Here is a 483384-nt window from a genome sequence, read left to right on the forward strand (position 1 = left end):
TTCGTACCGTGATTTCTCAGCCGACAGTCATTGTAGAACGTGTTGTCGTGTGCCACAGGACACGTGTATAGCTAAGAATGCCAGGCCGCCGTCAACGGAGGCATTTCCAGCAGACAGACGACTTTACGAGGGGTATGGTGATCGGGCTGAGAAGGGCAGGTTGGTTGCTTCGTCAAATCGCAGCCGATACTCATAGGGATGTGTCCACGGTGCAGCGCCTGTGGCGAAGATGGTTGGCGCAGGGACATGTGGCACGTGCGAGGGGTCCAGGCGCAGCCCGAGTGACGTCAGCACGCGAGGATCGGTGCATCCGCCGCCAAGCGGTGGCAGCCCCGCACGCTACGTCAACCGCCATTCTTCAGCATGTGCAAGACACCCTGGCTGTTCCAATATCGACCAGAACAATTTCCCGTCGATTGGTTGAAGGAGGCCTGCACTCCCGGCGTCCGCTCAGAAGACTACCATTGACTCCACAGCATAGACGTGCACGCCTGGCATGGTGCCGGGCTAGAGCGACTTGGATGAGGGAATGCCGGAACGTCGTGTTCTCCGATGAGTCACGCTTCTGTTCTGTCAGTGATAGTCACCGCAGACGAGTGTGGCGTCGGCGTGGAGAAAGGTGAAATCCGGCAGTAACTGTGGAGCGCCCTGCCGCTAGACAACGCGGCATCATGGTTTGGGGCGCTATTGCGTATGATTCCACGTCACCTCTAGTGCGTATTCAAGGCACGTTAAATGCCCACCGCTACGTGCAGCATGTGCTGCGGCCGGTGGCACTCCCGTACCTTCAGGGGCTGCCCAATGCTCTGTTTCAGCAGGATAATGCCCGCCCACACACTGCTCGCATCTCCCAACAGGCTCTACGAGGTGTACAGATGCTTCCGTGGCCAGCGTACTCTCCGGATCTCTCACCAATCGAACACGTGTGGGATCTCATTGGACGCCGTTTGCAAACTCTGCCCCAGCCTCGTACGGACGACCAACTGTGGCAAAGGGTTGACAGAGAATGGAGAACCATCCCTCAGGACACCATCCGCACTCTTATTGACTCTGTACCTCGACGTGTTTCTGCGTGCATCGCCGCTCGCGGTGGTCCTACATCCTACTGAGTCGATGCCGTGCGCATTGTGTAACCTGCATATCGGTTTGAAATAAACATCAATTATTCGTCCGTGCCGTCTCTGTTTTTTCCCCAACTTTCATCCCTTTCGAACCACTCCTCCTTGGTGTTGCATTTGCTCTGTCAGTCAGTGTATAAACGTTATATACCAGAAAACTGGATCTTAATGAGGCTCATTATAGTTCAAGGTTCTCCACCAATAAGAGTTCATATTTTAATTATGATACAACTGTTTGATGAATTAGGTAAGGATAGCATCGCACCTGCGCTCAACGCACTAGCTTCACACTTGTCTCCAAAATCAAACATGTCGCACACACCCAACACCTTGTACTTCGAATATTCCACAACCACACGGCACATTCCAGCAATTGCACTTCACGAACTGTACACTAAACAATTTGTATTTGAATTAAAGCTAGGTTATGATAACCTTATATCGAAGCTTTGAAAACATACGACATTGCCAAGCAAGGGCACCCATAGGATAGTTTGTTGGAGGGGGTGGGGCTAGACCTGGGGGTAGTTGGTATTCCACGGTAGAATACAACACATGGTATCCTCTACCCCTTCTACGTAATACTGATTTTTAAATCATTTTCTTGAAATAAAAACACCTGACTATATTAGATTTTTCCTTTCCCTGAGAGCTAGGGGGTGGGGCGTCCCCATCTTGCCCCAGGGCATGGGCGCCCATGTATGCCAAGCAGGGGCGGTTTCTCCATAAGGTTGCAGGTTTGCGCTACCCCCATTAAATTTTTATGTTTATTTGAGGTAAAGTTTCATCATTTGGATTACTCAACTACTGTATTTTAATTCAACAAGACAAACCTTTCAAGAACTTGAAAGAGCAAATATTGACTACAGGAGACTTAACAAGCCGGTACTCCTAGATGTTCACTGCAGGAGCCGAAAAGTTTGCAGCGGGAAGTCAACCTGAGGTATGATGAAACTTGGGCTGCTCGAGGGGCGCGCGGAGCTGCTAGAATTGTGCTTTTAGGCTGTTAGAGGAGTGCGCGGAGAGAGGAAAAGATAGGCGTGGCTTCTTATGCGACGATGGGGTAGGTCAGGACTCGGAGTGGGAAGGAAATGACCGTAGAAATAATAATTAAAGTTCAAGCCCAGCAACTGCCTGGTATGAAAATTGGTCTTGTTCTTTTCCGACCCCGACGGTCTTAGGTTTGCGAATCCTAGGGAGTCTTTCATTTACACGCCCTTCGTGGTCCTTGTCTTTCTTTGGCCGATTACTTCATTTTTGAAGTGTCGGGCCCCTGCGATTTGTTCTCTCTGATTAGTGTTAATAGAACAAGGTTGCCCAGTTATAAAAAATCAAACCCCAAACCCCATGGCACTACAGCCCTTGAAGGGCCTTGGCCTACCAAGCGACCGGTGCTCAGCCCGAAGGCCTGCAGATTACGAGGTGTCGTGTAGTCAGCGCGACAAATCCTCTCGGCCGTTATTCTTAGCTTTCTAGACCGGGGCCGCCATCTCACCGTCAGATAGCTCCTCAATTCTAATCACGTAGGCTGAGTGGACCTCGAACCAGCCCTCAGGTCCATGTAAAAATCCCTGACCTGGCCGTGAATCGAACACGGGGCCTCCGGGTAAGAGGCAAGCACACTACCCCTACACCACGGGGCCGGCCCTGCCCAGTTATGCTTCCCCTTAACACAGTAATCACCACCACCAAATATCATGAAGAGAGAGCTCAGGAAAACAGGTTGAATACAGTGTTATTTATATAAAAAAGGATAGCCTATATTCCCATTGTTAAATATTTCAACAACGGAGTTATTTACAAGTTCAGTGAATTTCTTTTGGCGTGCCGATTTTTTTAGTTGAGTAAAGGAAAGTAATTTTATTTGCAGTAAAGTTTAAAAGAATACTCCTAGGCGAATGTAAGATGACGAGACGCCACTAGTACAATGTGACACCTCCCCATCTTCTGATCAAGTTTAGAGTGAAGTGCAATGAACACAGCAGATCAGTTCCACTTGCTGAACTTATCTCACTGTTGCACTCACTCCGTCCCCAGTGGTGTGTCACCGCTCCGCCAGTCACATCGCTCATTGTCTCATCATTATGTTTCTCCTCGACCTTGGTTAAGTAATCCACTCTTCTCCATATGAATTGCCCCAGCCTGAGAACATTCGTTTCGCAAATGGTCTCGTAAATACGTACGCGGTACTTACGTCCTTCTTGTCTGTGACCGTCTACGACCTTGAACAAGCCCGGTGTAGGAGGCTAAGACACGCTTCGTTTGGAGGTTATACAACAATATTAATGATGGGTTTCTTTCGAAGGTCCTACTTCATCGATAGAGACACGCGGAGCCCTGGCCATACAGTAGTTACTATAAACCATTCTTGTGTAACTTCAGAATGGCAACAAATATATATATCATATCCCTAGAAGAAAACCTACGTACATTTCGGCACTAGACGGAAAAGCATAGAACCATGGATATGTTTTTTCGTTTAGAAGACGAGAGAGCGAATACAGGTCCCTCTTAGTAGCCCCTTGCGTCATATAAGGGGTACAGATAATGCATCATTTCACTCCACCCAAAAGGGAGATAAGGAGTTCCGATTAATCGAAAGAGAAATGTACTGGTAACATCATCATTTACGTCCAACAATATGGCAGCTGATCCAGCACACAACATTCCCATGTCATGTCACAAGATGACCGCACGTATCATGATCTTCGTCCAACAATATGGCAGCTGATCCAGCACACAACATTCCCATGTCATGTCACAAGATAGCACCACCTATCAAGATCTACGTCCAACAATATGGCAGCCGATGCAGCACACAACATTCCCATGTCATGTCACAAGATAGCTCCACCTATCATGATCTACGTCCAACAAAATGGCAGCTGAACCAGCACACAACATTCCCATACCAAGTCACAAAATAGCTCCACCTATCATGATCTACGTCCAACAAAATGGCAGCTGATCCAGCACACAACATTCCCATGTCATGTCACAAGATAGCTCCACCTATCAAGATCTACGTCCAACAATATGGCAGCCGATGCAGCACACAACATTCCTATGTCATGTCACAAGATAGCACCACCTATCATGATCTACGTCCAACAAAATGGCAGCTGATCCAGCACACAACATTCCCATACCAAGTCACAAAATAGCTCCACCTATCATGATCTACGTCCAACAAAATGGCAGCTGATCCAGCACACAACATTCCCATGTCATGTCACAAGATAGCTCCACCTATCAAGATCTACGTCCAACAATATGGCAGCCGATGCAGCACACAACATTCCCATGTCATGTCACAAGATAGCTCCATCTATCATGATCTACGTCCAACAAAATGGCAGCCGATGCAGCACACAACATTCCCATGTCATGTCATAAGATAGCTCCACCTATCATGATCTACGTCCAACAAAATGGCAGCTGATCCAGCACACAACATTCCCATGTCATGTCACAAGATGACCGCACGTATCATGATCTTCGTCCAACAATATGGCAGCTGATCCAGCACACAACATTCCCATGTCATGTCACAAGATAGCACCACCTATCAAGATCTACGTCCAACAATATGGCAGCCGATGCAGCACACAACATTCCCATGTCATGTCACAAGATAGCTCCACCTATCATGATCTAAGTCCAACAACATGGCAGCTGATCCAGCACACAACATTCCCATGTCATGTCACAAGATAGCTCCACCTATCAAGATCTACGTCCGACAACATGGCAGCTGATTTAGCACACAATTTTATGGCCATAAATATTCGCAAGATACGTATTATGAGAAACATTCTGCTGCCGTTGGTGACGTTACCGTGCGTAAAGGTCTTTGCTGTGACCCGGACGAAACGCCAATCAAAGCCACTGGAAACTCGTATAAAACACGGCACCATTGTACCTGTTGTATAAAGACCAACGACCTCTATTAGCACCCGCGATTCTTCGCAGTCGCGTTAGATAGTCTATCCACCAATTGACAGCATTTGACGGGGGCAGCATTGTGGGACTGCATGAGGCTGGTTGGTCGTATCTTGCAATTGCCAGGCGTGTGGGCAATTTAGATGTCACAGTGGCCCGATGTTGGACTCAATGGGAACATGAGGGCACCCATTTACGTCGTGCAAGTTCGGTTCGACCAAGAAACGCCACCCCGAGGGAGGACCGTCGTATGGTGCGCCAAGCATTGCGGGATCCCATAACTTCGGCACCCGTAATCCGCGAACATCTACTGGAGACTCTACAACAGCATGTGAGTTCCCGTACAGTGTCTCGACGACTCGCATCCGCCGGATTGGGGTCCTACCGACCCGATGCATCGATTGCCATTGACACCAGAACACCAACGCCTGCGTTTGGTGTGGTCCCTTGCCCGGGAGGCATGGACAGAAGACTACTGGCATCGCATCATGTCCAGTGGTGAGTCCCGCTTCTCCACAACCTCCGATAACAAGTGCGCGTTTGGCGGCGTCGAGGGTAGAGGGAAGATTCTGCCCATATTGTAGAAAGACACACAGGCGTAATCCCTGGTATCATGGTGTGGGGAACCATAGGATATGCGTTCAGGTCATGTCTAATAGTGTCGGTACAGCGATACGTCAAAGATATTTGCATCCATACGTCATACCCCTTATGGCACAGCACGCTGGGACAGTGCTCCAACAAGATAATGCACGCCCACAGCCAACACGTGCCTAGATCATGTTGAGTTCCCGCCGTGGCCAGCAAGATCTCTGAACACGTACCAACCTGTTGGATCTGAAGAGACAGCTGAACCAACTGTGGACGAACTTGCCTCAGGAGAGGATCCAAAGGCTGTTTGAGACCATTCCGAACCGCATAAGGGCTTGTATTGCGGCCAGGGGGTGTACGACACCCTACTGACCTGGCGCCAACATTCCTCTTTCATCCCATATTGTAATAATTTCAATAAAGGCACATGCTCTTTCAGTATATGTAGTTACATTTACTTTCCACCACTCCTTCTGGGTGCTTAACTTTTTTTTTCAGGCAGGTAATAACAGTGGGTGCCACACTGTATCAAATGTATGTACAATGTCTATAAACACCGCCGGAACCGGCTGTCTGAGGTCAATAGCAGTGGTAATGTCATAAGCCTGAAGAGGGGCACAACGCTTGGATCTGAACCCAAACTACTCAGTCTGGATGATATCATGGCAAGTAAAGTATCGGTTCAGGCGCTTAAGAAGGCATCTCACAATAATCTTCGAAATGTGGGAGACCAGTGAGATGGGACGGTAATTTTGGGGGAAAACATAGTCTTTACCGGGCTTCGCGAACATTATGATATTTGCAGTTTTACATTCGCTAGGAAAGTAGCCAATGGAAAAGCATGCATTGAGCATATCAGCCAAATATTTCAATGCAGGAGGAGGCAGATATTTTAAATGCGTTTTCTTTACACTGTCAGAGCCAGCTGCTTTGCATTCCTGAGTTTTTAATGACCCGCCTAATATCCGAAGGAGAAATGTTACCATAGTCATACGTAAGATTTGTCCATTGTCTTCTAAGTCTCGAAACTTCGCGAAGAATATTGCCGTGAATGGTCTCAAAATCATCGTCGTACGTAGCTGTAAATGTGCCTGCGAAAGCTTCAGGTTTTTCCAGACGAGAGACTTGCAATGACTAGCACGTGTAGATAAGAGAGCGAGGGTCACGGCAAAAGTCACTTTCGCTCTTTTCTGAAGTCGCAGTTAGTGACTCCCATCTTTCAGTCTTCCCGGACGCGTTTCTTTAATTATTTGCACTCTTTTTTATCAGCAGGATCATGAAATGACAATGTTTTTAATTTTAATCAAATCCTGGAGGAGATCTGTAGTCCGTGTCTGACTGTCCGGTAACTGGTTTTGAACCTCAGTTGCGTATTGCGGCGAGTCCTCTAGAAACCGTTTGCACCTAGAAATGGACGAACAATCGTTTCCATTGGTCAGCGTTGAAAGACGCCCTACCACGCTGTGGGCGTGAATTTATTCGCTTTTGGCGATTAAGATGCCAGATACCATACCACCTGGACAACATTTACGAAATAAAAAACATACGCCTCAACCCAGGATCGACCCGTCAACCTCCTGCCTGCTAACCGAAAACTCTATTCACTGCACCGACTGTACAGCACTACTAATGCGTGCTGACAGAGGTAGTTACCCTACATGTGGTTACGGTGTTGCCAGATTGCCAATCTTCAACGTCTTTTTTTCTGCCGGATACACTCGCGGGACGAACTTTTGTGATAGACATTTTTTGTTACTGGCATGTGAGGAGTCTCGCTGCGACGCCCGAGTGTGCGAATTTCGGTTAACCCTGTATTTGGAAGCTGGGAAAGTTTAGAGAATCAGGGGGTATATTGTTGCTTCACATCCGTAAGTTAAACCTTAAAAATCCCTACACGTGACCCCTGGGTGGTGCTAAGGAAGCAACAATATTGGCTGCTGGAGCTATCTTCTAAAGATCTCCCAGCAAATATGCAAACTGTACGAAGTAATCCACTCAACGGCTCTTTTAAGAGCCAATTGATTCGAAAGCTTGGACATGGTATCAGTAGAAGTGTGACGTTTTGTCATATTCAAGAAACACATGCTGCTACAGAAGATGAGCTAAGCAAGAGAGGGAACATTTATGGTTATAGTATTATTGGTGCTACCTTATGGTATTGCTACATATGCCCGTAACAACTTGGAGCAGGTTGAATTCATCTCATCTAGTATAATTAACAATTTTCATACTGTAACAATAAAACTACAAAATGTAACCATCGTAAATATCTATAAGCCTCCAGCCATCTCCTGGCCAACCCCAGCTCTTCCAGATGCAAGTCATCCAACTATCTATGCTGGCGACTTCAACAGCCACCATCAAACTTGGAAATATGCAAGAAACGATGATTGCGGCATAGCTTTAGTAAAATGGTCAGAAGACCAAAATGTACATCCTATATGTGATGCAAAAGACAAAGGCACGTTTAGATCTGCTGCTTGGAAGCGAAAGTCTAACCCAGACCTCTGTTTCGTTGATGATGAGAGAAGTTTTGGGGGACTTTCCAAATAATCAACACAGACTAATCTTCCTTGAGATGGGCATCTCTGTTCCCTTAATTACATCTTTCCCACGCCCACGCTGGAACTTTCAAAAGGCAAACAGGACGAAATTCTCTGAAGAGCTGGACAAATGCATCAGATGGATTCCTGCAACCAGCGATAATTGTCAGAGATTTGTAGAGCTTGTGAAATCTGTAGCCAAAAAGAAGTTACAGGAAAGGATATGTTCCTGGATGGAGTGAATAGAGCGATGCCCTATACAAATATTTTCTTGAAACAAGTTCCCATACGACTGGTGAGGAGCTATTACGGAGTCTGGATGAAAATCGTAGACAGAAATGGACAGAAACAGTAACTTGGATTTCTCTCATTCCAGTAAAGAAGCCTGGAGCCTACTGTGAAAACTTGGAGGAAGCTCAACAGGAGTTAGAGAGCAATCAACTATCTCGCCAAACAAAATAGCCTCCCATATAGTTTTAGGGTTACTAAAGATAAAAAACATACAAAAAGAGTGAAAAAGAACCTAAGGGTGCTTAAATGTACCTCTCCAATCTCTTCCGAATACTCTGAAGCCTTCACGATGATGAGGTTGATACAGCATTAAAGGACATGAAAGTTGGTAAGGCAACGGGTTTTGATGGAATACATCCTGAATTTATCGTAAATATGGGACGGAATGCGAGAAGGTGGTTGACGTGCTTATTTACCCACATACTTCAGACAGGTATTCTTCCTAAGGAGTTTAAGAAGACTAAAATCCTTGCCATATTGAAACTGGCAAACCAAAAGATATACCACAAAACTACAGACCAATCGCTCTCCTCAGTTGTTGCTATAAACTCCTTGAAAGACTACTATACAATAGAATTAGCATTGTAATTAGTCAACATGTTCCTATTGACCAGGCTGGTTTTAGGCAGAATCGTAGCTGTTATGACCAAGTCCTTGCACTCACAACATGCAACAGCAACAGTTGAAAACCTCTGCTGTTTTTTTTTTTTAAATCTTTCTGCTGCTTATGGCACGGTTTGGAGAGAAGGGCTGCTGTATGAACTTCTTCAGGTATTACCATGCAAAATCGCGGTACATTTGATTGGAAACGTGCTTAACAAAAGACTCTTTCAGGTTGTTCTAGGGAATAGGACTAGCAAGCTGAGAAGATTGAATAATGGTCTCCCACAAGGATCAGTCTTGGCCCCTCTCCTGTTCAGTCCCTATGTATCAGATTTGCCACCAACGAAATCTAGAAAATTTTTCTATGTTGATGATATAGCTTTAGCTACAGGTCATAATAACCTGAAAGAAACGGAGATCATTTTAACTGATGACCTTTCCATTCTTAGTGACTATTTTCGGAAATGGAGACTCCAACCAAACACCAGCAAAACTGAGGTGTCCTGCTTTCATCTAAATAACAAAATGGCAAGCTGTACTCTCCAAGTGTATTTTAATGGTTAGGTCCTCAGACACAATAACTACCCAAAGTACTTAGGTATAACGTTAGATCGGACACTCTCCTTCGGGCAACATCTAGTAAATACTGCAGCAAAGTTTGGAGTCGTAACAACATTCCGCAGAAGTTGTGTGGTACAACCTGGGGTGCTTCTGCAACTACCTTGAGATGTTCTGCCCTTGGTTTAGTTTCCTGTGGGGCAGAATATTGTGCTCCTGTGTAGCTCACCATGTGAAACTTGTAGACAGTCAACTCAACAACACAATGAGGATTATTTCAGGCGTAATAAGATCAACTCCTACCCACTGGCTTCTTGTCTGGAGCAACATCATGCCTCCTTCATTCCGTAGATCACAAGCACTGTTGAGAGAATACTCCAAGATAAATGAGAACCCTGACTTGCCCATCCACTCCAATATTCCTGACCTTCAGAGGAACCGGTTGAAATCTAGACTTCCGCCAGTTAAGTTCGCTCAGAAGCTCACAGAAGATCATTTCAACCCCTATGACCAATGGAAGGAAGAATGGATCTCAATAACAGGTGAACATCTCTGGCCTTTCTTCCCACCTACTTCGAGGTCTGATCTCCCAAGAACTTGGACCATCCTTAATAGGATTCGATGTGGTCATGGAGTCTGTGCTGTGTCCTTGTATAAATGGGGAAAGATACAATCCTCCGAGTGTGACTGTGGTGCTCCTTTTCAAACCATCGAACACATTGTAAAGGAGTGTAGCAGAAGAGCCTACCCTGGAGATTGGTTTGATTTTCTAGAGACCAATACAGAGGCTCTAGAATGGATAACAACTTTGGACATTAAAATATAATAAATACTTGTTTTCCGGTTTCTATATATATAAATTTAGAGAATCAAAGAGTATCTACCAGGGAATAGCATTCTTCCGTGATCAGAGAAAAGTGTATACTCTATGGCTTTACAGGTTGTAATCAAACATGGCTGCATGCAATGACATTAGTAAAGTAAAAAATCATATACCAGAATATTAATGAAAGTATTCGTCGCTTAGCAACTGCTAAGTACAGAATGTATTGCGGGTTAGGGTAAGCCTTCGCCTGCCATTATTGGAGTGATCATTTAATGGTTTGATTTTATGATACTCAAAGTTGGCTGAACCTAGAGACCTATCAATGTAATTGTGGAGAGAATACATCAAAAATGAAGTAAATCGCTCCAGTAGAACGGACGGACGGATTTGCCAAAGCTGAACTCTTTTAATATATAGGCCTACTGTTACCTAGTTTTATGCATTGATTCCCCTCTTCGTCATACCCGGTCACGAGGGACGACACACTAACATAGTTACATGGTAAAAGGACGTTGCTACATGATTTGCGATCGGATGATATAACAATTAGTTAGGGTTCAGAATCGTGTGCAAAATGTACTCACTGAACATTAGTAGCATACAGTACACCTGCAGGGAAATAGCACCCCTATAACGATGTGCACGTTAGTTGGGCTGAACCAAACGATATTGGAAGGGGCTGCTGAATCACACTGTATCTGTTTTATGTTTTTAATGGATTGTTTATATGCTTCGGACGTGGGAAAGCACAACTGTACAAGATTATTTTCTGAAGTTACTTAGTTTTTAAATTTATTTCAGGAGCTTGCTTTCCTTTCCGCTACATTCAATACGGCAGCCAACAATATTTATTTATTTATTTATTTATTTATTTATTTATTTATTTATTTATTTATTTATTATTTTGTTATTTTGTTATAGAATATCCCAGTGAGCTAGTGGCTCAAGGAGGGACTGCCGTTTAAAATCACAACTTGACAGCTTTTAGTTTCAGTTAACAGGTTAGGCAGAGGCCTACATATATAACAATGAATATTTTACAAATATTGATTTACATCATAATAGAATTATTTTACATGAAAAAAAGATATTCAAAATAAACTAAACTTAGGTGGGAAAATAAGTACACAGTGGTTATCTATTTATTTTCCAACATACTGTTCAAGGAAGTATCTGCGTACTCTCTCTCTCTTGATCTGTTTACCTTCCAGGGTCGGTTTTTCCCTCGGACTCAGTGAGGCATCCAGCCTCTACCGTGTCAAGGGCAGTGTCCTGGAGCTGCAGACTCTGGATCGGGGATACAACTAGGGAGGGTGACCAGTACTTCGCCCAGGCGGCCTCACCTGCTATGCTGAACAGGGGCCTTGAGGGGGGATGGGAAGATTGGAAGAGATAGACAAGGAAGAGGGAAGGAAGTGGCCTTAAGTTAGGTACCATCCCGGCATTTGCCTGGAGGAGAAGTGGGAAACGACGGAAAACCACTTCCAGGATGGCTGAGGTGGGAATCGAACCCACCTCTACTCAGTTGATCTCCCGAGGCTGAGTGGACCCCGTTCCAACCCTCGTACCACTTTTCAAATTTCGTGGCAGAGCCGGGAATTGAACCCGGGCTTCCTGGGGTGGCAGCTAATCACACCAACCACTACACAACTTATTGATTTGTTTCAATTTTGGAGGTAGATTGTTAAAGGCTGTGCTTGCTGAATAAGAAGTGCTTTTAACATCATATTTGGTAGTGCTAGTGGAATCTTTGTAAAACTGGTTTGTTGATCTGGTGTTATGGGTGTGGATATCTTTGTTGTATCGTAGTTCTGTATTAATATAAATCATATTATTTTTATACCTGAATATAAATAAAGCGTGAGAGTATTTAATCTGTCATTGTACTGGTAATATGTTTGTTTCCTGAAAAACTTCCATAGATGGTTTTAGTAAATCATATCCATACATAATGTTTAAAGGTCTCTTTTGGAGTATTTCTAGTTCCTTTACAGCTTCCTGTGTACTATTTCCCCATATTATAATCATGTACATAAGATGTGAATGTATGAGGGATGTACATATGTTTCTTAATTAATTTTGTTGGGTAAATACCAAATGTATCACCACAGATTTTTTACATGCCGACATCGTACGACATGGAGTGTCGAATGGACTATTTTCCGCCCTTCAAAAATCCGACTACCTCTGCCGGGTTTGAACCCGCTATCTTAGGATCCGGAGGCCGACACTCTACCACGGATCCACAGAGGCAGCCATAGACTTCCAAGAGAGATCCGGTTTACTCTGTCTGCCATCTAACGGACCTAGAGTAAAACGGAACGTCGAAATTGACGAGCAGACAGCCAGATGGCGTCAAATCGAAATGTCTGCACACGGTAGCTTAGGCCATACGATTATTATTATTATTATTATTATTATTATTATTATTATTATTATTATTATTATTATTATATATGTTTCTTAAGTGTTGGTTGTTTATTCCATAGTCCTTCAATCTTATTAGTACTCCAATTACACTAATATTTTTTCTTTACATTTGAGATATGCTCATTCCAACTTAAGTTATTGTCTAAAGCCAGGCCTAAATTATCTGAGAACACGACTTAAGCATCTTTCCTTGTTGACAACTAACAGCTGACGAGTGCCACCAGGAAACATGGCGGACGTGTTGCAACTTTCCTCAGCTAAGAGCGGTGCATGAGCCCGTCCAGCCAGTCTATGTAGTATAATGTAGGTCGTTGATAAATACAGAGTTCTGGCAGACTGTAATAACGCGAGGAAGAAGATGACAAACCTCAACTCGATTCAGAAATACCAAGGTGGATTCAGAAAAGGCTGATCATTATTTTTCTAACGTGAAAAACTCGATAAAATGTTTCTGCAGCACGTCAAACAAAAATGTTATATCGTCGCATTTCTCGACTTCAAAAAAGCATGTGACAGCATAGACCGAGAATCTCTTTCCTAAACACTAACAGAATTTGGACTAGATCAAAGGCAACAAATATTATTAAGGAAACATTCATGGGGACCAAATCTAAGGTGAAATATACGGGATAATTGAGAAGAGAATTTCCAGTAGACAAAGGAGTACTACAAGGAGACGGATTATCCCCATTACTCTTTAATTGTGCGCTTGAAAAGTTATAAGAGAATGGCGAAAATTAAATGCACCAATACTCCGAATTGGACCAAAATACAAAGGCATAGAATTAGATTGTTTGGCATTTGCAGACGACATAGCCCTAATTGACCAAGGCATCCCCCATGCACAAAACCGACTTGAACTCCTGCAAGAACAAGCAGCGAAAATTGAGTTACAAATTTAATTTGAAAAAACAAAATTTATGACAGACATTAAAACTCTGAACTCCAAATTGGCTCCAACCACATCTCTCGAGTGAAAGAATTTAAATAAGTAGGTGAATGAATAACTGAAATTGGCAATGAAAAGAAATCTATTGAATCGCGGCTCCAGAAAATGGAGACTACATTTCAGTATTAGGTAACAAAAATTGCTTACAACAAAAACGTCTCTCGTGAAACTGCAAAATCCGACCCGAAGCTCTGTATGCATCAGAGACTCTCAATCTCAGTCTCCAACACAAAACACTAAAAGGACGTAAAATAATGAGAAAAATCCTAGGATCGCGAATCAAGAATGGAGTACATTTTTCAGAAGCAAATGCGGAAATAACTAAAAAATCTCCAAAATTACAGGCAAAATGCGCATGCGAAGAACACAGTTCACGGGGTACTTAGAAAGAATGGTCTCAAACAGGCTGACTCACAGAATTTACACATTCTTAAGGAATAAAATCACCAGATCAAATTGGTACAGACACCATTACGTTCACCAAATGTACTGGACTAATCACACTCACACGAGGTTTTGAGGATGATGAGAGAAAGACTAACTGACATGTATGATTCCTGGGACGAATACACACCAATTCACTACGTACTGGTGTGAAAGAAAAAGCCAACAAATGTTGATTCCGCGCAGTGACACATTCCCGACGCTGAAGAAGATGCCTCGTTACCGGTGGCGTGCCGCATAATCTGTAACCGTGTCCGTTACTTCTACCGACAGTTGCTGCACTAATTCCAGGCCTCTTGCTTCGGTTGAGGCTTGCTAACACACTTGTCTGTACGAATGTGAGGGAGAGGCTTCCCCCTGTGGGTGGGAGCGGTAGAATAACACCCACGGTATCCCCTGCATGTCTTAAGAGGCGACTAAAAGGGGCCCTGGGACTCTGAACTTTGGAGCGTAGGATGGCGACCACGGGGGCCTTAGCTGAGTCCACTTACTTGTACCAGGCTCCTCATTTTAATCTATCCTATATGACCTCTCTTGGTCAACTCTTGTTCTTCTCCGGCCCCAACGCTGTAAGGTTTGCGAGGGCTAGTGAGTCCTTCATTTTCACGCCCTTCGTGGCTCTTGTCTTCCTTTGACCGATATCTTCACTTTTCGAAGTGCCGGATCCCTTCCATTTTTCCCTCTGATTAGTGTTATATAGAGGATGGTTGCCTAGTTGCACTTCCTCTTGAAACAATAATCACCACCACCACCACCTGAGGGAAAGGCATTCTGTTCAGTGGTGAAGAGAGGGGAACGTGCTATGTTGCATTTGTCTATTTTTCCATTTGGAAGAAATGCATGATAGTGACTTTGGGAGAAATATACAGTAAATAATTAAAGAGAACCTTGTTAGGACTTTATTTTTTGTGATAAAATAATAACCTACGTAACGCTCCCTAGTGGCGGGTCGCTGCCTAAACTTATCGAATTTAGTAGAGATAAGTATAACCTAATCCATATTCCAGACGTACCAGCTAAGATGAATAAACTGAATTGAATTGAATTTAGTATTTATTTATTTATTTATTTATTTATTTATTTATTTATTTATTTATTTATTTATTTATTTATTTATTTATTTATTTATTTATTTATTCTTTGCATTTAGGCCGTCTATGGACGACAGTGCTTGTGTTCTAGCTGTGTATTTGTCGTCGTCTGCTCCTTTTGGCGTACTGGATTGTGTTCTTACCGGCCTCTTGACCCTTCCTGTTGGCCCAGTATTCCTTCATTTTCTCGCTGAATTCTTCCCTGCGCTCCTCTGACCAATTCCCGGCTCCTTTGTGATGTAAGGGATGTTAGGAAAGGTTTAGTTTTGACCATTAAACGGTATGCATTCCTGTCAGTTATGGTGGCTTGATTAATACAAGGTGTACAACTTTGCCTTAGCCGGGCTGAGTGGCTCAGACGGTTAAGGCGCTGGCCTTCTAACCCCAACTTGGCAGGTTCGATCCTGGCTCAGTCCGGTGGTATCTGAAGTTGCTCAAATACGACAGCCCCGTGTCGGTAGATTTACTGGCACGTTAACGAACTCCTGCGGGACTAAATTCCGGCACCTCGGCGTCTCCGAAGACCTTAAAAGTAGTTAGTGGGCCGTAAAACAAATAACATTATTATTATTATTATTACTTTGCCTTCGCCGTTTTGTCCCCAACATTGGAGGCTTTAATGAAACAGATTACTTACACATGTATCATTGAAAGTAGTGTCCATCGCTGGCCACGACTTTCTCCCATTTTTCGGGTAGTGTTCGAATCCCGTGTCGAAAAAATTGTTTATCTTTTGAAGCGATCCACGAATCGATCCAATTTGTGACTTCTTCATGAGATCGGAAGTGTCGGTCAGCCAGGCCATGCGCCATTGATTGAAACAGGTGATAATCAGAGGGAGAAATGTCTGGAGAATACAGCGGGTGAGGTAGGACGTCCCATTTTAACATTCCCAGGTATGTTTTGAGTAGTATAATTGGATGGTTCTGGCGCCTCCTCCTCCTCCGGCTCCCAGTGGCCACCTCCTCCTCCACCTCAGCCAGTGGCCTCCTCCACCTCAGCCAGAGGCCTCTTCCAGTGCTGCCAACTTAACCTAACTAGCGCGAGATAAACAAAGCCACGTGCTTTTTGACAGACAACAACGCACCGCTAACCTCAGTACTGCCATCTTGACGGGCCTAAACCTCAGTAGTGCCAACTTAACCTCACAAGCGCGAGGTAAACAAAGCCACGTGCTTTTTGACAGCCACGTGCTTTTTGACAGATTTGTAAACAAAGCCACGTGCTTTTTGACAGCTGTCATCGACAACAACGCATCGCAAACCTCAGTACTACCATCTTGACGGGCCTAAACCCCAGTAGTGCCAACTTAACCTAACTAGCATGAGGTAAACAAAGCCACGTGTTTTTTGACAGCCACGTGCTTTTTGACAGATTTGTAAACAAAGCCACGTGCTTTTTGACAGACAACAACGCATCGCTAACCTCAGTACTACCACCTTGACGGGCCTAAACCTCAGTAGTACCAACTTAACCTAACTAGCGCGAGATAAACAAAGCCACGTGCTTTTTGACAGCTACGTGCTTTTTTGACAGCTGTCATCCGCCATCTTTGAGCACCGTGCTGCCCTCTTTCGTCACCTGTCATCGGCAGTGCTACCATCTTGACGGGCCTAAACCTTAGTGCTACCAACTTAACCTCACTAGCTCGAGATAAACAAATCCACGTGCTTTTTGACAGCCACGTGCTTTTTTGATAGCTGTCATCCGCCATCTTTAATCTATAGAGCACAGTGCTGCCCTCTTTAGCTACTTACCTTTGAAATGTGGTGGCGGATAATTTGAAAAATGCTTTTCGACAAGCAGCCATCTTTAATCCAGAGAGAACAGTGCTACCCTCTATGTGGTGGCGGCAAATTGAAAAATTCCACGTGCTCTTGTTTGAAAACAAACTCACGTGCTTTTTTGACAGCTGTCATCTGCCATCTTTGAGCACAGTGCTGCCCTCTTTAGTTTGAAATGTGGTAGCGGTAAATTCCACGTGCTCTTGTTTGGAAACAAAGCCATGTGCTTTTTTGACAGCTGTCATCCGCCATCTTTAATCAACAGAGCACCGTGCTGCTATCATGCGGGCAATTTCATCACCTATCACCCGCCATCTTTAATCTACAGAACACCGTGCTGCCCTCTTTATGGCTACTACCTTAAGCATGTAGTAGCGGGCAATTTGAAAAGTTCTGTTAGCTATCATCCACCATCTTTAATCAAGAGAGCACCGTGCTGCCATCTTTAGTTGAAATGTGGTGGTGGTAAATTCCACGTGCTCTTGTTTGGAAACAAAGCCATGTGCTTTTTTGACAGCTGTCATCCGCCATCTTTAATCAACAGAGCACTGTGCTACTATCATGCGGGCAATTTCATCACCTGTCATCCGCCATCTTTAATCCACAGAACACCATGCTGCCCTCTTTGTGGCTACTACATTAAGCACGTAGTAGCGGGCAATTTGAAAAGTTCTGTTAGCTATCATCCGCCATCTTTAATCAAGAGAGCACTGTGCTGCCATCTTTAGCTAGATACCTTTGAAATGTGGTGGCGGCAAATTGAAAAATTCCACGTGCTCTTGTTTGGAAACAAACTCACGTGCTTTTTCGACAGCTACCATCCGCCGTCTTTAATCAACAGAGCATAGTGCTACCCTCTTTAGTTTGAAATGTGATGGCGGCAAATTCCACGTGCTCTTGTTTGGTAAACATAGCCATGTGCTTTTTTGACAGCTGTCATCCACCATCTTTAATATAGAGAGCACCGTGCTGCCCTCTTTATCGTAGTAGATGTAAATTCGTCACCTGTCATCCGCAGTGCTGCCATCTTTAGCTAGATACCTTTGAAAAGTGGTGGCGGATAATTTAAAAAGAAAAATTCTACAGCAGCCCTCTCTCGACGCTAATTGCATAAGATGGCGGCTATACATGACTCCTTAAGGGTGCTTACGCAAGATGGCTGCTATACACAGGTTCTTATGAGACGCCCTTGGGATGCTTGCGCAAGATGGCAGTTATACACGGCTCCTTATGAGATTCCCTAGGGATGCTTGCGCAAGATAGCGGCTGCTCTTATGGGACGGCTTAACGGTCCTTGCACAAGATAGCTTGAGACGCCCTAAGGATGCTTGCGCAAGATGGCGGACACAAGATGGCGGCTATACACAACTCCTTATGAGACGCTTTAAGGGTGCTTGCGCAAGATGGTTGCTACTCTTAGCTTAGAGGCTAACGTGTCGTGATAGTTCGATTCATTAAATTTAGGGCTTAAATGCAAAATGTTAAATATATCGAAAACGGTGCACCGTAGAGCAAAACGGACAAAATTTTTCTGCCTAATACCTAGGTTCGCAGTATGAGGAACAAGAAAATCATAGTCTAATGATGGGATCAACGGTTCGGTTCCTACTTAGGCCCTTTGGCATTTGCTCTGTTTTAGCTTGTATTGAAGCGAGTCTTCGTAACATGATCAGGTCTAGCTATGGTAGAGAGTATAACGTACCGTGCAGGTTCGATTCATTAAATTTGGAGGCTTAAATGCAAAATGATAAATATCTCGAAAACGATGCATCGTAGAGCAAAACGGACAAAATTTTTCCGCCTAATACGTAGGTTCGTAGTATCAGGAACAAGAAAAAAACATAGTCTAATGATGAGATCAACGGTTCGATTCCTACTTAAGCCCTTTGCCATTCGCAGCTATCTATTTCTACAAGATGGTGGCTGCTCTTATGAGAAACAAGATGCCTTGAGACGTCCTAGGGATGCTTACGCAAGATGGCAGACACAAAATGGTGACTATACATAGCTCCTTATGAGACGGCCTAGGGGTGCTCGCACAAGATGGCGGCTACTCTTATGAAGAAAGCTAGCTTAGAGGCTACTGCGCAAGATAACAGCTGCTGTTATGCATGTGGTGGAGGGCAATTTGAAATTCTGTGTGCTTAATCAACAGAGCACCCTGCTGCCCTCTTTAGCTGAAATGTGGTGGTGGATAATTTGAAAAATTCTTTTGACAGCTATCATCTTTAAACAAAGGCGACTATACATAGGCTGTTAAGGCCTTATCATTCTCCTCCTCCTCCTCCTCCTCCTCCTCCTCCTTCTCTACCTCCTCCTCCGCCTCTTATGTCAAGGCATAGCTTTATATCGAACAAGTTTAAACCTGCATCGCGAAGGCAAGCGTGTGCAGCGATAACATTATTGTGCATGTTTAGACTTTCGAAACATAAGAAGAGTAGAATCAAACGCTGTACTCGATACGACATGTGATCAGAACATTGATTGATGCGTTCAGAAAACAAAATAAGTGATCAAGACTAGAATCGAACAATGTACTCAATACATCATGTGTTTAGAATATGTCAGGGGATACGCTTGTTCTAAGAAGATCAGATTGAAACATAACAAGACTAGAATAGAACACTGTAATCGATGTTGTTAACTTCAACATGTGATCAGAACATTGATTGATGTGTTCAGAACACAAAATAAGTGATCATGACTAGAATCGAACACTGTACTCGATACAACATGTGATCAGAACATTGATCGATGTGTTCAGAACACGAAATAAGTGATCAAGACTAGAATCGAACACTGTACTCAATACAACATGTGTTTAGAACATGTTAGGGGGTACCCTTGTTCTAAGAAGATCAGAATGAAACATAACAAGACTAGAATCGAACACTGTAATCGATGTTGTTAACCTCAACATATGATCAGAACATTGTTTGATGTGTTCAGAGCAAAAGTACAATTTTGATGATTTGCGCAGCTAACTCGCTCGGTAAACGATATAGCCAAAGTATATCTTCAAATTATTTACCTTCCATCATTCGTCTTGTGTGTAAAAATCAGTCGAACAAGTTATCGCATAAACATGGCTGAAAAAAAAATCGTGATAGGGTATGGAACCCAGGGGTTACATCTTATCAGAAGGGCAAAAAGGATGAAAGGACTCTTCCTCCTCCTTACCGCACATTCCTTGGCTAAAGGGCTAATGGGCTAAAGGGCTAAAGGGCTAAAGGGCTAAAGGTGCAACAACCTCATCGATCGCTATCAGCAAGAACGCTTGTACTTTGTTAAGTGTAGAAAATTAATCTTTATTGGTAAATGGTTTTATGTTCAGAACAAGGAATGGAACCTAGGGGTTACGTCTTACCTAATAAAATCCCCGAGGTGCGATGAGTTACGTTTTTCGAACTAGTGTTTGGAACACTGAACTTTTCAAGAGGGCAAGAGTGAGGTTAGCAATGTTCTGTTGTTGGATTTTAAATTCCACGCTACAACATGCATAAGGTGGCAGCCCTTGAGGTTTACTCCCGTAAAGATGGCAAGAGTGAGGTTAGCAATGTTCCGTTGTTGGATTTTTAAAATTCCCCGCTATAACATGCAAAAGGTGGCAGCCTTGAGGTTTACCGCCGTAAAGATGGCAGCAGTGAGGTTAGCGACGCTCCATTGTCCTTCAAAGTGAGGTTAGGGTTCGTCAAGAAGACAGCTGTCAAAAAAAGCACGTGGCTATGTTTACCAAACAAGAGCACGTGGTCGTGACGTCACGGACACGTAATCAATCCTTAGCTCGACGTCGCTAAGAGCAGCATTAGGATTAGCTATTCTTAAAAGTCTTGGGAACAGAGCAGCAGTATGAATTGCTATGTTTCAAAGCGTGTACACATCACCTATCGATTTTACATACATCGACCATCGAACTAAACTTCATCCGCTAGATCGTGCTGCTATCTTAGCATGACTTTAAAGTACAATGAATAGCCATGTTTCAAAGCGTGTACACATTACCTATCGATTTTGCACGCATCGACTCTCGTACTAAACTTCTTCCGCTAGATTGTGCTGCTATCTTAGCATGACTAAGATGCATGAACTGAAAGTACGAAGAATAACCATGTTTTAAAGCGTGTACACATTGCCTATCGACTTTGCATGTATCGACTCTCGTACTAAACTTCTGCAGGTAGATTGTGCTGCTATCTTAGCATAACTTATACGCATGAACTTAAAGTACAGAGAATAGCTATGTCTCAAAGCGTGTACACATTACTTATTGATTTTGCATGCAACAAATATCGTACTAAACTTCTTCCTCTAGATTGTACTGCTGTCTTAGCATAACTTATACACATGAACTTAAAAGTAGAAAGAATAGCCATGTTTCAAAGCGTGTACACATTACTTATTGATTTTGCATGCATCAAATATCGTACTAAACTCCTTCCGCTAGATTGTGCTGCTATCTTAACACAACCTATACGCATGACCTTAAAGTAAAAAGGTGTGTACACATCACCTATCGATTTTGCATGCATAGAATCTCGTACTGAACTTCGTCCGCTAGATTGTGCTGGTATCTTAGCATAACTTATACACATGAACTTAAAAGTACAAAGAATAGCCATGTTTCAAAGCGTGTACACATCAACTATCGAATTTGCATGTATTGACTCTCATACTAAACTCCTTCCGCTAGATCGTGCTGCTATCTTAGCATAACCAATACGCATGACCTTAAAGTAAAAAGAATAGCCATGTTTCAAAGTGTGTACACATTACCTATCGACTTTGCATGCAACAAATATTGTACTAAACTTCTTCCGCTAGGTTGTGCTGCTATCTTAGCATAACCTGTACGCATGAACTTAAAGTACAAAGAATAGCCATGTTTCAAAGCGTGTACACATTACTTATTGATTTTGCATGCATCAAATCTCGTACTAAATTTATTCCGCTAGATTGTGCTGCTATCTTAGCATAACCTATACCAATGAACTTAAAGTACAATGATTAGTCATGTTTCAAAGCGTGTACACATCAACTATCGAATTTGCATGTATTGACTCTCGTACTAAACTCCTTCCGCTAGATCGTGCTGCTATCTTAGCATAACCAATACGCATGACCTTAAAGTAAAAAGAATAGTCATGTTTCAAAGTGTGTACACATCACCTATCGATTTTACAAGCATCGACTCTCGTACTAAACTTCTTCCGCTAGATTGTGCTGGTATCTTAGCATAACCTATACGCATGGCCTTAAGGTACAAAGAATAGCCATGTTTCAAAGCGTGTACACATTACCTATCGATTTTGCATGCATTGATTCTCGTACTAAACTTCTTCCGCTAGATTGTGCTGGCATCTTAGCATAACTTATACACATGAACTTAAAAGTACAAAGAATAGCCGTGTTTCAAAGCATGTACACATTACCTATGGATTTTGCATGCATTGACTCTCGTACTAATCTCCTCCCGCTAGATTGTGCTGCTATCCTAGCATAACCTATACGCATGACCTTAAAGTAAAAAGAATAGCCATGTTTCAAAGTGTGTACACATCACCTATCGATTTGCATGCAACAAATATCGTACTAAACTTCTTCCGCTAGATTGTGCTGCTATCTTAGCATAACTAAGATGCATGAACTGAAAGTACGAAGAATAACCATGTTTTAAAGCGTGTACTCATTACTTATCGATTTTACATACATCGACTCTCGTACTAAACTTCTTGCGCTAGATTGTGCCGCTATCTTAGCATAACCTGTACGCATGAACTTAAAGTACAAAGAATAGCCTTGTTTCGAAGCGTTTACACATTACCTAATGATTTTGCACGAAACGACTATCATACTAAACTTTTCCCACTAGATTGTGCTAAAATCATGTAAGTGTGCTGCTATCTTAGCATAACCTATCGATTTTACATGCATCTACTATCGTACTAGACTTCTTCCGCTAGAGCATGTAGCAATCGCTTTTGTGTATCCCTAACCCATGTGCACGAACTTAAAGCATAAAGAGGAGCTATGTTCTAAAGCGTGTACACATCACCTATCGATAATGTATGTATCGAATATCGTACTAAACTTCTCCTGCTAGAGCGTACGAGTATCGCTTGTGCGTGCACGAACTTAAAGCATAAAGAATAGCAATGTATAAAAATCTTGTAAACAAAGCAGCAGCATTACGTATAGTCAAGATTAAATGCGTGCACACATCATGTATCCATGACGCACACAGTACTAAACTTATTCCATTAGAATGTACAAAGTTCGCATGTGTTTGTGCTGCTATCTTAGCATAGCCTATGTGAATGAACTTAAAGCATAAAGAATAGTGATGTATAAAAATCTTGTGAACATAGCAGAGTGTTAACTACGTAGGTGTAGACATTGAACTTTGCATGCTGAGGCAGCATACTACGTGACCGTGACGTCACGACCACGTGCTCTTGTTTGGTAAACATAGCCACGTGCTTTTTTTGACAGCTGTCTTCTTGACGAACCCTAACCTCACTTTGAAGGACAATGGAGCGTCGCTAACCTCACTGCTGCCATCTTTACGGCGGTAAACCTCAAGGCTGCCACCTTTTGCATGTTATAGCGGGGAATTTTAAAAATCCAACAACGGAACATTGCTAACCTCACTCTTGCCATCTTTACGGGAGTAAACCTCAAGGGCTGCCACCTTATGCATGTTGTAGCGTGGAATTTAAAATCCAACAACAGAACATTGCTAACCTCACTCTTGCCCTCTTGAAAAGTTCAGTGTTCCAAACACTAGTTCGAAAAACGTAACTCATCGCACCTCGGGGATTTTATTAGGTAAGACGTAACCCCTAGGTTCCATTCCTTGTTCTGAACATAAAACCATTTACCAATAAAGATTAATTTTCTACACTTAACAAAGTACAAGCGTTCTTGCTGATAGCGATCGATGAGGTTGTTGCACCTTTAGCCCTTTAGCCCATTAGCCCTTTAGCCCTTTAGCCCATTAGCCCTTTAGCCCATTAGCCCTTTAGCCAAGGAATGTGCGGTAAGGAGGAGGAAGAGTCCTTTCATCCTTTTTGCCCTTCTGATAAGATGTAACCCCTGGGTTCCATACCCTATCACGATTTTTTTTTCAGCCATGTTTATGCGATAACTTGTTCGACTGATTTTTACACACAAGACGAATGATGGAAGGTAAATAATTTGAAGATATACTTTGGCTATATCGTTTACCGAGCGAGTTAGCTGCGCAAATCATCAAAATTGTACTTTTGCTCTGAACACATCAAACAATGTTCTGATCATATGTTGAGGTTAACAACATCGATTACAGTGTTCGATTCTAGTCTTGTTATGTTTCATTCTGATCTTCTTAGAACAAGGGTACCCCCTAACATGTTCTAAACACATGTTGTATTGAGTACAGTGTTCGATTCTAGTCTTGATCACTTATTTCGTGTTCTGAACACATCGATCAATGTTCTGATCACATGTTGTATCGAGTACAGTGTTCGATTCTAGTCATGATCACTTATTTTGTGTTCTGAACACATCAATCAATGTTCTGATCACATGTTGAAGTTAACAACATCGATTACAGTGTTCTATTCTAGTCTTGTTATGTTTCAATCTGATCTTCTTAGAACAAGCGTATCCCCTGACATATTCTAAACACATGATGTATTGAGTACATTGTTCGATTCTAGTCTTGATCACTTATTTTGTTTTCTGAACGCATCAATCAATGTTCTGATCACATGTCGTATCGAGTACAGCGTTTGATTCTACTCTTCTTATGTTTCGAAAGTCTAAACATGCACAATAATGTTATCGCTGCACACGCTTGCCTTCGCGATGCAGGTTTAAACTTGTTCGATATAAAGCTATGCCTTGACATAAGAGGCGGAGGAGGAGGTAGAGAAGGAGGAGGAGGAGGAGGAGGAGGAGGAGGAGGAGGAGAATGATAAGGCCTTAACAGCCTATGTATAGTCGCCTTTGTTTAAAGATGATAGCTGTCAAAAGAATTTTTCAAATTATCCACCACCACATTTCAGCTAAAGAGGGCAGCAGGGTGCTCTGTTGATTAAGCACACAGAATTTCAAATTGCCCTCCACCACATGCATAACAGCAGCTGTTATCTTGCGCAGTAGCCTCTAAGCTAGCTTTCTTCATAAGAGTAGCCGCCATCTTGTGCGAGCACCCCTAGGCCGTCTCATAAGGAGCTATGTATAGTCACCATTTTGTGTCTGCCATCTTGCGTAAGCATCCCTAGGACGTCTCAAGGCATCTTGTTTCTCATAAGAGCAGCCACCATCTTGTAGAAATAGATAGCTGCGAATGGCAAAGGGCTTAAGTAGGAATCGAACCGTTGATCTCATCATTAGACTATGTTTTTTTCTTGTTCCTGATACTACGAACCTACGTATTAGGCGGAAAAATTTTGTCCGTTTTGCTCTACGATGCATCGTTTTCGAGATATTTATCATTTTGCATTTAAGCCTCCAAATTTAATGAATCGAACCTGCACGGTACGTTATACTCTCTACCATAGCTAGACCTGATCATGTTACGAAGACTCGCTTCAATACAAGCTAAAACAGAGCAAATGCCAAAGGGCCTAAGTAGGAACCGAACCGTTGATCCCATCATTAGACTATGATTTTCTTGTTCCTCATACTGCGAACCTAGGTATTAGGCAGAAAAATTTTGTCCGTTTTGCTCTACGGTGCACCGTTTTCGATATATTTAACATTTTGCATTTAAGCCCTAAATTTAATGAATCGAACTATCACGACACGTTAGCCTCTAAGCTAAGAGTAGCAACCATCTTGCGCAAGCACCCTTAAAGCGTCTCATAAGGAGTTGTGTATAGCCGCCATCTTGTGTCCGCCATCTTGCGCAAGCATCCTTAGGGCGTCTCAAGCTATCTTGTGCAAGGACCGTTAAGCCGTCCCATAAGAGCAGCCGCTATCTTGCGCAAGCATCCCTAGGGAATCTCATAAGGAGCCGTGTATAACTGCCATCTTGCGCAAGCATCCCAAGGGCGTCTCATAAGAACCTGTGTATAGCAGCCATCTTGCGTAAGCACCCTTAAGGAGTCATGTATAGCCGCCATCTTATGCAATTAGCGTCGAGAGAGGGCTGCTGTAGAATTTTTCTTTTTAAATTATCCGCCACCACTTTTCAAAGGTATCTAGCTAAAGATGGCAGCACTGCGGATGACAGGTGACGAATTTACATCTACTACGATAAAGAGGGCAGCACGGTGCTCTCTATATTAAAGATGGTGGATGACAGCTGTCAAAAAAGCACATGGCTATGTTTACCAAACAAGAGCACGTGGAATTTGCCGCCATCACATTTCAAACTAAAGAGGGTAGCACTATGCTCTGTTGATTAAAGACGGCGGATGGTAGCTGTCGAAAAAGCACGTGAGTTTGTTTCCAAACAAGAGCACGTGGAATTTTTCAATTTGCCGCCACCACATTTCAAAGGTATCTAGCTAAAGATGGCAGCACAGTGCTCTCTTGATTAAAGATGGCGGATGATAGCTAACAGAACTTTTCAAATTGCCCGCTACTACGTGCTTAATGTAGTAGCCACAAAGAGGGCAGCATGGTGTTCTGTGGATTAAAGATGGCGGATGACAGGTGATGAAATTGCCCGCATGATAGTAGCACAGTGCTCTGTTGATTAAAGATGGCGGATGACAGCTGTCAAAAAAGCACATGGCTTTGTTTCCAAACAAGAGCACGTGGAATTTACCACCACCACATTTCAACTAAAGATGGCAGCACGGTGCTCTCTTGATTAAAGATGGTGGATGATAGCTAACAGAACTTTTCAAATTGCCCGCTACTACATGCTTAAGGTAGTAGCCATAAAGAGGGCAGCACGGTGTTCTGTAGATTAAAGATGGCGGGTGATAGGTGATGAAATTGCCCGCATGATAGCAGCACGGTGCTCTGTTGATTAAAGATGGCGGATGACAGCTGTCAAAAAAGCACATGGCTTTGTTTCCAAACAAGAGCACGTGGAATTTACCGCTACCACATTTCAAACTAAAGAGGGCAGCACTGTGCTCAAAGATGGCAGATGACAGCTGTCAAAAAAGCACGTGAGTTTGTTTTCAAACAAGAGCACGTGGAATTTTTCAATTTGCCGCCACCACATAGAGGGTAGCACTGTTCTCTCTGGATTAAAGATGGCTGCTTGTCGAAAAGCATTTTTCAAATTATCCGCCACCACATTTCAAAGGTAAGTAGCTAAAGAGGGCAGCACTGTGCTCTATAGATTAAAGATGGCGGATGACAGCTATCAAAAAAGCACGTGGCTGTCAAAAAGCACGTGGATTTGTTTATCTCGAGCTAGTGAGGTTAAGTTGGTAGCACTAAGGTTTAGGCCCGTCAAGATGGTAGCACTGCCGATGACAGGTGACGAAAGAGGGCAGCACGGTGCTCAAAGATGGCGGATGACAGCTGTCAAAAAAGCACGTAGCTGTCAAAAAGCACGTGGCTTTGTTTATCTCGCGCTAGTTAGGTTAAGTTGGTACTACTGAGGTTTAGGCCCGTCAAGGTGGTAGTACTGAGGTTAGCGATGCGTTGTTGTCTGTCAAAAAGCACGTGGCTTTGTTTACAAATCTGTCAAAAAGCACGTGGCTGTCAAAAAACACGTGGCTTTGTTTACCTCATGCTAGTTAGGTTAAGTTGGCACTACTGGGGTTTAGGCCCGTCAAGATGGTAGTACTGAGGTTTGCGATGCGTTGTTGTCGATGACAGCTGTCAAAAAGCACGTGGCTTTGTTTACAAATCTGTCAAAAAGCACGTGGCTGTCAAAAAGCACGTGGCTTTGTTTACCTCGCGCTTGTGAGGTTAAGTTGGCACTACTGAGGTTTAGGCCCGTCAAGATGGCAGTACTGAGGTTAGCGGTGCGTTGTTGTCTGTCAAAAAGCACGTGGCTTTGTTTATCTCGCGCTAGTTAGGTTAAGTTGGCAGCACTGGAAGAGGCCTCTGGCTGAGGTGGAGGAGGCCACTGGCTGAGGTGGAGGAGGAGGTGGCCACTGGGAGCCGGAGGAGGAGGAGGCGCCAGAACCATCCAATTATACTACTGTTTTGACCTATTTTGCATTGTGAGGTTGAGCGTTGTCGTGTTGGAAAATCACTTTATCGTGCCTCTCGCTGTATTGCGGCCGTTTGTCTTTCAATGCTCTGCTCAAACGCATAAATTGCGTTCGATAACGAGCACCTGTGATTGTTTCACCGGGTATTAATACCTCATAGTACACTACGCCGAGCTGGTCCCACCAAATGCAGAGCATGATCTTGGAGCCGTGAATATTCGGTTTTGCCGTCGACGTTGAAGCATGGCCGGGATATCCCCATGAATTTTTGCGTTTAGGGTTATCGTAATTAACCCATTTTTCGTCCCCGTTCAACGTCTCTTGGTTTCAAGTTCCTTCTTTCTGAATCATGCCCATGGTCTTGAGACGTTTGTGTCACTCCCACTGATCGTGCCAATTCTTCTTGAGTTTGACGCGAGTCTTCACTCAGCAATGTCTCCAATTCTGCATCTTCGAAAACTTTCCCTCTTCCACCACTGTGCCGGTCTTCGACGTTAAAATCACCGTTCTTGAAGCGTTGAAACCACTCACGACACGTTCTTCCACTAATAGCGTCCTCACCACAAGTACGTGAGAGCATTCGATGAGACTCAGTCGCTGTTTTCTTCATATTGAAACAAAACAGTAACACCTCCCGCAAATGCCGAGAATTTGGCTCGTACACTGCCATGCTCAATCGAAAACAACTTTATGATGCAGACACACATCGACTAAGTTTGAATGGGATTATATTGACCGAGGTCCAAGCTAACTGCCTGACGTCTGCGATCTGTTTCGTTTGACCGCTACGTACCGTTGTCGCCATCCATCGGCAAACGGCGGAAGCAAAGTTGTACACCTTGTATTAAGCTCTGCAAGATCTTTGTCCACTTGCTTGGTCCAGGGGAATCCGGTAGCTTTGCCTTTATTAGCAACCTTGAAGATCTTATGGGATAATCTATTAGGATCCATTCTGTGTAGATGTCCATAGAAAGTCAGGCGTTTTCTTCTGATGGCATCTATGAGGTTTTCTTGATGGTGGTAGAGCTCATTGTTGGGTTTGTACCATCGCCTTCCATCTGGTATGATCCTTGGCCCTATTATTCTTCTCAGGAATAGGCATTCTGCTGCGTAGGTGACTGATGGTCTGACTACTGCATTATAGTGTTTCAGTTTTACATTCTTTGATAAATGCTTTGAGGCATACAGTTTTCTGCAGGCATGGTAGGCCTTGTCTAACTTGATTTTCCTTTGTTCAAGAGCCATCGTTTCACTTAGGTCCTCCGATATCCGAGGCACTTCACATTTTTTGCTCCCATGATGTGTTTTGTATCACTGACTCCCATTGTTGTAGGGGCATCTTTGATGTTGGTAATAAACTCGGTCATCTATGGACCACGCTTGCACAATCCACCAGATTTTCTATCTCTCAAACTTAGTCCCTTTTCTTTGCACTCTTTCAGATGGTCTTACAAGTCGCCGTAATACCTGTCTGTGTCGGCGCGGACTAAAGCAAATTGTAAAAAATAAAACTTCTTCTTTGTTACTCTTCAACCAAGATGTTGCGTGACTTGACGAGTATCTTCGGTGCATCCCGCATTCCTTCCTGTATATCTGCCTCTCGGATCCTCACTTCTTCTTAGTCCTAGTGAATCACATTCAGCCACTTTCTTGTAGACTAAGTGTCCTGTGTTCCAGTCCCTAAAATCATAGACTTATTTTCCCCATAGTACTTGTTATATTCTAAACTTCTTCATGAAGTTCTCGATTGTCTCCACCACATACAGACTCTCTTCTCTTATTTGTTTATATTTTGCTTTACGTCGCTCCGACACAGATAGGTCTTATGGCGACGATGGGATAGGGCTAGCAGTGGGAAGGCCGTGACCTTAACTAAGGTACAGCCCCAACATTTGCCTGGTGTAAAAATGGGGAACCATGGAAAACTTTTCAGGGCTGCCGACAGTGGGGTTCGAACCCACTATCTCCCGGATGCAAGCTCACAGCTGCGCGCTCCTAACCGCACGGCCAAATCACCCGGCACTCTGTTCTCTGACCTTCTTCTTCTTAATGTGTTTACCCTCCAGGGTCGGTTTTTCCCTCGGACTCAGCGAGAGATCCCACCTCTACCGCCTCAAGGGCAGTGTCCTGGGGAGGATGACCAGTACCTCGCCCAGGCGGCCTCACCTGCTATGCGGGGGATGGGAAGATTGGAAGGGATTGACAAGGAAGAGGGAAAGAAGTGGCCCTGGCCTTATGTTAGGTACCATCCCGGCATTTGCCTGGAAGAGAAGTGGGAAACCACGGAAAACCACTTCCAGGATGGCTGAGGTGGGAATCGAACCCACCTCTACTCAGTTGACCTCACGAGGCTGAGTGGACCCCGTTCCAGCCTCGTACCACTTTTCAAATTTCGTGGCAGAGCCGGGAATGGAACCCGGGCCTCCGGGGGTGGCGGCTAATCACACTAACCACTACACCACAGAGGCGGACTGTTCTCTGACCACCGTACAACAATGTTTTAATTTTCCTTGGATGGACATGGACTTGGATTTATAAGTTCCATGACAGAGTCTGAAAGCCATTTCCATCTTTCCCATGCTCATTTCCATTCAGGATGACAATTTCCCCCAGGTACTGGAATATCTGAACACGGCGTATTTCCCCAAAATTGGTTTCCATTCTTTCTGTGAGATCTGTTCTCTCGGATTCCATATACTTATACAGGGTTTTGTTTTTCAAAAGATATTCTTAAACCAGTTTTGGAAGCCACATTTTATAATTCCTCTACTTGTTTTGAGGGCGAATGTAGGTTGTTAATTAGGACTACTAATACATCATCCCCGAAAGCTGATCTACATTCAGGGCAGTCCCCCAAGTGGCGGATTCCTACCTGTTGTTTTCCTAGCCTTTTCTTAAGTAAGAGCAAAGAAATAGGAAATTTAGTAAACATCTCCCTTAGTAAAATATTCCAATCCCTAACTTCTCTTCCTATAAACGAATATTTTCCCCAATTTGTTCCCTTTAATTCGAACTTTATCTTCATAAACACCACTCAAGGTTATTCGTCCATTAAAGTCATTCCACGCCATCTCTCCTCTGACAGCTTGGAAGATACCACTTAGTCGAACAGCTCGTCTCTTTCCTCCCAAGTCTTTCCAGTCCAGTGTATGAAACCTTTTTGTAACGCTAATCTTTTGTCGGAAATCACCCAGAACAAACCGCCCTGCTTTTCTTTGGATTTTTCGAGTTCTCGAATCAAGTAATCTTGGTGAGGGTCCCATACACTTGAACCATACTCTAGTTGAAGTCTTACCAGAGACTTATATGCCCTCTCTTTTACACACATGATCGCCCCTTTTGTTATTATTATTATTATTATTATTATTATTATTATTATTATTATTATTATCGGGTGAGTTGGCCATGCGGCTAGGAGCGCGCAGCTGTGAGCTTGCGTCGGGGAGATAGTGGGTTCCAACCCCACTCTCGGCAGCCTTAAAGGTGATTTTCCGGGTGGTTAACCATTTTCACACCAGGCGAATGCTGGGGCTGTACCTTAACTAAGGCCACGGCCGCTTCCTTCCCACTCCTACACCTTTCCTATCCCATCGTCGCCATAAGACCTGTCTGTGTCGTTGCGTCATAAAGCAGCTTGTAAAAAATTATTATTATTATTATTATTATTATTATTATTATTATTATTATTATTATTATTATTACTGTTGTCACCACCAGCCAAATTGTCACGGGCCGCCACTGCCTTTAAGTCACCTCTTGCGACAGGCAGGGTAATTAGAAACTGTAATACATTAGTTTTCAAGTTACATTGGGCACATTTCCTCTTATAGACAGGCTGGGCTGATGAGCACTGCAGGAAGTAGCTCAGAACACGGTTCATGAACAACTGTATAGTATATTTGTTTGCGTTTACTTTCGAAAATCCTCTGTACGAGGAAAACGTGGTTTGTATCGCCTGAGGAGGGTATTTCCCTAGGTGTTATATCGTCCATCAGTGTCCCGCAGATAAAATGAATCACAAAAGCAATAAGAGAGGATAAAAACTCTCGATGAGGCACGTAATAACAGGGAGATAATGGACCTGTCAAACAAACAGACTGGTGGGACACATCACCACAAACAAAAGCATGTCATTGCGCGCTGTGTGACAAGTGACTGATAGGGGTGGACAAACACATCGGCTCTGCATTCGGGCGACGTCGGCTGTCCTGAGAATGGTTTCCCGTTTTCCTACACTAAGGTGAATGCTGGGACAGTTCCTAGTAAACGTCACGGACACACCCACCTCAAATCACATCACCGATACAAATCTCCCCGGCCTGAGAGATAGCCTATAAGGTGAGGCGCAATACACACAGAAGTGGCGACGGACGGAGCCTCCTCAATGTAAACAACAATTGAGCCAGTCATAGCGTATACAAGAGAAAGTGCGATCACTTCTCCGCGCCCCCGTACACTTGCCATTGTCTGCGGCAGGCAAGACGGCGTCTGGCCGAAACTGTGGCGTGGTCGTCGACCCCAGGGGCTCTGTACTTTGGAGCGTAGGTTGGCGACCACGCGGCTCTTAGCTGAGTCCTGGCATTTACTTGCTCCAGGCTCTTCACAGTCATCTATGCTATCTGACCTTCCTTGTCAACTCTTGTTCTTTTCCGATCCCGACGGTATTAGAACACTCGAGGGCTAGGGAGTCTTTCATTTTCACGCCCTTCGTGGCCTTTGTCTTTCTTTGGCCGATAACTTCATTTTTCGAAGTGTCGAATCCCTTCCATTTTTTCCACTCTGATTAGTGTTATATAGAGGATGGTTGCCTAGTTGTAATTCTTCTTATAACAATAATCACCACCTTCACTTCTTACCCCCCTGCCGATTGGGGCTGGACTTTGTCTTAAACGGCATCCAAAGTGTCACTATTCATCTCAGCACCCCGAAAATTATGAATTCGACACTATTTTCGATTATTTTTATATCTTACTCGTCCCTCACCTCCACCCCAAAGGGGGATGAACTTGGACTTTAAAAAATCCGGAGTGTCACTATTCACCTCAGCACCTCGAAAACGATGGATTCGACACTATTTTCGATTATTTTTATATCTCACTACCCCCTCACCCTTACCCCAAACTGGGGCTGAACTTGGACTTTAAAAATTCCGTACTGTCACTGTTCATCTCAGCGACTCCAAAAACTATGGATTCGACACTATTTTCTATTATTTTTATATCTCACTACCCCCTCGCTCCCCCCCCCCCACCAAAGAGAGCTAAAGTTGCACTTTAAAAATCCAGAATTTCATTATTCATCTCAGCGACCCGAAAACTATGGATTCGACACTATTTTCGATTATATTTTATTTCTCACTCACCCCGACGCTCCCCACCTGAAAGGGGCTGAACTTGGACTTTAAAAATTCCGGAGTGTCACTGTTCATCTCAGCGACCCCAAAAACTATGGATTCGACACTATTTTCGATTATTTTTATATCTCACTGCCCCCTCGCTCCCCACACCAAAGGGAGCTAAAGTTGCACTTTAAAAATTTCACTATTCATCTCAGTGACCTCAAAAACTATGGATTCGGCACTATTTTCGATTCTTTTTTCTCACTCACCCCGACGCCCCCCACCTGAAATGGGCTGAACTTGGACTTTAAAAATGCTGGACGTCACTATTCATCTCAGCGACCTCGAAAAATGTGGATTCGACACTATTTTTTACCTCACTCCCCCTCGCCCTCCACCGCAAAGGGAGCTAAACTTGTACTTTAAAAAATCTGAATTGTTACTATTCATCTCACCGACAGGCGATACAAACCACGTGTTCCTCATACAGAGGATTTTCGAAAGTCTTTCTTTATTCGAATCAGAAGTACAATAGAATAATACTACATTTAAAAGAAACAAACTATATACGCAAATATATACAAGTAAAAGGTCTACAACAATATATGTCATACAGATTCGGCCCAAAATTTGGCCACTTCAAGGGCATTTGGATTAGACAGCACCAAGTCTTCCATTGTGCAGTTTGATGGACACAAGAGGCAGCATAGCAGGTGATCAGTTGTCTGAAGTTCACCACACTCACAAAAGGCCGTATCGATGGGGAAGTTCCATTTTGTAGAGTCGCTCTGGTTCTACCCACTCCAGATCTAAGTCTGTTTAAGGACCTCCATGTCAACCAATCCTCGGTGTGACCGGGAGGCAACGCTTCCCGTGGTTCCATCCTTTGTTTCCATTTGGTAATCCTGGCTTTGTCCGATGATCCTTCCAGGTGTTCTGAAGATGTTAAAAAGGCTTTCCTGGACTTCAATCTTCGTTGGGCAGGTTGGTATCCAAAGAGTGGATGTGAAGGCATTAAATTTGTTTTAAGCCTTTCATTGTTAGCAGCAACCTCTCTCCTGACATCACAAGGAGCAATACCGGCAAGGTCTCGAGAGGAGTTGGCTTCAGGACACCAGTAATTATTCTACAGCTTTCATTGAGTGTCACATCAATCTGTTTTGCGTGGGCAGATTTGTACCACACTGGACAGGCATATTCACCGGCGGAGTAACATAAAGCTAGTGCAGTAGTTCTAACAGTTTGTGGGTGTGTGCCCCAAGTAGATCCATCAAGTTTTCTAAGTAGTGTGTTCCTGGAAGAGACCTTTTGTTTTACATTCATACAGTGCACCTTGAAGGTTAGACTGCGATCGAGAGTGACGCCCAAGTATTTGGAATGGAAGAAGTGGTCTAGCGTAGCTCCATTCCATGTCACAGCGAGTTTCCTGTTGGCTTGTCGATGTCGTAGATGGAATGCACAAACTTGCGTTTTGCTCGGGTTTGGCACAAGTTCGTTTTGATCATAGTAGTTGCTGAGTTCTTCTAGGGCAGCTTTCAGGGTGCATTCTATCTCTTCAAAACTATCTGACTGGACAGCGAGAGCAAGGTCATCAGCATAGATAAAACTCTTGGTGTCTTGAGGCTGTGGCTGATCATTTGTGTATATATTAAATAACAAAGGCGCCAGTACACTTCCTTGAGGCAAGCCGTTCTTTTGAGTTCGCCAACGACTTCGCCGACCCTGAAATTCAACAAAGAGTCGGCGGTTATGAAGAAGTGTAGCTACCAGTCGTGTTAACTCAAGATCTTTAGTAAGACTGTGAAATGTTTTTAATAGGAGTCTGTGGTTTACCGTGTCATACGCTGCTGTGAGATCAACGAATGCGACGCCTGTGACTTTTTTAACTCAAAGCCATCTTCAATATGCTGAGTTAGATGCAAAATCTGGGAGGTGCAATTTCTTCCAGGTCTAAATCCTGCCTGCTGTGGGATAAGAAGTGGGTCAATAACTTCAGTAAGGCGATTCAAAACCATTCGTTCCATGACTTTATACAAGTGGCATAGAAGAGATATTGGTCTACAACTTTTTGGGTCTTCAGGGTTTTTGCCTGGTTTTAGGATTGCAATCACCCGTGCCTTCCGCCAATCTTTGGGATGTTGGATGATGGTAGGCATTTGTTGAATAATTCCACGAGCCACAACTTCGTTCCAGAACCGAAGTGCTTTATTTGCTCAGTGCAGATATCGTCCAAACCTGCAGCTTTTCCACTTTTGCACATTGTAATACCAGTTTCTAATTCATTGAGATTAAATGGTCTGGCTAAAGTACTGATAGCCTCAGGTTCCCCGGTCACAATTTTTGACTCTGATTTCCTAATAGTTGATCGTGATTTGCCATTATTAAGCAACCGTGAAGCAATATGATTGGCTGTAACATTAGCATGGACTGAACATTTGGTTGGGTCACTGTTCAGTTTTTTCAGAAGTCTCCAAGCCTTTTGACTATTAACTGAGAAATCTGTTTCCTCCATCAGTTTCAAGCAAGTTTTCCTTTTGTTTTCTGAGATTGAAGAGAGTAAGTTGGGAAGTTCTGTTTTTGCGTGCTCACACCAAGTGTTTGAGTTCGTGAATATTTTGCCATTGCACGTGTTATTGTGTGTTTAATTATATAGTTTTATAGTTTTTATGAGGAATGTGTATAACTTATGTGTTGGGGTTGTTTACGTGTTTATTCAGTGTGGGAAACTCAGTGGAGAGCCTCTTGAAAACCACATACCGGTACATTACTATTTTTTCTTTTTTTTGAGTGGGGATGGGTTACAGCACACAACTGATTTTCTGCACCAGCCGCCACTGGTTTGAACCAAGTATTAGCAAGAACTAAATTATGATCAGTGAAGAATTCAACTAACCGACTTCCTCTTTCATTCCCTTGTCGCAGTTCGAATTCTCCTATGGCATTGCCTTATCTTCCTTGGCCTACCACTTCATTCCAGTCTCCCATCACAATTAGATTCTCGTTTCATTTTACATATTGTATTAAATCTTCTATCTCTTCATATATTCTTTCGATTTCTTCATCATCCGCTGAACTAGTAGGCGTATAGACCTGCACTATTGTGGTGGGCATTGCCTTGGTGTATATCTTGACAACAATCATTATTTCACTACGCTGGCCGTAGTAGCTTACCCCCTGCCCTGTTTTCATATTCATTATTAAACCAACTCCTGCATTACCCCTGTTCGATTTAGCGTTGATAATTCTCTAGCACCTGGCCAAAAATCCTGCTCTTCCTGCCAACGTACTTAATGTTTGCCAACTAAATCTAACTTTAGTCTATCCATCTCCCTTTTCAGGTTCTCTAACCTATCACAACGATTCAAACTTCTAACATTCCACGCTCTGACTCGTAGAATGTCAGTATGCATCTTCCTGATGATTGCCCCCTCTCGTGTAGTTCCCACCCCGAGATCCGAAGTATTTTACCCGGGAGGAAGCCATTATCAGTACACCATTCATAAAGACAGAGCCGCATATTCTCCGGAGTTAGTTACAGCTGTAGTTTCCCATTGTTTTCAACGGTGTAGCAGTATCAACGCATCTAAGCCATATTAAATATTAACAAGGCCATTATCAGTCAATCACCCAGACTGCCGCCCTTGTAACTTCCAAAAGGGGATCCCTTTCGATGAACCATTCGTTTGTCTGGTCTCTCGACAGGTACCCATCCGATATTGTTACACCTACTCTTCGGTACCTGCTTCACTGGGACGCTCAAGCCTCCCGACCGTGGCAACGTCACATGGCTCGCAGGGGACGTTCTAGGGACTAAGGCAATGGGACTCGCTTTACAGAAGACCATGGAATTGAGTTCTGTGGAACTGCTGTACAGAAGGTCATGGAATTGAGTTCTGTGGAACTGCTGTACAGAAGGTCATGGAATTGAGTTCTGTGGAACTGCTGTACAGAAGACCATGGAATTGAGTTCTGCGGAACTGCTGTACAAAAGGTCTTGGAACTGAGTTCTTGGAACTCGCTTTGCAGACGGTCATGAAATTGAGTTCTGTGGAACTGCTCTACAGAAGACCATGGAATTGAGTTCTGTGAAACTGCTGTACAGAAGAACATGGAATTGAGTTCTGTGAAACTGCTCTACAGAAGACCATGGAATTGAGTTCTGTGAAACTGCTCTACAGAAGACCATGGAATTGAGTTCTGTGGAACTGCTGCACAGAAGGTCATGGAATTGAGTTCTGTGGAACTGCTGTACAGAAGGTCATGGAATTGAGTTCTGTGGAACTGCTGTGCAGAAGACCATGGAATTGAGTTCTGTGGAACTGCTGTACAGAAGACCATAATAATTATAATGGCTTATGGCCTCCGGAGAGGCCTAGTGCAAGTCTTTTACTCGTAGACGGCCTATTAGGCGAGCTGCATGTCTGTGAAGATGAGGGCCCTACCTAGGATGGTTTCTACGCCACACATACCCAGCCCCCGAGCAATTGGAATTGACCAATTAATATTAAAATCCCCGACCTAGCCGGGAATCGAACCCTTGGACAAAAGGCCAGCACGCTAACCATTTAGCCATGGAGCTGGACACAGAGGACCATGGAAGTGAGTTACTGGGGCTCTGTTATGACACGAGACGTGTTATTCATCCTGGTAACGAGCAAAGTGTGCTGTGTGGGAGGATGCGGCTTACGTAAGAATACGGTGTAATGAGATGTAACAAGTATCAGAGAGTTGGTAAACAAATCACGAGATGAAAACGTGTGAGTCACGTGAAACTCTCGCTGGTGTTAAAACTAATTGAGGACGATCACACAGCGTTCTCATTGAGTCTAGTGGTGATGGCGATTATTGTTCTGAGAGAAAGTACAAATGGTAAACCAGCCTCTATTAGGCCCTACCACAAATCAGAAGGGAAGATGGAAGAGGTCCGAAAGTTCGAAAAATGAAAGTATCACCACAAAGGGCGCGAAAAAGAAAGACTCTGTTGCCCTCGAGTGTTCTAATAGCGTCCTCAGCTCACATTCCCAAGTTGAGAGCCCCAGGACCCCCTTTAGTCACCTCTTACGACAGGCAGGTGTTATTCTACCGCCCACAGCCACAGCGGGTTAGAGTGAATAAAGCTAAATAAACCAAATGAAGCTACAAAATGATATTTTTTTAATGCTCTCTTGTACTGGACGCCGTGCTTTGACCTGTAGCTTCATCTACTTTTCAAGTATTTCTGAATGAGTTAATTTGTGAAGTTAATTACTGGAATAACTATATGACTTTTGAGGAGAATAAGCGGTTCCGAGAATAATTTATTGAAATGCACCGGGCGAGTCCTTGTTTCGTCTGGAAGATAAAATCAAAAGTTGAAGCAAATATTAAATAGCCTATAACAGTATCGATTATTTCAAATTTATTTTGTAATGAACTTTCCATTGTGCAATAATAATGTTGTCTGCTTGTCATATTCATACCTTGGTCTACCCCTACCGTTCTTACCACCTACACTTCCTTCAAAAACCAACTGAACAAGTCCTGGGTGTCTTCAGATGTGTCCTATCATTCTATCTCTTCTTCTCGTCAAATTTAGCCAAATCGATCTCCTCTCGCCAATTCGATTAACTATCTCTTCATTTGTGATTCGATCTATCCATCTCACCTTCAGCATTCTTCTGTAACACCACATTTCAAACGCTTCTATTCTCTTTCTTTCTGAGCTAGTTATCGTCCATGTTTCACTTCCATACAATGCCACGGTCCACACGAAAGTCTTCAAAAACATCTTTCTAATTCCTATATCAGTGTTTGAAGTGAGCAAATTTCTTTTCTTAAGAAAGCTCTTTCTTGCTTGTGCTAATCTGCATTTTATGTCCTCCTTACTTCTGCCATCGTTAGTTTTTTTACTACCCAAGTAACAATATTCATCTACTTCCTTTAAGACTTCATTTCTTAATCTAATATTTCCTGCATCACCTGCCCTCGTTCGACTGCACTCCATTACTTTTGTTTTGGACTTACAGTATTTATTTTCTTCTTGTACTCCTTGCCCGAGACTTCGTCCATACCATTCAGCAGCTTCTCGAGATCTTCTGCAGTCTCAGATAGAATAACAATATCATCGGCAAATCTCAAGGTTTTGATTTCCTCTCCTTGGACTGTGATTCCCTTTCCAAATTCCTCTTTGATTCCCTTTACTGCCTGTTCTATGTAAACATTGAAAAGGAGGGGTGACAAACTGCAGCCTTGCCTCGCTCCTTTCTGGATTGCTGGTTCTTTTTCAAAGCCCTCGATTCTTATCACTGCAGACTGATTTTTATACAGATTGTAGATAATTCTTCGTTCTCGGTATCTGATCCCAATCACCTTCAGAATCGTAAATAGCTTGGTCCAATCAACATTATCGAATGCCTTTTCTAGATCTACGAATGCCATGTACGTGGGCTTGTCCTTCTTGATTCGATCCTCTAAGATCAGACGTAAAGTCAGGATTGCTTCACGTGTTCCTACATTTCTTCTGAAGCCAAATTGATCTTCTCCCAACTCAGCTTCAACTTGTTTTTCCATTCTTCTGTAAATAATACGTGTTAAAATGTTGCAGGCAGGAGATACTAAACTAATGGTACGATAGTTTTCACACCTGTCAGCACTGGCTTTCTTGGTAATACGTATAACAACATTCTGCCGAAATTGGGTCTGCATTTCATCAGCATCAACAGTCTCTTCTTGTTCCAGAACCAAATTATCTACATCTTCACCTTGATACAACTGTTGGATATGTTCCTGCCATCTTTTTGCTTTGTCTTCTTTCCCTAGAAGTGGCTTTCCATCTGAGCTCTTAATATTCATACACCTAGATTTCCTTTCTCCAAAGATTTTCTTGACTTTCCTGTACGCTGCATCAACCTTTCCTAGGCCCATACAACCTTCGACATCCTTGCACTTCTCCTTCAGCCAGTCTTCCTTAGCTACCTTGCACTTTCTATCCACTTCATTCTTTGATCGCCTGTATTCTTCTCTGCCCTCTTCAGTTCTAGCATTCTTGTACTTTCGTCGTTCATCAATCAGGTCTATTATCTCCTGAGTTATCCACTGATTCTTAGATGATCTTATCTTCCTTCCTAACATTTCTTCAGCAGCCCTACTGACTTCATTTGTCATGACTCTCCACTCTTCCTCTACTGTGTTTCCTTCAGCCTTTTCATTTAGTCCTTGTGCAACATGTTCCTTGAAACAATCCCTCACACTCTTTTCTTTCAACTTGTCTAGATCTCATCTTTTTGCATTCTTTCCTTTCTTCAATTTCTTCAGCTTCAGATGGCATTTCGTGACCAACAAGTTGTGGTCAGAATCCACGTCTGCTCCTGGGAAAGTTTTGCAATCCAACACCTGGTTTCTGAATCTCTGCCTAATCATAATGAAGTCTATTTGATACCTTGCAGTGTCTCCAGGTCTCGTCCACGTATAAATCCGTCGTTTGTGGTGTTTGAACCAAGTTTTGGCAAGGACTAAATTATGATCAGTGCAGAATTCAACCAGCCGACTTCCTCTTTCGTTCCTTTGTCCCAATCCGAATTCTCCTACTGTACTACCTTCTCTTCCTTGGCTTACCACTGCATTCCAGTCTCCCATCACAATTAGATTCTCGTCGCCTTTTACATATTGTATTAAGTCTTCTATCTCTTCATAAGTTCTTTCGATATCCTCATCATCCGCTGAACTAGTAGGCATATAGACCTGCACTATTGTGGTGGGCATTGGTTTGGTGTCTATCTTGACAAGAATAATCCTTTCACTATGCTGGTCGTAGTAGCTTACCCGCTGTCCTATTTTCTTATTCATTATTAAACCAGCTCCTGCATTTCCTCTGTTTGATTTTGTGCTGATAATTCGGTAGTCGCCTGACCAAAAATCGTGTTCTTCCTGCCAACGTACTTCATTTATACCAACTACATCTAACTTCAGTCTATCCATCTCCCTTTTCAGATTCTCTAACCAACCACACCGATTCAAACTTCTAACATTCCACGCTCCGACTCGCAGAATGTCAGTATCCATCTTCCTGACGATCGCCCCCTCTCGTGTAGTCCCCACCCGTAGATCCCAATGGGGGACTAGTTTACCTCCTGAATATTTTACCCGGGAAGAAGCCATCGTCAGTACATCATTCATACAGAGAGAACTGCATGTCCTCGGGAGTTAGTTACGGCTGTAGCTTCCCCTTGCTTTCAGCTGCGTGGCAGTATCAACACAGCTAAGCCATGTTGAGTATTATTACAAGGCCGTATCAGTCAATCATCCAGACTGCCGCCCTTGCAACTTCCGAAAGGCTCCTACCCCGCTTTCGATGAACCATTCCTTAGTCTAGTCTCTCAACAGATACCCATCCGATATGGTTGCACTTGCGGCTCGGCTATCTGCTTCATTGGGACACGCAAGCCTCCCCACCACGGCAAGGTCACATGCTTCGCAGCGGAGAAACAATAATAATAGTAATACTAATACTTTTTTTTTTTTGCTATTTGCTTTACATCGTACCGACACAGATAGGTCTTATGACGACGATGGGACAGGAAAGGCCTAGGAATGGGAAGGTAGCGGCCGTGACCTTAATTAAGGTACAGCCCCAACATTTTCCTGGTGTGAAAATGGGAAACCAGGGAAAACCATCTTCAGGGCTGCCGACAGTGGGATTCGAACCCACTATCTCCCGGATGTGAGCTCACAGCTCGGCGCTCTAGACAGGGAAAGCTATCTCTCCGTCAGATAGCTCCTCAGTTGTGTCATGTAGGCTGAATGGACCCCAAATCAACCGTCAGATCCAGATGAAGGTCCTTGATCCACGCTGGAATAGAACCCACGGCCCCCGGGTAGGAGGCAGTCTCGCGAAGCCGGCTAGCTCCATCAGGCGTCAGAAGCCACAGAAGCTGAACGAGTGAGGAGGTGTTAATTAAGTGATTGACACCATTAGGAAGCCATCAATTGACTCTACACCGGACATAACCTGTCAACTTAACGGGAATGTTAACGCTTGATTAGCATCAACAGGCTAATAATTATTGGTACGACTGTCAAGGACGAAGACGTCACTATCTTACGCAGTTCTTTAGCACCATTCAATGGCGTATCAGTGATCCACAGCGTCTCACCGTCAGAACTGACGATTCCGTTAACAAGATAATTCAACTTGTTGCATGCTGTAGATATCTATCCCAATTACAGGAGAATTCCATTGTTATACATCCTGTAATAATAATAATAATAATAATAATAATAATAATAATAATAATAATATGTGGAGTGAGTTGGCTCGGTTAGGATCGCGCAGCTCTGAGCTTGCATCCGGGAGATAGTGGGTGCGAACGACACTGTCGGCCCTGAAGATAGTTTCCCCAGTTTCACACCAGACAAATGCTGGGGCTGTGCCTTAATTAAGGTCACGGCCGCTTCCTTCCCATTCCTAGCCCTTTGCTATCTCATCGTCGCCGTAAAACCTATCTGTGTCGGTGCGACGTAAAGCAATCTGTATGTTTTTTAAAAAGAGAGATTTCTCTAAAGTTTTGATGTTGTGTTGGTTAGATAATTGTTATTAATGATATAAATACCGCCTGCTCTCCATGAACGTTAAGGCTGATACAGTGGTTAGCCGGTTCGAGTCCCGTTCGTAAAAATAAAGTCACAATCAGAATGTTGGCCGGCAGGGTAGGAGAGGGGCTGGTATACAATTTCTAATCACTAGATTGCGTGCCAAAAGCCTGGATTAAATTCCAAACCTCTCCGCAGTGCTCATATGGAGTGAGGGCATATGACGCTGTTGATGGTGATTCGTCCGTCGGATGGGGACGTTAAGCCTTGAGCATACCCCTTGGTGTTATTCGACAGGAGTAGGCTATGTGCCGGCACCGGGTTTCACCCTCTCCCTCCCTCCCTCCTATCATGCATCACGTGATTAATTTCATGTCATTAACTACTCTGATGAGGTCCCCCTGTGGGTGGGGGTGGTAGAATAACACCCACGGTATCCCCTGCCTGTCGTAAGAGGCGACTTAAAGCGGGCCCAGGGGCTCTGAACTTGGGAGCGTGGTTTGGCGACCACGGGGCCCTTAGCTGAATCCTGGCATCCCTTCCACTTACTTGTGCCAGGCTCCTCACTTTCTTCTATCCTATCCGACCTCCCTTGGTCAACTCTTGTTCTTTCCCGACTCCGACGCTATTAGGTTCGCGAGACTTAGGGAGTCTCTCATTTTCACGTCCCCGTGGTTTCCCATTTTCACACCAGGAAAATGCTGGGGCTGTACCTTAACTAAGGCCACGGCCGCTTCCATCCCAACCCTAGGCCTTTCCTATCCCACCGTCGCCATAAGACATATCTGTGTCGGTGCGACGTAAAGCAAATAGCAAAAAAAAAAAAAAATCACGCCCTTCGTGGCCCTTGTCTTCCTTTGGCCGATACCTTCATTTTTCGAACTGTCGTATCCCTTCTAACTTTCCCCTCTGATTAGTGTTATATAGAGGATGGTTGCCCAGTTGTACTTCCTCTTAAAACAGTAATCTCTACCACCATAATCATCAAAATGAGTCGTTTGTCCCTCCAGTCAACCCCCTACTTTGCGCATTGTTTTGCACAATAATTTCCATATCAATTTTATTTTTTTCTAGATCAATAAGTACTATACACGTTTCTCTGCTTACTTCTAAGAAAATCAATAAAAGTGCTGTTTGTTTGTCCAAGCGACAAATAGCGTCATTCTTCTTTTCGTTAGGCACGCAGAGTTTGTTCCAACAGCTGGTCTGGTGATGCTCGTTTGTTTGGGTCACGTGCACAGTACTACAACCTCCAGTCACTACGTCATTTCCGTGTAGCTGTTGCTCCACGTGTTAGAAGTGCTGCTGGGTTGTGTTTGTTTCTTCTGCTCCAGACAAGGAAAGCAATACCACAATGTCCCGGTAAGATACAGTTACACTAACTAAAACCAGTGCTCTATGATCTGAAAAATGTCTAGATCGATAAAGCAACATACTTTTGTAGACTGTCATCATTTCTGTCCAGGCTTATCAAGCTCAGTTTCCATGCGTCACATGCAGATATGCTTGTGTTTTTCCTATTTGTTCGGTACTTACGACAGATGGAACGGGTGAAAAGAAACATAAAAATAAGGTCAAGGTTACCATTTTGTTGTTATTCTTGTTGATTCATTTGAGGATCTTGACTGTCGTTGTCAATCATGAGCTACTGTAAATCTACACGTCTGCGTAGAAACAGGGCTTCACAAATTCTGACATGGGCGTTGTTACCACGAGATTCTGATAGGAACAGGGATTGCGTCCACTAATTATAACAGCAGAGATCTACTTGTACTTCCCCTTGGAACAATGATCTGATTTTCATTTTTCCTAATCGACCTCCCTAGGTCAATATATGTTTTGCCTCTGGGTGATAATAATAATAATAATAATAATAATAATAATAATAATAATAATAATAATAATAATAATAATAATAACCTTTCTACAGCATACAGTATGTCTCGCGGACTGCACACTAGGGTCTAGAGCAGGAGTTTCCAAATGGCGGCCTACGGGCCACATGAGGCCCGCGAAGCTACATTTTGCCACCCGCGAGGGTTTTAAAAAGATATTTTAAGAAATGTGAAGAAAATTTACCAAAAAAAATATTTCATTGCTCGTTCAAAAATGTATTAATGTTTATACCGTTTATGGATCCAAGTCCGAATTAATTCATTCTTTAATATTATTTCCTGTTTTGAAGTATTCACTTGATCTGAATAGATTATTTTTTTATTTTAAAAATGTAAAATCGAAACTTTCGCGGAAAATTAGCCCGTACAAATGCCAGTGTGTGATCCATGCCAACCTCACTAACGCAACATGTAATGATATTCTTCCTTCTCCTCTCACTGGTAATACTGACTGGCGCACAGTGCTATATATTCCAAGAAATTTTCAGAAAAGTATTCCTGGAAGTACGTTGCTGCTATTTTAAGCTCTTACAACTGTATATCATGGTTCCTTTCACTCTATTCCCACTAAATTGTCCTTCTTTAAGTTCTGTTTTGACTACATTATTAATTTCAGTTTGTCTTTAGGACTTTTTTCCTTTTTTTTTTTTTTTGTCATATGTCAAATATTAATTAAAATGAATTGACATTGTTGCGTGCTCTTCTTCAAATTCCAATTGTCCTGTGTATAATAGTGTTTATTTTTAATTTCACTCTTTTTATGCAGTTGTAAAATAGCTTTTTAAGTAATTAAAATTACTAAACCTTAATTTCAATTGAACTGTGCATATTATTTCATACTGGTACCCCTGTTCTATTTGCGAAATTTTACGAAAATTGGCCTGTTAAAGTGTGGCTCGCGATCATACGTAAGGTTGTCAATGTGGCCTTCGACCCCCCTAATAAATGGAAACCTCTGGTCTAGGGGACGCTGCTTAAATTTATTTATTTATTTATTTATTTATTTATTTATTTATTTATTTATTTATTTATTTGTGTGTATGTGTGCGTGACAGGACTCGCTTATTTATTCTTACGGGCTTTGAAGATTCCTGGCATGAGTGCGAACCAATTTCAAATGGGAGATAGAATATTTCAGGCACAGAAAAGAAACAACAAAAAAAAGGAATCATCTTCATACAGACCCTGAACTCGCTGGAAGGGTTGGAAGGTAAAAGTCTTCCACTCTACGTAACCTCTGCACTTGGAGGGGTAGTGATTAGCTCTCCCCCCGCTCGCCTTTGCCACCAGGAATTAGCACGGATTTTTTTTTAATTTTTTTTTTTTTTTTAGATTGAGTGGACCTCAGGACCATGCGAACCTCAGGAAGTGGAAATATAATTTCTTAAAATTTTCGACTTTCTGACGGGGAATCGAACCCACGTCCTTTCGGGTGAACCGATAGATAAAGGATACCACATTTGTTTTAATCTGTGAGGTCTGCGGGACCCCACAGTGCAATGCCTGGATTAATAATAATAATAACAGAATATGCCCTCAACTACCATGTTTCAGACAATTTCATTTGGTGTCATGAAGGCTAGCTGCGAGTCAATTTCGATGTTCAGTTTTACTCTACCCGATGGGAGTGTGGCTGAGTTTTAATTAATTGTATCGGGTAAACATCTTTTTACATGCCGACAACGGACGACACGGAGTGTTGAACGGGCGTGTTTTTGTCCTACAAAAATCCGACAGCCTCTGACTGTGGTAAGAGAGTACTTAAATGAGTAAAGCCCCAGGGGCGTGAAGAATCGATCGCTGGGAATGGACCCTTAGCTGGTTTCCACTCTCACGTTCATATTTTCTGCTGACCTTCGTCGGTCAACTCTTCCGCGAGACCTACAGTCTCTCAGCTGACATTTTCCTTTGTGGTGTAGCTGTAAAAAAAAATTTCGGATTATCATAAGTGACACACTAGATTGGAGTGAACACATAACAGGTGTCTGGGAAAATTAACTCATCCTCATCACTTCACCCCCTCAATACTCGCCAATCACTTCTTCCACTAAGCATGAAAATTAAACTCCTATTTTCCATATTGAATTATTGTGATATTGTAAGGATAGATGCCACCATGGAACAAACATTGAAATTACGGAAGGCAATGGACTCATGAATTAGGTTTATATTTTCAACTCAATTTTCAACTCCCCCTATTACAAAATACTCTCCTGGTTAAAAATAGATAACCGGGCGAGTTGGCCGTGCACGTAGAGGCGCGCGGCTGTGAGCTTGCATCCGGGAGATCGTGGGTTCGAGCCCCACTGTCGGCAGCCCTGAAGATGGTTTCCGTGGTTTCCCATTTTCACACCAGGTAAATGCTGGGGCTGTACCTTAATTAAGGCCATGGCCGCTTCCTTCCAACTCCTAGGTCTTTCCTATTCCATCATCGCCATAAGACCTATCTGTGTCGGTGCGACGTAAAGCAACCTGCAAAAAAAGTAATAATAATAATTGTACCGGGCGGTAAACCTCTACACCGTTTATTTAAAAGTTGCGCCAGTTGAAACTCCTCTTCTGGAGGAAGGTTGAACTTTATCTATTCTATTAATTCTCTACTTTCTCAGAAGATGTCACCACGTGGAAATTTTTGAGTTTGTGGACTGTGTCATTTTTGATGTGTCTTTGTTTCGCTTGAAGTAAGAAGTGTGAACTTTCTCTTCTAGAGGACACTACTGAAGATCAACAATAGCGCACCCTAGTGCGGAGTCAAAGAACTATTTTGTTGGAGAAATTTTTATTTCAAGAGTTTGTTCTTTGTTAAATTTCTTTCTGTCATGGTTTAAGTTGGCTGTATACCCCTCTTTTTCCCCTTATTTTGGATCTAGCCAATCCCGAATTTCTTTAATTAATTTTCCACCAATTATGTGTTTCTTCTTCCTCTATGTAGGGGTTTCTTTTCCCTAGCCAATAAAAACTTTGAGGGAGGGTGTTTTATTTCCCCTAACGCCTAGAATCTTCCGCGAGAGGATATAAACTGCTGATTTTAGGGTCTCCGAGGCCACTTCTGTTCCATCTTTCAGTGTATTAAGTACATAGCAGGAGGCGGGAAGCGCCTCTTTCTTCTTCAGCCGTTCAACACCAGGTAATGGCCTATTAATAACTTCTTTTCTTGCTAGGTCGGCAGTTTAACACTCGCGGCGGGTTCGAAGCATTTCCATCATGTAACCTTTTCCTAAAATGTAATTACTCTTTTCATCTTTTTCTTGTAAAGCTACATATTGGGATAGAGAGTGCTAACCCTCTCGAGCTCCCACTCACATTTGTTCTGAGGTGAACTTATTTTCTCAAACTATTCTTCGTTTATGTAATGTAAAGTGTTCTTCTCTAAGTCACCTCTGTAGTATGGGATTAGCCCTTGCGTTAGCGGCCCAGAGCCAGATTAGGCTTTAAAAACAAAGTGTATTAGGAGTGCAAGATCGCCTCCTCTCAAATTGTTATTTTAGAGGTCATGTAATCAACCTTCTTTTCATGTAATAGACCTCCGTAGGTTGGGTATTTTACCCCTGTGAATACGTCCTTAGAGGACAGCTTGAAGGTAGAGTTTGGTGTGGCCTTGTGATAGGCTTACAATTTTGAGAGCGGATCGCTATTTGAAATTTGTTTCTGTATGCCTCGTGCAGGCTTTATGTGTAATGTTTGGAGCCAGTGCTCCGGGGCATGAATGGGGTTTTCTGCCCCTTGGCTAAAATTTTTTTTGGAGTAAGGCGGGGCTGATTGCCCAAGAGTTATGAAGTAAGGGCACTGAGCCCGAATCCAGTAATATTGTGCCTACTTTTTGCTACTCTGTACCTGTTATGATTGTTATCTCTTGTTTTTGAAAAGAAAATATAACCTAGTTAAATTTTAAATTAAATTTACATTGCACGTTAATTTCGTAGCTTGAAACCCATTCACACCCGCACCTTCTTTCACCTCTACCTACCACGGATATCTCCGTAACAATAATAATAATAATAATAAAAATAAACTACGATATCTTCACATTGCAACTCTCGTATTTCGTCTGTTGAATTCCTCAATTCCTCAATTCCTGTGCATCGCTCATCATTTAACCTCCCCTTTCAGCTGTCTTGTGCAAGGCTATGGAATTCCCTTCCAGTCAGTGTTAGGAATTGCACCCCTTTAGCCTCTTTGAGCGGTCTTGCCGAGATTATCTATTAAATATACAACCAGCATGTGTGAATGCTAGTAACGAATATCGTCAGGATTTTTTATTCTTATTTCATTATTCTGTTTTCTGAAGTTTATTATAGATATTATGTGGTTAAGTGTAAGAGAGGGCCGTGAGCCTTAACTTCGCCGCAGATGAAGGCATGACATAAATAATAGTTATGAGAGAATGACTTTCTTGTGATGTTTTCCACTCCCTTCTCCGCGGAGGTCATACAATATCAGTATTGTTCTTCTTGATTCGTTATGCCCAAATAAGAAGCGCGTTTGAACTTCGTCCCAGTATCTCCATTTGTTCGCCAAGTTCCTGTCCATCCTGTAATTTTCTTTTATGTTTCTGTGCAAATTTATCTTTGTTTACTAAGCTTGTAAATGTTGTTAATCGGGCGAGTTGGCCGTGCGGTTAGGGGCGCGCAGCTGTGAGCTTGCATCCGGGCGGTATTGGGTTCGATCACCACTGTCGGCAGCCCTGAAGATGGTTTTCTGTCGTTTTCTATTTTCATACCAGGCAAATACTGGGGCTGTACCTTAATTAAGGCCACGGCCGCTCCCTTCCCATTCCTAGGCCTTACCTATCCCATCGTCGCCATAAGACCTATCTGTGTCGGTAGCAAAAAAGGAAATGTTCTATCTTCAATGGCTTCCTCGGCAATACCAATTTCTCCTAGATTTTCGTTTATTTCCGCTAACCAATTGTTGCGGTTTTCAGGAATAGTGCTTAGTTTAGAAATTTCTTTGTCACCCTCTTGTTATCGATTTTGTGTAGGTGTCTGTAAAATGTTATTCAGATTTTAAAAATTATCTGTGAATTTTCCTGTTTTTCTCCCTTAATCCGTTTACCCTTCGGGGCTGGTTTTTTCCTTCCGACTCAGCCAATAATCCCACCTAGATCGCCTCAAAGGCAGTGCCCTGGAGCGTGAGACTTCGAGTCAGGGATACAACCGGGGAGGAAGACCAGTACATCGACCAGGCTGCATCGCCTGCTATGCTGAACAGGGGCCTTGTGAGGGACGGGAAGATTGGAAGGGATAGACAAGGATGAGGGAAGGAAGTAGCCGTGGCCTTAAGATTGATAGCATCCCGGCATGTGCGTGGAGAAGTGGGACTGCACGGAAAACCACTTCGAGGATGGTTGATGCGGGAATCGAACCCCCCTATACTCAGTTGGCCTCCCGAGGCTGAGTGGACCCCGTTCCAGTTCTCGTACCACTTTTCAAATTTCCGGGGGTGGCAGCTGATATCATTAACCACTACACCACAGAGGCGAACCTGTTTTCTTCTTCATCCGAATTCCATTTTCGTATTTTGGTCCTAAGATTTTTCTGAGAAATTGTCTCTCTTGTTTTATGATGCGTTTTTTTTCATCTGGCTGTGGTGGCTCAGACGGTTGAGGCGCTGGCTTTCTGACCCAACTTGGCTCAGTCGGGTGTTCACATACGTCGGTCTCGGTGTCGGTAGATTTAGTGGCACGTAAAAGAACTCCTGCTGGACAAAACTCCGGCACCTCGGCGTCAAGGAGAAGTTAGTGGGTCATAAAATCAACAACAATATTATTACTATTATTATTATTATTATTATTATTATTATTATTATTATTATTATTATTATTATTATTATTATTATTATTAGAGCCTCGCTGGCTTATGCGGCAGCGCGTCGGCCTCTCACCGCTGGATTCCGTGGTTCAAATCCCGATCACTCCACGTAAAATTTGTGCTGGACAAAAAGAAGGCGGGACAGGTTTTTCTCCGTGTACTCCGGTTTTTGCTGTCATATTTCATTCCAGCAACACTCCATTATTATTTCATTTCATCTGTCAGTCATTAATATTGCCCCTGAGTAGTGTGACAGACCTCGGCAACCGGCACGATTCTTATCCTACCGAGCTCGATAGCTGCAGTCGCTTAAGAGCGGCCAGTATCCAGTATTCGGGAGATAGGTGGTTCGAACCCCACTGTCGGCAGCCCTGAAGATGGTTTTCCGTGGTTTCCCATTTTCACACCAGGTAAATGCTGGGGCTGTACCTTAATTAAGGCCACGGCCGCTTCCTTCCCAGTCCTAGCCCTTTCCTGTCCCATCGTCGCCATAAGACCTATCTGTGTCGGTGCGACGTAAAGCCAATAGCAAAAAAAAAAAAATTAGATTCTTATCCTCGCCGCAAGATAGGGCTTCATTCATTCCTTCCCTGACCCGGTCAATGACTGGAAAACAGGTTGTAGGTTTTTTTTTTCATTATTATTATTAGTATTTTGCCAAGGTCATGGACACTGAGGTATGATTCACCAGCTTGCCGCTCCCGTATTTCAGACTGGCATTCTCTTTAGTACCTGTTAGTTTCTTAGTGTGTAGTCGAATACGAAATGATTTGTAATTGTATAATCACGCCATACTTTATTGTAATACATGTGTAATATTGTTCCTGTAGTGAAAGTTTTTGTACAGTATTGAATAAAATCTCAAAAATCTAGCACTACCGCATCCTGCTCAAACAGGATTAAAAACTTACCATTGTGTAGTTTTTGTTTCAGCTTTGGTATAGATACCCCCGCCCTCTGTATACCACAATCCCGCGTACTTTTTGTTGTCTGATCATCCCCACCCCCGACTTCTAATTCCCAATCGCCGCTACTGGGTTACGCGACCAAAACTGCATTGCCTACTCGGTCAGCCCGAGTGTTAGGCATTCTCTGTATACATGCCTAGCCCACCTTGCCGAACTTTCCCCGCAACGTTTGTCTGTCCAAGCAGTTCTTGCAATTCTGTATTTTGTGCTTACTCTCTAGCCATTTTCATCTCTCACTGCAGCTCCATTATTTGCCTGGTGTAAAAATGGGAAACCAGGGAGAAATATTTTCTTGGCTCTCGTCGCTGGAATTCGAACTCACCAACTCCCGAATGTAATTTTACAATTAGAAGGCTCATAGCCGGGATGGAGGACATCGCGAGGGCCGGGCATGATGACAGACACTTTACAAATTTAGAAAAATGGAAAAATTCCAGCGACGGAGAAAATTGTTAGAGTTCGGATCAAAAGCAATGTTTAGCCGTCAAAAGGGGCTAAATTGAGACCCATTCAACCACGCCCTGCTACCACTTGTTACGGAGTTATCCGTGGAAGTCAGAGGTGAAAGAAGGTGCGGGCTGGAATGGGTCTAACTACAAGTTCGAAAGATGAATTAAAATTTCAACAAAGGTTATATTTTCAAAACTTAACAATGGTGACATAGAATTTTGAGCGTACAACAAATAACAACCAGTTAAATCAGGTACACGATCAAGAAGTCCAAAATGGGAGAAAAATGTAACCAGTTTCCACTAGTGGAAATAACAAGGAAGTCAGGTACAATCCAACTTTACAAATTCTGGGCTACGAGCCCCACAGTCTGAGCTTTCAGCTCACAACCACAGATACCAAAGGGCAGAAAACCCTTAATTACATGGAGCGTTTGCTCCCGCCACGTAATGTCAAGCCTCCTCGAGGCACCTTTTAAAATACCAGAAAGAGCTGACCCGCTCTCAATAGTTCAAGCCTATCAGAAGGCCATAAACAAACTTTACCCTTGACTGCCCTTAAGGCATACTTATAAATAAACAGGGGTAACTAGTACCCAACCTACTAGGGCCTGAATAGAAAATAATCATAAATTAATTTAAATGGCCCAAAATACCAAATGAATGGAGGCGAATACTTGCACTCCCGAATGACACTTCCTAAAACCTAGGTGGCACTAGGCCGATTATACAGGGGCTAATCCCATACTAAGGAGGTGACTCGTATGAGAAAACTTTAATACATTAAGGAAGAGAAGAAACGGTTATGAAAACGTAGTCACCTCAATTTCAAATATGAAGGGGAGCTCGAGAGGGTAAAGCACTCTCTATCCCCGCTTTACAGTAAAAGAGATTCGTAGTTTTTACATAGACTAAAAAGGAATTTACATTTTAAAAGAGATGGTTTACACATTAAAGGTTTCGAACCCTCCCCGAGAGTTAGACTGCTGAGCTAGCAAGAAATAAAGATGTTAAAAAGGCCATTACCTTGTTGAAGAACTGCTGTCTGAAGAACGAGGCGCTTCCCGCCCCCTGCTACATATCCACACACTAAGCTAGATGTTACTGAAGTGGTCAGGAGACAAGAAAAACAGCAGTTTTTATACCCTCGTGGAAAGTTCGAGACCTCTCATGAATGATAACAACCCGCCCTCAAACTTTTATTGGCTACAGTACACAGTTACATACAAAATTGGAGAAGAAAGCCCCGATTGGCCGAAAATTAATTAAAGAAATTCGGGATTGGCTAAGTTCAAACCTGGCGGAAAGGATTAATGTTGCCAACCCAAAAATAAAAGAACAAAATTTAGTAAAGACAACAACTTTTGAATACAAAATTTCTCCAAGAAGGTACATTCCTTTACACCAGAGTGCGTTATCATAGTTCTTGGTAGAGACCTCTGTTAGAGTCTGTCCACACTTCTTGATTAATAAAAAACAAAAGCAAATCAAAACACGTAGTGACATCTTCTGATAAACAGTAGAGTTAGTTCGGTGGTTAAAGTTCCGGGTTTCTCCAGTAGAGAAGTTTCAATTGGCGCAAGATGATTTGAACTTGCGTCGCGTAGAGGTGTACCGCCCGATACAACAACAACAACAATAATAATAATAATAATAATAATAATAATAATAATAATAATAATAGTACCGGGCGGTAGACCTCTACGACGCAAGTTCAAAACTTGCGCCAATTGAAACTCCTCTACAGGAGAAACTCTGAACCTTAAAAACGGAATCAACTCAACTGTTTATCAGAAGATGTCACTGGGTGTTTTTGAATTGCTTTTGTGGATCAAGAAGTGTGGACATTCTCTAACAGATGTCTCTACTAAAAAACTATGATAATGCACTCTGGTGAGAAGGAATGAACTTTCTTGGAGAAATTTTGTATTCATAAGTTTTGTCTTTACTAAATTTTGTTCTTTCATTTGAGGGTTGGCAATATTAAGCTTCCTTTCCGCCTGTTTTGAATTTAACCTATCCTAAATTTCTGTAATTAATTTCCCACCAATAAGGTGTTTCTTCATCGATTTGTGTATAACCTTTTGCTGTTAGCCAATAAACTTTTGTGGGCGGGTCTTAATCATTCATGAAAGGTCTCGAATTTTCCGCGAGGGTATAAAAACTGCTGATTTTCTTGTCTCCGGGCCACTTCAACAACATCTTGCTTAGTGTATAGAAGCATAGCAGGGGGCGGGTAGCACCTCTTTCTTCGGGCAGCAGCTCTTCAACAAGGTAATGGCCGATTAATATCTTTTTTTTCTCTTTGCTAGCTCAGCAGTTTAACTCGCGGGGAAGGTTCGAAACCTTTAATATGTAACCTATCTCTTTAAAATGTAAATCCCTTTTCAGTCTATGTAAAAACTACAAATTTCTTCAACTGTAAATCGGGGATAGAGAGTGCTTTACCCTCTCGAGCTCCCCTTCATTTTGAAGTTGAGGTGACTACATTTTCACAACCGTTTCTTCTCTTCCTTAATGTGTTAAAGTTTTCTCATTCGAGTCACCTCCCTAGCTTGGGATTAGCCCCTGTGTAATCGGCCGAGAGCCACTTAGGTTTTAAAATGTATATATAGGAGTGCAAATTCTCGCCTCCAGTCCTCACTATACTTTGGGCCAGTAACTTACCCTGTTGTTTTTCCTTCCTTGCGAAGGCCCTGTAGGTTGGGTACAAGTTACCCCTGTTTCTTTATAAGTTATGCCTTGACGGCAGTTTAGTGTAATAATCTGTTATGGCCTTTATAGGCTCGAAAGATCGAGAGCGTGTCAGCTCTTTATGGTGTTGTGGTAAAAGTGCCTTAGAGAGGCTTGAGATGTGAAGTTGGGAGCAAGTGCTCCATGTAATGAGGGGTTTTCTGCCCTTTGGTAATTTGTGGTTGTGAGCTGAGAGCTCAGACTTTGGGGCTCGTAGCCCAGAATTTGTAATATCCTCTTAACTTGTGCTGTCGTTTGTAACGTTGCATTGTACCTGATTTTTCTTTGTTATTTCACCTAGTGAAAATTGTTAAATCTTGTTATCAATTGAAAATATAACCTTTATTTAAATTTTAAAATTCATCTTTCGGACTTGTAGTTAGACCCATTCCAGCCCGCACCTTCTTTCACCTCTGCCTTCCACGGATAACTCCGTAACAATAATAATAATAATAATAATAATAATAATAATAATAATAATATTTATTGACGGCGTAAAACCATGTTACAGAGTTGCTAGTATATAACTAAGAAAAGTTTTACATAAGGCATAAAGGAGAAATTGGTCATGTAAATAGCCTATCAAATTATCTCATTATAAGTATTATATGGCAACTATAGAGCGTTCCGACCTTAAATTGCAGTACAGAAGTAATGGTATAATTCCGTCTCTTTCCTTCTCCCATGTTTTGCGGATGGCGCTGTCCTACTCTAATGCAGCGGGTTTGCCAAATATCCGTAAATCAGAATGTTATCGGTTAAAATGGGTGAATATCGTGTTATGTACAGAATTTCAAGGCGCATTTGATGCCGTTAACAAAAAAAGTAAAAAAATAATTTAGTGTGAAAATGGTAATATAATGGAAAGTTTCGCCAAATGCAAAAACTTCATTGCATAGAACTTATCATGTCATAACTTCTGTTTTATATTCATTATTTTCCTAATTTTTTCACTGCTGATAAATAAATATTTCAGCTCGATGTAGATAAGTTTATTTTTAAATTTAAATGATAACAAAATGCAGTATATGCGTTTATTTTCAGTCATGTTTAGGGAATTTTATGTGCAGGCACGAAAAAGTCAGTCGCTGGCCAGCGTTTTTCCTATTGAATTTGCATGGGAGGTCAAAGCGAGGCAAATGGTCTTCAAATATGGAAGTTATTTTTAAAACAATCCCGAAGTTTTTATCTTGCTTAGTTCTTAATTTGTGACAGGAAGAATATATCCTTGAATTTTGGTTTCGCGCGTGACTCGGCTGGCTGAAGTACCGGTAATGATCTGCCAACATGCGCTTTTAACATTACCAGACAGTCAAATGCAGTGCAGTGCTCATTTCGTCAGTAGTATGTATAATAGTGATTAAATACATATCAGTGACATATGTACAATTCTTGAGGGGAAAGTGTATTTCGTTTGTGTGGTTCGTGAGTTCGTGCTCGTGCGTGGGGATCTAATTTCGAAGAAAAAGTGCAGAACGATCATGGCGTGGTTAAAGCAAAGCAAACGGTCTTCGGATATGGAAGTTATTTTTAAATCATACCTCAAGTCCTTATCTCGTCATCTCTTAATTTATGACGGAGAACGTCTCGTTTGTTTACGTTTCACGAGTGACTCGGCTGGCTGAGCTTTTAAATATATGGACAGCCGTGTGCAGTGGTGTTCATTTAATCAGTATCATAAGATTAATTAAATAAAGATCAGTGATATATATAATATTTAATGGCGTGTGGCCTCCGAAGAGGTCGAGTGCAGGTCTTTCGAGTTGACGCCGCATAGGCGACCTGCGCGTCTATAAGAATGGGGCCCTACCTGTGATGAATTATAATGCTGAAGACGTCACACATACCCAGCCCCCGAGCCATTGGAATTAACCAATGAAGGTTAAAATCCCCGACCCGGCCGGGAATTGAACCCGGGGCCCTCTGGACCAAAGGTCAGGACGCTAACCATTTAGCCATGGAGCCGGACAAGATCAGTGATAAATGTATAGTTCTGGAGGACACGTGGATTGTGTTTGTTGTGTTTGTGTAGTTGTCAGTTCGTGCTCGTGCGGGGGGTTCTTAGTTCGAAGAAAAAGTGCAGAAGGGTGTACAATGGATCGTCAAATTAAAAAGAAACGTTCCGTAGGTAAACTCAGGGGAAAAGAACGCAATATTATAATGAGAGACTATGAATATGAGCAGCGTAGTGAGTGAAACAGCTAAAGCTACAGATTGTTACGAATAGCGTATAGCTTTTAGTGCCGGGAATGTCCGAGGAGAAGTTGAGCTCGCCAGATGCAGGATGCCCGTAGGCGACGTGCGCGTCATGATAAGGATGAGATGATGATGAAGACACCCAGCCCCCGTGTCAGCGAAATTAACCAATTATGGTTAAAATTCCCGACCCTGCCGGGAATCGAACCCGGGACTCCTGTGACCAAAGGCCAGCACGCTAACCATGGAGGAGATTTTTTGACACGATTTTCCAAAACTACGTTGTATCGCTTCTTACATGATATAGGCACAGATATCTCAGGGAGATAAAACGTTTGATTGCACAAAATAAAGCTATAATTTACACAGATGAATCGTGGGTAAATATTGGGCAGGCAGTGATAAAAGAATGGAAGGATACGACAGTGAAAAGTGCACGGCAGGCCGCCACTGAAGGGGTGAGGCCACCAAAAAGACGAGGACCGTGATTTGCCTTAATCTACGCGGGTAATGAACATGGTTTTGTTCCAAATGCTGAACTAACATTTTTATGCCATAAAAACATAAGACAATTGGGCAAATTACGTGAACGAAGTAAAGAAAAATGAAAGAGATTTGTGGAAAGCAGACGAATTACAGGACGATGTCGACGATGGAAAGTTTTTAATACGACTTTCTTCATCGTCCGGATCATCCTCAAGTTCAAGTTCATCTCCCGAACGCGGTTCATCCAAAGCGGGAACATCAGGCCTTACAGAAATGTTAGAAGGTGTACGTCCAATGTCTGAGAGCAACGCCAGTGATTAAGGTATATTGTATTTATTTTACCATCCTACAAACATTAATTTATGAATGAATGAACTTAAAATTACTAAATTACAAACGAAAAATGTGGAACTGTGACGCCCTGTTTGAGTCACACTCGAGCGTGATTTTCACAAGTCGAGTTCGCAACAGCGCGCTCCATCTACGCTGTACTGCAATTTAAGGCTGGAACGCACTATAGGCTAGGTTGCCTAATGATTATGTTTTTAGTACATATTTTCTAGTTTTTTCATAAGGTGAGGGTGTGAACAGGTAGATAGGCTATATCTATATCCAATTTATCGACATTTCTCCTCATTCTTTGCAATAGACGATAGAAAACATAGTTTGTTGTGTGCCAGTTTGTTACAAAGGACTGATTTTAATCTCGCATGCCTTGTCCCTATCAATCATCATTCCATCATCTAGATGCTGTAAGCGGGTAAGCCATTGGATGGCATTATAAATTACATAGCTTTGCCATCTGTTGATAATGAATATTATTAAGTATTATCACAGTCTAATATATAGAGTCGCGAAGCTCTAATAAGAGGAAGGTTCATCTAGTTGACAGCTGGAGCGACACTAGCACCTCTAGCGGCGAGGTAAAGGCACCTTGCAGGCAGACAACAGGGAACGAATTACCACTACAGTCTAAAATGGTCATAATTTCTGAACCATTCACGCAAATAATGTCCTGACAAGGTTATTGCAATCCTTATGAAATAGTGGAGGAGGCAAATAATGTCCTGACAAGGTTATTGCAATCCTTATGAAATAGTGGAGAAGGTCAAACAATTTATTTCGATGAGGAGTTCGAGGATAATACCGAAATATGTATTTAATCTTAAGGAGTTTTTTTTACCGGGTTTCTGTGCTCTACAATTCGTACGCTTACACTTGGGGTCTGTCGTTGACGGTTCAGGCAGCGTAAGCCAAGAAAGCAAGTGACCGACCATGGTAGAGCGCTGGCCTTCTTAGACCAACTTGGCAGGTTCGATGTCGGTCGGTCGGTCACTTGCTTTCTTGGCTTACGCTACCTGAACCGTCAGCGATAGACCCCAAGTGTAAGCGTACGAATTGTAGAGCACAGAAACCTCTACAAGAAGTCCGCGATGGTATATACCTATTTACAACCGGTTGCCCTCTAGAAGCGATTTTACCTTATAGTCCGCGGTAAAAGTCCGCGTGTAGTAAAGCACTGAAGAGGAAAACCGATCAGAAGTGGCCATAGGCAGTGCATCGTGAATATGTTCAATAAACTAGAATCCAGGTTTAGTCGTTTATTCAGAGGTTCAGATCTTCGCACTGTTGTCATATGCGATGCGCAGCCCTGTACGTCCGAAACGAGACGTTGACGGGGTGGAGGTCGGTACTACACGCTCAGCGAATCGCAACTCTTTCTTTGGCGGAGGCGTGGACATACCATGTTTACATTAGGATTAAACTCTCGTGAAAAGACATAGAGCCTGCATGAAGTGTATGTGTTCACGGTGTGTGCAAGTCGTTCATGTTTTGTTGTTGTGACATGCCCAGTGGATCATCGGAAACGACTAAGAAAAAAAAATCAGTTGTTATAAGAGCCAAAGCCGTGAATTTATATACCGGCAACGTGAATATTTTGAGAAAGAACGTGATAACGGTGGGCCCCTTCTTCCTGTTACAAAAGTGGTGGATCGAGTTTGTGACGCTTTAAAACAATCTGTGAAAAGTGTTACAAAAGAATAGTGTCCAGTGGATCTTAATACACCCTCTGATGTGCTGCGTACTGCTGAAAAACGAAGACCAAGACATTGTCCCAAGACGTAAGTAGATGCATTTCATAACGATGCGATAAGGCGACATATGTATAGTTATCACATGAGGAGGGAATTTCCCACGCGTGATAAACTACTTTCCTCTTTGGAAGAATCTCGCGTATTCAGTGGAGGAAAGACCAGTTTAAGTAAAATACTGAGAGAACTTGGCTTTCGTTGGAAAAAATTCTCAGGGAGAAAAGCTGCGATGGAAAAAAGTGAAATTGTAGCATGTCGAGGTAGATTTTTTGGGAAAATTCTGAAGACTAGACCTGATAGAGTGGTGTGGTTAGATGAAACGTGGGTAAATTCCGGACATTCTAAAACGGTGGTCTCGACAGATGAAACTGTAGCAGGGACTTTCAAAGCACCTATGTGTCTGGACGTCGAGCAGCACCAAGTGGTCTGCACAAAGCTTTACGTCTCCATCGGACGGACGAATCAGCATCAAAAGCCCTCACTCCATGTGAACAGTGCGGAGAGGTTTGGGCATGAATGAAAGTTCTTCTCACACAGTCTAGTGATTAGAAATTGTATACCATTACCTCTCCTACCAACATTCTGATAGTGAAAATGTTTCTACAGACGGGGATCGAACCGGTCACGGTGTCACACCATACAGAGATGACCCCTTAACGATCATGGCGACCTTGAAATGAAATGAAAATCATAAATAATAATAAACTCTCGGACCCGCAGCATTTCTTATAAATACGTCGGATAACTCGTCTCGATATGTCTGTCGTACTCATATTGTTTTATGAACATTTAATACCGATAATGTAGTTTGTAAAACTTCTTTCCATACAATATTCTTTATGCTTCGACATTTCGGCCTTATTTTCTGACGATCTTGCCCGAGATAGTGCAACATACAATTGGCCGTGGTTGAGTACTGGTTCGGTTAAGTAGACACCCACTTTTTCAAGAATTTGTCCCTGTAATGGTCATACAGAAGGCTAGTCGACTCGATACCTTGCCGTCTGTACATACGTAGACTTTTTTCTCTTAACAGCATGTAAGTTATTAGGAATGTTCCGCCATCTGTTGAGTATATTCAGAAGCTGGAGAAGGTCAGACAATCAAACAGTATCTAGCAGAAAATAGTATTCTTTCATCATCAGAGGAAGTGCATACTCTTTGGTTTTACAGGTAGTAATCAAACATGGCTGCTTGCAATGACATCACTAAGGATGAAAATCACACATATCAGAATATTAATGAAAGGGTTAGCAACCTGCTAAGTACAGAATGTATTGCGGGTTAGGGTAAGCCTTCACCTGCAATTATTACAATGATCATTTAATGATTTGATGCATGCAGATGTTAAGCTAGTCGGCAAAGAAAATACATCTCACAATATATGCTATGTACTTTTTATCTTGTCCTATTAGTTTTCCCATAACTGAGCCAAATATTTCACGACGTAATGTGTTTTGAACGGCCGTACCATGATACGCCGGTTACGTCATTCTGTCCACGCGTAGTGGAAGTACAGTAGCAGAGTATAGGGCTTGTTGAACCAGTTTCTTATCACAAGCTAATACATGTTGTGCACTTCCCGTAAAGGCTTGGCAAGTAGGAGAGGTTGACTCACGTGCCAGGCCACTTGCTGTACTCGAAAACCGGTCTAGGGTAGTTTGTGTGAAAAGTACACAGAATCCTTACAGTGACATCGAAGATCCGTACCAGCACATGCATGCGAATCAAGTGTTGTGTGTAGTTGTGTGTGATTTATAAGACGTCAAAGGCATTACTCAGTGATCCATGCTGACAAAATGAAAGAAAATAGTTAATAAGTAATGAAAAATGGGCGCAACACTTCTGTGCTGTTAATGCGACAGTCTACGATGAATTTCTGACAATAGACAATGCAAGTTGTCTATGCTTATTCATAAAATTTTCAGGTCAATGAAAGGACGGTAGACACTGAAAGAAAAGGCTATAAGTATTCAGTGAAATTGTTATTAATGAGACAAATTTCAAAAACCGTAGTTGCATCCATCGTGAACATTGCTCGAAGAAAAAAGAGCAACTGTGGAATTGCCGCCGGGCATTTGTAATAGAAGGCTTATTTTTCCTTTTCCTAATCTGTTTACACTCCAGGGTTGGTTTTCGCTGGAACTCAGCTAGGGATCCCACCTCTACCGCCTCAAGGGCAGTGTCCTGGAGCGTGAGACATTGGGTCGGGTGATACAACTGGGGAGAATAATCAGCACCTCGCCCAGGCGGCCTCACCGGCTATGCTGAACAGGGGCCTTGCGGGGGATGCGAAGTTTGGAAGGGATAGGCAAGGAAGAGGGAAGGAAGGGGCCGTGGCCTTAAGTTAGGTACCATCCCGGCATTTGCCTGGAGAAGTAGGAAACTATGAGAAACCACTTTCAGGATGGCTGAGTTTGGGAATCGAACCACCTCTACTCATTTGACCTCCCGAGGCTTAGTGGACCCCGTTCCAGCCCTCGTACCACTTTTCAAAGTTCGTGTCAGAGGTGGAAATCGAACCCGGCCCTTCGGGGGGTGGCAGCTAATCACACTAACCACTACACCACAGAGGCGGACAGAAGGCTTATTACTGGACATTAAGTGCCGATAGGTGAAATGATGACTGTAATGGACCCGTTTAATTAGAAGTTCCGTAATAATAATATTACTACTACTACTACTACTACTAATAATAATAATGTCTTTACGTTCCACTAACTAATTTTCACGGTTTTCGGAGCCGCTGAAGTGCCAGAATATTTACCGTAGTATCTTTTTAATGCAAGTAAATATACAGACACGAGACTGGCGTATTTGAGCACTTTCAAATATCACCGAACTGAGCCGCCATCGAATCTGCCAAGATGAGATCAGAAGACCAGCGCTCTATCGTCCGAGCTACTCAGACTGGCATTAGAGCTTAGAGTAAGTTGGTCGTGCGGTTAGGGGCGCGCAGCTGTGAGCTTGCATTTTGGTGATAGTGGGTTCGAACTCCACTGTCGGCAGCGGTGAAATTGGTTTTCCGTAGTTTCCCATTTTCACATCAGGGAAATACCGGGACTGGACCTTTATTAAGGCCTCGAACGCTTCCTTCCCACTTGTATCCCTTTTCTCTTCCATCGTCGCCGTAAGACCTACTTGTATCGATGCGACGTAAAACAGTTTGTAAGTACATGTTTCGGTAATTTCGGGGACATGTCTGCAGTTATAAGATTAATAATAATTCGCACTTGTTAAAAGTTCACTATTTTCTTTGGTGTTTTCTGACAGATTACGGGCTACGAAGTTTGAGTGGGGCGTTTAACTTTTATTTTCATAATAGTTAGTAATAATAGACTAACACAGTTATTATTATAATATTGGTAGTGGCTTTACGACGAATGCAAGCTGACAGCCGCGCGCTCCTAATCACACGGCCAACTCGCCCAGGAATAATAATAATAATAATAATAATAATAATAATAATAATAGTAAACGTTTAATTGCCAATGGAGACGCGCGGTTTCGGAATTTTGCCCACAGGTATTCTTTAACGTGCCTGTAATTCTACCGATCAGAAGCGGACGTATTTGAGCACCTTCAAATACCAGCGGATTGAGCCAAGATCGAGCCTGCTAAGTTCATGAAACCAGTGCTTGAACCGTCTGAGCCACTCAGCCTGGCAACGTTTATTTTGATACGTTTAATAGGCACTGCAAAAGCAGAATGCTTTAATTTACCATTAAACATGTTCTTTTCGTTCGGAAGCACGAAAGGAGGGTATGTTTAATTTATTTATTTTTATAACATGTCCCTTATTGGTATGAAGCAAAACGTTCGATGTGCTTTGACAATTCAATTCTGATACTACTCGCTTGGAAATTATATCCCATGCATTCTTTCGTTGACGTAAGAAACTTTATTTACGTACATGTCAACACGGCGTGTTTCTGCATACGGCGAGTTGGTCTCCCAAGAATCCATGGTATTGAAATCACACTGTGGGAGAATATTCCACGTAAACATTTCGACAAAAGCTCTAGAGCTGTCACGTGCCGGTTCGGTTGTCTGCTGTTCCTGGCGACGGGGATGTGGTAGGACGGGTTCCCGCCCTTACATGAAACCGGACTAGCGGTCTGTCTGACCTTGACCCGAATAACAGCTGTCAGAAAGGCGAATTATCGTCCGTACTAGTACGCGAGTTACGTAGTAGTAGTAGTAGTAGTAGTAGTAGTAGTAGTAGTACTTGAATAATGCCAGTGTATGAATACCACGAATACCATGATATGCTGCTAGTGTATCGTGTAGCAGAACAGAACATGGGTCGCCCTCCATGAATCTATCGGGAAAGGCTTTTCAACAGACGGGTGCCGAATCCAGCAACGATACTTGCTGTACTGCAGCGTATTCGGGATACAGGTTGTGTTACATCACGCTTTGAAAAGCGATGGCTGAGCGGCCACGTGTAATCCTAGACGCGGAAGAAGACATCCTGACAATGAAATGAAATGGCGTATGGCTTTTAGTGCCGGGAGATCCCAGGCCGGGTCGGTTCGCCAGGTGCAGGTCTTTTGATTTGACTCCCGTAGGCGACCTGCGCGTCGTGATGAGAATGAAATGAGGATGAAGACAACACATACACCCAGCCCCGTGCCAGGGAAATTAACCATGATGGTTAAAATTCCCGACGCTGCCGGGAATCGAACCCGGGACCCCTGTAACCGAAGGCCAGCACGCTAACCGTTTTGCCATGGAGCCGAGCATCCTAACAATAATAAGCGATGATCCCGGGCGCCGTACGCGTAGTATAACACGTGCCGTTGGTGTACCAACTTGGAGTGCGAATGCGTCCCGACCACGTTCAACGGGTGCAGTGTCTTTCACAGCTGATTACCATTTTTTACGAGTCGATGTACGTCGCCACGACACAGATAGATCTTACGGCGATGACGGGACAGGAAAGGGCTGGGATCGTGAAGAAGCAACCGTGGCCTTAATTAAGAAACAGCACCAGCATTTGCCTGGTGTGAACATGGCAAACCACGCAAAACCGTTTTTAGGGCTGCCGACAGGGGTTCGAACCCTCTATATCCCACTCGTGGGCTGTGGAACATCCCCATTCAGTAGGAGAAGGCAATTTCCAGCACCGGTTCTGAATTAATACCTGGATGGGTGTAGTAGGAGGTGGGTTACATGGACTAATCATCTTTTATTATTGTTAACTTGCTCCTGTAGATACAGTACGTTACTTGGGCTTTCAGAGGACGTGTCGCTTCGACTACGCAGAACCACGTGGATTTTACACGATGGTGCAGACATTTCCTCAACGGTGGACAGGACGATGTGGAACTATCAATTGGTCAGCCAGATCTCCAGACCTTATTCCAATGGATTTTTATGTCTGGGTGACATGAAACACAAAGTATATCGAACTGAAGTAACCACTTCGGATGACTTTCGTTAACGTATTGTTTAAGCAGCAGAAGATATTCTGAACAACTCTGGTGTCTTGGCTCGAATGCGTCGCAACTGGATTCGGAGAAGTGAAGCCTGCAGAGAAGCCCAGGGTGATCACTTTGAACAGTTGCTACGAGTTTTTACTTCGGTATGTCAGATGTTACGCCATTTCTGCAACGTAATGCATTGGGAGTACAGTACAGAATCAATATAGTATTTTGAGTTTCGATAGTTCGATGTTTTCGTAAATCCGAGCAGAGAAATTGATGTACCGGTAACAAAAATTATAAATCGAGAGTTTCAGTGCGCGAGTGGCTTGTACGTGGCGAAAGCTGAACACAACACACGGAAGACCTGCTTGTTAAAACGCTAGACATTGACCTTTAACGCAGTTCGGCTGTACCTAAATCCTATCCTTCACGTGGTTTTTGTTTATTACGTGTATTCGAGCAATTTATATTTTGTTTCTTATTCACTACGAGTTAAAACAGAAGAGACTTTGCGTTTTTAAGTGCCGATGACCTTAAAACAGCAATCATCATTATCATCATCATTATCACGTATAAAAATTCAATAAAATGCTTGTTTTATACTCATCACTACTGAAATAGGAACTTTAAGTAAACATTTAACTTAAGAAGGTTGCGTGGAGTGTTTTGTTAATTTACAAAAGAAAGTTTAAAATTTATTTTAGTGAAAGTTTAAAATGTACGTTTTTGTTTTCGAAACTGTTGTACTGTAATGTTTAACATAGGTACATTTTTTACACAGGCGTTTTCGTGTACGTTCGTAAATCCGTGCTTTTCTATTCGAGATAGTCTTGTTACCGTCCATCTGGAATTACGGAGCCCCTACTGTATTTTAGTTCATTCTTTTCTACAACAGAGTGTTACTATTGCGACTGTAGTTCCTACGACCACGCCACTCTTATGTCTGTGTCACTAATGTGTGCCTTGTTCGGCTCCATCCTTCTTGACTATGTGGCTCTCGTTACCTTCTTCTTCCTCTTCTTCTACTGCAGCCTTATGTCTTAAAAGGTATACTGTATTCTACCTACATCATCTTAATACGCAGTAGCGTAATCTGCTGCGATTTCTTATTAGCACTATCATAGTAAAATGTAGGATGTAGTTGTGGAGGAATCTTCTTAGATACGTTCGACATCTGTGAATTGTGTATAATTTGATATCTCATCTTGTGCTCATGAAAGCGCCCGTCGGCCTGGCGTTCAGGTTAGTAGCTACATATCTCTAACGTGTAACCTTGTTTATGTTTCTCACATTTGTTGATGTGTATGTTTGATGTTTATACACAATACGAGATAACAGCTGACTCATCCCCACGAGCTTCACCTGGTCCTCGTCTTACGCATAGTAATCTGTAGTTAACTACTGCGACCGGTGTTTCCTCTCGTGACGTATATTTCATCTTGTTTCCTCTTAAACCACGCATATTTTACTATTTTCTTCAACGTATTTCGGCTTTTAATAACCTGATAATAATAATAACAATAATAATAATAATAATGTTACGTGCTTTACGTCCCACTAACTACTTCTACGGTTGTCTGAGACGCTGAGGTGCCCGAATTTAGTTCTTTTTATGTACCAGTAAATCTACCGACACGAGGCTGACGTACAGTATTTGAGCACCTTCAAATACTACCGGACTGGGCCAGGTTCGAACCTGCGAAGTTGGAGTCAAAAGGACGGCTCCTCAACCGCCTGAGCCACTCAGCCCGGAAGAAGGCACGAAATGTAGGTACGTTTAATTTTTTTTGTTATTTTGCTTAACGTCGCACTGACACAGATATGTCTTATGGCGACGATGGAATAGGAAATATCTAGGAAGTAGAAGGAAGTGGCCGTGGCCTTAATTAAGGTACGGCCCCGGCATTTGCCTGGTGTGAAAATGGGAAACCACGGAAAACCACCTTCAGGGCTGCCGACAGTGGGGCTCGAACCCACTATCTCCCGATTACTGGATACTGGCCGCACTTAAGCGACTGCAGCTATCGATCTCGGTTTATTTAGTTGTATAACATGCCCATTATTCCTTTGAAACTAAACGTCCGATGTGTTTCGATAATTCAATTCCGATGCACAACGGGAATCGTACCGTATTTCACGTCCCGGCGCGCCTGTCCCAACCAATAATATCACACGCTCGTACAGGTCCCGCAGCGGCACAGTTTTCAGGTCATTTCCATACTCACTAGACCACGGGGCTGATGACCACAGATATCCCCATCCCCTAAAGGACGTAACAGCAAATGAACCAGTATTAACGCTGAGAATTCGATACATCTCCAGGGTCCGAAACCGATGACCAGTGTTGTTTGAAGCCCCTAAGACGGAAACTAAATACTAACAACAACAAAACCAGTCTGCCGAGAATGTAACGTAATACACTACTGTAGTAGCCGCCTTGAGCTGTTATCGTAGTTCAGTTGCTTTTAAACATAAAACTAGTTTGACAAGTATGTTACGTAACATCTCGTGCATTGCATAGGTAGCGTTCAGCTGGTACAGTAGTACATTTGCTCGTAAACATAAACAGAAACCAGTTTGGCACGGATGGCGCGTGACATGCCTGTTAACAAAGGGAAGCTATTCATTCACAAGAACAAGGCATACTACCTATTCTAAAAACATCGTATCTCTTTGCTCTCGAAAATATCTTCCGAGGATTACTAAAAGTTTATATATAGTAGTTCGTCACATCGTTCTGTATTGCTAGAAGAAATATCTGCAGGTATACCCCTATCACCCTCTCTCTCTATATATATATACCGTTCGGTACTTTTAGCTCAACATCAGTTTTCCTAAAGATGGACAGGTCAGCAAACAATAACCACCCTTAAAGCAGATCTTGGTGATTGCAATTTCATTTCACATCGCGGGAGTAGTGATTATTGTTTTAAAGGAACTACAAGTAGGGAACCATCCTCTATATAACACAAATCAGAGGGAAGAATCGAAGGGATCCAGGACTTCGAAAAATGATATCGCCCAAAGAAAGACAAGGGCATTGAAGGGCGTTAAAATGAAAGACTGTCTAGCCGTCAAATGCTCTAATAGCGTTGAGATCGGAAAAGAACGAGAGTCGACCAAGCGAGGTGGGATAGGATAGATGAAGCTGAGGAGTCTGTCACAAGTAAGTGGAAGCAATGTCGGGACTCAGCTAAGGGCCTCGTGGTCGCAAATCCACATTCCCAGGATCATTCTACCACCCCTACCCACAGGGGGCATCAATTACAGATAATTTCCTCCGGGCACGGGTGAAAGCCTGAACACTTCTGCTATATACTAAACATGTCCCTTCGACTATTAAGAGAACCATTTATTTAGCACGAGTCAGCTCTGTCCTGCTGTATGGATGTGAGGCCTGAGGCTATATTCCCAAAACTGCTTTTTCCAAATTAAAAACTTTTCAAAATATAGCGTTACGTATGAAATCTAATGAAATCTAATAAAGAAATACGAACTGACCTTAGCATTCCGCTTATTAGATCTCAGGTAAACAAAACAGTAAAGATGACAAAATCTAAAATCCTCCTCAGTCAGTCTAACGACTCGGGCATCCTACACTTAAGACGGGTCGTAAGGACGAAGAAGCAGAACACTCGTTTCAAGCTTATGGCTTGTTTTAACTCGTACCTCTTCAATTTTTTGGTCTACCGGCACTCTAAATTTAAAACATAGGCCTACTATTCATTAAGTAACATCAAAATCAAATCACTGAAACGGCCTGTTTGTTATGAATGTGAGCTTTCCCCCAACTACCTCATTAGACACAAAATCAATCAACATTATTTGAATTTCAAAACTTTAGCGATGAGGGAATTTCTTCTCTGACATGAAGGAAAATGCCGCCTTCATGACAGTTCGCTTTTCCCCCGCCAGTGCAGTACAATTGAGTTTTTGCGACTCATTGGGTATTTCTCGGAAACAGATGAGTAAAAGGGCATAGTTGTCGCTCTGGGACTCTCATGCGTTCTCTCTCAACAACAACAAAAGTCATACATTGAGAGAGAATGTAAAATTTAAATGGACTACTGAATGTGAAGTAGCTCTCAAGGAAATCGCAAGTGATGAGTCCTCATCCCGTATAATTCAGAACTGCCTGTTCAACTTGCATGTGATACAAGTTGCACCGTTGTTGCCGCCATTTTCATCGTTGACTACGAACGACCAATTGGATTTGAATCTCGTTCGTTAACTCAGAGCAGAAAAATAATCAGCTTGACAAGAAAGCGTGAGCAATTGTATTTGAGACCGACCATTTATTCCATTACGTATTTGTGCGATATTGAACTGAACATAACAGGTTTTCGCCCAGTTACAATGTTCTAATAAAATAAACACTCACAGACTATTTATAGCTAGACACTAACTACTTACTACTTAACTACTTCTAAATCTACTTTGTAGCATCTTGCACATGGGCGGATCGCCAGCTCCACATGCAACACACCACCTAATTAAACTAACTACTTTACTACATGAATATATACTAAATCTATCCTAAATCTGTCTGGCCGCGACACCACCCCTGGTGAGGAACTGCTACCACCCTTCCCTGGGATGTCACGACCAGACATGTCTCATGAGGCTCGGAAACCGATACCTCATAGACCCTTTAAGCTGTCAATGTTATTTCCTCAGCACTCCTTCCTGTAACAACCCACATGTGTGCGGATTGCTTAGCTCTACATGTAGGCTGTCACACCTGTATTTCACTGACGAGACGGATTCCATAACTCGGCTCCTCTTTCACTGTCTCATTGACAACTTACTTCCTCTAACCTAACACTATTCACTACTTTACTCTACTTTACATGTGCAGACGTACCGAATCAACAGTTTAGCTTGAGATAGGTCAGGCCTATCCCCCCCTCTTCCAACTCTACTGTATGTCAGCAGCCAAAAACAAGCAAACTAACAAAACCAAACTAAAATAAAACCAAAATAAAATAAAACGGGCAAACAACCAAGAATCTAATTAGAAGGTATACAGTACGGCTTACATATCAATGAATTGAATCTACTAATTAGAAATATACAATACCTAAGGAACAAAGAAACAAAACTGAACAAATATAAAAAACGAAACAAAATACTAAACTTATAATTATTGTCGTATTTGGGCAATATATAGGATGCACCAAGAACTACACTGAGAAAAATATCAGCGATCCTCTTCGTATTATGTTAAGAACGATAATGCGATCGGATTGGTAGAGAAAATGTTTCTTTTCTAGAAAATGAGGTTATATTGTAACTTTCGGGCGCGCGATCTAAATTGAGGAACTCGCCGTATTTTCAAGCCGCTCTCGTGCTTCAGGGAAGACAAGTGGGGTGTATGATGGAGACAGAGATAATGCTGCGCGCATATGCACAAGTTTTCTCGTTCGACTCGCACAATATCCACAGTTCACTTACTAAACAGCCGTAACTGAACACTCTGTATACTTGTCAGTCAAGGAATGCACCAGATCGTTTCTCCTCTCGTCTGCTGGTCGCAGTAACGTTCTGTATAATTTAACATGCTCGAAGATGCAACGCTGCCGGCCCACGATTGTGTATTCCTTCACTCACAACATTGTAAATGGAATGAAATGCTGAAGGAAGGAAATAATGCCCACAATGGTTTGATTACAGTAGATGTGCAATATTCCCTCCTCCTACTCCGATGCACAGTTCTTAACGGTGTAGTAGTGACCTTTGGACTCTGTTCAGAATGTGTGGTGTGTCGCGAACGACTTGGAAAGCTGACTGTGTTCTTCGTACAAGTTCATCTTCCCTTTCTACGGAGTTCGCATAGTAGTCAATTTGTGCAGAACACACTGTACACTGCTTGCTGGGGCTGTGCGCACCGAACATTACCTGTCTCCCACAGCAACAGGCAGCATATCGCTCACCCGGAAGTAAAAATGTAAGCTCATTTTCTCAAAAAGAAAAATCTTCTCCGCCAATCCAATTTCACCATAGTTCTTAACATAACATGAAGACCACTTGTATAGTTGTGATACACGTTGTATTCAGCTTGTCATGGACAATCACCAAATGTCAATAATTTTTATCTACTACGTCCAATGACTTCAGCACGCTTACAATGCTGTGCAGCTTTCTTATCAGGCCTAGACTACAAAGTTGTGTCAAGGAAGGGCTCCGACTGCTTATCACGAGCACGACAACACAGCGCCTGACGTGCTATGTGAGGAAACAACCAACATACTCCAGAAATCACAAACAGCAAGGACAAACAACCTTGAAAGGTTTGGATGGAACTCCAAGGTAACGAATCAATAGAAATCTGACTTCTCTACAGACAGTGCTATTAGCCTATTATTTCTAGAGGACATCGTGTTGACACGTTGTGACGTACCCACTCTCGCCAACAGATGTGCGACAATATGTGACGTGGCGGGTCACCTTAATTTTAATATAAATACATTTTTCTCATATACTTCTCCATAAGCAATATCCCATGGACGCCACCCTTCAAACTTATGGCTTGAAGACGATAGTTCATAAATAATAATAATAATAATAATAATAATAATAATAATAATAATAATAATAATAATAATAATAATAATAGGTAATGAGACTCTAAATACTCCCAGAGCTGGGGTGATGGAACACTAACCATTAAGTACACACTAACTTGTAAATTAAGGACCGTTAATAAGAATTTCTGCAATAACCAATTAAATAACTATTTATTAGGATGAAAAACTTGACGGCGCATATACGAACTCTGAACTTACAGAAGAAAAAGAAAAATTGAATGAAATAAAGTTAAATAAACTGAATTGTTGCGCGGAGACTTGCAATAATTTATGCCATTAGCTCATCATTTGTAGACTCTCTTATCTGGACACGATCTATGTAGCAGCTGATGTTTGATGGACCCCTCGTGCTGGCGTTGTCATCTCTCGCTGTAGGTACCAGTCCTATTTCTGATTCGTGCATAGCTCACTAAGTGAACAATGACTTTCCTGACTAACACTTCCTACAGTACTCCTTACATAAAGTTGTAATGAGTCCTAATTTCAATAGCAAAACCACCTTGGGTTACGTTCATGGAGAGAATACACTTGTATTCTTCCGTATTACAGAATTGTAGCGTAACTAAATACATAGCAAAATTTCTCCTCTCCTACACCAGTCAAAACCGGTCTCTCGTTGACTTTAACTCTCGCCATTGAGATAATCAGGTCTCAATGAGAGTAATTTTGAGTAGTTCTCTACTCAGACGCGAAGTGACCTAATTTAAGATCTTCAGCAGTTAAGACCTTCTCCGATGTCAAGACGTACAGCCCTCCTCCGATGTAATGATAGAATAGATTATAATTGACCGATAGAATTGCCCACTGAAGCTCTTGTCGTTGATGTATATAGGCTCAAAAATCTCCCTCCATGTACCATATCACATGGTGCAGTAAGATCTGATGTATTATCCCTTCTCCTATCCAACGTTGTATATCCATCATCTTGTTCCATAACGTCCATTCACATAGGTTGAACTTTCCCGGGCAATCAAAGCGACATATAGCGAACTTCGAAAAGTAGGCGTTAACAAGGTTTTAACTGTCTCTTCAGAGTATGGAAGGGGTAAGGACTCTAGCAAGCCTGATGACGTCTTTTTCCTGGTAATGGGCTAAAATTAGCATGGTGAGTCCGGTCACCTGACCTCGGCTACTGGAAATTTACTGCAAGTTATTAATGCGATTATTATTATTATTATTATTATTATTATTATTATTATTATTATTATTATTAACAAATTCATCGCAAATGGGAAATACCCCGATGATAATGGTCCCTTACAGTAGTGTAATAATAAAGTAAAGTTAACATAATTACCAAAAACAAACAAATAAACAAACAAACAAACAAACAAACAAACAAACAACAAGAGTACAACAAGCTATTTCATGGAAAGAAAGTATTACAAGAAATACTACTAGCTTAACTTTCTAAATCCAGCGCCATTATATACAAATTCACACACAACTTAAGTATTTCCAGTGCTTAACACTGTAACTGTTCGCTCTCCTCAGCATCACATTTAGAGGAGACGAAAGTTAATACCTGGGGACACATGAATATAACTATATGTGGCTTGCCCGCAAATTGCCACGCAAATAGAATTAATTATCATTCCATGGTTTCCCATTTCTCTATATAATGTTTGGGCGCCAGCGTTACAGTTTTAAACAAAACTGTAAAGCAAAATTTATATTTACTAGCATAGAGACTTATACTTAAATCACAGGGGTAGGATTTTAAGTAATTAACTATTAAGTATAGCTTAAGAAAGAAAATTAACGCAATACAAAATACAAATGAATTTATTGTACAAAAAATGAGATGAATCGGAAAAGTTCCTTTAAGCTTGGAGGGAAGTTAGAATTTACGTTAATGAATTTACTGTTGCTTGCTTTATCTAATTGAAGCTCACCAATTGCAGCTTCCGTTGAGGTCATCAGTGTTCCGTGGTTACTCGCTCCCCTCTTCTCGTTGTAGAATTGGCTCCATGGACATCCTTCCTTCCTTCTGTGATGTGGGCTATCTGGACTAGCACTCCCTAAGTGCCTAGTCTTTAAATTAGACATTGGCTCTATACTTGTGAAAATAGATCAGCGTTGATCGTAGGAGGAGAAAATTCAGAGATATGAATTTTTCTATTATAGCAGAAATCTCAATCCAACTTAGCTAATCGACTGATACTATACAGACTTGTACCAAATGCCATGGGCTTGAACTAAACGTAGTTCTTCGTCCAGAATAATTACTGAATATGCCACAAGCCGTAAGCTTGTTTCGTCTCACGCAGATCCGACAGCATCACAGCAGCTAAGTACTGTGTCCTAGCGACAACACACTGTCTGAAAATAACTATGTCTCGAAGCGACCACTCACTGTCTCAAAAATCAATAAAGTAGTTGACGTTCTCGTGTCAGTCCGTCAGTCGAGGATTGCTCCGCGCTAGATAATACATCACCGGGCTCTCCCCACTCTTGATAAAGGCTCAATACCAATTCTCTATATAACGAAGCATCTGATTCGTAGATCGCATTATCATCTCCCTCTCTTCTTTCCTGACAAGTCCAGTAGGCGTGGCGATGATGTAGTCTGCTAGCCTTGCACGCGGGTAGCTGTGTAGTGCCTCTTGCTCATGAGTTAAACCCCGTGAGTCATGCAACTTCCCCGCTTCAAGAATATTTTTTCCGTGTACACAAGTATGAGATGAAATGACAACAACTCTGTCTCAACATTGACCGTATTTACAATACATAATGAATTCCTATCCTACGTAATATATTAATTTAAATAATAAATGATGTTCTAATATATACAATATGATTCCAAAAGCCTTATTTACAAATGATTGAAGTTGAATTAATATGTCATATAAATAATTGCCGATGGCGGATAATCTTGTTATCGAGTGATATCGCGTATGGCTGGAGAAGCCTGGACGGTTACAACACTACTGCTTACAATACTATAGGTTGAACTTACTACTAGCTTAACACTACAAGTGATAATAAAGTAAAGTTAAAAACATAACTACCCACAACTACAACAACACGAGTAAAAAAGAACAAATCCATGGAAAAAAATTACAAGAAATACTACTAGTTTAACATTCTAAATCCAGCATCATCATATACGGTTTCATACAGAACTTAATTATTTGCAGTACTTAACACTATGGCTTACAAAGCTATAGGTTGAGCTTACTACTAGCTTAACATTACAAGGTATAATAAAGTAAGGTTAAAACATAATTACCCAACAACAACAAGAGTAGTACAAGCAATTCAATGGAAAGAATATGTTTCACGAAATACTACTAGTTTAACTTCAGTCATTTGCGGGTTTTCTTTGAGAAATTACGTATAAAAGTTCGTTTCAGTAACCTGCGATATGTCGCATCAAACAAACATTTTGTCCATCTCCTAGAAGAGACGAAAGATTTCCGAAGGAACAGAAATCATGTCTGTAGTGAATCAAAAGCAAATGTGCCATGTAGCATTTCTCGTGTCAGTGTTTCCGATAAGTAGAGTACACACATCATCTATGAACAGACGGAAAACATACAAGTGAATCCACTCGAAGGTAATACTCCCCCTGAAGGGGGAGGCGGGCCTCCTAGACAGTGACGCCGTCTCACAGGCCAGGAGATTTGTATCGCAGAAGGAAAGGGGGTTGTCGACCGTGACCTATACTAGGAACTGTTCCGACATTCACGTTAGTGCAGGAGAATGGAAAAACACGGAGAAGACATTCTCAGCACAACCGACGGTGAGAACCAGCCCCTCTCCGTGTCCCGAATTCAGAGGCGTGGAGCCACGATAGCGCCGTGGACAACCCTCGTCTCCTCGGTTGGCCGCGCGGAGTGCAGAGCTGTCGGACCACGGACCAGCCGAGACCCATTCTGCATACGTCGACTGTTTTTTTTTACAAACACTCGTGGTTGTAGACTCTATCCTCAAATGGAGATCATTGTAAATGCACAGGTATTATTATAAGGAAAGATCTTCATTGGGGTAATCACATAAATGGGATTGTAAATAAAGGGTACAGATCTCTGCACATGGTTATGAGGGTGTTTAGGGGTTTGTAGTAAGGATGTAAAGGAGAGGGCATATAAGTCTCTGGTAAGACCCCCCAACTAGAGTATGGTTCCAGTGTATGGGATATTCACCAGGATTACTTGATTCAAGAACTAGAAAAAATCCAAAGAAAAGCAGCTCAATTTGTTCTGGGTGATTTCCTACAAAAGAGTAGTGTTACAAAAATGTTGCAAAGTTTGGGCTGGGAAGACTTGGGAGAAAGAAGACGAGCTGCTCGACTAAGTGGTATGTTGCAATTTACAAACTTCATCATATAGATCCGTATTGATACAGCTTGATTAGAAACTAGTGTTGGGTTTGATGGTTCTTAATTAAGTGGTATGTTTCGAGCTGTCAGCGGAGAGATGGCGTGGTATGACATTAGTAGGCGAATAATTTTGAGTCGTGTCTATAAAAGTAGGAAAAATCGCAATTTGAAGATGAAGTTGGAATTCAAATATTCGTTTATAGGAAGGGGAGTTACGGATTGGAATAACTTACTGAGGGAGATGTTCAATAAATTTCCAGTTTCTTTGAAATCATTTATGAAAAGGCTAGGAAAACAACAGATAGGGAATCTGTTACCTGGCCCTAAATGAAGATCAGGATTGATTGATTGATTGATTGATTGATTGATTGATTGATTGATTGATTGATTGATTGACTCTGTTCAAAGCTATTCAATATTGAAGCAGCACTAGTTGTTGTTTATACGTGAGGTCAATGTGAAGGCCGACCCAGTCACGTGAAGGTGACACAGCCCGGCTAATTAGCGTGTTATCTATTTCATTGGAAACCACTACGGTATTGAACAATCACCGACTGCGCCTAGGTGAAACTTTCCGTGAGATAGTACAAGCGGACAACTGGCCTTCAACTTGAATTAGCCTATAACTTTGAAATTAGGCCACTTTCAGCACAATTATCTTCATGTTCAACTTGAATTTTCTTTACACGAATTCTTGTTCAAAGTTCAATACTGGACTCAGCGAATTCGCTGCGCCGTACAGTTTGTCTGACTAGAAGCTTGCATTCGATCGAACTCGTCCACGGTATCCCCTGCCTGTCGTAAGAGACGATTGAAAGGAACCCGGGGCGCTATCGACTAGCGACCACAGGGCCAAGACCTTCGCCTGGCATTGCTTCCACTTACTTGTGTCAGGCTCTTCACTTCCATCTATCCTATCCGACCTCCCTTGGTCAACTCTCGTTCGTTTCCGACCCGGACGATATTAGAGGACTCGAGGCCTAGGGAGTCTCTCATTTTTGACACCCTTCACCTTCTTAGTGTGGCAGTGAAGTAAAGACGCCGTATGGACGTAGTAGGCGTTAGGGTCCTATTTACAGGACAGCTGGCGCGATGAGAAAATCAATACTAAATACGGATTGAAATGCTAATGGTGATAGTCATTATGCATGTGTATTATATCAACCTGAAGAATCAGATCGGCAGCCCTGAAGATGGTTTTCCGTGGTTTCCCATTTTCACACCAGGCAAATGCTGGGGCTGTACCTCAATTAAGGCCACGGCCGCTTCCTTCCCAGTCCTAGCCCTTTTCTGTCCCATTCTCGCCGTAAGACCTATCTGTGTCCGTGCGACGTAAAGCAACTAGCAAAAAAAAAAAAAAAAAATCAGATGGAAATTAGATATCTCCTTTTTGTTTTCTTTTGCAATCTGCTTTTATGTCACACCGGCAGAGATAGGTCTTATGGCAACTATGCGATGGGATAGATAGATAGATAGATAGATAGATAGATAGATAGATAGATAGATAGATAGATAGATAGATAGATAGATAGATAGATAGATAGATAAATGTCTTTACTGGCATGGTTAAGTCCAGGAGGCCCTCTCTTAAGCCTATTGTACACGATCAAATTTTTGTCAAATTCAAGACTTCATAAGAATTTATAAGATTTGCCCAGGTTTACTTGTCAAATCACTTTTAGTACTTGACAAGGATTGAGAAGTCTTCAGAAGTCTTGAAAATGAATTATGACATGATCAAATCAATCAAAGAATTGCCAAGTCTTTGACAGAATTGACCAATGGAATTCGAGTATTAACGGTGCGCGCTATGGCGCTAGGCATGCTGGGATTGTCGGGAGGGGAATCAAAACAACAGAATGGCTTCGTCCCGGCTTGGTCTTCATGACGGAGGGATGTTGGTAAGTACGAGGCACATCCCTGCCTATATTCAGCGGACTCTGCAGAGTAACACAATACAAGGAATAAAACGCCAGTACGGTATACGAGGAGATTGCAAGCTAAATATCTCAAGGAAGTTGGCAGCTTTTACAAAGGGCACTAAGAAAGTTTTGCAATACGCAAAAACGGTTGGCTGGACACCCCTGTCATGGTGAGGGATGAAAAGAGGGGTGAAAACCGGTCTAGAAGAGAGCAAGGCGCGACCTTCACACCAGTTGTTACCAAGCAGTGGGATTAAAAGCAAGTTAAGATGCCAGTGTGGTCTAAAGGTGAATATCGCGCAATTATCCGCTACAACTTTGCTCTTGGAGTAACTGTTGACTAGTGCCTGGAGGAAATGACTCCTGTGCTGGGGAAAGACTGTCCAGATCCGCTGGTACAAGGAGTTCCAAAGGGGAAATTTTGGCGTTGAAGACGATCCTCGTTCTGGGCGACCATCTGAATCAGTGACTGAGGAAAACATTGAAGCTGTGAGGAAAATGCTGCAGCAAGAGAGGTGGTTGACATATCGGCAGGTAAAAGAGACACTCCACATCCCTGCACCAGCTATTCATTCAGTTCTACATGGCCATCTCCATGTTAGAAAGGTTTGTTCCCTTTGGGTGCCCCATTCACTTTCAGAGGAACAAAGGGCACATTGAGTGAAATGGCGCCGAGAAATGCTAAAATAGTTTGAAAATGGGACTTCGCGTAACGTCAATAGCATTGTTACAGGTGACGAAACTTGGCTTTATTATTACGATGTCCCAACAAAATCCCAGAACAAGGTGTGGCTGTTTGAAGATGAGGGTACTCCTGTGACTGTGCGAAAGTCAAGGTGAGTGAAGAAAAGGATGATTGCAGTATTCTTCACTAAACGGGGCATCCTGATTCGGGTTGTGCTAGAAACACAAAGGACAGTTACTGCGAAGTGGTACAGTGAGACTTGTCTGCCTCAGGCCATCTAGGCTCTCAAGCAGCTCCGTCCAAGGTCACGGCTCAACAGTTGGCTCTTGCATCACGACAATGCTCCAGCACATCGTGCTAATGTAACAATGGATTTTCTTGCTAGATCAGGGTTGACTGTGCTTGATCACCCTCCATACAGTCCTGATCTTGCCCCATATGACTTCGCACTCTTCCCAGAAGTGAAGATGAAGATGAAAGGGCGGCGTTTTGCATCCGACGAGGAGCTTCTGGCAGCATGGGATCAAGAGTGTGAAAATGTAACCGAAGGAAAGTGGCAGATTTGATTCAGTGACTGGTTTCGACGTATAGAGAAGTGTATTGAGTGTGATGGAAATTATTTTGAAAAAGTCTAAAGCGTTCACTCACATTGCAAAACTTTCCTGGTGCCCTTTGTATATTTATTACCGTACGATAGCCTATAAGTAAACACTATTAGCAATGATCGATTTATGAAAATCTTCGATTATTATTATTATTATTATTATTATTATTATTATTATTATTATTATTATTATTATTATTATGGAATTCATAATATGTTTTAATGTAATACGATATGAATGTCCGTTGCATTGCTATCAGTTTTATTCAATTAATGTAAGTAAATGCAACATAACATATCCTAACCCCTGAAAATGATGTTATGGCAGTAAATAGTTTGCAAAAATTACGTTGATAACGTCATTAAATTTCCCCATGTAAATTATGGTTTATTGTGCGTTTGTCTACTTTTTAAGAATATCCCACAGCTGGTCCAAGAACCACAAAAGCTGTTTGCTTTTCCTCCTTGTTAAAACAAAATACTATCAAACCTTGTCAAATATGTTGAACAAGATTTGACAACTTTTCTTTTGAAGTATTGAACTGAAAGACAAATTTGATGGTGTACAACATTCATTGCATTCAATTACACTCAAACAACTAGGAGTGTGAAGGAAGCGGGTGTGGCCTTATTTAATTAGGTACAGCCCCGGCATTTGCTTGGTATGAAAGTGGGAAAAAACGCAGAACAGTCTTGAGGGTTGTCGATAGTGGGATTCGAACCCACTATCTCCCGAATGCAAGCTCACGGGTGCGTGACCCTAACCGCACGGCCAACTGGCCAACGGGACGACCACGAACATTATTATTTTTAAATATCTTCAGCGTGATGCGGTGTTCTTCCTACGTGGAGGCGAAAAAAACTGCTGTGGAAAGGAAACTATGGCTGGAATGTTGCATGCTGGTCCATTCTGTTCCTGTGTGTTTCCTATGATAAATGCACTGTGTAGAAAAGTTCCAACGTGGAAATAAAGCGTTTCCTGACCCATGTCCATATAAAACATTTTCTTCTTCTGCGTGTTAGTAATGTGTTCTTAAAGTTCTCTTATTGTTACATTCTGTATAAACATTGAAACGGAGAGAGGGACGAACTACAGCCTTGCCTCACTCCTTTTCTGGAATGCTGCTTCTTTTTCCATTCTCCAGCAGACTGACGGTTCAAATCTTGTGTGATATACTTACCTTTTGAAAGACCGGGCGAGTTGGCCGTGCGGTTAGGGACGCGTAGCTGTAGCTGTGAGCTCGCATCCGGGAGATAGTGGGTTCGAACCCCACTGTCGGCAGCCATGAAGATGGTTTTCCGTGGTTTCCCATTTTCACACCAGACAAATCCTGGGGCTGTACCTTAATTAAGGCCACGGCCGCTTCCTTCCCATTCCTAGGCCTTTCCTGTCCCATCGTCGCCATAAAACCTATCTGTGTCGGTGCGACGTAAAACAAATTGAAAAGAAAACTTTTGAAAGAAGAAGAAGGACCCACTTCGGCCTTGCTGCACTAGGTTCAATGAATTTTGACATTACTTTTGTTAAAATGAAATTTGGAACTTCTACGTTGTACCATTTAACAAAACCAAATTTAAAACGTTTTTCTTTTCTTTTTTACAAGTTGCTTTACGTCTCGCTGACACAGATAGGCGACCATGGGACAAGAAAGGGCTAGGAGTGGGAAGGAATGGCCCAAGCATTTGCCTGGTGTGAAAATGGGAAACCACGGAAAACTAACTTTAGGGCTCGAACCTAACGATCTCCTGAATATTGGATACTGCCCCACTTAAACGACTGCAACATTCGAGCTCGATTCATTAAAAAACATAAGCACATATTGTAATATATTGCACCACATAAAATTGTTTTTTGATTAGTTAATTTGCTGCAAAGTTATTAACAAAAAATAATATTTATTTTTTATATGTTGCATGGAAATTGTTATTTGTAGCACACTTTTCATTATTTTGGGATTGTAATTGGACAGACTTATCAAAACTACTCATATAGGTTGTGAACATGTTCCTGAATCGCTGACTAACTTTTGAAACATATATAAATCTGGATTAAATTGAAAAATCTGAACATTTGCATTTATAATGGAAATTATGAAAATTAATATTCATTATATAAAATACACACTCGTCGAACCTTGTACTCACACTTACTTGTTACCTGCTTACTTACACATACGTTATTTGAAGGGCGCCAGCTGTCACTCAGTACAGCACTAATAGAATGAGACTCTTGACTATCTCTAGGGTGTGGGATAATAAGCTTACTTTTGACAACATACCATATAAGTTCTGGGAAAAGGAGATTGGCGTTCGGTTTCCCCATTAATTTTGAGGTTAAGATATTTTACTGTCAATGAAATGAAACTATGAATTCGTTTGATAGAACAATATATATATTCTTTAAATAATATATCAAAAAATAGTGAGTCTTGTTGCGATAAAACAGATGAGAATATGAAATTATGACATTGCAACTGAAAGAAACTAGGCATGAATTTGAATTCTTCTTGACCGGACATTTAACAATTTATACGAAATATTTCCCTCACTGATTCACTTGACTGTACCTTCAACACTTTTAGTGTAATTATGACGTATTCCTTTGATCTGGTGTTTACTGTAGATGTGTCACGCCTAACTTGGTGATACATCCTTGTGACTGCTTCTTCTCCATATCATCTGACTTCTTTGTAAGTCAATATGGTATTACCTCTTGGTAGGTCCAGGGTTGCCCTCTCTGACTTCATGGTAAGCCCTTGCGTCCGTGTCTTCAACTGAGTGAGCGACCAACCTTTTGGTCTCACTCTCTCAATGACCAATAATTAATGGCTCATCATCACTCGTTCACACTCGTTCACTGACCAACTAAGGCCTCTTGATCTAGTAGACTTCTTCACTGTACTGCATCCGTATAACTAATGACTGACGCTACAATATGCACCCACCTTTTATAGACGTTGGTTGACACAGCTACGTAATCTCCAGAAATAACAATGACATACTCCCACCTACGCGACAGATATTACATCCAGTGGTGAAATAGCCCCGGGCCGGTCGACTCTCTGAGCGCATATTCTAAATAAATACAATGCCGTAGCCATGGAGTGGCGATGACTTGGCAGAATCGCCAACAATATTGCACAATGCACCAACGTCACACCCAATCTCTGATATATACAACAATTCTCACTGTACAGGTATTTAATGATAATCTACACATAGGCCTACGTATATATGCATACATCTAAGTACAATCTTGCAAGCAACAGGCATTGCAAAATTGAATTAAATAAGACTGATAATTACAATAATAGTAACAATATCACAGATAACATAATAATACGGACATAATAATAATAATAATAATAATAATAATAATAATAATAATAATAATAATAATAATAATACAGATAAAATAATAAAAATACAGATATCATCTTGTAACGGGATTTGAACCGTTACAAGGTACATAATAAACTCTGGGTTTTGCAGTCAGGTATAAACTATTGAAATATAAGTTTTTCAGTTTTTCATTATTCATAGAACAGGCAAAACTCTAGTTTGGTGATGTTTTAGGAGAAAAAATATGAAGGTACCGGTAATATTCAACTTATAATAACATTCAGAACTTCTTTTAATTTATGTACACATTGAAACATTCTCTGAAAATTTCAGGTGATTTCGATAGCAATGCTGTCAAAAGGGGCATTTCATGCATGGCACAGAGGTTAAAAAGATAGATAAAAGCAATTGAAAGGTTTAAGAAACATACTTTAAAACTGCTCTGGAATGTAAATTAACCTCTCAGACGTCTTTCTCCACTTACGCACAGCGTGGGACTACTACAAGGTAAATATATTCCAGCGGTATTATTGGAATGGTAGTCCGAAAGATCTTTGAAGCTAATATTGTCTGACAGCCTGAAAGAAAGGGCGTGGGGTTGCTCTGTATACACCGAACTGCTACCGTATAAATCTGGCATTTAGAGATTTAAAATGGCGCTAAGGGAAAACTGATTACGGGATTTGAAATATGAAAAATTGGGGGATTTTTAAGGGTAAAATTGAAAATTCGAATTTTGGTCAAAAATCGCAGTCATCGTTCATCGGTCATCCTGAATGTGAGTCCGCAGAAAAGCAATCAGCTCTTCCTAACCGATGCTGTGATTAGTTCTGTCTTACTGTCTTCATTAGATCTCAATCGCCCTCGCCCTTTAGCCCATCCATCACTTAAGTAGAACCGTCCTTAATATCCTACTCTGTCCTTTATTCCAGCTGGTCGGCTTACCTTTGTCGTCAAGTAACGTGTTGCAGCGTCTCAACTTTGTTATTTCAGTGTAGTAAAGGAAGGGCAATGATGCAAAAGAACAAAGGAGTGGAGAATAAAAAACAGGAAATCCATTCGCGGTAATCATGAGAGTCATTAAGAGTTGAACAATGGAAATAAAAAGTTGCAGAAGATATTTGTTGGGACAGTGCGTCAGCGAATGAACAGTGCACGCTATTGTGTGACATACAATGTGAGCTAGTGTGAGCCAACAACACAAGAGCGATTTAGTTTTGAAATACAACCCTTCAAGGCCACGCAAGAATAAAATACGTATCACGATCCGAAACTGAAAGGACAGTTTTATTCTACTCTCTTTCTTGTTTCAGCAGTTCTTGAATGTCTGCAGTCGTGTCTGGCGATAACAGAAGAATACATTTCTAACAGCTAGTGACCAGTACGTCCTCTTGTTCCGTTCTGATCCCGACGTACAATAACAGACTTACAGCAAACAGTCGAAACAGTTTATTGCGGCATCGCTTTTCACGACGCATTGGATGTAACGGAAAAATCTAACATTCCCATCTAAATCCTGTATAAATACTGTACGGGGTCTGTCTTATAAACTAAGACCGAACGGACGGTAGCAGCCGCCTCCCTGCTTTAAGCGTGTATAATCTTATACCTTATAAAAGATGCTGGAAGTGTCGTCCTTCCTAGGTTATACAGACACTCTGGTTCCTGCGAATGAGTTCTACCACTGTAGTGTTTCTGATTTTATTTATAATATTTTCTTCCAGTTCCTCCAATGTGTGAGGATTTGTTCGATACACTTTTTCTTTCAGTTTATCCCACAAGTAAAAATTACACACTCATAGATCTGGGGAAGGGACCGGCACTCATCACTCTGTCTGCAAACAATTCCGAGATTGTAAGAAGGGGCACGGGCTGAATCTTGTTAAAACCACCCACGCGAATTTTCTTCTTCCCTTTATTGATGGAAGAATGGCGTCGAAATGTCATCTTGGCACCTCTCCGCATTTTCTGTCGTCTCGAAAAAATAGGCCCAATTATTCGTCTTACACTAACAGCACACCAAACACCAAACTTCCTATGAAATGATATGTCGTGTGCCGGGATATCCCAGGACGGGTTCGGCTCGCCAGGTGCAGGTCTTTCTATTTGACTCCCGTAGGCGACCTACGCGTCGTGATGAGGATGAAATGAGGATGAAGACAACACATACACCCAGCCCCCGTGCCGTAGGAATTAACCATGTAAAGTTAAAATCCCCGACCGGCCAGGAATCGAACCCGGGACCTTCTGAACCGAAGGCCAGTACGCTGACCGTTCAGCTAACGAGTAAACTTCCTATCATTATGAGGGACTTCAAAAACACCATTAGGATCTTCTGCACACGAATAGCGAGAGGTATAACTGTTCAGAACTTTTACGCCATGTTGACAGCTGAGATTCAGACTGGCGACTCATGCCTCCCAGGTCGAACATATGCAGGCTGCTTGCAGCGCGCCTCCCATACTGCAGCATGCGTATCCGAGAGTAAAAACGCCGCTACGACGATCTTAGTTAGGATGAGAGACCTTGTATTTGAAAAATCGCTCAGCACGACATCGCTTGTTAGATAATATGGTATAAAACGCCGTATTTTCATCACTTTTTCGGAGATATGTATCGACTGCAGCGTCCAATGTTGATTCTTGTTTGTTACAGGTTTGGGGATTGCTCACAACAATGTAAAGCTTATTTCCAAACTCTTGTTTTCGGTAGATTGCAGATTTCAAATCAGTCTCTTCGATTGTCAAGGCAAGCATCGCCGAAAAGACATCTCAAAAGAAGGAGAGAAGTGTTTAATAAAGAAAAACAACACTCAATACTCAATAACTTTAAGACAGCAAGAAACATTATGTCGTAAGTGGGATGATGGTTATGGAGAGTGAGTGCCACAGGGTTCCGTGCTGGGACACATCTTGTTTAATTTGTACGTGAATGGCACATCGTTAACTACATTATACATGCATCCTGTGGTGATTACAAACGTCACCGTCGCCAAGGAATTGGATGTATCATATTCAACGCTTTCTGCAATTTGGAAGGACAGATAAAATGTCTTCTTTATTAGCTAAGACCATGTGCGACTTCTTTCCACGTTTATTATTTTATATTTTGCTGGCATATTGTTGCTGTACGTACGCATAAGTCTTTTCCAGTTTCACTAAGAGATGGCGCTAGCGAACAGTTCGCAGCGTATGAATTTGACACATACGTCAGTTTGTTCGTCTGACATTAACCTACCAACACACACAAGTAGAGTCCACCAAACACTAGCGTCTGTGTTGTATCGTTCAGTCGACATTTGTGCCTGAAAAAGAACATTTGCGGCACGCACTGCTTTTCTTATTTTCTTATTTAATCAAAAGGAAAAGGCTGTGGAAAGTCATCGTTTGCTGGTAGAAACATGTGGTGCACACGGCTCCATCGATTAGAACATGGTTTCGACACTTTAAACGTGTTGATTTCAGTGTGAAAGACAGTGCGCTCTGGAAGACCACAAAAGTGCGAGGAGGAGCAATTGCAGGCGTTACTGGATGATAACCCAACACAAACTCAACGCTATCGCCAATAAATGATTAATTTAAATCACGTATTGATCGAAAGACAACCGGCATGGGCCAGAAGAAATTTTGTTACACGACAATGCGCCGTCTCACACAACAAAACCAGTGAAAGACACCTGGAAATCGCGTGGATGGGACATCCTTCCGCACCCGCCGTTCTCATCCGAACTGGCGCCACCCGACTATCACCTCTTCGCATCAATGGGGCACGCGCTCGCCGAGCAGCAGTCCAGCAATTTTGAGGAAGTCGGAAAATGGCTCGGCGAATGGTTTGCCGCAAAAGACAAGTCGTTTTTCCGGCATTGTATTCATAACTTACCTGAAAGATGGGCAAAGTGTGTACAAGCCGATGGCCAATATTTCGAACCAACAAAAAATGAACTTCCCTTGTAAATTACGTGTTTTCTTTATCACAAAACCCGTCAAAACTTATGAATACACCTCTCAGTCCCACCCCACAAGTACAGTACTTATTCACTTATGTTTTTTGAAGCTTTAACTTTATCCTATAAGGAACCATGTAAGTGTGCAGCGTAAAATCTACAGATATTACATTTTTAGCAACATTAAATAAAACCGGTTTGTGCGACTATCGTTTATTGGTGGTCCCTTTGGCTTCAACGGTATTTCATTTTCTCGCCCTTCTTTCCCTTTCATTCTTCGAAGTGTCAGACCTCCTCAGTTTTCCCAATTATTAATAATAAGAGAGCATGGTTGCCAAGTTGTACTTCCTATTAAAACAATAGTCATTACTCAATAACTTTAAGACAGCAAGAAACATGATGTCGTAAGTGGGATGATGGTTATGGACAGTGAGTGCCACAGGGTTCCGTGCTGGGACCCATCTTCTTTAATATGTACGCGAATGGCACATCGTTAACTACATTATACATGCATCCTGATGATGTGATGTTATACACAGTACACCGAGATGCTCAACAGGCTATTAAAATTGGGGTAAAATGTCTATTATATTCTATGAGTTTATATAATGGTCTAATTATACATATGTAATAATGGATATCATGATCCCGCATATCAAGATTCCTGCCTCATTTTAACAGTGATGAAAGTAATAAATAAAATTAAGAACTGGAAAGTTATTGGTATGTTGTTTGTGCGTTCGGAACAATCACAAATTTATCTGTGAATATTTTCAAAAGGTTTCGACTCCCTATTAATGTTCCACAAGAAATGTCAAATGCGATTTGGAGAGATTCACTCCAAATGGTACAAAATCATGTGTATGAATTAAAATGTATTTGAATAAATAGAATCCACGCGGTGGAGATTTGTTCCCAAAAATTAATAAAAATTGCAACATTTTAAGGATTCCAATGAAAATTAATTAAATGCATTTTCTTATTGTCCTTATAGATTAATCAGTAGGCTGAACCTCTTTGGTTTCCCTAGTATTAGGGCAGCTATCCCAAGTGGATTTTCTCTCTTAATACACTGACTGACAGAGCAAATGCAACACCAAGAAGGAGTGGTTCGAAAGGGATGAAAGTTGGGGAAAAAACAGAGACGGCACGGACGAATAATTGATGTTTATTTCAAACCGATATGCAGGTTACACAATGCGCACGGCATCGACTCAGTAGGATGTAGGACCACCGCGAGCGGCGATGCACGCAGAAACACGTCGAGGTACAGAGTCAATAAGAGTGCGGATGGTGTCCTGAGGGATGGTTCTCCATTCTCTGTCAACCATTTGCCACAGTTGGTCGTCCGTACGAGGCTGGGGCAGAGTTTGCAAACGGCGTCCAATGAGATCCCACACGTGTTCGATTGGTGAGAGATCCGGAGAGTACGCTGGCCACGGAAGCATCTGTACACCTCGTAGAGCCTGTTGGGAGATGCGAGCAGTGTGTGGGCGGGCATTATCCTGCTGAAACAGAGCATTGGGCAGCCCCTGAAGGTACGGGAGTGCCACCGGCCGCAGCACATGCTGTACGTAGCGGTGGGCATTTAACGTGCCTTGAATACGCACTAGAGGTGACGTGGAATCATACGCAATAGCGCCCCAAACCATGATGCCGCGTTGTCTAGCGGTAGGGCGCTCCACAGTTACTGCAGGATTTGACCTTTCTCCACGCGGACGCCACACTCGTCTGCGGTGACTATCACTGACAGAACAGAAGCGTGACTCATCGGAGAACACGACGTTCCGCCATTCTCTCATCCAAGTCGCTCTAGCCCGGCACCATGCCAGGCGTGCACGTCTATGCTGTGGAGTCAATGGTAGTCTTCTGAGCGGACGCCGGGAGTGCAGGCCTCCTTCAACCAATCGACGGGAAATTGTTCTGGTCGATATTGGAACAGCCAGGGTGTCTTGCACATGCTGAAGAATGGCGGTTGACGTGGCGTGCGGGGCTGCCACCGCTTGGCGGCGGATGCGCCGATCCTCGCGTGCTGACGTCACTCGGGCTGCGCCTGGACCCCTCGCACGTGCCACATGTCCCTGCGCCAACCATCTTCGCCACAGGCGCTGCACCGTGGACACACCCCTATGGGTATCGGCTGCGATTTGACGAAGCGACCAACCTGCCCTTCTCAGCCCGATCACCATACCCCTCGTAAAGTCGTCTGTCTGCTGGAAATGCCTCCGTTGACGGCGGCCTGGCATTCTTAGCTATACACGTGTCCTGTGGCACACGACAACACGTTCTACAATGACTGTCGGCTGAGAAATCACGGTACGAAGTGGGCCATTCGCCTACGCCGTGTCCCATTTATCGTTCCCTACGTGCGCAGCACAGCGGCGCATTTCACATCATAAGCATACCTCAGTGACGTCAGTCTACCCTGCAATTGGCATAAAGTTCTGACCACTCCTTCTTGGTGTTGCATTTGCTCTGTCAGTCAGTGTAATAATAATAATAATAATAATAATAATAATAATAATAATAATAATAATAATAATAATAATAATAATATCAAGAGCTCCACTTGGCTGTCGTGGATGGCCTAGGCATCACTGAAGAGACGTACTAGGGAAATGAGGAGTGACGTAGTTTCCCGTTGCTTTCCCCATTGAACGAGAAGTTGCCATTACATATCAGTCTGCCAAGCCCACTGAAATGCATGCACCAACCGACCCTATGAGCGATATTTTCACACCATTCATGCCAGCGACTGGCTGCATAAGGAATGGTATTACTAGCATCACTCATACCTCAGTCACTTTCATATTGTCAAAACCAAGGATAAGACTCAGACAAGTCAATGATGTAATATAATTGTTCTAGCCCACAGCAGAAGACATGGTGTACTGTAAACACTAGGTCTTGCCAGCGAAGGCATTATTTTTTTATTTACAGAGTTTACGCCCACATTGGAGCACTTAAATCAGACTACAACAAATTTGTCTTCCTTTTCTTCTCCCAAAAAGTCTTGAGTCTGGTTGACCTGGCTGCCCTCTCCGCATCCGTTATAACATAGTTTTTCCTCTGTACAGTGGTCAGAGGAAGCCTGATGCATTTATTCTTCAAAATACTTTTCTCGCCTCTGTTTTCTATGGTTTGCATGGTAATATTCAACTCCTCCAAATCACTTTGAACTTCTTTAAACCAATTGTTTTTTGATTTACTATTCCAAAAGTAATTAAATAATTGTTTTAAAACTCTGTTATCACTTAGTCGAAATATATGACAAAAAAAGGCAATTCTTCTTTCTCTCATCGTGTCTGTGATGACTCACTTTCCCGATAGATAACCTCCTTCGGCAACAATCTCCACTGCCCATCCACCTGATGTTTCTTGTTTATGATTGTCCTGAGTATCCTTTGATCAACTCGTTGTAAGCGTTCTGTTGTTGATCTAGTATTGAGTTTAAATAATGTTTCACAAGCATAAGTTGCTTCTGGTTTAATAACAGAGTTATAATGCCTAAATTTAGCATTAATCGAAAGACATTTCTTTTTGTATGTAGGCCAAGTTATCCATTGTGCCTGCTTCAGTTTATATATTCTGCTCTCTATTGATGGTTTTTCATTGCAATTCCAAGTGAGATTTTCACCCAAATATTTAAATGTACTTACAATTTCAATTCGTTTATTATTATTATTTAATAATAGCTCTGAATTTAAAGTTCTGAAAGTAGGCATTATTCTTGTTTTATCATACGAAATTTGCAATCCAACTTTTTTCGCTACATTTGCAAGTTCTTCCAATTGAACGTTAGCCTCTTCGAAACCATTTGCCAGTATCGCAAGATCATCCGCGAATGCCAAGCAATTTAGTTTGATATTTTTTCCAATTTTGCATTTTGGAGGACATACCTTAGTCCACTCTCGCATGACCTTTTCCAATACACAATTGAACAATAATGGCGAATGTGCATCTCCCTGGCGGAGGCCTGTTGTAATTGCAAATGATTTAGATAACTCATTTCTGAATCTAACTTTAGATTGTGTATTCTTAAGAGTCATACCAATCAGGCTAATAAGTTTGGAATGTAGACCAAATTCCTGAAGGACATTCAACAGTGATTCACGATGTATACTATCATACGCCTTTTGAAAATTAACAAACGTAATAACTAAATTTTTGTTTCTAGATCTATGATTGTTCATAATCCATTTTAAACTGATGATTAATAATAATAATCCCGAAATGCAAAATTAAGACATTATAACACTGTATTCAAGCCTGAAGCACTACATGCATCTGAAACACTGATCATGGGGAGCAGATCATTGATTAGGATGTAGAAAAGCGAGAAAGAAAGGGGGAATTTGAGTGATGATCTGCACCAACACTCAGGGAAAAGACGTCTGAAATGTTATGAACATATTCTCAGAATGAGCAATGAGAGATTGACCAACATAATTCTGAACCGTGCCCTATAAAAAGAACAATTGGCTGCTCTAAGTTGGAAAAGATCTTCAGGAAGTAGGCGTCACAGATGACATTGTCATTAGTCGACAATCACCGCTTTAAACAGCATCCAAGTACTACCACCAACAAAACCTGGTCAGAAGATCGCAAGAAAAGCCGCAGCGAGAAGATGGAGAGATAATAATTTAAAATAATAATGAAATTCAACGGATTAATATTGACAGACCTCCTAAAAACACTTTGATTGTTTAGTTTTTGCAAATGATCTTGCAATCCTTTTCAACAAGAGACAAGAAGAAATATAGTCCATAGAAAATCTTCATGAAATAGTGGCCTGAACCGTCTGAGCCACTCAGCCCGGCTATTACGCTCTATTCGTTTCAATTCTTTTATTCCTTCATCATTCAGTTTTCTCATTTCAACTCTTTCTTTTGCATGTTTTTGCCGAATCCTAACAAAATGTTTCTCTCTCATTACCAAATTTGTTATTCTATACACAGAGGCGGCTGCTGCTGTAACCCATCCCCCCTCCAAAAGCGGTATGAGGCTCTCCACTTCGATTTCCACACTGAACAAACACGCAAATCACCCCAGCACATACACATTCCCCATTAAAAAAACTATATAATTAAACACACAGTAACATCTGCAATGGCAAAATATTCACGAACTCAAACACTTGGTGTGAGCGCGAAAACAAGAACTTCCCAAAGTTACCAAAATCGTTGAAATATGACCAGCAATGTCGTAATGCATAATTACATGTTATTTTTTATAGTGACATTTATAAACTAGACATTTTTATTAAAGAAAATCACAATATCATGTTGTCATTTTGACAACATAAAAAGTACAATTTTTATAGTTCATGGATTTACAAAGGTGGCTATGGAATAGGCAAGTTAGTGGTATTAAAAGACCTGGCGGGAACAGCTCTACAGTATTTTGTTTTTCCGTTTTCTTTGAGCGATCCCCTCTTAAAAAGTACCGCTGAGTCAAGAGGGTGTCACCTGCCACGTTCTCATGCAAGTGTGACTGGTGCTGCCTCTCTGTGGTCGAACAAAGAATCGCTGTGAAGTGACGTCTGGGCGGTCTTGGCTGTTGTTTCCACAGCCTGTCGGAAAAGTTGGGCACGCATGCGCAAAAGGCAGAGTTTCGGCTTTCTGGCAAAAAGCTTAAAAATTCTCGCTGAGCTGTGATCGCACAGCCACCCGGCGTGGAGCGCACGGCTAGTTACTTGGTTGTGACGAGAGTTGAATAATTTCCTGTTCTTTGGCTCCAGCCTGCAACCGAGCGCGCAAGTTAGCTCAGCGCCATCTTAAAACAGAGTATGCGCGTGACGTCACATATTTAGCACAAATTTTGCCTTACTTTGAACCGGTATTTCATGAAAACTACGTTTTAGTTGTTGTTTTACAGGGCGAGTTGGCCGTGCGGTTAGGGGCGCGCAGCTCTGAGCTTGCATCCGGGAGATAGTGGGTTCGAGCCCCACTGTCGGCAACCCTGATGATGGTTTGCCGTGGTTTCCCATTTTCACACCAGGCAAATGCTGCGGCTGTACCTTAATTAAGGCCACGGCCGCTTCCTTCCCATTCCTAGGCCTTTCTACTCCCATCGTCGCCACAAGACCTATCTGTGTCGGTGCGACGTAAAACAAATTGTAAAAGTTTTTTTTTTTTTTTTCCAGCAGGTAGTCTCCTGTTTCATCTGTCAATTGAGACATTAAACTACTCTTGGCGATATACGCCTTCTACCGAAACACTAAAAGCGTCTTAAATGTTTTCTTTCCATGTAGCTTACCCGTTGTAGAGGAAGCTAAGTCTACGTTAATAAACTAACAACAACAAAAATAATATTTGGAAAGCAAACACGTTAAGCAATAAAACTAACACAGAACCAGTCCCACAAAAGCGACTGAGACACGTAGCGATAACATCATTAAAATGAGGAGCCGTTGCCATGGAAACAGACCTTTCTCGAGCAGCGTTAGTCGCTAAACGTCAGACTGAAGCTCTCGTGGGCCCTGGTGCAGGTCTTCCGTGTTGAGCAGCGTTCGCTTAGTAGGCCAAGGCCCGTCAGGACTGTAGTGCAGTGTAGACAGAGCAGATATGCACATGCGCACAAGGATTGGGAGCGCAGAAGAAGAGAGAAATTGTAAACTATAACCAAGAGGGATTTCGTTAAAATCGGGTATTTTAATTATCTATCCCCAGTAATACCGCTGTTTTATAACACTGTTGTGAACTCAACCTAATACTTACGTAGCTAATTTAACTTTCCATAGCAGTTGCAACATTAGAACGCGTCCATGGATTTATAAACATATTACATATTATAGAATTAACGGAATTAATTGACAAACAAAGCAAACATTTACGAGCGGAAATAACTTATTATTTTTAAATGAAAAATCCACAGCCTGTTTCCAGTCACTCGACCGGGTCAGGGTTGGAATGAATGAAGCCTCCAACTAGCGGCGAGGATAGGAATTGTACCGGCTGACGAGGCCTGTCGCAGTCCTCTGGGGCAATGATTAATGAATGACAGATAAAATGAAATGATATTAAAGAGTGTTGCTGGAATGAAAGGTGACAGGAAAAACCAGAGTACCCGGAGATAAACCTGTCCCACCTCCGCTTTCTCCAGCATAAATCTCACATGGAGTGACCGGGATTTGAACCACGGAACCCAGCGGTGAGAGGCCGGCACGCTGCCGCCTGAGGCACGGAGGCTGTAAGATTATTATTATTATTAGTAGTAGTAGTAGTAGTAGTAGTAGTAGTAGTTGTTGTTGTTGTTGTTGTTGTTTAAGCAAGTGATCGGATTAGCTAAGAGGTAGGGCCGCGGGCTAGTAATCCGGACTCCGGGGATGTCGTGGGTTCCAATCCCACCGTCGGCCGTTCTTGAAATAGTTTTCATGTGGTTTTATGGTTCACCTCCAGGTACAGTGTTTAAAGACCACGGCCACTTCCTTTCCAAATTCTTACTCAATTTTTTTTCTTCAACTGGGCCCAAATTAGTGGTCGCCTAATATCGTGAAGGAACAAGAGGTTCACCCCTGAAGCCAAGAGGTTAGCGTGCTGGCCTTCGGATACAAGGGTCCTGGATTCGATTCCCTTCCCGGCTGAGTCAACGGATTTTTACCTCGAATGGTAATTTCCTTCACAGTGGGTGCTTGTGTGTGTGTGTGTGTGTGTGTGTGTGTGTGTGTGTCACCGTTTATTTCAGCCTCCTCACGGCTCTCCATTGGAGGCTTAAAGAAGAAATCCTTCCCGAATTAAAACTTGAAGTGGCACATTATCGTCCATCAATTAGGGGGTGCAGGTGGGGGGGGGGGGGCATTTTAAAGTCTGCCCAGGGCGTCATAAACCTCCATCGGGTTTGGTCTGGTTTAACTTTTTCTACCAATCACTTTATAATGTCTCTTCAAGTGCTGTAGAAAGTGCATTTGAATGTCCCCCAGGCGTTCTTTAATGTGGTGAAAGCCGACTGCATCATAGAAGTCGACCTGTTTCTGTAGAGCGTAACCTGCAAGGTGGGAAATAAATCAGCTTTCCTCAAACAGTTGTTCTCAGTTTTCATGTATTATTATTTACTTAATCCGTTTACCCCCCAGGGTTGGTTTTTCCTTCGGACTCAGCAAGCGTTCCCACCTCTACCGCCTCTAGGGCAGTGTGCTGGAGAGTGAGACATTTGGTCCGGGATACAAATGTGGAATAGGACCAGTACCATTGGCGGCCTCACCTGCTGTGCTGAACAATGACCTTCTGGCGGGATGGGAAGATTGGAAGGGAGAGGCAAAGAAGAGGGAAGGAAGCGGCCCTGGCCTTAAGTTAGGTATCATTCCGGCATTTGCCTGGGGGGAGAAGTGGGAAACCACGGAGAAACACTTCGAGCATGGCTGAGGTGGGAATTGAAACCGCTTCACTCACTTGACCTCCCGAAGCTGAGTGGTCCCCGTTCCACCCCTCGTACCACGTTTCAAATTTCGTTGCAGAGGCGGGAATTGAAGCCGGGCATCCGGGGGTTGCAGCACTGCCTTCGTGATGTACAGGCCGTACTGTAGCTCCGATGTCGTCACGCAAAGAGGTGAACTGTTTCCTCCGTCCGACCCGTGTAATGCAAGCACATGATACGTCTGTACCTTGAAATTATAAAATACCCACAAATGTTGTGTTCATATAACAGGTGAGATCATTAATACATGTAATCGCATCATAAGTCGTAAGCCAAGTCTATGTAATTTCATCAGAAGTAGGGTTTGAAGTGTGATCTAGGTCAAACCTTGAGGGTTTTACTCGTCAATGTTCCCAACAAATAATTATTATGCATTAATACAAAGATGAAGACAACAAACCAACAACAACAGTAAGACTTTACCTCCATAACTCTAGATGGCCATAAATGCAGTAGCTTTTTTTTTTTTTTTTTTTTTTTTGACACTTCTGGTGCTATCCTTCAGACCTTTTCTTCCACACAAACATTTGTATAAGTTTTTGTTTAGGAATCGTCTATATTTTCCCAAATATTAATGCACTTACCAGGAAGATCTGTTAGTTACTTCCCACATTCACGGAAATTGACGTGAAATAATTTTTTCATCACTACTTAATTATTCAGTTGCTTTGCTTCTAACATCGAAATGGTATCTACCAGCAATAGTTTAATTTTTAAATTTTGAAATGTATGCGTTGTTGTTGAAGTCATCAGTCCATAGACTGGTTTGATGATGTAGCTCTCCATGCCACCCTATCCTGTGCTAACCTTTTCATTTCTACATAACTGCTGCATCCTACATCTGTTCTAATCTGCTTGTCATATTCATACCTTGGTCTACCCCTACCGTTCTTACCACCTACACTTCCTTCAAAAACCAACTGGACAAGTCCTGGGTGTCTCGAAGATGTGTCCTATCATTCTATCTCTTCTTCTCGTCAAATTTAGCCAAATCGATCTCCTCTCACCAATTCGATTCAATATCTTTTAATTCGTGATTCGATCTATCCATCTCACCTTCAGCATTCTTCTGTAACACCACATTTCAAAAGCTTCTATTCTCTTTCTTTCTGAGCTAGTTATCGTCCATGTTTCACTTCCATACAATGCCACGCTTCACACGAAAGTCTTCAAAAACATCTTTCTAATTCCTATATCAGTGTTTGAAGTGAGTACATTCCTTTTCTTAAGAAAGCTCTTCCTTGCTTGTGCTAGTCTGCATTTTATGTCCTCCTTACTTCTGCCATCGCTAGTTATTTTACTACCCAAGTAACAATATGCAACTACTTCCTTTAAGACTTCATTTCACCGAGCTCGATAGCTGCAGTCGGTTAAGTGTGGCCAGTATCCAGTATTCGGGGGACAGTAGGTTCGAACCCCACTGTCGGCAGCCCTGAAAATGGTTTTCCGTGGTTTCCCATTTTCACACCAGTCAAATGCTGGGGCTGTACCTTAATTAAGGCCACGGACGCTTCCTTTCCACTCCTAGGCCTTTCCCGTCCCATCGCCGCCATAAGACTTATCTGTGTCAGTGCGACGTAAAGCAACTAGCAAAAAAAAAAAAAAAACTTCATTTCCTTATTTAATGTATGCATAATGTATAATGCATAATGTATGCATAAAGGTGCTAAAATCATTTAACATAAGGTTACGGTTTATAAATTTCATTTAGTTTTGCTTCAACCGTTTGTAAGTTCAATTGGTTACTGTACATTTTAATGCTTGTTCTGTATCAACAATAAAACGCCTGCTGTAAATCCGTGTAACAAGAAAGTCATAAGCAGAACTTTATTATCAGCTCGGGAAAATGCGTGAAACATACTCCTTTATTCGTGGTAGTAGGTACATTTTCGGTTGGGATTTTCTTTTTCAAACGAAGAAAATGAAAATATTTGTGTGTATTTAGGCCTACCTGTATAGTTGTATTTTCGCCGTGGTCCGCTCGTTCTTAGCATTGTGGCAACTTCGAACTTTCACATACTGTATTTAAAGTTGCAACACATTATTTTTCTACAAACAATTGTTATATGATAACAATTAAATGAATAAATTCCACGAGAAGTATTACGTCTCTTAAATTTATATTGCTCATCACATGAAGATACCACACAAAGCAAAGCAAAGTCATCTCCCTACAGGCCATGAAGGCCCTTGGAGGGGTGGAAGGTAAAGGCTTCCACTATCCGTAACCTCGGCACATGATGGGGTGGAGTGGTTAGCTCTACGCCCGGCCGCCGGTACTCATTTTTGGTCTAGGCTGAGTGAACCATATGCCATATGCACCTCCGGAAATGGAAATCTCATTTCTTAAATTTTACGACTTCCTGACGGGGATTCGAACTCACGTCCTTCCGGGCGAGCCGAGCACGCCTTTACCGCCTCGGCCAGGCAGCCCCTATGAAGATACCACACCCGACCTAAACTGCGAGGTCTCATTATCTTAATAACAGTTGTTTACGAAAATCCTGGTGTGAGAAATTTAAAGAACAAACGTGCAGAATACTTAGATATAAAGTTCTGTCTTTCACAGTCACAATTATCGAAAGAATGCTCCCACAAGTACAACTTGTAACATTCGCTTAGCTCGCCGCAATTGATCAGCTGATGGGCTTGGCGCGCTTTCTACTGCACGGCCTGTATATTGGGAAGGAAGTGGTGGACCTCAATTTTCATACTTGTTTGTTCTCTGAAACCACAGGACAATCTCCACCGTCTGTAAATCGGTACCAGCCCAGCGTGCCTGCCTCCCGCGCGGAGGGTTCGATTCCCGGACAAGTGACGGACTTTTTCCTGGATCTGAGGGCTGGTTCGAGGTCCACTCGGCATACCTGATTATGATTACAATTGAGGAGCTAACTGACGGCGAGGTAGCGGCCCCAAGAATAACGGCCGAGAGGATTCATCGTGCTGACCACACGGCACCTCGTAATCTGAGCAGCAGTCGCTTAGTAAGCCAAGGCCCGTGAGCGTTTGTTTGTAAATCGTTAAAGCACAATATCTCCATTTTGAATAAACTTAATAAAGAAACCAGTTCGATTTGTGGAAGAATTACTGAAATCGGTTGAGCGAGTCCCGAAATTACCCTCCATTTAAAACAAACTCACTAGTCTTCCCTCTTTGTATTAGCATAGACAGCGGCGTACGCAGAATTTCTTCCGTGAGGCGGAAACTGGGGTATGTTTAAGTCTTGTTATTCAAATGTAATTTGTCCGACTCCTTGGCTAACCTTCGGTTTGGGGATCCCAGAGTTCGATTCCCGGCCAGGTTGAGGATTTTAACTTACTTCCTTCTCGGTGCTACAACCCCTGTAAGTCCTTGGCATCCTGGACAATCTCTACCCACTCTTCTTTGTCGACTGCTTTGGTTCTCCATCTTCTGACTCCTATCCTCCTTCATGTTGTTCAAACATCCTTCTGGTTTTACCATCGAAGGCCTTCGTTACCGTCCTGTTTCCTGCCATTCTTTCTACATGTCCCAACCATCGCAGTCTACTACTCCATTTCTCCTACTATCATACAGGGGCGGTGCGTGATATTGTTGCAGAGTTGCACAACTCCCAATAATTTGCACTTCATTTGTCGCCTTTACTTCTAATGTTTTAGTTTAATAAACCTAGCATGTCGTAAACATGTTAAAATCAACCATCCTCGGTCGTTCGCTCTCCTAATGCTTCGTAACTGACTAACAAACGCTGGTGGCTTCCAATCAAACTCAGGGGGGGGGGGGGGGCTTTCCTATGGCAACTCCCTGGCGGACAGCGCGGTGCAGTATACTTCAGCAGGAACGAGCCTAGGGCCCCATTCACAATGCAAACGTAACCGTAAACTTAACGACGTAACGTAACCGTAAAATTAACGTAAAATTTGTGGTATTCACAATGGAGGAACGTAACATTAACGTAAAGAGTACACAGCAGCCAATCAAAACACTGCCATGTTATTTAGCACGGAAGTCGGGTTTTGGGCTATCTCGCAGTTTTATATTTCAATAAATCGATGCAATCAAACACCGTGGTAGCGGAATCCATATTACTTCAAACATCTATTGCTTTGCTCCTGGGAGCTGTGTAGGCCTACGGTACCTGAAAAGGCGATCTAAACAACGGTGCAGAAAATGGGTTCATCCCTTGAATCAAAGAAGGTTACCTCAATGCGATCTCGGTAATCTAATGTAAGAAATGACCCTCATCAGTTCGTTTTGGACATGTGGATGAAACCTGAACTGTTTGCTTTTCTTACGATTTACTTCCCCTTTTCTAATAAAAAGGATTGTAAGGTCTCCTTTACCGACATCTATGCCCCTATCTATCACACCCTGATGAGATGTTTGGATCCGTTTGTTTAGATGATATCGTTTTCGTAAACTAGTAGTCCGTATAATGTTAAGAAATATACAAGGACACTGTTTTATTTATGACAGGGATTGTCTCTCGTCCGTTTGCCAGCGCTGCGAGCTTGTCTCCCGCCATTTATTGTCAGATTTCATTACTACAGGATATTAATTTCCACCTATTATTTTTCGGTACAGCGTATTTGTAATTCTTTTTCCTTTTAACATACATACACAAAGATTATTTTGAAAGAGAACTACAAGTGTTTCGTCCAAAGAAGTCATTATATCGTGCACAACACACAATGTTTACCTCTGCTCTGATTGGCTGGTTCTTAAAGTTAACGTAAAATTAACCGCAAGAGCTTGGAGTTTGCAATCCCTTAATTTTACGAACTCGCAGTTAAGTTTACGTCGGCGCATTGTGAATGGTTCCATTAGATAAGATGGCCGCTAACTTCTAAGTTAACGTTAATTTTAAGTTTACGTTACGTTACGTTTGCATTGTGAATGGGGCTTAAGCCTGTATAGCATCAGGTAGCATGCTCGCCAGTATCGGTCTCAGGGAGTTGCACGAGACCAGCAAGTCCAGTTCCAAATGTCCCCGTTAGATTGCGCCATTCTGCGGAGATTACTTCATTCCTACTTTCTCTCCTCTCGCAAAGGTCATTCATTTCCAATTTTTTTCATTTTTTTTTTCATTTACGTTGCACCGACGCAGATAGGTCTTAAGGCGACAATGGGATAGGAAAGGGCTAGGAGTTGGAAGGAAGTGACTGTGGCATTAATTAAGGCACAGCCACAGCATTTGCCTGGTGTGAAAATGGGAAACTGCGGAAAACCATCTTCAGGGCTTCCGACAGTGGTGTTCGAACCCACTATACCCCAAATGCAAGCTCACAGCTACACAACCCTAACCGCACGACCAACTTGCTATGTAATTTGTTTTCCACGCCATACCAGACCACCCACAATATTACCCTTCAATGACAAACAGAACGGCAAATTTTCAGTTCATGTGAGGCAAAGGTAACTGTGCCAGGCTGAGTGGCTCAGACGGTTGAAGCGCTTGCCTTCTGACCCCAACGTGGCAGGTTCGATCCTGGCTCAACCCTGTGTCAGTAGATTAACTGGCATGTAAAAGAACTCCAGCACCTCGGCGTCTCCGAAAACCCTAAAAAGTCGTTAGTGGGAAGTAAAGCCAAGAGTATAATTAGCCTCTTATTTCCTGGGTTGTAATTGCCAGATATATTACAGTTTAAGTAGGAACGTAGTTCATTACTTAACGATAATAGAGTTCCTTGTTATTTCTGTAAGCTATAAAAATGTGACACTGAAAATGTTGGTGCAACACCCAGCTTCAGATACCACCAGCCGCCACTGCTATCATATCTGATTTCCTTATTATTCCTGCTTTTACTGGACCATATACTTTCCTAAGTATATTTTTTCATTTCCGTAATCCTGGTTTACTCAGTGTTCACATATTCCATGTCGCGAAATATCAATTCATGTGCCGTTTCCGTTGCCAGGCTCGTTTATCCCTTACATTCGTCCGGTTTCCTTTGTCCTTTGGTTCGAAATAAGTGTTGTTGTTTTTTCGAGATAGGGTTGTTGATGCCACGCCCAACCCCCAACCTGCAGGAACAGGGGAAGTTGTGACACTTCTACGGAGAGACACGGAGTGTTGGAAAGCAGAAGCAAGGGATGGGAATACTCACGCGGTAGATTGATAGATAATAATAATAATAATAATAATAATAATAATAATAATAATAATAATAATAAAAGCCTATATAATCCCCTGGAACGTTTACAACAAGAAATCGCTTTCCACCAAGGCCAAACTCCGACACTACAATACTGTTCTCCCAGAGGCACTCTATGCAATTGAAACATCATCACTAAACATCAACATTAGAGACATTGAGAAAGTGGAACGACAGATACTGAGGAAAATATTCGGACCCAAGTTTGAAGATGGCATTTGGATGCGAAAAAAATCTCGGAGGAACTCTGTTCATTGACTGAGCGATTCACCTCACTCGCACGCAAAAGACGGGATTTAGCACGAATGGATGACTCACCATTGACCAATGGAACACGACAAACCAAAGTGCGCTGGCTAGTAGGGACCCAAAAATATCTCGCGGAAGTCGACATTGACCCACTGGAAACCACAAGGACTTCATACAGACAAAAGATCAACACCCACAAGTTTGCGCCCAAGAATCCGACGGCAAGAAGTTTGAAAATAAAAAACGCGTGGACACAAGAAAGACGACAAGCTCATACTGAAATTATGAGGATGTTTTGGGAAGAAAAGAGGAACAAGATGATCAAGAATACCAATGCTAAATAATGGTTGTACGTGCTCCTTAGAGCGCCAAACGCATGTATATATCTATATATTATGTATAAAATAAGAGTTTTGTCTGTACATTGCTAAGAATTTGAAAAGAATAGTATTTCTGTATCGGTCATGTCCACACTAACAAGAAAATGCACTTTTTATTTTTCCATAATGTCTGTCTGTCTGTCTGTCTGTCTGTCTGTCTGTCTGTCTGTCTGTCTGTCTGTCTGTCTGTCTGTCTGTCTGTCTGTCTGTCTGAGACGCATCACTAGAAAACGGCTAAAGAGAATAATGAAATATACTCCGGATGGTAAACAGGATGTTAATGTTTGGTTGGAAGGAGAAAAATTGACTCAAGTAAATCAGTTCAGTTATTTGGGAAGCACCATTACATCTGATGGGAGGTGTGAAAAGGACGTCCGTTCTCGAATAGCCCAGGCTAGAGAAGCTTTCAATAAAAAAAAAGAAGCCTATTGACCTCCAAGGCAATATCACTACCAGTAGGAAAGAGCTTCATTTGGAGCATTGCGACCTATGGCTCTGAAACCTGGACTCTATTAGAGGCTGATAAGAAAAGAATAAATGCATTTGAAATGTGGTGCTGGCGTCGAATGTTACGAATTCCCTGGACTCACAGGCTAACAAATGAAGTTCTCAAGAGAGCTGAAGAAACCATCAGTCTAGAGAAAATGATCGCGAGAAGAAGATGTAGTCGGACAGTGTGATAGTACATACAGTATATCACACCCCCGAATTATATGTAGAAGTTAGATATATTATTGTCAGTATTCGATTTATTATTATTATTATTATTATTATTATTATTATTATTATTATTATTATTATTATTATTATTATTATCAGTATTTCATTTGTATATTTTGCCATTTATATTGGTAAGCTGGAAGATATCCACATATGTAGGTATGAGTAATTTGTTTTGCACGAGTGGGAAAACATTGCTTTAATAACTCTGGTAATTTGGTTGAGTCATGTGGATACCACAGTGTTTGTTGTGATGTACTTGTGTCGGGATATTCAATGAGTCATGTATATATCCCAGCCTGATGAGATGAGCTTGTTGTTGTACCAGGGAAATTCGATGATTCATATAAAACTCCCGAGTGTTTGTTTATAACATGGGAGAAAGAAGAGGTTCACTCATGATTGGCTGGCAAGCACCAATCCAGACGTATCATCTGAGAGGAGGGGGATGTTGATGTCTATAAAGGTTGATCATACGGCGGCAACCGAGGTGATTGTAAAGGAACGAGAAGGAAGATAACTACAACCAGTGACACTGTATAAGGAACGACAACTGACACACTGTACGGGAAGGAAGTGGTGCTGATACACGGTACTGGAGTGACACGGCTGCAATGGACTGGACTTCAAACGTTCGTGGAGCGTAGTCTTGTTATGTTCGTAGAAAGTGGATGACTGTGGAGAGTGCTTGCGCATTAAGTATTGTAGCACTTGTGGCGGCCTGGCATTATATGTTGGTGAAAGCTATCTCAGACTTTCCATAATTTATGTTGAGGATCGACAGACGTGTGTATATATCTTTACAACAAGTGTTAAAATATGTGAACACAGTAGTACAAGGTACAGTATCTGTGTGATGTGATAACTGCCGATTATGAGAATCGGTAAGTCGAATTGATATAGACACAGTGAAAGGTATTTATCTTCATACATGTACATTGTTCATCGGACTATCTACAAATGGTAGCTTAGTTCTCGCTTTCGTTTTCCAACGATTTTCATTATTGTTGTTGTTGTAAATATGGAATCTTCCAGCAATATTTTATGTGTGTATTATATGTATAATGTTGTATGTTGATGAGGTGCTCACGCACAGAATTTGTTCAGAATATAGTTAGCTATTTTAGAATCAGTGTTATTGATGAACCTAGGTGCAGTTCCTACCTAATTAGTCGTTTTCAGGAGGTTAGGTAAGGCCTCCAGCAGATGTACCAGTACGCAGCATTATGTACACGCCCTGGGATATAAAGTTTATCATGCTCTTATCTAAATTCGAGGGATCCATTCTGGTGAACTCTGGCGCCCATACTACGGACATTTCGGTTAATTATGCATATTAATTTTATTAAGTTTTTGAGTAATTTTATTTATAAATTTTTATTCATCATTTTATTTGTTATTATCATCAAAAAGTTACAACAGGTCATTCACTCCGGCATTCATCATGATGCACCACACCGCTTGAAGGGAAACTGGAAGGAAAGACTAGAAGAGGACGACCTAGAGCAGGGTTCCTCGATGGCATTAAAGGGCGACGTCCATATCAACTAATCCAGCAGGAAGGTCGTTGGACGAGGACAGTCATGCTACCCACCAACCATCAGGTTGAGGAGAATGAGAGAGAGAGAGAGAGAGAGAGTATGCAAAGTCGGGGAATAAGTCGCTACAATCTAGGCTATAAATATTTTTTTTCACTCTGAGTGAAATGGTAGTTTAAGGGAAGGATTAAAACTTAATTCTTAAATATTTGCATTATTAGTGATCCTATCTCATTGAAAAATGGTATGCAAAGTCGGAGAGTGAGCCACTACAATATAGGCTATAAATAATTTAATTAACGCTGAGTTAAATGGTAGTTTAGTGGGAGGCCTAAAATTTAATTCTCAAATATTTATATTATTAGCGGTCGTATCTGTTGTATGTCCGGCGCTCCCTTCTCGCTCCGCCAGCCAGCTACACGCGCGCCAAGTGTCATTCTTCTAGCCTCGACGCGCAGCCCTCAGTGCGCGTGCCTGAACTGTCGTGTGTGTACTATAAAGAGGAACTCCCAGCCTGTCCAGATGCCCACTTGCCCCGGTGTCCAGCTCCAGAATACACCCTACGTCGAGCACGGAGGCTACTCCTCTTGAAAATGTGCTTCGACCAGGTGGACTGAATTTCTGGCAGTACGAGGTCTCACCTCTGGTCACCGCTCCTCTTCCGCTGCCCATATCCAATCATACTATTACATACCGTAATATTTCCCTAATTAATGCAAGCTCCCTTGGTTTCGCCAAGTAAGAATTCTTCCAACATTGAACTTGCTTTTATGAACTCAGCAAGGAAGGACTTTCCAAAACATTTATGTCAGTACTTCTGATAGTTTTCGACTATCGACTTTTCTTATCACAAGGACTATCTTTTCAAGATAGTAGTGGATGTAAATACTGCAAACTTGTATATAGTGTATAAAAAAATAGACTCTTTCTCAAGATACCTAATTCATTTTGCTTCAAGTTAAATTTCAGTTTTATTTGTGTAAATAGTGTATTTTGCATTTGAAGCGAATAATAAAGTTGTGTTTTGTAAATCTCAACCTTGGTTACAACAGTATCGATAAATACTACATAACCAAAGTTATATAAAATTAAATTTCCGACCATTTATGTCTTATACATTTTTACCGTATCGGCTATGATAACACAGATATTCATGAATTTGTATTTTTGTTGCCAAGTCCATATCAACGCCGAGCCACGAGAAAATAGGTAAACAGAATTTAATGAAAACGGTATATAGAGTCGGGGAATAAGAAACTACAGTCTAAACTATAAACAATTGTATTCACCCTGGATGAAATTGTAGTTTAGGGGAAGGCGCCTAAAATGTAATTTTTAAATACCTATGTCATTGGTCCTATCGAAAAGTACTACATAACAAAAGTTATAGAGAATACAGTTTCCGATTATTTATGTTTTATTCAGTTTTACCGTACCGACTATGATAAGAGTGGTATTTCAGGGTCTGAAGAAAACTAAATGTGAAGCCCTACAATATCGAAGGCGCATAACATTGATCAACAATAACATTACATTGACCATTTGTTGTGATGTTCTTTGTCTCTTATGCTGCCTCTCAGGATTACTGCTGCGTACCGAATATATAATAGCCTGACTGAATAATGGCGGGAAATAGCCAGGGAGTTCATTCATTTTCTGATACAGTGGTACATCATAGTATTCTAGCTATTCGACCCCTACTCTGACGCGCTGTTTTCATTGGGCAGTGAGCAGACTTAAGGGCAGATGCTCACTTAGTAGAGTAGTACTAGTAGGATGGCATGGTCTAGAATAGCAATTAGGGCTATTTCAAATTATAGCAGCACAATTCACTAAATAACTGAAAATTGAACCCTAAAGAGAGCCTTTTCTTAAGAAAAGCTTCTTCATTTTTATTAAATTCTACATTAATTTTATTCCAAATTCGCAGTGAATAGGCGGTTTCTCCTCTGAATTGGAGGAAAAATTTGCCTCCAAGACAGATAGATTTTTCCGCCGCCAGTGTAGTGAATTGATACTTTCCGACTCATCGGTACTCCTAGGAAACAGATTAGTAAAAGGGCATAGTTTTTGCCCTGGGAGTCGCCACTATTCGACCCTCTCTCCACCGAAAAGGGACGAAGAGTGTTCACGGCCCACGGCAGTCTGCGCCTTCGTCATTCCAGCTCTGGAACTTTGGACTGTTCGATCGGCAGCGCAGTCCTGTTCGTTAAAAGTGAGAAAATGTGTGGTTTTCCATTTGATCGAGTATTTCATATGAAAGCATTGCTTTTTATTGCGCCATTCCTACTGACGTCATTGTAATGTATGTTCATTCCAGTTGGGAAAACCACTAAGACAGTCTTTCTGAGACTGTAAAAAGGCAGGTGGAGAGTGAGTGTCTGCCGTTATAATGAAAGCTCCCCAACCTGATTGTGACTGATGGTATGCAAGCGGGTCTACCATTACAGTGACAGTTCTCTAACTCAGTCTTCATATGAGAAATGATGTTTGGTGACTTCCCCGTCGCGTTTCTATGGTAACGCTAAGAGCTATGCAATCTCATACAATCTTGCTCGCAACGTGTACACTACCTAACCTAGAATTCTGTATACAATGTAAAATTCCGTAGCGAAGCACGGGTACATCAGCTAGTATATAATAAAGACAGAAGCCTTTAGATTCCATTGCTACGGGGAACCGAGCTCGATAGCTGCAGTCGTTTAAGTGCGGCCAGTATCCAGTAATCGGGAGATAGTGGGTTCGAACCCCACTGTCAGCAACCCTGAAGATGGTTTTCCGTGGATTCCCATTTTCACACCAGGCAAATGCTGGGGCTGTACCTTCATAAAGGCCACGGCCGCTTCCTTCCCATTCCTAGGCCTTTCCTATCCCATCGTCGCCATAAGACCTATCTGTGTCTGTGCGACGTAAAGCAAAATAGCAAGATACCTGGGGAAAACTAGTGTTCCGTTTTAAACTGGTGATAATTTTTCTACAGCTATGCAATTCACTAAGACCGCCAAGGTCATTGTTAATTTACAGTGGACATCAGTACATTGTGGGCTTCACCAGTAAAAATCAACTGCGTAGATTTTAAGAAATCTAAAGGAATAATAATAATAATAAAAATAGTTTATCCGCACTAACTATTTTTCGGTTTTCGGGGGCGCCGGGGTGCCGAAATTTTGTCCCAGAGGAGTTCTACCGACACGGGGCTGACATTTTTGAGCCAGGATTGAACCTGTCAACTTGGCGCCTTAACCGCCTGTAAACGAAGAATAACAATAAAAGTAATATAGTTTTAGTCGACGCAACTCATGTTTACAATCCGGACAAAGCGGCAAATGAAGTGAGAAAGGGTGCAGCCAGGAAACAGAAAAAAGCGAGGAAAACAGAGTAGGATTTCAACAATTTTCGCCGAGGAGTGAGGCCAGCTCTTCAATCGAGGCTATGAGCTATTAATACCGGGGTATATGAAAACCGAGGCTCTGTGCAAATGTCACCCCGAGCAAGTGTTCCAACCCTCATCGCCTTACACCTGTCGAGCTTACCAGAAGCCGAAGCAAGTCTCTAAAAGCAGCCGTCAAGGTGGCAGTACCTGTGGGAGGTGGGAATTTTAACTGCGTTTGGTTTATTAGTCTCGCTCGTGTTAAGACACAACTACATTTACATAAAACACATCGCACGAAAAAACACAACAAAAACGTCCCTTCGAATGGAAGGGCATCTGGTCGTAAATGTAGGCTAATTTCACACAAAGCGACAATCCCAGGCTTCCGAAAAAAGGCAAAAAGTAATAATAACAAGGCGAAGAAGAATGATAGTGTTATTATGTACCATCCTAGAACAGTGGTGAGCCTCACCGCTGGGTCACTCCATGTGAGATTTGTACTGGACATAGCGGAGGCGGGTACTCCGGTTTTCCTTGTCATCTGTCATTCCGGCAACACTCTGCAATTTCATTTCATTAATAATTTCCCAGAGGAGTGCGACGGGCTTCGGCAGTCGGCACAATTCCCATCCTCGCCGCTAGAAGGGGGTTTCATTAATTCCATTACTGACCCGGTCAAATGACTGGAAACAGGTTGTGGATTTTTCTAGAACATCATTTCTCAAAACGTTTGTTTGGAGTGTCCCACTGTATGGAACCGAAACCTGGACATTAGGGAAACATGAAGAAACAAAACTTAAAGCTGCAGAAATGTGCTTTTAGAGAAGAATTGCAGTAAAGAAACAAGTTGGATGGATGAAAAACAAATGACCTTGTTTTAAAGAACGTAAAGGAAGCAGACAATAAAACCTCTAATGGAAATACAGTACAGGAAAGGATGAGTGGGAACCGATGTTTTTACGCCTTGCAAAATACTTTTAAATCCAGGAGTGTCAGTAGGAATAAGAAAACAAAAATATACACAACAGTACTAAGAGCTGTAGTGATGCATGGCTCAGAATGCTGAATGATGACTATTTCAGAAGAACAGTGGCTGTTTTTTCGGTGGGAAAGGAAGATATTGAGAAAGATATTTGGAGCAGTTAAAGATCAGCTACAAGGATTATTTGGCCAGCCAGATGTCGTTAAAATTCAGCGGGGAAGAATATTAGGTGGGCTGGTCATGTTCAAAGAATGGCAGAAACCAGTACTGTCAAAAAAAAAGTCTTTGTATGAAAATCGGAAGGAAGAAGGAGGAGAGGAAGGGTCAGAAAGAGATGGATTGATGATGTTGAGGTGATTAAGGAGGCCAAGGACCTGCATGGACTGTAGTGCCGACTAGTAAGTAAGTAAAAGAGGTTCGATGTACCCTGACTCAGCAAATGTCATGGGATAGTCACCTAACAGCGTCTGGGGCCTCCTCTGGCCCTGCGAACTGCAGCGAGTCGACAAGTCCCTGGTAGTCCTCTGGACGCAGCTGACACCAAATCGTTTGCAGAGCGGCCGCCAATGCTGGTCTGTTCGTGGGTGCAGGATCCATGGCACGGAGCCTGCGTTCCAGGACATCCCAGATATGCTCGATAGGGTTCATATCGGGGCTCCTGGGTGGCCATGGCAGTCGTTGGACCTCCGCTACATGTTCCTGGAACCATTCCCGGGCGACGAGGGAGCGATGTGGCGGCGCGTTATCATTTTAAACACCGCAGAACCGTCTGGGCGCTGGAAGGCCAAAAATGGGTTGAGATAGTCTCCGAGCAGCTCAACATACCGCGTACCATTCAAAGTCCCTTTCCGAACAACTAGGGGGCCCATTCCATACCAGGAAAATGCACCCCAGACTATAACAGAGACACCAGCGCCCTGGACCACACCTTCGAGGCAGGCGGGATCCATCGCTTCATGTGGTCTGCGCCATACACGGTGCCTCCCATCGGCATGGTGCAGTTGAAATCGTGATTCGTCCGACCATATCACGTTACGCCATTGTTCCAGTGTCAATCCCTGGTGACTGGCGACAAATGCGCGTCGTTGTGCCCGATGACGTTGGGCTAACAGTGGCACCCGTGTGCGGCGCCGGCTCCCATACCCCATAGAACGCATGTTCCTACGGATTATCCACAGGGAGACGTGTCTAGCACGGCCTGTGTTGAATTGAGCCGTGATTTATTGCACGGTTGCCCGTCTGTCACTATTGACAATTCGTCTCAGCTGTCGCCGGTCACGGTCATCGAGGGTGGGTGGACGGCCGGTTGTTCGTCTGTTGTGGACGGTGACACCCGCATTCAACCATTCACGATACACACTGGACACGGTTGATCGTGTGAAGCCGAATTCCCGCACCACTTCCGAAATCGCACTTCCCTTCCGTCGTGCACCGACCACCATACCCCATTCGAATGTTGTCAGCTCACGACGACGTTCCATGTTACACCTGTCACATGCACAGCCACTGCTCACAAGGTCTCCTATACAACTGCCGCTGGCACAGGGGGCGTGTGGTGCGCAGACAACACACCTGCGCATCAGTGCTCCGCTATCCCATGGCATTTGCTCAGTCAGTGTATATTAAATACGATAAAGAAGAGGAAAACAAAGTTCAGTGGATACGTACTGAGACATGACTCTCTTCTTCAAACCGACATTGAAAGTAAAAGTAGTGAGAAGGAGACCCAGAGGACGACCGAAGGTGTTATACATTAGGAACTGGCATTTGGTTCATATAAGGTCGTCAGATGTGGCTACAGTGACAAGGCATTGCCTTTAGTAAATTATGATTATGATGACCATCCCATCACAGCATTACAACACAGAAACATGTGTTTGGAATGCTGATATGTCTCTACTACAGTCGAAACCGGTTATAACAAGTCCAAAGCGATCGCCAATTATCATTCGTTATAAGTGACAGTCGCATAAACCGCTTTTCTTTGTTGCTGTTGCTGTTCATGTATAACACATAATTGGATCATATGTAGGCCTATATACTGAATACATTATTTTTAACAGTAGTTTAAAATATACAAACAAACTCTATTTTACAGCATCGCTTTAATTGTAATCCTCATTACAGTAACAGTTTAGAAGACAGGATACAGTACATACAGTAGTGAAAGAAGAAACGTACCTCCGTTAACATCTCTGGAAAAAGTCCCTTATTCTCTTCTATTTGTTACGGTTAACGTTTCCTCCCTTCACGTTGAAACTTGTCAATACCACGCAGCCGAGATTCGTACATGGAGCTTGTCATCTGCGACTTCGGGGGTTGCTTTCGTGCGTGACCTGTAATTAATTCACACCCGAGAAACAGCGAGGCTTCGCCGATTTTCCGATCACTAGAAGTTTTAGTTTTTCGGTTCGCGTCATATTAGCTCCCAGCATCACCTATAACGCTTTCTTTACTTGTTAACTGTTCCTCACAAACCACAAATGCCGTAATGCATAGTTAATGTTGCACAAAATTCGATTTACAGAGCATTTTTTACTTCAAGGGAGGAAATGTTCGCTTTGAGAAATGGAGAAATTCTTGCAACCGAATTTCGAGTAACAGAGAAATAAATACACGTGAAGAATACGACAAACGGCCGGGAAATTGAAGTTACTTCGAGATACTGAAAATTCGAGGTTCGATATATCGAGGTTCGACTGTACTTCCAACAGGCAGAGAAGTTCAAGCAGCCTGATGAGCGGGGAATATTATTAATATTAGGTGTCACCTGTAGGTGACATTGGGCTTAGACGGGTTTTCCCTCGGACTCCGCAAGGGATCCCACCTCTACCGCCTCAAGGGCAGTGTCCTGGAGCGTGAGACTTTGGGTCGGGGATAAAACTGTGGAGGAGGACCAGTACCTCGCGCAGGCGGCCTCACCTGCCATGCTGAACAGGGGCCTTGTGAGGGGACGGAAAGGTTGGACGGGATAGACAAGGAAGAGGGAAGGAAGCGGCGTGGCCTTCAGTTAGGTACCATCCCGGCATTTGTCTGGAGGAGAAGTGGGAAAACCACTTCGAGGATGGCAGAAGAGGGAATCGAACCCCCGTCTACTCAGTTGACCTCCAGAGGCTGAGTGGACTTCCAGCCCTCATACCACTTTGCATATTTCGTGGTATAGCCGGGAATCGAACCCGGACGTCCTGAGGTGACCGCTAATCACACTAACCACTACACCACAGAGACGGACTCCAGCCATAAGATGTCAGCAAAGTTTAAAATAATAAGTGAGGAAAGAAGTAGCAACAACCTAAATTCTTCAGTAATCTCGCACACGGTCTTGGCTAATAAATCAGATGTTTTCTCTGTCCTTTCAAATTGTAGGAATCGTTGAGTGTGATACATCAAAATTCTTCGCGATCTTCAGGTTTGTGTTCCAGTTTTGACACTAATAGTAATAATAATGTTATTTGCTTTACGCCCCACTAACTACAACTCGTGTCGGTAGATTTACTGGCAGGTAAAAGAACTCCTGCGGGACAAAATTCCGCCACCCCGGCGTCTCCGAAAACCGTCGAAAAGCAGTTAATGGAACGTAAAAACAAAAACATCACCATCAGTTATTATTATTATTATTATTATTATTATTATTATTATTATTATTTATATAGTGCGTCTCCGGCCTCTAACCGCTGGATTCCATAGTTGAAATGTCGGTCACTCCATGTGAGAAGTCTGCTGGACAAAGCGGAGATGGAACATATTTTTGTCCGGGTACTCCAGTTTTCCTTGTCAGCTCTTTCATTTCAGCAACACTCTCCAACATCATTTCATTTTTCAGACATCAATCATTGTCCCAGAGGAGTGCGACAGACTTCGACAGCCGGCACAGTTCCCATCCTCGATGCTAGATAGGGCATCATTGATTTCAGTCCTGACCCAGTCGTGGAAACAAGCTGACGATTTTCACTCTTTATTTGAAAAAAACTGTTTTTCAGTCAATGACCGGGTCAGGGATGGGATGAATGAAGCCCCCAACTTGCGGCGAAGATTGGAATTGTGCCAGCTGCCGAGGCCTGTCGCACTCCTCTGGGGCAATGAATAACGACTGACAGATGAAATGAAATGATGGTGGAGAGTGTTAGTGGAATGAAAGATGACAGGAAAAACCGGAGTTCCCGGAGAAAAACCTGTCTCGCCTCCGCTTTGTCCAGCACAAATCTCGCATGGAGTGACCGGGATTTGAACCACAGAACCTAGCGGTGAGAGGCCGACGCGCTGCCGCCTAAGCCACGGAGGCTCTTTTACTTTTATTATTATTATTATTATTATTATTATTATTATTATTATTATTATTACAGAGCGATTTTGCCGTGCGGATAGGATCACGCAACTGTGAGCTTGCGTTCATAATGGGTTCGAACCCCACTGTCGGCAGCCCTGAAGATGGTTTTCCGTGGTTTCCCATTTTCCCTCCAGACAAATGAAGGCCACGGTCACTTCCTTCCCACTCATAGCCCATCGTCGGCATAAGAACCATCTGTGTCGATGCGACGTAAAGCCACTTATAGAATATAGTATTATGCACGAGGCTTTGCCGAAATAAACACACAAGTATTTAAAACGTCCAATGATATTGTTCCGGCGTGTGACCTGTGGGCCGAGATCCGAGTGGAGTATCTTGTCATGTGGTTACCAAACTGATAGAATTGTTTCCGCGGCCTGCATCAACAGAACATCATCCGTCAGTTGTTTGCGCATGCTCTGTTCTCGAGCGCTCTCTGTATATACAGCAGGTCATGGGGCCAGCGGGGCGACTTCATGAGTAGTTGGAGTGGGAACGCTTGTCAGTCATATCGCAGCGGGCCTGCGTCCAACAGAGTTTATCTCCGACCAACAAACAGCTGATCATCGTGAGTACTCCGCACGCTTTAGTAAACTGTCATGTGAATTTAATGTATAGTAAGTAGTGATTCTTTTAGCCAGTGTGTTGTTTGGGAAACAAAGCCGCCTTCAACTGTTTCTAAAGAAACGCATTGTGAAGGATTTCTTTTACTGTAATTTCTTTATTTTTAGACAAATTTTGATCATTGCCATTTGATCATGAAACAGACGCCTTCAACTGTTTCTGAAATAATTCCTTGTGAACTTTAAGATTTATAACCGCGATGTATTTATTTTTATACAAATTATGAGGTTATCTTGTTGATCGTAAAACAAAAGCATCTTAAGCTCTCTCCGAAGTAATTCATTTTGAGCATCTCCACAGCTACTGTATTTTTAGGCAATTATGGGCATTATCATTTGGTTTCAACGGTTTGTAAAATAACTCGTGTGAAAGTTGGCTTATTTTTCTTGGACGGTATTTCTTTATTTGTAGGTAAATTATCAGTATTGTGTGCTTACAAAGACAGTGGCTCCTTCACTTGACAGTCAAATAGAAATGAGGGTATTGCTAACTGTTTACAGTCCACTCTACAGAGTGTATTTGACAGACTGCCAGGTGTTGAGATGTTTATTCACACCTGTTTGACTAAGACAGGATATAATTATGTTTATAAAGTGTTCACGAAAAATTGCGCTTTCTCAAACTGTTATGGAAGAAAACGTAAATTAAATTTAGAATTGTATCTCTTAATAAATTTGTAATATTAAGTCAGTGTGGGGCATGTTTTACTCTGTAATATATTATTGTCGTAAGTTAGGAATCTTTTTTTGGACAAGTACTGCCCGTCGCTAATATATATAGAACTTTCATATGTAGGTTTCAAACTTTTGTTAAGAGCAATTTTTAGGTCTTCTCACCCCAACTTGGCAGGTTCGATCCTCGCCCAGTCCGGTGGTATTTGAAGGTGCTCAAATACATCAGCCTCGTGTCGGTAGATTTACTGGCACGTAAAAGAACTCCCGCGGGAAGAAATTCCGGCACCTCGGCATCTCCGGAAACCTTCAAAAGCAGCTACTGAGACTTATAAACAATAACATTATTATTAAGAGTGTTTTAGATAGAACTAATATTTACGGAGATTTTTGTTAATTTTGTAAAACAAGATGTAATAATCTGGAATATGTCTGTTATTTCGTGTACGCTAAAACATCCTGCAGCGTAAAAGATCGGAAATTTGATTATGCCCATCTTTTATTGTGTACAGCGTTTTCGATGTTTGGGTCAGGATGTCGCCCTGTTCCATGCCAACGTTTTCATTTCTACGTAACTGCTAGGCCTTGTCTGCATTTTATGTCCTTACTTCTGCCATCATCAGTAACAATATTCATCTACTTCCTTTTCGACTTCATTTCCTAATTTATTATCTTCTGCATCACTAGACTTAGACTGCAATCCATTACTATTGGTTTGGATTTATTTATTTATTTATTTATTTATTTATTTATTTATTTATTTTTATTTATTTTCATCTTGTATTCCTTCAAGACTGTGTCCACACCATTCAGCAATTTTTCCAGGTCTTAACAATATCAACAGCAAATCTCAGGGTTTTGATTTCCTTTCCTTGGATTGTGGCTTCTTTTCCAAATTCCTCTTTGATTTCCTTTATCTCTTGTTCTCTGTAAACATCAAAAAGGAGAGAACAATTGCAACCTTGCCTCACTCCTTTCTGGATTGCTGCTTCTTTTTCATAGCCTTCGATTGTTATCACTGCAGACTGATTTTTGTACAGATTGTAGATAATTTTTTCTCTCGTTATTCGATCCTGATCACCGTCAGAATCTCAAATAGCTTGGTCCATTATCGAATGCCTTTTCTATATCTACAAATCATGTATCATACGTCTTACACATTAAATGGAATAATCTCCGCATGTTTGTTTCTCCTAAGGTGGTCAGTAATTCCGACCGTATGTCATCATTGCCTGGTTCGTATTTAGGTCTCTCAAAGCTAGTAAAAATAATAATAAATAATAATCATCGGCAAATTTGAGTTTTGATCTCTCCTTGGACTTCGTTACTAGACTATTTTTTCTGTCTACTTTTAAAGAAATCTGACAGCTTGTGTATTGGAATCAATTTGAAATTTATTTTCTAGATATTTCTACTTCTGAAATATTTTTTCTCGGCATTTCCGTTGTGGGGGAAGTTTTTTTTTTTTAACTTGTCTCTCCTTCCTAACGGCATCCTCGCATGAAATCCCTTGTTGAGCTCTTTTTTCATTAGTTCTGGAACCACGTGTCCGTTGTGGGAAAAATTTTGAGTAATATTTATTTTGTGGTCGTCTTGTCCCGTAATGAGAAATACAGTTATTCAGTGTACGTACGTCGGGGAAATGTCGCTCCTTCCAGTTCTATGAAATAAGTGTACATTTCGGCGAAAAGCAATCATAATCTTACGTCGAAATTGCTAACGTAAATGCTCAAATAACAAGAGTAAGCTTGATTTTTTTTAATGTTTGCTGAACTGGACAGAGCTTTCTAATCATTACCAGTAGAAATTGGTTTATGATATTAATTGCAGACAAAAGATGGCAATAAATTTCGGTGAATATCTCAAGTTTGGTCCATTTCATGTGCTCGGACTGTGACACTTGTTGTAAACACGTCTTGGCATTTGGCCACCGCAATAATGCTCGCATTGCGAGCCGCTCAGGGCCAAAGTGACTTGCGTATTTGGCATATTAAGGGTGGACATTTCTGTGGATATATTCACTCCCCAGAATGGTTTCTGGCTGTCGTGGGATTCCTACTGAGTCAGGGATTGTATCCCCTTGTTTGCGTTGTTCCAATCCGACCTCCCTTCGTAGACCTTGTGTTGTCTAAGACAGTCAGTTTATACTCAGTCCCTTCCACCATAGTAGAATAAAATATATTTTTAAAGATTTTACTCCTATAAAACTGCTGATAATTTCAGAATACACTAGAGCACCAAAATAGGCGCAATTCGGGGATCGTAAGGAGTGGCAGTTGTCCCGGCCTCCAATATTTTGTAGGAAACAAAACTTTTTGAAGTCCGTTTTTCGTTATTCTTTTTCATTTTTGCTCAATGAAACAAAATGGAAGATTCAAAAAATATATATATCCCAGGAAAATCTGCCGTGTTTGCATGAAATATTTGAAAGGTGTGTTCACTCTTGTTTTTAAACTTCCCCATTACTTTTTTTTTAACAATGAATTAAGCATCCTGCGAGAGGTATTTTTCGTGCTTACGGCGTTTAAAAACATATTGCAAGAACACGATCGCAGATACTCTTTGGCTGTTTGGCTGTCAAAGTAATTACTTTAATTCAAACTGAAAGAGAAGACTTCATTCTGTACAAAAATGTGATCAGAATGTAAAATAAATAAGTTTTGTTTTTAGTCATGTTGTCTGCTTGATTCTTACTTTTACGGATAAAAACAGACCAAGTAACAAATGCATTTGAATTGGGTCTACTTTTAATTCTGTGTGAATATTATTTGCTTTACAGAGGTCTCGTTACTAAATTAAAGTTATTAGCATAAAAAATTGAAGGAAAGGTAAATTGCTCTCAAAAGCGAAGCCTCCGGTAATCCTCCTCCCACCCCCTACCTCACCCTTCCCCATCTAAATGGCCATGAGCACCAGTAAATGAAATGAAATGGCCTATAGCTTTTAGTGCCGGGAGTGTCAGAGGACATGTTCGGCTCGCCAGATGCAGGTCTTTTGATTTGACGCCCGTAGGCGACCTGAGCGTCGTGATGAGGATGAAATGATGAAGACGACACTTACACACAGCCCGCGTGCCAGCGAAATTAACCGATTATGGTTAAAATTCCCGACACTGCCAGGAATCGAACCCTGGACCCCTGTGCCTAAAGGCCAGCATGCTAACCATTTAGCCATGGAGCCTGACAGGAGCACCAGTATCCTTTACCGTTGGAAACAAAGGTTCATTCCTTGTGTTCGTCTGTCAGAGGTGAGCTATCTCTCTCTCAACAGGAGTTCACCAAGGGAGGTCGGATAGGATGGATGAAAGTGAGGAGCCTTACACAAGTAGTGGAAACAATGTCAGACATTTTCGTAACACTACTCTTTCCAAGGTTCATTTCTCTGGGAGAGACTTTAGTCAGATGTTTTATTGGCACGGAACAGGCGAAAATTCTTCATAGCATTTCGTGAAATGCAGAAATCATACTATTAATCTACGGAATAACGTGCAAGCGGTACTAAGTCGGTCTACAGGAGTTCAGTTAATAAAGATGTTACTTAAAAATTGCCCATTCATTCCCCTTGCCGAGGACATGACCTACATGTTTTGAGATGTCACTATTGCTGCAATGACCACCTGGGAGTTGACGGTTCATATTAACCATTTACTTACCGAGCTCGATAGCTGCAGTCGCTTAAGTGGCCAGTATCCAGTTTTCGGTAAATAGTAGGTTCGAACCCCACTGTTGGCAGCCCTCAAAATGGTTTTCCGTGGTTTCCCATTTTCACACCAGGCAAATGCTGGGGCTGTACCTTAATTAAGGCCACGGCCGCTTCCTTCCCACTCCTAGCCCTTTCCTGTCCCATCGTCGCCGTATGACCTATTTGTGTTGGTGCGACGTAAAACAACTAGCAAAAAAAAAAACCATTTACGGACAATGCTAGAGTCTGCAATAATTCCTATTTCGTGTTTTTTTGTTTTGTTTTTAGTTGTGCCACTATTGCAGCCCTCGAACGATTTGATACATTGTTTCCTCTCAACATTATTTTGAGCTTCAAATCCAGTTGCTTCGGGAAAAAAAACTAAAAATGCATGCAAGGCGTATCCTAGAGTATTCTCGCTTATAACAGTGCACAATCACATTGATAATTTTGTGGGCGCTATCATTTAAACACGGAGTATGTGTTAATTTCCGTGACAGAAAATGCTTATACAGGAAGTTCATCAATTATTTAAAAGCTTGAACAGAACGTTGAAAGAGCTGCCTTTTCAACATGGATACCCCAGTACACTAAATTTACTTGTCATAAACATAAAGATTAACTCTGTTCCAATATATTTTAAACACTTTGACGAGTACAAAATTACGGGTACGATTATTTTAAACAGTTTTTTATTATGCTCTTTGATAGCAAACTGTTGCGCGCGGTGACCTAATTTTCGACACAATCAGAAAGATAATTGCTGCTGCGCGGAAACTGACTACAGGTTGCAACCTATCAGGTATAATCTTTTTTCTTCTTTACAACAGATGAACTCTCAGATACTCGAGATATTTCCATATGTGATTGTGTGATAATTGCCTAGATACAACCACTACACTTGAATGGTATTTAACTTGGCGAGACTCTCAAGGCCACACTCAACAGATAAGGATGTGTGTGGTAGTGAGCGAGCTACACGCGTGTTTCTCGTGACGTCCAGGCTAGGACACAGTACTGTCATTTCGGCTCTAATTTGAATTCTGTTCTTATTTTTTACTTCTAGAGAATGGCTCCTCATTTTATCTATAGAACAACTTGGTTTGGTTGCTGGTTTGACCGCTGAGGGTCGTAACCCGGACCATGCAGGGCTGTAATTTGATCCAAAGTATCACGTGACGTCAGGAACACCATCTGGGTTTACATTCCAGCTAAAAGTCTGAAATAACTTGTGTATCGAGGAGTCTGGCATTGTCCCAGCTACCTTTGTTATCGGACCTCCCTCGGTCAGGTTTGCGACACCTCGCTAGAGTTTCATGTTCACGCCCTTCCCTTCCCGTTACCGATGCCTTCATTCTTCACCTTACATGTGTTCCTCTGATTAGAGATCAGCTTAAATGATATTTCAGAATATCTCTTACCGGCGTATCCGTGACAAAAAATGTTACTTATCTCTAGCCCTGTGGGTAGGGGACGCAGACGAACAGTACACTCACGGTATTCCCTGCCTGTCGTAAGGGGGCGACCAAGGGATGATTGTATTAGAACCATGAAACTACTTGTGATTAGTACCATCACGTGGGGAACACCATGGGTCGCATTTACTTGCGAGTAATACCACTAGGTATGTTAGGTACGCGATAGATTTATGATTTGTAGCAACAGGGGGTGAATCGATGTGTTTTACAGTACCCGTGGTTAGTACCACTGTATCAGCGACACCGTGGGTCTGCGTTGTCTGTGATTAGTACCCACTATATGAGGAACACCACGGGAATACCGGCGCCCGTGATCAGTACCCACTATATGAGGAACACCACGGGAATACCAACGCCAGTGATCAGTACCCACTATATGAGGAACACCACGGGAATACCGGCGCCCGTGATTAGTACACCTAGGTGAGGAACACCATGGGAATACCGGCACCCGTGATTAGTACACCTAGGTGAGGAACACCATGGGAATACCGGCGCCCGTGATCAGTACCCACTATATGAGGAACACCACGGGAATACCAACGCCAGTGATCAGTACCCACTATATGAGGAACACCACGGGAATACCGGCGCCCGTGATTAGTACACCTAGGTGAGGAACACCATGGGAATACCAGCGCCAGTGATTAGTACCCACTATATGAGGAACACCACGGGAATACCGGCGCCCGTGATCAGTACCCACTATATGAGGAACACCATGGGAATACCGGCGCCCGTGATTAGTACACCTAGGTGAGGAACACCGTAAGTTTGCGTTGCCTGTGGTGGCCGCCATTATGTGAAAAACACCATAGGTCTGAATTACCTGTGCGATGTACAATACTTCTGAGTAGTACCATATTGTGTGGAACACCGTGAGTCTAGGCTACTTTCGATTAGAACCGCAACATTAGTAATTGCTAGCGTCATAGTGCGGGGTCGTTGATGTGCATGTTGGATCCCTTTATTCAACAAGCATTCTAGGTTCAGGATTGTGCTTTAGAAGCAGTCCCTTGGTCAGTAATACTATTGTTTGATAGTTTCTGGGTCGAACCGACTGATTGTTTTAAATTTATATCCATTCATTAAACTTCACGTTTTTTACTCTGCTCAGTGTGGTGAACTTTTCAATTGTCATAACATTTCGTACCATTAGGGGCCGATGACATAGATGACCCTTTAAACAATCATCACTTTTATTTGTGATTCAGCCACAAAAAGCACGAGCATATGATTTAGTCTCGGTCACTCTTTGGTCGTGGGCGGCCACTATGGAAATGCTTCTATATAGTTGATATGATGAGTGTCTGTAGTATCTTTCGGAAGATTCGGGGCGTTAGAAGTGGGAAAAATAATATTCACATTATAATTTGAAGTTTTAATAATGCATAGGGAAGAGGTTGTTAACGTGATGTGCAATAAATTAACAAACGGAATATGATTACCCGCGTCGTGTCTTCAGGATGCCAATTATTTAGAGTACTTAATGTAGGTGCCATGACGTTAATGGTACTAACTTCGCTTTTTTAAACGGTACCACACTATTTTGTACACATAGCCTTAAATCTACAAACATTAGAAATTCAGCACCGTGATTATTTTGAAAATCGGACAAGTATTTCTCAAAAAATATATATATTCAAACATGCCTCATTTGCCAGCTGAGGACTGATCTGTTGGATTCGCGCTACTTATGAAACATGAGCTAGCTTTGACATAGTTTCTGGATATGTATTCTCTCGACTGTGCTCATAAATACACTATGATAAAATGTATGATTTAACACCTTGAATATCGACATAGGTAACTGGTAAATAAAAAACTCATATAGACCTTCAGCTACAGCAGATAAAATAGCCATGTGAACGTGATCTAAGTACACACTTATTTTGTGACAGATACTTCCGTGAAAGCGTACCTGATATATCGGTAACAAATTAACAGGCTGTGAATTATCAAACTCTGATTAGTGTCAAGACCGGATGGTTGGCCAGTTATTCCCCACCACCACAAGCTCCTATGCACTACTGAAATTATTATTCTTTCTTGCATTTTGGCCTACTTTGGACCACGGTAAACAATTGACTTGGTGGTTAGTCTTTTTTTTTTCCTTCTCCCAGAACATCATTTCGCTGTGTTCCTCTTCCTCTCCGTTGACCACATGTTCTTGGACTTTTCATTTTGTTTTTCCTAGAACCGCTGGAATTTATCTATTTTAGCTCGAAACATATCTCCATTATCGATTTCTTTTGAATTGATGCAGACCTCTTCCATGTCTTTTCTTGTTTAGAAGTTTCTTTTAACTTGATGATGTAGTTCTGTTAGACTCTCGTGGTGTCTGTGATCTTCTCTGACTCTATAGATCTTAATTTCTCCTCTTCCTCCATGTTCCAATCTTTTCATTTTTCAGGTCCTAAGATCTTTCTCAAGATTTTATTTTTTCTCTAGCTCACCCATTTCCCCTTTCTTATTCAGTATCAGACAATCTGACTTTATAACCGTGGTATAGCGCCTGATCTTTGCTCTGTAAGACATTTCTGTTATTGTATTTATTCTGTACTAATCGATAGGCTAACTCCATGTTTTTGGCCCTTGCCTTATTTGCTTCTTTGTCAAGCTCATTCGGCTCATTCACGAAGATATTTAAACGCTCTTGAGGTCTTGACTTTCCCATACTTTCCAGATATTATTATTACTAGAGCCCGGAAGTTAGGCATTTATTTTTGGTTAAAATAGGCAGACAAAAAAGGCACTTGAAATACTGAAAATAGGCAGTACTGTAATTAAAACAGGCATTTATTAGGAGTGAAAGCAAAGAGGAATCTCACTCATTATTAATGAAAACGTGTATTTTAAATACTCATTCATTTCTTTATCAATTTATCACGTAATTAGCGTACTTACTCTTACCTTCCTTGGTTACAAGCAACAACAAGGTGCTTTTCAAAGTATCAACCGGCATGGACAGACGCTTGTCAGAAATAATGTTTTTATCATGGAAAAGGAACGTTCTTCTTCCACTGAAGTGATTGACGCAAATTTGAAACAAGCTATTTCGGAAGGACACATGCCAGTTAAAACAGAATTTTCACCTTTCAGAACATCACGAATGTTGAATGTCCACATTAGCACTCAGAACACGTTTACACTTTTAACTAACACTGCTCCTTTTTCTCCTGGTGCTTGCAGCAGTTGATTTTCTGCATCTTCGAAGATCGCCATAGATGATACCAGCGAATCATCTCTTTTCTCCAACTTCAAGATTGCTTCCGGTATCACACTATAATGTGCTGTCATAAATGCCAGATCATTGGTGAGCTCTTCATGGTCCAACAACATTTTTACCTCGCGAACTGAAGCAACTTCCTCTACTGATACGGCATGAAGTACCTCACGTATCTTGTCCAAATTGTTGCTGTAATATATGACTGCTGAGATCCAGGTTCCCCATCTGGTGAGAACTGGCTGTGGAGGTAAAGGGAGCTCTGGTTCCACGTCCTTTGAAACCCGGATTCGGGAGGGTGATTTTAGGAAGATTTTCTTGATATTCGAAACTAACTTATCCACGTGAAGATACAAACTTCTTATCTCTTCAGCAATTCTGTGCAGACCATGGGATAGACATGTTAGGTGGAGCATTTTAGGAAAGAGGACTTTCAAGGCTGTAGCTGCTTTTTTTTTAACGTAAGGTGCCGCATCCGTGACAAAAAGTAGGACATCATCATGCCGTATTCCATTAATGAATTTGTGAACAACTGTGTCACTGTGGAACCATTTGCTCTCTCCATCTCTTCTGTCGTCAAAAGAAATACTGATGCTAGGTCAGTTTTCTTTGCTTCCATAGTTCCAATGATTACGTTAGCCATGTAACATCCCATTGCATCCGTAGTTTCATCAATGGAGATCCAGATCTTCTTTTCTGCAACTCTGCTTCGAATCCTCTGCAGGGTCTCTTCAAAGGAGATATTCAAATACGTTTTTCTTAATGTGGATTTTGACGAAGCTTCTTCTTTAGTGTACTTCTGCAGAAACGTCCTGAGGGATTGATTTTCCAGATTCCAGAACGGAATTCCGGAGTCCAAGAAAGCTCTACATAGATCCAGGGGAAAATGAGATTGCCTGCTGGACGTTGTAACTGCTGTTGATATTAAATTGATCTTAGGGCCAACAATACTTAACCTAGACTTATGTTTCGTTGTTGCGAAATGTTGACTTATAAAGTACTTTTTTTCGTGATTAATAGATTTTTCACAGATTTTGCAAAAGAGTATAGCTCCATCAGTAGAAAGTGTATCCGAACCGTATTCGCGAATATAGCCATGTAATTTACCACGCAATGATGAAAATTTCGGCATGATAAATAAGTCAGCGCGAACACCCGAGTAGCCTTTAACAAGTTCAACAGTAGACTAACAGCTGCTGTTGTCTGACCTATTAGAAGTGATTTCCTCCCTTCCTCTGCATTATCTTATCATTTCGAAATTGGGTATTGTCACATCAAAAGGGGTGTGAGGAAGAAGGGACGTACTTCCATCATCCTCTCTTTCCTGGAATTCAATAAGCTTGTGCATTCCTTTCACTAATGAAGGTTCTGCTATTTACAGAGGTTAAATGAATGGGTTGAGAAAATAAGCTTTCGAATGCCTGAAAAGTAAACGATTTACAGGGAACAATATTCTAAACTGTGACGGCAATATGTGATTTAATTTATGCAACCTTTTTTGTCCTCGATGTACGGAAATTCATTATGTGCTTTTTAAAACGTGTAAATCGCAAAAAAAAATATATATATATATATATATATATATATATGCATAGCGATTAAAAAAGGCAAAAGGGCTTTAAATCTTAAAATAGGCAAAATAAAAATTCTCTACACTTCCTAAATGCAAGAAAACATTTATTTCTATCTGATTCTTCAGTATATCCAGTCGGATAAAAAAGACAGTTTGCCTTAACTTCCGTTCTCTAATTATTACTATTATTTCATTACTTTTACCGTTGGTGTTATAGCTCGTGTTTCGATACATTAAGTGCAAGGAATAGAACATAACCAGAATTAACACATTTACAATATACCCTATGATAAGTTTACAGTACAATTTTTCTTTATTATTTTCTTCTCTCTGTATAAGCTTCAGCCTCTTCTATTTACGATCCGTACTGTGCGTTCAGTAATAGAGCTTCAGGGGGCTCAGGTGACAGTGCATCAACCTCTCACGGCTGGGCTCGTAGTTCTAATCCCGGTCACTCCATGTGAGATTTGTGCTGGACAAAGCTAGTACGGGAGAGGTTTTTCTCCGAATACTCCGGTTTTCCCTGTCATCTTCTGTTTCCAGCAACACTCTCCAGTATAATTTCAGTTCATCTTTCACTCATAATCATTGCCCCGGAGGAGTGAGACAGCTTCGGCAGCCGGCATAGTTCCTACCCTCGCCGCTAGACGGGGCTTCATTCCATTCCTGACCCGGTCACATGACTACTAACAGATGTCGATTTTCATTGAGCGTTCAGGAATGTTCTCACGATGTTGCTGGTCTTCAAAATTGCAGCTTTAATATCTTTAGATTTTCTGTGAATTATTTTGGTGAAAAGATCCGTGGGAGAAAGGAGAAAAGTATAGCTGAGACGGGCTACGCTTACCCAGATTTTGGTAATAACCTTGAAAGGCTAGGTCCAGCAGCAGGGAAACCGTTCTTGACAGTGATAAAGAATCTTAGGGAGGGAAAAAGGAAATGAACAGTGTTTTGAGTAATTCAGGTGAACTCATAATAGATCCCAGGGAATCACTGGAGAGGTGGAGGGAATATTTTGAACATCTTCTCAATGTAAAAGGAAATTATCCTGGTGGTGTTGAAAACAGCCAAGATCATGGGGAGAAGGAAAATTATGTTGGTGAAATTATGCTTGAGGAAGTGGAAAGGATGGTAAATAAACTCCATTGTCATAAGGCAGCAAGAATAGATGAAATTCAACCTGAAATGGTGAAGTATAGTGGGAAGGCAGGGATGAAATGGCTTCATAGAGTAGTAAAATTAGCGTGGAGTGTTGGTAAGGTACCTTCAGATTGGACAAAAGTAGTAATTGCACCTATCTATAAGCAAGGGAACAGGAAGGATTGCAACAACTATCGAGGTATCTCATTGATTAGTATACCAGGCAAAGTATTCACTGGCATCTTGGAAGGGAGGGTGCGATCAGTCGTTGAGAGGAAGTTGGATGAAAACCAGTGTGGTTTCAGACCACAGAGAGGCTGTCAGGATCAGATTTTCAGTATGCGCCAGGTAATTGAAAAATGCTACGAGAAGAATAGGCAGTTGTGTTTGTTTCGTAGATCTAAAGAAAGCATATGACAGGGTACTGGCAGACTATGGAATTAAAGGTAGATTATTAAAATCAATCAAAAGCATTTATGTTGACAATTGGGCTTCAGTGAGAATTGATGGTAGAATGAGTTCTTGGTTCAGGGTACTTACAGGGGTTAGACAAGGCTGCAATCTTTCACCTTTGCTGTTCGTAGTTTATATGGATCATCTGCTGAAAGGTATAAAATGGCAGGGGGGGATTCAGTTAGGTGGAAATGTAGTAAGCAGTTTGGCCTATGCTGACGACTTGGTCTTAATGGCAGACTGTGCCGAAAGCCTGCAGTCTAATATCTTGGAACTTGAAAATAGGTGCAATGAGTATGGTACGAAAATTAGCCTCTCGAAGACTAAATTGATGTCAGTAGGTAAGAAATTCAACAGAATTGAATGTCAGATTGGTGATACAAAGCTAGAAGAGGTCGATAATTTCAAGTATTTAGGTTGTGTGTTCTCCCAGGATGGTAATATAGTAAGTGAGATTGAATCAAGGTGTAGTAAAGGTAATGCAGTGAGCTCGCAGTTGGGATCAGCAGTATTCTGTAAGAAGGAAGTCAGCTCCCAGACGAAACTATCTTTACATCGGTCTGTTTTCAGACCAACTTTGCTTTACGGGAGCGAAAGCTGGGTGGGCTCAAGATATCTTATTCATAAGTTAGAAGTAAGACATGAAAGTAGCAAGAATGATTGCTGGTACAAACAGGTGGGAACAATAGCAGGAGGCTACTCGGAATGAGGAGATAAAGGCTAATTTAGGAATGAACTCGATGGATGAAGCTGTACGCATAAACCGGTTTCGGTGGTGGGGTCATGTGAGGCGAATGGAGGAGGATAGGTGACCTAGGAGAATAATGGACTCTGCTATGGAGGGTAAGACAAGTAGAGGGAGACCAAGATGACGATGGTTAGACTCGGTTTCTAACGATTTAAAGATAAGAGGTATAGTACTAATTGAGGCCACAACACTAGTTGCAAATCGAGGATTGTGGCTACGTTTAGTAAATTCAGAGGCTTGCAGACTGAACGCTAAAAGGCATAAGTCTATTATTATTGTTATGTATGTATGTCTTAAAGCTAATACGATGCATTTTTTACCTTTCACATAAATTTGTAACAGTGGCGTGTGGCCTTTGGGGAGGTCTGGTCCAGGTCTTTAGAGCTGACGTCGTATAGGTGACCTGCACGTCTGTAAGGATGAGGCCCTACCTAAGATGAAGTCTAATGGTGAAGACGGAACGAACACCCAATCCCCGAGCCATAGGAATTAACTAATGAAAGTTAAAATCTCCGACCCGACCGGAAATCGAACTTGGGATCCCCAGAACCCCTTGGACCAAAAGTCAGCATGCTAACAATATATGCATGCAGCCAGACGACATAAAATTAAAGTAGGTATATTGCCCGCTGCTAGTTATAAGAAACTGTCAGTTGGTAGTACCTGGGGCTTAGTTCTAGTCTGGAGCCAGAAGGCGTTATTTACTTGAATAAGGAATTTTATTTAGATATATTAAAGATCAAGACGGTTAATTCACTCATTTAGTTTCTACACTTGGAGATTCATTTGAAAAAAAAAGGGCGTATTTCTATTTTTCGTAAGAGTTCATCTGTTCGCTTATTTCAATAGATTGTCTACCCGGCACACTTAAACCGAAAAAAAAATATTCATGACGCATACGATTATTTTGTGCGATATAAGTGAATGATATTTGAAACTCATTTGATTATTTAAATAATCGGATGAAGTTATTCGATTATTAAAATTATTCCATTATCCCATCACTAATAGGGTGGACATTTATCCATTCAAAGAAAAACTGGCCCTGGTCGTGAGTTTTGAGACTGGCCCAGGTAGAGAAACCTGTTCTTACTAACTTCATGGGATTCGCGAGTTTTGTGACGACACGCATCAATATCAGTGTCTTAGATTTATCAATATTAACCCTCAAAGGACCAGTTCAAATGATACGGAAAAGTCTATTCAATCCATTTTAACAGCCACTGTGCATTCTGTTCGTTGATTGTTTAACAGCTGCTCTTTTGTCTACTTTGCCATGTACAGCAAATGAATAATAATTGTAATAAAATAGCTTCTGCTATTGTGTTAAGAGCATCTTCATTATAAACTGTTATCGCATGTTCAATTTCTCATGGCCTTCTCAAGTCTTTCCACGCATATCATTCTCGTATTCCGCTATGTCGCTGGGTTTCAGATGGCCATACAGCAATATACTGTATGTATGCACACACGACGACGTTACCATACTTTTTTTCTTTCCTGCCTTTTGAACTGTGTACTTTATGAACACATGCCTCGGGGACAACACAGGCGATAAACACACAAGGGAGTATTTCTGTTGTTTTTATTGTTAACAACCTTATCTCGTGGTATGGAAAAAGGAAGTCCCATAAAGCGTGCGACGTGCAATATTATAACTTCTACAAGAATGTTTTTCTTTTTTCAAGTTGGGAGCCGGAAGCTATGGAGACGAGGCGCCCATAAAACTTTTAAAGAAGTTTTGTTATGCAGTGAAGAGAAATATGCCGTAGCTCTAAGCAATACAATAACCTCCTTTCGCCTTGAAATGGTTCGTGGTTTAAAAAAAAAAATCTCTCTGCCGCATGCGTCATTTCTGAATGTGTTGACGTCGAAAGTCCCTTTCCTTCACCCACGGTATCCCCTGCCTACCGCAAGAGACTACTAAGGGGCCCCAGCGCCTCTGAAATTTGGAGCGTGGGATGGTGACCAGGGGGCCTTTAGCAGAATCCTGGCATTGCTTCCACTTACTTGTGCCAGGCTCCTCACTTTCCTCTATGCTATCAGACATCCCTTGGACAACTTTTCTTTTCCGACCCCGACGGTATTAGAGCACTCGAATCCTAGGGAGTCCTTCATTTTCACGCTCTTCGTGATCGTGGCCCTTGCCTTCCTTTGGCCGATACCTTCATTTTTCGAAGTGTCCGATCCCTTCAATTTTTTCTCTCTCTGATGGGTTATATAGAGGATGGTTGCCTAGTTGTACTTCCTCTTAATTAAAATAATCGCCACCTGGGGGGGGGGGATAGAATGCTACACGGTATCCCCAATTGCCCCCCCCCCTGCGAATGGTGGTGGTATAATGACATCCAGAGTGCTGGACTGAGTAGATCAGGTGGTAGAGCTCTGGCTTTCTCATCTCAAGCAGGTTCGATCCCGGCTCTGCCCGGTGGTATGCCAAGGTGCTCAAATATGAGCCTCGTGTTGGTAGATTTACTGGTACGTAAAATAACTCGTGTGAGTCAAAACCTCGGAGTCTCCCGGTGGGACATAATACAAATAATACAAATTGTCTATGGTCGTAAGATGCGACCCTTGGGCCAACTGTTGTTCTTACGATGTCTAGGCAGTCTTTTGTGGCCCTCGTCTTTCTTTTAATGTTGAAAATATTTCTCAGCATACAAAGTAGGGGATCCATACTACGAAAAACTTAAAACTAAGCAATTTCCTCAATTGTACCGAAAGTTGAAGGGCTGCCGAAAGTTTAAGGGCTAAAGGGCCCGCGAATATTTCCAATTGAAAGTCTTGGATAGCTCTATCAAACTTTTTAAAAAAATCGAAAATAATTTCCGGATAAATGCAGTTCCGGAAAAACGGCGTAAAATTGCTTCTTTCTTTCCTGGTTTTACATAATTATTTCTGTGTGTTCCTTGGTTCAGGCGTTTTTTATTTTTGAAAGTTGTCCACACTGAATGTAGTTATAAGGGGGTTAAGTGAAACATATTAGCTCTTGCAGTGGTAGAAAAAGGCAAACTGCTAATTTAATCGACCGCATAACGATGATTAAGAAAAGGATTTTAATTTTTAGGAATAAAGAATATATTCTCATACTTTATTATATTTTATTTAGCTAAAATTCGTAGCTCATGTCCTTAGAACGTTTTTTTCAACATAATTGCTTGCCTGAAGAGGAATACATTCATTTTTTCGAAGTGTTGTATCTCTACAATTCTCCCTCTGATTAATGTTAATAGGACCCCCTGTGGATGGGGGACGCAGACGAATACACCCACGGTATCCCCTGCCTGTCGTAAGAGGCGAATAAAAGGGGCGACCAAGGGATGGTTATATTAGAACCATGAAACTCCTTGTGATTAGTACCACCACGCGGGGGACACCATGGGTCGCATTTACTTGCGCGTAGTACCACTATGTTAGGTACCAAATAGCTTTGTGATTAGTAGCACTATATGAGCGACACCATGGAATGACGGAACCCATGGTTCTGGCTTGTCTATGATTGGTACCCACTATATGAGGAACACCCCGGGATAGTACGAGTCCCTGCGGTTAGTACACTTATGTGATGAACACCATAGGTTTGCGTTGCCTGTCAAAGTCGCCGCAATGTGCGAAACAGCGTAGGTCTGTAATACATGTGCGAATTTCATTACCTGTGAGTAGTTCCATAATGTGTGGAATACCGCGAGTCTACGCTACTCTACATTAGTACCGCAACAGGACAAATACGATGGTTCTACTTTTCTAGCGATAAGTACGCTTATGAGGGGTCGATGACTTGTATTTTGGACTTCTTTCGACTACAAGCATCATCGATTCAGTATCGTTCTATAGAAGCAGTTCGTTGGTCAGTACGCCAAATTCTGTGCATGTGGGGCACTCTGGGTCGGTTACCGATGGTTTTAAATTCATATCCCTCCATCCATTTACTCTTCGGCCTCACGTTTTGAATTGTGGTCAGTGGAGGATTTTGGGTTTTTAATTTGTCATTCCACTTCGTCTCATTTCGTACCATTAGGGGCCGATGACCTAGATGTTAGGACCCTTTAAACAAGCATCAATCAATCGATCAGTGTTAATTGGAGGTGGTTGTAGTCTCGTCCATCCTCCTATGACTGCGTTCATGGTTTTACTGTCGTAATTTTCTTTCTCAAAGTCGGTATAAGGGTAGCTTCATGGAAAGATTTCCCCACCAGAGGCTGCAGCTGGTCCACCCTTCTGACTGGTTGTCCTTCTCGCGGTATCTTGCCATTAACCTTTCATTGCACCACAGACTTCTCCAAAGTGCCTGTTCTTCTGGCGATGTGTCCGAGGTACCGGTGTGGATGCGCACTTCTTCCGGCACCGGACGTAATGGTTCGGTGTTCAGGCGAAGAAATTCGGAGAATGAGTCGGTGAACCCACATCTCGAAGCTCTCCATTTTCAGCTTATCTACCTGTTTGATTGCCCAGGTCTGAACTGCGTAGATGGCAATGAGCGAGTTGCAGTTTTGTGTTCTCTGTAACTGTGCGGTCTTTCCATATCCTGCTCAGCTTTGTGGTGGCTGCCCTGCTATGGCCAGTTGTAGTGATGGGATAATTGAATACAAAATAATCGCTTATTCGATTATATTTCCATTCGAATGAATGAGGCAATCGAATAGTGAATTTTCCATTCGATTATTTTTTCGATTAATCATTCGGAACTGCATTGGAATGAATGTTTTCGAAATAACCGAATGAAAAGTGATGTTATTAAGACAGTTATTTCACTCATTTAGTTTCAACTTTTGGAGATACGTTTGGAAAAAGGTGTATTTCTATTTTTTCATAACAAGAGTTCATCTATTCCCTTATTTCGATCGATTTTCCATCCGACACCTTAAACCGAAAAATTGATTCATGATGCATCCGAATATTCTATGCGATACAACTGAATGATATTTGAAACACATTCGATTACTTTATTAGATTATCTAAATCGGATGGAGGTTATTCGATTATTAAAAGTATTCGACTATCCCATCACTGGTCAGTTGTACTTCCTCTTAAAGGCAATAGTCACCATCACCCAACTGTGACAATCTTGATACATTTAATATTTTTATATGCATTTTGACCCTAATTTTGTTTTTAAAATTATGTGACTATTTAAAATTTGTTATTCTGTATACTACTACAGTGTTCTCCCAAGAAATGTTCGTCAGCCGGGCGGGGAATATTTAATTCTAGCCCCCTCAGAGCATTTTCCAAAATTGAACTATTTTAGTGTTGTCACAAACAAGTATTTTGAACGACTAGTGTTCTACAGCTCGTTCACAATCGTGTAACACCGGGGCTTACCACTCGGTTGCTACAGACACCGCTCGCGCACGACATTACGTGATAATAGAGCTAAACGTTGAAACTTCGATGAAATTGATGTCATTATCCTGGCAACGAAAATTTATAATATAAATAAACTTTTACAGTATTTAAATTTAATTTGGAACACCCAATGACTCAAAAATGTATTAATATTATGTAACCAGCACATATCTAGGTTATATTAGCAGGGCGGTGCGCCTATTAAAAAGGTCCGTTCCTATTCATCACAGTAGCGCGTGCAATCTCATCATTTTATACCTGCTACCAACTCAGTCCCAGCTTAAATGAGAAGCTTAAACAACCCATTAAAATACTTCAAAAATTTAGATCACAATAACAAAAAGAATATAGAGGTTTAGTAAGTTAAGTTTAATGATATTTAGGCTACGATGACTTGTGTATAATGATTAGAATAATAATGTTATTTGCTTTACGTCCCACGAACTACTTGTACGGTTTTCGGAGACGCCGAGGTGCCGGAATTTAGTCCCCAGGGTTTCTTTTACGTGCCAGAAACTCTACCGACACGAGGCTGACGCATTTGAACACCTTCAAATACCCCCGGAGTGAGCCAGGACCGAAGCTGCCAAGTCGGGGTCAGAAGACCAGCGCCTCAACCGTCTGAGCCACTCAGCCCGGCAAATGATTAGACATCGGATTGGTATCCAAATGAATATTTTGTTTGCCGATATGTAGAACTCCAAAACCGACAAGGAAGTGCGTTTGAAGGTGAAATTGGACTAATTATTAAGTTTAATACTTGAGATTAGTGCATAGATTTATTGTGCACGTTTTCCACTGTTATTATGCATACCTTAACGTGTTTTTCAAGCAATCAACAACATACGTATAAAGTAATGTTGCTGAACTCCTTCGGCAATTAAACGGTTCAAAGGGAACTGGTACTTAAGACACACTTGCATATCATAACAAAATCAATCAAGAAGCTAGAAATACGCGAGTTGTCTTGATGATTCGCTGGACATAGTGGAGAAGGTGAAGCGTGAACTGGAAGGTATCCCAGTAAACCTCGGGCTCAGTCTACAAACAAAATATCGTGATGTCTCTAAACGAAATACGGGCTAGGAATAAACAAATATTGGGCTGATAGTGATTATGTGTATCTAGTAGAATGTTTAACACCTACAAGTACTGTCCTGTCACATCCGTGGGTGTAGAGAGATCATTCTCCGCATTGAAGCTAGTTTTAACAAACGCCACATATTTAAACCAGAAAACTTGAAGACTGTTGTGGTGTACTGAAAAGGAAATCATGGACAGGAAAAATGGGGTGTGCAGTGTAAAATGAATGTGCATTTAAGTGTGTTTCTTCACGTTTGCAGGTTTTTAGCACGGTTTTCTTAAAACCTTACTGATTGATTTATCGTGTGTATTAACACACTGTATCGTATCTAGGAGACGTGTGCATATTGTTTTAATAGTGAACACTGATAGATTGATACGTTTCACATCTATTTTTTTTTATTTTTCCATCTTGTCGATACACTAAATTGCTTAAGGCAACTTATTGGTTAAAAGTGGTACATGTTTCGTATAGTATGAACATCTTCAGTCACATAACACTGTTTAGATGAATAATTCATGTAATGAGAGTATATTGACAATATTGTCAATCTTATGTTAATTTTAAGGACACTTCCTCTAAAGCATTGACACTTCGTCATTACATGAATTTTTCATCTAAACAGTGTTATGTGGCTGAAGATGTTTATAATATACGAAACATGTACAGTACCACTTGTAACCAATAAATTGCCTTAAGCAATTTAGTGTATCGATAAGGTGGAAAAATAAAAAATACTTAGTTGTGAATATGTGTAAGTGCGATACGGGCCATGAAGCTGATTTTATGTAATAAAGATTGATACGTGTTACAAACTGTCTACGGAACGTTTGTACGAGTGGAACAGCCGCAGCTGTAAATAGTGATTTTTAACATTTTTATTCAGTTCTTTATTCATGATCGTGATTTTATGTATTGGTGTGGGTGATTCGTGTGAATCTAGTAAAAGAATGGTAGGTTTGCATTTCATAGAAGTATTTAATAACATGAAAATAAGTGCATACTCATACTCACATTTCATAACTTTTTGGCGCACAGTTGCATGCTTATATTGGTGATTTATACAGGATATAAATCCGATGTCGAGTCATGATCTAATAATATATACAGTATGTATACTTTTTAAATCGTATGTTTGAAGGCACTGCCTTATAAGACATGATGATGATGATGATGATGATACTCTAACACAAGCTAACGCCCCCTGTGGACGGGGGACGCAGACGAAGAATACACACACCGTATGCCCTGCGTGTCGTAAGAGGCGACCAAGGGATGATTGTATTAGGACCACGAAACTACTTGTGATTAGTACCATCACGCGGGCAACACCATAGGTCGCCTTTACTTGCGAATACTACCGCTATGTTAGGTACACAATAGGTTTATGATTAGTGCCACTATATGAGCGACACCGTGGATCTGTGTTGCCTGTGATTAGTGCCCACTATGTGAGGAACACCACGGGATAGTTCGAGTCCCTGTCATTAGTACACCTATGTGAGGAACACCATTGGTTTTCGTTGCCTATGAGTGGCACCATTATGTGAGAAACTCCTTAGCTCTGCGTTACCTGTGCGACGTTCAATACTTTAGAACCATAATGTGTAGAACATCGTGAATCTACGCTACTTTCTATTAGTAGCGCAACAGGAGATACCATGGTTCTACTTTACTAAGGATAAGTAGTATTATGAGGGGCCGCTGACCTGTACTTTGGCCCCCTTTAGACATCGAGCACCATCGTTTCAAGAATGTGCTTTAGAAGCAGTCCCTTGGTCAGTAATACTATTGTTTATGATAGTTTCTGGGTCGGATCCACTGATTTAAAAAAAATTATACCAATGCATGCTTTATCACGTTTTGAATTCTGGTCAGTGGATGATTTTGCACTTTCAAATTGTCATTACATTTCGTTCCATTAGGAGCCCATGACCTAGATGTTAGGTCCCTCTAAAAAAGCATCCCCGGGCACACACATGCTAAAGTACAACACACACAAACACATAACCCACACACATATACAGCCAAAGTACACATACGGAGTTATGTAACATCGGGAGTGGTCACACAGTGGCTGATCACTAATAACTAATAAATTGCTACCAAAACTGTTTTAACATTCATATACATATCTACCCAGAACGACGAATCACTCAACTGACTTCACTCACAACAGACCGACAGAGAGCTCCGATGGGAGCACCGGTACCGGTACGTTACATACTACCGATCTCTGAGATAGGTGGAACATATAGAACCTAGGGTAATAATAATAATAATAATAATAATAATAATAATAATAATGATAATAATAATGATAATAATAATAATAATAATAATAATAATAATGCAAGCTGACCACAGTGAGACAGGAAATTGTCCGAGGAACGCAAGATAGGTCAGCAAGAAAATGAAAGAATACTGAGCCAAGGACAAAATAGCCCTCACACCCACAAGTAAGAACGCTAGAAGCGGCAAACGACGAAAAGAACACCGTTAAAACAAAAATACTGTGGTCCACAGGCGACCCAATCCAACTAAATATAAAATATAATAGTTTATGATTACATTATTTCTATTATGACACCTGAAACATTAACAATCAATGTCTGATGTTAGGTCGTTTTGACAAAGTTTCTCGGGATCCTCCTGGCTCCTGGTCTAGACAGTCGTATTACCTAACGAACAGGCTGGTCTCCGACAAACAACGCATTGCTAATTGATGTAGCCGGAAGCTTTATGCGAGCCGGTTGTTTGCATAGCTGTGACCATGCTGGTGTCAATAATCGATAGCTCTGACCTGACACCTCACTCGTTCGTTCGCACTTCGCTACATTGTTCCCGAACCTGTTTTCCACAGCCAAACATTACGGTTCCGCGGTGCCAGCATATTACAGCTATAGACGAAATGTCCTATTTTGTTTCATATTCTGCTTATGAATCCGTAAGCCTCCATTTTAGTAATCTGTGGTCTGTTTGTATTCAAGAATACAAGGATTCTTCTTTAAATCTATCCTCAGACACGTATCATCTGAACGTCCTCTGTTTCTCAATCTTGAGCATTTCCCCTCCTTCGTTGGTAAGATGACAATTATTATAGAGATAAGATAACTTTGGAATTAGAGAAATGATTTCACTAAACGATTTCAGTAAAAAATATTTTAAAATTTATTTGTAGAAAGATGAATTAGAGCGGCGGCGATTGTTTGAAGAGGAAGCACAACGAGGCAACCATCCTGTATTAACACTAATCAGAGGGAAAAAAATGGAACTTCGAAAGATGAAGGTATCTGCCAAACAAAGAAAAGGGCCACGAAGGGCGTGAAAATGAGACTTCCTAGACCTCGGTGTCGGTGTCGGAAAAGATCAAGAGTTGACCAAACGAGTTCGGATAGGAAACACAAAAGTGAGGAGCCTGCCACAAGTGAGCAGTGCCAGACTCAGCTAAAGGAACAGTGGTCGCCAACCCACGCTCCCTAGTTAAGTGCTCCGATACGGGTTAAAGGTCATAAAAATCATGTAAGTTAGATAAGGAGTAAAGAGTACTTAAATAGGCCTATAACTAAAGAATATCTAAGTGAATACTACAATATCTAGTACAGGTATGCACCGAAAATTTAGGTTAGGTGACTCTGTTAGAACTGAGGAAATTGAAAATGCCACAGAAGCCTCTGGTGTGATGCCGTTATAAAGGAATGAATAGGTTACATCGAATTGCCTAACCAGGGAAAGGACTAATTGCTTGTTTATTCCTTGGATTTGCCGTTTGTTTGTAATCTCCTGTTGATGAAAGTTTGTTTGTACACTGCTCTTTGACTTAGATTAAATGGCGGTTGGTCTTTATACATGTTTATTATGCATTGCTTCTTCTCACAGCTATAAAAACTGAACTTGCGCTTTCACAGAGTATAGAAAGTAGAATATTTTTCCGGCTCCATAGCTAAATGGTTAGCGTGCTGGTCTTTGGTCACAGGGGTCCCGGGTTCGATTCCCGTCAGGGTCGGCAATTTTAACCATCATTGGTTAATTTCGCTGGCACGGGGACGGGGTGTATGTGTTTTCATCATTTCATCCTCATCACGACGGGCAGGTCGCCTACGGGCGTGAAATCAAAAGACCTACACCTGGCGAGCGGAACATTCCTCGGACACTCCCGGCACTAAAAGCCATACGACAGTGTTACTTTCAGTAGAACATTACGTACCTGATAAGACTGCCGATGTATGGAAAACAGGCGCGAAAAGTTTTGAACAGTCTAGTTGCTGATTGATACGCAATGTTTTATTTATTTATTTTCCGACTTTCAAGCAAAACCTGATACAGCGAATAAATGTATCGCCTTATGAATTATCATTACAACGGACATCTAAACACAGCGCACGAGTTTATTTCCAAAACAACTCAAGATTGCTGAAAGCCTTGTTAACCAGTTTTGTATTTTTAAGGTTGCACGAATAACCCGCAAACCGGATAATTAATTAATGGGGATTACACTGGATACCCCTCGCGTGTTATCGCTTGTTCTGTAAAACACAAGATCAATCGATGAGGTTCATCAAGTGAGGATGGACCTCCCCGGTTATTAAGTGTAAGAGGCTTGTGACACAGCTCGTATCCTCTTATAGGTCACACTTCAGGGCGCTTGCCAAAGAGAGAGACCTGTCGCAACAACCTGCTGCGGCCTACTTTCGGCTTGGAGATTCCCTTTGTACTTGCCAGCCTCCATAGCATCTCCTGCTGTCACTTCTTCCCGACAGAGAAATGTTTAGATCTTGTCTGCATGATTAGCAGTGCTGGAATGTCATACATATATGTTCCCTTTAGTTTCTTCTTTCTTAGCATTTACTCACCTATTGTTGCAATTTTTTAGGGATAGGTGCCCGTGCAACTTAAATCTAATTGTTTGTAATTGTATCTATATGTGACTGTCTACTCCCACCATTCTTACCGGCTACACTTTTCTCAGAAACAAACTGGGTGTCTTAAGATGTGTCCTATCATTCTATCTCTTCTGATCAAATTTCGCCAAATCGATCTCCTCCGACCAGTTTAGTTCAGTATCTCTTAATTCGTTGATCTATCCATCTCGCCTTCAACATTCTTCTGCAACACCACATTTCAAAAGCTTATTTTCTCTTTCTTTCTGAGCTAGTTACCGTCCATGTTTCACTTCCATACAATGCCACGCTCCAGACAAGTCTTCAAAAACATCTTTCTAATTCGTATATCAGTGCTCGTGTGAGAAATTTTATTTTCTTAAGAAAGGCCTTCCTTCCTTGTGCTCGTCTGCATTTTATTTCCTCCTTTCTTCTGCCATCGCTAGTTATTTCATTACCCAAGTAACAATATTCATCTACTTCCTTTAAGATTCAATTTCCTAATCCAGTATTTCCTGCATCACCTGACTTCCTTCGACTGCACTCAATTACTTTTGTTTGGGACTTTTACACTCCTTCCCTAGCATTCAGCAATTTCTCCAGATATTCTGCAGTCTCGGGTAAAATAAAAATATCATCGGCAAATCTCGGTGTTTATTGAAGGTCACATAGTAGAATAAATTTTGAGCATTTGGTAAACACAATCATAATTTTACAGGTTTTGAGGATGATATGAAAATAATGTTTAAAGCTAAACATGAAGGGAGAGAAAATCCACTTGGAATAGCTGCCCTAATACTAAGGAAACTATGACGGTTCAGCCTACTGATTAATCTAATAAGGACAGTAATAACATACATTTAATTAATTTCCATTGGATTTTTTAAAATGTTGCAATATTTATTAATTTTCGGACAGAAAATCCCCTCCCCCGCCGATGGAATCTACTTATTTAAATAACAACTTTTAAGTTATACAGATATTTTGAACTATTTCGAGTGAATCAAAATCGCAGTTGACATTTCCTATAGAACATTATTAGGGAGTCTAGGAAATATTCAGAGACATTTGTGATTGTTCCGCACGCACCAAACAACATACCAATAACTTCACAGTTATTAATTTTGTACGTGTCCCAAGTCACTTTTCTTTTGAACTGCTTTTTATCTTGCTCAGATATCCGGCAAAAGGTCAGGAAATGGGAACCTGAGAACGTTTTGAACGAAGCAACGACGAGAAATATTCCGTTCAGAACCTTGGCATGCCGTAGGAACCACGTGTTACTCTCCGGCACGCGGCGTCCACTCAGTTCCAGTCGAACAGCTGAGTGGCATGCCAAACCAGTGCTCCACAGCGAAGTATGTTGTGACTTGGAAAACTATTCAGAAAGAAATTGTTGCATTTCTATCATCATCTGTGTTTTACATAATTTTAAGAATTTCACTGATGATAATTGATTAATTCTTAAAACCGGTTTTAATAAATTAAGTGTGTGTGCTAATACAGACTAAAAGGTTACATATATTTGAAACTCGTTTCGGTCATGTTAGAGACCATCAGTCAGAATCATAAAGTTAAGGCAAGACAGAAATTACAATACCCCAAGTGTGTGTTGTTGACATTCGGCGCAAGACAGGTAAAGAGTCATCACGATCACACTTGTTCTAGTGTAAGCTCTCGACATTTACTTCTAATTTAAAGAATGCACCTCCCAAAAGACCAGGTGAAACACTTAAAAATACCAGCACTTGGAGGATCTTCCTGAATTTAGTTCCGCTCCTGTTTTACATTATATTGCTCTTCAATACGGAATAATGTTAAATGTATTACCGATGATGATGATGATGATGATGATGATGATACAGACTAAGTTTTATACGTCAGATATGTGTATGGTGTACCGTCAGTTCTGTTATAGAAAATTGCCTTGACATTTTATGATGACTATTATTCAGATGATGTTGATATTCAGGCCTCGCAGTCAACTTAATCTCGCCAGGAGAGTCTTCAGTGTGTACAGATGGACTAATGTTCTGGAGGCGAGGAGAGTGGAATACCGGGCATTGTGTCAGGGACACTCATTAGCACCGGACGTTAGAAGCATACATCAGAGGTATATCGAGTGCAGTTAAGATTTATCGTCACCGGAGTCCCGGAGACTAACAGAAATACTGCTATATTGAGTTGAGTGTTAGCGGAATTCCTTGATGTTTATTGCAATTTCTTTGGTGGCATCAGTGCGTTGTGTAAGGCCTATGATCTTTTGTTGCGAAACCGGCTGATGTCCCTGTTGTTAAATGTTGTTTGGCAGTAGTGTGGGTGATTTCGAAGGTCCATATCGATTAAGTTTCGAATAGTTAACTTGTCGAGAAATAATAATACCTGTTACTCTTCAGTTTGCCGAAACTAATTTTGAATAAATAAATTGATAAACTACCTGAAAAAGATAGCATATGGTAACACAATAATACATGAAAAAGAAACAAGTTAATTAAAAAAAGATGTTTCGTTCTTGAAAAGAGATCAAATTCTATCAAATCACACTCAAAATTAAGTTATTTAGAAATGTAAAAACATTTATGCTTATTTCTGTTTAAAATCTTGAAATATGGAACTTACTTTAATGAAGTCCTCGAGCGTAGATGCTGGAGTGGAGATGTGACGGAAGTGTAACCATAGCAACCGTACAGTCGGTGATGGTCAAACCGTGTTACTCAGTAACCGTGCAGAATGTGTTATAGCTGGCGGTGGTCTGAAATTAGCAACCGTTGCTGGATGGCCATGACGGAGACATGATCATTTGATTTTCACAAAGGGAAATGTAACTACTGTTTTTCAATAAAATGTCATTATTAGTGGGGTGGATGTTGATGAGCTGAAATGTTGTGAAATGATCCATGAAATGCCCTTCAATTTTCGGAAAAATGCTATAAAATAAGAAATGGCTTTAAATTGACTAAACTGAACTTGGGCCACTGTGTAACAATAATTTTCCACATAATATATCACTGTTCTGTTCAATGTACAGCTCTTGTTTTAGAGAAATTAATTAATTTGCTTGGACGAGTTTATAAATATGGACATAACAATCTGCTGGCAATTTGTGTCCCCCCCTCCGATAAGCTGTGAACACTTCTTGTTCCTCACTCTTATAGGTTTGAGATGTTTTCTCGTTTTACATGCTATTGCACAAGAAACTTCCTTTCCTCACTCACTTTAACACTGCATAGTTTAAAACAGAGGTGCCAACCTTTGAAGTGGGTTTTCAGTAATCCTCCTTCAGCCCGGAAATTGTAGAGTCAAATCCAAATTTACGCCTACCTTTTCGATAATGACATCATCCCCTTTGCCTTTCCCGACAGCAATCTACTCTGAAGTATTTCATATTACACATCAAAATTTGCACATTACCAGTTAGTTCTGTCATAAAAATATTCTTTGTAGTTTGTTTCACACCCAGCAACTACTTTTCAGTGTGGATTTCCTTGAAGCATCATTCCCTGTGATGGAATTTTCGGCTTCTGTCTGAACCATAAGAGTTTCCAGTGTAGATGCGCTCAATGTAGACCTGAATTCCCTCCGATTTTTCCTATCAACACCGAAAGCGCTTTATGTGGGAGAGTCACTGTCAGATACACTTACTTCTGTAATAATAATAATAATAATAATAATAATAATAATAATGTTATTTGCTTTACGTCCCTCTAACTACTTTTTTACGGTCTTCGGAGACGCCGAGGTGCCGGAATTTAGTCCCGCAGGAGTTCTTTTACGTGCCAGTAAATCTATCGACACGAGGCTGTCGTATTTGAGCACCTTCAAATACCACCGGACGGAGCCAGGATCAAACCGGCCAAGTTGAGGTTAGAAGGCCAGCGCCTCAACCGTCTGAGCCACTCAGCCCGGCAACTTAATTCTGTAAATACAGTATTACCTCAGGTTTTATAAAGGACAAGAGCTCTTTCAATCACAATGAATTGTGAACGCTCACGGATAGCAAACGGAAGTAACGATCGAAGTTCCGTTGCCACCTCACAAACGCTGCAAAGAGGTGGGTTGAGCAGTAACGCTGGAAAGGATTAATTTTTCCCTCCTTTTCTTTTTCTCTCCGTAGAAATTTATTTCTCACCGAGCTCGATAGCTGCAGTCGCTTAACTGCGGGCAGTATCCAGTATTCGGGAGATAGTAGGTTCGAACCCTACTGTCGCCAGCCCTGAAAATGGTTTTCCGTGGTTTCCCATTTTCACACCAGGCAAATGCTAGGGCTGTACCTTAAGGCCACGGATGGATTTTATTCCCACTATTCGACAACAAATTCGTCACATGGTCTACGGCATGGAAAACATCTCAACTGCATGAAGGTAGAAATGCTCTCGTACAACCCAATATCCCTCCTAACCTATGGTATTATAAGTTTCATCGGTCACGAGGTCTAACGGTATCCGTCATCCGAATGCGGCCCATTCCCTTCACCTCTCCATCGCATAGGAGTTTTGGCTTCACCGCGCTGTCGATGTCAGTATGCGGAGGATGGAGATCTCGACCACATTTTGTTTAAGTGTGGCCTTTATGAACCTTCTCGAAGCCGCTTTTTATCTGAACTATCTGTCCTCGGACACTCCCGGCACTAAAAGCCATACGCCATTTCATTTCATCTGAACTATCTGATCTACAAGTGTCGTTCCCGACCAGCGCTGCATTGGTGTTGCACGGTGAAAACAATTCAGTTCTCAATGCTGTGATGGACTTTTTGAGAACCGCGGAAATAAGAAATTGATTTTGTGCTCTTCGCATTGTTACCAGTGTTTTGTGTTTTGTTCGTCGTCCCCCTCTTCTTCCGGAAGAGATTCAGTGTAGTGTTCTCCACTTGAAGACTGTGGCAATCTGATTTTCATTCTTATGTCCTTTACACTGATATATTGGTATTGTGCAGTAAGTGTTCCTTGTACATGGAGGATGACCAAATGTACCAACAAAGGTCAATTAAATAAATTTATTTAAAAAATGCTAGAGTGCGTAATACAGTTTACAATGGATGGAATATTCTCAGTCGTTCTAGTCACCTATTACCATTCTGGAAGTTATACTGTGTTTCACAGTTGTGGATTACAATTTATATATAGGCTACACGTAAGAATACATTAGAATATTCATTTACAGGTATTTACATTAACTGAACTGTTATAAATGTTTATGTAGAGTGCCTGTTTCATGACATAACCTCAAAAACGCGATCATATCGCATGTACACACGATGTAATAATAATAATAATAATAATAATAATAATAATAATAATAATAATAATAATAATAATAATAATAATTGTAAAATAATAATTACGATCGTAAAATAATAAATCCATAAATCGATATCTGCATGGGTGAGAGAATATTGTTTTCAAATTATACCTGTTATCGCACTTGCGTCATCGGCTGCCGTCCTCGGGGGCCCGGCTTCGATTCCCGAAACTGCCGGAAATTTAAGAGTGGCAGGAGTGCTGGTATGTAGTTGAAATGGTACATGCTCACCTCCATTGGGATGTGCCTGAAAAGAGCTGCACCACCTCAGGATGAGGACAAGAGTTTGTCCGGCTCTATGGCTAACCTAACCTTTGGTCAGAGGGATCCCGGGCTCGATTCCCGGCGGGGTCGGCAATGTTAACCATCGGTTAATTTAGCTGGCACGGGGGCTGGATGTGTGTCATCATTACATGCTCATCAGGACGCGCAGGTCACCTGCGGGAGTCAAATCAGACCTGCACCTGGCGAGCCGAACATGTCCTCGGACACTCCCGACAATAAAAGCCAAAGGCAGAATTCATGCTGTCCCTTGGGACAGTGTCTTCTCGGGTTTCCAGTGGACGGTTGCTTGGACGGTCTTAAGTTGTCATAGTAATCCTGTCGGCGCCTGTAAGTGTACCCGCAAGTCCCGTCCCGTCACGTTCGTTTCCTTGAGAGAGGTCAAGAAACAAGAACGCGGATGTTGTAAACACTGTGAGTCATCAAGTGAGATAGGACGGCTGCATTCCTCCCTCAGCAGATTACTTTCACCTGGTACAAGTACTGCTACAGAATAGTACCCCTGACTATCGTAAGAGGGTGTTCTCACAAGGTGGTGGTGATTGTTTTAAGAGGAAGTACAACTGGGCAGCCATTCTCTCCAACACTAATCGGAGACCAACATTATTGTGTGAGTTAAAGAGGTAGAAGAAAATGAAGGTATCGGCCAAAGAAAGACAAGGGTCACGAAGGGCGTGAAAATGACATCCTAGGCCTTGAGTGTTCTTATACCATTAGGGTCGGAAAATAACAAGGGTTGACCAAGGGAAGTCAGAATAGGATAGATGAAAGTGAAGTCTGCCACAAAGCTGAGGTGTCCATGGTCGCTCTGAAGTTTAGAGCCCCTGCTGCCCCTTTTATGACAGGCAGAGGTGTCCCCCCCCCCCCCAATCACAGGGAGACACTAGGTATCCCTAGGCTCCTCAGTTTCATCTTTGCTGTCCGACCTCACTTAGTCAACTCTTGTTCTTTTCCAACCGCGATGCTATTAAAACATTCGAGGCCTAGGGAGTCTTTCATTTCCACGGCCTTTGTGACTCGTGTCTTTCTTTGGCCGATACCGTACCCTCATTTTTCAAAGTTTCGGACCTCTTCCATTCCACCCTGATTTGTGTTCATACAGGATGGTTGCCCAGTTGTATTTCTTCTTTGAAGAATAATCACGTGATCAATACTTTAAACAATGAAATGGACGATAAGATTTTTGACCCCCCCCCCAGGAATAGACTTCCTCAACGGAGAACGAGCATGCACTAGTATCACTGTTGGGATTACGATTTGGAACTAGATAATAGAAAGCAAACTGCCGTTATATGTGTTTATCCTCTCAGCAGACAAAATAATAATAATAATAATAATAATAATAATAATAATAATAATAATAATAATAATCGTATGGCCACAGCTATCGTATGTAAGAATTTTCATTTGACGCCATCCGGCTGCTTGCTCGTTAGTTTCGTAGTTCCGTTTTGCTCGACGCCTAGTGTAAACGAATTTCTCTTAGGCGTCAGTGGCTGAGTTTTTATTATTATTTTTTAAATGACGACATGGAGTGTCGGACTTTATTTCCACCCTTCGAAAATTAGACTACCTCTGCCGGGTCTGAACGCGCTCTCTTGGGATCCTGAAGCTCACACCCTACCGCTGATCCACAGAAGCAGTTTCGGACTCAGCGTTGCCAACTTAAGGGTTTCACCCCTAAATGTAGGGGGATTTAGTCGCCCCAGAAGGAAAGTTGGTGGGATAGAAGAGCCAGGGGGACTTTTAGGGGGAAATTATTTCTTGAGGAATTTTGAGCGGCTATGGAGGTCCCATAATTATTCATTTCATTGCAATTGACGTCAGAAAAGTTGGATGGCGCAGCCACGCGGTTGATTGTTGAAGCTGCAACATAGTGACTGGTGTGGTTTATTTACATGGCGAGCATTGACGTCGTGATGGAAACAGAAAGAAAATTGTCAAATTTGAAGAGGTACTGCTCTGTATATGGTTGCAAATCGTATAAAACGGATGCGAAATCTCTTCACTACTTTCCTGTACAAAACGTTCAGAGAGAAAGATGGGCTTCCGCGCTGTCAATTGGAAAACGCGTTACGCGATACATGACAATGTGCAGTCTACATTCTCGTGAAAACGACTTCTTTCCACAGCGTAGGTACCGGTACTGTTTATTGTACTCATTGATAGTTATTGTCTCTAATTTGTATTCACAAAGATTTAGCTACATCAAAAATACTGATAAACTTGTAGCCTAATACTTCTGTGCCGCACATAGAATGTAATCCGCTCTTTGTAAACTTCTTCATATATGTAACAGCAGACAGTAAATTAACTACCTACGTGTGAGTAATATCTTTAACTGGTAGTAATTAAGCACTGCATTTAAATTGCCTATAAAATACTTCTATCAATGAAAGAAAATGTGTAGTATTTTGCCATCATAAATGAGCTTTTTTGCTATTTGTTTTACGTCACACCGACACAGTTAGATCTTATGGCGACGATGGGACAGGAAAGGTCTAGGAATGGGAAGGAGGCGGCCGTGGCCTTAATTAAGGTACAGCCCCAGCATTTGGGAAACCACGGAAAACCATCTTCAGGGATGCCGACAGTGGGGTTCGAACCCACTATCTCCCGGATGCGAGCTCACAGCTGTCACGCTCCTACCGCACGGCCAACTCGTCCGGTCATCATAAATTAGAAGCCATAACCTAATTATTTGGTAGAATTGGACAAACCAAGTAGTCTTCAACCCCAAACAGCTGTGACTGTAGAGGTTATAGTACTCTTAAATTATAATTTTCAAACTTTGCTCTGCATATTCTGTAGGTAGTTATAATTTTTATACTTATTATTGTCGGTTCTAAGTTCTAACTTTTGTGCTGATTGTAAAAATGGAAGAATATTAAGATTAGGATGTGGGCTGTGCCAACACAAGCCTGTATAAAGCCTAAGATTTATTTGCTTTACGACATTTACTTAGTAGAATTATTATTTTTTTTCTTCCCCAAGATTACAGTTTACAAGACAGGTAACTCCCCCGTCACCTGGCTAAGTCTTTGGCATGGACCAGACCAACAAGAAATTACTCCATAACCTCTAATAGTGGAAAATTACAGTAGCTTAACTGTTAAGGTGAATTAGTGTGTCAACGGTAACATTTATCTGACAAACCCGCTTTACATGTACAGTTGCACTTCACATTTTCACTCCCTTTGTTCAAGACAACATTAACTTTGTGGGGTTTTGAATCGATGTGGGATGATTGTAAACACAACGCTACAATACTAGTACTAGTTACATCTTCTGTTTCAAACTTTTTACTTACACATATCAAGTAATTACGCTTGAATATTTCTTCCCCTTCTACTAATGGACGCGTGAAATCTCCGACAACTCTCAACAGTTGTGCATACGACACCAAAGACATTTTGAACACTTAATAAATCCTACAGACCCACACCCGATCACTGTGGTGTTTATTTCCCGTCACTATCTCGCCGCCATATTGGAAACAGCTGACCGTAAGCTCCTCCCCCGTTTCGGACGTCAATAGCATGCTCGGTTCCGTCAGTGTGTTCGATTCATCGTGATGTTTAAGTCTGACACTGCAATTATTTTCTTTTCTAGAAGCTCTTAATGTAAAATTCCTTCACGTGCCTTGGGATTCCCTCTTCTCTCTTTTATGAACGCAGCAGTCCCCTTATTCTTCACATTTTTTTTTTTATTGGCTACTAGCAAATAGGTGTATTTACATAAATCGGCTGCAATTTTAATAATATATGTATTAAAACACTGGAGACATGCATATCTTTTGCCTTCTATCTCTGTCCCTCCTTCTGCTCGGTAACCGCAGCAGCATTTGTTCCTTTTGGTTGATGTTTAGGGGAATTACTCACTTTGGGTCTCGCACATAGTTCATTGGTCCGTTTATAGAGTAAATGTCACTAGTTGTCAACGTCATGGAGGAGGGAAATCCCCGCAATAGATAAATGTAGCGGTCTAATAGCGTAATTTGATGCAGTTTTCACTGTTACTGTGCAGTTCATGCAGTTGTAAGGCCATTTGCGTGGTATGTTAACAAAGTAAGGCGATATCTGTGATATGTGAATAATTATGTGGAGTGATTTATTGTTTTTATAAATAATGGCAATGCCAATGTTATTTGGTGGTTATTGTCTCATTTAGGGGGATTTTTGAAGTGATCTGGAGGAATTTGAACTTAGGAGTTGGCAGCAATGGTTTCGGTTAAGACATTCTTGATAAATGCCGTATCGTTGTGAACGTGCTGCAATAGTTAAGAGATTTTATTCGATACTGCTGTATCAGCGTAACGTATGCTATTCACAATCAGAGAGTAACGGATAACTATGAAGAAGTCTACTATGCAGCCCGTGATGCTGGAGCTTGGTTACAAAACGCAATCTCTTTCATTCGGAATCTTCCTCAACGAAGAGAGCTTTTCATCGCGTTGCGCAATAGTGTAAATCAGTTCCCCAAACTGGGAGATTCGAGAGTTACATTTTACTTTTATGAGACGTCCTATAGATGTGGGTATTGTTTCATTGTATTCCTTCTGGACATTTTCTTAACCCTGGAACGCCACACTCACAAAACACATACGTAAATACCGCAGTGGGGTCTGCTTGAACAATCAGATTAGTAATTTTATGAGTTTTTCTTATTCGAACTGTCTACTGTATTGTTAGAGGAAAGCGGTAAATGACTATTATGATCTCTAGCGCTTACATATTTTAATTCATGAAATTATGATTACAATGAAAGCATTTGCGGCTTGAAAATTGCAGAGATACATAAAAGCATATTTTTTGCTGGCACAACGGGTAATTTTAGTAAATTTTTGGAGCATTGTTTGCAGTAAAGTATTAAACAGTCACTGAAAATTAATAGCTCTGATAATTCTTCTTAGTTACAAAATGCTTCACAGGAGATATCGACGCATACTATGGCACGGTGACTGCGTTGGTTTTTCTGTCATTCTGCCTTGGACAAGTGGCATGTGGAGGCTTCCTCTGAACATCACGTTGGATAGGCACTTGGTTAATTACTTCAGTGTTCAAAATTTGAGCAATTGTTTTCTTGATGTTGCTCTGTACTGTAGCTATACTCAGCCGATTGTGAAGGTGAGGCTAAATAAGTGACATGCCTAAGTCTTTCATGATTCCTCTTTCCTTGTTGCAATCCCGAATTGCTAAGATTAAAAACAATTTTCTCGACCAGCGTCCAAGATTTGAAACATGATACCAAGTGGGCACCGTTTTATTCTTCTACAGGTAGAGTATGTCTTACACGGTTTAGTTTCATTGTACGTGTGAATCATCCAAACCCCATGGCATTACAGCCCTTGAAGGCCTACCAAGTGACCTCTGCTCAACCCGAAGGCCTGCAGATTACGAGGTGTCGTGTGGTCAGCACGACGAATCCTCTCGGCCGTTATTCTTGGCTTTCTAGACTGGGGCCGCCATCTCAGTCAGATAGCTCCTTAGCTCCTTAATTCTAAACACGTAGGCTGAGTGGACCTCTAACCAGCCCTCAGGCCCACGTAAAAATCCGTGACCTGTCCGGGAATCGAACCCGGGGTCTCTGGGTGACAGGCAGGCACGCTACCCCTACACCACGGGGCCGGCATGTGTGAATCATGACTGGTTTTATTTGAGGTTTCATTCACCGAGTTATCATAATGCATAGTCGATAATAAAATACCAACTTGTTTTGCTTCGGTGAATACGATACAAGTGTTTTCTCACGATCGAACGGAAATCTCGATGTTCCTGTAGGCTTTTTGTTGAGAAAGCTTGATGGGAGATCCCACCATTGGAACTGATGCGAACCAGTTGTCGACCGTTATATTCCTGTTAGAAAATTGAATAGGTGCAATCAGTTTGCGAACATAGTAAGTAGACACCGATTCCGGTCGTCCTCTTTGCTATCAAGGGTAAACAATAAAGAAGGAATACGTCTCACGAAACAGAACGAGATATTCGTAGTCTCTTTCATATAGCTTTGTTGATTAGGTAATAATAATAATTTCGTGTGGCTATTTCTAGCCGAGTGCAGCCCTTGTAAGGCAGACCCTCCGATGAGGGTGGGCGGCATCTGCCATGTGTAGGTAACTGCGTGTTATTGGGTTGGAGGATAGTGTTATGTGTGGTGTGTGAGTTGCAGCGATGTTGGGGACAGCACAAACACCCAGCCCCCGGGCCATTGGAATTAACCAATGAAGGTTAAAATCCCCGACCCGGCCGGGAATCGAACCCGGGACCCTCTGAACCGAAGGCCAGTACGCTGACCATTCAGCCAACGAATCGGACTGTTGATTAGGTGTTAACACACGACGAATTTCTTCGTTAGTGTGCGTCACAAGTAGATCAAGGATATTATTGTCTGTCAACAATAAGCAAGCTTCAAAAGGAAGTTTTATATTCCTTGCAGCACCTTTTGCACCAGGAAGATGTGTTCTGCAGGTCGGCCTCTTTTCTCCGGAGTGTCTGAAGTCCACCTGTGCCCACCTTTCCCCGTCAGGTTTGATACGTTGCGACTTGAACCCGGTACCTCACCTTCAACTTCAGTGTCGCTTTCATACTCAGCATTGAATTCACTTTCGCGTTCACTGTCCTTGGAACACATTGTCAGGTTCGAATTCGGAGTCACCGCCGATATCCTGCTCACTGTCACTATTTTCTAATAATTCCCTAATGTTACGATCTACGATCTGATAGTCCTTCCTTGGAATTAGCCATTTCAAACACTGTCTCTACCTCTAGCACTAAGCAAGGTACACACCGGGAAAAGACTGGGGTTTCCCTGACCCTACGCTATCTCCCATGGACAGGTCTGAATGACGCTATCAGAGTGACAAGGTCAGTGTTGCCAACTTATATTTTCAAGATCCGCTAAATACTACTAAAAATCCGCTAAAATTCCGCCAAGGAATCCGATCTCAAATAATGGGCAACAATAATAAATAGTAATAATAAAAGTAAATGTCTGCACTCACCTGATCTGTGAGTTTCACTGGGATTAACCCCCTGCCTGCGAGCCGGCGAGCTAAAACTTATAGGCGTTTTACTGCCGGGTGCAAACTAGGTGAATTCCCTACTTCAAGGGATGCTACTCTCTGTTTCATTATCAGTCGTCATTCGTCGACTAAGAGATAAGTACCCTCTCCCCACGCATGACAAATTTATGATACCATGATCTCATATCAAATCCAAATATGTTTTCCTCGTGTGACTGCTTGCTCCTGACAAGAAAACGGAATAGCTCGGAGACAGACTGGAGTACAAATTAAAAAAACCGTAAAATGGATAAAACACAATTCCGCTATAATAAATCTAGAATTCCGCCAAAAAATCCGCTGTCCGCTAAATGATATACTGTACTGTATTTCTGCGCCGACAGTCTTCTGATTCCGCCAAATCCGCTAAGTTGGCAACGCTTGTCAAGGTACTTAATTTACAGACATGACTCAGTAGCCTACAGTTTCATATAAAAGCTTTATTCGATAATGTTTTCCATAGGGTCACTGAGACCCCAGTGTGGTGTTCCAGAGTTAAGTTTTGTCTCAGTGTCACCCCCTGCGGGTGGGGGACGCAGACGAATACACCCATGATATCTCCCGCCTGTCGTAAGATGCGACCAAGAACGATGAGATTACTTGTGATTAGTACCATTACATGTGTCGACGTTACTTGCGAATAGCACCACCTTGCGAGGAAAACCATGGGTCTGCATTACGTAGGAACAGCGAGGAACCACAGTCTGGGCGTTGCTTGTGATAAGTCATCGTGTTCATTCCACCGGTCTGTTCCACTGTTTCGCAATGGGTCTGAGTTACCTATGAGTAGTATCACTTTATGAGAAACATTATGTTGCCTGTGATTAGTACAACTCGAGAAACACCACGGGTTTGGCTGTCTCCCGTGGTTAGTGCCACTATGTGAGGAAAACCATGGGTCTGCGTTGCTTGTGATTAGTATCCACTAACTGTTTTGGATTTGTCATTTTTCAGCACTCGTTTTAAAATTTAGTTAGTGGATACATTTTGAAGTTTTAATTATAGTGTCATTTCGTTGCATCTCGTACCGTTAGGTGGTGGTGGTGATTATTTTTAAGAGGAAGTACAACTAGGCAACCATCCTCTATATAACACTAATCAGCGGGAAAAAATGAAAGGGATCCGACACTTCGAAAAATGAAGGTATCGGCCAAGGAAGACAAGGGCCGCGAAGGGCGTGAAATTGACTCCCTAGCCCTCGCAAACCTAATAGCGTCGGGGTCGGAAAAGAACAAGAATTGACAAAGGGAGGTCGGATAGGATAGATGACAGTGAGGAGCCTGGCACAAGTGGAAGCAATGCCACGACTCAGCTAAGGGCCCCGTGGTCTCCAACCCACGCTCCAAAGTTCAGAGCCCCTGGGGCCGCTTTTAGTCGCCTCTTACGACAGGCAGGGGTTACCGCCCCCACCCACAGGGGGACGTACCGTTAGGGACCGATAACCTACCTATTGTCTGTCTGTGTACCGGAACACAGCTTCAATTCCAAAAGGTAAATTGTTCTTTTTAAACTTTTTTTTTAGACGCCTGGGGCCATTAGAGACCACAATAAGCAACATTTACACATTTCTAAAAGCACTCTTCGCAGCCCAGTATCGTTGCATCCTCTCTGCTGTCCACCCGCTGTTCTGCTGTTCTTCACGAAAGCCCTTTAAACTATTGATTTGCTACCGGTACTTGGTTCTCTTAACAAAGTCTTCACGATTTAGTCCTCGCCCCTTCCTGACCTCCCTGAACCTCTTATCACATGTTATGGTAAACATTTTCTTAGTCGTCATCCATTCTAAATAGATGATGACCATAAAACTTCAGTCATCGCTTCTTGATGAAATCCATCAGTCGTTCGATTTTCTGATATAGTTCCTCTCGTCCACGCAACTCGTATCGTCGAACGAGGAAAACCAGATACCTGTATAATATTTATAATTGCAATAGTGCAACAGAATGCTTCCATTAAAATAACTCCTCTCCCCCCCCCCCGTCCCCCCTTCTCCCGTTTTACAGCTCGGAATAGAACCGCAGAAAGTGGCCTTAAAACATATTCCTTGACCTTGGCGGGACAGGAGACTCCTCAAGTTACAGAGATCGTTTGTGTGTTACGTTTCTCCATAACAAAAATTATTGATATAATCGCCATATTGTACCGTCCACATCTCAAGCATTAAAAAAAAAATTCTTTTCAATGATTATAAACAAAAACAATTAGAAACTGTTATTTTAATGAACATTTCAGAAAACGTTTGTCTAAATACGTTCTAGTTCTGTGTATAAAAAAAAATTAAAAAATATTGCATGCTCTGACCACTTGATACACTATGGCAGGGAGACGAACAAATTCTGGAGCGAATAGTGACCGTGGATGAATTTTGGGCCAGGCCGTATGGACCAGAGATTAAACACCAGTGTACAGAATGGAGACTCGCAGAATCACCACGAAGACAGAAGTTCCGGTAAAATCCGTCAAGCTGATGGTCACAGTTCTGTATGGCACAACGATGACAGCAACCGTTACGTCGTGCTCGGCTCTTCTCAAGAATGTCATCCTTCTCCATGACAACGCCAGACCGCATGCAGCAGAGGCTATACGGAGGGAACTTCAGCGCTGGGGGTGGCAAGTGTTGGAACATCCGCCATATTTACCGGACCTGTCTCCGTGTGATTTTGACCTCATCCCCAAATTTGAAAGAAATATTGCGTGGGAGGCGGTTTGGGACACGAGAGGCACTGCCAACGCTGTGAAACACGAGTTTACGGGCCGAATTCATAGACAGCACTCGTATATAAATAGGACCCTTAAGTAATAAGGGATCACTTATAATAAGTATTCACTTATGAGTTTACATTTTATAGACAGCACTTAAAGAGCACACTCATTGATGCAGTAAGTATTCGCTGGAGATATGGCAATTCTTCATTTTATGCCTATGCTTCCTGGATCGTGTAGTTCTGGCTACCGAATAGTGGGATGATCTATTGTGTTTTGTTTATCGAAGGACATGGCGCGAACGCGCGCGAAATTTTTGAGGTTAAGATCGTCTACCTGTATATTGTATTTGGTTATCAGAATGGATAACAAAACAGCGAGGTGAGACGGCACGTGCAAGAACTTGCTTCGAAGTACATGCACATAATATAGAACAAGCAGACCGACGCAATTTCTCATCAGAACATGAATGACGTAGAAAAAACTTCTTGTGGACAATGCAAACTACGAAAATGCCCAGAGTCTAATTTTCTTTTTAATATAACATGTTTATAGTTGTCCAGGTACTCGAACCTATACAAATATTCATCCAAATGTAGAGTATCTAGCTTTACAACGCGTTTAATGTTTCGACAAATATGTCCGTAGCCGTTACGTTGGAATGGGCCTAGATGTGTGATGTCATAATTTCAGAAACTTCTGATATAATCCGGCAAACGATTGGTTGACTAACCTGATATTATTAGCACAAATTATCCTTAAAGTAAATGGTGGTAGTGCAACACGTTCAGTTTTCTTATAGCTATAGTTCTTTACTATTCCACGTTTCTAATTAAGCGATATACCGGTAATGAAGATGATGGTAACAATAACAATAACCTGAAATTAAGGTGACATAAATCTCAAAACAATATCTTGATTAATGGTGAGATAGTGAGTCCTCTGTAGGTTATGTACACTATCTCAATCAAAGGAGCAATAATATTCATAACTCTCACTTTACTAAAGGGAACCCTTCTTTAAATTGTTGGTAACATTACACTTCGATAGGATTTTCTATCTCTACTGTGTGCACGAAAAGCATTCTGTGAATGAAATAGAACATATTCAGCAAAATCATTATCTTCCATGTTGCTGCAACATAAGTGAGTCACTTAAGTGTATGTGGGAGGTCCACTTATAGCAATAAGTGGGACACTTAAGTAATATGAAATGAAACCTGGCTTATGTGTAAGTGCTGTCTATGAATTCGGCCCTACATGGGCATTCTAGGAGACTATTTTGTCAAGGTTTCTGTACTCTGAGAATGAACATTATGTAGCACAAGGATTTTATGACAGACACTTTTCTTGCTACAGCTGGTAAACCTACTCAGCATTATTCATACATTCGCCATTCCCATCTGTATGTTTCCATTTGTATGGCAGATCTCGCATTAGTGCGGAAAAATGTAGTTGCCATGAATCTTATCCCAATCTTCGTAGTTTAATTTATTTATTTACCAGTAAACTCTAGATAACCTATATCATTAATAAATATTAGAAACGGTAATGGTCCCAGCACTGGCCCTTGTGGGACACCATGTTTAACATTGTAGATGGGCCCTTTAGTTTCATTGATATTAACATATTGCTTCCTATCAGTTAAGTAATTTTTAAACCACTCAGAGGCTATTCCTTTAATTCCTGCATTTGCTAGTTTATTAAGTAGTAGGATATGGTTAAGTGTGTCAAATGCCTTCGCAAGATCTATGAAAAGTCCAGCTGCTATTTTATTATTATCTAATGCATTCTGTATAAGGAAAACCATGCCAAAAGCAACTGAAAGCCCCCTTAATATTGCTACGCCACATTGTAGTAATGAAATGATAGATAGCACAGAGTATAACCCAGCTGTCTCGGTCTAAATGCAGGTTCGAGAACTTTGAACTTTCTTGTGATGAAACAGGCAAAAATGAACTGAACCTTTCAACTTGTGTGTACCTACAGTACGTAATCAGATAAAAACTGAATACGAGAAAATAATCTGAAGGGCACAGACAAAATTATGATTGTGTTTTTTATGTAGAAATCTTGCGCGTACTTTAGTCACCTTATCTTTTACGTAATTAGAACACAAACTCCGTCTCCATTGGTTACAATCTCGCTGGTCAGAAATTGTATCCTATTATGCAACCTCTATTCATTGTCATTTCCGCTTCACGCTTGGAACTAAGATGGCCTTCTCCTTTAAAAATAGAATGATCAAATCAACTAGATACGAACCAGTTTCCTAGCAACAACTGACTACCCTTATTTGAATCACTGGTAGAGTGTCGGTGAGTTAGACACCACATGCCGTATGATATCGGCCTGTTTGTTTGTTTTATTTACGGTATTGTGGCTTCTTTCATATGACGAATATATGGTGCCTTGTCCTTTCTTAACCACATTTTACAAATGTTGTTTACAGATACAATTCATGAACTAAGTGTTGAATTGTACTCATTTTCACATATATACAAGAATGTAAATAGAAGGTACTTAACATTAATCAATATGAAGTAATGTTGCCCAAATACACACACAGTAACTATCATCTAGGGCCCGTACTCATCAGCGCGAATAGAAGCTTTTATCTTGGTTCAAAGCTAAGAAAACCGAGATTACAGTTAACATGTTGGGTGGCGAAACAGGATAGCTAAGATAGATGACTTGAATAGCATTTGACTGAAGGACAAAATCACAGCGACATGGAATATGGCTACGATTATGCAATAAAGGATCCTAAGTGGGGGAGGAAAAACCCACAACAACGCCCTAGATACTTTGAGGACTACGATGACAAAAATGTTGTAGCCCATTTTAGGCGCTCTGAAGCTTTCGACCCTGTCAATCTTATCCATGATCGAACATAACCTGGAATTCCCAACACATAGGTAGACCTAAGATGTATTCTAGGTTATAGCCTATATGGTTAAAATTCCGGACCCTACCGAGAATTTTAACCACCATTGGTTAATTTCCTCGGCACGGGGGCTGGGTGTATGTGTTGTCTTAATCATTTCATCATCATGACGCGCAGGTCGCCTTCGGGAGTAAAATCAAGACCTGCACCTGGCGAGCCGAACCCGTCCTGGGATCTCCCGGCACTAAAAGCCATACGCCATTTCCATTTCATTTTGAATGCTACACGGTTTTGTTTAGAAGTATACATTGTGGGGGGCTATACCTAATTTGTTTTCTTATTTTCTATTATGTGAATGTTTTCTGCCACCAAGTTCAATAAGAATTCCTACCCTTGGAATGTCATATTAGGCTTCTTTCTTTGTTTCTGGTCATCAGCGAACATAATGTACATTATGGTTAAATTATTTGCAGACACAGAATGTTATTTAAAACATGTTTACATTTTGATAATGGCGCCAGCGCGCAATTTTCTGTGCGTCAGTGTGAAAAAAAATCAGGTTCAAATTCAGATTGAAACGAAAACAGCCGGGCTAAGCGACTCAGGCGGTTGAGGTGCTGGCCATCTGGCAGGTTCCGAACCTGGCTCCGGTGGTATTTGAAAGTGCTCAAATACGTCAGCATCGTTTTGGTAGATTTACTGGCACGTGAGAGATCTGCGGGACAAAATTCCGGCACCTCGGTGTCTCCGAAAGCCGTCAAAAATAGTAGTTAGTGGGACGTAAGAAACAAATAACTGAAATAATGGCATTACCTGAGGTTTATAAATCTAAGATAATAGCAAACGTAACTGACGATGGTGAACACACATCCAGGAGAAACAATCAGATCTTCGTCACAGACACACACCTAAGTGCATACTTCAGTCGATAGCTTTCAACAGGTAATCTGTGGTTCAAAATTCTAGCTCCATAGCATCTCTTAAGTCTGTAAAGTAATTTGTAGGATGGAAAGCCAATAACAATTACAAATAAAAACGTATAAAATAAATACCTCGACCCGCTGTGGGATGGGACGGCTTTGTTTAAAGTAAAATCTAAATACCAGTTTTCATGCCTGTAACAACGTTAGTTTTTATTGGATGTAAGTATCCTCATACAATTAATTTTTCAATTCTTTCACCCCTGCCCCTTTCATTGGATTTTCCGAAATCAAAGGAACACGTGTTTCTTTACTTTTAAAGCAGATGCCAAATACAATTTTCACAACTGCAACATCTTTCGTGTTTGAGATAATAGTATTTTCATACAAGCAACGGGAAACTACCCCACTCCTCATTTGCCTAGTATGCCTCTTCAGTGACACCTAGGCTATCTGACAGCTGTTGGTGGAGCTGTGGAGATATCAGTATCCTGATAAAAATAATTCAACCCCATTTTCAGTCACTTTTCCCCCCCACCTAAGTGTTTTTTCAGAAACCAGAGAAATGCATGTTTCTTTATATTTAATAGAGATAAAATACCATTTTTCACTTCTGTAACATGTTAAATTTTTGAGATATACTCTCAACATGCTCATTTTAAAATTTCACCCCCTTTTTAGTTCTCCTTAAGTGGAGTTTCCGAAAACAAATAGTCTGTTTCTTTACTTTTATAGGAGATTCCAAATAATTTTTACGTCTGTAACATTTTAGGTTTCTGAGATTTACTGTAAACATAGTCTTTCTAAAAATTCACCCCATTTGTCACTCCTGTTTAGCTCCCATTAATTGGATTTTGCAAAAACAAAAAAAATCGTGTTTCTTTATTTTTTAAGGAGTTCCTAAACACTAATTTTCAGGTCTGCAATATCTTCAGTTTCTGAGATACAAGTATCCTCATTTAAGCCATTCGACCCCATTTTCACCCCTCTTAGTGAGAATTTCCAAAAAAAAAAAAGTGTTTCTCTATTTTTAAAATAGATTCTAAATACCAGTGTTTACATCTGTAAACTTTTACAGTTTTGAAATATAGATACTCATTTAAAAAATTCACCCACTTAGTGACAGAATATCCAAAAATCCTCCCTTAGCGAGCACCTTAATGTATCCTCAATTTCATTTCTTTATGTTCAGTAGTTTTGGCTCGGGGATGTCAGGACATGTTCTTTTAGATATAGATGTTTGCCTAGTTGTACTTCCTCTTAAAACAATCACCTCGTAAACCTAATACCGTCGGGGTCGGAAAAGAACAAGAGTTGACCAAGAGACTTCAGATAGGAATGATGAAAGGGAGGAGCCTGGTACAGTCAAATGGAAACACCACTAGCCTACTCAGCTACAGTCTCACGGTTGCTACTTCACACTCACAAGTTGAGCGATGGAGGTTCGCATGTCGCATTGCTTGATACGCCCCCCCCCCCCCTCCTTCCCCACTGACAATGTCACAGCTTGAGAGCTCTTTCCTTTCGTTTGCCGTTGTCTTTATTTTTTGTAAGAAAATTTAGAGTAAAACTCGCGTGATTTTAAAAACCGTAGCGTGCGGTTAGGGCCGCGCAGCTGTGAGCTTGCATCCGGGAGATGGTAGGTTCGAGTCCCACCGTCTGCAGCCCTGAAGATGGTTTTCCGTGGTTTCCTATTTTCATACTCACTTTTAGACATTTCCTATCCCATGGTCGCCATAAGATCTGTGTCGGTGCGACGTAAAACAAATTATTAAAAAATCGTATTTCCTTTTATAGGTAATCACCAGCCCTACAATCATTCTACAGATGAGTTTGCTTGCGTCAATGACTTCACAAGTGGCAGAATTCTTAAAATAATAATTAAAAAACCGTAAAATGGAAACACCTCGGTTGGTTAGCATTGCGGCTACGATTCGTCAAGAAAACATGTTTAAAAGTATCCACAGCTGTTTACCTCACAAGCACTTGGCAACTGTCTTGTTGCTAGGCTAATGCTCTACAAAAGTCGGTTTAATTTTAGTTTATTCATTTCATGTCTTCCTGTAGCTCACAACTTCAGACCACGAGATGAATTCGACATTGCTTCTGTTTATAGTAGGTTCCTCTCTCCATCTTTCAAATATCAATTTTTGGTCCACTATTGTTCTGACACTGACGATTTGCGGTGCCTATGGGACTTTCATTTTCCCAGCGTTCGTAGTACTATCCTTTACTTTGCAGATTCCCATTTTCTTCAGATGGTATTATATTATTATTATTATTATTATTATTATTATTATTATTATTATTATATTATTATTATTATTCCAGCCCTCCGTTCTAGCGGTAGCATGTCTCTCTCTTAATCGAAGGACCCGGCCCGATTCCAGGCCAAGTCAGGGATTTTTACCTGGATCTGAGGGCTGGTTCAAGGTCCACTCATCCTACGTGATTACAACTGAGGAGCTATCTGACGGTGAGATAGCGGCCCCGGTCTAGAAAGTCAAGAATAATGGCAGAGAGGAATCGTCGTGCTGACAACACGACACCGCGTAGTCTGCAGGCCTTCGCGCTGAGGAACGGTTGCATGGTAGGCAGAGGCCCTCCGGTGCCGTTTGAAGCAGCTCAATTGTGTCAGCCTTATGACTGTAGATGTAAAGGAACTCCTGCGGGACAAACGTATGTCACCTCAGTCTCTCAGATAACCAATAACGACTCTTCTAAATTTCAGCAGTGCATTTGAAATCCTATGAGCTAAGTTACAAAGACTTCATCTCAGCTCATCTGCATTAAAACTATTCTCCTAGAGCGCCTCATTAACGAACGTCAACATGTAGTACAGGATGATAAAACAGCAGGGTGGTGAACTTAACATTGACGGGCGTCCAACAGGGTCCTGTACTTGGACCTCTTTTGTTTATTAATTAAATCAATGGTATCGCTAATGACTTACACAATTGCACCCACCACCTCCATGCAGATGACTTACAGCTCTATTACCTGGTCACTTCAGAATACAAGACAACTGCTATTCAAAAAGTGAATAATAATATAAACCTAATAAGACATCTATGCCAGTGATAACTTTTAATTAATCCAATTAAGACACAACCTATGCTTATAGGACTGTAGCTATTCTAAGAGGAAGACCTCCACCTCCACTCATGATCAACAGTCTGACAGTGCCATTACAAAAGCCTTGGGGTCATTATAAATGAAGTTGTGGATTGGAATGAATACCGTAAATAACATGCCATCTTGGGCTCTGCTGAATAACTTTCTAATAGATTTGGAGGTTTATTATAGAAATTATTTTTTGAAAGAACAGGAAATAAGTCTTCTGCAAAAATTATCTTTGGTTCCTTTGTAGTTTTGCCACGCCGTCTGCCTAGTAAAATCCACTACATATAGAGGTATTCCACTTCAGTAGACATTATTTCATACGCGTGGTTTCTTTGACGTGAATCGGGGCTGCACAGACTTGATCACGTGTGTGAGGCACGCTAAATAGGGGAAGTCCCGCGGTGAGTTGCATCACGACGTAGATGGCAGCTAGCGGTAAGTTTATTTCGTCCTGGCTCTCCAGCCAAATCCACACAGCAGTAGGGTTCGTGGAGGCACAATGTTTTAGATCTTTCAATGCCGGTCTAAGTCTCGAACAAAAATAGTAGGTAAGTTAGTTAATTGACAAACCACACATTCATTCCCAATAATTCATAATAATGAATTACCGATATACAATTTTCTGGTCTTAGTAGAGCTAATTCCTTTTCAGATAATTGGTCCTCGTAATTTAGTTTGTTTGTTCAATATTTCGCGTGATTCATTTCACTATACGTGACACATCACACACAAATACACTTGAGTAGTACCGGTAACAAAAATATCAAACAAGTGTCGAACCGCGCACTACAATAAACCATAATTCACAGTAAACGTGTTTACTTCCCTGTGATCATCTACGTGAGTTTCAGTGGAAAAGACAACCACGAAACAAAAATCCGCTTAATGGCTTTTAGTGCCGGGATGTGTCCGAGGAGGTCTTTTGATTTGACGCCCTGCGCGTCGTGGTGAGGATGAAATTATGGTGACGACACACACCCAGTCCCCGTGCCTGGGGAATTAACTAATTATGGTTACAATTCCCGACCCTGCCGGGAATAGAACCCGTGACCCCTGTGGCCAAAGGCCAGCACGCTAACCATGTAGCCGGTATACTCAAATGAAAAGGATGTTTTTAATGCACTAGAAGTTGAATAACTCATAAATCCCAACATTTTATCCCCCCTGCTAAAACATCTCGAATTCACAAGGTCTAGTGTAGAAATTCCTATATTGGCACCACTGATTTGGTTCACTCTAAAACAGTGAAAGCAAATACCGGTTTATATTTTTCCTCATATTATTTGTGTTTCTATTTTCATGCAGTTTGCAGCAAGAGAGTTTCTCTTCGTTGGAGAAATGGGGTTGAAACTTTCAGTCCTATGTTGAAGATCTGTTACAGCACCAGTGTGTCCAGTCTCAAAATCTTAGTAACCTTCGTCAGTGGATTTTACTGTAACCCCCTCCCCCATTTCTCAGCTGCAAGCGAGTGTATGGTGCTGGCAAATGAGAGATGGAAGTCCACGACCTAAAATGTACATTTATCATCATTATAAATTCTTCACTCGAGCAGGTCGGGTGTCTCTGTGAAACGTCCACAAACCTACTACGCTGGCGTAGCAGGGGAAAGGTGATGCTTCCACCTGGCGCTTGCTGGCAGACTTGAGCTAAATAAAATACACTAGCTCCTGCGGACCAAACGCACAATCCCCTGTGGGTGGGGGACGCATCCGTGGTATCCCCTGCCTGTGGTAAGAGGCGACTAAGAGGGGCGACCAAGGGGATGATGGCATTAGAACCATGAAACGAATTGTGCGTATTACCATTACGTGAGGAACGCCATGGGTCTACGTTACTTGCAGATAGTACCACCATGTAGAGGCGGAAAACTATCGATAGCGACCACTATCGTCATATATCGATAGTCCGTTGCCTATTATCAATAGTCAGCGATAGTTCCCCCCCCCCCCCCCTCATTGGCTTATTTTTCGCGCTAACAGAAATTGTACAGCTGTTTGCAGTTAACTGGTGAGGAGTTTGTTCCAATTCATAGGTGTGCATCTAAGTATCTCTGTGTACCTAGTGCCGGCAGAAAGACTATTTAGTATTTTGGAAGGTGGGATTCTCCTTAGTTGAGTTGATGCCAATACGGGACAAACAATGAGATACATGTTATCAGACACTGTATGTAGGCGAGAGAAGATAAGGCACATTTTAGGTCAAAGACTTCATGAAAGCAACTGAAAACTCTCCTGCCATCTGTTGAGAACGCTGTAAAAAAATTTCCAAAGATATTACAATACCCGAGAAAATGTCGGGCGATCGCAAAATGAAAACTGTAGCTGAACGAAAATTGCTCGGACGGTCACGTTATGGGCAAGCGCGTGCAGCCCGAGAATGTCTTGGACGTGCCACTCAAGAGATTTCAGTGATTTCCGATCTGAATTTGAGAAATTACGTACCATGAAATAGTTGTGCTTTCTACTGATTTTTTTGTGGATTGTCTTCAATAAATGTTCTATTTTCGGGCATAATGATAATTTTTCAACTTTTTGAAAACTATGGATTACTATCTATAGTAGAGCTCATAATATCGAAAAATATCGATGGCGATTACTATCGATAGTTCGCCGCATCTACCACCGTGTGAGGAACACCATGGATCTATGTTGTGAATGTGTAGTGCCTTTATGTGAGGAACGCCACGGTTCTGTGGTAGTAGGGTTGACGATCGTGTGTATTCCACCGCAGCAGGGGAGCGGGCATTCGGCTGCGCGAACTGATGTCAATGTGCCGTAACGCTGTGCTGGAATGCGTCTGCGCTACCTACCACTTTACGAGAAACACCATGGGTACGTTCCCTGTGATTAGTACCACTATGTGAGAAAAACCACAGGGCTGGCGCCCATAGTAAGTACCACTATGTGCGAAAACCATGGGTGTGCGTTACCTGAGAATAGTTTCATTATGTGACGAAACCATGGCTTTGTATTACCTGTGGTTATTACCATTATGTGTCATACATCGTGGGTCTACATTGCCTATGATTACTTCCACTTACTGAGGCCGGCCATACACGTTGCGGCGTACCGGAGAGGTTTACCTGTACAGTTGACCTGAACAGTAAACCTGTACAGGCGACGACCTCGTACACGGTACGGTTTGCCCATCAATTGACCTCTCGGATTCCTTCAACTTTGTCAATAATTTTGTATAAGCGGCATCTCTCAGTGCACGATTATGATACTCCTTGCTCTTCACACGGCACATACAAGGTTCAGATTTGTACAACTCGATAAACTCCTCTAAAACTTGAGTTCACTTACGGTTTGACATGTTTCGTATAGTATTCTATCAAAACAAAACAAAAAATCACCGGTAACCAAAAAGAAATTACAGAACAAAACAAACCGAGTGATTTTGTAAAAACAAATGAGCAGAACGCAAGACCCTCTTCCTGCGCTTGTCCTGCTTCAACTGAGCTGAAACCTGTGCAGGTCTTATGTGAATCAGACAGACGTGCAGTTATGTTCAACTGGCCTGAGGGACACCACGGGAATACCGGCGCCTGTGATTAGTCCCGCTATGTGCGGGGTTTGTTATCTGTGAGTGATGCCATTGTGTGCGACATACGATGAGTCTAAATTTCCTGTAATTAGTACCACCATTAAAGAAACACCACGAGTCTGTTACCTGTGATTAGTATCATTATGAGGGGCCGCTGACCTGGATTTCGGACCCCTTTAGATAATGTAATTCAGCTGTGAATTGAATCCACTGATTGTTTTTGTTTCACTATCAGTTTTTTCATCATTCGTTTTAGATTTTGAAGTTTTAATTTTCGTTTCGTTCACCTCTTATCATTAGGGGCAGATGACCTAACTGTTAGGCCCATCAATGAAACGTATCTAGTCACTCCTCTTAGTGTCCCCTCTCGTTTTGGGCTCCATGGCTAAATGGCTAGCGTGCTGGCCTTTAGTCACAGGGATCCCGGGTTGGATTCCTGACAGGGTCGGGAATCTTAACCAACATTGGTTAATTTCGCAGGCACGGGGGCTGGGTGTATGTGTCGTCTTCATCATTGCATCCTCATCACGACACGCAGGTCGCCTACGGGAGTCAAATCAAAAGACCTGCACCTGGCGAACCGAACATGTCCTCAGACACTCCCGGCACTAAAAACCATACGCCATTTTATTTTTAGGTCCGATTCACGGTCTTTTTCCAATTATCTTTCTTTCGAAGTATGTCTCGGGTGTTCTTAACAATGGTGGCAAAACTGTTTTAAGTCCTATTTCTGCTATAATATCGAGCACACACTGTTGCAATCCTAGTTTGAGGCGGACTGATTAATTTCTATTTTTCCCCCTTCTATTTTTTTTTTTCTGCATGCTCAACATAAGGAACTTACTTCAATAGCAACAGTACCTTGAGAGCTGCACAGGCCGTGGATCTATATGTCATGGCCATCCATCAATACTTCACATCACAGCCTGCTCGGTTGCTAAGTAACATCGCGTCACACATTTCATTGTAAGACATATGTGTAATAATTTGACTTTCCCAAAGGGAAATGTATTTTCTATAGGTGTTTCGATAAATATGCATTTTCTGCTTATACTGCAGTCATCATCACGTGATACTTAGTGTTAATCACAGCAATATGTAACATAAATCCACAACAAATCTTACCTTCAGAGCGCGCATTTAACTCGGCCTTGAGAAGATCGTAATTTACAACCTGGGCTCATTGTTACCATTGTCAGAATGAAGACCTGATTTAGAATGTGAAATAAAACGGTTATTTTTTGTCTTAAACCTGATTGTTGACTGCTCCGCGGAGTTCTATTACTTGATTACTGATAATGTATCGTAATTAGGCCGTGATTATCAAGAATCGCTCACAAAGTAGCAGATATCATTTAATGAGTTCAAGGTTTCTGTTTATCGTATGGTCGGTTCGCTTCGTACGGGTATTTTTATTTGACGCACATAGATGACGTACTCATTTGGATGTGAGATGATCATGCTGAGGAAGGAAGAGGGTGAAACCAAGATGTCTGTTCAAGGCTAACGTCTGTATCCGACGAACGAGTCCACAGCGTCATATGCCCTCACTCACTGCGGGCAGGTTTGGCTCGCAATCCATCTCGTGTTCAAGAACAAGTCTTTGAGCGGATACTTTACGACTATTTAATAGTGTATTTGCAATGTCGAGATTTTATGAACTGTATTTGAGGTTGACAATCAATAATAATAATAATAATAATAATAATAATAATAATAATAATAATAATAATAATAATAATAATAATAATAATAATAATAATAATAGTTTAATAACTTCGTGTGGTTATTTCTAGCCGGGTGCAGCCCTTGTAAGGCAGACCCTCCGATGAGGGTGGGCGGCATCTGCCATGTGTAGGTAACTGCGTGTTATTGTGGTGGAGGATAGTGTTGTGTGTGAGTTGCAGGGATGTTGCGGACACCACACACATACCCAGCTCCCGAGCCATTGGAATTAACCAATGAAGGTTAAAATCCGCGACCCGATTGGGAATCGAACCCAGGACCCTCTGAACCACTTCTCCTCCAGGTAAATGCCGGGATGGTACCTAACTCTAAGGTTTCCTTACCTCTTCCTTGCCTGCACCAAGCGGACTGGTCAAGACCGAAAGTGGCTGAATGGTCAGCCTAGTTAGTTCCGGTTCAGAGGGCGCCGGGTTCGATTCCTAGTCGGGTGAGAGATTTTAACTGTTAAAGGTTAATTCCTCTGGCCCGGGGACTGGATATTTGTACTGTCCTCGACATCCCTGCAACTCGCACACCACACACAACACCACAGTAACACGCAATTCCCCACACATGGCAGATGACGCCCACCATCGTCGGAGGTTCTGTCTTACAAAGGCCGCATCAAGCTAGAAATAACCACACGAAATTATTATTAAAAAAAAAAAAAAAAACATATTTGTGTAAAATGTGCATTCACACCCCTCCGCCGATTTCTTAGTGATTCGAGAACAGACCACAAGTATCTGGTATGTTCTGGCAGTAGCGGGGATTAGGAAGGTCTAGAAAAGAATTATGGAGAAAAAAATAAATTTTTATTCCATTTTAGCCTCCTGCAACCTGGACAGAAGATGGCAAGAAAAGCCACAGCGAGAAGAAGGCAGCGACATCAGCGAAATAAGTTCAATCGCATAACAGATGAAGAGCGGCTTCCGTCAAGCATTTTGTTATTTCTGATCAGGCCTAGCTTATCGTAATTTTTCGTTGTTTTTCCCTTCAAAGTTTTCGACGTGCGAAAACTTGACAGACTGAGATCTTTTTCTGCCAGTCAGTACAGATACCCTTGTAATTATTCTGCTGGCTGGCTTACATTTCGTAAACCAACAGAAACTACTTCAAAATTGCCTATAACAAATAATAAATTAGGCATATAACTAGAGCAATTGAGCTTATTCATTTAACATAACCTGTCACCTGTAAAAGCATTACAATAAATAATCAATTTATAAGCCTAGTAGTTCACATTTACCAGAGGCATATCATCTTACAGCAATTAGCAGTTGTAATGGAGGAATAGGTAATCCTGTTTGATTGTCCGTCATTAGTGCACCAGCCAGCACCGTGAAGATGTCTAATACAGTTCGTTTATCGAATCAGTCTCATTTTGAATTTTCTATCCGTGTAGAAATCAGTTCGGTTTTGGTAAAACTGGACGAGGAGTATGTGCGTCTTGGATAATCTCGTAGACATCTTCAACAAACTAGATTATGTTTAGAATGTCCGGCATTGTATTATCCTCTAAAGTACCTCGACTTCACAAACTCGACTTTGAAGTTAAGTCTACTACCCGAAAAGTCTCTACTATAAATCACGGTATCCCCTGCCTGTCGTTAGAGGCGACTAAAAGGGGCAACCAAGGGACGATTATATTAGAACCATGAAACTCCTTGTGATTAGCACCACCACGCACGGAACACTGTGGGTCGCTTTTCCTTGCGCGAAGTACCACTGTTAGGTACCAAATAGGTTTGTGATTAGTGGCAAACGAGAGCGCGTCGGCTTTTACAGTACCTGTGATTAGTAGCACTATATGAGCGACACCATGGGTCGTCTGCCTTGCCTATGATTAGTACCCACTATATGAGGAACAGCACGGGATAGTACGAGTCCCTGTGGTTAGTACACTTAGGTGATGAACACCATAGGTTTGCGTTGCCTGAAAATGGCGCCGCAATGTGCGAAACGGCGTAGATTGTAATACATGTGCGAATTTCATTACCTGGGAGTAGTACCATAATGTGTGGAATACCGCGAGTCTACGCTACTCTTGATTAGTACCGCAACATGACATACCATGGTTCTACTTTCCTAGCGATAAGTACTATTATGAGGGGCCGATGGCTTAGATTTTGAACCCCATTCGACTACAAGTATCATTGGTTCAGTATTGTGCTACAGAAACAGTCCCTTCGTCAGTAATACTATTGTTCTTCGCCAGCTTCTGTGCATGTGAGGCACTGTGGGTCGGTTCCACTGATCGTTTTAAATCAATCAATCAATCCATCCATCCATTCTTCCGTCCTCACGTTTTGAATTGTGGTCAGTGGATGTTTTTGGTCTTTTAATTTGTCATTTCATTTCGTCTCATTTCGTACCATTAGGGGCAGATGACCTATTTTAATAGATGTTAGGCCCCTTTAAACAACAATCAACAACGCTCTACTATGAGGTTAATAATGGCGTGTGGTCTCCGGATAAGCCTAGTTCAGGTCTGTTGATTTGACTCCCGTAGGCGACCTGCGCGTCGTGATGAGGATGAAAACATGCACCCAGTCCCCATGGCAGGAAAATTAACCAATTATGGTTAAAATTCCCGACCCTGCCGGCCAGCACGCTAACCATTTAGCCATGGAGCCGGACAGGAAAATGGTACCCATGCTGGCAGGACCTAGTGTTTACAGTGCACTATGTCTTCTGGTATGGGCTAGAGCAATTTTGTTACTTTCATTGACCTGTCTCAGCTTTATCCTTAGCTTTGACAAAATGAAAGTGACTGAGGTATGAGTAATGCTAGTAATGCCATTCCTTCTGCAGCCAGTCCCTGCTATGAATGGTGTGAAAATATTGCTCATAGGGTCAGTTGGTGCATGCATTTCAGTGGGCTTGGCAGACTGATGTGTAATAGCAACTTGTGGCTCGGTGAGGAAAGCAACGGGAAACTACCTCACTCCTCATTTCCCTAGTACGCCTCTTCAGTGATGCCTAGGCCATCTATGACAGCTGATGGCGGAACTGTTGAGGATCCAACCAGCCTTCGGGCTGAGGACTAAACATACACATACATGGTGGGTACAAAATCGACTTTGCCTCAGACTTAGTCTTGAATATGACCTCTAGTTGTTGAAAATTGTATACTACCATCTCTTGTACCCTGCCTTTTTTTTTTTTTGCATCAAGAGCTTTGATTAAATGCCAAACCTTTCCGTAGTGTTTATATGGAGTGAGAGCGTAAGACGCTGTGGGATGGAGATGTAAAGCCATGAGCAGACTCCTTGGTGCGGTTCATTAGTTAATTCCTGTAGCTCGGGAACTGGGCGTTCATGCAGTCTTTAGCATTAGAATCCATCTTAGTTAGGGCCTGATCGTCTTTTACAATTCTGCTTTACGTCGCACCAACAAAGATAGTTCTTACGGCGACGACGGGATAGAAAAGGGCTAGGAGTGGGAAGGAAGCGTCCCTGGCCTTAATTAAGGTACACCCCAATATTTGCCTGGTGTGAAAATGGTAAACCGCGGAAAACAATCTTCAGGGCTGCCGACAGTGGGGGTTCGAACCCACGAATGCAACCTCTCAGCTGCGCGACCCTCAGCCTACAGGACGTCAACTCGGAAAACCTGTACCAGGTCATTAGTCACTAGATCACCACCACACTCAGACGCGCAGGTCGCCTTTGGGAGTCAAATATGGAATTGCACTAGGCATTTCCGGGGGCCACACTCAAACTGCTTAGAATCGGCCCGCTATTTTTCATGAGTTAATTATAACAGGGATATTTTACTTGATCATTCATCCAAAATGTATTGAAATAAGGCAGCTCCAACAGAAACGGCTCCCTTGTACTGAACATGGGGGTGAGGATCCTGGCACAACTGCGAACCATGCCAGACAGAGGAGATAGAAGCAGAGGCAATCATCTGTGTAGTTCCCTCCACACGTGTTACACCACCACCTCGCATGACCTGAGGGGCGGATGATGTGTTACGAGCTCGTGTGCTCCCATTATTTATTACAACTGAAATTACTAATCCAATTACTTTCTCGCTGCTTGGGATATTTTTAACTGTAGCGTACAGATCCCTCTATTTCAAAGCATTCTAATGCAGGTCTGAGCTTTTTTTTAATACATGTTGTAATTATACTTATATCCAAGTTTAGTGTCTTAGTCTAAGGTCACTACACTCGAGGGAGTGTTGTAGTGTCTTGATTACGTGAGGTGTCAGCGCTGTAAAGAAAGATAACCAATCTATGAAAATATCTACGTTAATAGGAAACAAGTGCAGCCATCAATGAATACATTATCGGTCATGTTGGTGGACGTATAGTTCAGCTGACGCTCAAGTCCAACAATACTTCAAAATAGATAACTTTGCACAACACAGCGTTCAATACTCGATGGATTGTAGAACTAATCTTCGCCTCGTTTCACAACTTTTGCACCTCGTGTTGTAATAGACCTAACTATCTTAAAGAGAGTAGAAGTCCGAGTAACACTGGTAGTAGCCAGAACAGCCCCATCCCGACTTGTGTGCGCACTAACGAGAGAACTGTTCTACATTGATGACTTACGGATAAAACTGCCATTACAACCTAAAGATTAAAAAAAAAAAAAAAAAAAAAAAAAAACGAACAGAAAGAAATATTGTAGCGTGTACACAGCAGAGCTCTTTGTTAATCCTTGAAGGTCTGCGGTACGCGCTGTCCAATGAACGTTGACACTTCCTGCTGTGTAGACTCCTTCAGCACCCTCTGGTGCAGCGTATCCAGGACCTGCTGGCCAGGTTGTCGATGGTGATACCTGATAGGGCTGGTAAGGAGGCGGTCACACTGCCCCCGTGGCGAAGTAGCGAGAATGATCGCTGGTACAAACGGGTGGGAACAATGGCAGGAGGGTACTTGGAATGAGGAGATAGAGGCTGTTAGGAATGAACTCCATTGATGAAGCTGTGCGCATAAACCGGCTTCGGTTTGCGACCGATGTTTAAAAGTCGGGGATGGTGTACCTGTGACACGCGAACACAACGTCAGGCAACATACTAATATACTTTAATGTTCTTAACATGTAATAAATAGGTCGAAAATCTAGCAACATTGCATATTAACATTACGCTTTACAGGTAAGACCCGTTATACGCAGATGCGTTATCCGCGATTTTGGTTTTTAGTGATTCGAATGACGAACATACCATAAAGATTTTCGCACTACAGTTTAATATTAAGATGGCGATTGATATTATTAGAGACGTATGAACTGACGTTACTCCGAAATGTATGAATGGTGTATGGAGGAAACTGTGGCCTGATGCTGTGTCACTGCTAGATGAAGTGATCACTGATGTCACCGGTGCAACGAGAGAAATTGCAGACATAGCACGGCAGATTGGACTCGCTGATGTCGATGAAGAGAATGTGTGTGACCTCATAAACTCTCATTTCGAAGATCTGAGCAACGAAGATTTGATCATTTTGAGTGAGAATAGTAATAAAGAAGAAACAGAAGTCGAGGAAGTTCAGCATCGTAGAAAGCTGACAACGAAGAAAAGGCAGAGGCTTTCAGAATGATCGACGCTACAGTGGCAATTTTTCGAAGAACATGATCCTGAAGAAGTAAGGAGTGCGATAGCGAAGAGAGAAGTTGATCATCTTAACTTTTGCAAGGAGCTGTATAATCAACTGGCAAGGAAGATTACGCAGTCAACAATTAAAACATTTCTTTCACAACAATGTGGGACGAATGGAAATTCTAAGTTCCCAAGGAGTGAATTAGATATTTTTCCACCAATAGAGCATGTCAAAAAAACAGTCCGATGTAAGGCTTTTCAGGCGTTTGCTCTATTAACCAGCCTTTCGACTTAGGTCTGACACTAGACTCGTCAGAGTGGGATGACAATGTGGCACTTGAAATAAATGTCAGGCGCCTAGCGAGATCACTTCAGTTACAAAACATTTGCACGAAAGGAAATGCGTGACGGACGCTGAAGTGACTACAGCATTATCAGATTCTTCCGATGTAGATGATCCAGAGCCTGTTTAGGGTATGTCGATGGACTTAATTTCAATGTATTTTAGTTCATTATTGTTCATTTTTAAGTGTATAAATTTTGCCTTAAAATCTGTTTTAGAAACATAATGTTTTTTTTGGGGGTAAAAATGCAAAGAATCTCTGCTATTTTAAACTTAATATCTGAGTAAACGGAAATCTAATCCTATATTTTACATATAAAAGAACTCTGAATTTACGCGAATTCGGTATGCGCGGCAATTTCGCGAACGTAACTGTCGCGTATAACGAGGTCTATCTGTATGTATCAATTATATGGCCATATTTTTTTTTACAAATTGTTAGGTTAAAGCAAAAAACATACCTTGTTATTAAAATTTACCCTTTTAATGTATTCAGTGGTGTTTGCAGAATAAAATAGTGAAACATTCAGTGGAATGTATTTATATGTAATCCAATATAATAGATAAATGAAGTAAAATGATGGGTTATATTTAACCGGTGGCACACTACGCATTAAAAAGTAATAAACAAGACCTTAAATGAAGGTGAAGGTTTGCCATGCGTGGCATACATTTCTTTCATAGTTTGTTGCGTGCTGTGTAAATATTGGAACCTTTTTCAAGAGCACTCCGTATACTGCTAGTTAGTTTGTTTACGCAGAGTTAGTTTTATTTATTCGCGTATGACTCGCTTCAAGTGTTACAATGCCAAAGATAAGCTTACAGCTGCCTATTGAAGAGAAATATTTCACAATTAGGAGAGTTCTACAGATGATCTTTCTGAGAATATGAAGTAAAAGGGGCAGCAGATAAAAGGTATACCATTCAGCAAAATGTGGGTCGTGACAAACACGTGGCCTCCAGAAGATCAGTGGATGATGTGTATATCAGTCGTTTTGTTTATAAGAACTTCATTAAAAAAAGGATTGAAATAATATTCTTGATTAATTATGGCAAACTAGGGAGAGCGTTTGAACTTACTAGCACCTTTTTTGTTTTCCTTCTTCTCTTCCCAATATCTCTTCATCCTCTCGCTGTGTTCCTTTTGTACGTTGTTCAGTCCATTCTGTATTTAGTCTGGTGGGCTTTGCAGAAAATTTGTGTTCGTGAATTAAGATTCTGAATTAGGCCTATATTCTATCTTCAGTGGTTTTTTCATTAATACCAGTTTCATTTAGGTCTTCACCGAGTTCGTTTAGCCATGGTTGTTTAAAATTTTCTTTTTTGATCCTGTTATTAGCCATTATACAGTATATAAGTGACCATAAAATTGTAATCGTCGTTTCCGGATTTGTGATTTTCTTTTCCTGTAACTTGATAGATTTCATGTGATTTCTTTTTCATCCAAATTCCATTTTCGCACTTTGGTCCTAAGATTTTCCTGAGGATGTTTCTTTCTCGTTTTTAGATCATCTCGATTAGAGATCTGCCGCCAATTCTAGTTTCAGATCCATAAAGTGCTTCTGTTTTAACTTCTGTGTTATGTCATTTATCCTTTTGGTATAGTTATTTTATTGTATCTGTTCAGAGTAATTTTGTATGCTCTTGGAAGTCTTTCCTTAGCTTACTTATTTAACTCTCTTGGTTCAGTAATTTCACCTAGATACTTAAATTTGTCTACTTGAGCGATATTTTCATACTTGGTTGATTGTCCGGCTCCATGGCTAAATTGTTAGCGTGCTGGCCTTTGGTCACAGGCCTTCCGGCAGGGACGGGAATTTTAACTGTCATTTCGCTGGCACGGGGGCTGGGTGTATGTGTCGTCTTCATTATTTCATTCTCATCAAGATGCGCAGGTCGCCTACGGATGGCAAATCATGTCCTCGGACACTCCCGGCACTAAAAGCCATACGCCATTTCATTTTTTTCAATGGTTGATTGTTGAAACCTGATCCAGTCCCTTCCATATACTTCGTCTTTTCATAAGAAGTGTGGAGTCCTATTATTATTATTATTATTATTATTATTATTATTATTATTATTATTATTATTATTATTATTATTATTATTATTCGTTTACGGACATTTGAGACCACGTTAGGCAACATTACTGTAAGCCGCCTTTGCAGCCCGAAATCTTTGCGTTCTTTCTCTAGAACCCTGTCTTCTTTCCTCTGTCCATCCCCTATTCAATTTCTGTTCGTCATGGAAACCTCTGAAGCTGTCGATTACCAGTGGCGGTGGGCTCTCAGGAGCACATGAGCACGTGAACACCCAGTTCTAATGCATATTCACGCATTCATGGATAATTCAAAATTGTTTCCTTTGTTTCTGCCTGATTTCATCAATCGATCGAAAGTATTAGACTCATATCGAAGCTCCGTTACATTGACAGCTGTTCGTTTCGACTGACAATGCAGGGAGCACACTGGCGGTTGTGCTACGAGCCTGAAGACTATGCGCATGGAGATGACGTCTGGGTTTATGCACAGATTTCTCCATAAGCGAGGAGCACGGCAAGGTATGTGCATTTCAATCTAAAACTACCCTCAAACAAGTGATGGTATTACAGTTGACCACAAGGGTCCGCCACCTCCCCTGTTACTATTGGCTACAGCTCCCAGAAGTTCCTATTGCATTACATCGCCCGAAGATTTCGCTAGTAGGTAATTCTGAACACACGGGAAAAATTTACTTTACGTTGTGGGCGGAGAATCGTTTCAATTTGAGTACTTGTAAATGTGGTAATTCCACGGACTATTTTTATGCTTGTCATATTTAGGAGAATTTCGTGCTGTGCAAATCCAAGAATAGTGTTCGCATCTTTTAATATTCGCTACAATACAGCATTGTAGCAAAGTTGCTGTGAATTTTACTAAGCTAAGTATTGAACCAGCCAACTTGGGCTCAGAAATCCGTCTGAGCCACTCAGCCCGGCAGTCATGATTTTAGTTTTGTTGTGCACTCACCGATAATTCTCGGAAAAATGCATCCTCGGTTCTACCAAATTATGACTGGAGAAGCAACCGTACGAGGAACTTGTAGTGAAATGATTTAGTTATTTTGTACTGATTTGCATTCTACCTTGGTATATTTGAGACATGAACACAAATTTTCTTGTGAACCTCCCGAAAATTTTGTCACGAGCCGCCACTGTCCATTACTGATCTATACTTCGTCCGGGCTGCTCAAGATCCTTTCTTACTTCCCTGAACCATTTTTTCGGAAACTTGGGTAATGTGAATGATGCCCATATTTACTATTTTGGAAATATATATTCCTTCATGTTTTCTCGCTCTTTATAAGTTATTTCTGAGTATTTTAGGTCATTTTGTAGGTATTTTTCTGTAGTTATTAAGTCATAAAAACCCAGGACATAGTAACAATAATCACAAGGCCTAACCTACCGTGTGTATGCCTTTTGATTTGATGTCATTTATGCTGCCTGCGCGTCAATTTCGACGTTCCTTTTTTTTTTCTCTACTAGGTGGCAGAGAAAATTCGTTCGGCAATCTACAGTCTGAATTTTAATTAATTTTGTTGGTTAACACTAAGTACGTCACCAGGAACATTTTACGTGAGACATCGTACGACTTGGAGCGCTCAAAGGACCTTCTTCCACTATTAAACATAGGACTATCTCCGATGGATTTGAACCCGGGTACTTGAGATATGCAGGCAAACACTCGACAACTAATCCAGAGTTTGAATCACTTTTCAAGACAAAAGATGGGAGCTTGGATATTAAATACTCGTTTCGAATTCGAAGAACTGGTGAGCGCGCAGTCAACAGCCGTGTCCAAAGTGCAGCTCGTATCTCAACGAGCCTGTTCGCTTCTACTTGATAACTTGTGATGTCTGCACCAGTGTGCACATGATACGAACAAATAACAAGTTATCAAAGTAACGGTCATGCAAATATCTAAGAGTTGTTGGGGGATAACACAATGAGCAGTCCCATTGATTCACACTTTGTGTATGTGGTGCGAGCATTGCTGTCTTTTTTGTAAAAAGGAAAGTGATTGTGAATTGACGTTTTAAATAGCTGAGAAATTGATTTTAGTAGCAGTCCACTGTCACCTTAGTAACTTTGAGAAAGTTCTCTGTACTTAACCAGCTAGTAGTCCGTTGCCTCCAGCAGTTAGTTTACCGGCAAAAACATTGTAGAATTGAAAATGCTCCTTTCATCTTGAATCGTTGTTAGTACAGAATTTTTTTTTCAACTATTGTCTCAATTTGTCATATTATTTCTGTAGTATAGAATCATTTTATCTCTCTCACGAGCAACCAATCTTAACAAATGACGTGTCCAAAGACAATTTACCGGAGCACTGACGAATTGCACTTTAATTTTACAAATATTAACGGTTTGTTTAAAAGTCTCTTCTTATTTTCGTTAAAAGTTAATTGCACCTGCGTAGTTGCATAGTTTGCGATGGAACAATTTTTTTAAGAAGTTTGTTTCACGTCGCATAGACACAGCTAGGTTCTATGGGGACGATAGGATAGTAAAGACCTAGGAGTGGGAAACAAGCGGCCGTGTCCTTAAGGTACAGCCCCAGCATTTGCCTGGTGTGACAATGGGGAAATTACGGAAAACCATCTTTAGGGCTACAGACAGTGGGGTTCGAATCCACTATCTCCCGGATGCAAGCTCACAACTGCGCGCCCCTAACCGCACAGCCAACTCACCCGTTGGAACAAGTTCTAACTTATCGTTGATTCGTCTTAAAGATATTGTAGGCCTACTTTTAGCACCAACATTTGTCCGTCTTTGTTCGTTTTAATGTGTATGTGGTCTCATTAAAATGCCCTATGCTATGATCCTTAATAAATCACAAGCTTTTTAAAAATACGGTTGTACTTGCCCAATTCAGAGTTTTCACAAGGACGGCTTCATGTAGCTTTCTTTAGAGTAAACCGTTATTCTGATATTTTTGTATCTATCAAGGAAGGCGAAAATCCTACTGTCAACATTCAAATGTTGTTTTTAACCTTTTCACTCTCAGGTAGCTTCCCTGCTTATGTATGTTCCATTCCAGGTTATTTTGGATATTTCGACACTAGATGAAATAGGCTGTTTACAATTATTTACGAAGTTTTAGGACAAATGACATTAAAACATTTCTTCATATTTTCATCGAAATTTTACGACTGTGATAAATTTCCATGCATGGGTGTACACCATATGAGCAGGCTGATTGTTCGCTTGCTCCTCCTCCTCACCTCCAGATAATCATTCCTACTATAACTTTCCACAGAAGATATAACCTTCACTATCCTCGTAATAGTCAGAATCATCACCAGTACCTAAAACATAATCTTACATTTAAGTTTGTTTACTAGTGGATGCAGCCATCTTGCTCGACTAAAGGCAGCTGTCAAAGAATAAGGCAAGAAGACTAAACACGTGACTGGGAGAGAGCCTGACATTTAAAATACGAGTTAACTCGGGACTGGGAATGAAAGGAAGGATTGTTTCAAGTAAATTATCTGAATTTTTTTTTTGTGAAAAATATTTAGTTTACTAAATATCAATAATTGTATTGAATTTGGTTTTGATTTTAAAGTCCATAAATAAATTTAAAGTTAGTTTTATATAATTTTTATACATATAAACACGTTTCGCAAACATCTTTACCCTTGATATGAATGTGGGAGAAGGGAGGGGGCTCTCGCACGGGTACGTTTAGTATTCTGGTTGACAAAAGTTTGCAAGAAGTTGTATAATGGGCTTATTTTCTGGTCTCTGTCCTCGTTTTCAGTGTTCCCTTGCACACAAAGTTCTCGAGTATCGTCACAAACTCTTACACTTGTCTGACCGAGGAAGAGAGAACATTCTTCCATGTGAGTGAGCATTCAAAGTTCACGTATGTTTGATGGAGTCGTCCTGAAAGTTTATTCCTAGAGAGAGAGATATATATCAAGACGGGTCTTGTCTAGAAACACGAAGACAAAGAAAATGCTACGAAATTTCTTTTCAGAATTATAAACAATTCGGTTGATGATTCAGAGTCCCTTTCTCAGTTAAATTCCCATGTAACGCGTATCAATTCAAGGAACAAAGGTACATTTGCAAACAAAAACGTAGAGATCGGTTCACATAAATTCACCGCTGAACCGACTATGCAATATTTTCAACATAGTGTCTTATATTTCAATAGTTCTGTGGCTAAACTTTTAGCGGATGTCCTTGCCACTATCCAGAGACGGTCTGTTTGAATTTTATAAAACGGTAGACTTCGTGATTTTGTACAATTACTTCAGTTTGCTCAGCCTAACTTTCATTAGAATGACACTATTTTGATTTTCACTGTTTAGTTTTAATATATCTTCATTTTTAATAAAGATAATAGTTATCCAGATTTTAACTAGGTAATAGTTGTACACCGCGCTGCTTGGGTCGCATAGCTATCAAATTGTATTTGGAAGATAGTGGGTTCGAAACCCACTGTCGGCAGTCTTGTAGATGGTTTTTCCGTGGTTTCCCATTTTCACACCGGGCAAATGCTGGGGCTGTACCTTAAAGCCACGGACGCTTCCTTCCCACTTCTAGCCCCTTCCTATCCCATTGTCGCCGTAAGGCCCGGCTGTATCTGCCTGACGTAAAGTAAATTGTTGTATTAGTTACACAAATACTGTCCTATGTAAATTTGAAGCCACTAATTTGTATGTAAACTCCTGTAGTGTGGAAAGAAAGAAAGAAAGAAAGAAAGAAAGAAATGAACCTATTATTTGAAAACATAGCTCCTCTTCTTTACCTGGGATTCCTGAAGGGAATTTCTAAACATTACCCGAGAAAACATTGGCTTTGGAGATGTAACTTTGTTGATGGGATGAGAATCATGTGTGCCAAAGAATTGTTTTAGCTGCAGGGAGTGAAAGCTGGATATCTTAAGTTGAAAGTGAAAATTAAAATACACAGCCTGTTTCCAGTCATTCATTCAACCGGGCCAGGAATGGAATGAATGAAGATCCCATCAAGCGGCGATGATAGAGGTAATGATTGGCCGACAGATTAAATGAAATGATATTGAAGAATGTTGCTCGAATGAAGAAGAAACAAAACTGTCCCACCTGTGCTTTGTCGAGCACAAATCTTAGATGGAGTGACTGGGATTTGAACCTAGGAACCCAGCGGTGAGAGGCCGGCTCGCTGCCGCCTGAGCCACGGAGGCTGTGAATAAGTTGGAAGTTACGAACATTACTGGTACAAACTGGTGCGAACAAAGGCAGGAGGGTGCTCGGAGTGATGAGATAAAGGACGGAACTCCACCTCCACTTGAAAAGCTGACCGTGGGACGTAACTCTAATGGACCTGGCAGCTCACGTGGCCGTCACGCTCTCAAGTTGTAATATTCTCGGAACAGGTTATAGTTTATCGGACGAACAAAGAAGCGGCCGCACGCCGATGGAAAGCTACATTTGCTCACTCTTATCGCGGGCGATTTCCACTGTCTCCAAGATCATGGTAGGTCTACAATAAGCAGAGTGATTCATGGTCTCGTGCGAGACAGGAATTGTAGTTTATTCATGCGTCGTTTCGAAACGGATCGTTACGGCTGAACTGCGACTTGTTTCCCGGGCAGAGTATTTATCTGGCTGCTGTAAAGTGAAGTGCTTTCTGTTTGGTCACCTTTATCTCCTATTATCGATTGGATGATAACATCAGTTAAGTCCTTGAGCGGTAAATTGACTGATATGAAATCTGGTTAATAAACATAGTGTGGTTACAACTTACCGACTTTCGGCAGGGCTTGCCTTTACTCATGAATGGGCAGTTTCTTTTCGATTTCTTCGTCCATTTGCATGAGGTAAGCCGACAATCGAAGTAAGCACTTTGTGCAAAATAACAGCATTGTCTGGCCGAGTGAATCAGACGATTGAGGCGCTGGCTTGCTGACTCCAACTTGGCAGGTTCGATCCTGGCTCAGTCCGGTGGTATTTGAAAGTGCTCAATTACGTAGATTTACTGGCACGTAAAAGAACGCCTGCGGGACTAAATTCCGGCTCCTCGGCGTCTTCAGAAAAAACCGTAAAAGCAGTTAGTGGGACTTTAAGCTAATAACGGATTATGATTGTTGTTGTACCACTGCGTGAGGAATACAATGGATCTGCCTGGCCTGTGGGGTGGTACGATAACGTGACACACCGTGGCTCCAAATTACCTGTGATTAATACCATTGTGAGGGTGCGGTGACGTGGACTTTGAACCCCTTTGGGCTGCAAGCATAATCTCAAACTAAAGCATTGTGAATTGGATCCACTGATTGTTTTGGATTCATGGTCAGTTTTTAAAGATCGTTTTAGATTCTAGTCAGCGGATACATTTTGAAGTTTTAGTTATCGTTTCATTTCGTTGCATCTCGTACCGTTAGGGTCCGATGACCTAGCTGTTAGGCCCCTTTTAAAAAAAACATGAATAAATAAGTTAAATACATAATTTCATGTAACTCATAGCATTGGTAAATATTCACTGTCTCTATTTGCAACTTCGAAATATTTCTTTACAAATTGAGTTTTCTGGCACCACCACGCAATCACCCTGGCCAGGAAGTCACCAGTCGCCACTGATAAAAAGTTGAAATAAAAAATTAATCCTAAAATTGTTTCAAATACTTTTTTTCGGTGTTGATCTTGAATTTTCGTCATTTTTAAATGTTTTGTTCAACCCCCTGAGATGTCTTCAGGTAGTCTCCTTAACTTATTATGTGCCGCCTTGTAAAGCAGCTCTTAATATTAATACTCCCCTGTGGCGCACAGAGTTGCTTTAAGCAGGTGATTCTGTTAATGGGTTGTGGCTATCGATTGACTTATCTTCATTACTCGCTAATAGCTTCTCCACCCTTCTGCTGCTCATTAGAGCGGGGCCCGCAGCTATCTAGCTTTCATAACATCCCAGCTAAATATTATAATGATCCTTGGCGGCCTTTCCAGTTTTCTTAGAAGTAAGAAAACGAGAATATTATGATATAATGGTGTATAGCCTCCGAGGAGGAGGCCTGGTGCAGGTCTCCCGTCTTCACGTCCGAGAGTGCAAGTGTCATCCCACGACAATGACCATTCCGTTCAAGTGTTGCTATTTTCCTTTTTTAAAATATATTTTCAGACCTTTAATACTTCTTCCACTTTTTATAGACAATACTTCTCTCATTACAAGGGGCATAAGTCTTCCTTCTTCCCACCATCTAGGACTTTACATCTTCGGAGCGTATGTAGCCCATAAATTAGTCCATAGAGTTCAATTACTTTGCAAATCAAAATGCAGATCATTCATTGATTCAATTGAAACTGTTACTTTTTGGAACGCATCAGACATTCCCCAGGACTTATTTTAGAACGCAATCCTATCGTATCCATTCCCTGGATCATATCAGGAGAATAGGTACGAGGTTATCCACCTTTCAATACACTAAGTAAAATGACCATTTTAGATCATTTCACTATTTAGGGACCGGTTTCAACTCAACCAGGGGACAATCTGAACGTTATAATTCTAAACATCGGCAAGTTAGACAGTGTATGTACGATCATTAAAATAGTTTACCATATACATTTTAACAAGACATAAAGCACACATTAAAATGTAACAACTTGTTTACAAGTGGTCAATTTACCAGAACTATTATTTGAATTTCACATCTGGTGTTTTACGTGCCTTCTATTTTGTCGTCATATATTTTAATGTGTGTTTCTCATATGATAATGTATATAAGGGAATTTAGTGATTTTATGTACCTGCATTGTATAGAATTATAAGACTGAGGGTGACCCCGTGGTTGGGTTGAAACTGGCCCTTAAAAAGTGAAATTGTCTAAAATGTAATTTTACTTAGTGTTTTGAGAGGGATAACCTCATACCTATTCTCCTGATTACATGTCAACACGGATGAAACAGTAAGTTCTTAACTTACGAAAAGACATATGTTTTGAAATTTCCACATATTATCTAAACACGTCTAGATAGAAATTGGTTCTGTTACCCCAAGTAAAGCATTCTGGAATGAAAATAGTAAACTGCTTTAAGAATCAGGAATGTTCGGTAGTTTATGACGTACAGAGGATGACAAGTGCTATTGCTTATGGCAGTTTTATACAATCTTCCTGCAACAGCTGCAGGTTGCCCAGAGACAGAGTACCTTACAACAGTAATGGATGTGTGATCGTATGATAAGTGTAGGCAATCGATTGAGGCATGTCAAACATTTATGAGGTCCGCAAGCATGATTCTTGAAGATCATGGTGGACTTCTTGAGTGTGGTAATCGCGATGTTATAGATGAAATCTCTATTCAGCCCAAAGGTATTGCAGAACTTGACCAAGCCGCTTGCAGAGATGGATGAGAGCATATACTTTCGCTTATAGAAGTCCACCGTTTCTTCATAAATTCTTTTTTTCTGCATCGACCTCTTCCGGCTGGTTTTCGTTGGTCTCAAATCTGATTGTTGGATCAAAGCAATGTCAGTGCGTCGGTCGCTTCCTCCGTTGGAGAGACCATGTACTTCTTCATCGACATTATAACCTTGTCCTCTCAATTGATCTGCCTACATTATGGCGTGAGGTGCGCAGTAATTCACCATGTGGACAGGCTCCCAGGACATGTGCAAGAGTTTCGAACTCTCTGTGGCAACGCCGACAGAGGCTGTTGCCCTGGGATCTGCCAGGTACAGTACGCACAGCAGAAACACCGGCGTTCATTTTTATTGCATCACGCCATTCACTGCAAGACAATCCTTTTATGATCATGAATCCATGTATTCGCTGGAGTATACTGTTTAAACAGGACTACACCTTTGCTTTTATGCTCTTTCTTGCTCCAGTTGTCAAAAGTTCTTCTCAATTCGAGTCGAACTCTCTTTGTATCTACAAAACCACGCCTTTTGTCTCGAATAGTCTGTTTCTGCTACATTCAATGCAGCGAGGCTCGTGCTGATTTCTTGACATAAGTTTCATAATTAGTTGTCTGTTTTTATTTGTTAAATGTCATATCCACGAAATGAGAATTGACCTCCCCTGCTATTTTTTTTTTCAACGTGATACACCGTATAACTTCATTATTCACGTTTTACTTCAGAATTCTAGTGGTACAAAATTGGTGTTCAATATCGCTGATGTATCAATGTCATTAGTACACAAATGTTTCTTACGAATAGGCATCTGCGTTACATATGTCTATGGTGTCGATATTTAGTTTAAAATGTTCTGTATTTTCAGATTGACCTCCTTATTTTATTAAACTTATTAAACACGATATATTTAAATGTGAACATTATTATTGACAACTCAGCAATTCAGTACAATAATCAGAATCAGAAGGTTATGTTTATGTATCACAGGCTTGTTTATATTCAGCCGATGTCTCGGCCATGTTCTTTTTGTATTAAGGTCTCCTGGTACTATTGGAGATGGTCTTGGATGAGCTGGACTTGTGACGCCACGATGCGTTTGCATCTACGAGGCGAGTGAGACCGAATATAGCCGATGCCGGCTCCTGAGGGTCAGTGGAAAGAACAAAGTGCGGAAAAGTGTGTGCTGATTTAGTTTGTAAGCGATAGCGTGAACAACTAGTGTGACTGCAAGTGAGAGAGCGCGAACTGGTTAATTGTGTGTACTTTCAGCGTAAGTTGTGTTGTATTAAGTGGTTAGTAGTTGGTTAATAAGCACTGGAGTAAACACTACTTACTTACCCGTCATCACGTTACAATATCAAAAAGAATTAGTGATTAGCGGCACATTAAGCGCTTAAACATGAGAATGAATGTGCTGCGTGCATGACATCTTTGTTGATTCTCAGTCTGCTGCAGAAGTTGAAGTCCAGGCAATAGGGAATTATAGCTGGAAATATTCATGGTAGTTCTGGAAATAGGCTTAGCCTATATTTGTTTTTTGGATCACTGAATCAGATTTTATTACTTACCACCAAAAATCCCCTCCCCCCCCCCGCAAACTCTCGATATTTGGAGAAATTTCCCCAAATCTGAAGATGGGGCCCTATCTGTGATGAATTATAATACTGAAGCTGGCACATGCACCCAACCCCTGAGCCATCGGTGTTAAATAAGTTAAAATCCCAGACCCAGCCGGGAATCGAACTCGGAGGACCCCCTGGACCAAAGGCCAGCACCCTAACCATTTAGCCATGGAGTCAAGACACAGTACCATCAAATTATCGTATGGCTTTTATTGTGGGCTCGCCTGGTGCAGGTCTTTGACGCCATGCGCGACCTGCGCATCTGAATTTGGGATGTTGAGGGAATGAAACCCGGTCCTAGCACATGTCATACTTCTGTCGAATGACACCAAGCGCCTTTGTCACCATTCGACGGAGAGGTTTGGAACTGAATCCAGGCTTTTGGCAGGCAATCTAGTGATGATAAACTTTATACCTACACCTTACCTACCCTGGCGAGCAACATTATAATTGTGATTTTTCAATGGTTGGTTGGCAAATCCTTCATTGTGTGTTATCTTGGCACCACCTCGTTCAACTAAGTTTTCTTTCTCTTGTTTATTTCTTTTGTCGTTGATAACAATGCCTTAATCAGTCGCTCCAAGGGCAAACCACTCATTAACGTCTTCCCATGTTTTGACATAAGTCTTATGTGTAACGTGACGCTACAAAATGTGTGATGGCTGTGATGTAAGGTGTGGATGAATGGCTAGACATTGTTACCTAGCAACCGTACAGGCAGTGGTGATGTAAGGTATGAATGTATGGTCAGACAATGTAGGAACGCTCTGCCATCTCTTGAATATGTTTGTAAGCTGGGAGAGGTTAGAGAATCAGAGTATCTACCAGGGAATAGTATTATTCCGTGATGAGGGGAAGTGCATACTCTCTGGCTTGACAGGTGGTAATCAAACATGGCTGCATGCAATGATGTTACTAAGGATGAAAATCAAATTAGATCGGAATAGTAGCTCGCTTAGCAACCTGATAAGTACAGAATGTATTGCGGATTAGGGTAAGCTTTCGCCTACCATTATTGGAGTCATCATTTAATGATTTAATTTTATGATTACTCAAAGTTGGCTTAACTTACAGACCTATCTGTGTCTTGTGATTCACCAGCAGGTAATTCCGGAGGTAATGAAACAAAAATGAAGCGAATCGGTCCAGTAGAGCGGACGGACGGATTTGTCAAAGTTGTTTTTAGAAAAATCTTTTAATATATAGATAAACATTTGGCAAAGATTTTCTTCACAGCAATCAGTCACTACTGATCTGCATTTAGGGAAGTCGCCCAGGTGGCAGATTCCTGTCGTTCAGCTAGTCTTCTCTTAAATAATTGCGAATAATTTTCAAATGTATTGAACATCTCACTTGGGAAGTTATTCCAATCCCTAACTCCCCTTCATACAAACTAAGATTTGCCTCAATTTTTCCTCTTGAACTACAACTTTATCTTCATAATGTAATCTTTCCTACTTCTTTAAAACACCACTCAAACTTATTCGTCTACTAGCATCATTCCACACCATCTCTCCACTTACAGCTCGAAACATAGCACGTAAGTAGAGTAGCGCGTCACCTTTCTCCCATATCTTCTCAACCCAAACTTCGCAACAAATTCGTAACGCTACTCTTTTGACGATAATCACCCAGAACAAATCGAGCTGCTTTTCTTTGGATAATTGTTCATTTCACGAATCAAGTAATCCTAGCGAGGGTCCCATACACTGGAACCAAACTCTGGTTGGGATCTTACCAGAGACTTTTATGCCCTTTCTCCACAGTACATCCTTACTACAACTTCTAAATACCCTCATAATCTTGCCATTGATGCTTTCACGGCCCGTACTTATAGACATGGTATAGGCTTTTGGGCTTATGTCGTGTCAAGAAAATGTAAAATTCTTTACCGTTACTAAAATTGCTCACAGTCGTGGATAAAACCAAGGACAAATTGTCCCCACTTTTACATCCTGGGGTATACTAAATTCTCTGTACTTGCGGCAAGGTGTACATCGGCCAAACATGCCGGTCCATTGGTACTCGCATCAAGGAACATGAACGTAATATTCGTCTCAACCTGCCAGACAAATCAGCAATAGCTGAGCACGATCTATCGTAGAGTCATGTCATGTTCCGAGATGCTCGAGCTCTTGCTCACACAAGATACTACAGGTTCAGGATTATACGGGAAGCTGTGGAAATACGTAGAAATCCTAACAATTTCAACAGGGACACTGGCTATCAATTAATACCTGGTTGCCAGCCATTAAGGATTTTTTTTTTCTAGTGGCTTTACGTCGCACCGACAGATAGGTCTTATGGCGACGAATTTAAGGATTTACGTAGGTAGTTCCCCTCCCTGTCCCTTCATTATTGTTATTTCGTTTCGGTGTTTTCCAAATTTGTACGTTCATCGCCAGATGTTTCATTCCAGACTTGTCAGTGTCATACCTTCATATGTGCGGACGCCTGTTATGTTATGTGACCCTCTCAGAATGATTCGGATGGTTCAGTCAGCCTCCGCTTCGAACGCTTGCGATGTACCGCGTCCGAAAAGCCATCTGGTGACGTATGAATGTACCATTTCTACGTCTAATGGGTACCGTCTAAATTCAAAGCTCGTTCATTGTTTTAGAAGCCTTTCTCGAGGACAGTCGAGATTTTCTCCTGATGACGCAGAGCACAGTTCTCTGCGAAACGTAAATAATTTCACCTTGTTTTCTTGACACAGCATAATCCCAAAAGCTTATGTCATACCCTTATAATCATCTCCAGAGATCTGTAGCCTTTATTTACGATCCCGTTTGTGATTACATAGGTACTTAGAGATCCCCATAAGGAACTTTCACCGTATCAACTGAGAGGAATTTCCCTATTAGTGAAAATCATAACCAGACTTTTAACCCCTTTTATCGTCATGAACTGTCCATTTCACAACGTTGTCGAGGTCCTTGTGCAGTTGCTCACAGTCCTGTAACCTATTTATTACTCTATACCAGAGGTGCTCAGCTGGGCGCCAGTTGAGACTAGCCCAGTGCGGCCGGGCTGGCGGGACGTAAATGCGGGCAACTTACGTAGTAAGCATACGTCACAATGAAGCAAGAGAGCGAACTCCCTCTGCAGGCCAGGGAGGGAGCGAGTATTGACGTTAACTTGTGATTACGAAGCTCTCCTCCATTGCTCAGCGAAATGCTGATTGGGATACAAGCTACGATTTAAAATTCCTTCGATGGACATGACAGTATTCCCATTTTAAAAAGTATAATTCCTGTTATTCATTTAGCGAAAATTAATATAACTACATAATTGAACAAGTTTACTGCTTGATTTTTCAGTGTTGTAGTGTTGTGATTTTTCTGTTTACTGAATTTCCGAAAATACTTAAAATTTAACAGACGTCCGATGATAATAGTTAGCCTCTAAATGACGAGACGGAGTTTCATCATGAGTGAGGACATAGATAAGTACTATCCAAGATTTAAGTACAACAATATAAATATATCTACCAAATAGATGTACAGTATGCCTTCAAATAAATAACCTAACTGATGTTATTCGCGGTAAGCATGATTGGATTGTTGGTGAGTTTATCAGATAAATTAAACCCAAATCACAAGCCGCAGCTTATCCACCTTAACTATGTATTGCATTAAAAATGTTTCTAAAGCACCTCTTAAAACTTTAATAGTGAAAACTTTCTTACAACGTAAATTGAAAATGTGGATTTCTGCCCTCTTCATTTTCTGCTTCCATTTCAAACTCTGCGCTCATCGCCTGCCAGTCCGCCCACTTAGTGCTGGTCGCCCGCAGGACGGGATGACTAACGTGAGCACCTCTGCTCTATATAGCAGGGCCTCCTCAGGGTGCATGCACCAGTGCATTGCACTGTGCACGGTGCAAAAGACGACTTCGCTTGGTTGACCAGAGTGCAGACCCCCACTCCTCGATTTGGAGCAATAGCGCTGTCTCTTTCCCCACGCCTGTCTCGCTCGCTCCGCCTGTTTCCGCCTGTCTCCCCCTTCCTCACTTCCTTCGTAGCGCTCCAAATCCGAGCCGAGCTTAGCCGAGTCACCCCGAGACGAAGCGCTGGTGAGAGCCGAGTGGGACCGATGCACTGTACACAGGATTTCTGCGCCTCCCTTTGCACGCGTGAGACTGTAGGCGTTTGAGAGGCCCTGCTCTACACAGTATGACATCTGCAGAGTTATTTTTGAATATTTTTGTCTCCTCTTCAAAATGTAATTTTAGTATCTTAAAAATTATGGAAGTTATTAGGGAATCTATTAGAGAATGGGGTTGGCTGAGAGGAATTTTAAAGGGTTCAGTCCAGTATTAGTCTACCACATTTTACGTCATAACTCGAGGAGGATTACAGATATGACACACATTTTGCAATAGCAAGTTGCAAACTACGCTTAAATATATGAATGGAAAATGCCCTTTTTTTAATTCTCAAGACGCCACCACAAACTGGTTTCCAATATTCCTCTATTGTGAATGGAGAAATGCGGTTTCCAGGACAAGTCTCACACACCAAGGCTGTAAACACTGTGCCAAGGACTCGTAACGGAAACTGGTTTTGAAATGCCACTAGTAAAAAAATAACAAGATCCCCCACGACTGACTAGGCCAGACGAACTTTGTATCATTATCACATTGGCTGCTGCCACAGACATATAGTAAATAGAGAGGCAGCGAGCTCTATCTCGTTCCATTGGTGTTTGTGTAGGCGGAAGCTCGCGCCCACCGACAGCGTACATCACTACAGACTCACTGCAAACATGTAAGTTACAGTACTAAGTGAAGCTTTGGTTTCTGTTTTATGCAGGGTTGTTGTGTTGTTGTTTTTTGTTTTTTGTTTTTTGTTTTTTTGTAGCAAAGTGGCAAAATGGTGAATACCAGCGTAGTGTTTGAGTGTCGTTTTTTCCTATTCGCGAAGGAAGAAGGAATGAATAGGAGTTTCAATACACCGATAAATGGCTTACATGTGCTCATCAATACTTGTTGGTCATTTAGCTGTACTATTAATTATCTAGGAGGCAGAGACCATCTACTCACACTGACTTGTTAATCTGTGCATATTTACTGACAAGGGGGCCTTCATGTAAACGGGTCACGGATTATTTTCCACACTTATACCGTAATATGTCCGGTTCTGTGGTGGTGTGGTTAATGTGATTAGCTGCAACCTCCCCTCCCCCCGCCCCTCTCCGGAGGTCCGAGTTCGATTCCCGGCTCTGCCACGAAATTTGATAAGTGGTAAGAGGCCTAAAGCGGGGTCCACTCGGGAGGTCATATGAGTAGAAGGGTGGTCGATTCCTATCTCAGCCATTCTAAAAGAGCGTTTTCCGTGGTTTCCCACTTATTCTCCGGGCAAATACTCGGATGGTGCATAACTTCCTTCCCTCTTTCTTGTCTATCCCTTCCAATCTTTCCATTCGCCCCACAAGGCTCCTGTTCAGCATAGCAGGTGAGGCCGCCTGGGCGAGGTACTGTCCCACATCTCCAGTTGTATCCTCGACCCAAAGTGTCACGCTCCAGGACACTGCTCTTGAGGCGTTAGAAGTGGGATCCCTCGCGGAGTCGGAAGGAAAAATTAGCCCTCGAGGATTTTTTTGCTAGTGGCTTTACGTCGCACGGACACAGGTCTTATGGTGACAGTGGAATAGGAAAGGCCTAGGACTTGGAAGGAAACGGCGTGGCTTTAATTAAGGTACAGTCCAAGCATTTGACTAGTGTGAAAATGGGAAATCACGGAAAACCATCTTCAGGGCTGCCGACAGTGGGATTCGAACTCACTATGTCCCGGATGAAGGCTCACAGCCGCGCGCCTCTAATCGCAGGGCCAACTCGCCCGGTCCTCGAGGGTTTAGAAAAAAAGAATGGTGTAATATTACCCTCGAATATGAATGTCTCAAATTCATTGGACTAGATCCAGGCATTTTCGAGAAAATCGGCTTTGGTAAATTTCAAGTGCCTTATACCAAATAAACATTAACGAAGCACAAAGTGTGTGTAGCGAAGTGGATAGCGGAGGAGTCTGTGCATCGAGGGATCGCCGAATTAAAGTCCAGGTTCTTGCATGGTTTCTTTTCTTTCTTGCCTTTTATGTATATTTCTGTCTATATTGTATGTAATATTTGTAATGTTTGAAAAGTTGGTTACAAAATCGAAAAACCTTGGGAAGGAAATTTTACACATTTAATTTTGCATTCATATGGAAGATACAAGTTTGATTAACTGCGTGCCTGGCATTCGAATAATGCATTTAATGCTGTGAAGTGACGAGCGCAGAGTTTTTTGTCCGATTCGCGTGTGTAGAATTCAATTAGGATGTCTGAGAAGCAAGGAAAATCAGCAAAACTGCACCGAAAAAGAAAGGAACATTACGTCCTCTATTCTATAAATTTGTAACATAATGAGAATCATCAGTTGAAATGGAACGAGATTTAGTTATCAACCTAATCTAACTTAACCCTATCTTGTCCCCAAATAAGTAAGCAAATATGACCTCAAAGTGACGAAATATGACGTAAAAATTACAAAACTATGACCCGAAAATGATTAATCTAAATATGGCCATTTTAAAATAAGTTATAAATTGAAACGGCAATTACTTTGATACATATTTGTTAACTAAATTCTTCATTCTTACTTTCATATTAATTTTCTGAATATACATATTTAGCAGTTATCCAGAGTCTATTGTCCTCGATTCACTTATCAAACTTTTGTGAATACATAGGTACCTAATAAAGTACTAAGTTCGCTAACATTATCAGATCACACAACATTTTAAAAGTCAAAACATGTTTGTACCCGTAAGTTATAGACGAGAAAGGTTCCACCTTGTCAATACAAATGTATTTATATAAATATCTACAATACCGGTTTCGACTCTTTACATGTAGTCATCAGCTGTACACCGTTACCTTCACATAAATCAAATTAGTTGATTTACCTTGTCATAATGATAGTCATAGGGTATATCTTACTTCTAATTGAACATACTTTAGGGTAAATTTGACTATGTACATTCTAAAATGTGTAGGTGAATTTTTAGGCCTAAAATTGTATAAATGGATTGTTGCTAAAAGTACAGTTACATAAAACACTTTCTTAAAAATGTATGTGGTACATGTAAAATGTTGTCTTAAAGTATACAGTTCGAGTAAAATTCGTTATATTAGAAACATTTTGTTAAAATAAGTTTGTCGTCTTGCGTAAGTTGATTTTCTTCAATATGATGTGAAAATCGTATAAATGAACTATTATTCAAAGTACAGTTACATAGGCACTTTTAAAATATATATATATATTACGTGTAGAATGTCATCTTAGAATGTGCAAATACGTATAAGATTCGTTGCATTAAATAGGAAACTATTTTTTATAGAATAAGTTTCCGGTCTTGCATTCGTTGATTTTTTCAAATGATACATGTAAAGAGTCGAAACCGGTACTGTAGATATTTATATAAATACATTTGTATTGACAAGGTGGAACCTTTCTCGTCTAGAACTTACGATAACGGTCAATACGGAAAATGAAACTAATAAATCAAGATGTTTGTACCCTTCATTGGTGGTTTGAAATACGAAGAAGACTAGAAATCAATCTATTTTTAAAAAAATATTTTGGAACGTTTAAGCCCAGATTACATTAATATTGCTCAAATGCGTTAGTTTAAATTGAGCACCACGAGACGAATTAAGTAATGTCTTTGGATACATTATGGTAGGCCGGCTCGACATATAGTGCAAACTCGCATAACGTTTTTATTCTTCTCCGCGGATGGTATTGAAGCGTATGACAAGATTCATCTTCAAAGCATCAGGCGCAAAAGACCTCCGAATATCACTTAACGCATTCTTGTAAGAAGAGCAGCTCCTTTTTACGTCACAAGAAGTTATTGGTGCATATGTAAATAATATTAAGTCACTGCTGTCGAGTATGCACTCATCTTGAAGTGTACTGGTACCTTCTTCTCCAAGAACATAATTTATCTTGCACACACAGCGAAAACCGTCACTTTGATTAAGTACATTTTAAAGTTTCCATTTTACACTGACGCCAACTATTCCATGCGATTGTCGTGCTGAAAGTTCACCACTTCTCACAATTTCAAAACTTGCATGAATTTCTAAGCTAGCAGCTTCTAAAGGAGTAACTGCACTCGATATAATTCCAAAGTTCGACTTAATATGTCAGACTTTCTGACAAACTGCAGGAAAACAATTCCTGCACAATCTTGATAGAAGATGCAGAGTATTCCATTTGTATTAACTACAGATATGATACGGAAAAGCAGTTTTGTAAATACTAGTTCTCATTCGGAAAGTTGACGATGATTTTGCACAGCTACAACTGTCGCCAAACCGCCGAAATATGACCGAAATATGACGTTTCTATGAAAATAGCTCAAAATATGACCTTATGACAAAAAATAGCCAAAATATGCATTTATATGACAAATAAAAATCACTTAATTGTGACTATACTCACCTGATTTGCACCACAATCCAATCAGGGAAGAAAATAGAGACAAAGAAAAAAAATGACTTTTCCTAAACATCCGAGCCCTAGTTATTACGTACACAAGACAAACACCGGAAGAATACGCTTATAATAATGCGTATATCAAAATAAAGGCAGAAATATATAAAGTTACATTCAGAGGGTGAGTGTGTGTTCATTTCCTCACTTCTTGATTGAGCTTGAAACCAGACTTAATTATGAATATCTTCTTTGTCATTTACTTGGATAAGGTAACCTCCATTATTGATGCTTACATTGAGGTTAGGCTTATAGTTCATGGTTCTCTCTAGTGATTTCAGTAGTCAAGTTGGCAGCAGTATTAAGCCATTAAAATTTGCGCAGTTCCAGTCCTTCAGGCAACATGTTGAAAACGTCTTAGGGATATGAGCTACGAATTTCAGGTGAATAAAATGAGAATATAATTATATTGTTTATTTATTCCTAAAAATTACAATAATTTTCTTAATCATCGTTATCCGGTCGATTAGTTTAGCGGTTCGCATATTTCTATCACTAAGAGCGCTAATGTGAGTCAATGCAGAGTTTCATTTAAGCCCTTAGAGGTCTAACTATATTCGGTGTGGGCATTTCAAAATTAAAAAAAAAAACGCGTGAGGATATTGAACCCAAACACATCACAGAAATAATTATGTAAATAAGTTAATTTGGGTAGACTGTTTCTTCTGGAAGTGATTTTCGATTTTTAATTTTTTTTAGTTGGATAGAACTATCCAAGACTCACAATTTGAAACATTTCCGGTCACTTTAGCTCGGGACCCCCTACTTTGTCGGCTAAGAAATTTTTTTCAGCATTAAAGAACGAGAATAGGGCGGCGATATTTGCTTTTTCGCCTCACGTGCCGAGTACTGTAGTAGGAGTGAGTTTCTGGAACAAACATCCGAAGTTCAAGCGTGGATCAAGGAACTGAACGTTCAAATTTGATGCGATGTCCTAAGATTTATGTTTATGTACATATGTATATAACTTTAGATACAGCATATGTCTAACTTATTTCCATACTCTAAATAAATAAATAAATAAATAAATAAATAAATAAATAAATTCGCGAACATTACGGGATTTGTAAAAAAAGATTCCTCTAACAGGTGAAACAAAACAAATTAACATAAGCGTGACTTTGCTTTGTGTTCAGTAAACGCTTCGATTACCCTGCACTTCACTATTCTTCTTCTTCTTCTTCTTCTTCTTCTTCTTATTATTATTATTATTATTATATATGGATTTCTTGAACTTTACAGGCTTTCGCCCAATACATCGTTTAAATCCGTAATAGCCTAAGCAAAATACAGATTGCATAAAATACAGTAAAATAAAACACAATAAAAAAAATAATAATCGTATGGCCTCAGCTACCGTGTGCAGACATTTTTTCAATTTGACGCCATCTCGTTGTCTGCTCGTAAATTTCGACGTTCCGTTTTACTCTAGGCCCGCTAGATGGCAGACCGAGTAAAGCGAAACTCTTGGGTGTCTATGGCTGAGATTTAATGAATTTTGTCGGGTAAACACCAAACGTGTCACCAGAGATCGTACGACATGGAGTGTTTAATGGACTTTTTTCCGCCCTTCAAAAATCCGACTGCCTCTGACGGGATTGAACCCGCTATCTTGGGATCCGGAGGCTGACACTCTGCCCACTGATCTACAGAGGCAGCAACACAATAAGATCAATAAAATAAAATAAACGGGAATCCTCCCCCATCTGCACTGTCATATGGCCTACGATCAACCCTTATTGGTGATCCCTGGGCCGTGGCAGTAGGCAACAGGATAATAAAATACTAAAATAATAAGTTAATAACATAATACCGGGGTGAAATAAAGAACATATACAAACGAAATTAAGCTCCGAAGGACATGCACTTTACTAGCAAAGACAATAGCATAGAACATGGTGTAGAAAAGTTTGACGTTCTCTCTACAGTACGGGCGTCCAGTGTGTTTTTATGTCGGGAAGTTTAGAGTCTTAGTGACAAGGCTCGAGTACAGTTAATTATCGTGGAGTGGAGTGTTATGTAAATCACACACAGAGCAGGTATTTGATATGGTAAATTTATGTAACGCGGCGCCGACCTGTTAACTAACACCGTGACTCCTGCATGACGAGCACAGCACTCAACAACACAGTGGCGGCTCGTGAGTCACGCTGTGGTTTAAACTGTCCTGACTGACTGATTGATCATCGCCGAGCCAAAACTACTGGGCATAAAGAAATGAAATTCTGGGGACACATTTATATCAGTGTAGGTGCTCACTAAGGGAGAATTTTTGGATATTCCGTCGCTAAAGGGGTGAAAAGAGGGGTGATTTTTAAATGAGTATATCTCAAAAACTTAAAAGTTTACAGACGTAAAAGTGGTATTTGCAATCTCGTTTAGAAATAAACGTGGATTTTTTGTTTTCGCAAAATCCCATTAATGGGGATGAAAAAAGGGGTTAAATACCTATTATGAGGGTACTTATAGCACAAAAACTGAAGATGTTAGACATGAAAATTGTTATTTGGAATCTCCTTTAAAAATACATTTTTTCGTTTTCGAAAAATCCAAATAATAGGGGATGAATTTAAAAAAAAAGACCATTTCTACAGTATATCTCAGAAACATAAGTTACAGACGTGAAAAATAGTATTTGGAATCTCCTGTAAAAGTAAAGAAACATAGATAATTTCTTTTCAGAAAATCCACGTTAGGGGAACTGAAAAAAAGGGGGCGAATGTTTAAAATGAGAATATCTACAGTATGTCGCAAAAACTTGACATGTTACAGACGAGAAAATTGGTATTTTAAATTTGTTTAAAAATCAAATATGTATTTCGCTTTCAGAAAAAACACTTAAGGTGCGTAAAAAGGACGGAAAAGGGGATACTGATATCTTTAAAAGTAAAGAAATACGAATTTTTTGTGTTCGGAAAATCCACTTAAGGGTGGGGGTGAAAGAATTGAAAAATTAGTCGAATTCCTTGTATAAGTATAAACTACTAATATATTTACTGATGGAAGTATAAACATGGACACACACAGGCTTAACTTATCATTAAGACCCGCAGATCTACCCTTCTTTATTTACCTGTAACAAATATCTCGATCCACTAGCCTATTGAAATCTGGAATTCCTTTTCATTTCATACTGTGACGTAATTGTCTTCTTCTCGCACTCAAACGAGTACGGAAAATGGCTCTTAACCGTAGTGTAATAGCTTTCAGCACTGTTTCATTATAGTCTCTGACTGGCTGAACTCTGCTTCACAGTAATGTAAACACAGATAATTGTAGAGATCATGAATCAAGGAACGTCAAACTTAACCTTGTTGAATTGTCTCCGTCTGATTGCAGCAAAATGACTCCTATGCTTTCCCAGAGCTGAAGTAATTTACCGTCACAATATAGGTTAAAGTGTGTGTGTGTGTGTGTGGGGGGGGGGGCGACCAAAGGATGACGACATTAGACTACTTGTGATTACTACCATTTCGTGCGGAACAACTTAGGTCGACGTTACTTGCTACTTGCTAGTTGCGAGTACATAATTTCATGTTAAGTAAACTGTACTGCTCTTACGGACCTACAAGGAGTGAACACACCCCCTCTTAGACAAACATAATTCTTCGTGATTAAGGGATATTATAATGTAATTTATATTGTATTATAGAAGAAAGCAAAGGGATACGGCATTTTATTGTCCAAGAGTTATTAAAATAACTAAACATTCTCTATTTAATGAATACATTCGCAGGGAGGAAGCACAGTGCCTGGAACAGCCATCGCTTCATTTTCCTTCTCAGTTACTCTGGTACATGTTACGCTGTGAATCACTCTTGAAGAAAAGTCATCTATTTATTTGCGTGTATTGTAATATTCTCGTAGTGTACCACAGTTGTTACTGAAGATTTTGGTACTATGGCATGCAGCGATACATCGCGGCATGACTTGTACCGATACTGAAATTCGCTATGATTTTTATCTGTACTTAGTTTTGTTATTTAGCTGTTTCTTAAGCTCATTTAATTTGTAATATTCTTTTCGTGGGGCGATACGACGTCACAGTAGTACCTGGCATTACGTGAACAAATTCATTAAATGCAATTAACTGCATCCTCCATCCCCAGAGGCTATAACAATTCAGTTGCGTATTTTCTCCCCCAATTTCCCCTAAACTTCAATACTGAGGTTTTGTTTATGCAGTAGCTTACTCTTGTGGCTGTAAAAACCTAAACCCTAGGCTTCATACATATAATTTGCAGCTTTTTTAATATATGCTATTTTTTTCGGGGCATCGACCTATGGATATTTTGCCCCTACTTGCACCAGATGATATGAACCTGCGTGTAATTGTAATTGCGGAAGTGTAGTGAGGAAAGAAACGTTAAGAACGACACACACCCTGTCCGCAGGCCAGGGAAATTAATGATTTGCAATTAAAAACCCCTGACCCGGCCGGGAATCGAACCCGGGGCCGCCAGGTGACAGACGGACGCGTTGCCCCCTACACCGCGGGGCCGGTCTAAGTTGTAGCTTAGTTTCTTCCTCCTTTTATCATGAACTTATAAGTGTTGAGTTTCACAAATTTATATTTCAGTTTTCCCTTATTGCTGTGAAAATCAAACTCCACGCCCACTTGAATTCCTAAAAATAATGTTGAGCTTAGTTTCTTCACCTTTTATGTTGATATAAAATACTGAGTTTCACCAGTATACGTGCCGCCGTTTTCCCTTGATGCTGTTGAGCAGAGCCGTTCGATGTGGCAACCTTGTTGTTATAAGAGCAACACTGTTTCTTTAACATGGAATGAACTGTAGTATCACCTTGCGAGGAAAACCATGGGGGTCTACGTTACATAGGAGCGGTACCATTATGCGAGAAACACGTGGTATTCCACTGGTAGGTTCCACTGTGTTCGCAATGGGTCTGAGTTACCTGAGTAGTACCACTTTATAAGAAACGCCCTGCTTCTACGTTGCTTATGACTAGTACCACTATGTGCGAAACACCATGAGTTTGTGTAACCTGTGGTGCCATTGTGTGACATACTAAATGAAATTCAAGAAACTTGATCGTCAAAAAATTAGCAGTGTTTCGCCCCAGTGCGGCATGGGCACCACACTTTCCCAAGACACTGGCCGGTAGCGACACCAGTGCAAACTATCCTGTGATAAGCACAATACAGTGCCGACATACTACGGGAGAATTGCATCTCCACTTGCTGTATATGCCCCCCCCCCCCCCCTCCGGGCTATGGTGTCCGCTAATTGGCGACTATAATATACAGGGTGAACCGAAATTCGCGCACTCGGGCGTCGCAGCGCGACTCCTCACATGCCAGCAATAGTGAAGTCTTTCACAAAAGTTCGTCCCGCGAGTATATCCAGCAGAAAAGGGACGTTGAAGAGTGGCAATCTGGCAACGCTGTAACCACATGTAGGGTAACTATCTCTGTCAGCACACATTAGTTGTGCTGTACAGTTGGTGCAGTGGATAGTTTTGGGTTAGCATGCAGGAGGTCGAGGTGTCGATCCTGGGTTGAGGCGTATGTTTAGAAAATGTAGTCCAGGTGGTATGGCATCTGGCATATTAATCGTCAACAGCGATTGCAGCGGGTCCTCTAGAAACCATTTGCACTTAGGGCCTACATACTACGATCGCAGGAATGGAGGAACAATAGTTTTCATTGGTTAGCTTTGAAAGACACCCTTTCCACGTCGTGGACGGGAATTTATTCGTTGTTGACGATTACGATACCAGATACCATACCGCCTGGACTACATTTACGAAATAATAATAATAATAATAATAATGATAATGATAATAATGATAATAATGATGATGATGATGATGATGATGATGATGATGATGATGATGATGATGATGATGATGATGATGATGATGATGATAATAATAATAATCGTATGGCCCCAGCTAACGTGTGCAGTCACTTCAATTTCACGCCATCTGTCTGTCTCCTCGTAAATTTCGACGTTGTTTTACTGTAGGTCTACTAGAAGGGAGACCGAGTAAAGCGAAACTCTCTTGGGCGTCTATTGCTGAGATTTTCAATTAATTTTGTCGGGTAAACACCAAATGTGTTACCAGAGATCTTTTACATGCCGACATCGTACGATATGGAGTGTCGAATGAACTTTTATCCGCCATTCAAAAATCAGACTACCTCTGCCGGGATTGAACCCGCTATTTTGGGATCCGGAGGCCGACACTTCACCACTGATCCACAGTAATAACACCATAAGTAATCTTATATAAGAATTCCTTAGCCTAAATTTCTCCCTTGTTACCGCTTTCTCAAAAATGTGTAACTCATATCATTACAATTTAGTGAGGGATATTTCATTTTTTAATACATCCACTTGATATATGTATATTTGTCCTGTCCGGTTGTCTTCTGTTATTATCCTATTTCCAATTAATGTCTACTTTCTTAACTGTATTACTTACTTCCTTGATTTCTCCGTATGTATGAGTGTGCTAATCCCGAAACCTGGGCACTTCCGTTTGAGATAACGGTTTGGTCCCGAAAGAATATCGAAACATATAGGCAATTTTAATGACGGTGGAGACGTTCGTTTCGGAGTAATAGCTGGATAAACGGTAAGTCATATCACAAAACAGATTACACAATCGTTGCTCACTTTGGAGAGATCTACAAATTAGGTCCTATGAATTTTGTCGTATCTCGATCCCTTATACGTTAGAGCTGCATTTCTACTCGATTGTGACAGGCGTTAGGATAAGAGGCCTTTCTTTTTAACGAACTCCCGATCTCTATTGGAAATGGCAGTAGGCAAGCAAACCTGCCGTTATACTAGAAACCCCCGAACTCGATCGTGAATGGCAATGGGAAACGTGTCCTGTTATTATCAAAACTCCCCAACGCGCACGTTACATCGGAAACAACGTATGAGGTCTTCCTCGTGCCGTTTCTCGGAGAGCGCCGAGAGACATGCAGTTGAAAATACTTACTCGCTGCGTGTACAGATATTTGCGTAGAAATCCGTGAACAAGGTAGAATATCGTAATAAAAGGTATAGTCCAAAAACACATGCATGTTAAAATAGTTGATAGATAAAAAATATAAAGCCATTGTAACTTTGTTAAAAAGTAATCTTGCTGTTAGTGCCTTAAAAGTAAATGAGCAGAGCTCAAGACAAGGTTGTAACCGTATTGTTTGGAGCACACATTGTAGCTTATCGAAGTCCATTACATTCGCTTGTGGCAAAGGCCTCACGCTATTTTCTCATTATGCTAACGGTCTGCTGAACAGCTCCAGCTCAAAGATGGATGCATTACGTAAGGATGAAGTGAGGTGTATGAGCGGGGGTGGCAGAGCGAGTCACGTGCATTGAGTATCGACCAGCGGTTCACTGTCCGCGTAAACAACTGTCGTCTTAACTGTTGACCCCGACCAATCGAGCTGATAGCAGTCGTATTCTTGGAAGAGAGGGGCGATATATTCCATTGAGTAACTCGAATTTCATATGTTACTGCTCTCGGCGGAATGCTTTGTGTTAAAGTAAAAACTTTTCCGGATCCAAAAATATTTTTGTTATATTAAGTACCTGGCCTATTTAGGACCAGTCTATCCTTCCCTTTCATTCAATAAATCCCCACTAGTCTGCATTTAGGGCAGTTTACCTAGTCTTTTCTCAAATAATTGCAAAGAGTTTGGAAATTTATTGAATTCTTTCTTTCTTTCTTTCTTTCTTTCTTTCTTTCTGTTTCTTTCTTAATCCGTTTAGCCTCCAAGATTGTTTTTTCCCTCCCATCTGTACCGCCTCAAAGGCAGTGTCTTGGAGCGGGAGACTTTCGGTCGGGGAATACAACTGGTGAGCAGGACCAGTACCTCGCCCAGGCGGCCTCACCTGCTGTGCTGAACAGGGGCCTTGTGGGGAGGGGGTGGGGATAGGGAGATCGTAAGGGATATACAAGGAAGAAGGAAGGAAGTGGCCGTAGCCTTAAGTTGGGTACTGTCCCGGCATTTGCCTGGAGAAGTGGGAAACTACGGAAAACCAGTTAGATGACTGAGGTGAGAATCGAATCCCCCCTCCCTTCAACTCAGTTGACCTCCCGAGATTGGATGGAGCCCGTTCCATTCCTCGTACAACGTTTCAGATTTCGTGGCAGAGCCGGGAATCGAACCCGGGCATCCGGCTAATCACACTATCTACTACACCACAGAGGCGATATTGAACATCTTCCTTGGCAAATTATTGCAGTCCCTACCAATTCTTCCAGTAAACGAATATTTTCCCCGATTTGTCCTCTTGAACTTCAAGTTTGTCTTCATATTGTGATCTTGCCTACTTTTAAAAACACCACTCAAACTCTTTCGTCTACTAATATCACGCCAGTCTGACTTCCTGAATGATCAACGTTCAGAGGGTCTCGGGTTCGATTCCCGGTCGGGTCGGGGGTTTTAATCGCGTCTGATTAATTCTTCTGACTCGGGAGCTGGGTACTTGTGTTTGTTCCAACATTTTCCTCTTCATATTCAGACAACAAAGCACACTATCAACAGGAACACGCAGTAGTGGTTACATTGCTCAGGAAGGGCATCCGGCCGCGACACAGTTCGCACCCGTGACCCCACATGCCATCTCTGCACTGACAGCTCGTCTCCTTTCTCCAAAGTCCTCCCAGCCCAAACTTTGCAACATTTTCGTAACGCTAATCTTTTGTCGGAATCGAGCTGATTTTCTTTGTTTTTTTCCTATTCTCGAATCAAGTAATCCTGGTACTCTAATTGGGATCTTACCAGAGACTTATATGCCCTCTCCTTTACATCCAACCCCCTGCGGGTGGGGGACGCAGACGAAGAATACACCCACGGTATCCCCTGTCTGTCGTAAGAGGCGACTAAAAGGGGAGACCAAGGGATGATTGAATTAGAACCATGAGACTACTTGTAGTTGGGGAACACCATGGGTCGCTTTTACTTGCGCGTAGTACCACTATGTTAAGTACAAAATAGTTTTGTGATTCGTAGCAACAGAGTGCGCTTCTGGCTTTTACAGTATCTGTTACATAGTAACACTACGTGAGCGACACCATGGTTCTGCCTTGCCTATGATTAGTAACCACTCTGAGGAACACCACAGGATAGTACGTGTCCCTATGGTTAGTACACTTCTGTGATGAACACCATAGATTTGCGTTGCCCGTGAATGGCGCCGCAATGTGCGAAACACCATAGGTCTGTATTAGGCCCTACATGTGCGAATTTCATTACCTGTGTGTAGTACCATAATATGTGGTTGACCACTGTCACAGCGAAGTCTGTCTTCATCAGTCTACTCGTATCTAGTACTGTCCAATCCCGTAGGCTCCTCAGCTAGGAGTGTTTCCTTCGATCGTGACCTCTACGTCCATCAATTTTACCCTGCATGATCAATTTAAGTAGGTTGTACTTCTCGTTTCCTCTTGCGTCTGAGTACGGCAGGATTGGAGACATGGTCACTCCACAAGATCCGTAACATCCTTCGGAGCACCCACATCTCCAAGTCATTTATACTCTTAATCATTAATGAAAAAACCGGGTCAGGGATGTAATGAATGAATCGTATATAGGCTATGAGTACGATGGGGTCGCCAATCCCAAAGTGATTTATTAATGACTGATAGATGCTATGAAATAATGATGGAGGGTGTTGCTGGAATGAAAGATGACAGGGAAAACCGGAGAATCCGGAGAAAAATCTGTCCCGCCTCCGCTTTGTCCAGCACAAATCTCACATGGAGTGACCGGGATTTGAACCACGGTATCCAGCGGTGAGAGGCCGACACGCTGCCGTCTGAGCCACGGAGACTTCTTAATCATTAATACAACCCCTAAATATCCTGATAACCATATGTAGAGCCCTGCACAGATGCGGATATCCGGGAAATTAGTGTCTTGGTGGATGCAAACTGTGTGGCAGTGCTGATAACTTCGCTAATCATTTCTAAATAATGAAATTTTAATTTTCACTCAGGTATATTCTTATTTTTGCTTGTGGTTAGACGACCCTTCACATTGGTATGGGAGAACGGTTAAGAGCTTTGAGACAATAAAACCGTAAATTTAACCTAACTCTAAGTGGCTGCTTTTTCTAGTCTCGTCCCGCGGTATAGGTTCGATTCCCGGCCGGGACATGGGTTTTTCATTGTAAATGATTAATATCCCTGGCCTGGGGACTGGGTGTTTGTGTCGTCCTTAACGTTCTTTTCCTCGCATTCAACACTTTACACTTCCGCCATTTACATAATACACGCAGGTTCCTCACATATGGTGCTAGTAGGGGCAAAAGACCTTCATAGGTCGACGTCCCGAACAAATAGCACTCAGAATTAAAGTGGCTGGAGGAAAGGAACAAAGGTCAACACATCGGTAGTTCCTCATAAACCTGTGACTGTAATATGAGGCCTATTGTATTATGTTAACGGATCTATCAGTTTCAATACCTTCGGTATAATATACTATAGTTAAATATTTACAATATTCGGCGATAACTATTCGCGGATACGGATAATATTTTGTATATCCGCGCAGGGCTCTAACCATATGTAGAGATCTGTACGCTTTATTTACAGTCCCATTTATGTGATTACCTCACTAAAGATCTTTCTTTATATTAACACCTAGGTACTTACAGTGATCCGTGTGAGAAACTTTCACCCCATCAACGCAGTAATTGAAACCGAGAGGACTTTTCCTCTTTGTGAAACTCACTCTCCAAGGAAAGCGGAAAACATAGCCTGGGTGGCTTACACAGGCGCACAAGGACTTAGCAGAAGTGTGTGTCAAGAAGGGGGAGATCCAGGACAGAACAATATTTAGGAAAAAGGTTGCGGGGATGAGGGATGCACCCGAAAAGCCCTGGCCAAGCCACGGGACATCCCGGCGGAGGAAAGAGAAAGGACCAGCCAAAAGATTTCTGGCAAGAGTGCATCGGCCTGCGTGGCAGAGCGTGGTCTACAGATAGCCGAGTCGACTGATGATAATTCGTCAGGGGAAAGAGTCGCGACGCATGAAGAACAAGTTTTATCTGGAGAGTGAATTGGTTTGAACGCTAACCTTGAGAGGATTGTAAGAAGTGTTTCTTGGACTTTGTTTTGAGGTTTCTTCTAAATGGATAACCTTTCGCTTGCAGATTCCCTGCAGCTGTTGTTCATTCGTAGGGGAAAACACTGAGGCCTTGTGAAGCGCGCCTTACTTGTCATAGTTCTGATATATGTTGTTGCCAACGTTCCACATTCATACATTTTTGCTCTAGAGGAGCTGTTAGTTACTAGAAAAGTCCGGAACATGCCCTATAATGTAATCCTCTGTCCGGTATCGGAAATAATTTCTTAGTACTTCTGAATGTCCTTTTATACACGGCATTCGAAACATTCAGTAGTTTAAAGAAAGTACTTTTCCGTCGTTAAAGAAATAATAAACTACGTGTAAGCACTTTGACCGCATCGACAGCTTCAGGAGGGGAACGGATGTTCAGGATGGTTATTGTCGTTGTACGTGGGAACTTTGTCACCGTAATCAACGGTTGTCAAGAATGGCTTGGTCTTAAGATTATGTAACGATAAGTGGGCGAGATATGTTAACCGTTTGGATCCATGGCCTAGTGGAAGTCGTAAAGGGCCTAAACTCATCTGGCCTGTATCCCAACAACAAATAAAATACCCACATAGTTCACCGCCTGAGTGGGCTTTGTCCCGGGAACAAAAAAATATGTGCATTTTACTAATAGATACAATAAACAGACATACATCACTATAGACCGTTATGCCTTTCAGCGTTCAGTCTGCAAGCCTTTGTGAATTTACTAAACGTCACCACAATCCTCTATTTGCAACTAATGCTGTGACCTCATTAGTTCTATACCTCTTACATCGTTTGAAATAGTCCAACCATGATCTTTTTCATCTCCCTCTACTTCTCTTACCCTCTATAACAGTCCATTATTCTCCTAGGTACCGTATCCTCCTCCATTCGCCTCATATGACCCCACCACCGAGGCCGGTTTATGCGTACAACTTCATCCATAGAGTTAATTCCTAACTTAGCTTTATCTTCTCATTCAGAGTACAGTCTGCCATTGTTCCCACCTGTTTAAAACAGTTAGTGGTAGACTGTCGCTATTGTAACAGCCGCAGGATTTTGATGGTTTCGTAGACGTATTTAATACATAAATATTATATGGATAATACATTTTATTCAAGACGTTTCAATTTATCTTAGTAATACCTATTACGCTCTTCTCTTTTCATTCCTTCATCATTCACTTTTCTCGTTTCAACTCTTTCTTTTGCACGTGTTTGCCGGATCCACATCAAATCTTTCGTTTCCATTACTAAATTTGTTATTCTATACAACTGACCACGATGTATTCACAACGACAGCTGACCTCCAACCGAGCACGCGAGTCAACACAGCGCCATCTTAGAACAGAGTATGCGTGTGACGTCACATATTTAGCACCAATTTAACCTTAATTTGAAGCGCTGCTTCATGAAAATTACATTTCAGATTTCATTATTTAATTTATTTTATAACACGTAGTCGCGCCTTCTATCTGTCAATCGAGGCATTAAACATAATGGTAAGTGAAATACTCTCGGAGATAATATATATTATATATTATATACGCGTTCTAACCAAACACTAAAGGCGTCTTAAATTTTTTCTAGCAAAAAAAAAAAAAAAAAAAAAAAAAAAAAATTCTTACCACGTGCCCGTTGTAGAGGAACTTTAGTCTACGTTAAAAGCGTAATATGGAGAAATTTTGCTGTTCAGAGTTACAAAGCTCCTGTATTAAGTGTGGTTACACTCTGAAAACAATAGGAACATGGAGTCGGTGTAATTTCTCACTTTTTGCAATAATTCGCCAAAGCAGTTGTTTTTTTTTATTTTATTTTTTATTTTTTTTTTTTTACAGTTGGCTTTACGACGCAACGACACAGGTAGGTCTCACGGGACAAAAGGATAGGAAAGAGCTAGGAGTGGGAAGGAAGTGGCCATGGCCTTAATTAACGTGCAGCCCCAGAATTTGCTTTGGTGTGGAAATAGGAACCCACGGAAAACCATCTTCAGGCGGGGACAACATGTAATATTAAAGTTCACGATTCCTTTTCATTCAGAAGACAAGTATCAAAAATAAAAATGTGTTAGAATGTTTTATTTTGGATAATATATTTATTTTTTCAGTTCTAATAAAGTTCTATAGTGATTTTTAATGTAAACTTGAGGATTACTGGTAGTGTTTAAACGAGTGAAGATAAATCCGATTCAGCGTGTAAATACAGTCAATAGAATTCTCTCATTTTTAATAATGGTGCATCCACCAGAAAAGGGTATTTTACCATAAATTAAAAAGAAAAATTATAATAGTGGTTTCAGACTAATAAACATCGAAATAATTAGTGAAGCAATTCATAACTCTCGTGCATGTGTCAGTTGATAGTGACAGTTACTTAAAAGTTTTAACAAAGTTTCCCAAAACTTACATTTGTTTATTCCACATTAGAGGTGCACTTTCTCGAAACGTACTGCATGTAGAGCAGTGAAATGTGGCAGTTTCATTGAGAATGGTAATGTGCATAATTCTGTGCATCAGATTTGTAGTTAACGGTTTAATATGGAAATAAAGGCATTTTAAAAGATATGTATTTTGTTCATTTAAGTAATTTAAAGGAGATAAAAATGTTGTTCCACAGTATTTTAAGTTGAGGCCATGTAAAATGTGAGAAAAATATTAGAAAAATACCCAGTCGTTATGAAGAAATTGCACCATAACATTTTGAATGTGTGGAATTTCTTGTTTAATTTCAAAATGATGTAATAAAAATGCGCCGCAATGTCAGGCATAGTTCTGAAAATGTGGAAACAAGATTTCAGCTAAATATAAATAATTGTGGAAGTTATCCACATTTATCTTCGGTCATGTTTATTTAAATCTACATCCTCCCTTAAAGAAATATTAATTATGCCACTATGTATTATTAATTTCAGCTCTGCAATTATATTATGTCAGAATTCCTTATGACACCATTATTTTACCTCTGTATATCCTATCATCGTCGTTGAAATTATTACTTTCGACAATCTGAAACCAAATCCTGTGCATATATATATTACAAGCTGCTTTGTCACACCGACACAGATAGGTCTTACGGCGACGATGGAATAGGAAAGGGCTAGGAGTGGGAAGAAGGCGGCCGTGGCCTTAAGGTACAGCTCCAGCATTCGCCTGGTGTGAAAATGGAAAACCATCTTAAGGGCTGCCGATAGTGGGGTTCGAACCCACTATCTCCCGGATGCAAGCTCACAAGTGTGCGCCCCTAACCGCAATGTATTCGTAGACAATGTTGTGAAAATGGTTTATGTACCGGTATTGTATTCTGTTCTATAGCTTGCAGCTTTGTATTTGTGTATTAATTTCATTTTATTAATTTCTTTGTAGACTCTACTGTAATTGCAGTCTTTCTCTGTGGAATAAAATAAATAAATAAATAAATTTTCATTAAAATGGTAAAATTGGAAATCCCTAAAACCTTTCGAAATTTTCGAGCTTTATCTTCGGAAATATTATTTTTTAAGGCCTGGCAACATTGGCCTGCTCTACTGTGAGAGGAAGAACTTCGCTCATCCTCGTACCAGAGAACAAATTACGTACAACTTTCATCCGTTGTAATATGTGTACATCCAAACGGAAACAGAAGTAATATTTCTATATTCTGAAGTTATACGCAGTTGATTGAAACTAATACTTTAACTCTTTGCATTCACACGGCGTATGGACGTTAAAAAAAATTGTTCAGGCACAGCTAAACCCACTTTTACGTCGGTAAATGTGCCGAGACTTGCGATGGACACACGATCATGTTACATCTACTGCATTGTCTACGTTGGTGTGCATCGCGAGGCAGAGTGGAGCTCTGCCGTGTTACTTGACAGATGTTTCAGGTGAACCCTTGTGGTCTCCTGCAGTAGAACCACTTTTCCTCACGACCTCCTTTCAGTGTTATCGATCCACTTGGCCCCGATACACTTACTATCTGCCTGCTCTACTCGCACCAATTGGAATAGAGACCGCTGTGACCAGGTTAAAACATCTTGAGTACAAAGTAAACATTGCTTTGCATCGAACAAGTTTTTTCAGCAACCTCAAAGCTGTGAAGGTGCTGAAGTTATGGTATTTCATCTACGCCATACTACACTTTTCATAAGCGTAGTCTCAAAAAGTCACGGGTTAAAACAAGTAGTGTAAAGCAAACATTGTGGTCGCGATTTTTTCAAGAAGAATTACATCCGGACAGCCATCGTCTCTTGACAGTAATCACAGGAGAAAAGCTGAAAAGGCCTGACCCTTCCAATTATGAAGGTATCCGCGAAAGGAAGGGAAGGGCCAGGTAGGGCGTAAACATAAATCCTTGCCCTGACAAACCAAATATAATTGGGGGTCACAGGAAAACAATAATAGACGGAGGAAGGTTGGACAGGATAGTCCAAAGTGAAAAGGCGACCATTATTGGAAGCTATGTCGAAGTCGGCTGTGTGTCCTGTGGTCGCCAGTCCACGCTCCCGAGTGGGGTTTCCCCTTTTAGCAGTGGCGAAGCTCATTTTTTAGTAAGCTGAAACTTTTAATGAAGAAAAAAAACACAATACGCTGTGTTCTGTGAGAACAATCACAAATACCCATCCCCCGAGCTCGAAGAATTAACCAAATGCCGACTGACTTGGGGCTTATGAACCAAGGAGCCGCACGCGTATAATAATAATAATAATAATAATAATAATAATAATAATAATAATAATATGTTCAGTCATGAGTCCATAGACTGATTTGATGCCAGCCTGTACTGTGCTAACCTTTCCATTTCTACATCCTACATCTGCTCTAATCTGCTTCGCATATTCATACCTTGATCTACCCCTACCGTTCTTACTGTCTACACCTCCCTTAAAAACCAACTGAAGAAGTCCTAGGTGTCTTAAAATGTGTGTGCTATCATTCTCTGTTATTCTCGTCAAATTTAGCCAAATCGATCATCTCTCACAAATTCTTAGCTTGTTAATTAGCAAGATTTCTGGGACTATCTTTCCCTTCCCTGTTTGACATAAGACTTAATTTTCTGTCCCACGTCTGAGACAGTGTAGGCTGAAGGAAGCATGGATAACGATTGACCCAAGCCGGAATGGCTCTTAAATTCATGACATAGAATGTTACTTCCGCAGGCGCTTGTGTGTGTTAGCAGGCGAGAAAACCCATGTAGCGAGCAGTTTTCAGAGCGATGACCTTTCACGTGAAGGTTTGTTTTGTTGTGAAGGTCAAGGCCTCGCCTGTTTGCTGAAAGGATGGAGGAAGAGCCAGCGGGCCTTGACCACGCCTCTACCTGTTGCCATGGTTACTGTAGTGTCCAGTCACGATAACTAGATCAGCACTACTCTCGAATGAGCGCCAGGAAAACATCGCATAACAGAGATAATGACCATAAACCAAAGGTCGTGGAATTTTAACATTTAGAGTAATCAGTTTACCGTAGACAATTTTGCGTAGAACAGAAGTCACCGTGGCAGCCAGGCAACCAGTGTTGTTCTTCCTCACGTTATTACCCTGTACCAGAACTCTGCCGCCTTCTATATACAGTAGGTACAAATGAAGCCGTGTTTGAACGAGTTTCCACTGTCTTGGACGTTTCGTCTAACACCAAAGCCCCTTACACACGGCAAATTCACCGAAGGGAGCAGAATATTTTTCGTACATATCTTGCGAATATTTATTGCCATAAAATTGTGCTTAATCAGCGACCATTTTGTTAGACGTAGATCTTGATAGATGTTGATATTTTGTGACACAGCATGAGATTGTTGTGTGCTGGATCAGCTGCTATATTGTTGGACGTAGATCTTGTGACATGGCATGGGAATGTTGTGTGCTGGATCAGCTGCTATATTGTTGGACGTAGATCTTGTGACATGGCATGGGAATGTTGTGTACTGGATCAGCTGCTATATTGTTGGACGTAGATCTTGTGACATGGCATGGGAATGTTGTGTACTGGATCAGCTGCTATATTGTTGGACGTAGATCTTGTGACATGGCATGGGAATGTTGTGTACTGGATCAGCTGCTATATTGTTGGACGTAGATCTTGTGACATGGCATGGGAATGTTGTGTACTGGATCAGCTGCTATATTGTTGGACGTAGATCTTGTGACATGGCATGGGAATGTTGCGTACTGGATCAGCTGACATATTGTTGGACGTAGATCTTGTGACATGGCATGGGAATGTTGCGTACTGGATCAGCTGACATATTGTTGGACGTAGATCATGATACTACATCCCGTGCATGGCGTAAGAGGCTACTAAGAGGGGAACAACCAAAGAATCTGTACTCGCGCTCTCGTCTTCCAAGCACAAAAACATATCGTTGATTCTATGTTTTTGCGTATAGCGAAGAAATTTACATGTAATTTAGTGTTTATGGTATGATCCTATCCGATTCCTAGATGAATGATCAGCATACTACTCTTTGGTTCAGAAGGCCCCAGGTTCGATTCCCGGCCGGTTAGGAGGTTTTAACTACATGGCTCATTTTAATACATTTATCTTCATCTACAAGTCGTTAAACCAACCACCACAGAATGAAGCAACATTGAATACGTCCCTTCACATAATTGGTGTCAGGAAGGGCATCCGGCCACAAATGAAACCCCAGACTTGGAAGGGTCGAACCTCATCCATTTTTCCCCCTCTCCGATTAGTTTAGGAGCCGGTGGTTGCCCAGTTACACTTCCTCTTTAATAATAATAATAATAATAATAATAATATAATAAAATAATAATTGTATGGCCTTGGATATCATATGAAGACATTTTTTAAAAAAAATTTGGCGCCATCTGCCGCTCTGCTCGTCGATTTCGCCATTCAGAATTTCTCTAGGGTTACTATACGGCAGACCGAGTAAACCGAATCTCTGTTGGCCATCTGTGGCTGATTTTTTAATGAATTTTGTCGGGTAAACACCAAATGCGTCACCAGAGATCTTTTAAATGGAGTGTCCAATAGACTGTTTCCGCCCTTCAAAAATTGCAATTCCTGTATCAGTGTTCGAAGTGCGCGAATTTCTTTTCTTAAAGATCTTCCTGCTTGTGCTAGTCTGCATTGTATGTCCTCTTTACTTCTGCCATCTAAGTTAGTCTGCTACCAAAGTAACAGTATTCATCTACATTCCTTCATTTCCTAATGTAATATTTCCTACATCATCTGCCTTCGTTCAACTGCACTCCATTACTTTTGTTTTGATGTTATTTATTTTCGTCTTGTACTCCTTCTCAGAGACTGTCCATACCATTCAGCAATATCTCTAGTACAGAACTGTAACTAGTTTCTTTTCGATTTGCTTTACGACACAGATAGGTCTTATGGCGACGATGCGGGTAGGGTAGGAAAGGAAAGGAAGCGGAGGAGGAGGAAGACAATGAGAACCTCCCTCCATCCTCAGGAGGAAGAGAAGTTCGTATAAGCTATCGGTCACAATCTTGCCCATTAGCCCCTGCGCCAGTGTTACAAAACTCAGCTCAGAGCCTCATGGTTATTGACAATTGATTAGTTTCTAGACGTTACCAGGACCCAGCTAAGAGCCTCATGGTTATCGAGCGCCGCATTAGCCCCTAGGCCATCTCCTAGAAACCAACAACCATCCTGCCCATTGGGCCCTGTCCCATTTTTTCGGGGGTTAGTCCCATAAGAGCCCATGTATAGCAGCCATCTTGCCCATTAGCCACTGTGCCAGTTCTCTTATTATCCCTGGTACAGCTTGGTGTGAAAATAAGAAACTTAGAAAAATCTTCAGGGCTGCCGACAGTAGGGTTCGAACCTACTATCTCCCGAATATAACTAGATACACCACTGTGAAGACGCCAGTAGTTGAAATGAATAAGCAAGTACTGTCACACACTGTGTCCACATCACTTTGTGTTGTGTTGGATCTGATCAGTGGAATTGTTTTTGTCTGAGTCTTGTTGAAACTGTAAGTCCTGTGATTGAACGGCGTCGGTAATGGTAATGACGTCCCTAACTGAATGACTTGTGCATATAATCTGTCCTGTGCTGTACCGTATTTTCTACATTCTAAAATGACTTTTAAATCTGCGACACATGGGCGTCGTAAACACAGGGGGGTGAGTCAAATACTTTTATTCTATAAGAGATGACTGGTGTAGAAGCAGTGTGCTAGTCTCATACGGATGTCTGATGTCGTCGGCTGAACTTGATATTGGGTATTGTAGGTTGCAGCGCGGCGTAGTGTCCTCCTTTACGTAGGTCCATTGCGGTCCGTTCAGTTGATCATAGATCGTAAGATTTATGGCAGATAGTACGAAGGAAGTGGGATACCATTGTGTGGGGGCGTTCCTTAATGTTCGTCGTTTCGGCCATGTTAGTGCTTTGATCTTTGTAATGAGAAGTTTTGGTAGGAAGTGTTTGTGATGAAGTACGTAGGCCATGTGCCAAACAATCGTGGTCGTACGCCAGCCAAACCCTGACAATTACAGTAGCTCTCTGTGAATTGAAATGAATGATGCAAGTGTTGGCACTCAACTTAATCTGGACCGCGCTCATGAATTATGCATTGTGCGGCGTTATCATCCCCTTCTCACTCTATATCACTTGACCTATACAAAGGAGTTGTAGACAAAATAACACGACGTAATCATTCGCTGCTCTCTCTAATCACAATATGAATAGGACGTAGAATGAAGGTGTCGCCAAAGAGAGGTATACCAGTCGGTACCTGTCAATACATACCGCAGAAGCAAGCAATTGGTATTCACGAAGAACTTCATGTCAGAACGCTGCAATGACAACTTGCTTTAGGTCGCACCGTCACAGATACGTCTTATAGCAACGATGGGATGAAAAAGATGCTAGCATAGGGAAGTTAGCGGCCATCTTCAGGGCTGCCCACTATCTGCCCAATGTAAGCTCACAGTTACGCGACCCTAAACGTACGGCCAACTCGCTTTGCTTTATGGGAGTGAAAGCTGGGTGGACTCAGGATATTTTATTAATAAGTTAGAAGAAAGAAATGAAAGTAACGGGAATGATTGCTTGTACAAACAGGTGGGAACAATGGCAGGAGGGTACTCGGAACGAGGATATAAAGGCTAAGTTAGGAATGAACTCGATGGATGAAGCTGTAAGCATAAACCGGCTTCGGTGAGGCAAATGGAGGAGGATACGTTACCCAGCAGAATAATCGACCCTGTTATAGAGGGTAAGAGGAGTAGGGGGGGGCCAAGTCGATGATGGTTACTCAGTTTCTAACGATTTAAGATAAGAGGTATGAGGCCATAGCACTAGTTGCAAATAGAGGATTGTGGCGACGTTTAGTAAATTCAGAGGCTTACAGACTGAACGCTGAAAGGCATAACGGTCCGTAATGATTATGTATTTGTGTACTATAGGGGACATTTTTCTCCTTTTTACCGTATCATACTGGGATTACTAGCAGAAAGGTAATCTTGAAATTGGTTCATCATGAAGTGTAGCTTAATTTTAAATATTAATGCGACTGAAGTCTACAATAAATATTTTAAGTTGCTTTACGTCGCACCAACACAGATAGGTCTTATGGCGACATTGGGATAGGAAAGGGTTAATAGTGGGAAGGAATCGTCCGTGGCCTTAACTAAGGTACAGCCCCAGCCAGCATTTACCTGGTGTGAAAATGGGGAAACTACGGAAAACTATATTCAAGGCTGCCGACAGTGGGGTTCGAAGTCACTATCTCCCGAATGCAAGCTTAGGGCTGCGCGCCCCTAACCGCACGGCCAACTCGTTCGGTATACAATAAACTCTTCATAAAATCCACGAAAACCAGTAAAACCAGCATTTACAATGCCTGGTGTACGTTGGAATGAAATACACAAACATCAAGCCAATGCACAAGACAAGTCTTGAGGACCATGAGAGAGAGAGATAGATTTTTTTTTTCAATGAATCTACACCAGATGGAAACGCATGCATTTTCAATGTCAAAGATAAACAGGTACCAAGAAACCATCACCTTACTCCGATTAGTGCAGCCATACGAGCCTACGAAGGCGAGAGTAGAACTGTTCACTGTTAACATCCTCGCCACGCACAATCTCCATGTCACCTTATCGTATGATCTCGCGCCAATTCTCTTTGTTTTGACAACTCGAAATATGGCTGCCTTCTCTGAACTTCCCGCCGCAAGGAGCGCTGATGTCAGGCATACAGCTCCTCTTATTCTAGCTCGTTGATTTAAATAGTAAAGAGAAGTGGTGGGGAAAATCCTCAGGAACGGCCCCTTCATGGTGAACAGCTGGACTAGGAGCGACTTTGTGTTTAGTAGGTTCCTGGAAAGTTGCCCAGTGCAAGAAGGAATGCAATATAGGAGCTCGTTATCATAACTAATCACTAAATGGAGGTTTATCTACACCTTGTCAGTAAAACATGTGTATTTCTGAGCTTTTAAAATAATTAATATGATTACAGCCGGACACAAATTGTTACAAACGTTGCTTGTTAGTTTCCTAACACAGTAAAACTGCAAGTTTATCGGTTGTCTGTCGTACGAGGCCAGTGAAACACTCAACTCTCATTAAAATACGATATGTCTGAGACTTCTTCAAATGCATTGTGTAAAACTTGTTTGGCCCATATGTACATAAATACGATTCTTAAATATTACACAATTTCAATACAATTACAGAATATATTGCACACAACTATACAGTGGAAAACATATCGCATAAATTGTGTTAGACTGGAGTACTAGAGCCTTAGCCAGGCTTAGTGGCTTAGACGGTTGAGGCGCTAGCCTTCTGACCCCAACTTGGCAGGTTCGATCCTGGCTCAGTCCAGTAGTATTCGAAACCAAACCAAATTGCATGGCGCAAGAGCCCCGAAGGGCCATGGCCTACCAAGCTACCGCTGCTCAGCCCGAAGGCCTGCAGATTACGAGGTGTTGTGGGGTCAGCACGATGGATCCTCTCGGCCGTTAATCTTGCTTCCTAGACCGGGGCCGCCATCTCACCGTCAGATAGCTCCTCAATTGTAATCACGTAGGCTGCGTGGACCTCGAACCAGCCCTCACATCCAGGTAAAAATCCGTAACCTGGCCACGAATCGAACCCGAAGCCTCCCGGCTGAGAGGCAGGCACGCTACCCCTACACCACGGGGTCGGCGGTGCTATTTGAAGGTGTCTAGTGTCGATAGATTTATAGACACGTAAAAACTCCTTCGGGACTAAATTCTGGAACCTCGGCGTCTCCGAAAGCCGTAAAAGTAGTTACTAGTATGTAAAACTATTATTATTATTATTATTATTATTATTATTATTATTATTATTATTATTATTATTATTATTATTATTATTATTATTATTATTATTATACAATGTAAGCGCATACACTAAGGCTACAACCGTACTCTTTCTCTCCTGTTAATACTGAAGATGGTGATATTTATAGTTATCTTCTAACTGTTGGGATTAATTCAGTGTCTCCAACCATACAGTTTAGGGACTGTACTTGCAGGTTGGCACTATGTAGTCATGATATTTCCCTAACTTGCGAGAGTATAATACGTATTGCCACTCCCGTATTGTGAAAATCACTAGTGTTACATTTGGGGGAATAAGTAAAGCATCTTTTCTTTTGCTGCAGAATTGTAAATATGTTTGTGTAATATTAAGTGGCATGTTCGAAGAATGCATTTTACATACCTGCCAAGTATTCTGGTTTTTTCGTAAAATGTACGGATTTTGAATATCCGCGCTTGATTTTGCTTTCTGCGGTCAAATCGGATTTGTTTGACTTTCGATAGTAGCTGGTAATACGAGATGCAGTGTTTGAAATTCGACCGGTAAATGTATCGACAATCACATTATCGATTATCATCGTAATTTTCTCACCTGTTCGACCTCAACTGCTACTTCATCAGTGGCGGTGGGTTCTCAGGAGCACATGAGCACGTGAACACCCAGTTCAAATGCATATTCACGCAATCATGGATAGTTCAAAATTGTTTCCTTTGTTTCTACCTGATTTCATCAATCGATCGAAAGTATTCGACTTATATCGAACCTTCGTTCGTTTCGACTGACAATGCAGGCAGCACACTGGGATTTTGCTACGAGCCTGTAGACTATACGCATGCGCATGGAGGTGACGTCATGGTTTATCCACAGATATCTCCATAAGCGAGGAGCACGGTAAGGTATGTGCCTTTCAGTCTACAACTACCCCCAAACAAGTTATAGTATTACAGTTGACAACAAAGGGTCCGCCACCTCCCCCGTTACTGTTGGCCACATCTGCCAGAAGTTACTATTGCAATACATCGCCGGAAGATTTCGCTAGTAGGTAATTCTGAACAGGGTTCGTAACCACTGAAAAATGTTTGCTTTACATTGTGGGTGGAAAATCGTTAATTTCAATTAATTTGAGTCCTGGTAAATGTGTTAATTGCACGCACTATGTTTATGCTTCTTGTCACTTAGGTGAATTTCGTGCTGTGTAAATCCAAGAATTGTTCGCATCTTCTAATATTCGCTACAATACAACATTATAGCAAAGTTGATGTGAATTTTACTTTTACCGAGCTAAGTACTGAACCTGCCAACTTGGAGTCGGAAATCCGTCTGAGCCACTCAGCCCGGTAGTGGTAATTTTAGTTTTGTTGTACACTCGCTGATTAGTCTCCGAAAAATGCATCCCCGGTTACAGGGGTTCTACCAAATTGAGTGGAGAAGAAACTGTTCAAGGAATTGTAGTGAAATGACTCAAGTAAGTTATTTTGTACTGATTTGCATTCTACTTTGGTATATTTGAGAGATGAACACAAATCTTGTTGTGAACCCCTTGGAAATTTGGTCACGATCCGCCACTGTACTTCATTCACTGAGATGTTCCCAAACAAGTACGAGGATGTGATTTTGAAGAAAATAAATCCGTGAAAAGTAGCAGGCTGTCAATTTATATATAACAACTTTAGTAACTGCGTCGTGCTTCGTAGCAGCTGTGAAAGGCTTTCTTTGTGTAACATTGGCGGTAGTTCTGAAACTCGTGGAATTGTGTGAAGAATTTGTAAGCGATTTAGTATTTTTAGTGGTGTTCAACTAAGAAACGATATTATCAGTCTTTTAGGGAGGCATATTCTGCTTAATTTCCTTGTTTTATACGGTCACGGAAAGTGTGGGAACAGATGAACATTAATCAAGATGTAACTTTGTGTAAATATTTAATTTCAGGGGCAACCATAACATATATTTGATTTGTATTAGTATTGTTTATAATATAATATTTCGAGAAATGAAAAATAGGTCTCTGGGGATAACAAGAGCTCGGATGGATGACCACTTCTAGGGAAAGAAGACAAGGCAGAAAGATATTAAGTATTTGTATCAATGGAAGGAAGTAGATAAGGTTCTGGTACAAGAAGCTGTTGATACTGGTGAAATGGGACCGAATTTCGAGCTCTGAATTCGACAGAGCTTTGAGAGACCTAAAGAGGGAAAAGGCACCTGGAATTGATGATATGCCCTCAGAATTACTGACCGCATTAGGAGAAAACGGCATGGCGAGGTTATTTCAATTACAGTACCGGTCAAAAGTTTAGGACCACATAAAGAAATCACGAAATGTAGTCTAGAACCTAAAATTGTGCCACGAGACCTCGGTAATATTCTTTGAGCTCTCACATCTAATAGGATATACAGTGGCTTAAAAAAGTATTCGTCTGTCCATAGCCGTGGCATAAACGGAACAGTATTGTATAAATAATGGTGCATATAATGAAATTACACGTATGTAGATATGTAGGACAATCAAGTACACCAGTAGGTTGAATATGGAGCCAAGGAGATTCACGCTGTTTGCAAATGGACCAGTAATACAACGACGTGCGTCATTACACGCCAAACAAGTATTGGTCTAGTAAACAATATCGTCGTGACATGGTGCTTTCTGCCGCAACCCAGGCTCATTGTCTCTGCTGACACGTTGGAATGTAATGTTCAGCACTATTTCCGTGTTCAGCTAGCAATGGGAAGGAAAATGAAAGAAACAACCGTGGAAGAAAGGAGGATTGTAGTGCCCCTCTTTTAAGGATATAAGTGAAATTATTGGAAGAGCTGTTACAAGTGTTAAAAATATTGTGTACAAGTATAAAAGAACAGACAGTAGAAAATAGACCAAGAAGTGGCTGCCCCTCAAAGTTATCATTACTAGACAAACGGCAGATTGAGCGTAAAGTGTCCCAAAATCCTCAGCTAAGTGCGCCGAAGATAGCAACTGCGTTTCAGCAATATGTAGGAGCGCAAGTGTCATCTGAAACCATCCAAAATGTGCTACGCGAAAGAGGGTATGCGGCAGGGCAGCCCTTAGAAAGCCGTACATCAGGAAGAAGAGACGTGGGTACGCTAAAGAGCACAGATATGAGAATTGGAAGACAGTCGTTTTAACCGATGTGAGTAAATTTACCCTTTATAGGTCGGACAGACGAGTGACTCTGTGAGCAGCTACTGTGAAACATGGCGGTGCTTCCCTGATGGTGTGAGGTTGCATGAGTGCGAATGGTGAAGGTGAATTAGCCTTTATTGAAGGGACTATGGATCACAAAACATACATTAACATCCTAAAGACACATCTTCCATCAAGTGTACACAAATGACACTCTCAGCAAAGTATATGTTTACGCACGATAACGACCCCAAACACACAGCCCTGAACACGAAACTATGGCTGTTATATAATACACCCCGTTGGGTGGAAACTCCACCACAATTACCCAACATCAACCCCATCGAGAATTTTTGGCACTGTTTGGAGAAAAACACGAGAAAACATGTAATATCCAACAACGCTGACCTGAAAGAAGACTTACTCATTGAATGGAATAACATACCAAAGGAAACTACGGAAACCTTGGTACGATCGATGCCAAATAGGTTGGCTGAGGTTATAAAAAGGAAAGGAGGACCTACCAAGTACTGAAACGTTCACGAAGGATCAATAAACTGCCTTATGTTAATTCAGACCAATACTTTTTTGGTGGCAAGTGAAAATGATTATTTTAAGTTACGGTTTTTAATTATATAGCCATGGAAGCATTGTGTTTTTCTTAAAATGTACATGTTACACAAGATGACAAGTAATCAAGGATTCTAGTGAATGCCAATTTTTATCATCATTCCCTTAGATTCCTCATCCTCACATGTAGCATATCTCGTCAGACCAATACTTTTTTGAGCCACTGTATGTCACGTGATTTCATTTAGTCCAAATACTGTGGAAGATACGAATTTGTAACTCTTGAAAAGTCACATCAAAAGATCCAAAATTTTGGTAATATAATGTACCTACTGTAACTCGTAATTGGTTGCAAGTATCACCACCAATTTTTTTTGTAGACTTAGCAATAGGTGGGGGCCATTTTAGTATATAAATATAAAAATTCCGAAAATATGGGGCACCGTTTTTTGCGTGTTTTATTTTTTTCGAACCAGGGCCAAATGGTTTTTTTCTTTGCCTTTGTCATGTATGGCCCAAGGTCTCAGGACGAGCTATCGGCGTCAAACTTATCTGCCCTGACAGTTTCATTTGCACTCTGTGGATGGCATCCAAGAACACATTTCTGATGACGATAGCTTACACAGAGACCTGTGACAGGAACAAGGAAAAATTGACTATTTTAGAGCTGATTTGAAACAAAAAATAAACGCACAAAAATCGGTGCCGCATTTTTTTCTATTTATACCAAAATGACCCCCAGCTATTGCTAAGTCTATATAATAATCTTGGTGGTGATACTTGAAACCAATTAGAGTACATACATAACCATTATAGACTATTATGGCTTTCAGCGTTCAGTCTGTAAGCCTCTATAAAGTTACTAAACGTCCCCACAATCCTCTATTTGCAACTAGTGCTGTGGCTTCATTCATTTCTATAGCTCTTACCTTTAAATCGTTAGAAATTGAGTATAACCGTCATCTTGGTCTCCCTCTACTTCTCTTATCCTCCATAAGAGTCCATTATTCTCCTAGGTAACCTAACCTCCTCCATTCCCCTCACATGACCCCACCACCGAAACCGGTTTATGCGTACAGCTTCAGCCATAGAGTTCATTCCTAAATTAGTCTGTATTTCCTCATTCCGAGTACCCTCTCCTGCCATTGTTTCCATCTGTTTGTACCAACAATCATTCTTGCTACTTTCATGTCTGTTACTTCTAACTTATGAATAAACTATCCTGAGTCCGCCCAGCTTTCGCTCCCGTAAAGCAAAGTTGGTCTGAAAACAGACCGATGTAAAGATAGTTTGGTCTGGGAGCTGACTTCCTTCTTACAGAATACTGTTGATCGCAACTGCGAGCTCACTGCATTACCTTTACTACACCTTGATTCAATCTCACTATAATACCATCCTGGGAGAATACACAACCTAAATACTTGAAATTATCGCCCTGTTCTAGGTTTGTATCACCAATCTGACATTCCATTCTGTTCAATTTCTTACCTACTGACATCAATTTAGTCTTCGAGAAGCTAATTTTCATACCATACTCATTGCACCTATTTTCAAGTTCCCAAGATATTAGACTGCAGGCTTTAAGCAAGCCAATTAGTTTCCAAAAATGTTGACTTTCTGATGTGATCTTCCAACAGTTAAAAATGTATAACTTATACAATACGTGGCGTAAATCACTGAAATCAGGCGACGTATATCATATTAGATACGAGAGCTCAGGAAAAAAAAAATAGAGAGGTCTGGTAGCACAATTTTAGGTTCTATGTGGAACTTCATGATTTTTTTTAATGTGGTCCTAAACTTTTGACCGGTACTGTAGTGTGCAAGATTTATGATACAGGAGAAGTGCCACCTAATTTTAGACAGAATGTTGTCGTAGCTATTCTTCAGAAAGCAGATACTGAGAAGTGTGAAATCCACCGCACCGTTAGTTTAGTATCTCATGCTTGCAGAATGTTAACACTTGCAGGCAACCCGTGCTTGATAGCCATACGGCGTTTTACCTCTTGCGTACTTACAGCCGTACACATTTCACTTTCTTTGTAAGGCTAATCGACGTTCGAAATACGTTCAAAAAACAAGTTGTGTGCCGGTAAACTGCAGGTAGAAGTTGCACAAGCCATTTTCCCTTGAAGAGAGGTCAAGGAAAAACAAGCAGAGTTGCAAACACGTGACGAGAAAACCGGTTGGTGAAGGTGACAGCCATTATCTGTGCAGTGTCGAAACTTTCTTTGCAAACCAGCTAGGGGAAGAACCGTGCAGTGCATCTCAGCTTTTACGACGAACATAAGCGTGATAGGCCATAAGGATGCTGCCCGGCGATGGCTCACATTCAACTGAAGCAATAGCCGATGTTTTCTTACCAAATACAGGCGTTGTATGGGTGTGGGTGAGTGTTAATAAGACGCTCCTGTTTATTACGGTATCCCGGATATTACGAGCTTTTTGCCAGTTTCCTAGACATTTCCCATAAGAACCCATTTGAGAGATTTTGAATGATTGTTACAATGACTTGTGAGTATTCATCTGTTGATTGTTTGATCCACTATGCATTGAAGGTTTAAAAAATGAAAAACACTGTTTCTGTATATCTTTTTCTTGTGATTTGGATGACAGTCATGCATATTGTTACATTGTTCGCTTTTCTGGTCGATTTTTTTAAAAAACTTCTAATCAAGCAAATTGTTTTCAGCCCTTTCAAAACAATTTTTTTTCATATTTGATTATCTCAATAACTACTAAATAAATAAATAAATGTATGGCTTTTAGTGCCGGGATATCCCAGGACGGGTTCGGCTCGCCAGGTGCAGGTCTTTCTATTTGTCTCCCGTAGGCGACCTGCGCGTCGTGATGAGGATGAAATGATGGAGACAACACATACACCCAGCCCCCGTGCCGTAGGAATCAACCAATTAAGATTAAAATCCTCGACCCGGCCGGGAATCGAACCCGGGACCCTCTGAACCGAAGGCCAGTGCGCTGACCGTTGGGCTCAATAACTACTGATGAAATGAAACTCATTCTGCAACAGTGTATATGTTGGTATTTGCTCAGTATGTGATAGATTTTTCGTCCGTACCCTTTATAGTTCCCGAGAAAAAGGTACATAACTGAACAAAAAAAATGGATTTTTTCGCGTAAACGAAGAGGTTGAACTTGCTCATGATTTCAAAAAAACTCCAGGGCAATAATAATCTTCCTCCTCTTCCTCGGTCGATTTGTCTTCCTCACATTTGGAACATCTGGGTCAGCTTTTCGAAAATAGTTAAGAAAATCAGATAAACGATTGATAAGGGATCTGCCACCTCTGCGACTATCGTAAATGAAAGTCATTGATTGATTGATCTCTAACATATCCGTTTGAGCGGCGAGTTGGCCGTACGGTTAGGGGCACTCAGCTGTGGGCTTGCATCCGTGAGATAGCCTCACTGTCGGTAGTCCTGAAGCTGGTTTCCCGTGGTTTACCCATTTTCACATCAGGCCACGGCCCCTTCCTTCCCATTCCTAGGAGTTTCCTATCCCATCGTCGCCATAAGGCCTGTCTTTGTCGGTGCGACATAAAGCAAATTCTAAAAACAAATAAAAGATGGTTTTCGGCGACAATGGGAGAGAAAAGGGCTGGGAACGAAGCCGCCCCCGACATTTGCTCGGTAGGAAAGTGGTGGTGGTGATTGTTTTAAGAGGAAGTACAATTCGGCAACCATCCTCTATAACTGATCAGAGAGAAAGAAAAAAAATTGAAGGGATCCAACACTTTGAAAAATGAAGGTATCGGCCAAAGAAAGACAAGGGCCACGAAGAGCGTGCAAATGAGACTCCCTAGCCCTCGGTGACCTAATACCGTCGGGGACGGAAAAGAACAAGAGTTGACCAAGGAAGGTCGGGTAGGATAGATGAAAGTTACGAGCCTGACACAAGTGGAAGCAATGCCAGGACTCAGCTGAAGGCCCCGTTGTCGCTAACCCACACTCTAAAGTTGAGCCCCTGGGGCCCCTTTTAGTCGCCTCTTACGACAGGCAGGAGATACCGTGGGTGTTGTTCTTCAGCCCCCGCCCACTGGGCCATTCGGTTGGAAGGCAGCGAAAACAACTTTAAAGAGTGCCGATGATGAGGTTCGAACTCAGTCTGCTGAATGCAACGTTACTGTTTTAAGACTGGCACTGCCGAGCCAACAAAAAATATTAATGAATAAAACAGAGGTATTAAGTTGATGGTCTGTCGTTTCGCCTCTGCTTGAGAATCAGTAAAGTTTTATTACCTTCGCTCTTCGCAAAGTAGATGATCCATTAATCTATCGGAATTTTCCAGCACAGAACTCGTGGATGAGGGAGTGCAGGTAGCGAGTGAGAGATGAGCTCTGGAAGCTAGTAAACTACTTTGCGGTGGGAGGAACTTGAAGTAACGAGATACTGAAGTGACACTCCCGTCTCCCCACTAATGATCTCCACCGCCCAGCTCGTGCTGCGGATAAGACGACACTTGTTTACGACGTGGGGAACGTTAACAAATATTAATTTACAGCCCGGAAAATGTAGCCTGTACTGTTTTACTTTTCAACCTTTCAGTTTCAATAAACACCGGTCCTGTGTTTTGGGGGTAACGAGAGGTCCTAGATTTGATTCCCGGGTTCAGCAGGGATTTTTACCTCGAACTGAGACCTGGTCCGCTCATTGTACGTGATGAAAATGTAGGTGCTATTGGCAGTGAGAATAACGGCAGAGAGGATTCATCGTGCCCACCACACGTGACCTCGGCCTGAGCAGCGCTCGCTTGGTAAACCAAGGCCATAAGCGCTGTAGCGTCATGCAGTTTGCAGTTGCAATAAACTATTTCAGAACACGCATTATGTCGGAGTAAGGAGAAGAGCAGCTCGACTGAGCGGTATGTTCCTTGGTCGAAAACATTTTCACTATCAGATTGTTGGCCGGCCGGGTAGGAGAGGTGGTGATACAAAATGTATAATCAGTACATTGCGGGTCAAAAGCCTGGGTTCACTGCCAGACCTCTCCGCAGTGTTCAGATGGAGTGGGCACATATGACCCTGATTACGGTGATTCGTCCGTCTAATGTGGACGTAAAGCCTTAAGCAGACATCTTGATTGTTTTTGACAGCAGTACCGGTAGGCTGTGTGCAGAGGCTGGGTTTCACCCTCCCCCCACATCTTCACAATTTCATACCCAAACGCGCAAGTCGCTCATGTGAGTCGGATATAAAAAATATTAAAAAAAAGGAAACTTTTCCCTTTGCGAAAAGCTAATAATCTTGAATATGACTTTCAATAAATTAAAATGTTAATATAAAGTACGTCACAGGAACTTAACTTGTAGCCGCAGCTTCTTTGGCGACCAAGACCTACGGTAACAACTAATGTGACGTCAAATCTGTCACACATTTTGTCGCGTCATGTTAGACAAATTTTGGAATGACTTCCAGTCATAAGACGTATTCATGTCAGAAACTGCTCCAGGGGAGACAATGTCCTCGGACACTCCCAGGACTGAAAGCCATACGCTGAATGAAATAACCACATACTAAGACCTCATAAAATCTTTGCAGTACCCGGACCTCCGAGCATGGCAGCTAATAGTACCCACCGTTAGCGCTACGGAGGCGATGATTGTGATGATTTTACATCCCACTAACTACTTACGATTTTCGGGAAGCCTGGTGTTTTGAATACCTTCGGGAATCACCGAAATGAGAATATGAAATCACGAATGCCATCTTGTGTATTAACATAGATACGTTTTTGGGTTGGGAGTCTACCTGGAATTAGCCACCGTTGTAACCATGGCAACAGCGTTTGTCAGTGGCGCCATCTTCTCACTGTGTGCTTTCTTCCTGTAACTAAGAGCTTGATAAAATCTCGTATAAAGTAAACGCCGCGCTACCCCTCAGTCCAGAGTTAAAATCCTTGAACTGGCTGGAAAACGAACCTAGGGCCTTGGATTAACGGACAGACACGCCATACGGCAGGATGATGGTGATAGCTGCTCCACAGCAGTCGTCATAAATAGGTCAGATAACCCTGCCGTAGTCATATTCTTTTGCCTGCCCTTTTCAGTGGTTTTCACGAACATTTAATAAGAAACCCATTATGGCACGCCGCAGTTCGTCTGTTTGCTAAAGCGAATGTATCCTGCGGTTCTTGATGTAAAGCTTGGTATTGTGTTGTAGAAAGCAATCGCAGTTGGTCTATGTAGAACGGTGAGCCCATAGGTTAGTCTCGAGAAGCTTTTTTTGCAAGGCAGAGAACTTTGTCATGGCCGTCACTCTTGCTAGTGTAACTAGGTTATCCTCCGCTAGGTGTTCCCAGGTAATGTCATGTCATGATGGGGTCTGTTTGTACGTAGACAGCAGCATAGGAACTCTGCCGTCTGTTCAATATAGCTGGGAAAGGTTCGAGAATCAGAGTACCTAGCAGGGAATAGCATTCTTCCGTGATCAGGTGGTGATTGTACAACTAGGCAACCATCCTCTATATAACACTAATCAGAGGGAAAAAATAGAAGGGATCCGACACTTCGAAAAATGAAGATATCGGTCAAAGAAAGACGACGGCCACGAAGGGCGTGAAAATGAGACTCCCTAGCCCTCGCAAACCTAATAGCGTCGGGGTCGGAAAAGAACAAGATTTGACCAAGGGAGGTCGGGTAGGATAGATGAAAGTGAGGAGCCTGGCACAAGAAAGTGGAAGCAATGCCAGGACTCAGCTAGGGCCCCCGTGGTCGCCTTCCCACGCTCCAAAGTACAGAGCCCCTGGGGCCCCTTTTAGTCGCCTCTTACGACAGGCAGGGGATACCGTGGGTGTTATTCTACCGCCCCCACTCACAGGGGGATCTTCCGTGATCAGAGGAAGTGTATACTCTCTGGCTTGACAGGTAGTAATCAAACATGGCTGCACGCAATGACATCACTAAGGATGAAAATCACATTAGATCGGAATATTAATGAAAGTGTTAGTCGCTTAGCAACCTGCTGAGTACAGAATGTATTGCGGGATAGGGTAAGCATTCGCCTGCCATTATTGGAGTGATCATTTAATGATTTGATTTTATGATTACTCAAAGTTGGCTGATCTTAGAGAGCGGCAGGTAATTCCGGACAGAATAAAACAGAGATGAAGCAAATCGGTCCAGTAGAACGGACGGACGGATTTGCCAAAACTGTTTTAGTAAACTCTTTAATATATAATAATAATAATAATAATAATAATAATAATAATAATAATAATAAATTTACGACGTCTAGAATGTCCACTTTCACAGTTAATTAGCCTTACCATTCGTTTGTGGATACTCATTCTTCTTTCTATTTATCGGTACTCTTTATTTCCCCTGAGGTTGAAGTCAGTCTGTACCCGCGGCATGTCGTCTTAAGAGAGAACAGCGAAAGTATCTCTCCTCTCTCTCTCTCTCTCTCTCCTCTTCTAAAGCCCAAAAACATCCATGGTTCTATACTTTCCCATGTAGCGCACAAATTTACATATATCTTCTTTACTTATGTATTTCTATAAAATGATAAGTCAGTATTTGTTCAGTTAATCAATTTATTTATGACATTGTTTCAAAGATCCTATGAGCTAATGCTCCTATTGGGACAGTATATTAAATTAAGTTACAATATTAAAGACAAATTGAATTATTTATAATACAGAGCTGATACAAATTTATAATAATTTAAATTTAAAATAAAACATTTTTCTCAAGGATACAATTGTGTGTTTGGAAGTTTATATAAACAGAGCCATATAGCTCGATATGAAACATGAGAAGTTCATCTAAACAGACTAAATCCAAGAACATTAACTTTTGTCCATAAATGTTTCTTAATATTTCTTCAGAATTTATTGAAATTCTGACAATCTTTCATCGAGTTTGGAATGGAATTAAATGTTGTTATATCCCTGTGCTTACAGTACGTTTGTATCCATCTCTTGGCACAGGCCAGAGTAAAGTGTAGCTTCCACCGAAGTCTGTCAACATCCATGGCTGTGACAATATGGAAGCTGCTGTGGTATGGGCGGTGCTGAGTAATGACATTCAGAGCACGACTAGTGCATCTGTCATGAAAGGTGCTGCTCATAGGGTCAGTCTTGCTGCAATAGTAATTTCTGGCCCAGTGGGGAAAGCAATGGCAAACTACCTCACTCCTCATCTTGTCTAGTACGCCTCATTTTGGTACTATTTGAAGATCCAACCAGCCTCTGGGCTGATAACCTAACAGACATATCCCTGTACGATACACCATTAGTCCCATACTTCACTCTATTCATTCTAGAGACATGTAAGTTACCAGATTGCCGTGTTGCATGATCACGAATAGATAAATTACTGATGAATTTGAGTTTTATTTTCCCCGAGCCAAACTGTATAATTTTCGTCGCCAAAAGACCTACCTGTGTCGGTGCGACGTGAAGAAAAAAAAAAAAACGGTTTAATTTTGAAGGCATGTGTTACCAAAGAGCATGCAATAGATAACCTAACCGGAGGAATGCCTGTTGATGAGTATGAAACACTTTACATGATACCTTGCAGTCGTTGAAGTGCGGCCAGTATCCAGTATTCGGGAGATGAGTTCGAACCTCACTATCGGCAGCGCTGAAGATGGTTTTCCGTCATTTCCTATTTTCACACCAGGAAACTGCTGAGGCTGCGATCGCTTCCTTCCCACTCTGAGCCCATTCCTGTCCCATCGTCGCCCTAAGACCTATGTGTCCGTGCGACGTAAAGCAATTTGCAAACAAAAAACCACTCCTGGTTACGTAGCATAGTTACGCGGCCCTGGACAGCGGTTCGAAGCCACGGACAGCTGCTCAGCGAAGGAGGTGAGTAATAAAAGTAAGCCTCCAGTTGTAGCGATAAGTTGGCAGTTCAGCTCGAGAAGCGCCTTACGCAACTCAAGTGCGAGACGTGCCCGTGGTGATGTTGACAAACACATCATCTCATTAGTATTTTGTCGTTCGTGTGATCAAGTATTCCATTCTCAACCTTGGTCTGACTAAAGAAACACGTGCGCACTCCATGTATCTACTGTGCACTAAGACTAGTGGTACCTTCTTAATGACGTCACAGACCATTCGCCCTATTCCCGAATAAGAACGCCCGCGCCGCAAGTTCGCTTTGTTATTTTAGTTATTTAGATGTTTTGAAAACATTTCAGGTAATTTAAATTTGCGGCCAATTTTATTTAATTTATCACTGATCTGCATTTAGGGCTGTCGGCCAGGTGGCAGATTCCCTGTCTGTTGTTTTCCTAGCCTTTTCCTAAATAATTTCAAAGAAATTGGAAATTTATTGAACGTCTCCCTTGGTAAGTTATTCCAATCCCTAACTCCCCTTCCTATAAATGAATATTTGCCACAATTTGTCCTCTTGAATTCCAACTTTATCTTCATATTATGATCTTTCCTACTTTTATAAACGCCATTCAAACTTATTCGTCTACTGATGTCATTCCACACCATCTCTCTGATGACAGCTTGGAACATACCACTTAGTCGAGCAGCTCTTCTTCTTTCTCTCATTTCTTCCCAACCTAAACTTTGCAATATTTTTGTAACGCTACTCTTTTGTCGGAAATCACCCAGAACAAATCGAGCTGCTTTTCTTTGGATTTTTTCCAGTTCTTGAAGCAGGTAATCCTGGTGAGGGTCCCATGCACTGGAACCATACTCTAGTTGGGGTCTTACCAGAGACTTGTATGCCTTCTCCTTTACAACTGTAGCTTGCGGAACGACACTGCTTGGGAAGGTTCGAACAGGCCATGTTCCTTTGCTAAACTCAGTTCACGAACACCACGTACCCTGAAGATGGTTTTCCGTGGTTTCCCATTTTCACACCAGGCAGTTGCTGGGGCTGCACCTTAAGGCCACAGCCGCTTCCTTCCAACTCCTAGGCCTTTCCTATCCCATCGTCGCCATAAGACCTATCTGTGTCGATGCGACTTAAAACCGTTGGCAAAAAACAACGCTACGTGGATTTACTTGGACGAAGGTGAGCTCAGTGGTCAATGACGTCAAAATAGAGTTCCCAGAAGATATCCTCAATTTTTACTCATCACCTATGTAATTTGCCGACTGAGTTCAGGAAGAAGTAATGAGAACATAATTTTCCTGACACGCAAATGGTCTCTTTTTGTTTGCTGTTGTAGGCCTTGAAGCTCCTATTGCACATCCGGCACGCATGAGAGTACCACGTGATGCACGGCCCCCTGCAATTGTCAAATTAAGCTCATTTACGATTTCCATGAACTGAGTGAAACTGAATGAGGCTGAGGAACGGTCTTCCTGCAATTTGAATCGCTAGTAGCGGCTCACTTCATATCACAGATCATCAGTATAGAGTTACAGTTTGCTTGGTACTAACTGGCATACCCGATGTTGTTGAAAATAACTTGTATTCAATTTGTTTAAACAAGGGTGATATATATAAACAAAATGTGATTTTCTATAAATACAAAAATTCATCATTAGAACACTCAAGCTGGCATATGTGAGTTAGAATTTCCTTATCCTCTCTCAGAAATGCACCCTGAGTTAGAGCAGAGAGAGAGATTGATTCAACAAAACATACGTGGCCCAAACTGCAAAAACGGGATCTGCATGAGAAAATAGACAAATCTACTCTTACGATAGAGCAGATCACGAAAACAATGCGCAAACGCAGGTATCTCTTGTTCCATCACCTGCGACGGATGGATTAACATACTCTCGATGGACAAAACTAATTTTTTAAACAGTGTGACTCAAAACCAGAAACAATTCCCTGGTACGTTAAAATGGCGTATGGCTTTTAGTGTCGGGAGTGTCCGAGGATATGTACGGCTCGCCAGATGCAGGTCTTTTGATTTGACGCACGTAGGCGACCTGCACGTCGTGATGAGGATGAAATTATGACAAAGACAACACATACACCCAGCCCCCGTGCCAGCAAAATTAACCAATGATCGTTAAAATTCCTGACTCTGCCGGGAATCGAGCCCGGGACCCCTCTGACCAAAGGCCAGCACGCTAACCATTTAGCCATGGAGCCGGACCCTGCTACGTTAAGGTGAAGGAACACCTCGAAGAAATGGTCGTATGACGAGAAGACGCGCACAAATTGGACCTTTTACAGGACAAGAGGAGTAGGACTTCCCGGGATGAGAAATGGATAAGTGGTGCAAAATTGTCGGATATACGCCATGCTCCACACAGCTATCTAATGAAAACCTATTGGATAAACACCCGAATGTATAATGAAAATCACCGTGGTCCCTAGTTGACCGTTTGGTTAATAATAATAATAATGATTATGCAGAGTTGACCTTGTGGCTAGGGACGCACAGCTGAGAGCTTGCATTACGGAGATTGTGGGTTCGAACCCCACTGTTGGCAGCTACCAGGTAAAAAAGTGCTGTGGCTGTACCTTAATTATCGCCACGGCTGCTTCCTTCCCACTCCTATCACATTGTCGCCATAAGAGCTATGTGTCGGTGCGATGCAAAGCCAATTGAATAATAATAATAATAATAATAATGTCGATTTTTAAGGCTTTTTTTGCTTCCTGTTTATGAATGTGAAGTCTGATTGTATGTATAAGGATTTTACAGAATTTTCATTGAAGCATTGACTTGCGGCGGGCTCAGTGGTTCAGACGGTTGAGGTGCTCGCCTTTTGACCCCATCTTGGCACGTTCGATTCTAGCTCAGTCTGGTGGTATTTGCAGGTGCTCACATAAGTCAGCCTCGTGTCGGTAGATTTACTGGCACGTAGAACAACTTCTGCGGGACTAAATTTCGGCGTCTCCGAAAACCGTAAAAGTAGTAAGTGGGACGTAAGGCTGATATTATTATTTCATTTTCACCTTAATTATGGCCACGGCCGCTTCCTTCCCACTCCTAGCCCTTTCCTATCACACTGTCGCCGTAAGACCCGGTGCGACGTAGAGCAGATTGTAAAAATTGAAATTACGTTGGTTTATAAATTCATAATTCGGGTTACAAAGTTTACTAATCAATAGAGACAACGAATGTAGGATTATTCTTTTCTTCTTTCTCTTAATGAAATAAACCATGAAATCAAGCTCACGAAATCTAAAATACTATTTATTCAGATTGTCGCAGATAACTTTCATAAACACTGTTTGTTCATAGAATATTTTAGCACATTCAGTTATTATTACTACCCGAAGTTATTTTTTTTAAATGTCATATTTATATGTATGATGGAATGTGGAATATCAGTCTGTAACGGCGATGTGGTGGATAATTGAGGAGGTATCTGTCAGCACGGCAACACTGCTTTGGGATCAGATCGATGTCCTCAAGTCGCTTACATGTTTGACTTAGTTATTTGGGGTAGCAACACTCTTCGCCCCCAAGCACCGGATCGTTGATCTCCTTTAACAGGTCACAGCTGGGAGCTCTTTCACCTGTAGTACTTGTGTTCGAACCTCGCCATAGTGTGTGCGAGACTTTTCTAAATTAGTATATAGTTTCCGAACCATAGCTTCCATAAACATGCAGGTTTTAAAATGGAAGTAATTTCCAGATAACACGTGCATTAAGTGTTCCATATTTCATTGTAAATGGCGAGGACCGAGAAGTGTGTGGCGGTGGTTATTGTTTAGGAACAATCCTGTGTTAACATTAATCAAGAGGGAGAACATGGAAGGGATCAAACATTTCCAAGAATGAATGTATCGGCCAAAGAAAGAAAGGTCGTGAAGGGCGTGAAAAACGGGAAATATGTATGTGCCATCGGAGATAGGTGGTATGAGTAGTACCGATACCGGTACGCTCTTGGCACTTCTCCGTCGGTCTCATTTGTGAGTGTTTACCTGTATACAGTAGTTTAAATGGCGCCGTGTTTTGAACGAGTTTCCGGTCAGTAGCATTCACTTTTCGGTTGGCGTACCCCCGAAGTATGAGCTTGTTACTATTATACCGAAAAAAACAACAAAAAATTATTGTTGCTCGATGCCAAATAATATTATATTTATCATTATCTTCCGCAACTTATCCCGCTTGCTCTGGGTCCCTGAACGCACTCAGAAATGAACGAGTTGTGGCCGGGGATTTAAGGTCGCATTCCATTCCTGACAATAGATTTTCAACTGAATATCCCATCCCAACAAACCAGGAATCAAACCACGGTCGCTGTAAGCCGCTACACCACCCTTTTGCCCAGTAATATATCGTCGCTGGGCAAGGGAGACCTCGTAACTTGTTAGCGGAAAAAAGACCCGTGGCACTACAGCCCTTGAAGGGCCTTGGCCTACCAAGTGACCGCTGCTCAGCCCGAAGGCCTGCAGATTACGAGGTGTCGTGTGGTCAGCACGACGAATCCCCTCGGCCGTTATTCTTGGCTTTCTAGACCGGGGCCGCTATCTCACCGTCAGATAGCTCCTCAATTCTAATCACGTAGGCTGAGTGGACCTTGAACCAGCCCTCAGGTCCAAGTAAAAATCCCTCGCCTGGGAATCGAACCCGGGACCTCCGGGTGAGAGGCAGGCACGCTAACCCTACACCACGGGACTGGCTAACCTCTTAGGAGTAACCTTTAGAAAGGAAAGAGGTGAGCAATGGCGGGAGAACTTCCGTCATTTTCAGTGCTTAGTGATAGCCACATTAATTATTGGAATCTTCTGTTCCATTCTCAGGCAACGCCGCAAGCGATGGAGAAACGAGGGTACATCGTGCTTTATACACTGCTAATGGAAAATTCGAAGTGAATAAGAGGATTTTTAAACATACCTCAAAAAACAGCAATGCATAATCATCATCACTGGTGGTCTGCCTATCGGCAGGTCTTCGCATGAATTCTCCACGCTGTTCTGTCTTCAGCCATTCTCTTTGTCGTCCAATAGTTTCTATTTACCTTTACACTGTCCACTAACTGATACCTCTTCCTTCCTGTCTTCAGTTTTCCTTGTATCTTCCCTTCCAATGCTTCGGTTATTAAACAATTTCGTCGCAAGCAGTGGCCTAACCAATTTTTCTTCCGTCTTTTAATGCATTCCAATATCTTTCTCCTTCCATCACCCACTCTTTTTAATACTTCCTCATTCCTTACTTTTTCCTGCCAGCTGATTTTCTCCATCTTCCGCCAGATCCACATTTCAAATGCTTCTAGTCTTCTTTCTTCCTCTCTTCTCAACGTCCAAATCTCAGCCCCATAAAGCGCCACACTCCACACAAAGCACTTTACTAACCTCTTCATAAGGTCCTTATTTAGAGACCCACTCAACAGTGTCCTTTGTTTCATAAATGCTTCCTTGGCCATTGCAATTGTAGTGTTCATTTCGTCCAAGCAATAAGGATCATTTCTGATTATGCTTGAATTCAGACACTTGTTCGATCTCCTTCCCCGAAAGTATTATTTTAGCTGTTGAGTCCATCTTTGATCTCACGATCATTGCCTTGGTCTTTTTTCCTATTAATTTTCATGCCTAACTTCTTACAGGACCTGTTAAATTTTTCCAACATAGCATTCACCATTTTCCCGGTTTCTGCTAGAACCGCCATGTCATATGCAAATCGAATGCATTAAATTCTTTTTCCTCCAACTGCCACACCTTGTTTTTCTTGAAAGCAATTTGCAATTAATTCCTCCAAGTACATATTAAACAGCGTTGGTGAAAGACAACAGCCTTGCCTCACCCCTCTGCCACTTCTGCTCCCTTCTGACAGATCATGTCCTATTCAATTTCGACAGTTTGGTTTATGCGAAGGTTCTTAATTAGCCTCCTTTCTTTCCAGTCTACTCCATTCTTCTTCAGTAAGCATTTTTACACACCTAGTGAATGGGAGCTACAGACACATTTTACAATACATAGATCCGAAAGAGGACTCTGTATACTGGTGGACAAAGACGCTAAATGGAAAAAAGATTTTATTATTGAAAATGACCTGCCTCAAATTATTTCTAAACTGCTCACTAAAAACAGTTGGAAGCTACGATAGATGTGCGTACCCCTTGAAATGACTCCACGTACCTCTAGTGGTACGCGAACCGCACTTTGATACCACTGGTGTATGTGATAGCAAAGCCCCTTACACACGGTAACATCACCGAAATAACAGAAAGTTTCTCATACGTAACTTTCGAATATTTGTGGCCATAAAATTGTGTGCTGGATCAGCTGCCATATTGTTGGACGTAGATCTTGATAGGTAGAGCTACCTTGTGACATGACATGGCAATGTTGTGTGCTGGATCAGCTGCCATATTGTTGGATGTAGATCATGATAGGTAGAGCTATCTTGTGACATGACATGGCAATGTTGTGTGCTGGATCAGCTGCCATATTGTTGGATGTAGATCATGATAGGTAGAGCTACCTTGTGACATGACATGGCAATGTTGTGTGCTGGATCAGCTGCCATATTGTTGGATGTAGATCATGATAGGTAGAGCTATCTTGTGACATGACATGGCAATGTTGTGTGCTGGATCAGCTGCCATATTGTTGGATGTAGATCATGATAGGTAGAGCTACCTTGTGACATGACATGGCAATGTTGTGTGCTGGATCAGCTGCCATATTGTTGGATGTAGATCATGATAGGTAGAGCTATCTTGTGACATGACATGGCAATGTTGTGTGCTGGATCAGCTGCCATATTGTTGGATGTAGATCATGATAGGTAGAGCTATCTTGTGACATGACATGGCAATGTTGTGTGCTGGATCAGCTGCCATATTGTTGGATGTAGATCATGATAGGTAGAGCTATCTTGTGACATGACATGGCAATGTTGTGTGCTGGATCAGCTGCCATATTGTTGGATGTAGATCATGATAGGTAGAGCTATCTTGTGACATGACATGGCAATGTTGTGTGCTGGATCAGCTGCCATATTGTTGGATGTAGATCATGATAGGTAGAGCTATCTTGTGACATGACATGGCAATGTTGTGTGCTGGATCAGCTGCCATATTGTTGGATGTAGATCATGATAGGTAGAGCTATCTTGTGACATGACATGGCAATGTTGTGTGCTGGATCAGCTGCCATATTGTTGGACGTAGTTCTTGATAGGTAGAGCTATCTTGTGACATGACATGGCAATGTTGTGTGCTGGATCAGCTGCCATATTGTTGGATGTAGATCATGATAGGTAGAGCTATCTTGTGACATGACATGGCAATGTTGTGTGCTGGATCAGCTGCCATATTGTTGGACGTAGTTCTTGATAGGTAGAGCTACCTTGTGACATGACATGGCAATGTTGTGTGCTGGATCAGCTGCCATATTGTTGGATGTAGATCATGATAGGTAGAGCTACCTTGTGACATGACATGGCAATGTTGTGTGCTGGATCAGCTGCCATATTGTTGGATGTAGATCATGATAGGTAGAGCTACCTTGTGACACGACATGGCAATGTTGTGTGCTGGATCAGCTGCCATATTGTTGGATGTAGATCATGATAGGTAGAGCTACCTTGTGACATGACATGGCAGTGTTGTGTGCTGGATCAGCTGCCATATTGTTGGATGTAGATCATGATAGGTAGAGCTACCTTGTGACATGACATGGCAATGTTGTGTGCTGGATCAGCTGCCATATTGTTGGATGTAGATCATGATAGGTAGAGCTACCTTGTGACACGACATGGCAATGTTGTGTGCTGGATCAGCTGCCATATTGTTGGATGTAGATCATGATAGGTAGAGCTACCTTGTGACATGACATGGCAATGTTGTGTGCTGGATCAGCTGCCATATTGTTGGATGTAGATCATGATAGGTAGAGCTACCTTGTGACACGACATGGCAATGTTGTGTGCTGGATCAGCTGCCATATTGTTGGATGTAGATCATGATAGGTAGAGCTATCTTGTGACATGACATGGCAATGTTGTGTGCTGGATCAGCTGCCATATTGTTGGACGTAGTTCTTGATAGGTAGAGCTACCTTGTGACATGACATGGCAATGTTGTGTGCTGGATCAGCTGCCATATTGTTGGATGTAGATCATGATAGGTAGAGCTACCTTGTGACATGACATGGCAATGTTGTGTGCTGGATCAGCTGCCATATTGTTGGATGTAGATCATGATAGGTAGAGCTACCTTGTGACATGACATGGCAATGTTGTGTGCTGGATCAGCTGCCATATTGTTGGATGTAGATCATGATAGGTAGAGCTACCTTGTGACATGACATGGCAATGTTGTGTGCTGGATCAGCTGCCATATTGTTGGATGTAGATCATGATAGGTAGAGCTACCTTGTGACACGACATGGCAATGTTGTGTGCTGGATCAGCTGCCATATTGTTGGATGTAGATCATGATAGGTAGAGCTACCTTGTGACATGACATGGCAATGTTGTGTGCTGGATCAGCTGCCATATTGTTGGATGTAGATCATGATAGGTAGAGCTATCTTGTGACATGACATGGCAATGTTGTGTGCTGGATCAGCTGCCATATTGTTGGATGTAGATCATGATAGGTAGAGCTACCTTGTGACATGACATGGCAATGTTGTGTGCTGGATCAGCTGCCATATTGTTGGATGTAGATCATGATAGGTAGAGCTACCTTGTGACACGACATGGCAATGTTGTGTGCTGGATCAGCTGCCATATTGTTGGATGTAGATCATGATAGGTAGAGCTATCTTGTGACATGACATGGCAATGTTGTGTGCTGGATCAGCTGCCATATTGTTGGATGTAGATCATGATAGGTGGAGCTACCTTGTGACATGACATGGCAATGTTGTGTGCTGGATCAGCTGCCATATTGTTGGATGTAGATCATGATAGGTAGAGCTACCTTGTGACATGACATGGCAATGTTGTGTGCTGGATCAGCTGCCATATTGTTGGATGTAGATCATGATAGGTAGAGCTACCTTGTGACATGACATGGCAATGTTGTGTGCTGGATCAGCTGCCATATTGTTGGATGTAGATCATGATAGGTAGAGCTACCTTGTGACATGACATGGCAATGTTGTGTGCTGGATCAGCTGCCATATTGTTGGATGTAGATCATGATAGGTAGAGCTACCTTGTGACACGACATGGCAATGTTGTGTGCTGGATCAGCTGCCATATTGCTGGGCATTTTTCTTTCGATTTATCGGAACTCTTACCTCCCTTGTGGGTGAAGTAAAAGGATGCATTATATGCACCCCCCTGCATGTCGTAACAGGCTGTTAAGAGGGGAACAACCAAATATGTTCTCGCCCTGTCGTCTTCTAAACCCAGAAACATATTCGTGATTGTTCTTTTCCGCGTAGCGGACAAATTTAATTATATGAGGAATCAGTTTCTGAAATTTTGTTGAGTTTTGATGCTATGTAGCAGGATGTCCCAAACGTTTTCATGTCTGATGTGCTCTTAGTATATCGTATTCATATCCAAGGATCCTCTAGCCACAGAACATGATATTGGATTCAGTGACAAAAAAGAGGCAGAATTTTGTAATGTTACCTTGTTTGATTGTATTCGTATAATTTAGGGCTAATATTTACTCTCTTTTAAATTGAAATGTAACTTCATTTACATAAAGATAATTTACATTGGCATAGAAATTATTAAACATTGTGACATTTGGCTAATAATTACAACAGTCTGGATCTGGAAACTTACTTCAGAAAATTCACTTGGTACAGCTACTGGATGGTGCTGTTTTCCAAAGATCAAGCGTTTTACAAGAGTAGTCACCCGAACCGCCTCTACATTAGTTCTGTACTTCGTTTTCATTCGTGTGAGAGCAGGAAAGGTACACTCGCACAAGTATGTTGTCACGAAGGGCATTCAACGCAGTGTTTCCTTTCTAGAAATAGTAGGGTATAAGGGATGGCATGACCAAAAGTCGATCAGACGTGGAGTTATGATGCTAGGTCTTCACAAGATACTGCCAACTTGTACCGTTCACCTGCAGAGAATTACATATACTGGTGTAAATTGTACAACAGTGAAGAAATGTTCCTGAATTTAGAATAATGATGTATGCATTGTGTGTGTACAATACAATTTCGCTCTTAAAATACAGTACGCGAAACTTTTAATGATACCTGGTTTTACGGGAGTGTGGAGGAAGCTCTCCCGGTTCCGGTAATACTGCCAACTGAATGGAAATTAAATCTGAATTGAATCAATAGTATGATCGATCGATATGAATTTTCTAAACCTTTATTATTTAAGCCAACAGCTGTCATACACACACATTATATAACACTATAGTACATGTCTCGATGCGAATCTTGTTCCTAGCATGAATTCTATATTTTGGCTTTGCTGTGGAAACAGTACTAGTACGTAAAGTGTACGCCAGATGTCTCACGGCGAAGAATAATAGATTTATAGTTTGTATTTCAAAGGTTGCGAATACGAATCTCGAAGATAAGAGATCTACCGATATAGCACTAGGAGAGCCCAGGTATTACTAAAAGTTTCGCGTACTGTACCTACTACTTACATTATTATTGCAGACCTCTTGGATTATCGTCGCCCTCCCCCAGGGGTCCGCTGACCACAGTTTGGGAGTGGCTGCTCTATAGAACACCTTTTCTTGTATTCTGGCCTCTCTTTAAGAGTAACAGCAGTTGCAGTGCCTTATTTTTGTTCACTATACTTGTACTAACACCAAGCTGCTTCTCTCCTTGTTCCAGGACCATGAGCGTGTTAGGGTTCTCGCCCAACTCCCGGATAGACAAAACACTACTAGACAAGTTCCTCCGACTGCCTGTGCCAGAGAACAAGTGGCAGGCCACCTACATCTGGATTGACGGTACAGGAGAGTACGTCCGCGCCAAGGATCGCACGCTCACGAGCGTACCAAAGTCTCTCAAAGGTATGTACAGTTTCCAGTTTAGAAACGTGAAGAATGTGGATCTAATACAGAAAGTAGGAGAGTTCTTGATTGAAAGAGCCATTTGTATTGTACCGTGTATCCCTACGTACACGGGAGTTACCGCCACTTACTGAACTGATTTCTGAAACATTTTGAGCCTGTCAGCCTTCATTCTATTCTCAAAACACTCGGTTATTTAAAAGTTGTGCTTGTAAAACACACTTGTCTTGATTTCCTATCGCTTGAAGTGTGAAATAAAACTAAATGAACTAACGAATAACGTGTTCTGAAGAAATGGTCCAAATTCCGTAAGAAACATGTACTTCTGCAGTTTAATTTTAAAGTTTTGTGCGAAACTATTAAAGAATGTATAAATAATAATAATAATAATAATAATAATAATAATATTGGATTTACGTCCCATTAAATGTTTACACGGAATTTGGAGACGCCGTAGTGCCGGAATTTAGTCCCTCGCGAATTTGTACTTGCAAGTAAACCTACCGACACAAGGCTGACGTATATGAGCACCTTCAAATACCGGTACCACCTGAGTGAGCCAGGATCGAACTTTTCAAGTTAGGGTCAGAAGGCGGGCGCCTCAACCGTCTGAGTCACTCGGCCCGGCTTAAAGAATTCAAAACACGTGTTGACCTTCAAAATACGAGGCAATTAAAGAAAGGAGTGAAAAGTTCACTTAATTTTAGTTCACCCTTTCGGTGACACGAACTAAGGATAAGCAGCCTCAATCCACCGGGGAATTCTCCATAGTGTTCTTTCTACATCCTTCAGAAATCTGACTGAATCTGACCCAGTGGCGGCTCGTGAAAAAATGTTCAGGGGGTTCACAACAAAACGTGTGTTCACGTCTCAAATATACCAAAGTAGAATGCAAATCAGTACAAAATAACCTAAATGTTCCTCGTACGGTTGCTGTAACTCCCCTATAACCGAGACTGATCAGTGAGTGCACAACAAAACTAAAATTATGACTGCCGGGCTGAGTGGCTTAAATGGATTTCTGATCCCAAGTTGGCAGGTTCAATAGGCCTACTTACCTCAGTAAAACTAAAATTCACAGCAAATTTGCTACAATGCTGTATTGTAGCGAATATTAAAAGATGCGAACACTATTCTTGGATTGACATACCACGAAGTTCACCTAAGTATGACAAGCATAGAAATAGTGCGTGCAATTACCACATTTACCAGTACTCAAATTGAAACGATTCTCCGCCCACAATGTAAAGCAAACTTCTTCCCATGTGTTCAGAATTACCTACTAGCGAAATCTTCCGGCGATGTAATGCAATAGGAACTTCTGGGAGCTGTAGCCAATAGTAACAGTGGAGGTGGAGGACCCTTGTGATCAACTGTAATACTATCACTTGTTTGAGGGTAGTTTTAGAGGGAACAGCACATACCTTGCCGTGCTCCTGGCTTATGGAGATATCTATGCATAAACCATGACGTCATCTCCATGCGCATGCGTATAGTCTTCAGGCTCGTAGCACAACCGCCAGTGTGCTCCATGGCATTGTCAGTCGGAACGAACAGCTGTCAGTGTAACGGAGCTTCGGTATAAGTCGAATACTTTCGATCGATTGATGAAATCAGGCAGAAACAAAGGAAACAATTTTGAATTATCCATGAATGCGTGAATATGCATTAGAACTGGGTGTTCACGTGCTCATGTGCTCCTGAGAGCCCACCGCCACTGATCTGACCATTATTATTGTTATTATACCGGAGTCTGCAGTAGATCTGGAGAAATTGCTGAATGGTATGGACAGTCCTGGAGGAGTAAAAAACGCAAATTTTAAATATCCAAACCGAAATTAATGTACTGCAATCAAGCGAAGACAGGTAATGCAGGAAATAATAATTTGGAAATGAAGTCTTAAAGTAGATGAATATTATTGCATAGAAGAATAACTAACGATGGTAGAAGTAAGGACAAACAATGCATACTAGTACAAGCAACGGGGCCGATCTTATAAAAATATATTTAAAAAATTACTCATTTCAAAGATCGATTTACAACTTGGAAATATATTTCCGAAGATTTTCGTCTGGAGCTTGGTATTGTGTGAAGATGTAAAGAATGAACAGTAACTTGATTTTGTAATGTCCTTAAAAAGTGATAAAAGAATGGCGCAAACAGAAATTAGTCCTCAAATTTCACCAACCGAAAACTTCAGGCAGAGGAAAATAGGTTGCCTAGCATTTGCAGACGACGTAGCAATCTTAACCCGAGACATTTCAACAGCCCAAAATCAGATTGTTCCTGAAAGAAATTGCGGAAAAAGTTTGCCTCTAGGTATCATTCGAAACAAGCAAGCACCAAAACTCACGGGGATGAATTACGGCAAAATGAAACAATTATCACAATTTAAGTATCTTGATGAAACAATTCAGGAAAATGGACCTGAAACCAAAACCAAAATATCTACAACAACAACAACAACAACAACAAAAAAATGATCTCCAAGAACACAAAACTAAGACATTGCAATAGTCATTAAATAAGAATGTCTTTTCTGATCTGAGACGCTAATTTTGAACTGGAAACCAGACACTGAAAACGTTGAGAAAAAGGTACGCAAAATCATCAGAAAAGTTCTAGGCGCAAAACTCGCCGATGGACAGTATCGACTCAGACACAATTGGAAAACAAACAATACAGCAATATTCAGTTACATTAGAAAATGCAGGTTAAGATTCTATGGACATATTAAAAGAATACATCCAGACAGACTTGCCAAACAAATAATAATAATAATAATAATAATAATAATAATAATAATAATAATAATAATAATAATCGTATGGATTCAGCTACCGTGTGCAGACTTTTCAATTTCAGGCCATCTGGCTGTCTGCTCGTCAGTTTCGACGCTGTTTTACTCTAGGCCCACTAGATGGCAGACCGAATAAACCGAAACTCTCTTGGGCGTCTATGGCTGAGATTTAATTCATTTTGTCTGGTAAACACCAAATCTGTCGCTAGAGATATTTTACATGCCGACATCGTACGAATGGAGTGTCGAATAGACTTTTTTTTTCCGCCCTTCAAAAATGACTACCTCTGCCGAGTTTGACCCCGCTATCTAGGGATCTGGAGGCAGACTCTACCACTGATCCAACAAATAGTTGAATTCTATGAAAAGAGGAGTAGAGCTGAAACAGACGCAATGAAATGGATTGGCAAAATCAAAACTGATCTGAAACAGGCAGGAATTACACCAGCAGATGTTCACTGATGATGATGCTTGTTGTTGAAAGGGGCCGAAAATCAAAGGTCATCCGGCCCAGCATATGTTCAAAACCGAGTAATCTTGAGGTCCAAAATTCACAAATGGCAAATTGACCAAGAAGAAAGACCAAAGGTGAAGACAGGCATAACCTGGTCTGGAGATAGAAAGGAAGCCCAAGGAATATGAGCACAAAGGAAGGTACGCCTCTAAGTACTTTGCGTACTTCTAATGGGCTTATTCGGAAATATCTAAAAACTGGACTCCAAATGTCACGAGAAAACTCGATGCATGGAAGGATCTCCTAGATTCTTAGACAAACCACCTCTGGTTTGGCTGACTCCCTCGGGTAAACAATTTCAAATACTTAGGGAAATCAGCCAACTATCCGGATTAAATCGTGAAGCAAATTACAAAAAGCCTGTAGAATCGCATGGAGCAGGTACAACAACGAAATCCATATTTCGCTAAATTAAAACCCTGTAACACAATTAAGCCTGAAGCATTATATGCATTAGAAAACTTGATCATTGTAGGCAGATCGCTAACATTGTAGAAAAAACAAGAAAGGATAATCTTTGGCCCGGTATGTATAGGAGAGTGGATGGAAGAGGTCTGCTGAATTTTCAGCATTCTGAGAAAGACGACTGAAATGTTATGGCCATAAAGAATGAAATAAAAGAAAAATATACAGTATATAATTATGTTTCCTTACGAAGTCAAGAATAATCGGATAATCTAAATAGAAAAACCTCAAGAAATCAGCATAACAGTTGAAATTATATAGGACAGAACTTTGGTGAACAAACTAGAGGTGTGACAAGCGCGCGCGCGTGTGTGTGTAAGTGTGTAACTGCTACAATAAAGTAACTTTGAAAAGTAACGGTTAAAAACAACGTTCAACCATCAACGTTACTCACCTGTTATTGGCTACAGGCTGGTCACGGCCTCCAGCTTGTCTGTGTTGCGAAGTCCCGTTCATTCACTCGCACATGCGCGCACTGTTGAAAGTCGGTGCAGCAAAACACGCATTCCTATTTGCTATAAAGTTGACGAGAAGCAGACAACGGATGAAAGCAGAAGACAACATGAAATCTAGAGGAGTATCTTTGACAATGCCCCGATCAAGGATAGGAGAGAAGAAAACGTGATCTGTCTGCTAAACCTCAACACAAACCGGTACAAGAGGATCGATAAAGTAAAATGAAGTAATGTTATGTTATCTATAATATCAATATGGAAAGTTAGCATACTAATTTATGGTACAAGAAAAATCATACGGGTGAAACTGATGATAATGTTGTAGGGAGCCCTGCGCGATGTCAGTCAACGTGCAGTTGAATAGGTCATAAGTTTACACTTTAGTTACCAGATGGACGCAGCAACTTAAATGCACTATAGAGTACATTATAGTGTGTTTGACTTAAAGCAATCTCCTACGAAAGTGCTCGCACTTGGAAGACATGCGTACTATCTGTAGAGCCCTGTCTTGGCGGGTACAAATTGTATGGCAGTGCGAATAATTTTGCTGATAATTTCTAAATAATGACTTATTAATTTTCACTCGGGTATACTTGTTTTCGCTTGTGATTAGGCGACCCTTGACATTGGTATGGCAGAATAGTGATATATAAAGAGCCTTGAAACCATAAAGCTGTAAATCTGACCTAGGCCTAACTGGTTCCTGCCCGCAATTAAAGGAAGGAAGGAAGGAAGGAACAAAAGTCAATACGTCGGTAGTTGTCGCAAGAGATCATCCCTCATAAACCGGCGACAGTTGGAGTTCTGGTGTCAGGCCTATTGTACCATGTTAGCAGATAAATCCGTTTCAATACCTTGGGTGTAATATACTGTAGTTAAATATTTAAATTATCCGCGGATAACCATTTTGCGGATGCGGTTGCGAAGCGGATGCGGATATTATTTTGTATATCCGCGCAGGGCTCTAACTATCTGAACTCCGAAGGTCCGTGTCTGTAAGTTGCTACTAGTGACAGTTACCACTTCCCAATTACTGTTTTCGCTAGTACGTTATTCTGTTGTAGTTACTCGGTAACCTGTTATTTTTCGTCCTCGTTACATTTGTATTAATGACAGGCATGTAACTGTGACAAAGTAACTGCTACATTATTTTTCAGCCATCTCTTCAACAAACATAATTTTGTTGACCAACCCAAGATGGTCGGAAGAACGGAAGGAGAAACACAGCGAGAGAAAGAAGAGATTCTGGGAAGAGAACAAAGCAAATTCATCTGCTGAATAAGTTGAAAACAGCGTTGTAAAAAAAAAAAAAAAAAAAAAGTAACAGAACGCGTGGTAAATAGAAAATCTTCCAGTATTTTCCCCGTTTAAATTTGTCGTCTACGAACTTGAACTAAACAACGCGTGTCATTCCAGTTTATGAAGTGGGCAGTGTCGGCCGATAACGAACGCAGAGATAAAGTGGTTGTTGCAATTACAAAATGTATTGATGTCGCTGATAGCGGCAGTTCCTCATCTTGTAGCCATGTGCCAGGCGGAGAAGGGTTTGCTGCGCTCGATAAAGAACGAACGGTGGGATTTCATTCCATTAGGAGTTAGACAGCGCTTAGTGGTTCAAGGAACTAAGCAGCCGCTGCCATTGTCCTCGTTTAATATAATAGGCAGTGGCGGCTTCTCGTTATTCGCGTATTCTCAAGGGCACTCCCGAACTGGTTAACGCGTTCCCTGCGGCAGTGAATTTTGATGACTTTATTTTACGTCGTATCGGCCCACCGGTGACCCGATGCTATCTTTTAATTATCGGTTCGGGTTACCGGTGACCTGACGAATTTGACTTTGGTTAGTCTCCACAGTGAAATCCAAAACAATGCTGGAACATTTGAGGCGTATAGTTTCAAACACGACCAAGTCCATCTTTTTCACGTTCTGATGTTTTCACTTCCATGGATTCCTCTTTACAAGATGAATACAACGGGAACGAAAGTGGGTCTCAAATCCGGCCAGATAACATTTAAAATTGCAGCAAAGAATCAGGTCCATATCAAAGTCGGCCAAGTCCCTGTTAACCCGCACGGGCCAATAATCCTGCGCTATCCAGTCACGTGTTTTCTTCCGGTAATACGGCGGCCTGACGTTTGTTCGAGTCGCGTGTGGTGGTTTTGTTTGCGTATATTTTAATACATATTTTATAAATAATAAATATATACATAATTAATTGGTAATTTTTAATAATATTCATATTTGCTGTGCAATAAAATTGAGGAATTTAATAAACACCATTCCAGAAAGCGATAACGTGATCTTTCCACCTTGAAGCGCACGAGGGGAAGACAGCTGAGATGAGTACAATCAACAACGTGTTGTTAGTGGTGATTCAATCAAGGCTCGGTGATGTGTTTCGAAGGCACGATGGTATTGAATAGGTATAATATGAAGAATATACATTGAAGTAGCTACATGAATCCATATATTTGCAAAATACACACTATTTAAATGTTAATTAGCCTCTACAATGTTGGGTAATTTTACACAAACATAATGTTTAAAATAATAATCTTTAAAGATTTTTCACTAAATCTTATATCATTTTCAATCATATTTGTTCTAAATAAAGTCAAGATGAACACAGTTGGAAAATAGGCCTAATCTAGATTTCTTTTTTCTTTAGGTATTAGGTCAAATTTTCTAATCTAAGTTTCAAAATCGGCCAAGTCCCACAGTTAGTTTCAAACATGGTCAAGTCCAAATTTTAAATACATTTTTCAATTCATGTAATATATTTAGACTGTAAAAATTGTATGGTAATGAATCAGAAGCCTCTGCTAAGCAACATAAAGATTAAAGTGTCGGAATATATATGAATTAATACCCTAAAAGAGTTTTTTGCTTCTCCTGAAAAAAACAGCTCAACGGACTTGACCATGTTTGAAACTATACGCATAATTTGTTCTTCGCGTTATTGTTGAGGAGAGATTTACAGTTTTCCGATTCAACAAGTGCGTGACCCATGTTAGTCTCGTGCATTGATCTGGTGTTTATGCGAATATGATGGCCGTTATGGGTTGGTACCCTTGTGGATCTTTCGCCCCTACTTGCACCAGATGATATGAACCTGCGTGTAATTAGAATTGCGGAAGTGTAGAGTGTTGAATGTGAGGAAAGGAACGTTAAGGACGACACAGACACCCAGTCCTCAGGCCAGGGATATTAATGATTTACAATTAAAAACCCCTGACCTGGTCGGGAATCGAACCCGGAGCCGCCAGGTGACAGGCGGACGTGTTGCCCCCTATACCGCGAGGCCGGACTAGGCGTATATTATTTTTTATATTATGCTTAGTAACAAAATATCACAAAAAACGACACAGTGCGTAGGGTCATCATCAGATACTGAACAGAAATTAGTCACTGCCAACACCTTGTTCGTAAACGCGCAAACGATTCCAGCGGAAAAATATAGGTTAGACAACAATCCGAACACAGCGTGACCCGAAGCGATATGAATGGAAGATGCAAAAAATAATATATATATATCCCTTCGGGTCACCGGCGGCCCGATCGAAGCTAGCGGTATGCCTCGATCCTTTACTTCAATAGGAACACTGCAGTATGTTCCCATGAGTTACCGGACATTTGTAACTAGGACGTAGTTACGTAATCCGCAATTTCGGGAAGTTTGCACCGACGGATAAGAGTAACATTTTTCGGGACACATGGTGACCCGAACCTCCGGGAAGAGTTTTCCAAATCACTAAAGATTTTTATTGAAACAGTGCATATGAAGTACATGAAATGGTTACATTTACAGATCAATAGCTACCCTCTGTGGGTAGGGGACACAAATTCATAATCACCCACGGTATTCCCTGCCTATCGTAAGAGGCGTCTGAAAGGGCGACGAAGGGATGATTGTATTAGAACCATGAAACTACTTGTGACTAGTACCATCACGCGGGGAACAGCATGGGTCGCCTTTACTTGTGAGTAGTACCACTATGTTAGGTACACAATAGGTTTGTGATTAGTTGCAGCAGAGAGTGGTTCACTGTGGGTTTCCAGTACCCGTGATTAGTACCATTATATGAGCGACACCGTGGATCTGCGTTGCCTGTGATAAGTATACACTGTATGAAGAACACCACGGGAATACCGGCGCCCGTGATTAGTACACCTAGATGAGGAACACCATGGGTTTGCGTTACCTGCGCGACGTACAATACTTGTGAGTAGTACTATAATGTGTGGAAAACCGTGAGTCTGCGCTACTTTATATTAGTACTGCAACATGACAAATACCATGGTTCTTCTTTACTAGCAATAAGTAACATTCTGAGGAGCTGTTGACATGGTCTTTGGACTCCTTTAGACAAGGATCCTCGATTCAGGATTGTACCTTAGAAGCAGTCCCTTGGTCAGTAATACTATTGTTTATGATAGTTTCTGCGGGTCGGATCCACTGATTTTTTTTTCTTTTCATTTCATACCCATCCATTCATTCACCACTTTTTGTATTCTGGTCAGTGGATGATTTTGAGCTTTTAAATTGTCATTGCATTTGGTACCATTACGAGCCGATGGCCTAAATGTTAGGCCCCTTTAAACAAACATCACAGATATAGCTCAAGCGATACCGAGCTGCCAGGTATCGATCTATGCTGAAACACCCTCAGTAGTACGTGGTGTATCCTCAAAGGGCGGCAATACAGGCGCTGATTCTGGCATCCATTCGATCATACAGATGGCGAATACTGTCTTGGGATACATTATTCCACGCCTGTTCGACATGTTTATTTAGTTCTGCAAGAGTTGCGGGTTGAAGAGTCGCACGTGTCAATTGTCTCATTATATCCCACACGTGCTCGGTGGGATCCAAGTCCGGAGATAGTGCTGGCCAGGGAAGCTGCTGCACGTCTTGCAGAGCACGTTGAGATTCACGCGCAGTGTGTGGACAAACATTATCCTGTTGGAGTAATACACCACCTTCCTGTTGCAAGAATAGCAAAAGAACGGGTCTTACAACATTCTGCACGTACCGAGCGCTGGTCAGCGTTCCCTCCACAAACACAAAAGGTGAACGAGAGTTGTAGCTTATCGCACCCCAGTCCATAATGCCTTGTGTCTTGGACGAATGAATACACTCTACGAGACAGAGCTCGCCAGGTCTACGTCGTACGCGCAAACGACCATCACTTGTGTGCAGGAAATCTTTCATCGCTGAACACCACGGCCCGCCATTCCATCTTCCAAGTAATCCTCTGACGGCACCAGTCCAGTCGTGCACGTTGATACTGTGGCGTGAGTGGAGAACGGGCTAGAGGTGTGCTAGTAACCGGTTGGCAACAGTTCGTGGTAGCTGTACGGTCTGCCATACAATACGACAATCTCTCTGTGCTGCTTGGACGTCCAGAACCTCGTCTATGGGTGACGATTGCAACCAGCATCGTTGCACAACTGATGCAGCACGTCCTCCGAAAGGACCATCCCTCCATTCGGAAGCACGAGTGCGTATCCGTGGCATGGCGCCTGTTTCCTTCATACGTTTTCATCACTCTGAGCCTTATAGCTGTAAACATTCCCTATCAAAGGGTACAAGCAGATGGCGCTCTGGCAGCTTTGTCACTACCCTATCTGTTGGCGGACGACGTTGAAACCATTCTCAGTAAATTTGCTATCCTCCAGGTGGCATCAGCAGTCATCCATTCGAAATCGATGTAGTCTTTCTTGGTGTACTGTTTTGTTTGCTTTCGTTAGTGTATATATGAGGGTCGAGTCATGTCATGGCAACTATTTTTTTTTTCTAGGGAACAGGACACAACACGGAAAAATCTTAAGATATGCATTTGGTAATATAGGACATGTACTTACAGTGACTCAAAAAAGTATTGGTCTGTCGAGATATGCTACATGTGAGGACGAGGAATCGAATGGAATGATGATTAAAATTTCCAAATACTAGAATTCTTGATGATTTATCATCTTGTGTAACATGTGCTTTGTAAGAAAACACAATTCTTGCATGTCCATATAACTAAAAAGTCAAACTTAAAACAATCATTTTCCCTTGCCCCAAAAAAGTATTGGTCTGAATTAACATAACGCAGTTTCTTGATCCTTCGTGAACGTTTCAGTACTTGGTAGGTCCTCCTTTCCTCTTTATATTTGTTTGATATTGCATGCTTTCTCACGTTTTGCTCCAAATAGTGCCACAAACTCTCGATGGGGTTGATGTCGGAAGATTGCGGTGGAGTTTCCATCCAACGATGTGTATTATATAACAGCCATAGTTTCGCGTTCAGGACTGCATGTTTGGGGTCGTTATCTTGCGTAAACGTATGCTTTGCTGAGAGTCCCATTGTTTGTACACTTGATGCAAGATGTGTCTTGAGATTGTTCAGATATGCTTTGTGATCCATAGTCCCTTTTTAAAGGCTAATTCATTTACACCATTCGCACTCATGCAACCATACACCATCAGGAATCCACCTCCATATTTCACAGTAGCTGCCAGGTTCTTCTCTTCAAATTCAAAATTAGTTTTCTTCCACACAGTCACTCGTCTGTCTGACCTGAAGAGGGTAAATTTACTGTCATCGGTAAAAACGACTGTCTTCCAATCCTCATAGCTGTAATTATTGTGCTCTTTAGTGTATGCAAATCTCTTCTGCCGGCATATCTTCTTTCGCGTAGCACATTTCGGATGGTTTTAGATGACGCTTGCACTTCATCTTGTTGTGACGCAGTTGCTATCTTCAGCGCACTTAGTCGAGGATTATGGGCCACTTCACGCACAATTTGCCGTTTATCTTGTAGTGATAACTTCGAGGGGCGGCCACTTCTTGGTCTATTTTATATTGTCTTTGTTCTTTTGTACCTGTACATAATATATTAAACAGTTGTAACAGCTCTTCCAAGAATTTCACTTTTGTCCTTGAAAGATTTACCTTTTTGAAGTAGTCGCACTGCAATCCTCCTTTCTTCCACGGTTGTTTCTTTAATTTTCCTTCCCGTTGTTAGCTGAACCCGGAATAAATCAAAGTAAATAAATTGAAGAATTGTAAAATTAGATTCCTACCAAAAATTGATAATTTTTTCTAAGGGTCTGTGTGAAGCAGGACTGGATGCCCTGCCTGACGTCAACCTCATCAGAGGAGTTAATGAGATTAAATGAAGGGCATAATATGATAGTAGGAAGGCAGAGGGTGAAATGCGTTGTCCGCACATAGCGTACTCCTGTCGAATAGCACCGAGGGGTCTGCTCAGCGCTTAACGTCTCCATCCGACGGACGAATCACCATGAAAAGTCATATGCCCTCACTCTATATGAACACTGTGGACAAGGTTGGAGTTAAATCTAGCCTTTTGGCACGCAAATCTAGTGATTAGAAATTGTATATTACCACCTCTCCTACCCTGCCTGTCAACATTCTGATGAATTTCTTTCCGACCGGACTCGAACCGGCTAACCATACCTTTTACGACATGAATAATTACGGGATTCGTATTTCTCTGCCCACCGGCTGACTGGGCCGCCAGCGTCCAGATTTCGACACTACGGTATCTTTCTTTACACAGCATCACGGATCACGGTGAAACAAGTTGTTCATGCTCTGAGTATTCCTATTGTGTAATTTTACTGTCCACTCATATATTTTTCGTAATCTTATCTATAGTGAGGTGATTTTCCTCAAGGGCATCGTGGACCAATTGAATATCATTTCCACGCTGAAGACGGAGACATCGCGCTATTGACAAACGACTAATAGCCTATATTATCGGATACATCAATACCTCAATATGACCGTTTTCTCTGATAACTTAATCTCATTCCAGTATTGCCAACTGTAGTGACAAGTCGCTAAATCTGGAGGATTCCGGATTTTCGTTTGACGACAAAATTCTCTTAACAGCGATGGGTGACTTTTCTGTAAATCCATAGCCTGCTTCGTCATTTGACAGGGTCAGGAATGAAATGAATGAAGCCTCCATCTAGCCGCGAGGATAGGAACTGTGCCGACTGCCGAAGCCTGTCGCACTGGTCTGGAGCAATGATTAATGACTGACAGGTGAAATGAAGTGATATTGGAGAGTGTTGCTGCAACGAAAGATGACGGGGAAAACCGGAGTACCCGGAGAAAAATCTGCCCCGCCTCCGCTTTGCCCAGCACAAATCTCACTTTAAGTTACCGGTATTTGAACCACGGAACCCAGTGGTGAGAAGCCGGCGTACTGCCGCCTGAGCCGCGGGGGCTTCGGTCACTTTTCTACAGATTTTAAAAGCGACAGTTCTGGTGAATTTCGGCTTTTATCAGGGTTTGGGAGCCATATGGTGTTTCAGTTGAAAGCGTGCGTAAACGCTGTGCGTAATTCACAACAAATATAATCAAAGAACTTAAACGAAGACTGACAAGTAATTCTGAAATGAAGAAAAAGGTCACTTTTCTCAATAAATAACTTGCCTACTTAAATTCCGTTGAAAAGAACAATGAGTTAGTGGTTACATTCCTTCGTAAATTCATCTATATTACGAAGCCATTGATTCATTGACGTGGGCGCTACTATCATCTATACGAAATTCCGTGCCGTTAGACAATACACCTACGGATTCCCAGGTTGAAGAGAAGCCATGACCTTTGCCATTAAGACACTCTTTATTGATCTAGATTCCCTACGTACCGGTATATCAGTATTGATATTAAATGTGCCGTATGTTTGTAGTCGGCTCATAGTACTAAGAACATTCGGCATTAATAATATTTATTTTAATTTATACATCAAGACATTTTTGTAGCAAGTTATTGTTAATTATGTTGCCGTCTCTCTCTTGTGTTTACTGCAGGTACAACGACCGGCCACCCGCTGGCTCGCCCGATCAGCTGAGCGGGAGCGATCCACAGTTTATATATAAACCGCCTCTGGCATGGCCGCCTGCTCCACGTGCTGCGAGCGTGATCGCTACAGGGGGCTGTGCTTTGCGATACGGCGGAAACACGCGTACAATTCAGTACACTCGGTGTTTACAATGAAATAAAACATCAACCGCAGCCGTAGCTGCTCACTCGCGCGGTGCTATTATTATTATTATTATTATTATTATTATTATTATTATTATTATTATTATTATTATTCATACTAAGGAGAGCATTAGAGCTCATTTATCATCTTTTAATTCGTTCAGAGTGCCTTTTTGCATTTTTCTAGAAGTCGTCTATGGCTTTTTAGGGTTTTGTGCAAATTTGTTTGCCTTATCTTGAATGATTTCTTCGATAGTGGTGGCTGTGATTGTTTTAAGACGAAGTACAACGAGGCTGGCGAGCCGCATGCGCATGAGTCAGTCTCGTGCGGCTCTTGACACCAAGCTTAGAGTAAAATTAATTTATATAATTAATGGAAACTAAGAGCATCTGGCGGCCGGCGGCGGTCAGTAGCAGCGATGTGCGGCTTAACATTATTTAATGATTTGAGATCACTTAAACCTTCATTTTCATTCCTGGAAAATAATTTTGCTGTTGATGTTGTGGGCGATGGCTGTCCTGTTTCATCACCAGTAACAAAGGATACAGCAGCTGTCGAGTTTGAGCTACTAGAAATGCAAGAGGACGGAGTAAAAGGACTCAAACGAAGTGGCGTTTCTACCATAGATTTTGGGAAGAAAGCTCCAGAAGAAAAATACTAACAAAAGACTGTGCTAAGAGAGTTATCTCAATCTTTGGGACTACATGTGTGTGTGTGAATCACTGTACTCAACGCTCAAGTTCATTAAATCTAAATATCGATCTTAACTAACTGATGAACATTTAAGTTAACTTGTGCGAACTGGGCTTACCAATTATCAGCCAGATTTCAAAAAACTAACAGCAAAAATGAACACTCAAAAAAGCACTTCTCAAAAGTAAAATTTCATTCCTTGATGTGTACCTGAACAATAATGTTCTGTGTAGTATAAAAAAAAAAAAGGTTACTTTATTTGTTATGAAACGGAAAACGTCTCTTCATTTTATAAACTACTTTCTAAACATGCTCCCAATTTTCTCCAAAATTTGCGGCTCCCGAAATTAAGGTTAGTGGCCACCCCCTGCTATATAACGCTAATGGAAGGGATCACGAAAAATGAAGATATCGGCCAAAGAAAGAAAAGGGTCACGAAGGGCGAGAAAATGAATCTCTACCCCTCGGATCCTAATATCGTCGGGGTCGGAAAAGAACGAGTTAACAAAGGGAGGTCGGATAGGATAGATGGAAGCTAATAAGCTGGCGCAAGTATTCGTAAGTGGAAGCAATGTCAGGACCCCTAAGTCACCAGCCCAGGTCTACCGAGGGCTCTTTTTAGTCGCCTCTTACGACAGACAGGGGATTTCATGGGCATTATTTTACCGCCGTGTCCCCAGCGGGATAATGAGAGAGATAGAACTCAGGGAACGCAGCCTGCTCATATCTCAAGCGGGGATCCATGTACGGTGTTGTGGGGCGTCAATATTTGGCAACACTTCGGATATGGTGATCGGTTTGCGTTACATATTTTATCTGGAAACCGCCACGAACTTAACAAGAGCACCACAAAAAGTAGTTCGAATTGTTCACCCTCAACTTGATTAGTCTACATCGGTGATGCAGAATTCGGCTCTCATGGTCAATGGCTGTTTTGTTTGTGGAGACTCCCGTTTCATCACAGCAATCCACACACTGAGAATTATGAACAAGTCCTGAATATCTCCAGGTGAGTTCCATCAATCTCTCTTTCTCCAGCGTGTTGATATGTTAACAAAGAGTGATGCGCAGTGTCATTGTTCATAGGAATGATCTGAAGAGACTTCCCCCTGTGGGTGGGGGCGGTAGAATAACACCCACGGTATCTTCTGCCTGTCGTAAGAGGCGACTAAAAGAGGCCCCAGGGGCTCTGAACTGTGGAGCGTTGGTTGGCAACCACAGGGCCCTCAGCTGAGTCCTGGCATTGCTTCCACTTACTTGTGTCAGGCTCCTCACTTTCATCTATCCTTTCTGACCTCCTTTGGTCAACTCTTGTTCTTTTCCGACCCCGACGCTATTAGGTTTGCGAGGGCTAGGGAGTCTTTCATTTTCACGCCCTTCGTGGCCCTTGTCTTGCTTTGGCCGATATCTTCATTTTTCGAAGTGTCGGATCCCTTCCATTTTTCCGTCTGATTAGTGTTATATAGAGGATGGTTGCCTAGTTGTACTTCCTCTTAAAACAATAATCACCACCACTCTGAAGAGACTTCCTTTGTTATAGAGAGGTATTAGCCGCAGCAGTCGTTACAGGCGGCCTTTCTTTTTAACTACAGTAAGTGTTAATGACGGGTGTTGTTACGTAAGCTGTGTGTGATAACCGACAGCAGCCGGATCAAAGGTCATAGACCTCCACGTGCGACTATCGTAACCAACATCATATTCCCGATTATTCCGCTTACGCTTTGAGGGAAAAGGAACTGGACATGAAAAAAAAAAGTTTAATGAGAATACATTCTTTGTCCTCGCTTCAGGGCAGGAATACGTTAACTCCACTTATGGCAGTACTTTGTTTCTCCGTCATATCAACACCCGAAAATCCGTCAAAACGATTTTTTTTAATGTGGCTTAACATTACCCAGCCTTTCTATATAAAGATAGAAAGGAAATGTAAATAGCTTTACCTACCGCTATAGATTAAAATAGGAATTCATCCATATTCAGCCTCTAGTACTGAAGTTGAGGGGTCTGCTCGCCCGTAGGCTGCCATGGTGCCAGTTTCCTCGAGAACATTTTCTGGTAGGGTATTATTATGACAAGCATATTTTTCCAACTGTTTTTGAACGTGCTAAAATCTATGGTATGTAATTCCGCCAGGAAATCAGTTATCCGCCATATTTTTCCACCGTATACATCGAAATTCGGTTAGTTTTGATGGAAACTTGGTCAGGTTGGCAGTACTGACTGATGGATAAATCCGAACAACGAACACAGAATAATATACGGTCGCCCATACGCTCCCTGGTGAGTTGGAAGATCAGTCAAATACAAGCCATGTAATCACGGTATAATGTTGGAGAGATGACTGACTCTGTGGAACACCCGCTTTATGGACTTTTCTCATTCGCAAGAAACATTGAATATCCTGTTTGTTAAATAAGACTGTTATTTTGACTAAATGGTTTGGAACATGGTATTTTTTTTTTTTTAAACTTACGGCTAGTAAATACAGGGGAACCTCGATATCTCGCATCACCTCGGTAGCTAAATTTTATTTCGAGATATCGAGAATACAGCGCTACGGGTTTACACTGAATCTGAAATTCTGGGTAATTTCCGAGAAAAAAGTAGCGTTACAAAAATGTTGCAAAGTTTGGGAATGAGATCAGTAGACGAATAAGTTTGATTGGTGTCTTTAAAAGTAGGAAAGATCACGATATGAAGGTAAAGTTGGAATTCAAAAGAACAAATTGGAGCAAGTATTCGTTTATAGGAAGGGGAGTTAGGGATTGGAATAACTTACCAAAGGAGATGAACCCTTGTCCCGTTTCCCTACAGGGTCCGGTATGAGGTGAGATGAATCTGTCGTGGCGAGTTTTTATGACCGGGTGCCCTTCCTGGCGTCAACCTCATCAGATGAGTTAATGAGATGAAATCAATGACGTGATATATGGTAGTAGGGAGGGGGTGAAACCCGGTGCCGGCACATAGCCTACTCCTGTCGAATAGCACCGCCGGGCTGAGTGGCTCAGACGGTTAAGGCGCTGGCCCTCTAACCCCAACTTGCCAGGTTCGATCCTGGCTCAGTCCGGTGGTATTTGAAGGTGCTTAAATACGTCAGCCTCATGTCGGTAGATTTACTGGCACGTAAAAGAACTTCTGCGGGACTAAATTCCGGCACCTCGGCGTCTCCGAAAACCGTAAAAGAGTAGTTAGTGGGACGTAAAACAAATAACATTATCGAATAGCACCAAGGGCTTAACGTCTCCATTCGACGGACGAATCACCATCAACAGCGTCATATCCCCTCCCTCCATATGAGCACTGCGGAGAGGTTTGGCACGCAATCTAGTGATTAGAAATTGTATATCACCACCTCCCATAGCCTGCCGGCCAACATTCTGACATTTTCGATCAACGGGACTTGTTCCGGCTAACCTTTGTGTCAGACCTTTTAGACTTCAGCGCCTTAACGATTGCTTTGAAATCATTCAAGAAAAGGCTAGGAAACAACAGATAGGAAATCTGCCACCTGGGCGACCGCCCTAAATACTGATCAGTATTGATTGAATATATAAATTGATCAGTATTTTTTCCAGTGTTTAAAAACATACTAACAAACTCTTATTGTACGGCAGCGCTTTAATTATGACCCTTATTAAAGCAACTTTTTAGAAGATAGAATACAGTACATACAGTAGTGAAACACCTCGGTTAACAATCGTTAGTCTTCTGTTTTTTTTACTGTTAACCTTCTTTTCTTCCACACACTTTTCAACATTTATTGCTGTGAGAAGCACTTGGTCATTTATATTCGACTGACTCTGTATGTAGGTTCGAAACCATGCAGCAAAGCTTCGTAAATGGAGCTTGTCATCTACGACTTGGGGTGGGGGGTGCTTTCGTACTTGACCGGTAATGAATTCACACCGGAAAAACGAAGCTTCGCCGATTTTCCGATCGCTAGAAGTTTGCTTTTCGGTTCCCGTCATATTAGCTCCTTTCTCTCTTTTTTTTAATTTTTTGTAATTTTTATTTTTTTACATAACTGTTCCTCACAAACCACAAATGCCATAGTAAACAGTTAATGTTGTACAAAATTCGAGTTATAGTGTAATTTTTGCTTCAAGGGAGGAAAATTTTGCTTCGAGAAATTCGTGTAACCGAATTTCGAGTAATACAGAAATAAATGCACGCGAAGAATAGGAGAAACGGGCGGGAAATTGAACGTTACTTCGAGGTACTGAAAGTTAGAGTAATGGATGTTCGGCTCATACAGTGTCTCTGCTGGCGCGCTGCCTGTTGTACTGTATTGAAGGATCTTGTCGCATAATTATTTTTTTTTTCCACCGGAAAGCACATTTTTCCGGTCGCAATATATTATGGGTAAGCATCGGTGTCGTGTCGTTCTTGGGGAACTAGTTTTTAAGGAAATTACATCCTGTTAACATCGGTCAGTTACACACACAAAGGATATCATTCGTGGGAATCCTGTATAGGCTATATAATATTGCTCCATATGCATCAGAAATCTACACTTACAGTAGGTAAGCAGAAATAATGTAAAATTCGATCATTTGAAATATGGTGTTGGCGACGGATTTTAAAAATTCCTTGTGCTGAGAGAGTAAAATATAATGTTCTAGACTGAGGAAGGTGAAACAATAAGTTTCCATGAATTTATTGACAAAGTACCGACAGCGCGTTTCACCCTCTCCCTACTTCAATCTCGACACATGCGCACAGAAGTGCAGGTCTGCCATGGGTGTCAAACAGAAAGACCTGCAACACGGAATCAGTGGTTCTCTAGACTCAGAGAAAGTCAACGAAGGAAAGGAAGACCCGGGATTACTTTCATGAATGACCTCACGAGAAGGCGACCTTACTGTGTTGTCAAGGGGATCGCCAGGAAGAGAACATTCTACCCACGAACTTCTGGGTTGAAGGGAGATGATGATGTTTTGAACATATTTATTCAGCAGTTGGCAGTGAGCATATTATTTCTATGATTATTATCTGTACAAAATCCGCCTATACTGATACGAATCGAAGGCTTCTGAAGAGAAGAAATCTGGAAAGGAGTGAGGCAAGGCTGCAGTATGTCTTCCCTTCTTTTGAGTGTTTATATAGAACAGGAGGTAAAGGAAATCGAAGAGTAATTTGGAAACTTAATCACAATCCAAGGAGAGGAAATCAAAACCCTGAGATTTGCTATCATATTATATCTGAGTCTCCAGAAGCTTGCATCCGGGAGATAGCGGGTTCGAATTCCACCGTCGGATGTCCTGAAAATGGTTTTGTGCTGTTTCCCTTTTTGATTTCCGAGCAAATGCCAGGACAGTTCCTAGTGTAAGTGGTAAGAATGGCAGGGGTGGACCAAGGTGTAAATATGACAAACAAATTACTGTAGAACAGGTGTAGAATGTAGTACTTGGGTAGATATGTAAAAGTGAGCACATGATAGGGTGCCATGGAGAGCTGCATCAAACCAGCGTAAGGACTGATGACCTCCAGCATCAGCAACATCAAGAAAAGGTAAACTTTTCACGAACACGTATAAGAGTTCCTTACGCCTACTCTAAAATGTAGCATGGCGAGGCATTCCATTTGTTTATATACGCCGGCGCTAACAGGCCGAGAAACAGGATTCTGGCACGCGCCACATTGTATCAAATTCATTCATTCATTCATTCATTCATTCAATTTCACTTGATTTCATTGAGCCATTTAGCATTCTGCCTGGAACGCAAATTAACTAAGTGCGTCCGTAAGCCTGTGTTCGCGAGGACCTCTGAGACTTCTACACCTCTTAGTGCCTTGCAGTCTGGTCATTATCTCCCCCCACCCCCTCTCTCTCTCTCTCTCTCTCCCCCCTGCCTTTTTGGCCTCTGTGATAGTGTATTACTCTATCATCCTCCATTCGCTTTACATGATCTCACCAACGTGTTTTTACCTAACTTAATCGCTCTCTCTTCGTCTCGAATAAATATCCTTCTGAACATTTCCATGGGCTGCCTGGCCGAAGCGGTAAAGGTATGCTCTGTTCACCCGGAAGGACGTGGGTTCGAATCCCCGCCAGGAAGCCGAAAAATGTACGAAGAGAGATATCGAATTCTAGAGCGCCACATGGCTCTGAGCTTCACTCAACCGACACTAAAAATGAATACCTGTTGGCAAAGACAGCCGAGTGCTCTACCCCCATCAAGTTCAGATGCTACATTCCACCTCTCCCAGCTTCTTCGTGGTCTGTACGGAGATGACTTTGCTCGTTTGTTTTTAAACATTCACACCAGTGCGAGCTTTCTCTGTGGCTGAGTAGTCTTGGCCTCCGGTTCGAACCTGGCAGTTTGCTGTAATTTGACTTATGTTCGTATTCGTGTGATTAGTTGTCACAGCCGAGGAATCGTAATCCTATTCCGTAGTTAATCTGCTGACTATGCCTCTCACTTCAGGCGACTTTCTGCTTCTCTGATACAGGTATTCTGGTGAAGCATTTAATCTCGTCCAACATGATATAATTGCCGTTCTACCTCTCGTCCTCTTTCCGTATGTTTCCTTGGAGAACTAGCTTTTCAAGAGGTGATGGTGGTTGTTGTTTAAGAGGAAGTACAACTATTAACACTCGGAGGGAAATGGAAGAGGTATCGGTCAAGGAAAGACAAGGGCTATGGAGGGCGTGAAAATGAAAAAAAAAAAAAAAAAAATACCTAGGCCTCGAGTGCTCTACCGTCTGGGTCGGAAAAGAACAGCGAGTTGACCAATGGAGGTAGGATAGGATAGATGAAAATAAGGAACCCGGCACAAGTGGAAGCAATGCCAGGACTCAACTAAGAACCCCGTGGTCGCCACAACCCACGGTCCAAAGTACAGAGCCCCTGGGGCCCGTTTTAGTCGCCTCTTACGACAGGCAGGGGTTACCGTAGGTGTTATTGTACCGCCCCCGCTCACAGAAGCGGGGAATAGAAGTGTGCGTGTAAGTTTTTAATTTAAGGCCTAGGGGAGGAACATTCTTATGACACTAGGATTACCTTTCTGTATGTTTATTACAGGTCAGTCTTTCTGTCTTGGAGCAAGGCACTTGAATGGTAATTTGAGGTGGTTTTTATTATTTAAAGGAGATAATCGTTACATGTGTCCAATTACAATGTTAGTCTTACAGCTGTTCCTGGCGTATGAAAGTCGTAGGTCACGATCTGTTCTAACAGTGGTTTATGGTAACAATGACCACGTGTAGGTACTCTTGTACGTTATTATCATTACCGGTATTAATAATAATATCCACTTAATTCTTTGAAAGCAAGTCAGCCCATAGCGGTTGGAAGTCGGGAGGCAGGCGGTCACGTGCCTTCTAGACTGGGTGGAATTTTCCGAGCGCTTCGTTTGCCCTTGGGTGAGGTGGGAGGGGTGGTCCCCAATCAACTCAGCTGTGAGGTAATTTCGTCAGTTCTAGAAACAAGTTTTTGAGGGCTGCTACAATCTGGAGCGACTTGGCTGCGATAGCCGCGGTTAGAACGTGAAGACTTCTGCGTGAAAGCCATCTTGCCTTACATTTCCTAAAATTGAGAAAATATAAGTAACAGGGTTATTCGTAGCAGTGAAAAGAAAATTTACCCTTTCTGAAAAGCTAATGATTATAAATAAATAAAATTAACGACTAATGTGACGTTACTGACAGACTTTCTATTTAAACACACACTACTTATACAAATCCACAGCCGCAGCAGCTTTGCTGACCAAAGCCTACGGTGACGACGAATGTGGCGTTACTTCCGTCACATTAATTTATCGCGTTACGTTACACACATTTTCGGATGACTCCTAGTCATAAGACATACTCATGTCAGAATAAAGCTCTTACTTTTGAAACTGCAGTCGCTTAAGTGCGGCCAGTATCCAGTATTCCCTCCCGTGGGGGACACAGACGAGGAATTCACCCACGGTATCCCCTGCCTGTCGTAAGACCAAGGGATAACTGTATTAGAGCCATGAAACTAGTTGTGATTAGTACCACCACGCGGTGAACACCCTGGGTCGCTTTTACTTGCGCGTAGTACCACAATGTTGGGTACCGAAGAGGTTTGTGATTAGTAGCACTATCTGAGCGATACCATGGGATGGCTTGCCTATGAATAGTACCCACTACATGAGGAACACCACGGGATAGCGCAACATGACAAATATCATGGTTCTACTTTTCTAGAGATAAGTACCATTATGAGGGACCGATGACTTCAATTTTGGACCCCTTTCGACTACAAGCATCATAGATTCAGTATCGTGCTATAGAAGCAGTACGTTGGTTTACCCCAGCTTCTGCTCAGTGAGGCTCTGTGGGTCGGTTTCACTGATTGTTTTAAATTGATATTCCATCCATCGTCCTCACGTTTTGAATTATGGTCAGTAGAGGATTTTGGGCTTTTAATTTGTCATTTCATTTCTCACCATTAGGGGCCGATGACCTAGATGTTAGGCCCTTTTAAACAAGCACCATCATCAGTATCCAGTATTCGGGAGATAGTGGGTTCGAACTCCCTGAAGATGGTTTTCCTTGGTTTCCCATTTTCACACCAGGGAAATGATGGGGCTGTACCTTAAGGCCACGGCCGCTTCCTTCCCACTCCTAGCCCTTTCCTGTCCCATCGTCGCCATAAGACCTATCTGTGTCGGTGCGACGTAAAGCAATTTGTAAAAAAAAAAAAAAAAAAAAAAAAAAAAAAAAAAAAAAAAACAAAAAAAAAACCACTTCTGGAATAAAAACATGTTAGGACCAGAATAATGTGACAAAATGGAATCATTAGTTCAAATAGCTTTTGCTAATGAAGACTGTGTTAATAATCATTTAAAATCTTCGCTTGTTATTTCTCGATAGCTGCAGTGTTTATTACATAAATATGACTTATGGGTGGGGTCATCTGAAAATGAGCTGTACGGAAGTTTAACGCTAGCAAGCGTGCAGGCTGTGATGTATGCTTGAAAGATCTTTTGAAACAAGCCAGATCAAAATATAGCTTCACATGAAGTCTGTCGCATCCATAGCTGTGACAATATCGTAGCTGCTGAGGTATGGATACAGTGAGTTATTTTCTTCGCATTAACCCTCAACCGGTGTTGTAGGGACTTTAGGTCATTGAACACACATTCTTTTAATTTGAACTTTTTCGAGCGTAAGTACCGATAACGAAATATTAAGGTTTGCAAAATTGGATTTCGCACTATTGATTTTATGTTGCTGAAATTTTGAAGAAAATCACACTTAAACGAAACCAAATTTCTTTGAAACACATTGAAAATTATGTAAAAATGCCATAGTCTATTAAAAAAATCGGAACTATCAAATTTCATTGACACATCATTTTCACAAGCGGTATATCTCGTCTTCTCCACACTCCTTGCATACCACGGATCGCACACTGCTGATTTGTCTTTCTCCATCAGAACAGGGACGCAGTGCACATCGCTTCCTTCCTGAAGTGGCTTTGTTTACTGGTTCATTTGCAATAGTCTTTTTCAAAATTCTCGAGGTTAGCATTCGTAGTTAATTCGGAAGTCGACCATTGACGAAGTCGTTGATTGAGGGAGGGTTCAGTTAGTTGTCCGGCCAATATTTTCAGAAATTCGAAGTGGGTAAAAAATGTGTAGTTCTTGAGAGACAATGAAAGAGTACACCCCAATAATATTCGGGATGGTAAAGAAAATCGCGAGAGGCCATCTGCATGTCCTACTTGTGTTGTGGATAACACACTTCTGGTCAAGGATATCCACTCCCCCTTTGGTATTATGGCAATGTAGATTTTCCGTTGAACTTTCTTCTTCTTTTCCTTCCTACTCTTTTTCGTTTTCCTCGTCATGCTCAGAAAAATAATCCTGATCATTTTCATTTGCGAGATATTTGGCGCAACTTCCTTTGTCATCTTCCCCTAAAGCATTTTTTATGAAGTTTGTAATCCTAGGATCAGATTGGCATCCAGTCCGAGATGTAGAAGCCATAGTAATGGCTCACATGAACAAAAAAGTACTAAACAGATGCTTCAAATGAAATTATAATATTTACCAAACATTTCTGTCGAAACCAACTTTGTAACATAAATGGTGTTGTGGGGTCTTAAACGGCACCGTGCAGTATTTAAATAGTCACAGAAATAACTACTGGCTACTGAGCATTTTCATTCCGGGTGTGAATTTGCCTTAAACCGAAGGAAAGGTACAGAGCAGGTCAAGTGTGAGAAAGTAATTTGGAGGGAGTTCTAGGGGTGCCCTTTTTTTCTGGTCCCCTTAAAGGCTCCGCAACATCGTCCGAGGATTAATTTATGCAGGATTTTGCGAAAACTAAACATTTCGCGTTTTTTCGTGAAATAGGCTATGCCCCATCGCTTGAATTTCGCTGAAATAATTTTGTGAAATTATTTTTAAAAAGTCTGATGTGTGTAATTTGTGAATTGTGTGAAAGATAGATATATAAAGAGAAACAATGGTGATAATTAGAGCCATGATTTTTTTTCGCATTAACGATAAACGTGACAAAAAAAATATTTTGAAGCGATTTCTTAACGAATCAAATGATTCTAGTTAAGACTTTTTTGATTTTCTTTTCGCGAATTACAGAGAATTAAAGCGACAAGGCCAGTTTAAAGCCCAATTTACTTACTTCGCGATAAGTGCGAAAATGCAGCGAAATTCGCAGAAAATAACGATCTTGAAATGGTATTCCAAATATCACGTGTGTGGAGGGAAACAGAAGACAGAATTATGATTTCTCATTTCGTCAGATTTATCTCTTCGTAATAATCTTACTATTAAGGGATTTTATAGAATATCATATAGGGTGAAAGGGTAATTTATTATATCATCTTGATTAGAACTACAATACAGCCCTAATCAAGATTACATAACAATAATGAATGATATCAATATTGCTTCTCTTTATTTATCAATCTTTCACATAAATAATTCACAAATCTCACATTTTAAACTTTTTATGAGTAACTTAAGAAAAGTGCGGCCCCGGGTTTGATTCCCACCCGGCTCAGGGCTTTTTAATTGTAATTTATTAATATCCCTGGCTGGGGACTGGGTGTTTGTGCCTCACATTCAACACTCGACACTCACACGCAGGTTCCTCTCAAATGGGGAAAGTAGTTGCAAAAGATCTTCATAGGTCGACGCCACGAACAAATATAAAAATAAAAAGTAAAATAAAACTTTAGAAAAGCATTAAAGCGATGGAGTCAGTCCTATTTCGCGAAATAAGGCGAAAAATTGTTTCCTTTTCACGAAATCGAACATGAATTAATGCGAAAAAATCATACCTCTATTGATAATAATTCGTTATTCCTTATGTAATCTTGATTAGGGAACATTGCCCTTTCACCTTATATATCGATAGCGGTAACATGTAGGTTACCTATTGCCACGCTATCTTTTGTACCACGTACAAATCTCGGTTTACGTCACGCCGACACAGATGGGTCTTACGGCGGTGAAGGGGGAGGAAAGGGTTAGGAGTGGGGAGAAAACGATCGTCGCCTTAATTAAGGTACAGTCTCAGCATTTGCCTGGTGTGAACATGGAAAAAGACGGAAGAACATCATCAGGACTGCCGCCAGTGCCCCCTATGTCCCGATAGCTGCGTGACCCATACGACGTGGACACTTGCTCGGTAGGCTATCATTCAAGGGGACGATGTAGCGAAGCAAGTCGGAGGAAAACCCTAGTGACCTGCTGCAAATTTATTTTGTTCGATTGCGCTTATTTTTAAACTTGGAGATCTTGGCTGCCACATGCCTCTCCCCACATTCCTTGCCTTTTGTCTGAGGTCAGTGGCATTGTAGTGAAGCGTGTTCATTCTTAGAAAGAGCGATGCAATAAAGTGTCTCGCACAACCAGTCCCGTTCGCCGGAAGTACAACAGCACCATTGATATACTCATTGAGTCGGTCCCTTGTCGCTGAAATGGGTTATAATAATAATCTTATTGGCTTTACGTCCCACTAACTACGCCGAGGTGCCGGAATTTTGTCCCGCAGTTCTTTTACGTGACCGTAAATCTACCGACACGAGGCTGACGTATTTGAAATGGGGTAAGAACCATGTGTCAGTGCGACGTAAATAAATAGCGAGAAAACGTAATGAAGAAGTAGTAAATATCAGTGATGATTTATCTCTTTTTTTTTCTACGGTTTTGGACCATAACAGAAAAGGATGGTGTTACAGACTGGACAAAAATTCCTGTTCCTAAAAATTCATGTACTCGAACCCACAACTTTGTCACTCATTTATCGAGAGTGAAACTCGTAAGAGCGCATCATCCCCTGAAGAAGCTTCCAGCAATTTTTCGCGAAATATGACGCAACTCATTGTAAACTGTACGAACCTGGAAACTGAAAGTCAGAGGAAAATCATACTCGCAGATGAATAACTTACCAGGATATGGTTTGTCATGAAGAGGATGATAATTTCCAGTAGCGTAATTGTTATGGAAGAACCCCTCCCCTGGGATCTCATTACATACTTAGCAGAATCTAAGCCTGTCAGCTGAATTATGCAAGATGTGTATAAGAAAGGTTATTCCTGTGCATGACAAGTTTTTATTTTAAGTATTAGATGTATACATTTATTTTTTATAAATATCATGCTCAATAGATCAGTATATGATGCATAAAAATGAATAATATCGTTATTAGAGAAAGTTCAGTAGCCCGCCTGGTGGCCATGATCGTTAAGGCGCTGAAGTCTAAAAACGGTCTAACACCGAGGTTAGCCGGTTCGAGTCCCGTTGGTCGAAAAAATTTTCACCATCAGAATGTTGGCCGGCAGGGTAGGGGAGGTGGTGGTATACAATTTCTAATCACTAGATTGCGTACCAAAAGCTTGGATTAAATTCCAAACCTCTCCGCACTCATATGGAGTGAGGGCATATGACGCTGTTGATGGTGATTCGTCCGTCGGATGGGGACGTTAAGCCTTGAGCAGCCCTTGGTGCTATTCGACAGGAGTAGGCTATGTGCCGGCACCGGGTTTCACCCTCTCCCTACTATCATATCTCACGTCATTCATTTCATCTCCCATTAACTCCTCCGATGAGGTTGACGTCAGGAAGGGCATCCGGTCATAAAAAACCGCCACGACAAATTCATCTCACCTCATACCCGACCCCGTAGGGAAACGGGACAAGGGTTGGACAAACAGAGAAAGTTCAGTCATAGTGGTCAGAAAGTACGAAGAGATACTTGTATCGAATTAAGAAATCCTTATTCGGTCTCATTTCCCTTCACAGACGTAATATTGAAATGAAATTTCAAGCTCTTTATTTTGCAAAACAAGTAAATTTCGCTTGAAAGTTGTTTTATCGCTTAGCATCACATGGATAGGTTTGGCGAAGAGCTGACGTCATACAAAGTTAAAAAACAAAAGGGAGGAGGGGGTTCGGGGAGATGTGGCACAAATTATCCCTGGCAAATCAATAGCAGTATATTGTATTGCTTGATGAAATTGGTCCGGACATAGGAGGCGGGAACGGGAGGGGGTTCCCCTGATGACGTACGGTACTCAATTTCCGACATGGATATGATATCATAGACCGGCTACTGTACTGCCTCAGGCGGCTGCTGGGTACTGTCACAACGTAGTGACCAGAACGGCGAGGTGCAATCCAGTCACCACTGATCGGCATTTAGCGTCTTAAATTCCCTATTAATTTGTTACCTAATCCTTACTTGAATGATTTAAAAGAAAATGTAAACCTAACATCTCCCTTGGTAAATTATTCCATACGCCCTCTCCTTTACATCCTTACTACAATCCCTAAATACCCTCATAACCATATGAACAGATCTGTTAACTTCATTTCGATAAATTTCCAAATTCCTTGCATCTGTTTAAGAAAAGACTAGGCAAACAATAGATAGGGAATCTGTCATCTGGGCGACTGCCCTAAATACAGATCAGTGACGATTGATGATCTTTCCTGGGTGCTTACAGTGATCCTATGGGGTACTTTCACTCCAACACAGTAATTAAAACTTACAGGACTTTTCATCTTGGACTTGTGAAAGTTACAACCTGACTTTTCCGTCTTGTTTACAATCACATTTTCTCCGCTATACGGAAAAGCAAATAACGATGGATATAGTTTTGGGCTTACAAGACTAGGGAGCAAGTACAGATTCTTTGATTGTTCCCCTCATAGTAGCCTCTTACGACATTTAGCGGTACAGATATTACTGCATCCTTTCACTCTATCCACATGGGAAGTAGTTCCGATAAATTGAAAGATCACATCGTCATCTGCGTCCAACAATATGGCTGCTGATCCAGCACACATTCCCATGCTGTGTCACAAGATAGCTCCACCTATCAAGATCTACTGTACGTCCAACAATATGGCAGCTGATCCATCACCCAACATTCCCAACACGGCGCCATTTTTACGTACTGTATAGGCTATTTATAGAAAGCAGTGTTCTGGCACGCAGTAGTAACGTGAGGAGTATGTCAAAGGCTTAGTATAGACAGATGACGAATACTGGTTGTTGGATATCACGGTATCTTTTGTGTGCACACAAACTGGACTACACTAAATTGATGACTCGTTTCAGATAGACTGCAGCCCAAATCATATCCATGTTAATTATGTGGAGCACAATTAAGTGTTTAAATAGGCTAGGTGAAGTGGCGCTTGGCATTACCCCAGCGACTCCTTCTCCCTGAGCAGAGCAGAGCAGAGCAGAGCATAGCGTGATATGAATGAAAACCTACAACCTGCTTTCCAGTCATTGACCAGGTCAGGGATGTCATCAATTAAGTCCACATCTTGCGGCGATGATAGGAATATTGTGCCGGCTGCTGAGGTCTGTCGCACTCCTCTGGGGCAATGATTAATGACTGACGGATGAAATGATAGTGGAGTGTGTTGCTGGAATGAAAGACGGGGAAACCCGGAGTCCCCGTAGAAAAGCCTGTCCCGCCTCCGCTTTGTCCAGCATAAATCTCACATGGAGTGACCGGGATTTGAACCACGGAACCCAGCGGTGAGAGGCCGACGCGCTGGCCCCTGAGCCACGGAGGCTATTAGCATAGCGTATTAAAGTGAAAGTAAGTTTCTCGATAGCGAGGTCTCTCCTCGAGGAAGTGAGTAAAAAGCGTGTGGAGAGGCCCGCAGCTGACGGTCGCGCGAACACTTGTAGCAAGCATACCGCTACCACCATCCCGGAGAAATCTCGATGCCAGCATGTTCAGTTATCATTAGCTGAGGCCATACGATTATTATTATTATTATTATTATTATTATTATTATTATTATTATTATTATTATTATTATTATTAGACTCGCTGAAAGTGACAGATTAAATACTGTAATATGGCGAACTTTGCAGTTAAAAGAAAGGTGCCGTGAGAAGATCTCGAGATTGAAATTGTAGAGTGGACGACCGTGGGGCCTCATTTGAGCTTAGCGTTGCTTCTACTCGTCAGCCCCTCTCTCTTATGCTCGGGTGCACCATTCGAAACCGTGGTATTGTCATTAACCTGTTTCACCATTGCTAATCCTTGGTTGCGAAATAGTGGTTTCTTGACGAGCGTTTATTTCGGTATTATTCCCCTCTAAGTGATTCAAAGTAGTATTCAGAAGGCAGTGATGAGTTTTACAGTCAATTGTCCTTAATTTATCCAGAAGGCAGTGATATTTTCGACAGTCATGTGTCTCTCATTTATCCAGTTCCCACTTGTTTACGTTTTGTCTGCAACAGTCACCTGTTTTTATTTCTAGGACGAATATTATTTAAATAATTTTACACTTTTATAAAAATAGTCCTTCATTTGTTTCCTTGTCAGAATCCTTGTAGTTATTTTTATCATATCTTCCATTATAGCCATTTATTTCAAAGATTAAATCATTTTCTTTCGTTAGGTTAGTTTAGGTCATCATCAGTATCAGCCGATACGAAAAAGGAAGGGCGAACGAGAGTGTCACTGACTTAGATTACTTTTTGGCGAAACAGGATTATTTGTGTGAGTTGGGAACTCGAGTTGGTCACCTATTCGTTTCCTGGACTCTTCCGACGACGTTGTGTTTCCCAACACATCCATATCTCTCCCTTCAGCCGATACTTTCCTTCTTAGAAGGATTGTTTCCCCTCTTTTAACACTAATCCGTGGTTAATTAGGTTCCGTTGCTCAAGTGGTAGCGCACCGGCCTCTCACTGCTGAATTCGGTGGTTCAAATCCCGGTCACTCCATGTGAGATTTGTGCTGGACAAAGCGGAGGCGGGACAGGTTTTTATCGGTTACTTCCCCATCATCATTCATTCCAGCAACACACTCCAGTATGGTATCCTTTCGTTTCATCAGTCAGTCATTAATCATTGCCTCAGAGGAATGAGGCAGGCTGGGGATATAAAAAGTGTTAATTGAGGAGGGTTGCCCAGGCGTAAGTCTTACGATATAATTACCTCCACTTGGTACGTTTCCCTCGATGATGGTGATTGCTGTTGTCTGTCTGTTAGGTCATCAGCCCAGAGGCTGGTTGGATCCTCAAATAGCACCACCAAAGGTTATGCGGTTATAAGGAAACCCCAAAAACCAATGGCAGCACCAAAATGAGGCGTACTAGGGAAGATGAGTGAGGTAGTTTGCCATTGCTTTTTCACTGGGCCAGAAAGTACTATTGCAGCACGACTGACCCTATGAGCAGCACCTTTCATAACACTCAGATGCACTAGTCGTGCTCTGAATGTCATCACTCAGCACTACCCATACCTCAGCAACTTCCATATTGTCACAGCCATGGATGTTGACTGGGCTACACTTTACTCTGGCCTGTGCCAAGCGATGGATGCAAAAGTACTGTATCCATCAAGAAATGACAGCAGGCAGGATTGCTGTTATCAGAGGAAATAAAAGTAGGCAAACAGCCTCTCATCTTTAAAGTGGAAAAAGGAAGTCTCAAGACACGAGAAACGACTGAGAAGAGCGGAGGCCTCGAATGCTCTAATACCGTCGGGGTCGGATAGTGAGGAGCCTGAATGACCCAGCTCAGGGCCCCGTGGTCGCCAACCCGCGCTGCCATGTTGAGAGCCTTGTAGTCGCCTCTTACGACAGGCAAGAGATACCGTGGGTGTTATTATATCGCCCCCAGCCACAGGGGGAACAGACACTGCATTACTAGTGAAGACTGTGCGAGCTGTGCTATGTCTTATGGCGACGGTGGGATAGAAAAGGGCTAGGAATGGGAAGGAAACGACCGTGGCCGTAAGGTATAGCCCCAGCATTTCCCTGATGTCAAAATGGGAAACAACTGAAAAACATCTTCAGGGGTGCCGACAGTGGGAGGGTTCGAACCCACTATCTCTCGAATGCAAGCTGATAGTTACGTGAACTTCCTCGGTACGAGCTCTTTGAAACGGATGCATTTGCATAGTTAAACTATTAATTTAATTATGCAGTAATTATAGTAAATGTGTAACTAAAGCACAATTGCACTACCGCTTTGAAATTTCACAACAGCACCTCTCATCGCGCACGGAACAAAATAATGTTTGTCTCCACGAACCTACTACGCTGGCGTATCATGAGGAGTGGCGATACCCCCAGGTGGCGGACAGGGGCTCCTAACCGGCTTGCCGGTGGACGTCAGGGAAATGCTTCTCGCGGACCAAATACACAACCCCCTGTGGGTGGGAGACGCAGACGAAGAATACACCCACGGTATTCCCTGCCTGTCGTAAGATGCGACTAAAAGGGGTGACCAAGGGATGATCAAATTAGAACCATGATATTACTTGTAATTCGTACCACTACGCAGGGCCCATCATGAGTCGCTTTTACTTGCGCGTAATACAAATATGTTAGGTACACAATAGGTTTGTGATTAGTAGAGACAGTGTGTGCTGTAATTCGTACCACTATATGAGCGACACCATGGTTCTGCCTTGCCTGTGATTAGTACCCACTATGTGAGGAACACCATATGTTTGCGTTGCCTGTAAGAACCAAACCAAACCCCGTGGCACTACAGCCCTTGAAGGGCCTTGGCCTACCAAGCGACCGCTGCTCAGTCCGAATTACGAGGTATCGTGTCGTCAGCACGACGCATCCTCTCGGCCGTTATTCTTGGCTTTCTAGACCGGGGCCGCTATCTCACCGTCAGATAGCTCCTCAATTCTAATCTAATCACGTAGACTGAGTGGACCTCGGACCAGCCCTCGGGTCTAGGTCAAAATCCCTGACCTGACCGGGAATCGAACCCGGGGCCTCCGAGTGAGAGGCAGGCACGCTACCCCTACACCACGGGGGTTGACTATTAGATCGGCCGCAAAATGAGACGTGGGGCATTGCGGGTCGGATCCACGGATTGTTTTAACTTTGTATCCATCCATTCATACTTCGTCCTTAAGTTTTGAATTCTGGTCATTGGAGGATTATGGATTTTTAATTGCCCTTACAGTTCGTCTCATTTCGTGCCATTAGGGGCCGATGACCTAGATGTTAGGCCCCTTTAAACAACAAGCATACATTACTGACCACCAAGGGGCTGCTTCTAAAGCACAATACTGAATCGATGATGCTTGTAGTCGAAAGGAGTCCAAAATCTAAGCCATCGGCCCCTCATAATGGTACTTATCGCTAGGAAAGTAGAACCTGGTACTACTCACAGGTAATGTAATACGCACATGTAACACAGACCTATGGTGTTTCGCATATTGCGGCGCCGTTTTGCAGGGTAGAGTACTCGGCCGCCTGGAAGCAGGCCAGACCCAGACCGAGGGTCGCCGTATCCTTGGTTGTGCCACCGTGTTATTTCCACGCTTTGGAGACGATTTCGAGACACAGGAGATATTAGTCATAGGCCAGTACAAGGTCGACCAAGGGTAACTACCCCACAGCAGGACCGATATCTGGCCTTAACCGCCCGACGAAATCAGAGTGCACCCGCAAGAAAATTGTCGGCGGAGCTTGCAACCATCTCAGGGGTTGCCGTTTCCCGGCAAACTGTGTACCGGAGGCTCAGAACAGCAGACGTCCAGCCAGCGGTGTGCGTCCGGCTCACACCAGCACAGACGGGTCCGTTTACTGTGGAGCCGTCAACATAGAAACTGGACAGACGAATCCCGCTTCAGTTCGTAGAACTATTCCCGTCGCACATTAATCTGGAGAGAACCGGGTAGTCGATACGACCACAAGAACATCGTGGAACGGGACCAGTATGGTGGTGGTGTCATGGTGTGAAGCGGCATCAAGTTGAATGGCCGTACGGACCTGCACATCTTCGTGGGTGGTCCGAGGAACACTGATAACGCTCAGAGATACAGGGATGTGGTACTGAGAGCACATGTTCGACTAGTCGACTTCCTCTTAATGGACGATGATGCCCGACCGCACCGCGCCGCTGCTCTGGTGGATGCATTTCTGGCTGGGGAAGACATTAATCGCATGGACTGGCCAGCGAGGTCTGCGGATCTGAATCCTATAGAACATGCCTGGGATGTATTAGGGAAGCAAATTGCATCCCGTCAGCCTCCACCACATTCCTATCAGCGGTATGGCCTCGTTTAGTGTTATGCTTAACTTTGGAGACGAGTGTAGGTACTTTACGTTCTGTTATGAAAGAAACAGGATGAGGCACGTTTTCACCCGCGAGTTATTAAAATAACTTCTTAACACACACTATTTCATAAATACATTCGTAGGGAGGAAGTACAATGGCGGGAACAGTCATCGCTTTGTTGCTTTCCTTTATTTTCCTTCTGAGTTGCTCTGGTACATGTTACGCAAAATCCGTTACTCTGTGAATCGCCGGCAGCTTATCACTGCTGAAGGGAAGTCATCTCTTTATTTACGTGTGTGTTCTAATATTCTCGTACTGTACAGCAGTTGTTGCTGAAGAGTATGATGCTGTGGTGTGCAGCGATACATCACGGCAATGTGTTGGCTTCTGAATGCATGATTCGAAGCAGTGTATCGATTCATTCAAGTGTCCGAGTGAATCGATTCACAGGAACGGCGAGCTCACGGCACACTATTCAGCTTACTCCCAGCGGACAGTGCTGAGTGGCGCACTCACTGGACGTTGACGGGGAGCCAAGCTTCCGCTGCAGCGAAACATTGAATCATGGCACACCGAAAGAATCGTGAACGAGCACGGCTCAGCGGGACACAAGATACACACGGCTCCTTATCGGCACACTGGACAGTGGACACTGGCGGAGAGCCGGGCTTCTTCTGAAGCATTTCATACAGAGCCATGGTGCACTGAAAGAATCGTACGCTAAATGGACTCCCGAGCTCAGCTCATTTGAAAATAATAAAAATAATACCCACTTGCATTCACTGTCCTCTTCTTATAGGGAGGTTTAAATAATAGATGGATTTATTTTCAGTGTTAAAAAGGTAGTCAAAACATAATTCTAAAGTAGCTAGTAAGTAGGTAGGCTATTAGGTTATACTATTTATTAGTTTAATGAATCTTAGTATTATAACTTAGTTGACATTTACAATTAAACTCGACTCTAGCCTGCCCTGTGACTATGAGTCATGCTCATGACCACTCAGAAGTACCTGTTTTATATTGGGAAGAACGGCTCAGTATTGTCTCAGTTCGTATGTCACATCGTTGCACAAGACTTCAATAATATGTGGACAGTAAGTGAGCCGACTGATGCAATAACTTAACCAACAGTATGTTGAATCAGAAAACCAGTGGGCTACTGTACATCGCGGGTAGCCTATACAAAATGACGATTTAAAAAAAATGCTCTGCTGATAGAAAAATACAGTACGTATTTTCAAAAATGACTGAGCGAGTTGGACGTGCGGTTAGTATCGCGTAGCTATGCGCTTGCATTCGGGCGATGGTGGGTTCGAATCCCACCGTCTGCAGCCGTTAAGATGGTTTTCCGCAGTTTCTCCATTTTTACACCAGGAAATCCTGGGACTGTACCTTAATTAAGGCCATGGCTGCTACCTTCCTAATCCTAGCCCTTTCGCATCCTGCGTCGCCGGAAACCTTCGATGTATTAGAGTGACTAGCATTTCTTTTTCTAAGAAAGGAGTTCGTAGTATGAAGACCAGATGGCAGCTGCGAGCACTGAATGCTGTTGCTGCTGTGTTACCAGCACATAGTACACAGATGCAGTAGGAGCGGTGACTCTGATGTGCCGTGAATCGGATCACTGTATCGATTCAGTAACGTAAACGAAATCAAATGAATCGATTCAGTAAAATGAATCGAATGTCCCATCACTACACGGCATCACTTGTACTGATACAGAAATTCGCTTGGTTTTGTTATTTAGCGTTTGTTTCTTAAGCGCATTTTATTTTTGCCACATTACGACCTTTTCACAAACGTTTTTAATTGTTACCATTATTTTCGTGGGCGATATGAGGGCACAGTAGTACCCGGTGTTGCCAAACTTATTAAATGCAATTAAGCCTATAAAAATTGTCTGTTTTCTCCCAGTTTTCCTTGAATTTCAATACTGAGGTTTTGTTTGTGCAGTAGTTATCCATGTTGCTGTAAAAACCGATACAAGCACCCCACTCCCCCCTCCGCCCTACAACCCCCGTACCCTAATTTCCCGTGATGCTGTTGAGCAGAGCCGTTCGATATGGCAACACTTGTCATAAGAGCAATACCATTTTAACATGGAATGAGTTTACAGAGCGCTGCTGTAGTAGGCCATAATAGTAGTAGTGGCTGTGCGCTAATGAAAGTCCAGAACTCGCTCCACTGCACCAGTAATGAGACTCACGGTCGCAGACTGCTAGCACGTGACGGGCACGTGAGACCAGCCGGTGTGAGCGGAAGTGTCAACACCGTCCGAGCTAGTTCCTTACAACTTTCTACCGGTGTCCGGACATTCCGTACCACTTGATGTCAAAATGGAATTTCATGTCCACGCCAGCGGCATAAACACTTTATAAATCAGAAACAAAAATAATTTAAAACATTTGTTGAGGAAAATTTCTATAAAATGTTAATAATAGTCCTTTAAAATGCCACTTTTTCCCACGAACTGCGTCGCGCATGTGGATTTGGCCCTGTTTTACGGCCGGATGCCCTTCCTGACGTCAACCCTATATGGAGGTATGTAATCATTATTGCGTGTTTCTGTGGTGGTTGATAGTGTGGTATGTTGTGTGTATATCAGGAGGAGAGTGTTGGGATGGACACATACACCCAGTCCCCGAGTTAGAAGAATTAATCAGAAGCGATTAAAATCCCGACCCGGCCGGGAATCGGATCCGCGACCCTCTGAACCGAAGGCCAGTACGCTGACCATTCAGCCAACGAGTCGGACTGTACTTATCACTTATGTTAACGTAAATATTCCCTATTATCACAAAGTCTAATTTTTGAAGTATAAATTGTGAAACAAAACAATGCAATAGAAATACACATCGTGTGCTTGACGAGCACAAGGATGGATAATATTACCATTATTGTGAATATTTATGAACTCCGGAATTATTTCATTATCAAATAAGTAAAATAAGATTCTGATGAACTGGCTGATATGGGCTTGAAGGTCACGGGGAAATAGGATACTACTGGAAGTAGCTCATATATAGCCCCCCACCAGCGAATGACGAATACAGTATGGGAATTAACACGTGTGCCAGTCAGATCAGTTGCACCAAATACAGTAGAGATAATACGCGACACTGAGCGAGATATCGAGGGACAGCTACTGGAGCTCACTCTAGCGGATAGACCTGAACAGTACTGATTCTCTCATAAGAGCACGTGTATTTTTGTAAGAAGTTTTTGGTGTTATTTATACGTTTTCAGTGAGTTGACATAATAAAATAGTAGTGTGTGTCATTCCTTGATATCTCCTCTCAACATGAGGGGAAAGGTATGTGCTGTGTTTGGCTGCAGTAATTACGAAGTAGAGAAGAATGAGCGGTCTTTCTTTCGCTTCCCTCGTGACAAGAAAATGTAAGTAATATTGTGTTTGCATATCTATTCTTCCAGTGACAGAGATTTTTATAGTACTTCATAATCTTCTCACCTGCTCGACCCATATTTTAACTGGCATAAAATGTAATACGCATATTTTAATGTATAGTGCAGCAGTTAACCTTCAGTACCGATGTGTTGTTGTAGGTGTGATCTGTGGGTTTTGAAATGTCACAGAAGTGATTTGGATAAGGTGTACAAGAAATAAGGGACGTTACGCTTATATAAGAACTATAAGATCTGTTTAGATCATTTCCAGGCGAGCGACTTTAAAAATCCTCGACAATACAGCCAAGGATATGTTACATTTTTACTCTAATTGTACGTAAATATTCCTCAAAGCATCACTATCGACAACATTTTCATACTTTTCTTTCTTTAATCCCTCTTCTCAGATTAAAGCCGGAATTTTATAGATTTTCTTTCTGTTAATAGGCTTCATGTTAAGAGGAAAATTGTCCAGCTTTTAAATGTTAATTCATTGCATCATATGTGTAAGGAATGTGCCGATATTTTTATTGACAAGTGTCTTAATGCGATCATACAATGTTTTTTAAATGAGAAAAGATAAATCCAACCGTAAAAGTTCAGGCAGGAATGCTAAATCTAAAAAAGTAATGCATAAATGAAAGATCAAGCCATTTCATATCTTGTTTATGTGTCTAATTTCAGTCTTTGAATAATAACCTTTTAAATAATTCTTCATTCATTTATCCAGAATTGCTTTAGCAACTTCGAAGTTCATATCTCAATACCACTTTCTTTCTAGACGTAATTGATTTATCCATTTCTGTATATACATTTCCATTGATATTTGAATTTAGCGCGATTTGTTCAGGTCAAGTCACTAGGAGCGCCACCGTCGAATTGTCTCACATTTTTAGCAAGGCGAAATCCGTAAGTGTCGCGTATTGTCTCTACTGTATTTGGTTGTACTCGACGGAATGTTAACACCAGTAGTGGTCACACTGTGCGCCAGCAGTGGACAATGAATATACATATGAATTACATTCTTTAGGATATTGTTTTTACTTCGCAATATTTCCCACTCGTTCAGGTGGTACGGAATGTCCTCTCCTCTCATTAGCTGACACTTCGCAGGTAATCAGTCAAGTGGTACGAAATGTCCTAGAACCCTTTCTACCAAGATCTTCAACTAAACTATGTTGTTTGAAAAGGTGTAATGTGATAATTTATTTACGCGCTCAACTATAAATCTGACAATCAACATCATTTGACTTACACTTAAAATTCCCTCCCCAATGGCGGCTGTTCATCAGAATGGGAGGTGGTGATGATCATTGTTTTAATAGGAAATACAACTCGGAGGCCGGTTATTCCGAGCAATGAAAGTATCGAAACAAGGAAGGCAATTGCCACGAAATGAGACACCCTAGGATTCGCAAACCTAATACCGTCGGGGTCTGAAAAGAACAAGAGTTGACCAAGGGAGGTCGGATAGGATAGTTGAAAGTGAGAAGCCTGTCACAAGTTCATGGAAGCAATGTCAGAGAACCATGCTACCAAGTATTCGAATTAATGCACGGGAATTTGGTGTAAAATTCCATTTTCGCTTAGTTATTGTTGACTTCGCAGTTGAGTGATTCACTTTGTTGATCATTGTTTCAGGAGGAAAATAATGATGGGAGTTTTACTTCCCGCTCGCTACTTTCAACTGTAATGAAGACGCAGAGGTGCATGGATTTTGTCGCCACGGAGTTCTTTCGTGCCAGTAAATCTACAGACACGGGGGTAACATTGAGTTCCTCCAGATATCGTTGGGCTGAGCTGGGATAGAGCCTATTAAATCAAGCTCAGGTCAGTAGTGATGTGCTTGAGCCCGGCTCGAGCTGCTCAAACAGATATCAGAGTTCGAACAAGTTCGATCTTCACTAGAGTTTTTTGTGCGCGCCACAACCTAGCGCCTTGCTCTTACGAACACCCTGAAAATTTGACAAGGATGTGTAAGAGTATTATGCTAGACAGTACCGGTTCCTTCTCTGTTTACTGTTACTTTCGTGTCTTTTGATGTACATAATGTAATTTTGACCCTTATCTGTATATTGGAGATAGTCAAAATTTGTGTTTCTGCGATGATTCGTTGCAAATGCCTCCATCAGAAGGAGGAATACTAAAATGTGTTGCTTGGGTCGTATAGGTCAACATACAGAAAAAGGAAACCATTACACGTATAGAAATAGTTATATATGGTATTTTGTCTTTATTTGTTGACAAATGTGTCGCTCGGCTCCGTGGCTAAACGGTTAGCGTGTTGGCCTTTGGTCACACGAGTCCCGGGTTCGTTTTGCGGCAGGGTCGGGAGTTTTAATACCGTGAGATTGTCTTGTTTTGTTTGTTACGGATGGTAAAGGATACAGCTTGAAATCTCGAGTCGCTCTTCATTGTCATACATATACGCAATCAGACAGTAACATTGATGATAATAATATTTATAAATGTATTTGTGTACACGATTGATGAGCTGTCAATCCTTTCTTACTCAAATACGAACAAAAAGGGTAATTCTCTCCCAAGGAGTGGATTCAAACCCCCAACACTGAAGAGAGGATGAGGACCTCGCCTGCCGCGTTACACCGCTACCTTAACCGCCCACAGAATGATATTGTAAGAACATTTTTACCGTATTCATAATTTTGCGTCAAACGTACGGTTGTTACAACTCGCACAAGGAAATACTTCCGTTAATACGCGGGGAATATTACGGATACATGTTTTGTCCTTTTCATAGCATATTATCTTTATTCCCCATAAGATATATGTCAATGACTGAATGTACACACACCTGCGTGAACGGTGCTTCACTTCATAATTATGCTATTAGCTTATCTGCACGTTCGCGCTGTAGCCCGAGTCAGACTTCACCTTCGGTCACAAGACTGCTCGAGCTTGCTTCGAACAGTCTCGAACCTCGGCGCGTATCGGGTCGGCTCGATCCCGCTTGAACACGGGTATAGTTTACCCATCACTACAGGTCAGCGCTCCACCATCTGAGCAACTCTGACCGGCTTTACATACCTCTATATAGAATTTCTGAAAATGGGATACCCACCATATTTGATAATAGAGGTGTTGAAATAGTAAACGAATACAGCCGTTATAATAATATTTAAAACAAATCTTAAGTGGTGAGCAAGATTATTTCCGGCTTTTAAATGCTCTTGATTCTGGACTCTCCTGCTCCTCTCAACTTCTAGAGTTCTAGGGTATTTCGTACCTCCGGACATTTCGTAGCACTTGACTGGCTGATTACCTGAGAAGTGTCAGCGAATGAATTTAAAATATTTAGGAGAGAGACTTTCCACACCACTTGAAAGAGTGGGAAGTACTGCGAAGTAAAAAAAAAAATCCTAATGAATGTATTTGTGTACACGCGAGCACAGAAATGGTGTCCCGGTATAAACAAAGCATGCTGTACCCCCACCTCCACGCTTAACGCATTGCTGCAGATAGACTGTTGTGATTGAAACGGGCACTGTGGTGGATGTATAGCATTACACACACTGTGCCTTCAGCACTACCCGTTCACTCCCTCCCCTCCTTTTCGGTACTGGAGGGGGGTAGTGTTGATTGTTTACGTCGGGACACCATTTCTATGCTTGCATGTACGTCCATTATCCACTACTGGCGCAGTGGCCACTACTGATGTTAGTCGGGCGCAACTGATCTGATTGGCACAAGTGTTCCTTCTTATCCCGTATTCGTCACTCGCGGAGACCTAGCTACTTCCACCTTTCTGTAGCTTCCTGTTTCCGTGTGACCTTCAAGCCCATATTGGCCAGTTGATCAGAATCTTTTATTTTTGCTTTCTTGATAATAATGCAGTAGTTGATATTCCCAATAATAGTAACATTATCCATCCTTATACTCGCCAGGCACATTGCGCCCGAACACGATGTATATTTCTATTGTATTTTGTTTCAAGATGAATTCTTCAAACAATCGATTTTCTTATGATAATATTTACGTAAACATAAGTGATACTGATAAGCATAGTTTAAAGAGCAATCATTAATGTTACGGTAATATCGTGGACCACAGAGTGTAAAAAGGTGCCGGGTGATTGGGCCGATAAGGAAATGACCAAAGCATAAGTTAAAGCATTAAATTTTGGAATTTTTTATTTCCTCTTGTTTGTTTTGTTTTAAAATTTGATAGAAAATCTGAGTAAACAAGTGAGCTTGCCTGCTCTGATAACAGCGGACTATAAATTCTAAAATCAAGAACAAGAGAAAATTATCCACTAATTCACATCCTAGGAGACTGATCTCCAAAATTACTGTAGTCCAGCCTCTCAGAGGCACAAGCTGCTTACCAGGTTATGGTTGACAAACTTCAAATAATGTACCTGCACTCACTTCTGCACAACAGTTTGTTACACACACCGGTCAATAAACCATTACAAATAAACAGGGACAATAATTAGTGTCCATTCTAAATGGCCTTAATGTTAAAAAAAAAAGTTTAATATGCATGGCCATGAACAAAAGGCTAGGGGGTGAAACGCTTGCACTCCTTTTTGAAAAACTCCTAAAACCCTAAGCGGGCTTATGGTCCAAAGTTACAGAGGCTAAGCCTATTCTACAGAGGAGTGACTAAACGAGAAATATTAAATCCCAAAAGTATGTTAAAAATTTAGTGGTTTAGAAAATTAACATTTCCCCATACGAAGTTGAATGGGAATCAACAGAGGGTAATCACTCTTTATTCCTTAGTTTACATGTTCCCCAGCAGGGATTAGAACAGTCCTCAGACTTGCCTAAAACCTACATTTAAACCATAAATTAGGACTTTACATAAAATAAGTTTGAAACATTCCCCTCAAGCTATCTGCCGGAGCTATCACATAATAACAAAATTCTGCCATTACCTTGCTTGCTGGGCCTTCCTAACGCCGATGTACGGCCCCTGCCTCCTTAATACACGCCGCATACGATCAACTTGAGCGATGAAAATGACAATATGGCCTAAAAGCGCCCAGCTTTTATATAATTTCGAGGGGAAGTTTCCAGAGCTCTTTACATTTGGGCTGGATGCCTGTACACACCCGTAATTTTAATTGGCTAGAGAAAATATTCCAAAAAATCCTTATTCATTAGTAACTAAGCAAGAAGGAAGCAGTAGGGGTGTTGACAACTTTGTCATAAGAGTAAAACAAATTTCACAAACTTAAGTTTTGCCAACATTAAAAATTTAAATTTCCTCAAGAATGTTAATTGTCCTTAATCCCGCCGGAGGGGGCACTTGAGCCGATCGTAGACATCTGACAGTTACAACCCCAAGTATCTTCCATTGAATCAGTTAGTCCCATAACACAGATGGCCTCATAGAAGGCGCGCAGTTTAACCGGACGGAGAAGGTTTACCTCCGGTTCAAGTAAAATGATGTTTCCTTCAGCAAATGTAAATTATTTTTGTTTCTGATTTCTGAAGTGTGCCTGTCGGGCTCATTACGCCCGCTGGCGCAACATGTGGAAATGGAATTGCCATCTGGCATAAAGTGGTACGGATTGCCCTGGCGTAAATATTTGGAAATTAGGGGAAAACCGTTCGTAGGTATAAACGGCCTAGGCGGTACGAAATGTCCTCAAAAATCAAGTTGTACGGAATGTCCGGACACAAACTTTTAGGCCCTCCTTTATTCCTTTCTACTGCGGTGAACGTCATCATTTGTTCTCAAGGTGTTGTTGCTCCAGAGCCACCTTGTCTGTCAGCTGAGGCGAGTGGCGAAATCAATCCGGCACGCGGGACAGGTCACCTTGTGAGCTCGCGAAATATTCATGGGGGGGTTCCGCGCAGTGCAGTTCCTATTGTACTACCAGCCATAACTAAATTGATGCCTCAATAATTTACGAGAAATTGGCGCGCGGATAGACTGAGACTCGACCGGAGATCTTCCCCAAGCGAGTTGTTTGCAGTATAAGCACACAGCCACCTATATTTACATACAAACTATTATGCCCTTCAGCGTTCAGTCTGCAAGTTCTCTATGAATTTACTGAACGCTTGCACAATCGAATGTTAGTTTTTATTTTTACGATCTGCTTTACGTTGCGCCGATACAGGTAAGCCTTCGTCTTATGGCGATGATGGGGCAGGAAAAGGCTAGGAGTGGGAAGGAAGCGGCCGTGGCCTTAATTAAGGTATAGCTCCAACATTTGCCTGGTGTGAAAATGGGAAACCGCGGAAAACCATCTTCAGATCTGCCGACAGTGAGACTTGAACCCACTATCTCCCGAATACTGGATATTGGCCGCACTTAAGGGACTACAGCTATCGAGCTCGGTCTCTTTGTAACTAGCTCAGTTGTCTCATTTAATTGCGTAACTGTTTTCAGTAAATCTTTAGAAACAGAGTCTGACGGATGTTCGTCTTGGCCTCCCTCTACTGTAGTTCTCTTACTCTCCATGACAGTATCGATTCTTCTCCTTCTAGACATCCTATCCTGTTCGTACCAGCGATCATTCTCGCTACTTTCATGTCTGTTGCTTCTGACTAATTCATAAGGTATCCTCAGTCCACAGAGCTTTCACTCCTGTAAAGATAGGTTTGTCCTGGAGCCGACTTCCTTCTTGCAGAATACCGCTGATCGCAACTGCGAACTCACTGCATTACCTTTGCTGCACCTTGATCCAATCTCGCTCGCTTACTATCTACAGTGGCTCTTCGTTATTCCATTCCACTGCGGTGAAGGCTACATATCCGTACTGTATTTTCGGAGAAAAAATCTAAGCAGTTAGAGCAGACGTTGACTTATTTTTGTTATTATTATTGTTAGTATTATTCCCTTAAGGGCCCTTTACACGTTCAGACTTGTCTGCACAGACCACGTTTGCAACGACCGTCTGCACATCTGGTCTGCACTGTTCACGCTGCGTTTACACGTTCCGACCATTTGTACCGCTTTCGCACAGTCCTGTATTTCTAATCGAGACGAGCGCAGGTAGTATTTCCTGACCATGGCCAGATTATAAGTCAATTAACTTACAAAGTGGTACTTCTGTCTAGTGTTGTTATTTCGGAAGTTAAAAAGAGAAAGAAATCATAACGTACTGTAGAAGGTGCAAAAAGACTGGCTTCTACACCGCGTTTCGCTTTCGCACGTTGATCTTTTGAAGGAGTTCAAATTGGAAAAAGATGACTAGTTTAACTACTTGAGAATGAAGGAAGAGACATTCTTAGTGCTGTTGCAGTATGTCACATCGTATTTAAGGAGAGAAGACAGTGTAACGAGAGAATCGATAAGCACATTAGAAAGACTTGTAGTAACAATGAGGTTTCTGGCAACGGGAAAAAGCTATGTGGACCTTAAATTTTCTGCTATAGTGTCTCCTTCATCGTTAAGCCACATCATTCCGGAAACATGCCGTGCTATATATGAAGTTCTAAGAGAGGAATATTTAAAGGTGAGAATTCAAAGACATTATTTTGCTTAGGTAAAATAGATTGCGCGTTCCTTCCTCAGCCACTGGAGTTCCGTAGCTGTAAGTTGAGAGCATTCATTCATTCATTCATTCATTCATTCATTCATTCATCAATAATAAGGGCTCTCTTTTCAGCTGGTGGTTATGCGTGACAGGGAGAAAAGAGTAGCGGTATTTATTGGGTCATGCAAATATGCATGATTACAATTCAATCGTGCAATCATTCATTCATTCATTTATCTATTCATGCAGTCATTCACAAGGTGTGTTGTAATTGTAGTATAACTGGATCAGGTACAGAATTGTGACATGAAGCACTAATTGAACTCACGAAGTGTTAAGATAGGCCTGCATGTTGTCCTAGATCATATAACACTGTTAACATCTAGGACAAAATGAATGAATGAATCAATTAATTCATTAATTAATTAAAATACAATTTAAAGATTGGATGTAAATAGTTAGTAGACTTAATTTTAATGTTTAATGTCGTGATAGATGGACAAGTTGTGATAAGGAAATGTTAGTTTTGAAACTAATACTTCATATTGCGCGTTTTCTTCATTCCGGACACTGTATTCTGTGCTCTTGATCTTCCAAACACTTGGCAATGATTTATAGAGTTCTATGAATTCAATCATAAAGGTACGGGTACAATTATGCGAATCTTGAGTAAACTCACTCATAGCTGTTCCTGTATTGAGTGCAAACACTAAACTACAATACAACACTACATACACGCTCCCAGACGAAGGACTGTGCTATCTGTCTTCAGCGTTGTCTGCGTAAGCTTTACACGCTCAGGCTTGTCTGCGCGTGGTCTGTGTTAATTCAAACTCCGCCAGACTTTGCACAGGCCGAACACAGACCGCAGTACAGACCAAAATTACGGTCGGCGATTCATTTACACGCAACGACTTGTCTGCACAAACACGGTCTGTACAGACAGATCTGTGTAAATGTCTGAGCGTGTAAAGGGCCCTTTAGAGCCAATAAGGACCGCGAGATCTCAACAGTTTGTCTTCTTGCAGGCCCACCAGGTTTTCATCCTTTCGTAGTATGCTATCTTCAATGTATTATTTATTTATTTATTTATTTATTTATTTATTTATTTATTTATTTATTTATTTATTTATTTATTTATTTATTTATTTATTTCCGGTTCCATGGCTAAATGGTTAGCGTCCTGGCCTTTGGCCCAGGGGGTCCCGGGTTCACTTCCCGGCTTGTCGGGGATTTTAACCTTCTTCGGTTAATTCCAATGGCTACAAAATAACACCCGCACTTCTTTCATCAGCACCCACATCCTCATATGCGTATGGTTATCCGCGGATATTATAAATATTTACCTACAGTAGCCTATATTACACCCAAGATATTGAAACGGTAGATTTATTAACATAATGCAATAGGCCTGACACCTGGCAGTAGAAATCCCTACAGTCACACGTTTATGAAGGATTTTATCTTGCGACGGAGCCTCCGTGGCTCAGACGGCAGCGCGTCGGCCTCTCAACGCTGAATACCGTGGTTCAAATCCCGGTCACTCCATGTGAGATTTGTGCTGGACAAAGCGGAGGCGGGACAGGTTTTTCTCCGGGTACTCCGGTTTTCCCTGTCATCTTTCATTCCAGCAACACTCTCCATTCTAATTTCATAGCATCTATCATTCATTAATAAATCATTTTGGGAGTGGCGACCCCATCGTACTAACAGCCTATATCTGCTTCATTCATTACATCCCTGAGCCGGTCAAAGACTGGAAAACAGGTTGTAGGTTTTCATTTTCATTTCTCTTGCGACAGTTACCGGCGTATTGGCCTTTGTTCCTTCCACTAATTGCGAGCAGATTTCCGGCTTTATGATCTCATGGCTCTTTATATAACACTGTTCTCCCATACCAATGTCAAGGGTCACCTAACCACAAGCAAGAGTATACCTGAGTGAAAATCAGTAAACGTCGTTATTTAGAAAGTATCAGCAAAATTACCCGCACTCGCATACAGTTTGTATCTGCCAAGACACTAACTTCGCGGATATCGACATCCGTGCAAGGCTCTACCAATGGCTCGGGGATGTGTGTGTGTGTGTGTGTGTGTGTGTGTGTGTGTGTGTGTGTGTGTGTGTGTGTGTGTGTGTGTGTGTCGTCTTCAGCATTAGGTTTCGTCATAGGTAGGATCCCATTCTCGGACGCACAAGTCACCCATACGGCGTCATTATTATTATTATTATTATTATTATTATTATTATTATTATTATTCTTGTTTTCGAATAGGTCTACTATGGACCACGTTAAGCATCATTCATTTACGGTTCTTCCTCTTTCGATCGGCCCAGTACTTCTTCATCCTTTCGGAGTGGGCTTCTTTACGTTCTCGTGACCAGTTGTTGCCGGTCCGTTTTTTGCTACTTTGATCTTGGAATCCCTTAATTTTGTTGATGATTTTTCTGTATTCCTGTCTGTTGTATACTGCCTGCTGTGATATATTATTTTCCTCCATATCCTCCTTGACCCCTTTAAGCCAGCTAGTTTGTGTCTTCCTGTTCTCCATGTATTCCAGAATTCGCTTGGCTGTTCTCTCTGGTGGCATTCTTTTAATGTGTCCGTAGAAGCAGAGTCTTCTCTTCTTGAAGGATGTTGTGATTTTTTCGGTCCTTTTGTATAGTTCCTCATTTGGTCGCAGTCTAAATTCTTGACCCACTTTCCTGGGCCCTAGTATCTTCCTCAAGATCTTCCTTTCTGTCTTTTCAATGTTTTCTAGTAAGCCCTTCCTGTTCAGTGGAATACATTCGATCGCATATAGACTTTCTGGTTTGATGACAGTGTTGTAATGTCTGATTTTTGCAGTGAATGAAACTGATTTTTTATTGTAGACATTTCGACATAACTGGTATGCTGCTTCCATCTTTCTTGCCCTTTCCTGTAATGCTATTCCTGGTAGTCCTGTTGGGGTTATCCATTCCCCTAGATATTTAAACTTCTGTACTCTTTTAATTGTTCCATATTTGGTGACAATATTTTGTGTCGGATCCTTTTTGTCCTGAATCATTAGTTCCGTCTTTTCGAAGGATATCTGAAGTCCCGTCTTTACAGCAGTCTCTTGAAGTGTTTCAATTTGTACCTTGGCTGTTTCAGTGTCTTCTGCCAGTATTGCCATATCATCTGCGAATGCTAGACAGTCAATTTTGATTCCAGATCTTCCCAGTGATATTCCATTTTTCACCCCTAATTCCATCAGTCTCTTCCTCCACTCTCTGACCACTTTTTAAAGTACAACATTAAACAGAAGTGGTGACATCCCGTCCCCTTGTCGGACACCTGTTTCGATCTTGAATGGTTTTGACAACATACCCATAAACTTAACCTGTGATGTAGTGTCAGTGATGGTTTCTTTGATTAAATTTCTAGTTTTTTTATCTATCCCAAACTCTTCTAACGTGCTTATCAAGGTTGCTCTGTCGACTGAATCATAGGCTTTCTTAAAATCCACAAATACAATCACTAGATTTTTGGCTGTGAGTGCACGTAGTTGTATTATGGAGATTAGGTTGAAAATTTGCTCGCTGCATGATCTCCCTTTCTGGAATCCTGCCTGGTATTCACCAAGTTCTTTTTCTATTATCCCTTCAGTCCTGTTTTGTAGTGCCTTGGATAGAATTTTAGAGGCAACTGGTGGCAATGATATTCCTCTGTAATTGTTAACGTTTGTTCTGTCTCCTTTTTTGTGCAGCGGGTGTATTAATGATGTCTTCCATTCCTTTGGGATGCTCTCCGTCTGCCAAATTTCCTCAAACAGTGCTTCTAGCTGAGTCACTAAGTGTTCTCCGGCATATTTCAATAACTCTGCAACTATTGAATCTTCACCTGACGTCTTATTGTTCTTCAGTCCTGTTATTATTCCCCTGATTTCTTCTTTATTAGGTGGTTCTGAGTCCGGTGTCTGGTTCTTGGGTTTCTCAAACATTAAAGTTTCCTCTGGTTTTTTACAGTTCAGTAGTTTCTGGAATATTATTATTATTATTATTATTATTATTATTATTATTATTATTATTATTATTATTAGTTTCCTCTGTGGATAAATTATGGTGGTGGTTATTGTTTTAAATACAAGAGTTGACCAAGGGAAGTGTTATAGAATAGATTAAAGGGAAGAGCCTGGCGCAAGCAAGCGGAAGAAATGCCAGGACTCGATCCATCGGACAATGATGATGACGACACATACGATATATATATATCAAAACTTCGTATTAACCCCGGGATCTCGACCGTGTTGGGACACGTTTTGTGGAGGGGTCATATTTTTTAAAAGAAGCCAGTCACGTTTGTGTCCATTTCCCAGCGGCGGGTGCTCATAGCTAGGGAGAGGCTTACCGCTGCGCGCGTCAGACGCTGACATCGACCCGCGGGGATTTCCCGAAACGACGCGGCACGTCCGCGCGGTGCATTTTATTGCTGGAGGGAGGAACTGACTTTTACAGCTCCAGTGTCTTGTTAATTATGTAGCAAAGAAATGCAGGAAGAAAAATTGTTTTATGTGTGTGAGGTATAAAACTTAGACAGGCTGTATTCTCTAATCTGAAATGACGTTATTGTTTTTACCTCGTGTAAGATCTTAGAGACATCGTGATGAACCGTCTCGCGTTCTTCATAATCTTATTAGTTTTACATCCCTCTAACTTCGACCCCAGGGACTCTGAACTTGGGAGCGTGGGTTGGCGACCACGGGGCCCTTAGCTGAGTCCTGACATTGCTTCCACTTGTGCAAGGCTCCTTACTTTCGTCTATCCTATCCGACCTCCCTTGGCCAACTCTTGTTCTTTTCCGACCCCGACGCTATTAGTTTGCGAGGCCTAGGGAGTCTTTCATTTTCACGCCCTTCATGGTCCTTGTCTTTCTTTGACCGATACCTTCATTTTTCGAAGTGTCGAACTCCTTTCATTTTTTCCTCTGATTAGAGTTATATAGAGGATGGTTGCCTAGTTGCACTTCCCATGAAATGAAATGGCATATGGCTTTCAGTGCCGGGAGAGTCCGAGACAAGTTCGGCTCGCCAGGTGCGGGTCTTTCGATTTGACTCCCGTAGGCGACCTGCGAGTCGTGATGAGGATGAAATGATGATTAAGACGACACATACACCCAACCCCCGTGCCAACGAAATGAACAAATTAAGGTTAAAATTCCCGACCCTACCGGGAATCGAACCCGGGACCCCTGTGACCAAAGTCCAGCACGCCAACCATTTAGCCATGGAGCCGGACTGTACTTCCTATTAAAACAGTAATCACCACCACCACCACCACCCTCTAACTCCAGTAATTTTACGGTTTTCGGAGACTTCGAGGTATTATGTCCCGCTGGAGTTCTTTTACGCGCCGGTAAATCTACGTCAACGAGGCTGGCGTATTTCAGCCCCTCCAAATACAGGGCGGGCAAAGTACAACTGGAAATGCTGGAAACCATTCTGTTACTATGCTGTGCCATTAACGTGTGAGCATACGTGTTTAGTGACCAGTTGAATGCTGACCATAAAACAGCGCGTGTTCATTGTCGACTGTTACGCGAAGCACGATTCATGGAAAACCTGTGGGGAAATGGAAGACTGGAAGTGTTTTGGCAAAACTTCCAGCAAAGTCTGCATTGCAAAGCTTAGTGTCAAATGGTGTGAAACGGGCTCTGTAGCGAATAAAAACCGTAACTATGCGAAAAGATTTCGAACACTAGAAATTATTGCTCGAGTGAAGGAAAGCCTGGAGCGAAGTCCGACGAAATCTCAGCGCTGTTTGTCTGTGCAAGTGGGAATTAAAGAGATCGTCGTGTCGAAACTTATAAATCTGTATCCTTACAAATTTACTGTTGTCCACGTCCGGCTCCATGGCGTGCTGGCCTTGGTCACAGGGGTCCCGGGTTTGATTCCCGGCAGGGTCGTTGGTTGATTTCACTGGCACGGGGACTGGGTATATATGTCGTCTTCATCATAATTTCTTCCTCATTACAACGCGCAGGTCGCCTACTGGAGTCAAATCAAAAGACCTGCACCTGGCGAGCCGAGCATATCCGCTGACACTCCCGGCGCCAGAAGCCGTACGCCATTACTGTTGTGCGTGTGTTAAATCGTCCAAACGAGTTGAGTTCTGAGGGAAGTGAAGTGACGACTATTGCCAGTATCTTCTGTGATGATCAGTCCCGCGTCAGTCCTATTTGTAAATATTTTCCGGACCACTTGTATTTTGGCCACCCGCTACCACCGGACTGAGACAGGATCGAACCTGCCATCTTCGAAACAGGCCACCGCTCTTCCATCTGAACTACTTAGCCCGGCTCTCGTGCCAGTGCGATGGTGGTGGTGATTGTTTTATGGTGTAGGTAAAACTGAGCAGTCATCCTCTATTAGCACTAACCAGTACATACCACCAATGAGAGAGAGAGAGAGAGAGAGAGAGAGAGAGAGAGAGAGAGAGAGAGAGAGAGAGAGAGAGAGAGAGATCCGGCACTTTGAAAAATTAGGGTACAGGTATCACCAAAGGAAGACAACGCCTACGAAGGGCCTGAACATGAAATACTCCCTAGGAATCGCAAACCTAACACAGTCAAGGTGGGAAAATTACAAGGGTTGACCAGTTTAGTTCAGATAGGATAGATGGTGAGGAGCCTGGCCCTTGCCACCGGCAGGGGATACCGTGGATGCCATTCTATTGCCCGCACCCACAAGGTGATCTTAAACATTCCAGCCTTGGCCATTTGCTATCTGAACACATGGCAAGTAGTTGATGACCGCCGAGAAGCTGAGAGGCGTCACGGTCGTTGCCATGACAACGCTACCTGGTGTTACGTCACTCCAGAGAATACCGGCAGAGTTGTTTTTAGTTTTCTGGCTTGTAGCTTTTCAGTGAATGCATCTGCACGCAAACACGACATGGTAGGTCCTGTGGGAGTAACGGCCGCTCTTCCATTTGGATATGACTGCTCTTGTTCTTGACCAATATGTCAGCTTACACCTTGCCTTCGTAATGGGTAGTCCGGTCACCACTTCTGCTGAAGATGGCGATGGTGATGATTCTAAGAGGAAGTACAACTAGGCAACCATCCTGCGTTAACATTAATTCGAAGAAAAATGAAAGAGGTCCTATTTTTCGAAGAAAGAGTGATCGGCAAAAGGAATATGAGGGTCATAAAAGGCGTGAACATTAGACACGCTGGAGGAAAGGAAGGGAAACGCTATTTTTGTTGTGGTGCCCATATGTTATATTCAGCATTAAGAATATTATGAAATAGGGTCAACTGGGGCAAATATGAGACAGCAAAATGTTGCGTAAAAGCGGGACGTCATCATAGCTCCTTACGAGTAAATTATCTGCCAGTTTGATTAGCGGCAATAGATTATTTTGAGTTCATTGAATGGCAGACGATAACTAAATGACCAAAAATGACCTTGTTATGAGCAGCAAAAGTAATGAAAAACTAACTCTTATTTCCAGCATCAAAAATCGCTTTGGAGTTTGAAATATTTGTAATTTTAGAAAAAGTGGTTGCAGATACAAATAATTTCTTTTAATCAAAATTTAAAGAGAACATTGCAGAAATTGTCGCTGAAGCCATGCATTTGTAGGATCAATATTAATCAAAAAATTATTTTCATATTCGGGGTAATTGCGGGACATATTCTGGGGCAATTCGGGGACATTCATAGGGCAAAGTCAGGTTTTATTTTGGTGAAATTTGAGGTAGCAAGAAAGCAGAAAATCAATGAATGCAGGTATGCATGTGTTTAATATTCAGGTCAGATAACGATGTGACATCAGTCATGTGAATATTAGTCTAAGAAACTGCCACAACCTAAATTTGTGTGTATTGGGGATCGTATCCATTATGAATTTAAGAGGTAATAGTTGTGATGCCCATATGTAATACAGGGTTATTTACCTAAAATGTTACACGGAAATAACTTCTAGGCGCGGTTTCATCAACACGTGTTAGTACCTAACAAGGTGTTAAATCATTTTAACATCAGATTTAAGAAAATTTGCGTTTCATCAACCACTGTTAACATTAACAAATGTTAAACTGCGTATCAAAGTTAACATCCGCCATTTCCAATGTTAAATGCCTAACATTATCATTTAGCAACCTGTTCCAAATTGCTGCTGTGAATCTCGCTTTCGATGCGGAATCGCTCTATTTAGATATTTTAGTAAACAATCCTGGTCGAAGAAGAGTTCAGCGACGTAATGACTTTCTAAATTTGACGGATGCGGAATTTCTTCATAGATACAGGTTATCGAAAATAGTCGTTGCTAAGGTTGTTGACGAAATTCAAGTGAGGTTGGACTATCCTACGAAGAGAAACTTACCTCTTTCTCCAACCTCTTTCTCCAATGTTGGGTACTGATAATATTACGATTTTTTGCTACTGGTTATTTTCACATAATGGTCGGAGACAATGCTGGAATTTCTAAAGCCACTATTAGTAGAGTTGTTTGTCGAGTGTCTGCAGCAATAGCATCCATGAGAAGGAAGTATGTAACATTCCCTTCAGTAGAGGAGCGTCAGCAAATTATCCGCGACTTCTATGAAATAAGCCGTTTTCCTGGTGTTTGTTCTAGGTGCAATAGATTGCACACATGTAAGAATCCAATCACCTGGAGGCAATTGGGAAGAAATATATCGTAATCGGAAGGGATATTTCTCTGTTAATGTTAATGTTCAGGTGATTAGTGAGCCTAACCTCCAAATCAGGGATATACTTGCTAGGTGGTCTGGTTCTGCACACGACAATACAATATTTAATAACTCCCATATCGGAGCACAGTTTGAAGTGGGACAATTAACGAAGTGATTTTGTTAGATGACAGCGGATACCCGCTAAAAAAGTATCTTAACTCCATTGAAACCCTCGCGGACTTTTCCCGCGCCTCGCCCTTTTCTTTTACCGTCAAGCCATCCGTGCGCTTGCACTCAATAACTTATATATATTTACTAACTAATTCAATTAACAACTCTCTTTCGAAGGAGGAAAAATTAAACTACGATTCCGTTTCACTTCACGCGCCATATTTTACAGCTGTACTCAAACAAAAGCGCATCGGAGCGCGCTGTAAAACAGCATGTTCGTACCACTGCCTCCTTGGTTCGCACCAGTTCGCAATATTGGGAGAGTTAACAGTCGATTAGTTAACATTTCACAAGAAAAGTTTGATGAAACGCAAGAAACCTAACAAGATGTTACATTTTTTAACTCCTTATTAACTAACTACTTGTTAGTATATATTTAACATGTGTTGATGAAACCGGGCCCTAAACCATTAAATATATCTGCATTCTGTTTTCATATTCATAAATGGTACCCAGGGCCTTTATAAAATAACATGCTACTTATTCTCATGGGCTGATTAATAACGGAGATAGATACTAACTCCATATTCTTAAATGGAACGGCAGGAATGCATACAGTTGGCCTAAAAGTTCAACTGCGTACAAGTTCAAATATCGAAGTATTTTCAAAATCGGACAGTTGATGATAATAAAGGTAGCGTAAGAAAAGTAATGGAAAATACTCAACTCCGGAAGACCATTTAATTTCCTTTAAACTTAGATTTCCGTTGTGGGTATACACACGGAATTTTCGAACCTTTATAGAATATTCACAATGAATTCTGTTCGCAAGTCTTGAATCCATCGCATATAACTGGCAGGATAATGCTCGGCAGTTTTTCAGTAGGGAGTAAATCTGAAATGCACCTATGAATCATCCCCTGAATGTTAAAACAGTAAGGACCTAATTCTGGAATGTGTTTACGGTTAGCAGAGAACGATGCAAAGGATATTGTACTATTGTACTGTCTTATATCGTTCATGAAATCATCATGTAGCATTGTACCTTTTCACTACATCTTTTCCTTGAAGTTCTGGAAAATAAGCCAAACCATTGTGGCAACGCGAATTAAAATGTCCACTTAACATTTCGGCAACGAAATGTCATGCTTGACAGTGCATACAGATTTCATTTAATAACCTTGCATTGAATAATTCAGTGTTAAAGAACTTTTTGAAATAGAATCTACTGAGATTTATTTCTTCCTGTTTCTCGCTTATTACAACCAACATCGAGCAACAACTAACATTCTAATAATAATAATAATAATAATAATAATAATAATAATAATAATAATAATAAAGCACTAGTGCCTACTTGAGAACTAAACCTCTGGCAGCTAACTCAGTCAACAAGATAATCACAAAAATAAAAACCTTGAAAAATGGAAGAAACTACCCTACTTACTACAATAAAGAAATGAAAAAACCCTGTGGGACAAAAATTAAAAAGCAAGCTGAGGAAATAAGCGGTGTGAATCTTCAGATTGGAAACAGGACTTGACTGCTTAGCTGCACATCTAGCTAGAATCAGAATATGCCCGACGGGAAAGTGAACCAACTGCAAAATTACTTGATCAGTGATGGACTCGAAAACGCCTACTTCAGTGCACACGACTAGACTCAACGCCACCCCCTGCCCCCCCCCCCCCCCAGAAAGGCAATTTACCAGCCGTATACTGCACAGCCAGGAACAAGACTGTTCCCTAATACATCTATACATTATTAGTGTTATTTTCATATTACTGTTGTTTAGAGATATCAATTCTGTATTAGAGTTACTTCCAATAAAGCCAAAGATTACAACTTATTATTATTATTATTATTATTATTATTATTATTATTATTATTCAGCCCTTTTGTGTAGAGGTAGCGTACCTGTCTCTTATTCCAAGGCCCTGGGTTCGTTTTCCAGCCAGTTAGTGTTTTATTTCTGGACTGAGGAGTAAAACGGGGTTCATTTGATAAGGGATTTTCTCAAGCTCTTAAGGCTCTGTCAAACAGGACGCGGACTGGCCGCTTTCGTCCGCGCGGACTCTGTACATCATCGTGGTCAAACAGAAGGCGGCCTACCGTAGCGGACCAGACTAGTTCGCGCGGCCAACACCGAAAAGTCTCCAGAAGATGCGGAGAAATTAACTGATCTAGTGCGTGGTCATGAACACCTGTACGACACACAGTAGTCTCATGGTTCTAATATCATCCCTCGGTCGCCCCTTTTAGTCGCCTCTTACGACAGGCAGGGGATACCGTGGGTGCATTCTTCGTCTGCGTACCCCCACCCACAGGGGATGCTGGACATTTGATTAAAACAACAAAATGATGATACCAGTTCAAAAAAGGAAAAAATGAGTCGGTACGCACTTGATTGAGACCGGCTTCACACTGGTTCGCCCTGACTTGTCCGCATTCTCTTTGACCCAGTCCGCGACGGCCTGCTGTCATTTCGCCCGCGCGGACAGTCTGCTTCCTGCCTGACAGAGCCTTTTGTAGTTACAGGAAGAAAGCGCACAGTGAGAAGATGGCGCTACTGACCTAGTACCGGTTGCTGATTCCAGATAAGACTTCCAGCCCAGCCCAGAAACATACCCATGTTCATTTTATTTGGACATTTTATTCTAGACATTTCATGAACCTCCTAGTTTAGACAATGTGCCGTAGTGATGCCATCTGACGTGGCCAGGGGATTCAGATGTGTCGGAGGAAAATGCTTCGTCAACGATGTGTTGCTCTTGGCAGAGCTGTGGCTAGCGTCATGATGACTTGCCAAAAACACAGTGCTTAAATGATGACCTTAGGAACCTCTCATTGCGAGAGTAATTAACTGTCACTTGCGAGAAGTCTTGCTGCATTTTCACCGCACCAGTTTCTTCTAGTTCATGGTATTAACATAAACGAGGTTAGTACTGTGAGACTTGGCCTTAAGCAGCTTAACAGTGAGATAGTTGGTAGTAAGTGAGCAGTCCGCTGCAAGATACAGTACCTGAAAAACCCTGATAAGGATGCTTTTCCATTTAGTCCATCGGCATCCTAAGTGGCCAGATTTATCAAACAAATTCAAACAAAAAACACCGGACATTCGACAAATTTAAAAATAAAATTGCAAAGGGTTTATTTTAAAACATATTTTGTAGTTATCCTATACAAGTACGAAGTACTCAATTTTACTGACTGTGCAACTAAATGCCGGCCTCGTGGTTTAGGGTAAGCGTTCCCGTCTCTCACCTGGAGGCCCCCGGGTTCGATTCGCGACCAGGTCAAGGAATTTTACCTGGAACTGCGGGTTGGTTTGAGGTTCATTCAACCTACGTGATTACAGTTGAGCTACGTGACGGTGAGATGGCGACCACGGTCTAGAAAACCAAGAGGTTTCGTCGCATTGACAATAACTCACGTCATAATATGCAGGCCTTCAGGCTGAGCAAGTGGTTATCGTTTTAAGAGGAAGTACGACTAGGAAATTATCCTCTATGAACACTAATCAGAGGAAACAATCGAAGGGGTCCGACAAATCGAAAATGAAGGTATCGGCCAAAGAAAGAAACGGACCACGAAGGGCGTGAAAACGAGACACTCTAGGCATCGGAAACCTAATAGCGTCGTTGTTGGAAAAGAACAAGAATTGACCAAAGGAGGTCGGATATGATGGATGAAAGCAATGTTGCCAACTTAGCGGATTTTCCGCTAAATTTGGCGGAATTAGAAGACTGTCGGCGGAGAAATATACCATTTAGCGGACAGCGGATTTTTTCGCGGAATTCTAGATTTATTATAGCGGAATTTAGCGTTTTATCCATTTAACTTTTAAAAAAATTTGTACTCCAGTCTGTCTCTGAGCTATTCCGTATTTCTTGTCAGGAGCTAGCAGTCACATGAGGAAAACATGTTGTTTGGATTTGATGTTATGAGGTCATGGTATCATAAATTTGTAATGCGTGAGGAAAGGGTGCTCATCTCTTAGTTGACTAATGACGACAGATAATGAAACTGTCAGAGTAGCATTTATATTTATGCTATGATGGAAGACCGTTTAATAAACTGGCCTGTTCTGTGTATGGCCGTTGAGGTAGAGAATTCACGTAGTTTGTACCCGGCAGTAAAACGCCTACAAGTTTGAGCTCGCCGGCTCGCAGGTAGGGGTTAATCCCAGTGAAACTCATAGATGCAGACATTTACTATTATTATTATTATTATTATTATTATTATTATTATTATTATTATTATTATTATTATTATTATTATTATTGCTCATTATTTGAGATCTGATTTCTTGGCGGAATTTTAGCGGATTTTTAGTAGTATTTAGCGGATCTTGAAAATATAAGTTGGCAACACTGGATGAAAGTGAGGAGCTTGGCACAAGTAAATAGAACCAATGCCAGGACTGAGCTAAGGGCCCCGTGGTCGCCAACTCACGCTCCCAAGATGAGATCCCGTGGGACTTCTCTTAGTCCCCTCTACGACAGGGAGGGGATACCATGGATGTTATTCTACCGCCCCCAGCCACAGGGAGATCCTTACCTCAATGGCTGGTTAAATCTAAAACAAGTCTACCGTCAGCTGAAGAGGAGTGAGGTCGGTTCTCCCTGAGCCAGAGGATTACAAATTGGTCATCCTATCGACTTGCCCAGAGCCTAATGAGTGACAAATGTAAATCATTCATAACAGGGACTGGCTGCGTAAGGAATGGCATTACTAGCATCACTCACACCTCGTTCACTTCCATATTGTCGAAACCGAGGACGAGACAGAGTCAGGCAGGTGAATGAAAGTCTAAAAAAACTTTAAATATTCTAGCCCGTACAAAAATCTCTGTAAATTCTGTCTTGCAAACTTAAGTATCCTTTTATTTGTGCTCGGAAAAATTCTGAAACGTAAACCTATCATTATACGCATGTTCTCTTCAATGCAAGAACAGTGCAGTATGATTCGAACAGATCTGGATTTTCCATGGCAGACTGTTCTCTTTGTGAGTGCCGGTAATTTAATAGGTCTAAATGCTACTTTCCTTTTCGAGACTAGTTTTAACATGATGTATTTTAATTTATACTTTCACGGCCTGGAATGACTTTTGTTTTCGCGGTTTAAGCCGAACAAAGTCTTCGCGAACCGTTGTTTTTGTGCTCTTAAGAGGCTCTGCCTCGCTTCACATGGCAAAAAGCCAAAACACTAGAATTGTGTTAGACATTCCTTACTCGACACAATAATTTGCACCTTTTGGTCTCCGGACTTATACCGAAATACTTACGTGAAATCGCTCGGAATCGCCGGCTAAACTGTACAACTACTTATTAATACAACGTGAGTTTTCCTCAATATTTGATGGTGGTAGTGATTACTTTTTTAAGAGGAAGTACAATTATGCAACCATCCTCTATACAACGCTAATGAGAGAGAAAAAATGGAAGGGATCCGTCACTTCGAAAAATGAAGGTGTCGGCCACAGAAAGACGAGGGCCACGAAGGGCGTGAAAATGACTCCCTAGGCCTAGGAAACCTAATAGCGTCGGGGCAGGAAAAGAACAAGAATTCTCCAAGGGAGGTCTGATATGATAGATGACTGTGAGGAGCTTGGCACATGTGGAAGAAATGTGAGGACTCGGCTAAGAGCCCCGTGGTCGGCAACCCACTCTTCCAAGTTGAGAGCCCTTGGGGCCCATTTTAGTCGCCTCTTACGACAGGCAGGGAATACCGTGGGTGTTATTGTACCACCCCCACCCACAGGGGGAGCTTAATATTTGATGAGCCATGTTGTGTTGATCAAGGATAATAAAAAATGAGAGAATGGGCACTTCTCGACAGTCTTTTGTTCATCGGTTGTTTGTTATGTCCACAGTATATCGTACAGAACAAATATGGCGTGCATTGTACAGCAGTAAAATACGTGTTTAGTGAGTATACTAAAGCCCTTTGGTCTACAGCTCGTAACCTGGTCAGCTCACGGTAACGCTTAAGGTACTAGTAATTGACTAGCACGGCCGAGGTGTATAATAAAGAGCCTCGCCAGGGACTTAGTCGTTAACGTCCTAAAATCATTGCTTCTCTGAGCTTAGATTAGTCACGGTTAGTTAATTCCCTTGCTTTAAACTCCTCCTAATTGACTGTAATAAAAACCTTCGCCAGGGAACGAAGCGTTTTATCTTCCGTACTTCCTAGTAAAACAAAATGCGTTCCCGATGTTACAGAATTGAATATTTGCACTGCATTGCATGTGCAACACCAAGAAAAAACTGAACGAATTTCCAACTTACGGCGTTCGGTATCTACAGTATATAAAGAAAATCGCAACGACCGTGTGTCTGTACATTGCATATTTTGGTGACATTTTCGCACAGTTTTCCGTTTCAGGTGTGATAATGACCATCTCCATATATATATTTTAAGCTTTTGTGTCTATCGGTTTGTCAGAGTTCTTATAAATGGAAAACTACTGGATATATTTCTGCCAAACTTCACATATAGAATCCACTCGCCTTGAGTTGGTTTTAAGGCAAATATTATTTCTAAGTCCCTGAATGGACTGGGGTTTTATAGGAAAATCGAAACGGTGATTTTTACCCTCCCACACAATATAAATGACCAACCGTAATGGAAATACATTTCTAAAACTTGTTTTCGCCTGTGCACCTTTTCGATAGGAGGATTGACAAGGGACGGTTTTACAGATTGTCATGTTAAAGGTGAGTTAGTGGGAAGAACTCGAGAGCTATTTTACTCTCTCGATACAACAGATAATACGAGAGTCTTCAGGCACTGTGGTATCGAGAAGTAAGGAGGATTTCGCACAACTTCGCACCAGGAACTGTACCGTTCAATAAACTGTCATCGTTCTCTTCTGTGTCAACTCTGTTCAGCTTTATCGTAGTTCATGTTAGTACACGTGCTTTCGTAGAAAAATATCCGTTTGACATGCCGTATTAAACGTTTGAATTTTGACATGTAACTTCGCATAAATTCATGAAGGAATCGTGTAATCCATAACCAGTTCCTGTACGAAGAACGTGTATATGTGCTTGTTTATAATAAAATTACGCTGCATAAAAGTGTAAACTACAGTGTGGTTGTAGCCTATATTTGGTGACTAAGTTGCAATATTTTCTTGATTCCTCTCCTATTTGGCGCGAGCTTGTTACAGATTTAACAGCAGACAATGCCAAGGGAGTGGAAAGTTTTGTTGTCAACATCAGTCCCCTTCCAGAACTTTCGTTTAGAGAAAGGGAAAGGTCACTTAAAAAAACAAAATAGGGCGATATAATAGCCAGGGTGCCGATCATGACCTGTCCGTTGCCTGGCAACGATCCAGTGCACTGTTGTGAGCTAACCAGCTGCTTGCAGTGGGCTTTGGAGTTGGCCTCGGCCTCAATCCGCAACAGCTGAACGACGACAACCAGAGTTTCGCAGAATTTGTGTGAATGACCTTGGTCTCTTTATCAAATAACAAATGTAACCTCCGAATTATGATAAGATACGCCTGAATACTGGTATATCTGCACTGCTCTGGTTGTTGGTTGGTGTTAACTATCTCTTTAACTTGTCACGATATATCGGGAGGACTAAACCGATACTTGATATATAAATAATACACGTTTTCTCATTTGCGACAGTTGAAATTTTTCCTCGAGTTTACGAATTAAGAGTATCTGGAATGATTGTAAACATTTTATTATCCATATTTGTCCGTATTTCTAAGTATTACTACATATTTTAACATATTTGAGGAAAACTTTATATTTACATAATTTAATAGTCCATTTGAAACATCTTCCATATTTAATCGTTTCAGATTTGTTATTGTCAGAAAAATAATTTAAAATATATTTTACAAGCATCAGTATTCAAAGCTGGACGGAGCTGAGTGGCCGCGTGTTTTAACGCGCTATGGCTATGGAGCCAGTCTTTCCATTCGGGAGACTCGTGGGTTCGAATCTCAGTGTCGGGAGCCCTGAAGATGGATTTCCGTGGTTTACCATTTTCACACCAGACAAAAGGTGGGTCTGTTCCTTGGCCATGGTCGCTACCTTCTCAGTCCTACCTCTTTCCCATCCCTGTGTCGTCGAAACCCTGCTGTGTTTAGTGCGACGTTAAAGCACCAGGAATTAAATAAATAAATAAATAAATAAATAAATAAACGATTTTAATTCATTTCTGTAAAATATATCTTCATCCCGTCCTTTTTGTGAGTTTCTTGGGGTCCGCACTTAAGAGCCGGATTTGATAGTTTTACAGCCGGATGGCCTTCCCGACGCCAACGCTACGTGGAGGAACGTATTCAGTGTGTCTGTGGTGGATGATTTGTGTGGTTTAATGTATGAAGACCAACACCCACTCTCCGAGCTAGGAGATTTAACCATACGTTGTTGAAATCCCTGACCCGGTCGGGAATAGAACTCGGGGTCCTTTCAACCTAAGGCCTCGACGCCTACTATTTAGTCAATAAGCTAGACTTACTCTGAAATATAATGTATATTTTCACCAAATTATTGACATATCATGGAAAATTGCTGTTTTCTTTAGGAATATAGCACACAATTGTTAATTTTCATTCAGTTAATTTAAACTTAATTTTACATAAAATTTCATTTAGTAGTTTGACAAATGATATGTACATATTGGTATAATTGTTACATTTATTTTGAATTGATATTACAAATTAATTTCTTTTAAAATATATAATATTCTCCAATTTTTCTGTACAATGATGTGGTTAAGTGTTCGCCACTACTGTTTGTCCAACCCTTGTCCCGTTTCTCTACGGGGTCGGGTATGAGGTAAGATGAATCTGTCGTGGCGGGTTTTTATGATCGGATTCCCTTCCTGACGTCAACCTCATCAGATGAGTTAATGAGATGAAATGAATGACGTGATACATGATAGGAAGGGAGAAACTGAAACCCGGTGCCGGCACATAGCCTACTTCTGTCGAATAACACAAAGGGGTTGCTCAAGGCTTAGTCTCCATCCTACGGACGAATCCCCATCAACAGCGTCATATGTCCGCACTCCATATGAGCACTGCGGAGAGGTTTGGGACGCAATCTAGTGGTTAGAAATTGTATACCACCACCTCCCCTACTCTGCCGGCCAACATTCTCGTGGTGACATTTTTCTTGACCAACGGGACTCGAACCGGCTAACCTCGGTGTCAGACAGTTTAGACTTCAGCGCCTTAACGATCATAGCCACCAGGCGGACGTTCGCCACTACTAAACACAAATAAATAAAAATGAGTTGCTATGCAGCCCTTACAGCGGGCTGAGCAAAGCCTCCTACGTTTTTCTATGAAGTGTGGTCGGCCATACTCGTGTTTTCTATTACCACACTGGTGTGGTTTGCGCCTGGTACGTAAAAAGTAGCGGCTAATTTCGCTTTGGTTGCGCAGCAAACATTGTAAATAGCCTCTGTGCTGTATAATAACGTGCCTACGGAATTCTTAGAATTACTATTCTTACGTCAAGTGTGAAATATGATGCGATAGTGCTGGAACTGATTTCTGCTTATCCTGGCACTGAGCACTTTGTCATGGGTGAAATACGAGGCCTGTGACAACGTCGTCCAGACAGTCGCAGGACATTGGGGATTTTATTTGGAGTTATTTCGTTTTCTGCTAACACTGCCTTCGTGATACAAAGTGCTGCTAATAATACGTCATCGGCAAACCTTATAGGTTGACCTTTTCCACGAAAAAATGCAGCCTTAATGGTAATGTTGACTTCAGAGAGTGTAGTGGGGCTGTGATTGCTTATATTAAAATTATATATATTGTAGCTGGGGTCTTCATCCCACGCCACTGCTAATTTCTTAACCAGAATCATATGATTCGTTAAGATATCTCAAAATCTCTTCAGAATATTTCTTATCGCGCTTATTGTTAATGCGGAAAGGCCATGGCTGCAGGCCTGGTATTGGAATTAAAAGAAACACGTGTTAGATTTTCTGGTGCATCAATGAAGCTTTCAGTACTTGGGAGTGAACTGTATGTGGCCAGCGATAGCGGAAAGGACGTTTAACTCATATCATTGATTATATTATTGTAAATCCATTGTTTAACTGATAGTCGCAGAGGGTTTGATATCACACTCCATACAGAGCAGATAACAGCCCTCTTATTTGTGCGGCGCGTTATCCATGAATGCTGCTTTTGTTTTGCAATTGCAGCTGTGTACTTGAAATAATGTATCTTGCATACCTTTTAAATTAAATGTTTGATAAGTGCACCAAGTTATCTTCGCATTAAACCCGTTTTAAATGTCAGAGCCCTGCACGGATGCTGATATCCGCGAAGTAGTGTCTTGGCGGATCCAAACTGTTTGGCAGTGCGGATAATTTTCCGTAGTACCCACTTTTTGTTGACACTCGGGTATACTCTAGGAATCTCGACACCCCCTGCGGGTGGGGGACGCACATGTAGAATACACCCGCGGTATCCCCTGCCTCCCGTAAGAGGCGACTAAAAGGGGCCCAAGGGGCTTTTAACTTGAGAGTGTGGAATGCCGACCACGGGGCCCTTAGCTGAGTCGTGGCATTGCTTCCACTTGTGCCAGGCTCCTCACTTTCCTCTATCCTGTCCGAGCTCCCTTGGTCAACTCTTGTTCTTTTCCGACCCCGACGATATTAGAGCATTCGAGGCCTAGGGAGTCTTCCATTTTCACGCCCTTCGTGGCCCTTGCCTTTCATCGTCCGTTACTTACTTTTTCGAAGTAACGGATCCCTTCTTTCTTCTTTTTCTCTCTCTACACCCGCTGTGGGTGGGGGACGCAGACGAAAAATACACCCACGGTATCCCCTGCCTGTCGTGAGAGGCGATTAAAAGGGGCGACCAAGGGATGATTGTCTTAGATCCATGAAACTACTTTTGATTAGTACCATCACGCGGGGAACACCATGGGTCGCCTTCACTTGCAAGTAGTACCACTATATTAGGTACAAAATAGGTTTGTGATTAGTATAAGCAGTGAGTTGGTTCGCCTGTGGGTTTCCAGTACCCGTGAGTCGTACCCATGTGAGCAACACCGCGGGTCTGGGCGTTGCCTGTGAGTTGTACCGCTATATGAGCGACACCGTGGGTCTGCGTTGCCTGTGATTAGTACTCATTATGTGAGGAACTCCACGGGAATACCGGCACCCGTGACTAGTACACCTAGGTGAGGAACCTGATCGGTTTGCGTTGGCTATGAGTGACGCCATTGTGTGAGAAACACCATAGGTCTGCGTTCCCTGTACGATGTACTTGTGAGTAGTACCATCATGTGTGGACCACCGTGAGTCTTCGCTACTTTTGATTAGTACCCCAACATGACAAATACCATGGTTCTACTTTGGTAGCGATAAGTACCATTCTGAGGGGCTTTAGACCTGGATTTTGGATCCCTTTAGACATCAAGCATCCTCGATTCAGGATTGTGCTTTATAAGTGGTCCCTTGGTCAGTAATACTCTTTTTTATGATCTTTTTTTGAGCCGGGTCCACTGTTTTTTTTTTTTTAATGGGTTCATGTTCATTCATTATTCATGACATTTGGCCAGTGGATGATTTTGAACTTTTTGTTGACATTTCATTTCGTACCATTAGGCGCCGATAACCTCGATGTCAGGCCCCTTGAAACAAGCATCATCATCATCATCATCATAAATCTCGACAAGCCAACCTTTCGTACATTTCCTGCAGCCCCAAATGCAGATTATTGATGATTGATTGATTGATTGAATACCTCTATGTTGGTACCGGACGTATACTACTCATCATGTAAGCGAATGAACTAAGAGAACAACTGTACTTTTTCTTCCCTATTAATAGTGAGGTAGTGATTTTATAACTTTTTGGTACGACTCAGTGTCACTAACCATACAGTTTAGGGGCCCTACTTGCCGCTCATCTCGTATACTACGTACCGCCACTTCAGTGTTGCACCTGCCGGTATAAGTAAAGGACATTCTTTTTCTTTAGGATTGTAAATCTATTTGGATAACACGAGGAAAGTAGAATTGTGGCATGTTCAAACAATGCATTTAATATGAAATGACGAATGCAGCATTTTATAAATACGGTCTTATTTCGTCCAATTTTTAGTTGAGAGAAGAAAACATTCATGCAAAAGAACGGAAAGACATTTAAGTAATTGCTGAAACTTTTGAGAATCATACTAGTATTACTGAAATAAATTGCATCGTTTAAGTCGTATCCCTCTTCCCAAGAGTACGCTTATAGTAATGTCTATCAAAATGAAGAAATAAATATATAAACATTCAATTGAGTGAAGGCGAGGAGTGTGTTTATTTAGTTTAATTCCTCATTGAGCTTGACAACAAATATCTCGAATTCAACTACTGCAACGCCTCTGGGCCCCAAGTAATTTTGCGGCCTCTTCCTTAAAGTTGTTAACACAAAATTGCAGTTACTAAGTTATTTTTATATAATAAATGAAGTAATAGTAGAAGGCTACACGATTTTCTCGAAGCAAACATTCCCTCCCTCGAATAAAAAAAATTAAAAAAAACCTCTTAACTCGAATTTTGTACAACTTTGACCGTGCAACAACCCATTTGTAATTTGTGAGGAACAGTTAATAAGTAAAAGGATTACAGTGATTCTGGAAACTAATATGACGGAAACTTGAACCCGAAAAACTAAAACTTGTAGTGATCCGAAAAAGGCGAAGCCTCGTTGTTTCTTCGCGTGTGAATTCATTACCCCAGAAATCGTGGATGACAAGCTCCATTTACGAATCTTGGCTGCGTGGTTTGGAACCTACATACAAGAGTCAGTCGAATATAAATGACAAGTGCTTCTCACAGCAATAAATGTTGTTGAAAAGTATGTGCAAGAAAAGAAGGTAACTGTAAAAAATAAGACAAACTATTTTTTTTCCAAAAGTGTTAACGGAGGTATGTTTGTTTCACTACTGTATGTACCGTATTCTAAAATGTCACTGTAATAAGGGTTATAATTAAAGCGATGCCGTATAATACGAGTTTGTTAGTATGTTTTTAAATACTGCAAAGACGATTGTATTCAGTATAAGACCGTAGATACACATGGTTCAATTATACGCTATATATCAGAGGTTTCCAAATGGCGGCCCGCGAGGCCATATAATGCACCCGCGAGAGCATTTTAATAAATAATGTGAAGGATAGTTAGAAAATATGTTATAGGTTGTTCAAAATGTACTAATTTTTATATTTACAGACCCAAGTCCGAACTAGTTCATTCTGTAATATGATTTCCTCTTTTTTTTAAATTCACTTGATCTGAATTGATTATTTTTCATTTAAAAAGTTAAAATCCAAAATTTCAAATAATAATGGTTGTTTTTTACCTCCCACTAGCTACTTTTGATGTTTTTCGGAGACGCCGAGGTGCCGGAATTTTGTCACGCAGGAGTCCTTTTACGTGCCAGTAAATCAATCGACACGAGGCTGACGTATTTGAGCACCTTGTGAATGATCTAACATCGAACCTACCAACTTCAGAAGGCCGGCGCCTCAACCATCTGAGCCACTTAGCTCGGCTCCAAATTTCACTCTTTTATGCAATTGTAAAATAATGTTTTACCTAAGTAATTAAAATTATCAGACCTTTATTTCAATTGAGTTATGCATATTATTATTTCTTAATGGTACTTCTGTAGGCCTACTATATGCAGAATTCTGCGAAAATTGGCGGCCCGCGAACATGACTGTTTCCAATATGGCCTTTGAGCCGTTACTAATTAGAAACCCTTGCTATACGGTATTGTCTATATCTCGAAATTTCGATAAATCGAAATAAAATTTAGCTCCCGATCTGATTCGAGATATCGAGGTTCCACTGTACAAGACCGACTCCAATCCTCAGACCGTAATATTAAAAAAACATGGCGGCCGAAGTTGCCGCATTGCTGGTATTGGCTAACACGAAAATATCACGTACATTATATAAACGGCGATAATTTAATATGATACATGTAACATCGTACGGAAAATCACTTTTACACGTATGAAAACGCTTCGCCAACAAGTACGCACTACATATATTCTACTAGAAGAGACCAAAAGCTGACTATTTAGACATTTCAATTCGTCAAATAACGTTTTCTCTTAGATTTCACTTCACTGGATAGATGAAAATACATGATAAAACTGTTAACAGGTTATTTCTAATATCATTCTGATGTTTCAAAATAAATTAAAGTGCAAAATTCCTCGATTTATTCGCTCTCATGAGAACTGTGAAACATAACTTGTTGCCTTAGTTTTGAAGTGGTGGGTAATTTCTTAAATTCACCACCTAATGAATGGGAAGTACACCCGAAATAATGTTATTGGCTTTACGTCCCACTAACTACATTTTTTACGGGTTTCGGAAACGTCGAAATGCCGAAATTTAGTCCTGCAGTAGTTCCTTTACGTGCCAGTAAATCTACCGACACGAGGCTGTCGTATTTGAGCACCTTCAAATACTACCGGACTGAGCCAGGATCGAATCTCCCAACTTGGGATCAGAAGGCCAGCGCCTTAACCGACTTGAGTCACTCGCACATTTATATTCTACAAAGAAACTAACATTTATCGTCAAATTTAATAAAAGTGCACCGACTACATGCGATAACAACAAACCAAAACAAACCCATATTTCCAACAATTCCGGCTACTCGATTCGCCATCTTTGAACGATCGATAGTAGCATCAAAGTCTGAGGACTGGAGTCTGTCTTGCACTGTATTACCACGTAATCACAATGAGAGTGGAAATTCTCATGTTCCATTAACCCCTGATTTCCGTGCTTCCAATCATTAAAGCCAGTTGCACATTGGGATGTCCCTCCAGAAGTGTGCAAGGAGCGCAAGAACAGATTGTTGGCTGCAATAATAAACCAGATGTTCAAGTTTAATAATGCCTTCATTTAAAGCTTTCTTTCAAACAGCACTTTTGGCGGCAGAAATCTCTAATTGTCTCGATACATCCGCACAGAATTACAGAAAATATCCTGATTCTGCTTCAGTCAACTTCTGGCATAGTAGTCTCCGGTAACATTATTCAAAAGCCAGAAGTAAGGGTAATCATTTGGTTTTAAAATACTAGATCGTCTTCAAGATTTTCACTTACAATTCCAACAGCAGACCCATGAACCAACTAAAAATGGGCGTACACTCATCAAAGTTTTCTGTGCAGTTAGTCATTTTTATTTTCGTCATTACATGAGAATTCACTTTCTCTCATCTTCTCTTCTGCAAATCTAATATATATATTTGCAAGTTGCTCTACGTCGCACCAACACAGATAGGTCTTATTGCGACGATGGGACAGGAAAGGGCTAGGAGTGGGAAGGAAGCGGCCGTGGCCTTAATTAAGGTACAGCCCCAGCATTTGCCTGGTGTGAAAATGGGGAAAGCACGGAAAACCATCTTGAGGGCTGCCGACAGTGGGGTTCGAACCCACTATCTCCCGAATACTGGACACTGGCCGCACTTACGCGATTGCAGCTATCGAGCTCGGTCTAATAATTTGTGCCTCTTACCGTAATCGTTTCCGACCATCCATGTTGTGTACGTAACACGAAAAACACTTAATCAAACTCTCAAACAATGAATGAAAGTGGCTTTCACAAACTTCTGAACTATTGGTGTTCTGGATTGTCTCTAAGTGGCGTTGAGTCACCGCCCGCTTGACTAAGTTTGCAGCCCGAAGTCTCCTTGATACCCGTACGCAGAACCTAGGGGGGCTGTGTTTCAACATTGCGGTGTATTATTAGAGACAGCTTTCATATAAGTAGAACGAAAATTCAGTTATTCATGTCGGGATCTTTCGCTTTTGAATACTACGAAAGTGCGCGCATTCTAAAAACTAGTTTTCAAACTGTTCGAAGTCTTCATTTTTGCCGGCCCATAAGGCCCATGCCCAAATACGGCTCTGATTACATCTTAACTTTTATCATTTACTTGGCTAAGGAAACCTCTGTTATTGGTACCTACATTGAGGTTGGTTTGTTATGGTTAAGGCCCGGGTGTTTGACATGTGATATTTTTTCTTTATATTCTTCCCATGGAAAATACAAGTTAAGCATGATTTTACCTAGAGTGACTAAAATTATGCAATTTTCATGGGTCATATAAAGCCATGTTTTGGCATTTTTAACGTTCTTTGTCATTTTACGGTAATTCTTCACATTACGGTCATATTTCCCCGTGAAGTTTCGTATTCTTTTCAAATGTGTATCTTTTTATTCCATTTTCACATACCTGCTTGCAGTCGTCTCAAAGACAGATTTTCACATCTTCTAATGGTTGTCTGTAATTATTTACAATTATATTTCTTATAAATATATATACAGGCCAGAGCAAAGTGTAGCTTCCACCGAAGTCCCAGTCTCATCCATGGCTGTGACAATATGGAAGCTGCTGGGGTATGGGTGGTGCTGAACACAACTAGTGTCTGAGTGTTATGAAAGGTGTTGCTCATAGGATCGGTCGTGCTTCAGTGGCACCTTCTGGTCCAGTGAGGAAAGCAATGGCAAACTACCTCACTCCTCATCTTGCCTAGTACGCCTCATTTGGGCTCTGCCATTGGTTTTTGCAGTTTCCCTATAACTGCGTAGCCTTTGGTGGTGCTATTTGAGGATCCAACCAGCCTCTGGGCTGATGACCTAACAGACAGACAAATATATATTTATGTGAATTGGAAGGTTAAGCTGTATAGAAAGAGACAGAAAGATGAGCCTCAATTGAACTCTAATGATTTGACGTGTTTCAAATATGCCCCAATAACATCCTGCGACGTTGAGCGGTCTTTTTTCCGTTACAAGACAATGTTGCGTGAAAATAGAAGATCCTTCGTATTTTAAAACTTTAAGACGTATTTGGTTTACTATTGAAATTCTTTCTGATCTCCCATCAAACTGTGACATTTCATTCTGTGCAGAGTCGAGAGTTATCTCTGGAATGAGTAATCAGATCAATTCAAAATACCGTATTATAATAAGAATTACTATTATTACTTATTTATAATTACTGAATGAGCTAGATTTTAAAAAGTTAATTTAAACAGCGGCAAGATTTCGAAGACTTCGAAAATGCTCCCAACAAATTTTGACGTCATATTTTAAAATTTTTTAGGTCATAAACATCCGGGCCCTAGTTATGGTGATTTTAATATTTAACTGGCAAAGTTGGCTGCAGTGATGAGCCATTAATAGGGTGGCGATATTGCTCTTGTACCGTGTGTGTATGTGTGTGCGTGTGTTTGAGTCATCAGTCCATAAGACTGGTTTGACGCAGCTCTCCATGCCACCCTATCCTGTGCTAACCTTTTCATTTCTACTTAACTGCTGCATCCTACATCTGCTCTAATCTGCTTGTCATATTCATACCTTGGTCTACCCCTACCGTTCTTGCCACCTACACTTCCTTCAAAAACCAACGGAACAAGTCCTGGGTGTCTTAAGATGTGTCCTATCATTCTATCTCTTCTTCTCGTCAAATTTAGCCAAATTGATCTCCTCTCACCAATTCGACTCAGTATCTCTTCATTCGTAATTCGATCTATCCATCTCACCTTCAGCATTCTTCTGTAAACCACATTTCAAAAGCTTCTATTCTCTTTCTTTCTGAGCTAGTTATCGTCCATGTTTCACTTCCATACAATGCCACGCTCCACACGAAAGTCTTCAAAAACATCTTTCTAATTCCGATATCAATGTTTGAAGTGAGCAAATTTCTTTTCTTAAGAAAGCTCTTCCTTGCTTGTGCTAGTCTGCATTTTATGTCCTCCTTACTTCTGCTATCGTCAGTTATTTTACTACCCAAGTAACAATATTCATCTACTTCCTTTAAGACTTCATTTCCCAATCTAATATTTCCTACATCACCTGCCTTCGTTCGACTGCACTCCATTACTTTTGTTTTGGACTTATTTATTTTCATCTTGTACTCCTTACCCAAGACTTCATCCATACCATTCAGCAACTTGTCGAGATCTTCTGCAGTCTCAGATAAAATAACAATATCATCCGCAAATCTCAAGGTTTTGATTTCCTCTCCTTGGACTGTGGTTCCCTTTCCAAATTTCTCTTTGATTTCCTTTACTGCCTGTTCTATGTAAACATTGAAAAGGAGAGGGGACAAACTGCAGTCTTGCCTCACTCCTTTCTGGATTGCTGCTTCTTTTTCAAAGCCCTCGATTCTTATCACTGCAGACTGATTTTTATACAGATTGTAGATAATTCTTCGTTCTACTGTACTATTTGATTTATATATAAATCTACACAGATGAATAGGGGTTTCTTTTCAGTTCAAGATGTTTATCCCTTGTTCTAATCTGACAACTGTAAGACGTGTTTCTGATGGTAATGTTTCTGCTCTTTCTAGATTACCCCATATGGAATTACGATGGCAGCTCAACGTACCAGTCGGAAGGAGCCAACTCAGACATCTACTTGCATCCTGTAGCTGTTTACAATGACCCCTTCCGGCCGGGCAAACAAAGCTCGCTCGTCTTGTGCGAGACCTACAAGTACAACAAGGAGCCTACAGGTGAGCATCATATGGGAATTACTACAAGAGTAAGATGGTTCCAAATTTACAAACTATACAGGGTGGTCGAAAACATTTTGAACCAGCAATATGTGCGTTCAGAGGGTTGGTCCAAGACAGACTCCAATACTCACACCGTAACATTAAACAAATTTGGCGGCCATAGTAGTCGGACTGCTGATATTGGCCAACACGAAAATATCACCTACATATAATAATAACTGCGGTAATTTAACATGATGAATGTAACATCACGGGGAAAAATCACTGTTGAAGACATGAAAACCCTTGGCGAACAACTTCCCATCACATGCATCAGCTAGAATAACAAATATTCTACTAGAATAGATGGACAGCCCCACAGCAAAAGAGAGCAAGCAGCTTATTATTTAGACATTTCACTTACTCGGATAAAGTTTTATCTTACATTACACTTCGCTGGATGGATGGAAATACATGATAAAGTTTTTTCAGTGATATTTAAAACATCATTTTGAATGTTTAGGTGCGAAACTCCTCAATTTATTCACTGTCATGAGTACTATGAAACTTCACTTGTTGCCTTAGTTTCGAAGTGGTGACAATAAGTAGTTAATGAAATCCTACTTGGAATGAGTGTGAGAGGAGAGTTGTGTCCATTGCGATGCCCAGGAACCCACCGTCCCGCCCCCAGAAGTACATTTACTTTTGTAACCTAATGAAAAACATTACACGCCATTTTCATTGCTGAAGTAGATACCTGCATTCCTATTGGCCGGCGTATATAGCTATGTGACGTAATTCCCGTCAATCGTGGTAATTAAATTCCGTTACCAATCCAGCCAGAAGAAAAGCACAAGTAAATGGAACATGTGAAGGAAACCGTGTAGAATAAAGAACTGGAATAATGTGATATGGAACTTACTAAAATGCGCTGCAATCTCTATCACGGAAAAAATACGGAAGGAACTTTTAATTCACTTTTCCACTACTAGCCTACATTGAATGCACTATACCAGTCCAGGCCAATTGAAGTTCCCACAGGAAGCTAGAGGCCTACGGCTTTAACCTGGGAGCCTAGGCCCACAGACCCCCTGTGCTTGTCCCCATATCACTGCTGTTGTCCAGACCCTACCCTAACCTATCCAGACCAATGATGTCCATGCTTCGCACTCCGACGTGGGGGCTTAGTTGGTAAGTGAACGGGTTGGCAGTCTTGTGCACCGCCCGGATACGTCCTCCGCGAGAGTGAGCAAAGCACAGTCGTTCCTGGTAGCGAGGCAGCAACGTTTGAACAGTAAGCATCCAATGAAAGGAAAGTACACCCGAAATAATTACGCGAACCTAATTAACGGCCCTGGTGATTGTATGGCATAGCATCATCTCGCACAATGACGACGTTCAGACACTAAACATATGGCAGGAGCGCGAAAACTCGATTGACTCTAAACATTGATGTCCTTAACCTACACGAACGAGCTTAAGTTTGGTGTAGTCTGGCTTGATAACAAATAACCTTAGCATAAATCAACCTGCGTTAAAACTCGGCTAATCCCTCAAAGTCAGTATTTATTCTGTATAATAGTGTACTGATTGCTCCATCTATCACACCTATAGGTTTTGTTACACTCCAAGATCCAGCCAAACATTTCCTCAGGCCAGCACAGATTATTATAGAATACACTTGCATCTAAATCACTCGATACTTCGAAGCACATACTCTAACGGAACATCTCCATATCGATTATCATCTATCTAAATGATTTCTTTTCGTGGAATACGAATATGTTCACCATTTAGAATTACAATTAAGCCTCCCCTAACGCATGCGCACTACTTCAAAATAGTCACGATGTATATATTCCTAATATACTTTTCTCTTAATGTTTTGTTCCTTAGAAAACTTTAATAGTTGTATGAGAGACATTGCCGTAGTTAGACTTAAACCCAGTTTACAGCACGATCAAAACACACATTCTGACATTGAAAATCTACAGCATGTTTCAAAATCATTCGACCGGGTCAGGAATGGAATGAAGAAAGCCGCCATCTAGCGATGAGGATAGGAATTGTGCCGGCTGCCGAAGTCTGTCGTGCTCCTCTAGGGCAATGATGAAATGAAATGATATTGGGGAGTATCGCTGGAATGAAAGATAACGGGGGAAAACCTGTCCCGCCTCCGCTTTGTCCAGTACAAATCTCGCATTAAATTACCGGGATTTTAACCACGGAACGCAGCGGTGAGAGGCCGGCGCGCTGCCGCCAGAGCCACGGAGGCTTTCACATTCCCACATTACTGCGTATATTGTCAATACACTCGCACAATTATATTCTATAAAGAAACTAATACGTATTTAAAGTAAACTTTCGTGAAATTACGCAGAATGCATATGAAATCGACGAACCCACGTTTTCAGCATGTCCGAGTACTCGATTCGCCGTCTTGGAACGATCGAGAGTAGCATTAAGATCTGAGGATTGGAGTCGGTCTTGGTTGGTCATACTGATAATTTTATTTTAATGATTCGACGTATTGAACCCTTGTTTTATCAGCTGCTGAATTTAGCCAATCAGATAGCTTCGTGGGCGAATTCAAATGGGCTTTGCGAGACGGTGTTGCTATATCTCCACGTGACTTAACCCCGGGTCAGGAAGAAGAAAAATGTTCGCCAGCAGAGGGATTCGAACACGAACCTCAGAGCTGGCAGGATCGTGCCATACTGATCTTCTCGGAATCTGTAGGTTCTAGGTGATCGGTAAATTACGAAAATGTTCATTAAGCTGACATGTAGCATGCGTGCTGTGGATTTGGACTCGCATTGCAACGCAAGCCTTTTTCGATTGGTGCTATCAAGCCGGTCTTAAGTCACGTGAAGATTTAGCAGCGCCACCTCACAAAGCCCATTGAAATTAGCCCGTGAGGCGATCTGATTGGCTGACTTAAGCAGCTAATTTTTCCCAGTGGCGTATGCTGGGATCCCCTCACTTGTAATCCAATGCTGCAATTGCCTAAAATTGAACCACACCGCTGCCACAAGCAAGGATGTCACCCGCTGCACAGGTGTGGTGCTCCCCACCGCCACTCCGACCGTACGGTACCTAGGGACCATGCGAAGTGCGCCAACTGCGACGGTAGTCACGCCGCTTCGTTTCCCGGCTGCCCATTCATCAGAAAATTAGAGCCCATTACAAGAACGCCAAGCACCTCAACTCACGCAGTCAACTTCCCCTACTCCTACATCTCAACATCCCACTTCCTACCAGTAAATTTCCCCCCATCGCCCCCTCCCAACAACTCAGTCTGGACTCTCCCTCTCTTCTCAGACTAATACTAAACCTATTATCCCCCCAAGTTACCCTTGTACCTCCCGCCATGCCAGATAAACAGCTTATTATCCGCTAATCCCCCCAAGAAAGAAAGCACCAAGAAATCCACCCTCATGGCATTTGCCCTGCCAGCTCACTCATCATCCTCCCTTTTGAATATCTATTACCCCACTAGTCCACGATTAGTTAAGCAACATTGGACTTGGCCATCACCTGCTTCACCTCTTTGCCTCACCCGCCACTGCTTTGAGCTATCACGAAATCGACATCACATATCCCTTAACGGGACATTAGGACACCCTTGGGCCCATCATAGCGACCAAAGGCCACTTTTCACCTCTCAGGGTGCAAGCTCGATATCTCACAAGGTAGCACCACCCCCTACAACCATTCTGTCCGTATCCTATTTGTCGAAAGCAGCACTCAAGAAGTAAGGTCGATGGGCTAAATTCGCTCAAAGGATCTGGGCTCCGCCCACATATCCGTTGAGACGCGTGGTCTGTCTGTTTGTCTGTCTGTCTGTCTGTCTGTCTGTCTGTCTGTCTGGGACCAAGACGTAGGCTACCACTAGACTTAGGTTACCCCTTTTCGGTTGTTAATTTAGAGAACGTCAAACCTTAATCGTTTTGACCTGCAGTCAGTAGCAAACGGAGTAGCCTGCTGTGTTATCAAGGCTACTTTACAAGCTACTGCCCTGGCCTCTACTACTGTCAATAATCAACACCTGATCAGTGGAGATGGTAGTCTGAGGTTTAGCAAATTAAAGTCCTTAGCTTTGCGGCTAAATGGATAGAATGCGTGCCTTTGGTCCGATAGCCCCGCTCAATTCTCAGAATCAACCCCCTCGTACTGTCAATTCCCCTGGCTTCTTGACTGGGTGTTTATCACGTCATCACCAAGCCTATACAGATGCCATGCACAACGACAACCGTTAACTGGTTTATTAGCTTCGCCGGGAGATCAGTGGTGCTGTCCGATCCATGATCACGGGTTCGATTCCAACCAACGAAACAGAACACTAAACCTGAAAGATTGCATTTCATTTTAGTAGATCTATCAATAAAAAGACAACTATATTACTCCTATAACAGCAGCCCGGCAGTGTCTTCCTACAAGGATGGAGCAGTAAAAGGGAGTGAAATATCAGCACTCTGTTATCTATGAGTATGAGGTGAAGTATGTACGACTGTCAGATCTGAGGGAGCGAAGCCTAGCACACCCATCTCCCTGGTCACCGCACTTAATCTGAGATCCATCAGCAAGCCGCGTGAGGTGGGTCGAAGGGGAGAAGGACGGAGAGACTGGGCTGCAAGATCCGTCTCCGAAGCCTTGCTCTCGGAAATACGTGCGACGTTTTTTCTTATTGTTTTAAAGTTTTCTAAATGGAATAATGTGTCAGATGCTTACATTAGGTATAGTATGCTTTAGATTTCCATTGTTCTCATTTGAGGTTTGGGCTTCATCGATAGCCTTAGTAGCCCTCAGTATACGCCACTGATTTTTCCAATTATTTATCGGCATGAACAACTCTCTAAGCTCGCATACTCTTTTCCCGTTGTTTCCGACCATTCTATTTGTACTGTGTATATATAAGTAAGAGGTTTGTCCGTACATTGCTCAGAATTTAAAAAAATGTATTTCTGTACCAGCCATGTCTACAGCGTAACAAGGAAAGCACTTATTAATTTTCCGTCATTTATATATGTAATGTATGTGTACGGGCATTACGAGAAGATGGCTGAGGAGAATTTAATGAAAATCAGTATGTAAAGTCTGGGAATAAAGCACTGCAGTCTAGGCTATAAATAACTTTATTCGCTCTGGATGAAATGGCAATTTAGCGGAAGGCGACTAAAGTGTAGTTTTTAAATACCTATATTCCCATCAACGACGCGTATTACAGCTAGTATATACAAAATAGCGGGTGAGTCTATTACCCCTTATTTTCTCGACGTTAGGCCACCCTTTTAACACCAAGAAAGTGATGGTCGATAGTCCTTTGTCTAAGTCTGATTTTGAAGCAAAGCGCTGCGGATGTACCTGGCAGTTGCAGAGCAAAATGGTCTCTAGCGATAAGCAACGACAGATCACATGTCAGTAAGTCTGTTCTAATAACATGTAGTTACATACTGAGGCGACGCGTCATACGGTGAGGTAAACACGTCGTGCCAAGTAGGATAATGCTGAAAACGATGGTGAAATTGTGGTAATGTATAGTTGCTCTAAGAAAAGAATGAGCACACTGTTGATAAATGTTTTGGCAAAGTCCCAGCGGCTGGTTTACACGATAATCTTTACAGCTGTGTCAAGAATTGCCTATTCCAGCCTCCAATCCGGCAAGTGAAAGAAATTTCAGTTTAGCTGGTAACCAAATAAGTGCAAAAAGGAGATCGCTTAACCCAAATAGAGTAAACGATGTGCTCTTCTGATTCATCTTGTACTAAAACAAACAAGAGTAATGGAAGACTGTACAAGTTAATGTTCTGTGTCTACTGACCACTTCATCACACACTGTTTATAGTAAGTTTGCAATTACATTACTTCAGTGAAAAGAGCGTTAAAATATTTGCATGGTGTCCAACATTTTATAGCAGCGCCTCCCATGGTGCATGCACCGGTGCATTGCGCGGCGCAAGGTGCAAAAGACTTCGCAAGGTTGACCAGAGTGCAGACCCCCACTCCTCTACGCCTGTCTCGCTCTCTCCTTCTGTCTGTCCCTTCCTCACTTGCTCTGCAACGCTCCACCATCCGAGGAGAGTTGAGCCGAGCTTAGCCGAGTCGCCCCGAGACAAAAAGCTTGTCCGAACCGAGCCGAGTCGGACTGATGGACGGGGCACAGAACCTCTGCGCCTCTGTGCCGGAGAGGACCATGGGCTCATTCGGGTTTTGAATGACTGTACATTGTGTATGGTTTCTGGAGGGCCTGTACGAATGGACAACGTGGGTTTGTGGAATAAGTGTTGGGTCATTTACCGTTTGAGGGAGGTCGAATCCCATCAGAGCAAATAGAGGTCAGGTTGGCGATAAAATAAAATAAAACTGGCATATTATTTCAAGTGTTCTTCCAGGATGCTACTATAGTAATGTGATAGTACATATATTACACCCTCGCACTATATGTAGAAGTAAGAGATATTATTGTCAGTATTCGATTTATTATTATTATTATTATTATTATTATTATTATTATTATTATTTCATTTGTATATTTTGCCATTTATATTTGTAAGCTGGAAGACATCCACATATGTAGGAATGAGTAATTTGTTTTGCACGAGTGGGAAAACATTGCTTTAATAACTCTGGTAATTTGGATGACTCATGTGGCTACCCCAGTGTTTGTTTGTGATGTACTTGTGTCGGGATATTCCATGAGTCATGTATATATCCCAGCCTGATGAGATGAGCTTGTTGTTGTATTAGGCAAGTTCGTTGACTCATGTAATAAACCCCAGTTTGTTTATCTCTTGGGAGAAAGGAGAAGTTCAGGGCATGGTTTTGACAAGAGGTTCACTCATGATTGGCTGGCAAGCACCAATCCAGCCGTATCATCTGAGAGGAGGGGGATGTTGATGTCTATAAAGGTTGTTCACACGGCGGCAACCAGGGGGCATTGTAAAGGAAGGAGAAGGAAAACTACAACAACTACAAGCAGTAACACTCTATGAAGGAACGACAACTGACACACTGTACGGGAAGGAAGTGGTGCTGATACACGGTACTAGAGTGACACGGCTGCAATGGACTGGACTTCAAACGTTCGTGGAGCGTAGTCTTGTTATGTTCGTGGAAAGTGGATGATGTGGAGAGTGCTTGCGCATTAAGTATTGTAGTACTTGTGGAGGTCTGGCATTATATGTTGGTGAAAGCTATCCCAGACTTTCCATAATTTATGTTGAGGATCGACAGACGTGTGTATATATCTTTACAACAAGTGTTAAAATATGTGAACACAGTATTACAAGGTACAGTATCTGTGTGATGTGATAACTGCCGATTATGAGAATCGGTAAGTCGAATTGATATAGAGACAGTGAAGGGTATTTATCTTCACACATGTACATTGTTCATCGGACTATCTACAAATAGTAGCTTAGTTCTCGCTTTCGTTTTCCCACGATTTTCATTATTGTTATTGTTGTTGAAAATATGGAGTCTTCCAGCAATCTTTTGTGTGTGTATTATATGTATAATGTTGTATGTTGATGAGGTGCTCATGCACGGATTTTGTTAAGAATATAGTTAGCTATTTTAGAATCAGTGTTATGTACCAGGACGCAGCATATGTACACGCCCTGGAATATAAAGTTTATCATGCTCTTATCTAAATTCGAGGGATCCATTCTGGTGAACTCTGGCGCCCATACCACGGACAGTTCGGTTAACTTTTTATTAAAGTAATTATGTTTATTAATTTTATTAAGCTTTTGAGTAATATTAATTATTTATATTTTATTATTATTATTATTATTATTTATTTAGTATTCATCAAATTATTACAGTACATGAGATTGAATCAAGGTGCAGTAAAGCTAATGCAATGATCTCGCAGTTTCGATCAACGATATTTTGCAAGAAAGAAGTCGGCTCCCGGACGGAACTATCTTTACATCGGTCTGTTTTCAGACAAGTTTGCTTTATGGGAGTGAAAGCTGGGTGAACTTAGGATATCTTATGGATAAGTTAGAATTAACAGAAAAGAAAGTGACAAGAATGGTCACTGGTACAATCTGTTGGTAACAATTGCAGAAGGGTACTCAGAATAGAAATGAACTCGATTCATCAAGCTGTACGTATAAATCCGCTCTTCAAAAATCAGACTACCTCTGCCGGGTTTGAAACCTGCGAACTGAGGACTTGGAAGCACTGATTCGGGGGACAGAGGTGACACCGTGACGACGCACGATCGATTTAATTTAACAGCAGACAGGTCTATGATAATATGCCGTTCTGTTTCGTAATTCCACAAGTTGTTTCTTAATGAAAATATTAGATACCTATTTTTAATGTTATGTATAAATAATGTTATGTAACTCAAGAGTTAACGACTTTATTTATACAAATGCCTCGAGCATATGGTTGCGTGTCTGTATTCTAATAACGAGAAAAATAACGGACGTATTCAGTTAAATTTCATAATTAAGGATCTAATGGGACAGTAATAGCTTTAGGGGATGTATGACTTAAATATCATCTAATGAGCTGGGGATTCATAGGAAAATCTAAACGGTTCTTTCAGTGTGGACGATAGGTTGTGGAGGTATGGGGAGGTTAGCGCCACTCGGACGGGGAATGGAAGCTAAGTACTGTGTCAATAGAATATGCGAACACGTTCTCAAAGAATGGTCAGCGTACTGCCCTTTGGTTCAGAGGGTTTCGGGTTAGATTCCCGGCCGATTCGGGGATTTTAATCGCTTCTGAATAATTCTTCTGGCTTGGGGACTGGATCTTTTTGTTGGTTTCAACACACTCATCATCATATTCAGACCACACCACACTATCAGTCACCACAGAAACACGCAATAGTGATTACATACCTCAATATAGGGTTGGCGTTAGGAAGGGCATACGGCTGTAAAACAGGGTGAAATCCAGATCTACAATGCAGTTCGCACCCGCAACCCCACATGTGTGGGGGGGAAAAAGCGGTAGAAAAAGAAAAATATTTTGTTCCGAGCGGGAAACTGAAACCAGCCTGGTACTCGCCAATCTGTTTGTCAAGATGAGATTCGATCCTTAGGAATGTTTAAGAAATAATCTTATATGCAGCAGTCACTATCGATATGCCGCTGTAATTGTCAACGATATTCTCGTTTCCTTTTTATGCCATTCGAGTGGTATTGTGCCCGTTCTCCAAAACTTCTGAAAGAGCCGGATTATTGCATCCAGACTGGCGTTTAGTAAAATTATTTATCGGGAGTGTCCATCTCAACGTCGAAGATATTTCTTCCATCGGGAAATAATCGTCTTAAAATTGAATTTATTTCAGCACAAGCAGCAAACTGGTTCGTTAATTCTACTTTCTTTCTTTCCCTCACGCCATAACTCGACAGGGTGTCATTCGAGACGTACATACGTGTTTCATCCTAATAAATAATTGTTTTAATTTGTATTTTCGGAAATTCTTATTAGACTTATTAATGATCCTCAACTTCCAAGTTAGTGTTCCATCACCCTACCCCTGGAAGTTTTTAGTCTCATTACGTATTATTATTATTATTATTATTATTATTAATCATCAACTATCTTGTTCAAGCCATAAGCTTGAAGGCTGGCGCCCATGGGATATTGTTTGATGGAGAAACAATGAGATGATATTTATTTAAGGTGACCTGCCACGTCACATTTTGTCACTCATCTGTGGACAAGAGAGAGTACGTCACATTACCAGACATTTTAACAACATTTGGACACAGGAAGAATTACCTTTGGACTGGATTACTCATTACCTTTTGGGTTGGATTACTCATATTGTCATCCCTATTCTGAAGCCTGGAAAGGACCCTAGTGAGCCTTCTTCTTATAGAACAATAGCTCTTTCCTCGTGTGTGGTAAAGACTCGGGAAAGGATGGTGAAAACACGACTTCAGTGGTGGTTAGCAAGGTACATAGAATACTCTAACTACCTTGGGTGGTTAGAACACCAGCAGCTGCTTCCTCAGTCGCAGTATGGATTCCGCCGTGGGAGAGGAACATTGGACCATCTTGTGCAATAGAACATGATTTTGCGATTAATGGATATCTTACGGCTCTTTCACTTGATATCAGCTCAGCTTATGATAACGTCAATATACCGGTTCTCTTCAGTAAGCTTCAGACATTCCATATCCCTCCAGCTTTTATATAAGGTCTTCAGATATTGTTACAAGAACGATATATCTACGTACGAGATGGATACAGTTGTTTACATCCTCGTCGCGTGTGTAAAGGTCTCCGACAGGGTGCTATGCTCAGCCCGCTTTTGTATACGATTTATACTGCTGATCTTGAGCATCTGTTCAGCCCCTCGATTCACGTTTTACAATACGCGGACGATGTATGTATTTACACTAGTTCCTCTAGCTTAGAGGATACATCTCTTCGTTTACATTATGTGGCCTGCGATCTGGCAAAATGGTTGCATAATAATGGTTGATTCAGGCAACAGAGGAAAGAAACATCCAGGATATTTCGAAGGACTAAACGATCATTTGAAAAAGCTCAACTGGAAGAGATCCAGACCAACTTTGTCAAGAACAATTCCAGAGACTTTTATCAGACCTTCAAGAGAAAACTCAAAGGATACCAAGCGCCAAGTTTGAGCTTCAGAAACGAACAGGGTAAAATCGGACTGAACAACAAAGAAAACTGTGAGATATTAGCCAGATACTTCCACACTCTCTTGAATTGTCCTTCCCCAACCTCTAAACTAGAATTTCCAGACATACCAGAGAACTCAGAAAATGACGAACCACCAACAAAGGATGAAGTCAAGGAAGCTCTTGAAAACCTCAAACAACAGGGCAAGTGGAGAGGACTCAATAGCGGCAGAAATGTTGAAATGGGCAGAACCGGAAATCTTAGATGATCTTCACCAAATCATCAAGGAAATCTGGGAGAAGGAGACAATCCCAGAAGAATGGAAAACAGCACTTATCCATCCGCTGCATAAGAAAGGGGACAAGCAGGATGTCAACAACTATAGAGGCGTGTCCCTCCTCCCGATCGCCTATAAAATTCTCTCAAAACTGCTTCTTAATAGAATAGAAGGTAATCTGGACCAACAACTAGGGGAATACCAAGCAGGGTTTAGGAAAGGCCGCTCCTATATTGAACAAATATTCAACCTGAAGTCAATACTTCGCCACAGAATCTTGAGTGGTAAGAAAATTGTGGCGTCGTTTATAGACTTCAAAAAAGCCTTCGATTCGGTGGACAGAGAGACTTTGGATAAGATCATTAGGGAATTTGGAGTCAAAACCAAACTGGCAAATATAATCAAAGAGACCCTAACAGGCACAACCTCCAAGGTAAAATTATTCGGGCATCTCTCACAATCATTTGAAATCAAGACAGGCGTGAGGCAAGGGGATGGACTATCCCCACACCTATTCAAATGTGTCCTAGAAAAGATAGTGAGAATATGGAACTCAGAACTTGAACATCAAGGGATAATCTCGATCTGTCTAGGGAGGAAATCAGGTGGGATTAAAGTCAACTGCTTGGCTTTTGCTGGCGACTTTGCTGTACTATCAGAAAGTCCAGAGGTCGCAACCATCCAGATTAACCTCTTGGAAAGAATCGCCAGCCAAACAGGACTGAGGATCTCAGTAGAAAAGACCAAATTCATGACGAACATCAAAGATGGACCAAAATTCTTGGAAACAGAGATAGGACGGATAGAAAGGGTCAAGAAGTTCAAGTACCTTGGTGAGACGATACAGGAGAATGGACTAGAAAAAGCTGCAGTGGAAGATCGGATCTCAAAAATGGAGAGAGCATATGGCTTCACAAAAAACATCTACAATAAGAAGTGCTTATCTTGGAATTCCAAATTAAAACATTACAACACCGTGGTCAAAGCAGAATGCCTGTATGCCAGTGAATGCCTGTCCATGAACTACAAGCTGGAGAAGCTAGAGGTCCTGGAAAGAAGAATCCTCAGAAAAATTATGGGAGCTGTCCAAACTGAAAGCGGATGGAAACTTCGGAGTAACAAAGAAGTTTACCAGAAGGTGGAAAGAATCTGAGACGATGAAGAAAAGGAGGCTGGCGTTTCTTGGACATCCATACAGAATGAACGCAAACAGACTTACCAAACAGATAGTTGATTACTTCTGGAGAAAAAAGACCACTACAGTATGGATTAAGGAAACGAAGAAGGATATTGAAAGGTTAAGCATCTTGGAAGACCAGCTGTTAGAAAAGAATACGTTTAGGAACACACTGAAGAATTTGGAAGGTGTTCAAGCCGCAGGAAGAACTAGGAAGACCGGAAGAGCCTAGACAGATGAACAACGGAAGCAGGCCAGCGAACGCATGAAGGAGTATTGGAGACAGAGAAAACTCCACATGAAGAGAAAGAAATGGAAGTTGTAGCGTGATCCTTAGTGGTCCATTCGCTTGTAAAAAAAAATGGTTTTGAATTGTCTCCATCGAATTCTACTGTCGTGACTTTTATCCGGAAGAGGACTTTACCTCAGCTTGGTGTTTCCCATTTAGGACCATTCACATTTCCAGTGAAATCATAATTACGTCTATTGCGTATGCACTTTGATAGTCGACTAAACTGGAGTTGCCATATTGCTCACCTTCTTCCAAAAATTGAACGAGCGATTAATATTCTCCGCTTTGTGACCCGTACTGGTGGGGAGCTGATCCTGTTATACTTGACTCTGTATCGTTCTATGACACGCTCCACGATTGATTATGGGTGGGTTTTTTTTGTATAGGAATGCTCCTGCGTACGTCACGAAGAAACTCGGACACAATACAATTTCGGGCGATCCGAATCTGTTTATGAGTGTTACGAGATCCACACCAACGAATGCTCTCTTAATAGAATCTGGAGAATTATCTTTGCAAATGCGCCGAGAAATGATAGGCAAGAAATTTCTGTTACAACGTTCTGCTATTTCACAGCACCCCATTCTTACTGCACTTCAACGATTGACCGTTATCGAGGAGAGACACGGACGACGCTCGCAGCTTCTGTTACGCTGCTACAACGAACTGAAAAGGATTTTCGCACTAACTCTGAAAAGACGAACCATGCCCGGATTTGAAGCCAGCTTTCAGTGTTCTTTATATCGACTGCCGATATACTATCTACCTAGATATCTCACCACAAAAGCTTATACACAGAGCTACATTCCGGCTTTGATTCGCTCCATGTGGCCCAATAGTACTTATATCTTCACGGATGGTTCCAAATTCGCAGACTCGGCGGGATATGCATATTACTGCCAACAAACGGGAGAATAGTAGCTTCAAACTGCCTCCCGAAACCTCTATTTATTCAGCGGAAATTTTAGCTATATGTGCTGCACTTCGTTTTTGTGAAAACAAGCGATTCGATTCCGCTCTCATCAGTACGGACTCCCAAAGTGTTATCAAGAAATGACAAAATCTTAAGTGGAATCTCCAAACGCATGGTTACTTGTATGACATCGCGGAGCGAGCTTTTGACATCTACTCTTCAGGTTGCTCCATAGCATTTCTTTGGGTCAAAGGGCATAGTGGAATTTTCGCCAATGAAAAAGCTGACGTACTAGCCAAACGTGGTGCATCGGAAGGGGTATTTACAGCGCTGCAACTCTCAAGGATGGATTTTATTCCCACTATTCAACAACAAATTCGTCACAAATGGTCTACGACATGGGAAACATCTCAACTGCATACAGATAAAGCTTATGCTCTCGTACAACCCAACATCCCTCCTAAGCTATGGTATTATAAGTTTCATCGGTTACGAGGTCTAACGGTATCAGTCATCCGAATGCGGCTCATTCCCTTCACCTCTCCATCGCATAGGAGTTTTGGCTTCACCGCGCTGTCGATGTCAGTATGCGGAGGATGGAGATCTCAACCACATTTTGTTTAAGTGTGGCTTTTATGAAGTTTCTCGAAGCCGCCTTTTATCTGAATTATCTGATCTACAAGTGCCGTTCCCGACCAGCGCTGCATTGGTGTTGCACGGTGAAAACAATTCAGTTCTCAATGCTGTGATGGACTTTTTGAGAATCGCGGAAATAAGAATTTGACTTTGTGCTCTTCGCATTGTTACCAGTGTTCTGTAGTGTTTTATGTTCTTTTTTTTTACGTTCTCCCACTCTTCTTCCGGAAGAGATTCAGTGTAGCGTTCTCTACTTGAAGACTGTGGCAATTTGGTTTTCATTCTTATATGTCCTTTGCACTGACAATTTATTTTTTGTATGTGTGTTGTGAGTGTTCCTTGTACATGGAGGATGACCAAATGTTGTACCAACAAAGGTCAATTGAATAAATTAAAAAAATAACTAGCTGCCGTACGGTTGATACTCTACGGTGATATCGTATTCGGTTCTCCATTGCTTGTAACACGCTGGTCAGGAGAATAAAAATGGACGATTTACGACATACAGTATGTTGTCTTAATTCTGGTTCACAACATATTAAATACTGTAACAAATATATACACTAAAAAAAGAAACCACTTTTTCCATTCCGAAAATTAAATGATTATAAATATGTCCCTCGGTCATGGCCATCCATCAAAGGCTGCTAATTTCAGTCATAAGACACAGCCTGCACGGTTACTAGGTAACATTGTCTGACCATCCATCCGTACCTTACATCACACGGTTGCTAGGTAACATTGTCTGACCATCCATCCGTACCTTACATCACACGGTTACTAGGTAACATTGTCTAACAATCCATCCGTACATTACATCACACGGTTACTAGGTAACATTGTCTGACCATCCATCCGTACCTTACATCACACGGTTACTAGGTAACATTGTCTGACAATCCATCCGTACATTACATCACACGGTTGCTAGGTAACATTGTCTGACCATCCATCCGTACCTTACATCACACGGTTGCTAGGTAACATTGTCTGAGCATCCATCCGTACCTTACATCACACGGTTGCTAGGTAACATTGTCTGACAATCTCATCCGTACCTTACATCACACGGTTGCTAGGTAACATTGTCTGAGCATCCATCCGTACCTTACATCACACGGTTGCTAGGTAACATTGTCTGACAATCTCATCCGTACCTTACATCACACGGTTGCTAGGTAACATTGACTTACCATCCATCTGTACCTTAAATCACAGCCTGCGTGGTTGCTAGGTTACACTTTCGTAACACAAATTCTCAGATGACCCAAAGGCATATTCTACGTAAAAAAAAAAAGAAGTGTGGTTTGATGGAATCTGATGGTTTTTCAAGAACGAAACATTACTCTGTTTATAATTAAATGATTTTCAGGTATAATATTCTATTAAATGTTTTCTTTTTCACATATATCCTAATTTTATTTATGCTGCATTACCTTTTATTGATTGATAAACCTCAGTTACAGACGAAGTAAATTTCTAGTCAGGTTATTTCACTGGCCAGCAGTCATTTTACTGATATATTGTGAATATTTGTTTCAGAGTCCAACAAGAGACGCGTGTGTGCGGAAGCTATGGAGCGCGCCGCCGAGCACAAGCCGTGGTTTGGTATCGAGCAGGAGTACACGCTTTTAGATATGGACAACCGGCCATTCGGGTGGCCCACCAATGGCTTCCCAGGCCCTCAGGGACCGTACTATTGTGGTGTGGGAGCAGACAGGGTGTACGCGCGGGAGATCGTCGAGGCGCACTACAGAGCTTGTCTTTATGCTGGTATCGACATCGCTGGAACGAATGCTGAGGTCATGCCTGCACAGGTGAGGAATAATAACTTTTATTGCACCCAACGATCATGTACCATCATCCTCACAATCATCGGCAATCACACTCGCGAGAGTGTGACAAGTCTTCCTACTGATCAGTCCATACTCTACCACAATGGTGACACACCTATGTTGAGGAGCCTGCTGGTAGTTAGTCATTCCTCCTCAGGACATCCCTATGTTTTCTTCAATTGCGTTGTTCCGTTCAAAAACCATTCATCCTTGGACGGCGTTTATCCAGGCCGAATGTTCCAGAGCGCGCACTTCTAAGTAGGGTGGCTTTGATGCCGTCTTTATACCTCGTTCTCTGGCCTCCATTCAGAATAAAGTACTCTGTTTGGGATGCGATGATTGGCCAACCCACCGTAACTGATGTTGGGCGAAGATCACTTATTGCTTGTACTTGCAGCTTCCTTCAGAACGGTCATATTCTGCCAGATAATTTTCAAGATACTTGTGAGACATCTTCGATGGCCAAGTATTTTTGTGGGACCTATACTCAACACGTCTCGCATCCATATAAGACGGTCAGTACTACAACGGATTTGTACAAAAGTAGCCTGGTAGAGCAACTGATATCATGATTATTGAACGACTCTTTGACGCAGTCTCCGAAAAGCTGTTCCAACACATTTCAGAACTGTGATGAACTTCTACATGAACATCGGCTTTTGCAGAGAGATGTGGGATGCATTCAACGTTCTGAAGTGGCTGCCCGTTGATTGTTAGGCCTATATTAGGTGCTTGGGCGTAAATTCCAGGATCCGGCTGGTGTAAAATTTGTCTTTTGGACGTTTACTTTCGAGTCCCAATTTGCGATATGCCTCAACGAAAGAATCCAAAATGGCTTAGAGCTCTTCCTCTCATTGTAAAAATATAATAAGATTGTTATTTGCTTACTGAAGCTCCATGTTGGATGTTACCGATGCCTTTGAGCCTGTTAAGGTTGAATAGTTTTCCATCCATGTGGGCCATGTACAAAATTACACAATAATAATAATAATAATAATAATAATAATACAATTTTCTCTCCTACACGTAAAATATGAAAGTCATGGATATGTTTCTGCTTAGAAGATCAAACGGTAGCTCATATCGAAAATTTTGTACTTTCTTCGTGTAGTGAGAGAATGTGTCTGTACTAGATTACAGATGTGTAGAGGTCTAATTACTCTAGTTATTTTTCGCGAAAAATGAGCATTTGTTCTTATACCAATGTATATAATACAGGGCTTTATTTTTAACACTTGACCGATGACGGGGAGGTTTCCTTCTTCGCTGACAGTTGCACGATAGCACCTGTTCTGTCCTTGAAATCCGGTCTGTACTAGGCAACCATCCTCTATATAACACTAATCAGAGGGGCAAAAATAGAAGAGATCCGACACTTCGAAAAATATAGATATCGGCCAAAGGAAGACAAGGGCCACGAAGGGCGTGAAAATGAAAGTACTCGAATGTTCTAATAGCGTTGGGGTCGGAAAAGAACAAGAGTTGACCAAGGAAGGTCGGATAGGGTAGATGAAAGTGAGGATCATAGTACAAGTAGAAGCAATGCCATGATTCAGCTAAGGAACCCGTGGTCGCCAACCCAAGCTCCAAAGTTCAGAGCCCCTGAGGCCAATTTTAGTCGCTTCTTACGACAAGCAGGGGATACCGTGGGTGTTATTCTACCGCACCCACCCACGGCGTGGGGCGAGTGCTCAATCGAGGAGTGCTCAGTCGAAGGTTGAAGCCCTGGATTGTTCATTTGCAAATATTCTTTCATTTCAGCAGGGTCGGTACATGGTATTGTTGCAATGTTGGACAACTCCAATAATTTTACTCTTCATTTGTCGTATTTTCTTTTCATTTTTCAGTTTATGAACCTAACATATATTCCAAAATTTGTTAGAATCAACTATCATTGGTCGATCTATGTAATATTGGTTCGTAACGGACCAATAAACGCTGCCGGCTTTGAATCAAACTCGTGGGGTTTGCTTTCCTACGGCAACTCCCAAGCGGACAGCGCGGCGCAGTGTAGTTCAGCAGGGACGACCCTAAGCCTGTGTAGCCTCAGGTAGCATGCTCGCCAGTGTCTGTCCTTGGGTGTTGCTCGAGACCAGCAACCCCCCTATCGAGAAACAGATCCAAATGTCCCCGTTAGATTGCACTACTCCGGGGAGATGACTTCATTTCATTCCTGCTTCCTCTCCTCTCGAACGATAATTTCTTTTCCACGCCACTAGAGTACGCCATACCGGATACCCACAATACCTATTACCAATATTTTGCATCATTGAAAAACAGGACGGCAAATTTTCAGTTGAAGTTATACTGTATAATTAGCCTCTTATTTCCTGTGTTTTAATTGCCGGTTATATTTCAGTTTTAATAGGAATTTAATTCATTACCTAATGATAAAATGAAATGGCGTATGGCTTTTAGTGCCGGGAGTGTCCGAGGACATGTTCGGCTTGCCAGGTGAAGGTCCTATGATTTGACTCCCGTAGGTGACCTGCGTGTTTTGATGATGATGATGATGATGATGATGAAATGATTAAGACAACACACAAACCCAGTCCGAGTGCCAGCGAAATTAACTAATGAAGCTTAAAATTCCCGACCCTGCCGGTAATCGAACCCGGGACCCCTGTGGCAAAAGGCCAGCACGCTAACCATTTAGCCGTGGAGCCGGATATTACTTAACGATAATAGTGTGTGCTGTTATTTTTATGATAAACTTACAGAACTGTTACATTGATAATTTTGTTGCAACACCCAGCTTCAGAAACCACCAGCCGCCACTGCAGTGTATCTTCGTGTATTTTAAATACGAATCGGCTAGTCGGGTGCGTGTTTAATTCGTTCGGAACTTTCGTGGTTTACTGGCTCAGTGGAAAACAAGAAACGCAAGCGCAAACGAACCTTTTTAACAGGGAAAAAGCTAGACGAAATTCCTGCAAATCTTCAACAATCGTTCTCCCAAAATCAGCACTACAAGTAGGGGTTTCGGCTTTTTCTGCACGCAAAAGCTGCTAAAACTCAAACTCAGAACGGATGTTACTTCCAGCATCTGTTATAAGGTAAATTTTTATATTGTGTATATATTGTTTGAAGCAGGCACTGCCCTCAGGCTTGGTGGTGGAGTGTGACTGATTGCCTTCGGGGACGTTGCCGTGTCCTAGACGAAACACCAGTGCAAGACAATGGAAACTCGTTTAAAACACGGCTTCATTTGTACCTACTATATATAGAAGGCCGTGTTCTGCAATAACGAGAGGAAGACCATGATGACTTAGTACAGACAGATGACGAACCATCAGTTACTATGGTGTCTGTTTTCTGTCCACGTAAAATTGTCTACGCTAGGGTGACCAGATTTTCCAAACAGAAAACAAAATTCCAAGATTATCTAGACTAAAAGAGGGGACAAAACAGGACACATGCGATGAAAATTCAGCACTATCTGATTAGAATATAGCACATCTGAATAAGTCCGCACCATTATTGTCACAGCGGTGATAGTGGTGAATATTGCTTTAAGAGGACGTACAACTGGGCAATCATCCTCTAACACTAATCAGAGGAGGGATAGAACGGATCCATCAATTAGAAGAATGAAGGTATCGGCCAAAATAAGACAAGGGCCACGACGGACGTGAAAATGAGACACCCGCTAGACCTCGTGACCTAATACCGCCGGGGTCTGAAATATACGAGAGTTGATCAAATGAGGTCGGGTAGGACAGATGAAAATGAGGAGCCTGGCACAAGCAATGCCGGGGCTCAGCTAAAGGCCCCGTGGTGTCCAACGCACGCTCCCTGGAGCCCTTTTTACTCGCCTGCTATGACAGGCACGAGATATGGTGGGGGTTATTCTACTCCCCCCACCCCCAAGGCAAATTATATTAAAGCTCCCACAATCTTTACGTCTGGTAAAGGAGAAATAACTGATTGGCGAGCTTCACGTCTCGACAAGCATTCAGCTCAGGTCTTGTGGAGGTAATTCCCCACAATATTAACGTTGTTACTTCAGGTTGTTTGACTACAAACTAACGAAGGATTCAGGGCAAAGTATACTGGGTAACCATATTAACGAGGTTGTTAAGAAAGGTTAGACTTCTCCACGTAGATCTGAGAGTATTTAGGTGTTGTAGAAAGGATGTAAAGGAGAGGGCTTATAAGTCTCTGGTAAGACCGCATTTAAGAGTATGGTTCCACTGTATGGGATTCTCGCTAGGATTACTTGATACGAGAACTGGAAATAATTCAAAGGAAAGCAGCGCAATTTGTTCTGGGCGTTTTCCGACAAAGGAAGAAGTAAGGAGACGAGGTGCTCGACTATGTGGTATGTTTCTAGCCGTCATTGGAGAGTTCGCGTGGAATGAAATGAAATGGCGTATGGCTTTTAGTGCCGGGAGTGTCCGAGGACAAGTGCGACTCACCAGATGCAGGTCTTTTGATTTGACTCCCGCAGGTGACCTGCTCGTTGTGATAAGGATGAAATGATGATGAAGACCACACATACTCAGCCCCCGTGCCAGCGAAATTAACCAATTATGGTTAAAATTCCCGACCCTGTCGGGAATCGAACCCGGTACACCTGTGACCAAAGGCCAGCACGCTTACCATTTAGCCATGGAGCCGGACGCGTGGAATGATATAAGTCGACGAATAAACTCGAGTGGTGTTTTTAAAAGTAGGAAAGAAGTGTGAAGGTAGAGTTGGAATTTAATAGGAAAAATTGGCTCAAATATTCGTTTATAGGAAGAGAAGTTAGGTATTGGAATAATTTACCAAGGGATATGTTCAATAAATTTCCTTGCCATTATTTAAGAAAAGACTAGGTAAGAAAACAAAAAAAAAAACAGATAAGGAATCCGCCACCTGGGCGACTGCCCTAAATCAGATCAGTGGTGATTGATTGATTCACTCCTGTACGCTATTGCAGACACTTCGTACTTCTACGTATATTTTCTCGGTTATATCTCAAAATTCACGACTACAAACTGGTAGCTGAAGTAAACATTCTAATGTGTCTCAAAATTCACGACCCCGGACAGCAGGTGCTTGCGGGATGAGGTGCGCGGTAATTCACGTTTCCCTTACGACAGGCAGGAGATACTGTGGATGTTATTCTGCCACCCCAACCCACAGGGGGAAAATAATGCCTGGTGAATGAAAGAGACCGAGGTGTATTCTTCTTTCTTCGTTTTGGCCAACTAGGGACCACGTCTCCTTGATCGAGATTTAACTGCCACCCAGTGTTCCTGCATTCGTCTCTGGTGTTCTTCTCGCTCTTGGGTCCACGCCTTCCCCGTCTTCAGCTTCGACTTTTCCTGGAAACCTTTGTGTGTACGTGGTTTTTCCTTAAGCAGAACACGCTCCTGGATATCTTTAGGAGAAATTTCCATTTCTCGTAGTTCTTTCTCAACTTCTGTGAACCATGTCCCTTTGGTTTCCTTATCTTGAAAAGATATCCTGTCTGGACTCATTCTTGTCACGTGTCACTTATCTTCTCCACGTGCTTGTGGCGCCTTCTGTACTCGCCGTTTTCTTTGGTGGGACCCAGGATTTTTCTCAAAATCTTCTTTTCTTTAGCCCCTAGTTTTTCCATTAGACCTTTCATGTTCATTGTAAGAGTCTCTGCTGCATACAGAGTCTCTGGTCGAATAACAGTGCGGTAATGTCTAATTTTGGCGTTTAAAGATATCTATCTCTTATCGTAGATGTCTTTAGTTTCTTGGTAGACCATTTCCATTTTGTTAATGTGTGACACGAAGGCTTCTTTCTCTGATAGGTTAAGCTCTATCCATTCACAGAGGCATTTTAACTTTTCTGCCTGCTTAATTCTTCCTAGGCCGACCTCCAGTTCCCTTGGCGCTGATTTTGTTTGTCATGAAGTGCGTCTTCTCAAAGGAGATAATTATTATTATTATTATTATTATTATTATTATTATTATTATTATTATTATTCAATTAATTTGCTGTTGTCTTAAAGGTAATATAATGCATTTTTACCTTTCACATACATTTATAATAATGAAGTGTGGCCTCCGGGGAGGTCTGGTGCAGGTCTTTAGAGTTGAAGCCGTATAGGTGACTTGTAGGCTACGTCTGTGAGGATGAGACCTTACGTGAGATGAAGTCTAATGATGAAGACGGCACGAATACCCAGTCCCCGAGCCATAGGAATTAACTAATGAAAGTTAGAATCTCCGTCCCGACCGGAAATCGAACCCGGGACCCCCTGGACTCCTTGGATCAAAGGCCAGCGTGCTATTTATTTATGCATGCAGCCGGATGACATAAAATTAAAGTTGGTATATTGCCCGCTGCTAGTTAAAAGAAACTGTCAGTTGTTAGTACTGGAGCTTAGTTCCATTATGTGGCCAGAAGGTGGCATTTACTTGAATAAGGAACTTTATTTAGAGATATTAAAGATAAAGACAGTTAATTCAATCATTCAGTTTCAACACTTGGAGATTCATTTGAAAAAAAAGGTGTATTGCTATTTTTCGTAAGAGTTCATAGTTTTGTAGTTAGCTTACTGAAAAATGAAACCAATTTAAAGTTGGAACATCTAAGTGGCTCATGGTTGGCAGTTGAGGAGCTCAGTCGTTAAACTACGGAGGCAATGAAATAAAACCCATTAAATGTTTTTAATCTTAAGATAATGAAAAATACATTTGTTCGTATAACTTGCCAATATACTTTCACTTGCACCTAGCAGCAGACAGCTTGCTATCTATTTACATTTGTTATTCATAGGTTTTTTACATTTTATTTGAGGGCGTCCGGCAGGCGGGCCCGCATGGCATTCATTACAGCCCTGTAGTGCTCTGTTAGAGATCTTTCATCTTCCACGTGAGTGATCCATTCAGCTGGTGTGGCTGTCATTTGTTGATATTGCGCGGAAAGAAAGTTGATAGTCATTTCTTTTAAACGTCAAGTAAAGAAGTCATTTCTTTTAAACGTCAAGTAAAGAAACTCCCTCACTCGTACTTTTTCTCCGTTAACGGATTAGGGGGTCACTTCCCCCCCACCCCCACTTTCTGGAGAAAAGATTACATTTTTATTCCATTTTAGCTGGCTGAAGCTAGGAATTATAGGAATTATTAAAAAAGCAATTTATAAAAGCCCTGTTCTATCCGCCAATTCTTTATTGTCTTTACTTATTAACACCATTATTAATGGAAACACGCACAAAATACCGTTCGTATCGGCTAACGAATTTCCATAACGCCATAGCAAGTAGTGGAGACTCTGCATCTGCTGTGAAGAAGGATAACAGTTGTTTTCTGCCAAGGTCATGGACACTGAGGTGTGATTCACCCGCTTGCCGCGCACATTCGTGTCTGGCAGTCTCTTCATTAGTGTCTTATAGTTCATTAGTGTATAGTCAAATACTAAATGTATAATCACACCGTACTTATTTTTAATTGTAATGTGTAATATTGTTCCTTTTATTGTATAGTATTGAATCAAAATATCAAACGATTATTACTGCACTTAAATTGGTAAACTGTCAACCTTTACCTCTCTGTTGAAATTCACTCAGAGAGCATCAAAAGCTTTTCTTTTTCAGCTTTAATTTATATACCCCCCCCCCCCCGGCCGCTATATCCCACAAACCCAGCTACTGTTTGTTGTTAGTATTTTTTTTGCCCCCGCACTTTTAATTCCCAATCGCCGCTACTGGTTCCTTGCTCAAGCGGATAATTTGACAAGATGTGGCCTCGAGTCTCTGAGCAGTAACTTGAGGTCCTGGCTTGTTTACCAATAACATTTCGAGGCCTTGGAATTCGTAGGTTAACTGATATGTCCATTCTGCCTGTGGAGTATCCGATGTTATCAAGTCTGTTCTCTGATTACGGTGATAATGTCAAGATATGCCATGACCAATAATTTGAAGTCTCCAGAATCCCTGGATTCACAAAGATGGGATATAACAACACCCGGGAAAAGGAAAGGCTTTTGCCATCGGGCAATGCGGGCATTTAAAACCGCAGTCGGGTCACGTCTTGGTTGCAAAATGTCAGTCACGTAAGTGCATAATTATGTGGAGCGCATGTCGACGCTTATGGCCGTCATGCTTTAAGTTGCCCAAGGACTGCTGGGCGATTGTCAAGACACTGTTGAAATAATGGCATCAGAAAAATTTCTGCATCTATCGAGGTCCCTTCTGTCCTGAAACAGTGGCAATAGTCGAACGGTTTGCTGGTTTGACTGTATTCCCATGGATCAAGGACAAATATCTCCTGTGTGTACATGCCTTAGCACCATCTCATGGGCTGCTGGCTCTGCTGCGGAATTGGCCGTGCGCAGTGATCACAGGGCGGTACATCTTCGTGGCATTGGCAGTCGAAACGATGGTGTCAGGGAGCGGACATTACCAGGAATTACTGGAGACACTTTAACGGAATTCATGAGCCAGCGGATAGGAACTGCCATCAAGCAAACGAATGCTGCCAGCGTTATAGGCTTATAACGCTCCACTGGATGAAATTTTCTATCTTGTTTCTTAGACTTTCGAGGCTGGAGCGAAGCATCAAGGACAATAGCATGTAAACTAAAACTCCTACTTCTCATACCCCCGCGGTGTAGGGGGCAACGCGTCCGCCTGTTACCCGGCGACCCCGGGTTCGATTCCCGCCCGGGTCAGGGGACTGGGTGTTTGTGTCGTCCTTAACGTTCCTTTCCTCACATTCAACACTCCACACTTCGGCAATTCCAATTACACGCAGGTTCATATCATATGGTGCGAGTGGGGGCAAAAGATATCTATAGGTCGACGCCCCGAACAAATAGCATTAAGAAAAGTACTTTAATAATAATTGTTGAAGTTAAAAAACAGTCAAGAGTTTCAAGTATTTGAGAGAAACATTGCAAGGAAATGGGTCGGAAAATAATTCAACTGACAAGGATCACCTAGAACAACAAAGGGGCTAAACTGAGGCACTTTGACACTGTTGTTAAACCTGAGTGCCTGTGGGCAGCGGAAACATTGGACATAATTGGAAAAGGTGGACTTGAAGATCTCCGGAAGGGAGAAAGAAAATTGCTAAGAAAAAATCTGGGCCCAAATGTAAAAAAAATGAGGAGAGGAGATTGAAATCTAACAAAGATCTGTATCGGAGAACTGGAGGAGTGGTTGAACTGATAATAAGAGAAGGTTACAGTTCTATGGACACTTGTTGAGGATGGACAGTGACAGACTGACGAAGAGAATCTTTGAATTCTTCAGGAAGAGGAAGACAAGAGCTGAAATGGTTTTGACCCCCTGTGGGTGGGGGCGGTAGAATAACAGCCACGGTATCCCCTGCCTGTCGTAAGAGGCGACTGAAAGGGGGCCCCAGGGGCTCTGAACTTTGGAGCGTGGGTTGGCGACCACGGGGCCCTCAGCTGAGTCCTGGCTTTGCTTCCACTTGTGTCAGGCTTCTCACTTTCATCTATCCTATCGGACCTCTCTTGGTCAACTCTTGTTCTTTTCCGACCCCGAAGCTATTAGGATTGCGAGGGCTAGGGAGTCTTTCATTTTCACGCCCTTCGTGGCCCTTGTCTCTCTTTGACCGATATCTTCATTTTTCGAAGCGTCGGATCCCTTCCATTTTCCCCTCTGATTAGTGTTATACAGAGGATGGTTGCCTAGTTGTACTTCCTCTTAAAACAAATGAAATGAAGTTGGACTTGACGAAGTTGGGGGTTCCGGAAGATTATCATGGATAGAAATCAATTGAGACAACTCGTCAACAAGTTCCGCGGTTTCCAGGAGACTGGGGAAACTCTCGCGAGGAAAGGGAGGTCCTGTACGGAAGAGCAGAAGAAGGAAGTAGGGGAAAGGATAAAAAGATACTGGCAGAGAGTTAAGACAGAGAAGGCTAAAAATACTACAAAGATTGTCAAACGTGAGTAGTATGAGCTGTGGGGGGTACCAGGACAATGGTAGCTCTGTCAGCATTTTCCCACGAGGTCATTGACCCCGGCCAAAGGTTGACGCCATGACCACGTGATCGTGAAGTCATTGTTTACAAACAAGGCTACGTGCTTTTTAACAGCTGTCAAGATTACAGCTCTCATCTTGACGGACCCTAACCTCACTTTTTCGGACAACAGAACATCGCTAACCTCACTGCTGCCATCTTGACAGACCCTAACCTCATTGTTGCCACCTTATGCACGTAGGGGCGCGGAATTTAAAATCCACGTCAGGATGACAGCTGTCAAAAGCACGTGGTTTTCGTTACAAACAATAGCACGTGGCCGGTCACGTGGTCATGACGTCATGGGGTCAATGACCTCGTGGGGAAAATGCTTGCGCAGTTCCCATTGTCCTGGTACCCCCGCACCTCGTACTACTAACGTGGTCCACAGATGGCCAAAACGAGAATTAAAACAATGGCAGAAGAAAGTTCGACCATACCAACGAATCCGAGAAAAGCCGACGTTGGAAACAGACAAGAAGTAGACTGATGAAAGAAACTAGTCTTACAGGAAGCCTATGCGAGAATGCTGGGAAAGAATTAAGGATGCAAACAGTTAGAAAAAAAAAACCGTACTCCACAGCCGGCCGAAACGAAGCAGAAGAAAAATGTGGCAGGTGTATATCTTAGTCACTGAAGAACTTCACCAGCGATTAATTTCTTTTTGTACATTTCTCAGCGTCATAACTTTGTTTTTACGTCCCATTAACTACTTTTACGGCATCCGTGTTCTGTGTATTTTGTAACAAGTGTCACAATTCCTAATTATATTCGGTGGTGGTGATTACTGTTATTGTGGCAACGATGAGATAGGAAAGGGCTAGGAGTGGGAAGGAACCACAAATCCCACATGGAGTGACCGGGATTTGAACCACGGAATCCAGCGGTGAGTCAACACTGTTTCTAAAAATTGTTTTTCTTCAAATCATTCCTGTAATTCCTAGATTCAGCTAGGTAAAATTAAATAAAAACGTGAAATTTTTTTCTCCACAAAGTTGGGGGAGAACGCCGCCCCCCCTCCCAAGCGCCAATACTCTATGTATATGGATCTAGGTTCCGCATAAATAGTATGCAAATTAAACAAGCTCTAAATAGCCTCATAACCATGTGCACCCTTTATTTACAATTGCGTTTGTAATTACCCCAATGAAGATCTTTCCTTATATTAACCCCTATGTACTTAGGGTGAAAGTACCTCATGGAGATCACCATCAACGTAGTAATTAATACGTATTGAGAGGATTTCTCCATTTTTGTGAAAACCACAACCTGACTTTTAACCCCGTTTATCATACAATTACCTACTGTCCATTCTCACAACATTGTCAAGGTCTTTTTGCACTTGCTCACAAAAAGTGAAAAAGTAATTTGAATGTGTACAGTACCTTAATAAATGCAAAAATGTTTTACGAAATTATCTTAATGCATTCTGTTCGCTGTATTTCTGCTTCTCATTGAGATTACAAAATAAAACAAAGCACTCCACGCCAAGTTTATTTCATATTTTTTCTCAGTTCTGTTTCCCTCTGGATGTTGGTTCCTTGTATTTCAATTTGAAAGTAAGTGAGGAAATTGTTCTTCCAGTGGGAGTTCCAAGTGGGGCCTGGTGAAGGCATGAAGTGTGCGGACGACCTGTGGGTGGCTCGCTACATCCTGCACAGGATCGCCGAGGAGTACGGCATTGTGGTGACGCTGGATCCAAAACCCATCCCTGGCAACTGGAACGGATCAGGTGCTCACTGTAACTTCTCCACGCTTGCCATGAGGGAGGACAACGGCATCATGTAAGTCTCCTTTTATTGGGCTACTTGCTATGGAATTTGCTTCTTGGTCATCATAATGAACACACAATTGGATTCTTAACTGTAAGAAAGGTGCAAAGTGTCAAATTTATGAACAGAAGTTATTATTTAAAAATAAGTAGTTTTAATTATTTATTCCTCAAATGTTTCGAAGTTACAAATGAGTTTTATATCATATTATTGGCAGTTTCATTACAAGGTCGGAATATTTTGGTGCTGAAGGATATTTATGAAATGTGCCAAGTCCCATGAAATTATTCTATGTGCTGTGTTATCAGTCAACTCTCCACAGATATGTATATAATATTCCTTATGCTCATTCCTTTTCATTGTTATAATTAACAGTGCTGATGGTGGTACTTATTATTATAGTCATATCAGCACACTAAATTTTATTTCAGAACAAATTTTCGGACTCTTAACCCTTTGAGCGCCAGCCTCATACGTGGTGTCCATGCCCTATACCGCCAAGGCCTAATGAGCACTTTTTACCTTGCAGTAAATTATTCGTAATAACTTCTGTTCAATTCATGTAAATTGGATGGGCATTTTTTTGTTTCGAAGGTAATGCTTCGGACATTTAATTGATGTAAATTAATGCACCTTTATTTTTAAAACTTTTATTTTATGAAGTGATAATTCAAATAAATATTTCCTTTCTTTGAAAAAAAAAATTATTTCGTGATCAAAAACCGGTAAGAAAAAAATATTTTCACTATCAAAAGCTGCATTATTTTAGAGAGGTGGTGTTTCCTATGCTGTATATAAAATGATAGAGCCTTACGTACAATGTTACAGTTACAATATTTTTTAAAATTATTATTATTACATTAACGTGAAATTTTCTAATCTTACATTATATGCAAATGCTGCAGTTCCTGGTTCGTTTTAAGTAAAAAATTACTACTAATGTATATTTTACACATACATAACGCTCAAAAATTCACTTTTTGCCTTAAAAATATGATATAAGAAATTATTTACTAATATTTACACATGTTTATGACCTTAGGGAGGCTCAAAGGGTGTACACTCTTCTTACACTGTCTACAAATGTATCTGGTCTTTATTCCATTTACCACCTTGACTAGTACTACTCTTTCTGAATACGGAATAGTTACATTCCTTTTTTTGGTAAAATAGTAAGAGGTTCGTTACCCGCCCGCAGGAGCTGAATTGCCACTCGGCACCAAGTTCTTCAACTAAACTTGTTGTATATAGTCTTATTTAATCCAGTCCAAAACATGTATTATACAGTATTAAAACGAATAAATAACTTGGAAAGTACTTTTTCCGGAACGTCCGATCAATCGGATGTTGGCGTTTTTAGACTGAACCTCGAACGTGCGATCAATCGGACGTTGGCGGTCAAAGGATTAAGCTCCATCAGTGTTGAAATATTTTTTAAACGTTTGATTTTACACGAGTGTGTTGTCACATTGAGTTTTAAAACGGTTAAAATGGAGCCCTGTTGAGATCAACTGTAAAATAAGAAAAAGTGTAAAAGTATGCACACAATACATATAAAACTTGATGTAAAAAGTATATATGGCATAGCATAGGAAGGGGTGGATTATCCTTGTGATCTAGTATTAGACAAACATTCAGCTTTAAGTACGGGGCACGCTGGGAGCAATATGTTGCTTGTGATGGTTTCATTTCAAATTTTATCAGGTTCCGTTACCTGCGCCAGGAATATTTCAATGTATTTAGTTCAAATCCATAATTACCTTTAACAAATTTCATGTCTTTTTTCAATCCCTAAAAGTTATAATTGTTATAAATGTGTTCCGCAAAAGTCGAATATTTGTTGTACTTTATTGCCTTGATCTTTGATTTAAGGCTTGGTCAATCCTTCCTATATAAAACATTTTGCAGTCCTTAAAAGTGAGCTTATATACTCCCGAATTGGTGAAGACATCTTTTTTGTTGATACTATGTGCATTATATATATGTTCTGATATTATATTTCTGGTTCTAAATGCTGTTTCGAGTTGAAATTTCTTGATTATATTAGCGATTTTAAAAACTTTATTTCTGTAATTGAGTTCATTGAGGAACTAGATTCAAAGACGGCAGATTTAATGCTTCTTGCAGGTTTCCCTTTTTGATGACTTTCACCTTACGGACCCTTTCTATGTCGGTGTAACATTGTTTACTTTTACACTTTATACATCTGATGAATCGTATGTGATGCTGCCAGCTTTTGAAATGTTCGGATTTTTTTTTTTAGAGATTATCTCGTCTGCCACACCTTGAATGTTAAAAAAAAAAAATCAGACTATTCATGGAAATTACTTTGAAAGTTTAACAACCTTTGCTTCCCCAACCATTTTACATAAGTTGATCACTTTAGTGAGCGGACGTGCTCCTCTCTTGGTCCACTCGTGTGAAACCTGGTCTCGGGTAAGCACTGTTTCTACGTTTATTTCGGTTTTTAACTTCATTTAAATGTAATCATTTCTAATTTCTTATGCAGGAGTTTATCCTAGAGTTTCACGTTCACCGCTAAATTTGTCCAAATGACTTAGCTTTTCAGCTAAGATATTGTACCTTTGTTTAGGAGGCAATTCCCTTTTTCTTGTTTTCTGTACCTGTGTGTTTGGTCTTATTCCTACTTTCGTGTAGATTGGGATTAGCCCTCATTTTATTATCTTTTATCGTTGGATAATTTTCCTTCAATTCAAATTCTGTAATTAAATTCCTTTTAACGAACTACGCATGTCTGCAGGTGTGGCTAAATCCTAAGTTTCCTCGTAAAGATCTTTCTATTTTGAGTTTTGATTTGTTCCTTTCTGTTATGTGTTTCGATTTGTTTCCTTTTTCTTAAAATAAATGTGTGTAATCCAAGGGCAATTAGGCTCAGTTTTCTTTCTTCATGAAAGGCTACGTTCGATTACTTCTCAGGATTCCATGCCCCTTTCCACATCCATTCTCTTGTTGTAATGTTTCCTAACCTGTTTGTTTACATATTGTGCTGTGATGTTTTGTTGGACCTTACGTTGTCTTTTACTGTGTTTAAAATTTAATTATTATTTTTCATTTGTGTAATCAAGCCTTCACGGTTACATAAAAATTCCTCGTCACGGACTTAATTCTCTTTATAAAGGCAAACTCGGTCACAGAATATTTATACACACATCTTTCAATTTGAAGAGCAGTTGTTCACAAAATAGGACAGAATAAAGGTCTATGCATGCACTTTTCATGCCATGAAAGAGAAACAAAAGCAATTGAATGGCACATTGCACCATACTTAAGAAATCATCAGGCAACTTAGCGCTGTTCCCATACAGTGGCAGCATTTATAGCCACTTGAAATTCTCAGCGGACATAGACCTTTTCACATGTAATCCTCCTCTGCATCTCGCACCTTTCACACCACTTTCACATTTTTAATGAATTTGGCACTTTGCATGTTTCTGCTGTTAAGTATCCAAATGTAGATACTTCCACCTTCTTATCTTGTAACTAATGTATCAGAATGAAACTTTCATCCTCGCTGCTGCAAGTAAGTTGACACTCCCAGTTAAGTCTTTCATAGCTGCAGATAGAGAGCATAAATTTTTGATGATGGAGAATACTAGCAGGTTTGCAATCCTTATTTGCTAACTAGGCGACACTGTATTGACAGTCTGCCACTGCCAGGCAGTGTCCTGGAAAGGTGCGAGAGTACAACAAATGACTAGCGTAGTTACATACTGTGTGTGACCATAATCGCTCGCCCTCTCTCTCCTATTGTCATGAGCACAGTTGAGCTTGCTTGGTGGCCATGATCGTTAAGACACCATTGTTAGCCGGTTTGAGTCCCATTGGTGGAAAACATTTTCCCCATCAGAAAGTCGGCCAGCAGGGTAGGAGAGGTGGTGGTATAAAATTTCTAATCGCTAGATTGCAGTGCCAAATGGGTAGATTGAATTCTAAACCTCTTGTATGGAGTGAGGGCATAGGGTGCTGTTGCAGATTTGTCTGTTGGATGGAGACATTAAGCCTTAAGCTAACCCCTTGGTGTTACTACAGTTGTTAAATTTCATCATCATCATCATTGTCCCACTCCAGTTGCCCGAGTGTGGTTAACAAGCCTCCTCCACTCCTTTCTGTCCTTCCACTTTTCCATTACTTCCGCCACATCCAATCCAGCTTCTCTAATCTCCTTCCAAATCTGATCCATCCACCTTCTTCTCGGCCTTCCAACTGGTCTCTTTCCCTTAACTTCTCTTTCCAATTCCCTTCTTGCTACCCGTTCGTTTCCCATTCTTTTTACATGTCCGAACCATTTCAGTCTTGCTTTCTGTATGTTCTGTACTAATGGTTCTATATTTAGCTCTTCTCTGATTTTAATATTTTGAATTCTCTCTCTTCTTGTCTTTTTAACCGATGTTCTTAAAAATTTAATTTCTACTGCTTGGATCTTACTATCTTGTCTCTTATTAGTTACCAGCATTTCTAGTCCGTATGTTACAATTGGTATGAAATACTGTTTATATAATGTTAATTTTGTTCTCTTGGGTACTTGTCATCCCATAAAAGCTCTCCGACTTGATGATAAAATGTTGTACCTTTACTTAGTCTGTTATTAATTTTAGGGTTGATTTCATTACTTCCATTAATAATGCTACCCAGATAAGTAAACTGTTCTACATTCTCTAACCGTTCTCCGTCTATGTCCACTTGGCTTCTCTTTTTCTCTTTTCCACAGTGCACGACTACAGTTTTCTTTTTACTTATTACCATTCCAAATGTCCAATATCTGTGTTGACAAAATATCCAGTTCTCAAGTGAAAAGGTCCACCTATTCAACACTTTTTTATACATATTACTTTGGTGGAATACATTTTTAGTCTCCTGAAAATGCATCTTCTGTTCTTTAAGACCCAGCATAAAATTACAAGGATAACCCTTAAAATTATTATTGCAAGTATAGTTATTAAAATGGTTAGTCTTTTAGGCTTAATACCATCTTGATCACTAAACTTGTAATCTATATGAACACACACTTGGTAATAACTGAAGATGTCTCCATAGGAGTTGAAACATGGATTCCACAAAAATAAGACATAATTAAGTGTATAATAGGTAAAAAAGTGTTGAATGAGGGGAGCTCCCTGGTGTTATTAGACTACAGTAAGCTATGTGCTGACACCAGATTTCACCCTGTCTCACCCACATGTGCAGGGCGTCAAATAGACTTGCGCTAGGCGAGCTGAACATGCCCACGGACACTCCTGGCTCTAAAAGCTATACAAGCACGAACTTAGACCAGAAAGTTACTGATAATGGCGGTGCATGACAGAAATTGAGCCAGATTGCAAAGTTTGCTTTTATGCACGAGACTGGAAGACTGTACCAACAGCCTTAGCCTTGGTCTTGTTATAACGATCTTACTTTCAGTACGTTTCTCTGAACCATACTATTGTAAACCTTGTAAATGTGGACAGTGATAAGTTTTTGCTGTCACCTTATTAATGCAATTGAATTTGGCATCTTTTGGAACCAGGCTCCACATATACTAGTAAATACCTCTTCTATGTTTGATTTCTAAGGAACTAATATTGCCTTAAAGAAGTGTTGACATTGGCATATCCACAGTTGTGATTGAATTGATATGATTTATTTCTTACTGCACCCTTTTGTTAGTTTTATATCATAGCAAAGAATTGCTCTCTTGTTCGCAGAGAGATCGAGAAAGCCATCGACAAGCTATCGAAGCAGCACGTGAGACACATCCAGGCCTACGACCCTAAGGGAGGGCAGGACAACGTTCGACGACTGACTGGCCACCACGAAACATCGTCCATCCACGATTTCTCTGCTGGTAAGATACGCCCTGTGATTCTTGAACTGACTTTTCAAACATATTGCTTTCGAGGATTGGTTAAAGAAATTCGTTGCCTACTTCTGTCAAAATACTTTCCTTTGTTTTCAGACATTAAAAAGAAAATACGAAGTTTGGCCTTGTTGTATTAAATGCATTTCTTGTCTCCCCTTTTTGATGCTCTCTCTTCCCGCAATGACCTGTCGTCGTGTTTTTAACCATCGCATGTTTCTAGATTTATCTTTCTTCCCCAATATGAAGACTGATGGGCAGCTATTCTTGTTCTTGTTAACTTTCTTCCATCGTACATTCACATCATCTGTTAAGCAGATTTTCGACTGTCTACAGTTTCCTCTGCTGTGACCAACAGCAGATGGCTCTTGACCAATGGGATGCTTGCAAAAGCAGGCCAGTCATTAAGATGAGCTTGTCAGACAAACATACTGTCGGATGCTTTGAAATGCAGCAGTGTTTCTCCACAGTGACAGTGTCTTGCTGAAGGAAAAATCTTGCAGAAAACAAGATATTAAATTCACAAATGCTCCTGAATAAGATTCATCGGAAACTGGCGTATATCATCGTGTTCGAGAGTAGACGAAAAATTGAACTTCTCATGACATTATGATGAGATAGTGACGAGCCCATTTGTTGTACGACAAGCAAAGGGACCTGTGTGCATAAGCCCCAGGTTAGAACCACAAAGTAGCCTATAGGCTTATAGTGTCCCCTGGACTTCAATTTTAAACTGGGCACTCCTTATTTTGATCAAATGTGCGAGTGCTGAGGCCAGACAGGAGACGAGTTGGGATTGTTCCCATTCCTCTTGCAACCATTTTGAGAGTTGGACACTGGATTTTGGGTGCTCCTCCCGAGACCCTGTCCAGCAGTTCAGTTTGTCCCAAAGATGTTCTATTGGATTGAGTTCTGGTCTCTGGGTGGGCCAATCTAGTCGCCAAACATGGTTGTAGGTGTGATACTGCATAGTAGCCCCCAAAGCATGGCATCTAGCATTGTCATCTTGTAAGTAACAAAGATCCATTGTGTGAAAATGCCACAAAGTTGGGAGCCTCTGTGTTTATGCTGCTATGGACAAACGCCAGTGGTCCCATGCCGAAGTATGAGAAACAGCTCCACCTCATAATCTAATGACTTCATTTTCGATATTGATGATTCCAATGATAAGTATAAAGATAGGAACTTTCCACCTAATAAGTACCGGTACTAATATTTATTATAAGGCACTTAAAATATTTTTACATTGCAGTACTGGTTTCGACCCTATGTGTGGGTCACCTTCAGCTGCTGAAGAACCTTAGTCTTATTAAAAATAACATATAATATTAAAACACTACTTATTCTAATTTTAAGTAACTAATTCTAAATTACATTGATGCGTTGTAGTATTAAAATATGCTTCGAAGAGAAATTTAAAAGTGTAAAATGTTCACCAGTTCGTTATGTCACTGATCTTGGTGTTCATTCACATACTCGTGCAATTGATTATGGTTGAAACACCACTTTTGTCTTTTGTGATATGAGGCTTATCTGCAGCTGTTCTTCTGGAATTTCACAGTTGGTGGGCCTCTGTATGCAATGTTCCATTGGAAACAAATAGTCCTGTTCCTGTCATTCAGTAGCCATTGCTTTTTGACAATTTAACATTTCAGTGTTCTATGATTTTTGTCTATCAGTTTTAGGTCCCCCAGAATGTGCACCATTGACACAATGCCTATCTTTCACTTACGTACGACGAATTTTACTCTTCATTAGGGCCTGTTTAACTTTACTACAATCTCCCTGTTAGACAGCCCACTGTAATACACTCGTACATTCTTTATGTCCTGAAGCATGTGACTGGCACACAAGTCAATTACCAACCATCATAGGTGCCCAATTACTTTTTAGTAGATAGTGTACATATTTGGACCTGACACGTCCCAACTCTCAAAACCAGGATAAAATCGCCCCTTCATAATCTGTATTCCCGCCCCTCTCTTGTTCAAGGAACTTTATTTATCTGCATTCCAACTCTCCCTAACTCTTTATTTTCTTTGTATGCCTCCTTTAATCGATTCTTCCTTAACCTAGCTCATTTCCTTCATGTTGCTTTCATCTCTCCTCATTGCTGTTTCCTCTATTGTACATAATGTAATACTTATTTTTTACTGTACTATACAGTTACTTACGTGCCATATCTGTACGTTCTTCTCTTCGTTTTACTTTCAATCTTTAATTTTCCTTGCTCTTTTCACTTGCCTTTGTTTTATTGTTGTCCCTACAGTTATCCTGTTAGTTTTTAATTTTATCTGCTACTTTTGTCATTAGATGATTCTTCTTCATTGCTCTTTCATTTATTTTTTTTTAGTTTGTGTTGTGCTACTCCATTGTAAACATCTTTTCCATTGTGGACTCTGTAATTTGGCATCTTGCTGTTTTTATTTCATGAATGAATGAATGAATGAATGAATGAATGAATGAATGAATGAATGGAAGGAAGGAAGGAAGAAACTAGTGTCAAGTCAGAGAAAGAGAGAGTGAAATAAGAAAGGAGCACTTATACGTACGTACATTTCGTCCCTTTTCTGGATTTCTTCTCATTCTACACTTATCTCACATGAAGACTGAAGATCTGTCAAGATACCCACCCTCCTGACGAAGCTGGGAAACAGAAACAAGCTTCTCAGTGGCTGAGAGCTGGAATTGTTGAGGAGAGAGCGTATCTCTTTGAAGACAGCAGTGCAAAAAGATTTGGAGATTGACCTCGTCATCTTTTTGTATTTCCATGTTTGTTCTAGTCTCCTATTTCCATTGTCTCTTCTTCCCACATTAACTTGCCATTGTGTTCGTCCTATTATACAGGGTGTGTCAGAACTATACCAACAAAAACATCAGGGATGCTCTTCGTGTTGTTGTTAAGAACGATGGTGCATTTGGATTGGCGGAGAAAATTTGGGTACTTTGTTACTTCCGGGCGCGCAATTTCAAGTAGGCAAACTTGGCGTGCTAGGGAACACAAGCCGCTGCCTCTTACTGTGTGTCAAAGGAGAGGAGAGGAGGGGAAATGGTAGACCGAGGTAATGCTCGACACAAGTTTCACATTCGCTTCCCAGCCCCAGTAGGTTGTGTACAGTTTGTTCTGCACTAATTGGTTATTATGCGAACGCCGCAGAAAGAGAAGATGAACGTGTACCAAGGATACAGGCAACTTTCCAGGTCGTTCATGGCACACTACACATTCTGAACACAGTCCAAAGGTTACTACAACACAGCATACTGTAATCAAACCATTGGGCGTATTTTTTCCTTCGTTTAGTATTTCATTCTATTTACAGTGTTGTGAGCGAAGGAATACACAATCGTGGGGCGACAGCGTTGCATCTTCAAGCATGTTAAATAATAATGTTACTGCCATCAATGACTGGAGGAGAACTGTGTGTGCATTTACAGCTGTTTAATAAATAAATTGTAGATATTGCCTGTAAGCAATAAGGACAATCCTGTGCGAGTCGAATAAGGCATAACAAGTATGGTGAATTCGTCAATTTGAATCGTGCGCCCGGAAGAAACAAAGAACATTTTCTCGAAAAGAAACATTTGCTCCGTTAATCCGATTGCACCATTGTTCTTAATACGAGGAGCACCCCTGATTTTTTTGGTATAGTTCTGATGAGGGTAAAATTCAGGCCAGTGAGATGAAGTTCCTGAGGAGTATGGTAGGGAAGACAAGGAGAAACAGAATAACAAATGTTGAGGTCAGAAAAGAGATCACAGGAAAGATCACAATATGAAGATAAACTTGGAATTCAAGACAAGTTGGGGCAAATATTTGTTTATAGGTAGGTTGAGTTAGGGGTTGGAATAATTTACCAAGGGAAATGTTCAATAAATTTCAAATTTCTTTGCAATTGGTTAAGAAGAGGCTAGGAAAACGGGTAGGAAATCTGCCACCTGGGAGTCTGCCCTAAATGCAGATCAATGTTAATTGATATACGGTTAGAAATAAAATGGCATATGGCTTTTGGTGCTGGGAGTGTCCGAGGACATCCCAAGGTGCAGGTCTTGGGTTTGACGCCTGTAGGCGACCTGTGCATCATGATGAGGATGAAATGACGACACATACACCCAGCGCCCGTGCCAACGGAATTAACCAGTGATGGTTAAAATTCTCGACCCTGCTGGGAATCAAACCCAGGACCCCTGTGACCAAAGACCAACATGCTAACCATTTAGCCATGGAGCCAGACATAGGAGTAGAAAAACTGATAGGATGGAGAACAACAAATTGGGTTGGTTTGGACATGTTATGAGGATGGAGGAGGGAAGGATGCCAAAAGTGTTGGAGAGTAGGATAGGAGGAAAGAGGGCAAGAGGGAGGTCCAGAGCAAGGTAGATGGACTGTCAAGAACAGTATAAGAAAAAAAGACTGGACTGAAATACAATTACTGAAAAGGAGTGGTGGAAAGAGAGGCAATGGTGGAGAAGTGCCATCAACACTTCGACCTGGCAGGAGTTGGACAAGAGGAAATGGAAATTATGATGATGGGTACTGTTACATACTCCCATCTCTCTCTGTGGACCTGCTATATCTCCATACCCTTCTACTTAACATTTGAATTTGACAATGATTTTTCAAGCCTTCACAATGAACAAACTTCTTCCAGTATTATGAAGACCAGATTTGTATGGAGACATTATTCTGTTTCAGGCGTGGCGAATCGTGGTGCTAGCATTCGCATCCCACGAAGTGTGGCTGAGGAGAAGAAGGGCTACCTCGAGGATCGTCGTCCTTCCTCCAACTGCGACCCCTACTCGGTATGCAACGCACTCGTCAGGACCTGCATCCTGGATGAGTAGACGAGGAGGCACATCATCGACTGTTATTACTGAACAGAGACTATTTTTATTATTGAATATAAATGCACAATAATTATGACCAAAAAAATGAGAGATTTGTATATTGTTATATATTTGATAAAGAAGACATTTAATATGAACCCAGAAGAGAGAGAGGGGACAGCATGTTGCACATCTATCAGTAAGCAGACCTATTTTATACAATATTGTTTTAAAGTTACACCTGCAGAGGATTTAAATGTCTATACCTGTACAAAATGCTGTATTTTACCTATTTTTTAATGCAATGGAGTTTTAAATGTTACTTCACACTAAGCACAATGTAATCAATACTTGTATATATTAATTACTACTATATTTTTGTGATAATTTTAAGGTGACAAAACTGCCAGGATGTCTGGAATGCATTTAAGAGAACCCATTGTTTTAAGGTGAAAGAAATCCGTAAATATACATAACTGAGTTAGAAAGAATTGTTGTGTCTTTATTGCAACATTTACATTACTTCCGCCCCCCATTTCCCCACTGACGGTACTTAAAAGTACAAAGATCTAACATAACGCCAGCAATGTAACTCAGGCTTTGAACTCTGATTGGACAGCGCATGCACTATGCAAGCCTAGTTTATTCCATGGAGGTTTGCACACAGCTGCACTTCTTGATTACAGCACCGCTTGATCCTAAGATGACTCATTTTGTGTGCAAATTATGTCCATCTCATAAGAGCCCTACGCGGATATAAAAATAAAAAATATCTGCTCCGCATCCTCACTTGATTATTCGTCGATATTGTAAATATTTAACTATATTACACCCAAGGTATTGAAACGGATAGATCTTCTCCTTCCTAGAGTTTTCCCGCTGTTGCAGGGTCTGCTGTTCTAATCTTGGCTTGCTATTTTGCACAGTCTTTGGTATCATGTGGTCGTAAGTCCAGTGCCATCATATCCGCAGTCACTGCATCATGCCAGCGCTGCTTGGGACGTCCGCGTGGTCGTTGTCCATTAATTTAAAACGTGTGGGTGAAGATGGTAACTGTTCCAGGTGCAGCACGCAGGATGTAACCATACCATTAGACTTTTTCCCGTGCCTTCTCAGTGAAGGGTGCAATACCCATTTGCTGGTGGACGGTGCCATTTTTGACATGATGCAGAAGTGCAATGCCCATCGACCAACGGAGCACACAAATTTCCATGGTGTGTAATTGGCGCTCTGTAGCTTCGTCAGCTGGTCGACATTCAACATTGTATGAAGCAACAGGACGTATTTTCATGTGGTATATTTTAGACTTCAGATGTACTGACATTCTTCTGTTACAGAGTGCGCCTGTAACTTTCCTCCATCTCATCCATGTTGCCTTTATCCTGCTCAGCACTTCATCACGTATCCCACAATCAGTCTGAAATGGATAGATCTGTTAACATAGTTAATCAGTCCTGATACCTGGCACCAGACCCCCTACAGTCGCAGGTTTAAGAGTGATTTCCTCCCAGAACAACTACACATTGAGCGGTTTTCTTTCATAACCTTTGTTCCTTCCCTCTTTTATGTATTCGAACTCTTTTTTCTGGTTAGAAGGGGATAGTGGAACATTTAATGCTTGATGAGCTAAACTGTAGAAAGTTGCTTGTTTACGAGATTGAGGGTGTAAAGACTCATTCTTTATTGTCAAAGGAGCAGCAGAGGGCTTTCTGTAAATTTGGAAAATAAAATTATCACTGGCTCTGGTCAAGGTTAAGTCCAGGTAGTTTAGAGACTTGTTGATTTTGTCTTCCTTAATGAACCTCATATTGTGGTCAAGGTCATTAAGGGTCTTTAAAATGTTATCACTATTATTGCGATGTGTGTCGATGATGGCAAATGTGTCATCGACGTATCTTAGCCAAAGCTGTAGACCATTGATTTTATTGATTATATTGTTAGTCTCAAGATGATCCATAAAAATGTTAACATGGATTCCAGATATCGGGTCGCCCATCGCTAGTCCCGTCTGTTGATAAATTTTGTTATTGAATATAAAGAAGTTATTGTTTACTACAAATTTTAGCAAGTTGATCAGTTCATCTATTTCACATTTGCTTATAGTGTTATGTTTCAAAAGGTTAGTTTCTATTAAACTAATGGTTTCATTTACTGGTATACTAGTATACATATTGGTGACATCATACGAAAACATGACATGATTGTCATGTAACTTACAGAAATTTACAGAAAGCCCTCCGCTGCTCCTTTGACAATAAAGAACGAGTCTTTACACCCTCAATCTCATAAACAAGCAACTTTCTACAGTTTAGTTTATCGAGCATTAAATGTTCCACTATCCCCTTCTAACCGGAAAAGAGTTTGAATACATAAAAGAACTTGCAAAACTTAACGGCTATAAACCTAACCTGATCAATAAGATTGTTGGTAAAATAAAATCAAAAAACACTACAAATTTAACTCCAGATAAGCCCAAAAGAATAAACACTGCCACCTTCATCTTCACTAACCCCGCCATATACAGCGTTACCAACCCATTTAAGAAGCATAACATCAGAATCGCCTATCGAACCCACAACACTAATCTGAATATATTCTTTAATTCCAACTTGGTAAATACTTCTCAGGACAAATTTTCGAACTCTGTTATTTACAGACTCAAATGCCCCCAGTGAGAATGTTCTTATATTGGACAAACTGGCCGCAGTTTTAGAACTAGATACTTAGATAGATAGATAAGAAATGGGTGAGCCCTGTTTTTGCAGAGCTCCACACGTAGGTCTATGAAGACCCTTTGTGCCCGAACTAGATACTTAGAACATTATAACGCCTTAAAGCATAAAAGGTACTCTGCCATGAGCAACCACATGAGGGATTCTGGCCACAATTATTCTACAATTGACCAGGACCTCCACATTATAAAATACGTAAATAAAAGCAGCTTAATGACTGGATTGGAAAATACATACATTTTCTTGGATCAACATTTTAATAATAATAATAATTTGAATGATGTCCCAGAGAACAACAGCCCATTAATTGAACAAGTCCCCAAGTTACTCACTAATTTTAATATAAATCATAACAATTTCACAAAAATCTTCAATTATAAAACTTTAAATATCCCTCCAGTTGTCATAACAGATTCCACCTTACCCCCTCCCTATAATACAACTCCGCCGTCAGCTTCCAGCACTCTCATTGTTGCGCCTACTCCTCCCATCCCAACTTACTCTCCGCCTAAGCAAGCACACAGATACAACACACACACCAACGAGCATATATTTAACAGATCCCCTCGACTGGCTAATGTCTCCAGTCAATCCAACATAAGAGGCAAGCGATCTTAAACTCTCATTTTGAAGACCCTATTTTCAAGGCCAGAGTTCATCTTTTTCCTTTTTCCATTTTTCAGACTTCAGTTCACGCAATTTGCATCTTATTCTGTTTTGGTCTTTAACTCCCAGTAAAAATGAAGACGCCTGTTATTCGGCTTTAACCATTGTTTCGGATGAAGTGGATATTGGCCTCTACCTTATAAGTGGCTTCAGGCGTGATCAATCCTGTTTGAAGTGTTACTACTCCATGTCTGCTACAATATGCGATTTCTCTTGCCCGACTCGCGTATCCATTCAAGATTGGGATTTCATTATTTCTTCATTATCCAACTCGTTGGCTGAACGGCCAGCGTACTGGCCTATGGTTCAGGGTGTCCCGGGTTCGATTCCTGGCCGGGTTGGGGATTTTAACCTTAATTGGTTAATTCCAATGGCACGCGGGCTGGGTGTATGTGTTGTCTTCATCATCATTTCATCCTCATCATGACGCGCAGGTTGCCTACGGGAGTCAAATATAAAGACCTGCACCTGGCAAGCCGAACCCGTCCTGGGATATCCTGGCACTAAAAGCCAAACGGCATTTCATTTCATCATTCAAAAGAATATAAGTTAATCATCACTTTTTGTTACGTATGAACATTCTTATTAATGAGTTTGATTATTTCACTACCAGCTCTGTGTTGTACTTTGTTTTTAACCTCTGTTTCAACATAATTGTGTTGTTTTTTCTCTTAGCCATGTTGTAACATTCTATGTTTTTTTCACACTAGTTTTAAGCCTATTTGATTTTCTAAATGTAAATGTTGATTCTTAGGGTGCCATATATTTTAAGGACACTAGGTTCGGGGCCCTGACCTAACTTTAGGCTAAGATTTATTTCGACTGATGATGCTTACAACAGTTAAGCGAAACATGTCCCATATTAAGGAAAGATAAGTATTGGAAAGGTGGTGTTAACTATTACTCTTATTTTAATGTTCATAATCTGATGTCCAATACGGTCTACAATGAGTTTTATTACTTGTAATGTTAAATTCTTGTTCTATTATCTCTGGCTTAGTAATGAGGTTGCCTGCTTTTGTTACAAAACCCAAAGTGATGCTGATATTCCATAGTGCAAACCTATTTCGGTGTTAAATAAAATAAGATTTGTATGTGTAAAAGCAATGAAGAGCTGAGTGACGATGGACAAAAACTATTTGCAGCAAATCAACATTACCAAAAGCAGTATATGGAAGTTTCCATGCCTAGACAACCTAAACTTTCACCAAACCACGTGTTTTGTGAAACATGCAAGTGTGATTTTTCAGTTCAACATGGATGCGATGACTGCCAACACCATGTGAGTTGCACTCATCAGAACAAACTTCTCTACCAAAAACTCAAAATATTCATAGCTCATACGTGGAAAAAGTATGAAATATGCTTAGTCGTCAGCCAATAACTTCTCAAATAATAATTCATGCTGGGCTTGATTTTGTAGAACGAATAATTCTCGCCTCCAACACTGGGACAGTTTTCTCCTATGACCGTGCTGAATAACAATGTACGCTGCTGCCATAATAGTCTTCAGACACCCTCCTTGATCAGGAAACTGTTGTCTTGGTGGAATAATTTGCAAAGAAGGAAGCGATACTGAGTTTAGACTCAGTTAAATGTTGGCTGAATGGTCAGCGTACTGGCCTTCGGTTCAGAGGGTCCCGGGTTCGATTCCCAGCCGGGTCTGGGATTTTAATCTTGTTAGATTAATTCTTCTGGCATCAGGGACTGGGTGTTTGTTCCAACACTTTTCTCTTCACATTCAGACAACACACTACACTACCAACCACCACATAAACACGCAATAGTGATTATATCCTTCCATATAAGGTTGGCATCATGAAGGGCATCTGGCTGTAAACCAGGGCCAAATCCTCCTGTGCGACCCCACAGGTGTGGTTAAAGTGGTAGAAGCAGAAGAAGAAGTCTGTCAAACACACAAGTTCAATATTAATATTACACTACAGTGAAATGGCATATGGCTTTTAGTGCTCGGAGTGTCAGAGTACAAGTTCGGCTCGCCAGATGCAGGTCTTTTGATTCGACACCTGTAGGCGACCTGCACGCCATGATGAGGATGAAGTGATTATGAAGATGACGCATACACCCAGTCCCCGTGCCAGCGAAATTAACCAAGTATAACATACCTGTAAAAAAAACAAACACACTATTGAACAAGGAAGTGTGTATGTTTATTCCTTATTCAAGGGTGCTCTTTTTTTACAGGTGTACTTCAGTGTAATATTTATATTGAACTTGTGTGTCCGACAGACTGAGAACCAACATTTAAGGTTGGCGACACGTCTCACAAAGGACGCATGCTACAACCACCAAGACATGACCCACGGACAACAAGCTGCATGCTACAACCAGCAACATACTACACACTACTATGCAGTGAAATCACACCTTCAGACATAAATATGTATACTGTAACGCCCTTAAGTATAACACTAGAATGGCCTGAGTGGTCATTTACAAGCTAATTAGATGCTCTTGCTTTTTTAATGCACAAGGTTGTGCTTTTGTGACAATATTAATATCATCATGATGATGCTTGTTGAAAAGGAAGCAGGTGGAGGATACAGAAGAACGGACTACCTCAGGGAAGCATGTTTGCACATCTGCCCTTTCGCTCTGCTATTCCGCAGCTGAATACGCATGCCCGGTGTGGTACAAATCTTGCCATGCCAAAGCAATTGATGTAGCACTCAACGGGACCTACCGCATTATTGCTGGATGTTTGAGACCTACATCTTGGGAAAAAGTGCATTACCTTGCACGGATAGCACCTCCCGATATCCGTCGTGAAGTGACAGCCAAGAAAGAAAAGAGACGTTGTCATCTGAAGCCCACCATTTGTTTGGATATGAGCCAGCACCTTAAGTCTAGAAAAATCTTCTTGCGAGTAACCAAAACACTTGCAGGAACAGCGCAGCAAGCACACCAGGAGTCAACATGAGTATCAGTCAATGCACAACTCCGAAAGAGGAACTCCCTCCTGGCCATGTTACAGATTGGGTGAACTGGAGAGCACTGAATAGACTGCACTCTGATGTTACGCGGTGCAGGGTCAACCAGAAGAAATGGGGTTTCGAAGTGGATAGTAAATTGTGTGTATGTGGAGAAGAGCAGACCACAGCACATTTGCTGCAATGTAGTTCATGCCCATTCAGTTGCACAACGGAAGATCTGGTTAAAGCAAAGCCAAATGCACTTGATGTTGCAAGGTTTTGGGTTCACATAGTTTAATGTGGCTTTTTGTCACTGAAGAATTTATATTATGTTTTATGTTCTTTCCTCATATTTAATTTAAAACTTGTGTATGCTTCTGATACAATATAAATTATGCCTGTTGTCTAAAGGGTTCCAAAATCCAGGTCAACGGCCCCTCATACACTAGTAAAGTAGAACCATGGTATTTTTCATGTTGCAGTACTAATAAAAAGTAGCATAGACTCCCGGTGTTCCACACAAGTTGGTACTACTCACAAGTATTGTACGTCACACAGGTAACTCAGACCTATGGTTTTCTCACATAATGGCGCCACGCATAAGCCTAGGTGTACTAATCACAGGGACTTGTACTATCCCGTGGTGTTCCTCACATAGTGGGTACTAATCATAGGCAACGCCCAGACCTGTGGTGTTGCTCACAATGGTACTAATCACGGGCAACGCACGCCCATGGTGCTCCTCGCGTGACTGTTCTTATTGCAAGCAGTTTCGTGGTTCTAATTCAACCATCCCTTGGTCACCCCATTTAGTTGCCTCTTAAGACAGGCAGGAGATACCGTGGGTGTATTCTTTGTCTGCGCCCCCCCCACGCACAGGGGTACTTTTATTCATTTAGGATTTTGCACATTCACACCAAAAATTACACCAGTGAATGATAAAGGAACACCGATATCATTGCAAGTTATGAATCTCATTATACAACTGTATTAATATCATAACTTCTTACACCGATATCATCCATTATACTAGGAAGGTCATAGGCGGTCATTTTGACTGCTTCACTTCCTTGATAATTTGAGCTCTATTCTGTTCACTGCTTACCTCCTGTGATATATATATTGTTACATGTTGGTGGGGTAAATAAATAAGCCTGGTAGCATCCTATTTCTCAAAATTTATTAACTAAGCACTAAAACTACACATTTACACACACACGAATGCTGAGCCTACAACTTACACAAGTACACAGGATACACACTTACACAGTTCGTACTCTCTTAGTTTCATCTACAATGACACACACACACAGTCTTCAATCACTTATACTACACTTATTCAGCCGCTCGGTCACACTCGTTAGTGCTATCATGGTCCGCAGTCTCGTAGCTCGGGATAGCATCTGCCGTTCACTCAATCCGACAAACTCCACTCACAGCCCCCAGTGTTGTTGTCCAGACTGCATCCTCTTCCAGCAGCTGGTCCAAGACACTCACATGCACACAGAAAAGAGTTCTCGGCTACAACAGACTGACACCTCAGCGCAGGCTGTCACTGACTACATTCTTAGCTAACTCGCACCAGCTGAACTACAGCAACTAACTCAACTCCGTAGGCTGTGCCTGACTTAAATACCTGGGCCCACGCCATCTGGATGCTTTTAGAAGGGACACTCCTCCAGAGTCTTGCCAAAGGCAAATACTCTCTGCGCGCCATCCAGATTCTTCCATAATGCCGGAGGCCTCTAATAAGTGAACAGGACGAACCAGATAGCAGCAGCAGGGCCGCAAGCGGCTATCCTCCGCCTGGTGACGGGAGTTGGGACAGGGTGGGCCTTCCTTGGTGATGAGCGTGTGGTTGGAGCTGACTAGCTTGCGCTGCTTCTCACGGTTGTACATTGGCATAGTGGACGCAGCGACTAAATGTGCCACTATATATATATGCTTCTGCTAGTGGTTTAATGCTGCACTAATATATTTAAAGTTTTCAGCGATGTAAGGATGCGAACGGACTAGGATTGAAAAGGAAGCGGTCATGGCCTTAATTCAGGTGTGAATTTTGCCTGGTGTGAAAATGGGAAACCATCTTCAGGGCTGCCGACAGTGGGGCCACTCAATCTGGCAGATCAACTTTTGATCTAGTTTCTGTATTAAGGAAAGTGATGGAGAAACTGAGTTCAAGAAGAATTTAGTGATAAAATTTATAGATACTGAGAAGGCATATGGCAGCGTACCATGGCAATTGGTTTGAGATGCATTTATAGAAAAGAAGGTAGGCAGAGAAGAAGTACAAATGGTGAAGACTAAGAACAGGACAAACAAACTGGTTCAATGACGGTTCTCCCAGCCAGGTGTCGGGAATGAGTAGCTGGGCGGGAAATTGGGCTTAAAAAATGGATAGGATAAAATTTCAGTTTATTCCCCTCAGAGCATTAATAATATCGGACAGAACTGAACTATTTTACTGTTATCACAAACAAGACATAACAGAGTATTTTGAACTTCTAGTGTTCTACTGTTCCTTCATAATCATGTAACACGTGGGCTACCATTTCGTTGCCGTATGGGTTTATGACGTCGTGCGGAATCGCATGCGATTCTCCGCTAATCCAGGCACCGCTTGCACACGACACTATGTGGTAGGTGAGCAAAACTTTTAAACTTGAATGTAATTGATGCAGTTATTCTGACAATAATGAAGATTTGTAATTTAAATAAAACAGTTTTACAGTATTTAAATTTAGAACACCCGACGACTCAAATGTATATTAATATTTATGTAACTAGTACATCTCTAGGTTATGTTAGTCGGGCGGTCCGCCCATTAGAAAGGTTCTAGTGAGAAATAGGACTTTGACATTGAAGTGTACTCTTCATTACATTCATGGATGAAATCCGCAAGAGTGTATAACAAAAAAATGGGAAGCAAAGAGACAAAAGGCTGATGACATAGTAATACGGGGAGAAGTTGAAGTACAAGGTACTGTATGGAATAAGGAGATAGGGGAATATGGAATGAAAATAAGTGTGGAGAACAGTAAGAGAAAATATTGAAGTAAATAGAAGACCGTTAGAAAACGTGTGAGAGGTACGTAGGTGGTTTGAAAAGTTCTCGGAATGTACTAGAATTAAGTATCTTACCTCGGAGGAACTGCTTTTATTTTTCAACATAGTCCCCCTGTAGACTAATGCATTTGGTCCAGCGATGTTCCAATGCCTTGATCCCATCTCGAAAATGAGATTCCTCCAGGCCTGCAAAATACCTCTCCAATTCGGCTGTCAGTTCTTCCCTTGTAGAAAATCTCCGTCCACCGAGGAAAATTTTCAGCTTGGGGAAATCAGGTGAATAAGGTGGATGTGGCAACAATTCGTACCCCAGTTCATGAAGTTTTGCCATGGCAATAACACTTGTGTGCGGCGGAGCGTTGTCCTGATGAAAGATGACTTTTTTCCTTGCCAAACCAGGCCTTGTTCCGCGTATCTTTTCCTGTAGTTGGTCTAGGGGGTTTGCATAGTATTGCCCCGTAATTGTTTGGACAGTAGGAAGATAATCTATCAGCAGAATGCCTTTTGCATCCCAGAAAACTGAGGCCATGACCTTTCCGGCCGAACGCACTGTCTTTGCTTTCTTTGGTGGTGGTGAATCAGCATGTTTCCACTGCTTTGACTGCTGTTTTGTCTCTGGGGTATAGTAGTGGACCCAAGTTTCATCTGTAGTCACAAACCGGCGTAAAAAAATCTTGGTGGTTGCACTGAAAACGGGCCAGACTTTGTTCGGACATTTCCAATCTGGTGCGTTTATTGTCCAATGTCGAGAGGCGGCACCCATCTTGCGGATAATTTTTTCATACCCAATTCTTTGGTTAAAATATTATATACCCGTTCAGAAGACATCCCTGCAGCTTCAGCAATCTCCTGCACTTTCAGTTGATGATCCTCCATGACCATTTTATGCACTTTTGCGATAAATTCTGGGGTCGTAACACTTTTTGGCCGTCCACTACGCGGATCATCATCCAAGCTCTCCCGACCAAATTTAAACTTGCTGGTCCACTTGGCAACAGTTGAAAATGAAGGAGCAGAATCCCCCAGTGTGTTCTGAAAGTCGGCATGAATTTCCTTTGCTTTCATACCTTTCTTTACAAAGTATTTAATCACTGCTCGAATTTCAGTTTTCTCCATTGTCACAAATCACTACGCGGGAACAACAAAGAGTAGTCACTACCACACTCCTGCAGCTAGAGCACTGACGCGCCACGTGTTCACTCACAAAGGACGTGTGATTATTGCACGGGAACCTTGTTGCTCTAGCACTGACATCTAGCGGTGATTCCGAGAACTTTTCAAACCATCCTCGTACAATGTGGAATCGCCAAAAATTTTGAGATACACAGCGGGCACAAGAATAACAAAACATTGATGAAAGCAGAATCCAAAACAGTAGAGACAAAATTCTTTAGAGGAATAAAATCAGAAACATAGATATCAGAGAGAGAATTAGATTCCCTAAACTGCAAGACAAGATACAGACCAGTAAGCTGAAGTGGTATGGACCCATGATGAGAATGGAAGAGGATAGAGTTCCAAAGGGAGTATTTACAGAGAAAATAATAGGAGGAAGGCAATGGGGAAGGCACAGAAAGAGGTGGGTAGATACGGTGAAGGAGAGTATAGAGAACGGAGAAGTAAAAGTAGAAGAAATATTGGAGAAAGGAAGCAAGTGGTGGAGAGGTAGAAAACTGTGCAGGTCCTTGATTCACAACACAACCCAGAAGACTGGAAACAGATGAAGAAGAGTTTGTCATTGTCAGAGTTCTTTTGTGTGGCAACTTAAATGAAATGTCATGCAAGGCTAGGATCAAACTTTCGATCTTGGATACGGTCAACTGCCATGCGAACTACTTGATCATCGGTGCCTGTAACATAGTGTCTTCAGATTTACAATAAATGCCCTGTAAATTAGCTTGGGATACTAAGAGCAAAGGGAATTCAGGAGCAAGGTAAAAAAAGAACAAACAAAATACAAAAGTCAGTTTATTACAAAGCTGTCACTAACAATAAATAGGCAGGAAATAAATTTCAGCATGAACATGATCACAAAAAGAACCAAGTAAAGAAGATTGTTAATGCTTGTATAACAAGGAGAGCACCATTATCATGTTAGTTGGTGAGTTTGTTTTATCATTGGTGGAGAGGTCTGTATTGTTATGGTTATGTTGTGAATGCATTCATAGTTGAGCTTCTAATCAATGCTACATGGCTATTCTGAGTAAAAAATCATACTAAGTACTTCCCCATTTGTCTCTCTGTGATCACATCATTAAGAATAAATATTAATAAAGAAGTGAAATACTTAACAAAGTGAAGATTCTTCAAGAGCATCAATAAAATCTCATTCCGTGTTTCTTAAATGTACTTGTTCTTTTTAATTCACTCGCATAAAACTAAATTTCAACAGTTTGCAGCAGATATCATTAAGGGATTATTTACAGAAGTAAGCCAGCAGTAAACAGAAATAAAGAACGAAATAGAGCATCAGTCCAGTCTTCAAACTTTCACCTGCATCTGTTGGAACTGCTGTTGGAGTTTGTTTAACGTCTCTCGGTGAGTTTCTTGTTTCTTGTCCAGCTGGACGATCATCTCGTCCATCCTTTTCCTGAAACGTAGGAAGAACAAGGTTAGTAGCAGCAATACACAAAATTAACAGCAACGGTTAAAGTACGAAGGTCTAATGCACTTTTCTTTTTTCTTTTACAAAGCCAATTTTACACATTATTTTATATTCTGTAGGTACATTCCCTACACACTCTCCATCCCCCTAAACTGCCCCTTGACACCTCACAAAGAGCCATTTTGTAGCAACCACCATGGGGGAGTCATTTTCACACTTCTTTCCTTCAACTTTCCAAAGAGGTGATTATTTTATTTAGCTTGTGGCAACACACATACAGCTATGTCAAGCTGACAATCAGCAAAAGGAGTCATTATACATCTAAATTGTCCAGCCAATGTACAGTCTGTTCAGAAGCACTCGTACAAGTTCTCGGCAGAACTGGAATACCAGCCCAACTAGTAATATCAATATAGTTGGTCCATTATTGGACATTAAGCACTAGCCATGTGTTTTGGTAGGTGTGCTATTTTCCAACTGATGAGCCCAACTTAGCACACTGGGGCGAAACGCTGGCAACCAGGAATGAGTTAGCTGGAAAATTTGATATCCAATAACAGACCAACTATATTCGTATAATAAATTTACTCATTTGGAACAAATATTTCAGGCTGTGCTCTACTAGGCACGAATAATAAAGCTCTTTTGTTCTAAGCGGCTACATCACTTGCTCGGACAATGCCACCACCTGTTCACTTGAATCCTGCATACGGACACACGGGTTACAAATCTAACTTGGTGGAGCTCATCAGTGCATTAACTTCCGGCAAGTGACTAGACCACTGGTTTCCAGGGGTTTCCAATTAGTAAGGGCTCGAGGGCCACATTGGAACCCTTGGTCATGATCGTGAGCCGCACTTTAATAATAGGCCAATTTTTGTAAAATTCTGCAAATAGAAGTACCAGTATGAAATAATGTGCATAGTTCAATTGAAATGAAGGTTCATTCATTCAACAGAATAGAATTATTTATCATCAACAGGTTATTTTTCCCAACTAAAGATGATTCAATAAAACATAAAACACTATTTTATCTAGGATAATTGAATTTGAAAGAGGACCCAACAATGTTGGTTCATTTGAATTAATATTTGACAAATGACAAAAAAAGGACAATTTAGTGGAAGTAGTGTGAAGGGAAAAAAATATATACCATTGTAGGAGCCTAAAATCTCAGCAATGTACTTCCAGGAGCATTTCCCTGAAAATGTCAGTGTGTGCAGCACCGTGTACCAGCCGGTACTACCAATGAGAGAAGAATGAATTGAAGCCGCTTCTTATGACAATGGCAATTAAAGTATTTCTTGGTATTCATTGCATGGCAAGTTGAATAAAATGTCCACAGTGAGGTTGGTACAGATCCCATGGACATTTATAAAATGATTAAGACCTAGTACTGGCATTTGTGAGGGCTCATTTTCTGCCAAAGTTTGGATTTATATTTTTAAAAATCAAAAATAATTAATCAGACCAAGTGAATACCTAAAAACAGAACATAATATTCAAGAATGAAGTAGTTCTGACTTGGGTCTATAAAGAGTGGTAAAAATTAATACATTTTTGAACGAGCTATGAAATAATTTTTTGTAAATTTTCTTCACATTTCGTAATTAAAAAAAAAAACACTCTTGAATATCACAAAATATGGCTTTGCAAGCTGCCATGTGGAAACCCCTGGTCTAGACAGACCACGACAAGCAAAGGGCTCTGGGGATGTAAGTCCCGAGGTTAGGCTGCGAAGTGGCGTACAGGCCTCTAGTATCCCCAAGGAGCACCATCCGTTTAGGAGTTTTTACTATGGTGGTTGGCAATGAGATTCATCTCCGTAAGAATCCGTACCAAATTAGGGGGAAAGACACCATACTGAATGATTCAGAGAACAGCAGCTTTTGTCTGTACACTTACTTTCCAACTGTCATAGTTTTATTATGTTTTACTATAAATTAATGTAACTATTTAAGGCCAGGTGGTGAACACTTCTATCTCTCCTAGATGCTGTATACAGGGTGAGATTTACAAGCAGACCTACAAATTTTAGGTCCACAATTAGGGTCAGAAAGCGTAATAATTTAGTTCTAAAATGTGCAATACAAGATGCAAATTTAAAATTACTAACTGAACCAAAATCCAATAACATTACATATTATGACAAATTCACACATTTACTAAAAAGTCTGCCTAAAGACAGTCCCAAAACACAATGTTAAAGTCACTTGCCCAGGAACTTGTATATACTGTATTCTTTTCATCAGTGAAGCTGCATCTCTGCTCACTAAGTAGGTACTTCTATGTCACAAAAGAACGTTGCAGGTCAGCAGTCATAAGTGGTGCATATTTTTGTTTGCAGTTGCTGATGTAGATCCTTGTTTGTTGCAAAACCCTCTACAATAAGGATAATAGTTAACCTCTGTTCCACCTTCTGCTTTTCCCCTCCAGTGCTTCTTTCCCATCTATAAAAACAGCATATTTCTGAGGACACTGATAATCCAATTTTGTAATGGTATTAAGCAGCAATGGAGGATATTTTGAGAGGAGATTGACGACCTGGAATCTTTTGGGTGTTTGACACAATGTACACACATAATATAGGTCAAGCGTAGCAAATCAAGGGACCACTAGATTGGTTAATAACTGGTTTGTAAAATAGATGTTTATATCGCAGTTAACATGATGTAACAAGAACATGATAGAATATAAGATACGTCTGGCTATAAAAATAGTGACCAAATCATTGGTTAGGTCTTGTTAGTGACAAGATCATTGGGCTGGGGCGCAAGCAAAGGGGGTCTGGTGGCGTAGGCCTCTAGAATTCCCTCGACAGTAGCCTATTTGCTAGTGACATCATTGTAATCCACCAAAAAAGCACCGATAGTCACAGGGTTAAGGTACATTAGGTTCGGTGCGACAGAATTTCTAACTGATCGACTGCTGTCATTGAAACTACTGTTGGTGACAATGACTGAATACAATAAACGTAAAAGCGGAATCAATTATTGGGCATCAAGTTTCATCCAGTAAATACGCCAGGCACTGGTGAACCATACATACATAGTTTACAGAAATCAGAAAAATAGGATATTCATTTATGGTATTCACAGTTCTTTGAAGAAAAGAAATATTCAGTCAACTACAGTTGCAGTGAACTTGGGTGTTTTACTATTCAAGCATTGTTTTTGACTAGCGTAGTAAGCTGCCAGAATGTTAAACAGCAACTCATCACCTCATGAAAGATGATGTTTTGAACTATTTCCATAAAATGAAAATAAAAAAGAAGTCCCCTATTCTGATTATGCAAATTTTGTTGAAAATATGGCTGAAATGAAAGTGGATAAGCTACAAGATCTCCTATTTATATGAGGAATGTGTCATGGTAATGAAACTCATGATTTGAGTTTCATGTACATATTATCGTTTCTCAAAGTTATGTCGATAGCAATTCAGACACATACTACAGTGACATCTTTCGCAGTAAATGCGAATTACGTTGCAATGCCATCTGTCTCAAGGGTAATGTACTATTTATCCTTATAGCCTATATACAGTGAAACCTTGGAATGCGAGTAACTTGGTCTACGAGTGCTTTGATGGCGAGCAAACCTTTTAAATAAATTGTAACTTGATAAGTGAGTGAGGTTCCGCAATACGAGCGTCACGAGTGCCTACGTTTTCCCCTCCCCTGTTCATTTGTTGAATGGATGAACAAGATCTTTGGTTCTGTAGTGAAGAAATACGTTTCAGAACATAATCTGCCGCTCAAAGTCATGGTGGTTATGGACAATGCCCCTGCTCATCTTCCAGGCATTGAGGCCTTGAGGACGACTTACTGGAGGAATTCAAGTTCATAAAGATTAAGTTCCTTTCCCAACACTACTCCAGCCTATGGATCAGCAAGTCATTTTGAAATTCAAGAAGCTATAGGCCTACACCAAAGCACTATTTCAGCGATGCTTCGAAGTGACTGAAGGAACAAACCTTGGCCGCCGAGAATTTCCTCATCGTGAACTGCCTGAAGATCATCAATAAAGCCTGGGAGATGGAGCCACCAAGAGGACTCTCACTTCCGCTTGTAGAAAGCTGTGGCTTGAGTGTGTTCTTGGACGTGACGAAAGTATAATGGCATGCTAGTGACTTCGCTCTCACAACCCCAGAAATTATAGACTACATCCAAAATTTAGATATACACACCGTATATGAAAGTGTAGATCCAACCTAAGACAGACAATGTTATCTCTAGCCATATGCTATGATAAATAAATAAATAAATAAATAAATAAATAATGAGAAAAGTAAATTAAGCTGCAAACGTTTGATTTCCTTTGTTTAATTTTTATGGGAATAAAACGTGGCAAAGGAGGATTAGTATCAGGTGGGGAAGTGCAAAAGGGTGCTGACATTGAATTAAGGTTCAAGGTGGCACTGACGTTGAGAAAAGGTACAATCAAATATTTTGAATATTTCAACAGCAAAAAATTAAGGTGCAGCAACTAAAATTCCCAGCTCATAAAGTACAGTAGTGATGGGAATTATAGGCATGAATAGGTTATGCTATGATGATGATGCTTGTTGTTTAACGGGGCCTAACATCGTAGGTAGGAGATAGGGACCTGCGCTCAGATGGCCTTCATTTAAACCGCAGTGGTACGTATAAGTTAGGAAATTTGTTTGGAAGGGTAATAGGGAGGTACATTCAGGGAAACGGGATGGCCTAGGGAGCGGTGATAAGGGAACAGGGAACTGGAAATCAAGTAGGGATGACATAAAATTGTTACTGTTGAACTGTAGAAGTATTGTAAGGAAAGGAATAGAATTAAGTAATTTAATAGATATATATTTACCAGATATTGTAATAGGAGTTGAATCATGGCTGAGAAATGATATAATGGATGCAGAAATTTTCTCACGGCACTGGAGTGTGTATCGTAGAGATAGGATAGGAAAGGTGGGAGGGGGAGTTTTCATTCTGGTGAAAGAAGAATTTGTAAGCTACGAAAAAGTTAAAGATGAGACACATGAAATTCTAGGTGTAAGGCTCATTTCTAAAGATAATAGGCAACTTGATATATTTGGAGTGTACAGATCGGGAAAGGGTAGCACTGATGCGGATTCGGAATTATTTGATAGGATAGTCAGCTATGTGGGAAACGACATGGAAAGAAATGTGATTGTAGCGGGAGATCTGAATTTGCCAGATGTCAATTGGGAAGGAAATGCGAACGACAGGAAGCATGACCAACAAATGGCAAATAAGTTAATATGGGAAGGACAGCTGATTCAGAAAGTGATGGAACCAACCAGAGGGAAAAATATCCTGGATGTGGTGCTGATAAAACCAGATGAGCTCTATAGGGAAACTGAAGTAATAGATGGCATTAGTGATCATGAAGTTGTTTTTGTGGTAGTTAAAAATAAATGTGATAGAAAGGAAGGTCTTAAAAGTAGGACTGTTCGGCAGTACCATATGGCTGATAAAGCAGGCATGAGGCAGTTTCTAAAAAGTAACTATGATCGGTGGAAAATGGTAAATAAAAATGTAAACAAACTCTGGGATGGGTTTAAAGAAATTGTTGAGGAATGCGAAAACAGGTTTGTACCATTAAGGGTGGTAAGGAATGGTAAAGACCCACCTTATTATAATAGAGAAATAAAGAGACTAAGAAGGAGGTGCAGACTGGAAAGAAATAGAGTTAGAAATGGCTGTGGAAGTAAGGAGAAATTGAAGGAACTTACTAGAAAATTGAATCTAGCAAAGAAGGCAGCTAAGGATAACATGATGGCAAGCATAATTGGCAGTCATACGAATTTTAGTGAAAAATGGAAGGGTATGTATAGGTACTTTAAGGCAGAAACAGGTTCCAAGGAGGACATTCCAGGAATAATTAATGAACAAGGGGAGTGTGTATGTGAGGATCTTCAAAAGGCAGAAGTATTCAGTCAGCAGTATGTAAAGATTGTTGGTTACAAGGATAATGTTGAGATAGAGGAAGAGACTAAGGCCAAAGAAGTAATAAAATTTACATATGATAACAATGACATTTACAATAAGATACAAAAGTTGAAAACTAGAAAAGCGGCTGGAATTGATCAGATTTCTGGGGATATACTAAAGACAATGGGTTGGGATACAGTACCATATCTGAAGTACTTATTTGATTATTGTTTGGTCGGAGGAGCTATACCAGATGAATGGAGAGTTGCTATAGTAGCCCCTGTGTATAAAGGAAAGGGTGATAGACATAAAGCTGAAAATTACAGGCCAGTAAGTTTGACATGCATTGTATGTAAGCTTTGGGAAGGCATTCTTTCTGATTATGACATGTTTGTGAAATTAATAACTGGTTCGATAGAAGGCAATTCGGTTTTAGGAAAGGTTATTCCACTGAAGCTCAACTTGTAGGATTCCAGCAAGATATAGTAGATATCTTGGATTCTGGAGGTCAAATGGACTGTATCGCAATTGACCTGTCTAAAGCATTTGATAGGGTGGATCATGGGAGACTACTGGCAAAAATGAGTGCAACTGGACTAGACAAAAGAGTGATTAAATGGGTTGCTATATTTCTAGAAAATAGATCTCAGAGAATTAGAGTAGGTGAAGCTTTATCTGACCCTGTAATAATTAAGAGGGGAATTCCTCAAGGCAGTATTATCGGACCATTATGTTTTCTTATATATATAAACGATATGAGTAAAGGAGTGGAATCGGAGGTAAGGCTTTTTGCGGATGATGTTATTCTCTATAGAGTGATAAATAAGTTACAAGATTGTGAGCAACTGCAGCGTGACCTCGAAAATGTTGTGAGGTGGACAGCAGGCAATGGTATGTTGATAAACGGGGTTAAAAGTCAGGTTGTGAGTTTCACAAATAGGAAAAGTCCTCTCAGTTTTAATTACTGCATTGATGGGGTGAAAGTTCCTTTTGGGGATCATTGTAAGTATCTAGGTGTTAATGTAAGGAAAGATCTTCATTGGGGTAATCACATAAATCACATAAATGGGATTGTAAATAAAGGGTACAGATCTCTGCACATGGTTATGAGGGTGTTTAGGGGTTGTAGTAAGGATGTAAAGGAGAGTGCATATAAGTATCTGGTAAGACCCCAACTAGAGTATGGTTCCAGTGTATGGCACCCTCACCAGGATTACCTGATTCAAGAACTGGAAAAAATCCAAAGAAAAGCAGCTAGATTTGTTCTGGGTGATTTCCGACAAAAGAGTAGCGTTACAAAAATGTTGCTAAGTTTGGGTTGGGAAGAATTGAGAGAAAAAAGAAGAGCTGCTCGACTAAGTGGTATGTTCCGAGCTGTCAGCGGAGAGATGGCGTGGAATGACATTAGTAGACGAATAAGTTTGAGTGGCGTTTATAAAAGTAGGAAAGATCACAATATGAAGATAAAGTTGGAATTCAAGAGGACAAACTGGGGCAAATATTCATTTATAGGAAGGGGAGTTAGGGATTGGAATAACTTACCAAGGGAGATGTTCAATAAATTTCCAATTTCTTTGAAATCATTTAGGAAAAGGCTAGGAAAGCAACAGATAGGGAATCTGCCACCTGGGCGACTGCCCTAAATGCAGATCAGTATTGATTGATTGATTGATTGTCATCAGCCCCTAATGAATAGGTTAGAATGGAAACGTATTTGAATAAGGTGCAAGTGTAATCTAGCCACTGTACACTTATGCCGGTGACTTGTGTAAATTTTAGGGGTTCTGAGAGTTCAGATCGCAGAACCATCATGCGGGTAGAAGACACTTGCGCCTTGGTTAAATATGTTTGCATTCTCACTTATTCGTACCTATAGTTCCCATCTCTCTTTATAAGAGTGTTCAAGTTCTACCAAGTCCTTTGTAGATCCAGAAAATGCCTTCTTCGGATTGTCTGTTTTGCATCACTATAATTACGGGGAAGACTGGATGCCCCTTTTATGAAGTGAAGAATAACACTATCCAAGATTGGTTCGGACTCTGTTCAGGGCAGCCCAGGTTCTGCGTGGTAGATCAATCTCCTCTGGAGGGTGTTGGGCATTAATATCGCGAGTGCCACAGTGGGCACCGAAAACTACTTTTGGATTTCCCACTAGGTCATGGGAGAGATGGAGGTTACACTGACAATACCGAATATCTGGCAGCTCCCCTTTGGTTATGACTTACGCACCAGGCTTCAAAATGACATATTCCAGTATGATAACATTTATTTTACATGGGTGTTCACTGGCTCAATGTTGAATAAGTGACTTAAATTGAGCGCCAAAGAAAAATGATGAAATTTTGCTCTGTGAGCCAAAACTTAATTTTTAGTCTACTGGGTTTCCACCACATACTTAAATAAAAATTGAATGTAAAAAACGAGAATAAAGTAAAAAATACAACGCGTCATTGACAGAGCCAGGGCGGGGAGCACGGCATGGCACAAGGTCAACGGACTGACTAGCCAGCTGGACTCATACCAACGTTAGAACAATGGTTTTGGAACTACTCACATTCTATGCCAGAGTGGAGAGCAGTGAGGACTTCATTAGCGTAAGTTCCAAATTTCAAGTTTTTAAGGATATAAACAGAAATATTTTGAGTGTGATTTGACAGAATCTGATGATGTTTCTTCAAGAGCGAAACATGTCATTGTATTTTAATTATGCTGTTTCTTTTTCAGGTATAATTCTGTTACCATATGTTTATTTATTTATTTATTCAAAATAAGTTTTGGCAGACTGAAGAACCTAATAGTTATAAATTGACTGAGTCAAAACTGAAAAACAGATGGCTTCAGATATTACAAATTTAAAGGCTAATCACTACAGCCGGAAGTTAGGCAAAATGCCCTTTTTATCTCAGTGAATATACCGAAGTGTCACAGAGAGACAAACATGTTTCCGTATGTTTGGGAATGGTAGGTCCAGTTATTATTTTGCCTCTTTTAGCTTCTGGAGCCTATCTGATAGTTTAATGTATTTTTTTTGCCTGTTTTATTATTGCTACTGGCTTTAATACCAATATAAATGATCCGTTATTGGACATTATACGTCGCACCAACACATATACGTCTTATGGCGACGATGGGACAGCAAAGGCCGAGGAGTTGGAAGGAAACGGCCGTGGCCTTAAGGTAAAGCCCCAGTATTTACCTGGTGTGAAAATGGGAAACCACGGAAAACCATCTTCAGGGCTGCCGACAATGGGATTCGAATCCATTACCTCCTTGATGCAAGCTCACAGCCGCGCGCCTCTAACCGCACGGTTTGCCTCTTTTAAGTTGTTGCGGATATTTACTGCTGTTATTTATGTATCAATGGGAAGAAAAAAAATACAAATCCAATGAACTGTATTAATAAGGAAAAATTTAATTTTAATTTAATACATAAAAAATAACAATTACATAAACAATATTTTCATATTACACAAAGCTCTACCGAAAACTCCACAAGCCAAATGGCTGAGAGGGTTGCCAGGTCCCGTCCTTGCTACGTAAAATTATGTGCTGTGGAGATTATTGTTTTAAGAAGAAGAACAATTTGGTGACCTTCCTCTACTAACACTAATCAGAAGGAAAATGGAAGAGGTCCGATACTTTGAAAAATGAAAGTATTGGCAAAAGAAAGGAAGGGACCATGAAGAACGCGAGAATGAAAGACTCCCTAGGACTCGCAAATCTGACAAGTAAGTGGAAGCACTGCCACACTCAGCTTGGGGAACTGTGGTCGCCAACCCACACTCCCAAGTTGAGAGGCCTTGGTCCCTCTTTTAGTCGCCTCCTCTTAGACAGACAGGGGATACCATTGACGTTATCTATCATCCCCACCCACAGGGGGATGTAAGATTATGTACTAAAATGTGATGCAGATGTGTGTTACGTAGATTACGTTAAAGCATCTTTATTATTTTAGTGCCCATTTTCGTCATTATAAATGCCTATTTTAATTATTTTACTGCCTGTTTCCTAAATGTTAAGTGCTTAGGTAAAACTTTACTTCCCGCAGCCCAACGTTTATAACATTATAGGGAAGTGAAAATAATGTAAATCTTACTTGGAATTCCTTTTAGAGGAGAGATGTGTTCATTGCCATGTCTAGGAACCCACCAGCCCGCCCCGAGAAATATATTTACTTTTATAACCTAATAAAGAGCAGTAGCCGCCATCGTCCATGCCTCAAGTAGTTTCTTGCATTCTCATTGGTCATGGTGAACGGAATGAGACGTCATTGCCATCAATGCTGATAAATACATTGTGTTACCAATCCCGGCTGAATAAAAGCACAAACAAAAAAACACCATGTAAAATTACAATGCGGCTTTAACCGTCCGGACCAACGGTCTTGTCCAGGTCTTATCCTAATCGTCCGCACGGCAAGAACCAGTCCAGACCAATCGTGTTTCCACATGAAACTAGAGGCGTAGGGCCGCTTCGCTGCTTCTAACCGTCCAGACCAATGGCCTTGTCCACGGCAAGAATCCTAACCGTCCAGACCAATCGTCTTGTCCACGGCAAGAATCCTAACCGTCCAGACCAATCGTTTTGTCCACGGCAAGAATCCTAACCGTCCAGACCAATCGTGTTTTCACATGAAACTAGGGGCCCAAGGCCGCTTCGCGGCTTCTAACTGTCCAGACCAATGGTCTTGTCCACGGCAAGAATCCTAACCGTCCAGACCAATCGTCTTGCCACCAGCTATCGAAGCACCTCACTCATTAGTTCCTCCGTACAGAGGTTGGCAGCTCTGAGCATAGCTTCACAACATCCTTCCCGAGAAGGCCGCGAGCGTGTAAACAAATGACAGTCGTTCCGCGCGCAACTGAATGTAGCGAGTGCTGGGCTGCGAGAAGTAAAGCATTGATAGTGCTTATTTGCCTGCCTATTTTAGCAGTAATAAATGCCTGAACTTGCAGGCTCAATTAATCACTTCAAAATCTCAAAATAAACAGAAGCAGAGAAATCCAAGAATTAAAAGTATTGCATTATAAAAAGAGGTGAAATTGCAACACCACTCCATTCCACTGTGAGATTTGCAGCCATCGAAGTCATTTGGAATCCTTGGAAACTCTAAATGCAGTCTATGGTGAAACTTCAGGACAGTCATCATATGCTCCTGGATCACAGCTTAAAAACCCGGAAAATACAGACACGATTTAACTGATTGGGAATCTGCCACCTAGGCGACAGCTCTATATGCAGATCAATAATGATCGTTTGACTGAAGTGAACCAAGAACATCTTGCAGGAGATTTCACAGTAAACATGAACACAACTGAAAGGCAATGGGGGAACGTTTGGGAATCTCAACCTACATCAGGGCAGAAGAAGGACCATTTAATTGGTTACTTGGTAGAACATTTGTTCAAATACTGCCAGCCCTGGGAAGAACGTATCTACCACTTTCTAGTCTGATCCAGCACATTGCATCTCCCGTGCCAATAAAGGTAAGCCATTGATCATTAAATCATATTTCGTCCAGTGTCCAGGGCAATCTCTGTCATGTAAACAACAGTATGTAGCTCCTTTGGGTTCACACTCCCTTTGAGAGGCTTTCATCTAAGGCTGCAGTGCATATACTGTCTGCACGGCAAGAAAAGAGTAATTCAGTAGCTCAAACCTATCTTTTGTGTTTGCTATTCAGTAGCTGTTGATAAAATGCCAGCATTAGCAAGCCTGTTAAGCACATTGTGAGGGCATCACAGCTGCCACCATGTTGGATACCTAATCTACAAGTTATTTAGTGGAATAGGAAACAAAGCTTTACCCTTTCATCGTGTCTGGTCACAGGTCCAACACACTGGGTAAAAATAAAGCCTGTTGCTCATGGTAAAATTTTCTGTCAAATTTATTGTACAATAATTTAATTTTATAAAATTTCTGTTGCTCACGGTCAAATTCAAGTTTTATAAAACTTTTCGTAAAATAGGACGTTCTATTCCGTAAAATTAATTTTATGAAACGAACCAATCAGCTAAGCTGACATGATGATATTGGCGCTACGTCGTGAGAAGATTGTGAAGCTTGATTGTAAACAAACACTTCTTTCTAAAATGGCAGGATCCGGGTGACCTAAAGAAGCTGTTAGTGTTTTACTGGACGAATACCAAAAATATCCTTATTTGTACGAAGTTAAAACGCCACTTTACCACAACAGAAATGCAAGAATAGGGGCAGAAAACACAATTGCCGAATTCTTATATGAATGCTGGTCTTCTAACCTCAACTAATTTTCGACCAAGGACAGCAATCCTCTACCTTTTTCTCTTCTTTTGATCCAACCCAAGTCCAGCATTTCCTGGCATTTCTTTTCTTCCTTTTTACCACTGTACAACATATAATTGCAGCTAAAGCAGCAAGTTTTGCTTTGTTTGTTGGAGCAATATTCTCAAACACACTGTAAGTTGAACAGCTGATTCTTGGTTTAAAAGTTTATTGAGAGATGGCAGCACATGCACATCCTAGTTCAAGAGTGAGTTCATAGATAGCCATCCTGATGCTTAAACGGATTTTATAAAATAATTTTACCGTGAGCAACACAACTTTTCACCAAATTTTTATAAAATTAATTGTACAACAAATTTTACGAAACATTTTACCGTGAGCAATACGCTTAAGTCTGTCTACACCAAAGATTTTATCACAGGATACTGGAGGCTTGTGAGATCAATCAATCAATCAATCAATCAATCAATCAATCAATCAATCAATGAATGAATGAATCAATCATTTAGCATGGTTATAAATCTCTTACTTCTATCACCCATGAACGTACTGCTTCAATCCTTCAAAACAAAAGTTGTTTCTACTTCAATAGTGACAATGAATGAGCAACTGTAATTGATCCGTAAATAGATAGCATCCTACTGTCTGTGTACATCCTATTGAACTGACAGATACAGATAAGGAATTGGGGTACCTGGTGAATGAAGATACTGCCAGTACAATTCAACTACAGAAATCCTCTTTAGTCTTATGGTTAATAAAAAATGTAGAATTTCTTTCTGCTAGTGACTTACAGTTCGTTCCGAATGTAGTCCATTCGTTTCGCAACGTTCTGCTTCGCTTCTTCGAGATCTTGCTTAATCAGCACAGGACCTATTAGTTTATACACTTCTGCTCCACCTTTCATGAGATCGAGCTCCTGAAAATATATCACAAGTTAATAATAAAACAAAATTGATAACAATAACTGGCACAATGATTATGAAGTAATGGCTGGCAATAATAATAATACCCGAAATGACAACCGCGTGCGTCCATAACCCAAAGGATAAAATATGATTAGGCCTACTATTTAAGCAGCGGCATCATAATAATTACCTGCTTCACGGCAGTATTTTCATTCAACTGGCCATCGAGTGTCTGTCTTTGCTGGAGTGCTTTGTGGTATTCTACGAAGAAATATGAAATCAACGTTCAGTAAATATGCACTTACGACAATAGGAAGAAAACAGCTACCGGTATGTATGTTTCACTTACCCTTTTGTACAACCTTAAATTTATCAACTTCCTGCTGAAGAAGATTTTGGAGTTGACTCTGCCCTTCATCTCCCATATTTGACTTTTAAACGCACAAGATTTCCTCCAACACAACCACAAATGCCTCTTCGTCCACTTTCTCGACTTCGAAGTTAACAGTATGCGGCTAATTTGTGGCATTTGTCAGGCAATTTTGTCCAGGAGTAAATTTTGTGCAGCAATACCAACCTTGGTGTTCTGTGCTTTTATTCCATGTTCACCAACCTTTCTCTTATATGATCCTTGTCACCAACGTTATAACAACTGTATTTGGTTATAACCAACCAACCACATCAGGGTTTGCGACTTTTCTTCCGCACTTGTATACAGGAAAGTTTATCTTATATCTTACATTCGTATTTGTACAATTTTTATCATTTTGAAGGTATTCAAATGTGGCGAAGTCCGGTTTGTACACATTTAATCAAGACTAAAATAAAGGAAACAAGATTAGGTTATGTGAGTAACTTTACCTTATCTTTTGCTGTCATTTATAATATTTGCCTGATATAGCGGTTCAGTTTGATATTTGACTGCGTTATTCTAATATTTAAAACAAATTGCTCTGAAGAGACACTAATTCAAGCTAACTTAAATCTAATTAAGGGCTAACATATCTCAGCTTAAACATATTTATTGGTAAAACTAAATATTATTCTCCCACAATCTGTGTTAAATTAGTGTGTGTGTGATATGGGATTTCGAAAAACAGATAGTGAAATTATTTGTTGGTCGTTTTTATGTTAGAGGCTTTGTACACCTTTGGCCGCTAGTCCTGTGCTTTTGTAACTCCCTGATTGTTTTTGGATTTGTTATGTGTATCTCTGTAGCCAGGCCTGTTATCCTACAGTAGTGGCGTGCTGGAACAATAGCCGCAATCTACTGAGGAAGTTTAAATGTATTTCTGTGTTGTGAAAAACCAATTTATTAAGCTTGTTCTTCCATAAAGTTGCAAAGCAGCCTAGTTGACTTTGTCACCGTGTAACATTACAGTATTTCTATGTATACCATGTTCTTTGTATACGGTATTCCATATTATCCTTGTTCTCGCATTTTGTTGAAGACTGTATATTTGCTGGAACCTTCACGTGACTGAAGTGGGTAAAAACTGGCTTCGGCATGTAGATCCCAATTTTCTAAAAGTCTGATCATAGATTTATTTATAGTTGTAGCAAATGCTGGTCTTAACGGAAACTTCAACCTTGACGTACAGAATACTATGTTTGAGTTGGTTGGTATCAGGTTTATTTTTGGCATGAAAATGGTATTGCCTCTTCCAAGCTCTGTAAAAACTTCCAGCTCAATCCTGCCAACCATCAGGCAATCAAGTGATTCTCCCACCCGCTCGGCCGTCTCAAGGCCTCCGCCCAGCCTTTGAATTCAATCAGTCATTCACCATATATCTGCATATAGGGCTGTCACCCAGGTGTCAGATTCCCTGTCAGATTGAACTTACCTGGTCTTTTCTTAAAGGCTTTCAGACAAGTTGGAAAATTATCAAACATCTCCCATGGTAAATTATTCCAATCCCTAATTCCTCTTTCTATAAATTAATATTTGCCCCAATTTTTCCTCTTGATCCCCAACTTAATCATATTATGATCTTTCCTACTTTTAAAAACTGCATTCAAGGTCATTTGTCTACTAATGTTATCTATACCATCTGTCTGCTGGCAGCTCGGAACACACCGTTTACATGTAATGAATCTCATAATGGAACCGTATTGAAGTTGATATATTAAACATACATACATACATACATTATCATTATAGACTGTTATGCCTTTCAGCGTTCAGTCTGCAAGCCTCTGTGAATTTACTAAACGTCGCCACAATCCTTGATTTGCCACTAGTGTTGTGGCCTCATTTACTTCTATACCTCTTATCTTTAAATCGTTGGAAACTGAGTCTAACCATCGTCGTCTTGGTCTACCTCTACTTCTCTTACCCTCCATAACAGAGTCCATTATTCTCCTAGGTAACCTATCCTCCTCCATTCGCCTCACATGACCCCACCACCAAAGCCGGTTTATGTGTACAGCTTCATCCATAGAGTTCATTCCTAAATTAGCCTTTATCTCCTAATTCTGAGTACCCTCCTGCCATTGTTCCCACCTGTTTGTACCAGCAATCATTCTTACTACTTTCATGTCTGTTACTTCTAACTTATGAATAAGATATCCTGAGTCCACCCAACTTTTGCTCCCGTAAAGCAAAGTTGGTCTGAGAACAGACCGATCTAAAGATAGTTTCGTCTGGGAGCTGACTTCCTTCTTTGATATATTAAAATTATAAAATATTATTTACAACCACGTATTCAATACATTACAATATACTCATTGGATTATACTATAATCATCAAGTATCCTATCCTAAATAATGGGACATGTTTCGTTCGGCATAGTGAACATCATCAGCCATTAATACACAAAGACTAGATCAGGGCCCTGAGTTTAAAAATGATCAAATTGTATCCTCATATCAAAAGAGTAACTGTGTCGTAATAAAAGAGTGATCATCAATGATCAATACAATATAAAGAACAGACTTGAGATTGTGACAAAATATGTGCAAAATAAAAACAAGTATTTATCGTGAAATGCTTTAACAATAAACAATCTGTAAAATAAAAACGATCATGGGGTTGTTAAAGTAAGACAATAGGCGTTGTGGAATTAAAATGTACATCAATGCATGAAGTGTGGATTAATTAAAACTGTGAGGTTGGAATTCCTTCAAATTGATTAAAAACAAAAGTTAAAGTAGGGTTCGTTGAATCATCGCGTGGCCAAGTTGAACCAGTCAAAAAGCACATAACAGCAATATAGACTAAGGTTTATGTATGACGTGAACACCAATGTTTGTGAATTCCATAGGAGAGACACAATCTTGATACCACAGGAGTTCAAGTTGAGCTGGTCAATAAGCACTGGTAGCAATAAGACTGGGAAACAATATGTGACGTGGAACACCAAAATGTGGACTCGTTATAAATTAATAACAATCTTGAACATAGGGAGAGTTCTAGCAATCCTTAGGTGAAAGAGAGCAGATTATGGCGCGTATTGGAGTTTGAAATCCCTGGAGCTGGTATGAGGTGTCCGCCAGCATTGGCTGCGTGAAGCAAATTATCACATGGGCTAAAAATAATAGAGAAAGTCATAGACAAAAGATAATAGAAACACAGTAAGAGGAAGAACAATATGGCTTTACTCCAAATAGATCAACAATACAGTACGAATGATAATCGAAAAACATATTTGTAATTTTGGATTTGGTAAAAGCTTATGATACAGTTAAGAGAAAATATGTATGGGAAACCAAAATCATTAATTAACAAGATAAAAATGTTGGATCATGAGAGTAAAAGCATTGTACAAATGGGGAGTGATGACTCTGAAACATTTTATACAAAAAAAGGTCTCAAGCCAGGGGAAACCTGACTCTTCTTCTTCTTCTGTGGGGACAGTGGAGAGTGAACCACTCATTATCGCGGATTGTGATGAAGACATACAGAACACTGCCAAAGATGGTGGAAAATGGCAGGTAGTAGGTGGAAGGAAGGCCAAACAACTGTCCTAATTTCGTTGCATTACCCATCTACACAGTGGTACTAATTGCAGTTCCACTAAAATAATTACATTTGTCGACAAAATGACTTAAGCCAACTGATATCCATCTCCGCGGTGACCATAGTCTGTCTACAGGAATCTCGTTTGAAACCTGGACATCACATGACTGTGAGAGGATATCGATTGGATGGCAGGGTGAATAGGGTCGTTTATACCTTAATGTGCTCCGACATCTTCAGCGACAAAGTAGCGCTATGCACTCGGCTAGAAGCAGTTGCAGTTCGCGCTCCGATGACAGTAATGACAGTGGTTTGCAATGTGTACTTTCCACTGGACTAGGCTACAATCTTCAAATGCATGAACTCCAAAATTTGATCAGTTACCTCCTCCTTTTCTGTTCCTGGGAGATGTGAATGCCCGTAACACTCTCTGGGGTTTTCTGTCTTCCTGTGTTAGGGGGAGGATTCTTAAGCGATTGATGAACCAGTCTGATCTTTGCGTGACACAGGGGGACTAATACATTTCAGCAGCGCACATTCTCCCACCTGGATGTCACCTTATGCAGCCGTATGCTAGTTCCCCTGTTATGGTGGCATGTACATGACCTCTGTGACAGTGACCACTTCCCGATACTTCTCACACTCTTGAATCAAAGACAGTCCAAAGTACCCAAACGCTGGTTACTTCAGCGGGCAAATTGGCCAGAATTTTCGAAATGCATGGTGATGGCCGATGATATGCTGGAGTCTCTTGATGACCACGTTTCTCCCATTACTACTGGAATTCTGGCTGGTGCAGAGGAAACAATTCCTTCCTCGTCCAGTATCCCTTGCTTGAAACAGGTCCCATGGTGGACCGACTAAATTGCAGGTGCCATACATGATCATCGACGTGCTTTTAAGCATTATCGTCAGAATCCTATGATGGCCAGTCATATTCAATTTAAGCATCTGCATGATAAGGCCCATTTTTTGATTTGGGAAAGTAAGAAAGTTATGTGTGAAAAGTATGTGTATTCCATGATGGCACATACTCCGTCATCACAAGTGTTGACAAAACTCCGCCGTAATGTCAGAGTCCAGACCAATCTACCAGTATCCGGAATCTCCATTAATGGAGACATAATTATAATTCCTTCAGTCATTGCGGATCATATTGCATCACATTTTGCAGATGCATCCAACTCTGGGGGGAATGATCATGCATTCCTGCATGTTCAGCGCAAGGCAGAAGCACACCATCTCTCCTTCATCTCTTGTGTTTTGTATTCGTATAATGTGCCTTTCACTAAGTGGGGGCTCTCCCTGTAGGGGGGAGCAGTAGAATTAACACCCGCGGTAACCCTTGCCTGTAGTAATAATGATAATGTTATTTGCTTTACGTCCCACTAACTACTTTTTATGGTTTTTGGAGACGCCGAGGTGGCGGAATTTAGTCCCGCAGGAGTTCTTTTACGTGCCAGTAAATCTACTGACATGAGGCTGACGTATTTGAGCACCTTCAAATTCCACCAGACTGAGCCAAGATCAAACCTGCCAAGTTGGGGTCAAAAGGCCAGCGCCTCAACCATCCGAGCCGCTCAGCCTTTCTTGCCTGTAGTATGAGGGACTAAAAGGAGCCCCAGGGGCTCTTAACTTGGAGGCGTGGGTTGGCTGCCACTGGGCCATTAGCTGAGTCTTGGCATTGTTTCTACTTACTTTCGACCAATACCTTAATTTTTTGAAGTGTTGGATCATTTCCATATTTTCCCCGTGATTAATGTTAATAGAGGATGGTTGCCCAGTTGTACTTCCTCTTAAAACAGTAATCACCACCACCACCACCTCACGGAGTGGGAATTGCGAAGTGCACTCGCGCTGTGCAGGGACACGGCTTCTGGACCGTACGAAATCCAGAATAAAATGCTTAAGCATTTGAGTGACCGATGTCTCAAGGATATCCTCACCCTTTTCAACAGTACATGGACTAAGGGAGTGTTTCCATCTCAGTGGCATGAGGGAATTGTAATACCAAATGCCCAGCTAGGTAAAGACCAACACGTCTTACAAATGGCCCCTGTAAGCTATTTGAGAGGATGGTCAACCAGCAACTTGTGTGGGCCATGGAAAAAGAAAGTCTATTGACTAACTACCAGTGCGGTTATTGTTCTCATTGGTCTGCCACCGATCATTTGGTCAAACTGGAGTGCGCCATTCAGGAGGCCCTTCTCCCGAAGGAACACCTAGTCACCGTGTTTTTTGACCTTGAAAAAGCTTACGACACTACCTGACGGATGGGATTCTCTCCACACTACACCAGTGGGGATTCCGGGAAAATTTACCAATGTTTATTGAGGACTTCCTGTCTCTCTGGCTCTTTGAAGTCCAAGTAGGAAATGCATTTTTTCAATATTACATTTAAGAAAATGGAATACAACAGGGATCTGTCCTGAGTGTCGCGCTGTTCACAATCGTAATCAATGGCATAGTTGCCCCTGCTGGTCTTGCAGTCGTTCCATCTCTGTATGTATATGATTTACCTCTAAATTACAGCTCCAGAAGGGTGAGGTTTGCTGAGAGACAACTACAGCAAACTAATAACCGAATCAAAAGTTGGGGTCTGCAACATGGTTTTTGATTTTCAGCAGCAAAATCCTCAATTGTACACTTTTGTCGACATTGGCTTGTGCATCATGAACCAGAGCTCTGCTTTCGAAATGCCTGCAGGTTCCTGGGTCTCCATTTTGATAAGAGACTAATGTTTTATTCTAGCCCAACCTGCCTCGTTGTTTTCAACCTCTTTGCTTGGGATGTCTTTCTGCCATTAAACTAGCCCACTGAATGCGCAGTTGTGCATGGTGTGTTATGAATGAAGTTGTGAGAGGGATTGAGAGTGAATCGGAGAGAAGCATCGGTTAATTGTGTTTGTACACGCACTGGCTAAAATGGAGATATGGTGTATGTTTACGGCTTCTGTGATGGTAGTGCTCCTGCTGCTGTTGAGGAATACCGTCGGCGCTTTCCGACACGTTGAATTCCATATCGCAGAGTGTTTACCAGAGTTTTCAGCACATTGCATGAACCAGGTATTCTTTCTTCTGAATGTGTAGTTCACCCTTAATGGCGAACATTATATGCGGAAAACTTGTACCCATTTGAAAACATCAACAGGTTGGATGGGTAAGATATGTCATGCGTGCCACTAACCCAAAACAGTTCTGTCTCGGAAACCATTCGGAATAGGGCATATGTCCATATGAAGTTTTTTTCTTCAAATGATCGTTTGTTTCATGTCCCTAAATATTGACGATTCCTCCTGGGAATCTTAATTCTTGGTTTTTCTTTTCCCAATTCCTGTGTATCATGACATCCGTAGTGTAAAAATCTGTCGATATTTTATTGCCATAGCAAAAGAAGGCTTTAGGAAAAAATCAAAATTATTTTGTGGACCACTAAACAAAGATTTCAGGAAGAGACTTGCTAAGTGTTACATTTGGAGCATAGCGCTGTATGGCGCAGAGACTTGGACATTGAGAAAGAAAGATGAGAGAAGATTGGAGGCACTAGAGATGTGGGTATGGAGGAGAATAGAACGAGTGAAATGGGAAGACCGGGTAAAGAATGAGGAGGTATTACGAAGAGTTGGAGAAGAACGAAGTATGTTACAAACCATTAGAAGGAGAAAAATGAACTGGATCGGACATTGTTTGAGGAGGGACTGTTTACCGAAAGAAGGAATGGTGAAAGGCAAACGAGGAAGAGGAAGGAAAAAATATCAAATGTTGGACAATATTCAAGGAAATAAATATTCGGACATGAAAAACTTGGCGCAGGACAGGCAACAGTGGAAGAGGTTCATCCCATTACAAGACCTGCCATAAGGCAGAACACCTAGATAGATAGATAGATATCTCTCCTGATGTCAAAAAGTTTCAATTCCGCTTGGGTTGATGGAAGATATAAACTTGAAGATATAAGCTCTTCAATTAAATGACAATTCATAGATGAACCGACTTGGGCTATGATGGCAACTCCTAGCATCTTTTAAGAAATCTTGATTTTACTTTTTTCCAAGCATTTGTGACTGATTGAGTTAATCTTTCTCAAATTAGTTCTAACACATAGGAAGCAATTGGAAATGTTTGTGCTTGGAATAGTGCCATGATTGTTTTGATGGAAAGCCTACTCTTAGTTCTTTATAGTGAATATGCTTTTGATGGTTGCCATTGCCGTTATTCTAGTGTGTGTCCAAAATGAAGTTCACTTATCCGCAGTGTTATTCCCAGGTACTTTACATTTTCGTCTTGTGTTCTCTTAGGAAGATATCTTCTTCAAATGCTAGTCTTCCTCCTTTTCTAAACACCATTTGGAGGGTCTTTTCTTTACTGATCTTGAATTTATTTTCTTTGGCCCAGATGTGTAAATTATCCACTGCCTTTTGAAGTTGATCCCTAATCGTACTGTGTTGTTGATGGGGTGAAAGTTCTTTATGGCGATCACTGTTAGTACCTAGGTATTAATATAAGGAAAGATCTTCATTGGGGTAATCACATAAACGGTATTGTTAATAAAGGGTGCATATCTCTGCACATGGTTATGAGGGTGTTTAGGGGCTGTAGTAAGGATGTAAAGGAGAGGGCATATAAGTCTCTGGTAAGACCCCAACTAGAGTATGGTTCCAGTGTATGGGACCCTCACCAGGATTACTTGATTCGAGAACTTGAAAAAATCCAAAGATTGGCAGCTCGATTTGTTCTGGTTATCTCTGACAAAAGAGCAGCGTTACGAAAATGTTGCAAAGTTTGGCCTGGGAAGATTTGGGAGAAAGAAGACGAGCTGCTTGACTAAGTGTTATGTTTTGAGTTTTCAGTAGAGAGATGGTGAGGAATGACATTAGTAGAGAAATACAGTATGTTTGAGTGTTTTTTTTTTAAAATATGAAATATCTCAATATGATAAAGTTGGAATTCAAGAGGACAAATTGGGGCAAATATTTGTTTATAGGAAGAGGAGTTAGGGATTGGAATAATTTTCCCAAGGGGATGTTCAATGAATTTCCAAATTCTTTGCAATTATTTAAGAAAAAAGAGATGGGTAAAAAAGAGATACGGAATCTGCCACCTGAACGACTGCCCTTAATGCAGTTTACTGGTGATTGATGATCTGAATATTGCTGCCTGGTGTGGTTAAATGGCCCTTACATCATGAATATTGATGCTACTCCTACGCATTGGCTTCCAGCTCTGAGCTACATCCCTCCGCCTCATCTTCTCAGATTATAAGAAGAAATTGACAAGAGGGTCCATGTTTTCAATACAATATATTATCAAGTAAATGATATTACTTAAATCTTGGGACTAGTTTCAGCCACTTAGTGGCCATCTTCAGCCAATTCAAAATTAAACAAATTATGTGAGAACTAAAAGATATGTGTTCTAGACAAAGACAATGTTGTAGGAATAATTATAACATTAAAATATGTATCTATATATACAGTATATAAAGTAACTTGTCCTGACCGACTGACTGATTCATCATCGCCGAGCCGAAACTACTGGACATAAAGAAATGAAATTTTGAGGATACATTCATATTAAGATGTAGGTGTTCGCTAAGAGAGGACTTTTGGGTATTCCGTCGCTAAGGGGGTGAAAACGGGGGTGAAATTTTAAAATGAGTGTATCTATATCTCAAAACTTCAAAAGTTTACAGATGTAAAAATTGGTATTTAGAATCTTCTTTAAAAATAATGAAACACGTATTTTTTTGTTTTCAGAAAATTGCAATAGGAGGGGTGAAAAAGGGTGAAAAAACGGTTGAATGCCTTTAATCAGGATACCGGTGCTCATATCTCAGAAACTGAAGATATTACAGACCTGAAAATTGGTACTTTTGATCTCTTTTAAAAATCACGGAACACGTATTTTTTTGTTTTTGGAAAATCCAATTAATGGGAGGGTGAAAAGGGGGTGAATTTTTAAAATGGGTGTATCAATATCTCAAAACTTTGAAAGTTTACAGATGTAAAAATTGGTATTTAGAATCTTCATTAAAAATAAAGAAACATGCGTTTTTTCCTTTCGGAAAATCTCAATAGGAGGGATGAAAAGGGGTGAAAAAGGGAAACTCCACTTAAGGGGAACTAAAAAGGGGGTGAAATTTTAAAATTAGGATTTCTACGGTTTAGTGATAAATGGTATTTTTCATTTCTATTAAAAATAAAGAAACATGTATTTTTAGTTTTCGGAAATACCACTTGGGTGGAGGGGGGGTAAACGTGACTGAAAATGGTGTTGAATTCTTTTAATTAGGCTACTGATATCTCAAAAATGAAGATGTTACAGACGTGAAATTTGATATTTGGAATCTGCTTTAAAAGTAAAGAAACATATTCTTGGAAAATCCAATGAATGAAGAAGGGGGGGGGGGGGGTGAAAGAATTGAAAAATTGACTTAATTTAATGAGAATACTTGCATCTAATAAAAACTAAAGTTGTTACAGACTTGAACATTGGTATTTGGATATCCTTTAAAAACAAAGAAAAACGCCTTTTGGTGGGGGGGAATCGTCTTGGAGGCGGGAGTGAAAAGGAATTGAATTCCTTTCATGAGGACACATAAATTAAAAACTGAAGAAGTTAGAGTCGTGATAATTGGAATTTAGATGATCCTTCACTATTAAAGAAACCAGTATTTTTTGCCGGAAAATTCACTTAGGGGGGCAGGGAGTGTGAAAGGAAGTGACAAAAAAAGCTAATTATTATTATGAGGATACTTATATCTCAAAACTGAGGGTAATAGACGTGAACATTGGTGTTTAGAATCTCCTTTAAACATAAAGAAACACGCCTTCTTTTAATTTTTTTTGGGGGGGGGGGTAAAAGAACTTGACGGCGGTGGGGTGTAAAAGGAGGTGAGACCAATTGATTTTACTGTTCATAATGTACTTATAAGGAGCCTCCGTTTCTCAGGCGGCAGCGTGCTGGCCTCTCACAGCTGGGTTCCGTTGTTCAAATCCTGGTCACTCCATGTGACATTCGTGCTGGACAAAATGGAGGTGGGACAGGTTTTTCTCTGGATACTCCGGTTTTCCCTGTCATCATTCATTCCAGCAACACTGTCCAATATCATTTAATTTTATTTGTCATTCATTACTCATTGTCCCAGAGGAGTGTGACAGGCTTCGGCAGCCGGCACAATTCCTATTACAAGTAATAAATCTCATTGTAGACCGTATTGGACATCAGATATGAACATTAAAACAAGAATAATAGTTAACACCACCTTTCCAATACTTATCTTTCCTATATTTAGGAAATAAACATTACAACAGGCGTTGTAATATGGGACATGTTTCGCTTAACAGTAGTAAGCATCATCAGCTGAACTTCAGGCTAAGATTTATTTTCGGCTGATGATGCTTACTACTGTTAAGCGAAACATGTCCCATCTTACAACGCCTGTTGAAATGTTTATTTCCTAAATATAGGAAAGATAAGTATTGGAAAGGTGGTGTTAACTATTATTCTTGTTTTAATGTTCATACACAATTCCTATTGTTGCCAGTAGATGGGGGCTTTATTCATTCCATTCCTGACCCTGTCGAATGACTGAAAACAGGCTGTAGATTTTTGATGTACTTATTCTGTTCAGAAACCCATCAGTTTTAATCTTTCCTGGGTTCATTTTCAAGAGCCATGTTTTCCCTCGGAGAACGTTCTTAGATTATAGTAGATTCTCCTGGCACATAAATAAAAATTTAAACACATTTGAAATAAACGATAGGAATGAGATTGACCGTCCAATTGTTCACCTCTATAATAAGGTCAATATTGCACGGAAGTATGTCATTCGTATCGCCAGAAATCCCGCACACTTGCCTACGCAGAACAATGGTGCTGGTCACATTGTCAACAATGACAATGGCAGCAGATGTAATTTACCGCCAAGTAGCTGCCTTGCATCTTGCTGTGGGGTCCAGAACATCTAATAATAATAATAATAATAATAATAATAATAATAATGATAATAATAATAATGTTCTGGACCGTCGTCAAATGTGTGGACCATGCTGGAAACGGTTCCTGGACGGGGAATGACTAAGAATGCAGTCTGGCCGCGGGTTCAGTACCGCCAAGGCACCCAAGACAACACCACGCCGGATCTCCTCAAGGATTTGATCCATATTAAAAATGCTTGTAGGAAAAGATGGCAAAGATTTAGGGACACAACTAACCGGGTGGAATACCTGGACCTCGCCCGGCAAGTATGAAATTGATTGCTGGAAAGAAAGATTGAAAAATGGGAGGAAACTTGCCGTAATCTATTAGAAAACGAGTCAGATCGCGAATTTCGGCTAAAACAATAAGCATTCAGTTATAAATTTCAGTATAATACCGTAGTGAAGCACGGGTATCTTGCTAGTAATATATATAACAAAAATTAAATTAAGATCATAACCCTCTTGTCAATTTATTCTTATAATTGCAGCCTCAATACGGAACAAAAATGAATTTTATAGCTCATAATCATCTTCGCAGGCTGTGCAGTGTCCTGGTCAAAGAGTTCCACAAGATGCCCAAAACTAGCATCTTCCTGTTTATGATGCCAGTCTAACCAGACTCAGTGCAAGAAAGCCCCCTATGAAGACAGCTGTGAGACTAATCAGTGACAACTTAGATATGGTGCAACAGCAGTCCCAAGATTAGAAGAATTTTGGTCCTCAGGACTTTCAAGACTTTCAATCACCTCTAAAATTCCTGAATTTGACCTACCTTGCGGGATATAGTCAAAACTAAACCAGATGAGGACCAACTCTAGAGGCGCGCGGCTGTGAGCTTGCATCCGGGAGATAGTGGGTTCGAATACCACTGTCAGCAGCCCGAAGTTGATTTTCCACGGGTTCCCATTTTCACACGAGGCAAATGCTGGGGCTGTACCTTAATTAAGGCCACGGCTGCTTCCTTCCAACTCCTAGGCCTTTCCTATCCCATCATCGGCATAAGACCTATCTGTGTCGGTGCGACGTAAAATCACTAGAAAAAAAATAGCAACTCTAGAGTTTGTGTGTACACACTGTTCGAGTGGAACAAGTCGCTTTCTCCAAAGTGCGACTGTGGAGCCGATAGGCAAACAGTGAAGCACATCATTCAAGATTGTCCCATAAGAGCATTTGGAGGAGACATCAAGAATTTCACCTCAGTGGCTTCTGCATCAGTAGACTACATTCTGAATTTACATTTTAGATTGTGATCAAGTTTGTGTGTTTTCTTTCTTGTTTTCTGTCCATAAAATGTAAATGTGTACCATACAATTATTATTATTAATAATAATATATTATGTAATTATGCCTCCTCACTAAAAGTCAAGAATAATTTGAATAATCAAAATTGAAAAAGACCTCCAAGAAATCACAATAACAGATGAAATTATATGGGACAAGCCTACGGATAGCTTTAGACTGTTGGTGAACAAACATAATTTTGCCATTAATGTTGCCATTAATGCTTTCACGGCCGTACTTATAGACATGATATTGTATAGGCTTTTGGGCTTGTGCCGTGTCAAGAAAATAAGGTGAAATTCTTAACGTTTCGCAGAAAACTGTGCTGTTGTTTATACTTGTTTGTTTTACTAGCTGAATGTGAATAAATTTTGTATTGATAAGGTGGTAACTTATATTTATATTGTTTTTGTAAAGAAAACTGTGCTCTGTGTCCTCAGAAGAAGTTGCAACTGTCCACGAGAAAGGCTTCTTAACAATGACACTTTTAAATTTGGAACGTTATAATAGAAGTAGAATTGGAAATGGTACGTTCATTCACCACCAGATGGCCCCCAGGACGTGGCACAATGCTAGCGTTCGAAGCGGAAGCTGACCGAACTATCACAATCAGACTAAGGGGTTCACATAACGTGTTTGCGTAACATATGACAGGTGTAAGACATAGACATAAGCCTGGAATGAAACATCTGGTGACGAGGAATGTACGAATTTGGAAAAAACACAGAGACGAAATAATTTTGACCAGGCGAGTTGTCCGTGCGGTTAGTAGGGGCGCGCAGCTGTGAGCTTGTATCTGGGAGATGTGGGTTTGAGCCTCACTGTCAGCGGCCTTGACGGTTTTCGGTTTTTTCCCATTATCACACCAGGCAAATGTTGGGGCTGTACCTTGATTAAGGCCACGACTGCCTCCTTCCCACTCCTAGCCCTTTCTTCTCCCATTGGCGCCATAACACCTGTGTGTGTGACGTAAAAGAAATTAAAAGCTAAACAAAAACTAACTACCTACGTACCTTGCTTGCTTGCTTGCTCGGTCCATGTGACATTTGTGCTGGACAAAGCGGAGGTGCGACAGATTTTTCTCTGGGCACTCCGGTTTTACCTGTCATCTTTCATTCCAGCAAGCCGGGCTGAGTGGCTCAGACGGTTGAGGCGCTGGCTTTCTGACCCCAACTTGGCAGGTTCGATCCTGGCTCAGTCCTCAAATACATCATCCCCGCGTCGGTAGCTTTACTGGCACGTTAAAGAACTCCTGCGGGACTAAATTCCGGCACCTCTGAGTCTCCGAAAACCATAAAAGTAGTTAGTGGGACGTAAAGCCAATAACATTATTATTATTCATTCCAGTAACACTCTCCAATATAATTTCATCTGTCAGTCATTAATCCTTGTCCCAGAGGAGTGTAACAGGCTTTGGCAACCGGCACAATTCCTGTTGTTGCCGCTAGATTGGGGGCTTCATTCATTCCATTGCTGACCCGGTTGACAGGCTGAGGATTTTCATTTAGGAAACTAAATCTTAACGTAAATATGAGGAAAGTGAACTGTTTGTGCTCTGGATCTTCTTTGAACTTCTGTGCGCTATTTGAACTGATCAGGTGTTGCACGTATTTTTACAGGCTTAACAAAGTGAGCGCTGCATGAAAATGTAAATTTATGGGTTTTTCACGGGCAGTTCTTCATCGCATAATGTACCATATTTGGTTTAGCGTTGATTGGGTTAAAGTCATTTTGGCGATTTTTATTAATTTGGGATGAAGACCATATGATCTGAGGATTTTTTAAAGTGTGGGTCTCTGGATACTATTGTATGCTTCTTTTTTAAAAATCTATGAACGAGATAAAGAGCTGTTTATTTCTGCACTTGTAATATTCTGTCCTGCTAAGGATTAGCTGGACAGAAAAAAATAACAAATGCTGAAGTATTTAAGAAGGTGGAGGAAAATTATACCATATGGAAAAGTATAAAGAGGAGGAGGACTAGACTGAGACACGGTATTGGAGGGAATGGTTGAAGAGGAAAGCTATGAATAGAGCTGACTGGAGAACTGCCGCAGACCAATCCATGGAAGAATAGAAGAAGAATATTGTATTATTAGTTTAAATATTTTCAACAAAACTTATTTTATTTATATAGATTATGTAGAGTTTAGCAGTGGTGTATGCTTGTATATCATAATTGTCCATTAATTAAAAACTATTTTCTTTCTTTCTAGGATGTATGTTTCAAAAGGAACATATCAATCAGTTCGATCCTATTGCAAGAGCAAGGAAATACTCTCGCAGAAAGAGGCGAGAGATGGCGACCTGTTCGAAAGCCAAAGACGATCAGTGGAATGGGTTGGTTTCTCTTGGTGAGTACTGCTCAGCTGAAAAACATTGTCACTGCATGAGCTCAATCCAGATTGACCATTTATTGCAAATTTTACATACATACATAGAGGGTTTTCCGAATAAAACCTGACCACTTGCAAGCCAAAGCTGGCCGCTGCTAAAAATAGGCATCCAGAATTCAGTATGATGGCAGGTTGATGCACGTATCAGTATTAACAGAGGGTATTTTGAACATTTCTTATGGTATGTGGTACGTTCTGTTCCTGTGTATTTCCCAAAATTAATGAAAATGAGTTCCAACGTGGAAATAAAGTGTTTCCGGATCCATGTCCATATAGCATATTGCCTTGTTCTACGTGTGTTCTGAAAGTTTGGCCTACGTTATCATTGCGCCCTGTCGTCTTCGTCGGCTGATGCTGATATTTGAGTATTCGTACCTCTCCTGCAATTCTTCCAATATTTGAATTCAGGGATGCAGATGCCTTTGATGGCCAAAAAGACCAATCCTGTCCTAAGACATATGACATATAGAGCGTGGAGGTGGTGATGGGATATTTAAATACTTTCAGTGATCGAATAACCTCCATCCGATTGTTCAAATAAAATAATGAAATGAATTTCAAATATCGTTCAGTTGTACCGCATAGAATATTTGGATGCATCATGAGTCAATTTTTCGATTTAAGAGTGTCGGATGGATAATTGATTGAAATAAGCGAATAAATGAACTCTTATGAAAAATACAAATATGCTTTTTTCCATACATATCTCCAAATATTGAATTTACACAAGTGAATTAACTGTTTTAATCACTTCACTTCTCATTTGATTATTTCGAAAACATTCACTATTCAATTGCCTCATTCATTCGAATGCAGTTCCATATGAATAATCGAATGGAAAAATTCACTACTCGATAACCACGTTGATTCTAATGGAGTTTCGGATGGATAATAAAAAGTAATCTATATATATAAAATAAGAGTTTTGTCTGTACATTGCTCAGAATTTGAAAAGAATGGTATTTCTGTATCGATCATGTCCACGGTAACAAGAAAATGCAGTTTTTACTTTTCCGTAATTTCTGTCTGTTTGTCTGTCTGTATGTATGTATGTATGTATGTATGTACACGCATCACGAGAAAACGTCTGAAGAGAATTTAATAAAAATCGGTATGTGAGTCGCTACAATCTAGGCTATAAATCATTTTATTCACGCTGAGAGAAATGGTAGTTTAGGGGAAGGCCTAAAATTATTTCTCAAAGATATATATTATTAGTGGTCATATCGATAAATACTACATAACTAAAGTTAGGCTATATAGAATTTAATTTCCGATCATTTACGTCTTATGCCTTTTTACCGTACCGGCTATGATGACACAGATATTCATGAATTTGGATATTTGTTGTTAAGTCCATATCAACGCCGAGCCCCGAGAAAATGGGTAAACAGAATTTAATGAAAATCAGTATCTTGAGTCGGGGAATAAGAAGCTACAGTTTAAGCTATAAACAATGTTATTCACCCTGAGTGAAATGGTAGCTTAGGGGAAGGCACCTAAAATTTCATTTTTAAATACCTATGTTATTGGTCCTATGGAAAAGTACTACATAACAAAAGTTATAGAGAATACAATTTCCGATCATTTATGTTTTATTCAGTTTTACCGTACCGACTATGATAAGAGTGGTATTTCAGAACCGGAAGACAATTAATAATGTGAAGGCCTACAATATCGAAAGCGCTTACCATTAATCAACAATAACATTACACTGACCGTTTGTTGTAATGTTCTTTGTCTCTTATGCTGACATTCAACTCCGATAGATGGGATTACTGCTGCGCACCGAGTATAACAGCCTAACTGAATATTGGCAGGAAATAGCTGAGGAGTTAGATAACTTTCTTCTTTAGCATGCCATTCTTCTGGTTCATACATTTTCTGATACTGCTGGTACGTAACACACTGGTTCATTATAGTATTACAGCTGTTCGATACCTACTTTGACGCGCTGTTTTGAATGAGCAGTTTGCGACTTAAGTCAGAGGCTCAGTTAGTAGTAGTAGTAGTAGTAGTAGTAGTAGTAGTAGTAGTAGTAGTAGTAGTAGTAGTAGTAGTAGTAGTAGTAGTAGTAGTAGTAGTAGTAGCAGCAGCAGCAGCAGTATTAGTATGAACTGGTCTAGAATTACAATTTAGGCCTATTCCAAATTATAGTACCACATTTCACTAAATAACTCAAAATTCAACCCTGAAAAGAGCCGTTTCTTAAGAAAAGCTTCTTCCTCTTCACTTTTATTAAATATACATTCATTTTATTCCAAATTAGCAGCAAAGATGTGGTTTCTTCTCTGGCTTGGAGGAAAAATTGTCTCTACGTCAGATAATTCTTTCCCTCGCCAGTGTGGTGAATTGAGATTTTCCGACTCATGTGGTACTCCCAGGAAACAGATAGGTAAACGGACATAGTTTTTGCCCTGGGACTATCCACTATTCGATCCCCCCCCCCCCCCCCCCGCCGAAAAAAGGACGAAGATTGTTCACGGATCACGGATGTCTGCGTCTTGGTCATTCCAGCTCTGTAGCTTTGGACTGTTAGTTCAGCAGCGTAGTACTGTTTGTTAAAAGTGAGAAAATGTGTGGGTTTTTATTTGATCGAGTATTTCATATGAAAGCATTGCTTTTAATCGCGCCATTCCTATTGACGTCATTGTAATGACCCATGTTCATTTCAGTTGGGAAAACCACTAAGAGAGTCTTTCTGAGAATCTATAAAGGCAGGCGGAGAGTGAGTGTCTGCCTTTATAATGAAAACTCCCCAACCTGATTGTGACTGATGGTAGGCAAGCTGGCCTACCATTACAATGAAAATTCCCTAACCCAGTCTTCATATGAGAAAAGCCGTTGGTGACTTCCCCGTCGTGTTTCTAGGGCAACGTTAAGAGCTATGCAACTTAATAGAATCTTGCTCACAACGTTTACACTACCTAACCTAAAATTCTGTATAGCCTACAGTTTAGAATTCCGTAGCGAAGCACAGGTACATCAGCTAGTCTAAAAATAATCGAATGGAAAAAATATTCACTTCGATTGCCTCATTCATTCAAAAGGAGTTTTGAATGAATTATCGAAAAAATTATCAGATGGAAAAATTCACTATTCGATTGCCTCATTCATTCAAAAGGAGTTTCGAATGAATAATCGAAAAATAATCAAGTGGGAAATATAATCAAATAAAATAAATAATTGAATAAGCGATTATTTTGTATTCGATTATCCCATCACTAGGTGAAGTTCATGGTTGAGCCTGGCATTGTTTACGCCTCTGATGTTTTCCTGCTTCCCGTCTGTGATGTTCACACTCACATTGTGCAACAGCACTGCAGTAGTTGTACGCCAGCGAGTGCGGTCTTCTGCAATGCTCCTGAAGGTCTTCTTAATCTGATCTTTATAGCGCTTCAGAGGAGCACCATGGGGTCTCTTGCAGGTACTGATTTTACTATACAGTATTCTAGTCTCTTCATATCTCGGTGATATAAAGTCGAGGTTTCACGTCCATAGAGCAGGGTGGGAATGACAACTGCTCGGTACACCAACAATTTTGTATGTGGAGGGCTCAGTGACGGAGGTGACTAAGTGCCATCTGCCACATTTTGAGTAAATGAAGGATAAAGTCAACAAGGCATTTCAAATTATAGCAGCTTTCAAAATAATTTATTGAAGCACCTAGACCAAGGATGGCGAATCTTTTCCAATTAGTGTGCCATTTTAAATCTGGTTTATTATTCTCAACTATCTACTGTGCCACTTGTTATTTACGTTTGTAATAGCTACAACTGCCCCTGCCCCCACCACCACCATCACAGACTTCCAATCCTAATCCCAAATGATGTTTTATAATATGATATTACTTATAAATATATACATAGTAAAATAAACATTTGATTGCATGTTTCGTGGTCGTATTTTGCCAAAACCGCAAAAATACTTAGTAGCCATGTCGCTTATGTTGTCTTCAATAACATACGAGAAGCACTTAGATCTGAACCAAGACGGTTTCTAACTGTTGACTTCACAAAGTTCATTGTAAAAAACAGCTGCTCGTAGGCGTATGATGCCCCACACAAAGTAAGTAGCGCTGTAGCTAGTTTCTTCATGGCCGAAAGTATTTATGGGAGGCTGTTTCACTGTTCAAGTACCTTAAGTTCTCCGGCTTCTGGAGAGAGTATTCACCATCAACTGCCAGTGCTTCACCATGTTGTTCATCCATGTACTGCTTTCTTGAAATTCAGTCAACTCTGTTTCTAAACTGTCAATGTCTTGTGCAATATGAGGTTTTGAAGCAAAGTGCGATAGTTTCTCCAACTCTCGAATTTGGGCTAATCTCTTGGCAACTATTTGTCTTACAAAATTCAAAACAATAAACAGTAACACATTGAGAATAATTACGCGATGCTGGCAACCACACACAAGCCAAACTTCACTAATTCACTGATGAAGGTGAGCGAATGGCTCGTCGGGCGCATCTCTCACTTGACTTCCGGACCTATCAATGGTGCAGTGTTACCGTAATGCACATCCGAATAGAACTAGAATTTAGATTTTTGGTTTTTATTTCTTAAACCTGAAACGCTACGACTATACGATGAATGAGATATTGTATAGTCTATAGTACAAGACGTACATAAAAACGTTAATATGTGCACGTGGTGTGCCACCGAAATCGTGTTCACGTGTCACCTAGTGACACGCGGGCCATAGGTTCGTTATCCCGGACCTAGTCAATGAGGAAAGTATTCGCTTTCATAATGAACTCAAGTTACTCTTACTCTAGTATGCATATCAGTACTACAAATTCTACAAATTATGCCCTCAAAGAAGTAACTATAATATGCCCTCTGCTGTCAGCATGTTTTAGGGTGTAAAGACAGTGGGGAGATTTTGTTTGCTGTTTGGTTAATTGCACATAGAGTATCACAGAAATTAAACTATAATATGCCCTCTTCATCCTGAACTGCTTTTGCCTCCTATGTTGCCAGATTTCTGTAGAACTGATGATGAATGGGAGGGATGTACTTCAACGGCCCCAATAGGTCAGTCTTTTTTGCAGTCGTTATCCTGTGCCCTTGAGGACACAAGAGTGGGGCTGTGCCCCTAAATCCACTCAGATCAACAGTCACTGGAACAAGTTCATGAAAGTTGTAGCAAGCTGTGAACTTAAATGGACTGCCTTTATTGAGAACAATGTGTTGAATCTGAAACCACTGCGATAGATGTTTTCCCATTAGTGTTCTCCTTCTCGAGTTGTTTCGAGGAATATAACATGCTGCTGTCCATGTGAGTGACGTGGAAATGAAGTTTCTTCTTTTTTTCTGATACAATGACAGTCAACCAGTTTGGTGGTGTAAAGACATCGGGCATACCTGATTCATCAGTAGAGGTATTTTCTTCTGTCTGATATGTCCTATCATCGTTGCTAACAGTAGGTAAGTCAGATATTGATGTGCTCTCATGCCATATCGCCGTCTCAGCACTTAGTCATGTATGGCTCACACATCACAGTCATCTTTGTGGTGTCAGATTTGCTCACTGGTGGCAGCATCTTACAGAAACAGTAAGGTTATTAGTCATAAGTGGCAAAGGTTGAATACGATCTTTTCTACTCATTACACTGAAAATATCAAATTGAGCCGCGATGGCACTGAGCCACTCTTATATTCTTAGATCTTTATTCAGGACCTCCTGTCGATGGGGGGCGCAGACAAAGAATACACACACGGTATCCCCTGCCTGTCATAAGAGGTGACTAAAAGGGGTGACCAAGGGATGATCAAATTAGAACCATGAGACTACTTGTAATTAGTACCATCATGCAGGGAACACCATGGGTCGCTTTTGCTTGCGCATAGTACCACTATGTTAAGTACAAAATAGGTTTGTGGTTAGTAGCGACAGTGAGTGCTCAGGATGCATTTTACAGTACCTGTGATTCGTACCACTATATGAGCAACACCATGGTTCTACCTTGCCTATGCTTAGTACCTACTATGTGAGGAACACCACGGGATAGTGCGGGTCCCTATGGTTAGTCCAGTTATGTGAGGAATGCCATAGATTTGCGTTGCATGTAAGTAGCGCCGCAGTGTGCGAAACACCATAGGTCTGTGTTACTTGTGCGAATTTCATTACCTGTGAGTAGCACCATAATGTGTGGAATACCGCAAGTCTAAGCTACTTTTGATTAGTATTACAACATGACAAATAATATGGTTCTATTTTCCTAGCGATAAGTACCATTATGCGGAGCCGATGACCTGGATTTTGGACTCTTTTCGAGTACAAGCATCATCGATTCAGTGTTGTGCTTTAAAAGCAGTCCCTTGGTCAGTAATACTATTGTTTAATGCTAGTTTCTGGGAATTTGATCCACTGATTGTTTTAACTTCATTCATTCTTCGTCCTCACGTTTTTGAATTCTAGTCAGTGGAGGATTATGGGATTTTAAATTGTGATAACATTTCGTCTCATTTCGTACCATTAGGGGCCGATGACCTAGATGTTAGGCCCCTTTAAACAACAAGCATCACCATCATCTTTATTCAGGAGCATCCGATGTGTAAGACATCTGAAAGCTATATGGGCAGCACACTGTATACAGTATGTAAAATCTTCTTTCAGTTCGTACTTTTGAAATATTCCGCCTGTTGCCGTTTCTGGATGGATACAATGCTTCAGCATCTGTGTCTTTGCATATACCAGAGCAGAGTGTAGCTTCCACCGAAGTCCCAGTCTCATCCATGGCTGTGACAATATGGAAGATGCTCCGGACTAATGACGATGCGTCTCAGTATAACGAAATACGTAGCTTGTAGGCTAAGTCGTGCTGCAATAGCGCTTTCAGGCCCAGTTAGGAAAGCAATGATAAACTACCTCACTCCTTATCTTACCTAGTACGGCTCATTTTGACTCAGTCATCAGTTTTTGCGGTTTCCCTGTAACTGCGTAGGCTTTGGTGGTACTGTTTGAGGATCGAACCAGCCTCGGTTTTTATACCAGAAGGAAGACATGAAATGAATCTGTAAAGGGCCTCAGCCCAGCTGAGTGGCTCCGATGGTTGAGGCGCTGGCCTTCTGACCCCAAATTGGCAGGTTCGATCTTGGCTCACTGTAGTGGTATTTGAAGGTACTCAGTTACGTGAGCCTCATGTCAGTAGATTTACTGGCACATAAGAAAACTTCTGCAGGACAAAATTCCGGCACCTCGGCATCTCCGAAAGCTGTAAAAACATTATTACTCTAAAGGTCGTCAGAGAGCCAGGGAGCAATAAGCCCATGTCACGACAAGCCACTTGGTTTTTTCTCCAGGTAATAATATGGCGTGTGGCCTCCCGGAGAGGTCTGGTGCAGGTATATTTTCTTTGACGCCCGTAGGCTACCTGCGCATCGTGATGAGGATGAAATGATGATGAAGACGTCGACACATACACTCAGTCCCCGTGAGTAAACTCGTGTCCTCATCCGGAGGTGATGCAGCTCTTGTCAGGCACACCCCCAATGGAGGTGAGCTGCATGTACCATTTAAACCATATACTAGCCCTCGTGCCATTCTTAAATTCCTGGCAGTTCCGGGAATCGAACCCGGGCTCCCGAGGACGACAGCTAATAACTCTAACCGTTACACTCCGGAGGTTTTCTTCAGGTACAATCTATTGTTAAATGTTTTCTTTTTCAGGTGTTTTATATAATCATAAACAGTTATAGACAAGCCTCAAAATCTCAGGTGCAACCTTAGGGGTCGACAGAAATGTATTCAGGCACATGCTAAATGATTGTCCTGTCAGCAACAGGTACAGCAACTAGTACTTGTGTATTCTGTCTTGATGTGTGTTTGAGTCATCAGTCCATAGACTGGTTTGATGCAGCTCTCCATGCCACCCTATCCTGTGCTAACCTTTTAATTTATACGTAACTATTGCATCCTACATCTGCTCTAATCTGCTTGTCATATTCATATTTTGGTCTACCCCTACCGTTCTTACCGCCTACACTTCCTTTAAAAACCAACTAAAGAAGTCCTGGATGTCTTAAGATGTGTCCTATCATTCTGTCTCTTCTTCTCGTAAAATTTAGCCAAATCGATCTTCTCTCACTGATTCGATTCATTATCTCTTTAACATTATTACAATAAGCGTTTTCTTTTTATGGCTAAAAGTTCTTTAATTTCATCATGTAGGTTTGCAATCATCGGTTGTGATGAATAGACAGCGAAAGTTTAGGCTCTAAAAGGTAATGTTTTAGGCATCTAAAATAGGCTCCTTAACTGCTATATTTAGGCACTAAAATGAATAATAGGCAGATATATATATAACTGAGCAGATATCAAGAAAAACATTAAAATTCTGTCAATTAATCAGGGGAATTCAAGGAGCCACTGTCGAATTACACGTACCAGATGTGCAGCTGTTGTTCTAGTGAAAGATGAAATTCCAAGATTTGAGAAGGTTATATTTGTAAAGGTAAAGAGATTGGGACGTTCGCATTCTGGGGAAGGAGTTACTACCAACTCTCCTTGCAGTGTTTTATACAGGCTCGTAAGAATCATAGTTGACCTGTAAGTTACATGCTCTTTAAAAATAATGGCACAGTAGACCATTATTATGAATAGTGTAGAATATCGAAATTAAAACGGAAATTCAAATCTAACACAGGAAAAACTAGTTAACCTGGAAAATTGGCACTAAAAATGGACTTAGAATGGAAAATAGGCGATAACGTCAAAATAGGCATTTTTAGGCATTATAAAACTGCTTTATATAGACCTAAACTTTCATGAAACATGTACATTTAAAAGGTGGCGCATCTATCTGTTAAGGAAAAAAATAGGCATTTGCCTAAACTCCGCTGTCTAGTGATGAACAATGTACAGTACTTGAGGTTTATCCACAGACAGCCCTACAGAGTCCATGAAGACAAATTTGTAGTTTCTTACCTTCATTAATAAAATTCTCATTTTCAGCTCATTCCTATCACAACCTTCGGGTTGGGCACCTGGCAAGTGAAGAGGCGGAAATGGAAACTTGGCCTAATAGAGGAGCTCAAGGCACGGACAAATAGTAAGCCACAGGAACTGCCTCTGGAGTAAGTAAATAAATAAATACATTGTTGTGTGTTTGTCCAACCCTTGTCCCGTTTCCCTACGGGGTCGGGTATGAGGTGAGATGAATTTGTCGTGGCGGTTTTTTTTAATGACCGGATGCCCTTCCTGACGTCAACCTCATCAGAGGAGTTAATGAGAGATGAAATGAATGACGTGATATATGATAGTAGGGAGAGGGTGAAACCCGGTGCCGGCACATAGCCTACTCCTGTCGAATAGCACCAAGGGGTCTGCTCAAGGCTTAACGTCCCCATCCGACGGACGAATCACCATCAACAGCGTCATATGCCCTCACTCCATATGAGCACTGCGGAGAGGTTTGGAATTTAATCCAGGCTTTTGGCACGCAATCTAGTGATTAGAAATTGTATACCACCACCTCCCCTACCCTGCCGGCCAACATTCTGATGGTGAAAATTTTTTCCACCAACGGGACTCGAACCGGCTAACCTCGGTGTTAGACCGTTTTAGACTTCAGCGCCTTAACGATCATGGCCACCAGGCGGGCTAAATAAATAAATACATTAATAAAAAATATATATTTAAAAAATCTTCATTTCCTGTTTCCAGGCTTCTGGGTCGGGTTGTGAATCAAGGACCTCCACAGTTGTCTAACTTGCCACACGTCCCTTCCTTCCTCCAATATTTCTTCTATGTTTACTCCTCTGTTCTCTGTATTCTCCTAAACCATATCTATCCACCTCTTTCTGGGCCTACCTGGCGAGTTGGTCGTGCGGTTAGGGGCGTGTCGCTGTGAGCTTGCATCCAGGATATAGTGGGTTCGAATCCCACTGTCGGCAGCCCTGAAGATGGTTTTCTGTGGTTTCCCATTGTCACACCAGGCAAATACTGGGGTTGTACCTTAAATAAGGCCACGGCTGCTTCGTTCCATTTCCTAGACCATTCCTATCCCATCGTCGCCATAAGATCTATCTGTGTCGGTGCGACGAAAAGCCACTAGCAAAAAAAAAAACAAAAAAACAAAACAACAACTTACTGGGCCTCCCCTGTTCTCTTCTTCCTACTATTATTTTCTCTGTAAATATTCCCTGTGGAACTCTATCCTCTTCCATTCTCATCATGCGTCCATTACCATTTCAGCTTACTGGTCTCTAGCTTGTCTTGCAATTTAGGGAATCCAATTCTTTCTCTGATTTTATCCCTTTGTGTCTTCCCAATTATTCCTCTAACAAATTTCATCTCGGCCGTTTGGATTCTGCTTTCATCATGCTTTGTTGTTGTCCATGAGCCCGCTAGTATGTCAAAATTGGTGTGTAATACATTGAGTACAGAATTTTCTTGCATTTTTCTGGTATGTCCCAGTTCCACACTGTACCTCTTACACATTAGAAAAATCTGTTGGCTTGTTGGATCCTCTTTCCAATTTCTTTGTTTAATTTCCCATCTTCTGCAAGTATACTCCCAAATATTTGAAGCTTTTCACGACTTCTAATGGCAAATAAATAAATAATTAATTCTTTCCACATTGATTTGTCATTGTGTTTATCCTGTCATCTTCTCCTCTTCATGTTCCTGTTGTTCTGTATATGACTTTGTCCATTTCTTGCATATATATTTACATTCATTGTCATTATCAGAGGTACATCAGAAAGGTCTCTCCATGGCATACACTGCGCAACGGTCTGTTATAGAGCAGCTAACGTCTTTGCTATCGGGGCAGAATAAATCAATTAAAGCTGGAGTATGTGCTGCTATGTGCTCGAAAACCAAGTGTGATGCTCATTACATGTTGTCGATCAGCGGCCACCACCTGTTCCAGGAATGCATTTGGCTATTCATTGTCCTGGTAATTCAGTCTTCTGCAGTCCTGGACTCACCTTCTTGTTTATAGAGTGAGAGAGACTGAAAATCTAAAAGTAGAAGTCAAAAGTGCCACTTTCACCTTCAAGACAATTTATTTCCTCAAATTTCAACAACCAGAATTGTAGGTGACGTCAACAGTCACAGTATGCGTTGAGGATATAGTTAATAATATTATTTGCTTTACGTCCCACTAATTACTTTTACGTTTTTCGGAGACACTGAGGGGCCGGAATTTAGTCCCGTGGGAGTTCTTTTACGTGCCAGTAAATCTACTGACACGAGGCTGAGGTATTTGAGCACCTTCAAATATCACCAGACTGAGCCAGAATCGAACCTGCCAAGTTGGGGTCAGAAGGCCAGCGCTTCAACCGTCTGAGCTACTCAGCCCGGCTGAGGATCCAGTGAGGAAACTTTTGACCAATGGACAGAATTTGATGATCTGTACGTAACATACAGTTCCAAACAGCCACTGGTCCAATTACCAGCCGGACAACAGCTTCATTAACACTCTCCAAGAAAAAAAAGGTATCAAAGCAGTGTGTGATTAGTTCCCACACAGCCAAAATTGCCTCATCATGTGTAAAATTACAGTCAGCATCTCCCATTGTACTCGTATAGTCAACCCCATTTCTACTTACAATCAAATCAATTGAATCAGTCAGCACTCATCTACATTTAGCGCAGTCGTCCAGGTGGCAGATTCCCTATGAGTTGTTTACCAGCCTATTTAAAAATAATTTCGGAGAAATTGGAAATTTATTGAACATCACGCTTAGTAAATTATTCCAATCCCTAATCCTAAGGGTCTGTGTGACTATATGATTAGTTGGTTCGAGTCCTGTTGGAGGAAAAAATCTTCATCGTTAGAATGTTACCCGGTAGGGTAGGAGAGGTGGTGGTATCATCATCATCATCTTCCAGCTCCAGTTTCCCGGGTGTGGTGTACAAGCGCTTGCCACTTCTTCCTGTCAAAGTATACTTTCTGTTCTCTATGTCCTCCCACCTGGCATTCCTCTTGCTGACCTCCGATTTCACTGTGTCTGTCCATCTATTCCTTGGACTCCCTACTGGCCTCTCCCCTTTCACTTCTCTGTGGTGCTGGTGTACAGTTCCTAATCATTAGATTGCATGCCAAAAGTTTGGGTTCAATTCTTAATCTGTCCGCAGTGTTCATGTGGAGTGAGGGCATATGACGATGTTAGATGGTGATTTGTCTATTGCTTGGAGACGCCAAGCCGAGAGCAAATCCCTCTGCGTATTTCAACAGGAATAGGCTTTGGATTTCACCCTCCCATCACACATTACATAACTCATAACTACGGCCCGGATTTATATGCACTAAAAACTCCAAAAATATGCATGCACATATGGAAAATGTTTAAAAAATGCACGAAAATAAAACAAAATACACTTACCAAATGCATTATTTAATTTTAACTCGGTGTTAAATTGATAAACATGTTCCATTCCTTGCAAAATGATGTATGGCAGTAGGTTATCAACAGTTTTTCAATGTTTTCTGGGGTCAGTGACTTTCTGTTGTTGGACAGAATTAATTTAGACGTTGAAAATGTTCATTTTACATCTACGGACGTAACTGGCCAATACATGTACAGCAGTACTGACTGCTTGGAACATTCTTCTGGCAAAGACTGCCTAATTCCACTTATGTAGTTGCTTATGGATTTAATCTTTTTCAGTCCTGAGTTTGAGTCCAACACCGCACTGAGTTTCCTTTTAACTTTTTCTCTAGTTTCACCACGGACACCATTTAAAGAACTAATGACTTTTTTAATTAACTGAAGGGATTCGTATAGCGGTGCCCTGCGAGTTTCTAGGCCCGTTATTGCCTTCGAAAGTGATGAATAATGCACATGGATGAAAATTATATTTTTATATACAGATTCAAATGTGAACTTTGTCTCACGAACACATGCAGAATGACTATCTACTTTTAACTACACAGTTCAAAAAAATTAGGGGGACATGTTTTTGAACGTATGCCATGCTCCATAAAACAATACCACATACCCAGGTATAATACAAACTAAACCTTTATTCTTTATCATTGACGTATACAAAAGAACATCAATGGATTCACGTTCGTTTTCAGAACACAAACGGAAATGTCCAAATAGTGGCGAAAACAAAGTGATAACTGATAACAGTCCTCCAGGGTGGATTTTTATCACAGTTGGAGAGCTTCAGTATGGTGTTTGTCCTCCACGAGCAGTTATCACAGCTTGCCACGTACGTGGCATGCTCCGTTTAAGTCGACGGAGGTCACGTTGCGGTATCGGGTCCATTCTTCAATGAAAGCCTGTTCGAGGTCTTCGAGAGTCTTTGGTAGAACAGGACACCCACGAACACTTCTATCAAGCCTATCCCACACATGTTCGATGGGGTTAAGGTTGGGACTCACTGCTGGCCATTTCATTTCTTGAATATCCATTTCTCGCAAGACAGCTCTGGTTATGCACGCTACATGAGCCCTGGCATTGTCGTGCATGAGTACGAATTCAGAGCCAACACTGTATGCAGCAACCAACACATGCTGTATCAGTATCTGCTCGATGTACCCCATACGGCCATCAATACTGATGCCACCTCACACAATCACAGAACCTTCTCCTAATCGGTTGCCTTCATGGACACCATTTGGCATGTACTGCTCTCCACGGCATCTCCATACACGTTGACATCTATTACGCTGATATAGATGTTGATTCCCATAGGGAATTTGAAATATTTGTCCCGAATGAGTAAATTTATAATACCAATATAAATGGTCCGTTATTGGACATTATAAATTTTCCAGCTAACTCATTCCTGGTTGCCAGCGTTTCGCCTCCCGTGTGCTAGGTTGGGCTCGTCAGTTGGTACCTAGCACACCTACCAAGACGCTGGCTAGTGCATACCGTGGTGGCCATTGCGTAGGCTACTTGAAGCCACCGGCAGTGCCAATGCACTATGAGAGACTTTGCCTCACTACCAAAATTTGATGCCTGCTTGGCCATCAGATGATATAGATGTTGATTCCCATAGGTGTGTCATACGCTGTGTCAGGGGAAATCTGGACTCGTCTGCGAACAACACAGGTCTCCATTGTCGAAGTTACCAGTTGACGTGGAAACGGGCAAACAGAAGGCGAGCTGCGCCATGTTGCTGCGTTAAATGGGGCACTCAAACAGGATGTCTGGGTCGTAAGGACACTTCTCTTAATCTGTTCCTTACTATCTGATCAGACACCGTGACTCCAGTGACCTTCCTGAAGTCTTGTTGCAGTTCTCTGGCAGTTGTTGAACGAAGCCGCAACGCACAGATGGTCAGATATCGGTCATTCTGTGGGGTTATCATGCATCCACAACCTTGTTCAACCCTCCTTGTGCACTGGCCTGTGTCATTGTAGGGATTTCACAAGCATTGAATAACTGGCGGAGAGACATTGAGATCCACAGCAACACGACGATAAGTCCATCCTATCTGGATCAAAGTGACGGCCCTTGTGACTTGAACCTCGTTAAGATGTCTCATGGAATGTGCTGGTTGACATACGTGCTCAAATGACCGCAATAGTGTGTGTACCTCACAACGACACACGGACGCACTGCTGTTCACTTTGTTTTGAGGGGTCACCTGACATTTTAATGCATAGCTACGCATAACCTGAGTAGTTAAGGTCTCAAGGTATGCTATACGACCATTGGAACCCCATCTACCAGATTAATGTTCACATAGCAGACGTTACAAAACGCTTTCCCCTAATTTTTTTGAACTGTGTACATCTATCACTTGATTAAAGTTCTCCTGGTAGAATGATACTGCGGATAACCAAGTTCCCCATCTTGTGAGAGCAGGTTCCGGCGGAAGAGAAACCTCAGGCAGATGAGTTTTGTACAAGTGTACACGAGCCTGTGCTTTTAGGAACAGTTTTTTCCCTCACTTGAAATTACTTTGTTCACAGATGGAAAGAGGGTACGTATCTCTTGTGGAATATGATGCAATCCATGCACCAAACGTTACATGGATGAGATCTGGAAAAAATAGTCTGAGACTGACCAGCTTTCAACATACACGGAGCTGCACCTGTGACTAAAAGGCACACTTTGTAACAGTTACTCTCCAACTCACCAGGCCACAGAAGTCATTCAGAAATCTTAGATAATTGATTACACATAAGAGAAAAATATATCTGTATATACACTAACATTCAAAATATGCATTTGCATTTTTTGTAAATGCAGGCCCTACTCATAACCAAAGACTTCAAGAGTGTGCTGGTGGTAATCAGAATATTGAATACCTTCGCACATCACCATGTTGAGGGCGCTTCAGTTTCGAATAAATGGTTAACATGGGGTGATGTTTACAGTTCCTTGCGTAGTGATTCCTGTCGGCTAGTGGATCTGTAGTTGTGTTATGTGGTAAATTTATAGTATTGGCAACTATTTTCAGTGTTAAGTACAAACTTAAATTGATCAGCAATATTAACTCGCGAGGGGTCGCGTGCCAAATTTAACGTCAGGAGTCGCATACGGTCGTTTCGACCGGAAATCAATAAAATACCAAACACTTACTTAATACATTATTTATTGTTACAATAATATAAGATAATACTATTTAAACACAGACAAACACTTTTTAACTTAATAATTATAATAATGCGATTACCTTTTGCTGATGACATTGAAAATAAAAATTCAAGTTCTGTTTTTGGAAAATACTTTTAAAATGATGTTCAATTTCATTTAACACACATCTAGATAATGCTCCTTCTCCCTCTGCTCAACAGTGAATGATAACAGTGCACTTTCTGCATTATAAATAAGTCTATGCCGTCAGTCGCGTATGGTTGAATAGAATGGAGACAGGTAACGTGAGGAGTCGCGTGTGAACAGAATGACCAGATAGCCAGCTTGTCACTCACTGAAGGAGTGGAGAGGGATAACAGTGCTGTGACAGAACTGTGGACAAGTCCATTGAAAGGTACTGAGGGGTAGGAAGTATAATAAACAGTGTTTGCGGAATCAAAGTAAACAGAAATGGTTGAAACGACCGGACGCGACCCCGCACGGGTTAAAGGAGAGTAGGCCTAAGTTAGGCCTTACGATGAAGTGGAGAATTATTCACGATGGTGATTTCTTGTGCAGCTTTCAATTGTACAAATTGCTATCGGAAAGGGTCTGGTATTTCTTTTCATAAGTGAATAGAAATTGAACTGTTATAAAATTACCATAATTGAGAATGGGCTATATGGTGGTGGATTCAGGAAATATATGGACGTGGCATTCTCAGTCTTTAGGCTTCTTGGTTTTTTTTTTCCATTTCATTAGGGATCATTCTTAAGAACTAAACAGCTATTCTGAAAAAGCATACATTTTTGTCTTACTGACTGTGTACTGGTATTAAAATTTCTGTGAACATGTGCCTAGAATCTGGAAAATATGATTGATAAAGCTAATTACACTAGCCTGCAAAATAAAAAAATTTTGTGCGGTAAAAACAAAACTAGGTGGGTTTTATGAATTTCTTAACGCAGAATTTGAGAAAAAAATTGGTTTTGGCGAATCACGTCTGGTTTGGTGGCAATTTTACAAAATATTATTTTGTTCTTACATAAAATTGTTGATACTTAGTATTGATTAAATTTGATGTATTAATGTAAATTTCAGCTTGCAAAACTTAATCATATTTTGCTTGCATTGAATGCACATAAATGCTGCTTTGTAAGCAAGTAGATAGTATGTATTATATTTTTAATGTATATTGAAATTAGTGAAACTGAAGCATAAAGCTTCTATTTAGTTTCGACTGTACAGTTGCTTTTAAATTAATATAACTGTACCTTGAATAAAAATTACATGGTTAAACATACATAGTTTTGTTACTTGCATTATGTGCAGGTTAGATTCACACCTCCGTCTTTTCCCGTTTTCCGTGGAATTTCCGGGTTTTTGAAGTTCTTGAATGATCTTTAGAAGGGTCGTCTTGTGCAGTCGACCAAGAGTAATCGGCCATCATATTCACATCCCAACGTCCCTGATAGCGTCGTTCTGCATCTTTGAGGTCCTGGTGAAACCTTTCACCTCGTTCTTCACTGACAGCTCCTAAATTTAGAGGGAAATAATCCAGATGCGAAGCTAAGAAATGAAGCTTAAGGCTCATATTACAACCGAGTTCCTTAAACTTTACCAACATTTTCCTTACAATTTCTTTGTATTGAGGGTCCTTAATGTTGCCAAGGAATTGAGTCACTATATCTTTGAATGCGTTCCATGCCTCTTTCTCAATTTTGGTCATCGTGTCTGTGAAAATTTTATCCTTCATCTGTTTACAAATCTGTGGTCCATCAAATACGCCTTCTTTGATTTTTGCATCTAATAATGAGGGAAATTTAATGGATAAATATTGGAAGCATAGGCTACTTTTATCTAATGCCTCGACATACAGTTTCATCAATCCAAATTTGATGTGCAAGGGTGGAAATAGAATTTTTTCACGGTCAATAAGACTTACATTCAAGACATTTTTGGATTCTGTTTGTAGTTGTTTCCTTTCTGTCCAATTCACTGTATCACTGTATCCCAATGTTTATCCCGTGCCCTGCTATCCCATTCGCATAGGAAACAGGGAAATTTTGTATAGCCTTTTTGTTGTCCCAGTAACAATCCAATGATCTTCAAATCACCGCAAATTTGCCATCCATGCTCATGATATTTAAATTTTTCAAGCACCAGCTTTAAGGTCTCGTATGTTTCAGACATTTTTGTGGAGTGTGCAAGTGGACGGATGCCAGAACATTTGTATTATGAAGCAAAACAGCCTTTAAACTTATTTTGGAAGAGTCAATAAAAACACGCCAGTTACTAGGATCATACTCTTTCTCTCCCAATCAACGTAGAAGATTTGAAACATCCGTACAAAATACAAGTTCATCTTCTTGAGTTTAATACTTTCGGACAGTTATCTTTGAAAGGAAACTGCTTTATCAGTCCATCATAAACATTGCATAAGGGCTGGGGCTTTTAACACGTCTGTTTATTCAAGTGGTCTAAGATGAAAGACAAACTCTCAACTGTCTTATCTTCAATCCTACATACCTCACGGTCTATTGCGTATCTTGGGGAGTTGGTTATGAATTTACCAGGAAATCCCCAACTACAAAATTAAAATTTAGACAGCAATAAACCTATAATAAAATGCAAACAATAAATCAAAACACATAATTGTATTCTAAAAAAAGTTGCGCGAGAACATTACATCTTACGAATTCATGCAGTTACTAAAACACGAATTGTGTCAAAACTAAACGTGATAGGAAAAATGTAGCATCATTTTTGGAATCAGGGCAGCAATTTCCATAAGAATTACATATTTTCTATGTTACCGCAAAATCATGTTGGCTAGTGTTATAGTACAAAATATGGCTTCAAATGATTAAAAATGATTTATTATTATTAACTTTATTGGCCACATAGGACCACTTGAGTCTTCCATGTACACTTTTTCTTTGAAGGTTGTATTGTTTGATTCTTCTTATCTGCCCAGTACTTCTTCATTCGTTCTTATCACAGTGTTCTTAATTCATCTGAAATCTCTACAGGCCTCCTGTGCATCATTTCAGTTGAAAATGTGTGATTCTTAAGAAGGGTGGTAATTTTATTCTTGTTCTCTGCATCTGTAATTTCGAGTCCAACTGTTTTGAGATCCTCTTGAATTTCTTTGATCCAGTGCCTGCCTGTCTTCTTTCCCAGATTTCTCATCACTAGTTGTCATAAAATCCTGTTTTCTGGTAATCGTAAGATGTAAAAGAAATAAAGAGATTCTTTTCTTTTTCATCATGCTGGTAACTGGGTCAGTCTCTCGATAGACAGTTTCATTGGGGAGAATTCTCCAGACTAGAATGAAATAAGGCAGAAAGCCTTCTTTACAGTTTCATAAAATCATCCTTCATCTCTCATCTTCACCTTTCTAAATAACATTTAGAATTATAACTGGAGGATTTATCCTCATCTCAAGGTGACACCTTAGACAGTCGACCATGAAAAGTCTCATAGGTAATAAATTTCATATTAATCTGTATTGAAGAGCAATATGTGGTAATGGAAAAATACTGGGAGAAGAACAAGCCTTTATTTCTAATATTTTTGGACATTGAGAAAGCCTACGACATTGTACCAAGGGAAAGAATTTGGCAATGCATAAAAGAACTTCAAGTGCGAGGCAGCCTCATAGACAAAGTGAAAATGTTATATAGTGGGAATAGAAGTTGTATTCAAATAGGGCGTGGTTTATAATACCAATATAAATGGTCCGTTATTGGACATTATAAATTTTCCAGCTAACTCATTCCTGGTTGCCAGCGTTTCGCCCCCGTGTGCTAGGTTGGGCTCGTCAGTTTGGTACCTAGCACGCCTACCAAGACGCATGGCTAGTGCATACCGCATTCTGTTCACACTTGTTTCAGCTGAGCTGAGTTCTAGAAGATTCCTCAAGTGCTCGTATTTTAGTGTTTCTCCTGGCCTTCTGTGAGGCGCAGTCTTCAAATTGGAAGAAAGCCGAGAGCTTGCACGGGACATGTGTTTGTAATTAATGTTTTTTAAAATCGTTACTTGTCTTACATTGAATTTCATGCTTGCTTCATTTTATCTATATTTATGTCTTGCCTTAACTTTGATTTTGACTATGATTACCTCTGCTAAGACTGAAACTAGTTTCAACAAATATATGTAAATTTTTTATGGTTACAACAAACCTTTAGCTTTTGTTTTACACTACAAGTCTTTTAAAAATAATTTATTGATACTGTTATATATTTTTTTCACACCAGCTTTATAATAAAAGAATAATATTGTTAAATATGCTGTTCCGGGCTGACTCCTCCTTTGCACTAGAAAACATTAATCAATATTCATCTTTTTATACAATGCTTGATATTCAACTTCCTTTATCTTCTTTCCTATGTGAATACTCCTTTTATAGAAAAATGAGCACATTTTCTATTTCAGTTTGTGCTCAGAAACACTCCTTTCAGTTAGAAATTATAAAATCAGTAATGTTGATATTTAAGATGAGAATAGTATGAGGGAGAATTTTGCATCCTAAATTATATATTTTTCTTCTCACTTAAGCCTAACCAAGTGCTAAAAATATTTTTTTACGCAGATAAACTCAAACTAAGCTAGGTAATAATTTCTTTTTTAGTGACAATTAGAATTATGAGGTAGACTAGCACCAAGGTATCCGGCCCTGCAGTGTAGGGGGCAACACGTCCGCCTGTCATGCGGTGGCCCCGGATTCATTTCTTGGCTGGGTCAGGGTTTTTTGATTGTAAATGATTAATATCCCTGGCCTGCGGACAGGGTGTTTGTGTCATCCTTAAAGTTCCTTTCCTCACATTCAACACTCTACACTTCCTCCATTCCAATTACGCAGGTTCATATCACATGGTGCAAGTAGGGGCAAAAGATCTCGATAGGTCGACGCCCCGAACAAATAGCATTTATAAAAAAAGCACTAAGGTTGTAATACTGAAAGATGCGTTCTGACAAATCTTAGAGGGAGGTCTGTTCACTGCCTGCTGGGGTGGGAAAAAGGGAGCGGATGGTATGGTTGCCATGGAAACGCGGAGGGTGGGTCCACTGCGGTTGCCATGGAGATAAGCCTATTGCCAAACCTCTCACTTCTGAGTTAGATCTTGTTGCAAGGGGTTCAGTTTCTGTTTCTGTTTTATGGCTGTTATTAGTATCTAACAATATTTTAAATACTAATTCTGTAAAGTTATTTTATTTCTGTACATATTTCGAGCCAGGTACTCTACCGCTGGGTGGTGTGGAAAAGAGAACAGATGATATATGCTCCCTCCACACACCTATTTTCCCCTTCTCACTATTTTCTTATTTGTTTTACGTCCTACATTTATGCTACTAAGGTATATAGAGACAAAGGATGGGTATGTTGAAGAATTTAATAACCTATAGGTACCACCCCTGTGAAAGAATAACAATATTATTGATTTTATGTCCTTTCAACTACTTTTACATTTTTCGGAGACAGCGAGGTGCCAAAATTTAGTCCTGCAGGCGTTCTTTTATGTGTCATTAAATCTGTTGACACGAGGCCGACGTAACTGAGCATCTTCTAATACCACCGGACTGAGCTGGGATCGAAGGGGCTCAGGAGGCCAGCGCTGTACCGTCTTATCAGCCGGCCCCTGTTAAATATAAGTGAATGTGAGACCAAGTCAGGCCAAGTAGTCTACTAACGAATAATAAGTGAGCCAGAAGCGAGGGGAAGGAGAAAGAATGTGGCTCCTCCCTGTCTGTCAGAATGCTCCTTTAAATATTAGAGTATTGAGTCTATTTTCAAAATGTAAAATATTGTGAATGATTATATTCTATTTCTATTTTGTGGCCATTATTAAGTATTAAGTAGTCATCACTCTGTTCTGAAATATATCACATGACGTTCTATTATGCCTTTACTGGCGGGACCTAGTGTTTACAATGCACTATGTCTTCTGGTATAGGCTAGAGCAATCTTGTTACTTTCATTGATCTGTCTCTGTCTTATCCTTGGCTTTGACAATATGAAAGTGACTGAGGTATGAGCGATGCTAGTAATGCCATTCCTTATGCAGCCAGTCCCTACTGTGAATGGTGTGAAAATATCGCTCATAGGGTCGGTTGGTGCATGCATATCAGTGGGCTTGGCAGACTGATATGTAATAGCAACGGCTGGCTCGGTGAGGAAAGCAACGGGAAACTACCTCACTCCTCATTTCCCTAGTACGCCTCTTCATTGATGCTGTTGAGGATCCAACCAGCCTTAGGGCTGAAGACTGAACATACATACATTCTATTTATGAAGCAGAAGAATGTTTTTTGATAAATCAGTGGGATAATGTTCTCTTATTGTACCAGGAATGTTTGAGAAAGAAGTGAGGGCATTTCTTTGGTTTTGAATAGATGGCTATTATTTTTAAACATATTGCTTACAGGTTTCAATTGAATAAGCCTGAACTGTCTGAGTGGTTTGTTCCTGTTAAAAGAGACCCAACTTATTCCCATAGATTATGTTCAGTACACTTCACAGAAGTATGTTTTTGGAAATCTGAAGGGAACAACATTTTGAAAGATGATGCAGTGACAACACTGTTTGATTTCGCAGATCATCTAAAAAAGGTACTTGCAGGCTTAGTAATTTGGATTAATTATTATATTATTATATATTTTTATGAGCAATTTTAACGTTTTGCTTATGTTAGACCTAATATATATATATATTTATTTTTTTCAGATAGAAAGAGCACCACGTAGGATTTTAAACAGGAAGTTAGAATTTGGAGGAGCAAGTCATCAGAATAACACCATAGGTCCCAGTCCATGCAGCAGTGCAGTCAGTAGTGTTACACAGTGCGTTTCATCCGAGGACAATTATTTTAGTGCAGAAAGCCCCAGAAAACAAATACAAATTTTAAGCAAAAGACGTGAAACAAAAAGTGAGCATATTGCTGCTTTGAAGAAAGAGAATGCTACGAGTAAAACAACACTGTGACAGACAGAGAATGAAAATCAGTGATCTTAAAAACCTAACCAACGAATTAGAAGATCAGAACTTAATTAATGAACATCTTCTTGGAATTATAAACACTAACTTTTCTGAGGTAATGTTTGACATAATTAAGAGAATAGGAGGGGAGAGAACAGAATGGTTTGAGCAAAAATGTGGATTAAGACTAGGAAGTGCTCTGTCACCTTTGCTCTCCATTGTAGTAATGGACGAGCTAATGACAAAACTGTCAAGGAAAATTGGGCAAAGAAAAATGAAACTGATGATGTTTGCAGATTACTTTTGATCTGGGGAGGAAAGGAAGAGGATATCCAGGAACAGTTAGATGTATTGGAAGAGGAGGTGAAACAATATGGAATGAAATTTAATGCCAAAAAGAGTGAGATAGTGATCACAACTAGAAAGAAGGAGATACCTACAAGAGGGATAATTCTTGGAGGGGAACAGCTTAGGAAGGTAGAGAGTTCCAAGTACTTGGGAAATATCATAGAGGAAAGTGGAAGAAATGATAAGGAAATAATCGAGCATGGAAGACAAGCAGGAGCTTTCCTGAGAAGTGTCAGAAGCCTGGTTTGGAGCAAGAATGTTCCTCAGAGAAGCAAGAGTGATAAACAGGACGTACGCAGCAGAAACTTGGGTAATGAGGCAGAAAGCTGTGCCTAGGATACAGGCAAGTGAAATTAAATTTCTGAGTAGCAGGATAGGAGTGGCAGAATGGATAAGATGAGAAACAAGAAGGTTTGAGATATAGTAAAATAAGAGCCACTACAAAACAGGATAGAGGCATCTAGACTTAGATGGTACGGACACATGAAGAGAACGACAGAGGAAAGGATACCGAGAAGGACGCACGAAATGGAGATAACAGGAAAAATACTGAGAGGAAGGCCATGGGACAGGTGGATAAAAGTAGTGGAAGAGTATGTACAGAGAAGAGAAGAGGACTGGGCAAGAGTGATGAGGGAGAAACTGATGGGAGGACAAGAGGAGATGGAGCAGACCTGACCAACAACTGGAAACTGCATATGATGATGATGAAGAAGAGATTTGCAGGAGCACACACTAGTGAATTATTCGGCCACTCTTAAGAAATTTACTCTGACCCTTCACTTTTATTCTCCTGCTGCTTATGCATATGTGAGCCAGAGTTTCAATTAGAGTTTGCCTCATGTAAATATATTAAGAAAGTGGAGAAATTAATTGTCTGGAGATCCAGGTTTCACCGCAGAAGCTTTCCTTCCTTTAGAGGAGTAAGTATCCCTTTTCCAACATCCAATCTTTGTCAGTGTAACACTAGTTGAGATGTCAATCACGAGATGTATTGAATGAAATGGTAGAGGCTTCACAGGATATGGGGGGACATAACAAAATGATTTTATTACTAGATGTTTAGTAGTTTGATTACTTATTTTTCTACGTAATTGCCAAAACAATTTTTTTTTTTTGCTAGGGGCTTTACGTCGCACTGACACAGATAGGTCTTATGGCGATGATGGGATAGGAGAGGCCTAGGAGTTGGAAGGAAGCGGCCGTGGCTTTAATTAAGGTACAGCCCCAGCATTTGCCTGGTGTGAAAATGGGAAACCACGGAAAACCATCTTCAGGGCTGCCGATAGTGGGATTCGAACTTACTATCTCCCAGATGCAAGCTCACAGCCGCGCGCCTCTACGCGCACAGCCAACTCGCCCAGTAAAAAAAACAAAAAAAAAAAAAAAAACAATTTAGACATTGGTCGTATCGTGACACCAGCTTTCCTATGCTCTTTATGCCGCCAGTGAGGACACCTGCATCTGAACAGCCTCCTGGAGTTCTTCGTTGGTGGAAAAGCGTTGTCTGCCTAATCATGCCTTCAATTCTCGAAACAGGTGAAAATCACTAGATGCGAGGTCTGGACTATACAGTGGATGCTCGAAAACTTTCCACTTGAATTGTCTGAAAAGGTCTTTCATCATTTTGGCAGAGTGCGGTCGAGCATTGTCAGGGATCAAAACCATGCCGGTCGAGAGCATGCTTCTTTGTTTGTTTTGAATCGCTCTGCGGAGGAAACATCAAGTTTCACAGTAAACTTTCTTAGTTATTGTTGTCCCCTGCTCCATAAAGTCCACCAACAAGGCACCTTTATGGTCTCAAGAAACGGTAGCAAGTGTTTTCCTGTTGTTCAGTGTTTAAACTTTTTTGGTTTGTTTGGAGAAGAAACGATGCATGCACTGCTTAGATTGTTCTTTGGTTTCTGGAGTGTCATAGCGGAGCCAAGTTTCATCGCCAGTAACGATAGACTTTAAAAACTCTTCCCCCTCACTATGGTAACACATGAGAAACATTATGGCTGACGCCATTTGCTGAGTTTTGTGATCGTCAGTCAACATTCTTGGGACCCAACATGAGCAAAGTTTCTGGTATCCTAAATGTTGAGTCTCAATTGTGTATAGAGAAGACCTTGAAATGTCCGGGATTGTTGTAGAAAATTCACTGATCGTAACTCATCAACACGCTCAACCATGGGTACAGTGGCGACAGACTTGCATCCTTGCCCACCTTCGCCGTGGACGTCTGTTTGCCTTTCTTTAAATTTCCGACACCATTCCCGTGCACTACACTCATTCTGCGATGGATTTCAGCAGCGCCACATCCTTCTGCTCATCTTAGCGGCCATGACTGGCGCATTGGAGCTGACAGTGGCAGAGATTGTGGAGGGGATGCTGTGCAATCTTAAGGCACACAGACATGTTTACTTACATGTATGATCGGAGTTTGGAAAGAAAAAGACAGCCCTTGTATGTTACTGAAATGAAAGAGGCTAAAGAGGTACTCGTGTTGATGGTTGTTGTAGTAAATGCATCATGGAAGATAACTGTGGGATATTTTTTGTTGCATGTTATAAATCTCATTCCGTATTGACGGTTATCACTATACAAATAAAAAGTATTTATAGTAAGTGAGATTGAATCAAGGTGTAGTAAAGCTAATGCAGTGAGCTCGCAGTTGCGATCAGCAGTATTCTGTAAGAAGGAAGTCAGCTCCCAGACAAAACTATCTTTATATTGGTCTGTTTTCAGGCCAACTTTGCTTTATGGGAGCGAAAGCTGGGTGGACTCAGGATATCTTATTCATAAGTTAGAAGTAACAGACATGAAAGTAGCAAGAATGATTGCTGGTACAAACAGGTGGGAACAATGGCAGGAGGGAACTCGGAATGAGGAGATAAAGGCTAATTTAGGTATGAACTCGATGGATGAAGCTGTACGCATAAACCGGCTTCGGTGGTGGGGTCATGTGAGGCGAATGGAGGAGGATAGGTTACCTAGGAGAATAATGGACTCTGTTATGGAGGGTAAGAGAAGTAGAGGGAGACCAAGACGACGATGGTTAGACTCGGTTTCTAACGATTTAAAGATGAGAGGTATAGAACTAAATGAGGCCACAACACTAGTTGCAAATCGAGGATTGTGGCGACGTTTAGTAAATTCTCAGAGGCTTGCAGACTGAACACTGAAAGGCATAACAGTCTATAATGATAATGTATGTATGTATGATCCTCCTTTTCAATACAAAACAACCATCTATATTAGATGGGACAATATCTGTACATGTTTCCGCCTAATCTAAAGGTTCAATTATTACATTAGACTAAGGGTTATGAAACAATGTCCCCAATTTGGAACTGGGTTTGTAGTCAGTGTGAAAATAATAGATTCGATAATCGATTTTCAAGCCATCTCACCTAGCATCCAACAAAATTTATACCATTATAAATGCCCATGCCTCTACTAATGAAAAGAATTTTCTAACAAAGACTAGGAAAGAAGTGGAAAAGTTTTGGGATCTCCTTGACCAAACTGTAAACCAAATAAATATTAACAATGTTACAATCCTGTTAGAGGACTTCAATGGTCAACTCGGAAGAGAAAATAAATACCGAGATATCATTGGGAAATGGGCTCCACATAAACATACAAATAAGAATGGTCAAAGACATGTTGAACTCTGCAGAGAACACAAACTGACTTCAAAGTACAGATACTTCAGAAGGAGGCCCAGCAAACTTAAAACTTGGAAACATCTGATTGGAGAAAAGGGGAATGGCAGCTGGATCATGTATTTATGGACAAAACCTTCCTCAGAGAAATCTACAATGTTAAAGTATTAAGAGGAGTAGATATAGGTTCAGATCATTACATAGTCAAAATCAAAATTAATTTCACACCTCTAAAAAAGAAACCAAAATGCAATAAACGAAAGAGGAACTTTGATCCACACCAATTAATTAGAAATGATAAATATAGTGAAGTCACATAAAACTGACAGATAACTTAGAAGAACTGGTTCCAATTCTCAGGCAACAAGCTGAAAATTTAGCCCCATTGACCACACGTAAAAGACATGCCTGGTGGACCTCAGAATGTGACAAAATTCATGAAGAAAGACATCAGGCATGGTTAAAATTTCAAACACAAAACAGAAGAAAGTGCAACCAACCTCAAAAAATCAGGAAAATTAGGCAAACCAAGAGACAATCACAGAAAGATCTAATCAACTCAATAGAAGAAAATTACCACAAAACCAATTCCAGAGGCTTTTACAAAATGTTTGGAAGACGAGTACAAAAAGATGCCCCTCCCATGTTAATGCTGAAAAGTGAGGATGGAAAAACGACACATAATGACAAGGAAAATGCCGAAATCATGGCAAAAGCATTAATTAAACTTTTGAATTGTGAAGAACCCCAGGAACTTTTAGCAATTAATACAGACACGCCCATCGAAACCCCGCCTGAACTCATAAACCCCCCAACAATCCATGAGGTGGAAACTGCACTCAGAGAGTTGAAAAATTATAAGGGATGCGGAGAAGACCCAGTTTTTGCAGATATGTGGAAATATGCCAGTGATACAGTTCGAACATCCTTACGCATGGCCCTTACAAAAATCTGGATAACAGAAAAGTTCCCCGAACATTGGATCACAGCCATAATCCACCCGCTCCACATAAAAGGAGATAAAAGCAATCCAAATAATTACAGAGATATCTCTCTCTTAGACTGCACATACAAGATTTTCTCCAGAATCTTATACAGTAGGATAAAGGAGCAACTAGAGGAAGAATTTTTTCTTGCTAGTTGCTTTACGTCGCACCGACACAGATAGGTCTTATGGTGACAATGGGACAGGAAAGGCCTAGGAGTAGAAAGGAAGCGGCCATGGCCTTAATTAATGAACAGCCCCAGCATTTGCCTGGTGTGAAAATGGGAAACCACGGAAAACCATCTTCAGGGCTGCCGACAGTGGGGTTCAAACCTACTGTCTCCCGAATACTGGATACTGGCCGCACTTAAGTGGCTGCAGCTATCGAGCTTGGTAGAGGAAGAATTAGGTGAATACCAAGGAGGCTTCAGACCTTGGAGAAGCTGTGCAGAACAAATCATCACTTTAAAATTAGCCATAGCATATTACAAGAAGCAAAACAAACCTGTTGCAATAACCTTCGTGGACTTTAAAAAAGCTTACGACTGTATCCATAGACCTTCAATGTTGAAAATTTTAAGAAATTTTGGGCTCCATCCAAAATTAATCAAATTGATAGAACTCACCTTAACCAACACTAAATCAAAAGTCAAGTTCAGAGGGGAATTCTCTGAGCCATTCATCATAAAATCAGGCTTAAGGAGATCACTTGTCACCACTACTGATCAACTGTGCCTTGGAATATATAATGAGGGAATGGTACAAGATTAACTCAAAGAACATCCGAATTGGAATACCCAAAGACAACATAAATTTAAATTGCCTAGGATTTGCCGATGACCTTGCTCTCTTGTCCAACAGTATTCAGGAAACCAGACAAGTTATATCACTACAGGAAATAGCACAGAAAATTGGTCTTGAAAGATCTTTTGAAAGGACAGTAATCATGTTTACTGACCCACCACTCATAAACAAAATTGCTACAGGAAACCAAGAAATCAAAATTGTAGATACATTTAATTATCTGAGAGAAATCATAACATATAACCTCAATGAAAAGCCAGCATGGCATAACAGAATAAATAAACTGACCAGAGCACAATATGTCACCAAGAATACCTACAACAAAAAGGGCCTGTCAATAGCAACAAAATTAAAACACTACAAAACAGTCACTCAACCAGAAATAACATACACAAGTGAAACCATCTTCAAACAACTAACAATACACAAGTAGACAAAATACTAAAGATAGAGAGAAGAATCATTAGAATGTGAATCAACGAATCATACCAAAAAGATGGACACTGGAGAGTAGCTTCTAATGAAACAGTCTACAAGGAAATAGAACCAGTAATGAGCGCAATCAGGAAGAAACGCATTTCATTTTTTGGACATCTAATCAGGACACCAGAGAACAGGATCATCAGGAGAATAATAGAAAAATTAGGGAATAGTAAGTGCAACATTAAGTGGATTACAGAAATCAAGGAAGATATGGATGAACTACAAATTACAGTGGACCTAAGAAACAAAACCGACAAAATCAGGAAACTCACAGACAAGCAAACCAGAATCAACAAACAGACAATAGGAAGGGTGATTTCCGATGAAGAAAGAAGGATAAGATCAGAGAGAATGAAGAAGTACTGGACTGACAGGAAACTGAAAAATTCTTTGTATAAATTTGGCTAGAGCGGTCCAATGAAGGCCATAAAATGTAAACATTAATAATACAAACAAATTAAAAATACTGATGAAGTGGAGTTAAAGTACAATGATCATGATTGATAAAGTAAAAAAATGTTGAGGTAAAAATCCTCTCATCTGAAAAATCGTATTGATTGACATAAAACTTGCTGAATCTTTTTAAAAAATGGGACACTGTGAACTTTTACTGATGATGGCCTTTAGATTTGGCCAAAACATGTATAGATATTGTCCCATCTAATATAGATGGTTGTTTTGTATTGAAAAGGAGGATCATATAAATACTTTTTGTTTGTAAAGGGATATTTTTTGATCGTTTGCTTAAATGCTGATGTTAGGATGAACATAATTTCAGAGTGCATAAGTCGCCTTCAGGACTGTAAAGGAAGGGTACAACCACACTGCCTGAGGCCGCCTGCTTCAATCAACTAGTGCTCGAAATACTGGAAGCGAATGAAGACATACCACTCTGCGTTTTGTTTGCTTCAGTCAGGCGGAAGTTGTGCTAGGTCGACTTGTTTGCAGCAAACGTAGTAAGTCAAGAAAAGCCCTCGTGTTCTACACTCTGTATCCTTGCAAAGACGTAAAAAGCAAACTGCACCTGATACGGTTGCAGATAACCTTTCTATAGGAAAGAACAAAAAAATTGGCATCATTGGAGACAACAGAAAAGGCAACTCTTGGTTTTCTTGGAAGTTTATTGTTGAAGATGTAGATAAATTACCTGATGGAAGAAAGCGGCAATTTTAAATAGATATGATGACACTTCTGAACCGCTGTCTGGAGGTGCAAGAGCTGTCATTGAATCTTCCACTATCACAGTCTTCCCCTTCCCATCCTATCCTATCCCTTCTGTCCTGCTCCTCATACTCCCTTCAGCAATTTATCAAATAACACTGAACTGCACGATCTTGTGTAACATGATGTACCCATATCAGAAGCAGTAATAAACTAAATATATTTACCCCACTACTGGGTGAGTTGGCTGTGCAGTGGGGGCACGCACCTGTGAGCTTGCATCCGGGATATAGGGGGTCGGCAGCCCTAAAGATGGTTTTCCGTGGTTTCCCGTTTTCACACCAGGCAAATGCTGGGGCTGTACCTTAATTCAGGTCACGGCCGCTTCCTTCCCATTCCTATACGTTTCCCATCATCACCATAAGACCTGTCTGTGTCGGTACACGTAAAGAGAAATTGTAAAAAATAAAATAAATTACCTCACTACATGATTTATTATTTTGTTTCGCTCACCTCGGTGTCACACGTAGTTTTTTCTCTGGGGCTATGCTTTCCTAAAAATGTGTGTCTTGTTTTGGAATCTCGTTCCCAATCAAACTTAATAAAAGGTTGAAAGTTGCAGGGGTCATCTCGTATAATTAAGAAACTTATCTTCATAGTTTCATAGTTCATTTATCAAGGACACTAGCCTATTACTTTCAATTCTTATAACATTTAAAGGATGAACTCAAAATTTTGAATTTAAGAGCAGTGACTGCCACATCACTGGTATGCATTCATCTACGCCAGACTGAGTGGCTCAGACGGTTAAGGCGCTGGCCTTCTAACCCCAACTTGGCAGGTTCGATCCTGGCTCAGTCCGGTGGTATATGAAGGTGCTCAAATACAACAGCCTCGTGTCGGTAAATTTACTGGCACGTAAAAGAACTCCTGCGGGAATAAATTCCGGCACCTCGGCATCTCCGAAGACCATAAAAGTAGTTAGTGGGATGTAAAGCAAATAACATTATTCATTCATCTACATCCTCTTCTCCACACGACATCTTGACGACTGCATGAGTTCGCTGCAGTGTGTGCGCAGAATTGTTTGAAACAGCCAAAACATAATGCTTGAGGCGGTTTCAGGTTGTTTGTTTCGTGCAGTGTGGTTGTACCCTAACTGTTGTTTCATTCGTGTGTGATGGACTGAGCTGCAAGCTAGACAGTAATTTACAAGCTGACAAGGCAGATACGTCTCTTCAAGTGGGTGGAAGTCTTGTACAGATGATGTTTGATGTTTGCCATATGATCAGCTTAATGGGAAACCTGTTTGGTGATATGAAAGTTTTAAAGGAACGAGATGATAATCTGACAAGGAGAGGCCAGACCTTGCGTCCAACCGATTTCAGTAAGTTTTGATGTATCTGTTGGGGGACACTCAACAGTAACTTGTGTAGAATGGTTTAGGTCAATAGGCTGTTTTCAAAAAAATTGAGGTCATATGTCATATACAATATTATATAGTAGGAAGGATCCACCTTTCAATACTCCGTTGTTAAGTTGAACCAAATAGAAGTTACAGCCTGTTCATTTGGGACCGGTTGCAACACATTTGAAGTGTCATCATCAGCCAATTAGCAAAGCAGTGCAAAAATTAAGACATAAAGATCCAAAAACAACTAACACAATGATCACAGACAAAAAATTAACAATATTTCATGTCGAAGCAATTTGAGTTGATGTTCATAATCCAATGATCACAGTCAAAAGAGTAAAAAGAACACTATTTCATGCTGAAACAAATTTAGTTGAAGTTCATAAGCAGGTCTAGTACAATCCTGTTTTGTTGCGTTCACATATGAAGATGTTGTAATTTGAGATCGATAACAAGTTAAAGGATTTGTTCTAATATGCAGACTTGAAGGAGAACTCGTTATTAAACTGAACTTATGATATACAACTATACATAACTGCATATCATAAGTTCAGTTTAATAACGAGTCAAATTTGCCTTTTAGTGTTCTATCACCTCTACTTAGTCCAAAGTGGATCCCGCTTCATGATATTTGACCTCAGGTTTTTCGAAAACAACAGCCTATTGACCTAAACCATTCTACACAATTTACTGTTGAGTGTCCCCCAACAGATACATCAAAGCTTACTGAAATCGGTTGGATGCAAGGTCTGGCCCCTCCTTGTCAGATTATCATCTCGTTCCTTTAAAACTTTCATATCACCAAACAGGTTTCTTATTAAGCTGATCATATGGCAAACATCAAATATCATCTGTACAACACTTCCACCCACTTGAAGAGATGTATCTGCCTTGTCAGCTTGTAAATTACTGTCTAGCTTGCAACTCAGTCCATCACATACGACTGAAACAACAGCCTATTGACCTAAACCTTGTATACGAGTTACTATTGAGTGTCCGCCAACAGGTACATTGAAGCTTGTTGACATTGGTTGGTTGCAGAGTTTAGCGTCTTCTTGTGAGTGGAGATATGTGGAGTTGTTGGAGGAACTTCAAAGAAAAGAATCCCTTACCCTTGCCAACAAAGTTACGAAGGACTGCATATTTTTTAAGAACCAAAAAATGAAGGTTCACTTGGCAGTACAAGTATTTAGTGCTTTTGTAGGTAATGCATTGCTGTTTTTATGTAATGACTTGAAATTAAAAGAATTCCAGTGCGGAGAGGCAACTGCAAAGTTCTGTTTTAAATTCTAGAAATAAAGAGTTAACTTTTGCTTTCCTTGGATGTGTTGCGTTGTATTTGTTTGGTCTCAAGGATGAGGGAGGAAGAGCGTCGTATCAGTTGCCAAGAAAGACTGCCATCATTGGGTTGTGTAAGGGAGTAAAGAATATTTATGTTGCATTAGTGGAATCACATAAGCTGAGCTATTTAGCAACAAATAAATTCAGCCAGGATCATACTGAATTTTTTTTCTGCATGGTGAGGAGTAGGCTGGGTTATAACAACAACCCTTTTGCTCAGCAGTTCAAAGGTGTGCCTACTTATTGCCGATGGTGTGATCGGCAGAATAAGAAAATGCAAGAACAAAGTTGTTGGTATGGGATGGAAAGAATAAGGATAACATATGAGTAACAGTCAAGACCAGGATCACCAGAGTAATAACCATCAAAGATGATTTGATCAATTAATCCCTCCACCACCATTTGATGGATATAGCCCACTTCTGCTGTGTCTGAATATTAGAAAATGTCATTGTGTACATTCCTGGCTTTATAGTGAGGCAACCGAGCTCGATAGCTGCAGCCGCTTAAGTGCGGCCAGTATCCAGTATTCGGGAGACAGTAGGTCGGCAGCCCTGAAGGTGGTTTTCTGTGGTTTCCCATGTTCACACCAGCCAAATGCTGGGCCTATACCTTAACTAAGGCCACGGCCGCTTCGTCCCATTCCTAGGCCTTTCCTATCCCATCATCGCCATAAGATATATCTGTGTCGGTGCGATGTAAAGCAAATAGCAATGTAGTGAGACAAATCAGTGACATGGTTTATTGCGATAAGTGCAAGGAGTCACTTTATGGTGATGAAACCGTGATATATCTGGCCTTTTTTAGTTAGGAAAGATAATGGGGTTTTTGTGTCCGGCTCCATGGCTAAATGGTTAGCGTGCTGGTCTTTGTTCACAGGGGTCCAGTGTTTGATTCCCGACAGGGTTGGGAATTTTAACCGTAATTGGTTAATTTCGCTGGCACGGGGGCTGGGTGTATGTGTCGTCTTCAGCATCATTTCATCCTCATCACGATGCACAGGTCGCCTATGGGTGTCGAATCAAAAAACTGCATCTGGCGAGCCGAAGTTGTCCTCGGACACTTCCGGCACTAAAAGCCATGCGCCATTTCATTTCATGGGGTTTTTGTGATACCACTGCCACATATCATTAAGATATGTTGTGTTTGTGAGGTAGCAATTTCGACAAGTGTGGAAAGAAGCAGGGGATGACCTCTTAAAGGTCCTGTTACCCTCATTATAAAGAAGATGGTATTTCTTCAGCTCAATACATCTTCCTTATTTCCCCAATTGCAAGATCACATCCTGGAAAATAAATTCCTCAATAATCATATATTGAGGATTATCACTTTAACTGTGGAAATGTACATGAAAGTAAGATTCCACCATGCTGCTAAAATATACAGTGTGAATCTACACAGGCAGCATTTAACTAAATCAATTCACTTCATGTACCAGTAGGTAAGATTCCTTTTCCCTGCTTAACTAAATTTCATAATACTCCTTACATCAGAAGAATATCTCAGCAGATTTTTGGATACTACGTTCTAAACCACTCAGAAATCATAATTGAAGGAATTATCACTCAGAGATGTTATTTCATATCCTGGAAATAATAATTCAAAAAAATGTTTCATTCAGATGGGAATTATAAAGTGAGCAAGTAAGGTTACTTGTGGTGAACACTGGCAAAGGTTTTTCTTTTTTTTGACAGATTTCTGCAGTCATGTACCTTCTCAACAATCTGTTCTGCTATGTAATTTTCATAGAAAATATTTCATATCACAGGTTTTCTTTTTGCTAATATTCTTGTTTTCAGTGTACGTGTTTGTAAATACTGTAAATATTGAAAAAAAATTATGGATTATTGATATTCTACAGTAGGTAAAAGATTGTTCCCCCCCTCTTGATCTGTAAATCATACTGAAGTTGTAAACTGTAGTCATTTGAAAAATGTCTTTGAAAATGCATTTTCAAGAAAGTTAAAGTGCAGCATCTAGGATTTAATTAGATGTGTCTATTCCAAATGTGCAAACCCATCAGTTACAAACATGATCATTACAGTAATGTGAGGATTATTAATTTAATGTACTGGTATGCAACACTTTTCAAGACATGTCTATATCTACCTAGGTATTGAACCCTTATTTACCTGAATTTGATACATTACCTCTCCTGTGAACATGAGATCTCTTACAGGCTGTTCATCACTTGCTGATGTATCATAAGGGATTCGGTATTTCTAAATATAAAGAATTGAACTCGGAGATAGGTGGGTCAAAATTATTATTTATTAAATAATCATGACAGAATTAAAGGTTTTGTGAAACACATGACAACTAAATAACCTGGATGGCTTCTGAAGTTACAAGAAGTTAAGTTAAATCTTAAATGCATGTAAAAGTTATTAACAATACGCCAGCTTGATTCAGGAGGTACTCATTCAACTACCTGAAGGGTAACTTTAATTGGAAACCGCTCTTATTATTTATGATGACTAAGAAAAAATCTTCGGAAGTTCCCTAATTCGATTTTCATTTGAGACTGATTGAGTACGACTGATGGTGGTCCAGTTCTCGTGACACGAGCTCAGGACTCTGGGTATATTTAAAGCCGCCCAATCGATGTATGCCACGTAGGATATTGGTTACACAGCACGGACCCTTAATTGAGTCAGTATGACCTGTGGCTGTGTCGTGGACCAATATCTATCAATGTATTACAAGTTATGAAAAAAAAAACTATCAATGTTATGTTAAGAATACAAATCAGTTTGGCTGATGGCCAAAGGAAAATAAGGTACTGTGGCTGCTGGCCCAAATATAAAGTCACTGAGGCTGAAGGCCCAAAAGAAGTCTAAGTTATTGTGGCTGATGGCCAAATGAAGTTAAGTTAGTGTGGCTGATGGCCAAGGTATCCATTTAATAAGTCCCCAGCACTTCTGGTGCTCACCAGATTCAAATATAAAATGTACAACAAGTGCCCAACATTACAATTGGCAACAGTGTTCCTTTGAATCAAACAGATCCCCTTAATGTTACGTTATCGAGTTACTTTCCCACAAACAAAATCAAAAAACTTCCAGAATAAACTTTAAGTTAATTACTTGGGTTTACTTTATTATTCAAAACCCAATTTTGTTTAAATCATTAAAACAATTAAATTATTTTGATTTGTCATCTCTTAATTAACAAAACTATTTAACCTCGAAGAAATGGTTTCCCTAGAAATTTGTTAAGCTTTTACTAAATTAATGTGATATATAATTCTGACCTCTCTTGAAGATTTGTAAACAATAACGTTTCTTGTTGGATTGGTCACAGTTGTGTGCAACTGCTGTTAGTTTCTTGGAATTCCTGAAATGGAAATGCTACTGTGCATGGCTACCAAATTACTAACTTCGCTGTGTCACTGCTTCTCACCATTAAATCTGTCACTGAGAAAAGACTTCAAAAATGAAATAATATAAAGGGTATCTCCTAACCTAAATTACTAGCAAAATATCCACATCTAAACATCCAACCCCAAAACACAAAAATATTAATCCATCCTAATTTATGTACAACCAATCCAGTAATCTGCAGCACCCATGTCCAATTTGGTTTCATAACAAAGAGAGCTAAGCTCTGGGATGTACCTCACCTCACTTGCTGCATCAGTCCTTTCTACAGTTATGACCAGCTACCATAATAACCTGTGCTTTACAACTAAGTGAAGTAAACCAATAAATCCACCTAATCGATACAATATATTTTTTGCCTTAGACAAATTTACATTTCAGTAGTACATGTTTCGTTTAGTGTCATCAGGTACAGCGTGTTTAGATGACATAATTAAAGGATATAAAAACATCAAACCAAAAACCAAACCCCATGGCACTACAGCCCTTGAAGGGCCTTGGCCTTCCAAGCGAGCGCTGCTCAGCCCGAAGGCCTGCAAATTACGAGGTGCCGTGTGGTCAGCACGACGAATCCTCTCGGCCGTTGTTCTTGGCTTTCGAGACCGAGGCCGCTATCTCACCGTCAGATAGCTCCTCGATTCTAATCACGTAGGCTGAGTGGACCTCGAGCCAGCCCTCAGGTTCAGGTAAAAATCCCTGGCCTGGCTGGGAATTGAACCCGGGACCTCCGGGTAAGAGGTAGGCACACTACCCCTACACCACAGGGCCGGCTCATAAAAACATGTTCTCATATTAGTCTTAAAACATTTACAACGCCAGAAAAACTTTGACTTTGTTCAGTCTTGAAAGGGATGAGGAGGAGGTAAATGAGATTAACTATAACTAGTCTTAGATTAAAAACTTATCACCTAAAACACTTTTTTAAAATATTTTTTAAAATATAGCCCTCATATTAACATGTAATCTCAGATCTACTGAGAAAAAATAAAAAAAATTCTTGTAGCATCCTGTCTTGTTTAAGAGATTCTGAGTAATGTACATATGAAGAAAACGTGTGATGTTTGCAGCAAAATTTGACTACTCCTGAGAAATGTGAGGAAAGAGTGATACTTCCAGTATTAGAATCGAGTTGCAAACCACCAACCACCTAAAAACCACAGTCAAATGCAAGACATCCATACTCTTCCCTCTAATGAACACACATTTTTATGATAAGTGGTGATTCATGGGAATGGTGGGTTTGAACCTATCCTGTTAGCAATATCTTATTTTTAGTCTCAACTATGAGTATCTATGTTCTAACTGTTTGTAACATTTCAGCTTGTCTGAGCTGGAGAAGTTGGAATATTACCCAATAAGGGTACGTGGCCATTTCGATCACTCCCAGGAGCTGTACCTTGGACCCAGGTCTCTTCTCCTGGAGGGTGAAGCTGCGACTCAGAGTTCTCTCATCTCCAGGAGCGCTGGTGGACAACACGGCTACTATGTCGTCACTCCCTTCCACCTGGCAGACAGGGAGTAAGTTCAGTCTTTGCAGTTATTTGTACTTTTAGAGGTTTGTCCATTCCCACACCTGGACCGTTGGGGTGGAGAACAATGATGGTGTGAATGAGGGCAGAGGGGCATATTCCTGGTCTCAATCAAGTTTTCGGTTGTTCAATAGACAAACATTCTGCTGATGCCAAAGCTTCTTAACATGCACATTCATCATCATCATCATCATCAGTTCCCTTTTTCCAGCTGACATAGGATGGGGGCAAATATAGTTTCTCTCTACTTAGTGCTCAATCAACACTAAGATCCAGTCCATGTTCTGCTGTCCTGTGCTATTCTCCACAGAGTCCATCCATCGTAATCTTGGTCTCCCTCATTCTCTCTTCCCTCTCATCTGTCTTTCCAGAGCTTGTCTTGGCAATCTTTCTTCTTTCATCTGCTTGACATGTCCAAAACACCTCCATCTATTCTGCTCCAGTTTGTCATTTAGCTCTTTTTGTATGTTTTCGTTTCTCACTCTATCCCTTCTTGTCTTTTGTACCATAATCCTGCCTGTACTCTATCTACTCTCATCTCTATGAGTCACTGTCCAGGTTTCTGGTGCATATGTCATTGTAGGTAAATAATATCCCATGTACATTACTTCTTTAGCCTTCATTGGTATATCTTTATTACCAGGCAAGTTGACCGTGCGGTTAGGGCCGCGCAGCTGTGAGCTTGCATGCGGGAGATGGTGGGTTCAAACTCCACTGTTGGCAGCCCTGTGCAATGGCGTGACATAAAGCAAATTATAAAAAATAAAATTAAAAAAAAAAAGATTGAATTCCATATTAATCTCTGTACCTGGTTTTAAAAGGCACTCCCCAGTTGTATCCTTCTACTAATTTCCATGTCCAGTCAGTTCACTTCCCAAGTATTTTAAATGTTCTATTATAGTGTTTCCCACTCCCAGCCGGGCTGGCAGTTGACATGCACATGCACGCTCAGAGTGGTGTATTCATAACCTCATGCTGACTCACTGCATAGCCACGAGGCAGTCGGTTACTGGAGTTTGTGTGTTGTGTGAAGGTGTGGAGTGATACATTTGTTGCAAGTGCACGTGTGGCTGAATTACAGTAGAATTAATTAGATTAAGTACATTATTACACCGTTGAAATGCCTGTGAAATTCATGCTCGAACAAAGAGTTTTTATGTATGACACATATGTAACAACTGAGTCATGTAGGGAGGTGTGTAGGCAATTTCAGGAGAGATTTTGCAGGGTTCCAGTTCCAGGTAGAGAAACAGTTAAATGTCATGTGAATAAACTAAGAACAACAGGATCACTTAATGCTGTAATTCGTAAATTGAAATGAAGGGTTCTATCGGAAGAAAAAAATTGACACATCATTCGTACAATCTCCCGCTAAATCTGTACGATGTGTTGCACAAGTCAGTTTACAGAAATAATCCTCATAGACGAACTTAAAACACAATATAACAACAGTAATTAGGACAATTATGCAACAGGAACTAATGTATATGAATAGGAATTTCATTAGAAGATGCCAGAATTTTTTTTTTTTGGTATTGGCTTTACGTCACACCGACACAGATAGGTCTTACGATGACGATGGGTCAGGAAAGGGCTAGGACTGGGAAGGAAGCGGCCGTGGCCTTAATTAAGGTACAGCCCCAGCATTTGCCTGGTGTGACCAGGAATGTTTGAATGCTGAGAACACCACTTTCAACACCACCTGTAGAAAGGCTAAGTACTCCCTATTTGTTGCATAAATAAGCAACAAGTGTAATAATATCAGTAATAGAATACGCGGGAGGTTATCAATATACTGGTCAGAGTGTGCATGTTGTCTCCTGGCCGCGCTGAGAATGGGACACGCTGTATTTTCAGTTCTTTGTCTCCAGTTTTGAGTGCTCCTTTTCTTTCTATACTTCCTCTACTTATCACCATTGTCTTGCTCTTCTCCACATTGATCCTCAATCTTCTTTGTTCAATCCTTCTATTCAGTACATTCAGCTGTTGTTGTGTGACATCGAGCGAGTTGGCCGTGCGGTTAGGGGCACGCAGCTGTGAGCTTGCATCCAGGAGATAGTGGTTTTGAATCCCACTGTCGACAGCCCTGAAGATGGTTTTCCATGGTTTTTCATTTTCATACCAGGCAATGCTGAGGCTGTACCTTAATTAAGACCACGGCTGCTTCCTTCCAACTCCTAGGCCTTTCCTATCCCATCGTCACCGTCTGTGTCAGCGTGATGTAAAGCAAATTGAAAAAAAAAAAAAAAAAAAAAAAAAAGAAAAAAAGCTGTTGTACCTTGTCGTCATCTTCTCCTCAGATCACATCATCATCCGCAATCATCATTGCATTCATTGTTTCCCCCTCTATAATCTTCCCTCGCTGCCTTTACAGTGTCATCCATCACCATTGTGAACAAAAAGGGCTTGGGCTTGGAAGTTAAAGACCTATGAATTGCCTAAAAAGGACCTATAAAAGACCGAAAAATATCAAAAAAGGGGCCTAAAAACTGGGAAAAATGACTAAAAATGTGAACCAAATTCATTCATAAATTATTTTAGTTTTAATTACATACTTAATGAAATGAAAATCCACAGCCTGTTTCCAGTCAGGAATGGAATGAATGAAGCCTCCATCTATACAGATTTCACCCAGAGAACCAGTCGTGATGTAAACATAAGCGCGTGCTTGGGTTAACGTTTATTGGTTAGTGCTGCCGCGGGACACCTACGCGGAGACATGAAACTAGTTCGTTAGCCACGTCATGTCTAATGCGATCCTACAAAAAAAATGTCCAAAATATAATTCCCCAAATAATTTAATTGAAAAATATGCAAAAGATTATTTGTATTCATTGTTATTTAATATAAACAAGCATTTCAAATTGAAGAGCGCATTGGACGCATGCGCTCATGCTTGACCCACCATTTCTGAAGCTGGGAAGCGAGCAGATACAGTGAGTGAGTGAGTGACTGTAACATTACTTGTTCTTGTAGAATATGAATCACCGAGTTGAGTTTGTTAAACATCGCAAAGGGAAACCTTTGAAAAGTGGCAAGAAGACAATTTTATTGAGTGTGTTTCATAAATTTTGTGAGAAATACCCGACTTTAGCTTTAAAGGATATTGCAAAATTGACATCCAAGTTCACTGGTGTTTCGGAGTGGAGCATTAATTCCGCGACTGGAACGACTGCACCAAGGATTGGTAACAACACCTGGGAAATCGAAGAAGCGGCGACTTGGAAGGAGTTACTCCTTTATTAGATTCTGATTAGGTAAAGTACTGCACTTTTTTATTGTTTTAATATTGTCTTTTTTCTGCTATAAGTTCCCCTCTAGAATTTTATTTTATTGAAATATTAAATGTGTGAAGTTTTGCTTTTATTCGCTGTTGTGATTGATTTATTACATATTTACGTTCAAGCCATAAATTCAAATCTACTTTACTTTTCTGATATTTTAAATTTCCAGATGTCATTTGCCATTCGATTGTTGTTTATTTCTCGCGGACAGTGACTATAATTTGTCTCGTAGTCTGCATTACAATTGTTTGTGAACTACATGTTGACATCAGTGGTCTATGTTGAGCTAACTCTGATGTAATCGCTGCAAGAAAGCGAAGTAATGACAGTTCCTGGCATGTACTTGGGAATAGCCCGGTGATTCTGCAATCAGCGTTCAGACCGCCGATACATACGGATACACAATGTTCTTTGTTTACATCAGGTTTGGTTCCCTGGGTGACGGCAGAATAGCAGTGATGATAGGAATTGTGCCGGCTGCCGAAGCTTGTCACGCTCCTCTGGGGCAATGATTAATGATTGACAGATGAAATGAAATGATATTGGAGAGTGTTGCTGAAGTGAAAGATGACAGGGAAAACCCGAATACCCGGAGAAAAACCTGTCCGCCTCCGCTTTGTCCAACACAAATCTCACATGGGGTGTCCGGGATTTGAACCACGGAACCCAGCGGTGAGAGGCCAGCGCGCTGCCACCTGAGCCATGGAGGCTCCAATTGCATATTTAATGAAGGAATATAATGTTTAACAAAATGCAGAATTTTGGTGGTATGCAACATGCAGTGCAAAAATGAAATAAAACATGTAAGTGAAATACTCAAACAGATCAACATAATTTATAAAAAGGAATTCTGTGTTTGTTAAAAAAGTAGTTCCAGAATTTAGAATGAACAGTTTTTTTCCACCTAGAATGAATTCAGCAAACCCGCAATGGACATCCTGGAGAAAGAAATTGAAATTAGTATAACTGGAATCATATTTGACTTAACCAAACTAGGGTTACAGAAATTGGAATTCGGAAACCTTTGCAGTATATCACAATAGTTCTTAGGCGTAAAGGATTGTCGGTTTTCAGACAGCACGTTGTAAAACATAGCGAACTTCTGTCCACATCAACGGATGTTAAGTGTTCACACTTCAGAATGTTCTCCTTTCAATATTTCACTTATTTTGCACATAATTTGACACCTCTGGATTTTTCCAAGGGCTAGTTTCATTTCGTTTTCTCTCTTTTCAGATATGGTTCAAATATACGTCTTTACTAGAGAAAATATGTTTAGGAGGTGTGGATGAGCTAACAATGATTCAGATAAGGAATGGGCAGTAAAAAAAAGTATGCTATGCAAAAGAAGAAGTTGCAAAAAGCTGTTCCGACCTGAAAAGGTTAAAAAAAGGACCAATAAACCAATAGACCTAGAATTGTAAGATTGTGCGAGCTTGTGTCTGTGCACATTTGTCGACAAACTTTGTATTAACCCTCTCAGTGCCGCCCCTATCTGTTAGGTACTAGCCAAGAGTGCCACAAACTTTTTGTCCGATTTGCAACTCTCTAGAAAAAAATTCATCACTCTCTCAGTTTACACCCATTCTCAGTGAATTTTTTTTTCTGTTATATAGAAGTCCCTTCGAATTAATTGAAGTTTATACGTAAAATCATTTATAGTTAAAATTAAAATAAATCACAAATTTAAAAACTTGAAATACAATTAACGAAAATACAAATTTTCAGGCAAATATGTAGTTCCACAAATCAGTATGACACACTAACTGATGGTATTTTTTGTAGCACAGACTCCTCAGTGTCGGTTTGGATAAATGATGTTATTTGGAGTGATAATATGCCTTAAAAATCAAAATATAAGATATGGGTACAACATCATGAGGAGGGCATGTTTCGGTTCGGGTAACTCGAAAGTGTGAGGTGGTTGATATGGTAAATCACTATCACGAGTAACTTCACTGAATAATGGCAATGTGTGATATTGTTAATACCAATATTACTGTGAAAATCTTCGTTACATGCCCAATTATTTCTAACCTCGGCAATTGGCGGTGTTTACAAAATCATTTTCAGAATCATTCTCACCGAGTATAACCTCACTAGAAGTGTCCAGTCCAGTTCATTTTCTGACTTGGCAAAATCATCATCATTCTCTAAACTATGTATGTAGTCAGCTAGACCACCATTATTTGTAAATACGTCGCCCCGCAAGTCCACCATCACTGTCCTGTCCTGTCTTTTCATGTTTTCATGTTTTATGTTTAAAAATGTCCAAATGATTTTAGTTTTTGAAATTGAAAATTGAGGTTACGTTCGTTGTCATGGTGACGGTGACTTGCTTTTTGCTGGTTAACGTTAATATCATTGTCCTCTTCACTTTTGACAGTAGTAGTAGTAGTTTGAGGAGGGAAAACACCATTAGGCCTAATATCTGTCGCATGAACTGGGTTAACATAACCTGAATGTATTTTTAACACACGTGTTCTGAATAATATTTTACCATCTTACCCTATACAAATTCGCAGTATAATACGTAAAAACGTGATAGAAGCAGTACCTCGCGTCAAACAGACTTGCTGCTCAAAGTTCTTGACGCATATGACATGGCCAGCGCATGCCAACCTCTCATTGAAATAAAAAATAAGAATGTTATAATCTCTTTGTCAGAGAGAAAACTGTATTTAGGCCTACTTTTAGTTAGAGATACCATGGATCAGCCAACACGCATATGCGAGTCATCTGTTGCGTTAAACCTGAACAAATGGTATTTGAAAACCGACCTTTACAGCATCGGATCTCATTGGATCGCAGCAGTTTTATGATTCACAGAGCATCGGCTTACATCAGATCTTGGCAGCCAATGGGTTAATGAGTCCTCAAGTGTCCTTCCCCGATCTGCAATGTCCATCCAGTGGGTTCTTGGTCTTCCCACAATCCGCTTTCGTGCCGCATGTTAACATATGCTGTCCTTGTTGGCTCCATCCTCATTTCATGCCCAAACCACCTCAATCTGGACATGCTGATCCGATCTAACAATCCTAGCTTCCTTTCTGACAATGTTATTCATTAACTTATCCAGTTTTGTTTTTTGAATTGTGGACCTCAGGAACTTCATCTCAGATGCCTGTAGCCTTGATGAGTCCTTCTTAGTGACAGTGCAGGTTTCGATACCATAGGTTAAGACTGGTATTGAACATCACTAGCTTTGCGTTGCGTTAAACCTGACTGGTCATGCTTCTCTGTTTATTGCCATCGCAACTGTTTTGAGTTTGCTTATCTTGAGACTGAATTCCTGGAACTTAACCCTCCATTCATTGAGTCTCAGCTGTACTTGTTCCTCAGTTTTACCCAGATCATAACATCATCAGTGAAAGCCAGAGGTTTCTTGATGTTCTTGATGGTGATAAACAACAATGGGGATAGTGCACTGCCTTGCTGCATTCCACTTCTGGTCTGGAACCAGAATGAATGTCTGTCACCCAATCACACACAGCTGATACAGTGCTAATACAGCATCTGAATTCCTCACCTGTCCCTCTGGCACATTCCTTTTTCTCAGGCATTCCCATATCTTCTCTCTTGCAATGCTGCCATATGTCTTCTCAGTATCAAGGAAAACCATAAACAGATGTTTGCCTTTTTCCCAAGATTTCTCCATTAACATACATGCTCTTCTTATTCTTCCTGTTTATCCATCTGGTTTGCAATCCATTGGTTCTGCATTACCTTATGTACATTAATTGTACATCCCCCCTCCTGTAGTGGTTTAGTTGATACCAGTAACGTAACTTTGTACTCTTGACATCTTTGGTTATGTAAACCTTCATCTCTTTATGGTAAATTAGTATGGGATTTGCTCACTGCAACAGTTATGGGAATAACTGAATTAGGATTTTAAAATGTATTTCTTTTGTGCCAAGGCAAACGTGACTCTATGTACATAACCTGGTTTAGCACACTGCGCACATGTTTTGTTTTTAAGAGGTATGTTATACTAAATTTTATTTCTTTTCCTCTAATCATGTTATGTAAGTTTTGCTTTGTCCTCTTTGAGTTTTGAATTATGTTATAGTAAAATAAATATTGAGCAGTTAGAAAAATTACTTTGTTCCGAATGTTTTGGCCACGAGAAACCAACGTTCCACTGCCTCGTAGGGCTCCTTCCACTGTCCACATCCTGGCCTTAATTGGTGTGTATTTTACCTGGTTTATTTTGATTTTAGGGGCTGCCTGGCCGAGGAAGTAAAGGTGTGCTCGGTTCACCCGGAAGGACGTGGGTTTGAATCCCCGTCAGGAAGTCGTAAAATTTAAGAAACAAGATTCCCACTTCCAGAGGTGCACGTGGTCCTGAGGTTCACTCAGCCTATACCAAAAATGAGTACCAGGTTAATTCCTGGGGGCAAAGGCGGCCGGGAGTAGAGCTAACCACTCTACCCCATCAAGTGCCGAGGTTACGGATAGTGGAAGCCTTTACCTTCTACTCATACAAGGGCCTTCATGGCCTGTACGGAGATGACTTTACTTTTTATTTTGATTTTATGATGTGTTTTAACTTTTCTAAATTTTACAGCATGGATTTACTTTGGTGAAGGATCTGAGTTCTTTGTGTGTGGTAACAGGTTCCTTGTTGTTGTTGTAGTCTGACAATCCTGGTGAACCGTGGCTGGGTGCCTACCAAGTTCAAGAACCCAGCTACTCGCAAGGAGGGACAGGTCGAAGGAGAGGTGGAACTGGTGGGGATCGTGAGACTCAATGAGCAGCGAGCTCCCTTCATGCCTCGTAACCAGGAGAACGCCTGGTTCTTCAGGTTAGAATACATTTCTTTTCTGAAATTCTCTATCACTAAAATTTATGTTTTGCCTGTACATTATAAAAATGAAGATTTTCTTTTACTAAAAAAATATTTCCATGGCATCAGGGACAACTAGTTCACTTTCTGTGTTGTCTTTTTTTCTTACGTCATGATGACACCAGATACTTCTTATGGGATGGGACAGGAAAGGGATAGAATTGGGAAGGAAGCAGCCTTGGCTTTATTTAACCCGTTAAGTGGGTATGACGTCTTTAGATGTTTTCGCACTGGGCTTCTACAGTGGGTATGACAGCATTAGTCGATCGTAAAATTTATCGCGTATGTATCTCGACGGTGAAGGCACGCGGCGTGTCCATGGAATCTATCGCATTAGTTGATATGTTTTCCACTATATCATGCTGTGTATTGTTTTTTAGAGCTGTCACAGCTTCGTGAAATGCATTTATTTTGGCGCCTTGCACGAAGTTCCCACGCAGCCATATGTAAATAATGTTAGTAACACATTTGGATTCATAACAATGAAAATAATGTACATAATGTTAGTATCACATTATTGAAGAATAATAATTACTATCGTATTACATTAAACTAATTGTGTACACATTTATGAAGGAAATATTTAAACAATACAAAGTGGGGAAAAAGTACCCACGGCAGGTTACGCAAGTGGAGAATTTAGTACCCAGTTAAGGGGTTAAGGTACAGCCTGGTGTGAAAATGGGAAACATTGGAAAACCATCTTCAGGGCTGCCGACAGTGGGGTTCGAATCCACTATCTCCCGAATGCAAGCCGATAGCTATGTGGCCCAAACTGCACTGCCAGTTGCTCAGTTTATTTCTGTCTGTATTATCATGTAGAAACTGCATATACTTTACAGTTAAGTTGTAAGTTGCGCTAATTGGCATTACATGATATAGATGTTGATTCCCACAGGGAACATGAAATATTTGTCCGAATGAGTAAATTTATAATACCAATATAGTTGGTCCATTATTGGACATTATAAATTTTCCAGCTAACTCGTTCCTGGTTGCCCGCGTTTCGCCGCAGTGTGTTAATTTTGGCTCATCGGGTGCATAGCGCGGAGGCCACTGTGTAGGCTACTTAGAGCTGCTGGCAGTGCGAATGCACACGGGGGCGAAATGCTGGCAACCAGGAATGAGTTAGGTGGAAAATTTATAATGTCCAATAACGGACCGACTATATTGGTATTAATTGGCATTATGGAGGAGGAAAGGAGCTTAGAGCAGGTTTGAAATGAATACTGCTGATATTTAGAAAAGGTTCCAACAAAAGTTATTTAAAATTTAATTTTTAACATTTTCATTTGTCCATACAATTTTTTTTATACAGTCAAGCCTGGTGACATGATGATTTTCTATGCTATGTTAACACAGTGACAACGGGCCCTGAAGGGAGATTGCTACCGCATGTAGACCGGATACTTCAACCCACCAAGAAAGAAATTACTACGGCCCAGAAGTTGAAGACCTATAAATTACCTTAAAAAACCTGAAATATGTGTAAAAATAATGATCTAAAAACAGGCAAAAAGGACGTAAAAATGCATTCCAAATTCATTCATAACTATATTTTTAATTACATATTTAATGAAGGAGTATAATGTTTACGTCCTAGTTCGTGAACCATTGGCAGCGGCTGAGTGGCATAGTAAGTGGTCCTGAGAGTCGGGATACCAGTTGCTATGGAATGGGTGTGGGCATCTCGGACATATAGACTCACGCCCCTCCTTGTGCTCAGGCAGCTAGGACTATACAATCTACCGGTGGTTTATAACCCGTTAGAGGAGAGATCCTCACTTGCACTATGTGTAAGTAGGGTAGCATCCTGCTTCATGAATTTACCGAGCTCAGAATATTTTAAGTAATTTTACCTATGGGAGTAACAGAGTCAGTCCCACTCCCATTTGACAGGCGAGGGACTCCTTGGAAACAACTTGGCGAATGAAATGCAATTCGATGGGGAACTATCAGTATTAATGGGGCTTATGGAAGAAAGAAAGTAGAACTGGCTGAGTCAGCAAGGAGGATGCATCTGGATGTGCTAGGAGTAAGTGATATTTGGGTAAGGGGAGATAACGAGGAAGAGATAGGACGTTATAAAGTGTACTTGACAGGTGTTAGAAAGGGAAGGGCAGAGTATGGGGTAGGGCTATTTATCAGGAATTACCATTGCACGCAACATAGTTTCTGTTAGGCACGTAAATGAGCGAATGATGTGGGTAGATTTGGCAGTTGGAGGAATTAGGACGAGAATTCTCTCAGTGTATTCACCATGTGAGGGTGCAGATGAGGATGAAGTTGACAAGTTTTATGAAGCATTGAGTGACATCGTGGTCAGGGTCAACAGCAAGGATAGAATAGTGCTAATGGGCGATTTCAGTGCGAGAGTTGGAAATAGAACTGAAGGATATGAAAGGGTGATTGGTAAATGTGGGGAGGATATGGAATGGGAAGCGTCTGCTGGACTTCTGTGCTAGTATGGATTTAGCAATTACGAATACATTCTTCAAGCATAAGGCTATTCACCGCTACACATGGGAGGCTAGGGGTACCAGATCCATAATAGACTATATCTTAACCGACTTCGAATTCAGGAAATCTGTTAGGAATGTACGAATTTTTCGTTGATTTTTCGATGATACAGACCACTATCTGATCTGTAGTGAACTAAGTATCTCTACGCCTAGGGTAGAGAAAGTGCAAACGAATAAGGGTAGAAAATGTCCAGGACGAGGAAATTAGACAGAAGTGTGATTAGTGAGAAGTTTTGAACAGTATACATTAACCCCTCAGCGCCGACCTCTATACGTGGTATAGGCCCTCTTTTCTTCCGTAGCCGCCGACCTCTATACGTGGTATAGACCCATACATGGTTTCGCATTTACGGCTATAGCGCGAAGAGTTTTGGAGTTACTGATATACAAATTGTTTTGTTTCCAAGAAGACATTTTTGGGTTTATCACTGTTGTAAATAAGAATTGAAAAATCGTTATAATGTAGTTGTTTTTGCAAGGATAATTATTTGTCAAATAAGTCTGAGCACCATTCTCTTCTGTTTGCTTCATTCTTTCCCACAGAATAAAATAAAGAAATGATGATCTGAGAAGTTTGTCTTTTCGTGTGATGTTCTTTGCTCTATTTGTACATTGGAAGTGCCGTTTATTTGTTATATTTGTCTTTATTTCTCAGCTTGTAATATTTTCGTAACCCTCCACGAGCGCACTGTGCTGCTTTCTGTCATACGATACGAGAACCAGTTGTTCATGGTATATATCTCGCTTGAAAGACGATGTCTCGACCTTTTATCTGAAATATGTATCGAGTTGGTTTGTTTCGTCATAAATGTTATTCCCCTCATTCAGTTTCGTCCTGTTGCTTTCGGTCTCGCTGCAGCTTCATCAGTCCGTGTGACGCGCCGCGCTCAGCCGTGCTTTGACTGACAGTAACGTGCTTGAAATATTGTATAATTCAGATGAAAGTTTAGTCGGAAGTAGTAGTGACAGTATAAGCAGCAATGATAATGAAATAGATGATGTAGGAGTGGTAAATGATGAGAGTGACGAGGAGGAGGAAACAGTACTTGGAAATTTTGTGTAAGAGACTATAGACAATTATACAGGTCAAAGAGAAGTTTTCAACGGTGAATTCTGATTGCTAAATTCTCTAATAACACTCACACAGGTCACAGAGACAAATATTGAGCAATTACCTTATCGGGTTCAGCTGGTGAAAGGTTTGTTTACAAAATACACTCGCTCGGGAGGGGAACGAAATATTCAAGGCCGGCGCGCATCAGATAATGCAGTTCCAAGGTTGCAGGAAAGATATTTTATCAGCAAATTAGCACCCAAGAGTTGGAAATCCAAACTTCAGAGACATTGTATCCTGTGTTCAAAACATGGCGAAAAGAAGACGTCGGTGTACTCCTGCCAGGAGTGTGACTTGAGTCCCTGTCTCAAAGAGTGCTTCGAACTCTATCACATGGAACTAAATTACTAAGGAAACGTGAAACAATTATGTAATTATCGGCACGTACATAGTTCTGTCATAAGAAATTCCAAATTTCGTGAAAATTGGGCTACTCTTATACTTGCAGTAACGCTTTAAGTGAATCGATGTATTTCAGTCGCGCGTAGTTGAAATCACATCCGGCCGCGGGCTAGGAAGCTATTTAACTGGCTGCGACGCTGAGGGGTTAAGCAGGTTGAGGATATAGAAAGAGAATGTGCTGTAGTAGAAACAGCAAGGGAATGCATAGGAACAGCTGTGTGTAAAGATGGGAAAAGGTATATAAGGTAAGGTATATAAGCTAGTTGTTACATAAACTAACACTGTTTCTTTTCTCCAGAGATTTACCAAGGATGGCTGAAGTAACAGGTGCTGCCCCAGTGTTCCTCGATGCAACATTCGACAGTACGGTTGAAAGGGGTCCTATTGGTGGACAGTCATTAGTGACCTTACGGAATGAACACATGTCCTACATCTTGACCTGGTTAGTGCAATATCTGTACAACAAGATTTTAGATTAGATCTTCTTTTCCTCACTTTAAGCCTTTTCCTATCAAGCTAAAATGCTGTAGTACTGCTAAAACTGCCAACCTAAATTAAGGCAAAATATAAGATCTTACTGAAAATTTTGTACTCACCTCAGTTTGGAAGCTATATAGACAATTTTTTTTATGATTCATCATATATCCATGTAATTGTCCTGTGATTTACTTTGTTGGTAATTATATTTTTTTCTCTATGTTAAAAAAATTAATTAATTATTAATTTCCACTTTCTGTAATTAATTTTGCAAATTTGAATTAGTATTTGTCACAGTAATAATTATTTCATATACATGTTAATGTGACTGTTAGAACCACTAAACTGTCTTGTCTTTTAATGTTAAAAGTTTTAAATCTCTATGTTTAAAAATGTCCAAATGATTTTAGTTTTTGAAATTGAAAATTGAGGTTAGGATTGTCATCATGTTGGCTTGCATTTCTCTGGTTAACATTAATATCATTGTCATCTTCACTCTCATCATTAGTAGTAGTAGTAGTAGTAGTAGTGGGTGGTTTTTTTTTTGGTGGCAGGGGAAAATCTTTCAGACACACCACTCTGTGTGGGAGTTGGATTTCCACCAACTAAAAACCTCTACCCTTTTCACTCAGCCCATTCTGGAATTGCTTGATGGCATGACATCAGAATAAAAATTATTAAATTAATGTTGTAATGGTCAACCTTTTCAATACTATAATATGCAATATATATTTTTTTAAATTACATTACTAAACTAGGGACTAGTTTCGGCCTTGGCTGGCCATCTTCAGCTTTAAGAGGCGGCCGGAGCTGGAACGGCCGGCCACCAGCTCAGTAGTTGTTGTAACATGGGTCAAAAGTTTGTAAGAGTTTTTATAAGGAAACGAACAAGGTAAAATTATTTTGTTTTTAAAGCGCACGGTAGTCTGTGATACACTTTTCATTAGTGTAAAAGCATTTCAAAAAGAAATGCAAATATAGTTATAAAATGGTAGTTAAAACGAATCTCCATATAAAATTGAGCCCTGAACCGCGAATTTCCTGAACTTGTTTTTAAGTCAAGATGGTGTTCAAATTAGAAGCAAACTGTACCGTAGGGAAGTTTATATTTTTCTCTAATGGGCTACTTTAAAATATTTTAAAATTAGGGATTCTTTATATATTTAATCGTGATTTTAATAAAGCTCTGCTTGTTGACTTACGAGTGTCGATCGAATTCTAGTGCTGGTAGTTCTGCCAGTTTCCGTCAGATGCCGCAGCGTCACAAAGTCTTGTCCTTGAAGAGGGATGATGACAGATTAGCTCTTACCCATGCAGGGACGTGGTGAGTGAGATCTTCAGCTGCTATCAGTCGCTTCCTCACTCTTGCTTCATAACAAGCGGCAGTGGACACGCTGACAATACTTTGTTACTCGCTATTTGTGGTATGACCTTTCAATAGCACGTTATATTTTGTCATGTTTTATTATATCGTGGTACTATGATTAGTGGATTTTTTTAATCCACTGTCGGCAGCCCTGGAGATGGTTTTCAGTGGTTTCCCATTTTCACACCAGGCAAATGTTGGGGCTGTACCTTAATTAAGGCCGCGGCCGCTTCCTTCCAACTCCTAGGCCTTTCCTATCCCATCGTCGCCATAAGACCTGTCTGTGTCGGTGCGACGTAAAACCACTAGCAAAAAAAAAAAAAAAAACATACATACACATTATTCTTTAAAACACGCCGAAGAATATGACAAATATGTTGGTGAAGAACACCATGAAATTGCGAATGAACTTAAAACAGCTGCCTTATCTGAGGTAGGTGTTATCCGACTTTGTTGAATTTTCTTTGTTATATTAGTGGCGCAATGATGCATACTATTCAAACTAGGACAATTAACTTATTTTTATTGGTAATTGTAGGTCGGAGGTGAATTGTCAGTTCGAATATGCTACAACATATCTCACTAAAAGAATGGCTAAATGGCGTAACGTTACAGAAAGAGATGCAGTAATGGTTGAGAATCCGCATACTGAATAGTATTTGCTACTAATGTTTCTGTATTACCTCTATGTGTATACATTTATAAAACTATTTTAAGGTTTAGTAGAATAAGAATAAAACTGAAATTAATTGCTATAAATATATGTTGTTCCTATTTCAGTTGTAGCCTATTACAATATGGGCAGCAGCGGTTCTAGATACTTAAAACTGGGGGGGGGGGGGGCTGTTTGGAATTTAAAGTCTTGGTAACAGAATTCAAAAGAAAAGTAACCATGTATATGAAGATATAACGGGCAACATTAGCACAACCATTAACATGTTTATTTCAAATACATTATATCTGTAAATTATCAATTTCTTTATTAATCAAGGAATTTTAAAATAATTACTTCACTAAAACTGAGCCCCCACCCCGCCAGGGCTAGAATCGCCTCTGGATATGGGTTTAAATCTACGTTTGTTACTAGTTTGCACGGTAACTCACCGCTGCACTGCTTCCCTTGCTCTCGGTGCGAGGTTTGCAGGCGGCCCTCCCTTGTTTCTGCATTACAACCCTCCTTGAGGCTCCGAGCATGTGTCACTGTTTGTAATACCCATTACAGCTGGGACAGATAGAACACAACCGTTTCGGGAACACAACCGTTGTTGAATGAAACAGTTACAAGAATATAACCGTTTTTCAGTTGCAGTGCGGCAGTGGTAGTGGTGGTGATTATTGTTTTAAGAGGAAGTTCAACTAGGCAACCATCCTCTATGTAACTCTAATCAGAAAAAATGGAAGGGATCTGACACTTCGAAAAATGAAGGCATCGGCCAAGGAAAGACAAGGGCCACGAAGGGCGTGAAAATGAAAGACTCCATAGGCCTCCTTATACGTAATACCGTCGGGGTCGGAAAAGAAGAAGAGTTGACCAAATGCGGTCGGATAGGATAGATGAGAGAAGAGAATATTGTCTACTGCAGCTGGTTATTCAAGGGAAGATACAAGGCAAAAGAAGATCAGGAAGAAGGCGCATTCCTTGGATTGATAATTTGAAAACTTGGTTCAACTGTTCCACTACTGAGCAACATCCAAGCCAAGAATCTCTATGATGGTAGCCGATCTCCTGAAAGGCAATTTTCACACCAGGCAAATTGAAAACCATTTTCAGGGCTGCCGACAGTGGGGTTCGAACCTACTATCCCCCGAATACTGGATACTGGCCGCACTTAAGAGACTGGAGCTATCGAGCTCGGTTCATCTCCTTTCAGGAGATCGGCTACCATCATTGAACAAGGCTTGTACCTTAATTAAGGCAACAACCACTTCCTTCCCACTCCTAGCCCTTTCCTGTCCCATTTTCGCCATAAGACCTATCTGTGTCGGTGCGACGTAAAGCAGCTAGCAAAAAAAAAGGGAGATGACACTTGTAGAAGAGGGATAGATGAAAGTAAGGAGCCCGGCACAAGTACTGTAAGTGGAAATAAAGCTAGGACTCAGCTAAGGGCTCCATGGTCGCCAACCCAGACTCCCAAGTTCAGAGCCCATGGAGCCCCTTTAGTCGCCTCTTACGACAGGCAGGGGATACTGTGGGTGTTATTCTACTACCCCCACCTACAGAGGGAAGTTGCAGTGCCCCTCAGCTGTTGCGTTCTCCACCAGCACCGTTTCAGAGTTTCATAACGTGTAGATATACAAACCTATCGTTTACAATCCTTGTATTTCTTGGAAATGGGGTTTTCCAATGTAACTAGAATAACTCACAGGTCAGATAGGTCATTCCGGAGAGCAGCGCTGCTATTGACTAAAGCGCCTGACGTCACTGAGAGCGAGAATGAAGTGGTATTTTTTTTAGCTTAGTAGTTGCTCTAATTACACTCCACTCAAGTCATGAAATACAGAACTAATGGATTTTTAGATGCTGTAAGATTTATTATTTAAAACTTATACAAAAACATACGACTTCAAATCCATCTCTGTAAAGACAAAGAGACTCTCACAATGGCTCGCAGGATGGAACGCAGGCCTTCTGCCTCTTGGCAGGTTCGATCCTGGCTCAGTGCGGTGGTGTTGGAAGGTGCTCAAATATGTCAGCCTCGTGTCGACACGTTAAAGAACTCTTGCGGGACAATATTCCGGCACTTCTGCGTCTCCGAAAACATGTTATTTGATCGAATCCAAATTCTAACACAGTATACAATGGGATGTTTTATACCTTGTTTATATATTTCAGAACTGTTTGTTTCGAAGAAAATAAACTGTTATAAATTGTAAGGCTTTTCTTTTTACTCAGGGTTGTTGGAAAATTCCATTCTTGGTTGCGTTACAACCTTTATCGTATGTCCAAAGTATCACTGTGTGACTAAAAAATGTGTAAATGAATTCACTTCTTTTATATCAGTGTGTATTTTCATTGGATAGAATTATATTATGTATCACTGACTGGCTGGTACAGGGAAAGACGTGAGGCGGGGATGGGGTTCATGCACTACTTCAATTCAACATCGGAAACAGTGTCTGGCGTGCTGGCCTTTGGTCGCAGGGGTCCTGGGTTCGATTCGTGGCAGGGTTGGAAATTTTGGCCATAATTGTGGTTGGGTGTATGTGTCGTCTCCATAATCATGTCATCCTCATCATGACGCGCAGGTCGCCTACGGGAGTCAAATCAAAAGACCTGCCTCTGGCGAGCCGAACTTGCCTTCGGACTCTCCCGGCACTAAAAGCCATACGCCATTTCATTTATTTTTGTCGTAAACAGTACGTTATTTTGACTGTTAATTGTTTTGCTCAGCTTTAACCCAGGCTCAATAATTTCCTGGAATGTTTCGCATTCCGTACAAATGTCAACACCATCAGCTCCGTGGAAGTACTGTATCACAACTTCCTGGTGGCACGACTATGTGTCGCTCACTCGCTGGAGGGTGAGAGGGGAATCGCTCGCTTGGCCTTGGCCTTTCTCACTGACATCTATGCAGTTGCGATGTAACTATCAGTGGAGTTAGCTGTCGACAGCAACGAGACTAGTGGCGATATTTTGAAATAAAATGTGGATCTAAACCTGACTCCGGCTGCCTCTAAATGTAATGCATCTAATAACTAAACAAATGTACAAACACATAATTGACATTAAATCTGTGATGAACTATGTGTAAAAATTTGAAAAATAAATTAGGCTCTAAATTCTTAGCATCTGTAATATACTCATCATCCAGACTCTTTCTTGCATTAATATTAATAGAATTGTTAGTTCCATCACTGCTAATCATTACAATTTCAATTGCAAAACGGGAACTGATAAATATTGATTCTGTAGTCAGATCATCAATCACCAAATCTATTTGAGTGGTGTTAACAACATGCAAGCCACTGGACGCCACTGTAAATAACCACCAGCTGACGCAGAACTGCTAGGTGGTGTTTCCACATCAACCAACGTAAATAAAATAAAATGTTCCCGTAGTGCTTCTTAACCCCTTCAGTCCTGATTTTTTCTGTTTAGAAAGAAAAATTATTTCTGACTGGATTTTGATTTTAGGTCATACTGGGGGTGTACTTACAAAATTTGGTTGATGAGAGACCTTCCGTTAAAAAAATATATAATGTACAGTATACTGTACATTTGGTATCAAGTGTTGCTGAATCCTAAACTTTTACCTTGGGATGCCAACCTTCTTAGGACAGGATTTGGAGGTATACAATGTTTATATTGTACTAAATGGCAAGCTATACATTCCTATAGAACTGAAATTATCTATTTTTGAGATATTTTCATTGTTTACATATAATTATTTACAAATATTTATATTTTGTTCACATGTTACCGACAAAGAAATGCTTCATAACAATTTACATTCATTTCATTGCTTATGAAATGCTGCAAAGCAGTTCCTGTTCCTATTTATACAAAGATGAACTCCACATTTTCTGCAGATAATGTGTGATCGCTGGGTGCAATTAATCTTCTTGCATCGAGTAGGTTCTTTATTGCCATCATGGTCTGGTAAGTGATCAACACTATCCGTCCGCACTTCCCTCTGTGGTCTCGTCTCAGTTGTTTGTTTTTTATTAGTTGAAGGTGATCTTACAGGGCTTTTGATACCCTTGAATTGGTTATCAACTTTCACAAAAGCTTCAGTTACCCTAAGCCTGAAATCTAACAAATCCATTATCTCCTTCTGTGCCAACCCAGCATTTCTAGCATTTGGCTGTACTCCATCACTCAGAGAAAACAAATATTTTTGTACTTCAGAAAGACGTGACATACAAGCCAATCAAACCTGAGGAAAGTAATTAAAGTTTTGTTTGGTTTGCACATTGTTATGGGAGCAGAATATCAGGCCTCTGTGTCAGGGAAATATCTTCAACAGAAAGTTCAGCATCTCCAGAAGTACCAATAGTATATCCATTGCCACTTGCCTCGGTTGGGCTGCTTACAGATATCATCTCAACATCAGCTCCTGAAACATATCGCAAAATAAAGCTATATTTTAATAATTATTAGCTAAAAATTTGGGCAACTCAGTTTGCCATAAGAGTACTGGAGTTTCATAATGTGTAATAATATTGAATGTGATAACGTACCAATGCGCTGTATTTGTGGCTGGTTTGTGGTTCATCCTCATCATCACTGGCTAGTTCCTCCACATCAGACACATCTCCATTCTCCAACAACTTCAAAATCATATCCACGTCGCTTGGGTTCATTTTCATCCTTGATGTGCCTGAATTTCAACAAAAATATATTTTAGGGAACTCAGAGAACTAAAACAAAGTTTCTTTTTACATTTCTAAGAGACAATCTAGAGTATACAACACTTAATCTTCTTCTATATTACTAGAAACTACCAGGTATATAAATAAAACTTTGTGAAAGATAATGAAATCAGTCACACTATTTGCAACACTTGGGACCCCATGTACAGTATACTGTACATGCTAATATACATGGATGTTATGAGGCAAGGGATATGAAAGACTAACTATAATTAGTATGCATATTCTATTCAAACCTTTATCTTTAATCCCCGAACAGAACTTTACCCTAAACAGAATAAAATGTTAAAAATAAAGAATAACATTTTCCCACTTACCTCCACTAACAGCATGCTTGTCTGCCATGTTTGTTGTTTATCTTCATAATTCACTAATGTGTTGGTAGATGTCATTTCAACCAATTGAGAAACAAAGATAAAGCATAGAAGTCTCTAGCAAGATAGAGAACTCCTCTATTCACTAATAATTCTTGGTGCTATAAGCTAATGAATTTGATGTACAGTATACTGTACACCTGGACTGAAAGGGTTAAAATCGTGCTGAAATACTGTTGGACATTGTCAGGCGGTTCATGAAGATATTGTTAAAACTGACACATTCTTACTTTGTGGATGGTATAAATTCACAATTCAATGCGGTGTCCATGAAGTTAACCTGAATAAATGATAGATAAAATGAGATAACAATAATGAATTGGGTGTCTGATAATGGTCAGTGTTATTTAGATTAATGAGGGTGGTAGCAGTGTCAATGATGCTCTCATCCATAATTACTATGGTGTCGTCTACATATAAGATTTTCAGAAAACCCACCTAAACAGTCGCTCAATCCGTCAAGATTCTTTACACTCCCAAATCCACAAACGAGCATGGTGTACTGAGCCTTCAGTGTTCCAAAATCTAAAAGAGACCTCAAAAATGAGTTAAACACCATTCGTAATATAGATAAATCTAATGGATACAACACTTTCTTTATTGAAAAAATACTCAATAAATGTAAATATCACCCCTCTACCACTTTGAAAAAAGATAAACAAAACAGCTCCTCCCTTTCTATCTTTACGTTCAACGAACAAATTTACGAAGTCAACAACATCTTTAAAAAGCACAATTTAAAAGTAGTTTTCAAAACCAACAATAGGAATGCACGTCTTACATAATGCCACATCCATAAGCAAGTTCACTAGTTTTTCAAAATCAGGAGTATACAGGATTATTTGCAAAGTTGTAATTCTTCTTACGTCAGACAGACCGGGAGGATTTTTAATGTAAGGTACTCGGAACATGTCAGTGTCCTGAAGTACAATACATTTTCAGCTGTAAGACAGCATATGCATGACTATAAACGCAAATTCACAGACATAAAACAAGATATGGAAATTCTCAAAATCATCAACAAAGTACCCCTCCTTAACATTTTTCTTTTAAAAAAAAATTATATTTGTTCGTGCCGTCGACCTCTGAAGTTTGTCACTACATTCACCATATGTTAGGAGCCTGTGTGTAATTGTAATTGCGGAAGTGTAGAGTGTTGAATGTGAAGAAAGGAAGGTGAAGGATGACACAAACACCCAGTCCCCAGGCCAGGGATACTAATCATTTACAATTAAAAACCCCGGCCGGGAATCGAACCCGGGGCCGCCGGGTGACAGGCGGACGCGTTGCCCCTACACTGCAGGGCCAACTGAAAGATGCTTCATACATATAGATCAATATTTTAACCCAAATCATGATCTTAATGACATTTCAGAAAAGCCAAATATCCTGTTTGACCTTCTAATTTTCACTTTTAGAAACTTCAAACCAACAAGTCATAATTCAGTTTTTCGTAATATTCACAGCACCTTTGCTTGGCAGCCATCTCTTTTTCCACATCCTTCGGCCCTGCCTTAATTCCCCCTAGTCCTCCACCCCCATCTCCTTTCCCAACCTCTCCCCTGTCCCTTTGCCCTCCCTCTCTCTCCTTGCCCTGCCCCTTCCCTTTCCTTTGAATCTCACAACCGTTAGTATGAGGCACACTACAATAGGCCACGCACCACATGCTGCAACGAGAGGTCTCATGTAACCTATGCCATTTAACTAACATGCTCTGTCCTTCAATTCATTATTTTTATCTCATTTTATCTATCTTTTATTCAGGTTAACTTCATGGACACTGCATTGAATCGCGAATTTATATCAGCCACAAATTAAGAATGTGTCAGTTTTAACCATATCTTCATGTGCGGCCCTGACAATCTCCAACAGCATTTCAGCATGATTTTAAGAAGCACTACGGGAACACTGCATTTTATTTACGTTGGTTGATGTGGAAACACCACCTAGCAGTTCTGCGTCAGCTGGTGGTTATTTACAGTGGCATCCAGTGGCTTGCGTACTGCTAACACCACTAAAATAGATTTGGTGATTGATGATCTGACTATAGAATCAACATTTATCAGTTCCCATTTTGCAATTGAAATTGTAATGATTAGCAGTGATGGAACTAACAATTCTATTAATATTAATGCAAGAAAGAGTCTGGATGATGAGTATATTACAGATGCTAAGAATTTAGAGCCTAATTTATTTTTCAAATTTTTACACATAGTTCATCACAGATTTAATGTCAATTATGTGTTTGTACATTTGTTTTTATGTCGATTGTGTGTTTGTACATTTGTTTAGTTATTAGATGTGTTACATTAAGGCTGAAGATGGCCAGCCAAGGCTGAAACTAGTTCCTAGTTTAGTAATGTAATTTTAAAAAAATTATATATATTGCATATTATAGTATTGAAAAGGTGGACCATTACAACATTAATTTAATAATTGTTATTGTGATCACAATTCAGTATGGATCAAAACCGTGTTTATATCCTATGATGACATCAGAATGGAATGATTTATATTATTATTATTATGCTCATCTTTCATGGTGTGGGTTACTGTAGTCACGTCCTAGTTCGTGAACCATGGGCAACGGCTGTAAGTGGTCCTGAGAGTCGGGATACCAGTTGCTATGGAATGGGAGTGGGCATCTTGGACATATTCTGAATCATGGCCCTCCTTGTGCTCAGGCGGCTAGGACTATAGAATCCACTGGTGGTCCATAACCCGTTAGAGGAGAGATCCTTACTTGGACTATGTGTAAGAAGGGTAGCATCCTGCTTCATCAATTTATCGAACTCAGAACATTTAAGCAAGCCTCGGACCTATGGGAGTGGGACTCCCTTACTCCCATATGACAGGCGAGGGACTCCTTGGAAACAACTTGGCGAACAAAATGGAATTCGAAGGGGAGCTATCAATATTAATGGGGCTTATGGAAGAAAGAAAGTAGAACTGGATGAGTCAGCAAAGACGATGCATCTGGATGTGCTAGGAGTAAGTGATATTCGGGTAAGGGGATATAACGAGGAAGAGGTAGGAGATTATAAAGTGTACTTGACGGGTGTTAGAAAGGGAAGGGCAGAGTATGGGGTAGGGCTGTTTGTCAGGAATACCATTGCATGCAACATAGTTTCTGTTAGGGACATAAATGAGCAAATGATGTGGGTAGATTTGGCAGTTGGAGGAATTAGGATGAGAATTGTCTCTGTGTATTCAACATGTGAGGGTGCAGATGAGGATGAAGTTGACAAGTTTTATGAAGCATTGAGTGACATCATGGTCAGGGTCAACAGTAAGGATAGAATAGTGCTAATGGGCAATTTCAATGCGAGAGTTGGAAATAGAACTGAAGGATACGAAAGGGTGATTGGTAAATGTGGGGAAGATATGGAAGCTAATGGGAATGGGAAGTGTTTGCTGGACTTCTATGCTAGTATGGGTTTAGCTGTTACGAATACATTCTTCAAGCATAAGGCTATTCACCGCTACACATGGGAGGCTAGGGGTACAAGATGCATAACAGACTATATCTTAACCGACTACGAATTCAGGAAATCTGTTAGGAATGTACAAGTTTTCTGGGGATTTTTTGATGATACAGACCACTATCTGATCTGTAGTGAACTAAGAATCTCTAGGCCAAGGGTATAGAAAGTGAAATCTGTCTGCAAACGAATAAGGGTAGAAAATCTCTAGGACGAGGAAATTAGACAGAAGTGCATGGATATGATTAGTGAGAAGTTTCAAACAGTAGACAATAAGCAGGTTGAGGATATAGAAAGAGAATGGGTGGCATACAGGGATGCTGTAGTAGAAACAGTAAGGGAATGCCTAGGAACAACTGTGTGTAAAGATGGGAAAAGGCGAACATCTTGGTGGAATGATGAAGTGAGAGCAGCTTTTAAACGTGAAAAGAAGGCTTATAAGAAATGGCTCCAAACAAGGGCCGAGGCAGACAGGAATTTGTACGTCGATGAAAGAAACATAGCGAAACAAATAGTTGTTAAATCCAAAAAGAAGTTGTGGGAAGATTTTGATAATAACCGTGATAGGCTTCGTCAAGCAGCAGGGAATCCTTTCTGGACAGTAATAAAGAATCTTAGGAAGGGAGGGCAAAAGGAAATGAACAGGGTTTTGAGTAATTCAGGTGAAATCATAATACATCCCAGGGAATCACTGAAGAGGTGGAGGGAATATTTTGAACATCTTCTCAACGTAAAAGGAAATCTTCCTGCTGGTGTTGTGAACAGCCAAACTCATGGGGAGGAGGAAAAGGATGTTGGTGAAATTACACTTGAGGAAGTAGAAAGGATGGTAAATAAACTCTATTGTCATAAAGCAGCAGGAATAGATGAAATTAGACCTGAAATGGTGAAGTATAGTGAGAAGGCAGGGATGAAATGGCTTCATAGAGTAGTAAGATTAGCATGGAGTGTTGGTAAGGTACCTTCAGATTGGACAAAGGAAGTAATTGCACCTATCTATAAGCAAGGGAACAGGAAGGATTGCAACAACTATCGAGGTATATCATTGATTAGTATACCAGGCGAAGTATTCAATGGCATCTTGGAAGGGAGGGTGCGATCAGTCGTTGAGAGGAAGTTGGATGAAAACCAGTGTGGTTTCACACCACAGAGAGGCTGTCAGGATCAGATTTTCAGTATGCGCCAGGTAATTGAAAAATTCTACGAGAGGAATAGGCAGTTGTGTTTGTTTCGTAGATCTAGATAAAGCTTATGACAGGGTACCGAGGGAAAAGATGTTCACTATCCTGGGGGACTATGGAATTAAAGGTAGATAATTAAAATCAATCAAAGGCATTTATGTTGAAAATTGGACTTCAGTGAGAATTGATGGTAGAACAAGTTCTTGGTTCAGGGTACTTACAGGGGTTAGACAAGGCTGTAATCTGTCACCCTTGCTGTTCGTAGTTTACATGGATCATATGCTGAAAGGTATGAATTGGCAGGGAGGGATTCAGTTAGGTGGAAATGTAGTAATCAGTCTGGCTTATGCTAATGACTTGGTCTTAATGGCAAATTGTGCCGAAAGCCTGCAGTCTAATATCCTGAAACTTTAATAGGTGCAATGAGTATGGTATGAAAATTAGCCTTTCGAAGACTAAATTGATATCAGTAGGTAAGAAATTCAACAGAATTGAATGTCAGATTGGTGATACAAAGCTAGAATCGTTTGATAATTTAAAGTATTTAGGTTTGTGTTCTCCCAGGATGGTAAAAAATTCAGTGAAATTGAATCAAGGTGTAATAAAGCTAATGCAGTGAGCTCCCAGTTGCGATCAACAGTATTCTGTAAGAAGGAAGTCAGCTCCCAGACGAAACTATCTTTACATCGGTCTGTTTTCAGACCAACTTTGCTTTATGGGAGTGAAAGCTGGGTGGACTCAGGATATCTTATTCATAAGTTAGAAGTACCAGACTTAAAAGTAGCGAGAATGATTGCTGGTACAAACAGCTGGGAACAATGGCAGGAGGGTACTCGGAATGAGGAGATAAAGGCTAATTTAGGAATGAACTCGATGGATGAAGCACAGTACGCATAAACCGGCTTCGGTGGTGGGGTCATGTGAGGAGAATGGAGGAGGATAGGTTACCTAGGAGAATAATGGACTCTGTTATGGAGGGTAAGAGAAGTAGAGGGAGACCAAGACGACGATGTTTAGACACAGTTTCTAACGATTTAGAGGTAAGAGATATAGAACTAAATGAGGACACAGCACTGGTTGCAAATCGGGGATTGTGGCGACGTTTAGTAAATTCATGGAGGCTTGCAAACTAAACGCTGAAAGGCATAACAGTCTTTAATGATTAAGTATGTATGCTCTTCCTTTCTCTTCTTTCTCCTTTGTCCCCATAATGCATGTTGCCATTGTCTTTACTGTGTTCCAGCCAAGCGGGCTCTCCAACATGATCTGAACCAGATTCCCTGGCGTAAGTCGTCGGCGAAGTTGTTGGCAGGCTTTTTTTCATTTTTATTCCCATCGAACACAGTAGAAAAAAAGCGTGTTCTACTGTATTTTTTTCAGAACAGTACCAACAACCATCTGCCTGTGTCTTTCTCATCTTTGTGGTGTATCTCGTCAAATCTTTCATGTCCTGTCAGGACCTGCGACAGAAAGTAATGTACCTGCCGATGTCTACATTTAAGCCAGCCTCCTATGTCGGGTATTACTTTTTTTGTCCATTGGCCAACATGGGTTGTGCCATCCCATCGGCCTTGCCAGTCTAGTGACGTTTTTGTAATGACCTATGTTGACAGTTAAGAAAACCACAAAGTCAGTTTTTCCGAGAATCCCGCAGTGAAGCACGGGTACATCAGCTAGTATATATATATATATATATAGCATCATGCTTCGCGTCCATGTGTACTAAATTTATGAACATCTTGAGAAAACAGCGTGACTACAACTCAGTTGGTCTTTGAATGGAAAGCGGCATCTCTTATGAGCCAGCCTATATTGAATCCCATATCCAGCAATTTTAGGATTACTTTTACAACAAATTCACGGAGGCTTGCAAACTGAACGCTGAAAGGCATAACAGTCTTTAATGATTATGTATGTATGCTCTTCCTTTCTCTTCTTTCTCCTTTGTCCCCATAATGCATGTCGCCATTGTCTTTGTGGTGTATCTCGTCAAATCTTTCATGTCCTGTCAGGACCTGCGACAGAAAGTAATGTACCTGCCGATGTCTACATTTAAGCCAGCCTCCTATGTCGGGTATTACTTTTTTTGTCCATTGGCCAACATAGGTTGTGCCATCCCATCGGCATGTTATACAATTTTGAGACCTTATTTATACATTATTTTACCTCTATTGTAAAGAACCATTTCCTCTCAATTTGTTTACAAGTTTCTGCACGGTCTCTTTATGTGGAGGGCGTGTTACAAATCACATAATTTTCGTCATTATGAGAATTATACCCCAAAGTAACAGTTCACAAGGAGCGACAGATCAACACTTAATACACGTTCTAAGCCCTGACCCTAACTGCGAAGTGACGAGTCAACGGGAGAAACTCACAATAGTAGCTTACCCGCTGCCCTATTTTCGTATTCATTATTAAACCTACTTCTGCATTTGCCATGTTTGATTTTGTGTTGATAATTCTGTTGTTGCCTGACCAAAAATCCTGCTCTTCCTGCTAATGTACTTCACTTATGGCAACTACATCTAATTTTAGCATGGGAGCTAGTACAGTTGGGAGCATTGTTCCAGCAAAATTAATTGCTAATGGCAAATTTTACAACCCTTGCACATCAGAGAGATTCAAGGATATTGCAGATGCGTTTTACCAAAAACAGAGTTGTCCAAATTGCCTTGCTGCTCTTGGTGGGAGGCATATTAGAATGAAGTGCTGTTTTATATTGGAAACAGTATGCTTTTCAGCTGTCCCTCAGGCAGTTATCAATCAATCACCACTGATCTGCATTTAGGGCAGTTGCCTAGGTGGCTGATTCCCTATCTGCTGTTTGCCTTTTCTTAAATAAGTGCAAAGAATGTTAGTAAATTATTCAGATCCCTAACTCCTCTTCCTATAAACGAATATTTGCCCTAATTTGTCCTCTTGAATTCCAACTTTAAAACTTATTCATCTGCCATTGTCATTCCATGCCATAATTCTTCTAAGGGGACTTTATGGCTTATCAAGTTGTTAATTAGAATTCTTATGTCTCAATTTATGTACTGATGATGGCTCAATAGAGCCGAGATTTACGGCGTTGGTCCCACTACACTAATCAGTGTCCATATTTCTAAGCTGTAATGAATGAACTGTGCCATGATGTCGAAACTCTCTCGAGAACTGTGAGGTGCGCAGGGAGACGGACAAGGTAACCTTGAGCCATCCAATCACCATGTTAGTTTCAGGGAGTAGCATTTTGAAAAATAAAACCAGTTTGTTTCCTCATCGTCACACAGCACAGAGAAACGCTACTCCAGTATGTTTTTACCTTAATGTTGTAACTCACAGCGTGTTCTCATTTAAATCATGTTAATTGTTTATGTTCTAGGTACGGTCTGAGTCTTGTAACAGCATTCATGTGGTATCGACGCTTCATTCATGGACTACCTGCTATATGATGCACCCAGTAGGAGTGAACTGTTAGCACGGATTTCTATCTCCATCTGTCAGTTGTTGGACCTACCATTTGCAAAACAGTATGTAAAGAAAACAGAAAATGCTTCACTGAAACGAGATAAACACTGCAGAAGGCTTACATAAACAATCGTCATCAATTTCCCTTGTCCAGATCCCACCAGGTTGAGGTGTTTATGGTGCCTTTCCATCTTTCTCTATCTGACTATCTGTTTCTTCCTTAACTATGTTCCAATCCTGGTGTGGTTTTCAACCACCTTAGTCTGTGTCTCCCTCTTGCCCTCCCTCCTCCTATCTGGATCTCCCTCATCTGCTTCAGCATCCTTCCCCCCACTCCAGTTTCCTTCCTGGCATCTTCTTACTCTGTCCTTTCTTGTCTTTCCTATCACACTTCTTAAATATAAGGGGCAGTCAAATGAAAACCGAACACCCGCTACAACGTGACCATGGAATGGTTATTTTCAAAAGTAATTACCAAAAACGTTAATACATTTATCCCACTGGGAGACAAGATGATCAATTCCTGTTTTGTAGAAAGAGGTAGGTCGCTGACGGATCCACAACTGCACCCATTCTTGCGCTTCCTCGCCTGAATGAAACCGACTTCCAGGAATGTCTTTCTTCAGGTCGCCAAAAATATGACAATCACAAGGTGAAAGATCCGGGCTGTATGGAGGATGTAGAAATGTTTCCCATCACTGAAGTATAGCCTTCGCCAGATTGGAAGTATGGGGGGGCGACCATTATCATGCAACATGATGACTGACTGACAACACTCCAAGGCGTTTTGACTTTATGGTGCATCGCAGTTTGTGCAAAGTGTCTTCACAGCGCTGCGCATTGATTGTGGTTCTGCGCTCGAGGAAGTTGACAAGCAGAGGGCCCTTGCAGTCAAAGGAGGTCATCATGACTTTACCGGAACTTGAGTGAATAGCTTTGGATTTCTTTGGTGGGGGAGAATTGCGATCTTTCCATTGTTGGCTTTGCCGTTTACTCTCACGCTCGAAATGTTGGCACCACGTTTTGTCCCCTGTGACGATACGGGACAGAAACACATACTCTTCCTCGTGGTACCGCTGCAGATGACTCAGACATGATGTCATTCTGTCAGTTGATGTGGAACCCACCGTGCACTGTTTGGATGTTTGGCAGACCATGTGGGGTGTTGCGTTATTGTGCAGCAAAATCAGACCGGTGCTGAATTTTCCCAGCCGCTTTTCTTTAATTGCCTTACACAAATGGTTTGTTTGACAATACGAAGCCGACTTGATTGTTGTGCCTTTCCATGTGCACCATAACCGCGATGTCAAAGAACACTGTCACCATTAAGTTTCCTGCTGAAGGTTGGACCTTGGCCTTCTTTTGTAGTGGTGATGTGGTGTGCACCCATTCCATTGATGTTCTCTTTGTTTCGGGGATGATGTGGTGGACCCATGTTTCATCCCCAGTGATGATTTGCCACCCTCCACAGAATACCGTTGCATAAAGGCCAGTGATGACTGGAAACGTTGTCCCTTGTGAACATCGGTGAGCAGATGTGGAACCCATCTTTGACACAGTTTACGAAATCCAAGGTGCTGGTGAACACCTTACGAAATGTTCAGCATGCTGCTAATTTCCTGCAATGTTATGCGCCGATTCTCTGCCATGATCCCATCCACATGGTCAATATTTGCAACAGTACTGGACATTGCAGGCCTCCCTTCGCGACGTACGTGAGATCCGTGTGTTCGGCATCAAATTGCTTACACCACTTTACACGCTCACTGCATACAGCAGTGATTTCACAATGAATGTTCGTGCAATTGAGCCTAGCCCGCTCTGCACATACAACACAATGGGATACCACACCAGCATTCCTATTGTGCATGTCAGCAGTTACTGTAGCTTGCTCCCCATTGGCCACGGTCACAACACGTAGCATGCTCTCGCGGCGATTCGCCCTCGTACTACCTAATAGACATGTTAACTTTGTGTTACACTAACAGTGTAAATGGTTAAGGAGGCCTGTATTACTACTGATTGTTGAACTTCTATAAACAATAAAAGATTTTTGGCCCTCACTGCTCGTTTTTTGAGCCTAAATCTGTGTTCCTAGAATGTTGTATTTTTGAAGGAAGCCAAGAAGTGAGAATGTATCACAAGAATTAGAAAGAATTGTTCAGGAATAGAAACTGGGAAAGAAAATCATACTTGCAGTGTTGGACGAAGCAGCTAACATTAAAAATAGCTATTACAGACCTCCTTCACTGGAAACGTTTCGGTTTTGCTCACCAGCTCACTGTAACAAAGGCTCACCTAATTGATGGGCTTCTGAACAAAATAAAAACAGAAGTGAAATTTTTTAAAAGGAGTTCTCAAGCAACTGAAAAATTACTGAATTTCCAGAGAAACAGTGGATGCACTGATATCATTTTTCATTTTCATTTCCCCTTGTCCAACTCCTGCTAGATCAGGGTGTTGATCGTACATCTCCTTCCACCATTCCTCTTCAGTAATTGTATTCCAGTCCAGTCTTCTTTTTCTTATACTGTTCTTGACAGAGTCCATCCATTTTTCTCTGGACATCTCTCCTTCTATCTTAGCCTCTTTAACACTTGTTTTGGTATTCTTCCCTCCTCCATCCTCATAACATGTCCAAACCATCTCAATTTATTCTTCTCCATCCTATCACTCAGTTTTCCTACACCTTTTCTTACTCTGTCTTCAACAAGGCCAAATCACTCCTTGATCACAGAGCTCAGTGTTTGTATGATACTTTTTGACAAATAAATAAAACTTTCAGTAATAAATTTTTCATAAACTGACTGTAACCCTTTAGCCAAAACTCTGTCAATGAGTGATATTGTGCTTTTGATGGCATCCTCTAAGACACAACACCAATCTAACATTTAGTGTGTGAAGTTCCATCGTGTTGGTACATAAAGAATTAACATCTTTAGTTGAGTGCATCTTAGTTCCTATGAAATGTAAAGAGAGAATGTACAAGATATTAACGTATGCATCAGAGACTTGGACTTCGACAGCAAGTAATAAGAGTAAAAATCATGCCATTGATGAAGTTCCTGAGGAGTATGGTAGGGAAGACAAGGACACCTTCTCCAGATTGAACGCTTTAGCAGCCTCCACATTTTCGGTGGGGAAAAATGGCACTCTGCCCACCTAACACCATTTTGGGGAAGGGGCACGAAACGCCTTGTCCCCCCACCCCAAAGTCGGCGCCACTGCAGATTACCGTTGATACACTCTTATTATAAACACAATCTCTTATAGTATCTGTGTTATTTTCTTCAAAGAGCTACTTAAGTGATCTTAACTCTTATTAGTTTTTTAAAGTTGAAATTTTATTTTGCAACATGTATCTATTTTCTGATTTTACAAGAGTAAAGTAACAATTTTTTTTCTGCTGTTACCAGACAAGACAATAGTCGGGGCTGTGAAAGAAATAGATTGATTCAACAATAAGCCCGCCAATGTTCATTGGACTACGGAGTGTTGATAGAGCATTCTATTCTGTGTGCATTTTAGTTGCAAGTGGTTCATCTTTTCCAATATAGGAGGCAGGAGAAAATCAGTTCTGCTATTTGTTAGTGACTGAATTTACTCCACCTTACGGTACTTGCTGGATGGAGGTACATTGACATCCAGCGACATATAAGAAGTAATTGGATTTTCAGTGCTCAGCAAAGGTCTATATGAAAAGAAAGGAGGTTATTACTGAAAAAAAAAAAAAAAAAAAACCACCACACAACCCAAAAACAGACATTTGATAGAATAAAATGGTATTTATCTATTTACATACATTATAATATACAGTAGGTATAATTAATAATACTATTTATGAACAGAAATTAAGCTTCTCTAAAATAAGACTCTAAATTATGCTTCAAATATAGTTCCACCTATAACATTTTTCTTAGTTAATAAAATAGTTTCAACATAAATATCATCATCTGAAGAATATATATATATAATTTATATGCACACATATATATTCAACTCACTACCATGATTCACCCCATGTAACAACAAGCTTTCAATACCCAGGGGAAATGCAGAACTCTCTTATGAGATTCTTTGGTAAGAATGTATGTGCTCAGTAAACATTGCACAATGGTGTCTTCTCACTCCACAAGTGCTCTGACTAGTACTTAACACGCAACGTGAATCCTCCGTAATGAATCTCCACTTCAACTAAATATTATCAATTCTAAGAAATGTGAGTGTGCCAGAATTTTGCCCTGAAAAGTAGTTTTTAAGTCTAAGTTTAAAGGCAAATATAGGGAGTTACAGAGTTCAGTATATTTTCTGTTACTTTTCTCACGTATCCTTTATCATCAGTTTCATTTTTAATCTTTGTTCGCAGCAGCGGCTGTGACAGGCCACCAGTTAAAAATATATAATTCATTCATTGTCAGGTTATTTGACTAACTTCATGTCTGACGTCATAAATTTATGAGGCTTTTTATTAACAGAAATATGCACATTGCAGTGTACAGGGTTCTGCTTTTTGCAATTAACACAAAAATCAATATTCACTAGCATGAGGTCCTATATACATTTGAGCAACTACTTTTCATTCCGAACAATCAAACCCTCGATTCTGATAGTCTCTCTCGGAGTCACAATGACTATTTCTCTCCTCTCTCATGTCTTATGTTGTTTGTTACAACACTGAGCAAGCTGGCTGTGTGATATGAACCCTACTGTCGGCAGCTCTGAAGGTGGTTTTCCGTGGTTCCCCATTTTCACACCAGGCAAATGCTGTACCTTTAAGTATAGCCACAGCTGTTCTCCCTCCCTCCTTTCCTACCGTGTCATTGCCAAACACCTATCTTGTGTTGGCACGACATTAAGCAACTATAGAAACAAATTGGAGCTGTTGGGGTTGTGGTCACAAGTTTAGATGTAAAATACATACCGCATATCAGTAGGGTGATATTTTAACGTAGACTTGTGTTCCTCGACAACTGGTGCGTGGAATGAAAAATTTAAAGGCGCTTTTAGTGTTTGGGTAGAATGTGTATACTGCCGAGAGTATTTAATTTACGATTATGTTTAGTGTCTCATTTAACAGCTAGAGGAGGAGGCTACCTGTTGCAAAAATAAAAATTGAAACATAGTTTTCATAAAATAGCGCTGTGTAGATTCACGTGCTCAGCTAGAGGTTAGCTGTCGTCATGAATACATTGTGGTCACTTGTATACAATAACAAATTTAAAAATGGAATCTTAATTTTACTCATAGTATTACTCCCGAACTCTTTAATTATGACTCTTATTTCTCATATCCTCCGTGACTCAGGCAGCAGCGCGCAGGGTACTGTGGTTCAAATCCTGGTCACTCCATGTGAGTTATGTGCTGGACAAAGTGGAGGCGGGACAGGTTTTTCTCCGGGTACTCCGGTTTTCCCCATCATCTTTCATACACTCTCCACTAACATTTAATTTCATCTGTCAGTCTTTTATCATTGCCCTAGAGCAGTGCGGCAGACACTGGCAGCCAGCACAATTCCTATCCTCGCCGCTAGATGGGGTTTCACTCAGTCGAATGACTGGAAACACGCTGTGGATTTTCATTTCTCATATCACAGAGCCATACTACACCAAGTTATTATCTACATTACAAGGTCTATTGAATACAGTTTTTAAAATCCAAATAATAAGTTATTTGTCTTTTATTTCTAATCTTAAAGTCCGGCTCCTTGGCTAAATGGTTAGCATGCTGGCCTTTGGTCACAGGGGTCCAGGGTTTGATTCCCAGCAGGGTCGGGAATTGTAACCATAATTGGTTAATTTTGCTGGCATGGGGGTTGGGTGTGCGTGTTGTCTTCATCCTCATCACGACACGCAGGTCGCCCACGGGAGTCGAATCAAAAGACCTGCATCTGACGAGCCGAACATGTCCTCGGACACTTCTGCCACTAAAAGCCATACGCCATTTCATTTCATATCTAAAACCCTCAAAACCCTGCAGTAGTTACAATAGTTGACAGCCTACTGCCATGTTTTTTAATTCAAAGAGGTTCCTCCTCCTTTCTTTTCACCAAGCAGTTTTGGCTTTTGTATGCTGTTCCTGGAACCCCTTGAATTTATCAACTTTAGTCTGAAATACAGTTCAATTACAAATCTCATTTGTGCATATCTCAGGTTTTTCCATGTTTTCTTGCCTCCTCTGTCTTTACTTTGGTGATGTAGGTGAAAGGTTCCATTTATCAGCCTACACTCACCTATTCTCATAAGGTGTCTATTAAAATTTAATTTACACAACTTCAAGACCACTATTTCCAAATCATTGTCCTCCATTGGGGCAGCAGTTCTGGTACTTAGTGAACTGGAGGGAAAACCATACAAGAACCAATAAGGCCAAACATGCGTTTGCAGTGCTGCGACGAATATGGAAATCGCGGGAGCTCCACATCAATACAAAGTTGTGCAATTCAACACCGATGTCAAGTCAGTTCTACAGCATGGTTACAAAACAAGGGGCCCTAAACAAACTGCAAGTCATCTCCAGACTTTTGTCAAAATGTCTGAGGAACAAGACAAAGCAAACTCCTACTGACACTGAAGAGTGGCACAGAAAATGGAAGTGGATCAGCCACACACAATCAACATCACCAAACAAGAACTAGAATGGAATGCGGAAGGTTGCAGAGGGACTGAGAAAGGCCAGAAAACCTGCCTGATACAGGCCACAGCACAGAACAGAATTACAAGAGTTACAAGATTTGATGAAGATGGAGCAGTAGATGTGCTCTGATGGGGCTCCAAGAGCATAGAACTCGCCTCACAACGATTGGCCACCTAACTATGAGATACTCCTGGTAAGATTTTAGAAGCTCAATACTGGAGATTATGGACTTTTTCATGAGCCGTTCTATTCTCTTGAATGCCTTTTGGATAATTATGAAGGCATTTATTTTCCACACAACCCAAACCTAAACCTAAGACTGGGCCTGACCGAATTAAGTGGTGGCGGATGAATACCCAATGAAACGAGTTGATGACAGCCTTGGCAAACTTCTCCGCGAAGTCCGATCAATCGGTTCAAGACATGTGGAAAGATGCTGTGGAACAGATACATAAGGCGGCGACAAAAACGTTGGGAAAAACCATACCCGGACGAAAATATATTGATAAACAAACCTGGTGGTGGACAGACGAAGTCAAGCAATCAAGGAGAAAAAGATAGCCTACAAGACTTGGTGGAACTCACGTCTTGATACTGATCTTCAGCAATATCGCAACCTGAAATCTGCAGCAAAAGGAGCTGTAGCTGCAGCAAAGGACCATTATTACCAGTCACTATACGACCAGCTCGACACACCATCAGAAGAAAACAATATATATCGTCTTGCTAAGTCCCGTCACCGTTCAACTCAGGACATTGGACACGTCATGCACATCAAGGGAGCCGATGATAAACTGCTACGAGATCAACAATCCATTCTCCAGCGTTGGGCAGATTACTTTGATAACATCAGCAACAAAGAATTTACGCATCCACCAATTTCTAGTCCTGATCCTATCGTAGACCCTGTTCCCTCAATTACATCCGAGGAAGTAATGCTTGCCATTAGCAAAATGAAAAATGGAAAAGCAACTGGTCCAGATGACTTACCAGCGGAAATCTGGAAAATGCTCGGAAAGCCTGCTTCAGAGTTCCTTGTCTCACTCTTCAACCAAATCATCGCCGAGAAACAGCTTCCACACTCATGGACAACTAGCACAACAGTTCCAATCTGGAAGGGAAAAGGAGATGTGAGTGATTGCTCGACCTATCGCCCTATACGACTCCTCTGTCATACTTTCAAGATCTTTGAACGTGTACTTGACAGCAGACTCAGATGTATTGTCTCTGTAACACCAAACCAGTGTGGATTTGTTAAGGGATGCAGTACCATCGATACTATCCATGCCACACGCCTCTTGATGGAAAAGCACAGAGAGAGACAGAAGAGTGTACACATGGCATTTCGAAAAGGCTTTTGACCGTATCCCACACGAACTTATTAGGCGAATTCTTCGTTGTCATGGCGTCCCTGAAGAGTATGTAAGCTGGGTGCAACTTCTGTATCGCAATTCCACTAGTGCTGTCCGGAGTCCTGCTGGAATCTCTCCGCCTTTCGATATCACTGTGGGTGTTCATCAAGGTTCTGCCCTTTCACCATTGCTATTCATCCTCTTCATGGATACGGCAACAGCTGACATACAGACTTCACATCCCTGGACCCTTCTTTATGCCGATGATGTGGTACTTGCACAAGAAACCCATCCTGAACTCCAGCATCAGGTTCAAACGTGGAAGGACAGACTGGCTGAAAATGGACTGCACCTCTATATACAGAAGACAGAATACCTGGAATGTGGCCCCCAAACCAGAGGTACCATAAGTATCAGTGAAGAAGACCTGCAGAAGACCATGCAATTTAAGTACTTGGGATCCGTCGTCACCTCAAACTGTGACACCACTCCTGATACTCGGATGAGGGTAAATGCAGCTTGGCTCAAGTGGAGACAGGTCACTGGAGTCCTCTGTGATAAAAAGATGCCTCAATATCTAAAGGGAAAAGTTTATAAGAGTGTGGTACGGCCAGCAGCGATCTATGGGACTGAATGTCGCCCCATGACGAAACAACAGGAGCAAATGTTGACAACCATGGAGATGGAGATGCTTCGATGGTCCATGGGGCTGACCCGATGTGACCACATAAGGAACACGGACGTCCGGCAAAGGTTTGGTGTCGCGCCCATCATAGACAAAGTGAGGGAAGCCCGTCTCCGCTGGTACGGCCACGTCATGAGAAAACAGGACGACTCAGTTGCCAAAACAGCGCTCCACATCAACCCAGAGGGAACAAGACCACGAGGAAGACCGGCAAAGAGATGGACTGACAACATCAGGGCAGACATGCACAGTGTTGGCTTAACACCAGAAGATGTCAACGACAGACAGAAATGGAAGAGATGTAGCAAAGCAGCAGACCCTGCAAGTTGGGATTAATGCTAAGTAAGAGAGAGAGAGAGAGAGAGAGAGAGAGAGAGAGATTTATTTTCCACACGTCGCAACTTTTTATGAAGGAACAATTTTCCACAATTTTCTCAGATGTTCAGCATTTGATTCTTGATTTTGCCTCGGAAACTAATCAAATTAAGTTCTACCAGGCTGGAGTACCTCAAGACGACAGCACCCGATGACATAAGACTCTTCTTGCTAGATACAATGGTCCCCCTTTTTCAAATGAGGTAATGAACACTGTCGTCGTATGAACTTTAATGTGTTTTTAACGCTCACAAGTGTCGTTCTCAACCTAGATATGTACAGTATTTTCAAAAATAAGAGTTATTATCTGTAATAATAACCCACAAAATATTTAAAGATCTGCCAGCATCGACAGTCATTACCATAAATGTGTGTTTATAGGTTACCATTACAAGAAAGCATATTATACAAAATATACATAATTCTTGTTACAGAGGAAATATTTACAACATAGTGTAGATAAGAATTTACTTATGTGAAATCAACAGACCATTTCTTAAAATATAAAGGGAGCCCTTCAGTGTCAAAACACCTATGGCCTGATCTACTTGTTTAATTACACTAAAGTGGGCACAAAAGTCATAAAAGAATTTGGGGATAGTGCCCATCAGATGCCCTAAAAATGCAACGTCTTTAAGTTTGTATACATTTTTGAAGTAATCATAAATGTTCCTTTTTATCCTTGAAGCCTGCTCTCGTTTTCTTAGTGATTATCAGAATATCAACTGTACAATTACTTTGGAGATTCCAACGCAGTGGACTTCCTTGTAGACCGTGAAATCGTTGCTGGCCAAATGAGATAGCGTCAATCGATCAACCAATCACCATGCTCTCAATGAAGATCAGGGGTGATTGATTGATGCTGTCTCGTTTAGAAACTTCTTTAAAAAAAAAAAAGTAAATGTACCGCCGAAGCAAGTACATTTAGAAACCCAGTTGAAAAGATTGTATGAAACCCGACGAGTGACGTTTGTGCAATCTCTTGAGGATTAACTCTGTAAATTGTGGAAAACAGCAATGATTCTTCACGTGCTAGTAGTGGAATGAGTTCCTCCCAAGATAGATACCACCGGTCAGAGAACTTGTGGAATTCTTACAAGTACACAATTTGTATGAAACCTAATACTAAAAATTAAATTTGGACAAATGCAAAACAATTGACTCAATACTTCGTACCATGGAGAAAAGTGAACAACAATTTACGTTCACCTAAACTGCAATTGAACTCAATTCGTTGCATCATTAACAGTATACAGAACATAAGATTGATCATTGCCACTGACAAGGCGTCCATCTTTCTAACAATCAACAAAATGAATATTGAATGGAAACTACTGTTCTGGAGACTTCCCGGATATCAGGCTGTGCTAATATTATAAATATATTTGTTGACGACCTTGGTGCTGGAACCCAGTCCAGATCATTATGGGAAATAGAACCCCAGCAGTAGAACTGTCCAGGTCTTAAAAGGACTACTACCTCACGCCAAATCGTAGCAAACGCAGGTTACGCTTTTCTATCTGCATGATTGTGTTGCAAATCGCAAACTTAATATTGACTGGAAAGAAAGGTAACTCGAGTTCACTGGTCTCTTACTTTAAAGCATATTGTATTTTTGTCAGTATGAAGGTCAGAGCTGGGTAGCACGCTGAATGACGCATCCAGCAACTGAACGAACTACAGCCGAGGTATATAATGTTAACATGGCCTAATATCCCAGAAAATGATCAACGCTTGTCAATTGACAATGCCTGTGAAAGCCTGCACTAGTACACTGGGGACTTGCTGCATTTTCCTGACTATTTCAAGGACACCCTGTTTCTTCACTTCTCAGAGAGGATATCGAACACAAAGTAGAAACACATCCAGCACTGAGATACAAAGGTTCACAAGCAACATTCTTATAAATATTATCATTATGTTTTTATATATATTCCCTGATGGAAATCAGATCTATCAACACAACAATTCGATCCCTTCTAGGACTTCCTCTGTCTATCAGATGGCCTCTAGCTGACAAATCTGATTATTATACATGAGGTGGCACATCCAGACGGTTATGGTTGCATACACAAATACAAGAATTCCCCAGAGGCTGCCAGGCTAGAAACATCCAGCAGAGAAGTTGTAGAGAATGTAAATTACATCCTGAAACTCTGTACATTTTTGTCAGGCTCAACATCAGTATTTCATTATGAGATATTCTCTAATTTAGAAATGAACATATTTTCAGTGTGTAACAGCATAAAGTAAAAAATAATGTTACTGTTAAGTAGAGAAGGGAAAGATACTGTTCAAAATTAGGGGACAAGTCTTTGAAATTGTGGAGAGCTTCGAGCTTGGGAAGTGAACTGATTGTGGGACGTACACAGAAATCAATAACAGGGTGTGACGAACTTGATCTAGAAGCACTTTACAAAGGAAAAATTAAGTGTATCCTAATTCAATACATCATATAATTTCATCATTAGATGGAGTAATCAAATTCAAACATGTTTCGACTCGTTTGAGCCACCTTCAGTGAAAGAAAAGGGGGGTTGAAGTAATTTACATAATACAAGCTTAAAATGTGTCAAAAAACCATAATGAAGGAACAAATGAAAAAACAAAAGATGGACATGACTGAAATAAAAACAGCACAATATAAAATATTTACATCATACGGAGCAATAAACAACTCGGTACGATAAAATTAAGTGAAAACAGGGGTTAAAACAAAACATAATTGAATCTAAAAACTGTGTTAACCTAAGAAGAAAAGAAATGAAAACAAAGTTTTTAGATTTGATTATGTTTTGTATTAAGCCCTCTTTTCACTGGATTTTTCCACAGCAAGTTGTTTATTGCTCCATATGATGATGTAAATATTGTATATTGTGCTATTTTTTATTTCCATCATGCCTCTCTTTTGTTTTTTCATTTGTTCATTCGTTATGGTTTTTTGGCACATTTTTAGCATGTATTATGTCGATTAATTCACCCCCGCACTTTTCACTGAAGATGGGTCAAACAAGTCGAAACATGTTTGAATTTGATTACTCCATCTAATGATGAAATTATATGATGTATTGAATTAGGAGGATACACTTAATTTTTCCTTTGTAAAGTGAAAACTGTCAATATGGAATGATTCCAATATCTTGTAACTGATCTAGAAGTGTGAAGAAGTGATGTATAAGATTTATTATTGTTCCAGAGATCTGGACACCAAAGAAAATCCAGGCCAGCAAGTATGACAGGAAAGACCAGCAAGGACAGTGTGTGAAACGAGGATGTCAGGAAGGAAATCAAAGCAGAAAAGCTTTCCGAGAGATGATGGATGGTAAGAGGCAGGTGCAGACTCAATAAAGAACAGTATAATAAAACGAACCCGGATTGGAATACAGTTGAGGTGCAGCAATGGTGGTTTGATAGAGGTGCCATTAACATCCTGACCCAGCTGAAATAGGCAAAATGCCCTACTAACTACTTTTATGGTTTTCGAAGACGCTACAGTGCGGAAAATTTTATCTTGTAAGAGTTCCTCTGTGAGCTAGTACGTCTAATAGCAATAATTGCCGATTATAAAGGGCCAAATATATAGGTCATCTACTGAGCACTGAGCCTGTCATCTTGAGCTCAGGCTAGCACTCTACCACCTGTACCAGCCAAGCAATGGTGGTATTCCAACCCTCCCTGTCCCCACAAGTCTCTATCCTGAGCTTGTTTCAGGTTCTCTCCAGGCCTTTGTCCTGAGACTTTCCCTTCAATAATAGTCTTCTCCAGTCCATTGGGTTTTGAACTGTTGCCATTTGATAAATGTCGATAGCCGTATTTTGATGCTGAGCTGCTTCGGTCTATACACATTGTTAAAGAAAGTCTCTGGTAGGTGCCTTCCAGATTAGCAAGGGCTAATCTCAAGAAATATCAAACAGATTTCAATGCGGTTTTTACCACTGTGTAGAGCATTTATCGAGGAAGGCTTTGGTATACGAAAAATGAATCCATGCCTCCAATACTGCAGCTTACTTATTGGAGAGTAAAAACGCTGCTTGGACAGTCTTAGTTTATATGGGAGGCCCTCTTCATATCAGACATTTTTCTGAAAGTATTAGTATGTAATGTGGCACTATTTGGGAGTGACACATGGAAGATGACAGTTGCAGGAACAAAGAGAACAGAGGTTGCTGAAATGCTGTGCAGGTTAGGATGTCAGAGTTATGTAGTGATGAGTTTGGATTAGGATAGGGTGGTCAAACCAGGCCAACCGGGCAATACCTTAATGTTCACAGTATTACCTCAGAAGGTTTGCAGAGACATAAATCCTGGATGTGGTGAGATGATATGCATGATGACTTCAGCAAGCATTGAGAGCTCTGGGAGACTGATATGTTGAATGCGGAGGACCGGGTGGTTTGTAGTGGGAAGGTTAGTTTAGAAGTGGGGTGGGAAGGACTAAGGTGAGGTGGATTGAAGAGATTATCCATCACCGTAAATTTAAAATTACTCCCGAGCAGTGTAAATAATTAAACTAGTTTTGAGAACCTGCTTCTCCACATACCTATAGTGAAAATCCACTTCCTTGTGTTGAAGATCTGACTGCCTTCAGGAGATATAACAACAATGCTATAATTACATCTTGGTACAAAACATACCAAAGAAACAGCTCCTTGACAAGAGTGTTTTGACATACCATGAACTAAATGGGGACAGCTTACAAACACTGTACGTGACTTGCACTTTCAACAGGACAGTTCATAGAAATTCATTCAAATACAACTATGGAGATTCATATCATTTGGAAGGGCACAAAAATTTCATTTACTTTTCAAAATCCACTGCACACAACTTTTATTTCATTTTTGGCACATGGGAATATTTCTATAAATAAATGCACAGTGGAATGAGTTCAAATGATAATAAAAGCTGTGTGAAGGTCATTAGCACTAACCAAAACAGTAAAATGTTTACATAACATAACAGCAACAATAATAAGCAAATGAAGGATGCAAAAGTGACTATTTGCAATATCAGTTCATGTACTTATCTATCATTCGTGAAGAAATGCCATAGATTTCAGCTCAACATCATTTCCTTACAGCATTGAAGAAAAGTTCCAGGTAAGGGCTCTGTCAAAAATGCCACGGTGAAATAGCTTGAAATGTAAGATACTCCCAAATATATAAAACTCTCACTGACCGAAGTCCGTTAGTACAGAAGTGCGTGGGGGCAGTAGAATATATTCTTGGTGTCCCCTGGCTGTTGTAAGAGGACCGAAAGGCGATCTCAACTAAGGAGCGTAGGTTGGCAATCACGAGTGTAACATTGCTTCCAAAAACTTTCATATTTCCTATCTGAATTCCCTTGGTTAACACTTGTTCCCTTCTGACCCCGACATATTATTGAATTTATCTGCATAATGGACTAGCGTGTGTCTTTTATGCGAGGAAAACCTGTAACAAAAAATTAGACATTAAAATGTGCACCATCTCGAATGTGAAACAATCGACATCAGCAAACCAGGCAAGACTACGAATTATGTATTGTTGGCCTTGCTATGAAGAAGTTCGTGGGTGATATGGAGTGGCTCTAATCATAGAAAACGTCACGTACAATGAGCGCAGAGAAGTGGGCTTTAGCACTGCAAGTTAATGGTAACGGATCAGTAGAAAAACTAAAACAGTGCTGCAAAATGACCGCAGGATTGCAGGGCCATGAACGCACCAAATGACGACACAGAACCCAAGTAGAGGACCTTGCCTCAGAGAGTAGTTTCAGCATCACGCACCAAAGAAAATGGGCTCTGTCGTTACGAATATGGCCGGCCCCGTGGTCCGGAGGTCGTGAGTCTGCCCTTTACCTAAAAGTCCCCAGTTTGATTCCCAGCGAGGTCGAAGAGCAGTTTCGAGGCCCACCTAGACTATGTCAGAAAAACTGAGCAGCTATCTGATGGTGACTTAGCAGCTCTAGTCTAGAATGCCAAGAGGATTCGCCCTGTTATTTCACATGCAGGATTTTGGGTTGAGCAGCAGTACCTTGGTAGGTCAAGGCCCATCAGGGCTGCAATGCCATGGTTATTAAATATTACCGTATAATCTCGAGTACCATCCGCACTGCTTTTTCAAACATATCGCTTCCAAAATTAGGTGCGGGTCTTATTTAAAATTTTGGGAAATTTATCTTTCCGAATGCGCGTAAATCGGGCATCACTGCCGGCGCAGCTTGGCAACAATGCTCTCTCCTCTCTCAGTATATGCCACTTCCGCACTTGGCATCAGTCTAACGCATTTTCTCGGAGTATCAACATGAATTCCACAAAGCGTTTGTGATTTTTTACTGTGAGAAACTGAAAGTAGTACGGGAAGCCGAAATTATTGGAAAATGTGTCGCCGGTAGGAAATACGATATTGACGAATCGTGTATTTGCGATTGGAGAAAGGAGAAAAATGTGCTATTGACATGTAGTGGTGATCATAGAGCTTTTCGTGGGCTGAGTGTACAGTTTCCAGAAATATAAAAAAATTTATAAATATGTGACAGAAAAGCGGGAATTGGGATATGGTGTCATCATCATCATCATCTTCCTTCCAAGTATTGGGCCATCAGAGATCGCAAAGGACCTTGTTCTCAAGCGAAAGACGCTTCCTAAAAATCTACCCGCTGGTGTTATCGTCAGATCTCAGAACTCTGGCTGGATGGACAGTTTACTTGTGGAAGACTGGATAAAGTGTGTCTGGCAACGTTGCCCTGGTGCATTATTGGGACAAAAGTGCTTGTTTGTTCTCGACAGTTACCGTGGCCACACAACAGACGTTGTGAAGAAACATATCAAGGATGGGAAAACCGACCTAGCAGTCATTCCGGGCGGGATGACGTCTATGCTACAGCCGCTGGATGTCTGCGTGAACCGTCCATTTAAAGCAGCCTTGAAACAGCTCCATACAGAATGGATGACGGCTGATAATCACACACTGACGCCAACTGGTCGCATTCAGCGCCCGGAAGTTCAGCTAATGTGTTCGTGGATTTTGACGGCATGGAATCGTATCCCTGGAGACCTCACATGGAAGAGCTTCAGGAAGCATTACTAATGCTATGGATGGCAGCAATGAAGACATTTTGTGAGAAGGTGATGGTGATGAAAGTTCCGAAGTTGGTAATGATGATGATGATGATAATGATGAATGAACTTGTTGCATATCATTCTGGAAATGTTTGTTTACTTTTATTTGTATTTTCTAATCACTTGATGTGTGTTAGTGAAGATTGTAAATAATTTTGACTTCACTTTTTTTAAAATTTTGTTCTTTCAAAATAAGGGTGCGGGTCTTATTCGGTGACAGGTGGTATTGGAGAATATACGGTATTTTATATACTTTTCAATAAACGAAATACTACCTTTTGCCCTACGATTGCTTTTCTTCTTCTCTGACCGCTTTTCGCACATCTGTTGCGGGTGGAACTGTGTTGCACGTGGATTTGGACCTGTTTTATGGCCGGATTCCCTTCCTGATGCCAATTGCATGTGGAGGGATGTAATCACTATTGTGTGTTTGTGTGATGGTTGGTAGTGTGGTGTGTTGTCTGAATATGGAGAGGAGTGTGTTGGGACAAACACAAACAGCCAGTCCCCGAGCCAGAAGAACTAACCAGATGCGATTAAAATCCCTGACCCGGCTGGTATTCGAACCCGGGACTCTCTGAACCGAAAGCCTCAACGCCGACCATTCAGCCACAGAATCGGATATTGAAAACATCTTAGCGATATGAGCCAGGAATTTTAAGAAAAATAAAATATATGTCCGTTATTTACTCCTAAAAATTAGAAACCTTTTCTTAATCATCATTATCTGGTCCATTAGATTAGCAGTCTGGCTTTTCCTACCACTACGAGCGCTTACTTGAGTCAATGCACAGTGTCACTTAAGCCTTGAAAACTGCATTTGGTGTGGACACTAAAAAAAACAAAAAACAAAACGCCTGAGGGTATCAAACCAAGGAACACATTACAGAGGGAATTATGTAAATAAGTTAATTTGGTTAGGACTTGAATCAAAAAAGAAAACGAGTAAAGAAACAAAGCGATTTTAGGCTGTTTTTCTGGAACTGCATTTAGGCCGGAAGTGATTTTCGAAATTTGTTTCTTTCAGTTCGATAGAGCTATCCAAGCCCCTTCAACTTTCAGCACAATTGAGGAAATTGCTTAATTTTACTACTTTGCATGTTAAAAAATGTTTTCAACATTAAAAGATTTGGGAGAGAGTAGACACTTGCACTATGAGAGAGATCTGGTGGCATTTGAGTTCGACAATACTTTACTTTTGCATCCTTGGAAAACTCCTTCTTTTACTTTGCTTCTATTTCGAGAGAGGAAGACACAAGAAACTAAAGTGGTGTACAAAGTAAAGAAGAACACATCACATGATTATCAGAGACACTTGGCACATGCTAGTGGCAGCAGGATATGTTATATAAACTCTATCAGGTTTAGTATTGGAAGAATTCTTTAGTCTGCACATACAATACTTCAACAACAATTATTATTTTATTTTTCCTCTCCCCTTGGGAGTGTTACAAATCGTGGTCAAGTCATGATGATGACTGACTGACTGCAAAGGTGACTGATAATATATCCCAAACCATTTATGAATACAAAGATCATTCACACATTACTCTTTCTTTGGTTAGGACATGTCAGGCTGTCTACAGTGGGCAATGGGAGTTTTATCAGCGCGTGGATACAAGCAAACACCACTGCAGCCTGAACAAAGATACCCGTATTGCAATGTGACTGATTGCTCTCTCTAAATCATCTTGCTTATTTAACAAAGCTCCAGTTTCTTTGACATCACGCAATGTTAACCCTTTTAGTGCGAAATCGGGAGGTTGTGGGTTCAGATCCCACTGGTGTCCGGTTGGCCATTTTTGTTCTGTACTTAACATCTCTCCAACACGTACTAAATGTACGTAACACGACCTGATAGGTTGAAAATCGGTTTTGAAAACAATTACTTATTTTGATTGTGATTTTCCACATTCACATATAGTACTATTATGTGAAGGCTATCTCTCTAAGGTTACATTGTTCTATACAATCGAGAATCTAGTTTAGACAATACACTACTATTTTTCATCTCATATAGTGGTAATGATGATGATAAATGCTAGTAAGTGAGATGTCTAACTATTGTGAGGAAGGGAAAATTATTTTACATTTTCTCCTCAAAGGAATCACAGCGATTCTATACATCAGGCCAAGTGGGTTAAAAGACGCGACCATTCTTGGGACACTAATAAAAACTGTCTTCAGTTATTATGGTCAGCAAACAGAAGTGCAACAATAATCTAAGAGTTCAGTTTATGACATTTTGCAAGACAATGGTTTAAAAGGCTGCACAATGGAATATTATATATTTCAGTCTATAGTGGTCTTCACATGATATCCATTAACAGTGACATCTAAATTTTAATTTCTGGGTCAATTAAAAAAGGGGATCATCTTTGCAATCAGTCTGAACTAATGATAGGTATGACTGTGTCTGCTGGATAGTGATGTACGGATCTCTTACAGTCTGTGGTTTAGGTGAGAGAAACAGAAAGCATATGGCAAACAATGGTTAGGGCAGTTGTAATGATCTTATACTCAAATACAGTATGGTTAGATCAACAGTCTAATGTTTGTTATTACATTCTGTTCTACTGCTCCAGAATATTCGTCAGCGTTAGATTGTTGCTAGAAAGAGGCCTATTACATATGTACCATATTCTCCAGCTTCCACATATATAAACAGGACTACTGAAACATATTTCAACAAATGAATGAGAGAAAAAAATGCACACTTCCTAAAAAAAATCCTATAACTATGCATATAAACTGAAAGGGTTCAGATATGGCCTTGGCTATGCAAAAGCAAGTTTTCTGCATGCAGTTTGTGACTGAATTTTAAACATTCCATTCTTATTAACAGGCCTAATAATAATAATAATAATAATCATAGATTGGCTGATGGTTCTCAAGGCTCTTTTATTGCCCTATCCCTTCCTCATATCATATAGCACATCATTGATTTTATCTCATTAAACTCCTCTGGTGCAGTTCAAGTCAGGAAGAGAACCTAGTAGTAGGAAAAAAAAAAACTCGCTATGAAGATTCATCTTACTTCACACCCGATCCTGTAGAGGAACGGGACATGGGTTGGACATACATATATACATACTAACAACTAGAGGAGATGTTTACAGTGCACTATGTCTTCTGGTGTGTGCCAGAGCAATTTTGTCACTTGCATTGATCTGTTTCAGGTTTTATCGTTGGCTTTGACAACATGAAAGTGATTGAGGCATGAGCAATGCTCACAATGTCAATCCTCATGCAGTAGAGATGGGGAGATTCTGAACGAATGATTCCAGTGAACCGAATGAATCGAGAGATGGCAGCCGCAACTCGTTCCTTGTTCGTTCTGAATCATATCGCCAAATCGGGTACCCACCATTTTTGTGAAGAACGACTCTGTTATTTTTTATTTAACCTGAACTAAAAGTTTGCTTCCTAACCTGACCTTACAGAAAAAGATATTTTTTTAAAATAAGAAATTATAACGTAGTTTCAAGTCGCACACTTCACGGAACTCAACTTCCAGCTCGTTGCAAAATGCTAGGTTAAGTTTACTTCAAGGTTCCCGTTACCATTCTTGTTCTTGTGAACTACTGTGAACTAACCCTTGGAACGTGGAAGCCTCCCTGTTTTCGTTCTCAGCCCTTAGTAAGAATCGATATAAGTAATTATTTTTAATCTTTTCATGTCGTGAAGTGTATATGCAAGTGGAAGTGAAATAGCTAACCGTGATTTGTTTGTAGTATATAGGCAATATAAAACTATTAAATATACATTATTTATAGGATTATGTAAAGCCCCAAGCAAAAAACAAAAAACAAAAAAACCTTATAGGATTTTCATCATGGTGATGAAGGAAGCAAATAAAGCAAGGCATAAATCCTCCAAGTGACAGATTCTTGTGAATGTGATATGTACACCAGTTACTATTTGACATATAACCTCAATTATTTCTTAAGCATTTTCGTAAATTGTTCCATACTTCCCACTTTGGCGTTCGCCTTTCTGGTTTCTATGGTCACTCTGGGGAGCAGCAGTATATTAACCCCTTCCCACGGATTATTTTTGACTCACTGTCTGCCGAAACATAGGGTAATAATTTGCTTGTCAGGTATAGTTGTGGAGTACCTTCACTAAATAATTTATTCTGTGAATACCACGTAAGATATCACTTTTAAATTTTGTAACAATGGAAAACACACTATAGTTATTCTAAAATGACACGAGATCACATAATTACACACAAGAAACTCTCTCCCCCGGTTCGGAATGATACATCAAGAAGCATCCAATATGGTGCATGAAGTTACATTGTTTGTTCTTGAAGTCTGTCCGAATTGCTGGAGCTGATGGACTCTTATTTTGTTGGCAATGCAGAGTACGCACGAATTCACCCTGAATCTCCTAATTTATTTCATTTTCGAGATCCATCGGATCAAGATAATTACATAGCAAATCATACTTCCTCTCGAATATACAAATTATAAACAATTTTTCACTTAATGGGATTGGAAGATAAATCGACATTAGTTGGAATATTACATAATTACGTAGAGGCTCATAGTCTGAAACAGAACTAGAGAATTAAAACTGATAATTATGTTATGTCCAAGTAGGCCTAATATTTTAAAAGGAGACAGTACCTGAATGAACATTTACTGTCCTGTGTCGTATTCTGATTTCTCTCAGATTCATATCCTGTCCTAACTGCTTCCCATACCATTTTTATTATCATACCTACAACTTCAAACTCACTACCACTGCATTTGTCAACTTACTGATCTAATTTGTAATAACCTCCGCACTCAACTAGTTATGAGCAGCTATGTTGCTGCAATGTGTTTACATTCAGTCAGCTGTCTGTTCTATCTAAGAAAACGTAAAAGAACACTTTATTTTAGGATTCCATGCATGCCAGTTGTATCTAGGAAGCGTAGGGAATTCACTGGTTCCAAAAAGTTATATGTTTGGCAGACAGATGGCAGAGGAAGTCGGTTTGAATGTCGAGTACGCTTTACTTCACAACACGCGGAAGACAACGTGCGACTCCAGTACGCTTTACTACGCAACCTGCAGGAAAGAGTTAAGGGGCAACCGTACTAAAGAAAAGACAAGTCACCGAGCGAGTGGCTGCACAGTTTGATTCAAGTAGCTGTCAGCTTGCACGCAGGAGATAGCGAGTTTTAACTCCACAGTCGGCGGCCCCGCTTCCTTCCTATCCCATTGCCTGTGTCGGTGCGACGCAAAGAAAATTGAAATTTTTTTAAAGACAGTCAGATAATGCAAATGTCTTATTGATGGTAGTGAGTGATCTGCTAAAGTTGCCATCTAGTGAGTAGCTTGTGAACTTAATGGAAATCGTAAGGAATGTTGTTAGTCACGATTGATTATTTCACAGTCAGGTGATCATGTTTACTTTCAGTTTCACATGTTTTAAAACTATTTCTGCATTTAAAAAAGAATTAAAAGTAAAGAACTGATGGTGAGCTGCTGTCAATATTCACTTTCAAATTGCCACAAAAATGTTCATATCTACTATAAATTTCAAATTTGCTTGTTGTATAGTTTCGAATGGTAGCTTTGAAGAATTAATAATGAATTTCATTTTTGAATGGTCCATATTGAATTGTGATTACAGTTAAATTAAAAATTAAGAGTAAAATATTGTATTGAAAAGGCGGAAATATTTTACTCTTAATTTTTAATTTATATTGTAGCTTTGAAGAATGTACATTACTTTCTTAAAATCACAGTTATGCATCAGCAGTTTCTAACCTGCTTGAGTTTGGAAAGGATTAGTCAGACATATTCGACTGAAACCTCTAAAAAAGGATATTACTCTTGTTAAAATGCTAGTGAAAACCTTCAACATTACACTTCTTGTAACTAGTAAACTTGTAAAGCAGTAGCAGTTACAAAAAACATAACGGAATGGTTAATGTGAGTCCATGGTTTAGTTTTCGGTTCTCAGTCACGTGGTAATCGAATGAACGAATCATTTTGGTGAATTGTTTCAAATGAATTGGTTCTTCTAAATGAATCAGATTCCCCATCTCTACTCTGCAGCCAGTCCCGGCTATGAATGGTGTCAAGATGTTACTCACAGGGTCAGCTGGTGAATGCATTTCGGTGCGTTTGGTAGACTGATATGTAATAGCAACTTCTGTCTCATCGAGGAAAACAACAGGAAATTACCTCACCCCTCATTTCCCTCGTACGCTCTTAAATGATGCCTAGGCCATCTGTTGACAGCTAATGGTGAATCTGTTGAGGATCCAAGCAGCCTTTGGGCTGAGGACTGAACACACGTACAACTAAATGAGATACAGGAATTCTGAACTTAGAATGGATCAAGAATGGAAAAGGTTTGTGAAAAGTACAAAAAAATTAATGCTTCCAAGGCCTCACACATGGGCTCATGAAAGAATGGGGTTTGACAGTGGAAGAGTGGAGATAACAACGAAACTCGGCACCAGATGGAGTACATTACGGTCAGCACTTATGAGCCCGTCTACTCCCTAAAGAAGGTTGGCGACCATCATGGAGTAGTTTTTCTTATTTTGCATTTCCCGTATCAAGAGTTGCTGAAGTTGAGCCACTGTCGGAGGATAATCTTCTCCCCCAAGTCCACGTTTCCCCTCAATGATCGGTTGTATCAGGCTGTATTTAAGGTGTGACCAAAATATGCAGTTTTCCTGGATGTTGCATGCTATCCTGGCATGACTGAGTAACTCCTCGTTGGTGACGTCCACATTTCAAAGGCCTGCAGTCAGTTCATTAATGAAGGCCCTATTCCACACCATTTACCCTGGGGAATCATAATTATGTTTCTACATCAGGGTTGTAGAGTTTACAGTTCAATCAATCAATCAATCAATCTATGATCTGCATTTGCAACAGTCACCCAGGTGGCAGATTCCCTATCAATTGTTTACCTAGCTTTTTCTTAAATATTTTCAACAAACTTGGAAATTTATCCAACATTTCCCTTGATAATTTATTCCAGTCCCATACTCCTCGTCCTACAAATGAATATTTACCCCAATTTGTCCTTTTGAATTCCAACTTTATCTGCGCACTGTGATCTTTCCTACTTTTAAAGACGTCACTCAAACTTATTTGTCTACTAATGTCATTTGTCGCCAACTCACCACTGACAGCCTGAAACACCAATATAGTTGGTCCATTATTGGATGCTATTTACCAACTGAACTGTCCAACTTAGCACACCGAGGCGTAACGCTGGCAAGTAAGAATGAGTTAGCTGGAAAATTTATAATGTCCAATAACGGACCAACAATATTGGTATTATAAATTTACTCATTTGGGACAAATATTTTAGGACCCCTATGGGAATCAACATCTGCATCACATACCGCATAGTCGAGCATCTCGTCTCCTTACTCCCAAGTCTTACCAGCCCAAAGTTTGCAACATTTTCATAACACTACTCCTTTATCGGAAATCACCCGGAACAAATCGTACTGCTTTCCTTTAGATTTTTTTCCAGTTCTCGTATTAAGTAGTCCTGGTGAGGGTCCCTGTGGTCTTACCAGTGACTTACACGTCCTCTCCTTCACATCCTTACTACAACCCCTCAATACCCTCATATTCATGTGAAGAGATCTGTAACCTTTCTGAACTACCTTGTTAATATGAATACCCCAATGAAGATCATTCCTTATATTAACACCTACATACTTACAGTGTTCCCTGTGAGATACTATCAGCCCATCAACATAGTAATTAAAAGTGAGAGGACTTTTCCTCTTTGTGAAACTTACAACTTGACTTTTCATCCCATTTACATTCATACCATTGTCTGCTGTTCATCTCACAATAATAGAAGGAATGTGCATAGTCTTTTTGACCAGGTACATAGGACTTTAAATTACTACTTAAAGGTATTTCATATTACCTTACAGCCCACCTCAGTAACTTCCAGTGAAATAGTTTGCCCTCTGTAGCAACAGCTGCTGTTGTAAGATGATTCTTGGATTTTTTCAGCTGTGGACTCAACAGTTTTTTAACCCAGCTGCCTCAACTAAGCATGAATCCTCACAGTGTTGTTATTCAGCAGTCCAGTATATTCCAGAGACATGCCTTCTCACAATATTAGAATATTCTTAGCTATGCAATACACACTTCTGTTCAGTGTTGGTGTAAAAGTGAATGGTGAAGAAGAGCAACGAGTCTGTAGGTTATTAAAGAGTGTGGAAATGTACTTCCTGTTGAGTGAAACAATGAGAATTAGGAAGCATTCACAAGAAGTTGTTCATGTGTTCATGGAAGAAGGTCACGTCCTTCATGATCTGGACTCAGATGAAATGTTTGGTTCATATCTGATGGCTCCTCCACAACAAATTTGTAGTAACAATATTGAAAATGTATAATTTACAAGCCTGGTCAAAAAGACGCGGCACCCAAGGAGTGACGTTTATCTGTGTGATTCCTGGGGGAGATTAACCAAGATTAAAAGTGAAATAATTAACAAAATGCATAAGCATTGATACAGGAAAGACATATCTCCAGGAAGGCAGTTTAAGAAATTATGGGTCAGGAAAGTACTTCATGTTATTTCTGAAACCATTCAAAAATGAAAGCAATTTATCTAAGGTGAATTGAATTTATTTATGGATACAGGCCCTTCTTGTTTATTTTCAATCTAGGATGGAGATTTCCCTGAAGTTTGCAAAGCATGTTAACCAATGACTGTACATCATTTACTTGCAAGATTTTCCTAATATCACTCTTCTTATCTGACTCCCCTCGTTCAATTCCCATGCTCGTATGAAATAACTTTATTAAAGTCAAGAGAAAAGGGGAAGATTCTGATACTTTGACAAATAGGGTTGTCAAGGTGCAAAAGAAGAACAAGAAGAGGAAGAAAGTCACTGATACCAGTAGAAATAACTAATATCCTCCCTCTTTATATCGGCCATCTAAGGCCCATGTAAAATAAGCCAAAGCATTCACTTTCTCTTCTTGTTTGCCAATAGCTCTTCATTCTTGCTTTGCCTTTTCCTCTTCTGTTCTGTCCACATATTCTCTCTTTCCCTTCACTTGCAAAACCTTGAAATTTTTTTCAATCTTCTAAAAGTCGTTCTATCCTCTATTGTAGGGGTCCCCGGTTCAATTCCCGGGAGGGTCGGAAATTTTAACCATAAGTGGTTAATTCCACTGGACTAGATGTAAATCATCACTTCATCCTCGTCACGACGCGCGGGTTGATACGGGCATCAAATCAAAAGACCTCCATCTGGCGAGCCGAACTTGTCCTCTGACACTCCCGGCCCTGAAAACCATGTGCTATTTCACTGTCCGGCTCCATCGCTAAATGGTTAGTGTGCTGGCCTTTGGTCACAGGGTTCCTGGGTTTGATTCCCAGCAGAGTTGAGAATTTTAATCATAACTGGTTAATTCCACTGGCATGGGGACTGGGGGTATGTGTCACCATCATCATTTCATCCCTGTCACGATGCGTGAGTTGCCTACGAGCGTCAAATCAAAAGACCTCCATCTGGTGAGCTGAACTTGTCCTTGGGCACTCTCGGCACTAAAAGCCATACGTCATTTCATTTTTTTTAATACTCTTGTAGACAGGGCTGAAAATTTGTTTTGAGTGTCTGCTATTTATTCTTATAAGATCGCTGGAGAATCTAACTTATCTCTGATCTTAACTTTCTTTCTTTCTGTAGAGATCTTCGTTCTTCCCACGTATGAACTTGTCTCTGTTCTCAGAAGTCTCCAGATTTATACTTATAATACGTCTAGTTAAATACACCGAGGGGTTCAAAAAAACGTGCACAATTCAACATGAAAAAGTATGCACAATAGCTCTTCATTCTTGCTTTGCCTTTTCCTCTTCTGTTCTGTCCACATATTCTCTCTTTTCCTTCACTTGCAAAACCTTGAAATTTTTTTCAATCTTCTAAAAGTCGTCAGTCAGTCATCAGTCCATAGACTGGTTTGATACAGCTCTCCGCATCACCCTATCCGAGCACCTCTCAGGGTGCATGCATTAGTGCATTGCACAGTGCAGGGTGCAAAAGACGACTTTGCTTTATTGACCAGAGTGCAGACCCCCACTCCTCGATTTGGAGAAATAGCGCAGTCTCTCTCTTTCCCCACGCCTGACTTGCTCGCTCCGCCCATCTCCTTCTTCCTCACTTGCTCCGTAGCGCTCCAAATCCGAGCCAAGTTGAGCAGAGCTTAGCCGAGTCGCCCCGAGACAAAGTGCTGGTCCGAGCCGAGCGCGACCGATGCACTGTGCACAGGACCTCTGTGCCACAGTTTGCACGCGTGAGATTTTGGGCGTTTGAGAGGCCCTGCCCTATCCTGTGGTAACCTTTTCATTCATACGTAAGTGCTACATCCTACATCTACTCCAATCTGTTTGTCATATTCATACCTTGGTCTACTCCTACTGCTTCTCCGCCTAGACTTCCCTCAAAAACTAACCAAACAAGTCCTGGGTGTCTTAAGACATGATCTCTTCTAATGGTCAAATTTAGTCAAATCGTTTTCCTCTTACCAATTCGATTCAGCATCTCTTCATTTGTGATTCGATCTATCCATGTCGCCCTCAGCATTCTTCTGTAACAACCACACTTCAAAAGCTATTCCCTTTCTTTCTGAGCTAGTTCATAAATGCCACGCTTCCACGCAAAAGTCTTAAAAAATGTCCTAATTCCTGTATCAATGTTTGAAGTAAGCAATTTTTTTTGCTTTATTTGCTCGTGCTATTCTGCACTTTATTTCCTCCTTACTTCTGCCGTCCTTAGTCATTCTACTACCCAAGTAACAATATTCATCTACTTCCTTTAAGACTTCATTTTCTACTCTAATATTTCCAGCATCACCCTGACTTCATCTGACTGCACTCCACGGCATGGAATTTGCATCGCTAGATTTATGCAGATTTTCAAGGTATGATTGATTTTTTGTTTTCAAGTTGCTTTACGTCGCACCGACACAGATAGGTCTTATGGCGACGATGGGACAGGAAAGGGCTAGGAGTGGGAAGGAAGCGGCCGTGGCCTTTAATCAAGGTACAGCCCCAGCATTTGCCTGGTGTGAAAATGGGAAACCACGGAAAACATATGATTGATTACAGCAATCACTTTAGGTGCTCAAAATGTCCACCATTATCATCCACACACTTCTGATTTTGGCAAAAACACTGTATGAGCAACAATGACCTCAATTTCGTCCCATAGAGCAGAGAGTGTAGCTGATGGTACTGCACATCCTTCAAGGTTCCCTACGCAGGTAGAAGTGTAAGAAAGTGGCAGGGACTTGTCAGCAACTCTCGTCCTATTCTACGGCCTGATAGCATACCATCAAGATAGGCTTTTACGTTGCAATGGTAGTGTGGTGTTGAGCCATTGTGCTTGAAGTAAAAGGGCTCATCTGTAAAAAGCACGTGGATAGCCTGTAAAAAGGTAAGTGCAGCATGTTGAAATACAGGAGGCCAGTGACCTACCACTCAAAAAGAATGCAGACGTGCCAAGTCTCCCGATTTGAGCGGGAGACTCCCAATTTTTCATCGTTCCTCCCGATCTCCCGATCGCCGGGTCCGATCTCCCGATTTTCAGAGCAATATCCGTAATTTTCGTATTATTTTAAACTCCCGCGGATTTCCTCGTTCTATGGATATATGGCTGAGTACGGCTGGTCGATAGTAGATCTAATAATGATACCAGATGGCAGTACGGGGCACGGTGGCCAGTCATGTGCTGCTCTTTGGTCTATAACACAGTCATTCTCTTTGCAAGTGAGTCAAGCGAGTGACATTCACTTTGGAGTAACCTAACCTCAGAAGTAGCATACCAAAGTTGTTTTACCCGTAGAAGTGCTCGTGTTGTGCCTTAATATTTGTTTTGGCCAAAATGTCAAAAAAGAAATATGATGCAGTTTTTAAAAGTGCTTATAGGGAAGAGTTTCCGTGTTTGAGTGAATCCAGAAAGGGATCAACGTTCACATTCTGTACTATATGTAGGTGTGAATTTTCAGTTGCACATGGCGGAAAATGCGACATACTCAAGCATATGCAAACGAAAAAACATAAGGAGAGTGTCCAGTGTGTAGAAAGAAACCAGAAGCTGAACTTTTCATGTAAAAACCAAGATGTAAATCCTGTGACGAATGCCGAGGCGTTATTTACGTCATTTATAGTAGAACATAACCTGCCTGTAAATTGTACCAATCACGCCGGACCTTTGTTTCGCAAAATGTTTCCTGATTCGGAAATCGCTAAACGATATGGGTTTGCTAGAACGAAAACAGCGGCTATCATTACAGAAATGTGCATGGAAGAAAGGGCGAAAATGCATTTTCTGTTGCTACTGATGGTAGCAATAAAAGCGACTTGAAGATATATCCCATTGTTGTAACATTTTTTAGGCCTGAACTCAATGAAATTCAGAGTTGTCTACTCTCTGTGCCGAATTTAGAAGGGAATGTTACTGGAGCTAACACTGCCAATCTTCTTCTCTCAACTTTTCGGGAATTCTGCATTCCCTTAAAAAACTGCCAGCTCTTGGTGCTGATAATGCTCCAGTAATGGTAGGATTAAAGAATGGTGTGGCAGGATGTTTGAAGCGGGAAAATAGTAACATAATCATCGTAGGCTGCTCGTCACCTAATTAATCTTGCTGCCCGTAAATGTAGATGAAATTATAATTGATATATTTTATTATCTGGGAAGGAGTGCAAAGAGGAAAGGAAAGTTCAGAGAATTTCAGACTTTACACAACACTGAAATCAGGAAAATTCTGAAGTATGTGCCTACTCGATGGTTATCACTAAGAAGGTGTTTAGATAGGATTTTGCGTCAGTGGGACCTTTTGGTTACATTATTCAGGAGCGAAATTGTGAGTAAGGATTATTAGATGGGAACTTTGAAGACTTACTAAAATTCCTAAGCACAGTTTAAGTGCAGATGTGTCTTGTTTGTCTGAAAATGTTAAGGAATGTCATAACATTTCATCTCACTCCTCAGTTAAAAGGAAAACCCAGTCATCAGTTTCACTAATAAAAATGAAACTACTGATCACACTAAGAGCCATGCGTTGTCACGTGACGAACGACTTTTCATGTTCCTTTCATCAAATTTACACAAATCTTTTTGCCTTTTTCTCTCAAGTTTTATGGATATCTTTGAGAATCTAAACGTAGCTCTTCAGTCAAGTATGCCGCACATCCACTTATTGAGGTCAGTTTTGGAGGAACTATTGAAGAATGTGTGGCAAGGTTTGTGAAACCAGACGTTATTAAAAGATCCTCCTCTCTCCTTGATGTAGATTATCGTAATCCAGCAAATCAAAAGGATGATTGTGATTTGATGATAGGGAACTCTGCGTTTGTTTTAGTGAACACCTTGAAGTCTGAGGAAAAGTGCATATTCTTTAAGTCTGTTAGAAATTGTTTCTCTTCATCGTGTGACTACATGGTACACAAATTTCCATTCAAAGATGAAGTTTTAATTAATGCAGAAGTTGCAAATATTTCTGCTATAAGTAAGGCATCATTTTCTAGCCTTAGATTTTTCATTAACAAGTGTCCTTACATTTTGACTAGTGAAACGGAACATTTGGATAAAGAAACTGATATTCTGCACTCACAGTTCTGTAACTTTCAGCTCGAAGAAACAGACCTGGCAAAAGGAAGAATTGATGCTCAATGGGCATTGGTAGGTTAGATAAAATCAGCTGATGGTGTAC

At 41.1% G+C, this 483384-nt stretch overlaps 3 protein-coding genes across 5 annotated transcripts; 2 read left to right on the plus strand and 1 right to left on the minus strand.

The window, feature by feature from the left end:
* The first annotated feature begins 44447 nt into the window (after positions 1-44447).
* On the plus strand, positions 44448-347854 carry Gs2 (glutamine synthetase 2). 3 transcript variants are annotated; one of them, XM_067156487.2, is made up of 7 exons: positions 44448-44548; positions 237351-237532; positions 309055-309219; positions 324662-324936; positions 336495-336694; positions 342388-342527; positions 347233-347854. In XM_067156487.2, exons 1-7 carry the CDS (start codon positions 44541-44543, stop codon positions 347379-347381), a joined length of 1119 nt encoding a protein of 372 aa, XP_067012588.2. In that variant the 5' UTR covers positions 44448-44540; the 3' UTR covers positions 347382-347854. The 3 variants fall into 3 exon arrangements, with proteins under 3 accessions (XP_067012588.2, XP_067012590.2, XP_067012589.2); XM_067156489.2 differs by lacking the exon at positions 44448-44548 and adding an exon at positions 113197-113341; XM_067156488.2 differs by lacking the exon at positions 44448-44548 and adding an exon at positions 187876-187899.
* A 10858-nt stretch (positions 347855-358712) lies between these two features.
* Positions 358713-372990, minus strand: Pfdn6 (prefoldin 6). Its single transcript, XM_067156389.2, has 4 exons — positions 372813-372990; positions 372654-372724; positions 372350-372474; positions 358713-359350 (listed from the first exon to the last, which is right to left on the minus strand). The coding sequence occupies exons 1-4, from the start codon at positions 372886-372888 to the stop codon at positions 359242-359244; spliced, it is 381 nt and encodes a 126-aa protein (XP_067012490.1). The 5' UTR covers positions 372889-372990; the 3' UTR covers positions 358713-359241.
* A 149-nt stretch (positions 372991-373139) lies between these two features.
* Surf1 (surfeit locus protein 1) lies at positions 373140-453652 on the plus strand. The gene is made up of 7 exons (XM_067156388.2): positions 373140-373310; positions 387901-388038; positions 397036-397157; positions 425437-425634; positions 433569-433736; positions 438115-438258; positions 453437-453652. The coding sequence occupies exons 1-7, from the start codon at positions 373245-373247 to the stop codon at positions 453504-453506; spliced, it is 906 nt and encodes a 301-aa protein (XP_067012489.2). The 5' UTR covers positions 373140-373244; the 3' UTR covers positions 453507-453652.
* The last annotated feature ends 29732 nt before the right edge of the window (positions 453653-483384 follow it).

Source organism: Anabrus simplex, chromosome 12 (assembly GCF_040414725.1).
Source record: "Anabrus simplex isolate iqAnaSimp1 chromosome 12, ASM4041472v1, whole genome shotgun sequence".
Classification (NCBI taxonomy): Eukaryota; Metazoa; Arthropoda; class Insecta; order Orthoptera; family Tettigoniidae; genus Anabrus; species Anabrus simplex.

Coding starts and splice junctions, on each gene's coding strand:
- Gs2 (XM_067156487.2), top strand. Junction 237,533..309,054: donor CGTACCAAAGTCTCTCAAAG/GTATGTACAGTT, acceptor TGCTCTTTCTAG/ATTACCCCATATGGAATTAC. Junction 336,695..342,387: donor AGGGAGGACAACGGCATCAT/GTAAGTCTCCTT, acceptor TCTTGTTCGCAG/AGAGATCGAGAAAGCCATCG.
- Pfdn6 (XM_067156389.2), bottom strand. CDS start 372,888: ATGGGAGATGAAGGGCAGAGTCAACTCCAAAATCTTCTTCAGCAGGAA. Junction 372,725..372,812: donor ATTTAAGGTTGTACAAAAGG/GTAAGTGAAACA, acceptor ATTTCTTCGTAG/AATACCACAAAGCACTCCAG. Junction 372,475..372,653: donor AAAATACTGCCGTGAAGCAG/GTAATTATTATG, acceptor ATATATTTTCAG/GAGCTCGATCTCATGAAAGG.
- Surf1 (XM_067156388.2), top strand. CDS start 373,245: ATGTGGCGAAGTCCGGTTTGTACACATTTAATCAAGACTAAAATAAAG. Junction 388,039..397,035: donor GAATGGGTTGGTTTCTCTTG/GTGAGTACTGCT, acceptor TCTCATTTTCAG/CTCATTCCTATCACAACCTT. Junction 438,259..453,436: donor ATGTCCTACATCTTGACCTG/GTTAGTGCAATA, acceptor TTTATGTTCTAG/GTACGGTCTGAGTCTTGTAA.